General features: G+C 42.1%; 3 protein-coding genes across 4 annotated transcripts; all 3 read right to left on the reverse strand.

Annotated features, from left to right (window-relative positions):
• Positions 1-2856: 2856 nt before the first annotated feature.
• On the reverse strand, positions 2857-55716 carry LOC139164522 (dimethylaniline monooxygenase [N-oxide-forming] 2-like). Its single transcript, XM_070746779.1, is given in 10 exon segments — positions 2857-3072; positions 3075-3417; positions 17079-17151; positions 27634-27977; positions 41680-41879; positions 43278-43420; positions 47886-48048; positions 50467-50655; positions 53431-53594; positions 55459-55716. Coding segments are annotated over 9 exon segments (1617 nt in total). The 5' UTR covers positions 53563-53594; positions 55459-55716; the 3' UTR covers positions 2857-3042.
• Positions 55717-110333: 54617 nt separating this feature from the next.
• Positions 110334-175689, reverse strand: LOC139164524 (dimethylaniline monooxygenase [N-oxide-forming] 2-like). 2 transcript variants are annotated; one of them, XM_070746782.1, is made up of 8 exons: positions 175558-175689; positions 154913-155101; positions 150320-150482; positions 133869-134011; positions 132496-132695; positions 123929-124272; positions 113362-113434; positions 110334-110762 (listed from the first exon to the last, which is right to left on the reverse strand). In XM_070746782.1, exons 1-8 carry the CDS (start codon positions 175687-175689, stop codon positions 110381-110383), a joined length of 1626 nt encoding a protein of 541 aa, XP_070602883.1. In that variant the 3' UTR covers positions 110334-110380. The 2 variants fall into 2 exon arrangements, with proteins under 2 accessions (XP_070602883.1, XP_070602882.1); XM_070746781.1 differs by having other exon boundaries at positions 110334-110765; positions 123929-124275.
• An 18085-nt stretch (positions 175690-193774) lies between these two features.
• Positions 193775-418744, reverse strand: LOC139164523 (dimethylaniline monooxygenase [N-oxide-forming] 4-like). Its single transcript, XM_070746780.1, has 8 exons — positions 418613-418744; positions 378110-378298; positions 377201-377363; positions 370825-370967; positions 369417-369616; positions 365687-366033; positions 215722-215794; positions 193775-194914 (listed from the first exon to the last, which is right to left on the reverse strand). Exons 1-8 carry the CDS (start codon positions 418742-418744, stop codon positions 194527-194529), a joined length of 1635 nt encoding a protein of 544 aa, XP_070602881.1. The 3' UTR covers positions 193775-194526.
• Between the last annotated feature and the right edge of the window lie 22058 nt (positions 418745-440802).

Raw genomic sequence — 440802 nt, forward strand, 5'->3', positions numbered from 1 at the left:
GATTAATCCTGGCCTGACGAGGTCAATTAGTAAAATGGGGATGCCCAGAGTGAGGTCACCAAGCAAGTCTGGCAAGGGGCAGCAGCTCAATGTGTCTGCCCAGCTGATAAGTCAATGTGTACGAATAAGCAGCAAGGAACAAAGACCATCTTAGCATTCTGGGGGGAAGAGCATCCAGTGTTCCATGCTAGTAGCCTTAATAAGGGCTGATGGTCAGTGACCATTGTCTTCCATAAATATACTTGTGGAAAAGGTCTCCCCTACAACCGCAGCAAGGGCCTCTCTGTCAATTTAGCCGTAATTTCTCTCGGCACTTGACAGAGTCCTGGAGAAATAAGCAATGGGGGCTTCATGGCCATTTGGAAGTCTATGGCTCAGGACTGCCCCCACCCCAAAAAGTAATGCATCACACAGGCAAGGTCTAATTGAACTGCATTAAGAAACTGTCTTCAGAGAGGAGGTTTTTTACTGCCTTGAATGCTCTGTTTTGTAAGGGATCCCATGCCCACGCAGCATTTTTAGACAGCAGCTTGTGGAAGGGTTCCGCGATGGTAGCTTTATTTTGCAGGGAAATACTGTAGAAATTTAACAGCTCCAGGAATGCTTGTACCTTGGTCTTGTTGGTATTTATCCTTTTTTCGTCTTTGGTCACCTTAGTGTTCTGAACCAATCAGGATCCAGCAGACTAGGAATGTGATCTCTGGCAATCGTTAATGGTAAACCTGCTTCTTGGTCCTCATATTTGGCGATCACTCTTTTGACACCTACCACCGGAATTCAGTTTCTTTGGCAGTCTGAGATTCTTACAGGCTGAACTGTTAATTGGGCATGGCTCGCTTTGCAGTTTCCTAGAAAACTATCATTATTGAGGACCCCGTGTCTATTTGCATCTCACAGGGGGACCCTTCCACTGAGACAGTGATGGGTAGAGGTGTACTGCTCTGGCCTCTCACCTGGCTCACCCGGAATGAAATCAATTTTGTCCCCCCTACTTTAAAGGTTTAATTGCCCTCTTTTTAAATGGGAATGTGCACATAACTTTGTGATTTGATTCCAGGAAATGTCTTCTATTGAAAGTTCCCTCATTCCATATGACTCTGTTTCATAACTAGGATCACACGGTATATATTTTATAGAGATACGAGGCTGATAACAATACATTTAGTGAATGTAAATGTTTATTTTTGATTAGAATTTGCATGGAGCATTTTAAGCTATACAGTGATCCCTCGATTATCGCGAGGGTTCCGTTCCAAGACCCCTCGCGATAATCGATTTTTCGCGATGTAGGGTTGCGGAAGTAAAAACACCATCTGTGCATGCGTGCCCTTTTTTTCATGGCCGCGCATGCGCAGATGGTGGAGTTTGCGTGGGCGGCGGGGAAGACCCAGGGAAGGTCCCTTCCGCCGCCCAGCAGCTGATCTGCTCGGTAGCGCAGCAGCAGCGAGCAGACGAAGATCGGGGTTTCCCCGCCGCCCACGCAAAGGGGAAACCCCGATTCGGCTCCTCGCTGCTGCTGCGCTACCGAGCAGATCAGCTGCTGGGCGGTCGAAGGAACCTTCCCTGGGTCTTCCTCGCTGATGCCCCCCGCTCGCCCGCCGCCCGCCGTCCGCCAGCAAGAGGGGGAGAGATAGAGAAAGAGAGAGAAGGAAAGAAAGAGATGAGAGAGGGAGGAAGAGAGTGTGAGAGAGGAAGAAGCAAGATAGAGAAAGAGAGAGAGAAAAAAAGATGAGAAAGGAAGGAAGAGAGTGACGTCATCGGGTGGGAAAAATCGCGATATAGCGTTTCTCGAAGAACGAGGTCGCGAAAATCGAGGGATCACTGTATATTTCATTGCATTTTAATTTTTAAAACAATTGATACAGCTTAGAAAGCAATATTGGAAAAAAAACAATCAGTCAATAAGGAAGGATTACAGGGCAGTTGTTTACAGGTTGCCTGAAGTTGAAGAAAATAGGGAAGATCATAGAAAAGTAAAAAGAAGACAAAACTTGCAATTTTGTCAGATTCTGCATATCTGTGAAATAACCAATTCTTTCAAGGGGTGAACATATCAGGTAGTAAGTTTCATTGGACATAAATATTTCTGAGCAAAATTATTGTATATTACAAGAATATTTTTTGAAGTCCAAAATGCATATACAGTGATCCCCCGAGTTTCGCGCTCTCGATCATTGCTAATCGCTATATCGCGATTTTTCCACCCGGAAGTAAAAACACCATCTGCGCATGCGCGCCCCTTTTATCTATGGCCACGCATGCGTAGATGGTGGAGTTTGCGTTCCCCGGGCAGATCAGCTGCTGGGCGGCTTCCCTGGGTCTTCCCCCTCTTGCTGGCGGGAGGGCGAGCGGCGGGCATCAGCGAGGAGCTGGGGTTTCCCCTTTGCGTGGGCGGCCAGTAAGACCCCAGCGCCGCTTCCCAGCTGAGTCCCGAAGCCAAACGTGGAAGTTCGCCTTTGCCGTCTGGCTTCAGGACTCAGCTGCTGCAAGCGAGCAGCCGGGCGGGCGGGCGAATGGGCAAGCGGCAAGCGATCTTGGGGTTTCCCCGTTGCCCAGGCAAAGGGGAACCCCAAGATTGCTTGCCGCTTGCCCGTTCGCCCGCCCGCCCGGCTGCTCGCTTGCAGCGCCGCAGCAGCGAGGAAACGGGGTGGGCGGGCGAACGGGCAAGTGGCAAGCGATCTTGGGGTTTCCCCCGTTGCCTGGGCAACGGGGAAACCCCATCTTCGGCTCCTCGCTGCTGCCGCGCTGCGCAGCAGATCAGCTGTTGGGCGGCCGAAGGGGTCTTCCCCGCCGCCCACACGCAAACTCCACCATCTGCGCATGTGCGGCCATGTAAAACAGGACGCGCATGCGCAGATGGTGTTTTTACTTCCGTGCCGCTACATCGTGAGTTTACGATTATCGCAAGGGGTCTTGGAACGGAACCCTCGCGATAATCGGGGGATCACTGTATATGCATTTTGTATGCTGGTTTGATGCCAGATTAGTTTTTTATTCCTGTTGTAAAATTATGAAATAAAGTTCTAAGATTAGATGTTTTCCTTAGCTGGTATAAAATGAGTACAGAAGTATGTGAACATGAGTATAGTAATTCCAAGGAATGCAGTGAAGTGAAATATTTTTTTCCAAAGGGATGGCTTGATATGTTTTGAAGAAGAATTGTCTATTGTCCGAGTTTTCAAGGGCTTGAGAGCACGGTCCCACTGGGTCAGAATTGCATTTCTAGCTTTCTTCCACTTTCCAGGTCCACAAAGGCGATACTGGTAAGAGGTACAAGGACCAAAGAAGATCTTCAAAGCTAGTTTGGGGTCCTGAAGTAAAAGTAATGGCACATTGGGCTTAACCCCTATGTGAACAGCGATTTCATCACTGTAGGAAAGAAATAGTTCATATTCTCTCTCATTGCTGGAAGTATCCCTGGAGCAGAAGATAAATGGAAATAATAATCAGTATTCTGTAGCTATAGATGCTGAGAAAGACATGGAACTTATGGGGCAATTGCCATGCCATGTGTTGGAGACAGCTTCATCTGTCAACTGGGGAATTAGTCTGGAATCTTCACATGGGTACAAGAAGGCAAAGTGCCACCCCTCTCCCCAATTTCATTGAACATTATCTAGTCTGGCCCAAATGCAAGCAGTTAGTCTGGAAGATTGCTGTGAAACAGGCATGAGCCATGAAGTGGCTAATTGAACTCTTCATGTGTGGATCTGTTGTTCAGATCATTCTCTACTCCTTTGGGTGTAGAATTTTGTGTATGCAATTTAATTTAATTTAATTTAATTTATTCGACTTTTATGCTGCCCAATCCCATAGGACTCAGGCTGGCTTACAGCAATAAAAATACAATAGTACAATAATAAAAAAGAAGTTGAACATCAACAGTAAATAAAACCCCATTATAACTCAAACAAACCCATTATAAAACAGAAAACCCTCAATCTAACAAACATAATTTGGGCATGTCTCATGTTACGAGTTCATGGCCCCCAGGCCTATCGACAAAGCCAAGTCTTAACAGCTTTTTGAAAAGTCAGTAGAGTGGGAGCAGTGCCAACATCGGGGGTGGGGTGGGGACTTGCTTCCATAGAGCCAGGGCGCCAACAGAAAAGGCCCTCCCCCATGGTCCCACCAACCTACATTGTTTAGTCGATGGGATCCAGAGGAAGCCGATTCTGTGTGATCTAATAGGCCTCTGGGAGGTATGTGGCAGGAGATGATCCTGTAAATAGTCAAGCCCTAAGCCATGTAGGGCTTTATAGGTGATAACCAACACCTTGAATTGTGACTGGAAACTAATCGGAAGCCAGTGAAATACACAGAGTGTTGGTATTATATGGGTGTAACGAGGTATACCCATAAAACCTCATGCAGGTGCATTCTGGACTATCTACAGTCTCCGAACACTCTTCAAGGGTAGCCCCATGTAGAGCACCTTGCAATAATCAAGATTGGAGGTAATGAGGGCCTAAGTGACTGTGCGCAAGGCCTTCGGATCTAAGTAGGGCCGTAACAGGTACACCAGGCAAAACTGGGCAAAGGTTCCCCTGGCCACAGCTGAGAGATGGTGTTCAAGGTTCAGCTGTGGATCCAGGAGGACACCCAAGTTATGAACTCTATCTGAGGGTGTCAGAACCTCCCCCCCCAAACAATGGATGGACAGATGGAACAGTTCTTCGGAGGGAATGCCAAGAGCTACTCGGTCATGTCTGGGTTGAGCTTGAGCCTGGTGGCTCCCATCTAGACTCTAACAGCTTCCAGGCACCAGTACATCATGTCAACTGCTTCACTGAATTGGCATGGGGTGGAGATGTATAACGGTTATCGTCAGTGTACTGATGATAGGTCACCCTATGCTGTTGGATAATCTCATCCAGTGGCTTCATGTAAATGTTAAACAGTAGGGAGAAGAGAACTGACCCCTGCAGCATCCCACAAAGTGGGGGCCGAGGGATGGATCTCTGCCCCCCCCACTAACGCTGACTGCGAACCACCAAAGAGGTAGGAGGAGAACCACTGTAAAACAGTGCCTCCCACTCCCAACTCCTCCAGCTGTCGCAGAAGAATACCATGGTCAATGGTATCGAAGGCCAATCAGAGGTCAAGAAGCATCAGGATAGAGTTATAACCCCTATCCCTGGTCTGCCAGAGATCATCCATCAGTGTGACCAAAGCAGTTTCTGTGCTGTGACTGGTCCTGAAACCAGACTGAAAAGAGTCTAGATAATTGGCTTCATCCAAGGACCGCTGGAGTGCCACCACCTTCTCAATAACTTTGCCCAGAAAGGGCAGGTTGGAGACTGTCCTGTAGTTCTTCAATTCAGCTGGATCCAGTGACAGTTTCTTGAGGAGGGGGGTCATGCAACTGCCTCTTTCAGTGGTTGGGGAAAAGACCCCTCACTCAAGGAAGAGTTAATCAACACCTGGATCCAGCTGTAAAGATAGATTTACAATCTAATATCATAACAAATAAAAACCTCTATCCCTGCATTATGCCATGGCATATTGAGTAATAGTTTGAGTTTTCTTTTTTAAATTAAAAAGAAACGTGCAGTACCTGAAACATCTGAACCAATATAAATATTTGAAATACAGAAAGGTTTCTTACTCTCTGAAGTTAAATGTGACCCATTCATTGGTAGATCAGTTGAAGGCATGTCACAGCAAATTATTTTCCACCCAGAGCAGTAAATTGCTCAAGTCTCCTCACATTTTGCCTTGTCCCTGGGATCTGTTTCAGGAGTGGGTTCCAGCTTACCTTGCTGCCAGTTCATTCCCTCCTGTGCTGAGTGGGCGTGCCTTGTGAGCACGCACGTATGCAGTAATGAAAACTCAAAAAAAAAAATATCAAAGCAAAAAAAAAAGGTAACCGTATGTGCAGTGCTGCACATGGTCAGAAGGAAAATTTAAAAATTATAAAAAAAAAAAAGATGGTGCCCACAGATCACCACTGACCAATCCAGTTCGGTGATGTTATTGTGATATCACCAGTGGGTCACTACCAGTCCAGGTGAACCGTTCTAACCACCTCTGGTCTGTTTATCTCTCTTCTCTAGCACAAGAAAAACTCAATAGGATATTATTTGTTTTTCTTAAAGTTGTTTCTGATTTAAAACAATAACAAAAAATAACTCAGATGCTTCTACATCAGATTTGTATTGTGCCTCATCCACAAGGTTGAGCATTATAACATCTTCTTCCTGTATCCTCCTTATCCTACTCAAAACGCAAACGGAAAGAGAGAATATTGCAGTACAAATTATAATGATATTACCGTAATCTATACTGAATCAAGGTGTAGTTGAAGTTATTTTCTATGGCCACATGATGGCACTATACGGATGGTTAACAGCTACAAACTGCATCATATACTGTATATACAGTGTTCCCTCCATTTTCGCGGGGGTTGCGTTCCAAGACCTCCCGTGAAAGTCGAATTTCAGCGAAGTAGCGGTGCGGAAGTAAAAACACCACCTGCACATGCGCACCCTTTTCCAAGGCCGCGCAAGGGCTTGAAGTTGGAGGCGGGGAGCAACGAAAGTGCGAAGGCTGGCAAAGATAGTTTTTAATGTCAGCCACCCACCCAGCGCCTCCGGCCTCCTCGCCGCTACCCCCTGCCCGCCCGATTCGCCCCTCTCACTGGCTTTCTTGGGGCACGAGTCCTCCTGCAGCAGCGCTGGCGGCTACGGCTTCTCGGCCTCCTCATTTGGCCGCTAGCCGCTCTGAGTGCTTTGAGAATGCCCGCCCCACCCCTCTCGTAGTCCCTTGGCTGAGAGCGCTTTCGTCCCAGCTGTCAGCGAGGGGGCTGCAGGAGGCGGGACAGGCGTTCTCACAGAGAGCAACAGGCAGAGCAAGATGGAAAGGAGAGAGGGAGAGAGAGAGGGAGAAAGAGAGAGAGAGAGCAAGAGGGGGGAGAGTGGGAGGTAGAGAGAGAGAGAGAGAGAAATGATAGAAAAAAGGGGAGGAAAAAAGAGAAATGAGAAAATGATTGAAGCAGAGAATGACAGGAAAGAGAGAGAAAGAGAGAGAGAAGTGACTCTTGATTGAAAGCATACAGTATGGTAAAAGCACTTAAATAATGACAGAATAAAAAAACCCAGCCCCCACCTGTGTTTGAAAATGGTTCAAGAGTTCACACACAAATACACACACACACAGGTGGTGGTGGGGAGATTTACATACAGGTACAATATTCATTCATTCACTCATTCATTCATTCATTCTTCTATGTCACTCAGTCCCAACACTTTTAACCTATAATTTACCATTTCCCATCCCCTTAATTACCATTTCCCCTTCCCATTACTGCAGTGTACTGTACTGTACACTGTACCTCTACCTGTACCTGTACTCACCATTAGTCATCCTGATAGTTATAAATTATAATTATTTATTAACAATTTTTTGGGAGGGGGGGTTATTTGCAAAAATTATTAGCATAACTAGGGATCTTCTTCTATCACCATTTCATCGGGCACTTCTACAATGGACACTGAAGGTGATGGTGTGACAGACCTCTTGGTTTTCGTGACAAACATAGTTATGGGCAGTTGTTGGTGCAGTTTCTTTTTCTGGGCTAGCATGGCTCTGTATAGTGCAGTGATGTTGTCAAGAGAGGCCTTAAAGTGTATAGAGCGAGTCATGTTGGGATCCCAAAGTTCCACAATCTGTTGGAGATGTGCAGCAGTTCTGTGCAATTCTGCAAGCCGCTCAAGCGTTAGGCCAACATCTTCTTCTTCCTCAGCTTGTTCAGCTTCCTCTTCTTCCTCTTCTTCACTCGCTGACCTGGTCAGCTCCTCCAGATCTTTGTCTGTCAGTGGTAGGCCATGCTCATCAAGCAACCCATGGACTTCATCTGGTGTCATGTCACTGAAGCCTTCTCCACCCAGTGCCTGTGCCAGCTTCACAGATTTCTGGACTGCAGCATGTTGAATTTCTTCGGGAGCAAATCCCTTGTAATTATGCACCACTTCTGGCCACAATTTCTTCCAGCAGGCATTCATTGTCTGTGACTTCATATCCATTAAGGCATTCTGAATGTTCTTCAGACATGATGCGATCATGTACTGACGCCAGTAGCCCTTCAATGTGAAGTTTTCATCAGCGTCCATTGCTTCCACAAGGCTTCCAAGGGAATTGCACGTGTACAGTGCCTTAAATGCGTGGATAACACCTTGATCCATCGGCTGGATAAGCGATGTGGTGTTTGGTGGCAAGAATTTGACTTGTACCCCATCATGTTCATGTGCCAGGTCATCATGGCCTCCAGCATTGTCCATTAGGAGAAGCACTTTGAAATTGAGTCCTTTGCCAGCCAAATAATCCTTCACCTGTGAGATGAAGCACTGATGAAACCAGTCCCGCGTGAGGGCTTTTGTAATCCATGCTTTAGGATTATGCATCCAGTACACTGGCAATGCATTCTTATTTCTGTTCTTGAGGGCTCTTGGATTTCGGGACTTATAAATTAGCCCTGGCTTCATCATGAAGCCTGCTGCATTTCCACACATGATCAAAGTTACCCGATCTTTCTGGGCCTTAAAACCATGGGCTTTGGCTTCATCTTGCATTAAGAAAATCCGTGAAGGCATCCTCTTCCAGAACAGGCCTGTTTCGTCTATGTTGAACACCTGTTCTGGAAGGTAGGGCCCTTCTTCAATTATGTCTTTAAACATGCCATGGACGTACTGCTCGGCTGCACCTGTATCTGCTGAGGTAGCTTCTCCATGCAATGACACACTCCTCAGGCCATAGCGCCGTTGAAATTTATCAAACCATCCTTTACTTGCTGTGAATGTGGATGGGGCCGGAGAAGCAGTGGATGTTGATGGCTGGGGGTCTTCTGAGTCATCAGCACCTTCATCAACATCTTCTTTTCCCTCATCTGCATCGCCTCCTTCTGTGTTTGCAAGACAGGTGTAGAGTTGCTGTGCCTTTGTCCGTATGGTATTGGTATCCAAAGCAATGCTCTTTTTACGGCAGTCTTGTACCCACACGGACAAAGCAGCTTCCATTTTCATAAGGCATTTGTTTCTAGGCATCACCATCCTTTTTGCTGGCTTGTTGAATGTTATCATAGAAGTTTGCCTTATCTTCTTTTCATCTTTCCGAATGTATCGCACACTCGATTCGTTGATCCCATAATGCCGACCAACATCTGCATAAGAGCGTACCTCTTTTAGCATGTCCAAAAGTTTAATTTTCTCCTTAATTGTTAGCATCTTCCTGCTCTTTTTAGTGTCGCCGCCTCCGCTCCGCGTGCAACGTTTAGGAGCCATCTTCCAACAAGTTTTAATAAGTTGTAAAAGTACCAATGCACGCTGGGATAACACCACTGATTGGCCGAGATTTCTGTCCATCAGCATTGTCGGGCAAACTTTTTGCGATGACAACGCTGATTGGCTGAGATTTCGGTGCATCAGCAATGACGGGTGAAATTTTTGCGATGACAACGCTGATTGGCCGAGATTTCGGCCCATCAGCGTTGTCGGGCAAACTTTTTGCGATGACAAAGCTGATTGGCCGAGATTTCGGCCAATCAGCAATGGCAGACGAAATTTTGGTGATGACGTATGACGTCATCGGGCGGGAAAAACCGTGGTATAGAAAAAAAACCGCAGAGTATTTTTTGAAATACCGTGGTATAGCCGTTTCGCAAAGTTTGAACCCACGAAAATCGAGGGAACATTGTAATATTTTCTTCTTCTATGGTTAAAGCTTCAATAGTTTAAGGATTTTCAAACATGTTCTACAGTATGTTTTCTAATGCCATTAAAGGGAGTGGGGCCAGTATTGCAGGTCACCCATACCTAACCCTTCTGCATCAAGAATCCTAAAAGATACCCTTTCTATTCAGAGGGTACATTGGGTAGCTCTGAAAACATTCAGCACCTATTTAGGTAAAAAAAAACCTTGACAAAGAATATTTAAACAGCCCTGAATAGATACACACACTTTTGTACCTGCTAGGTTTTTTACCTACTGTATATACTTGAAGCAGCAACCCTTAGGCCACAGCTATATACCAGTAATATTCACAAACAATATGCCAAGATAAAATGTTTTGTCCCAATTGTTGATCTTTACATGAAAGTGATACATTCTACCCTTATTGTTTCAATACAGGACAAATTAAAGAAAGTTATTGGTAAATTCTCCCAGCTTCCCTTCTCATTATGTACCCCTATAGGGAGGAAAAAGCAATCTTCTATTGTAGTCACTAATGTAGGAATGGTTCCGGATAGGCAGCTGATTAGAATGCCTGATTTAGCAATTTGTCAAGTTACCTAACATGACACAGAGAGTTATATAAAAGAATAGGGGTGGGAAGGATCTTGGAGGTCTTCTAGCAGCAGAACCTATGGCACACGTGCCAGGGCTGGAACGCACAGCCATCTCTTTCAGATGCGCACTGTCACCAGCTGCTCTTCTGGTTTCCAGAAAACATGTGCCATCTGGTCTTCATGGGCACTAGAAAATGGCCTGGAAAATCGGAGAGTTTCCTTGGAGAGGGGCGGCATATAAATCCACTAACTAACTAACTAACTAACTAACTAACTAACTAACTAACTAACTAACTAACTAACTAAATAAACAAACAAACAAACAAACAAACAAACAAACAAACAAGCCAAAAAACAGGCACGTGCAGGCCGGCAACCTGGACTTTGGGTTTCTGTTGCTCTGGCACATGCATGTGCACACACATGCATGCACGTTCCTGTTTGGGTACTTGGTGCCGAAAAGGTTCACCATCACTGTCCTAGATCATTCTGGATGAATGGCTATCCAGCCTCTTTCAGAAAACTACAGTGAGCACCCACAACTTCCAGAGGCAGCCATTCCATTGATTAATTGGTTTTACTGTAAAAAAATTTCTCCCTAGTTCTAAGTTGAAGGTCTCTTTAATGATCTTCCACCCATTACTTCTTGTCCTGCTCTCAGGTGGACAGTAAATTGATTCCATCTTCTCTGTGACAGCAGTTCAAGTATTGGAAGATGGTTATCCTATCACTCCTAGTCTTCCTTTTTATTAGACAGTGATGGCGAACCTTTTTGGCACTGAATGCCCAAACCAGAATGTACATCAGAGTGCCAGAAACCTGAAGAACACCTGCATGTGCACCAGCCAGCTGGTCTTTGAGTTTCTGGTGTTCCGGCGGGCCTGGAGACCAGCTGGTCAGCGCGCATGTGCACATTGGAAACCAGAAGAGCAGCTGGCGGTGGCACGCATGCCTGTAGAGAAGGCTCTGTGTGCCACCTCTGCCATGTGTGCCATATGTTCATCATCATGGGACTAGACATACCTAGCTTCCTCAATAATTCATCATATGATTTAGCCTCAAGACCCCTTGTCATCTTTGTTGCTCTTCTCTGCACTCTTTCTAGGGTCACAACATCTTTTTTGTATGGTGGTGACCAGAATTGGATGCAATATTCCCATTGTGGTCTCACTAGTGCTGTAGAAATGGGTACTGCGTCTTCATGTGGTTATGAAACTGTTGTGTTGATGCAATCTAGGACTTCATTAGCTTTTTTGGCAGTTGTAGGACATCGCTGGCTGATTCTTCTTGTGATGGTCTACTATAATTGGTTTTACAAACAAGATTTAGTAAGAAATTTGAAAACCACTTATGAGGTATTATATGGTTAGATGCCCAATCTTTCCATAATCCAATGGCATATCCTAATTCTGAGTTTCCACATCATTGATAAAATGAGCTAAATTATATTGCATCATGAGAAAAGAGAAAAATTATTTTAAAACTGGAACAGAAAAAGATTAGTTAAACTGCTTCAGCTAGGGTCTAAAGATGAGGTGAAGGCAATGTCATCAGGACATGCTGGAACATGTTCATCCTGTGGTTAGGGGGATATGAGCTTAAGACCTTAGGCTCAATTTGTCTTTCTAAACCAGTCAATGTCAATAGAGGACCAGTTGCTAAAATGCACATAAACACATCCAAGGAATTACTAGGAATTGAGCTGAGTAGAACTAGATATTATGGTATTTTTTAAAAAAACAGTGTGGATCTTTGTTATGCCCTTTCCAATTTATTTCATTTTTTGTGATATGTTTTGCCTCATCTTATTTTAGGAGTATTATTGTGCTATCTTTAAAGAGTTTCTGTCTATTAATTTCTTCCCAGGAACTTTGCATACCTTTCACTTTTTTGCCAGAATTATACCTTGAATTAATGTTTGTTGAATCTCTGGGTTAATATTTTACCCAATCTACATGAATATCTAATATCTACATGAAACCGTTGGGTGAGATTATCCAAGGGTACGGGATGAGTTACCGTTAGTATGCTGATGATACTCAGCTATACATCTCCATCCTGTGTCCACTCAGTGAAGCAATGGAAGTAATGTGCCAGTGTCTGGAGGCTGTTAAAGTTTAGATGGGTGTTAACAGGCTCAGATTCAACCCTGACAAGACACAGTGGCTGTAGGTTTTGCCTCCCAAGCACAATTCCATCTGACGGTCTATTACTTGGGGGAGGACTTTTGACCCTCTCAGGGAAGATTTGCATGTTGGGCGTCCTCCTTGATCCACAGCTGACCTTAGAACACCATCTTTCAGCTGTGGCAAGGGGGGGGGCATTCGCCTGGTTTGCCTGGTGTATCAGGGAGTCTATACTCATAGTCACTCATGCCCTTATCACCTCGAGGCTTGATTACTGTAATGCTCTGTATGTGGGGCTACCTTTAAAGACCATTTGTAAACTACAGATTGTGCAAAATTCAGCTGCATGAAAGGTCATGGGCCTCCCTAGGTACGCCCATGTTTTTCCAGCACTATGCAGGCTGCATTGGCTGCAGACTGGTTTCCGGACACAATTCAAAGTGTTGGTTATAAAGCCCTATGTCCATGTGCCGCCTCTATGTTGGTTGAGGCAGGCAGGATTCCCTTGAGTACCATTTGTTGGGGGTTAGGGGAAAGGGAGGGTCTTGCCTTTTCTTTCTGCTCAAGATCCCCATGGACAATTGGTGGGCCACTGTGTGACACAGAATGCTGGACTCGATGGGCTCTTCTTATGTTCTTATGTACATGGCATCGGACCAGAACACCGAGGTGCCCAGCATGACAGCGGGTGAGAGCTGCTGCGAGCTGGGCGGTGCCCATCGAGGCTTCTGGGGAGTGCACTGGAGGGGGCTGCTGGTGTCTGTTTAAAACGCCACAGACACCGAAGAATACCGAGACACTCAGAGTAATCAGTGTGCCAGAGCCTTCCTTCCTGTTAGGGCTGCTGGGACTCTTGGGATGTAGAAACCTAATGGTCTTTGGACTTGCCCTTTTAATTCCCATCGCCGTGGTGACTGTGGACAATGGTCAGGGAAGCAACAGCAGGAGACAGCCTTTTTTATTTAGACTGGGCAATATTTTATATTTGGATTATAATTTTGACATGAACTACAGAGAACTCCTGCAGAGGATCAGTATTTCTCTTTTACAATAGTACCCCTATAATAATATCTATTGGGAGGAAAAGGATAACCCAGACCATTTTAAACATCTGGTCATTTGAAGACAGGGAAATAAATACCTATCGCCTTTTACTTACTATGGGTCCCACATGCATGCTTGCATAGGTTCTGGTTAACAATTTTTTTTATATTGGGGTTTACATCATTTTTAATATTGTTTTTAGGTACATTATTGTTATTTTATTGTAGGGGTGGGAGAGGGAGTGGAGTGTGACTGACTATGTGTATGTATTATGACAGTGAGTACGATTGTGATCGGATATTATTTATTGGTTATATAAATCTTGCTTTTAACTATATTAAGGGGATCAATTTTAAGACGAATGTGTGAACATGATTGGATGGAAAGGATGTCTGGGATGTATGAGACGAATGGAAGGGACAGCTAGACTGAGGCTCAGAGGCAAGAGGAGTGGGAGAGCCAATCTCTGGGGTGGCAGAGGGCCAGAATATTCTGGTTCTGTTGGGGAGAGGCAGATATGGCGGGAGACATGGGGTAGGCCATTCCCGGGGAACAAGAGTTTGCTGCTTAAAAGCGATCCCCTGTTCTGGCCTCATGAACTCAGCTCGGGGTGCTGGTCACAAGCGAAATCCGGACCCTGGGCTCTGGCTGATGCTGCTCAATGCCAGGTCTGCTGTAAATAAAGCTCCCCTCATCCAGGACTTACTCCTAGATGAGGAGGCAGACCTGGCATGTGTGACTGAGACCTGGCTGGGCCCAGAGGGAGGAGTTCCTCTCTCAGAAATGTACCCAGCCGGGTTCCAGGTGTGGCACCAATCGTGACTCCAGGGAAGGGGTGGAGGAGTGGGAATTATAGCCAGGAAGACCATCAAGTTGTGTAGGCTTGCTGCTCCTTAGATTGGGGGTTGTGAGTCCCTTCTTATGAGGTTAGACCTAGGGATACAGGTGGACTTGTTGCTCACATACCTGCTTCCTGGCTGCATGGCAACAGCCCTGCCTGTGCTACTCAAGGATTTTAATCTGCCATCGCTTGGTGAATCCTCTGGGTTGGTGTAGGAGTTCATGGCCACCTTGGCAACCAGAAGGATCCAGAAGGTTTTCAAAGGGCGCTTGGGGTTTTGCCAGATTCACTTGTATACAGTTAAGCAGAGTCTCATGCTGTAGCCTGGAATACGGCTCTAGACCGAATTGCGCCTTTGTGACCTCTCTCTGGCAACAGACCCTGGAGATCTCCTTGATTTACCGAAGAGCTCCGGGGAATGAAACGCCAGAAGAGAAGTCTAGAGAAGTGTTGGAGGAAAACTAAATCCGAATCTGACCTAACACTTGTAAAAGCTCATATTAAGATTTACAAAGTGGTGATCAGGTCAACAAGACGTATATACAATGTTGGCCTGATTGTGTCTGCGGAATCCCGCCTGGCCACCCTGTTTAGAGTGGCTCACTCCCTCCTTAATCAAGGGGGAGTTGAGGAACCCTTGCAGGGTAGTGCTGAGGCATTTAACAAGTTTTTCACAGATAAAATTGCTCCGATCCGGACTGGTCTTGACTCCAATTAGAATGCAGAGTCAGTCGAAGTGACAGGGGCCCGTCTTAGTCCACCTGTTTGGAACAAGTTTGACCTGGTGACACCTGATGAAGTGGACAAGGCCATTGGAGCTGTGAGTTCTGCCACCTGCTTGTTGGACCCGTGTCCCTCCTGGCTGGTCTCGGTCACCAGGGAGGTGACACGGAGCTGGGTCCAGGAGATTACCAATGCTTCTCTGAGGGAGGGGTCCTTCCTGGCTCCCTACAAGGAGGCACTTGTGTGCCCCCTCCTCAAGAAGCCTTCCCTGGACCCAGCCATATTTAACAAATATCATCCTGTCTCCAACCTTCCCTTTATGGGGAAGGTTGTTGAGAAGGTGGTGTCGCTCCAGCTCCAGTGGTCCTTGGAAGAAGCTGATTATCTAGACCCTTGGCAGTCAGGACTCAGGCCTGGCTACAGCAGAGAAACTGCTTTGGTCACGCTGATGGATGATCTCTGGTGGGCCCGGCACAGGGGTTTATCCTCTGTCCTGGTGCTTCTTGACTTCTCAGCGGCTTTTGATACCATTGATCATGGTATCCTTTTGCATCAACTGGAGGGGTTGGGAGTGGGGGGCATCATTCTATGGTGGTTCTCCTCCTACCTCTCTGGTCGGTCGCAGTCTGTGGTAGCAGGGAGGCAGAGGTCGACTCCTATGTCCCTCCCTTGTGGGGTTCCTCAGGGGTTCGTCTTCTCCCCACTGTACAATCTACAGCTGACTTTAGAACACCATTTTTTGGCTGTGGCGAGGGGGACGTTTGCCCGGGTTCGCCTGGTGTATCAGCTGTGGCCCTATTTGGACAGGGAGTCTTTGCTCACAGTCACTCATGCCCTTATCACCTTGAGGTTCGACTACTGCAATAGTCTCTACATGTGGCTACCTTTGAAGAGGGTTTGGAAACTTCAAATCGTCCAAAATGCAGCTGCGTGAGTGGTTATGGGCCTTTCAAGGCATGCCCATATTTTGTTAAATATGGCTGGGTCCCTCTGCGGACTGCATTGATGCCAATCGGTTTCCAGACACAATTCAAAGTGTTGGTTATGACCCATAAAGCCCTACATGGCATAGGGCCAGATTATCTCTGAGATCACCTTCTACCGCATGAATCCCAGCATCTGGTGGGATTCCACAGAGTTGTTCTTCTTAGGGTCCTGTTGACCAAACAATGTTGGCTGGCGGGGCCTAGTGGAAGAGCCTTCTCTGGGGGGCTCTGTCCCTCTGAAATCAGCTCCCTCTGGAGATTTGCACTGCCTCCACCCTCCTTGCCTTCCGAAAGAGTTTAAAAACACATTTTTGCTGCCAGGCCTGGGGACACTAGACATTCCCCCTGACCATCGAATGTCATTAGTGTGATTATTGAATGAATGCAAATGAATGTTTTATAATTAGAATTTTTAAGAATATTTTTTAGTATATTAATTGGATAAACTGTATTGTGATGTTTTTGGTATATGCTGTGAGCCGCCCTGAGTCCGCGGAGAGGGGCGGCATACAAGTCCAATTAATAAAATAAAATAATAAATAAATAAATAAATTACTTACGGGACTGTCTTCTGCCATATGAGCCTCAGCGACCGTTCATGTCCCACAGAGTCAGCCTTCTATGGGTCCCATCAAATAGACAATGTCGCTTGGCAGGGCCTAGGGGAAGAGCCTTCCATGTGGGGCCCCGGCCCTCTGGAACCAGTTCCCCCAGAGATTCATACTGCCCCCACGCTCCTAACCTTCCATAAGAACTTGAAGACCCATTTATGCCGACAGGCCTCGGGCCACTAGATATTAGACCCTGGCCAATGAACAGAATGCATACTTGATTGTATGAATGAGAATGACTGATTTTTAATGAATTTGAGTTTTTAGACTAGTTAATTTAAATTAATATTGGATTTAGGATATTGATATGTTTGTTTATATATTGTAAGCTGCACCGAGTCTTGGGAAAGGGGCGGCATATAAATTCAATAAATAAATAAATAAATTTTCTTTTCTAATTCACTGAAGCCGAGAGGCAAAAAGTATTAACTACAGGTTTTAAAATAATATGCAACATTTCATACTTTTTAATGAGCTTTTTCTTCTTCTTGGCAATTTCATTCATCATTCTATTAATTGGAGGCAGCTTATTGGATCCTGGTAAGGAAAAAAGAAACAGTATGAATGAGTTTCGTCCCTGACAACTTTCGCTGTTGCTTTGAGTTTCTTTAAGACAAATAGCCTGTTAGGCTCACATTCTGTGGCTAGTCACAATGTTAACTATAAGATGGTCATCTTATTAATCATGGTACAGATGATTAATCAAAGTGTTCACAGCCTCTGCTGTAGAGAGCAAGTTTCTAAGTAATCTGTCCACTGGCATTCTGTCTGTCTGCCTGTCCCGTCCCTCCATCCCAGCAACCTCTGAAGTTTCACTCATGTGCCACTACATGTGAAATAAAAATTAATAAGTTTACCATTCAAATTGTTTTTGCAACCAAGCACACAAGATATGTATGTGAAAAACAATTCAGTGTGAACGGACGATGTTAACTAAGTACTGTTTTTCTGTTATCTTGCCCCGATTTGTAGATGAAAAAACAGCAATATTAGACAATCACAGACCAAATGGGGTGGATAAAGAGTCTGGGGAGCCTGCAGATTGCTCCTGGGAACTGGGGGAAGGCAAAATGCCTCAATTTTTGTGAAAAAATAATGGGTGAGAACTGGCTCATTTTCACAAAAATTGGGGCATTTTTGCCATCCCGCAGATTTGCTCACCCATTTTTTTGTGAAAAAACAGGTGAAAATTGTGGCATTTTTCACAAAAACGGAGCTGTTTTTGTCTCATAATTGTTCCATCTAGCATGGGTTGAGGAGGAATTCTGGGATATGAAATCCTGTAGACTTAAAGCTGTCAAGTTTACAACCCCTGGGTTAAGGGTTTGGGGTGCAAGACTTGTGGACTTCAACTCCCATTCCTGAGTTAGCATGACTGGAGGAGGAATTCTGAGAGTTGAAGTCCACAAGTCTTAAAGCTGTCAAGTTTGAAGTTTGTAAAAAGTGTACATGCTTGTAAAAAGTATTCTGCTACACTTATATTTTATTAAATAATATATTCCTAGACCATTTGGTTCAGAATACAATTTTCCTTGCTTTCTCTAAAATCTAGGTGTGTCTTATACTCTGGTGCCTCCTGTACTCTGAAAAATATGGTACTTCAATACTGAATATTTGCATTTAACATTAAATACTTAACATTAAAAAGTTGGTTTCCCCTTGAGGTATTCTCAGTGGTGGAATTCAAAATTTTTTACTACTGGTTTTGTGGGCATGGCTTGGTGGCAAGGGTGGGGTCTTATGAGTTTGCTTCCTCCCGCACCGCGTAGCCGTGCCTTGTGTGTACGCGCATGCACAACGCCAAACAATGCCCCTCCCAAAACAGCCAAAAACAAGATGGTGATGTATGCGCAGTGTAGGAAACCCAGTTCTGCGCATGCGCAGAAGAAAAAAGAACCCTGGGAAAAAATCCCCCCCCCCCCCAAAAAATTGCAGCATCCACAGACCAGCACCGACAGAATCGGTTTTGGGCGAATCGGTCCAAAGCAGGAGGAACCCACCTCTGCTTGGTGGGCATGGTGTGGCTTAGGGGCCCTTGCAGAGGAAGGATACTGCAAAATCTCCATTCCTTCCCCACTCCTAGGAGATGGATACTGCAAAATCTCCATTCCCTTTCCACTCCAAGGAGAGGATACTGTAAAATCTTCATTCCCACCTCACTCCAAGGGAAGGTTACTGCAAAATCCCTATTCCCTCCCCAACCTGTTTTCCAGCTTCATTCTCCTGTGGATGGCAACAAAAAAAGATCCACCTGATCAGCTGGGACTCAGGATGCAATGAAAAGGTTGGGGGTGGGGTAGCTATATTTGCCGGTTCTCCGAACTACTCAAAATTTCTACTACCGGTTCCTGAGAACCAGTCAGATGCGCCTGAATACCACCTTTGGTATTCATCTCCTATGTGATTGAGCCATCTTTCAAATTGGAAAGAACTTAATTGTCTGGGGTCACTGGTACGCTGCTGGTGGGAGCGCCCAGCGCCGGAGGGTCTGCCGATTGAAAGGCCAGCGTGGAGAGGCCAGACCGACTGTCGTCGCTGGGAACGAGGTCTGTGCTGGGAACGAGGTCTGTGAGGAGAGAGGAACTGAAAACGAGGTCTGCGAGGGGAGAGGAGCTGAGGAGGATGTCGGGGCGACGCCGAGGCTGTATTGTGAGCGTCTGGAGCTGTATTGCGAGCGTTTGGAGCTGTATTGTGAGCGCTTGGAGCTGTGGAATGAATGTTTGGCGAGAGCCAGGGGTCCTGGTCGGAGTCAAGGAGCCAGATGCAGAGTCGGGCAACGTCAAGAGGAGATGACTTATCCAGGACTGGGACATTCCCCTACACCACCACCCCTCTCTTTTTTGCCTTTTTCGGGGACATAGAACATAATACTAATCCAGAACTTAGAAACTGAGAATCAGATACGACTTTGCTGCTAACCAAATTCCTATATTCCTATATTTTCTATATGTACACTTTTATATATTACTGATTAGATTGGACTCATTTTAATTAACTAAGTTATTACTTCATTATCCATATTTTATATATCTTATATTTCTATCTGTATCTATTACCTTGTTAGTATTTTAAATTTTAGTATTTTAACTATAAATTGAGTTACTTTTAACTAAATTATTGGGGGGTTTAATGATGGACAATTGGGGGGGGTGTAGTATGTATGGAATGAATTATTGGGATGGATGGGATGGATGGGATGGATGGGGTTATAATATGGGTGAAGTGAATGGGAAGGATGTAAGTAACAGAGTTGGCCCACCTGGCGCTGGAAGGGCAGGAGGGGGGGAGGCACCTATCTCTGGGGGGACAGAGGGTCAGAACATCCCGGTGTTGCTGGGGAGAGGCAGATATGGCGGGGGCCACAGAGTTAGCCGTTCCAGGGGAACGAGGGATCGTTGCGTAATAACGATCCCTTGTTCTGGCTCTGTGAGCCCAACCTTGGGTACTGGTGGTGAGTGTAATTCTGGCCCTGGGCTCAGGTTGCTGCTGCTTAATGCCAGGTCGGTGGTAAATAAAGCTCTCCTCATCCGGGACTTAATCCTGGATGAGGAGGCCGACCTCGCATGTATTACTGAAACCTGGCTGGGCCCAGAGGGAGGAGTTCCTCTCTCTGAAATTTGCCCAGCTGGGTTTCAGATATGGCATCAACCTCGACCCCAGGGAAGGGGGGGAGGAGTGGCTATTATAGCCAGGGAGAGCCTTTGCCTACGTGGACTCATTGCTCCAGAGATTGCGGGTTGCGAGTCTCTCTTGATGAAGTTGGACTTAGGGGTTCAGGTGGGCTTGTTTCTCACGTACCTGCCTCCCAGCTGCGTGTCTAAAGCCCTGCCTGTGCTGCTCGAGGAGGTAGCCGGGTTGGCGGTGGAGTTCCCCAGACTTATTGTCTTGGGGGACTTCAACCTGCCATCACTCGGTGAAGCCTCTGGACTGGCACAGGAGTTCATGGCCACCATGACAGCCATGGACCTGACTCAAGTAATACAGGGTCCGACGCACGAGGGAGGGCACGCACCCGACATGGTATTCCTCTCTGAGCAATTGAGCAATGGTCTGAGACTAAGGGGCTTAGAAGTATTGCCTTTGTCATGGTCAGACCATTTCCTACTACGGCTTGACTTCCTGGCTCCAATCCTTCCCCGCAGGGAGGCGGAACCAATTAAAATGTTCCGCCCCAGACGCCTGATGGACCCAGAGGTCTTTCAGACGACGCTTGGGGTTATTCCAGATGCACTCGTCCACAGTTCGGCGGAGTCTCTTGCAGAAGCCTGGAACAAGGCTGCAGCGGAGGCTCTTGATCAGATTGCGCCTTTGCGACCTCTCCGCGGCGCTAGACCCCGTAGAGCTCCATGGTTCAACGAGGAGCTCCGGGAGTTGAAACGCCAGAAGAGACATCTAGAAAAGCGATGGAGGAAGAGTAAGTCTGAATCTGATCGAACACTTGTAAGAGCTTTTATTAAGACTTACAAAGTGGCGCTCAAGGCGGCAAGATGCGCGTATCATGCCGCCTTGATTGCATCAGAGGAATCCCGCCCGGCCGCTCTGTTTAGGGTGACCCGCTCCCTTCTTAATCAGAGGGGAGTTGGGGAGCCCTTACAGAGTAGTGCCGAGGATTTTAACACGTTTTTCACTGATAAAATCGCTGAGATCCGGGCGGACCTCGACTCCAATTGGAAAACAGAGTCGGCTGACAATGAGTCAGTTGAGGTGACTGGGGCCCGTACTTGTCCATCTGTCTGGGAAGAGTTTGATCTGGTGACACCTGATGAAGTGGACAAGGCCATTGGAGCTGTGAGTTCCGCCACCTGTTTACTGGATCCGTGTCCCTCCTGGCTGGTTTCGGCCAGCAGGGAGGTGACACAGAGCTGGGTCCAGGAGATTATCAACGCTTCCTTGGGGAGGGGATCCTTTCCATCATCCTATAAAGAGGCGCTCGTGCGCCCCCTCCTCAAGAAGCCTTCCCTGGACCCAGCCGTACTTAACAACTACCGGCCAGTCTCCAACCTTCCCTTTATGGGGAAGGTTGTCGAGAAAGTGGTGGCACTCCAGCTCCAGCGATCCTTGGAAGAAGCCGATTATCTAGGTCCCCAGCAGTCGGGTTTCAGGCCCAGTTACAGCACAGAAACTGCTTTGGTCGCGTTGATGGATGATCTCTGGCAGGCCCGGGACAGGGGTTTATCCTCTGTCCTGGTGCTTCTTGATCTCTCAGCGGCTTTCGATACCATCGACCATGGTATCCTTCTGCACCGGCTGGAGGGGTTGGGGGTGGGGGCACTGTTCTTCAGTGGTTCTCCTCCTACCTCTCCAGTCGGTCGCAGTCGGTGTTAGTGGGGGGTCAGAGGTCGACTCCGATGTCTCTCCCTTGTAGGGTGCCTCAGGGGTCGGTCCTCTCCCCCCTGCTATTTAATATCTACATGAAACCGCTGGGTGAGATCATCCAAGGGCATGGGGTGAGGTATCATCAGTACGCTGATGATACCCAGCTTTACATCTCCACCCCATGTCCAGTCAATGAAGCAGTGGAAGTGATGTGCCGGTGCCTGGAGGCTGTTGGGGCCTGGATGGGTGTCAACAGATTCAAACTCAACCTGGATAAGACGGAGTGGCTGTGGGTTTTGCCTCCCAAGGACAATTCCATATGTCCTTCCATTACCCTGGGGGGGGGATTATTGACCCCCTCGGAGAGGGTTCGCAACTTGGGCGTCCTCCTCGATCCACAGCTCACATTAGAGAACCATCTTTCAGCTGTGGCAAGGGGGGCGTTTGCCCAGGTTCGCCTGGTGCACCAGTTGCGGCCCTATCTGGATCGGGACTCGCTACTCACAGTCACGCATGCCCTCATCACCTCGAGGTTCGACTACTGTAATGCTCTCTACATGGGGCTACCTTTGAAAAGTGTTCGGAAACTTCAGATCGTGCAGAATGCAGCTGCGAGAGCAGTCATGGGCCTACCTAGGTATGCCCATGTTTTACCAACACTCCGCAGTCTGCATTGGCTGCCGATCAACTTCCGGTCACAATTCAAAGTGTTGGTTGTGACCTTTAAAGCCCTTCATGGCACTGGACCAGAATATCTCCGAGACCGCCTGCTGCCACACGAATCCCAGCGACCAATTAGGTCCCACAGAGTGGGCCTTCTCCGGGTCCCGTCAACTAAACAATGTCAGTTGGCGGGCCCCAGGGGAAGAGCCTTGTCTGTGGCGGCTCCGATCCTCTGGAACCAACTCCCCCCGGAGATTAGAACTGCCCCTACTCTCCTTGCCTTTCGCAAGCTCCTTAAGACCCACCTGTGTCGCCAGGCATGGGGGAACTGAGACATCTCCCCCGGGCATATACAATTTATGAATGGTATGTGTGTATGTATGTGTGTTTAGAAATGGGTTTTTTAAATGTTTTTAGTAGAAATTTAAATTTGTTATAAATTGTCTTTTTGCACTTTGTTGTGAGCCGCCCCGAGTCTGCGGAGAGGGGCGGCGTATAAATCTAAATAAACATAAACATAAACATATTTTATTTTGCAGCAAAGCTAGGAAGTTAGATTATAAAAATTCAACCTTTTCATTTCAACTATTAATTGCCAGAAAGACTGTACTGAGTGATGTGAGAGCCCCATCTTTCTTGCATATTAATGTTACTAGAAAGAGGTGTCCTTTCTAGATGCTACTTGGAAGATAGTCGACAACCCCAGAATTTTCCAAAGTACTATGCCAGAGCAGGATATGGAACTAAGTTATGAGGACCCAGAAGTTTTGGGTAGAAGAGTTTTCGGAGAGGGGCAGCATATAAATGCAATAAAACTTGAACACGAAGCTTGAAGAGATTTGGGATATATAGTCTTCCACCCTGTGAGACTCAACAATCACCATAACACATAATACAATATAATCTAATGGAATATCTAAATATTAACATATTTCTGACCATCTTGAAAATGAGGACTGAACTTGTGAAAGGTATGAGCCCCGAAAATGCATTTGCAAGGTCTCCCTAATGTCAAGGGCCTTGGGCACTGGAAACAACACCCAGGTGTAGAAACGCTGGAGAAAACACCCAGGCGCAGAGATGGTGAGAACAACAGTCCAGCACCAAGTGCAGAAGACAATAGCCAGGCTGAGGATAACGCCCAGACAGGTTGCCTACGGTGGCCAGATGCAGAAGATAATAACAAAAACAATGGCCAAAACACTGGGAACAATGGCCTGGTGGTTTGCCCGTGCAGGTGAGCAAGGTTGCTGGTGTCCAGGACACTCTGGGCCAGCCAAAAGTCTGGCTTCGGTAGGAGCCCCCTGAGTCAGTTTTCTTGGGTGACATGCAGAACTTTGTTGCTGAGGCCTTGCCACCGCTGTTGCCACCACCATTATGCTGGCAAGCCTCTTCTTCGAAACTGGGTCTCAGGTTTATGCTACTGTGGACACCAGTGGGGGAGATGATGGAGAGGGCTTCACTTCCAGAGGCACCCTGAGTTTAACTGGAGGCCTTAACTATGGGAAGCTGAGTCTGATAGCTGTTGCTGCTGCGGTTGCTCCTTTGGTGGGTTTGGCACCGGATTTTCTGCCTTGGAGCATACCATAGGTTCTACCTTAGGAGGGACTAAATTAGAAACCGCCACGAGTACTGCCATGGGATTAACATCAGGCACACCTGTCTTCCCTACTCCTACTATGGGCCTGAGTTGTGGTCTCAGTAAACCCATTGGTTCAGCTGCTCATTGGGCTTCACTAACTATTTCCATTTCTCCTGGGCGTGTATCATCTTCTGCCTGGATTTTTGCTCCAGCAGCAGGCTTTTCTGGCCTCATATTAAACCTAAGAGGCATCACTGTTCCAACCACTATTGTAACTGCAGGACTTTCTCTGGGTGTGGTGGATCTTTCTGGCTTAGGAGGAATACTTTCTCCCAATGCAAACGTATCTACAATAGGGACATTAAGGTGAAAGGACAACTCTGGTGTACTATCGATTTTCCCAACATCAAGGTGAAAGAACAAACTTTGTGTGACCCCGGGGTAGCACAGTGGTTAGAATGCAGTACTGCAGGCTACTTCAGTTGGCTTTTAGCTGTAGTTCAGCAGTTCAGATCTCACCACCAGCTCAAGGTTGACTCAGCCTTCCATCCTTCCGAGGTGGGTAAAATGAGGACCCCGATAGTTGAAGGCAATATACTGATTCAGTAAACCACTTAGAGAGGGCTGTAAAAGCACTATGAAGTGGTATATAAGTCTAAATGCTATTTGGCTCTTCTCAGTGGCTGTTATACAGTGGTACCTCTAATTAAGAACGCCTCTACTTAAGAACTTTTCTAGATAAGAACCGGGTGTTCAAGATATTTTTTGCCCCTTCTTAAGAAGAAAAAGCCACCTTACAGTCAAAGGAGCAGAAGGTTCCCCCCTCTCGCCCGCCTGTGTTTCTTTCTCTGGCGCAGTGTATGGGAGGCAGCCTCATGCCGGATGTATGGGAGGTGCATGCTCCTCCTCGCCACCTCAGAATCCCTCTTTTTTTTTTAAGCCTTAAAGTTTTGGATTTTTTTGATTCTCCTCACCTCACCTTCTTCCTTTGGCAGTGACTGTCCTCCTCCTCTTCCTCCTCCTCCTCCCACCCAAATTCCGAGCTTTTATTTCTTTCCTAATGGGTTTGCACGCATAATTTGCTTTTATATTGATTCCTATGGGAAACATTGCTTCTATTTACAAACATTTCTACTTAAGAACCTGGTCATGGAACAAATTAAGTTCTTAAGTAGAGGTACCACTATATATGTTTTTTATATGCCTTATTTTAATTCACCGCAATTTCTATATCAATGTTTTATCTCAGAGGGAGATTTGGGTATATGTAAGAGGAAGGGAACGATTCTGATGGAATGACTGGATGAAGTAATTGAATTGAATAAATGAGAAAGCTGTGGGCAGGGATTGGAACCCCTCTGCTGAGTGTGCAAACAGAAGCAGATGGGGCCCCAATTACTATCCCTGTCTTGGTACAGATGTGATGTGTGGCTGCCGGGGAGGAGGGGGCGCCTAATGGGGGGATCCTTGGGGTGAGTGGGAGGGCCAGAGTTTCATTGTTAGTTGTTTGTTTGTTTATTTATTTATTTATTTGCCGCTCATTCCAAAATGGACTCAGAGCGGCTAACAATCATAAGTATGACGATAGTAAACGACAACAACAACACAATAATAAAATCAACAGGATAATAAAAATGATAATATCATAAAAAACACCCATACATACATCATAATTGATCTAATTCAAGGCCTGCCAGAAAAGCCAGGTCTTAATGGCTTTCCGGAAGACTGGTAGGGAGGATCTCTCGGTCTTCTCCGGGTCCCATCAACTAAACATTATTGGCTAGCAAGACCGTGGGGAAGGGCCATCTCTTTGGCTCCTCCAGCCCTTTGGAAACAGCTACTTCCTGAGGTCTGGACTGTTCCCACCTACTGGCCTTCCGAAAAGCTGTAAAGAACTAACTTTTCTGGCAGGCCTGGGATATGCATGATTTTTTAAAATTGTTTTAATTGTTGATTGTTAAAATGTTGGTTTTAGATAGTTTTGAACTGTTTTAGGATGTTTTTTGTTATCTTTTATTCATATTCGGCTATGAATGCCAAGAGTCTTTTGGGAGTTGAGTGATATATAAGTCCAAATAATAAATAAATTAATAAATAATTGTATTTTTATGGCTCTCGTAGTAAAGAGGCCAGATGCTTAACTGGCATTCTAGAAACTAACATGCCATTTATTTATTTATTTAATTTATTTATTTGTTCGATTTTTATGCCGCCCTTCTCCTTAGACTCAGGGCAGCTTACAACATGTTAGCAATAGCACTTTTTAACAGAGCCAGCATATTGCCCCCACAATCTGGGTCCTCATTTTACCCACCTCGGAAGGATGGAAGGCTGAGTCAACCTTGAGCCAGTGGTGAGATTTGAACCACTGACCTACAGATCTACAGTCAGCTTCAGTGGCTTGCAGTACAGCATTCTACCTGCTGCGCCACCCCAGCTCTTAATTTAATTGCAATGTAGCTGTCAACTTGCAAAGATTTCAAGTTGCCATGAAACGGAGCTGGGGGGGGAGAGCTAGAGGAGTGGTTTACTGCTCTAACTGAAACTACATTCCACAAATGTTTCTTTTACTGATCGTGTCCTAGGGTTCTGGAGTCAGAAGGAGGGTGTGGTCAGTGATGGGCTGCCAAAATTTTTACTGCCACCATGTGGGTGTGGCTTATTTTATGGGTGTGGCTTCCCAGCCATGTGACCAGGTGGGAGTGGCTTGACAATCATGTGAGTGGGGGGTGGCTTAAAGGTCATGTGACCGTGTGGGAGTGGCTTCCCGCCCAAGATAATTTTTCAAATAGCTGCTTGGACTCTTTTTCAGTTTATTAAGTCACATTATTTGAATAGCCACAAAAAGGACAAATGATAGACAGCACTATTTGTTGGGGAGCACATTCACATTTGAAGGTTTTGTACTGAAACCACAAGATTTAGCATAATAGATTAGGCATGTAGCTCAATTTTCTTTAATTGCTATAAAAGTTCAGTTCTAAGATAATGATTAAAATAACTAAAGTATTCAATAAATAGTGCATAAACTTACTACCCACACTGTGTTTCCCCCTGTGGGAGCAGCAGCCAATTACTGGGTGTGGGGTTTACAACCCGCCAACGTGATTCATTGGAGAATGTGATTTATGACATGTCCAATAAGAAAGGAGAAAATATGGTCATGAGGGCATGCAGCCTGTGTGAATTCACTCCGGCTGCATCAAAATATTGCTGGAATGCCACTTCTAATAAATCTTTCGGATTTTGGCTTATAGCTCCTGAATTAATTAGGGCATCCTTCGGAAACTTCACAGTAGCATTGTGACTAGATTTCTATGATTTTTGGCTTCCTAAAATTTAAAGCTCACATGGGTGCAGACAAACATGAGAATACTTTAGTATTAAATGTAATATCAATATTAAACTGGAAAGCAACTTAAAATTGAAAGATACCGTTTATAGATTAGCCTTACCATTAAACACTCTTGTAACCCAGCGAGCCTGAAGTTCCACTGCTGCTAGAATAGATCCTGTTACTAATATAAAACCTATGAAGGCAAGTGTAGGCTTCTGCAAGTGAGGAGGGAATATATGTTTATAAAAGAACGTATGACATTTACGAACTGATTCTTCTAGGAAGAAAAATGAAGCAGCATAGCCTGTAGCAAAAATGACCACATCTATATTTTCTTCTATAGTTCCATCTTCAAATATGGCAGAAGTCTCAGTAAACCTCTTCACATTTGGCTTCACAACCACTGAACCATAGAGGATGCAGTTGGGCAGTTCGTCATTTACCATGGTGTATTCAAATGCGCTGTTAGAAAGAACAAATGTATAAAGAAGCACTGTTAGTTCAACTATCCCCATTAGCCTAGTCCCATTTGCAGGTACTACCATTGGTGGGTTTCAATTTTTTTTACTACTGGTTCTGTGGGCCTGGCTTGATGGTTGTGGTTATATGAGGGCATGGGTGGGTGGGCATGGCCAACTCAATGTCACTACCCAGGTGTTTTCTGTGGGAAATGGGTCATGTGACTGGGTGGGTGTAGCTAAATTGATTGGTGTTACCATTAGGAAATTTCTCCTTAGTCTAACTCACAATAAAATAGCACAACAAAATAGCACTGTTCCAATATTTACGAGGGTCGCCCAGAAAGTAATGCACCACATTTTTTTCTTCAACAATTATTTACTGAACACAATAAAACACAAGAAAGTATGATGTTTCTTCTACACTCCCTATTTTTCCATGTAATCTCCATCCCATTCTATGGCCTTCCTCCAGCGAGACACAAGGGCGTGTATGCCTTGTTGGTACCACTCCTTGTTCTGGTCATGAAGCCATTTATGCACTGTGCAATGACACTCAGCTGTACATCTCCATCCCTTGCCAATTCAGTGAAGCAGTGGATGTGATGTGCTGGTGCCTGGAGGCTTTGAGGGTCTGGATAGGAGTCAACAGGCTCAATCTCAACCCCAACAAGACTGAGTGGCTGTGGGTGTTGACTCTGAAGGACTGTTCCATCTGTCCATCTTTGGTTTGGGAAGGACATTAACCCCCTCAGAATGGGTCCACGATCTGGGGGTCCTCCTAGATTTGCAGTTGAAATTGGAACATTATCTTTCCGGTGTGGCTAGGGGTAATCTTGTGTACCAGTTGTGGCCCTATTTTGATCAGGAGTCTCTCCTTACAGTCACTCATGCTCGTATGTATGTATGTATGTATGTATGTATGTATGTATGTATGTGTTGTGTTTGGGCCTGGGCCAGCCGTTGCTCCCACAGATGGGAGAGAGCCGCGGCACAAAGTGAATGCGAAAGCCTGGCTGACAGCCAGGAAGATGTGGCAGACAGCCAGGAAGACATGGCAGACAGCCAGGAGGACGAGGCCACTGGGACGCAGGATTCAGCAGACAGCCCAGGGGATTTGGCATGCAGTCCCTCAGACAGTCTTTTGTCCCTGGGTTCTTCTGCAGATCAATATATTGATCTGTGTAGCCGAAGAGCTATGCAAAGAAGGGATTGCTTTAAGGAGTATTACAAGTCATTATAGGAGCACCTGGGCTGGGTGTGGTTCTTATACTGAGGGCTGGGTGTGGTTCCCTTAATGAGGGCTAAAGAGATAAAAGGGAACAAAGGCCAAGGCAAACTGTGGCTGTTTATCTGGGTTATTTTGTGGTTCCTGCTCTGAAGTTTCTGTTCCGTGCTGTTGGAGTTTTCAACCCAGCTTTTTCAGACAAGTGGGAGGTGAAAACTCTGAGACTTACTGTTTGCTCCAAAGATTCAAAAGGACTCCTGAAACGTCTTTGCTCATTCCAGGTTGTCTTTGTTTGTTTTTTCCTGTGTTTTTGTATGCGGCTGAAGTAAGCCTTGCACTATCATTGTTTTTGGACACTAAGAACTGTTTTGAGTAACCCTTTTTTGTTTATTTAATACAAGTTTGCTGATTAGCAGAGCACGTGTGTGTTTGATTTCTTTTCCTTGGACTATTACGCATTGCCTGAGCCAGTCAGGCAGAACAGTATGTATGTATGTATGTATGTATGTATGTATGTATGTATGTATGTATGTATGTATGTATTTAGGTAGGTAGGTGTTCTGCTGGGCTCTCTGATAGGAGCCTCCCGAAAATTCAAGGATACAAATTTCAGACACACACGTTTGAAAATTCAAAACAATGTTCTTTATCACAAAATGCAAAATAAACAAAGCACTCTTTTTGTATGGCAAAGAGCACTCGTCCCAAAACAACCTGGTAGTCTGTACAATTACCCTTAAGCAGTCATTAAGTACTTAGCTAGCAGCTGTGAAGAAACTTCACACCCCTTCTTCTTCCAATGAAGTGAGACACACACACACATGTTACTCTGCTTTGTTTTCCAAGGCGTGAAAAAGCAACAAAGTCCAGAAGACACAGGATTCCTAATGAACTCCGATCAGATATTCTTCCACAATGGCCAAACCCACATGCTGCTATTTATAGCAGCAGCCCTAATTACTGGAGCCCCACCCAAACACAGGTGGCCTCCCTTATTTCCTGTAATATGTTCTTACTTGGTCTCTTCTACACATAATTCTGCGCTTGCGTGGGTCCAAAACATCATTATCTGAATCAATGGAAAATAAGGGAGATTGACTGCCTGAGCTGTGTGCCAAGCCCTCCTCTGCCGAGTCACTCCCACCTTCTTCTTCGTCTGAGGAAACTGAACTCTGAACTGATTCTGTTGGCAATAACATAGGCCTGTGACATGTTGAATTTTCCCCTGCATCCACCTCCCCATTCCCTGGGGCAGGAGCTGGGCCAGAGCCAACCACAACAGTAGGTATGTTTAATTAATTAGTTAATCAATCAATTAATTAATTAATTAATTAGACTTCTATGCTGCCCAATCCTGAAGGTCTCAGGGCGGTTAAAAATAAACACCTCAATAAGCAACTCACGACTCAATTACTGTAACACGCTCTAAATGGGGCTATCCTAGAAAAGCATTCGGAGACTACAATTAATCAAGAATGCAGCCAGGTGAGCTGTTATAAGTATGTCCACATTACACCAACACTTCTCGAGCTGCACTGGCTCCCAATCAGTTTCCAGATGCCATTTAAGTTGTTGGTTATCACCTATAAACCCCTACATGGCTTAGGGCCTGACTACCCAAGGGACTGTCTTCTGCCGCACACCTCCTAGTGGGATCAGGGCCCACAGGGTCGGCCTATTCTAGGACCTGTTGACCAGACAATGTAGATTGTCAGGGCCACATGGTAGGGCCTTCTTTGTGGCAGCTCCGGCTCTATGAAACCAAGTCCCCCAGAGGTCCTCACTGCCCCTACCCTCCTAGTCTTTAGGAAAGCCCTGAAGACCTGGCTTTGCCGCCAGGCCTGGGGCCATTGACCTGTATCGCCTAGCTGTGGCAAAGTAAAATGAATGTTTTTATATTCTGCGGTTTTATTGTCCTGATTGTTTTAAATTGTTGTACGCCGCCCAGAATCTGGAAGGGATTGGACAGCTTAGAAATTTAACTAATAAATAGTAAATAATTTAACTAATAAAAATTTGAGGGGCTCCTACAAAAATGAGGGAATCAATCTATTTTCAAAGCACGAAAAGGCAGAACAAGAAACAATGGATGGAAACTAACCAAAAAGAGAAGCAACCTAGGACTAAGGAGAAATTTTCTAAGGTTGAGACCAATCAACCAATGAAGTAGCTTGCCTTCAGAAGTTGTGGGTGCTCCATCACTAGATTTCAAAAAGATTGAGGGAAGTACACCCCAAAAGCACAGTGCCAGGAACCACTAAAACAATACATTGTCGACTAGACAATGTAGGTTGACGGGGCCATGTGGGAAGCCAACTGCTGGTTGGTTTCTGATTGTTTTAAATTGTTGTACCCCACCCAGCCATTCCCTGTTTTAAAACAGGCATTCCCACTTTTTAAGAAAAAGTGAACCCCAAGGCAAACACAGCAGCTGAGAGGGAACCCAAGAGCAGCTGTTCAGTCAGCTACCCTATTTTGTTTCTGACTTATATTGACTCACACTGCACAGACAAAAAAATGTCAGTATTACCTTTTTACTTCCACCACCTCCCATAACTGCTTGCCTGGATATTAAATACTTCCAAATGTTGGCTAGTTCTTCAATTGTTAGAATTAAATGGCAGAAAAGATAGCAGAATTTTGATCCTAGTCTGGCTTGCCATCAACTGCTACAGAAATTTTTTTTTCCTTTTATTTTTATCTCAGATTTCAGCTTGGCTAGGCATAGATTATCCTCCAAATGAGATATGAATAGTTGAATAGTTGAGTGGCTAGTTAATCAGCAGATGGGCAGTGAAGTTGTTAACAGATCAACCTGAATCAACCTGGGTGATAAATTTGATACAGGGGCCTATAGATACAATCTCTTCTTTGTGAGATCAGTTCTAAAATTTCTACATTCATTTCTTCTAATTATCAATTAAATTTAATTAATTAAAGTATTAATAATTTAATTAATTTAATTAATTAAAGTATTAATAATTTAATTAATTTAATTATTGTTATTAAATTTAACTAAAATAATTAATTTAATTAATTAATAATTAATAACTGTTAATTAATAATTAATAATTGTTAATTAAAATTAAATATTTAACTAAACAACCAACTCAACGACTCAAGATCCATCCCACCCCTTAAAGGACCTAATGGTAAAGACTATAATGATGAAACAGTTAAAGCCAGCCTCTTTAACACTTTCTTCAGCACAGTCTTTGTAAAAAGCAATGGCTCATGCCCAACCCACAATCAACTTCAACGATGTAACACAAATTGATTTTATAGAAGAAAAGAATGTTAGAAAGGCATTATGCAACCTAAAACCATCTCTGTCTATCAGACCTGATGGACTATGTGCATACATCTTAAAAAAGATCTCCACAACCTTTGCTGAATCTCTAATCATAATTTTTAAAAAATTCTTCAGGACTAGCTCCTTACCCAGCCTATGGTCACTAGCCACAGCCATCCCTATCTTCAAAAAAGGGTATCCAAGTAACATTGAAAATTATAGACTAATCTCTTTGGGTTGTGTCACTTGCAAAGTCATGGAATCTATCATAAACCAATCCATTACACTCCACTTAGAAACCAATAATCTACTCCCCAATAAACAATTTGGTTTCAGAAAAAAAATATCCTGTAATCTGCAACTCTTACACTGCAAAAACATGGACAACTCAACTTGATCAGGGTAAAACAATAGCCATAATCTACATAGATGTTTGTAAAGCCTTTGATTCAAAAGTACATGACAAATTACTTCTGAAATTAAAATCCTATGGCATCTCTGGATCACTACATGATTGGATAATAACATTCCTATCTAACATACAACAAGTGGTCAAAATAGGAAGTGCCATATCTAATCCTGCTCCTGTCAACAGTGATGTTCCTCAAGGCAGTGTTTTAGGACCAACTCTCTTCATACTCTACATAAATGATCTTTGTGATCATATTATAAGCAACTGTGTTCTTTTTGCTGATGACGTTAAACTATTTAATACCACTGACAATACAGCTACCCTTCAAAAGGACCTTGATCATGTAGCAGAATGGTCAAACAACTGGCAACTTCAAATCTCAACCAACGAATGCTCTGCCTTACAGATGGGCAAAAAGTATTAGAATACAAAATGCAAACTTGAAGGAAACGAACTTGTAGATAACTCTCACCCTGTCAAAGACCTTGGAATAATCATATCCAGTGACCTAAGTGCTAGAGCACACTGTAACAACATTGCCAAAAAAGCATTCAGAATTGTTAGTATGTAGCTTCTTCTCTGGCAACATTGCACTGCTAACCAGAGAAACATAGAAACATAGAAACATAGAAGTCTGACGGCAGAAAAACACCCCATGGTCCATCTAGTCTGCCCTTATACTATTTTCTGTATTTTATCTTAGGATGGATAGATGTTTATCCCAGGCATGTTTAAATTCAGTTACTGTGGATTTATCTACCACGTCTGCTGGAAGTTTGTTCCAAGGATCTACTACTCTTTCAGTAAAATAATATTTTCTCATGTTGCTTTTGATCTTTCCCCCAACTAACCTCAGATTGTGTCCCCTTGTTCTTGTGTTCACTTTCCTATTAAAAACACTTCCCTCCTGGACCTTATTTAACCCTTTAATATATTTAAATGTTTCGATCATGTCCCCCCTTTTCCTTCTGTCCTCCAGACTATACAGATTGAGTTCATTAAGTCTTTCCTGATACGTTTTATACTTAAGACCTTCCACCATTCTTGTAGCCCGTTTTTGGACCCGTTCAATTTTGTCAATATCTTTTTGTAGGTGAGGTCTCCAGAACTGAACACAGTATTCCAAATGTGGTCTCACCAGCATTCTATATAGCGGGATCATAATCTCCCTCTTCCTGCTTGTTATACCTCTAGCTATGCAGCCAAGCATCCTACTTGCTTTCCCTACTGCCTGACTGCACTGTTCACCCATTTTGAGACTGTCAGAAATCACTACGCCTAAATCCTTTTCTTTTGAAGTATTTGCTAACACAGAACTGCCAATACAATAGTCAGATTGAGGATTCCTTTTCCCCAAGTGCATTATTTTACATTTGGAAACATTAAACTGCAGTTTCCATTGCTTTGACCATTTATCTAGTAAAGCTAAATCATTTACCATATTGCCGACGCCTCCAGTAATATCAACCCTATTGCACACTTTAGAGTCATCGGCAAATAGGCAAACCTTCATTACCAGACCTTCCCCTATGTCACTCACAAACATATTAAAAAGAATAGGACCCAGAACAGACCCTTGTGGCACACCGCTTGTAACCTGACTCTGCTCAGAATACTCGCCATTCACAACAACCCTCTGGTGTCTATGCTTCAGCCAGCTGCAAATCCATTGAACTATCCAGGGATTAAGTCCAATCTTCACTAATTTATCTATCAGCTCTTTATGTGGAACCGTATCAAAGGCTTTGCTGAAGTCCAGGTAGGCAATATCCACGGCACCACCTTCATCCAACACCTTTGTGACATAGTCAAAGAAATCAATGAGATTAGTCTGACACGATTTGCCTTCAGTAAAGCCATGCTGATTTGGGTCCAATAAGTTATTGTTTTTTAGGTGCTGATTTATCCTCTTTTTCAGTAGAGTCTCCATCATTTTAACGACAACTGATGTCAAGCTAACTGGCCTGTAGTTACCAGCTTCTTCTCTACTGCCCTTCTTGTGGATAGGCACAACACTTGCCATTCTCCAATCCTCAGGAACATCTCCTGTTAACAAGGATTGGTTAAACAAATCAGTCAGGGGGGTAGCAATGACAGATCTGAGTTCTTTAAGAACTCTGGGGTGGATGCCATCTGGACCCATTGCCTTATTTATCTTTAATCGTTCAAGTTCTTCTAAGACATCGGCTTCTAAGATCAGCCATACAGAACATTTGTTAGACCAATTCTAGAATACAGCTCACCAGTCTGGAACCGCATTGCATATCAGACATTAATACAATCGAGAGAGTCCAGAAATATTTCACAAGAAGAGTCCTTCACTCCTCCGCTCACAACAGAATACCTTATTCAACTAGACTTAAAATACTGGAACTAGACAATTTACAACTACGTCAGCTCCAAACTGATCTAAAAGTAGTTCATAAAATCATATACCAATATGTCCTTCCTGTTAATGACTACTTCACCTTCAACCGCAGCAATACATGAGCACATAATAGATTCAAACTCTAATAGATTTAAACCACTCTACACCCGACTGCAGAAAATACAACTTCAGCAATAGAGTGACCAATGCCTGGAATGAATTACCTGACTCTGGTTTCTCCCCCAGACCACAAAAACTTTAACGTTGTCTACAGTTGACCTCTCCCCGTTTTTAAGAAGTCTGTAAGAGGCATGCATAAGCACACCATTGTGACTACTGTCCCTGTCCTATTGTCTTCTTTTGCCATTACTTTTTACTTATGTTTATACAACTATTATGATTTATGATTGATTATTTATTGATTATTTATTTATTATTTAGATTTGTATGCCGCCCCTCTCCGCGGACTCGGGGTGGCTCACAACAGTGATAAAAACAGTACATGATGACAAATCCAATAATTAAAATATAAAAATAATGATAATATATTTAAAAGTCTAAAAACAAGGAACCTCAATATATAAAAACATACATACAATTCTATCATACACAAATACTACATAGGCAGGGGGAGATGTCTCAGTTCCCCCACACTTGATGACAGAGGTGGGTTTTGAGGAGTTTACAAAAGGCAGGGAGGGTGGGGGCAGTTCTAATCTCTGGAGGGAGCTGATTCCAGAGGGTTGGAGCCGCCACAGAGAAGGCTCTTTCCCTGGGTCCCGCCAGATGGCATTGTTTAGTTGACAGGACCCAGAGAAGACCAACTCTGTGGGACCTAACCGGTCGCTGGGATTCGTGTGGCAGAAGGCGGTCTCGCAGGTATCCTTGTCCGGTGCCATGAAAGGCTTTATAGGTGATGACCAACACTTTGAATTGTGACCAGAAACTGATCGGCAACCAATGCAGACTGCGGAGTGTTGGAGTAATATGGGCATATTTGGGAAAGCCCATAATTGCTCTTGCAGCTGCATTCTGTACGATCTGAAGTTTCCGAATACTCTTCAAAGGTAGCCCCATGTAGAGAGCATTACAGTAGTCGAACCTCGAGGTGATGAGGGCATGAGTGACTGTGAGCAGTGACTCCCGGTCCATGTAGGGCCGCAACTGGTGCACCAGGTGAACCCCTCGCCACAGCTGAAAGATGTTTCTCTAATGTGAGCTGTGGATCGAGGAGGACGCCCAAGTTGCGGACCCTCTCTGAGTGGTCAATAATTCCCCCCCCCCAGGGTGATGGACGGACAGATGGAATTGTCCTTGGGAGGCAAAGCCTACAGCCACTCCGTCTTATCAGGGTTGAGTTTGAGTCTGTTGACACCCATCCAGGCCCCAACAGCCTCCAGACACCGGCACATCACTTCCACTGCTTCGTTGACTGGACATGGGGTGGAGATGAAAAGCTGGGTATCGTCAGTGCACTGATTATACCTCACCCCATGCCCTTGGATGATCTCACCCAGCGGTTTCATGTAGATATTAAATAGTAGGGGGGAGAGGACCAACCCCTGAGGTACCCCACAAGGGAGAGGCCTCGGGGTCGACCTCTGACCCCCCACTAACACCGACTGCGACCGACCGGAGAGGTAGGAGGAGAACCACTGAAGAACAGTGCCTCCCACTCCCAACCCCTCCAGCCGGTGCAGGATACCATGGTCGATGGTACTGAAAGCCGCTGAGAGGTCAAGGAGCACCACGACAGAGGACAAGCCTCTGTCCCGGGCCTGCCAGAGATCATCCACCAATGCGACCAAAGCAGTTTCCGTGCTGTAACCGGGCCTGAAAACCGACTGTTGAGGACCTAGATAATCTGCTTCTTCCAAGGACCAAGCGCCACCACCTTCTCGACAACCTTCCCCATAAAGGGAATGTTGGAGACTGGACGATAGTTATTAAGTACTGCTGGGTCCAGGGAAAGCTTCTTGAGGAGGGGGTACACAAGTGCCTCCTTGTAGGGGGCCGGAAAGGACCCCCTCCCCAAGGAAGCGTTGACAATCTCCTGGACCCAGCTCCGTGTCACCTCCCTGCTGGCCGAAACCAGCCAGGAGGGACACGGATCCAGTAAACAGGTGGTGGAACTCACAGCTCCAATGGCCTTGTCCACTTCATCAGGTGTCACCAGATCAAACCCTTCCCAGACAGGTGGACAAGTACGGGCCCCAGTCACCTCAACTGACTCATTGTCAGTCGACTCTGCTACCCAATCGGAGTCGAGGTTTGACCTGATCCGAGTGATTTTATCAGCGAAAAATGTGTTAAAATCCTCGGCACTACTCTCCAAGGGCTCCCCAACTCCCCCCTGGTTAAGAAGGGAGCGGGTCACTATTACTATCCCATGCATGTTTGACAAATGAATGAATGAATGAATTAATTAATTAATTAACGATACTCTGCTTTTAATGCCTCTTGTAACTGAGCTAGTGTTCAGTTCTCAGTTTTTCTGAGAAAGCAAAAATAATTGTGTGTATCATAAGCAAGAAGGTGCCCCAGTATGGATTTGAGAATTCTCCAGGAACATAGTTCACAGAACACTTTTGGAAACGGCTATATATTTCCTTTGAAGAAGGAAGTTTGTTAAAAATGCATTGGGGAAAGAAAATTTGACAACAGACCCCTCTCTTGCATATAGCAAATTCACTTTTACTTACTACCTATTTATTCAAGAACTAGTTTTATATTAATTGATTCTATCTATATAATTGTCTCAGATTAATTTTATAACTGACTGGTTAACCTTTTTAATTAATTAACTATTTTTTAATTTTTATACATTTTTTAACTAATTTATTGGGGGGTAATCTTAGTGATGGATATTTGGGATCAGATGGAAGGTATATATGAAATGAATTGAATGAATGGTGGGACTAACTTGCAGGATGGGTGGGGTATGGATGAGGTAAATGGTAATTGCAATTTTTATAATATGAACGGGTGGGGTGAGTGGGACGGTATGTATGGGAACAATAGGGTCAGTATGAATGCAGAATTTAGCCTACCTGGCGGTAGAGAGACAGGAGGGATGGGGGTATCTTCCTCTGGGGTGACAGAGGGCCAGAATATTCCGGTCCTGCTGGGGAGAGGTAGATATGGCGGGAGTCACGGGACTAGCCGTTCTGGAGGAAAAAGAGATCGCTGCTTAATAGCGATCCCTTGTTCCGGTCCCGTGAGCTCAAACCGGAGCCCTGGTGACGAGTGTAATCCGGGCCCTGGGCTCAAGCTGCTGCTACTCAATGCCAGATCGGTCGTGAATAAAGCTCTCCTCATCCGGGATCTGATCCTGGATGAGGAGGCCGATCTGGCATGTATTACTGAAACCTGGCTGGGCCCAGAGGGAGGGGTGCCTCTCTCGGAAATATGTCCAGCCGGGTTTCAGATATGGCACCAGCCTCGACCCCAGGGAAGGGGGGGAGGAGTGGCTATTGTAGCCAGGGAGAGCCTCCATCTGCGTAGACTCGTTGCTCCTGAGATCGCGGGTTGTGAGTCACTCCTTGTGAAGTTGGACTTAGGGGTTCAGGTGGGCTTGTTACTCACGTACCTGCCTCCCAGCTGCGTGTCAACAGCCCTGCCTGTGCTGCTCGAAGAGGTGGCCGGGCTGGCGGTGGAGTTCCCCGGACTCATTGTCCTGGGGGACTTCAATCTGCCGTCGCTCGGCGGTTCCTCAGGATTAGCACAGGAGTTCATGGCCAGCATGACAGCCATGGACCTGACTCAAGTAGTTCAGGGTCCGACTCACGAGGGTGGACACACACCCGATATGGTATTCCTCTCGGAGCAATTGAATAGTGGTCTGAGACTAAGGGGCTTAGAAGCATTGCCTTTGTCATGGTCAGACCATTTTCTACTGTGGCTTAACTTCCTGGCTCCAATCCTCCCCCGCAGGGAGGCGGAACCGATTAGGAGGTTCCGCCCCAGACGCCTGATGGACCCTGAGGGCTTTCAGAAGGCGCTTGGGGTTTTACCAGACTCGCTCGTCCACAGCTCGGCAGAGTCTCTTGCTGAGGCCTGGAACAAGGCTGCAGCGGAGGCTCTTGACTGAATTGCGCCACTGCGACCTCTCTGTGGCACTAGACCCCGTAGAGCTCCATGGTTCAACGAGGAGCTCCGGGAGTTGAAACGCCAGAAGAGACGTCTAGAGAAGCGATGGAGGAAGAGTAAGTCCGAATCCGACCAAACACTTGTAAGAGCTTTTATTAAGACTTACAAAGTGGCGCTCAAGGCGGCAAGATGCGCGTACCATGCCGCCTTGATTGCATCAGCGGAATCCCGCCCGGCTGCCCTGTTTAGGGTGACCCGCTCCCTTCTAAATCAGGGGGGAGTTGGGGAACCCTTGCAGGGCAGTGCTAAGGAATTTAACTCATTTTTCGCTGATAAAGTCGCTCGGATCCGAGCGGAACTCGACTCCAATTGCATAGCAGTATCGGCTGACAATGAGTCAGTTGAGGTGACTGGGGCTAAACGTCTTTGTCCATCTGTCGGGGAGGAGTTTGACTTGGTGACACCTGGTGAAGTGGACAAGGCCATTGGAGCTGTGAGTTCTGCCACCTGCTTACTGGATCCGTGTCCCTCTTGGTTGGTTTCGGCCAGTCGAGAGGTGACACGGAGCTGGGTCCAGGAGATTGTCACCGCCTCCTTGGGGAGGGGGTCCTTCCCGGCTCCTTATAAGGAGGCACTTGTGCGCCCCCTCCTCAAGAAGCCCTCCCTGGACCCAGCCGTGCTTAATAACTACCGTCCAGTCTCCAACCTTCCCTTTATGGGGAAGGTTGTTGAGAAGGTGGTGGCGCTCCAACTCCAGCGGTCCTTGGAAGAAGCCGATTATCTAGGGCCTCAACAGTCGGGTTTCAGGCCCGGTTACAGCACGGAAACTGCTTTGGTCGCGTTGATGGATGATCTCTGGCGGGCCCGGGACAGGGGCTTGTCCTCTGTCCTGGTGCTTCTTGACCTCTCAGCGGCTTTCGATACCATCGACCATGGTATCCTTCTGCGCCGACTGGAGGGGTTGGGGGTGGGAGGCACTGTTCTTCAGTGGTTCTCCTCCTACCTCTCCGGTCGGTCGCAGTCGGTGTTAGTGGGGGGTCAGAGGTCGACTCCGAGGTCTCTCCCTTGTGGGGTGCCTCAGGGGTCGGTCCTCTCCCCCCTGCTATTTAATATCTACATGAAACCGCTGGGTGAGATCATCCAAGGGCATGGGGTGAGGTATCATCAATATGCGGATGATACCCAGTTGTACATCTCCACCCCATGTCCAGTCAGCGAAGCAGTGGAAGTGATGTGCCGGTGCCTGGAGGCTGTTGGGGACTGGATGGGTGTCAACAAACTCAAACTCAATCCAGACAAGACGGAGTGGCTGTGGGTGTTGCCTCCCAAGGACAATTCCATCTGTCCATCCATTACCCTGGGGGGGGAACTACTGACCTCCTCAGAGAGGGTGCGCAACTTGGGCGTCCTCCTCGATCTACAGCTGACATTGGAACATCATCTTTCGGCTGTGGCGAGGAGGGCGTTTGCCCAGGTTCGCCTGGTGCACCAGTTGCGGCCCTATTTGGACAGGGAGTCATTACTCACAGTCACTCATGCCCTTATCACCTCGAGGTTCGATTACTGCAACGCTCTCTACATGGGGCTACCTTTGAAAAGTGTTCGGAAACTTCAGATCGTGCAGAACGCAGCCGCGAGAGCCATCGTGGGGCTTCCCAGATTCGCCCACGTTTCTACAACACTCCGTGGCCTGCATTGGCTGCCGATCAGTTTCCGGTCCCAATTCAAAGTGTTGGTCATGACCTTTAAAGCCCTACATGGCATTGGACCAGAATACCTCCGGAACCGCCTACTACCGCACGAATCCCAGCGGCCAATAAGGTCCCACAGAGTCGGCCTTCTCCGGGTCCCGTCGACTAAACAATGTCGTCTGGCGGGCCCCAGGGGAAGAGCCTTCTCTGTGGCGGCCCCGGCCCTCTGGAATCAACTCCCCCCAGAGATTAGAACTGCTCCCACCCTCCTTGTCTTCTGTAAACTACTTAAGACCCATCTATACCGCCAGGCATGGGGGATTTGAGACACCTTTCCCCCAGGCTTATTATAATTTATGTTTGGTATGTATGTGTTGTTTGGTTTTTTAAATTGATAGGGTTTTTAGTTTTTTCTTAATATTAGATTTGTGCCTGTACAATATTGTTTTATCGCTTGTTGTGAGCCGCCCCGAGTCTTCGGAGAGGGGCGGCATACAAATCTAATAAATTATTATTATTATTATTATTATTATTATTATTATTATTATCATTATTACTAGCAGACTTCATTTTTTCTAACATCAGCATTTTGGCAAATATATTTAATTCATAGTAAAAGAGATTACCTTTTAATAGGGATCAATCCATAATTCTTATGGTTAAACCATTGATTGTATTTCATTGCCAATAACTTGTCCTTAATGCTGACAGGAAGAAGGCTTTCAATGAAGTGTACAAATCGAGTTTGGAAAACCATATCAAGAGGCCAGCCAGCTTGTGACATCCGACTTACTACCCAGGTTCCATTTCTGGTGCTGAGAAAGACCTAAGGGGTGAAAAACTGAAAAGAGCGTTTCTAGGAACCAGGGGTGGGCTACTGCCTGGATGGTGGGTGGTGGTGGTGGGGAAACGCGGTGGGTTAGCCAAAATAGAGCTCCACCCCAGAGCACCCAATTTGCACTGAAAGATGTTGAAAGAAAATGCAGGGCATCCTGCATAAGCCACGCCCACAATGTGGTAGTAAAAGTTTTGGTAGCCGTTCACTGCTAGGAACAATTCAACTACTGATGAGTGGGAAGTGACCTAGTCTAGAAGTAAAAAGCAAAAAAGGAGGTTAAATCCTTTGGTAAGATAGACAGCGTTACTAAAACAAAAACATTAAAACAATATCCAATGGATGCACATAGTATGGAAGAGCAATATTATCTCAGGCTTACAACTAAGGATGTGGGAATAATATGACCTAATAGTGCATAACTTATAAGAGGCTACAGAATATGGCAAGATAAAAACTTTGGGCAATATTTTCAAGAAAGAATTAGAAAGCAGTGCAGGAGGGGCAATAATTCTGAAATAAGGTACAGCTGGTTCTCGACTGTGACCAAATTTCTGTTGTTAAGTGAGACAGCTCTTAAGTGAGTTTTATCCCATTTTACAATCTTATTAAATGAATTGCTGCAGTTGTTAAATTAGTAAAAAGGTAGTTATGTGAATCTGGCTTCTCCATTGATTTTGCTTCTTAAAAGATTGTAAACGTTGGTCACTTGAGCCCAGGACATTGCAACCATCATAAATATATGAACCAGTTGCCAAACATCCAAATTCTGATCACATGATCATGGGGATGCTGCAATGATAATAAGTGTGAAAATTGGTGATGTCACTTTTTTCAATGCCATTGTAACTGAATGGTCACTAAACAAATGATTGTATGTCAAGGAACATTTGATTGCATCATTGTGATGTTTTAAAACAGGAACATTTTGGTGATGTCTATCAACTACCAGGCCTTTTGTTAGGATTTTGCAGCCCAGAAATAGTTTTCTGAACAAAGCCTTTAGACCTATACTTGGAGGAAATAGAAAACAACTAAAGTAACACCATAGAAACAAATAAAACGAAAGCTTTCAGGAGATGCATGTGCTTAGACCAGCTTTGTTGAAATAGCTATGACAGTCATAGTCAGCAACTCAGAAGAAAATACTGTAGTAATAAAAGTTCTACTTAATGTTTACTTGTCATGCACTTAGCATATGACTCCTCATGAAAGGAAGAGTGAAAGAGCACCAAGTAGGCACTAAATATGGCAAAACCATGCTCCACTGCTTCTGACTCTGCTCTTTAAAAATTGATATTGTGTGGTGATGATGGTGACTCCAAGATAAAACCACTCATTTCCTATTAAAGAGTAGGAGCATAGCAGTCATTGATTCAGCAAACATACCTTGGCAGCTGTGCGGCTCACTTCAGCGGCAACATCGCCTCCAGTGTTCCCAGCACCAAGGATCAGAACTTTTTTACCCTCCAACCCTTTGGGATCTCTGTATTCCCAGCTATGCATGTAATGACCTTTAAAGTTTTCAATTCCTGTAAAATGACAGAAAAGACAATGTCACGTTTCACGAGACATTTCTCCCTGACAATAAAAAGTGAGATAAGGTGGTTTTAGATCTTTATCCTTACTGTAATTCCTATTATAATTGCCTCTCTGCTTTCTGAATCTGTTCTTCATGAGAGAAACCATTTTTTAAAAATCATCTTTCTCATTGAAAATAAGCAAGGATATGGAGAATTGCTATCAATTCTCATATTGCAAGAACATGTAATAAAATTACTTTTTGCCCAGACCCCATAACACTCCATCCTTCCCCACTGGCTATTTCTTGTTCAAATTATACATGCCAAGACTAGAAAGGTGATTTTAGTCTGATCCAGGATAGCCCCCCAAAATGAATGCTGACAAATCATTTTCAATGAGTAGTCCTTATTTGTTAGATTATTGGTACTACTGTACATCTATATGTCGGGAATAAGTAGTGGGGTATCAGAAGGTTCGGTATTAAGCTCAGTACTCTTCACTCTCTTCATAAATGAATTAGATGATGGAAAAAGAGGGGAACTCATCAAATTTGCAGATGACACTAAGCTGACAGGAATAGTCAACACCCCAGAAGACAAATTTATGATTCAAAAAGATCTTTACAGACTTGAAGAATGAACCTTATCCAACAACATGAAATTTAAAGAATAGAATAGAATAGAATTTTTATTGGCCAAGTGTGATTGGACACACAAGGAATTTGTCTTGGTGCATATGCTCTCAACGTACATAAAATAAAATATACATTTGTCAAGAATCATGTGGTACAACACTTAATGATTGTCATAGGGGTCAAATAAGCAATGAAGAAGCAATATTAATAAAAATCTTAGGATATACGCAACAAGTTACAGTCATACAGTCAACATGGGAGGAAATGGCTGATAGGAATGATGAGAAAAACTAGTAGAATAGAAGTGCAGATTTAGTAGAAAGTCTGACAGTGTTGAGGGAATTATTTGTTTAGTAGAGTGATGGCGTTCGGGAAAAAACTGTTCTTGTGTCTAGTTGTCTTGGTGTGCAGTGCTCTGTAGCGACATTTTGAGGGTAGGAGTTGAAACAATTTGTGTCCAGGATGTGAAGGGTCAGTAAATATTTTCCCCGCCCTCTTTTTGACTCGTGCAGTATACAGGTCCTCAATGGAAGAATGTGGAGAAAAGCAAAACTTTACACCTAGGCAGGAAAAACCAAAGGACAAGTACATATTAGGTGAAACCTGGCTCAAAAACACTTAATTGTGAGAAGGGCCCTGGAATCCTAGTGGACGATCACTTAATCACTTGATTTCTTTGTAACCGAACCCATAGGAACCAGCGATCACAACACAATAACCTTCAACTTAACCATGGATAGAAAATTGTCAGTGAAAACAAACAGAGATCTTAAACTTTCACAGAGGGAATTTCGCCAAAATGAGGAAAATAGTAAAGAAGAAAACTAAAAGGAACAGTAAAAAAAGTCAAATCCCTCCAAAATGCTTGGAAACTGTTTAAAAATACGTTACAACAGGCTCAACTCAAATGCATTCCTAAAAGAAGAAAGAAGACTGGAAAGTCCAAGAGGATACCAGTATGGCTTACGAATGAGGTAAAGGAGGTTATTGGAAAGAAGAAAAACTCATTTAAGAAATGGAAGGCGATTCTTACCGAGGAGAACAAGAAGGATCACAAACTCTTGCAGACCAAATGCAAGGCGATAGTCAGGAAAGCCAAGAGAGATTTTGATGAGCATATAGCAAAGAATATTAAAAAGAATAACAAAACCTTTTTTAAGTACATCAGAAGCAGGAACCCAACCAGAAAAACAGTTGGGCCACTCAATGACAATGGTCAGAAGGGGATAATTAGAGAAGACAAGGAGATTGCTGAGAGGCTAAATGACTTCTTTGCCTCTGTTTTCACTGAGGAGGATAGAGAGCATTTGCCTGCCTCTGAATTAGTTTTCTCAGGGAGGGAATTAGAAGAATTAAACCAGATAGAGATAAACAAGGAAGATGTTCTTGCATGCCTTTCTAAACTAAATGTCAACAAATCGCCAGGTCCAGATGACATCCACCCTAGAGTTCTCAAGGAACTCAAGTGTGAAATTGCTGAACTTCTAGCTAAAACATATAATCTTTCTCTAAGATCAGGCACTGTACCTGAAGATTGGAGGGAGGCAAATGTAACCCCAATCTTCAAGAAAGGATCCAGGGGTGATCCAGGAAATTATAGACCAGTCAGTTTAACCTCAGTTCCAGGCAAAGTGATAGAAACCACGATTAAAGATAAAATTACTGGGCACATAGAAAAACAGGCATTGCTGAAAGAAAATCAACATGGTTTCTGCAAAGGCAAATCATGTCTTACTAACTTGTTAGAATTATTTGAGGGTGTAAATAAACACATAGATAAAGGGGACCCAGTTGATATTGTATATCTTGACTTTCAAAAGGCTTTTGACAAAGTCCCTCACCAAAGGCTCCTAAAAATGCTCTTCAGTCATGGAATTAGAGGACAGGTCTTGTCCTGGATTGGTAACTGGCTAAATTGTAGGAAGCAAAGGATGGCAATAAATGGACAATTCTCTGGATGGAAAGAAGTGAGAAGTGGTGTACCCCAAGGTTCAGTTTTGGGACCTTTACTTTTTAATTTATTCATTAATGATCTGGATGTAGAAGTAAATAGTGAGTTAGCAAAGTTTGCTGATGACACTAAATTGTTTTGGGTAGTGAAAAGTGAAACTGATTGTTGGGAGCTCCAGAAGGATCTCTTGAAATTGAGTGAGTGGGCAACAAAATGGCAAATGCATTTTAGCCTAAACAAGTGCAAAGTTATGCATATTGGGGTAAAGAACCCCAATTATACCTACCAACTGATGGGGACCAAGCCATCTGAGACAACCCAAGAAAGGGATCTTGGGATTTTGGTGGACACTCAATGAAGAGGTCAACCCAGTGCGCAGCAGCAATAAAAATAGCAAATTTCATGCTTGGCATGATTAGGAAGGGAATCAAAATAAGTCAGTATATGTTGTATTGCCTCTGTACAAATCGATGTTGACAACCACACTTGGAGTACTGTGTACAGTTCTGGTTACCTCACCTCAAGAAGGATATAATGGAACTGGAAAAGGTGCAAAAAAGGGCAACAAGTATGATGAAGGAAATGGAGCACCTTCCTTATGAAACCAGGTTGCAATGCCTTGGTCTCTTCAGCCTTGAAAGACGGCGTTTAAGTGGTGACTTGATCGAAGTGTATAAAATTATGCATGGGATAGAAAAGGTGGATAGAGAAAAATTATTTTCTCTATCACACAGTACTAGGACGAGGGGGCACTCCCTAAAGCTCATAGGTAAGAAAGCGAGGACAAATAAAGGGAAACATTTCTTCACCCAGAGGTTGTTGGTTTATGGAATTCAGTTCCAGAAGAGGGCGTGACAGCTATCAGCCTTGATAGCTTCAAGGCAGGATTAGACAGATTCATAGATGCCAAGTTTATCAGTGTTTATTGAAATGGATGTCCATGTGCTGCCTCTATGTTAGTTGAGGCAGGCAGTATCATTTGTTGGGGGTCAAGGGAAAGGGAAGCTTTTGCTTTTCTTTCTACTCAAGATCCCCATGTACAATTGGTGGGCCACTGTGTGACACAAAATGCTGGACTCGATGGGCTTTGGCCTGATTCAGCATGGCTCTTCTTATGTTCTTATGTTCTTAATCACGAATCAGCAATGTGCAGCAAAAGCCAAAAAAGCTAATACAATCCTTGGTGTTTATAAACAGAGGCAAAGAAACAAAATCATGTGCAGTATTAGTATCATTTTATAAAGTGCAGAGAAGCACAACTAAGATAATAAAGGGACTAGAGACAAAAACGTATGAAGAATGGTTGCAGCCATTCTAGAGAAAAGAAGAACTAGGGGTGATGTGATAGCAGTACAGTATTTTGGTATTTGAGGGGCTACCACAAAGAAGTCAAAGTAAAGACAAGAAACAATGGATGGAAACCAATCAACGAAAGAAACAACCTGGAATTAAGGAGAAACTTTCTAACAGTGAAGACATTTAACTAGTGGAATAGCTTGCCTTCAGATGTTTTGAGTTCTCCATCACTGGAGGTTTTTAAGAAAGACTGGATAGCCACCTGTCTAAAAAGGCATGTACTGTAATTGAGCAATAGTTGTAAAATAAAATATGTTTTACGGACTTTGTGGAAAATATTCCATAGAATTGAAGTGTCAGAAAAGAAGGCTTGACCTCAGTCAATGCCAGATCAATCCCTGTAGGTAAACATCATTATTGCTCTCGGCAACTATGGAAGTTCCTATAGAAAAAAACATTTTATCAACCAACCTGAACCAAAGTTTTGTAGTACTTTCAATCTACATATTTGCATAAGACCATTTAAAAAAAGATAGCTGGATCCATAGTCACATTAGCTTATTTGTATTTAGCAAATTTGATCAAAACTCACCAGGGAAAGAATCTAAGGGTAGATTAGGTTCTGCAAAACGGCCAGTGCAAATCATAACTGCATCAAAGACAGTGGATGCCTTTTTTCCATTAGCCTCTGTGTAGACCACCCATTGTCCAGTAGTTGTGAAATCTGGATGTTTTCTAATGCTGTAAACTGTAGTCTTGTATAACCCGCAAACAAAACAAAATAACTTGGCATCATTATAGAGTGATGACATCCCCTATTTTGCTATTAGTTTGTTTTCTATTGAAATTTGTGAGGATTACTAGATAAGAGGATACTCAATAGGTGTAATAAGGAACATAGAAACATAGAAGTCTGACGGCAGAAAAAGATCTCATGGTCCATCTAGTCTGCCCTTATACTATTTTCTGTATTTTATCTTAGGATGGATATATGTTTATCCCAGGCATGTTTAAATTCAGTTACTGTGGATTTATCTACCATGTCTGCTGGACGTTTGTTCCAAGGATCTACTACTCTTTCAGTAAAATAATATTTTCTCATGTTGCTTTTGATCTTTCCCCCAACTAACTTCAAATTGTGTCCCCTTGTTCTTGTGTTCACTTTCCTATTAAAAACACTTCCCTCCTGGATCTTATTTAACCCTTCAACATATTTAAATATTTCAATCATGTCCCCCCTCTTCCTTCTGTCCTCCAGACTATACAAATTGAGTTCATTAAGTCTTTCCTGATATGTTTTATGCTTAAGACCTTCCACCATTCTTGTAGCCCGTCTTTGGACCCATTCAATTTTGTCAATATCTTTTTGTAGGTGAGGTCTCCAGAACTGAACACAGTATTCCAAATGTGGTCTCACCAGCACTCTATATAGCGGGATCATAATCTCCCTCTTCCTGCTTGTTATACCTCTAGCTATGCAGCCAAGCATCCTACTTGCTTTCCCTACCACCTGACTGCACTGTTCACCCAATTTGAGACTGTCAGAAATCACTACCCCTAAATCCTTTTCTTCTGAAGTTTTTGCTAACACAGAACTGCCAATACAATACTCAGATTGAGGATTCCTTTTCCCCAAGTGCATTATTTTACATTTGGAAACATTAAACTGCAGTTTCCATTGCTTTGACCATTTATCTAGTAAAGCTAAATCATTTACCATATTACAGACGCCTCCAGGAATATCAACCCTATTGCACTCTTTAGAGTCATCAGCAAATAGGCAAACCTTCCCTACCAAACCTTCCCCTATGTCACTCACAAACATATTAAAAAGAATAGGACCCAGAACAGACCCTTGTGGCACACCGCTTGTAACCTGTCTCTGCTCAGAATACTTGCCATTAACAATAACTCTCTGATGTCTATGCTTCAGCCAGCTGCAAATCCATTGAACTTTCTAGGGATTAAGTCCAATCTTCACTAATTTATCTATCAGCTCTTTATGTGGAACCGTATCAAAGGCTTTGCTGAAGTCCAGGTAGGCAATATCCACGGCACCACCTTCATCCAACACCTTTGTGACATAGTCAAAGGAATCAATGAGATTAGTCTGACATGATTTGCCTTCAGTAAAGCCATGCTGCTTTGAGTCCAATAAGTTATTGTTTTTGAGGTGCTGATTTATCCTCTTTTTGAGTAGAGTCTCCATCATTTTAACTACAACTGATGTCAAGCTAACTGGCCTGTAGTTACCAGCTTCTTCTCTACTGCCCTTCTTGTGGATAGGCACAACACTGGCCATTCTCCAATCCCCAGGAACATCTCCTGTTAACAGGGATTGGTTCACCAAATCAGTCAGGGGGGCAGCAATGACAAATCTGAGTTCTTTAAGAACTCTGGGGTGTATGCCATCTGGACCCATTGCCTTATTTATCTTTAATCATTCAAGTTCTTCTTAGACATCGGCTTCTAAGATCACTGGAGCTGAATCCATACAGCTGGAAGCAATGCTATATCCCTCTATAGTATTATTTTGTAAGGTGTCTTTTGAGAAAACTGAACAGAAGTAGCTATTGAAATGGTCAGTGATCTCCTTATTCCCATCAATGCATGTATTATTCCCAGTACTAAGCTTCATGATGCCGCAGTTTTTCTTCTTCCTATCACTAATATATGATAAGAAATGATTATTACTAATAAGAAATTATTACTACTCAATAGGCATAATAAGAGCACTAAGCACTCAGAAGAAATTTTTGGTTCAGTAATAAATCTCTCACTACTATCCATATCTAGCAGAGATTGTGTGTCTCCTTTTCTATGTAATCCAATCTAAAGTGTAAATTCCAGGTTTTTACAGGATGTCATATAACCCACTCAAAGAGTGTTGTATATGTACACTATATTTCTGGGATAACATTGGAATAAAATTCAAATACATAAATAAATACTGTATAGGAGTAGGAGGCAGACTGCAGAGAGCTTCCCAGAGGTAGCTAACTAGATATTAGAGCAGGTCCCTTCCATCCCTATGATTCTAGGGTTCTATGGAATCTCTCTAATATAGTGGAGTTCTAATATTTTTTAACGTATCATAGTGATTGAAATGTCACTTAACATTTACAGCCCTTTTCTATTATGACTATTGCAGGAACATCTATTTCCTCCCTCACCTTAAACTGAATGAAGTCCAGAAGGTGAAAATGTTTAGCATAATCCTTGAGATACTCCAGGAATAAGGAATGATGTGGGTAGTTAGGACAGCTTTCTGGAAATGGGAAGTCACTGAAGCAGCTCATTTCCTTGGACGTGTTGCTCACCACAGATCTGTAAACACTGGTCCTTCCCTTTTCAGGAATGTCCTGTAAAATGGTTGTACTGTATATAATATAGTAAAATGTGTATAAACCTTTAAAAATGATTTTGAAAGTGTTTTGCAATGCAACCTACTATTTATATGTAATATGCTTTAGCCACGGGATAAATCTGGTTTTACTTAATTCTGATGACCAGTAACATGTATAAGCTACCTTTATTTTAATGACCTTAGCAGTCCAGTTTTAAATAACAAAAAGAGTGGCATATAAATGTAAACAATAAATAAATAAATAAATAAAATGACATTGCATTTTCATCATATTCTACAATTACATTTAATTAGATATGTGCTTGTGTGTTCATTTGTTTCATTTTAACATTCCAAAGGACACTTTTTGATACAGTGAGTCTTAAGAACACATAAATAATATCTGTGACACACTGTTGTCTATAGACATGCTTCCTATCTGTAAAACTGTGTTGAGAATGCCTGGTTTCTTTGTCCTTCATCAAACAGGAAAGGGTACAAAGGGGTTTTAATATGTTTAAGCTATGTTAGTAAAATATGATAGTAGGAGATTTTAATACCTCCTACTTATGCACCATCACCTGAGAGTATATATCATACATGTACAGCTTCATATATGTGTGGCACTCAATTTATCAAAAAACAGCTGTGTGGTGAAGTCAATGTGCTTACAACTAGTTAAATGCATATATCCTAAACTTCATTATAGAAACATAGAAAACTGACAGCAGAAAAAGACCTAGTGGTCCATGATGTTTTTGTTTTTTTAATTATGGTAATTACTAGTTATTATTTATATGATAAACTCATGGGGGTTTCTAACTCACCTTGCTGCCAGTTCACTTCCTTGTGCTTATTATTATTATTATTATTATTATTATTATTATTATTATTATTAATAATAATAACAACTTGTGCCAGAACTACCATCTACCAGTGGCAAAGAACTGGTGGGATCATAAGCCCGAAAAAGTGGTCAAAAATGGACAAGCAAAACTACTGTGGGATTTCCGACTTCAGACTGACCAAATTCTGAAGCATAACACACCAGACATCCTGATTGTGGAGAAAAAGAAAGTATGGATCATCGACATCGCAATCCCAGGGGACAGCAGAATTGAGGAGAAGCAGCTAGAGAAATTAGTGAAATACGAAGATCTAAAAATCGAGCTGCAACGACTCTGGCATAAGCCAGTGAAAGTGATCCCAGTGGTACTTGGCAGGCTGGGCGCAGTGCCAAAGGATCTCAGCGGACATTTGAAAACCATCGGAATTGACAAAATCTCCATCTGTCAATTGCAAAAGGCCGCTTTACTGGGATCGGCAAACATAATTCACCGCTACATCACGCAGTCCTAGGTGCTTGGGAAGCGCCTGACTGATGATGAAATATGAAATCCAATACTGTATAGTGATCTCGTTTGCTGTGTTGTATTGACATAATAATAATAATAATAATAATAATAATAATAATAATAATAATAATGTTATTAGACTTATATGCTGCCCTTCTCTGAAAATGCCAAAAACAAGATGGTGACCATGTGCACAGTGTCAGAAACTTGGTTTCTGTGCATGCTCAGAATATTTTAAAAAAAAATTAAAAAAAATCCAAACAGAAAGATGGTGGCGCCCAAAGACCGGCATCAACCAAACCAGTTCCAGAAGCTTTTTGTTGCTCAGAGCAAGATTATCTCTTGCTTTCTTTTTAGTCTATAGAATCTTCCTATTATTTCGTGGGTATTGTTTTAAAAAATACTTTAATCCTTGCAACATGGTTTTTGGAGGGCAAAACAGTTGTAGGTAGTCTTCAACTTACGACCATAATTGACCCCAAAATTTATTTTGTTAAGTGAGACATTTGCCCTATTTTACGACTTTGAGTTGTTAAAGGAATCACTGCAGTTGATAAGTTAATAACCTGGTTGTTAAGTGAATGTGGCTTCCACGTTGATTTTGCTTGTCAGTAAGTTGCAAAAGGTGACTACATGATCCTGGGACACAGCAACCATCACAAATATGAACCAGTTGCCATGCATCTGAATTTTGATGACAAGATCATGCGGATGCTGCAAAGTTTGTAATAATAATAATAATAATAATAATAATAATAATAATAATAATAATAATAATAATTTATTAGATTTGTATGCAGCCCCTCTCCGAAGATTCGGGGTGGCTCACAACAATAATAAAACAGTGTGACAATGTAAAGAAATCTAATATTAAAAAAGCACCTTAAAAACCCATCATTTAAAAACCATGCAACACACACATGCCATACATAAAACTTTAAAAGCCTGGGGGAGATGTCCCAATTCCCCCATGCCTGGCGATATAGGTGGGTGGGGTGGGGGCAGTTCTGATCTCTGGAGGGAGTTGATTCCAGAGGGCTGGGGCCGCCACAGAGAAGGCTCTTCCCCTGGGGGCCCCCAGACGACATTGTTTAGTCAACGGAGAAGGTCAACTCTGTGGGACCTTATCGGCCACTGGGATTCGTCCGGCAGAAGACAGTTCCGGAAGTATACTATGAAAAGAGGTCACAAGTTGCATTTTTCAGTCTGTTGTAATTTTGAATGGTCACCAAAGTCAAGGATGACCTGTATTTTAGTTTAATGGGCCCAAATTTTCTTTGAGCAAGCAAAAGGGGCCCCACAACACAGAAAAAAAATCCCAAACTCCAGAGTCTTTGCATTCATGTGAAGTTCTTCTCTGTTGTTGCTTATAGAATTACTACAGTTTGACAGGTTTTCCCCTCCCAGAATTTTAAATTTCAATTACTGCTACTCACTGTGAATTTCCAAAGTCCTCCAATGACTTCATTTTTTTCAAAGCAGGTAGGTTCCAGTCCTTCCTCTAGGCAGCACTTGATAGAGGCTAGCCCACTCACCCCTGCCCCAATAATGGCCACTTTTCGTCCCATACCTTAATGTCAGGATAGAAGCTTTTCTGAACCTAGAAAGTTGCAGAGTATTAGTTCACCCACTACTATCTATTGGACACAAAATGCAAAGGTTATAATTCTGTAGCAATAGTTCTATTATTTCCTTGTGAAGTTGCATAAGCAGGAAGCTTCTCTCTCCTTTCTTAAGTATATATCTTTGCCAGTAAGTATCTTGTAAATTCAAGCACTGTTTATATTGTATATTGGAACACAAATTACTGTTCTTTTCTCAAGGAGGCCCTCTGGCCTTTTTTAACACTAGAGCAGAGGTCTTCAAATTTGGCAACTTTAAGACTTGTGGACTTCGTTCAAGTATAGGAATACTATTATCATGTCACGGATGCACCTTGTTTTCACTAAACTATACCCAGTTCCTGCAATTATTCTTCATATGTTTTAGGACCCTAATCATTTTTGTTGCTCTTCTCTTAATTCTTTACAAAGTTTCAATATCTTTTTTGTATTGGGGTCACTAAAACTCCATCCAAGAAGGGTTACAAGCCATTTAGCATTAGCAGATAGTTGCTGGTAATATAGACTGAAAGGAAGGCAGAGAGTTAAATGCTGATGGTAGCATAGTTTCTCTGTTATTTGTGTGTGACTTTGCAGCAGACGTACTCCTGGAAGATCTGCATGACTTTTCCTGCACTCTTACCCATTAGTCTTTCTCCAGTGGGCGGAACTATCCTCTAATAGATTGGGTTATGATAGTCTTGTGACGTAATCAGGACTGAATCGATTAGTTTTAAAAGGAGGAGACCCCCCCAAGACCAACCCCTCTTCGATTCAGTCCGTGACTATAGGACATGTGCTTTTTCCTTCACTGGACTACAGGCTTAGGCCTAACTTCGCATTACTTTCTCAATTACGACCTCACCTACAAAAAGATATTGACAAAATTGAACGGGTCCAAAGACGGGCTACAAGAATGGTGGAAGGTCTTAAGTATAAAACGTATCAGGAAAGACTTAATGAACTCAATCTGTATAGTCTGGAAGACAGAAGGAAAAGGGGGGACATGATCGAAACATTTAAATATGTTAAAGGGTTAAATAGGGTTCAGGAGGGAAGTGTTTTTAACAGGAAAGTGAACACAAGAACAAGGGGACACAATCTGAAGTTAGTTGGGGGAAAGATCAAAGGCAACATGAGAAAATATTATTTTACTGAAAGAGTAGTAGATCCTTGGAACAAACTTCCAGCAGACGTGGTTGGTAAATACACAGTAACTGAATTTAAACATGCCTGGGATAAACATATATCCATTGTAAGATAAAATACAGGAAATAGTATAAGGGCAGACTAGATGGACCATGAGGTCTTTTTCTGCCGTCAGTCTTCTATGTTTCTATGTAACATTTCATTTGTACAGCTACAACTCAAGGATATGTTATTTGGATCAGAGGATTCTGGACATCAGGCATAATCAACAGCAGCACCAAGCCGATCGGTCCGGCAGGGCCTTGAGAGTCGGCAGGGTCTCTCCTCCTCTCATGCTACCAACGCGGCATAAGTATAGTAAGCCCACGCTGAGGAGGGGATGGAGGAGCGATAAACCCTGAGGGACGGCACAGCCACATTCCTACGCCTGTCCCTCGTCCACAGGTCTAGCTATGGGAGGGTGCCGAAGTTTGGTGTCCCCCCCCATTCATTTTGCCGGCCACGCTTCTCTTTTGGGCTGAAACCGGGGGGGGGGGGGGTAGAAAAAAGAAACGCTCACTGCCGCTCGCTGTTACGGCCAGGGGGGTTGGGATTGTTCTCCTTTGTTCCCCCACCTTCTTCCTACGCTGCTGCTTTGCTGCCCGTGTTTTCCCCATCCTGGATCATGCCAGGCACACAAACATGGAGCGTTATGCTCCCTTTCGCTTTCCTTACCGGGCTCTAGAAGGCCATTTAAATGCCCGCGGAAGAGTTGCCAGAATCAGCCTTAGCCAGCCTCCCATTGGTTGCATTTCTCAGGATCATCTGGTGGTTTGGCAATCTGCCATTAAAGGGGATACAGCCCCTTCTGGGCATTAGTATGCTGGCACAAAAAATGGGGGGAGTTTATCCCAGAACTAGCCTTAGATCGGCTGCTTCAAGCCCTTCCCCCCCTCCTTCCTACGCTTGGTCTCTTCCTTTAGGAATTCCTTTGTCCTCGACCATGTGGTTGCTGAACCGGATGTGGCTTGGGGAAGAGGAGGAGGCCAGCTCAAGGTGAATGACTGGGTGGATAACCCACCCCTTCCTTCCCCCCTCCTCCCCCATACCCCTCTTTCCTCCCAGTAGGGAGGAAACCGAAAGTTAACTCTTTGTTCTCCATCACTGAGTGGAAAGTTACAACATGTTTAGGGGGATAACAACCCCCCCCCTCCCAGCCTCACCTACAGGAGGCTCACTCTTTCCCTATCAGATTATCACGATTATTATCACTAGCATTAATTCTATTGATATCGTTTTAACTATTAATTGCACTATGATAGTAATTCCATTAATTATTGCCAGCATCAGGGTTATTAAAACTATAGTTGATATCTCCCTTTTCAAAAGAGAAAAGGAAAAATCCCTTCAATTAAAGAATATAGAAGAAGAAGAAGAGAGGAATAAAGTGAGAATGTACTACTTTTGCATGCTGCAGTGGTGTGTGTGTGTGTATCTTCACATCCTTTCCCTAATGCTGCAACCACCCGAGTCTTATACACTTAAAGGCTAACCTTCTATTCCTTGGCAATACGTATTGCATCTACTTGAGCCAACACCTTGCTGGGATAGGACCAATCCCATACCTCTGAACCTGCATACGTGGTACCTCATCATTGGATAACACCGGTAAGGATTCACCATCATCCAGGGTGTTATTGGCATTAAGGGCAGCACACTAAGTGTAACCGTCGCTAAGTGAGGCAGGATCAGAGATGTCACTCATATCTGCCTTCCCTTGCCTCAAATCCTTACTCCTGGAGCATGGACACCCTCTGGTAAGGATCCACCATCGTCAAAGGAATATGGCCATTAAACATAATACTATCACCCAGTAAGTGTCACTAAGTGAGAACCTTTCAGGAGGGGACCCTATGGTCCAGAGGTTAGCGGATGAGAGCAAAATAGTTCTGCCACTCATTTATAAACTTTGACTTCGGTCTCTCTCACTGGTCCACCATCATTAGATGGCCACCATCGCTAAGCGAGACACTTCACCAGGGAAGAGCTGTCACTAGGTAAGCCACTCTTAGGAACTTCAAGCCCTTCTGGCTCCGTTCCTGCCTCATCACCACTGGGTGATCATCGCCACTAAGCGAGAACCTCCACTAAGTGAGTACTGGTCACTACAGAGGACAGTCGCCAAGGCATCAAGCATCCTGACCCCATTTTCTGGTCATTGCGGTTTGGGCATGGCGTCACTAAGTGGAACCTTTCCGGAAGCCAGGTTTCCCCAGCTACAGTTCTAATCCAAACCTTGTCCCTGACCCATAACACCGTCAAGGGATGATTCGCCCTCACCACGGTCACCATCATCACTAGGGGGACCATGGTCACTAGACAAGTTCCTGTCCCTAGATGGGACACTTAAGATCCTCCACCCCGAACTTTGTCAATTTCGGGTAAGGGCTCCCCTTCCGCAAGGGTGCCATGCTGCCATGGGGGGGGGGTCACCGGCACTAAGCAGACCACCGGCACTAAGTGAAGCAGACCTTCGGATATCTTGCCAGATCCCCCCACCCAGAAGTTTGTCACCTTCAAGGATGGTCCTCCTTCATTAAGAGTGCCACGTCACCACGGGGGTCACCGTCACTAAGCAGATCACCGTCACTAAGTGAGACAGATTGTCTGAAAACTTGCTCAGAGCCCCACCCTGACTTCAGACACCTTCAAGGAAGGGCCCTCTCTCATTCAGGAGGTCATGCAATGACAGGGATCACAGTCATTAAGCAGAGCACTGTCACTAAGTGAGATGGGGCTTCTGATTGTCTCAATTCTGAGCTTCCGGGGTACCATGCGATATAGGGATCGCCGCCAATAAACAGAGCTCAGGCACTAGGTGAGACAGGGCCCGGTTTCACCCCAACTCTTGTGATCACAACCCCTTCGCTATTAGCTGAAGGAACCTAACACATACCATATAACCTGATCAGCTTAGCCCTCGGTTGACCTTTGCCTGGGGTGGCCGTGGGAATATGTTCCTATACGGCATTCTAAAATAGAGGTATATAAAATGCCCATTTCTTACATGAGCAAGAGATGGGTCACTCCCCTCTACAATAAGGCTAGGGAACAAGGGGAGTTAAGATTCAGCTGCTGCACACTGTGTCGGGGAGTAAACAGACAGGGAGACCCGCCCAACCTGGCTGTACTTCCAGAAATCTACCCCCTCATACCATGGTGATTCCTCCACCCTCGGTAATCATGCCTCGCGAGTGGGGGGGTATCGATCCATACGAGCCGCCTCAGCGAGGCAAGGCAAGATGATGGGATCTCATGCGAGGCTCTGGCAGGACATGGTTCAAAAGTAATAGACACAGGTGCCAACTGGGTCCGCCCATGAGACTGACAGGCCTAGGGGACCTTATAGGCTCCGCACACCCATCTGAAGGATGGAGAGTTAGTCTAGTAGACTTGGCTGCAGCCAGGAAGAGCTCATTTGCCTTGCTACTCCAAGCCCTATTCTCTCACCTAAGGAAGATGCTTTCTGCGACTCACACTGTTCCCTGGGTGAGTCCCCACTTGGGAATCTCCAATGTTTTTTTCTTCCTTTCCAATGAGCGGGTGCGGAAACACCAATGTTTCACAACGCAATGGCCTGGGATGGTCACAGCGTCCCTGGAGAGCCAGAATGCACAAGCATTCGCGAAGGGACCGACTTCAGAGGACCTCAGGGGAAATGCTCACCACAAACGCAAGTACTCTGGTTGGGGGGAGCCCAACTGGGTAACGAAATGGCCAGGGCTTTCCAAACAGCACGGGCAGCTAGCCGCATACTGGTACTGACACATAATGTACACCCAGGCCCACAGAATCCTGACAGCTGCATTCACAGCTGAGGACGGAGCCATGGCTCTGGGGTTATGGGTGGGTGAATACCTCTAACCCATTAGGGCAGAACATATCTCAGGGGTGGATAACGTCAGAATGGTCTGATTCAGTGGCCACAAAATCAACCAGACAGAATGGCCTGCTACACCCGAGTGTGTTCAGTCTACTAAGGTCTTGGATGGGGCATCCATTGAGATATCCATTTGCTGCCCTAATCTACACCCAGGCACTCCATGACACCAAGGCCACTCAGGCAGGCCTGGGGTCCTTCCTCGCTACAACTCCAGGGCTAGGGCTAGAGCCCATTTCCTTTATATTGTACCTCAGAGGTAGACTAGGTCATGGCAGATTGGCTCTGCCACCATGATCCCAACCAGTCGTATGGGCCTCAGCACCCGAGGATGTTCAGGCAACCGGTCCCAACCAGTCTCTAGTCACCACCCCTTAGCAACGCTCTGTTGCCTTGACCCTGGACTAGGATCCAATTATGGCCACAGTGGTGATGGACCACAGCAAAGCACACATCAAAAGGTGGGGGCACAGTGCTCAGGCAGTTGATGGAGAAAAGCCATGACTCTAGATATGCGAGCAGAGACGTGGCTCCTTTTGGGCACAGCGGTACACATCTCCAGGGTAAACAATGTAACGGCAGATTGGCTCTGACATCACGACATTAACAGGTGAAACATTCTCTGAACCCAGGGGTTCTCAAGCAATCACCTCCTAGTTTGGTCGCCCAGTGATGAACCTCGGTACGCCATCCCTCGGTATGCCGCCCCACCCCTCCCTGTCTTCCCAGGTGGTCAGGAAAATTGTGCAGGACAGGCAGAAGTGATCTTACCAGTACCGCTCCGACCCAGGAGATCCGGGTTGGCAGGCCTAGTGGCTTTTCCCATAGTATTCCCTTGGAGGACCCCAATGACAGAAGGGTTGCTGTCACGGGGCTCCATCCTGCATCCAGATCCCAGGTGGTGGTTACTGACCGCTTGGGGCTGGAGCGGCTCACACTAAAGTTACACAGGGCTCCAGAGGACTTCTCTGACATCAGACTGTCAGCCAGAAGGCCGTCCACTGAGCGCATAGACACCGCGACCTGGAGGAGCCTATGTAAGTGGTTCATGGAGATGGCTCGCTCTCCTCAAAACTTTCCATAATAGTCATTCCTAGATTCCTAAATGGGGTGTAGGCTTAGGCCTGTCCATTAACATGTTCAGGCATCAGTTAGCGGCACTGTCGATAGTCCTGAAGTGCTGCTCGCTGGATTCGCTGGTGGCTCACGATCTCTTTTTAAAGGGATTTCCAAGCTACGCCCCCTCCCATGGTGCAACATCTGGGACTTGGCACTGGGGCTCACGGCCCTCATCAGGGTTCTCTTCGAACCAGCAGAGAGTACACCAATAAAGAATTTACACTCAAGGTGGCCTTTCTTGTGGCAATCTCCATTGCCTGTGGAAGTTCAGAGGGGACCTCTGCACATCCTATTCATAGAATGGATCCTATGCTTGGGCCCCACCTTCACCCTGAAGCCCTCTGTAACCCCCCCCACGAAGCCACGAAGCCAGGCAGTCTGCCATTGGCGACCCCCACCCAACCCCCGCCATTAACTCGTGGCTGAAAGACCAGCCCTGCTCTTCTAATCTTTGTTCTTCATATTCCTAAAATCACTTAGCTTGCAGTGACGCTCAACCCCCCCTAGTGGCTGCAAACCTTTCTCATTCAAAAGCTATAAATCTCTACAGGTCGCTCCAACACCCCTAGTGGCTGCAAAGGAACCTAGCAGTCTCATTCAACCAGCAACTATGCCGTCCAAGAAAAAAATACAAGCAATTCAAGTAAATGAGTCTGTTAACATCTGCTTCATATGTAACAACACTATTAATACACATGAAGGATTTATAAAATGTAACTCCTGCAAAAAATCAGCTCATCATACTTGCCTTAACATAAATAAGCATGTCACCACTTTTCTTCAAGATAATCCTTTCTACTATTGCTGCCCATCCTGTACTCCCAAACCAGACTTCCTTGGCAATCTATCCGATGTAATCCAATCAGCAGTCTCTAAAACCCAACTATCATGCTCAGAAAGCATGGAACTACGGCTTGCCTCCATAGAAAAAAACATCCAAGATCTGATACACGCTAAAACACCAAAACAAGTACCCTACACCCCCCCCCACCACCGTATACTCCACCCAGGCCACCACTACCTCTATCTTCAAACCCTACTACTGACATCTCCACCCTGATGCAAGATGCCATGGAACGTGGACAAAAACGCCACGATGCCGTACTTTTTGGCCTAGAAGAAAACGGGGAAACTGATCTATCAAATATCCGTAGTATCATCCACAACCATCATCCTCAATCAATCGCCCCTGACGATATCTTAGCGGTTTCTAGAAGCGGCCCTGTACTAAAGTACAGTGATGGAACAATGGCTCCCCGGCTGTGCAGAATAGTCTGCAAAAACGAAACTACCAAACAACAGTTCATCAGGACCATGAACTCCATCGCCAGAAATAACGCAAATTACAACAAACTCAAATCCAGACCAGACCTAACACTACTCCAATGCATCCGCTCTCGTGAACTGCGGGCCGAACTCCAGAGATGTTGTGACCAAGGTGAAACTAACCTCTACATTGACTACCGCTCTGATTGCATCAGGACCAAATCTCATAATCCTCCCTTCTTCTCCAAACCCACTGTCCCTCCTCAGCCATCTTCTCCACCCATCATCCCTCATCTTCAAACGGACCCCCCTAGCACTTCAAGCAACAAATGGGATAGTGCGCCTCTTACCACCTCATTCCAATCCAATTTCAACCCAACTCAACCCAATCCCACCCTTGACCATGAACTCAATCTCAAATGTAAACTAATCAATGCAAGAAGCATAATCAACAAATTATCTGAATTCCTCATCCTACTTGACACAAACATATTTGACTTAATATTTGTTTGTGAAACATGGCTGAACTCTTCATATCCTGACTCCATCATCACACAAAGTAACTACCTGGTCTTCTGGTCTGACCCCGACTCCCGCAGAGGGGGTGGTGAAGCCATATTCTACAAAAGCTCACTCAACCTAAAAAACATTCAAGTTACACAAGATCTCATCCTCCCTGAAAGCCTAGTTTGCGACATTTCCCTCAACACTACACTCCATTTCCTTCTGTGCTACAGAGCTCCAAACTACGACATTACCCATGCAACTAAACTAACCTCCCTCCTAACTTGGGCAACCTCCTGCCCCCATCCCATTATCTTCCTTGGTGACCTCAACCTACCACACATCAATTGGTCATATAACAAATGCTCCACTGAACCTATACATACCGCCATCTATAACGCCGTCACCAGCCTAGGACTAGAACAATTAGTATCAAACAACACCAGACTCAACAACTGTCTCGATCTCATATTCTGCAACAGCAAAAGTGCTATCTATGGACTGCACACAAAAGAACCCTTTTCCAACAGCGACCACAGTACGATCAACTTCAACCTCAACCTACATCATCTAAACACTCACCTGAAGTATGCGGCGCCTAAGTACAATTTCAGGAAAGCCAACTATGAACTCATAGACGCCAATCTCTCATTTATTAATTGGCAATCCTTGTTCTCTAACTGCATCACCATTGATGACCTCTACAACATGTTCTTACACCAAATTAATAGACTTATAGATCTGCATGTTCCACTCACCTCTCCTAGAAGAAAACGAAAAAATAACGTACCAGTCTCGATAAAGAAACTACAAACCAAAAAAAGACCCCTCTGGCGTAGAAATAAAAAAGGCCCAGTAACCAACTTTAAAAGCCGCTACAGAAGCATATGCCAACAAATAAAAATAGAATGTCTCAACTATCACAGTGAACAAGAGGAAAACCTCCTACGTACCAAATCTAACCGTGCCTTCTACAACTTCGTCAACAACAAACTTAACGACTCCAGACCTATTCCACCTCTGGTAGGACCCAACAACAAAGAATACCACAATGACCCATCCAAAGCTAACCTCTTCAACTCCTTTTTTGGCTCCGTTTTTGTTAACAGTAATGGCTTATCCCCCCTCTTTGCAAATCACATTCCAAACTCATTAACTTAACCCAAATCATCTTCACTATAGACTACCTTGAAAAAGCAATCCGTGACCTTCCCTATCTGTCGGACCAGACGGTCTTTGTGCATACTTCCTAAGAAAACTTTCTTCTGCCATAGCTGAACCCCTAAGCATTATCTTCCAAAAATCCTTCAGGACCAACACTCTCCCCAAGCTGTGGTCAAAAGCAGTAGTCATCCCCATTTTCAAAAAAGGAGACCCATCACTAGTTGACAACTACAGACCAATATCACTATGCTGCATCCCTTGTAAAATCATGGAATCAATTATAAATCGATCAATCACCCTTTACTTAGAATCTAATAACCTATCAAAAAAACAATTTGGATTCAGAAAGAAACTATCCTGCAACCTACAACTACTTCATTGCAAAAACATCTGGACTACCCACCTTGATCAAGGAAAATCCGTCGATGCAATTTATATCGACTTCTGCAAAGCCTTTGACTCAGTGGTTCATGACAAACTTCTCCTAAAACTCAAATCCTATGGCATCTCAGGACTCCTTCCCAACTGGATTACTGCATTCCTGTCAAACAGGCAACAAGTTGTCAAAATCGGAAGCGCCATTTCCACCCCCGTCCCTGTCAAAAGCGGTGTTCCCCAAGGCAGCGTACTAGGTCCTACTCTTTTCATCGTATACATCAATGACCTCTGTGATAATATCGCAAGCAACTGTGTGCTTTTTGCCGATGATGTGAAACTTTTCAACACCACTGACAACACACTCACTCTCCAAAAAGACCTTGACTTTGTTTCAGATTGGTGTAACATCTGGCAACTTCAAATATCAACCAACAAATGCTCTACCCTCCACATCGGCAAAAAGAATCCAAACCTCACTTATGAATTGAATAAACAAATTCTCACAGCCAACCCACACTCAGTAAAAGACCTTGGAATACTAATATCAAATGACCTAAGTGCTAAAGCCCACTGCAACTATATCGCCAAAAAGGCTTCCAGAGTTGTAAACCTGATCCTACGTAGCTTCTGCTCTGGCAATCTCACACTACTGACTAGAGCCTACAAAACCTATGCCAGACCCATTCTCGAATACAGCTCATCTGTCTGGAACCCATACCACATCTCAGACATCAACACTCTCGAAAACGTCCAAAGATATTTCACCAGAAGAGCCCTTCACTCCTCCACTCGAAACAGAATACCCTATGAAAATAGACTATCTATCCTGGGTCTTGAAAGCTTAGAACTGCGGTGCCTAAAACACGATTTAAGTATTGCCCACAAGATCATATGCTGCAACGTCTTTCCGGTCAACGACTACTTCAGCTTCAACCGCAACAACACAAGAGCATAGAACAGATTCAAACTTAATATTAACCGCTCCAAACTTGACTGTAAAAAATATGACTTTAACAATCGAGTTGTTGAAGCGTGGAACTCATTACCGGACTCAATAGTGTCAACTCCCAACCCCCAACACTTCTCCCTTAGACTCTCCACGATTGACCTCTCCAGGTTCCTAAGAGGCCAGTAAGGGGCGTATATAAGTGCACTGATGTGCCTGTCATCCCCTATCCAATTGTCTTTCCTTAACTCATATATCATATATATTCTCTCCTTATCTCTTATATCATACATATTCTCTCCCTCTCACCTACTCTTCTTTTACTTTCTATCATTATATATACAGTCATACCTCATCTTACGAACCTAATTGGTTCCAGGGGGAGGTTCGTAAGACGAAAGGTTCGTAAGACGAAACATTGTTTCCCATAGGAAACAATGTAAAGTCAATTAATCCGTGCAACCAAAAAAAAACCCCGCAAAAAAACCGCTGCCGCCCGGCTGTCACCTTTTAAAACAGCCTGGGGGCTTTTCAGCAACCTCCCGAACGCCGAACGCCAAACCCAAACTTCCGGGTTTGGCGTTCGGGAGGTCGCCGAGAAGCCCCCAGGCTGTTTTAAAAGGTCACAGCCGGGCTGGGGGGCTTCCCAGCAACCTCCCGAACCCTGAACTTTTGCCAAACTTCCGGGTTCGGGGTTCAGGAGGTTGCTGGGAAGCCCCCCAGCCCGGCTGTCACCTTTTAAAACAGCCGTGCGGCTTCCCAGCAGCCTCCGAACGCCGAACGCAGAAGTTTGGGTTTGGCGTTCGGAGACAGCTGGGAAGCTGGTCAGCTGGTCAGCGATCTCCTTATTCCCATCAATGCATGTATTATTCCTGGTACTAAGCTTCGTGATGCTGCAGTTTTTCTTCTTCCTATCACTGATATATCTGAAGAAGGTTTTATTCCCCTTTTTTTTTACAAATTTGGCAATTTCTTCCTCTTTTGAGGCTTTAGCAGCATATATTATCTGCTTTGCCTCCTTCTGTCTCATTTTATGCACCTCTCTATCAGTCATACCTCCAGACTCTTTATACCTCCTATAGGCAGCCTTTTTTTTCATTGACTATAGCCCTTGCATCATTGCTAAACCATAGCGGTTTCTTCTTCCTTTTACCTTTAGTTATTTGCCTTACATACAGTCTAGTGGCTTTTAAGATGGCCTTTTTTAATACAGTCCACTGGGTGCTCACTCCTGCCATTTTATCCCTCCCCTTTAATTCATTATTTAAATATTCCCCCATTGCATTAAAATTTGTTTTTCTGAAATCCAATACTTTGGTTGCAGTATAGGATTGCTCACAATCAGCTTTTACATCAAACCACAAACATAGATGGTCACTGCAACCTAAATTTTCTCCCACCTTGACCTCCGAAACCCAATTCCCATTCGTAAAAACTAAATCTAGAATATTCTCCCCTCTAGTTGGTGTCTTAACCAGCTGTGCCAGAGGATGCTCCTGTAAAGGCTTCTACTATATTCTTACTTTTGCATGTAAGGGCACTGGGGATATTCCAGTCAACATCAGGCATGTTGAAATCACCCATAACCACAATATTTCCCTTTACTGCCATTTGGATAATTTCACCCACCATCTTGTTGTCATATTCCTCAGATTGCCCTGGAGGCCTATAGATCACCCCAATTCTAATGACAGAACCGTCTTTATTTTGCATGCAAACCCAGAGAGTCTCCAGATCTTTACATGTATTTTGAATTAGTGTTGTTTTTAGACTTTCCTTAACATAAATGGCTACTCCACCTCCCCTTCTCTCTATTCTATCCTTCCTATACAGTGTATATCCTGGTATGGATATTTCCCATTCATTAGAATCCTTAAACCATGTCTCAGTTATGGCAATCAGATCCAAATTATCTCTAGATATTATGGCCATTAACTCACAGAGCTTGTTCTTTGGGTGCACATTACTTGAAGAACATTATTTTCATTATTAGTTTGCCCCTTCTCATCAACAACTACATCTATTTTATTTGCAGCTCCCTTTTCATAAGCTTCCAGAAACTGATTTATCCTCATTGGTCGGGGACAGAAATCATCCACATCAGTTATATCTCTTTCCCCTTTACCTAGTTTAAATGCCTGTCCAAAAAAGTTCTGAACTCCTCACTGAGCACCTGGATACCTCTGTATGATGGATGCAAACCATCCCTCTTAAACAACTCCCTATTAGACCACCTACTGACATCATGACTTACATAGCCAAAACCTTCAGCTTTACACCACTGCCTTAACCACACATTAAACTCTCTGATACAAGTTGTTTTATCCTCCTGGCGACAAACTGGTAACACCTCTGAGAAAGTCACTGAATCAGTTATTTTGCCCAGCTCCATGCTTAGACATTGGAAATCTCTTTTTACTACATTAACATTTCTCTGGGACAAGTCATTTGTGCCAAGATGCACCACCACATCAAGGTCCAAGGGCATGGGGTGAGGTATCATCAGTACGCTGATGATACCCAGCTCTACATCTCCACCTCATGTCCAGTCAACGAAGCAGTGGAAGTGATGTGCCTTTGTCTGGAGGCTGTTGGGGCCTGGATGGGTGTCAACAGACTCAAACTCAACCCGGATAAGACGGAGTGGCTGTGGGTTTTGCCTCCCAAGGACAACTCCATCTGTCCTTCCATTACCCTGGGGGGGAATTATTGACCCCCTCGGAGAGGGTCCGCAACTTGGGCGTCCTCCTCGATCCACAGCTCACATTAGAGAACCATCTTTCAGCTGTGGCGAGGGGGGCGTTTGCCCAGGTTCGCCTGGTGCACCAGTTGCGGCCCTATCTGGACCGTGACTCACTGCTCACAGTCACTCATGCCCTCATCACCTCGTGGTTCAACTACTGTAATGCTCTCTACATGGGGCTACCTTTGAAAAGTGTTCGGAAACTTCAGATCGTGCAAAATGCAGCTGCGAGAGCAGTCATGGGCCTACCTAGGTATGCCCATGTTTCACCAACACTCCGCAGTCTGCATTGGTTGCCAATCAACTTCCGGTCACAATTCAAAGTGTTGGTTATGACCTTTAAAGCCCTTCATGGCACTGGAACAGAATATCTCTGAGACCGCCTGCTGCTGCACGAATCCCAGCGACCAATAAGGTCCCACAGAGTGGGCCTCCTCCGGGTCCCGTCAACTAAGCAATGTTGGTTGGCGGGCCCCAGGGGAAGAGCCTTCTCTGTGGCGGCCCCGACCCTCTGGAACCAACTCCCCCCGGAGATTAGAACTGCCCCTACTCTCCTTGCCTTTCGTAAGTTCCTTAAGACCCACCTGTGTCGTCAGGCATGGGGGAACTGAGACATCTCCCCCGGGCATATACAATTTATGAATGGTATGTGTGTATGTATGTGTGTTTAGAAAATGGGGTTTTTAAAATGTTTTTAGTAGAAATTTAGATTTGTTGTAAACTGTTTTTTTCACTTTGTTGTGAGCCGCCCCGAGTCTGCGGAGAGGGGCGGCATACAAATCTAAATAAACATAAACATAAACATATTACCTTTACTCACAGCCTTGACAATATTTGTAATCCGCCTCCTGTCCCTGCTGGCAGTGGCCCCTGGGAGACACCTCATCAGCTTCACCACATCCTTACTCTGTCCGAAATCAACACCTCTAACAGTTGAGTCACCCACAAGAAAATGTGTCCTCTTTTTATTTCTACTAACTGCACTTGATGGTTTGGTGACATTATGCACCTCATTTACAACAACTTCCCCTTGGAACATCCCCTCATTCTCCGCCTGAGGGTCCTCGCTAATATCTACAACATCCTTACCATTTAAATCCGCAAGACCATTATAGGAATTTGATACAGAGAGACCAAAATTGCTATGTTTTTGCTCCACTGCATGTAAGCTTCCTGAACCGACAGTTATCCACACAGCCCTCCTCCTCGGGGGGCACTGTGGAAGTGGAGGCTGCACATATGGCTGCATTATAGCATGTGGCTGGGACAATCTTTCCACTTCTGACTGCAAGCTGCAAACTAAGGACTGCAATCTAGAGATCTCGCAAAATAAACTAGATGTCCTTATGCAAAGAGGGCAGTACCCCAAGTTCCACAAGGTACTACGGAACACAACAGCCAAACAAGTGTTACACTGCACCAAGCCAGACATCTTAACAATTTATTGAAATACAAGCACTTAGCAAGAAAATCAACAACCCCTATCAATACCAAACTTTGCTGATTTTGGTTTATAGTTACATGATTTCCTTTCTTGCCTTTCTCCTTCTTACCAGCCAGTAATATCTGCTCAAGCTCTTTGAATTCAAAAATAGAAAATGCCGTAAAAATCACTACCTTTCTCTCCTCCTTCTCTGTGATCTGAAAGTGCCTAGAACCTAGAAGGATATTCCTTACATTTCCCCCATAACTTATTTCTGAAGTTGTTTTCTGAGCATCCTTTTAGCAAATATAATCATATTCATTTCATTCTACTTCCTATTTTCTTAACAGTCAGCTCCTTTATTTTGCTTCCTAAAATTTTTTTGCTCACACTGTTCTGTGATCATGAGGATATCTTTAAATGCATCCCGCAGGATACCCTTGTGCAATATTCATGTATGAGGCAGATAGGTAGGTGTGCTGGTTGGACCGGAATGTCTTAGTAACCATTATTATAAGATACTGGCTTATATGTGTGGGGCAAATCTGACTTGTTTATTAATGAACGTTTGCAGAACTTACTTGTGCAACTGTATCTGTCTTGAGGCAAAAATCACAAGCACAGGGCAAACAAAGGAACAAGAGCTAAAATTCTTTTTATTTTTTATTTATTATTTGAGTTTATAGGCTGCCCTTCTCCCAATGGACTTAAAGCGGTGTACAAAGATAAAACAAAAATACAATTTAGACCCCAAATATTAAAAAAAACATTCATCCATCATTCATTCATTTCAATTAACAAGCAGCGTGTTATTGCTCAACAGCTCCAGGCCTGCCAACCAAATTCGTTGTTACAACTGTGATTAAGAAACAAAAATGCTGCAGATTTCTTTCTCTGCAGCAGCATAAATGCAGCATTTCCAGAAGTTTAAGTGTGGACGAGAAGTAGGAAAAGAGAAATCACTTTTATTTATGCTGTCCAAAGAAAAGATCAGAGGCAAGGTGAGAAAATATTATTTTACTGAAAGAGTAGTAGATTCTTGGAACAAACTTCCAGCAGACGTGGTTGGTAAATCCACAGTAACTGAATTTAAACATGCCTGGGATAAACATATATCCATCCTAAGATAAAATACAGGAAATGGTATAAGGGCAGACTAGATGGACCATGAGGTCTTTTTCTGTTGTCAATCTTCTATGTTTCTATTTTGACTCATTTGGCAGGAATGAAGAACAGAAAGAAAGAGAAGAAATGGATTAAAGGTAGAGAAGAGGGTAAAAATGTTCCCATCAGTAGCTGCTTTTACAGAGCTTTTTTAGGGGTGGAAGAGGTAAAGAAAATTGTTGTATCATATTAATATCATGTATATAAATATTATTGTATCTTTGTATACCAGCAATAGGTACTTGACAAAACCAACCAACAAAGCAAACAAAGCAAACAAAGCAAACAAAGCAAACAAACAAACAAACAAACAAACAAACAAACTGTACATACCTTAAATAAGATAGATAACCGAGAGGAATGTTTTCTCCTTTTCACTTCACTGTAAATGGCAGACTCTCTTCACACAGTTTTATAGAAGGCAGCATTGCACAATCTACTACATTATGGCGTAACTTTGTGGAGAGGTTTATTAAACTCTGCAGTGTTTCTATTAATCCAAAACTCTCATTTTAACAGGAAGCACTTTGTATCTGCTTCATGTTTTCCCCTTTCAACTTTACCTTAAAACTAATATTCCAGTAGGGTCTACATAAAGAGATTTACCGGTATATTTACATGCATTGTTTTTACCCTTTAAAAATTTCCAAATCATAACTTGCATCTGACTTGACTAATAGCCCCCAAACAGAGAAATGATTCAGGCTTTTCAATACCCAGAAAAGACTTTTCTCTTGCCAATGTTTATGGCAGGCAGATTATTATTATTATTTATTAGATTTGTATGCCACCCTTCTCCAAAAATTCAGGGCAGCTCACAGAATACAATATAGAAACAAAGAGTGCAAGACAAATCTAATACATTAAAAAAAACTACAGCTAAAATCCCTATGTATTAATCAATCAAACAATCCAATCACACCATGCATCACATTTATTGGTCGGGGGGCAAAATCTAATTGCCGCAGGCTTGGCGACATACTGTAGATGCATCTTAAGACTTTTGTGGAAGGTGAGAAGGGTGGGGGCAGTACAAACTTCTGGGGGGAATTGATTCCAGAGGGTCAGGCCCACCACAGAGAAGGCTCTTGTCCTAGGCCCTGCTAAACAACATTGTCTGGTTGACGAGACCTAGAGAAGACCAACTCTGTGGGACCTAACTGGCCACTGGAATTTATGTGGCAGAAGGCAGTCCCATAAGTAATCTGGTCCAATACTATGTAGGGCTTTGTAGGTCATTACCAACACTTTGAATTGTGTCCAGAAACCAATGGGCAACCAATGCAGTCCACGGAGTGTTGGAGAGACATGGGTGTATCTAGGGAGACCCATGACTGCTCGTGCGGCTGCATTCTGCACAATTTGAAGTTTGAAGTCTTCAAAGGTAGCCCCATGTAGAGAGTGTTGCAGTAGTCGAACCTTGAGGTGATAAGAGCATGAGTGAGTGTGAGCAAGGACTCCCTATCCAGATAGGGCCGCAACTGGTGCACCGGGCAAACCTGGGCAAACGCCCCCCCCCCCCCCCGCCATTCTTTTTCTTGGCCCAAGGTTGTGATATTCATCGGGATATTATCTGGTCACCAATGATACCAATTAACTTCACAATAAATGCTAAATAAAGGTGTTCTAGTTGACTTCTGTGATGCAACACAGTGGAAGACTTTTGATATAACCTCTTTGCTGCTCCCCGAAATCTCTCCTCACGGAAAAAACATTACTATAAAATAGTACTCCCTATTCCTCCTTGGATGAGGAAGTTAGTTTGATAGATGTGATTACCACTATTTTTTCTATGTTGAGGCTATCAAAAGCTACTGAGAAATCCAGTAAGTCCATGAGTTACACTACCCATATTCAAAGGTCATCCCCAGTGAAGGGCTACCAAAATTTTTACTACCACACTGTGAGTGTGGCTTATGCGGGATGCCTTTCAGTGCAAATTGGGTGTTCTGGGGTGGAGCTCCATTTTTGCTACCCTCCGTCCGGGCAGTAACCCACCCCTGGTCATCCCCAAGTATTATTTAAGCCATAAAGTTTTAGATTTTTTTGATTCCCCTCACCTCACCTTCTTCCTTTGGTAGCAACTGTCCTCTTCCTTTTCTTCCTCCTCCTCCTCATCTCATCCAAATTCCGAGCTTTTATTTCTTTCCTAATGGGTTTCCATGCATTATTTGCTTTTACATTGATTCCTATGGGAAAAATTGCTTCTACTTACAAACTTTTCTACTTAAGATCCTGGTTATCGAACGAATTAAATTCTTAAGTAGAGGTACCACTGTATTTCTCTTCACATCCAAGAAGCTTTGAATGGTGGGAATTGGAAGGATTTATATTCATTGTAGTCATCTGATCTTTAGTACTTTGAAGGTCAGCCATTAGTTCTCTGAGAATTTTGGGAGAGAGTTGAGGCCAATACAGGGTTAATCTGTGCCATTAGGTAAGCTGAATTGGAGTGCAAAGGGTTGTGAAATCTTCTTGGAATTGCTGAAAGGATTGCGTTGTAAACAGGAGATATGCGGTATCTTGTCTCTCCCCCTCTGTTGAAAGAGGTCTGTTTACAATAGAATAGAATAGAATTTTATTGGCCAAGTGTGATTGGACACACAAGGAATTTGTCTTGGTGCATATGCTCTCAGCGTACATAAAATAAAATACTGTATATATTTGTCAAGAATAATGTGGTACGACACTTAATGATTGTCATAGGGGTCAAATAAGCAATGAAGAAGCAATGAGGTGAGGTGGAAGGGTGGAAGGGTTTCTCCTAAAGTCTACCACCATTTCTACGGTTTTGAGTGTGTTCAGTTTTAGATTGTTCTGGTCACACCACAAGCAATGTTCCCTCTAATTTTTTTTCAGGGTGGGCGGAAAAGTATAGTGTCTGAACGGCAGTCCCCTTGGGACTGGGCGGCATAGATGTACAAACAAACAGACAAACAAACAAACAAACAAATAAATATAATAAATCCCTTCTTTTTTATTAAAATAAATTAATAATAAAACAAAACCAAACTCTATTACTATTAAAACTAAAACAACCAGCAAATCCAAAAACATAACTATTAATAAAAACAGGTGAGGGCTGGGGTTTTTTTTCTCTGTTATTATTTAAGTGCTTTTACCATATGCTTTAAATCAAGAGTCACTTCTCTCTCTGTTTCTCTCTCTTTCCTGTCATTTTCTGCCTCAATCATTTTCTCATTTCTCTTCCCCCCTTTTTTCTATCATTTCTCTCTCCCTCTCTCTTCCTTCCACTCCTCTCTCTCTCTTGCTTTCTTCCTCTCTCTCACTCTCTCTCACTCTCTTCCTTCCTCTCTCCTCTCTCACTCTTTCTTTCTTGCTCTCTCTCACTCTCTCTTCCTTCCTATCTTCTCTCTCTCTCTCTCTCCCCCTTCCTTCTTGCCTTCTCTCTTCCTTCCACTTTTTTCTCTTTCTCTCTCCTTTCCTTCCTTCCCCTCTTCCCCTCCCTCTCTTTCTTTCTCCCTCTCTCCCTTTATATTTATCTCTTCCTTCCTTCCTTCCTTCCTTCCTTCCTTCCTTCCTTCCTTCCTTCCTTCCTTCCTTCCTCTCTTCCTCCCTCTTGTTCACTTTTCTCTCCCTTCCTTCCCCCCCTCCCTCCTTCTTTCCTCTCCTCTTTCCCTTCTTTCTCTCCATGTCTCCGGCTTTGCTGACCGGCACAAGGCTCAAGCCAGCTGCCCGGGAAAGCCAGGAAGGTCCTCCTGCCCCCCCCCAACCGAAAACACAATGGAGGTCTTCCGCCACCAGCTTGAGCCTCGCGTTGCTCCACCCCGCTTCCCCTGTCATCCTGGACCTCCATTGTGTTTTCGGGGGGGAGCGGCAGGAAAGCCCTGTGCTGGCCAGGAAAGCCGGCTTTGCTTTCCGTGAAAGCAGCATGCCTTTTAAACACACTGCTTTCTTGCAACTCTTTCCTGGGCAGGGCGGGGGGAGGAGGCCACTCCCCCGCCCACAGGAAAGAGGTGCAGGAAAGCAGCGTGTTTAAAAGGCGCGCTGCTTTCAGGGAAAGCAAATCTGGCTTTCCTGGCCAGCACAGGGCTTTTCCGCCGCTCCCCCCTGAAAACACAATGGAGGATGACAGGCAGGGCGAAGCGGGGTGGAGCAGCGTGAGGCTCAAGCAGGCAGTTTCAGCGCTTTTCTTTTGGTGGAAGAGGAGGAGAGGGGGCGGATCGGGTGGACGGGGGGCAGCGCCTTCTACTGCCGGCACCTCCCCGCCCCCCCCCCCCGCGGGCTGGCAGGGGATGGGGACTGCATGCCCGTGGAAAAGGGTGCGTGGGGGAGTATTTTGGGGCGCGCGCGTGCTCACGTGCGCAGCCTACAGGGAACGGTGACCACAAGGATAGTTGTTCAACTTCTGATCTGTATGCAGATTCATCATTGTCTCGAACGAGTCCGATCACTGTTGTATCATCTGCAAACTTCAGTAGTTTAACAGATGGATCGTTTGAGATGCAGTCATTAGTGTATAGAGAGAAGAGAAGTGGGGAGAGTTCACAGCCTTGGGGGGCACCTGTGCTAATTGTACATGTATCTGATGTGATTTTTCCTAGCTTCACCTGCTGCTTCCTGTCTGTTAGGAAGCTTGTGATCCACTTACAAGTGTGTTCAGGTACTGCTAGCTGATTTAGTTTGGTTAAGAGAATGTCTGGAACGATGGTATTGAATGCTGAACTGAAGTGCACAAAGAGGACCCTAGTGTAGGTCATTGGAGATTCAAGATGTTGAAGGATGAAGTGTAGAGCCATATTAACAGCATCATATATTGATCTATTTGCTCGGTATGCAAATTGCAGGAGGTCTAACAGTGGATCTGTGATGGTTTTCAAGTGGAACATCACTAGCCTTTCAAAGGTTTTCATAACTAGAGATGTTAGAGCTACTGGTCTGTAGTCATTCAGTTCCTTTATGGAGGGCTTCTTCGGCACTGGGATGATAGTCGAGCTTTTGAAGCAGGAAGGAACATAGCACAACTCTAGTGATTTATTGAAGATTTGGGTGAAGATGGGGGCCAATTGGTCAGCACAGACTTTTAAGCAAGAAGGAGTTATCTTGTCTGGGCCTGGCTTTTGTCTGAGAAATAGATCTTTCGCTTCCTTTTCTGTGATCACTAGGGGTTGTAAACCCAATGGGATGGGTTCAGTTGTAGAAGATTTAGCTGTTGTTGGGGTGTCTGGGATGGAGGTTGTGCAGATAAGTGGTTGAGGTTTCTTTTCAAACCTGCAGCAGAACACATTCAGGTCATCTGCCAATTGCTGATCTCCTTCAGCTTGGGAAGGTGGTTTGCTGTAACAGGTGATGTTTTTGAGAGTTTTCCACATGTTTGCTGGTTCATTTGTTGAGAATTGATTCTTTAGCTTTTCAGAGTAGTTCCTTTTTGCTGCTCTGATCTCCCTTGTTAATATATTTCTGGCCTGATTTTACAGCATACTATCACCTTTTCTGTAGGCTTCCTCTTTGGAATGACGTAACTGCTTGAGTTTGGCTGTGAACCAAGGTTTATTGTTACTGCATATTTGCAAGTTCCTGGTTGGTACACATAGGTCTTCACAGAAGCTGACATATGATGTTACAGTATCTGTGAGTTCATCTAGGTCATCTAGTTTTAACATAGATGGCCTCTTTTACCCTCTTTCAATCTAATGGTTCTGTCTCTCCAGAATGTGGACTCTGCTGTCTTCAAAAGAGTGGCCTTTTTCTTTCTAATGCAAATGAATTGCTGAATCTTGTCCTGATGGATTTGTTCTCCTGGATTTGTGAAGTGGTTGTTTTGTTTTTCCAATGCACATAATCTGCACATATCTCATTGCATTGTATTACATATACCACATTGCTCACTTTGTGTCTGGGTGTTGTATTGTAGGGGTGGACAAGCTTCTGCCTTAATGTATTCTTAGGTTTAAGAGTGTATATATGTTGTTTTGGTTGAAAATCCTCCTGAGCTTTTCAGATATTCCTGCAACATATGGAATGACAATATTGCTTTGTTTATTGTTCTCTTTTTTGTCTGTTATGGAGCAGCTTCTGCTGGTCATTTTTGGATTTGATGAAGATCCAGTTGATATAGCCACAAGTTCTGAGGGCTTCCTCCATTTGTTTTAGTTCTTCTTTTCCCACTTCGCTGGTAGGCATTCCATATGATATTATTTAAAGCATTTATAAAGCTATTTGCAAAATATAATGTTTTGATAACAAAGGTACCTATTGTCAAGGCCATAGTCTTATCAATTTAATATATCAAAACTAAGTTAACAATTAAAAAGCCTAATAGATCAATACCTTTAAATTGTAACAGTGGAGAAAGTTTTTGAGAATATTGGGCTGGACAGGGAATGAAAACTCGAACACAAGAGCTGGATGAAAATGGGTCACTTTATTGATTACAGTAATAGACCTGCAGAGGGCGCTAAATGGGGTGAAAAATCTGAACAAAACATACCTGGGCAACCAATGGGCTAACTCCTTGCTTGGTAAAGGTGAAGCGAGCCACACCTTCACCCAAACGGAAAGCCACGCCCAGCGTGTGGGAGGGCTCACCTCCATGACCCGGAACCAGACGTGACATAGATGAGCCCCAAGCACTCCTCCTTCCCACCACTCCATCCCTGGAGGAGGTATGAGTTGTGAGATGAAGGAGCCCACCACCTTTTAAAAGATGCCCAAGGGAGAACACACAGTTGCAACTGACACCCTTTCTGCCCCATTTTTGCCACAGCTGGGGGTCAGATCTCTATCTTGGCCCCCAGCTCCCCCCTTAAGCCTGCACCAGCTCCAGCAGGCCCCTCTGTAGGTCTGTCAAGAAGATGTCGTTGCCGACATCTGTCAAGTGTACCCCATCTGGTCTGTAAAGATCGGGAATATGAATGCGAATGTCCAGGTGCCTAATTATAAATCCCCCTTCAGCCAAAATTAATTTTCCAATTTCCTTGTTAACCTGGATCCTTTGTTTGTCAATTGCTCTTGGATGCTGTGAAAACCTCCAAACCTTGCGAGGCAGGATCCAAGACCACACCAGCCACGTGCTGGGCCACCACTTCCTCATGACCTTAAGGTCCTCACCGACTTGGGCCACAAGCACCAAGCCCTTCAGCAGTCCAAGGTCATTGCCACACAAGTGCAACACCAACACACTAGGTCCAGCCCTTCCACGGCTCCAGCTTCTTAGCAGTGGGAGGAGTCCGTCCCAACGCAGCCCTCTGCGTCCCAGCCACTCCACCTTCGCATGGTGACTTAACACCAACTGTGTTCCCCAATGGGATATTGCAACTCTTCTGCCAGCCCAGAAAATCATACTGTGTCCACACAACAGTATTGTGGACAGCCTCACAGGCATTTCCTTCACCCGTCGCACAACACACAGTGGAGCCGGGCCAGAACCTAGAACAATGAGAAACAAAGCAGGTTTAATTACTGGGCAAGGCGGATGTTTCCACTGCTGTCCTTATGTATCCTTTGAAAGCCGAAGATTTCCACCTGCCTATGTCCTGGATCTGGCTTGCCGGGAGCCCCAACCTGGCCGCTGTTGATGCGGCCCCAATCTGGAAGGAGTGTGTCCCAAATAGCCGGGGTTCCAAACCAATACCCGATAGGGCCTTCTTGGTGATGGTCCAGAACGGATATCTCATTAAAGGTGCCATATTCTGGTGACAAAAAAGGTAGCCTTCCTTGTCTCCTCTTGCTTCTAAAAAGCTTATTAAAGTTGAGACAGGACATATTTCCTTAACTCCGGCTGCCGAGAGGTGGACCACCTTGCCTTTACCCAATTGGTCCGTCTTGGAGAATCTCAAATGTAGCGACACCATATTGTTGGAAATAAACAGGTCCTTAGCCTGAAATGCTCTTAAGGATGCATCATTGCGGGAAGAAGCGAGGGCCTCGCTGACTCTAAAAGCCCCGAAAAACAATATGGAAGCTACCGCCCGAAATAGATGTGTTTCGTAACCTGGGGAACATAACAACCCCCACTGTTGAGAGATCCTCATTAACTGGGCAACAGAAAGCGGATTCCTTTGGTCGACCTTTCTTGGCACCTGCTCCCTGGACCATCCCTCCAGCATCTTTCTAACTCTGAACTCCCTGGTTGTATTTAGGAAGCCACAAGCTTTTGCTAGAAATGCCAAACCAGCAAATTTACCACGTATTGTCCTGGGAGAACACCATGCTTGGTGCTTCTCAATGCAGAATTCCAGCAGGTGTTCTACCAGAATGGGCCAGCTCTGCGTGCGTCCTCTGCCATGCCTCACCTGCTTTGAAGTATGCTTGTCTGGTGCCGGGAGCCACTGACATGCTTACCGCTCTGTTGACCTCAATTTCCCAAGCTGCCATAGGTGAGGTGGGACCTTGTGCGAAGACTGCTGCGCATCCAGCGCCATCTCCCGAAACCTGGCCAGCTGTCCCCGTGATAGAGCGTTAGCTAGGCAATTCTCCATGCCTGGGACATGACGGGCCATGAATAAAACATTGATTTTGAGGCACCTACTAACAAAGTGGCGAACTAGATGCATCACGCGTTCGCTCTTGAGTTAATGACGTGCACTACGGCTAGGTTGTCACACCAGAACAAGATTGTTTTATTCCTAAACTCTTCCCCCCAAATCTCCACAGCCACGATAATGGGGGAAAATTCCAGGAATGTCAGATCCCTGCAAATGCCTTTTTCCCGCCATTCCTAAGGCCAGGGGGATTGGCACCATCGGTTTGACAGGACCACCCCGAAACTGACTCTCCCTGCAGCATCCGAATGGACTTGTAGTTCGGCTTCCAACCTGCGTTCCTCCCTCCAAAAAGAAACCCAGTTGTGCTGGTCAAGGAATTTTTCCCACATTCACAGATCTCTCTTGGCCCCCAGGCTGATTCTGGTCCTATGGTGTGGCATCTTAAGCCCCTTGGCTGCTGAAAAAATTCTCCTGGCGAAGGCCCTATCCGGGGCTACCAGCCTACACGTGAAATTCAACAAACCAGAGATTTCCTGTAATTATTTCAACGTCACTTTTCTAGCTGCCAATACTCCAGATATCCTATCCCTGAGCTTAGTCAATTTATCTTGGGGAAGCCTGCAAGTTTGGGCCACTGAGTCTATTTCAATACCAAGGAAGATAATAACAAGAGAGGGCCCTTCCGTCTTTTTGTCCGCAAGGGGTACATCCAGATCAGCGCACAGAGCTTTAAAAGCATCCATTAACCATTTACATTGGGTGCTCTCAGCCGGGCCGGCCATCATAAAATCATCTAGGTAGTGGATGATGGAATCAGAGCCCGTCCACTGCTTGTGTGCCCATTCAAGAAATGAACTAAAACGCTCAAAGAGGGAACATGAGATTGAACAGCCCATGGGGAAGGCCCTATCAATATAGTATCCATCTTCGAAGCGAAACCCCAGAAGATCAAAATCGTCGGGGTGGATGGGTAACAGCCAAAAAGCTGATTTGATGTCACATTTGCCCATCAAAGCACCTATCCCACAATGATAGACCATTCTTATGGCTTCGTCAAATGAGGTATATTGCTTCTGGAATGAAGTCATTTACTGACTCACCCGGGGGGAATGACAGATGATGAATCAGCCTGAACTCACCTTTGGCTTTCTTGGGCACTACCTCTAGTGGGGACACTCTGAGATTCTTCAATGGGGGAGACAGGAATGGGCCAATTACGCGACCCTCTTTTACTTCCTTGCGTATTTTATTGTGGACTACGTGTTCCAAACCCCTAACAGACCTTAAATTATCCACCACAAAAACTTTCCTGGGGCCCTGGTATAGAATCCTGAACCCCTCTTTAAAACAAAAAATTAACTCATTTGCATGATCCGCCAAACTGTACTCAGAGTGCAAGGCGTGACAATTTAATTGGGCTGGGTCCCTTTTCCTTGATTTTGCGGGTTGGCTCGGGGCCCAGCTGACCCGTCCTGATTAAGCTTCCCTGACTTACATCTGGAGCATGCATACGTTGCATGCCATCCCCCGCAGTTGGCGCACATGTGGCGGTATTTGCATTGTTTCCAGCTGCAAACCCCCTTGCCGCTGAATTCATAGCAAAGCAGGGGTGTACGAACCCCCTGCCCCACCCAGTGGCGGGGTGTTGCTGATATGTTATTTTTTGCCAGCATAAGATGCCCGCTCTCTGTACGCTCCCCCTTGCGGGGGGGGGCATGGATGTGTTACATGGGTCCATAAATCATTGACCATCCCATCCCATGATAGCCTTTTGTCTATTGTGGCCTGCATACGAAACATTTCGTCATATTGAAGCCAGGCTGGGCCATCATATTCATAATGAGTTTTCACAATCGTGTCCATGTATTTAAGCATGGCTTTGGCCTGGCTAGTTTCCTTCTCTAATTTAATATAAAAGTAGGTCATGAACCCATATAGCCAGGAGCTAATGCATCTGTCCAACTTTGTCTTTTTTTGCTTCTCTGTGCCCACTTCCTCCTCCTTTTCTTTTTTGGGGACATCCCTGTTCAGTAATGAAAACACATCCACGTATTCTCCCTTCCAAATTCTCTCCTTCACAGTGGGGTGAAGATGAAACCCGAGCATCGTGGGAGAGTAGTTTCAGGACAAGGGTGAAGTTTCTGCCTCCCCCCCTGACTGGGTGTTTGCTTGTGCCCTGCTCTGGGCTGCCGCGATCGGGGTTGGGGCCGGCATACTGATGCCCTGGGTGCCCCCCAAACTTACTTCCCCAGTAGAAATGCCTGCAGGCTGTGACCGTGTGCCTTGGCTACCAGACCAAACCCTATTGCAAAGAGAGTCAGTGTTTGTGTTTGGTGTGGTACTGTTGTACTCACCCACGGGTAGTGCAGCTCCGCCTTGTTCCTCCTGCTGGTTCCCTGGGCGCCTGCCTGATGCCCTAGGAGGCTCAGAAGTCCCACTGGTGCCCGCTGATGTCCCGGCTACATTCTGGGATTCTGGCCCAGCACCTCCTCCTGATGTTTGGTTGCCCCCGGCTCTCATCCAATTTTCCATCACCTCCATGCGGTCTAGTAACTTGGAAAGGAAATTATTAGTGAGACCGTCTCCTTTGTTCCTCCCACTATTATTACCCGGAGCCTTTCTGGCTTCATTGGCTTCCTTAGCTTTTTGCGTCGTTACCGCTCTACGCTTGGGGCGGGATATGGCCTGTGGCTCCACATTCTTTCTCTTATCCTTTCGTGGGGCCATAATTGCCAATACAGTGATCCCTCGATTTTCGGGGGGTTTACGTTCCAAGACATCCCGTGAAAATCGATTTTCCGCGATGTAGCGGCGCGGAAGTAAAACCACCATTTTTGGCTGCCCCCCGCCCGCCCGCCCGCCCGATTTCCCTCTGCCTGGCTGGGGAGGTGTATTCGCCGCCCCCACCAGCCCTATCTCCCTCCGGTGGCTGGGGATGCGGATCCAACGCCCTCACCAGCCTGATCTCCCTCCGCCCGGCTGGGGAGGTGGATTCACCACCCCTGCCAGCCCGATCTCCCTCCGGTGGCTGGGGACGCGGATCCAACACCCTCGCCAGCCCGATCTCCCTCCGCCCGGCTGGGGAGGTGGATTCACCGCCCCTGCCAGCCCGATCTCCCTCCAGTGGCTGGGGATGCAGATCCACTGCCCTCGCAGTCCGATCTCCCTCTGTGGGGGGGGGGAATGAACCGACGATTGGGGGCTGTCCGTCCCTGTTAGGTGGCGCAGGGCAGGCACAGGGAGGGAGGGAGAGAAAGGAAAGAGAGAGAAAGGGAGGGAGAGAAAATTGAATGAAGGAGGGAGATAAAGAAAGAGTAAGAGGTAGAAAGGATAGAGAAAAAGGAAGAGAAAGGGAGGGGGAGCACTTTCGTCCCAGCTATCAGCGAGGGGGCTGCAGGAGAGGTGGGGGCAGGCATTCTCACAGAGAGGGAGAGGGAGAAAGAGAGAGAGAGCAAGAGGGGGGAGAGTGGAAGGTAGAGAGAGAAAAATGATAGAAAAAGGGAGAAAAAAGAGAAATTAGAAAATGATTGAAGCAGAGAATGACAGAAAAGAAAGAGAAAGAGAGAGAGAAGGGATTCTTGGTGATGACGTATGACGTCATCGGGTGGAAAAAACCGTGGTATAGGAAAAAAACCGTGAAGTATTTTTTAATTAATATTTTTTGAAAAACCGTGGTATAGCGTTTCGCGAAGTTTGAAGCCGCGAAAATCGAGGGATCACTGTACTATCAAATGCTTACTTAAATTGAAAATGTATCCTATATAATTCAGTAAAACCGTGACTGTAAAGCCAATGGTTCTCAATAGGTAATAAATCAACTTAGCCTAAGTAACAATGCCTCAATACTAAATTAAAGAAAACCCTTGGCAAATAACCTCTTTTAAAAAAAAATATATAAATATAATTTAACCACCAGGAAATTGCTCTTTACGCACACAAAACGATGAAGTCCAAGATAAATGAGAAATAATGCAAAGCAACACCCAAATGAAAGCAACAAACTGTTGAATTACTGGAAAAATAACAAGGCCGGCAATAAAAGATATGGCTCAGTTAGTAATGTGCCAGTAATCTGGCCTAATTGGCATTGGCTTAAAATTGCTTTACGCTCCGTTAAAATAGCCCCACAGAGGTGACTATTGCCTCCAAATTAAGCAGTCAAAGTAATAATTGTTTATATATACAATATATTTAAAGTTCTATTAGTTTTATAATTCTTAGATTATGCAAATTCCAAAACCAATTTCAGCTTGGTTTCCAAAAACCAGCACTGCAGTCCAAAAACGCTTTCCTCCCTGATTCCAAGAGCGGAGAGACCCAAACAGAGCATTCCTCTCTGACCGTTAAATGTTATGCATGGATGTGACTGAGTAGACTGACTGTTTTTTATATAATGGGATTTTAGTTTACTGTTTTTAACTATTAGATTTGTATACTTGTTTGTATTGAATGTTGTGAGCCGCTCCGGGTCCTCACAGAGGGGCGGCATACAAGTCTAATAAGTTGAATTGAATTGAATTGTGTTTCAGGTGGCAAGCAGTTCTGGCAGCCTCTGCTGCTCAAAGACTCTTTCCTCCTTTATTCCAAAAATGAGGCATGCAACCAGAGCTTCCCGCCACCTGAAATGAGATGCTCTATTTTGGTCTCTGCTTGCTCTGATTTTGGAATCGGGGAGGGGATCGTGGCACTTCCACCTGAAAACAATTCCAAAAACGGAGTGTGTGGAGATCAAAAAAGAGCTTTGCATTTTAGTGGCAGGCAGTGCCAGCTGCACGCCCCATTTTTAGAATCAAGGAGGAAAGTGTTTTTGGGCTACAGTGCTGGTCAGAGTCACCCACGATATACAGTATTATCTGATTATAAAATATCTGATTGTGTGAACATCCAGTACCAATTCATGCTTCAGTAAGTATAGAGAATGCAATTGAAATACATGTTGAAACTGCACCTAGGTTTTACACATATTAGGCAAGTACTGGTTAAATATTTTGGCACACAACTTTTGTTTTTATGATTTCAGTTCTGAGCAGTTAATTTTTATAGACAATTGGCAAATCCAAAGAGAGAGTGGCTTAAAATACGTCATTGTTTTTTCATTTCCTCACTGACATGAAGCTATGGAATTAACCAATTATTCATTTTCCATTAGAATTCTGAAGTAGTGGTATTAAAATAGTTTTGTCATAAATCATTTGAAATTCAACTAAGAGCATATGGACTAGGAACATCTTAGCTTTCAGAGCTCCAACACAGGCATTACTCTTCAAGCTGATTATTTGTCATGATTTATTCATTGTGGGAACCCAGACTATCTAACTCAGGAGAAGGAAAGCAATTGCTGGTATTGGTAAGAATTTCACTGAAGAACTCCAGTGAACAAATTTGAGAAAAAGTGAATTTCTGTCTTTAGAAATTTTATTTCATCAACACTGCATAATTTGACCTGAAAAAATAATAACGAATAATAGCTAGGTGTCTCAGGAGTGGAGCCTTCAGTGAAAAGTTCCTCTTCTGCCCCCATGAAAATCGTTTCCCACCTCACCTACCCCAGTTAAATGCCCAGAATTGTTTGTTTCTTGTTTTGCTCCCCCCAAATTAAGGCGCGCCCTATAGTCCAGTGCATTTAAAAAAATATTTTTTATTGGATATAAATATTAAAAATACATTTAGAACATTGATTAGACTTGTACAGACATAACATAACATAAATACATATATACAGACATACAAACAAAGCAAAAAAAGAAAAAAAGAAAAAAGAAAAAAGAGAAAAAAATTCAAAAAAGAAAAAAAAGAAAAAATTCTCTTCTTTTTACAGTAAACTATACTGTTGTCATATTTCATATGGTTAAACTGTATTTCTTTAACAGTTTTTTACTTTCAATCTATTTCTTTATTAATATCAATATTTCAGTATCTACATAGATAGAGAGGAGTGGAAAAAACTCCAGTACATCTTATACTTTGAAAAATAGGATATATCTTTTAAACATATAACATACCAGCATATTACTCTTTGATTAAAGCACATATTTCTGATGGTCATAGGAACCAAGACAATGGATTGTGTAGAGAAGAATACTAAGAAAATAAAATATTTTCAGGATTTTTTTACAGTATGGTTTTACCTCAATAATTACAGAGAAACTGCAATGTGTTATTTGTTGTGAAGTTCTATCAGTGGAGGCAGAAGAAACTAAAATACCATTTTGATAGCAAGCAACCAAGGCAAGGATACCAATTATTTTAGAAGAAAAGCTGATGTGCTCAAGAAAACCAGACTTGACATTGGTGACAAGTACCACAAACAAAACTTAGCAGCTGTTGAACGTTCAGATTTGGTGGCACTCAAAATCGACAGAGCTATGAAACCTCACACCATTGCTGAGGATTTACTGTTGCCAGCGGCCAAATAAATTGTTTAAATTATGATCGGAGACAAATTTGTTATGAAATTGAGTGAAATTTCCTTATCTAATGATACTGTCCACAGAAAAATGGATGACATGTCTACTGATACTCTTGATCAGGTACCGTATTTTTCGGACTATAAGATGCACCTTATTTCCTCCCTTAAAAAGGCTGATAATTTCGTTGCATCTTATTTATTTATTTATTTATTTATTTATTTATTTATTTATTTATTTATCAGATTTGTATGCCGCCCCTCTTCGCAGACTCGGGGCGGCTCACAGCAATAATAATACAATGTAAACAAATCAAATATTTAAGTTAATTTAAAAAGTGAATTTAAAAACCCCAATTTAGAAACCAATCATACATACTAGCATACCATGCATAAATTTTATAAGTCTAAGGGGAGGGAAAGTGTCATTCCCCCATGCCTGATGACAGAGGTGGGTTTTAAGGAGCTTACGAAAGGCTAGGAGGGTGGGGGCAACTCTGATATCTGGGGGGAGTTGGTTCCAAAGGGTCGGGGCCGCCACAGAGAAGGCTCTTCCCCTGGGTCCCGCCAAACGACATTGTTTAGTTGACGGGACCCGGAGAAGGCCAACTCTGTGGAACCTAACTGGTCGCTGGGATTCGTGCGGCAGAAGGCGGTCCCAGAGATATTCTGGTCCGGTGCCATGAAGGGCTTTATAGGTCATAACCAACACTTTGAATTGTGACCGGAAACTGATCAGCAACCAGTGCAGACTGCAGAGTGTTGGTGTGACATGGGCATATTTAGGAAAGCCCATGATAGCTCTCGCAGCTGCATTCTGCACGATCTGAAGTTTCCGATGTGGATCGAGGAGGATGCCCAAGTTGTGGACCCTCTCTGAGGTGGTTAGTGATCCCCCCCCCAGGGTGATGGACGGACAGATGGAATTGTCCTTGGGCGGCAAAACCCACAGCAACGCCGTCTTCTCCGGGTTGAGTTTGAGTCTGTTGACACCCATCCAGACTCCAACAGCCTCCAGGCACCGGCACATCACTTCCACTGCTTCGCTGACTGGACATGGGGTGGAGATGTAAAGCTGGGTATCATCGGCATATTGATGATACCTCACCCCATTCCCTTGGATGATCTCACCCAGCGGTTTCATGTAGATATTAAATAGTAGGCGGGAGAGGATCCACCCCTGAGGCACTCCACAAGGGAGTAACCTAGAGGTCGACCTCTGATCCCCCACTAACACCGACTGCGACCGATCGAAGAGGTAGAAGGAGAACCACTGAAGAACAGTGCCTCCCACTCCCAACCCCTCCAGCTGGCGCAGAAGGATACCATGGTCAATGGTATCGAAAGCCGCTGAGAGGTCAAGAAGCACCAGGACAGAGGATAAACCCCTGTCCCGGACCTGCCAGAGATCATCCATCAGCGCGACCAAAGCAGTTTCCGTGCTGTAACCGGGCCTGAATCCAGACTGTTGAGGACCTAGATAATCGGCTTCTTCCAAAGACCGTGGAGTGCCACCACCTTCTCAACAACCTTCCCCATAAAGGGAAGGTTGGAGACTGGTCGATAGTTGTTGAGAATGGCTGGGTCCAGGGAAGGCTTCTTGGGGAGGGGGCACACAAGTGCCTCCTTGTAGGGATCCCGGAAGGACCCCCTCCCCAAAGAAGGGTTGACAATCTCCTGGACCCAGGTCCGTGTCACCTCCCTGCTGGCCGAAACCAGCCAGGAGGGACACGGATCCAGTAAACAGGTGGCGGAACTCACAGCTCCAATGGCCTTGTCCACTTTATCAGGTGTCACCAGATCAAACTCTTCCCAGACAGGTGGACAAGTACGTGCCCCAGTCATCTCGACTGACTCATTGTCAGTCGACTCTGTATTCCAATTGGAGTCGAGGTCCACTCGGATCCGAGCGATTTTATCAGCGAAAAACGTGTTAAAATCCTCGGCACTACTCTGCAAGGGCTCGCCAACTCTCCCCTGATTAAGAAGGGAGCGGGTCACCCTAAACAGAATGGCCAGGCTGAATTCCGCTGATGCAATCAAGGCGGCATGATATGCGCATCTTGCCGCCTTGAGCGCCACTTTGTAAGTCTTAACATGAGCTCTTACAAGTGTTTGATCGGATTCGGACTTACTCTTCCTCTATCGCTTCTCTAGACGTCTCTTCTGGCGTTTCAACTCCCGGAGCTCCTCGTTGAACCATGGAGCTCTACGGGTCTAGTGCCGCGGAGAGGTCGCAACGGCGCAATTCGGTCAAGAGCCTCCGCTGCAGCCTTCCAGGCCTCAGGCATAGACTCTGCTGAACTGTGTACGAGTGTATCTGGAATAACCCCAAGCGCTTTCTGAAAGCCCTCTGGATCCATCAGGCGTCTGGTGATGTTATATTCTGAATGTAGCTTTTCCCCCCATCCCCAACTAGCTGCTAACGATCTTCCCAGCTCTTATCTTGCAGGCTCTTTCATTGTTACTCCCTGTGAAGAATGTTTTCCTAACCCTGTCTTTGTAGGATTTTTTTCATTCTTTACTTGATCCAAATGTTTCTTTCTAGCTCTAACCAGGTGTTAACAATGTTCCCAGCTCTTACCAGCTTGCAAACTCTTTCATTGTTACTCTCCGCAAAGAATGTTTTCCAAGCCCTAAGCATAGATCCCTGTAAGCTGAGTTATGTGCCATAGCGCGCTTAGCTGCAGCTTTCAGCGCATGTTTTTTAAACCCTGCCCAGGAGCCAATCACCTACCTTTTGCAAAAGCCTACCTTTGGCGATTGGCTCCTGGGCAGGGTTCAAAAACTGAAAGACGCAGCTAAGTGCGCCATGGCTAAGTACGCGTGGTTGGAGCTTCCCTGGCGGCGGCAGCAGCGGCACCAGGAGTAGCCACCTCACAGCTGACCACCTGCCGCTGCTACCGCTGGCAACCCTCCCTCCCTCCGGGCCCCAAAGCTCACACCCTGCCGCTGCCAGGGAAGCTCCAGCTGGGCGGAACGCACCGTATAAAACATGAAGAAAAGGTCCTGCAGAAAGGCGGGGCGGGGTGGGTGCTGCCTCACAGATGACCTTTTCTTTTAGCCGGTAGCTCGCAGTCACTTCCTACCTGCGAGCTGGTCACTTCAACTGTTCCTGATCGCCAATATAGAGCTGTTAACCGTCCTCAGCCTCCAGCCTCTGATTCAACAGTGGTGACAAGGGGTTCGAGCCTCTGCGTTCCAGAGATGGCTTCAGCAATGCCGCATGCATTGCCCTTCTTCAACCCAGACGAAGATACATGGACGGCTTACATGTCCAAATTCCCCATCTTCCTCTAGGCAAGCAACTTAAATGACATGTCAGACGACAGAAAACGAGCCATATTCCTACATTACTGCGGTCCGGCGATCTACAACTTGGCAACCACACTCGTGGATCAAGAAACGATCGAGAGTGTAGCGTGGTCAACGCTTCAAGCAAAGCTCGAGATCCATTTCAAGCCAACGACTCCTGCCCGTATCAGCCAAAACCAATTCTCTCAAATGAAGCAGGCTGATGGGGAATCTATGAACAACTTCGTGACTCGACTGAGAGCCCTCTTGTCCAAATGTAAGTACAAGGACCCAGAGGAACAGCTAGTCGACCGTTTAATATTCGGCATGAGCAACCTAACCCTGCAAAAGAAGTACATCATCGATGAGGAAGCCACCCTCCAAGACATCATAAAGGCAGCCAAAGCTGCCGAGGTCTCGGAAGCATCTGCCACCGAACTCAAACATTCAAACCAGACCATAAATAAGGTAACCGAAAGCAACCCTGCAACCGAAGAAGGCACCACCGAAACGACACCCAACACAACAGCTGAAGAAGACTACTGCCTCCAAATTCGCCGACAACCACAATTTAACGCCTCACGACGGGCTTTCCCACCGTGTTTCGGCTGCAACGGTTCCCATACACATTCAAGATGCCCTTTCAGAGACTCCCTCTGCCGACGCTGCCATAGGAAAGGCCACATCGCGGACGTCTGCAGAGCATTTCTCCCTGGGGATTTTTCCCAACCCTGGCAACGCCAACCGCAACCATCCGCAAATGCCAACGCACCCTATAACCGTGGAAACTTCAAACAAACAATCGGTTTCCACCCAGGATTCCGCAAAGGTAACTCTCCATTCACTATTAACTATAACTCTTCGCCAGCTCTGGGAAAACTGTTTACCTCAATTTTCATAAATAACCGACCCTGTAAAATGGAGATTCACATGGGATCCAGACATACTATAATGCCATGGCATAAATTTCTTCTGTATATGCCACACGCTTAAAGGGAACATTTGACCCCATGGACTTCCAGGCTGTCGGACTTTCAGGGAAATGCTATTCCTGTGTTGGGTTCTGTAAATGTACCAGTATGTTGTGAGGGGTTTAAGGGTTTGTTACCGCTTGTTGCTGTAGATGGGCCCAAACATACTTTGCTAGGACTAGATTGGTTCCAACCACTAGGCATGGGGGTCACGGGAATCCACTCTATTGCCAGCCAAACCTCATCCCCCATGGAGTTAATAAAAGAATTCCCCGAAGTATTTAAACAAGGATTAGGGAAGTACAAGGGCACTCCAATTTCATTCAACCTTGACCCGGCAGTGGCCCCAATCCGTTTAAAACCCCATAGGGTGCCCCTCCCACTTTTGCCAAAAGTTGACCAACAGTTAGACAAATTAATAGCCCAGGGGATTTTAATACCAACAGACCATGCTAAATGGGAAACCCCAATCGTCCTTCTGTTGAAGCCAGACGGGACAGTTAGAATATGCGCTGATTACAAACCTACAATTAACAGAGCGTTACAACATAATGCCTATCCAATACCAGTAGTGCAACATTTGTTGCACACTTTAGGAAATGGATCCATTTTTGCTAAAATTGATTTGGCCCAGGCATACCAACAGTTAACTGTGTCAGAAGAAACAGCGGAAGCCCAGACAATAGTAATTCACCCTGGGGCATTCAAATGTACCCATTTACAATTTGGGGTCGCAATTGCCCCCGGCATTTTTCAAAGCTTAATGGAGCGTTTGTTAAATAAAATTCCCAGAGTGGTGCCATACTTCAATGATGTGTTTATTTCCGCTCAATCTGCCCCCCAATTATGGGAAAGAAGCCGAGCAGTTTTGAATAAATTTCAGGAAATGGGTCTCCGCATAAAAGTGGAAAAATGCTCGTGGGTAGTTCCCAGCATTGAATTCCTAGGTTTCATTATAGATAAGAACGGCATCCACCCCACAGAAGAGAAGGTTCAGGCCATTAAGAACGCCCCGGGTACCGACAAACAAAACAGAACTTCAGGCATTTCTTGGTTTACTGAATTTTTACTCCATATTTCTCAAACAGAAAGCCACATTAGCAGAACCTCTCCACCAGCTACTTAAGCAAGGCACAGCCTGGACGTGGGGACACATCGAGCACAACGCTTTTCAAAACATTAAAAAATTATTAACTTCTGACAGTGTCCTTGTTCAATATAACATAACCATGCCTGTAACGTTAACCTGTGATGCTTCCCCCTTCGGTATAGGAGCGGTCCTCAGCCACATATTCCCAGACGGTACAGATGCCCCAATTGCGTTTTATTCTAAAACCCTTTCACCTGCGGAAAGGAATTACTCTCAATTAGATAAGGAGGCATTAGCTTTAGTTGCAGGTGTTAAACATTTTCATGGATATTTGTTTGGCCGTTCTTTTACATTGATTACGGACCACAAGCCCTTGTTAAGCATTTTAGCAGGAGATAAACAGACTCCTACATTTCTTTCTCCAAGAATGACCCGTTGGATGATCTTTTTAGCCGCTTATAATTATGTACTTAAGCACAGGGGAAAAAAAAAAGGAAATTGGGCATGCAGATGCGTTAAGTAGGTGCCCTCAGGCAGAACTGGTAAATGACCCAGCCCCAGTGTCCCATGTATTGTTGATAGAAATGCAAGAAAACCCATTAATAACATCAGGGGAAATAGCCAGAGAGACAGAAATAGACCCCGTGTTATCCCGAGTAAAACAATGGGTACTTAAGGGGTGGCCTGGGGTAATTCCAAAAGAAACATGCCAGGTATTTAAGAACAGACAAACTGAATTAAATGTATTAAGAGATTGCATATTGTGGGGTGACAGGGTGGTAATTCCTAAACAGCTACAGAAGAAAGCATTGAAATTGTTACACCAGGGTCACCCAGGCATGGTAAAGATGAAAAGCCTGGCCAGGAGCCACCTTTGGTGGCCAGGTTTAGTATAAATCAAAATAAAGATATACACAATAGAAATTCGGACCAAAATCAATACAACCTCGTCTGAGTTCAATCCACTTGATAATTATTAATAACTTACTAATATCATAACTCACAAATACTTCTCACTAACAAAAATAACAAACATAATCAAACTAAGTCATCACAGTCGGTATTCCTGCTAGTTTGCAGGTACTACCCCCCCTCTCTTTTTCTCTCTTTTCTTTCTTTCTCCTTGTTTCCTTTCCTTCTTCTTTTATTTTCTATCCCACCTCCAACTACCTTTCCTCTCCACGTCACCCTCAGACTACTAAACACTACAGTTATAAGATTACCCAAATAAGAATATTCAATACAAAATAATTACATATAGACAAATATTTGGAATGTATATACAATAATATATATAAACTACTGTATAAAAATATTGTTTACCCCATCCCCCTCCTATTTCTCTTTTTGTATTCCGATCCCCACTTTCCCTTTAAAAAAAAATAACCTAATAAAATACAGTATATTTTAAATTCAGTTACTGTGGATTTATCAACCACGTCTGCTAGACGTTTGTTCCAAGGATCTACTACTCTTTCAGTAAAATAATATTTTCTCATGTTGCTTTTGATCTTTCCCCCAACTAACTTCAGATTGTGTCCCCTTGTTCTTGTGTCCTCCCGGACCTTATTTAACCCTTTAATATATTTAAATGTTTCGATCATGTCCCCCCTTTTCCTTCTGTCCTCCAGACTATACAGGTTGAGTTCATTAAGTCTTTCCTGATATGTTTTATGCTTAAGACCTTCTACCATTCTTGTAGCCCGTCTTTGGACCCGTTCAATTTTGTCAATATCTTTTTGTAGGTGAGGTCTCCAGAACTGAACACAGTATTCCAAATGTGGTCTCAACAGCACTCTATATAGTGGGATCATAATCTCCCTCTTCCTGCTTCTTATACCTCTAGCTATGCAGCCAAACATCCTACTTGCTTTCCCTACTGCCTGACTGCACTGTTCACCCATTTTGAGACTGTCAGAAATCACTACCCCTAAATCCTTTTCTTCTGAAGTTTTTGCTAACACAGAACTGCCAATACGATACTCAGATTGAGGATTCCTTTTCCCCAAGTGCATTATTTTACATTTGGAAACATTAAACTGAAGTTTCCATTGCTTTGACCATTTATCTAGTAAAGCTAAATCATTTACCATATTACAGATGCCTCCAGGAATATCAACCCTATTGCACACTTTAGAGTCATCGGCAAATAGGCAAACCTTCCCTACCAAACCTTCCCCTATGTCACTCACAAGCATATTAAAAAGAATAGGACCCAGAACAGACCCTTGCGGCACACCGCTTGTAACCTGTCTCTGCTCAAAATACTCACCATTAACAATAACTCTCTGATGTCTATGCTTCAGCCAGCTGCAAATCCATTGAACTTTCTAGGGATTAAGTCCAATCTTCACTAATTTATCTATCAGCTCTTTTTTTTTATATATATATTTTTATTGATTTTTCATAAAATAGACAAACAAACATACAAACATTAAACACAAAGTGGGGATACATTTTCCCCGCTTATCTTGAAAGTATAGATTTAAGTACAGAAAAAGAATACATAATTAGATACATATTGAATATTAAAAATTTGCTAAATTTGAGTTAAAGTTTTTCACATTTTTACTGATATATGTATAGAACCAAAATTCTTACTATATTACTTATATATAAACTAATTCTTATATATAAACTAATTCTACCATAGTCATTAAGCAATAAATGTAAACTAATGTTAGTATTGATATTACCCAAGTAAAAACAAAAGCAACAAAGTAACTAAAAATAGATTGTATATCTTATTTTTTCTTATCTATCCATTTATAAACATTGTTCCATGTTTCATAAAACTTAGTATCTTCTTGATCATTTAAACGTCTTGTCATCATATCCATTTCAGCGCAATCTAGTACTTTTGCTATAACTTCTTCTTCTTTGGGGATTTCCTCCCCCTTCCAATTTTGTGCATACGTAATTCTAGCCGCAGTTAATATGTGTATAATTAAATATAAAATTTCTTTCTTATAAGTCTGATTGGTAATTCCTAATAAATAAAATTCCGGGGTACTTTCTACTTCCTGCTTTACCGTATCTTTTATTATTTTCTCTATCATCTTCCAATATATTTTAGCTTTACCACATGTCCACCATTGATGGTAATAGGTTCCTATTTCTTTCTTACATTTCCAACACAATGGAGAGGTTTTAGGGAACATTTTTGCTATTCTATTTGGTGGAAGATGCCATCTATAGAACATTTTAATTTGGTTTTCTTTTAATGATACTGATTTAGTCATTTTCCAATTGTTAACCCAAACTTTCTCCCATGTGTCTATATCTATTTCTTTATCAATGTTTTTGCACCATCTTATCATATTATCTTTTAGGGTCAATTCTATATTTTTGTGTGCAATAAGGAATTTATATATTTTCCCTATTGTTTTTGTTTGATTTAGAGTAATTAAATTGCTTAACAAATTTTTGTTTTTATTGAAAATATAAAGTATTTTGTCTTTCTGGTATCTAGATCGAATCTGGGCATAGTGCCACCAATCTATTGTTATCCCTTCATCTTGTAATGTAATCCTGGATTTTAATTTCATTTGGTCATTCAATAAATCTTTATATCGTATAATTTTTTTATCTTTTATAGATTTTGGGTGTATTATTGCTTCTAGAGGGGCGAGCCATTCTGGAATAGTTAAAAAATGGTTTTTCCTTATATCTTTCCAGACTTCTAGTAGGTATTTCCTTAATGTATGTCTTTTAAAATATGAGTGATTTTTCTCCTTATCATACCATATGAAAGCGTGCCATCCAAGCATAAGATCATACCCTTCTAAATTTAATATTCTTTTATTTTCTAGGGTAATCCAATCTCTAATCCATGTCAAGGCGGCCGCCTGATAATATAATTTCCAATTTGGAAGTCCAAATCCTCCCCTTCCTTTGATATCTTCTAAACAATTTATTTTTATCCTTGCTTTTTTCCCTTGCCATAAAAACTTTTTAACTATGTTTGTTAAATTTTTGAAAAAAGTGCCCCCTGGGTTTATTGGGATTACCCGGAAAAGAAATAAAATTTTAGGTAAGATATTCATCTTAATTGTTACTACTCTTCCTAAAAAAGATATTTTCAAGTTATTCCAGATTTCTAAATCTTTTTTAATTTCTGTCAATAATTTTAAATAGTTATCATTTTTTATAGTTATTGTTTTAGCTGTTAACCAAATTCCTAGATATTTTACTTTTTTAGCAATCTTTATTCCAGAAATATGTTCTAGTTTGGTTTCTTGTATTTTACTCATGTTTTTGGTTAAAAATTGTGTTTTACTTTTATTTATCTTTAAACCTGCTACCTTTCCATAATGTTCTATTGTCTGCATTAATATTGGGACTGTCTTAATCGGTTCTTCAATTATAAAAGTTAAATCATCTGCAAAGGCTTGGACTTTGTACGTCTCGTCACCTATGGTTAGGCCTTTTATTTTAGGGTCTGTTCTTATTTTGATTAATAAAGTCTCCAAAGCCATAATAAATAGCAACGGTGATATAGGACAACCTTGGCGAACTCCCTTGTTTATCTCAAGTGTTGTTAATTGTTCATTATTCAGTATTATGTTCGTTGTTTGTTTTGAGTAAATGGCATCTATGGCATTAATAAATTTTGAACCAAATTTCATGCCCAGTCAACGAAGCGGTGGAAGTGATGTGCCGGTGCCTGGAGGCTGTTGGGGCCTGGATGGGTGTCAACAGACTCAAACTCAACCCGGATAAGACGGAGTGGCTGTGGGTTCTGCCTCCCAAGGACAATCCCATCTGTCCATCCATCATCCTGGGGGGGGGGAATCATTGCCCCCCTCAGAGAGGGTCCGCAACTTGGGCATCCTCCTCGATCCACAGCTCACATTAGAAAACCATCTCTCAGCTGTGGCGAGGGGGGCGTTTGCCCAGGTTCGCCTGGTGCACCAGTTGCGGCCCTATCTGGACCGGGACTCATTGCTCACAGTCACTCATGCCCTCATCACCTCGAGGTTCGACTACTGTAATGCTCTCTACATGGGGCTACCTCTGAAAAGTGTTCAGAAACTTCAGATCGTGCAGAATGCAGCTGCGAGAGCAGTCATGGGCTTACCTAGGTATGCCCATGTTTCACCATCACTCCGCAGTCTGCATTGGCTGCCGATCAATTTCCGGTCACAATTCAAAGTGTTGGTTATGACCTTTAAAGCCCTTCATGGCATCGGACCAGAATACCTCCGAGACCGCCTCCTGCCGCACGAATCCCAGTGACCGATTAGGTCCCACAGAGTGGGCCTTCTCCGGGTCCCGTCAACTAAACAGTGTTGGTTGGCGGGCCCCAGGGGAAGAGCCTTCTCTGTGGCGGCACCGGCTCTCTGGAACCAACTCCCCCGGAGATTAGAACTGCCCCTACTCTACCTGCCTTCCGTAAACTCCTTAAAACCCACCTTTGCCGTCAGGCATGGGGGAACTAAGACATCTCCCCCTGGGCTTGTTTAAATTGTGTATGGTATGCTTGTGAGTGTGTATGTACTATATGGGGTTTTCTTTTAAATCTTAAATGTTTTAAATGTATTCAGATTATTTATGATTTGTTTTTCTCTGCTGTGAGCCGCCCCGAGTCCTCGGAGAGGGGCGGCATACAAATCTAAATAATAAATAAAATAAATAAATAAATTTTGTTTAATTGCATTTTTATAAATATCCAATTGAGATTATCAAAAGCTTTTTGAGCATCTAAGAACATTAAAGATAATGTTTTCCCTGGGTGTTGCTCATAATATTCTAACATATTTATGACAATTCTAAGATTATTTTTAATTTGTCTACCTGGTAAAAAACCATTTTGGTCTTGATGTATTATTCCATTTATAACTCTTTTAAGTCTGTCTGCATACATAGCAGTAAATATCTTATAATCCACATTCAATAATGATATAGGCCTATAATTTTTAATTTTTTCTGGTGCCGTACCCGGCTTATGAATTAAAGTTATTAATGATTCTGACAAGATTTAGGAATTTTGCCCTCAAGTCTACATTCATTAAAAATTTCTAGCATATTATTTCTTATTGTTTCATTTTCTATTTTATACCATTCTGCCGGCATAGCATCTGGGCCAGTTGCTTTGTTATTTTTTTGTTTTCTAATTATTGTTAGGAGTTCTTCCATTGTTATTGGTCCATCCATAGTATTCTGTTGATCTTCCGTTATTTGTGGTAAATTTGAATGTTCTAAGTAATTAAAAACTTCGTCTTCACTGATAATATCTTTTGTATATAGTTCTTTAAAAAAAATTATTCACAATATCTGCTTTTCCTTCTGTGTCATATTTTATTATACCGTCATTGTCCTCTAGTTTTTTAATAAGTTTTGATTGCCTCTGTTTTCTAAGTTTATATGCTAACCATCTGCCTGGTTTGTTCGCATGTTCAAAATAATGTTGTTTAGCTCTTTTTATCTTTTCAGTTATTTGATTTTGTTCTATCAATCTAATTTTATGTTTAATTACACTCATTTCTGTTTTCAAATCTCTATTCTTTATATGTTGTTGTGATAAGGATTCTAATTGTTTTAATTCATTTATTAATTGTTCATATTTTGTTTTATTTTCCTTGTTATATTTTGCTGTGTAAGATATCGTTAATCCTCTAATGTATGCTTTAGCTGTATCCCATAAGATTTGTGGAGTAGTATCTAAGTTTTTATTAATTTCAAAAAATATTTTTTAATTCTTTTTCAATCCAATCCTTATATTTCTTATCTTTCAAAATGTTTCTATTCATCCGCCAATTAATCTGTTTATTTTTAGTTCTCATATGAACTACCACAGGATTGTGATCAGCCCAAATGTTGACATCTATCTCGACCTCTTTTATTTGCTCAGCAATTATTTTTGAAGCCCATACCATGTCTATTCTTGTCCAAATTTTATGGGGGTTAGAGTAAAAAGTGTATTGTCTCTTGTGGGGATGTCTTTCCCTCCAAATGTCATTTAATAATAATTCCACTTTCATTTTCTGGAAAGTACTAGGTAATAAATTCTTACTTCTCTTCTTACTTTTGTTATTTCCCCCCCCCCGAGTGATCCAATTGTCTGTTTGTAATAGCGTTAAAATCACCAATTATTAACATATTTTCAATATTTAACTCTATTATTACTTGATGCAATTTTTTATAGAATGTCATTTGATCTTCATTAGGGGCATAAATCGAAACAATTACCAGAGGTCTAGGTTCAATGTCAACTTGTACAATCAAAATTCTACCTTCGTCATCCTTATATATTTGTTTGGAATTTATAGAATTTTCAACATACATCACTACTCCTCTTTTTTTTTGGTCTGCTAATGCAGCATACATTTTTCCAATTTTGGGATTTAATAATAGTTTCTGATTACTTTTTTTAATATGCACTTCTTGTAGTACAGTGATCCCCTGCGTTTCGCGATCCCGATCATTGCGAAAGGCTATATGGCGATTTTTCAACCCGGAAGTCAAAACACCATCTGCGCATGCGCGCCCTTTTTTCTATGGCCACGCATGCGTAGATGGCGCCGGGCAGATCAGCTGCTGGGCGGCTTCCCTGGGTCTTCCCCCTCTTGCTGGCGGGAGGGCGAGCGGCGGGCATCAGCGAGGAGTTTCCCCACCGCCCACGCAAACTCCTCGCTGCTGCAGCGCCCGCCGCTTGTCTTGTCCGCCTGCCGCTTGTCTGCCGCCTGCCTGCCCACGCGCCCGCCGCTCGCCCGCCCTTCGCCCGCCCACGCCGTTCGCTCGCGCCGCTTCCCGGCTGAGTCCTGAAGCCAGAAGGCAAAGGCGAACTTCCGCGTTTGGCTTCGGGACTCAGCTGGGAAGCGGCGCTGGGGTTTCCCCACCGCCCACGCAAACTCCTCGCTGCCGCTCGCCCGCCCTTCACCCTCCCACGCCGTTCGCTCGCGCCGCTTCCCAGCTGAGTCCTGAAGCGAACTTGGCTTCAGAACCCCAATCTTCGGCTCCTCGATGCTGCGGCGGAAGTAAAAACACCATCTGCGCATGCGCAGATGGTGTTTTTACTTCCGCACCGCTACTTCGCGAAAAACCGATCATTGCGAGGGGTCCTGGAACGGAACCCTCGCGATAATCGGGGGACCACTGTATTACTATTTGAGCATTTTGATTTCTGATTTTGGAGAAAATTTGTTTCCTTTTCCTTGGTTCATTAAGTCCATTCACATTAACAGAAAAGATCTTTAAGTCTTTACTTAATTGATGGTGAAACATGGGCATACCTAGGTAAGCCCATGACTGCTCTCGCAGCTGCATTCTGCACGATCTGAAGTCATCTCTGCACTCTCCCGCACCCACCCTGCAACCTACCACACACATAAAGAACAACACAGAGAGTGAGAGAGAAGATACACCAACCATGCACACAGAAGTCACTCCCCGAACAAGCATAGATGAAGACGGAACTGAATCCATGGTGTGCTGCAGTTTGTGCTCCATGTACTCACTCCTCCCCTCGAACCTCCAAAACTTTACCTGCAACAAGTGCAAACTCATCCAGCTACTTGAGGAAAAAATCAAAAACCTAGAGAAAAACCTAACAACCCTGAAGCATCAACATCACAACGAGAAAATCCATCAGACTCCCAACAAAACCAACACCCCAGAGGAGCTAAGCCGAATCCACGCCCCAGAAGCAGTAAATAGCTGGACACACATCACCCTAAGACGAAAAAACAAGCCTCCACCAACTCCAACCCTCCTCCTCCCAACCCCACTGCCTACAAGCAACAAATATTCAGTACTCTCGGAACAAGAAAACCTGCAAACATCTGACAAAGAACCACCAAGAACCAAGCACAACACAACTCCACCAAAAGCCTCAACAACAGAAGCTAACCTCCCTCACCCCAAGCCAGCCAAAAAGAAAAGGAGAGTACTGGTAATTGGAGACTCAATCCTCAGGGGAACTGAGCCTCCCATCTGCAGACCAGACAACCAATCTAGAGAGGTGTGCTTCCTCCCTGGAGCTAAAATCACTGACATAACTGAAAACCTCACCAAAATACTCAAACCCACAGACTACTACCCACTATTGGTGATTCATGCGGGAATCAACGACACAGGGAAAGACATGAACCAAATTATGAAAGACTATGACCACTTGGGCAACACAATCAGAAAAACAGGTGCTCAGGTTGTTTTTTCCTCCATCCTCCCCACTAGAGGACGACACCCCGCCAGAGAATGCAAAATCCCGCAGATAAATCATTGGCTTAAAGGATGGTGTCGCCATAAGAACTTTGGCTTCCTCGACCATGGCCTGCACTATCTCCAAGAAGGGCTTCTAGCAAGCGACGGGCTACACCTCACTAGAGCGGGGAAGAACCTCCTAGGCAACCGACTAGCCCAACTCATCAGGAGGGCTTTAAACTAGCTCTGAGAGGGGAGGGTGACCAAACTATACGACAAAACACTGAACAAAACAAGGAAGGGGAACGGGACAAGCCTACAAACAAACCTGAGATTAAAAAATTTCTACCTGCAAACAAACACAAACATTTAAAATGCCTGTACACGAACGCACAAAGCTTGGGAAACAAACAGGACGAACTGGAATTATTAATACACGAGGGCCAATATGATCTAATTGGAATCACAGAAACCTGGTGGGACGAAACCACGCCTGGAACACACAGATAATGGGTTACAACCTCTTCAAGAAGAACAGGTCAAACAAGAACGGAGGAGGTGTTGCACTATACATCAAAGACCACTACACTGCCACAGAACTACATCCAACCAAAGATGATAACCCCCTAGAAATCATATGGGTCAACATAAAAGAAAAAAAGAGCAACACCACAATTGGAGTATACTACAGACCACCCAATCAAACAGACACAATGGACGACCTCTTCACATGCCAACTAACAGACATATGCAACGAACACAGCACGACAATAATGGGGGACTTCAACTACCCAGACATCAACTGGAAAACTAACTCAGCACCAAGCGGAAAGTCTGCAAAATTTCTTTCCAGTCTAGCTGACAACTTTCTAACCCAAAAAGTTGAAACAGGAACCAGAGGGAATGCTATATTAGACCTAATACTAACAAACAGGGAAGAAACAATAGAGGGAACAGAAGAAGAAGGGAAACTGGGAGAGAGCGACCACGTCATCCTCAAATTCAACATAGTGCAATCACTAGCTACTATACCCAACACCACTACAGTCCCAGATTCAGAAAAGCGGACTTTAACAAGCTCAGAGTGAACCTTGAACAATGCCCCTGGAACGAACTCTTAGAAGGAAAAACCACTCAGGAAGCCTGGGTGATCCTAAAAAACAGCATCATAGACGCCCAAAACAATGCAATCCCCATGAAAAGGAAAAACAGGAAAACCAAAACTAAACCTGCATGGCTAAACAAAGCCCTCGCAGATGACATAAAAGGAAAAAAAGCTAAGTACAAACAATGGAAAGAAGGACTCATAACCAAAGCGGAATATCAGCAAACAGCCAGTTCCTGCAAACAAAAAATAAAAACAGCAAAGGCACAATATGAACAACACCTTGCAGCGGAAGTCAAAGACAACAAAAAAAGATTCTTCCAACACATCAACAATAAGAAGAAAATCAAAGAAACAATCGTCACACTAAAAAACGAAGAGGGTAGAGAAATCACAGACAGCAATAACCAAGCACAGCTACTCAACGCCTACTTTGCAACAGTCTTCACACAAAAGGGAACCTCCCTCCAACCAATCTGCAATTTAACTGCAACAAACTGCCCCAGAACCGAACTCAACATAGACAAAAGCACAGTGAGGGACTACCTGAGGGAACTCAACGAATACAAATCACCAGGGCCAGACGGACTTCACCCCAAAGTCCTAAAAGAATTGGCAGACACCATAGCGGAACCACTCCTCCTCATCTACCAAATATCCTGGATCACTGGAGACCTACCGAAAGACTGGAAGCGAGCTGACGTAGGCAAAAAAGGCAAAAAGACCGACCCAGGTAACTACAGACCAATCAGTCTGACCTCTATACCTGGAAAAATACTGGAGAAAATAATCAAAAAACAACTTACCCACTTCCTAGAAACAAACAAGATCATATCCAATAGCCAGCACGGATTCATCAGAAACAAATCATGCCAAACCAATCTCATATCATTTTTCAACACCATAACCAAGTCAGTTGACCAACGCAACTCAGTGGACCTCATATACTTGGACTTCAGTAAGGCTTTTGATAAAGTCGACCACAATCTCCTAATCCACAAACTAGAAAAAAATGGAGTAGATTACTACACATGTAGATGGATAAACAGTTGGCTGACCAACCGCATCCAACGAGTTGTCCTCAACGGCACCAAATCCACATGGAAAAAAGTAGACAGTGGAGTACCACAGGGCTCTGTCCTGGGTCCTGTACTCTTTAACATCTTCATCAACGACCTGGACGAGGGAATAAAAGGGGAACTAATAAAATTTGCAGATGACACCAAGCTGGCGGGGGTAGCCAACACCCTTGAGGACAGGCTCAGAGTACAAGAAGACCTAGACAGACTATCACAGTGGGCCCATACCAACAAAATGAGGTTCAACACCGACAAATGCAGAGTCCTCCAACTCGGCAAAAAGAACCCTAGACATACATACAGCCTGGGAGATACCCCACTCAGCAGTAGTGACTGCGAAAGAGATCTTGGAGTCTTGGTGGACAATCAACTAAACATGAGTCAGCAATGTGCAGCAGCAGCCAAAAAAGCCAACTCAATCCTAAGCTGCATCAACAGAGGAATACGCTCCAAGACCAGGGAAGTACTAATACCACTCTACTATGCCCTGGTCAGACCCCACCTGGAGTACTGCATCCAATTCTGGTCACCTCACTACAAAAAAGACATCGAAACTCTGGAGAAGGTGCAAAAAAGAGCAACCAAAATGATTAGGGGACTCGAAACCAAGACTTACGAAGAGAGATTGAGAGAACTGGGCATGGACAGCCTAGAAAAAAGAAGGTCTAGAGGGGACATGATAGCAGTTTACAGATACTTGAGGGGTTGCCACGGTGAGGAGGGGGTCTCTTTATTCCCCAGGGCACCAGAGGGCCGGACGAGGAACAATGGTTGGAAGTTGACCAAGGAGAGATTCAACCTGGAAATAAGGAAGAACTTCCTGACGGTCAGAGCGATCAACCAATGGAACTGCCTGCCAGGGGAGGTGGTGAACTCCCCAACTCTGGACACCTCCAAGAGGAGATTGGACTTCCATTTGGCTGGGGTGCTGTAGGGTTTCCTGCTCAGGCAGAGGGTTGGACTCGATGACCTAACGGTCCCTTTCAACTCTATTAATAAATAAATAAAATAAATAAATAAAATACTTGTTGTCATTTGTTTGGTTTTTTAGTTTCGCGCTGAGGTTGAACTCTTCTAGCGCCTTGGTCCTCCTCTACTATCAGAGCGGTGGCCCCCATGTCTTGCTCTTGCTGGATTACTAATTCTTTCACAGGTTGCTGTTGTACTGGTTGCTGTTGGGCAGTTTGTTGGTTTGCTGATTGATCCAGGTGACTTATGCCACTGTTTTCAAAAAAGTCCGTTGCTTGCTCCAAGTTTTCCAGCTTATATCTTCTGGAACGCCAGGTCATTGCTATCCCTTCTGGAATAAGCCAGCGAAAAGTTATATTTTCTTTAATCAGAATTCTGGTTAGAAAATGATAATCTCTTCTACTTTCTCTGACACCTCTTGGGACTTGTTTTAATATTTTTACTTCAAATCCTTTGTGTTGTAGTTTGGAAGTTCTTGCCCAATGCAGTATGTCATCTTGCAGAGTCTTTCTTGCAAACTTGATATGGATCTCTCTCGGGAGATTGTGGCGACGGATGTAGCTATTTGAAATTCTGAAAACTTCATCGATTTCTTTTAATATTTCTGTAGGATCAACCTGGAGTATTCCTCCAATAGTTTCAGCCATAGTCATCTTTAAATCTTCATCTTTTTCTTCTATTATATTCTGAAATCGTAGCCCATACGAAGCACGTTGCATCTCAAGGTGAGTGATTGATTCATCATATCTTCTGTATCGTGAGTCAGCTCTGCCTTCAAAGTAATCCATTCTCTTTTCAATTTTAACAGTCTTTTCTTCAACTGTTTTGACGCGATCTTCACTTTCCTGTAAAGTTTGTTGCATTTCCTTCATCTGCGCCTTCATCTCTCCCATGTCTGCTTTCAGCTCAGCCATCTCTGTTTTAAATTCCACCAAATCTGATTTTATGGCTTCTCTTTGTTGTGTTGCCTCATCCTTTATAGCCTCTCGTTGTTGGGCTGCATCTTCTTGGGATTTAAACATAAAGTCCTTCATTGCATTTAGGGTTTCTTGTATTGTTATCAGAGTAGGCTGCAGGGATTTGTCTTTGTCCTTCTCCTTGGTAGACATAGTTACAGATAAAACTTGATGCGTCGGGAAAGGATGAGGTGAACCTTGTGGAGAAGAAGTTGCAGCTGCTGCTTGTTTTTTAACTGTTTTAACATAGGTTAAAGTGCTTGACATTTTCAAATTTGAAATTACTATCAATTTATATTTAGTGAAAAGAGGAAAATCACTATAAATCCCAAACTTGTTCAATAAACTTTGTAACCAGTTTCCCTTGATAAATAGCGATATGTTATTACCTAATAAAAACCACAAATATGTTAATCAAATTACTAATAAAATTCACTGTAAATTTCCTTTTAACTTTAAATTTAAAACAGGCAAAAAAGAGGAAAAAGTGTAATACTTTTTAAAGACAGGAAAAAAGAAAAAAGTGGATGAAAACAAAATAAGATATCTAATAATAAATGGAAAAAACAAGGGAGAGTATCTGTTAAAAAATAAAAAAGAAAAGGGGTAAAAATATATCCAAAAAAGATAAGAGAAGGCAAATATAAGAAGGGAGAGAAGAAGGAAAAGGGGAAGAAATAACAAAGAAAGGCTGTCTTGTGGGAGAGAGAAACAACAAGAAAAAAAAGGGGTTTTTAATTTAGTTTAGTTAAAGTAGAGCAGGGAACCAAGGTTTATTAATAATGCATATATTCTAAGTCAATATACTTTTAAAAACAACAATAGAACAGCAATACAGAAAGAGGAGAAAAAGGAATTAATTTGAGGAACAAAATATAGATATTATATACTTATAATCTTCTTATAAATCAAGTGGTCTTTGTTAATGAAGAATGTTGTAGATTCAGTAATGACAGGAAATAAGCCTCTATGCAATTATTTTCTATATAGTTCCAATTTTCCAGTTAAAAGCAAAGTCAGATTTGTGATTTTCTTTTATTTTAAAATGGAGTCAGTTGGTGTTTCACAGTCAAAAAACGAATGCAGGCAAGTTCTCCGTTGTTTAAGGCTTAAAATGGAGTCAGTTTATGCTTCACAGTGCCAGGCAGGTAGAAAGAAAGTCTTCACAAATAATCCACAGGCAATCAGCAAGTAATCCAAAGGTGGTAATCCAAAAACAAGCAGACCAAAGAAAAGGCTAAATATGTTCTTGTAGCTTTAATATGTCAATTAGTTTTATTTTCCATTTATTTTCAAATTGATAGTTTATTTCATTTTGTTATTGTAGGAAAGAACAGAAAAAGGAAAGCAGTGAAAGTGTTCTTTGTCCCTCCGCTGTTAAAGTTAGAGCCCGGGATACGATGTTTGCTGATAGTTTAGAAATCCCAAATTCTATTCATCTTTGGAAATTAAGTCTTTTTAAAAGTCATATCAAATTTGAATTTTTTTATTAATCCTTCAATATTTTTAATAGCTCAAAAATTTAAAGATTCAAAGTTCAAGTTCAAAGTCATAAACGAAAGTGAAAAGAAATTAGATCCGGCTATTACTTGCGGTTGGATACAAGTTCTCAATAACTTTCCCTTTCGCCTTGTTGAAAAAAAACCTTTCACTTGTAACTTTTACAATGATCCAATCTTCCGTTTTTAGACATGAAACAATAGGTTTTTACCTTGGGTTTTCTTGTTTACTGTATTCCCTTTCGGTTCAGGTATACTGCAAATTGTCTTCACTTTCTTTCGTCTTTTCCTTGCTTCCCGCTGGGTTTGGAGAGATCGCACTGGCCGATCCTCTTGGGAGAGGATCGGTTCTCCCTTTTCCGAAGCTGCGGGGCAAACTGCTGTCTCCGGAGCTTCAGCGACAGCTCCTCAGACAGAGGGGAGCCCCCTGTTCTAGGATCGGGCCATCTGGACCCAATCCAATCGCAAACCGCGACCTTCGGAGAGGTTTAAGGAGCCTCGGGGCAGAGCCCTGCCAGGGAGGCTCCGCTGCGGTTCCTATCCAGACCGGAAGTCTAATTTATCTATCAGCTCTTTATGTGGAACCGTATCAAAGGCTTTGCTGAAGTCCAGGTAGGCAATATCCACGGCACCACCTTGATCCAACACCTTTGTGACATAGTCAAAGAAATCAATGAGATTAGTCTGACATGATTTGCCTTCAATAAAGCCATGCTGATTTGGGTCCAATAGCGGTTTCTTCTTCCTTTTACCTTTAGTTATTTGTCTTACATATAGTCCAGTTGCTTTTAAGATGGCCTTTTTTAATACAGTCCACTGGGTGCTCGCTCCTGCCATTTTATCCCTCCCCTTTAATTCATTATATAAATATTCCACCATTGCATTAAAATTTGTTTTTCTGAAATCCAATACTTTGGTTGCAGTATAGGATTGCTCACAATCAGTTTTACATCAAACCACAAACACAGATGGTCACTGCAACCTAAATTTTCTCCCACCTTGACCTCTGAAACCCAATTCCCATTCGTAAAAACTAAATCTAGAATATTTTCCCCTCTAGTTGGTGTCTTAACCAGCTGTGCCAGAGCTGCTCCTGTAAAGGTCTCTACTATATTCTTACTTTTGCATGTAAGGGCACTGGGGATATTCCAGTCAACATCAGGCATGTTGAAATCACCCATAACCACAATATCTCCCTTCACTGCCATTTGGATAATTTTATCCACCATCTTGTTATCATATTCCTCAGATTGCCCTGGAGGCCTATAGATCACCCGAATTCTAATGACAGAACCTTCTTTATTTTGCATGCAAATCCAGAGAGTCTCCAGATCTTTACATGTATTTTGAATTAGTGTTGTTTTTAGACTTTCTTTAACATAAATGGCTACTCCACCTCCCCTTCTCTCTATTCTATCCTTCCTATACAGTGTATATCCTGGTATGGATATTTCCCATTCATTAGAATCCTTAAACCGTGTCTCAGTTATTCAGTTTCTTTCTCTCTCTCTTCTCTCTTTCTCTCTCTCTCTGTCTTTCTCTCTCTCTCTTCTCTCTTTCTTTCTTTCTCTCTCTCCTCTCTCTCTTTCTTTCTCTCTTCTTCTCTCTCCCTCTCTCTCTATCTCTCCCTCTTTCTTTCTCTCTCTCTCCCTTTCTCTCTCTCTCCCTGTCTCTCTCACTCTCTTTCTCTCTTTCTTGCTTTCTTTCTCTCACACTCTCTTTCTCTCCCCTCCTTTCTCTCTCTCTCTCTTTCTCTCTCGTACATCACGCCGGCAACAGAGAGAGAAAGAGAGAGAGTGGAGGGAGGCTTGCCGGTCCACAGCCCCTTGGATGAGTGGCTCCGCATGGCCCCAACACCAGACTCCGCCTCCCCCCATCCGGCTCTCCAGCTAAGAGGCAGCAGCCACGTCCACCCCTTCACCCTCCCCAGCATCCACGGCATCCAGCTCCTGGCCCCACACCACCTCCGCCTCCTCGTAGCACGCCCGACCTCTACCTGCAGAAACGAGTGGTGGGGCGCCTCAAAGGGCTGCGCTTAAAGGCCGCCACAGTGCTGTTGTTGTCGCAGCGCAAAGCCACGCAGTCCTGGATCGCTCGCTTCTCTGGCCAACAAAGCCGGTTGTCCGAGAAAGCAGCGCGCAGCAACGCAGCGCCGAGAAGGACAGGCTGTTGGTCCCTTGAAACCGCTGCCTCCGTTCGGGCAAAGGGATCTCCGCGGTGGGTGGCGGTGGCTTCAAGGGACCAACAGCCGGTCCTTCTCGGTGCTGCATTGCTGCAGCCTCCGAGGCCACCCACCGAGGAGATCCCTTCACCCAAATGGAGGTGGTGGCGGCAGCCATGGAGGCTGCAGCAACGCAGTGCTGAGGACTGGCTGTTGGTCCCTTGAAGCTGCCACCACCACCTCTATTCGGGCAAATTCGAAGGGTTCCTGAATCTCCCGTCCACTCACCATGGAGGAGGCGGTGGAGAGCCAAGAGGCAGGGCGGAAAGCGAGCCTGCAATTGGCCCCTTTCTTTCTTACCTTTAGGGAGAGGAACTGTTGCTGCTCTGCCATAGGGCAGCGTCAGTTTCTCTCTCTAAAGGCAGCAAAGAAAGAGGCCAATTGCAGGCCTGCTTTCCTCCCCACTCCTTGCCTCTCCACCTCCTTCTCGCTCATCAGCAGACCGCAGTGAATGGACAGGAGATTCGAGGGCTTATTATATCTATTGATAAAATCTTGTGCGCTGCCGCAGGCTGGATAAATGGCCCCAGGGGGCCGCATTCGTCCCACGGGCCATAGTTTGGGAACCGCTGCTGTACAGTCAACATAATGAGTAGTATGTCCATTAATCTGTCCCTTTTCAGTCTCGTCATTGCTTTTATCTCTATAGTTTCCTGTATTTTCCTCCATCCATTCATCTTGTTCTGCCTCATCTTCTTCTCCAATTCTTTGTTTAATGTCTTTATTGCAATTGTTACTGAAAGTCTCTTTTGAGTCTAAGACCTCCTGTATTTTTGGTTTAGTTCCAGCTATAAATTCAATAATATCTCTCATTGTATCATTACATTCCTTAAAATTTCTCAGAAGGTCCTTATAAAGGTACATTAACTTCTGGATCTCCATCACCATTTCCATTTCATCCAAATCTTAAGAGGCAACCTTTTTAGAATCAATCCACAGATACAGAAGTCATTTTAATATTTAGTATAACTTTCCCTTCTTTTTTGGAATTCATTTAGAGTTCAAATGTCCAACAGATGTTCCTTCTTTTTTTCCCATACTTCTCAAAAACAAAACACTATTCAGAGTTCTAGAACTACAACATTATAGTCCATATTGCATTTTGTAGAAAGAAAATAATCAACACTCTGCTTATATTATTGCCTCAAGGTCACAGCTGAACAAACCGCCCCGAGCCTGCGGAGAGGGGCGGCATACAAATCAAATAAACAAACAAACAAACAAACAAACAAACACACAAGCACCCATCAGCAGTCCATATACAGTCTCTCACAGGCAAATCTTTGACCATCAGATGATATCCCCAAACACTCCCAGACTTTTAAGTATCTTTTAAGTCCAAAACATTAATCTTTAAGTTTTAAAGTTTCTTTTAAGTCCAAATTTTTAATTTCAAAAAGAATCCAGCAACAAGGGTTTTAGTTATAACTCTCCAAATCCTCCAATAGGTGAAAATAGAACGCATCTGATAACCAGTTAGCTGCTTCCCCAACCTTTCTCTGTATCCCTTTCCCCCCCTTTGTTCTAAAAAGGTAAAAAATTTAAATATTTACTCCAGTACAATACCTCACCATGTCCATAGATCCTTTTTTCTTCACCCTCAAGCACTTTGCTTAAGTTTCTTTTTCATCCCAGATGACTTCCAACTTTCAAGTCCAATCTTTTCATAACACACTTGTCATGGCTAAGACGGCTAAAAAGCCGATTCCACCCTGCTGCTGGTGGAGGATTCAAGCCAGCTCACCAATTCAAAACAAGTTGCCAATTCAAAACAGGTTGCTGGTGGCATCCCCTTCTTCACCTCCCCTCCAGGGAAGATCTGGTCTGATTCTGATCAGTGACGGGCTGCCAAAATTGTTACTGCCACACTGGCTTATTTTATGGGTGGGGCTTGATGATCATGTGACCAGGTAGGAGTGGCTTGCACATCATGTGACCAGGTGGAGGTGGCTTGATAACCATGTGATCGGGGGTGGCTTAAAGGTTATGTGACTGGGTGGGAGTGACTTACTGACCAAGATAAGTTTTCAAATAGATACTTGGACACATTTTCAGTTAAGTCACATTATTTGAATAGCCCCAAAAAGGACAAATGATAGACAGCATTATTTGTTGAGGAGCATAGTAACAGTTTAAGGTTTTGTACTGAACCCCCAAAGTTCAATATGATAAAAGATTAAACAAGTAGCTCAATTTTCTTTAATTGCTATAAAAGTTCAATTCTAGATAGGGGTAAAAACATAGTATTTAATTATTTCCTATTTTAAAAATAATTAAGGATCATACTAAAGTACTAGAGAAGAAAGGAAAATAAAAACTATTAAGTGTTCAATAAATAGTGCATAAACTTAGTAGTCCCAATGCGTCCCCCCCCTTGGGGGCAGTAGCCCATTACTGATTCCAATGGAATCAGAACCCCCGGGTGACAGGGTTTTGGGATTCCATCGCGGACCGTGGGGAATTCCGTGTCGCCGTGGCATATGACCATGCCCCAGATGACTGTTTCATCACTAGAATTACATGCTATATATTTTGTAGAGATAAGAGATACATTTAGTGAATGTAAACATTTATTTTTGATTAGATTTTGCATGGAGCATTTTAAGCTATACTTTATTGCATTTTAGTTTTAAAACAATTGATACAGCTTAGAAAGCAATATTGGAAATATTGGAAAAAACAATAAGTCAATAAGAAAGGATTGTAGGGCAATTGTCTACAGGTTGCCTGAATTTGAAGAAAATGGGGAAGGTCATGGAAAAGAAAAAAGAAATTTTGCAAAAGAAGTCAGGGTGCTATTCTGCATATCTGTGAAATAACCAATTTTTTCATGGGATGAACGTATCAGGTAATAAGTTTCATTGAACATAAATATTTCTGAGCAAAATTACTGTATATTACAAGATTATTTTTCCAAGTCCAAAATGCATACACTGCATATGCATTTTGTATTATTATTATTATTATTATTATTATTATTATTATTATTATTATTATTATTATTATTATTATTATTATGACAATACAACACAGCAAACAAGATCACTATGCTGGATTTCGTATTTCATCACCAGTCGGGCGCTTCCCAAGCACCTAAGACTGAGTGATGTAGCGGTGAATAATGTTTGCCGATCCCAGTAAAGTGGCCTTTTCCAATTAATAGATGGAGATTTTGTCAATTCCGATGGTTTTCAAATGTCCGCTGAGATCCTTTGGCACTGTGCCCAGCGTGCCAAGTACCACTGGGATCACTTTCACTGGCTTATGCCAGAGTCGTTGTAGCTCGATTTTTAGATCTTCGTATTTCACTAATTTCTCTAGCTGCTTCTCCTCAATTCTGCTGTCCCCTGGGATTGCGATGTCGATGATCCATACTTTCTTTTTCTCCACAATCAGGATGTCTGGTGTGTTATGCTTCAGAATTCGGTCAGTCTGAAGTCGGAAGTCAAACAGTAGTTTTGATTGCTCATTTTCAACCACTTTTTCGGGCTTATGATCCCACCAGTTCTTTGGTGGCATTATTATTACTATTATTACTATTATTACTATTGTTACTATTGTTACTATTATTACTATTGTTATTGTTATTATTATTGTTGTTGTTATTATTTATTAGATTTGTATGCCGCCCCTCTCTGTAGACTCGGGGCGGCTCACAGCAATAATAAAAACAATGTACAATAACAAATCTAATATTTAAAAATATCTAAAAATCCCTTATTTAAAAACAAGACATACCCACAAACATACCATATATAAATTATGTGCTGCTTTGATGCCAGATTAGTTTTTTATCCCTGTTGTAAAATTATGAAATAAAGTTCTAAGATTAGATGTTTTCCTTAGCTGGTATAAAATGAATACAGAAATATGTGAACATGAGTATAGTAATTCCAAGGAATGCAGTGAAGTGAAATATTTTTCTGCAAAGGGATGGCTTGATATGTTTTGAAGAATTGTCTATTGTCCGAGTTTTCAAGGGCTTGAGAACACGATCCCACTGGGTCAGAATGGTATTTCTAGCTTTCTTCCACTTTCCAGGTCCACAAAGGCGATACTGGTAAGAGGTACAAGGACCAAAGAAGATCTTCAAAGCTAGTTTGGGGTCCTGAAGTAAAAGTAATGGCACATTGGGCTTGACCCCTATGCAAATAGCAATATCATCCATGTAGGGAATTAATTGTTCATATCCTTTCTCATTGCCGGAAGTACTCCTGGAGCAGAAGATAAATGGAAATAATGATCAGTATTCTGTAGCTATAGATGGTGAGAAAGACAGGAACTTATGGGGCAATTGCCATGCCGTGTGTTGGAGACAGCTTGATCTGTCAAGTGGGGAATTAGTCTGGAATCTTCACATGGGCACAAGAAGGCAAAGTGCCACCCCTTTCCCCAAATGTCATTGGACATTATCTAGTCTGGCCCAAGTGCAAACAGTTAGTATGGAAGATTGCTGTAAAATAGGCATGAGCAATAAATTGGCTAATTGAACTCTTCATGTGTGGATCTGTTGTTCAGATCTGTTGTTCAGGTCATTCTCCATTCCTTTGGGAGTAGAATTTTGTGCATGCAATTTACAGTTTAATATCATAATAAATAAAAAACCTCTACCCCTACATTATGCCATAGCATATTGGGTAATAGTTTGAGTTTTCTGATTGAAACTAAAAAGAAACGTGCAGTACCTGAAACATCTGAACCAATATAAATATTTGAAATAGAGAAAGGTTTCTTATTCTCTGAAGTTAAATGTGACCCATTTATTGGTAGATCAGTTGAATGCATGTCACAGCAAATTATCTTCCATCCAGAGCAGTAAATTGCTCAGGTCTCCTCACATTTTGCCTTGTCCCTGGTGTCTGTTTCAGGGGTGGATTCCAACTTATCTCACTGCCAGTGCTTCATGGCTATGCTGTATGGGCGCACAAGTGCGCAGCAATGAACCCCCCCCCCCAAAACCCCCCTGTATGCACAGTGCTAGAACTCAGCTTCTGCACATGCTCAGAAGGCAAATTAAAACTTTTTTAAAAAAAAAGATGGCCAATCTGGTTCGGTGACATCATTGTGATGTCACCAGTGGGCCGCTACCAGTTCAGGTGAACCGTTCTAACTAGGAGGAACCCACCCCTGGTCTGTTTATCTCTCTTTTCTCTAGCACAAGAAAAACTCAATAGGATATTATTTGCTTTTCTTAATGTTGTTTCTGATTTAAAAAAAACCAACAAAAAATAACTCAGATGCTTCTATGTCAGATTTGTATTGTGCCTCATCCACAAGGGTGAGCATTATAACACCATCTCCCTATATCCTGCTTATCCTTATCCTACTTAAAACCAAAGGGAAGGAGAGAATACTGTGGCTACAAAATATCTTTTTCTTAATGACATTAGCCTGGAATTACTTCATGAGTTAAGGCAGAGGTCCCCAAACCTGGCAACTTTAAGACGTGTGGACTTCAACTCCCAGAATTCTCCAGTCAGCTATGCTGACTGGAGAATTCTGGGAGTTGAAGTCCACACGTCTTAAAGTTGCCAAGTTTGAAGACCTCTGAGTTAAGGTGTAATTGAAGTTACTTTCTATGGCCACATGATGGCATTTTAGGGATGGTTAACAGCTACAAACTGAATCATATATGTAATATTTTCTGCTTCTATGGTTAAAGCTTCAATAGTTTAAGGATTTTCAAACATGTTCTACATTCAGCATCTATTTAGGTAAAAAAAGAATATTTAAACAGACAGGAAGAGTTACACAAACTTCTGTACCTGCTAGCTTTTTTACCTACTGGGGATGCACGCACATTCAGAACATGGACACAAGTTCCTGTTTGGGTACTCGGTGCTCAAAGGTTTCGCCATCGCTGTCCTAGATCATTCTGTAGTTTTGGAAAATTACAGTGATGGGGCACCCACAACTTCCAGAGGGAACCATTCCAATGATTAATTGGTTTTACTGTAAATAAATTTCTCCCTAGTTCTAAGTTGAAGGTCTCTTTAATGATCTTCCATTAATTCTTGTCCTGCTCTGGTGCTTTGTCCTGCTCTCAGGTGGAGAGTAAATTGATTCCCTCTTCTCTGTGACAGCTGTTCAAGCATTGGAAGATAGTTATCCTATCACTCACTTTTATTAGACTAGACAGTAATAGCGAACCTTTTTGGCACCGAGTGCCCAAACTGGAATGCACACCAGAGTGCCGGAAACCTGAAGAACACCTGCATGTGCACCAGCCAGATGTTGCTTTGAGTTTCTGGTGTTCCAGTGGGCCTGGAGACCAGCTGGTCAGTGCGCATGTGCACACTGGAAACCAGAAGAGCAGCTGGTGATGGCACACATGCCCATAGAGAAGGCTCTGTGTGCCACCTCTGCCATGTGTTCCATAGGTTTACCGTCTATAGAGAATAGAACAGGCTGTGCAGCTGGAGCAGAAGCAAAAAACCCCGGCAAGTAAGTTGACAGCTACCGCTCATCCCATCTGCCAGCCCAGTTTGCCACGAGTGGAACAAAGCGGGCAAGCGGACAGGACGAGCGGAGCGGGTGAGTGGGTGGGCCACTCGTGGCAGATCTGCCGTGAGTGGCACAGTGGGGTGAGTGGCAGCTGTCAACTCACTTGCAGATGGGAGCAAAGCGGACAAGCGAGGGGTAGCGAAGGGAATGATGGCCCACCACTGCCTTTCAGGGTATTTGCAAAAAGGATTCCTAGAATTAATGTTTGTTGAATCTCTGAGTTAACATTTTCTTTTCTAATTCACTGAGGTTAAGAGGCAAAAAGTACTAACTACAGCTTTTAAAATAATATATAATATTCCATACTTTTTAAGAAGCCTTTTTTTCTGCTTAGCAATTTCATTCATCATTCTATTCATTTGAGGCAGCTTACTGGATCCTGGTAAGGAAAAAAGAAACAATATGTATGGGTTTTACTGAAAGAGTAGTAGATGCTTGGAACAAACTTCCAGCAGACGTAGTTGGTAAATCCACAATAACTGAATTTAAACATGCCTGGGATGAACATATATCCATCCTAAGATAAAATACAGGAAATAGCATAAGGGCAGACTAGATGGACCATGAGGTCTTTTTCTGCCAACAATCTTCTATGTTTCTATGAGTTTTGACCATGACAATGTCAGCTGATGCTTTGAGTTTCTTTAGGAGAAATGGCCTGTTAGGCTCACATTCTGTTGCTAGTCACAATGTTAACTATAAGATGGTCATCTTATTAATCATGTTACAGATGATTAATCAAAGTGTTCACAGCCTCTGCTGTAGAAAGCAAGTTTCTAAGTAATCTGTCCACTGGCATTCTGTCTGTCTGCCTGTCCTGTCCATCCATCCAAGCCACTTCTGAAGTTTCACTCATGTGCCACTACATGTGAAATAAAAATTAATAAGTTTACCATTCAAATTGTTTTCGAAACCAAGCACACAAGATATGTATGTGAAAAACAATTCAGTGTGAACTGAAGATCTTAACTAAGTACTGTTTTTCTGTTATCTTGCCCTGATTTGTAGATTAAAAAACAGATATACTTATTATTAGACATACACAAACCATTTAATCTTTCGATATGGGTTCAATTTATGTGTACAATATTGGTTAAAACTGATGTTGGATTATACATCAATCATAGCTCTTCTCTTGCTAATAATTAATACCTTTATCTTTGATTTATCTTTTAAAGTCTCTTTGATTTGTAACAATAATTTGAAACTCTTTCTGCTACGAACTAAATGGCTGACTATCAATCTGCATTTTTCTGTGAAATTTTCTTTATCAGCTATTTGGAAGTACCTATATTGCTTAATTGGGGCAGCTCTGCAATTAGCCACCGTATTTTTTGGAGTATAAGACACATGTTTTTCCACCCTAAAAGAGGGTGGAAACGTCGGTGTGTTTTATACACAGAATGCAGCCATTTTTGCCCCACACCCCGACACCCCGACACATTGCAATGCATACACGGTGTAGGAAACTCAGTTTCTGTGCATGCTCAGAAGAAAAAAGAACCCTGGGAAAAAAATCCAAAAAAAGAAGATGGCAGCATCTACAGATTGGCACCGACAGAACCAGTTGTGTGATATCATTGTGACATCACCAGCAGGTTATTACTTGTTTGGGTGAATTAGTCCAAACCAGGAGGAACCCACCTCTGTTTGGTGGGCGTGGTGTGGCTTAGGGGCCCTAGCAGGGGAAGGATACTGCAAAATCCCCATTCACTCCCTACTCCTGGGAGATGGATACTGCAACAAAATCTCCATTCCCATCCCACCCCAGGTATTCATCTCTTGTGAGATTCAGTCATCTTTCATATTGGAAAGAGTTTAATTGTCTGGTAGCTATTTTATTTTGCAGCAAAGCCAGGAAGTTAGAGAAATTCAACCTTTTCATTTTGACAATTAATTGTCAGAAAGACTGTACAGAGTGATGTGAGAGTCCCATCTTTCTTGCATATTAATGTTACTGGAAAGTGGTCTCCGTTCTAGATGCTACTTTGAAGATAGTTGACAACCCCAGAACTTTCCAAGGTGCTATACCAGAGCAGGATATGGAACAAGGTTATGGAGGACCCAGAGGTTTTGGGCAGAAGAGATTTGGGATATGTAGTCTTCCATCCTGTGGAACTCAGCAATCACCATAACATATAATACATCTTGAAAATGAGTGCTGAACCTGTGAAAGGTATGCGCCTCAAAAATGCAATTGCAAGATCTCCCTAACACCTAGGGCCTGGGATGCTGGAAACAACACCCAGACATAGAAATGCTAGAGACAATACCCAGGTGCAGAGATGTTGGGAATGACAGTCAAGCACCAAGTGTGGAGGACAATGGCCAGGCTGAGGATAATGCCAGACAGGTTGCCAATGGTGGCCAGACACAGACAATAACAGCAAGGTCAATGGACAAAACACTGGGAACAACAGCCGTGAGGGTGAGCAGGGTTGCTGGCATCCCGGCCATGCTGGGCCGGCCGAAGGTCTGGCTGTGGGAGGAGCCCTTTGGGCTGGTTTTCTTGGGCAACATTCAGGACCTCGTTGCTGAGGCCTTGCCGCCGCTGTTGCCACCACCATTATGCTGGCGAGCCTCTCCTTTGGAACTGGGTGTCGGGCTCATGCTACTGCAGCGACTGGTGGGAGAGATGATGTGGGGGGGGCTTCTCTTTCAGAGGCACCCCAAGTTTAACTGGGATCCTTAACTGTGGAAATTGGGTCTGAAAGCTATTGCTGCTGTGGTTTCTCTTTTGGTGGGTTTTGGCACCGGATTTTCTGCCTTGGAGCATACCATAGGTTCTACCTTAGGAGGGACTAAATTAGGAACAGTACTGCCACAGGATTAACATCAGGCACATCTGTCTCCCGTACTCCTACTACGGTCCAGAGTTGTGGTCTCAGCAAACCCGTTGGTTCAGTCACTCCTTGGGATTCAATGACTTCTTCCATTTCTCCTGAGTGTGTAGCCTCTTCTGCCTGGATTTTTGCTCCAGCAGCAGGCTGGAGCAAAGGGGTGGCATGAGGGGGGCATGCACCCAACATTATATTTCTCTCGGCACAGCTGAGTGATAGTCTGAATGTAAGGGGCTTAAATGTTCTGCCCTTGTCATGGTCAGACCATTTTCTGCTACGACTTGACTTCAAGGCTCTAATCCTCCCCTGTAGGGAGGAGGAACCGATTAGGTGGTTCCACCCCAGGCACCTGATGGACCTAGAGGGCTTTCAGAGGGCGCTTGGGATTCTAACAAATTCACTCCTACACAGACCGGCAGAGTCCCTCACTGTGGCCTGGAACAAGGCTGCGACGGAGGCTCTTGACCGGATTGTGCCGTTGCGACCTCTCTGTGGCACTGGACCCCGGAATGCTCCTTGGTTCACTGAGGAACTCCAGGTGTTGAAACACCAGAAGAGAGGTCTAGAGAAGTGGTGGAGAAAGAGTAAATCTGAGTCTGATCGAACACTTGCAAGAGCTCATATTAAGACTTACAAAGTGGCACTCAATCCGGCACTCAAGGCAGAAAAATGCATGTATCATGCCACCTTGATTGCATCAGCAGACTCCTGCCCGGCCGCCCTCTTTAGGGTGACCCACTCTCTTCTAAATCAGGGGAGAATTGGGGAGGCCTTGCAGGGCAGTGCCGAGGATTTTAACATGTTTTTCGCTGATAAAATCGCTCAGATTTGGATGGACCTCGGCTTCAATTGGACTGCAGTGTTGGTTTACAATGAGTTAGTCGAGGTGACTGGGGCCCATACTTGTCCATCTGTCTCGGAGGAGTTCGCCCTGGTGACACCGGATGAAGTGGACAAGGCCATTGGAGCTGTGAGTTCCACCACCTGTTTACTGGATCCGTGTCCCTCCTGGCTGGGTCCAGGAGATTGTCAATGCTTCTCTGGGGAGGGGGTCCTTTCCAGCTCCTTATAAGGAGGCACTTGTGCGCCCCCTCCTCAAGAAGCCTTCCCTGGACCCAGCCATTCTTAACAACTACCGTCCAGTCTCCAACCTTCCCTTTATGGGGAAGGTTGTTGAGAAAGTGTTGGCACTCCAACTCCAACGGTCCTTGGAAGAAGCCAATTATCTAGGCCCTCAGCAGTCAGGATTCAGGCCCGGCTACAGCATGGAAACTGCTTTGGTCGCATTGATGGAAGATCTCTGGCGGGCCCAAGACAGGGGTTTATCCTCTGTCCTGGTGCTTCTAGACCTCTCAGCGGCTTTTGATGCCATCGACCATGGTATCCTTCTGCGTCAGCTGGAGGGGTTGGGAGTGGCAGGCACTGTTCTTCAGTGGTTCTCCACCTACCTATCTGGTCGATTGCAGTCGGTGTTAGTGGGGGGTCAGAGGTCGATCTCTAGGTTGCTCCCTTGTGGGGTGCCTTAGGGGTCGGTCCTCTCCCCCCTGCTATTTAATATCTACATGAAACCGCTGGGTAGATCATCCAAGGGCATGGGGTGAGGTATCATCAGTACATTGATAATACCCAGCTTTACATCTCCACCCCATGTCCAGTCAGCGAAGCAGTGGAAGTGATGTGCTGGTGCCTGGAGGCTGTTGGGGTCTGGATGGGTGTCAACAGACTCAAACTCAACCCTGATAAGACGAAGTGACTGTGGGTTTTGCCTCCCAAGGACAATCCCATCAGTCCATCCATCACCCTGGGTCCTCGATCCACAGCTAACATTAGAAAACCATCTTTCAGCTGTGGTGAGAGGGGGGGTTGCCCAGGTTCACCTGGTGCAACAGTTGAGGCTCTATTTCGACTGGGAGTCACTGCTCACAGTCACTCATGCCCTCGAGGTTCGACTACTGTAATGCTCTCTACATGGGGCTACCTTTGAAGAGTGTTCTGAAACTTCAGATCGTGCAAAATGCAGCTGCGAGAGCAATCATGGGCTTCCCTAAGTATGTCCAAGTTACACCAACACTCCACAGTCTGCATTGGCTGAGGATCAGTTTCCGGTCACAATTCAAAGTGTTGGTCATGACCTATAAAGCCCTTCATGGCATCGGGCCAGAATATCTCTGAGACCACCTTCTGCCGCATGAATCCCAGTGACCAGTTAGGTCCCACAGAGTTGGCCTTCTCCGGGTCCCGTCGACTAAACAATGTCATCTGGCGGAACCCAGGGGAAGAGCCTTCTTTGTGGCAGCCCCGACCCTCTGGAACCAGCTCGCCCCAGAGATTAGAACTGCCCCCACCCTCTTTGTCTTTCGTAAACTTCTTAAAACCCACCTCTGCCGCCAGGCATGTGGGAACTGAGATATCTCTCCCGGGCCTATACAGTTTATGCATGGTATGTTTGTGTGTATGTTTCTTTTTAATAAGGTGTTTTTAGTGACTTTTAATTATTAGATTTGTTATATATTGTACTATTACTGTTGGGAGCTGCCCCGAGTCTACGGAGAGGGGCAGCATACAAATCTAAATAATAATAATAATAATAATAATAATAACAACAACAACAACAACAACAACAACAACAGCAGTCTGGTGGTGTTATATATGTTTTTTATATGCCTTGTTTTAATTCACTGCAGTTTTATATTGTTGTTTTATCTCAGAGGGAGTATTTGGGTATATGTAAGAGGAAGGGGATGATTCTGATTGAATAAAATGATGGAGTGATTTAATTGGATGAATGAGAAAGCCAGAGGTAGGGGTTGGAACCCTTCTGCTGTGTGTGCAAACAGAAGCAGGTGGGGGCCCAATTACTGTCCCTGGCTTGGTATGGATGTGATGCGTGGCCTGCTGGGGAGGATGGGGGGCAGTGGGGGAATTCTTGGGGGGCAGGAGGGCCAGAGTATCATGGTTGTCCATGTGCAGCCTCTATGTTGGTTGAGGCATGCAGGAGTCCCTTGGGTCCCATTTGTTGGGGGTCAGGGGAAAGGAAGGGTCTTGCCTTCTCTTTCTGCTCAAGATCCCCAAGGACAATTGGTGGGCCACTGTGTGGCACAGAATTCTGGACTCGATGCGCTTTGGCCTGATTCAGCATGGCTCTTCTTATGTTCTTATGGTTATGATTGGGAGAGGTAGATGTGGCATGAACCAGGGTTAGGCCACTCATGGGGAACTAGGACTCATTTTCTTAGAGCGATTATTTGCTCCAGCCCCACTGATTCTGGTTCATCAGGCTTATCTCATATAGCTTGCGACAGGGGATGTCAAGGCCCTGGCCTCAGGCTGCTGCTGTTTAATGCCAACAAGGCATTGAACAGCAAGATTTACTCTTGGACAAGGAGGCTGTCCTAGCATGGATAATTGAAACCTGACTGGGCCATGAGAGGGATGCTCCCCTCTCTGAGATGTGCCCAGATGGGTTTCAGGGACTGCATCAGCCGCAACTCCAGGGAAGGAGTGGAGGAGTGGCAATTATCATCCAGAAGAGCCTTTGTCCTTGCAGTAGCCTTGCCCCAGAGCTTGTTGGGTGTGAATCTCTCCTCTTGAGGTTGGATTCATGGGTTGAGTTGGGTTTGCTGTTAATGTACCTGCCTCCCAGCTGCATTGCAACAATCCTGGCTATGCTGCTAGAGGTGGCAGCTGGGTTGGCAGTGGAGTTTCCCAGGCTTATGGTGCTAGGGGACTTCAACTTACCATCACTCGGTGGATCCTTGGGCGCAGCTCAGGAGTTCATGGCTTCCATGATAACCATGGACCTGTCCCAAGTGGTTCAGGGTCTGACTTAAGGGGGGGACACACACACTTGACCTAGTGCTCCTCTCAGGACAGTGGAGACATGATCTGTAGCTAAGGGGTATGGACATTTCTCCCTTGTCATGGTCAGATCATTTCCTGCTGAGGTTGGACTTTAGGATGCCACTCCTTCAGCGCAGGGAGGTGGAATCGATTAAGTGGTTCCACCCCAGATGCCTAATGGACCCTGAAGGGTTCCAAAAGGAGTTTGGGGAAATACCGGACTCCCTTGTCCACAATCCGGCAGTGTCAGCCTGGAATAATGCGGAGGGAGCAGAGGAGCAGAGGAGCAGAGGAGCCCTTGCAAGGTAGAATTGAGAATTTGTTCAGTTTCTGGTGGATAAAGTTGATCAGATTCAGATGGACCTGGACTCTGATTGGGAAATTCTGACCGAGATGACAGGGGTAGGTCTTAGTCCTGTTGTGAGGGATGAATTTGATACTGTGACTGTGGACAAGTCTCTGGGAGCAATAAGCTCCTCCACTTGTTTATTGGATCTGTGCCCTCCTGGCTGGTTTTGGGCAGCAGGGAGGTGACATGAGGCTGGCTCCAGGCTTTGGTCAATGCCTCCTTGATGGAGGGGTCCTTCCCATAACCTTTAAAGGAAGCAGTTGTAAGGCCCCTCCTCAAGAAGCCTTCCCTGGATCCAGCTGAATTGAAGAACTTTCGCCCAGTCTCCAATCTACCCTTTGTGGGAAAGGTTGTAGAGAAAGTGGTGGTGCTCCATCTCCTATGGTCATTGGAAGAAATTGATTATCTAGACCCTTTTCAATCTGGCTTCAGGCTTGGCTACAACACAGAAACTGTTTTGGTCACCCTGATGGATGATCTCTGGTAAACCCAAGATAGAAGTCACTCTTCTATCTTGATGCTACTTGACTTTTCAGCTGCTTTCTATACCATTGACCATGGTATCCTTTTGCGACGACTAAGGGAGTTGGGAGTAGGAGGCATCATTATATGGTGGTTCTCCTCCTCTGGCCATTAACAGTCAGTGTTGGTTGGAAGGACAGAGATTGACCCCTAGGCCCCTCCGCTGTTGGGTGCCCCAGGGGTCAGTCCTCTCTCCTGTTTTATTTAACATCTACATGAACACTGGGTGAGATCATCCGATGACATGGGATGAGTTTTCAGCAGTATGTTGCTGATAGTCAGCTGTATATTTCCACCCCATGTCAACTCAGTAAAGTGGTAGATGAGATGTGCCAGTGCCAAGAGGATGTGAGGGTCTGGATGAAAGTAAACAGGCTGAAACTTAATCCAGACAAGACCAAATGGCTGTGAGCATTCCCTCCGAAAGATCACATTGATTGTCCATCTTTGGTTCGGGGGGGGGGGGGGATTACAATCACAATTTGGGCATCCTCCTAGATCCACAGCTAGGATTAGATCAATACTTGACTGCTGTGGCTAGGGGGACCTTTGCACAGGTTTGCCTAGTGCACCAATTGCATCTGGATCAGGAAGCTCTTCTCATGGTCACTCATGCCCTTATCACTTCATGGTTAAATTATTGCAATACATTCTACATGGGCCTACTTCTTATGAATGTTCGGAGACTGCAAGTGGTCTACAATGCAGAAGCTGTTAAGGGTGCATCTAGGCACACCACACCGCACCAATTCTCTGTGGACTGCATTCGCTCCCGATTGGTCTCCAGGTGCAATTCAACATGTCGGTTATTACCTTTAAAGCCCTAAGTGGCTTAGGACCAGACTATCTTCAGGACCATTTCCTACCGCATACCTCCCAGCGACTGATAAAGGCCTACAGTCTTCCCTGGGTCCCATCAGCTAAACAATGTTGGCTGGGGGCCCGTAGAGGAGGGCCTTCTCTGTGGCTGCTCCAGCCCTTTGGAACCAGCTACCTGAGGTGGTCCAGACTGTCCCCGCTCTACTCACTTTCCAAAAAGCTGTAAAAATCTGTAAAAAAATTCTGGCAGGCCTGGGATATGCATGATTTTTCTTAATTGTTTTAATTGTGTGACTGTTGGTTTTAGATAGTTTTGAACTGTTTTAGGAAGTTTTTGGTTATCTTTTATTCATATTTGGCTGTGAGCCACCAAAAATCCTTCAGGAGCTGGATGGTATATAAGTCCAAATAATAAATAAATAAATAAATAAATAAATGAATGAATGGATGGATGGATGGATGGATGGATGGATGGATGGATGGATGGATGGATAGATAGATAGATAGATAGATAAATAGATAGATAAATAGATAGATAGATAAATAAACAAATAAACAAATAAATAGATAAATAAACAAATAAACAAACACAAATAAACAAATAAATAGATAAATAAACAAATAAACAAACACAAATAAACAAACACAAATAAACAAACAAATAAACAAACACAAATAAAGAAAAACAAATAAACAAACAAATATCATCATCATCATCATCATCATCATCATCATCATTATTATTATTATCATTATTATTAATTAGATTTGTATGCCGCCCCTCTCCGTAGACTCGGGGCAGCTCACAACAGTGATAAAAAACAATACATGGTAACAAATCTAATATTTAAAATCTAAAAATAACAATTTTACATTAAAAAGTCTAAACAACCCCAATATATAAAAACATACGGACAATCATATCATACACAAAAACTACATAGGCAAGGGGGAGATGTCTCAATTCCCCTATGCCTAATGGCAGAGGTGGGTTTTAAGGAGTCATAACCAACACTTTGAATTGTGACAAGAAACTGATCGGCAACCAATGTAGACTGTGGAGTGTTGGAGTAACCTGGGCATACTTAGGGAAGCCCATGATTGCTCTCGCAGCTGCATTTTGCACGATCTGAAGTTTCCGAACACTCTTCAAAGGTAGCCCCATGTAGAGAGCATTACAGTAGTTGAACCTCGAGGTGATGAGGGCATGAGTGACTGTGAGCAGTGACTCCCGGTCCAAATAGGGCCGCAACTGGGGCACCAGGCGAACCTGGGCAAACGCCCCTCTCGCCACAGCTGCAAGATGTTTCTCTAATGTGAGCTGTGGATCGAGGAGGATGCCCAAGTTGCAGACCCTCTCTGAGGGGGTCAGTAACTGCCTCCCCCAGGGTGATGGATGGACAGATGGAATTGTCCTTGGGAGGCAAAACCCACAGCCACTCCGTCTTATCAGGGTTGAGTTTGAGTCTGTTGCCACCCATCCAGACCCCAACAGCCTCCAGACACTGGCACATCACTTCCACTGCTTCATTGACTGGACATGGGGTGGAGATGTAAAGCTGGGTATCATCAGCGTACTGATGATACCTGACCCCATGCCCTTGGATGATCTCACCCAGCGGTTTCATGTAGATATTAAATAGCAGGGGGGAGAGGACCGACCCCTGAGGCACCCCACAAGGGAGAGACCTTGAGGTCGACCTCTGACCCCCCACTAACACCGACTGTGACCGACCGGAGAGGTAGGAGGAGAACCACTGAAGAACAGTGCCTCCCACTCCCAACCCCTCCAGCCGGAGCAGAAGGATACCATGGTCGATGGTATTGAAAGCAGATAAACAAACAAACAAACAAACAAACAAGCAAACAAGCAAACAAACAAACAAACAAACACTTGTAATTTTATGGATCTCATAATAAAGAGGCCAGATGCTTAATGGGCATTCTAGAAACTAACATTCTATTTGATTACAATGTAGTTGTTAACTTGCAAAGATTTCGAGTTGCTATGAAACAGAGCTGGGTGGGGGGAGAGCTGGAGGAGTGGCTTACTGCCCTAACTGAGACTACATTCCACAAATGTTTCTATTACTGATCGTGTCCTAGGCTTCTGGAGTCAGAAGGAGGGGTGTGGGGTTCACAACCCGCCAACGTGATTCATTGGCGAATGTGATTTATGACATGTCCAATGAGAATGGGGAAAAATATGGTCATGAGAGCATTCAGCCTGCATGAGTTAAGTTCTGGCTGCATCAAAATATTGCTGGAATGCCACTTCTAATAAATCTTGGACTTTGGCTCATGGCTCCTGAATTAATTAGGGCATCCTTTGAAAACTTCACAGTAGCATTGTGATGAGATTTCTATGATTTTTGGCTTCCTAAAATTTAAAGCTCACATGGGTGCAGACAAACATGAGAATATTTTAGTATTAAATGTAATATCAATATTAAACTGGAAAGCAACTTAAAATTGAAAGATACCGTTTATAGATTAGCCTTACCATTAAACACTCTTGTAACCCAGCGAGCCTGAAGTTCCACTGCTGCTAGATTAGATCCTGTTACTAATATAAAACCTAAGAAGGCAAGTGTAGGCTTCTGCAAGTGAGGAGGAAATATATGTTTATAAAAGAACGTATGACATTTACGAACTGATTCTTCCAGGAAGCGAAATGAAGCAGCATAGCCTGTAGCAAAAATGACCACATCTATATTTTCTTCTATAGTTCCATCTTCAAATATGGCAGAAGTCTCAGTAAACCTCTTCACATTTGGCTTCACAACCACAGAACCACAGAGGATGCAGTTGGGCAGTTCGTCATTCACCATGACGTTTACCAATGAACTGCTGGAAAGAACAAATGTATAAAGAAGCACTGTTAGTTCAACTATCCCCATTAGCCTAGTCCCATTTGTAGGTACTACCTTTGGTGGGTTTCAATTTTTTTACTACTGGTTCTGTGGGCCTGGCTTGATGGTTATGTGAGGGCCATGAGAATGGATGGGCGTGGCCAATTCAATGGAATTCCCACTCAGCCACACCTACTCAGGGAAATGGATCATGTGACTGGGTTGGTGTGGCTAACTTGATTTGTGTCACCATTAGGAAATTTCTCCTTAGTTTAACTCACAATAAAATAGCACTGTTCCAATATTTAGAATAGAATAACAGAGTTGGAAAGGACTTTGGAGGTCTTCTAGTCCAACCCCCTGCTTAGGCAGGAATCCCTATACCACTTCAGACAAATGATTATCCAATCTCTTCTTTAAAACTGCCAGTGTTGGAGTATTTACAAGTTCTGGAGGCATGTTGTTCCACTGATTAATTGTTATGTCAGGAAATTTAGTCCTGAGGAACTTTAATTTACTTTCACTCAGCGAATCCTCTAAGGTGGCACAGGAGTTCATGGCTTCCATGACAACTGTGGACCTGATCCAAGTAATATAGGGTCTGACTCAGTGGGGGAAAACATGCTCAACTTGCTGTTTGTATCAGGACAATGGAGCAAATATCTGATATTAAGGGGTATAGACATCTTTCCCTTATCATGGTCAGATCATTTCAGTTAAAGCTAGACTTTAAGACACCAATCCTCCACTGCAGGGAGACGTAACCGATTAGGTGGTTCTACCGTAGACATTTAATGGACCCTGAAGGATTTCAGAGGCTGCTTGTGGAAATATCTGATTCCTGGCCCACAGTCTGGAAGAGTCCCTGGTGATGGGATGTGTTATGTCCGGGAGTACCAACGACAGGAGATGCCTAGAAAGGCTCCATACAGGAAGTGTTTATTTATTTATTTATTTATTACTTAGATTTGTATGCCGCCCCTCTACGAAGACTCGGGGCGGCTCACAACACGTGGAAACAAATCATAAATAATCTGACAATTTAAAATATTTAAAGATTTAAGAAAGACCCCATATACTAACAGACATACACACAAGCATACCATATATAAATTAAACATGCCCAGGGGGAGATGTTTCAGTTCCCCCATGCCTGACGGCAAAGGTGGGTTTTAAGGAGTTTACGGAAGGCAGGAAGAGTAGGGGCAGTTCTAATCACCGGGGGGAGTTGGTTCCAGAGGGCCGGTGCTGCCACAGAGAAGGCTCTTCCCCTGGGGCCCGCCAACCGACATTGTTTCGTTGACGGGACCCGGAGAAGGCCCACTCTGTGGGACCTAATCGGTCGCTGGGATTCGTGCGGCAGGAGGCGGTCTCGGAGATATTCTGGTCCAATGCCATGAAGGGCTTTAAAGGTCATACCCAACACTTTGAATTGTGACCAGAAACTGATCGGCAGCCAATGCAGACTGCGGAGTGATGGTGAAAACATGGGCATACCTAGGTAAGCCCATGACTGCTCTCGCAGCTGCATTCTGCATGATCTGAAGTTTCCGAACACTTTTCAGAGGTAGCCCCATGTAGAGAGCATTACAGTAGTCGAACCTCGAGGTGATGAGGGCATGAGTGACTGTGAGCAATGAGTCCCGGTCCAGATAGGGCCGCAACTGGTGCACCAGGCGGACCTGGGCAAACGCCCCCCCTCGCCACAGCTGAGAGATGGTTTTCTAATGTGAGCTGTGGATCGAGGAGGATGCCCAAGTTGGGGACCCTCTCTGAGGGGGGCAATGATTCCCCCCCCAGGATGATGGACGGACAGATGGGATTGTCCTTGGGAGGCAGAACCCACAGCCACTCCGTCTTATCCGGGTTGAGTTTGAGTCTGTTGACACCCATCCAGGCCCCAACAGCCTCCAGGCACCGGCACATCACTTCCACCGCTTCGTTGACTGGGCATGGGGTGGAGATGTAAAGCTGGGTATCATCGGCATATTGATGATACCTCACCCCATGTCCTTGGATGATCTCACCCAGCGGTTTCATGTAGATGTTGAATAGCAGGGGGGAGAGGACCAACCCCTGAGGTACCCCACAAGGGAGCGACCTCGGAGCCGACCTCTGACTCCCCACTAACACCGACTGCGACCGGCCAGAGAGGTAGGAGGAGAACCACTGAAGAACAGTGACTCCCACTCCCAACCCCTCCAGCTGGTGCAGAAGGATACCATGGTCGATGGTATCGAAAGCCGCTGAGAGGTCAAGAAGCACCAGGACAGAGGATAAACCCCTGTCCCGGGCCCGCCAGAGATCATCCATCAACGCGACCAAAGTGGTTTCAGTGCTGTAACCGGGCCTGAAGCCTGACTGCTGGGGACCTAGATAATCGGCTTCTTCCAAGGACCGCTGGAGCTGGAGTGCCACCACCTTCTCGACAACCTTCCCCATAAAGGGAAGGTTGGAGACTGGACGATAGTTATTGAGTACGGCTGGGTCCAGGGAGGGCTTCTTGAGGAGGGGGTGTACAAGCGCTTCTTTATAGAGAGATGGAAAGACTCCCCTCCCCAAGGAAGCGTTGGTAATCTCCTGGGCCCAGCTCCGTGTCACCTCCCTGCTGGCCGAAACCAACCAGGAGGGACACGGATCCAGTAAACAGGTGGCGGAACTCACAGCTCCAATGGCCTTGTCCACTTCATGAGAACAGGAAAGGGCACCGGGAGAGAGGCGGTAACCTAGCAACCGGGGAACATAAGGGACAATCATTGGTTCGTTCCTCAGCCAGTTGGTAGTTAAATAGGGAAACCCCGAGGAGGTTTGACAGTTGAATACTGACTGTTGTATTAACGTTATGTTTATGTTGGAATAAAGCAGTTCAAGCAAAGCTGCAATTACGTGTCCGAATCTGTACAAAGCCACTTCATTGGCGACGAGGATTTCCAGCAAGTACACAATCTAAGAAATTAAGTTAAATAAAAGGAATGGTGTCTCCACAACTTAATTTTCCGCCTTTCAACCCTAAGAGTGAAACATGGGATTCATACGTGGCCAGATTTGACTGTTTCCTTATTGCTAATGGGTTCACAGAAATCTCAGATGACAGGAAACGTGCATATTTTCTAGGGTTCTGTGGAGCCGAAATGTTCGAAACAGCAAGAGCCCTATTTGCCCCCACCCCAATACATGACATTCCATGGCAGCAGTTCTTAAATACCCTCCAGGAACATTATGCCCCAGCACCTTCCCGTTGTGCCAGGAGATATAAATTCTACCATCGTAATCAAATAGAAGGAGAATCAATAAATGATTTTGTAGTGGCTCTCTGATGTGCAGCATTATACTGCGAGTTTGACAACCTAGAAGATTATTTACTAGACCGACTTGTTTTTGGTGTAAGAGACGGCCATTTAAAACGCCGTTTATTGTCAATCAGAGACTTAACGTTCAAGACAGCTTTAGCGGAGGCTAGGGCTTTCGAGCTCTCAATGCAGTCATTAGCAATGATGGAAAGCACTGTAAATGCCACCACATTACTTCCTGATGTTAATGCAAAACAAATTCCACAAGACTTTGAAAGATTTTTGGGGTTAGAAGAAGAAGAGGTCTGCAAATTAGCTGTTGCAAGAAACAAAGTCCAGCCAGTTGAGCGAGCTAGACGACCACCATCTCCATGCAGAGGGTGCGGAGGAGATCACTTTAGATCAAATTGCCCCTTTAAAGACTTTATTTGTCGGAGATGCGGAGGACGGGGCCACATAGCCAGAGCCTGTCAATTCCGCCGACAGCAACCTTCAACAGCCTCAAGCCAGAAGCACAATAGCTTTAGCGGAGGACGAGGGAACTACAAGGACTCGAATTACCAACGTCAAGATTGCAACGTAATATACACGCATCCATCGCAGAGGTCTACGGTTGTCAGTGAAACTTGATCATCATCCGAAAAGATTACAGTGGTTGTTCGCCTGGGCCACATGCCGTGCAACATGCAGGTTGACACGGGTTCGGCTTGCTCACTGGTGTCGTGGTCTACAGCTAAGCGGTGTTTTCCGAAATTGTCAAAAAACGGGTTGTTACCATGCCGATTGAATCTGCGAGATTATCAAGGCTATTCCAGTTATAGGAGAAGGACGCTTTGCCGTTCAGTTCAAAAAATTTAAGGGACAATTACCATTAATAGTGGTGGATGGGCCTTTTTCTAATCTATTGGGGTTGGATTGGTTCCAAGCATTGGGCCTAGAAGTAACGGGAATAAATATGGTAAGGGGGGCTTCGTCGTTCATGACCTTGGCCCAAGAATTCCCAGATGTGTTTGATGGGAAACTAGGCTGTTATAACGGTTCACCTATTTCTTTCAGCTTGGATCCGAAAGTGCCTGCACTACGCTTAAAGCCCCGCCGAGTACCTTTGGCACTCAGACCAAAGGTAGATGAGGAATTAGATAAGTTAATAGCCCAGGGAGTTTTAGAGCCAACAGATCAAGCTGCATGGGAAACTCCTGTCGTAACTGTAGTAAAGGCGGACGGAGGAATTCGTATATGTGGGGATTATAAATGCACCATAAACAAGGCATTAGCCCACCATTCTTACCCCTTCCAGTAGTACAGCATCTTCTGCACTCACTGGGGAAGGGTAGTTTGTATGCGAAGTTAGACCTATCGCAGGCCTACCAACAGCTTACAGTGGACCGTGAAACTGCAGAAGCACAAGCTATAGTCACACATAGAAGGGTGTTTCGTTGCCGAAGGTTACAGTTTGGGGTTTAAATAGCCCCGGGAATTTTCCAGGGATTCATGGAGAGGCTTCTTTATGGATTGGAAGGGGTCGTGCCATACTTCAACGATGTCCTAGTATCCACCTGCTCGGAGACGGAATTATTAGCAAGAGTTAAATCGGTCTTAACAAAATTTCAAGAGAAGGGTTTGAAGTTAAAATTGAGTAAATGCGTGTTGGGAGTTAATAAAGTAGAATTCTTAGGGTTTATAGTGGATGGACAAGGTATCCATCCTACCCCTGAGTCCCTGGTGATGGCCTGGAATTAGGCGTTATCAGGGGAACTAGACCGGATTGTGCCTATGCGATCTCTCCGAGGCAGTGGATCCAAGAGAGCTCCTAGGTTTACTGAGGAGCTCCAGGAGATGAAGCATCAGAAGAGACCTCTAGAGCAACGTCTGAGGTTCCAGCAGTATGCTGATGACACTCAGCTTTGCATTTTCACCCCTTGCCAATTTAGTGAAGCAGTGGCTGTGATGTGCCAGTGGCTGGAGGCTGTGAGGGCCTGGATGGGAGTCAACAGGCTCAATCTCAACCCTGACAAGATGGAGTGGCTGTGGGTGTTGCCTCTGAAGGACTGTTCCATCTGTCCATCCTTGGTTCTGGGGGGGACGACATTAACCCCCTCAGAATGGCTCCGCAATCAGGGGTGTCCTCCTAGATCTGCAGCTGAAATTGGAACATCATCTTTTGATTGTGACTAGGAGGACTTTTGCTCTTATCACCTCATGGCTAATTACTATAACACGCTCTACATGGGGCTATCCTTGAGAAGCATTTGGAGACTGCAATTAATCCAGAATGCAGCCATGCGAGCTGTTGAGGGTGTACCTAGACATGCCCAATTACACCAACACTCCTCGAGCCGCACTGGCTTCCAATTGGTATACGGATGCAATTTAAGGTGTTGATTATCATCTATAAAGCACTACATGTCCTAGGGCCTGACTACCTATGGGACCGTCTTCTGTCACATACCTCTCAGTGGCCGGTCAGAGCCCACAGGGTCAGCCTATTCCGGATCTTGTCGACTAAACCAGTGTTTCCCAACCTTGGCATTCGCTGGCTGGGGAATTCTGGGAGTTGAAGTCCAAATATCTTCAAGTTGCCAAGGTTGGGAAACACTGGACTAGACAATGTAGGTTGGCGGAGCCACATGGGAGGGTCTTCTCTGTGTTGGTTCTGGCTCTATTGAACCAGCTGCCTCCAAAGGTCTGTACCACCCCTCCTAGCCTTTAGAACAGCCATGAAGACCTGGCTTTGCTGGCAGGTCTCAGGTCCTTGAGCTGTATAACATAGCTTTGGCCAAGTAAAATGAATGTTTTTATATTCTGGGGTTTTATTGTCCTGATTGTTTTAAATTGTTGTACGCTGCCCAGAATCTGGAAGGAATTGGGCGGCTTAGAAATTTAACTAATAAATAGTAAATAATTTAACCAATAAAAATTTGAGGGGCTCCTACAAAAATGAGAGAATCAATCTATTTTCAAAGCACTAAAAGGCACAACAAGAAACAATGGATGAAAACTAACCAAAGAGAGGAGCAGCCTAGGACTAAGGAGAAATTTTCTAAGGATGAGACCAATTAACCAATGAAATAGCTTGCCTTCAGAAGTTGTGAGTGCTACATCACTAGATTTCAAAAAGAGTGAGGGAAGTACACTCCAAAAGGACAGTGCCAGGAATCACTAAAACAATACAAAAAAATTAAAACAGCCATTCCCCCCTTTTTTAAAAAGTCAAACCCAAAGCAAACACAGCAGCTGAGAAGGAATCCAAGAGCAGCTGCTCAATCAGTTACCCTATTTTGCTTGTGAAAGACTTATATTGATTCACACTGCACAGACAAAGAAAATGCCAGCATTACCCTTTTACTACATTTATTACCTTTTTTTACTACATTTAGGCAAGAAAAACAAAACACACAGGTACAGTATATGTGGTACATTGCTCAACAGTAATAACTGTGAGAGGGATCTTGGAGTCCTAATGGACAACTTAAATATGAACCAGCGGTGTACAGCAGCTGCCAAAAGACCAACACAGTTCTAGGCTGCCTTAACAGAGGGGTAGAATCAAGATCACATGACATATTAATACCACTTTTTAAGGCCTTGGTAAGGCCACACTTGGAATACTGCATTCAGTTTTGGTCACCACGATGCAAAAAGGATATTGAGACTCTAGAAAAAGTGCAGAGAAAAGCGACAAAGATGATTGGGGGATTGGAGGCTAAAACATATAAAGGACGGTTACAGGAACTGGGCATGTCTAGTTTAATGAAAAGAAGGACCAGGGGAGACATGATAGCAGTGTTCCAATATCTCAGGGGTTGCCACAAATAAGAGGGAGTCAACCTATTCACCAAAGCACCTGAGGGTAGAACAAGAAGCAAAGTAATCAAGGAGAGAAACAACTTAGAACTAAGGAGAAATTTCCTGACAGTCAGAACAGTTAATCAGTGGAACAGCTTGCCTCCAGAAGTTGTGAATGCCCCAACACTGGAAGTTTTTAAGCAGATGTTGGATAAACATCTATCTGAAGTTGTGTAGGTTTTCCTGCCTAAGCAGGGGGTTGGACTAGAATAGCTCGAATGTCCCTTCAAACTCTGTTGTTGTTGTTGTTGTTGTTGTTGTTGTTGTTGTTGTTATTATTATTATTATTATTATTATTATTATTATTATTACTTCCACTAACTCCCTTGACTGCTTGCCTGGATATTAAATACTTCCAAATGTTGGCTAGTTCTTCAATTGTTAGAATTAGATGGCAGACAGAAGATAGCAGAATTTCGATCCTAGTCTGGCTTGCCATCAACCGCTACAGACATTTCTTTCTCCTTTTATTTTTATCACAGATTTCAGCATGGCTAGGCATAGATTATCCTCCAAATGAGATATGAGAAATAACCCTAGTTAAGTAATTGAGAGGCTAGTTAATCAGCAGATGGGCAATGAAGTCGTTAACAGATCAGCCTGAATCAGCCTGGCTGATAAATTTGATACAGGGGCCTATAGATACAATCTCTTCTTTGTGAGATCAGTTCTAAAATTTCTACATTCATTTCTTTCAATCAATGTGCAAATGATAATTTGCTTTTAATGGCTCTTGTAACTGAGTTAGCATCCAGTTCTCAGTTTTTCTCAGAAAGCAAAAATAATTGTGTGTATCATAAGCAACAAGATGCCCAATATGGATTTGAGAATTCTCCAGGAACATAGTTCACAGAACACTTTGGGAAAAGGCTCAAGAAACAGCAAATAGTCTAACTACCTATTTTAACAGTATATATTACCCTTGAAGAAGGAAGTTTGTTAAAAATGTACTGGGAAAAGAAAATTTGACAACAAACTTCTGTCTTGCATATAGCAAATTAATTTTTACTTACTAGCAGACTTCATCTTTCTAAGCTCAGCATTTTGGCAAATATAATGTAATTCATAGTAAAAGAGATTACCTGTTAATCGGGATCAATCCATAATTCTTATGGTTAAACCATTGATTGAATTTCTTTGCCGATAACCTGTCTCTAATGCCGATAGGAAGAAGTCTTAGAATGAAGTATAGAAATCGAGTTTGGAAGATCATATCTCCAGGCCAGCCAGCTTGTGACATCCGACTTACCACCCAGGTTCCACTTCTGGTGCTGAGAAAGACCTAAGGGGCGAAAAATTTAAAAGAGCATTCCTAGGACCACTCCAACTACTGATGAGTGGGAAGTGACCTAGTGTAGAAGTAAAAAGCAAAAAGGAGGTTAAATCCTTTGGTAAGGTAGACAGCGTTACTAAAACAAAAACATTAAAACAATATCCAATGGAGGCACATTGTATGGAAGAGCAATATTATGTCAGGCTTACAACTAAGGATGTGAGAATAATAAGACCTAATAATGCATAGAGGCTACAGAATATGGCAAGATAAAAACTTTGGGCAATATTTTCAAGAAAGAATTAGAAAGCAGTGCAGGAGGGGCAATAATTCTGAAATAAGTTACAGCTGGTTCCTGACTTACAACCAAATTGTTAAGTGAGACAGCTCTTAAGTGAGTTTTGTCCCATTTTACAATCTTTCTTGCTATAATTATTAAACGAAACACTGCAGTTGTTAAATTAGTAACAAGGTGGTTAAGTGAATCTGGCTTCTCCATTGATTTTGCTTCTCAAAAGATTCTAAAAGTTGGTCACTTGAGCCCAGGACATTGCAACCATCATAAATATATGAACCAGTTTCCAAATATCCAAATTCTGAACACGTGACCATGGGGATGCTGCAATGATAGTAAGTGTGAAAAATGGTCATACATCACTTATTTCAATGCCATTGTAACTGAATGGTTGCTAAACGAATGGTTGTAAGTCAAGGAACATTTGATTGCATCATTATGATGTTTTAAAACAGGAACATTTTGGTGAAGTTTATTAGCTACCAGGCCTTTTATTAGTATTTTGCAGCCCTTTAGACCTATACTTGGAGGAAATAGAAAACAACTAAAGTAATACCATAAAAACAAATAAAACGAAAGCTTTCAGGAGATGCATGTGCTTAGAAATAGCTATGCCAGTCATTGTCAGCAACTCAGAAGAAAATACTGTAGTAATAAAAGTTCTACTTAATGTTTACTTGCCGTGCACTTAGCATATGACTCCTCATGAAAGGAAGAGTGAAAGAGCACCAAGTAGGCACTAAATATGGCAAAACCATGCTCCACTGCTTCTGACTCTGCTCTTTAAAAATTGATATTATGCGATGATGATGGTGATTCCAAAATAAAACCACTTATTTCCTACTAAAGAGTAAAAGCATTGCAGTCATTGATTGAGCAAACGATACCTTGGCAGCTGTGCGGCTCACTTCCACGGCAACATCGCCTCCAGTGTTCCCAGCACCAAGGATCAGAACTTTTTTACCCTCCAACCCTTTGGGATCTTTGTATTCCCAGCTATGCATGTAATGACCTTTAAAGTTTTCAATTCCTGTAAAATGACAGAGAAGACAATGTCACTTTTCATGAGATATTTCTCCAGTTTTTTTCATTATTACGAGCTGCTCAATACAGTGCCAATGATTCTTTATTAAACTTTACAGTGTTTATTCATATCTGTGTGTCTGTCTGTCCGTCCGTCCGTCCATCCATCCATCCATCCATCCATCCATTCATCCATCCATCCATCCATCCATCTCTAGCAGAGGCTATCTGCGAAGAGAGTTAAAGGAAGTACTGTACCATAGCAAGAGACAGCTACATAGCTCCATTTTTTTGAAAAAAAATATTGATTTTCAAATATATTTTAAACAAATAACAAATAAATAACAACAAAAGACAGATACATTAAACAAAAACAACAACAACAAAATTATAATATCAGCAAACATTCATTATTTCTGCATTGCTACATCAGATATTAAGTCCTATAATAATATACATACCATAGCAAGAGATGGCTACATGGCCCTATTTTTTAATTGTATGCAAAATGGCTGCCCAAAACCTTGGATAAAATCCTCTCAAATGGGCTTCAAAGCACCAGTGAGTGTAAATATAGCACCTCTCTGCAACACCTTAAAATATCCTTTTCTACGTACATTGAGTCCTTGATATTCTGCATGTAATAAGTCTTGAAACTGGCTGGTACAAATTCTGAAGTTTATTGTCTGATAGGAAGGCTTTAACTAAATGGTTTCTAACTATAAAGTCTAGGCGCAAATGTATCTGCAGGGAGACAGCCTCTCTAGGTATTTATACTGTTTGCCCCCAGCAACAAGCAACTTTGACAGTGCTACAATTTTGGTGCCGAATTAACAACCAATCAGAACAGGCTATGCAAAACTATGAACTTTTGAATTCTCCCCGGTAACTCATATTTAGCATACTTAACACTGCATAAGAACTTTTTACAAGCATTTTATTGGGTCTACTGGCAATATTATGCTGGACTAAAAAGACCTAGTCTACTGAAGCCCTGACATTATCAGATTTATTCAACTGTAAATGGGACTGGTTTTCTTCTGTTTTCTTTGCATGTAACAGGGCAACTTGTTTCATTGTCTCTATTACCATTTAATTCTTCTGCTTCGAGTAGTTATTGTAATGACTAGTGTTGGTGGAACCCAACAAGGTTTGGGTTTGGGTTTGGCATCCAATTTTTTTTTAAAAGTTCAGGATCGGCATCCGAACCCGAACTTTGTCTAACTTTTGAGTTCAGCACTCGGAAAAGCGCCGGGAAGCGCCACCGCCCAACTGTCACCTTCTGGAACAGCCGGGGGGCTTCCCGGCGCTCTCCCGAACCCAAACCTTTGCAAAACCTCTGAGTGCAGCATTCAGGAGACTGCCGAGAAGCGCCTCCGTTGTTTCTGAAGGTGACAGCTGAGCGGTGGCACTTCCCAGAACAGCCGGGGAGCTGTCAGCTGGTCAGGAGGTGCAAAAGGAGGTGAGGAATCCCACAAGGCGATTCCAGGGGCAGAGCTTTGACATCACTGAGGCGTCCTTCCTGGAGTCCCCATTTCAGCCAGCCAGGAAGGACGTCTCAGTGATGTCAAAGCTCCGCCCCTGGAATCCCCTTGTGGGATTCCCCATCTCCTTTTTCGCTTCCCGACTGGCCGACAGCTCCCCAGCTGTTTCGGAATGTGACAGCGAGGCAGGGGCGCTTCCCAGCATTCTCCGGAGCCCGAACCTGAACCTGAACTTTTGCCGAACTTCTGAGTTCACTGTTTGGGAGAATGCTGGGAAGTGACGATGCCCAGTTGTCACCTTCAGAAACAGCTGGGACGCTTCGTGGCGGTCTCCCAAACCCCGATCGTGAAAGTTCGGCAAATGTTTCCTCCTCCTCCAGATGCTCAGCTGCAGACCATCTTGGTCCCTCCAGTGCCCCTTTTTTGCTTTTTTTTCCTTCACGGATTTTGCACTGGTGAGGTTTGCGCACATTTGGGCACTTTTGGCATTGGGGTGTGTGTGTGTCTGCTGCGGAGAGGGAGAGAGAGAAAGAGAAAGAGGGAGAGATAGAAAGGGAGTGAGAGAGAGAGAAATAAAGCAAGAAAGAGAGGGAGAGACAGAGTGGGAGAGTGCCGCTTTTTTGTTTCTTCGCTGCCCCACGGGGTGGGCGCTGGCCTCTGCCCTCAGCCTGGAAGCCCTGCAAGAGCGGCTGGAGGTGCTGAAGGTGCTGCAGGGCCAGTACCTCCGGGGCCATAAGCAAACCATCAGGACCCCCCCTCCCCGCACTAACTGGTTGACGGCCATGTCATCCCGGATCGTGGAGAGGGGAGCTCTTCCCCAGCCAGGTGATGGAAAGGTCCTCCCGACCCTCGCCCTCTGCCCAGGCCCCGCGCTTCGAGCCAGGGGCGACGGGCCTAGCCTCGGCTTACTTGGCCCCGGTGTGGCGGAAATGTGGGGCGGAGTAGGCGGTGGCGGATGCTGCTGCTGCTCCAGGCCCGCCCCCGAGCTGAGCTTCCTTCCACTTCCTTGGAGGCAAAACTGCAAAGCTCACCTGCCGCCTCGAAGGAAGCAGAAGGAAGCTCAGCTCACCTCCTCCTCCCTACCTCCTCCTCAGTGGTGAGTGGATGGAAGTTTCAGAAACCCCCCAAATTCGCCCAAATGGAGGCGGTGGCAGAGACTTCAAGGGGCCAACAGCCGGTCCTTCTCAGCGCTGCATTGATCTCCTTGGTGGGCGGCCTTGGAGGTTGCAGCAACACAGCGCCGAGAAGGACTGGCTGTTGGTTTTTGAAGCCTCCACCGCCGCCCACCGCGGAGATCCCTTCGCCGCTGCCTCTGTTCAGGCGAAGGGATCTCCATGGTGGGCAGTGGTGGAGGCTTCAAAAACCAACAGCCACTCCTTCTTGGCGCTGCGTTGCTGCAGCCTCCAAGGCCGCCTCCTCCGTTCGGGTAAAGGGATCTCCGTGGTTTGCAGCAATACAGCACCGAGAAGGACCGGGTGTTGGTCCCTTGAAGTCGCCGCCGCCGCCACCTCCACTCGGGCAAAGGGATCTCCACGGTGGGTGGCGGCGGCTTCAAAGGACCAACAGCTGGTCCTTCTCGGCACTGCGTTGCTGAAGCCTCCGAGGCCACCCACCGCAGAGATCCCTTCGCTTGAATGGAGGCGGCGGCAGAGGCAGGGGACAACAGCTGGTCCTTCTCCGCGCTGTATTGCTGCAGCCTCCGAGCTCTGCTGCTGTCCCCGGGTCATCGTAACGACGAAACATCATAAATCGGGGACCATGTAACCTTGGGACTACCTGTAATTGGAGAGAGAGAGAGAGAAAGTCGTTGCTGGAAAGAGAGAGGGACAGAGAGAAAGAGAGAGAGAGAAAGTGAGAGAGAGAAAGAAAGCAAGAGAGAGAGAGGGACAGAGAAAAAGAAAGAGAGAGAGGAGGAGAGAGAAAGGAAGAGGGAGAGATAGAAAGAGAGAGATAGATAGAAAGAGAGTGAGAGAGAGAAAGAAAGCAAGAGAGAGAAAGAGGGACAGAGAGAGAAAGAGGGAGAGAGAAAGGGAGAGAGAGAAAGAAAGAGGGAGAGAGAGAGATAGAAAGAGAGTGTGTGTGAGAGAGAAAGAAAGCAAGAGAGAGAGAAAGAGAGAGATAGAAAGGGAGAGAAAAGAAGGGGGAGAGATAGAAAGGGAGAGAGAGAAAGAGAGAGAGAGAAAGAAAGAGGGAGAAATAGAGAGAGAGGGAGAGAGAGAAAGAGGAAGAGTGAGAGATACAAAGAGGAAGAGAGAGAAAGTGAGTGAGAGAAAGACAGAGAAAGAGAGGGACAGAGAGAAAGATAGAGAGGGGGGCTGAGGGAGAGATAGAGAGGGAGAGAGAAAGGAAGAGGGAGAGATGGAAAGAGAGAGAGAAAAAAAGGAAGAGAAAAATGAGAAAATGATGGAGGGAAAGAACGAGGGAGAGGAAAATGAAACATAAGAGAGAAGGAAAAAATGGAGAGGGAAGAGAGAAGTGGAGAGGAAGGAGGGAGGAAAGGAAGGAAGGAGAAATGAAGGGAGTTTGTTGATTTAAGTTTAAATGTACTTGTTAATAAAGAAGTATAAATTACTTTATTACTTTATTACTTCTTTATTTAAAATATTGTATTTGTTCCCATTTTGTTTTTTTCTTTAAATAAGGTATGTGCAGTGTGCATAGGGATTTGTTCATAGGTTTTTTTAATAGTCCGGCCCCCCAACAGTCTGAGGGACAGTGAACTGGCCCCCTGTGTAAAAGGTTTGGGGACCCCTGGTCTAAGACAATGGGTGAGATAATGTGGGTTTAGGTCTTTATTCTTACTTTATTCTATTCTTTTATCTTACTATTCCTTTATTCCGATTATAATTGTCCCTCTGCTTTCTGAATCTGTTCTTCATGGGAGAAACCTTTTTTAAAAAATCATTCTTCCCATTGAAAATAAGCAAGGATATGGGGAGGTTAGCAATTCTCATATTGTAAGAACATGTAATAATTTTATTTTGCCCATATCCCATAACACTCCATCCTTCCCCACTGGCTATTTCTTGTTGTAATTATACATGCCGAGACTAGAAAGGTCATTTTAGGCTGATCCAGAGTAGCCCCAAAAATGAATAGTGACAAACAATTTTCAATGAATAGTCCTCATTTGTAAGATTATTGATAGCACATCTATCAGAAGATTCAGTATTAGGCCCAGCAGTGTTCCCTCTAATTTTTTTTCAGTGTGAGCAGAAAAGAATAATGTCTGAGCAGCACATTTCCATGCCTGGGCGTGAATCTGTTAGAAACAAAAGGGGGTCATGTGACCTCAGGACACACAGCAATGGTCATAAAAATGAAATGGCAGCAAAGTTTTGATCCTCCGATCATCGGGCTGCTGCGAAGTTCCTAAGTGTTAAAAAGGGCCATAAGTCACTTTTTTCAGGGCCATTGCGACTTTGAACGGTCAGTAAATGAACCAATGAGGCCAATGTTTCTATCTCCTGAGTAAGACGGTTATTAAGTGAGTTCTGCCTCACTTTACCACCTTTCTTGCCACAGTCGTTAAGTGAATCCCTGCAGCTGCTTGAACATCCCAAAAGATGTTAACATAACCCTAGGACATGGCCACCATCATAACTAACTTGTCAAGTGTCCAAAGTTTGATCCAATAACCCCTTTATTTTTCTAACAAAATCCTTTCTTCCTAGAAGGAAGAATAAAAAGAATAAAATGAAAAAGGGGATTAAAAAAGGATACAAAAAATAAAAAATAAAAGGGTTTGGTTCAAAGTTCTGCTCAGATAGAAGAAATTAGAGTTTGAGAAGGGTTGATTAAGCTTGGAGTATTGTTTTGTTTGCTCTTTTTTAACTTCTATTTTTCTATTTATATATATGAATTTAGGAATTGCTGATCTGTTTTAATAAAGTTAGAAGTATTGATTATAATAAGATATGCAGTAGGTGATACTGATTTGGATTAATGCATAAATGGAATTGAATTTAGCACTTTGGCATACTGGTTAATAAGTTAGAAATATAATTGGTGTTGTACTTTTTCAAGGAACATTAAGGAGGGAATTTAAATGTATGTAACTGGATGACAAAATTAGAAAAAAAACTTTTGCAACTTTTGGGTCTATGGAGTCTATGGAGAGGGGCAGCATACAAATCTAATAAATAATGATAATGATAATAATAATGATAATAATAATGATAATAATAATAATAATAATAATAATAATAATAATAATAATAATAATAATAATATTAGTTACTAAGAAAATACTGCATTTTATTCATGGAAAATTAGATAGTACATTGCATTGTTTGAATGTATGTTGAAAGAAAAAAAATACCCCCCCCAAAAGGTCCTTCCACCCTCTATCCCTCCATTCATTTCATTCTTCCTCCTTCCTTCCTTCCTTCCTTCCTCTCCACCTCTCTTTTCCCTCTCTCTCATTCTCTCCTTCCAGGTCTCTCTCATTCCTGCGTTGGCTCCAAAACGGGGTGGGGGACCCGGTCATGTTGGAGGGAAACGGAGTGGGGAAGAGATGTGATGCCAGGCACTCGACACCAGCCCCTCCTGTCTTTTCATCCTCCCTCTCCGAAGCTTCATCCTCCCTCTCCAACCCCCACCCCTCTCTTCGAAGTTTCACAACTCCTCCCATTATCTCAGCACTCACAATGGACAGCTCGCATCTCTTTTGACTGCCAGATTCTCCATTTCAAAGTGCGTCGGGGGGGGGGGGGGGAGGGAGGGAAAATTTTCCAGGCCCTGCTTTAAAGCCCCTCAGAAGGCTTTTGAGACTCCTTTACAACGATAGGGTGGTGGCCACTGTTCCCCGAAAGCTGCGCCCGCGCGCCCCAAAATACACCCCCGCGCAGCCTTTTTCACGGCCGCGCGCTCCCCATCCCCATGTCAGCCGCGGGGGGGGGGGGGCGGGGAGGCGCCAGCAGCAGAAGGGAAGGGAGCCGCGGCCGCCCCTGCCTCCCCACAGTTCCTCCGGCCCCTCGGCCTTTCGGCGCTGCCCCCCGCCTGCCCCCTCTACTCCTCCGCCGCCTCCTGCCTTTCGGCGTGGCTCCTCCTGCACCCGGAACACACACTTTCGTCCCGGGCTCTCGGCAAGGGGATTGCAGGAGAGGCGGAGCAGGCATTCTCTCAGCAGAGGCCGGCGAAGGTGATATTCAATGTCGGGGGCGCGCGAGCGGTTGCGCGCGCTCCCTATCTCCCTGCTAGCCCGCTCGGAATATTCAAAATAAGAAAAGCCTTCGCCGGCGAAGGCTTTTCTTATTTTGAATGTTCCGGGGGGCTAGCAGGGGGATTTGGAGCGCGCGCAAACGCCCGCGCCCCCCCAACATTGAATATCACCTTTGCCGGCCTTCGCTGAGAAGAACGGAGAGAGAACGAGAGACAGTGAGAGCAACAGACAGCAAGATAGAAAGTGAGAAAGAGAGAGAGAGAAAGGGGGGAGAGAAAGAGTGTGAGAAAGAAAACAAGAGAGAAAGAATGAGTGAGAGAGAAAGAAAACGAGAGGGAAAGTGAGAAAAAGAGAGAGAAAGAGGGGGGGAGAGAGGGAAAGAGAGAGAGAGAAAGCAAGAGAGAGATGAGAGGAAGGAAGAGAGAGAGAGAAGAGTGGAAGGAAGAGATAGAGCGAAATGATAGAAAAAAGGGGAGAAAAGAGAAATGAGAAAATGATTGAGGCAGAGAATGACAGGAAAGAGAGAAAAACAGAGAGAGAAGTGACTCTTGATTTAAAGCATATGGTAAAAGCACTTAAATAATAACAGAAAAAACCCCCAGCCCTCACCTGTTTTTATTAATAGTTATGTTTTTGGTTTTGCTGGTTGATTTAGTTTTAATAGTAATGGATTTTGGTTTTTTTAAATTATTAATTCCTTTTAATAAAAAATAAGGGATTTTTTTCTTATTTATTTATTTATTTATTTATTCTTCTATGCCGCCCAGTCCCAAAGGGACTGTCGCTCAGACACTATACTTTTCCGCTCACACCGAAAAAAAATTAGAGGGTACATTGGTGGTGGCTGTCAGCAGCTTTGCTGGCCATCACAGGTCTTGACGGCAGGTGGCCCCTGCTGCCCTGACCGCCGTGCTCGCCTTGTGCCATGGCGGGGGGCGTGCAAGCCCCTTGCCTCCACTGCCTCCTCTTCCACCACCCTGCTGCCTGAGCCTGTTTACAAGGGGCTGGTGGAAGACCCAATGTCGCTTTTGCTAAAGGTAGGGGAAAAAAGAGTAAAAGCGACATTGGATCTTCCACTAGCCCCTTGTAAATGGGCTCAGGAAGCGGGGCAGTAGAAGAGGAGGCAGTGGAGGCAAGGGGCTTGCACGTGCCCCCCCCCGCCGGAACAGGGGACCGCTGACATCAAGGCCGCCCAGGGAAGCGGCACACAGCGACAGAGCCAGAGAAGCCGGGCGGGGCTTAGAGCCCACAGGGCGCTGGCTCCATCATGCTGGCATGGAAAACTCTGGGCTGAAGTTGATTTTCCCCCGTGCCCCAGCGCACTGCGCACGTTAGAGGGAACCTTGCGGCCCAGTACTCTTTAATATCTTCATAAATGAATTAGATGACAGAAAAAGAGGGGAACTCATTAAATTTGCAGATGACACTAAGCTGACAGGAATGGTCAACATTCCAGAAGACAAGCTCAGGATCCAAAAAGATCTTGACAGACTTGATCAATGGACCATATCCAACAGATTTATTGTGGAGAAAAGCAAAATTTTACATCTAGCCAGGAAAAACCAAAGGTACAAGTACAGATTAGGTGAAACCTGGCTCAGAAACACTAATTGTGAGAAGGACCTTGGAATCGTAGTGGACGATCGTGTAATCATGAATCAGCAGTGTGCAGCAACAGACAAAAAACTAATATAATCCTTGGTGTTTATAAACAGAGGCAAAATCATGTGAAACAAAATCATGTGAAGTATTAGTATAGCTTTATAAATCGTTAATAAAATCACACCTAGAATATTGCATCCAGTTTTGGTCACCACATTACAAAAAGATGTTGAGATTTTGGAAAAAGTGCAGAGAAGCGTAACTAAGATAATTAAGAGCCTGGAGAGAAAAACGTATGAAGAACGGTTGCAGAAATTAGATACAGCCAATAAGTACTAGGGGTGACATGATAGCAGTATTTTGGTATTTGAGGAGCAACAGTGAAGGGCTACCAAACATTTTACTACCACACTGCGGGTGTGGCTTATGCAGGACACCCTGCATTTTCTTTCAACATCTTTCAGTGAAAATTGGGTGCTCTGGGGTGGAACTTAATTTTCGCTATCCCACTGTGTCCCCCCACCCCCGTCTGGGCAGTAGCCCATCCCTGGATGGCAACCAATCAAGGAAAGAAGTAACCTGGAATTAAGGAGAAACTTCCTAACAGTAAAGACATTTAACTAGTAGAATAGCTTGCCTTCAGAAGTTTTGAGTTCTTCATTACTGGAGGTTTTTAAGAAAAGACTGGATAGCGACCTGTCTGAAAAGGTATGTAATTAAGTAACAGTTGTAAACCAAAATATGTTTTAAGGGCTTTGTGGAAGAACATTCCACAGAATTGAAGTGTCAGAAAAGAAGGCTTGACTTGAGTCAATGCTAGATCAACCCCTGTAGGTAAACATTATCACTGCTCTCAGCAACTGTGGAAGTTCCTATAGAAAAATAGCGCCAGTGGACTTACCCTCGGGCGACGTTTGCAGGAGGGTCGGGCAGACACCGGACTCCTGGCGGCCACCATCTTGGGTCTCGGTCGAACTCTCACGAGGCGAGACTTCGGCCGAGAGTCAGGCCAACGTGGCCTGACTGCTGACGTGTCTGGGCGGGGCTTGCCGGCCCTATTTAAGGGCGTGCAGGCCCGGGCTCGGCCTTTTCGCCCGGACCCAGCAGCACAGCAGACACTCGGCTGAGTGCCTGCTTGTGGCAGCCATTTTGGGTGGCCTCGTGTTGCGGCCGCCATTTTGGCTCTGAGGGTCGGCGGAGAGAGCTTTTCAGCGCGGCGGGAGCCGTTTGGTTTGCGGAGCTGGCATCGGCTGGTCTCTGCCTGCGGTTTGCATGCTCCTTTTCCCCCCGGGATCGGGGGTTGTGGGGGGGGCGCCCATTTCGGTGGAGCGTCGTGTGGGCTCACACTGGCAAGGGGTTGTGGCTGGGGATAAAGCCACATTCAGCATATTAATTTTCCCCTCATTTCATTCGCCTCGGGTGGGGCCTTCACTTTGGCCCCGTGGGGTGGACAGGGCGGTGGGGTTTCCCTGCACCGCTTTGGGGGGGTTTTGCCTGCCGTCGGGCCTCCCCTGGTAGGGCCTGTGGGCTCGTTAGTCGGCTTTGTTTTTCCTGGGTAGGGGTTGCACCAAGGTATGGCCCCAAAGAAGAGGCAAGCTCGCCCCCCCCGGCCCAACCAGCAGTGCGGCCTAGGAGGGCTCTGAGGCCTTCTGCCCGGGCTCGGGCTAGCATGGAGGGGACCCCTGGGGTAGTCCCACCAGAGGGGGTGGTGGGGTTTATGCCCCCAGCCCCTCACCCCGATGTTTCTCCCTCTCTTTCTTGGGCCAGGGTCCTGGAGAGGTTGGACGAGTTGGAGCGTTGGCGGTCCAGCTCGGGCCCGAGCGGGCCCCCCCTGCCTGCATCAGCAGCCTGGGGAAGAGATCCAGAGGAGGAGGTAGCCCAGGCCGGGCAGATGGCCCAGGCCGGGCAGATGGCCGAGACCGGGCGGATGGCCCAGTCGGGGCAGATGGCGGCGTTGCAGGGCCCTGCAAGGATGGGCCCTCTGTGGATGTCTTCAACCCCTTACGGGACAGATGAGACTGCACCACACATGTCCTCCACTTCGCTCCTTCCCTTACCCGGTTCAGGGATTAACCCGCCGGGTTTGGGGAGTGGGGCTAGTTTTATGGGGTCCCTGACAGGTACATGCGGCCAGGTTTGGTCCCCGCCGGCTCTGCCGGCGGTGGTGCCGGGGGTAGTTTTTCCACCGGGGCCTGGGGTCGGGGGTTGGACCCCTCCAGCGCCCGCTATTATGCCCCCGCCCCCTTTGGTGTACCCACCGGGGCTAGGGGTGTTGGGAACGGGGGCCTCCACCGTGTGGGACCCGTTTGCCAGCCTCAAGGCAGGGGCCATCCCATGCTGATTACCAGACACTCCCCTGGGGTTCCACCTCCACCCGTCGGTGAAGGAGGCGATTTGGAAGGGGGAGTATGTGGACCTCTTCTCTCTATTGAACAGAGAGGTCCCCAAGCAGGACAAGGATGTAGTGCCCGGGGAGAAACCTAAAAAGACCAAAGTCAGCAAGTGTTTCAGCTCATGGCTGTACGCTTTCCTGACTTATGCCTCAGTTGTGATTCAGAGGCAGCCGGCTAGGGCCGCTGCCATGCTCAAATATATTGACCTAATTGCTAGGGCTCATTTTGAGTATAAGGGTACTATCTGGCGGCATTACAACAGAGGTTTTAGGATGCGGCTGGGTTACGACCCCTCCCTGCCCTGGGATATGGTTGTGCTGGACCTATGGTTCCAGGCCACATATATGTCAGGCAAGGAAGGGTGCGACAGGACCGATAGTGGTCATTTTATGGAGGAGGAGCCCGCGGCTTCCACACCAGCCAAGGCGGCTACGGGGGGAGCGGGGAAGGGAGCCTCCCCTGTGTGTCACGAGTTTGCTGCAAAAGGGGCGTGTTTTTGTCCCTTTTGCAAGTACAAACATGCATGCAGGAATTGTGGGGGTACCCACGCTGCTGCGGTGTGCCCCCGCCCCAAAAAGGGGGCAGATAGGAAGGGAGGGGGTCCAGCAAAGCCGCCCCCGCTTATTGGTGGAAAAGGGGCCCAGCCCAATTGATCTAAAGGCACTTGAGGGTTGGTTGGTAGACTACCACCCTCGCTCGAGAGCGGCTGCTCTCTTGCTGGGTTTCTCAAAGGGATTCAGGATCCCTTACATGGGGGTTAGGAAGGCCTTCATGTCCGACAACCTTAGATCGGTTGTGGGACATGAAGACATCATTAGGGAGAAGATTCGGAAGGAGGTGGCCGAGGGCAGGGTCCTTGGGCCTTTCCCGGAGCTGCCCTTCCCGAATCTTAGGGGATCCCCATTAGGGGTGGTCCCCAAAAAGGCGAGTGGTGAATTTAGGTTGATTCACCATTTGTCTTTTCCCAAAGGGGAGTCAGTGAATGATTTCATTCCTGACGAACTTTGTTCAGTCCGGTACGCATCCTTTGATGCGGCCGTGGCCATGGTTAGGGAGTGTGGGGTTGGAGCCCTTATGGGTAAATGCAACATTAAGTCGGCATTCCGGCTCCTCCCCATACACCCAGACGACTTCGAGCTGTTGGGCTTCCACTTTGAGGGTGGTTTTTATGTGGACAGGGCCTTACCCATGGGTTGCTCTGTCTCATGCTCTCTTTTTGAGAGCTTTAGCACCGTCTTAGAGTGGGCGCTCAGGAGGCGCAGTGGTCTGGGCTCGGTCGTTCACTACCTTGATGATTTCTTGATGGCGGGGCCTGCGCGTTCAGAGCAATGCTTTGCTCTAATGCAGGACTTCGAAGCCCTTTGTGCTCAGTTGGGGGTGCCCTTGGCCTCTGAGAAGACCGAAGGCCCCGCTACCAAGATTACCTTCCTTGGTATTGAATTGGACTCAGAGGAGCAGTCTTCTAGACTGCCCCTGGACAAGTTGAATAAAATCAGGGGTAAGCTTGATCTCATCTTGGGCTGCAGGAAGGTCACCCTTCGGCAGCTCCAGGAATTAGCAGGGATCCTTAATTTTGCCTGCCGGGTCATTGTACCGGGCAGGGCTTTTTCTAGGAGGTTATACACTGCGATGAAGGGGCTCCGTTTGCCCCATCATCGTACCCGCTTATGCGCAGGGGTCAGGGCTGACCTCTGCGTGTGGCGGGAGTTTTTGGAACAATTTAATGGACTGTCTTTTTGGAGGCAAGAGCTTCTTTTGGAAGCTGAGTTGCAGCTCTGTTCAGACGCCGCGGGGACTTGCGGTTTTGGGGTAGTGTTAGGTGACCAGTGGTGCTGGTCGGCTTGGCCTCCAGAATGGAGCGCCTCTACACTGGTTAAGCATTTGACTTTTTTGGAGCTCTTCCCCTTGATAGTGGCCCTAGAGCTTTGGGGGGAGCAGTTTAGGGACTGTGCATTTTTGGTGCGACAACCTAGCGGTTGTCCATGTTGTGAACGCCCTGTCCTCTAAGAGTGACAGGGTCATCCGGCTTGTCCGCCATTTTGTGCACAGGTCCTTGTCCCTAAACGCATTGTTTTTGGCCAGACATGTCCCTGGGTTAGATAACGGGGTGGCTGACGCCCTGTCCCGTGGTCAGTTGTCCAGGTTTCGTACCCTGGCCCCATGGGCCCGAGAGGCACCAGAGGCATTCCTCGGCCACCTTTGGAGCCTGGGCGAGCTCCTGAGCAGTGGAGAGAAGAGGCCTCCAGGGTTATCGCTCTCTCGGTAGCACCAGGCACCCTGAGGGCTTACCAGCATGCAGGTAAGGAGTTTGGGGATTTCCGGCTAGATAGGGGTTACCCCCATAGTTGGCCTGCCCCAGTAGAACACCTGGCGGAATTTTGTGTCCAGCTTAGGCAGCGTGGCCTTTCAGTTAGGACAATTAGGTCCAGGTTAGCCGGCCTCGCCTTTCTGTCCAAGGCGGGGGGGTTTGCAGATTTCTCCGGTGACTTCCGCATTCGGAAGATTCTGGAAGGCTGGGTGAGGGAGTGACAGGGGACCTCTTCTGACACTTGCCAGGCCCTGACAGTTGAGCAGCTGTCGCTTATTAATCAAGCTTTGGACAGTCTGTGTGCCTCTCTGTACGAGGCCCGTCTTTTTAGGGCAGCTACTTGTGTCATGTTTTTTGGGGCCCTTAGGGTCAGCGAGGCCATGGCCTCCTCGCAGGTGGACACGTTGCTCCGTGCCTTCCAGTACACTGATCTAGCCTTTAGGCAGGGGGGTGTCTCCCTTTTAGTGAGGCAGTCCAAGACAGATCAGCTGCACAGAGGGGTTCACATAGAGCTTAGCGCGGCCACAGACCAGTCTGTGTGTCCGGTGGCCGCTTTACAACACTATTGTAGCTTGAGGGGGTCGGGGCATGGGTACCTTTTTAAACATCAGGATGGTACCCCGCTGACCCGTTATCAATTCTGGGTGTTAGTGTCCAGAGCAATGGCTCAGGTAGGCATGGATCCCGCCGGCTATGGAACGCATTCGTTCCGTATCGGCGCCGCCACTAGCGCGGCACTTTCTGGTTTCCCGGCCCAGAGGATTTGGGAGATCGGCCGCTGACGGTCAGCGGCATATTTGGGTTATGTTAGGCCCGCTGAGGATTCAGGGCAGGGCTTAGGCTAGGTAACCTCTCTGTGTCCTCTTTCAGGTCCCCATGCCAATACGAAACCGACGGCGCTGCTGTGCGGCCACAGCATGATATTTTGGGCCAGCCGCTCAGCAGCCAGAAGTGCCATCGGGACCCAGTTGTCATTGGGATGGTGGGTCAAGGTCGTTTGGATGGGCTGAAGAGGTATGCGGTGGGAGGGACTCCTGCCGGCGTTGCTGGGGGGGCAGCATCCCACGGCTGCACCCAGCGGTTCTGGGCGGGCGGCTTCCCACGGCCGCGCCCAGGTTGGACTGGGAGGGCGGCATCCCATTGCTGTGCCCAGATGGCTGGTCTTGCACCTCGGTGGCAATGACCTGTGCCTGCTTGGGGGTCTGCCATTGATCATCCAGGCGAGCGAAGACCTGCGGTGGCTTCGCATGGTGTGGCCCACCACGCAAGTGGTGTGGTCGGAGATCCTCCCGAGGATCATGTGCAGGGACGCCATTTCCCTTAGGGCCATTCACCGGGTCAGGCGTAGAGTAAATAAGGCCCTGGGCAGGATAGTCAGGGAATTAGGTGGGGTTGTAGTGGCCCATCCCCTCATCACTGTAGATCGGCCGTGGCTTTACCGGGCCGACGGCGTTCACCTGTCAGAACAGGGGAACGCCATTTTCTTACAGGGCCTGCAGCGGTCTCTGCGTGAGCTGGCGCAGCTAGAGGGGGGAGTCGGGGGGCCAAGATAGAGATCTGACCCCCGCTCCGTGGAAGGTTAGGGGCAGAAAACTGGGTGGTGGTTTAGCAACTGCGTGGTCTCCGTTGGGCATCTTTGGGGATGATTGACAGGTTCTCTCCAAGCTTGTGGTGGAAGCGACCTGAGCAGTTGGGGGGAACCTGTCTTTGGGTCCCGCACCTTTAAGTCCCCTGTTAGGGGTTAGCTGGCAGGACCCCCCTCATGCAAGTGCATGGCAGGGTCTCAGGTGAGGGAGGGGTCCCTCACCTGGACTAGCATGGAGCTGCCCCCACCCTCCTTGCCTTTCGTAAACAACTTAAAACCCACCTCTGCCACCAGGCATGGGGGAATTGAGATCCTCTTTCCCCCTAGGCCTTTACAATTCTATGCATGGTATGTATGTATGTATGTTTGGTTTTTATATTAATTGATTTTTAATCATCAATACCAAATTACTATTGTACACTGTTTTATTGTCGCTGTTAGCCGCCCCGAGTCTCTGGAGAGGGGCGGCATACAAATCCAATAAATAAATAAATAAATAAATAAGTTGCCCAGGAAGTTTATCTGACATCATTTTCCGCCCCGGAAGCAATTGTTTGACCCTGCAGGTCCATTGTTTGGGTCATAGTTAGGTATGTTAATTTATGCTAATTTAATTGAATAAATTATGCTAATTTATTATTAATAAAAATGACCCAGTTTAAATCCAGCTCTTGCGTCCGTGTCGTTAATCCGTCTCTTCTGCAATAGCGCCAGCGGACTTACCTGCGGGCGACGTTTGCAGGAGGGTCGGGCAGACACCGGACTTCTGGCGGCCACCATCTTGGGTCTCGGTCGAAGTCTCGCGAGGCGAGACTTTGGCCGAGAGTCAGGCCAATGTGGCCTGACTGCTGACGTGTCCGGGTGGGGCTTGCCGGCCCTATTTAAGGGCGCGCAGGCCCGGGCTCGGCCTTTTTGCCCGGACCCAGCAGCAGAGCAGACACCCACCCGCCCTCCCTATTTTGCAGTGTGCTATTGTGGGTCGCCCCAGGGGGGCCGAATGGGAATTTTTTGCGGCTTTGCCTCTTAGCCGGGCCGTTTTTTCGCCCATTCCACACTGGGGAGATGGATGTGCGGTTAGCGGGTGCTTGCACCTTTTAGGCTAATTGGCTTACCTTTGGTCATTTGGGTAGGCAGGTTAGGGGCGGAAAACTGGGTGGTGGTTTAGCAACTGCGTGTTCTCTGTTGGGCGTCTTTGGGGATGATTGACAGGTTCTCTCCAAGCTTGTGGTGGAAGCGACCTGAGCAGTTGGGGGGAACCTGTCTTTGGGTCCCGCACATTTAAGTCCCCTGTTAGGGGTTAGCCGGTGGGACCCCCCTCATGCAAGTGCATGGCAGGGTCTCAGGTGAGGGAGGGGTCCCTCACCTGGACTAGCATGGAGCTACGCCCATAGGTTGCCCAGGAAGTTTATCTGACGTCATTTTCCGCCCCGAAAGCAATTGTTTGACCCTGCAGGTCCATTGTTTGGGTCATAGTTAGGTATGTTAATTTATGCTAATTTAATTATATAAATTATGCTAATTTATTATTAATAAAAATGACCCAGTTTAAATCCAGCTCTTGTGTCCGTGTCGTTACTCCGTCTCTTCTGCAAAACATTTTATCAACCAATTTGAACCAAACTTTTGTAGGAGTTACAAGATGATTTTGCCAGGAAATGAACAAACAGCCAGTGCAATTTGATCAACCATATGATATGGGCTCTTTGCATTTCTTTGCATTATGCTGAAACCATAACCACATTAGCTTATTTATATTTAGTAAATTTGATCAAAACTCACCAGGGAAAGAATCTAAGGGTAGATTAAGTTCTGCAAAATGGCCAGTGCAAATCATAACTGCATCAAAGACAGTGGATGCCTTTTTTCCGTTAGCCTCTGTGTAGACCACCCATTGTCCAGTAGTTGTGAAATCTGGATGTTTTCTGATGCTGTAAACTGTCGTCTTGTATAACCCGCAAACAAAACAAAATAACTTGGCATCATTATAGAGTGATGACATCCCCTTTTTTGCTATTATTTTGTGTTCGATTGAGATTTGTGAGAATTACTAGATAAGAGGGTAGAACTACTCAATAGGCATAATAAGAGCACTAAGCACTCAGGAAAAAATCTTAGTTCAGTAATAAATCTCTCACTACTATCCATATCTAGCAGATATTGTGTATCCCCTTTTCTATCTAATCCAATCTAAAGTGTAAACTCCATGTTTTTACCAGATATGATATAACCCTCTCAAAGAGTGTTGTACATGTGTACACTATATTTCTGGGATAACAATGGAATAAAATTCAAATAAGTAAGTAAGTAAGTAAGTAAGTAAGTAAGAAACTTGCTACCCAGTACTTTTCAAAAAATGAAAGCGGAACTATTATTAAGCGATATTTGGAGGGAAAGACACCCTCTCAAAAGGCAATTTACCTTTTATTCCAATCCTCACAAAATTTGGACGAGAATTGACATGTTATGGGCACCAAAAACGGTGGCAGAACAAATAAGAGAAGTTGAGATAGACGTTAATACATGGGCTGATCACAATCCAATAGTGGTCTATATGACGATGAATAATAAACAGAACAATTGGCGGATGAACAGGCATATATTAAACGACAAGAAATATAAGGATTGGATTGAAAAGGAATTAAAAATATTTTTTGAAATTAATAAAACATCAGACACTACTCCACAGAACTTATGGGATACAGTTAAAGCGTACATAAGAGGTTTAACAATATCTTATACAGCAAAATACAATAAGGAAAAGAAATTAGAGTATTTACAATTAACAAACGAACTAAAACAATTAGAATCCTTATCGCAGCAACATACTAAGAATAGAGATCTAAAGACAGAAATAAACGTAATTAAACATAAAATTAGAGTTATAGAACAAAACCAATTAACTGAAAAGATTAAAAGAGCAAAGCAACAATACTTTGAATATGCAAATAAACCTGGCAGATGGCTAGCGTATAAACTTAGAAAACAAAGTCAATCAAAATTAATCCAAAAATTAGAAGATAAAGATGGTAAAATAAAATACGATACAGAAGGTAAGGCAGACATTGTGTATAATTTCTATAAGGAATTATATGCTAAAGATCATGTCATTGAAGATGAAGTTTTTAACTATTTAGAGGCTTCAAATCTACCACAAATAACAGAAGATCAACAGGCTACTATGGACGGACCAATAACAATGGAGGAACTCCTAATAACAATTAAAAAACAGAAAAGCAACAAGGCCACAGGCCCAGATGCCATACCTGCAGAATGGTATAAGATAGATAATGAAACAATAAGAAACCATATGTTAGAAACTTTTAATTCCTGTAGACTTGACGGAAAAATTCCTAAATCTTGGTCAGAATCACTGACAACTTTAATACATAAACAGGGTACAGAACCAGAAAAAATCAAAAATTATAGGCCTATATCACTATTAAATGTAGACTATAAGATCTTTATTGCCATTTATGCAGAAAGACTTAAAGGAGTTATAAATGGAATAATACACCAAGACCAAAATGGGTTTCTTCCAGGGAGACAAATTAAAAATAATATTAGAACTGTAATAAATATACTAGAGTACTATGAACAACACTCAGATAAGATGGCATCTTTAATGTTTTTGGATGCTCAAAAAGCCTTCGACAACGTTAATTGGATATTTATAAAAATGCAATTAAATAAAATGAGATTTGGCCCAAAATTTGTTAATCTAATAGATACTATATATTCAAAACAAACAACGAATATAATATTGAATAACAGTCAATTACCAATACTTGATATAAATAAGGGAGTTCGCCAAGGATGTCCTATATCACCATTGTTATTTATTATGACCCTTGAAACCTTATTAATTAAAATAAGAGCGGACCCCAGAATAAAAGGTTTAACCGTAGGAGATGAAATCTATAAACTCCAGGCCTTTGCAGATGATCTAATGTTTATAATTGAAGAACCGACCACAACAGTTCCTACTTTATTACAAACCATTGAACAATATGGAAATGTAGCAGGTTTAAAGATAAACAAAAACAAAACACATTACTTGACTAAAAACATGAACAAAACACTAGAAACTAAATTAGAAACTATTTCTGGAATAAAGACTGTAAAAAAGGTAAAATATTTAGGAATAAATTTAACAGCGAAAACAATAACATTAAAAATGATAATTATATGAAATTGTTAGCAGAAATTAAAAAAGACTTAGCAACCTGGAACAATTTGAAAATATCTTTCTTAGGAAGAATTGCAACAATTAAGATGAACATTTTACCCAAGGTCTTATTTCTTTTTCAGACAATACCAATAAACCCAGGGGGTATCTTTTTAAGAACTTTAACAAACTTAGTTAAAAAATTTATATGGCAAGGTAAAAAAGCAAGGATAAAAATGAATTGTTTAGAAGATATCAAAGAAAGAGGAGGATTTGGCCTTCCAAATTGGAAATTATACTATCAGGCCGCTGCACTAACATGGCTTAGAGATTGGATAATTTTAGATAATAAAAGAACACTTGAACTAGAAGGACATGATTTAATGCTTGGATGGCACGCATTTTTATGGTATGATAAGGACAAAAACCATTCATATTTTAAAAGGCATACATTAAGGAAATACTTACTAGAAGTATGGAAAGATATAAAGAAGAATCATTTCTTAAGCATCCCAGATTGGTTAGCTCCCTTAGAAGCAATAACGCATCCAAAGTCTATAAAGGACAAGAAAATGACTCATAGATATAAAGAACTATTAAATGATCAGATGAAGCTTAAATCTAGAATTGAACTACAAGAAGAAGGGATAATAATAGATTGGTGGCACTATGCCCAGATCCGATCTAGATAGCAGAAGGATAAAACTCTTTACATTTTTAATAAAAGTAAGAATTCTTTAACTACCTTAATAACCACTAACCCTACAAAAATGATAGGGAAAATATATAAACTACTTATTGCTCATAAAAATATAGAATTGTCTTTAAAAGATACTATGATAAGATGGTGTAGAAATATTGGCAAGGAAATAGATATAGACACATGGGAGAAAGTGTGGATTAATAATTGGAAAATGACTAAATCAGTTTCTTTAAAAGAAAACCAAATCAAAATGTTCTATAGATGGCATCTCCCACCAAATAGGATAGCAAAAATGTTTCCCAAAACATCCCCAATATGTTGGAAATGTAAGAAGGATATAGGAACTTACTATCATCAATGGTGGACATGCAGCAAAGCAAAAATATATTGGAAGATGATTGAAAAAATATTAAAAGAAATAATAAAACAAGATATAGATAATACCCCGGAATTTTATTTATTAGGTGTCACAACCCAGATTTATAAGAAAGAAATTTTTTATTTAATTATACATATATTAACTGCGGCTAGAATAATATATGCGCAAAACTGGAAAGGGGAGGAAATCCCCAAGGAAGAAGAGGTTATAGCTAAGATATTAGATTGCGCTGAAATGGATATGATGACAAGAAGATTAAACGATCAAGAGGATACTAAATTTTACGAAACATGGAACAACGTTTACAAATGGATAGATAAGAAAAAATAAGATATATTGTTAGTGGTTGTTTTTTCTTTTTCTTTATTTTGTATTAGTTTTTATCTAGATGATAATAATAGTAATATTAGTTTAAAAGGATTTTTTGATGATTATGATATAGCTATGTATGTATAAGTATAAGCAATATATTAAGATTTTTGAAGTATAATAGTTGAATTTAGTCTTACTGTCTAGATTGAAGGTTTAATACTATTTTATTATAGTAATTAGGATTATATTAAAGGTATCTTTCCTTTTTGGTAACTATGTTATACTAACCTTAATACCCACATTAAGATTTGTAAACTTCAATTCAAATTTATTAATTTTTTCTCTTTTTTTTATAATAGTTAATACATATGTATTCTTTTTCTATATTTGAATTTATACTTTCATAAGAAGCGGGGGAAATACACCCCCACTTTATGTTTATTGTTTGTTTGTATCTGTTTGTCTTTTTATGAAAAATAATAAAAAAATTGAAAAAAAAAAAAAGTAAGTAAGTAAGTAAGTAAGTAAGTAAGTAAGTAAGTAAGTAAGTAAGTAAGTAAATAAATAAATAAATAAATAAATAAATAAATGCTGTATAGGAGTAGGAGGCAGACTGCAGAGAGCTTCCCAGAGGCAGCTGCTTAGATGTTAGAGTAGGTCCCTTGCATCCCTATGATTTTAGGGTTCTATGGAATCTCTCTAATATAGTGGAGTTCTAATATTTTTAGCGTATCATAGTGATTGAAATGTCACTTAACATTTACAGTCCTTTTCTACTATGGCTATTGCAGAAATATCTATTTCCTCCCTCACCTTAAGCTGAATGCAGTCCAGAAGGTGAAAACGTTTAGCATAATCCTTGAGATACTCCAGGAATAAGGAATGATGTAGGTAGTTAGGACAGCTTTCTGGAAATGGGAAGTCACTGAAGCAGGTCATTTCCTTGGACGTGTTGGTCACCACAGATCTGAAAACACTGGTCCTCCCCTTTTCAGGAATGTCCTGTAAAATGGTTGTATATATTATAGTACAATGTTTATAAACTTTTAAAAACAATTTTTGAATTGCATTTGCATTTGCAATGCAACCTACTATTTATATGTAATCTGCTTTAGCCATGGGATAAATTTAATTCTGCTGAACACTGATATATAGCTATCTTTATTTTAATTACTTTAGCTGTCCAGCTTTGGACAACAAAATGAATGACATATAAATGTAAATAATAAACAAATAAGCAAACAAATAAATAAAATGATACTGCATTTTTATCTTAGTCTACAATTACATTTTAATTAGATACGTGCTTACATATCTAATGTTGTGGTTAGCTCTGGCCCAGCTCCTACCCCAAGGACTGTGGATGTGGGGGAGACATCCACATGCCGCAGACCTGTTTTGCTCCTGGTGGAATCTGCTGATGAAGGCTCCTCTGACGAAGAAGACATGAGTGACAGGGAGGAGGAGAGTGTGGCAGACAGCTCAGAAGGAGATCAATTATCTAGCTCCTCCTTGGATTCGGAACAAAAGTTAATGATACAGCCACGCATGCAGAGAGCGATGCATAGGCAACAACAACTGAGAGATTATTATCAAAGAAAATGAGGCCACCTGTGGTTGGGTGGGGCTGTGGTAATTAGTGAGGCTGCTATAAATAGCAGCCTGGGGGTTTGGCCATTGTGGAGGATTATCTGATTGTTGTGTTTCGTGCCCGCCTTGCCCGACTTCGACCTTTGTGTGCTGAATTTTCCCCACTTTGAAACTAAACCAAAGCAAAGTGTGTTTCACTTTGTGAAAGAAGAAGGACTGTGAATTGCCTCACAGCTGCAAGCTAAGTATCTCAGAACTGATAAGGGACTTGTACAAATTACCAGTTTGTTTGGAGATGAGTGCTCTTTGCTATACAAAAAGAGTGCTTAGTTTATTTGAATTTTCGGTATAAAGAACATTGTTTTGAATTTTCAAACGTGCGTGTGTCTGAAATTTGTATCTGTGAATTTTCGGGAGGATTCTATCAGAGAGCTCGACAGAACATCTAATAGGTACAGTGAGTCTTAAGAGCATATAAAGAGTATCTGTGACACACTGTTGTCTATAGATATGCTTCCTATCTGTAAAACTGTGTTGAGAATGCCTGGTTTCTTTGTCCTTCATCAAACATGAAAGGGTACAAAAAAGTTTTAATATATCTAAGTTATGTTATTAAAGTATGATAGTAGGAAGTTTTAATACCTCCTTCCGGTTCCACCACCGCGCCGCCAAGAGCAGCTGGTGAGTTGCTCTCCCATGCTGTCTCTTTTTCTTGAAACTTGTGGCTATTTCTGGGCAAGGTCCGCTCGGGGAAGAGGGACCGATAGAGAGAGGAGGTTGTAAGGTATCAGAGGGAGAAAGGCTAGATCATTCTTGGATCAAGTTTAAGAAAGTTGGGTTTCTTTCAAAGGCCGACATTAAGGTGCGATGCTAAACCACTAAACAGGAAGTCAGAGAGGAGGTGGATTCCATATTGAAAATAATACATGAGTCATCCTTTTGTGAAACTTAGAGCAATAACTTTTTAAACACAGCTCGGCAGAGTCTCTGGCTGACGCCTGGAACAAGGCTGCAGCAGAGACTCTGGACCGAATTGCGCCATTGCGACCTCTCTGTGGCGCTAGACCCCGTAGGGCTCCATGGTTCAACGAGGAGCTCCGGGAGTTGAAATGCCAGAAGAGACGTCTAGAGAGGCGATGGAGGAAGAGTAAGTCCGAATCCGATCGAACACTTGTAAGAGCTCACATTAAGACTTACAAAGTGGCGCTCAAGGCGGCAAGATGCGCGTATCATGCCGCCTTGATTGCATGAGCGGAATCCCGCCCGGCCGCTCTGTTTAGGGCCTAGGTCCCCAACCGCCGGTCCGCGGACCGGGACCGGGCCGTTGGGGCTTTTCAGCCGGTCCGCGGCGCAAGGGCCCCCTCGGCCTTTCCGCACCACCAGCAGCGCTCCCCCCGCCAGCCAGCCAAGCCCCGCGCCCGCCGGAACCGGCTCCTCGCTCTCCCCCCGCCGCCCGCCGCGTTTGCAGGAGGTGGGGAGGGTTGGGCGGCCCGCCAAGGCCAGGAGGGACGCCGCTGCCCCCCCCCCTTCCCTCTCTCCGCCCGCCGCTGCGCCTCCTTGACGCCGAGAGGAAATGCCGGCAAAGGCTTTCCTCAGCGGAGGCCGGCGAAGGTGATATTGAATGTCGGGGGAGAACGAGCGGTTGCACGCGCTGCCTATCTCCCTGCTAGCCCACTCGGAATATTCAAAATAAGAAAAGCCTTTGCCGGCGAAGGCTTTTCTTATTTTGAATATTCCGAGTGGGCTAGCAGGGGGATAGGCAGCGCGTGCAACCGCTCGTTCTCCCCCGACATTCAATATCACTTTCGCCGGCCCCGCCTCTCCTGCAAACCCCCTTGCTGAGAGCCCGGGGCGAAAGTGCTCTCGCAAAGGTGAGGCGGGCAGGGCGTGCGCGCGTCATCGCTGAGAAGAACGGAGAACGAGAGTGAGTGATAGCAACAGACAGCAAGATAGAGAGAAAGTGAGAAAGAGAGAGTGAGAAAGGGGGGGAGAGAAAGAGATAGCAAGAGAGAGAACAAGAGAGAGAAAGAGCGTGAGAAAGAAAACAAGAAAGAGTGAGAGAGAGAGAAAGCAAAAGAGACAGAAAGAAAACAAGAGAGAGAAAGTGAGAAGAAGAGAGAGAAAGAGGGGGAGAGAGAAAGAGAGAGGGGGGAGAGAGAGAAAGAGAGGGAGAGGGAGAAAGAGAGAGGGAGAGGGGGGAGAGATAGCAAGAAAGGGAGAGAGGAAAAGGGGGAGAGAGGGGGGAGAGAAAGAGAGAGGGAGAGAGAGAGGAGATAAAGGAAGAGGAGAGAGAGAAAGGAAGAGAAAGAAAGAAAGAGGGATAGAAAGAGAGAGAGAGTGAGAGATGCTCAGTGAGCCTTTCTTTCTTTCTTTCTTTCTTTCTTCTTGAAGTTGCCTTTCTTTCTTTCTCTTTCTTGCTTTGTTTCTTGCTCTTTTTCTTTCTCTCTTTTACCTTCCCTTCCTCTATTTCTTCTTTTCTTTCTCCTTCCTACCTTCTTCCCTTACTCTCCCCTTTCATAAGTTTCCTTGCTTCCTTCCTCTGTTCCTGTCCCTTCCCCCTTTCTTTCTTTCTTTCTTTCTTTCCTTCCTTTCCTCCCTCCATTTCTTGCTTTCCTTTTCCTTCCTCCCTTCTTTCCTCCCTCATTCCCTTCTTTCACTCCTTCCTCTCTTACTCTCCCCTTTCACACCTTTCCTTGCTTCCTTTGCACCCTTCTTTTGTTCCTGTCCCTTCCCTCTTTCCTTCCTTCCTTCCCACCCTCCGTCCATTCATTCACCCATTCCTCTCTTGATCGCCCCTTTTACGGCGCCGCTGACAGCTAGCTCCCCCCCCCCACCGGGCCATGGAAAACTGGTCTAGCTTAAAGCCGGTCCCTGGTGCAAAAAAGGTTGGGGACCTCTGGTTTAGGGTAACTCGCTCCCTTCTTAGCCGGGGTGAGTTGGGGAGCCCTTGCAGTGTAGTGCCGAGGATTTTAACATGTTTTTCGCTGATAAAATCGCTCGGATCCGGGCTGACCTCAACTCCAATTGTAAAACAGAGTTGACTGACAATGAGTCAGTCGAGGTGACTGAGGCACGTACTTGTCCACCTGTCTGGGAAGAGTTTGATCTGGTGACATCTGATGAAGTGGACAAGGCCATTGGAGCTGTGAGTTCCGCCACCTGTTTACTGGATCCGTGTCCCTCCTGGCTGGTTTCGGACAGTAGGGAGGTGACACGGAGCTGGGTCCAGGAGATTGTCAACGCTTCCTTGGGGAGGGCTTTTTTCCCATCACCCTATAAAGAGGCGCTTGTGTGCCCCCTCCTGAAGAAGCCTTCCCTGGACCCAGCTGTGCTTAATAACTACCGTCCAGTCTCCAACCTTCCCTTTATGGGGAAGGTTGTTGAGAAGGTGGTGGCTCTCCAACTCCAGCGGTCCTTGGAAGAAGCCAATTATCTAGGTCCCCAGCAGTCTGGATTCAGGCCTGGCTACAGCATGTAAACTGCTTTGGTCACGTTGATGGATGATCTCTGGCGGGCCCGGGACAGGGGCTTGTCCTCTGTCCTGGTGCTTCTTGACCTCTCAGCGGCTTTTGATACCATCGACCATGGTATCCTTCTGCGCTGACTGGAGGGGTTGTGAGTGGGAGGCACTGTTCTCCAGTGGTTCTCCTCCTACCTCTCTGGTCAGTCGGTCGCAGTCGGTGTTAGTGGGAGGGGAGAGGTCGACCTCGAGGTTACTCCCTTGTAGGGTGCATCAGGGGTTGGTCCTCTCCCCCCTGCTATTTAATATCTACATGAAACCGCTGGGTGAGATCATCCAGGGGCATGGGTTGAGGTATCATCAGTATGCGGATGATACCCAGTTATACAACTCCACCCCATGTCCAGTCAACGAAGCAGTGGAAGTGATGTGCCAGTGCCTGGAGGCTGTTGGATGGGTGTCAACAGACTCAAGCTCAACCCGGATAAGATGGAGTGGCTCTGGGTTCTGCCTCCCAAGAACAATTCCATCTGTCCGTCCATAACCCTGGGGGGGGAATTGCTGACCCCCTAAGAGGGGGTCTGCAACCTGGGCGTCCTCCTCGATCCACAGCTCACATTAGAGAAACATCTTTCAGCTGTGGCGAGGGAGGCGTTTGTCCAGGTTCACCTGGTGCACCAGTTGCGGCCCTATCTAGACCGGGACTCACTGCTCACAGTCACTCATGCCCTCATCACCTTGAGGCTCGACTACTATAATGCTCTCTACATGGGGCTACCTTTGAAAAGTGTTCAGAAACTTCAGATCATGCAGAATGCAGCTGCGAGAGCAATCATGGGCTTCCTAAGGCATGCCCATGTTACACCAACACTCCGCAGCCTGCATTGGTTGCCGATCAGTTTCTGCTCATCATATATCGTCTTACCTTGTCCCACTGTCCCATCAGTTGTTCCAACTCAGTTTCATTATCCGAATTTATCCTTTTATCCATAATTTCAAATTGAATATGGTCCCCCATGTACCTCTACCAATTTTGCATTGTCCATTTTGTCGCATCCTTCCAACCCAAAACTATTACTGCCTGAGCGCTTTCTATTGCTGCTTTTTTTATTTCTCTAAATTCTCCCATCGCATTGCTTTTAACTAGTATTGCCAATTCCTTAGTGATTGTCCATTGTATATTTAGCATTCTATTGATATCCTCTTTCACTTTTTGCCAAAATTCCTGCAGTATCGGGCATTCTGCGGAGTCTGTGGAGAGGGGCGGCCTACAAATTTAATAAATAAATAAATTTAATAAATAAATTCCCAAAATATATGCATAAACACTCCTTTATCTTGACACCCATGCCAACAATTCCCTCTGACATTCTGCTGAAACTGTGCGAGTTGAACGGGAGTAAAATACCACTTATGTAATATTTTCCTTCTCATTTCCCTGATTCTTGTATTTTTAATTTTCCTTATATTTTCTACTATATTTTCCATCTCTTGTACCTCTACTTGTATCTCATTTTGCCACCATTTAGTCAACCCTTCAATTGTGTCTGCACTAGCAATTTATATATATTGGTTGCTTGCGCCTTTGTACCCTCACTTTTTTATCTTATTATTTTCTCTAACCCTGTCTCCTCCCTCAATAGTACTTCTTTATTCTCCCTTTCGTGAAGATATTTACATATTGCATTTATTTGTAGCCACCTTCCCTTACCTAACCACCATTCTATATGGTTTCTACTTGGCCAGCCATCCTTCTCATATAACTGTTCTATCTTAGTTATCCCTCTTCCCTTCAACTCTCCTATAACCCTATTTAAATTCGTTTCATTATCTCTATTTATTACATAAAGCGATGACAGTTTAGATTGATATAATGCTATTTTCCCCTTCCATTTTTTCCAAATTTCCATAGTCCCTTTCATGGGGCCTATTAATTTACCTAAGTCACTCCTTTTCCACTTTGTAAAGATTAATTCTCTATTCTTCATCCCGTTTATCTGTTTTTCCAATTTCACCCATTTGTTTTTACATAATTGCAACTCCATTAACCTTTCCATTTGAAAAGCTCCCCTATACAGCTCCAAACAAGGAACTCCCCATCCCCCCTCTTTTTCGTTTGCAATTAACCACTTTTTCCTTATTCTTGGTCTCTTATCTTCTTCAATCCAATAATTAAGATTTTTGTCCCACTTACATGCCGATAGCCCACCCCCCACAGCACCTGAAATAGGTACATCATTTTGGGAGCTATCATCATTTTTAAATCTCTTATTTTAGAGAGTCTCCTTAGCTTTTTCTGTTTCCAGCTCCTCATCTGTTTCAACATTTTCCTCCATATTAATCTATAATTCATCTCCTCAATTTTCACTGGGCTTTTCAATAACCAAATTCCCAAATATTTTATTTTTTTTAACCGACAGTCCCGATTCCTGTTTAAACTCTTGTAAAATATTTGTTATACTTTTAATCATCTCCATCGGTGTCTGGGTCAATATAATATTGAGAAATCAGAAATATTCTGTTTGAATACAGGTCCCAAAGAGCAAATCGAGATACGAAAAAACTCAGGATTGAAATTAGGATGTAAAAAAATGAAATATTTAGGAATTTGGTTATTTAAAAACCCAAACAGAATTGCTGAGGCAAATTATAATTTAATATGGAAAAAAATGCAAAAGCAAATTAAAAAGTGGAAAGATAAAAGTTTGAGAAAAATGGCCAAAATAAGAGCTCTTAAAATGATGATCATTCCAAAAATGATGTACTTATTCCAAGTTTTACCAGGTACCTTCCCAGAGGTAAAACTAAGGGAATGGGACACTAAAATGAACTATTGGATTGAAGGAAATAAAAAACCTAGAACAAGGAAACGATGGCTGATTGCCAGAGAAAAAGATGGAGGATGGAGGTACCCAAATTTAGAATTATACAGAGATGCATTTCAAATAGAAAGATTAATGGAATTACAATTACTGACAGAAAAGAAGTGGGTGAAACTTGAAAAGGAGATTAACAATGTTAAAAACAAAGAGATTTTATTTTAAAAATGGAGTAAAATAGAAATTAATAGATTAGCCGATCCTTTGAAAGCAGCTGTAGATATTTGGTCAAAATGGCAAGGGAAATTAGCAAATAGGAACTCAAAATTATCAACATTGCATGTTTTGAACATAAATAATGACGTTAATCTAGATAGAGTTATAAAGGAATTAAATGATAAAGGCATAATGAGAATAGAACAATTATATGAAATAGATGGAAGAGTTAACAGAACTCGTCTCGAATGGTGGTTGGGCCAACAAAAATGGTTGCAGATTAATGCAATATGCAAATATTTGATTAAAACTGAGATTAAAGAAGCATTTTTGAGAGAAGAAAACTATCTAGAGAAAATACTGAAAGAAAAGATTAATGATTCAAAAGTACAGGCTAGTAAGATTTATGGTATGTTATTACAAGTGGAAGAGGAAGTGATTAAAGGCCTAACAAGATACTGGCAAAACGAATTACAGATCAATGAAAACGAGATGGAAGAAGTAGTAGAAAATATATATAAGATAAAGAACACAAGAATTAGAGAGATGAGAAGGAAAATTTTACACAAATGGTACTTCACGCCAGTAAAACTAGCACACTTCCAGAGGAAAGGAAAAGGAAACTGTTGGCATGGTTGCCAAATAAAAGGAGTTTTTATGCATATGCTCTGGGAATGTGTTGAAGTTCAAAAATTTTGGAAGGAAGTACAGAATGAAATTAACAATATGCTAAACATTAATTGGATAATCATGAAAGAATTAGCAACACTAGTTAAACATGGGGAATCACGAGAATTTAGAGAAATCAAAACAGCAGCCTTGGAAAGTGCACAAGCAGTAGTGGTATTAGGGTGGAAGGACATCAATAAACGGACAATCCAGAATTGGTACTGGTACATGGTGGACCACATTCACTTCGAAATTACGGAATCAAGATTAATTAACTGTGATGAAAATAAATTGGAGAAGCTGATGGCACGATGGAATAAGGTGAAAGATTATATCTTACGTAGAATATATGACGACAATGTGAAAAATAAACTTCAATCACTCTTTGTAATGTAAAGAAATGTAAACCGGAGCCAAGGAAGAAATTGGAATTTACTGTAAATAACTGAACCCCCTAAATGGTGGAGGGGTTATTGGTGTTGGGCACTTTTTCTTTAAGTTTTTTGTTTGTTTGTTGTGATAAAATTTAATTAAAAAAATTATTAAAATTCCCCCCCCCCCTCCATATTAATCTATAATTCATCTCCTCAATTTTCACTGGGCTTTTCAATAACCAAATTCCCAAATATTTTATTTTTTAAAGTCCTAATTTCAAGCCTGATTCTTTCCTGATTTCTATCTGCTCTCTCGGACCTGTATTTAAACACATAATCTCTGATTTTTCCATATTAACCGACAGTCCCGATTCCTGTTTAAACTCTTGTAAAATATTTGTTATACTTTTAATCATCTCCATTGGTGTCTGGGTCAATATAATTGCATCATCTGCAAATAAATTTATTTTCATTTCTAATTCCCCTATTCTATATCCTGCCCAGGTGTTATCTTGTCTTATCTTATTAGCTAAGATCTATTGCTATTACAAATTGCTATTACAAATTATTTTGGAGATAAAGGACATCCCTGCTCGGTGCTGTTTAATATTTTAATACTCTGCATTCTTTGTCCATTCACTCTTATATACGCTTCATTCCCTTTATAAATCTCTTTTATAATTTCACAAAATTTCCCCCCCATATTTAGTTCATTACATAATTTATATAAATAGCTATGGTTAACTTTATCGAATGCTTTATACACATCTAATTTCAAAATTCCCAATTTCCTTTTAGTAACGGTAGCATGGTGCATCACATTTATTACATTTCTAATTGGTTCGCTTATTTTCCTTCCCTTCATGAATCCATATTGATCCTCTTCAATTATTTTTGGTAAAATATTTTCTAATTTATTTGCCAATATTTTCATAAATATTTTATAATCCTGATTTGCCAAACTGATCGGACGGTAAGACCCAGGCTCTCTTAAATCTCAACCCATCTTCAGAATAGTAACAATTTCTGAAAGCTTCCATGTCTGCGGGATATCACGATTTAACAATATATTATTGAACAGTTTCCCCAAATGTGGCAACAATTCATTCACATAGGTTTTATAAAATCCCCTTGTAAACCCATCCGGGCCCGGTGCTTTGGCTTGTTTTAACCCTTTAATTACTCTAGCAATTTCATCTTGTGTAATTTCTGCATTCAAAATTTGTTTATCTTCTTCACTTACTATTTCCCCAACCTTGAGGACTCCTATCTTCACTTTCTCCTCTTTATAAAAATCTTCATAATATTTCCCCATTATCTTCTCTAACTGCTCATTACCATATCTAACCACTCCACTAGTATCTCTCAATATATCTCGCCATTTGCTGCATTGATCTTGTTCCCCAGCTCTGTATTTTTGTTGCATCATCATTCTCATCTTGTTCCATTTGATCTCATCATACACCATCAACTGTTTCTTTTTCAATTTCAATAAACTATTCCAATCTCTACTTTTAGTTAATCTTAACTGCTCTTGTATCAAATCTATTTCCCTTATCTTCCTTTCCCTCTCTCTACCCAAACTCTTCCTAATATCTGCTTCCATACATATACATTGTCCCCTCATAAAAGCCTTACATGCATCCCACACAATTGATTGTTTAATACCACCCACATCATTAATTCTAAAATATTCAGATAACTCTGTTTGCAATTTCTCTTTATCTTGTTCACTAGCAGTTACAACTGCATTATATCTCCAAATTCTTTGATTGCGTTTTAATATCTACTTTTTTAACTTGTATATTGCCTCCCCCCTATTCATTAATATATAGTCTATGCAGCTAAATGTATGATATCTTGCTGAATAATATGTAGTTTTGTTTGAAATATCTGCATGAAGATCCACCATATTAAGTCTGTTTAAATGTAACATAGATTAGATTAGATTAGATTAATTGGATTTATATGCCGCCCCTCTCCGCAAACTCGGGGCGGCTCACAACAATGGTAAAAACAATACATAATAACAAATCCAACACCCACCAATCCAATTACAATTTTAAGCTAAAAAATTCATAAAAAACAACCCCAGAATATTAAAAAACAAGCACACAATCAATCTAACACCAAAACAACATGGGCAAGGGGGAGATGTTTCAGTTCCCCCATGCCTGACGGCAGAGGTGGGTTTTAAGGAGTTTGCGAAAGGCTAGGAGGGTGGGGGCAATCCTGATCTCAGAGGGGAGCTGGTTCCAGAGGGTCAGAGCCGCCACAGAGAAGGCTCTTCCCCAGGGTCCTGCCAGACAACATTGTTTAGTCGACGGGACCCGGAGAAGGCCAACTCTGTGGGACCGAACTGGTCGCTGGGACTCGTGCGGCAGAAGGCGGTCCCGAAGGTATTCTGGTCCGGTGCCATGAAGGGCTTTATAGGTCATAACCAACACTTTAAATTGTGACCGGAAACTGATCGGCAACCAATGCAGACTGCGGAGTGTTGGAGTAATATGGGCATACTTAGAGAAGCCCATAATTGCTCTCGCAGCTGCATTCTGCACGATCTGAAGTTTCCGAACACTTTTCAAAGGTAGCCCCATGTAGAGAGCATTACAGTAGTCGAGCCTCGAGGTGATGAGGGCATAAGTGACTGTGAGCAATGACTCTCGGTCCAAAGAGGGCCACAACTAGCACACCAGGTGAACCTGCGCGAACGCCCCCCTTGCCACAGCTGAAAGATGTTTCTCTAATGTGAGTTGTGGATCGAGGAGGACACCCAAGTTGCGTACCCAGGGTAATGGATGGACAGATAGAATTGTCCTTGGGAGGCAAGACCCACAGCCACTCCGTCTTGTCTGGATTGAGTTTGAGTTTGTTGACACCCATCCAGGCCCCAACAGCCTCCAGGCACCGGCACATCACTTCCACTGCTTCATTGACTGGACATGGGGTGGAGATGTATAACTGGGTATCATCGCCGTATTGATGATACCTCACCCCATGCCCTTGGATGATCTCGCCAAGCGGTTTCATGTAGATATTAAATAGCAGGGGGGAGAGGACCGAACCCTGAGGCACCCCACAAGGGAGAGACCTAGAGGTCGATCTCTGACCCCCCACTAACACTGACTGCGACCGACCGGAGAGGTAGGAGGAGAACCACTGGAGAACAGTGCCTCCCACTTCCAACCCCTCCAGACGGTGCAGAAGGATACCATGGTCGATGGTATCGAAAGCCGCTGAGAGGTCAAGGAGCACCAGGACAGAGGACAAGCCCCTGTCCCGGGCCCGCCAGAGATCATCCATCAACGCGACCAAAGCAGTTTCCGTGCTGTAGCTGGGCCTGAATCCAGACTGTTGAGGACCTAGATAATCAGCTTCTTCCAAGGACCACTGGAGTTGAAGTGCCACCACCTTCTCAACAACCTTCCCCATAAAGGGAAGGTTGGAGACTGGACGGTAGTTATTAAGCACGGCTGGGTCCAGGGAAGGCTTTTTGAGGAGGGGGTGCACGAGTGCCTCCTTATAAAGGGCTGGAAAGGACCCCCTCCCCAAGGAGGCGTTGACAATCTCCTGGACCCAGCTCCATGTCACCTCTCGACTGGCTGAAACCAGCCGAGAGTGACATGGATCCAGTAAACAGGTGGCGGAACTCACAGCTCCAATGGCCTTGTCCACTTCATCAGGTATCACCAAGTCAAACTCTGCCCAGACAGATGGACAAAGACGTTTAGCCCCAGTCACCTCGACTGACTCGTTGTCAGTCAACTCTGTTTTACAATTGGAGTCGAGGTCCGCCCGGTTCCGAGTGATTTTATCAGCGAAAAACGTGTTAAAATCCTCAGCAGTACTCTGCAAGGGCTCCCCAATTCCCCCCTGATTAAGAAGGGAGCAGGTTACCCTAAACAGAGCGGCCGGGCGGGATTCCGCTGATGCAATCAAAGCGGCATGATATGCGCATCTTGCCGCCTTGAGCGCCACTTTGTAAGTCTTAATATGAGCTCTTACAAGTGTTTGATCGGATTCAGACTTACTCTTCCTCCATCGTTTCTCCAGACGTCTCTTCTGGCGCTTCAACTCCCGGAGCTCCTCGTTGAACCATGGAGCTCTACGGGGTCTAGTGCCGTGGAGAGGTCGCAACGGCGCAATCCGGTCAAGAGCCCCCACTGCAGCCTTGTTCCAGGCCTCAGCAAGAGACTCTGCCGATCTGTGAACGAGTGTATCTGGAATAACCCCAAACGCCCTCTGAAAACCTTCTGGATCCATCAGGCATCTGGGGCAGAACAACTAAATCGGTTCTGCCTCCCTGCGGGGAAGGATTGGAGCCAGGAAGTTAAGCCGCAGTAGGAAATGATCTGACCATGACAAAGGCAACACTTCTAAGCCCCTTAGTCTCAGACCATTACTCAATTGCTCAGAGAGGAATATCTTATCGGGTGCATGCCCACCCTCGTGAGTCGGACCCTGAACTACTTGAGTCAGGTCCATGGCTGTCATGGTGGCCATGAACTCCTGTGCCAGTCCAGAGGAACCACCGAGTGATGGCAGATTGAAGTCCCCCACGACAATAAGTCCAGGGAACTCCACCGCCAACCCAGCCACCTCCTCGAGTAGCACAGGCAGGGCTGTTGACACGCAGCTGGGAGGCAGGTACATGAGTAACAAGCCCACCTGAACCCCTAAGTCCAACTTCACCAGAAGGGACTCACAACCCGCAACCTCTGGAGCAATGAGCCTATGCAGGCAAAGATTTTCCCTGGCTATAATAGCCACTCCTCCTCCCCTTCCCTGGGGTTGAGGTTGGTGCCATACCCGAAACCCAGCTGGACAGATTTCCGAGAGAGGAACTCCTCCCTCCGGGCCCAGCCAGGTTTTGGTCACACAAGCCAGGTTGGCCTCCTCATCCAGGATCAAATCCTGGATGAGGAGAGCTTTATTTACCACCGACCTGGCATTGAACAGCAGGAACTTGAGCCCAGGGCCAGAATTACACTAGTCACCAGCATCTTGGGTTGAGCTCAAGGAGCCGGAAGAAGGGATCGCTATTAAGCAGCGATCCCTCCTTCCCCTGGAATGGTTATCTCCAAGGCTACCACCATATCTGCCTCTCCCCAGCAAGACTGGAATATTTTGACCCTTCTCCACCCCAGAGATAGGTGCCCCCTCTCCTCCTGCCTCTATAGCGTCAGGTGTGCCAAGGGTATCATTTAAATAATAACCATTCAGTTCATACATACTGTAATCCCACCCACCTATCCCATTCCATTCACTATCCCCCTCCCACCCACCCCCATTAATTTCATTCCTATAAAAATCCATTGCTAAAAAACCCTAATAATTAATTTAAAAATAGATTACTTAAAAAAACACTAATACCATCAATAATTTCACCCTTAAAATCAATTAATTAAAAAACAATAAATATAAAAACATATAACACATGGACAGGAATAGTATAGAAGTAATTTGCTAATAGTTCTTAAAAAGGGGAAGTAGCAAAAATAAGGTGCAAAAAGCAGCAGCAAGAGGACGCCAGACTCCAAGTTGATTTGGCTGATTAGTTCTTAAAGTTGTAAAAGTTCTGAAAGCCTCGGATATCAGTGTCTGGGTCTCAGGGTCTAAATACAGTTTGGACTTTCTAGGACTGGTTAAGATCGGTGACCAGTACTGTAAAAAGTCTGTCTCTTTTCCTCGATTGAGAATGTCCCACGTTCTTTCTCTCTGGGGGCTCCAATTTCCATCATGTGCCCTGGACAATCTCCAGTAGTCCTTAGTCCCACTCGATAACATCTCTATCTCCATCGCCCCTTCGTAGCTCCACACAGTCTACACAATTGCAAAACGCTTCTTAATAAATCTTGGTGTAACACGGTCTTGGTGAAAAGCTCTGTTTCCTCTTCTTTGCAATAGCGGAAGATGTCCTTCCGACACCCGGCGCCCCCACCTTTGGTGTCCCAGCATCTTAGGTTCGTTAATCCGCTGATGAAATGAGTAGGATGTCGCTATTTTTTTCTTTCTATAGTTTCTTTATCAATCTGAGTCTCAGTCCTGGGTGAGTGTGAGAGGTGGAAGGCAATCGGCAGCTCAGTTGTTTTTTCCTACAGCCACCATTCCCGACTCCCAGCTGATCAGCCTGTCAGCCCTCGGTGCCCTCAACACCTCTCTCCCCTGTCCTGCGGCACAACTCACACTTCTTCCACAGATGACTCTCATAAAAGATAGCTCTCGTGGCAATTAGGTAGACGGCAGATGGGTCAGGCTGTAATTAAGCAGACGGCTCAGGCTGTAATGGCAGCCATCATTTTACGAGTCCCAGCTGGTCCCGGCTAATCGGCTGACCAGCTTTCAAGAGTCTTCAGCAGAGGCAAACAGACAAACAGACAGATCTTCTGAGGCAGTAACTTTTCCCCTCTCCGATGGTACAGAAAACGGGCTACTGCACGCATAAGCAACTTCTATACAAGATGTTAAAACCCGTAGTCTAGTGGAGCAGCGGCTTCCTCCCTCCTCCCACTGTCCACCGGAACCGGAACATCCTGCTCTTTGCAATCCCATTTGTTAATTGCATATTAAAATCTCCTTCCAAAAAATTTGAGCCCTCCATAAAGTTGTCTAGCTTCCTCTTAGTATTTATTATAAATTGTTTTGTTTTCATATTTGGGGCATAAATTGCTGCTAATGTCAGCTTCTTTTGATTTATTTTCCCTTTAACAAATATCCACCTTCCTTCTCTGTCTTTCTGAATTCCAACCTCTTCAAAATTAACCCTCTGACGAATAAAAATTGGTGTACCTCTACTATTTTGCATTCCTCTAGATTCAAACACCCATTTCCAATTTCTATAATTAATCAATTTATCCCTTCCTCCCGGCCTTTTATGTGTTTCTGTCAAAATCATAATATCCACCTTATATTGCTTAGCCATCCTTAATATCCTAAAACGTTTCAAATCCGATCCCAAACCATTCACATTTAAAACCATTATCTAACACTTCATCATAATATACCAAAATCACCCTTTTCCCCTCTTGTTTTGCCCTTCTTTTTAATTTTTTCCCCTTTCTTTATGTGGAAGCTGGGCTATGCCTTGATATCTGTATTTTCATTTTATATTGCATTTCTTGCCAGAATTATGCTCTTTTGATATATGACCTTTGTCCTACATATATCTGCTATAAACTCGACATTTTTGGAGTTGGGCAAAGTTTTGTCCTCACACTTGTACTTCCTCTATGCTCGGTTGAGGTACAGCTGTAGCGCTAAATGCGTAACCACAAAATGTACTCAGGAAGGGAACATGGCTTTGATAGGGCAGAGATAGATCTGACACCTGCTCTCAAGGCACATAGCTTCATGCAGGAACCCACATACTGACCGCAAGTTCTACATGGTAAAACTCTTTCTTTACTTTCTGTATAAGGAAACGTTGACAACTAGTATCTGATTGGCTGATACTGTGTGTTTTTTGTACTCCTTTGGAAATGTATAAAGAGCCCTGAAAAGCAATCCACGCTGTTCAGACATTGCTTTTATATCTTCTGAACCTGATGCATGCACCAAATAAACCTGGCAATCTCAATCTTCTCGTGGTCTCTGATCCCTTATTGGCAACAAGTCGTTCTTGTTCTGCTACATTTTCTGGCGACCACGAAGGCACCAGATGGGACTTTGGATCCCTCTGGACGCCCACCTCAGTGGCATCTGCCCCAGGTGTGAAAGAGGAACAGTCCAGGCGCCATCGGAAATCTTACTCCGAGGACCTTCCTGTTGACACCGGGGCAGCCACGCAGGCATGCCCTATATGGATTGTATGTGAGGCCCCCCCAGGCAGAAGCAATTTACCCGGACCACCCTCAGACCCCCTGACTGTTCTGAGGTTGGACTACCCCCTTGTTGGCATGATGGTCGCAAATTCTATCAGTGTAAGACCGGGAGTACTATTAGATACCATCTCACTCAATCTCCCTGTAAATTTTACCTTTGATGCCTGCTATTATATTAACCGCAATGCCCGCCCCCAAGGCGGGTGTGGCAGCCTGAATTGGGAACGCTCTTATTCCTTCCAGCATAAATATGTTTGCCATGGTTCCCAATGGGGTGACTGCCGTGTCATTGACCACAACTACTGCCCTTATTGGTCTTGCGTTACGTTTGCTACATGGACCCCTGGCACTACGGGTGGGGTAAAGTTCTCCCTAACTCGTGGGGAGGTTTCCCCGAACTGCAAAAGTGGCCAGTGAAACCCTGTCACTCTCTCTTTCACTCCGGTTGTGGCCCCACAAGCTCCTATACTTTTTGGAATGCAAATAGATGGCCAGGGAAATGACCCCTTTCTGATTCTGTCCTTGGAAATCACAGCCCAAACCCGGACAGTAGGACAGAAAAAGAGCCTCTTTTGGTCCTACTGTCAGGAAATGGATAAACTGAATACATGGGCAGTCCCCTCTGCTGTTCCCAATATTTTTGTACAACTTGCACAAGCTGTTGCGCACACCCTTCAGGTTAAGAACTGTTTTGTCTGTGGGGGAACTAACATGGGTGAGAAATGGCCTTGGGAAGCACTTGAGTTGAATTACACCATTGTCCATGACATGGAGCTGGCCGGTAAATCTGACAGCCACTGCAGGGAAGGAGGGGAACTGGGCTCTGTCTTCTACCTTGGTGGGCAATGTCTGTTATACCCATAACCACACCGCTGGCTGTGCCCACGTTGGAAACCTGTGTTGCCTGTCCACGTGGGACGATGCAGCCTGGTGGTCTGGCAAGGGTCTGCAGCCAACCCCCATGGCCCGGGCGTTACAAAACGTTAGCCTCCTGAAGCCTTATATTTTGGACCCCCAAAACACCACAATGCTTTGGCTTGCTCCAGATGGCATGTAATGGATTTGTGGACAATATGCTTATGCCCAACTCCCTCTCAATTGGTGTGGCTCTTGTGTCCTAGGTGTCATTCGCCCTGGTTTCTTCTTGCTCCCCCTGAAACAAAGGCAGGTTCTTGGGGTGCCTGTTTATGATGAAATTGGGAATGTCCGCTCTAAACGGTCCCTCATTAGCGACCTTAAGATCGGCAACTGGAAGGATGATGAATGGCCCCCCGAGCGTATCATAAAAGTTTATGGCCCGGCCACCTGGGCCGAGGATGGTACCTTTGGTTACCGCACCCCCATTTATATGCTTAACCATCTCATCCACCTCTAGGCAGTGGTGGAAATCATCACCAACGAGACGGTCCGTGGTCTTGCCCACTTGGCCTCGGAGAGTGTCAGGTCACGCACGTATATTATGCAAAACAGGCTAGCTTTGGATTATCTTTTGGCCAAGAAGGGTGTGTGTGTGGAAAGTTTAATTTGTCTAACTGCTGCATCGGGATTGATAATAGTGGGGAGGTCATTAAGGAAATCACCGATCGCATGGTCAAGATTGCACATGTTCCAGTGCAGACTTGGAAAGGTTTGGACCTCTCCCATGCCCTTGCTGGATGGCTTCCTTCTTTTCCCGGTATCAAATATATTGTGGCTTGTGTTGTCTTTCTGGTGGCTGGCTGTGTTATTGTCCCTTGTGTGCTTCCTCTTTTTATGAAACTTTTTCATAGCACTGTTTTGCTGGTGGCGGACAGAAAGTCCTCCGAGATGGTTTTGGCTCTGTGGCACCTGCAACTGCTTAACAGTGGCAGGGGCAGAAATGTGGAAGGGGAACCTGTCACTCAGGACCCCAATAATGAGGAGCCAATATACGAAGTTCTCCTGCCGCTCCAGCCCCAGACCGTCCAACACCTTCAACCCCCTTCCAGTAACATGGTTGAAACCCCATCCGAATAAACTTTATTTCGGTTGGAGTTCCAAGAGGGGGGAAATGTGGAAGCTGGGCTATGCCTTGATATCTGTATTTTCATTTTATATTGCATTTCTTGCCAGAATTATGCTCTTTTGATATATGACCTTTGTCCTACATATATCTGCTATAAACTTGACATTTTCGGAGTTGGGCAAAGTTTTGTCCTCACACTTGTACTTCCTCTATGCTCGGTTGAGGTACAGCTGTAGCGCTAAATGCGTAACCACGAAATGTACTCAGGAAGGGAACATGGCTTTGATAGGGCAGAGATAGATCTGACACCTGCTCTCAAGACACATAGCTTCATGCAGGAACCCACATACTGACCGCAAGTTCTACATGGTAAAACTCTTTCTTTACTTTCTGTATAAGGAAACGTTGACAACTAGTATCTGATTGGCTGATACTGTGTGTTGTTTGTACTCCTTTGGAAATGTATAAAGAGCCCTGAAAAGCAATCCACGTTGTTCAGACATTGCTTTTATATCTTCTGAACCTGATGCATGCACCAAATAAACCTGGCAATCTCAATCTTCTCGTGGTCTCTGCTCCCTTATTGGCAACAAGTCGTTCTTGTTCTGCTACATTTACCCCTATTGCCCCCCCCCAACGTGCCTCCCCCCATGCTCCCCCCATCGAGTGGGGGGAGGATAAGGAAAGCCCTTGTCCATTCATGAGGCACATTCTCTTGATTGCGTTCTCACTCAACTAGCTCCTCTTTCAACCCCTTTTAATTGTAATAAAAGAGAAATCTTTCCCTCCCCCCTCCTTTCTCCTTTAAATAATTCCTTCTTTAACTTTAACTTTCTTAACCCCCTTTTCCCCCCCTTAGATTTCCCCACCGAATAACAAATATACAAGAATCCCAAAGACATCTCAAAAAAAAAAAGTACAAGACAAGGAGACCCAAACAACATCACTTTCTAGCTCTCTTCTCACGCTGAGCTTGTGTTTTTCTCTGCTCTTTTCTAGTGGCCTCTACCTGCCCGGTTAACTCCTTCAGCTGCTCTTCCCTTCCTCTTTCCTCATTGTCTGGGGTACTACGACTGTCAAAAAAATCCTCTTCTTCTTGTGCTTGTGCTCCAGCTTCTTCAAACTTAATCCCCAGTTGATCCAATAAAGCCTTTCCCTCCTCCAATGTACGTGCTCTGTACATTTTATTTTCTTGGAACACCAAAATAGCAGCTGGGAACCCCCAAGTGAACTTCTTGATATAAACAGCTTGAAATTGGTTTTAAAGCAGCTCTCGCTCTCAAAGTTTCCCAAGAGAGATCCCTCAGAACTCTTATCTCATTTCCATCTTGTTTAAGGCAAGTAGAAGTCTTCAAAGATTTGTAAACCATCTCAGCTTTTTTTTTACTGAGGAAAGCCACAACAATGTCTCTCTGCCTCTCCCTATCTCTTCGTGCTACTGCCCAGTGGACTCGCAATAAATCTTCCAAGCTGACTTGTACGCCTGCTTGTTTATTTATCCAAGCAAAAACTGCTTCCATTAAGTTTGAATCAGAGGCAAAGTCCATTCTGAACCCATGGAGACGCAAATTTCTTCTTCTCTGATGGTCCTCCAGATTAGCAATTCTATCATTCATTTGTTTAATTAATTCATCATGATCCTTCACTTGTTTTTCAACTTGCTGTATCTTTCCAGCAGAGGATTCCTCCTCCTTTTTAATTAGCTTAACTTCTGAAGCCAAATCTCCCACTGTTGTTTCTACTTTAATAAATCTCTGCTCAAATCCAGAACAAATGTCCAGCAAGTCATCCAGTTTTTTGTCAATGTTCACTAAGCTGGAAGCTTCTTCTTTTTCTTTCCCCCCCTCCCTCTGCCATTTTAAGATTTATTGTACTCACTTATCACTTCCTTGTTATAGCGAAAGAACTTCCGTCTTTGCTTAAAACCGTAAATCTTTAAATTCTCTTTGATGTCCGTAGATTCCTCTACCTCCTATTTCTTTTTCTAAGCAGGATTTATAATATTTTTCATGGAGAGAAATCCCTTTACATTATATATTAGTTTGGAGCCAGAGGTGAAGCCCCTAGAAATCAAGTCGGCACATGCGCAATCCTGTTAGTAACCTGATTGTTAAGTGAACGTGGCTTCCTTGTTGACTTTGCTTGTCAGAAAGTTGCAAACGGTGACCACATGATCATGGGACACAGCAACCGTCACAAATATGAACCAGTTGCCAAGCACCTGAATTTTGATGACAAGATCATGGGAATGCTGCAAAGGTTATAACTATCAAAAAAGGTCACAAGTCGCATTTTTCAGTGCCGTTGTAATTTTGAATGGTCACCAAAGTCAAGGATGACCTTTATTTTAGTTTAATGGGCCCAAATTTATTTGAACAAGCAGAAAAGGCTCCACAACACACTGAACCCCCCCCCCAAACTCCAGAACCTTTGGATTCATGGGAAGTTCTTCTCTTTGTTACTTGGAGAATTACTAGTTTGACAGGTCCCCAGCCCAAATTTTAAATTTGAATTACTGCTACTCACCGTGAATTGCCAAAGTCCTCCAATGGCATCATTTTTTTCAAAGCAGGTAGGTTCCAGTCCTTCCTCTAGGCAGCACTTGATAGAGGCTATCCCACTCACCCCTGCCCCAATAATGGCCACTTTTCGTCCCATTCCTTGGTGTCAGGATATAGGTTTTTCTGAAGAGGCACCTAGAAAGTTGCAGGAGTATTAATTCACCCACAACTATCTGTTAGACACAAAATGCAAAGGTTATAATTCTGTAGCAATAGTTCTATTATTTCCTTGTGAAGTTGCATTTCCCTCTTTCCTTAACTATATATCTTTGCCAGTAAGTATTTGATTGCCTCTTTTAACACTAGAGCAGAGGTCTTCAAACTTGGCAACTTTAAGACTTGTGGACCCTAATCATTTTTGTTGCTCCTCTCTGAACTCTTTCCAAAGTCTCAATATCTTTTTTTGTATTGGAATGACTAAAACTCCATCCAAGAAGGGTTAACAAATCATTTAGCATTAGCAGATAGTTACTGGTAATATAGACTGAAAGGAAGGCAGAGAATTAAATGCTGATGGTAGCATAGTTCCTCTGTTATTTGTGTGTGACTTTGCAGCAGACCTACTCCTGGAAGATCTGCATGACTTTTCCTGCACTCCTAAGGATTAGTCTTTCTCATTCCTGTGTATTCTCTCCAGGCATCAATTTTCTCTGGGAAGAAATCCAGATAGCACTTAGTAGATTCTAGATTAATTTCCTTGACCTGGAGGAATATTGTATATAGTCCAACCTCACCTTGAATTGGGAACTGTGCCTTCATTATTTCTTCAGTTCAGTAGTTCTGCACTTGAGTATATGTTACAGGAAGGCACAACAGTTCTAGATGAGCCACATCAAATAAATTATATTTCATTTAGAATGATGTATCAACTAACCTGAGAGGTAATTGATATGCTCAAAGACAAAGATTTTGATTCTAATAATTTTGAAAGCAAAGCAAACTCTTAAGGTAACTCTTAAGGTGGGGCCCACAGAGTTATTAGGGTACTCTCAGCATCTCGGCTCTTCTTTTTCCTCTTCAACATATTTGAGGCATGTGATCCCACCTTTTCAAAGGACCTCAGACCATGTGGTCCTATTGTCTACCATTAAACCATCTTTTCAAGCAACCCCCATACTTCCAGTGTTTTCCCCCACTTAGAACTGAACCTAGAAGGATATTCCTTATATTTTCCCCATAAAGGGTGACCAGTTAGGTCCCACAGAGTTGGCCTTCTCTGGGTATTGTTGTAAGCCACCCTGAGTCCTATGGGATTGGGCGGCATAGAATTAAATTAAATTAAATTAAATTAAATTAAATTAAATTAAATTAAATTAAATTAAATTAAATTAAATTAAATTAAATTAAATTAAATTAAATTAAATTAAATTAAATTAAATTAAATTAAATTAAATTAAATTAAATTAAATTAAATTAAATTAAATTAAATTAAATTAAATTAAATTAAATTAAATTAAATTAAATTAAATTAAATTAAATTAAATTAAATTAAATTAAATTAAATTAAATTAAATTAAATTAAATTAAATTAAATTAAATTAAATTAAATTAAATTAAATTAAATTAAATTAAATTAAATTAAATTAAATTAAATTAAATTAAATCTTCTTGTTTTTATAACAGTCAGCTTCTTTATTTTGCTTCCTAAAAAGGTTTTGCCCACACTGTTCTGTGATCATGAGGATATCTTTAAATGCATCCTGCAGGATACCCCTGTGCAATATTCATGTAACTGAGTTGTTGATTAATGAACATTTGCAGAACTTACCTGTGCAACTGTATCTGACTTGAGGCAAAAATCACAAGCACAGGGCAAACAAAGGAATAAGAGTTAAAATTATTTTTATTAATTATTATTCATTTATTATTTGAATTTATAGGCCGCCCTTTTTCCAATGGACTCAGGGCAGCATACAAAGATAAAAGAAAGATACAATTTAAGAGCCCAAATATTAAAAAACCATTCCTCCATCACTCATCCATTTCAACTAACAAGCAGCTCTAGGCCTGCCAACAAAATTTGTTGTTACAACTGAGATTAAGAAACAAAAATGCTTCAGATTTCTTTTTTTGCAGCAGCATAAATGCAGCATTTCCAGAAGTTTAAGTGTGGAGGAAGAGCTAAGTGGGAAAAAGATAAATCACTTGTATTCATGCTGTCCAAAGGATTTTGACTCATTTGGCAGGAATTAAGAACAGAAAGAAAGAAAAGAAATGGGGAGAGGGGAGAGAAGAGGGTAAAAATGTTGCTTCAGTAGTTGATTTCATAGAGATTTTTAGGGGTAGGGGAGGTAAAGAAAATTAGTGTACATACCTTAAATAAGTGAGATAACTGATAGGAATGTTTTCTCCTTATCACTTCACTGTAAACGGCAGACTCCCTTCACACAGCTTTATAGAAGGTAGCATTGCATAATTCACTAGAGTTATGGCGAAACCCTCCAGATATTGTGACACCTGTAAAGAGTTCAGTTGGTTCATTAGAAATAAGTGAAGCCTTTCCAGTGGCTTTGTTCAAGGGCAAGTCCCAGATTATGAACATTTCACACAGAGAAGGGCAATGCCAGGAGAAAAGCACTGGGAATAAAATGGAAGATGGAAAGTTCCTTTGATTGATGAAGCAGAACCACCACCAACCACGTGATTCTGAAAATAAATTTATTAAATATATACAATAAAAACCAGATACAGAAAGACAAAAGAGATATGCATATTGTACATTTTTTACACTCTACTTATGTAGTAATTGGGGGGTGGGAGAAGGGGGTTGTGAAGGGATGGAAGTAGATATAGAAGGAAGGAGGGTAGGGAGAAGAAGGAGGGGGGGTTAGATGGGCGAAAACCAGCGTTAGAGCTGGGTCTTTCATGATTTGCGGCCTGTAGTTTGAGCTCGTAGTTGGTGTGTTTTACCCTAAGGCTTTATTGATATGTTTTGAATGTAGTTTTTAGTGCCAATATATATAATTCATTTAGGGGTTTATTTTCTTTGTAAAGTTGGAGTTTGTGTCGATCGATGTTTACAGTTTGTTGTTTCAGTTTGATGTTATGTTTTGTGATGTAAATTGCTATTTTTTCAAGTTGTTTTTGTTGGATATTTTTCTTGATGGGTAATTTTTAGATAATTCCTTTTTTTTAACCAGAGGTACCATTTATCCCAAGCTTTGTAGAAATCTGTCTCATCCTTGTTTTGCAGTTCCATTGTTAGTTTGGACATTTCTGCGCATTCCATTATTTTAATCAAGAGTGATAGAGTAGTTGGGGTTTTTTCTTGCTTCCAAAATTGTGCATATAAAATCCGTGCGGCTGTAATAATATGGATTATAATATATCTGTTTTCTTTACTAAAATTTTGTCTTGTGATTCCTAGTAGAAATAGTTCGGGTTTCGCATGGATAGTCTGAGAGGTAATTTGTTCTAGTATAGTTTTAATTTTTTCCCAATATTTTTGGGTGGTTTCACATGTCCACCAGATGTGGTAATATGTACCTGGTTTTTCTCTGCATTTCCAACATAATGGTGATAGATTTGGATACATTTTTGCAAGTCTAGCAGGTGGCAAGTGCCATCTGTAGAACATTTTATAAATCTAGCCTGGATGAAATCAGCTCTGAAGACACTCTCGCAGATAAGGAAACTGGACTTAAATTAACAGAAGAATATGGCAGAGACGGCCCAACAACAAGATCTCAAGCGGAGGCGAGAAAGGAGAAAAGAAGAGAGCCAGCAAACTAACTTACATCACAAAAAACCCTTACCGAATAATGAAATAAGACTATTCTCTATCAATATCAACGGCCTCAACTCTCCTAGTAAAAGGAAAAAAACATTCTACAAAATTGAACAACAAAAAGCAGATATAATCTGTCTCCAAGAAACACATGTAAAAAAACAAGACCAATTAATCTTAAACCATCCCAAGCTTGGAGAAATCTTCTCATCCCTTGCTGAAGTCAAGAAAAGAGGAGTAGTACTATACATTAAACCTAAACTTAACCCTAAACTAATTTACACAGATGACAACGGACAGATATTAATAGTACAAATTACATCAGGAACAAAAAAAATACATATAATCGCAATCTATGCTCCCACAATAAATCAATCCACTTTTTATGCAAAGCTACATCAAAAAATCACGGAATTAAACTTAACAAATATAATAATAACAGGCGACTTCAATGCGATAGTAGACAGGAAAAAGGATCATAAAAGCACTAAGCAAATGAAAAAGAGAAAACAACTACCGACAACTTTTGAACAACTTACAACTGAATTAGCACTAAAAGACATATGGCGTCACTTTAATCCAAACAATAGACAATATACTTTTTTCTCTTTTCCTCACAAGTCATGGTCCCGCATAGATATGGCCTGGGCCGATTTAGAATTTATCAATGAAGTAACAGACATACAAATACTTCCAAACTCCTGGGCAGATCATAACCCCATATTGTTGAAATGGAGAGATTCAACTAATAACCATTCAAGACGATGGACTATGAACCAAACAATATTTAAAGAAGAAAACTTTCAAAAAATGTTAAAACAACAATTGGGTGAGTTTCTCCAAATTAACAATGATGGTAACACTTCCACACAAAACCTATGGGACACAATGAAAGCCTATGTGCGAGGAACCTATATTGCATACCAAAATAAAAAGAAAAAACAGAAACAAAACAGCCTATCCACACTAAAAATAAAACTTCAGAACCTTGAAAAAACCCTACAAATGAAACCAGACAACGCCGAAATTTTAGGAGAATTGAATATTACAAAACATTACATAAACCTGCAAACTCAAGAAGAACTCTCACATAAACTAAGGATTGCCAAACAAAAGCACTTTGAATTTGCAAACAAACCTGGGCGATGGTTAGCCGCAAAACTCGCTCACCAAAAAGCAGATAAAATTATAGAGGCATTATATGATCATACAGATGCTTTAAAAACAACACTCAGCGATAAAAAACAAATAATTAAATCTTTCTTTGAGGAATTATATAAAAAAGATGACGTAAATGAACAATTAATAAATAATCTATTCAAGAACTTAGAAAATACAGAAAAAATAAATAAGGAAGATCAGGATATGCTAAATGACAAAATAACATCAATGGAACTAACTAGTGCAATTACAAAACAAAAAAATAATAAAACCCCGGGCACAGACGGTATACCTGCCGAATTCTATAAACAATTTCAAGAAATTCTGGAGCCTATAATGTTACCCCTTGTTAATGAAATACTCGAGGGTTCAAAACTTCCTTCCTCCTGGAACGAGGCCTACATAACTTTAATACCTAAAGATTCACAAAATAGAGCTCACATTCAAAATTATCGTCCAATATCCCTGCTTAACTCAGATTATAAAATCTTTGCATCCATCATAGCCGAAAGATTTAAACGAATATTAACTGTTAGAATACATACAGACCAAAATGGCTTCCTTCCGGCAAGAAACATAGCAACAAACACAAGGATTATTTTGGACTCTTTAGAATACTACGATAAAAACATAGATAAACCAGTAGCATTCCTATTCGTAGATCTACAGAAAGCTTTTGATAGTTTATACTGGCAATTCTTTACAACACAAATAGCGTCAATGCAATTTGGTAATAAATTTACAGAACTCATTAAAACTATATACTCAATACAAACAGCCAAAATACTGATAAACAATGATATGACAGAAACAATAAGTATAAAAAAAGGAGTGAGGCAGGGCTGTCCCTTAGCCCCTCTGATTTTTATCTTTGCACTAGAAGTTCTACTAAATAAAATAAGACACAATAAGGAAATCCAAGGATTAAAAATTAAAAATGAACACTATAAACTTCAAGCTTTTGCTGATGACATGGTGTTCATTGTACAAGACCCCTTAAAATCTGCACCTATCCTAATTAATGAAATAAATAAATTTGGAGAGATTGCTGGATTAAAAATTAATAGAGAAAAAACAAAAATGATAACAAAAAATATGACAAAAAAGCAGATATCAAAATTAGAAGAATCCACTAAAATAAAAACTGCCAAAAAAGTTAAATACTTAGGATTATGGATTACCGCAAATTGCAGCACTATCAAGAAAGACAATTACGATAAACTAATCAATGAAACGGACAAAGATTTTTGCAGATGGTCGAAACTCCCACTCTCTATAATGGGGAAAATTGCTGTAATTAAAAGTAATATACTTCCTAGATTTCTATACCTTTTCCAAACTGCACCCATTAAACTAAATAGGACCTTTTTCAAAAACTTACACACAAAAATTCGCAAATTCATATGGACAAAAAAAAAGGCCAGGATAAAACTTAAGGACCTACAAGACCATAGGTCAAGGGGTGGTTTTGGATTACCAAACATGGAACTATACTACCATGCCTCAATTGTAAACCTACTGAAAGAATGGATAATACTTAAAAATTCTAGAATATTAACACTTGAAGGCTATGACCTTCAATCCGGATGGCACAAGTTTCTGATGACAGACATAGATAAAATACCAACATATTTCAGATCACACTACATCCGAAAAACCTTAATTAACACCTGGCACTTCATTAAAAAAAACCACTACCTCTGCATCCCAAAATGGATTTCACCAACAGAAGCCATTATATACCCGAATGCATTAACCCCTGATAAAATTATAACATACGACCAACTACTAAACGAAAATAATGAGCTAATTCCTAAGCAAAAACTCATGGAAAAAGGTATTAAAGTAGATTGGTTACACTACCTACAAATAAAATCAAAATATAATGAAGATAAGAACAAATCAGACTTCCAAAAAAAATAACCCCCTCGATAAAATAATTTTTGGTCCACAAAAAAAGCAAATATCAAATATATACAATATCCTCCTTCAACACGATACTGTTGAAGAAATAGTTAAAGGATCTATGATAGCGTGGTCACAAAACTTTGGGTACACAATTTATTTAAACGAATGGGAAAAAATTTGGACTGCTAACTATAAACTAACGATGGCAACCTCATATAAGGACAACCACGTGATTCTGGAACAGCTGACAAAATGGAGTTTAGAGTGAGTGGGGTTTATATCTTTTGGATTCCTATAGGGTCATGTTGGGGTCATGGCTGACTCTATAGGCAAAAGGGAAAATGCAAATCCTAGGTAATCTAGGTAATCTGAGCTAATTTTGTCAACCTTTAGGTTGCTTATTTATTTATTTATTTAATTATTTATTTAATTAATTAATTAATTAATTAGCTTTGTATGCCGCCCCTCTCCATAGACTCGGGGCAGCTAACAACAATAAAAAACAATATAAACAAATATAATATTAAAAGTAGTTTAAAAAACCCCAATTTAAGAAACCAATCATACATACAAACATACCATGCATAAATTTTGTAAGCCTAGGGAGAAGGGAATATCTCAATCCCCCATGCCTGATGACAGAGGTGGGTTTGAAGGAGCTTACGAAAGGCAAGGAGGGTGGGGGCAACTCTGATATCTGGGGGGAGTTGGTTCCAGAGGGTCGGGGCCGCCAAAGAGAAGGCTCTTCCCCTGGGTCCCGTCAGACAACACTGTTTAGTCGAAGGGACCCGGAGAAGGCCAACTCTGTGGGACCTAACCGTTCGCTGGAATTTGTGCGGCAGAAGACGGTCCCGGAGATATTCTTGTATTGCTTATCTGAAGTTTCTGCCTAACTCAGTCTTTCTGCATTTCTATAAACCCAGTTTCTGCTTGGGGCTGCTTTATGCCTCCCTTAAGGTTTTTTCCCATTTTTCCTTTAGGGGAAATTTTCTATCCTGTCTTTTTAATATCCCCTAAAATAATTCATTCTTCGGGCAGATGTGTCTGCTTCCCACACTACTTTAAAAAAAAATTCCTTGGAACAGCAAGGTTTCTGTGCCCTCAGAACTAGTGGAATTCTGTAGTTTTGGGATTAAATCTGAGCCTTTCTTCCCAATCTAGAAAGGAACTGCTTCAAGACACCAGAATGACCTATTCAGAATAGGTCATTCTTTTTCTTGGTCCAAGGTTGTGATATTCAACTGGATATTATCTGGTCACCAATGATACCAATTAACTGTCAGGATCAGTGCCATACTTGACATAATATTCTCAATTGCAGAGAGAAGAATTGTTATCAATGTAATGTGATAGGTAAAACTGCTTAGTCATGATGAATCTATGGATTGTAATGTAACCTGATTGGTTGACAAAAGTATATACCATGATGCACCTTTGCATAGGTGCGGGTTATGGTTTAGAGTGGCTAGAAGATATTGTGGTTTAGTGTGGCTCGTGCTGCTGAAGAATATTGTAGCTGAAGACTTGTAGCTGAATATTGTAACTGAGAATAGTAGATAAAGAATTGTGAGTATTTTTTTATAGTAACCTCTAGAGAGAGATAGCTACAGTGTAAATAATTAGTGTAGGTTTGCTACGAAAGAAGTAAATATTTTCCTAAGAAACTCTGCAGTACTTGTCTTCTTCAAGACTACAGTTCCTGATATCCTGGTCTGAGGCAGACTGACTAGCTGCTATAGCTATTTGGGGTGGGCTAGCTTCTGCAATATGCTACTCCAACAGGTTATGGGCCCAGACTAGCCCAGATTAAGCCCAGACTAGTCCAGAGGAACCCATAATTAACCAGTGATAGCCTAGACTGAAGGTCCTGTTTTCGAGTGTTCCATTGTTCCTGAGTTCCAGAGCTGGAGAAGGAGTGAGAAGAAAACCAGGTTGGTGGAAACCAGGATTGGTGGCCAGAACTGGTAGGAGTGAAGACAGAAGACAGAAGTTTTGGCAAGAAGCCCATTGTCTGAAGCAAGTCGGAGCTGGGTGTACTACAGAGATATTTTTTTTTAATAAGTTTTTTTATTAAATTTTTCCACAACAAACAAACAAACAACAACAACAACAACAACAAAAAACTTAAAGAAAAAGTGCCCAACACCAATAACCCCTCCACCAATAAGGGGTTCAGTTATTTACAGTAAATTACAATTTCTTCCTTGGCTCCGGTTTACATTCCTTTGAGGCTCCGGTTTACATTCCTTTGAACTGTTTATTTGTAGGAAGGGGCCTTTGGGACATTATAGTTATGCCACTGGATGATTGAAGTAGACCCAGAGGCAGGGTTTTGAGCAATCGGTACTTTTATTCAGCTCAGAGAACAAGTGACAGCTCAGCAAGGCAAAGTGACAATTCAGCGAGTACCGACTGACTCTGCCTGGAGAAACCGCTCCTTTTATACATTTGCGGTTCCCGCCAAAGCTAGAGCCGGCCGCGTCTGAGCCAATCAGGAGCGACTTCCTGCTTGGGCTCAGACAGCGCTGGAAAGAGGAACAAACTATTTACAGAGTTACAAGGTAGCCATTTCAGGATACAACACCCCTCCCCTCATAGTTGGACACATCCATCAAGAAAGCCATGTGACAAAGTCGTCCAATCGGTGGGGCCTCCGAGGAGCTCGCGCTGACCTGCGCAGTTCAATTTCTCCTTCGCCACTGACTGTGGAGGATGGCTCGCCGCTGTTCTCCCGGCGCGGCGGACTTGGCCTGGCGGGCCCAACGAAGGCTTCGGAGGACGAGGATGGCTCGGCGTCGCTGGATGGTTCCCCCTGGCCCGATAAGTCTCTTTGCGTGTTTCTTAGCTCGGGCAATGTACTAAAGTCTGTTGAAGGGGGAGAGTCCATGTCAGCGGTTTGTGGCAATTGATTTTCTGTTCGCTTCCGAATGTGGTCTATGTGTCGTTTCCACAAACGACCATCCTCTAGTTTTACAATATAAGTTTTAGGTGCATTTTGCTTAACAACAATTCCTTTCATCCAGTTTACATTTCCATCAAAACTTTTTACATATACATTTTGTCCCAAATACATTTCCCTTTCAGGTTTTATACACATTTGGTTATTATTAACACAGAACCTTGGGTTTAACCTGTCTAGTGGTGACCTCAACTTCCTTCCCATCAATAACTCTGCAGGGCTTACATGTGTGTGCGAGTTAGGGGTAATGTGTTGGGTGAGTAGGAATTGGTCCAAGTTTTGTTGCACATCCCCAGGGCCTGACCTGCGCAATGCCTCCTTTGCCACCCGAACGTAGCGTTCTGCCAATCCGTTAGCCCAGGGCGAATAAGGTGAGATGAGGGCATGCCTGACCCCTAGGCCATCTAAGAACAATTCGAATTGCCTGGCTGTTAGCTGTGGCCCATTGTCAGACACTAAGATATCTGGGCAACCATGGGATGCAAAAAGCCTACTCAATACCTTGATGGTGGCACTTGTGGTTATGTTGTTCATTGCTATTATTTCCACCCATTTGGAGAAGGCATCAACCGCTATTAAAAAGTATTGGGACCCCACTGGGCCAGCAAAATCAATGTGGATTCTAGACCAAGGACCAGCAGGCTGTTCCCACTCAGCCGGAGTTGTTTTGGGGGGACTAGGCCGTGACTCTTGGCACGGGTCACACTTTGAAACCCAATTTTCAATATCAGCATCCAGCCCTGGCCACCATAAATGCCCCCTTGCCAAGCTCTTCATCCTGACAATCCCAGGATGACCCACATGTAACATTTTGAGTACCTTTTCCCTTAGGCTTTTGGGGATGATCACTCTATCTCCCCACAACAGACAACCCTTTACATACGATAACTCAAGTCTTTTGTTTTTAAAATCACACAATTCAGGTTTCACAACATCATTTTGCCATCCCTTTAGAACACAGTTCACCACTTGTTTAAGGATTTGATCTTGCTGCGTGTGTGCAGCTACCTCTTTTGCTGTGGTTAGTGGGTTTTCCTCGAGTTCTATCATTAACACATCTGTGGAAGGAACAGGGTCTTCCACTAAGTCTGTTATGGGGCACCTGCTGAGGCCGTCTGCGTGATTGATTTCCTTCCCCCCCTTGTGGGTGAGCTCATACTGATACCCTGAGAGGAAAAGAGCCCATCTGATTAGTCTTGGAGACATAAAAGGTGGAGTGGGCTTGTTGGGGGCTAGCAGACCTAGTAGGGGCTTGTGGTCAGTGACTAGCTCAAAACTTCTTCCAAAAATATAATTGTGAAACTTCTTTACTCCTGCCACTAATGCTAGAGCCTCCTTGTCTAACTGGCTATAATTCCTCTCTGTGCTGGTCATGGTTCTTGAAAAAAATGCTATCGGGGCCTCTGTCTTATTAGGTAGAACGTGAGCTAGGACTCCTCCTATGCCGTACGGCGAAGCGTCGCACGTGAGCCTAATGGGTAGCGAAGCACTATATTGGACTACTACACTTTTAGAAGTTAATAAATTCTTTATTTGAGAAAAAGCTTCACGTTCAGTTTTCCCCCATGTCCAGCGGGCTTCCTTCTGGAGTAAACGATGGAGAGGCTCTGCTACTGTTGCCTTCTGCTTTAAAAAAACGGAATAAAAATTAAGGAGGCCTAAAAATGCCTGCAACTCATTCTTATCTCGTGGCTCTGGGGCTTCTCTAATTGCTCTCAGCTTCTCTGTTGTGGGGTGGATACCTTCCTTATCTATTTTATATCCTAGGAATTCTATACTGTTGGTTCCCCAGACACATTTATCAGGCTTGATTCTTAAACCTTTGTCCTGTAACCTCTTAAGTACTTCCCTTATTCTTTTGTTTACTTGTTCCTGGTTTTCCCCTGCAATTAAGATGTCATCAAAGTATGGAATGGCCCCATTTACCCCTGACAATAGGCGTTCCATAATGCTCTGGAATATTCCTGGGGCTATGCTTACCCCAAACTGTAACCTCGTGCATTTGAAAGCCCCCCTGTGCGTTACAATCGTTTGAGCGTTTGCTGTTTGTTCATCGACCGGAAGTTGCTGGTAAGCTTGCGCCAGGTCGATCTTTGCGAACCTTTTCCCCTCCCCCAGGGAGTGTAGAAGTTGTTGCACAACCGGGATGGGGTAGGGGTGGTGTTGGAGTGCCTTATTCAGGGTCGATTTGTAATCAGCGCAAACTCTTAGAGAACCATCTGGCTTCAGAGGTGTAACTATTGGAGTTTCCCATGGCCCCTGTTCCACAGGGACCAAAATACCTTGGCTAATGAGTTTATCCAGCTGTATGTCTAGTTTGGGGAGAAGCGGAAGGGGGACCCTGCGAGGTTTTAGTCTGATCGGTGGGACCTTGGGGTCAATAGAGAATGATATAGGGGGCCCCTTGTACAATCCCAAGGTGGGGCTGAACACTTCAGGGAATTCTTTAACAAAGTTAGGCATATTATCACAGTTTACATTATACACACCCGAAATCTCGATTCCCAACGGTTCCATCCACGCTAACCCCAGAAGAGAGTGCTTGGCCCCCGTTACAATAAGCATTGGAAGGGTACATTTAACATTCTTGAATGCGATAGGTACATTAGCTGTTCCCAGGACCGAGATTACCCCCCCTTGGAAGTCTCTGATCACCAAAGAGGTTTGATTTAGGTCAGCCTTAGACACATTAGGCATATACAGTTTAAATTTTTCCCAGGGCATGATGGTATATCTAGAGCCCGTATCCAGCTCCATTGAGCAAGGCTGGTTATTTAGTAACAATGAGATAACAATTTTAGCCCCCTTTTTGGTTGCCGTGTTATTCACGGAAAATTGAGAGTTACCTCTATAGTAGTCGCGGTTAGCGGTTGAGTAGTTCCGTTGACCCGAGTTGCGGAACGGTCTCCTTTCTCGCGATTGGGGGGTCTGGTTTTGTGGTCGCTGGTATTGTGGCGTGGCGAAAGTTTCTTCCGGTGTTGTTGCTCTGCAAGCGATGGCGATGTGGCCTCTACGGTTGCAGCGGCGGCATGTAGCGTCTCGGAAAGGGCATCGATGGCGCTGGTGATTTCCCCGGCAGCCCGCGCAGGGGGCTGGGTGAGTAGCTCTAGGGTGTCTTGGCTGGTCTTGCACCAGGAGGCAGTTGTCCCCGCTGTGAGTTGGTTGGTTGAGGTCGTCTGATTCCACGGCGCTGGAAGACGCGGAGTCAATTTTGGCAATGAGTTCTCGCCTTCCGTGCTCTTTCAATTCTCTAGCCGCTGCGTCGGCTGCTTCTGCGGTTTGCGCTAGTTTAATCACGGTTTGTAGAGTCGGCTCTTCTTCGGTGAGGAGTTTATTCCTCACTGTGCTGCTTTTCATGCCGAAAACCAAGGCGTCGGTTAGGCGAGCTTCTGGGTCTTTAAACTTGCATTGGGCAAGTACCGTTCGAAGCCGCGTTGTAAACTGGTTGATCGACTCGGTTTCCTTCTGAGCCATCATGGAAAATTGATGCCGAAAAACCATGGCCGGTTTGGTCGGCTTGAAGTGGCTCGCTAGCTTTTCCTGTAGGACGTCCCACGCTACGGTTCTTGCTTGCTCCGGTTCGGTGAGAGTTTGGGCAAGTCCACGGATTTCTGCGCCGCAGTAATTAAGGAAAATAGCCCGTCTGCGATTGGCTTCGGCGTCCTGTATTCCCGCCGCCTCGAGGAAGATCTCGAAGGTGGTCATGTATTCGTCCCAGGTCGTTTTCTCGGGATTGAAGAGTTCCGGAGCCTGGCCGATCTGGACTTTGTTCATTTTGCACGCGATGTTCTTCCGTCCGTTCGTCGCCAGTGAAGTAGACCCAGAGGCAGGGTTTTGAGCAATCGGTACTTTTATTCAGCTCAGAGAACAAGTGACAGCTCAGCAAGGCAAAGTGACAATTCAGCGAGTACCGACTGACTCTGCCTGGAGAAACCGCTCCTTTTATACATTTGCGGTTCCCGCCAAAGCTAGAGCCGGCCGCGTCTGAGCCAATCAGGAGCGACTTCCTGCTTGGGCTCAGACAGCGCTGGAAAGAGGAACAAACTATTTACAGAGTTACAAGGTAGCCATTTCAGGATACAACAATGATGATGATGATTTAGATCTGCAAAGGCTGTAAAGTAAAGCAAAAGCCACTATAACTTTATGTGTGGAAGCAACCATAAGGTCTGGAGATAATGCAAGTCAGGTTTGGCAAAGATTTAAAGCATTATTCCAAAAGGAGACAGCTGGTGCCAAAATCAGTTTGACCAGACAGTTGTACAATTTAAAGCCCCAACCATCAAAACACTAACAAATGAAACAAGCTGCAGCCTCTGATTTGATGAATTGGATTTCCCCTCCTGCATCTCAACTCTGCAAACAAGAGTGAAGAGATAAAGTAAACAAATAGAAGTTAGAACGGGATTGTATCTCAGTTCATTTAACTATGTAATGGGTGCAACAGTAATGTATGGCAAATCTCATCACTACCTGTTCACATGTGTGCTCATGCGTACATATGACACCTCTGTGCAGAAGTGTCTGGGGCAGCCTCCCACCATTTCTGCTACTGGTTTGTGGATCCGGGCCATATTGGTAGCAATCCACCACTGGGGTGCAATCTTTGGAAAGGAAGTTTTTTCTGGAAATTGAATGGAAATACTATGCAATTAGAATAGCCCCCTTAAATCTTCAAGTACTTCTATTTTAGAAGGCAGAAAAAGGTGAATTCACTTGAGTAAGCAGAGCCAAGCATCACACAAGATAAAAACAAATTTGTATATAATAGATTAATAAAGTAGGATAATTTCAAAAACTAAACAAGGGGAAATCCTCTAAGTAAAAAAATATAAGAAGGTATAGAGCAGTGATGGCGAAACTTTTAGACACCGAGTGCCCAAACTGTGTGTGTTTATGGGCATCCCCAAACTGAAAGGTACGTGCATGTGTGTAAATGCACACATACACCAAAATGCATGCATGCGCAGCAGAGATTCAATGACCATTGGCTGATAGGAGATGGGACATCCCAACACCAGCAATGTGGCAAGATCTTTTTCTTTCTTGAGTTTGTGTTTCATCATTTGCAGAGAAACAGAAGTTCATGAAAGAAACACCACTGGCACACATCCCAAATCAGAGTAACCTATTTAAGTGAACGGTGAGATTACTAAAGAGCCCTTTATCTGTTTCATCTTGTTCCAGCTGAATGGATGAATGTTTTAATTAAGGGTTCTTAGAACTGTTTTATTGTTCTTTATATTGCTGTTAGCCATCCAGAGTCCATAAGCAGTTGAATGACCTACAAATTGCATTAATAATAATAATAATAATAATAATAATAATAATAATAATAATAATAATAATAATAATTAAAGGGTGGAGGGTAACCTATTTAAATAGTAGAGCACCTATTTAAAGGGTGGAGGAATTGTATATTGGAATACAAATTACTGTTCTTTTCTCAGGGAGGCCCTCTTGCCTCTTTTAACACTAGAGCCTACATAAAGGGTGGAGCACCTATTTAAAGGGTGGAGGGATTGTATATTGGAATACAAATTACTGTTCTTTTCTCAGGGAGGCCCTCTTACCTCTTTTAACACTAGAGCCTACATAAAGGGTGGAGCACCTATTTAAAGGGTGGAGGGATTAACTGGCCTCTCATTGGCTATGAGCTCCATGAGCTTGTGTTTCATCATTTGCAGGGAAACAGAAGCTCGTAAAAAGAAATGTCACTGAGATCTGACCTGGGGCTCTGGCATAGATCGTTAGCACCTAGTTAGGGCTGGGGGGAAAAAGCTTGGGGGGGGGGAAGCTAAAGTAAATTAACAGCCAGGCCCTGTTGCCTGGGAGATTAGCCAAAACATCATGGTTTTATGAAAGGCCAATATTTTGATAGATGGATTTCAGTTTGGAGGCTGCCCAATTTAACAACTCTGGGCAGCTTATAATTACAAAAGAGAAATAACATGTACAGAAAAACTGTCATACAGAAATACATGACAGGAAGATTAACTTGGTACCATTTTTTAAAAAAGAAAACCAATTTATGGGGATTCTACAACTGCTGCATTACAATGTTGGAACATAAAAACATAACAAGAGCCATGCTGAATCAGGCGAAAGCCCATCAAGTCCAGCATTCTGTGTCATACAGTGGCCCACCACTAGGGATCTTGAGCAGAAAGAGAAGGCAAAACCCTCCCTTTCCCTTGACCCCCAACAAATGGTACCCAAGGGAAATCTGCCTGCCTCATCCAACATAGAGGTGACACTTGGACATCCGTTTCAATAACCACCAGTAGACTTGGCATCCATGAATCTGTCCAATCCTGCCTTGAAGCTATCCAGGCTGACAGCTGTCATGACCTCTTCTGGAAGTGAATTCCATAAACTAATGACCCTCTGGGTGAAGAAATATTTCCCTTGATTTGTCCTCACTTTCTTACCTATGAGCTTTAGGGAGTGCCCTCTCATCGTAGTATTATGCGATAGAAAAAAGATTTTTTCTCTATCCACCTTTTCTACCCCTTGCATGATTTTATACACTTCGATCAAGTCACCTTTTAAACACTGTCTTTCAAGGCTGAAGAGGCCAAGACGTTGCAACCTGGTTTCATAAGGGAAATGCTCCATTTCCTTGACTCTTTGTGTTACCCATTTTTGCACCTTTTCTGCACCTTTTCCAGTTTCATTATATCCTTTTGAGGTGCGGTGACCAAAACTGTAAACAATACTCCAAATGTGGTCTCACCATCGATTTGTTCATTTATTGGTTGTACTTATATGCCACCCAACTCCTGCAGGACTCTTGGTGGCTTCCAACAAGTAAAAAACAGTTTTTAAAAGCAGCGCTTTCTTTTTTATTCTTCACCATATTACCACCAAGGGGTTATGGTCTGCCCATATATTGTGGGCTATCTCTACTAATTCTATATTCTTACTTAATCGGTTACTTATCCATGCCATATCAATCCTTGAATATGATTGGTGGTGGGGGTAGAATAAAATGTATATTGTTTGTCATTTGGATGTAGTACTCTCCATATGTCTGCTAAGTTTAGTTCCTGTGCCATTTCTTTAAATGTGTTTGTTAGTGTATTTCTTTTAGTTTGTTTCCCTTTTCCATATGTATAATCTTTTTTGGGGTCTACTATCCCATTATAATCCCCTATCATACATACCTTCTTAGAGTAGTTGCTATTACTTTCTCATGTAATTGCTCATAATATTTCCTCTGATTTTTGTTACGAGTATATATGTTCACCAATAGTATTCTCTCTTCTTCTATTTTTATTTAATCACACATCTCCCTTTGGGGTCTACATATATTTCCTTGGTTTCAATTTCTTTCCTTAAGTATGTTGCTACTCCTCTTTTCCTTTTCCCCCAATGATGTGTATAACTTACCCAACTTTTGATATTTCAAATATTTTTGTCTGTTTGTTTAATGTGAACCTCTTGTGGCATATAATATCTGCTTTTAATTTGATTAGCTTAGTGAATACTTTCCTTCTTTTCCCTGGATTGATGTTTAATGATACGAGTCGTTAGCTATTTTTTTTGCCTTTGCTGCTGTTTGTGTCCTTGTCTTGACTTATACCTCTTTTAATTTTTAAAGCTTTCCTCTCTCCTCCTATTCCTCCTCCTGTCTTTCTTCCTGGCTCATTATCTCTAACTTCTCCCCACTCTCTGTTTCTTCTTCTATGATCAAGAGTTGGTCATATATTTCTTGAGCCCTTTCCATATTGTCAACCTTAATCTTCTTCCCCTCCTATGAGATTATCATTTCTCCTGAAATGATCCATATAAACATTATAATTTTTTTGTTTACTGCTGCAGCAAGAAATCTGTAATCCCTTTTTTGTTCCCGTACTCTTCTCATGATCTGCTTTAATATTAATTTCCTTATCCCTGTATGTCAATGCTTCTCTTGTGGCTGCATACATGTTATCTCTTACCTTACTCCTGGTGAACCTGATGTGGACCTCCCTTGGCAGGTAGTGGCAACTTGCATACTTTGTTTGTATTCTATATACTTCATTTATATCATTGATATTTCTATTTTCTTTTTGTAATATTTCTGCAATCAACACATCATTGCTTTTGTATAAAGGACAGGAAATGTAATTCTGTCCATATATTGCAGATTTTAGGTTCTACTGTGTTTCTATTACTCAAAAAGCCCTTTCCCACATTTGCTTAAAAGTTACATTGTCAATTATTCCAAGTTTTACCAGCCACTTGTAAAGTACTCTTGGAGTTATTTTAGTTTAAAAATGACTGCAAAAAATTTCACTCCAAATTTTGGGCATCTTTAATGCCTTGTAGCTCTGTTTTCTTACCTTTAATCATCTTCATTTTTATCTCATTAGAAAGAGCACGTTTTTTCCTATCATATATGTTGTTTTTGTGATGGTATCTTTCCAAATAAGGCTTCAAAAATCAGTCTAAAAGTATGACATTTATTCACACACTATTAATGGAAACTTTGTAAGCCAAATTTCAGTAGTTCTGAAATGCAGTATATTAGTACTAAGAGGGAGAAATTTAGAACAGAACAACTGTTTTGAAACCCCCCTACTTTAAAGGTTATTTGCCCCCTTTAAAAATGGGAATGTGCACATAATTTTGTGATTAGATTCCAGGAGAGGTCTTCTATTGAAAGATTCCTCATTCCATAAAGTGGGATGACTCTGTTCAGGTAGGATCACGTGGTATATTTTTTGTAAAATACAAGATACATTTAGTGAATCTAAACGTTCATTTTTTATTAGAGTTTGCATGGAGCATTTTTAGGCTATAATACTTCATTGCATTTTAATTTTAAAACAATTGATACAGCTTAGAAAGCAATATTGGAAAAAACAATCAGTCAGTAAAGAAGGATTGTAGGACAGTTTGAAGAAAATGGGGAAGATCATGGAAAAGTAAAAAGAAGACAAAATTTGCAGTTTTACATGAAGTCAGGGTGCTATCCTGCATATCTGTAAAATAACCAATTATTTCATGGGGTGAACATATCAGGTAATAAATTTCAGTGGACATAAATATTTCTGTCCAAAATTATTGCATATTACAAGATTATTTTTCCAAGTCCAAAATGCATATATACTGTATGCATTTTGAATGCTGCTTTTGATGCCAGATTAGTTTTTTTAATTCCTGTTGTAAAATTATGAAATAAAGTTCTAAGATTAGATGTTTTCCTTAGTTGGTATAAAATGAGTACAGAAGTATGTGAACATGAGTATAGTAATTCCAAGGAATGCAGTGAAGTGAAATATTTTTTCCCAAAGTGATGGCTTGATATGTTTTGAAGAAGAATTGTCTATTGTCCGAGTTTTCAAGGGCTTCAGAGAACGGTCCCACTGGGTCAGAATTGCATTTCTAGCTTTCTTCCACTTTCCAGGTCCACAAAGGCGATACTGGTAAGAGGTATAAGGACCAAAGAAGATCTTCAAAGCTAGTTTGGGGTCCTGAAGTAAAAGTAATGGCACATTGGTCTTAACCCCTATGCAAAGAGCAATATCATCCATGTAGTAAACAAATAGTTCCTTTTCTTTCTCATTGCTGGAAGTACCCCTAGAGCAGAAAATAAATGGAAATTTTAATCAGCATTCTGTAAGTTATAGATGGTGAGAAAGACATGGAACTTATGGGGCAATTGCCATGCCATGTATTGGGGACAGCTTGATCTGTCAAGTAGGGAATTTGTCTGGAATTTTCACATGGGCACAACAAGGCAAAGTGTTACCATCCCCCTTGAATGCCATTGAACATTATCTAGTCTGGCCCAAGTGCAGTTAGTCTGGAAGATTATTGTGAAACAAGCATGAGTAATAAAGTAGCTAACTGAATTCTACATGTGTGGATCTGTTGTTCATGCTTGACACCAAAATGGTTTTAGCACTGGGGATTGTGATTCAGCAATGCCCAGAGAAACATTTATTGTGAACTTTGATGTGGTAAGTTTCACTGATAGAAATGCATTCTAGATCCAGACATTAGTGAAAGCCAGAAAGTTGTGAAAGTAAAATTTGTTAAAATAAAACAGCAGCGAACGGCAAAATACATAGTAGGATATAGTAGAGAATGAATTAAAGATGCTACGTAGCAAAATTAATTCAGTTTAAATGTACATGAAATTAAATAAAATATCCTTGATCAGAATAATATCCTTTGGGAATATAGTTTATTACAATTACAATTTATCATAATGAATAAAAACCTCTATCCCTGCATTAAGCCATGGCACATTGAGTAATAGTTTGAGTTTTCTTTTTGAAACTAAAAAGAAACTTGCAATATCTGAAACATCTGAACCAATAGAAATGATTGAAATACAGAAAGATTTCTTCCTCTCTGAAATTAAATGTGACCCATTCATTAGTAAATCAGTCACAGGAAATTATCTTCAATTCAATTCAATTAATTAGATTTGTATGCCGCCCTTCTCCGAAAACTCGGGGTGGCCACACAGAGAAGTGAGGTCTCCTTACATTTTGCCTTGTCCCTGGAATCTGTTTCAGGGGTGGGTCCAACTTACCTCGCTGGTGGTTTGTTCCCTCCTGCACTGCATTGGGGGTGCTTTGTGGGCACATGCTTGCACAGTAATAAAAAATTGGGGAAGATTTGTTGGTATTATTAAAAAAATCTATAATAAGCTAACAGCAAAAATAATAATTAATGGAGAAATGACTGAGAAAGTGGACATTAGGAAAGGAAGTAGACAAGGATGCCCATTGTCATCATTGATATTTGCGTTGACTTTAGAAGTTCTAACGAGAAAGATACAGAAGAACCAAGACATCACGGGAATGAAAATTAAAAAGGAGGAATATAAACTGCAAGCATTTGATGATGATTTAGTGTTTATACTTGACGATCCATTAGAGTCAGGAATAAAATTACTACAGCAAATTGGAGGATGTGGAGAGGTGGTTGGATTAAACATCAATAAGAGAAAATAAAAATGATAGTTAAGAATATGACTGAAAAACAAAAGAGGACCTAATTGGAAAATTAGATATACCAATAACAAAAATAATAAGATATTTAGGGGTCCAATTGTCAGTGAGGTGTGTAACACTTAAGGAAGATAACTATTTATTTAAAACTTAAAAAACAAATAAAGAAGTATTTAGAAAAATGGAAAAAATCTTCAGTTATCATTGATGGGCAGGATTGCCTTAATTAAGCTGAACTGTTCCACAGTTACAATACAAATAAAGATAGAGAAGAATTTTCTTAATGAACTGAATAAAATAACATCAAAATTTATCTGGCAAGATAAAAATGTGAGCATAAATATGAAAATGTACAAGATGTGAGAATGAGAGGGAGCTTTGGTTTTCCAAATTGGGAATTGTATTATCGAGCAGCAGCAATGACATGGATGAGATAATGGATTTTGTTGGAAAATAAGAGATTTTTAATAATAGAAGAACATGATTTACAGATAGGATGGTACTCACTTATTTGGTATGGAAAAAATAAATTTCACAGCTACTTCCAGAGATATTAAATAAGAAATTCATTATACCTAGTAGTAGACCCCGCATGGTCGAGGACAAGGAATTCCTGAAGAAAGAAACCAAGCATGGGAAGGAGTGGGGGGAGGACTTGAAGCAGCCGATCTAAGCCTAGTTCTGGGATAAACTCCCCCCATTTTTTGTGCCAGCATACTAACGCCCAGAAGGGGCTGTGGAGCAGCAAAAATTTTTGAGAATGTATCCCCTTTTAAAAATAATCAATTCAGTCCTGATTACATCACAAGACTGTCATAACCCAATCTATTGGAGGATAGCTCCACCCACTGGAGAAAATAAATTTCACAGCTACTTCCTGAGATATTCAATAAGAAATTCATTATACTGTACCTAGTATGGGGAAAAATAAAAGCTAAACATTATTTAAATTAAATATACCATACTGGGTATCAATAATTGAAGCACTAACACACCCAAGTAGAGTGAATTTGGGATAATATACCAAGATGTTTGAGAATGCAGCTACAATCAAGATTTGAGACAGACAGCAAAACAGAAGGCATTAACTTAAAAGCAATCAAGCTAGGTGAAATACAGGAAGGGAAGACAAATTGATAAAGAAATTATATAACTATTTACTTTCCGTACAATTAGAATTTGAACAAGTGAAAGAAACAATGATAAAATGAATGAAACATGTTGGACATACGATTGAATTAGAAAAATGGCAGCAACTTTGGGAAAGAAATTATAATTATGGCAACAGCACATAAGGAGAATATGTAGAAGATGCTTTATAGATGGCATATGCCACCAGAAAGGATAGCAACAATTTTTAAAGATAAATCTATGAAGTGTAAACAGATACCAGGGTCCTTTTACCATATATGGTGGACATGTAGTGAAGCTAAAAAATACTGGATGATGATTAAAGTATGGATAGAGGAGATGGTAAAGCAAAGTGTTGAATTAAAGCCTGAGATATTCTCTTTAAAAATTTTTTTTATTGAATTTTAAAAACAAAAGCAAACACAAAACAACAGCAACAAAATTAAACTTTCCATAAATTTGTATAGATATAATGAAAATAAGCAAAATGAAGAACAAAACAGGGAAAGAAAAAACAAAAATAGAAAAGAAAAAAAAATAGACATAAATAAAACATACATTTGGGATATTTACATCCCCTTCTCATTCAGAATTTTGGTTGGAGATGTATGCATTTTTACCTTATTTTGATTAATGTATTGCTTTGCATATTTACATATTTGCTTACTTTTCTACAAACTTAGATTCTTATCTTTCAACTGTCTTTCTGTATAATTTCTATTCTTTCTTTCTTTCTTTCTTCCAATTATAAAAGTTCTTCCTTCTAGTTTTCTTGACAGCAATCTCTGTACAATCCATCGCCTTTTTAATTACTATCCCTTCTTCCGGTATATTTTCATTTTTCCAATGCTGGGCATATATGATCCTTGCTGCTGTCAGAATATGGATAATCAAATACTGGATTTCTTTTTTATACTTCTTGTTAAAAATACCCAATAAAAATAATTCTGGCTTTTTCTCAACTTCTTCTTTTGTAATTTCTTTTAGCCATCCCCCTACCATGTCCCAATATCTTTTGGTCTCTGGGCAGGTCCACCATTGATGGTAAAATCTCCTGTTTACCTTTTTGTACTTCCAACACTTGGAAGACAGATTTGGGAACATTTTTGATAGTCTTTCTGGTGCTAAATGCCATCTGTAAAATATCTTGCACTAATTCTCCTTGAATGTATTAGATCGAGTAATTTCCCAAATAACAGACCAAAGTTTTTTTCATTTGTCTAGTTCTATTGAGTATCCAAAATCCCCCCCAGCTGATCACATTATCTTTTACTATATCCATCTCTGTTTCAAATCTAATTAAAAATTTATATGTTTTACCAATTAATTTTTCCTCGCTTTCCATGAGTATCTTTTCTAGGCCTCACTTTCCCATTTGAAATCCTTGTCCTTTCTTATCTTTTTGGAAGTAACCATACCAAGTCCAGTTAGTAGAAATAAAGAGAGGACACATGTTCTTGTGGGTGACTCGATTGTCAGAGGTGTTGATTTGGGACAGAGGAAGGATGTAGTGAAGGTGATGAGGTGTCTTCCAGGAGCCACTGCCCACAGGGATAGGAGGCGGATTACAAACATTATCAAGGCTGTGAGTAAAGATAATAACGTTGATGTGGTGGTGCATCTTGGCACAAACGATTTGTCCCAGAGAAATGTTAATGTAGTAAAAAGAGATTTTCAATGTCTAAGTGTGGAGCTGGGTAAAATAACTGATTCAGTGACTTTCTCAGAGGTGTTACCGGTTTGTGGCCAGGAGGGTAAAACAAGTTGTATCAGAGAGTTTAATGTGTGGTTAAGGCAGTGGTGTAAAGCTGAAGGTTTTGGTTATGTAAGTCATGATGTCAATAGGTGGTCTAATAGGGAGTTGTTTAAGAGGGATGGTTTGCATCCATCATACAGAGGTGCCCAGGTGCTCGGTGAGGAATTCAGAACTTTTTTGGACAGGCATTTAAACTAGGTAAAGGGGACAGAGATGTACCAGATGTGGAGGATTTCTGTCCCCGACCAATGAGGATAAATCAGTTTCTGGAAGCTTATGAAAAGGGAGCTGTAAATAAAATAGATGTAGTTGCTGATGATAAGGGGCAAACTAATAATGAAAATAATGTTCTTCGGGTAATGTACGCAAATGCTCGAAGCTTGAGCAACAAGCTCTGTGAGTTAATGGCCATAATATCTAGAGATAATTTGGATCTGGTTGCCATAACTGAGACATGGTTTAGGGATTCTAATGAATGGGAAATATCCATACCAGGATATACACTGTATAGGAAGGATAGAATAGAGAGAAGGGGAGGTGGAGTAGCCATTTATGTTAAAGAAAGTCTAAAAACAATACTAATTCAAAATACATGTAAAGATCTGGAGACCCTCTGGATTTGCATGCAAAATAAAGACGGTTCTGTCATTAGAATTGGGGTGATCTATAGGCCTCCAGGGCAATCTGAGGAACATGACAACAAGATGGTGGATGAGATTACCCTAATGGCAGTAAAGGGAGATATTGTGGTTATGGGTGATTTCAACATGCCTGATGTTGACTGGAATATCCCCAGTGCCCTTACATGCAAAAATAAGAATATAGTAGAGGCCTTTACAGGAGCAGCTATGGCACAGCTAGTTAAGACACCAACTAGAGGGGAGAATATTCTAGATTTAGTTTTTACCAATGGGAATCGGGTTTCAGAGGTCAAGGTGGGAGAAAATTTAGGTTGCAGTGACCATCTATGTTTGTGGTTTGATGTAAAAACTGATGGTGAGCAATCCTATACTGCAACCAAAGTATTGGATTTCAGAAAAACAAATTTTAATGCAATGGGGGAATATTTAAATAATGAATTAAAGGGGAGGGATAAAATGGCAGGAGCAAGCACCCAGTGGACTGTATTAAAAAAGGCCATCTTAAAAGCCACAAGACTTTATGTAAAGCAAGTAACTAAAGGTAAAAGGAAGAAGAAACCGCTATGGTTTAGCAATGATGTAAGGGCTATAGTCAATGAAAAAAAGGCTGCCTATAGGAGGTATAAAGAGTCTGGAAGTATAGCTGATAGAGAGGTGTATAAAATGAGACAGAAGGAGGCAAAACAGATAATATATGCTGCTAAAGCCTCAAAAGAGGAAGAAATAGCAAAATCTGTAAAGAAGGGGGATAAAACCTTCTTCAGATATATTAGTGATAGGAAGAAGAAAAACTGCAGCATCACAAAGCTTAGTACCGGGAATAATACATACATTGATGGGAATAAGGAGATCGCTGACCATTTCAATAGCTACTTCTGTTCAGTTTTCTCAAAAGACACCTTACAAAATAATAATAATACTATAGAGGGATATAGCATTGCTTCCAGCTGTACGGATTCAGCTCCAGTGATCTTAGAAGCCGATGTCTTAGAAGAACTTGAAAGATTAAAGATAAATAAGGCAATGGGTCCAGATGGCATCCACCCCAGAGTTCTTAAAGAACTCAGATCTATCATTGCTACCCCCCTGACTGATTTGTTTAACAAATCCCTGTTAACAGGAGATGTTCCTGAGGATTGGAGAATGGCCAGTGTTGTGCCTATCCACAAGAAGGGCAGTAGAGAAGAAGCTGGTAACTACAGGCCAGTTAGCTTGACATCAGTTGTAGTTAAAATGATGGAGACTCTACTCAAAAAGAGGATAAATCAGCATCTAAAAAACAATAACTTATTGGACCCAAATCAGCATGGCTTTACTGAAGGCAAATTGTGTCAGACTAATCTCATTGAGTTCTTTGACTATGTCACAAAGGTGTTGGATCAAGGTGGTGCCGTGGATATTGCCTATCTGGACTTCAGCAAAGCCTTTGATACGGTTCCACATAAAGAGCTGATAGATAAATTAGTGAAGATTGGACTTAATCCCTGGATAGTTCAGTGGATTTCAAGCTGGCTGAAGCATAGACATCAGAGAGTTATTGTTAATGGCGAGTATTCTGAGCAGAGTCAGGTTACAAGCGGTGTGCCACAAGGGTCTGTTCTGGGTCCTATTCTTTTTAATATGTTTGTGAGTGACATAGGGGAAGGTTTGGTAGGGAAGGTTTGCCTATTTGCCGATGACTCTAAAGTGTGCAATAGGGTTGATATTCCTGGAGGGGTCTGTAATATGGTAAATGATTTAGCGTTACTAGATAAATGGTCAAAGCAATGGAAACTGCAGTTTAATGTTTCCAAATGTAAAATAATGCACTTGGGGAAAAGGAATCCTAAATCTGAGTATTGCATTGGCAGTTCTGTGTTAGCAAAAACTTCAGAAGAGAAGGATTTAGGGGTAGTGATTTCTGACAGTCTCAAAATGGGTGAACAGTGTGGTCGGGCGGTAGGAAAGGCAAGTAGGATGCTTGGCTGCATAGCTAGGGGTATAACAAGCAGGAAGAGGGAGATTGTGATCCCCTTATATAGAGCGCTGGTGAGACCACATTTGGAGTACTGTGTTCAGTTCTGGAGACCTCACCTACAAAAAGATATTGACAAAATTGAACGGGTCCAAAGACGGGCTACAAGAATGGTGGAAGGTCTTAAGTATAAAACGTATCAGGAAAGACTGAATGAACTCAATCTGTATAGTCTGGAAGACAGAAGGAAAAGGGGGGACATGATCGAAACATTTAAATATGTTAAAGGGTTAAATAGGGTTCAGGAGGGAAGTGTTTTTAACAGGAAAGTGAACACAAGAACAAGGGGACACAATCTGAAGTTAGTTGGGGGAAAGATCAAAGGCAACATGAGAAAATATTATTTTACTGAAAGAGTAGTAGATCCTTGGAACAAACTTCCAGCAGACGTGGTTGGGAAATCCACAGTAACTGAATTTAAACATGCCTGGGATAAACATATATCCATCCTAAGATAAAATACAGGAAATAGTAAAAGGGCAGACTAGATGGACCAAGAGGTCTTTTTCTGCCGTCAGTCTTCTATGTTTCTATGTTTCTAAGATATCTTTTATTTGAAGGTCCACCAATCCAATGATTTGCCTTTTTCTTCTGATTCTTCCTTGGACCTCAAATTTAATTGTTCATTCAATAATTCTTTATATCTAATTGTATTTTCTGATCGTATTAAATTTGGATGGTATTTTAGTTCTGTTGGTGAGATCCACTCTGGTATTTTTGGATAGTGTGTTTTTTAATTTCTCGCCAAATTTGCATCAATCAATTTCCTAATATATGTTTTTTTAAATATAAAACCTGAGATATTTTTACTGGGCATTCTACTGGAGAAATTTAACAATTTAACATCCTCTGGAATCAACTCCCCCCAGAGATTCTCATGGCTCCCACTCTCCCAGCCTTTCGGAAGACACTGAAGACACATCTTTGGTGGAAGGCTTGGGGCTGTCGAACATAGATATTCTGTTCCAGCCTACACTATGACTGAGATATGGATGAATGTGATTGAATGGTTTTAAGGCAGTGGTGGGCAATTAATTTTGCCATAGGGCCACATGAGAAACAGTACCCAGTACTGTATATTATTGGGTAGAACTGAGTTAATTATATTAATCCGGCCCTCTAAAACCATCCCTATGGCAAAATTAATTTATAATTATATATTGTATTGTATTGTATTGTATTACATTACATTACATTATATATTATAATTATAAATTAATTGCCCACCCCAATATATAGTATACACATGCTGGTTTTAAATCTTCTTTATTAGATTTTTATGCTAAATGAAAAAAGCTGAAATCATTTGGTCATTATCACTTCCCTATAATTCCAAATTATGAAACATTATTATCCTGCAAAGTTCCTTTATCCAATTTTAAGTTAATAATTCATTCTATCCATATAATTCTACCTGATTATTTCATTTTTTAAAAAAAAAATCCTAAAGTTGTCTAGTTTCTTTCTACTTCTATTTTTATCTATCAAGGAATTTGTTTGCTTTCCATAAAAGGGGAGAGATTCATATTTAATAGTTTTACATTTCCAGAGTAATACCATTTCTCCTTCCTTCCTTCCTTCCTTCCTTCCCTTCCTTCCCTTCCTTCCCTTCCTTCCCTCTTTCCCTTCTTCTTCCTTCCTTCCTTCCTTCCTTCCCTCTTTCCCTTCTTCTTCCTTCCTTCCTTCCTTCCCTCTTTCCCTTCTTCTTCCTTCCTTCCTTCCTTCCTTCCCTCTTTCCCTTCTTCTTCCTTCCTTCCCTCTTTCCCTTCTTCTTCCTTCCTTCCTTCCTTCTTTCCCTCCATTCTCAGTCTTCCAATTCTCTCCCTACTCCCCAACCTGACTTCCCCCCACTCTGTCTGGGAGATGCTCTGCCGCGAATTCCCAAAGAAGGTTGTCAACTTACGGGAAAGGTGGAGAGGGCGAGGCAAGAGCTCCGCTGTAGGTAGAGCTGTCAGCCAAGCAACAGGCATGACAGGACTGCCGCTTTTGTGCTTTTTGCTTCTGTTTGCACGTGGTGAGGCTGTCCGATTCCACCGCGCGGCTTTTGTAAACGCCACACGTTTTTTGTTTTTTGCCTGCACGTGCATGGGCGCACGCACAGGTTGGATTGATCTCTGCGGGCCGATCACAGACAGCCGGCGGGCCGCAACCGGCCCCCGAGCCGCATCTTGCCCAGACATGGATTTTTAGGATTACTTAAATTGGTTTTATTGGTTAAATTGGTTAAATTGGTTTTAGCGTGTTTAGTGGGTTTTAGATTTTGAATTAGTTTAGTTTTAACTTTGATTTCTAATATGCTATGTCTATGTATTTCTTTTTTATGTTATAAGCCTGCCCTGTATCTTTGGAGAAAGGCAGCCTAGAAATTGAAAAAAGGAATGAATGAATGAATTAATGAATGAATTAATTAATTAATATCCAAAGCAGTATGCCAAGATAAAATGTTTTGTCCCAATTTTGATCTTTAGAATGCTGCAGTAGCAAAAAGGCTTCTACCCTTATTGTTTCAATATAGGATAAATTAAAGAAAATTATTGGTAAATTCTCCCAGCTTCCCTTCTCATTATGTACCCCTGCAGGCAGGAGAAAGCAACATTATTGTAGTCACTAATGTAGGAATGGGTCAGGATAGGCAGCTGATTAGAATGCCTGATTAAGGACGACAAATTAAAAAATCAGAGAGAATTAATAAGACATAAACTGAGATTAATAGAACAAGAATTAATTGTAGAAAAGATAAAGAGAGTAAAACAAGATTATTTTGAACATGCGAATAAACCTGGAAGATGGCTGGCATACAAACTAAGAAAAGAGAGAGAAAATAAAATTATAAAAAATCTGACAGATTCAAAAGGTACAATAAAACATAGAATAGAAGATAAAAAGGAAATAGTATCGGAATTCTATAAACAATTATATAAGAAAGAAGAGATAAGTGAGGATTTAATTTTTAAATATCTGGGATAAATAGAACTTCCAGTTTTAACGGAAGCTCAACAGCAAAGATTAAACAGACCTGTTTCAGATATAGAATTAAAACAATCTATAAAGAATCAAAAAAATAATAAAGCGACTGGTCCAGACGCAATACCAGCTGAATTTTATAAACTAGAACTAGAAATATTCTTTTCCAACATGCTTGAGATATATAATCAAATATTGACAACAGGTAAATTACCAAAAACCTGGTCAGAAACTTTAATAACCTTAATACATAAGCCAGATACTAAGAAAGAAAAAATTGAAAATTACAGACCTATATCATTGTTGAACGTTGACTACAAAATCTTTATATCAATATTTGCCAATAGATTTAAAAGTATTATAAATAATATGATACATAGTGATCAAAATGGATTTCTACCAGGAAGACAAATTAAAAATAATTTAAGAATAATAGTTAATACTTTGGAATACTATGAGCAGCACCCTGAAAAGCAAATGGCACTTATATTTCTAGACGCTCAAAAAGCATTTGATAACGTGGATTGGAATTTTATGAAAATACAATTAAATAAGATGGAAGTAGGAACAAAGTTTTTTAATATAATAGATGCTATATATTCTGAACAAACTGCTAAAATTATAATAAATAGTGAACAAACAGAAAAAGTAATTATACAAAGAGGAGTAAGACAAGGTTGTCCAATATCACCATTGTTATTTATTTTAACTTTAGAAGCATTGTTGATAAAAATAAGAGCAGACAAGAAAATAAAAGGATTAAAAATTAGAAAAGAAACCTATAAAACACAAGCATTTGCTGATGACGTAGTGTTTATTTTAGATGACCCAATAGAATCTATTTTAAATTTAATAAATGTGATTGAAGAATATGGGAAAGTTGCAGGATTGAAAATAAATAAGGAAAAGACACAGATATTAACAAAAAACATGACTGAAATACAGAGAAAATACTTAGGAGACCTATCAAACATGAAGATCACGAAAAAAGTGAAATATTTAGGGATATGGATGACTTCCAAAGCCGTATCTTTAAAAGACGACAATTATTTAAAATTATTAAGTCAGATTAAAAAAGACTTAGAAATATGGAGTAATCTACAATTATCACTTGTAGGAAGAATTTCCACAGTTAAAATGAATATCCTTCCAAAAATATTGTTTCTTTTCCAAGTGATTCCAATAAATCCAGGAACGAAATTTTTTGCCGAATTGAATAAGATAATAAGAAAATTTATTTGGCAAGGTAAAAAATCAAGAATAAAACAAAACTCATTAGAAGATCGTAAGGAAAGAGGAGGCCTGGGTCTCCCAAATTGGAAACTATATTATCAAGCCACGGCCCTGACATGGATAAAAGAATGGCTCACACTAGAAAATCAAAGATTGCTTAATCTAGAAGGCCACGACTTGATGGTCGGGTGGCATGCATTTGTATGGTATGATAAGTTAAGAACCCACTCATATTTTAAAAATAATGTTATTAGAAAGGCATTGATAGAAGTGTGGAATGAAATAAAGAAAAATCACTTTTTAGTAATGCCAGAATGGATTTCACCCCTTGAAGCTATAGTACACCCAAATCTTAAAGGAAAAGGTAAGATTTGGAAATATAGTGATTTGTTAGATAATCAATTAAAATTAAGAACAAAACAAGAGTTATATGAGTTAGGTATAGATTTAGATTGGTGGCATTATATGCAGATTAGTTCTAGATATCAAATAGATGTAAAGACTTATATTTTTAAAAAAGAAAATAATGTATTGAGCAAATTATTATTCCAAAATCAAACAAAGACAATTGGAAACGTTTATAAATATTTATTAAATCATAGAACGATAGGTTGGATATTGAAGGATAATATGATCAGTTGGTGCAAAAATTTTGGTAAAGAGATTGATTTAGATACTTGGGAAAAGATATGGATGTATAATTGGAAAATAGCAAAATCAATCTCTTTCAAAGAAAATCAAATTAAGATGTTTTATAGATGGCACCTTCCACCATATAGAATCTCTAAAATGTTTCCTTCGGTATCGCCCATTTGTTGGAAATGTAAAAAAGAAGTTGGCACATATTACCATGCATGGTGGACCTGTCCGGAGACAAAAATATTTTGGAATAAAGTAGAGAATTGGATAAATGAAATAACAAAGGAGAAGATAAAAAAATCTCCTGAATTTTTTCTATTGGGTATTTCAAACATAAAGTATAAAAAAGAAATTTACTATTTAATAATACAGTGATCCCTCGATTAGCACGGTCTCGATTAGCGCGAAACGCTGCAACGCGGTTTTTCAAAAAATATTAATTAAAAAAATAAAATATTAAAATAAAATATTAAAAAATAAAAAATAAGTCCACGCTAGTTCTCTCTCTCTTTCTCTCCCTGTTGCCGGCGTGGTATATGAGAGAGAAAGAGAGAGGCAGAGGTCGGGCGCATTACCGGGAGGTGGAGGCGGCGTGGGGACGCTGGGTGCCGGGGACACCGAGGAGGGGGTGGACGTCAACTGCGGGCGGGAGGAAAGCGAATGCCACGGGGCTGGGCTCGGCTCCCCCCTCGGCTCCCCCCCTTACCAGCCCCGCCGCGGAAGGCTCCATTCTGTTCCCTGAATGGAGACCGCCGGCCGCTCAATCGGGCCGGCAGGGAACAGAATGGAGCCTTCCGCGGCGGGGCTGGTAAGGGGGGGAGCCGAGGGGGGAGCCGAGCCCAGCCCCGTGGCATTCGCTTTCCTCCCGCCCGCAGCCGACTGATCGTGGGCTCCTTCGCAACCTCGGAGAGCTTCCTGGTTTTCGTGAGCTTTCATGCCCTGGAAGCTCTCCGAGGTTGCGAAGGAGCCCACGATCAGTCTCGGCTGCGGGTGGGAGGAAGGCGAATCCCCCGTGGGCTCCGTTACATCTTCCGCTGCCAGCCAGGCCATGCTGGCGGCAGCGGAACAATCGCCTTCCTCCCGCCCACAGCCGACTGACCGTGGGCTCCTTCCCGAGCTCCCTTCCTGAGCCTCCCGTTTTCTCTCCCCCCCCCCTCGCCCCTTCGCCTCCCTGTGTTCCTAGGAGAAGTGCTGGGGATTGAGGCAAGACAGACCTTCTGCTCCTCACCAGCACTTCTCCTAGGAACACAGGGGGGCGAAGGGGCGAGGGGGCGGAGAGAGAACGGGAAGCTCAGCATTCCGTCAGCCGCAGCGCTGGCTGTCAACTTTTCTTTTTAAAACTGGGCAGGAGCTGACTTGCCTCCCCAGTGCTAAAAAGAAAAGTTGACAGCCAGCGCTGCGACTGACGGAATGCTGAGCCTCCCGTTCTCCCCCCCCACCTCGCCCCTTCCGGTTTCGGCGTTCGGCAACGGAGTCCGGCACTGGGGCCATGCGGGGCCGCTCATCCAGGGGGGCATGGACTGGCAAGTCGCCCTCCTTTCTCTTTCTTTCTCTCTCTTATACCACACCGGTAACAGGGAGAGAAAGAGAGAGAGCGGAGGGCACCTTGCCGGTCCACGCCACCCTAGATGAGCGGCTCCGCATGGCCCCAGCGCCGCCCAGGGGTTTCCCCTTTGCCTGGGCGGCGGGAAGACCAAGGGAAGGTTCCTTCAGCCGCCCAACACCTGATCCGCTCCGCAGCATGGCAACGGGGAAACCCCATCTTCGGCTCCTCGCTGCTTCCGCGCTGCGGAGCAGATCAGCTGTTGGGCGGCTGAAGGAACCTTCCCTTGGTCTTCCCCGCCGCCCACACGCAAACTCCACCATCTGCGCATGTGCGGCCATGAAAAAATGGCGCACATGCGCAGATGGTGGTTTTTACTTCCGCATCCAGTATAACGCGGAAATCAGTTAGCGCGGGAGGTCTTGGAACGTAACCCCCGCGCTAATCGAGAGATCACTGTACATATATCGACAGCGGCACGAATAACATTCACGCAGAAATGGAAAGAAAAGACGATACCGAATGACACTGAGGTGTTTAAAAAAATTATAGAGTGTGCAGAACTAGATATGATGACTAAACGTTTGAACAATCAAACCGAAACAGAATTTTATAAAATTTGGGATAAAGTATATGATTGGTGGAATGTTAAAAACAGTATAAAAAATTAAATATATAAGAATAAATGACTATTTTAAAATCATAAGATAGAACTATATAGTTTATATTATAACTAACTTAGAAGTGTTTATATTATCTCCTTCTTGTATTACTAATAATTTGTTTATTGCTTTTTGAGATATATATATATATATATATATATATATATATATATATATATATATATATATATATGTATGTATATTATTTTTCATGATTTTTCTTTAAAAAAACACATAAAGAAACTTAATTAATAATTTTAATTTTAAAAATTTATAACTAAACTTAACGATAATGTAATCTTCAAGTGTGGTTTTCTGCTTAGATCTGATAATAGTTAGAGTTTTTTTATATTTTGTATTAGTTAGACTTCTATGATAAGCGGAGCAATGGTAGCTCCTTAAATGTTCAATGTTGTATGTCTTTGTTTGTTTTCTTTTGAAAACAATAAAAAATATTTAAAAAAAAAAGAATGCCTGATTTAGCAATCTGTCAAGTTACCTAACATGATACAGAAAACTATATAGAAGAATAGGATTGGAAAGGATCTTGGAGATCTTCCAGTGAAACCTCCTGCCTATAGCAGCAGATCCTAGATCTGTGATGGCAAACCTATTGCACACATGCCAGGGGTGGAACCCAGAGCCCTCTCTGTGGATCCGCACACTGTTGCCAGCTGCTCTTCTGGTTTCGGGCGCACATGTGGCCAGCTGGTCTTTGCTGGTGCTGGAGAACCAGAAAATGGCCTGAAAAATGCCCCCCCTAAAAGGCAAGACCACATGCCAACTGGTCTTGGGTTTCCAGTGCTCCAGCATACGTACATGCATGCCTATTCACGCACATGCACACACATTCCTGTTTGGGCACTCGGTGCTGAAAAGGTTCGCCATCACTGTCCTAGATCTTTCTGGGTGGATAGCTATCCAGCCTCTTTTGGAAAACTACAGTGATGGAGCACCCACAACTTCCAGAGGCAACCATTCCAGTGATTAATTGGTCTTACTGTAAATAAATTTCTCCCTAGTTCTAAATTGAAACTCTCTTTAATGATCTTCCACCCATTAATTCTTGTCCTGCTCTCAGTAAGTGAGTCCCTCTTCTCTGTGACAGCTGTTCAAGTATTGGCAGATAATTATCCTATCACTCCTAGTCTTCCTTCTGGTGAATCTTTTTTTCCTTGGATGCCAAAGGACCATGTGGGCATGCAATCCCACATGTGCGAGTGCCCACACCCATAATTCAATGCCTGGGGAGGGCAAAAGCAGCTTCTCCCATCCCTCGGAAGCCCGCTGGAGGCCGGAAATGGCCTGTTTCCCAACTTCTGGTGGGCCCAGTAGGCTCATGTTTTGCACTCACCAGGCTCCAAAGGCTTTCCTGGAGCTGGGGGAGGTCCCTCTTCGGAGAGGGGCAGCATAGAAATCCAATAAATAAATAAAATAAATAAAAATGCCCTCCCCCATCCTCCAAGAGGCTCTCTGGAAGCCAAAAAGGCCTTCCCAGAGCCTTTGTGTGAGCAAAAAACCAGATAGCCGGCACACACATGCACGTTGGAGCTGAGCTACGGCAATGGCTCATGTTCCAGCAGATATGGTTCTGCGTGCCACCTGTGCCACCTGTGCCATTGGTTTGCGATCACTGAGCTAGGGTTTGAGGATGAAATGAAGGCAATGTCATCAGGACATGCTATTTAAAAACTGGAACATGTTCATCCTGTGGTTAGGAGGAATATGAGCTTAAAACCTTAAGCTCATAGTGAAGTGAACCCAGAGGCAGGGTTGGTTTAGAACGGTACTTTTATTCAGCTCAGCATAGGTAAGTGACTTTCAGCGAGTACCGTCTGCTCTGCTTGGGAGAAACTGCTTCTTTTATACATTTGCGGTTCCCGCCAAAGCAAGAGCAGGGCGCGTCTGAGCCAATCAGGAGCGACTTCCTGATTTCCATCTCAGACAGCGCTTTAGCAAGGAACAAACTATTTACAGATACAAGGTAGCCATTACAGGATACAACACCCCTCCCTCCTTAGTTGGATGCATCCATCACGAAAGCCATGTGACGAAGTCGTCCAATCTGTTGGGTCGCCGCGAGGCTCGCTCCGACCTGCGCAGTTCAGTTGCGTCCTCGCTATCGGCGGTGGAGGTTGGCTCGCTGTTGCTCCCCCGGCGCGGCTGGGGCCTGGTTGGGGCTCCGGCCTGTTGATTCGGCCTGGCCGGCACGACGATGACTTCGGAGGAGGACGATGGTTCGGCGTCGCTGGAGGATTCTCCCTGACCCTATAAGTCCATTTGAATGTCTAGTAAATCGGGTTGCGAGTTATAGTCTGTTGGAATGGGAGAGTCTTTGTCAGCGGTTTGCTCCAGGGGGTTTCCCATGCGTTTCCGAATGTGGTCAATGTGCCGTTTCCACATTCGACCATCCTCCAGTTTCACCATATATGTTTTTGGAGCAGTCTGTTTAACAACAATTCCTTTCATCCAGTTTACACCTCCATCAAAATTTTTTACAAATACATTTTGTCCCAAATACATTTGTCTTTCCGGATTTACATATATTGGGTCCTTAGTACAAAACCTTGGGTGTAACCTATACAGTGGGGACCTTAATTTCCTTCCCATTAGTAACTCAGCAGGACTCACGTGCGTGTGAGAGTTTGGGGTAATGTGCTGGGTTAACAAGAACTGGTCCAAATTCTGTTGTACATCTCCTGGGCCTGACCTGCGTAATGCTTCCTTAGCCACGCGAACATAACGTTCCGCCAACCCATTAGCCCAGGGCGAGTAAGGTGAGATGAGTGCATGTCTGACCCCTAGGTTATCTAAAAATAATTCAAACTGCCTGGCCGTTAATTGAGGCCCATTGTCAGACACTAGGATATCGGGGCAACCATGGGTAGCGAACAGTCTGCGCAAAACCTTGATGGTGGCACTTGTAGTTATGTTGTTCATTGCTATGATTTCCACCCATTTGGAAAATGCATCAACCACTATTAGGAAATATTGTGACCCCACTGGCCCTGCAAAATCAATATGGACCCGGGACCAAGGCCCTGCAGGTTGCTCCCACTCTGCTGGAGTTGTTTTGGGGGGGGGGTTAGGCCGTGATTCTTGGCATGGGTCACATTTGGCTACCCAATTTTCAATATCAGCATCTAAACCTGGCCACCATAAATGCCCTCTAGCTAGGCCTTTCATCCTGACAATCCCAGGATGGCCCACATGTAACATTTCAAGTACCTTTTCCCTTAGGCTTTTAGGAACGATCACTCTATCTCCCCACAATAGACAACCTTTTACATATGACAATTCAAGTCTTTTGGTTTTGAAGTCACACAATTCAGGTTTCACAGAGTCATTTTGCCATCCTTTTAGTACACAGTTAACCACCTGTTTTAGGATTGGATCTTGCTGCGTATGTGCAGCCACCTCCCTTGCAGTAGTTAGTGGGTTGTCTTCGAGCTCTATCATTAAGACATCAGCAGAAGGGGCAGGGTCCTCCACTAACTCTGCCATGGGGCACCTACTGAGGCCATCTGCGTGGTTGATGGTTTTCCCCCCTTTATGGATGAGCTCGTACTGGTATCCTGAGAGGAAAAGGGCCCATCTGATTAATCTTGGGGACATAAATGGAGGAGTAGGCTTGTTGGGGGCTAAAAGGCCTAATAAGGGCTTGTGGTCGGTAACCAGTTCGAAACTCCTCCCAAAAAGCTAATTATGAAACTTTTTTACTCCTGCCACTAGAGCTAGAGCCTCCTTATCTAGCTGGCTATAGTTCCTTTCAGTATTGGTCATCGTTCTGGAAAAGAAAGCAATTGGGGCCTCTGTTTTGTTAGGCAAAACGTGAGCCAAGACTCCTCCCACGCCGTACGGGGAGGCGTCGCACGTAAGCCTGATAGGTAGCGAAGTACTATACTGGACTACCACACTTTTAGAAGTCAATAATTGTTTTATTTGTACAAAGGCTTCGTGTTCAGTTCTCCCCCATGTCCAAGGGGTTTCTTTCTGTAGCAAACGGTGTAGAGGCTCTGCTGCTGTTGCCTTCTGTTTTAAAAAAACGGAGTAAAAATTAAGAAGGCCTAAAAAGGCTTGCAATTCAGTCTTATTTTGTGGCTCTGGGGCTTCTCTAATAGCTCTCAGTTTCTCAGTGGTGGGGTGGATACCTTCCTTGTTGATTTTATAACCTAGGAATTCTACACTGTTGGTTCCCCATACGCATTTATCAGGCTTAATTCTCAACCCTTTGTCTTGAAGTCTCTGGAGTACTTCCCTAATCCTTTTGTTGAGCTGTTCTTGGTTTTCCCCTGCAATTAAGATGTCATCAAAATAGGGAATGGCCCCTTTAATCCCTGATAACAATCTTTCCATTATGCTTTGGAATATCCCTGGGGCTATGCTTACTCCAAACTGTAATCTGGTACATTTAAAGGCACCCCTGTGGGTCACAATCGTTTGCGCGTTTGCTGTCGCTTCATCGAACGGCAGTTGCTGATAAGCCTGGGCGAGGTCGATCTTTGCAAACCTTTTCCCTTCCCCCAGGGAGTGCAGGAGTTGTTGTACCACCGGAATGGGGTAAGGGTGGTGTTGGAGGGCCTTATTTAGCATAGATTTATAGTCAGCGCAAACTCTTAAGGAGCCATCCGGTTTTAGAGGGGTGACTATGGGTGTTTCCCATGGTCCCTGCTCCACAGGAACTAAAATGCCTTGGCTTATGAGCTTATCCAGCTGCAGGTCAAGTTTGGGGAGTAGCGGAAGGGGTACCCTGCGAGGTTTGAGCCGGACAGGTGGGACCTTGGGATCGATGGAAAATGAGATAGGGGGCCCTTTATACGACCCCAAGGTGGGGCTAAACACTTCAGGGAACTCTTCTAAAAAGTTAGGCATGCTATCACAGTTAACATTGCAAATACCAGAAATTTCAATTCCTAAAGGTTCCATCCAAGCCAAACCCAGGAGAGAGTGTTTAGCCCCTGTAACAACAATCATGGGTAGGGTACATTTAACATTCTTAAATACGATAGGTACATTCACTTTGCCCAGAACAGAGATTATCCCCCCTTGAAAATCTCTGATTACCAATGAGGTTTGCAATAGCTCAGATTTAGACAGGCTAGGCATGTACAATTTAAGCTTTTCCCACAGCATAATGGTGTATTTAGACCCCGTGTCAAGTTCCATAGAACATGGCTTGTTATTTAAAAGTAAAGAAATAACAATCTTGCCCCCATTTTTTGTTGCCGTGGTATTCACGGAAAATTGAGTGTTACCTCTTGAGTAGTCGCGGTTAGCGGCTGAGTAGTTCTTACGGCTCGAAAAACAGAAAGGTCGGTTTTCTCGCGGTTGAGGTGTTTGATTCTGGGGTCGTTGGTGGCGCGGTGTGGAGAAGGTTTCCTCCGGTGCTGATGCTCTGCAGGCTTCAGCGATGTGGCCGCGTCGGTTGCAGCGGCGGCATATGGCATCCCTGAAGGGGCAACGTTGGCGCTGATGGTTTCCTCGGCAGCCGGCGCAGGGGGTGGCGGGGTGAGGAAGTCTGTGTTGTCTCGGCTGGTCTTGCAGCAGGAAACAGCTGTCCTAGTTGCGAGCTGGTGGGCTGCGGTAATCTGGGTCCTCGGCGCGGGAGAACTTCTTTCTTTTCGTGATCTATCAGCTCTTTAGCAGCGGCGTCGGCGACCTCTGTGGTTTGCGCTAGCTTAATCACTGTTTGTAGGGTCGGTTCGTCTTCGGTGAGGAGTTTGTTCCTGACCGCGGCGTTTCTCATGCCAAAGACTAAGGCATCGGTGAGGCGAGCTTCCGGGTTGTCAAACTTGCATTTCGCAAGCACCGTTCGAAGTCGCGTTGCAAATTGGTTGATTGATTCCGCTTCGCGCTGAGCCATTCTAGAAAACTGGTGCCGGAAAACCATGGCTGGTTTTGTTGGCTTGAAATGGCTCGCGAGCTTGTCTTGTAGGACGTCCCAAGCGACGGATCTTGCCGGCAGCAGGTCAGTGAGAGTCTGGGCGAGGGCGCGGATTTCTGGACCGCAGTAATTTAGGAAGATGGCCCATCTTCGATCGGCGTCGGCGTCCCGTATTCCTGCTGCCTCGAGGAAGATCTCGAAGCTGGCTAGGTAGTCGTCCCAGGAAGTCTTTTCTGGGTCGAAGAACTCAGGAGCCCAGCCGATTTGGAGATTGTTCATGTTGCACGCGTAGTTTCTTTCGTCCGTCGTCGCCAGTGAAGTGAACCCAGAGGCAGGGTTGGTTTAGAACGGTACTTTTATTCAGCTCAGCATAGGTAAGTGACTTTCAGCGAGTACCATCTGCTCTGCTTGGGAGAAACCGCTTCTTTTATACATTTGCGGTTCCCGCCAAAGCAAGAGCAGGGCGCGTCTGAGCCAATCAGGAGCGACTTCCTGATTTCCATCTCAGACAGCGCTTTAGCAAGGAACAAACTATTTACAGATACAAGGTAGCCATTACAGGATACAACACTCATTTTTTCTTTTTAAACCACTCAATGTCAATAGAGGACCAATTGCTGAAATTACCAGGAGTTGAGATACATAGAACTAGATATTATGTTTTTTTTAAAAAAACAGTGTGGATCTTTGTTATGCCCTTTCCAATTTATTTCATTTTTGTGATTTGTTTTGCCTCATCTTATTTTAGGAGCATCATGTCCTCTCTTTATAGAGTTTCTGTCTCTTAACTTCTTCCCAGGAACTTTGCATATATCTTTCAGGGTATTTGCCAGAAGGATACCTTGAATTAATGTTTGTTGAATTTCTGGGTTAACATTCTCCTTTCTAATTCACTAAAGCAGAGAGGCAAAAAGTACCAACTACAGCTTTTAAAATAATATATAACATTTCATACTTTTTAAGGAGCCTTTTCTTCTGCTTAGCAATTTCATTCATCATTCTGTTCATTGGAGGCAGCTTATTAGATCCTGGTAAGGAAAAAAGAAACAGTATGAATGAGTTTTGACCATGACAACTTCAGCGGTTGTTTTGAATTTCTTTAAGAGAAATGTCCTGTTAGGCTCACATTCTGTGGCTAGTCACAATGTTAACTATAAGATAGTCATCTTATTAATCATATTACAGATGTTTAACCAAAGTGTTCACAACCTCTGATGTAGGGAGCAAATTTCTAAGTAATCTGGCCACTAGTATTCTGCCTGTCTGCCTTTTCCGTTCATCCATCCCAGCAACTTTTGAAGTTTCACTCATGTGCCACTACATGTGTAATACAAATAAATCAGTTTCTCATTCAAATTGTTTTCACAACCAAGCACACAAGATATGTATGTGAAAAACAATACTATGTGAACTGAAGATCTTAACTAAGTACTGTTTTTCTGTTATCTTGCACCAATTTATAGATAAAAAAACAACAATATTAAACATCCACAAAACACATAATCTTTCTATATGGGTTCAATTTATGTGTACAATATTGGTTAATACTTATGTTGGATTATACATCAATCATAGCTCTTCTGTGCTACTAATTAATATCTATATCTTTTAAAATCTCTTCGATTTGTAACTATAATCTCTGCTACAAACTAAAGTCCTAATAAACAAATGTATTAGATTTGTATGCCGCCCTGAGTCCCACAGAGTTGGCCTTCTCCGGGTCCCGTCGACAAAACAATGCTATCTGCCGGGACCAGGGCCGCCGATAGACGGGTATTACTGGGAGGGGCGTACCGGGCCCGGGAAAATTGAATAATGTGGGGGGGGGGCGGCGCTTCTCCTGCTGAGCCCAGTCCTCTCCCAGTGGCTTTCGGCTCCTCCCGTCCTCCAGTCCCAGAGTAAAGCGTGCGGCGAAGGTAAGAGCCCCTTCGGGGTGGCGGTTGCAACTTGCGCTTGTGTTAAATTTTGTTTCTTTCCTAAGCAGCCTTCTGTGTAAAAAAATCCATTTGGGAATGACTCGTTCCCAAATGGATTTTTTTACACAGAAGGCTGCTTAGGAAAGAAACAAAATTTAACACAAGCACAAGTTGTAGGCTTCGCACGCGTGTGCCAGCGTCCCTCAAAAGGCCCCCCCGTGCACCCTTTTCCAAGGGCGCGCACGAAGCCGCGGCGGCCCCCCCACGCCTATAACCCCCTCGCGCCGCCATGGCTACTCGCCGCTGCCCTCGCCCGCCCGTGTGCTCTGCCTCTCTTCCCTGCAGCCATTCTTGGATCCCTCCTTCTTCTGCCGTCGCCGCCGCAGCCTTCAGCCCGGCTCTGCTTTCCCGCCCGAGCGCCTCGTGGCTTCGTGGAGGACCTTGCTGGCCCCCACAGTGGTCAGGGTCCCTCAGCGCTGTTGGCGGGTCACTCAGAGTTGACCCACGGCCGGTCTCCTGCCTTTTAAGATCCGCGCTCCGTTTCTTCTCTCAGCAGACTTGCAGTCGGCGGTTTCATGGACACGTCGGATCTTTAATTTTACCTCAGATTGTTTGGTTTTAGCACGTCCCCCGCCCCCCCAAAAAAACCCCACCTGAAGAAGTGGCACCTTAATAAATTATGACAGTCACTTCCCCGGTTTCCCTCTTTATATCTGTACAGTATTTGTATCTGAGTGCCCTCCTGGGGTGAAGCACAGCATCCTACATGAGGAAAATTGCATCCCTTTTTCAGGCCGGGATTGAGCGAAGTTTACACGATGTGAGGGAAGAGAGGGCCGGGAGGACACAGAAGGGAAGGAAGGAAGGAAAAATAGGGAGGGAAGGGAGGGAAAGACGGAGGGGAAGGAAGGGGAAGAGGGAGGAGAAGGAAACAGGAAGAAGAGATAGGTTGGTTGGAATGAAGGAAGAAGGGAAAGAAGGAGAAAGGGGAAGGGAAGGAAGGAAAGGAAAAGAGGAAGGGGGGAAAGGAAGGAAGGAGAGATAGGTTGATTGTAATTGAAAATTACAATTGAAAGTAATTGAAAATTACTTTTGCCAGCCTCCGGAGAACGAGAGAGAGTGAGAGCAATGACAGAACAAGATAGATAGATAGATAGATAGATAGAGAGAGAGAGAGAGAAATAGGGGGAGAAAGAGATAGCAAGAGAAAGAGAACGAGAGAGAGAAAGAGTGTGAGAGAGAAAGCAACAGAGAGAGAGAAAGAAAACAAGAGAGGGAAAGTGAGAAAAAGAGAGAGAGAGAAAGAGGGGGAGAGATAGAGAAAGAGAGAGAAAGAAAAAAGAGAGAGATGAGAGAGGAAGGAAGAGGGAGAGAGAGGGAGAAAGCAAGATAGAGAAAGAGAGAGAGAAAGAAAGTAAGAGATGAGAGAGGAAGGAAGAGAGAGAGAGAGGAAGAAAGCAAGATAGAGAAAGAGAGAGAGAAAGAGAGAGAGAGGAAGAAAGCAAGATAGAGAAAGAGAGAGAGAGAGATGAGAGAGGAAGGAAGAGTCAGAGAGAGGAAGAAAGCAAGATAGAGAAAGAGAGAGAGGGGAAGAAAGAGAGAGAGAGAGAAATGAGAGAGGAAGGAAGAGAGTGAGAGAGAGGAAGAAAGCAAGATAGAGAAAGAAAGAAAGAGATGAGAGAGGAAGGAAGAGAGTGAGAGAAAGAGAAAGAAAGAAAGAGAGAGAAAGAGAAAGAGAAAGAAAGAAAGAGATGAGAGAGGAAGAAAGAGAGAGAGAGAAGAGTGGAAGGAAGAGAGAGAGAAATGATAGAAAAAAGGGGAGAAAAAAAGAGAAATGAGAAAATGATTGAGGCAGAGAATGACAGAAAAGAGAGAGAAACAGAGAGAGAAGTGATTCTTGATTTAAAGCATATGGTAAAAGCACTTAAATAATAACAGAGAAAAAAACCCAGCCCTCACCTGTTTTTATTAATAGCTTTGCTGGTTGTTTTAGTTTTAATAGTAATGGATTTTGTTTTTTTTAAATTATTATTGACAAAATTGAACGGGTCCAAAGACGGGCTACAAGAATGGTGGAAGGTCTTAAGCATAAAACATATCAGGAAAGACTTCATGAACTCAATCTGTATAGTGTGGAGGACAGAAGGAAAAGGGGGGACATGATTGAAACATTTAAATATGTTAAAGGGTTAAATAAGGGCTAGGAGAGAAGTGTTTTTAATAGGAAAGTGAACACAAGGACAAGGGGACACAATCTGAAGTTAGTTGGGGGAAAGATCAAAAGCAACCTGAGAAAACATTATTTCACTGAAAGAGTAGTAGATACTTGGAACAAACTTCCAGCAGGCGTGGTTGGTAAATCCACAGTAACTGAATTTAAACATGCCTGGGATAAACATATATCCATCCTAAGATAAAATACAGGAAATAGTATAAGGGCAGACTAGATGGACCATGAGGTCTTTTTCTGCCATCAATCTTTTATGTTTCTATGTTTCTATTAATTTCTTTTAATAAAAAAGAAGGGATTTATTTATTTATTATTTATTTCTATGCCGCCCAGTCCCAAGTTTTTCCTTATTTCCAGATTGCATTTCTTCTTGGTGAGGTTCCGCCCATTGCTTCTTGTACTACCTTCAGGTGGCATGGAGAATAAATAGATGCCATCTGCTATGTGGCAGCCCTTTAAGGATTGGGAAACTACTATTATATTCCCCCTCAGTTTTCTATCTGTTGAGCTAAACATACTCATTCTCTTAGCCCTTGTTCATAGGATTTAGCCTCTAGGCCAGGGTGTCAAACTCAATTTCATTGAGGGCCACATCAGGGCTGTGTTTGACCTCAGAGGGCCGGGGGAGGGCTTGCCCAGGGTGTGTGGCCATGGTGGGCATGGCACCGGATTTGGGGGACAGTAGTTTTAAAATGGCCGGGGGGGCCCCAGACACTTAGGCTGTATGGGGCCCCAAAATTCCTGATGGCGGCTCTGGCCGGGACCCAGGGGAAGAGCTTTCTCTGTGGTGGCCCCGACCCTCTGGAATCAGCTTCCCCCTGAGATTAGGACTGCCCCTACCCTCCTTGCCTTTTGCAAACTCCTAAAAACCCACCTTTGCTACCAGGCATGGGGAAATTGATTCCCCCTGGCCGTTTTGTTTTATGTTTGGTTTGTTTGGGTTGTATCAGTGTTTTTAAATTAAGAGTTTTAATTGTTCTGCTGTTTTTAATTATTGGATTTGTACTTTGTATGCTTGTTGTGAGCCGCTCCAAGTCTTCAGAGAGGGTCGGCATACAAATCTAAATAAGAATAAGAATAAGAATAAGAATAAGAATAATGGGATGACTATCGTCTTATTTGTCTATATCAGTGATGGTGAACCTTTATTGGTTCATGTGCCAAGAAAAGGGGGGGCATGGAGAAGCACGTACATGCATGCCCACATCCCTAATTCCATGCAGGGACCCCAGATATGTATGCATGACACCACCCTGGCATGCAATGACATGCCCATTTTTTGCTCTCTCCAGCCTTCAGATCCTTTCTAGGTGTCTATGGAGTGCGAAAATGGCCTTTCCACACACCCCGAGGTCCTCCCAAGGCCAAAAATGGCTCATTTGTCAACTTCTTCAAACCGAAAATGGAACTTCCAGTTCAACAGGAACTTGGCAAACAGAACATTTCCAGTTTCTGTAGACTTCCGGGGGGGGGGGGGACATTTTCACCCTCCCCAGGCTCCTCGAAAGGCTCTGGAACTTGGGGAGGGCAAAAAATGAACCTTCCCCATCCCCTCTGGAGGCTGAAAACAGGCTGTTTCCCAACTTCTAGTGACCCCAGAACAGTGTTTCTCAACCTTGGCTGTTGGAAGATGTGTGGACTTCAACTCCCAGAATTCCCCATCCAGCTCTGCTGGCTGGGGAATTCTGGGAGTTGAAGTCCACACATCTTCCAGAAGATCTGAAAATCAACTGCCCGGTGAGTACATGCATTCCAGACCTGAGCTTGCATGCCTAATGATATGCCTCTGTGTACCACTTTGGGCATATGTGCCTTAGGTTCACCATCATGGGTCTATATCCTGCATTTTTCTGTGAAATTTTCTTTTTCACCTATTTTGCAAACACCTATAAATGGATACTGTAAAATCTCCACTCACTCCCTCCCTACTCTAACTGAAACTACATTCCACAATGTTTCTTTTACTGATTGTGTCCTAGGCTGCTATAGTCAGAAGGTGGGGTTTGGGGTTCACAACCACCAATGTGATTAATTGGAGAGTGGGATTTATGACATGTCAAATGAGACTGAAAGTAATGAAACTGCACCCTGCACATCCATACATATCCATACAGCCATATACACATACATACACATATACATATCATATACATATACACATCCATACAATCATATACACATCCATACAATGCTGTTATCAATCTGGGACTCGATTAACTAGTAACGAACGATACAAGACTCAACAGCTGCCTAGACCTCATTTCTGCAACAGCAAAAGTACAATTTATGGACTACAAATAAAAGAACTATTTTCCAACAGAGATCCCAGCATGATTAACTTCAGCCTCAACCTATACCACTCCAATAACCACCTTAATAAAGCCAACTATAAACTCATAGATGCTGATCTCTCAACTATTGACTGGCAAACTCTATTCTCTGTCTGTAACACTGCCAATGACCTCTACAACATATTCTTGCTTGAAGTCAAAAGAATTATCAGACTACATGTACCACTAATAACTACCATAAGCAAGAAAAAAAACCCCTTCCCATCTCAATAAGAAAACTACAATTAAAAAAAAAATCTCTGGAGGAAAAACAAAAAACCCCATGTAGCCAATTTCAAAATCTGCTATGAAAATATATGCCACCAAATAAAGGCAGAATGCTTCAACTACCACAATAAACAAGAGGAAAACCTCCTGTGCACCAAATCCAACCGCACCTTCTACAACTTTGTAAATAACAAACTCAAGAACTCAAGACAAATTCCACCACTAAAAGGACCCAACAATAAATAATGCTATGATGAATCATCAAAGCTAACCTCTTGAACACATTCTTTGACTCAGTCTTTGTAAACAGCAATGGCTCATCCCCAAAATTCCATAATCACATCTCAAATGCTCACAATGACTTAACACAAATAGACTTCACAGAAGACAATGTTGAAAAAGCACTATGCAACCTTAAATCTTCTCTATCAATTTTACATACTTCCTAAAAAAGCTCTCAACAGCCATAGCTGAACCACTAAGCATAATCTTTAAAAAAATCATTTAGGACCGGCATACTTCCAAACTATGGTCATTAGCAAAAAAAAAAAAAAAAAGCAATGGTCATCCCCATCTTCAAAAAAGGAGATCCCAGTCTAGTTGAAAACTACAGACCAATCTCTCTATGCTGCGTCACATGCAAAGTCATGGAATCAATAATAAACCAATCAATTACCATCCACCTAGAAACTAACAGCCTATTCTCTAACAAACAATTGGTTTCAGAAAAAATATCTTGTAACCTGCAACTCCTTCACTGCAAGAACATATGGACTACACATCTCGATCACTTCTGTAAAGCCTTTGACTTAGTGGTTCATGACAAACTACAGTGGTACCTCTACTTATGAACTTAATTTGTTCTGTGACCAGGTTATTAAGTAGAAACGTACTTAAGTAGAAGCAATTTTTCCCATAGGAATCAATGTAAAAGCAAATAATGCATGCAAACCCATTAGGAAAGAAATAAAAGCTTGCAATTTGGCTGGGAGGAGGAGGAAGAAGAAGAGGAGGAGGAGGAGTGTCGCCGCCAAAGGAAGAAGGTGAGGTGAGGTGAATAAAAAAAATCCAAAACTTTAAGGCTTAAGAAAAAAAAAGAGGGACTCTGAGGCGGCGAGAAGGAGCACGCGCCTCCAATATACCTGGCTCGAGGCTGCTGTTACCTGCTGCCTCTTCTTTCCCATGCTGAAGGGATCCCCTCTCCTCTCACTTGCTCGCTTTATAGCCGGTGCCTTTCCTTTGCTGTGGTGACTCCTCAGCTGCCCAGAGTGAAGGGAGCGTTTCTTTTCTCTGGGCGCTGACAGAGGTTTATTTCCTGTCCAAGCGCCCAGAGAAAATAAAATGCTTCATTTGCTCTGGACTGCCAAAGCCTCTTGAAGTGCCACCAAAAGGCTCAGCCCAGATAGCCAGGATTAAAGGGGGAATGACAGGAAACTGGCCGGGCCTGCATGCCGAATCTACATAGATGTTTGTAAAGCTTTTGATTCAATAGTACATGGTACATGACAAATTACTTCTGAAACTAAAATCCTATGGCATCTCAGGATCCCTACATGGCTGGATAATTGCATTCTTTTCAAACAGACAACAAGTTGTCAAAATAGGGAGCGCCATATCTAACCCAGTTCCAGTTAACAGCAGTGTACCCCAAGCTAGTGTACTAGGACCAAGACTTTCCATACTCTATATAAATGACTTTTGTGATCACATTAGAAGCAACAGCATTCTCTTCGCTGATGATATAAAACTTTTCAACACTACTGATAACACAGCTACTCTCCAAAAAGACCTTGACTTTGTGTTTGAATGGTCAAATATCGGGCAACTCCAAATCTCAACCAAAAGTGCTCTGTCCTACACGTTGGCAAAAAGAATCAGAACACAAAATACAAGCTGAATAAACAAGATCTTACAGACAACCCTCACTCCATAAAAGACCTTAGAATACTCATATCAAATAATATCAAAGCCCACTGCAACAACATCGTCAAAAAGTCTTCAAGAGTTGTTAATCTAATCCTACGTAGCTTCTGCTCCAGTAATCTCACACTACTAATCAGAGCATACAAAACTTTTGACAGCTCATCTGTCTGGAAACCACATCGCATTTCAGACATAAACACTTTAGAAAATGTCCAGAGATACTTTACTAGAAGAGCCCTCCACTCCTCCACTTGCAACAGAATAGATTGTAAGCAACTAGACTTAAAATCCTAGGTTAAGAAAGCTTAGAACTATGTCTCCTTAAGCATGACCTAAGCATAGCCCATAAAATCATCTTCTACAATGTCCTTCCTTTCAATGACTACTTCAGCCTCAATCACAACAACACACGAGCACACAACAGATACAAAGTAAACAGTTCCAAACTCGACTGCAGGAAATACGACTTTAGTAACTGAGTAGTTAATGCAGGGAACTCACTACCTGATTCTGTACTATCATCACCTAACCCCAAAAACTTTATCCTTAGACAAGTGATGGTGAACCTTTTTTCCCTCGGGTGCCGAAAGAGCATGTGTATGTGCTATCGCGCATGTGTGAGTGCCCACAGCCATAATTCAATGCCTGGGGAGGGTGAAAATAGCTTCCCTTGCCACCCGGAGGCCCTCTGAAAGCCAGAAATGGCCTCTTTCCCAACTTCTGGTGGGCTCAGTAGGCTCGTTTTTCACCCTTCCCAGGCTCCAAAGGCTTCCCTGGAGCTGAGGAAGGATAAAAATGCCCCCCCATCCCCCCAGAAGCTCCCTGGAAGCAAAAAAAAGCCCTCCCAGAGCCTCTGTATGAGCCAAAAATCAAATGGCTGGCATACACATGCACATTGGAACTGAGCCAGGGCAACAGTTCGCATGCCAGAAAATGTGGCTCTGTGTGCCACCTGTAGCACCCGTGCCATAGGTTCGCCACCACTGCCTTAGACTATCCACTATTGACTTCACCCGATTCCTAAGAGGTTAATAAGGGGTGTGCATAAGTGCACCAGCATGCCTACTGTCCCCTGTCCTAATGTTTCTCTTTTACTAGTATCATGTATATAAACATTGTTATATCTTTGTATACTACCAATACATACTTGACAAAATAAATAAATAAATAAATAAATAAAATAAAATTTGAGAAAGACAGAGCTAATTACATGCCATACATTTGCATACATTAATCTACACATCAAACAGAACTAGGAAAGGAGTCAGCTAAAAAAATACAGAATTCATTTCTCAGCAGAACATTTCCTTTTCCCAAACAACTATAAAAGTTAAAGTTTTTGTATTTAATTTGTAGAGATTAAATGCTGACCATTAAGTAAATTGCAGACTATCACAAATATTCTGTCTTGCACAAAAAGAATTTCATTTTTGTTTCCTTTACAACAAACTACATAAAATTTGATTTTTACTTTTTTGCAACACTAACTTTCATTTTACAAACAAATTTTCCTTTTCTCTGCTGTCAAAACATCCAGAGGTGCAATACGTGGACTTACTTTCAATACCGTAGGAAATTAGCACCTAGCCCCTCCTAGAGGAATAAAATATATTAGGAAGTATTAAAAAGGCAGATTATTATATAGAATATCCCTGGATGAGAACATGGAGAAACATGCTTTAGGTGGGAAACACACTCAATCCTAGGAGCCCCCCCTTATCAATGGGCCATCAAGGAATGAGCCCAGCTCACTCATTTCCCCCCACCTTTGTTAATAGCCTGGGGCAGTCTAGTCTACATAACTAAGGTCTACCCAGTCCAAGCAGACTCATCTAGCAAACAGAAACTTACAGGAAATTTTCTTACTTTAGATTCATGAATGTAAAGGCAAACAGTTTTTTAAAAAATATTGCTCTTTTGTGATGTTTAATGGATGGCAATTCTCTGCCAAGATGCAAATATCTGCCCATCTTTTTCCTGAAGTATGTGAATCCAGTTTTTCTTCCTTTCTGTGATGTCTCCATTTTGATATACGAACTTAATGACCAGGTTCTTAAGTAGAAAAGTTTGTAAGAAGAAGCAATTTTCCCCTTAGGGATTAATGTAAAAGCAAATAATGTGTGCGATTGGGGAAACCACAGGGAGGGTGGAGGCCCTGTTTCCTCCCAGGAGATTTCTAGAGAGGCCCCACGGAGGCTTCTCTCTGCCTTTTCTGGCCCTGTTTCCTCTCAGGAGATTCCTAGAGAGGCCCCATGGAGCTTCTCCCTGCCTTTTCCGGTTACAGTTTTGGAGGCTCGGGTTTGTAAGTGGAAAACGGTTCTTGAGAAGAGGCAAAAAAATCTTGAACATCCAGTTGTTATCTAGAAAAGTTCGTAAGTAGAGACGTTTGTAGGTAGAGGTATCACTGTAATTGCTTTAACTGCAATACTGATGTGTTTTTTCCCCTATCAAACCCTGCCTCTAAGCTGTCTACAACACCACCCTCCAATGTCTAATACTTTTACAGTTCCTTTCCTGGTAGAATAACCAGCAAAAGGGGGAGGGACCTTGTTCTCATACCTTTCAGCCCTGCACACATTAGCAGAGCACATGGATCCAGATGCCTCCAGAGACCTTCCATCCATTTGAATTAGGAATTCGGTTTGGATCCAGTCCTCCACTGAAAGTCATCACAGCAATCAGAGTGGAGCAAACCTTCCCAAGCCTGATTAACCCACAAGCATGCTATCCGGCAGACATGAAAGAAAGGACCCTGAGATGGACAAATAAAGATCAAAAGACTCTTTTCAATCCTCAGGAGACTATGGAAGGAGGATGGAAATTCATTCTAAGATTTCCTTTTTCTCTTTCATTTATATTGTATTCAGTTTAATGTACCTATGTAAGAATTGTATTATGGCGGGGGGGGGGGAGAAATTGTCCAGAATATCTGTATTTCTTGCATTTTAGAAAGTAGCTGCATACACAAGTAGCTATGTGTGTGTGCGCGCACGGGCACACACACACACACACACACACATCCCATTCAGAAGTAGACTGAAGTTATCCCTTTCACCTACCTCCACCCAAAGCTTCTCCTAGCTTACTGGGGGGTTTTTGTTTCTGCTGTGTGGCACTAAAGTCCAAGCAGTCATATCTCCCTGCTAATCCCATGGGAGAGGGGCAAGTCCCCCCAGGCACTATCCCAACTGGAGGAGCTAATAGAAATAATCTCCAAAAACCAAACCCTGACTGTGATTCACAAATGACGCTGCCCAGTTGCCCAGTAAAGCAGAATATGTTGCACTGGAGGTCTCATGAGTAGGAGTCCCATGACTCATTGTGTATATTTGAAAATATTTAAAAGTTTGGACTGCACACTTGATAACCTCAATTTGGACTCACTAGATGCACTAAAATAAGAGTTAGGGTAGGTTCAAGAACCACCCCTTGGAAATCAGCATTTACCTTTGTTATTTAGTTTGGATAGACTGTTATTCTATGCCCTTTATTTAGTCAATTAGATAGTTATGTTACATTGCTTACGCTATGCATTGTTTACCTTAGTAACATAGTTAAGCTGCACTATTTAGCCTATATCTTTGTTTATTTCAATTTATTCGCTAGTTAGTGTGGAATTTTACAAATTCCAGATGGGGAGTGTGCTGTCCCCAGAGACAGAGATAGTTGGACTGTATTTAGGCATGTCTCTTTAAGATATTGCATTAGGGGAAATGTAATGAAATTGCACTCTGAATAATGTAGGTCTACATGTGACCACATTTGTGTATTCCTATTGGCTTTGACTCGGGATGAGGGGTAATTGGAGAGAACATTCCAGAGGGACTTTGTCTTCACTCTTTCACTAAGCCAGCCAGCATGTAGATGCTCCACCTAGAGCCTGGGTCAATTCAACCTCTTTTTACCGGCACAATGGGAAAAATTATACTGAAGAAGAATTGCATCATAACTGTTAGTTATTGTGAGAATTCCTGTAATAAAATGATCTGTGATACCTTATTGTGCTGAGTTATCTGACTGGGAAAAGTTGAGCTTGTACCAGAACAGTCCTGCTGTCTACCAATAAACCATCTTTCCAAGCAATCACCATGCCTCCAGTGTTTTTCCCCACTTGGAACTGAACATAGAAACATAGAAACATAGAAGTCTGACGGCAGAAAAATACCTCATGGTCCATCTAGTCTGCCCTTATACTATTTTTTGTATTTTATCTTAGGATGGATACATGTTTATCCCAGGCATGTTTAAATTCAGTTACTGTGGATTTATCTACCACGTCTGCTGGACGTTTGTTCCAAGGATCTACTACTCTTTCAGTAAAATAATATTTTCTCATGTTGCTTTTGATCTTTCCCCAAACTAACTTCAAATTGTGTCCCCTTGTTCTTGTGTTCACTTTCCTATTAAAAACACTTCCCTCCTGGATCTTATTTAACCCTTTAACATATTTAAATATTTCAATCATGTCCCCCCTTTTCCTTCTGTCCTCCAGACTATACAGATTGAGTTCATTAAGTCTTTCCTGATATGTTTTATGCTTAAGACCTTCTACCATTCTTGTAGCCCGTCTTTGGACCCATTCAATTTTGTCAATATCTTTTTGTAGGTGAGGTCTCCAGAACTGAACACAGTATTCCAAATGTGGTCTCACCAGCACTCTATATAGCGGGATCATAATCTCCCTCTTCCTGCTTGTTATACCTCTAGCTATGCAGCCAAGCATCCTACTTGCTTTCCCTACCACCTGACTGCACTGTTCACCCATTTTGAGACTGTCAGAAATCACTACCCCTAAATCCTTTTCTTCTGAAGTTTTTGCTAACACAGAACTGCCAATACAATACTCAGATTGAGGATTCCTTTTCCCCAAGTGCATTATTTTACATTTGGAAACATTAAACTGCAGTTTCCATTGCTTTGACCATTTATCTAGTAAAGCTAAATCATTTACCATATTACAGATGCCTCCAGGAATATCAACCCTATTGCACACTTTAGAGTCATCGGCAAATAGGCAAACCTTCCCCTATGTCACTCACAAACATATTAAAAAGAATAGGACCCAGAACAAACCCTTGTGGCACACCGCTTGTAACCTGTCTCTGCTCAGAATACTTGCCATTAAAAATAACTCTCTGATGTCTACACTTCAGCCAGCTGCAAATCCACTGAATTATCCAGGGATTAAGTCAAATCTTCACTAATTTATCTATCAGCTCTTTATGTGGAACCGTATCAAAGACTTTGCTGAAGTCCAGATAGGCAATATCCATAGCACCACATTCATCCAACATCTTTGTGACATAGTCAAAGAAATCAATTAGATTAGTCTGACATGATTTGCCTTCAGTAAAGCCATGCTGATTTGGGTCCAATAAATTATTGTTTTTAGGTGCTGATTTATCCTCTTTTTGAGTAGAGTCTTCATCATTTTAACTATAACTGATGTCAAGCTAACTGGCCTGTAGTTACCAGCTTCTTCTCTACTGCCCTTCTTATGGAAAGGCACAACACTGGCCATTCTCCAATCCTCAGGAAGATTTCCGGTTAACAGGGATTGGTTAAAAAAATCAGTCAGGGGGGCAGCAATGACAAATCTGAGTTCTTTAAGAACTCTGGGCTGTATGCCATCTGGACCCATTGCCTTATTTATCTTTAATCGTTCAAGTTCTTCTAAGACATCGGCTTGTAAGATCACTGGAGCTGAATCCATACAGCTGGAAGTAATGCTATATCCATATATAGTATTAGTTTGTAAGGTGTCTTTTGAAAAAACTGAACAGAAGTAGCTATTGAAATGGTCAGCAATCACCTTATTCCCATCAATGCATGTATTATTCCCGATACTAAGCTTCGTGATGCTGCAGTTTTTCTTCTTCCTATCACTAATATATCTGAAGAAGGTTTTATCCCCCTTTTTTTACAAATTTGGCAATTTCTTCCTCTTTTGAGGCTTTAGCACAGGGGTCCCCAAACTTTTTACACAGGGGGCCAGTTCATTGTCCCTCGAACTGTTGTAGGGCCGGACCATTAAAAAAAACTATGAACAAATCCCTATGCACACTGCACATACCTTATTTTAAAGTAAAAAACAAAATGGGAACATACTATTTAGAGGGGGGGGGGGGAAAGAAATCTGAAATTCATATATGTTTATGTTTTGTTTTTAATTTTCTTTTGTTAACATCTGATTGGCTATACAAGGTTTTCTTGGTTTATAGAAAAATGTATAAAGAAAGAAGGAAGCACTTTGGCATAATGATTAATAAGTCCGAAATATAATTGGTGTTGTACTTTTTGAAGGAACATTAAGGAGAGAATTTAATTAAAAGAAAAGTATGTACCTGTGCTCCTGTCACTCACCCGCGGGCCGGATAAATGGCCTCAGCGGGCCGCATACGGCCCACGGGTCGTAGTTTGGGGACAGCTGCTTTAGCAGCATAGATTATCTGTTTCGCCTCCTTCTTCTCATTTTATACACCTCTCTATCAGTCATACTTCCAGACTATTTATACCTCCTATAGGCAGCCTTTTTTTTTCATTGACTATAGCCCTTGCATCATTGCTAAAACATAGCGGTTTCTTCTTCCTTTTACCTTTAGTTATTTGCCTTACATACAGTGGCTTTTAAGATGGCCTTTTTTAATACAGTCCAGTGGGTGCTCACTCCTGCCATTTTATCCCTCCCCTTTAATTCATTATTTAAATATTCCCCCATTGCATTAAAATTTGTTTTTCTGAAATCCAATACTTTGGTTGCAGTATAGGATTGCTTACAATCAGTTTTTACATCAAACCACAAACATAGATGGTCAGTTCCCTTCTTTCTCTATCATTCTGTAAGTCCCCTGAATGAGAAGAGGGCTCAGACTAGATGGGCACTGAGTTCCCTTTCCTCTCTATCATTCTGTAAGTCTCCTGAATGAGAAAGTGGGTCAGACTAGATGGCCAGTGAGGTCCCTTTCCTCTCTATCATTCTGTAAGTCTCCTGAATGAGAAGGGGGTCAGACTAGATGGCGACTGAGGTCCCTTCAATCTCTATCATTCTGTAAGTCTCCTGAATGAGAATGGGGTCAGACTAGATGGCCAGTGAGGTCCCTTCCCTCTCTATCCTTCTGTAAGTCTCCTGAATGAGAAGGGGGTCAGACTAGATGGCCACTGTGGTCCCTTCCCTCTCTATCCTTCTGTAAGTCTCCTGAATGAGAAGGGGATCAGACTAGATGGCCACTGAGTTCCCTTCTTTCTCTATCATTCTGTAAGTCTCCTGAATGAGAAGAGGGCTCAGACTAGATGGCCACTGGGTTCCCTTTCCTCTCTATCATTCTGTAAGTCTCCTGAATGAGAAGGGGGTCAGACTAGATGGCCACTGAGTTCCCTTCTTTCTCTATCATTATGTAAGTCTCCTGAATGAGAAGGGGGTCAGACTAGATGGCCACTGAGGTCCCTTCCCTCTTATCATTCTGTAAGTCTCCTGAATGAGAATGGGGTCAGACTAGATGGTCAGTGAGGTCCCTTCCCTCTCTATCCTTCTGTAAGTCTCCTGAATGAGAAGGGGGTCAGACTAGATGGCCACTGAGGTCCCTTCCCTCTATATCCTTCTGTAAGTCTCCTGAATGAGAAGGGGGCAGACTAGATGGCCACTGAGTTCCCTTCTTTCTCTATCATTCTGTAAGTCTCCTGAATGAGAATGGGGTCAGACTAGATGGCCAGTGAGGTCCCTTCCCTCTCTATTCTTCTGTAAGTCTCCTGAATGAGAAGGGGGTCAGACTAGATGGCCACTGTGGTCCCTTCCCTCTCTATCCTTCTGTAAGTCTCCTGAATGAGAAGGGGGTCAGACTAGATGGCCACTGAGTTCCCTTCTTTCTCTATCATTCTGTAAGTCTCCTGAATGAGAAGAGGGCTCAGACTAGATGGGCACTGAGTTCCCTTTCCTCTCTATCATTCTGTAAGTCTCCTGAATGAGAAAGTGGGTCAGACTAGATGGCTAGTGAGGTCCCTTTCCTCTCTATCATTCTGTAAGTCTCCTGAATGAGTAGAGGGCTCCCACTAGATGGCCACTGAGTTCCCTTTCCTCTCTATCATTCTGTAAGTCTCCTGAATGAGAAGGGGGGTCAAACTAGATGGCCAGTGAGGCCCCTTCCCCCTCTATCGTTCTGTAAGTCTCCTGGGTGAGAAGAGGGCTCAGACTAGATGGCTACTGAGTTCCCTTTCCTCTCTATCATTCTGTAAGTCTCCTGAATGAGAAAGTGGGTCAGACTAGATGGCCACTGAGTTCCCTTTCCTCTATATCATTCTGTAAGTCTCCTGAATGAGAAGGGGGTCAGACTAGGTGGCCAGTGAGGTCCCTTCCCTCTCTATCATTCTGTAAGTCTCCTGAATGAGAAGGGGGGTCAGTCAAGATGGTCACTGAGGTCCCTTCCCTCTCTATCATTCTGTAAGTGTCCTGAATGAGAAGGGGGTTCAAACTAGATGGCCACCGAGGCCCCTTCCATCTCTATCATTCTGTAAGTGTCCTGAATGAAAAGGGGGGGGGGGTCAGTCTAGTTCGCCACTGAGGCTCCTTCCATTTCTACCATTCTGTAAGTCTCCTGAATGAGAAGGGGGGTCAGACTAGATGGCCACTGTGGCCCCTTTCATCTCTAATGTAAGTCTCCTGAATGAGAAGGCGGGTCAGAATAGATGGCGACTGAGGTCCCTTCAATCTCTATCATTCTGTAAGTCTCCTGAATGAGAATGGGGTCAGACTAGATGGCCAGTGAGGTCCCTTCCCTCTCTATCCTTCTGTAAGTCTCCTGAATGAGAAGGAGGTCAGACTAGATGGTCACTGAGGTCCCTTCCCTCTCTATCATTCTGTAAGTCCCCTGAATGAGAAGGGGGGGGGGTCAAACTAGATGGCCAGTGAGGTCCCTTCCCTCTCTATCATTCTGTAAGTCTCCTGAATGAGAAGAGGGCTCAGACTAGATGGCCACTGGGTTCCCTTTCCTCTCTATCATTCTGTAAGTCTCCTGAATGAGAAGGGGGTCAGACTAGATGGCCACTGAGTTCCCTTCTTTCTCTATCATTATGTAAGTCTCCTGAATGAGAAGGGGGTCAGACTAGATGGCCACTGAGGTCCCTTCCCTCTTATCATTCTGTAAGTCTCCTGAATGAGAATGGGGTCAGACTAGATGGTCATTGAGGTCCCTTCCCTCTCTATCCTTCTGTAAGTCTCCTGAATGAGAAGGGGGGTCAGACTAGATGGCCACTGTGGCCCCTTTCATCTCTAATGTAAGTCTCCTGAATGAGAAGGGGGGTCAGAATAGATGGCGACTGAGGTCCCTTCAATCTCTATCATTCTGTAAGTCTCCTGAATGAGAATGGGGTCAGACTAGATGGCCAGTGAGGTCCCTTCCCTCTCTATCCTTCTGTAAGTCTCCTGAATGAGAAGGAGGTCAGACTAGATGGTCACTGAGGTCCCTTCCCTCTCTATCATTCTGTAAGTCTCCTGAATGAGAAGGGGGGGGGGTCAAACTAGATGGCCAGTGAGGTCCCTTCCCTCTCTATCATTCTGTAAGTCTCCTGAATGAGAAGGGGGGTCAGACTAGATGGCCACTGTGGCCCCTTTCATCTCTAATGTAAGTCTCCTGAATGAGAAGGGGGGTCAGAATAGATGGCGACTGAGGTCCCTTCAATCTCTATCATTCTGTAAGTCTCCTGAATGAGAATGGGGTCAGACTAGATGGCCAGTGAGGTCCCTTCCCTCTCTATCCTTCTGTAAGTCTCCTGAATGAGAAGGGGGTCAGACTAGATGGCCACTGTGGTCCCTTCCCTCTCTATCCTTCTGTATGTCTCCTGAATGAGAAGGGGGTCAGACTAGATGGCCACTGAGTTCCCTTCTTTCTCTATCATTCTGTAAGTCTCCTGAATGAGAAGAGGGCTCAGACTAGATGGGCACTGAGTTCCCTTTCCTCTCTATCATTCTGTAAGTCTCCTGAATGAGAAAGTGGGTCAGACTAGATGGCTAGTGAGGTCCCTTTCCTCTCTATCATTCTGTAAGTCTCCTGAATGAGTAGAGGGCTCCCACTAGATGGCCACTGAGTTCCCTTTCCTCTCTATCATTCTGTAAGTCTCCTGAATGATAAGGGGGGTCAAACTAGATGGCCAGTGAGGCCCCTTCCCCCTCTATCGTTCTGTAAGTCTCCTGGGTGAGAAGAGGGCTCAGACTAGATGGCTACTGAGTTCCCTTTCCTCTCTATCATTCTGTAAGTCTCCTGAATGAGAAAGTGGGTCAGACTAGATGGCCACTGAGTTCCCTTTCCTCTATATCATTCTGTAAGTCTCCTGAATGAGAAGGGGGTCAGAATAGGTGGCCAGTGAGGTCCCTTCCCTCTCTATCATTCTGTAAGTCTCCTGAATGAAAAGGGGGGGGTGTCAGTCTAGATCGCCACTGAGGCCCCTTCCATTTCTACCATTCTGTAAGTCTCCTGGGTGAGAAGAGGGCTCAGACTAGATGGCTACTGAGTTCCCTTTCCTCTCTATCATTCTGTAAGTCTCCTGAATGAGAAGGGGGGTCAGACTAGATGGCCACTGTGGCCCCTTTCATCTCTAATGTAAGTCTCCTGAATGAGAAGGGGGGTCAGAATAGATGGCGACTGAGGTCCCTTCAATCTCTATCATTCTGTAAGTCTCCTGAATGAGAATGGGGTCAGACTAGATGGCCAGTGAGGTCCCTTCCCTCTCAATCCTTCTGTAAGTCTCCTGAATGAGAAGGAGGTCAGACTAGATGGTCACTGAGGTCCCTTCCCTCTCTATCATTCTGTAAGTCTCCTGAATGAGAAGGGGGGGTCAAACTAGATGGCCAGTGAGGTCCCTTCCCTCTATATCATTCTGTAAGTCTCCTGAATGAGAAGAGGGCTCAGACTAGATGGCCACTGGGTTCCCTTTCCTCTCTATCATTCTGTAAGTCTCCTGAATGAGAAGGGGGTCAGACTAGATGGCCACTGAGGTCCCTTCCCTCTTATCATTCTGTAAGTCTCCTGAATGAGAATGGGGTCAGACTAGATGGCCATTGAGGTCCCTTCCCTCTCTATCCTTCTGTAAGTCTCCTGAATGAGAAGGGGGTCAGACTAGATGGCCACTGAGGTCCCTTCCCTCTATATCCTTCTGTAAGTCTCCTGAATGAGAAGGGGGCTGAGACTAGATGGCCACTGAGTTCAATTTCCTCTCTATCATTCTGTAAGTCTCCTGAATGAGAAGGGGGTCAGACTAGATGGCCACTGAGTTCCCTTCTTTCTCTATCATTATGTAAGTCTCCTCAATGAGAAAGTGGGTCAGAGTAAATGGCCACTGAGTTCCCTTTCCTCTCTATCATTCTGTAAGTCTCCTGAATGAGAAGGGGGGGTCAGTCTAGATGGTCACTGAGGTCCCTTCCCTCTCTATCATTCTGTAAGTCTCCTCGATGAGAAGAGGGCTCAGACTAGATGGCCACTGAGTTCCCTTTCCTCTCTGTCATTCTGTAAGTCTCCTGAATGAGAAAGTGGGTCAGACTAGATGGCCACTGAGTTCCCTTTCCTCTATATCATTCTGTAAGTGTCCTGAATGAGAAGGGGGTCAGACTAGATGGCCACTGAGGTCCCTTCCCTCTATATCCTTCTGTAAGTCTCCTGAATGAGAAGGGGGTCAGACTAGATGGCCACTGAGTTCCTTTCTTTCTCTATCATTCTGTAAGTCTCCTGAATGAGCAGAGGGCTCAGACTAGATGGCCAGTGAGTTCCCTTTCCTCTCTATCATTCTGTAAGTCTCCTGAATGAGAAGGGGGGTCAAACTAGATGGCCAGTGAGGCCCCTTCCCTCTCTATCGTTCTGTCAGTCTCCTGGATGAGAAGAGGGCTCAGACTAGATGGCAACTGAGTTCCCTTTCCTCTCTATCATTCTGTAAGTCTCCTGAATGAGAAGGGGGGTCAGTCTAGATGGTCACTGAGTTCCCTTTCCTCTCTATCATTCTGTAAGTCTCCTGAATGAGAAATTCGGTCAGACCTAGATGGCCACTGTGTTCCCTTTCCTCTCTATCATTCTGTAAGTCTTCTTAATGAGAAGGGGGGTCAAACTAGATGGTCACTGAGGTCCCTTTCCTCTCTATCATTTTGTAAGTCTCCTGAATGAGAAAGTGGGTCAGACCTAGATGGCCACTGTGTTCCCTTTCCTCTCTATCATTCTGTAAGTCTCCTGAATGAGAAGGGGGGTCAAACTAGATGGTCACTGAGGTCCCTTTCCTCTCTATCATTTTTTAAGTCTCCTGAATGAGAAAGTGGGTCAGACCTAGATGGCCACTGTGTTCCCTTTCCTCTCTATCAATCTGTAAGTCTCCTGAATGAGAAGGGGGGTCAAACTAGATGGTCACTGAGGTCCCTTTCCTCTCTATCATTTTGTAAGTCTCCTGAATGAGAAAGTGGGTCAGACCTAGATGGCCACTGTGTTCCCTTTCCTCTCTATCAATCTGTAAGTCTCCTGAATGAGAAGGGGGGTCAAACTAGATGGTCACTGAGGTCCCTTTCCTCTCTATCATTTTGTAAGTCTCCTGAATGAGAAAGTGGGTCAGACCTAGATGGCCACTGTGTTCCCTTTCCTCTCTATCAATCTGTAAGTCTCCTGAATGAGAAGGGGGGTCAAACTAGATGGTCACTGAAGTCCCTTTCCTCTCTATCATTCTGTAAGTCTCCTGAATGAGAAGGGGGGTCAAACTAGATGGCCACTGAGTTACCTTTCCTCTCTATCATTCTGTAAGTCTCCTGAATGAGAAGGGGGGTCAAACTAGATGGCCAGTGAGGTCCCTTCCCTCTCTATCATTCTGTAAGTCTCCTGAATGAGAAGGGGGTCAGACTAGATGGCCACTGAGGTCCCTTCCCTCTATATCCTTCTGTAAGTCTCCTGAATGAGAAGGGGGTCAGACTAGATGGCCACTGAGTTCCTTTCTTTCTCTATCATTCTGTAAGTCTCCTGAATGAGCAGAGGGCTCAGACTAGATGGCCAGTGAGGTCCCTTCCCTCTATATCATTCTGTAAGTCTCCTGAATGAGAAGAGGGCTCAGACTAGATGGCCACTGGGTTCCCTTTCCTCTCTATCATTCTGTAAGTCTCCTGAATGAGAAGGGGGTCAGACTAGATGGCCACTGAGGTCCCTTCCCTCTTATCATTCTGTAAGTCTCCTGAATGAGAATGGGGTCAGACTAGATGGCCATTGAGGTCCCTTCCCTCTCTATCCTTCTGTAAGTCTCCTGAATGAGAAGGGGGTCAGACTAGATGGCCACTGAGGTCCCTTCCCTCTATATCCTTCTGTAAGTCTCCTGAATGAGAAGGGGGCTGAGACTAGATGGCCACTGAGTTCAATTTCCTCTCTATCATTCTGTAAGTCTCCTGAATGAGAAGGGGGTCAGACTAGATGGCCACTGAGTTCCCTTCTTTCTCTATCATTATGTAAGTCTCCTCAATGAGAAAGTGGGTCAGAGTAAATGGCCACTGAGTTCCCTTTCCTCTCTATCATTCTGTAAGTCTCCTGAATGAGAAGGGGGGGTCAGTCTAGATGGTCACTGAGGTCCCTTCCCTCTCTATCATTCTGTAAGTCTCCTCGATGAGAAGAGGGCTCAGACTAGATGGCCACTGAGTTCCCTTTCCTCTCTGTCATTCTGTAAGTCTCCTGAATGAGAAAGTGGGTCAGACTAGATGGCCACTGAGTTCCCTTTCCTCTATATCATTCTGTAAGTGTCCTGAATGAGAAGGGGGTCAGACTAGATGGCCACTGAGGTCCCTTCCCTCTATATCCTTCTGTAAGTCTCCTGAATGAGAAGGGGGTCAGACTAGATGGCCACTGAGTTCCTTTCTTTCTCTATCATTCTGTAAGTCTCCTGAATGAGCAGAGGGCTCAGACTAGATGGCCAGTGAGTTCCCTTTCCTCTCTATCATTCTGTAAGTCTCCTGAATGAGAAGGGGGGTCAAACTAGATGGCCAGTGAGGCCCCTTCCCTCTCTATCGTTCTGTCAGTCTCCTGGATGAGAAGAGGGCTCAGACTAGATGGCAACTGAGTTCCCTTTCCTCTCTATCATTCTGTAAGTCTCCTGAATGAGAAGGGGGGTCAGTCTAGATGGTCACTGAGTTCCCTTTCCTCTCTATCATTCTGTAAGTCTCCTGAATGAGAAATTCGGTCAGACCTAGATGGCCACTGTGTTCCCTTTCCTCTCTATCATTCTGTAAGTCTTCTTAATGAGAAGGGGGGTCAAACTAGATGGTCACTGAGGTCCCTTTCCTCTCTATCATTTTGTAAGTCTCCTGAATGAGAAAGTGGGTCAGACCTAGATGGCCACTGTGTTCCCTTTCCTCTCTATCATTCTGTAAGTCTCCTGAATGAGAAGGGGGGTCAAACTAGATGGTCACTGAGGTCCCTTTCCTCTCTATCATTTTTTAAGTCTCCTGAATGAGAAAGTGGGTCAGACCTAGATGGCCACTGTGTTCCCTTTCCTCTCTATCAATCTGTAAGTCTCCTGAATGAGAAGGGGGGTCAAACTAGATGGTCACTGAGGTCCCTTTCCTCTCTATCATTTTGTAAGTCTCCTGAATGAGAAAGTGGGTCAGACCTAGATGGCCACTGTGTTCCCTTTCCTCTCTATCAATCTGTAAGTCTCCTGAATGAGAAGGGGGGTCAAACTAGATGGTCACTGAGGTCCCTTTCCTCTCTATCATTTTGTAAGTCTCCTGAATGAGAAAGTGGGTCAGACCTAGATGGCCACTGTGTTCCCTTTCCTCTCTATCAATCTGTAAGTCTCCTGAATGAGAAGGGGGGTCAAACTAGATGGTCACTGAAGTCCCTTTCCTCTCTATCATTCTGTAAGTCTCCTGAATGAGAAGGGGGGTCAAACTAGATGGCCACTGAGTTACCTTTCCTCTCTATCATTCTGTAAGTCTCCTGAATGAGAAGGGGGGTCAAACTAGATGGCCAGTGAGGTCCCTTCCCTCTCTATCATTCTGTAAGTCTCCTGAATGAGAAGGGGGTCAGACTAGATGGCCACTGAGGTCCCTTCCCTCTATATCCTTCTGTAAGTCTCCTGAATGAGAAGGGGGTCAGAGTAGATGGCCACTGAGTTCCTTTCTTTCTCTATCATTCTGTAAGTCTCCTGAATGAGCAGAGGGCTCAGACTAGATGGCCAGTGAGTTCCCTTTCCTCTCTATCATTCTGTAAGTCTCCTGAAAGAGAAGGGGGGTCAAACTAGATGGCCAGTGAGGCCCCGTCCCTCTCTATCGTTCTGTCAGTCTCCTGGATGAGAAGGGGGGGTCAGTCTAGATGGTCACTGAGTTCCCTTTCCTCTCTATCATTCTGTAAGTCTTCTGAATGAGAAGGGGGGGTCAGTCTAGATGGTCACTGAGTTCCCTTTCCTCTCTATCATTCTGTAAGTCTCCTGAATGAGAAGGGGGGTCAAACTAGATGGCCACTGAGGTCCCTTTCCTCTCTATCATTTTGTAAGTCTCCTGAATGAGAAATTGGGTCAGACTAGATGGCCACTGAGGTCCCTTCCCTCTATATCCTTCTGTACGTCTCCTGAATGAGAAGGGGGTCAGACTAGATGGCCACTGAGTTCCTTTCTTTCTCTATCATTCTGTAAGTCTCCTGAAAGAGAAGGGGGGTCAAACTAGATGGCCAGTGAGTTCCCTTTCCTCTCTATCATTCTGTAAGTCTCCTGAATGAGAAGGGGGGTCAAACTAGATGGCCAGTGAGGCCCCTTCCCTCTCTATCGTTCTGTCAGTCTCCTGGATGAGAAGAGGGCTCAGACTAGATGGCAACTGAGTTCCCTTTCCTCTCTATCATTCTGTAAGTCTCCTGAATGAGAAGGGGGGTCAGTCTAGATGGTCACTGAGTTCCCTTTCCTCTCTATCATTCTGTAAGTCTCCTGAATGAGAAATTCGGTCAGACCTAGATGGCCACTGTGTTCCCTTTCCTCTCTATCATTCTGTAAGTCTTCTTAATGAGAAGGGGGGTCAAACTAGATAGTCACTGAGGTCCCTTTCCTCTCTATCATTTTGTAAGTCTCCTGAATGAGAAAGTGGGTCAGACCTAGATGGCCACTGTGTTCCCTTTCCTCTCTATCATTCTGTAAGTCTCCTGAATGAGAAGGGGGGTCAAACTAGATGGTCACTGAGGTCCCTTTCCTCTCTATCATTTTTTAAGTCTCCTGAATGAGAAAGTGGGTCAGACCTAGATGGCCACTGTGTTCCCTTACCTCTCTATCAATCTGTAAGTCTCCTGAATGAGAAGGGGGGTCAAACTAGATGGTCACTGAGGTCCCTTTCCTCTCTATCATTTTGTAAGTCTCCTGAATGAGAAAGTGGGTCAGACCTAGATGGCCACTGTGTTCCCTTTCCTCTCTATCAATCTGTAAGTCTCCTGAATGAGAAGGGGGGTCAAACTAGATGGTCACTGAAGTCCCTTTCCTCTCTATCATTCTGTAAGTCTCCTGAATGAGAAGGGGGGTCAAACTAAATGGCCACTGAGTTACCTTTCCTCTCTATCATTCTGTAAGTCTCCTGAATGAGAAGGGGGGTCAAACTAGATGGCCAGTGAGGTCCCTTCCCTCTCTATCATTCTGTAAGTCTCCTGAATGAGAAGAGGGCTCGGAGTAGATGGCCACTGAGTTCCCTTTCCTCTCTATCATTCTGTAAGTCTCCTGAATGAGAAAGTGGGTCAGACTAGATGGCCACTGAGTTCCCTTTCCTCTCTATCATTCTGAAAGTCTCCCGAATGAGAAGGGGGTCAGACTAGATGGCCACTGAGGTCCCTTCCCTCTTATCATTCTGTAAGTCTCCTTAATGAGAATGGGGTCAGACTAGATGGCCAGTGAGTTCCCTTTCCTCTCTATCCTTCTGTAAGTATCCTGAATGAGAAGGGGGTCAGACTAGATGGCCACTGAGGTCCCTTCCCTCTATATCCTTCTGTAAGTCTCCTGAATGAGAAGGGGGTCAGACTAGATGGCCACTGAGTTCCTTTCTTTCTATATCATTCTGTAAGTCTCCTGAATGAGCAGAGGGCTCAGACTAGATGGCCAGTGAGTTCCCTTTCCTCTCTATCATTCTGTAAGTCTCCTGAAAGAGAAGGGGGGTCAAACTAGATGGCCAGTGAGGCCCCTTCCCTCTCTATCGTTCTGTCAGTCTCCTGGATGAGAAGGGGGGGTCAGTCTAGATGGTCACTGAGTTCCCTTTCCTCTCTATCATTCTGTAAGTCTTCTGAATGAGAAGGGGGGGTCAGTCTAGATGGTCACTGAGTTCCCTTTCCTCTCTATCATTCTGTAAGTCTCCTGAATGAGAAGGGGGGGTCAAACTAGATGGCCACTGAGGTCCCTTTCCTCTCTATCATTTTGTAAGTCTCCTGAATGAGAAAGTGGGTCAGACTTGATGGCCAGTGAGGTCCCTTCCCTCTCTGTCATTCTGTAAGTCTCCTGAATGAGAAGGGGGGTCAAACTAGATGGCCACTGAGGTCCCTTTCCTCTCTATCATTTTGTAAGTCTCCTGAATGAGAAAGTGGGTCAGACTAGATGGCCACTGAGTTCCCTTTCCTCTCTATCATTCTGTAAGTCTCCTGAATGAGAAGGGGGGGTCAGTCTAGATGGTCACTGAGTTCCCTTTCCTCTCTATCATTCTGTAAGTCTCCTAAATGAGAAATTCGGTCAGACCTAGATGGCCACTGTGTTCCCTTTCCTCTCTATCATTCTGTAAGTCTCCTGAATGAGAAGGGGGGTCAAACTAGATGGCCACTGAGGTCCCTTTGCTCTCTATCATTTTGTAAGTCTCCTGAATGAGAAAGTGGGTCAGACTAGATGGCCACTGAGTTCCCTTTCCTCTCTATCATTCTGTAAGTCTCCCGAATGAGAAGAGGGTCAGACTAGATGGCCACTGAGGTCCCTTCCCTCTATATCCTCCTGTAAGTCTCCTGAATGAGAAGGGGGTCAGACTAGACGGCCACTGAGTTCCTTTCTTTCTCTATCATTCTGTAAGTCTCCTGAATGAGCAGAGGGCTCAGACTAGATTGCCAGTGAGTTCCCTTTCCTCTCTATCATTCTGTAAGTCTCGTAAATGAGAAGGGGGGTCAAAGTAGATGGCCAGTGAGGCCCCTTCCCTCTCTATCGTTCTGTAAATCTCCTGGATGAGAAGAGGGCTCAGACTAGATGGCCACTGAGTTCCCTTTCCTCTCTATCATTCTGTAAGTCTCCTGAATGAGAAAGTGGGTCAGACTAGATGGCCACTGAGTTCCCTTTCCTCTCTATCATTCTGTAAGTCTCCTGAATGAGAAGGGGGTCAGACTAGATGGCCAGTGAGGTCCCTTCCCTCTCTATCATTCTGTAAGTCTCCTGAATGAGAAGCGGGTTCAAACTAGATGGCCACCGAGGCCCCTTCCATCTCTATCATTCTGTAAGTGTCCTGAATGAGAAGGGGGGGTCAGTCTAGATGGCCACTAAGGCCCCTTCCATTTCTATCATTCTGTAAGTCTCCTGAATGAGAAAGGGGGTCAGACCTAATGGCCACTCTGGCCCCTTTCATCTCTATCATAATGTAAGTCTCCTGAATGAGAAGGGGGGTCAGAATAGATGGCGACTGAGGTCCCTTCAATCTCTATCATTCTGTAAGTCTCCTGAATGATAATGGGGTCAGACTAGATGGCCAGTGAGGTCCCTTCCCTCTCTATCCTTCTGTAAGTCTCCTGAATGAGAAGGGGGTCAGACTAGATGGCCACTGAGTCCCCTTCTTTCTCTATCCTTCTGTAAGTCTCCTGAATGAGAAGGGGGGGGTCAAACTAGATGGCCAGTGAGGTCCCTTCCCTCTCTATCATTCTGTAAGTCTCCTGAATGAGAAGAGGGCTCAGAAAAGATGGCCACTGAGTTCCCTTTCCTCTCTATCATTCTATAAGTCTCCTGAATGAGAAGGGGGTCAGACTAGATGGCCACTGAGTTCCCTTCTTTCTCTATCATTATGTAAGTCTCCTGAATGAGAAGGGGGTCAGACTAGATGGCCACTGAGGTCCCTTCCCTCTTATCATTCTGTAAGTCTCCTGAATGAGAATGGGGTCAGACTAGATGGCCAGTGAGGTCCCTTCCCTCTCTATCCTTCTTTAAGTCTCCTGAATGAGCAGAGGGCTCAGACCAAATGGCCAGTGAGTTCCCTTTCCTCTCTATCATTCTGTAAGTCTCCTGAATGAGAAAGTGGGTCAGACTAGATGGCCAATGAGGTCCCTTCCCTCTCTAACATTCTGTAAGTCTCCTGAATGAGAAGAGGGCTCAGACTAGATGGCCACTGAGTTCCCTTTCCTCTCTATCATTCTGTAAGTCTCCTGAATGAGAAGGGGGTCAGACTAGATGGCCACTGAGTTCCCTTCTTTCTCTATCATTATGTAAGTCTCCTGAATGAGAAAGTGGGTCAGAGTAAATGGCCACTGAGTTCCCTTTCCTCTCTATCATTCTGTAAGTCTCCTGAATGAGAAGGGGGGTCAGTCTAGATGGTCACTGAGGTCCCTTCCCTCTCTATCAATCTGTAAGTCTCCTCGATGAGAAGAGGGCTCAGACTAGATGGCCACTGAGTTCCCTTTCCTCTCTGTCATTCTGTAAGTCTCCTCATGAGAAAGTGGGTCAGACTAGATCGCCACTGAGTTCCCTTTCCTCTCTATCATTCTGTAAGTCTCCTGAATGAGAAAGTGGGTCAGACCTAGATGGCCACTGCGTTCCCTTTCCTCTCTATCATTCTGTAAGTCTCCTGAATGAGAAGAGGGCTCAGAGTAGATGGCCACTGAGGTCCCTTTCCTCTCTGTCATTTTGTAAGTCTCCTGAATGAGAAAGTGGGTCAGACTAGATGGCCACTGCGTTCCCTTTCCTCTCTATCAATCTGTAAGTCTCCTGAATGAGAAGAGGGCTCAGACTAGATGGCCACTGAGTTCCCTTCTTTCTCTATCATTATGTAAGTCTCCTGAATGAGAAAGTGGGTCAGACCTAGATGGCCACTGCGTTCCCTTTCCTCTCTATCATTCTGTAAGTCTCCTGAATGAGAAGAGGGCTCAGAGTAGATGGCCACTGAGGTCCCTTTCCTCTCTGTCATTTTGTAAGTCTCCTGAATGAGAAAGTGGGTCAGACTAGATGGCCACTGCGTTCCCTTTCCTCTCTATCAATCTGTAAGTCTCCTGAATGAGAAGAGGGCTCAGACTAGATGGCCACTGAGTTCCCTTTCCTCTCTATCATTCTGTAAGTCTCCTGAATGAACAGAGGGCTCAGACTAGATGGCCAGTGAGTTCCCTTTCCTCTCTATCATTCTGTAAGTCTCCTGAAAGAGAAGGGGGGTCAAACTAGATGGCCAGTGAGGCCCCTTCCCTCTCTATCGTTCTGTCAGTCTCCTGGATGAGAAGGGGGGGTCAGTCTAGATGGTCACTGAGTTCCCTTTCCTCTCTATCATTCTGTAAGTCTTCTGAATGAGAAGGGGGGGTCAGTCTAGATGGTCACTGAGTTCCCTTTCCTCTCTATCATTCTGTAAGTCTCCTGAATGAGAAGGGGGGTCAAACTAGATGGCCACTGAGGTCCCTTTCCTCTCTATCATTTTGTAAGTCTCCTGAATGAGAAATTGGGTCAGACTAGATGGCCACTGAGTTCCCTTTCCTCTCTATCATTCTGTAAGTCTCCTGAATGAGAAGGGGGGTCAAACTAGATGGCCAGTGAGGTCCCTTCCCTCTCTATCATTTTGTAAGTCTCCTGAATGAGCAGAGGGCTCAGACTAGATGGCCAGTGAGTTCCCTTTCCTCTCTATCATTCTGTAAGTCTCCTGAAAGAGAAGGGGGTCAGATTAGATGGCCAGTGAGGTCCCTTCCCTCTCTATCATTTTGTAAGTCTCCTGAATGAGCAGAGGGCTCAGACTAGATGGCCAGTGAGTTCCCTTTCCTCTCTATCCTTCTGTAAGTCTCCTGAATGAGAAGGGGGTCAGACTAGATGGCCACTGAGGTCCCTTTCCTCTCTATCATTCTGTAAGTCTCCTGAATGAGAAGGGGGGTCAAACTAGATGGCCAGTGAGGTCCCTTCCCTCTCTATCATTTTGTAAGTCTCCTGAATGAGCAGAGGGCTCAGACTAGATGGCCAGTGAGTTCCCTTTCCTCTCTATCATTCTGTAAGTCTCCTGAATGAGAAGGGGGGTCAAACTAGATGGCCAGTGAGGTCCCTTCCCTCTCTATCATTTTGTAAGTCTCCTGAATGAGCAGAGGGCTCAGACTAGATGGCCAGTGAGTTCCCTTTCCTCTCTATCCTTCTGTAAGTCTCCTGAATGAGAAGGGGGTCAGACTAGATGGCCACTGAGGTCCCTTCCCTCTATATCCTTCTGTAAGTCTCCTGAATGAGAAGGGGGTCAGACTAGATGGCCACTGAGTTCCTTTCTTTCTCTATCATTCTGTAAGTCTCCTGAATGAGCAGAGGGCTCAGACTAGATGGCCAGTGAGTTCCCTTTCCTCTCTATCATTCTGTAAGTCTCCTGAATGAGAAGGGGGGTCAAACTAGATGGCCACTGAGGTCCCTTTCCTCTCTATCATTTTGTAAGTCTCCTGAATGAGAAATTGGGTCAGACTAGATGGCCACTGAGTTCCCTTTCCTCTGTATCATTCTGTAAGTCTCCTGAATGAGAAGGGGGGTCAAACTAGATGGCCAGTGAGGTCCCTTCCCTCTCTATCATTTTGTAAGTCTCCTGAATGAGCAGAGGGCTCAGACTAGATGGCCAGTGAGTTCCCTTTCCTCTCTATCATTCTGTAAGTCTCCTGAATGAGAAGGGGGGTCAAACTAGATGGCCACTGAGGTCCCTTTCCTCTCTATCATTCTGTAAGTCTCCTGAATGAGAAATTGGGTCAGACTAGATGGCCACTGAGTTCCCTTTCCTCTCTATCATTCTGTAAGTCTCCTGAATGAGAAGGGGGGTCAAACTAGATGGCCACTGAGGTCCCTTTCCTCTCTATCATTTTGTAAGTCTCCTGAATGAGAAATTGGGTCAGACTAAATGGCCACTGAGTTCCCTTTCCTCTCTATCATTCTGTAAGTCTCCTGAATGAGAAGGGGGGTCAAACTAGATGGCCAGTGAGGTCCCTTCCCTCTCTATCATTTTGTAAGTCTCCTGAATGAGCAGAGGGCTCAGACTAGATGGCCAGTGAGTTCCCTTTCCTCTCTATCATTCTGTAAGTCTCCTGAAAGAGAAGGGGGTCAGACTAGATGGCCAGTGAGGTCCCTTCCCTCTCTATCATTTTGTAAGTCTCCTGAATGAGCAGAGGGCTCAGACTAGATGGCCAGTGAGTTCCCTTTCCTCTCTATCCTTCTGTAAGTCTCCTGAATGAGAAGGGGGTCAGACTAGATGGCCACTGAGGTCCCTTTCCTCTCTATCATTTTGTAAGTCTCCTGAATGAGAAATTGGGTCAGACTAGATGGCCACTGAGTTCCCTTTCCTCTCTATCATTCTGTAAGTCTCCTGAATGAGAAGGGGGGTCAAACTAGATGGCCACTGAGGTCCCTTTCCTCTCTATCATTTTGTAAGTCTCCTGAATGAGAAATTGGGTCAGACTAGATGGCCAGTGAGTTCCCTTTCCTCTCTATCATTCTGTAAGTCTCCTGAATGAGAAGGGGGGTCAAACTAGATGGCCACTGAGGTCCCTTTCCTCTCTATCATTTTGTAAGTCTCCTGAATGAGCAGAGGGCTCAGACTAGATGGCCAGTGAGTTCCCTTTCCTCTCTATCATTCTGTAAGTCTCCTGAATGAGAAGGGGGGTCAAACTAGATGGCCACTGAGGTCCCTTTCCTCTCTATCATTTTGTAAGTCTCCTGAATGAGAAATTGGGTCAGACTAGATGGCCACTGAGTTCCCTTTCCTCTCTATCATTCTGTAAGTCTCCTGAATGAGAAGGGGGGTCAAACTAGATGGCCAGTGAGGTCCCTTCCCTCTCTATCATTTTGTAAGTCTCCTGAATGAGCAGAGGGCTCAGACTAGATGGCCAGTGAGTTCCCTTTCCTCTCTATCATTCTGTAAGTCTCCTGAATGAGAAGGGGGGTCAAACTAGATGGCCAGTGAGGTCCCTTCCCTCTCTATCATTTTGTAAGTCTCCTGAATGAGCAGAGGGCTCAGACTAGATGGCCAGTGAGTTCCCTTTCCTCTCTATCCTTCTGTAAGTCTCCTGAATGAGAAGGGGGTCAGACTAGATGGCCACTGAGGTCCCTTCCCTCTATATCCTTCTGTAAGTCTCCTGAATGAGAAGGGGGTCAGACTAGATGGCCACTGAGTTCCTTTCTTTCTCTATCATTCTGTAAGTCTCCTGAATGAGCAGAGGGCTCAGACTAGATGGCCAGTGAGTTCCCTTTCCTCTCTATCATTCTGTAAGTCTCCTGAAAGAGAAGGGGGGGTCAAACTAGATGGCCAGTGAGGCCCCTTCCCTCTCTATCGTTCTGTCAGTCTCCTGGATGAGAAGGGGGGGTCAGTCTAGATGGTCACTGAGTTCCCTTTCCTCTCTATCATTCTGTAAGTCTTCTGAATGAGAAGGGGGGGTCAGTCTAGATGGTCACTGAGTTCCCTTTCCTCTCTATCATTCTGTAAGTCTCCTGAATGAGAAGGGGGGTCAAACTAGATGGCCACTGAGGTCCCTTTCCTCTCTATCATTTTGTAAGTCTCCTGAATGAGAAATTGGGTCAGACTAGATGGCCACTGAGGTCCCTTTCCTCTCTATCATTTTGTAAGTCTCCTGAATGAGAAAGTGGGTCAGACTAGATGGCCAGTGAGGTCCCTTCCCTCTCTGTCATTCTGTAAGTCTCCTAAATGAGAAATTCGGTCAGACCTAGATGGCCACTGTGTTCCCTTTCCTCTCTATCATTCTGTAAGTCTCCTGAATGAGAAGGGGGGTCAAACTAGATGGCCACTGAGGTCCCTTTCCTCTCTATCATTTTGTAAGTCTCCTGAATGAGAAAGTGGGTCAGACTAGATGGCCACTGAGTTCCCTTTCCTCTCTATCATTCTGTAAGTCTCCCGAATGAGAAGGGGGTCAGACTAGATGGCCACTGAGGTCCCTTCCCTCTATATCCTTCTGTAAGTCTCCTGAATGAGAAGGGGGTCAGACTAGATGGCCACTGAGTTCCTTTCTTTCTCTATCATTCTGTAAGTCTCCTGAATGAGCAGAGGGCTCAGACTAGATTGCCAGTGAGTTCCCTTTCCTCTCTATCATTCTGTAAGTCTCCTAAATGAGAAGGGGGGTCTAACTAGATGGCCAGTGAGGCCCCTTCCCTCTCTATCGTTCTGTAAGTCTCCTGGATGAGAAGAGGGCTCAGACTAGATGGCCACTGAGTTCCCTTTCCTCTCTATCATTCTGTAAGTCTCCTGAATGAGAAAGTGGGTCAGAGTAGATGGCCACTGAGTTCCCTTTCCTCTCTATCATTCTGTAAGTCTCCTGAATGAGAAGGGGGTCAGACTAGATGGCCAGTGAGGTCCCTTCCCTCTCTATCATTCTGTAAGTCTCCTGAATGAGAAGGGGGTTCAAACTAGATGGCCACCGAGGCCCCTTCCATCTCTATCATTCTGTAAGTGTCCTGAATGAGAAGGGGGGGTCAGTTTAGATGGCCACTAAGGCCCCTTCCATTTCTATCATTCTGTAAGTCTCCTGAATGAGAAAGGGGGTCAGACCTAATGGCCACTCTGGCCCCTTTCATCTCTATCATAATGTAAGTCTCCTGAATGAGAAGGGGGGTCAGAATAGATGGCGACTGAGGTCCCTTCAATCTGTATCATTCTGTAAGTCTCCTGAATGATAATGGGGTCAGACTAGATGGCCACTGAGTTCCCTTTCCTCTCTATCATTCTGTAAGTCTCCTGAATGAGAAGGGGGTCAGACTAGATGGCCAGTGAGGTCCCTTCCCTCTCTATCATTCTGTAAGTCTCCTGAATGAGAAGGGGGTCAGACTAGATGGCCACTGAGTCCCCTTCTTTCTCTATCATTCTGTAAGTCTCCTGAATGAGAAGGGGGGGGGGTCAAACTAGATGGCCAGTGAGGTCCCTTCCCTCTCTATCATTCTGTAAGTCTCCTGAATGAGAAGAGGGCTCAGACTAGATGGCCACTGAGTTCCCTTTCCTCTCTATCATTCTGTAAGTCTCCTGAATGAGAAGGGGGTCAGACTAGATGGCCACTGAGTTCCCTTCTTTCTCTATCATTATGTAAGTCTCCTGAATGAGAAGGGGGTCAGACTAGATGGCCACTGAGGTCCCTTCCCTCTTATCATTCTGTAAGTCTCCTGAATGAGAATGGGGTCAGACTAGATGGCCAGTGAGGTCCCTTCCCTCTCTATCCTTCTTTAAGTCTCCTGAATGAGCAGAGGGCTCAGACCAAATGGCCAGTGAGTTCCCTTTCCTCCCTATCATTTTGTAAGTCTCCTGAATGAGAAAGTGGGTCAGACTAGATGGCCAATGAGGTCCCTTCCCTCTCTAACATTCTGTAAGTCTCCTGAATGAGAAGAGGGCTCAGACTAGATGGCCACTGAGTTCCCTTTCCTCTCTATCATTCTGTAAGTCTCCTGAATGAGAAGGGGGTCAGACTAGATGGCCACTGAGTTCCCTTCTTTCTCTATCATTATGTAAGTCTCCTGAATGAGAAAGTGGGTCAGAGTAAATGGCCACTGAGTTCCCTTTCCTCTCTATCATTCTGTAAGTCTCCTGAATGAGAAGGGGGGTCAGTCTAGATGGTCACTGAGGTCCCTTCCCTCTCTATCATTCTGTAAGTCTCCTCGATGAGAAGAGGGCTCAGACTAGATGGCCACTGAGTTCCCTTTCCTCTCTGTCATTCTGTAAGTCTCCTGAATGAGAAAGTGGGTCAGACTAGATGGCCACTGAGTTCCCTTTCCTCTATATCATTCTGTAAGTGTCCTGAATGAGAAGGGAGTCAGACTAGATGGCCACTGAGGTCCCTTCCCTCTATATCCTTCTGTAAGTCTCCTGAATGAGAAGGGGGTCAGACTAGATGGCCACTGAGTTCCTTTCTTTCTCTATCATTCTGTAAGTCTCCTGAATGAGCAGAGGGCTCAGACTAGATGGCCAGTGAGTTCCCTTTCCTCTCTATCATTCTGTAAGTCTCCTGAATGAGAAGGGGGGTCAAACTAGATGGCCAGTGAGGCCCCTTCCCTCTCTATCGTTCTGTCAGTCTCCTGGATGAGAAGAGGGCTCAGACTAGATGGCAACTGAGTTCCCTTTCCTCTCTATCATTCTGTAAGTCTCCTGAATGAGAAGGGGGGTCAGTCTAGATGGTCACTGAGTTCCCTTTCCTCTCTATCATTCTGTAAGTCTCCTGAATGAGAAATTCGGTCAGACCTAGATGGCCACTGTGTTCCCTTTCCTCTCTATCATTCTGTAAGTCTTCTTAATGAGAAGGGGGGTCAAACTAGATGGCCACTGTGTTCCCTTTCCTCTCTATCATTCTGTAAGTCTCCTGAATGAGAAGGGGGGTCAAACTAGATGGTCACTGAGGTCCCTTTCCTCTCTATCATTTTGTAAGTCTCCTGAATGAGAAAGTGGGTCAGACTAGATGGCCACTGAGTTACCTTTCCTCTCTATCATTCTGTAAGTCTCCTGAATGAGAATGGGAGTCAAACTAGATGGCCAGTGAGGTCCCTTCCCTCTCTGTCATTCTGTAAGTCTCCTGAATGAGAAGAGTGCTCAGACTAGATGGCCACTGAGGTCCCTTTCCTCTCTATCATTCTGTAAGTCTCCTGAATGAGAAGGGGGCTCAGACTAGATGGCCACTGAGGTCCCTTTCTTATCTATCATTCTGTAAGTCTCCTGAATGAGAAGGGGGGTCAAACTAGATGGCCAGTGAGGACCCTTCCCTCTCTATCATTCTGTAAGTCTCCTGAATGAGAAGAGGGCTCGGAGTAGATGGCCACTGAGTTCCCTTTCCTCTCTATCATTCTGTAAGTCTCCTGAATGAGAAAGTGGGTCAGACTAGATGGCCACTGAGGTCCCTTTCCTCTCTATCATTTTGTAAGTCTCCTGAATGAGAAATTGGGTCAGACTAGATGGCCACTGAGTTCCCTTTCCTCTCTATCATTCTGTAAGTCTCCTGAATGAGAAGGGGGGTCAAACTAGATGGCCAGTGAGGTCCCTTCCCTCTCTATCATTTTGTAAGTCTCCTGAATGAGCAGAGGGCTCAGACTAGATGGCCAGTGAGTTCCCTTTCCTCTCTATCATTCTGTAAGTCTCCTGAAAGAGAAGGGGGTCAGATTAGATGGCCAGTGAGGTCCCTTCCCTCTCTATCATTTTGTAAGTCTCCTGAATGAGCAGAGGGCTCAGACTAGATGGCCAGTGAGTTCCCTTTCCTCTCTATCCTTCTGTAAGTCTCCTGAATGAGAAGGGGGTCAGACTAGATGGCCACTGAGGTCCCTTTCCTCTCTATCATTCTGTAAGTCTCCTGAATGAGAAGGGGGGTCAAACTAGATGGCCAGTGAGGTCCCTTCCCTCTCTATCATTTTGTAAGTCTCCTGAATGAGCAGAGGGCTCAGACTAGATGGCCAGTGAGTTCCCTTTCCTCTCTATCATTCTGTAAGTCTCCTGAATGAGAAGGGGGGTCAAACTAGATGGCCAGTGAGGTCCCTTCCCTCTCTATCATTTTGTAAGTCTCCTGAATGAGCAGAGGGCTCAGACTAGATGGCCAGTGAGTTCCCTTTCCTCTCTATCCTTCTGTAAGTCTCCTGAATGAGAAGGGGGTCAGACTAGATGGCCACTGAGGTCCCTTCCCTCTATATCCTTCTGTAAGTCTCCTGAATGAGAAGGGGGTCAGACTAGATGGCCACTGAGTTCCTTTCTTTCTCTATCATTCTGTAAGTCTCCTGAATGAGCAGAGGGCTCAGACTAGATGGCCAGTGAGTTCCCTTTCCTCTCTATCATTCTGTAAGTCTCCTGAATGAGAAGGGGGGTCAAACTAGATGGCCACTGAGGTCCCTTTCCTCTCTATCATTTTGTAAGTCTCCTGAATGAGAAATTGGGTCAGACTAGATGGCCACTGAGTTCCCTTTCCTCTGTATCATTCTGTAAGTCTCCTGAATGAGAAGGGGGGTCAAACTAGATGGCCAGTGAGGTCCCTTCCCTCTCTATCATTTTGTAAGTCTCCTGAATGAGCAGAGGGCTCAGACTAGATGGCCAGTGAGTTCCCTTTCCTCTCTATCATTCTGTAAGTCTCCTGAATGAGAAGGGGGGTCAAACTAGATGGCCACTGAGGTCCCTTTCCTCTCTATCATTCTGTAAGTCTCCTGAATGAGAAATTGGTTCAGACTAGATGGCCACTGAGTTCCCTTTCCTCTCTATCATTCTGTAAGTCTCCTGAATGAGAAGGGGGGTCAAACTAGATGGCCACTGAGGTCCCTTTCCTCTCTATCATTTTGTAAGTCTCCTGAATGAGAAATTGGGTCAGACTAAATGGCCACTGAGTTCCCTTTCCTCTCTATCATTCTGTAAGTCTCCTGAATGAGAAGGGGGGTCAAACTAGATGGCCAGTGAGGTCCCTTCCCTCTCTATCATTTTGTAAGTCTCCTGAATGAGCAGAGGGCTCAGACTAGATGGCCAGTGAGTTCCCTTTCCTCTCTATCATTCTGTAAGTCTCCTGAAAGAGAAGGGGGTCAGACTAGATGGCCAGTGAGGTCCCTTCCCTCTCTATCATTTTGTAAGTCTCCTGAATGAGCAGAGGGCTCAGACTAGATGGCCAGTGAGTTCCCTTTCCTCTCTATCCTTCTGTAAGTCTCCTGAATGAGAAGGGGGTCAGACTAGATGGCCACTGAGGTCCCTTTCCTCTCTATCATTTTGTAAGTCTCCTGAATGAGAAATTGGGTCAGACTAGATGGCCACTGAGTTCCCTTTCCTCTCTATCATTCTGTAAGTCTCCTGAATGAGAAGGGGGGTCAAACTAGATGGCCACTGAGGTCCCTTTCCTCTCTATCATTTTGTAAGTCTCCTGAATGAGAAATTGGGTCAGACTAGATGGCCAGTGAGTTCCCTTTCCTCTCTATCATTCTGTAAGTCTCCTGAATGAGAAGGGGGGTCAAACTAGATGGCCACTGAGGTCCCTTTCCTCTCTATCATTTTGTAAGTCTCCTGAATGAGCAGAGGGCTCAGACTAGATGGCCAGTGAGTTCCCTTTCCTCTCTATCATTCTGTAAGTCTCCTGAATGAGAAGGGGGGTCAAACTAGATGGCCACTGAGGTCCCTTTCCTCTCTATCATTTTGTAAGTCTCCTGAATGAGAAATTGGGTCAGACTAGATGGCCACTGAGTTCCCTTTCCTCTCTATCATTCTGTAAGTCTCCTGAATGAGAAGGGAGGTCAAACTAGATGGCCAGTGAGGTCCCTTCCCTCTCTATCATTTTGTAAGTCTCCTGAATGAGCAGAGGGCTCAGACTAGATGGCCAGTGAGTTCCCTTTCCTCTCTATCATTCTGTAAGTCTCCTGAATGAGAAGGGGGGTCAAACTAGATGGCCAGTGAGGTCCCTTCCCTCTCTATCATTTTGTAAGTCTCCTGAATGAGCAGAGGGCTCAGACTAGATGGCCAGTGAGTTCCCTTTCCTCTCTATCCTTCTGTAAGTCTCCTGAATGAGAAGGGGGTCAGACTAGATGGCCACTGAGGTCCCTTCCCTCTATATCCTTCTGTAAGTCTCCTGAATGAGAAGGGGGTCAGACTAGATGGCCACTGAGTTCCTTTCTTTCTCTATCATTCTGTAAGTCTCCTGAATGAGCAGAGGGCTCAGACTAGATGGCCAGTGAGTTCCCTTTCCTCTCTATCATTCTGTAAGTCTCCTGAAAGAGAAGGGGGGGTCAAACTAGATGGCCAGTGAGGCCCCTTCCCTCTCTATCGTTCTGTCAGTCTCCTGGATGAGAAGGGGGGGTCAGTCTAGATGGTCACTGAGTTCCCTTTCCTCTCTATCATTCTGTAAGTCTTCTGAATGAGAAGGGGGGGTCAGTCTAGATGGTCACTGAGTTCCCTTTCCTCTCTATCATTCTGTAAGTCTCCTGAATGAGAAGGGGGGTCAAACTAGATGGCCACTGAGGTCCCTTTCCTCTCTATCATTTTGTAAGTCTCCTGAATGAGAAATTGGGTCAGACTAGATGGCCACTGAGGTCCCTTTCCTCTCTATCATTTTGTAAGTCTCCTGAATGAGAAAGTGGGTCAGACTAGATGGCCAGTGAGGTCCCTTCCCTCTCTGTCATTCTGTAAGTCTCCTGAATGAGAAGGGAGGTCAAACTAGATGGCCAGTGAGGTCCCTTCCCTCTCTATCATTTTGTAAGTCTCCTGAATGAGCAGAGGGCTCAGACTAGATGGCCAGTGAGTTCCCTTTCCTCTCTATCATTCTGTAAGTCTCCTGAATGAGAAGGGGGGTCAAACTAGATGGCCAGTGAGGTCCCTTCCCTCTCTATCATTTTGTAAGTCTCCTGAATGAGCAGAGGGCTCAGACTAGATGGCCAGTGAGTTCCCTTTCCTCTCTATCCTTCTGTAAGTCTCCTGAATGAGAAGGGGGTCAGACTAGATGGCCACTGAGGTCCCTTCCCTCTATATCCTTCTGTAAGTCTCCTGAATGAGAAGGGGGTCAGACTAGATGGCCACTGAGTTCCTTTCTTTCTCTATCATTCTGTAAGTCTCCTGAATGAGCAGAGGGCTCAGACTAGATGGCCAGTGAGTTCCCTTTCCTCTCTATCATTCTGTAAGTCTCCTGAAAGAGAAGGGGGGGTCAAACTAGATGGCCAGTGAGGCCCCTTCCCTCTCTATCGTTCTGTCAGTCTCCTGGATGAGAAGGGGGGGTCAGTCTAGATGGTCACTGAGTTCCCTTTCCTCTCTATCATTCTGTAAGTCTTCTGAATGAGAAGGGGGGGTCAGTCTAGATGGTCACTGAGTTCCCTTTCCTCTCTATCATTCTGTAAGTCTCCTGAATGAGAAGGGGGGTCAAACTAGATGGCCACTGAGGTCCCTTTCCTCTCTATCATTTTGTAAGTCTCCTGAATGAGAAATTGGGTCAGACTAGATGGCCACTGAGGTCCCTTTCCTCTCTATCATTTTGTAAGTCTCCTGAATGAGAAAGTGGGTCAGACTAGATGGCCAGTGAGGTCCCTTCCCTCTCTGTCATTCTGTAAGTCTCCTAAATGAGAAATTCGGTCAGACCTAGATGGCCACTGTGTTCCCTTTCCTCTCTATCATTCTGTAAGTCTCCTGAATGAGAAGGGGGGTCAAACTAGATGGCCACTGAGGTCCCTTTCCTCTCTATCATTTTGTAAGTCTCCTGAATGAGAAAGTGGGTCAGACTAGATGGCCACTGAGTTCCCTTTCCTCTCTATCATTCTGTAAGTCTCCCGAATGAGAAGGGGGTCAGACTAGATGGCCACTGAGGTCCCTTCCCTCTATATCCTTCTGTAAGTCTCCTGAATGAGAAGGGGGTCAGACTAGATGGCCACTGAGTTCCTTTCTTTCTCTATCATTCTGTAAGTCTCCTGAATGAGCAGAGGGCTCAGACTAGATTGCCAGTGAGTTCCCTTTCCTCTCTATCATTCTGTAAGTCTCCTAAATGAGAAGGGGGGTCTAACTAGATGGCCAGTGAGGCCCCTTCCCTCTCTATCGTTCTGTAAGTCTCCTGGATGAGAAGAGGGCTCAGACTAGATGGCCACTGAGTTCCCTTTCCTCTCTATCATTCTGTAAGTCTCCTGAATGAGAAAGTGGGTCAGAGTAGATGGCCACTGAGTTCCCTTTCCTCTCTATCATTCTGTAAGTCTCCTGAATGAGAAGGGGGTCAGACTAGATGGCCAGTGAGGTCCCTTCCCTCTCTATCATTCTGTAAGTCTCCTGAATGAGAAGGGGGTTCAAACTAGATGGCCACCGAGGCCCCTTCCATCTCTATCATTCTGTAAGTGTCCTGAATGAGAAGGGGGGGGTCAGTTTAGATGGCCACTAAGGCCCCTTCCATTTCTATCATTCTGTAAGTCTCCTGAATGAGAAAGGGGGTCAGACCTAATGGCCACTCTGGCCCCTTTCATCTCTATCATAATGTAAGTCTCCTGAATGAGAAGGGGGGTCAGAATAGATGGCGACTGAGGTCCCTTCAATCTGTATCATTCTGTAAGTCTCCTGAATGATAATGGGGTCAGACTAGATGGCCAGTGAGGTCCCTTCCCTCTCTATCATTCTGTAAGTCTCCTGAATGAGAAGGGGGTCAGACTAGATGGCCACTGAGTCCCCTTCTTTCTCTATCATTCTGTAAGTCTCCTGAATGAGAAGGGGGGGGGGGTCAAACTAGATGGCCAGTGAGGTCCCTTCCCTCTCTATCATTCTGTAAGTCTCCTGAATGAGAAGAGGGCTCAGACTAGATGGCCACTGAGTTCCCTTTCCTCTCTATCATTCTGTAAGTCTCCTGAATGAGAAGGGGGTCAGACTAGATGGCCACTGAGTTCCCTTCTTTCTCTATCATTATGTAAGTCTCCTGAATGAGAAGGGGGTCAGACTAGATGGCCACTGAGGTCCCTTCCCTCTTATCATTCTGTAAGTCTCCTGAATGAGAATGGGGTCAGACTAGATGGCCAGTGAGGTCCCTTCCCTCTCTATCCTTCTTTAAGTCTCCTGAATGAGCAGAGGGCTCAGACCAAATGGCCAGTGAGTTCCCTTTCCTCCCTATCATTTTGTAAGTCTCCTGAATGAGAAAGTGGGTCAGACTAGATGGCCAATGAGGTCCCTTCCCTCTCTAACATTCTGTAAGTCTCCTGAATGAGAAGAGGGCTCAGACTAGATGGCCACTGAGTTCCCTTTCCTCTCTATCATTCTGTAAGTCTCCTGAATGAGAAGGGGGTCAGACTAGATGGCCACTGAGTTCCCTTCTTTCTCTATCATTATGTAAGTCTCCTGAATGAGAAAGTGGGTCAGAGTAAATGGCCACTGAGTTCCCTTTCCTCTCTATCATTCTGTAAGTCTCCTGAATGAGAAGGGGGGTCAGTCTAGATGGTCACTGAGGTCCCTTCCCTCTCTATCATTCTGTAAGTCTCCTCGATGAGAAGAGGGCTCAGACTAGATGGCCACTGAGTTCCCTTTCCTCTCTGTCATTCTGTAAGTCTCCTGAATGAGAAAGTGGGTCAGACTAGATGGCCACTGAGTTCCCTTTCCTCTATATCATTCTGTAAGTGTCCTGAATGAGAAGGGAGTCAGACTAGATGGCCACTGAGGTCCCTTCCCTCTATATCCTTCTGTAAGTCTCCTGAATGAGAAGGGGGTCAGACTAGATGGCCACTGAGTTCCTTTCTTTCTCTATCATTCTGTAAGTCTCCTGAATGAGCAGAGGGCTCAGACTAGATGGCCAGTGAGTTCCCTTTCCTCTCTATCATTCTGTAAGTCTCCTGAATGAGAAGGGGGGTCAAACTAGATGGCCAGTGAGGCCCCTTCCCTCTCTATCGTTCTGTCAGTCTCCTGGATGAGAAGAGGGCTCAGACTAGATGGCAACTGAGTTCCCTTTCCTCTCTATCATTCTGTAAGTCTCCTGAATGAGAAGGGGGGTCAGTCTAGATGGTCACTGAGTTCCCTTTCCTCTCTATCATTCTGTAAGTCTCCTGAATGAGAAATTCGGTCAGACCTAGATGGCCACTGTGTTCCCTTTCCTCTCTATCATTCTGTAAGTCTTCTTAATGAGAAGGGGGGTCAAACTAGATGGCCACTGTGTTCCCTTTCCTCTCTATCATTCTGTAAGTCTCCTGAATGAGAAGGGGGGTCAAACTAGATGGTCACTGAGGTCCCTTTCCTCTCTATCATTTTGTAAGTCTCCTGAATGAGAAAGTGGGTCAGACTAGATGGCCACTGAGTTACCTTTCCTCTCTATCATTCTGTAAGTCTCCTGAATGAGAATGGGAGTCAAACTAGATGGCCAGTGAGGTCCCTTCCCTCTCTGTCATTCTGTAAGTCTCCTGAATGAGAAGAGTGCTCAGACTAGATGGCCACTGAGGTCCCTTTCCTCTCTATCATTCTGTAAGTCTCCTGAATGAGAAGGGGGCTCAGACTAGATGGCCACTGAGGTCCCTTTCTTATCTATCATTCTGTAAGTCTCCTGAATGAGAAGGGGGGTCAAACTAGATGGCCAGTGAGGACCCTTCCCTCTCTATCATTCTGTAAGTCTCCTGAATGAGAAGAGGGCTCGGAGTAGATGGCCACTGAGTTCCCTTTCCTCTCTATCATTCTGTAAGTCTCCTGAATGAGAAAGTGGGTCAGACTAGATGGCCACTGAGTTCCCTTTCCTCTCTATCATTCTGAAAGTCTCCCGAATGAGAAGGGGGTCAGACTAGATGGCCACCGAGGTCCCTTCCCTCTATATCCTTCTGTAAGTCTCCTGAATGAGAAGGGGGTCAGACTAGATGGCCACTGAGTTCCTTTCTTTCTCTATCATTCTGTAAGTCTCCTGAATGAGCAGAGGGCTCAGACTAGATGGCCAGTGAGTTCCCTTTCCTCTCTATCCTTCTGTAAGTCTCCTGAATGAGAAGGGGGTCAGACTAGATGGCCACTGAGGTCCCTTCCCTCTATATCCTTCTGTAAGTCTCCTGAATGAGAAGGGGGTCAGACTAGATGGCCACTGAGTTCCTTTCTTTCTCTATCATTCTGTAAGTCTCCTGAATGAGCAGAGGGCTCAGACTAGATGGCCAGTGAGTTCCCTTTCCTCTCTATCATTCTGTAAGTCTCCTGAAAGAGAAGGGGGGTCAAACTAGATGGCCAGTGAGGCCCCTTCCCTCTCTATCGTTCTGTCAGTCTCCTGGATGAGAAGGGGGGGTCAGTCTAGATGGTCACTGAGTTCCCTTTCCTCTCTATCATTCTGTAAGTCTTCTGAATGAGAAGGGGGGGTCAGTCTAGATGGTCACTGAGTTCCCTTTCCTCTCTATCATTCTGTAAGTCTCCTGAATGAGAAGGGGGGTCAAACTAGATGGCCACTGAGGTCCCTTTCCTCTCTATCATTTTGTAAGTCTCCTGAATGAGAAATTGGGTCAGACTAGATGGCCACTGAGTTCCCTTTCCTCTCTATCATTCTGTAAGTCTCCTGAATGAGAAGGGGGGGTCAAACTAGATGGCCACTGAGGTCCCTTTCCTCTCTATCATTTTGTAAGTCTCCTGAATGAGAAAGTGGGTCAGACTAGATGGCCAGTGAGGTCCCTTCCCTCTCTGTCATTCTGTAAGTCTCCTGAATGAGAAGGGGGGTCAAACTAGATGGCCACTGAGGTCCCTTTCCTCTCTATCATTTTGTAAGTCTCCTGAATGAGAAAGTGGGTCAGACTAGATGGCCACTGAGTTCCCTTTCCTCTCTATCATTCTGTAAGTCTCCTGAATGAGAAGGGGGGGTCAGTCTAGATCGTCACTGAGTTCCCTTTCCTCTCTATCATTCTGTAAGTCTCCTAAATGAGAAATTTGGTCAGACCTAGATGGCCACTGTGTTCCCTTTCCTCTCTATCATTCTGTAAGTCTCCTGAATGAGAAGGGGGGTCAAACTAGATGGCCACTGAGGTCCCTTTCCTCTCTATCATTTTGTAAGTCTCCTGAATGAGAAAGTGGGTCAGACTAGATGGCCACTGAGTTCCCTTTCCTCTCTATCATTCTGTAAGTCTCCCGAATGAGAAGGGGGTCAGACTAGATGGCCACTGAGGTCCCTTCCCTCTATATCCTTCTGTAAGTCTCCTGAATGAGAAGGGGGTCAGACTAGATGGCCACTGAGTTCCTTTCTTTCTCTATCATTCTGTAAGTCTCCTGAATGAGCAGAGGGCTCAGACTAGATTGCCAGTGAGTTCCCTTTCCCCTCTATCATTCTGTAAGTCTCCTAAATGAGAAGGGGGGTCAAACTAGATGGCCAGTGAGGCCCCTTCCCTCTCTATCATTCTGTAAGTCTCCTGGATGAGAAGAGGGCTCAGACTAGATGGCCACTGAGTTCCCTTTCCTCTCTATCATTCTGTAAGTCTCCTGAATGAGAAAGTGGGTCAGACTAGATGGCCACTGAGTTCCCTTTCCTCTCTATCATTCTGTAAGTCTCCTGAATGAGAAGGGGGTCAGACTAGATGGCCAGTGAGGTCCCTTCCCTCTCTATCATTCTGTAAGTCTCCTGAATGAGAAGGGGGTTCAAACTAGATGGCCACCGAGGCCCCTTCCATCTCTATCATTCTGTAAGTGTCCTGAATGAGAAGGGGGGGTCAGTCTAGATGGCCACTAAGGCCCCTTCCATTTCTATCATTCTGTAAGTCTCCTGAATGAGAAAGGGGGTCAGACCTAATGGCCACTCTGGCCCCTTTCATCTCTATCATAATGTAAGTCTCCTGAATGAGAAGGGGGGTCAGAATAGATGGCGACTGAGGTCCCTTCAATCTCTATCATTCTGTAAGTCTCCTGAATGATAATGGGGTCAGACTAGATGGCCAGTGAGGTCCCTTCCCTATCTATCCTTCTGTAAGTCTCCTGAATGAGAAGGGGGTCAGACTAGATGGCCACTGAGTCCCCTTCTTTCTCTATCATTCTGTAAGTCTCCTGAATGAGAAGGGGGGGGGTCAAACTAGATGGCCAGTGAGGTCCCTTTCTCTCTATCATTCTGTAAGTCTCCTGAATGAGAAGAGGGCTCAGACTAGATGGCCACTGAGTTCCCTTTCCTCTCTATCATTCTGTAAGTCTCCTGAATGAGAAGGGGGTCAGACTAGATTGCCACTGAGTTCCCTTCTTTCTCTATCATTATGTAAGTCTCCTGAATGAGAAGGGGGTCAGACTAGATGGCCACTGAGGTCCCTTCCCTCTTATCATTCTGTAAGTCTCCTGAATGAGAATGGGGTCAGACTAGATGGCCAGTGAGGTCCCTTCCCTCTCTATCCTTCTTTAAGTCTCCTGAATGAGCAGAGGGCTCAGACCAAATGGCCAGTGAGTTCCCTTTCCTCTCTATCATTCTGTAAGTCTCCTGAATGAGAAAGTGGGTCAGACTAGATGGCCAATGAGGTCCCTTCCCTCTCTAACATTCTGTAAGTCTCCTGAATGAGAAGAGGGCTCAGACTAGATGGCCACTGAGTTCCCTTCTTTCTCTATCATTATGTAAGTCTCCTGAATGAGAAAGTGGGTCAGAGTAAATGGCCACTGAGTTCCCTTCCCTCTATATCCTTCTGTAAGTCTCCTGAATGAGAAGGGGGTCAGACTAGATGGCCACTGAGTTCCTTTCTTTCTCTATCATTCTGTAAGTCTCCTGAATGAGCAGAGGGCTCAGACTAGATGGCCAGTGAGTTCCCTTTCCTCTCTATCCTTCTGTAAGTCTCCTGAATGAGAAGGGGGTCAGACTAGATGGCCACTGAGGTCCCTTCCCTCTATATCCTTCTGTAAGTCTCCTGAATGAGAAGGGGGTCAGACTAGATGGCCACTGAGTTCCTTTCTTTCTCTTTCATTCTGTAAGTCTCCTGAATGAGCAGAGGGCTCAGACTAGATGGCCAGTGAGTTCCCTTTCCTCTCTATCATTGTGTAAGTCTCCTGAAAGAGAAGGGGGGTCAAACTAGATGGCCAGTGAGGCCCCTTCCCTCTCTATTGTTCTGTCAGTCTCCTGGATGAGAAGGGGGGGGTCAGTCTAGATGGTCACTGAGTTCCCTTTCCTCTCTATCATTCTGTAAGTCTTCTGAATGAGAAGGGGGGGTCAGTCTAGATGGTCACTGAGTTCCCTTTCCTCTCTTTTTTTTTTTTTTGTAAAATAAAGTTTATTGAGTATATATACAAAACTATATACAAAAACAATACAAACAGTATGGACAGGACAGGGTGTTCTTATCATATGTATCTAATTGTTATTCTCATTAAGGTCGAACAAACCATATCTAACACTAACAAACAACAAAAAAAAAACAAAAAAAACCAAACAAACAAACAAAAACAAAAACAAACGTAGGACGCCCCTCCCCCCCCCTCTGCCAACCTGCAGTTATATTTATATTTCATTTTTCCGGTTATATTTTCAGTGGTATCCTGTTTCTTAAAACTTGCTTGATCTATTAGTCTAGTGTTTCCTTTTCTAGGTGTTGGGTTTAAAATTCTGATTGTTATGTTTCTGGTATATTCCTTCGTATTGAATAAATAAATAAAAGAATAGAATATCGGCGAGCAATCAAATAAGTTGTTTTGTCTTGTTCTTCTCCTCCCTTCTTTTCCTTCCTGGTCTCTTTGTAATTTGTTCTAGTTTCTTCTCATTTCTGTCTCTCTCTCCCTCTCCTCAATCCAGTTGTAGAATTTATCCCATGTGGTTATATTTTCTGTTTCTTTATTATCTTTCAATTTTTGTGTTAGGGAATCATATTCGGCGCAGTCAAATATTTTTTTAATTATTTCTCTGTCTGATGGTACCTCCTCCCTTTTCCAGTTTTGAGCTATTGATATTCTGCTTGCTGTTATAATATGTTGAATTATATGATAGTCTGTTTTCCTTATTTTTATGCCTATTATTCCCAATAGGAAGATTTCTGGCTTGAGAGGTAGGTTTGTGCCCGTAATCTCGAATATCCAATGTTTTATTTTAGACCATAATTTTTTTATCTTTGGACAGCTCCACCAAATATGGAAAAAGGTTCCCGACGAATTTGAACACCTCCAGCAATTTGGTCTGGTTTTGGGAAAGATCTGTGCTAGTCTTGATGGCGACATATGCCACCTATAGAACATTTTTATGCTGTTTTCTTTGAATGATACTGACTTCGTAATTTTATAATTTTTATTCCAAATTGTCTCCCATTGATCTATATGGATGTTATAGCCAAAGTTCTTTGCCCAGCTAGTCATTGGGTCTTTAGATATTTCCGTTTCCATTTCATACATTATTAAATAGCTATATATTCTTGTAATAAAATGTTTATCACTTCCTAATATAAGTTTATCCAGGGGAGTGTTGTGTGTTGCTATTCCTTCTTCTTTAGTGTCTTTTTGCCATTTAGAAAATATTAGCCTATATGGCCACCAGTTCAAGATTATGTTCTGCTCTGCTAGCTCTTCTTTCGTTTTTAAATTTCCTTCTGTAGTTAATAAGTGGTTATAAGTTATCATATTTTTTAATTCAATAGTGTTCGGGTGAGTAAGAGCTTCCAGACTGGAATACCATCTAGGTATTTTTGTATAATGGTCCTTTTTTAATTTAAGCCATGTTGTTATTAAAACATCTCTGATCATGTGGTTTTTAAAGTAAGTCGGAATCTTTTGGTGCTGATTCCATAGCATATTGTGCCAACCAGAGAGTAAGTCATGGCCTTCTAGAGCTAATGTTCTCTCTGCTTTAAGATCTATCCAGTCTTTTATCCATAGCAAATTACAAGATAAGTGGTAAATCTTAAAGTCCGGTAATCCTAGACCCCCTTGTTTAGTTCTATCTTGTAGCCATTTTAATCTGATCCTGGGCCTTTTGTTGTTCCATATGAATTTAGAAGTGATTTTGTTCAATCTGTTGAAGAAGTTGTTGTTTAATTTTGTTGGGATTGTTTGAAAGAGGTACAAGAATTTCGGCAGTACTGACATTTTAATTGTCGCTATTCTACCTAGTAATGAAATTTGCAACTTGTCCCAGTCTTTTAATTGTTTCTCAGTTGTCTTTAATAATTTTTCGTAGTTATCTTCTTTAATAGTACTACATTTTTTTGTAAGTAAAATCCCCAAGTATTTAACTGTTTTGACTATTTTAATTTTCAAAATTTCTTCCAAATCATTTTCCTGCTCCTTTGTCATATTTTTGGTTATAATTTTGGTTTTTTGCATATTTATTTTTAAACCTGCTACCTCGCCGAAATCCTCCACCTCTTTCATAGTAAATTTCCCCGATTCCAGTGGGTTTTCTAGTATCAGGGCCAGATCATCCGCGTATGCCTGTAATTTAAACTCTTGTCTTTTAGTTTTTAATCCTCTTATTTTAGAGTTGGCTCTAATTTGTCTTAGCATAGTTTCTGTAGTGAGAATATATAGTAATGGGGAAAGTGGGCAGCCTTGCCGAACTCCTTTTTCAATCTGGATTCTATCGGTTAAATCTCCATTTATTGCTATTCTTGTGTGTTGTTTGTGGTAAATTGTCTCGATCATTCTTATAAATTTGGCACCAAATTTCATATGTTTTATTACTTCTATCATAAATCCCCAATTTAGATTGTCGAAAGCCTTCTGGGCATCTAGGAAAATAAGAGCTAATTGTTTGTCTGAGTGTTTTTCATAAAATTCCAATACGTCTAATATTATCCTCGTGTTATTCCTTATATGCCTGCCGGGTAGAAAGCCGTTTTGGTCAGAATGTATCTTATTATTTAAAACTGTTTTTAGTCTGTTTGCCATTAAACACATAAAAATTTTATAATCCACATTTAGCAGGGAGATAGGTCTATAGTTTTGGATTCTATGTTTCTCCTCTTCATTTTTAGGAATCAGACTTGTAAATGCCTCCATCCATGAGTTGGGCATTAGGCCTTTTTCTAGGACTTCATTATAGAGTGTTAGTAGGAGATCTCCTAACTCAGTGGAGAATTCTTTATAGAATTCAGAAATAATGCCATCTGGGCCTGGGGCTTTATTGTTTTTTAGATTTTTAATTGTTTCCTCCAATTCCGTTATCGTAATTTCTTTGTTTAATCTTTCCCTTTCGTTGTCTGTCAATTCTCCCGGTTCCGATTTTGTTATATACAATTTTTGTTTCTCTGGGGTTTTTATTTCCCTTTTATATAATTCTGTATAATAATCAGTAGCAATTTGTTTTTTCCTTTCTAGAGTGAATTGTCTTTCTCCCCTATTATCTTCTAACGACTGAATATATCGTTCCTTTTCTTCTTTTTTTAGTTTGTGGGCAAGCCATCTGCCCGGCTTGTTTGCATTTTCGAAGTAGTCTAATTTAGCTCTTTTTATTTTCCCTGCTAACTCCTCCTGAGCCATTAGATTGATTTGGTGAGTTAATTTATCCTTTTCCTCTGTGAGTTTCTCATTCGAGAGATCTTGTTGTATTGCCATTTCTAATTGTTTAATTCTAACTAGATAATCTTTAATCTTTTGATTTTTAATTTTCTTTACTCTAGAGGAGTATGATATAGTGATTCCTCTTAGATATGCCTTTAAGGTGTCCCATAGATTTTGTACAGAAGTATCGTCATTCCAGTTATCTTTTAGAAATAGAATTAGTTCTTTTTTAACCTGGTCAGTGTAATTTTTTTCTTTAAGTAATAATTGGTTCAAAGACCACTTTTGAAAGTTTTTCCTTGGTTCTTTTATCATGATTGTGATTGGGTGGTGATCTGCCCAAATATTGGGACCAATCTCCACTTGTTCTGTATATTTATCCATGTTCAGGTCACCCCAGGCCATATCTATTCTTGACCAGGATTGATGTGTGTTAGAAAAAAAGGTGTATTCACTATTCCCCTGGTGTCTTTCTCTCCATAGATCCATAAGATTAAATTCTCTTGTTAGTTCAAAAAATTTGTTAGGTAGGATTTTCCTATCCTGAATTTTTTTTTTTAGATGTTTTGTAGTCTTTTTTTTTATCAGTGATCGCGTTGAAGTCTCCTAATATACACACATTCTTCGCTTCTAATTGTATTAATTGATCTTTTATTTTTTGGTAAAATTCTGATTGGTTTGAGTTTGGGGCATATATCACCATCAAGACTACAAGACTTTGACCAATTTTGATTTTCAAATTGAGTATTCTTCCGTCGGGATCAGCAAAGATTAGCTCTGGTTGTAGCCTCTCTTTTACATACACTGCTATGCCTCTTTTCTTTGTTTCTGCTAGCGCCGTAAACAGTTTCCCTAATTTTTTATTCTTAAGTAGGTTTTGATCTTGCGATCTAATGTGCGTTTCTTGTAAGCAGATTATGTCTGCTTCTTCCTTCTTCAATTTAATCATCGTTTGTTTTCTTTTTATAATTGAGTTTAGTCCGTTTATATTAACTGAGAAAATTTTTAATAATTTCATATTTATTTATAAAGGATACGGGGAGTGAGAGAGAGAGAGAAAAAGAAAGAGGGAGGGAGTAAAAATAATTTGCTTGCTCGCCGATGGACTCCCCTGTTGTGTATTATTTATCTAAATGTATGGTCTATTATGGTTGATATTGTGTATTTTCCTTTCTACTTCCTCTTTGCTGTTGCTCTTGTTGTTACTCTGTTTTCTTCTCTAAAACTAAGATCCTTCTCGCTTTCTGCACTTTGTTGTCCTTGCTCGTTTTCTTCTGGTCTGGTCTGAGGGATTCCTTCAGGGCCAAGTGTGTTTTCTCCTTCTAGATTTTGTATAATAAAGTTGTCTGCTTTTTCGAAAGAATCGATCTTATATTTTCTTCCTTTCCATGTCACCAACAAGCCTTCTGGGATCAGCCATCTATATGAGATTCCCCTTCTCATCAGTTTAGCGGTCAAGAAGTGAAACTCCCTTCGTCCCTCTCTAATTCTCTTGGGTACCTGCTTTAGTATAGTTATTTCTCTGTCGTTAAACAGAATTTGCTCGTGCTCTATTACTTGAGCAGTTGCCCCCAGGTTTTCTTCTTGCTGAGTTGGTGGTTTTTCCCCTGGTTGCTGTTGAACTAGTTGTAGTTGAACCACTTGTTGGTTACTTGCGTAGTCGGAGTGGCCCAAACCACTCTGTTCAAGAAAGTACATGGCTTGATCTACATTTTCCAATTTGTACCTTGTAGAACGCCATGTCAGAGAAAGTCCTTGTGGAATAAGCCAACGGTAGGTAATATTTTCTTTGATCAAAATTTTTGTTAGAAAGTGATAGTCTCTTCTATTTTCTCTGACACTTCTTGGAACTTGCTTTAATATCTTTATTTCTACTCCATGGCGTTGGGGCGGGGAGTTTCTTGAGTAGTGAAGTATCTCATCTCGCAACGCCTTTCTTGTAAATTTAATATGTATCTCTCTTGGAAGATTGTGCCGACGGATATAGCTATTCGAGATTCTGTAAACTTCATCGATTTCTCTCTGTAAAGCTATGGGGTCCTCTTGAAGTATACCTCCAATGATTTCCGCCATAGTCACTTTTAAATCTTCATCTTTTTCCTCTTTTATATTCTGAAATCGAAGTCCGTACGAAGCTCGTTGCATCTCCAGTTGGATAATGGATTCATCGTATCTTTTGTATCTCTCATCAGCTCTCCCTTCAAGATATTCCATTCTTTTCTCATTTTTGTCAGATTGTTCTTCAACTTTTTTAACTCGGTCATCACTTTCTTGAAGTGTTTGTTGAATCTGCTTTATCTGGTCTTTCATCTCACCCATATCAGCTTTCATTTGGGCCATCTCCACTTTAAATTCTGCTAAGTCAGCTTTTATAGCTTCTCTTTGTTGTGTTGCCTCCTCCTTTATGGCTTCTCTTTGTTGTGTTGCCTCCTCCTTTATGGCCTCTCTTTGTTGGGTAGCATCTTCTTGTGATTTGACCATAAAGTCCTTCAGAGTATTCAAAGTTTCATGTATAGTTGCAAGGTTGGACTGCATTGTTTTGTCTTTGTCTTTGTCTTTAGTAGACATGGTTAGCACTTGATGCGAAGGAGAAGAGTGCGGTGAAACTTGTGGAGATAAAGTAGTTGGTGTGGTTTGTTTTTTGGTTGTTTTTACAAGGGTTGAGGTGTGGGACATTATCAAATTAAAATCAACTATTTCAAATTTTAAAGTTAGTTTCAATTTTATATGTAGTGAAAAGGAAAAGAAATTACTATAAATTCCAAATCTATTCAATATATTTTGTTTCCCTTATAATATGACTATGCCAGTTCAATAACAATTCAATTAGTAACGAAGTTCAAAGGAAAAGAAAAAAGAAGGGAAAAGAAGGAAAAAATAAAAATATTATTATTTAGTGCCACAGAGCTAAAAAGAAAGAAAAAAAAAAACAGGTGCCTTTTCAAATACAATGGAGCCAAAGAAAAATAAGAAGAAAAAAAAAAGGAAGGAATGTCAGCTGTGTATAAGGAACAGAAAGAAAGAAATTGGAAAGGAAACTTTTAGGAGGAGAGAAGAAAAAAAGGAAGGGAAAAAAATGAAGTAAAAAGAGTTGTGCAAGAAGAGAAAAGGAAGGGGGATAATATTTAATTCAACTATTAAGAATAGAGCAGGAACCCAAGGTTTTTAACAATGCATATAGTTCAAATCAAGCTTCTTCTAATAATAAAAATATCCAAAAAATAGGGAAGAAAGTCAAAGAGAATTCAGGAAAAAGAAACAGATAGTTATTCAAAGACACAATAACAGTATTATATACTTAAGTTCTTCTTATAGATCCTGTGGTTTGCTAGGAAGTGAAGATGGAAATCCAAATCTCAAAGAATAAAGTTGTATTTAATGTCAGTTCAAAGTTCAAAGAGTAAAACAAATCCAAAGCTTGCTTGCGTTCAAAATGAAGTCAGTTTATTTTCCAAGTTCAAAACAGGAACAAAGAACAAAGAAACAGATCCCAAGATGGAGTCAGGTTAATTTGGTGCAGCAGGCAGATGTTAAACCAAAGAGTTCTCAGCAAATAATCCAAAAGATGTCAGCAAATAATCCAAAAGGTTCAGCAAGTATTCCAAATAGGTTATTCCAACAGTAAGTAATCCAAAAAAGAAGTAATTTCAATCTCCTCTAGATTCCATAATTCATAGTTATTAAATTATTTCATATTGTAAAAAAGAGCAGCAGAAGTAAAAAAAAAGGCAGCAAGGCTGTATTCCTCCGCTTCAAAAAATTAAGTCCAAAACATTATAATTTTAAAAATCTATCAGGAACAGATTCTAATCCTCATTAGAAATTTCCTTTAGCAGTTAGATAGTCATATCAAATTTAAACTATTTTGTTAAATCATAAAGTCAAAAAGTTATTTTATAGGTTCCAAAATTCACGTTAAGATGAAAAAGTAAAAGTGAAAAAAAGAATTAGATCCGGCTGTTATTTGCGGATGGGTTTAAACAAGGAAAAACTTTCACTTTCGCCCTAGGAAAAAAAAAACTTTTACTTGAAACTTTTACGATCTCTGACTTTAAACACGAAACACAAGGAGATTTTTACCTTAGGTCCTTTCTGCTGTATTCTTTTTCGATGTAAATATAGATATTTATACTTTCTCTTCTTTGATTTTGTTCTTCCCACTGAGTGAGGGGAGAAAGCGCTGGCCGGTCCTCCTAGTCGAGGAGGAGCGGTTCTCCCGTCTCCGAAGCTGCGGGACGAACCGCTGCCTCCGGAGTCCTGGCGACGGGTCCTCGGGCAGCGGAGAGCCCCCTGTTCATGGATCGGGCCATCCGGGCCCGATCCGATCGCAAATGCGACCTTCGGAGGGGGTAGAAAAGGATTCGCCTGGCAGAGCCCTGCCAGACACGTCCTGCCGCGATCTCCACCAAACCGGAAGCTCAAGTAATAGAGCAGGACCAAGGTGCGAGAAGAGTTCAACCTCAGCGAGAAACCAAAAAACCCATTAAATGACAATGAATAAAGATTTTAAAATCTTTTCTGTAAATGTTAATGGACTTAATGAACCGAGAAAAAGGAAGCAAATTTTTTCTAAAATTAGAAATCAAAATGTTCAGATTGCAATACTACAAGAAGTGCATATTAAAAAAGATAATCAAAAATTACTGTTGAATCCCAAAATTGGAAAAATGTATGCTGCATTAGCAGACCAAAAAAAAAGAGGTGTAGTGATGTATGTCAAGAATTCTATAAATTCCAAACAAATATATAAGGATAAAGAGGGTAGGATATTGATTGTACAAGTAGATATTGAACCTAGACCTCTAGTGGTTGTTTCTATTTATGCTCCCAATGAAGACCAAATGACATTTTATAAAAATTTACACCAAACAATAATAGATTTAGCTATTGACAATGTATTGATAATAGGTGATTTCAATGCTATCGCGAATAGACAACTAGACCATTCAGGAGGGGGAGGTAATAAAAAAAGGGGAAAAGGTAAAAAAACAAGAAGAAATTTGTTACCTAGTACTTTTCAAAAAATGAAAGCGGAACTACTACTAAGCGACATTTGGAGGGAAAGACACCCTCACAAAAGGCAATTTACCTTTTACTCCAATCCTCACAAAATTTGGACGAGAATTGACATGTTATGGGCACCAAAAACGGTGGCAGAACAAATAAGAGAAGTTGAGATAGACGTTAATACATGGGCTGATCACAACCCAATAGTGGTCTATATGACGATGAACAATAAACAGAACAACTGGCGGATGAATAGATATATATTAAATGATAAGAAATATAAGGATTGGATTGAAAAGGAATTAAAAATATTTTTTGAAATTAATAAAACATCAGACACTACTCCACAGAACTTATGGGATACAGCTAAAGCGTATATAAGGGGTTTAACAATATCTTACACAGCAAAACACAATAAGGAAAAGAAATTAGAGTATTTACAATTAACAAACGAACTAAAACAATTAGAATCCCTATCGCAGCAACATACTAAGAACAGAGATCTAAAGACAGAAATAAACGTAATTAAACATAAAATTAGAGTTACAGAACAAAACCAACTAACTGAAAAGATCAAAAGAGCAAAGCAACATTATTTTGAACATGCAAATAAACCTGGCAGATGGTTAGCGTACAAACTTAGAAAACAGAGTCAATCAAAATTAATCCAAAAATTAGAAGATAAAGATGGTAAAATAAAATATGACACAAAAGGCAAGGCAGACATTGTTTATAATTTTTATAAAGAATTATATGCTAAAGCTCATGTTATCGAAGATGAAGTTTTTAACTATTTAGAGGCTTCAAATCTACCACAAATAACAGAAGATCAACAGGCCACCATGGACGGACCAATAACAATGGAGGAACTTTTAACAACAATTAAAAAACAGAAAAACAACAAGGCTACAGGCCCAGATGCCATACCTGCAGAATGGTACAAGATAGACAACGAAATAATAAGAAACCATATGTTAGAAACTTTTAATTTATGTAGACTGGAGGGGAAAATTCCCAAATCTTGGTCAGAATCACTGACAACCTTAATACATAAACAGGGTACAGAACCAGAAAAGATTAAAAATTATAGGCCTATATCACTATTAAATGTAGATTATAAGATTTTTATCGCCATTTATGCAGAGAGACTTAAAAGAGTTATAAATGGAATAATACACCAAGACCAAAATGGGTTTCTTCCAGGAAGACAAATTAAAAATAATATTAGAACTGTAATAAATATACTAGAGTACTATGAACAACACCCAGACAAGACGGCATCTTTAATGTTTTTGGACGCTCAAAAAGCCTTTGACAACGTTAATTGGATATTTATAAAAATGCAATTAAATAAAATGAGATTTGGCCCAAAATTTGTTAACCTAATAGACACCATATATTCAAAACAAACAACGAATATAATATTGAATAACAGCCAATTACCAATACTTGACATAAATAAGGGAGTTCGCCAAGGATGTCCTATATCACCATTGCTATTTATTATGACCCTTGAAACCTTATTAATTAAAATAAGAGCGGACCCCAAAATAAAAGGTTTAACCGTAGGAGATGAAACCTACAAACTCCAGGCCTTTGCAGACGATCTAATGTTTATAATTGAAGAGCCGATTACAACAGTTCCTACTTTACTACAAACCATTGAACAGTATGGAAATGTAGCAGGTTTAAAGATAAACAAAAGCAAAACACATTACTTGACTAAAAACATGAATAAAATACTAGAAACGAAATTAGAAAGTATTTCTGCAATAAAGATCGTAAAAAAGGTAAAATATTTAGGAATAAATTTAACAGCGAAAACAATAACATTAAAAAATGATAATTATATGAAATTATTAGCAGAAATTAAAAATGACTTAGCAATGTGGAATAATTTGAAAATATCTTTCTTAGGAAGAATTGCAACAATCAAGATGAACATTTTACCCAAGGTCTTATTTCTTTTCCAGACAATACCAATAAACCCAGGGGGTATCTTTTTAAAAACTCTAACAAACTTAGTTAAAAAATTTATATGGCAAGGTAAAAAAGCAAGGATAAAAATGAATTGTTTAGAAGATATTAAAGAAAGAGGCGGATTTGGCCTTCCAAATTGGAAACTATACTATCAGGCCGCTGCATTAACATGGCTTAGAGATTGGATAACTTTAGATAACAAAAGAATACTCGACCTAGAAGGACATGATTTAATGCTTGGATGGCACGCATTTTTATGGTATGACAAGGACAAAAATCATTCATATTTTAAAAGGCACACGTTGAGGAAATACTTATTAGAAGTATGGAAAGACATAAAGAAAAATCATTTTTTAAGTATCCCAGACTGGCTAGCTCCTTTAGAAGCAATAATACATCCAAAGTCTATAAAAGATAGGAAAATAACTTATAGATATAAAGAACTATTAAATGATCAGATGAAGCTTAAATCTAGAATTGAATTACAAGAAGAAGGGACAATAATAGATTGGTGGCACTATGCCCAGATCCGATCCAGATATCAGAAGGACAAAATTCTTTACATTTTTAATAAAAGTAAAAATCCTTTAACTACTTTAATCACCATCAATTCAACAAAAATGATAGGGAAAATATATAAACTACTTATTGCTCATAAAAATATAGAGTTGACTTTAAAAGATACTATGATAAGATGGTGTAGAAATATTGGTAAGGAAATAGATATAGACACATGGGAGAAAGTATGGACTAATAATTGGAAAATGACTAAATCAGTTTCCCTAAAAGAAAATCAAATCAAAATGTTTTATAGATGGCACCTTCCACCAAATAGGATAGCAAAAATGTTTCCTAAAACATCCCCAATATGCTGGAAATGTAAGAAGGATATAGGAACCTACTATCATCAATGGTGGACATGTAGTAAAGCAAAAATATATTGGAAAATGATTGAAAAAATGTTAAAAGAAATAATAAAGCAAGATATAGAAAATACCCCGGAATTCTATTTACTAGGTGTTACAAATCAGACCTATAAGAAAGAAATCTTTTATTTAATTATACATATATTAACTGCGGCTAGAATAATATATGCGCAAAATTGGAAAGGGGAGGAAATCCCCAAGGAAGAAGAGGTTATAGCTAAAATATTAGATTGCGCTGAAATGGATATGATGACAAGAAGATTAAACGATCAAGAGGATACTAAATTTTATGAAACATGGAACAATGTCTATAAATGGATAGATAAGAAAAAATAAGATATATCCTTAGTTGTTTTTTTTTGTATTAGTTTTTACCTAGGTGATAATAATACTAATATTAGTTTAAAAGGACTTTTTGATGATTATGATATAGTAGTGTATGTATGTATAAGTACAAGCAATATACCAAGATGTATAATAGTTGAATTTAGCTCTATTGTTTGAATTGAAGGTTTGACATTATTTTACTAAAGTAACTAAGATTATATTAAAGGTATTTTTTGGTAATTATGTTATACTAACCCTACTTAATACTCATATCAAGATTTGTAAAACTTTAACTCAAATTTATTAACTTTTTTTACTATAATAGTTAACATATATTTAACTATGTATTCTTTTTCTATACTTGAATGTATACTTTCAAAAGAAGCGGGGGAAATATACCCCCACTTTATGTTTATTGTTTGTATGTATTTGTTTGTTTTTATGAAAAAATAATAAAAAAATTAATAAAAAAAAAAAAACAGAATTTGCTCGTTTCTTGTGTTTTTATAGATCGCATCCCTTGCGGTTTTTTTTGTGAAACGGATATGTACCTCTCTTGGGACTTTGTTTTTTTTGGCATAGTTTGTCTGGATCCTGAAGACCTCGTCTATATGATTTTTTACTTCTTCTTCGTCTATCTGCAGATTTTCTGATAAGATTTTTACCATTTTAGAAGTCAGATCTTCGTCCGCTTGCTCGGGGACGTTTTGAAAACGGAGATAATAGGAGGCTTTCTCCATCTCTAGGACCGCCACAGCCCCTTCCAACTCCTTATTTTCCGCCCTTAGTCTTCCCTCAACAAGAACGGTGTTTTTGTCTGCTTTTATTATGTTTTCTTCCATGTTTCTGATTTTCAACTCATGGTTATTGACCGTTTCTTGGATTGATCCCATTTTTGCCTCTAGGCCTTCGATTTTATCAGCCATCTTCTCAAAATTTTTATTGATTTCTTCTTGGTTTTTGGCCATTGTTTCTTGTGTTGCAATAGAGGTCTCTTGGCTTCTAGCCATAAATTCTTGGATCAAATCCAGAGAGGCTTGGATTGACTGTAATGTTGGTAATTGATTTTGTTTTTCTGTCAAGGCCATCTCTGTAGTCTGTTTCAAGTTGAGGGTGTTCGGGCTTCCTGTAATGTTTGTTTTCTTGGCTGTTTTGGTAAAGGTGGTTGACATATTTGGAGGGAAATTACTTATAAAATTAATAGTACAAGGTTTGTTGTTAAATAATGCCGTTTTCTAACAGTGTTTAGTTGATAGTTAGTCTGCTTCTTTTTCTCATAAGCGGGTTTACAAATTTGAGCCACTTCTTCTTTTGCCCTCAGACCATCTGCCTAAGCTTTCTTTTTTTTTTTATTTCATCGTAAATTGTCTAAAATGTTTAAATATCTTACTGCTAAAAAAAAACCTAAATCCGTTTCTTATTGAATTTACTAAATGAATGATTTTATGTGTAGTGTGTCTTAACACTGTTTAAATGTTTTGGTTCAGTCAATAAATAAGTCTTCCTCTGTTTTCCACTAGACCACAATTCCCAGTCACTTCTATCTTTTCAAGTCTTTTCGTTATACAACGTATATTATAAACAGGTTGATTACATAAAAACAATTAATTAGATTTCAGCTGAAGTACCAAATATCATAGATTGTAAAAGACTTGTATATCACTTTGTATGGCCCTTTTTAGCGTTAAAGATAATTTTGTAGAGTTAAAAATTCTCTTAGTGCTAATATATTTAGTGTACTTATGTTAATATATTTAATAAACTTATATAATTGATCTTCAATAAATATTAAATATTAAATATTAAATACTATGTTTTAAATATTAACTCTTAAATATCAACCATTAAATGCTAAACATAAAATTCTACCAAATACCAATACAATTCATTGAGTTTCTCAGGTCTCTTAAGTCTGTTTAGTCTACCGATAAGTAATAATCAATATTAAATAGTTAATAGTAATCACAGTTAAATCACAGTTAATGGTATGGGGGTAGGGTTCAGAAGTTTTATACTATACAATATTTGAAATATATTTAAACTATGAAACAGATGCATACAAATTAGATAGATTATTTAAAATGTACTATGAAATAATTAATTAGGCAAGTTTATTATATGCAGATTTTGATAGTAATTAAGGGATAGGAACAACAAAAGGGAGAAAAAGGATGATAGGAGAGGAGGAAAAGAAAAGTTACTGACTAAAGAAAAAAAAAAACTAGTTTGGAGTAAAGGTTACAAACTAAAAAGCTAGCTTAAAGTAATCTAAGGTAATTTAAAATAGTTTACAAAAGTCCGCTTTCCGGGTTGCGTTAAGGTGTTAGCCTTCCTTTTTCCGTGTCTTCGTCTCACTTTGTTCTTCGGCGTCTGGTGTCGGCTCTCGTTCCCTCTGCGTCACTTCTAACTTCTTTCGCTGCACAACCAGTTTACCACCCCCCGAATGCTCTCCCAACCTCAAACGAGGCAGAATGACAACTCAAGTAAATCGGCAAATCGGCAAACCGGCAGGTCTTCTTCTGCTTTATCCACACCGCTCCTCTCTCCTTTCTCCTTCTGTCTCACGCTGTCTCACGCTGCCGTTCGACCACCTCTCCGCCACTCCGCTGCTCCGCCGCTCCGCCGCAATGACTCTTTCGTTTTTCTCCTTCCACCACGCCTTTCTCCTCTTCTGTGTAGCTTTGTTTCGCCGCTCTTTCTTCCAAGCCTACGTTGCAAACAATACTCCTCCGTTCTGTTCTTCGGCTTGTTGAATCAGTTCTCAGTTCTCAGTTGTCAGCAAAACGCACAGAAGTCAAGTCTGGCCGTATCTTCTCACTCTTCCTCACTTCCTTCACTTCCGTTCCTCCGCCATTCACTTCCTTCCCCACACTCCGACTTACTTTGCTTTCTTAAACTTATGCTCCGCACACAACGATTGCCGCTATATCGCACTCCAGGAGACACACAACTTTTGATGTAAAGGTAAACTCAACACCTGATTAACTATTAGAAATTAACTAAATTCTCACTGAATAAACCGCCTGTAGTTTCGACTCCCTGGTGGTAATCTGCCGCGGGCCCTTCGGCCTTTGGGATGAGGTAAACCACAACTTTTTTTTCCGCCCACTCACGGGGATTTGTCTCTATTTCCAGGGGGTTTTGCGAGACCCCCTTTCTCTAGGACTTCCCCTTTCTTTAGCACCCTCGACCGTGAAAGACTATCTCCGTTATCACGGCTAATGAGCGAAAACTTCGACTACAAACCTGGAGCCCCAAGTTTGCACGTCGCACCGGCCCAGCCCCGCCCCGGAAGTCCCCTTTCCTCTCTATCATTCTGTAAGTCTCCTGAATGAGAAGGGGGGTCAAACTAGATGGCCACTGAGGTCCCTTTCCTCTCTATCATTTTGTAAGTCTCCTGAATGAGAAATTGGGTCAGACTAGATGGCCACTGAGTTCCCTTTCCTCTCTATCATTCTGTAAGTCTCCTGAATGAGAAGGGGGGTCAAACTAGATGGCCACTGAGGTCCCTTTCCTCTCTATCATTTTGTAAGTCTCCTGAATGAGAAAGTGGGTCAGACTAGATGGCCAGTGAGGTCCCTTCCCTCTCTGTCATTCTGTAAGTCTCCTGAATGAGAAGGGGGGTCAAACTAGATGGCCACTGAGGTCCCTTTCCTCTCTATCATTTTGTAAGTCTCCTGAATGAGAAAGTGGGTCAGACTAGATGGCCACTGAGTTCCCTTTCCTCTCTATCATTCTGTAAGTCCCCTGAATGAGAAGGGGGGGTCAGTCTAGATGGTCACTGAATTCCCTTTCCTCTCTATCATTCTGTAAGTCTCCTAAATGAGAAATTTGGTCAGACCTAGATGGCCACTGTGTTCCCTTTCCTCTCTATCATTCTGTAAGTCTCCTGAATGAGAAGGGGGGTCAAACTAGATGGCCACTGAGGTCCCTTTCCTCTCTATCATTTTGTAAGTCTCCTGAATGAGAAAGTGGGTCAGACTAGATGGCCACTGAGTTCCCTTTCCTCTCTATCATTCTGTAAGTCTCCCGAATGAGAAGGGGGTCAGACTAGATGGCCACTGAGGTCCCTTCCCTCTATATCCTTCTGTAAGTCTCCTGAATGAGAAGGGGGTCAGACTAGATGGCCACTGAGTTCCTTTCTTTCTCTATCATTCTGTAAGTCTCCTGAATGAGCAGAGGGCTCAGACTAGATTGCCAGTGAGTTCCCTTTCCTCTCTATCATTCTGTAAGTCTCCTAAATGAGAAGGGGGGTCAAACTAGATGGCCAGTGAGGCCCCTTCCCTCTCTATCATTCTGTAAGTCTCCTGGATGAGAAGAGGGCTCCGACTAGATGGCCACTGAGTTCCCTTTCCTCTCTATCATTCTGTAAGTCTCCTGAATGAGAAAGTGGGTCAGACTAGATGGCCACTGAGTTCCCTTTCCTCTCTATCATTCTGTAAGTCTCCTGAATGAGAAGGGGGTCAGACTAGATGGCCAGTGAGGTCCCTTCCCTCTCTATCATTCTGTAAGTCTCCTGAATGAGAAGGGGGTTCAAACTAGATGGCCACCGAGGCCCCTTCCATCTCTATCATTCTGTAAGTGTCCTGAATGAGAAGGGGGGGTCAGTCTAGATGGCCACTAAGGCCCCTTCCATTTCTATCATTCTGTAAGTCTCCTGAATGAGAAAGGGGGTCAGACCTAATGGCCACTCTGGCCCCTTTCATCTCTATCATAATGTAAGTCTCCTGAATGAGAAGGGGGGTCAGAATAGATGGCGACTGAGGTCCCTTCAATCTCTATCATTCTGTAAGTCTCCTGAATGAGAAAGTGGGTCAGACTAGATGGCCACTGAGTTCCCTTTCCTCTCTATCATTCTGTAAGTCTCCTGAATGAGAAGGGGGTCAGACTAGATGGCCAGTGAGGTCCCTTCCCTCTCTATCATTCTGTAAGTCTCCTGAATGAGAAGGGGGTTCAAACTAGATGGCCACCGAGGCCCCTTCCATCTCTATCATTCTGTAAGTGTCCTGAATGAGAAGGGGGGGTCAGTCTAGATGGCCACTAAGGCCCCTTCCATTTCTATCATTCTGTAAGTCTCCTGAATGAGAAAGGGGGTCAGACCTAATGGCCACTCTGGCCCCTTTCATCTCTATCATAATGTAAGTCTCCTGAATGAGAAGGGGGGTCAGAATAGATGGCGACTGAGGTCCCTTCAATCTCTATCATTCTGTAAGTCTCCTGAATGATAATGGGGTCAGACTAGATGGCCAGTGAGGTCCCTTCCCTCTCTATCCTTCTGTAAGTCTCCTGAATGAGAAGGGGGTCAGACTAGATGGCCACTGAGTCCCCTTCTTTCTCTATCATTCTGTAAGTCTCCTGAATGAGAAGGGGGGGGGGGGGTCAAACTAGATGGCCAGTGAGGTCCCTTCCTTCTCTATCATTCTGTAAGTCTCCTGAATGAGAAGAGGGCTCAGACTAGATGGCCACTGAGTTCCCTTTCCTCTCTATCATTCTGTAAGTCTCCTGAATGAGAAGGGGGTCAGACTAGATTGCCACTGAGTTCCCTTCTTTCTCTATCATTATGTAAGTCTCCTGAATGAGAAGGGGGTCAGACTAGATGGCCACTGAGGTCCCTTCCCTCTTATCATTCTGTAAGTCTCCTGAATGAGAATGGGGTCAGACTAGATGGCCAGTGAGGTCCCTTCCCTCTCTATCCTTCTTTAAGTCTCCTGAATGAGCAGAGGGCTCAGACCAAATGGCCAGTGAGTTCCCTTTCCTCTCTATCATTCTGTAAGTCTCCTGAATGAGAAAGTGGGTCAGACTAGATGGCCAATGAGGTCCCTTCCCTCTCTAACATTCTGTAAGTCTCCTGAATGAGAAGAGGGCTCAGACTAGATGGCCACTGAGTTCCCTTCTTTCTCTATCATTATGTAAGTCTCCTGAATGAGAAAGTGGGTCAGAGTAAATGGCCACTGAGTTCCCTTTCCTCTCTATCATTCTGTAAGTCTCCTGAATGAGAAGGGGGGTCAGTCTAGATGGTCACTGAGGTCCCTTCCCTCTCTATCAATCTGTAAGTCTCCTCGATGAGAAGAGGGCTCAGACTAGATGGCCACTGAGTTCCCTTTCCTCTCTGTCATTCTGTAAGTCTCCTCATGAGAAAGTGGGTCAGACTAGATGGCCACTGAGTTCCCTTTCCTCTCTATCATTCTGTAAGTCTCCTGGATGAGAAAGTGGGTCAGACCTAGATGGCCACTGCGTTCCCTTTCCTCTCTATCATTCTGTAAGTCTCCTGAATGAGAAGAGGGCTCAGAGTAGATGGCCACTGAGTTCCCTTTCCTCTCTATCATTCTGTAAGTCTCCTGAATGAGAAAGTGGGTCAGACCTAGATGGCCACTGCGTTCCCTTTCCTCTATATCATTCTGTAAGTCTCCTGAATGAGAAGAGGGCTCAGAGTAGATGGCCACTGAGTTCCCTTTCCTCTCTATCATTCTGTAAGTCTCCTGAATGATAAGGGGGTCAGACTAGATGGCCACTGAGTTCCCTTCTTTCTCTATCATTCTGTAAGTCTCCTGAATGAGCAGAGGGCTCCGACTAGATGGCCAGTGAGTTCCCTTTCCTCTCTATCCTTCTGTAAGTCTCCTGAATGAGAAAGTGGCTCAGACTAGATGGCCAATGAGCTCACTTCCCTCTCTATCATTCTGTAAGTCTCGTGAATGAGAAGAGGGCTCAGACTAGATGGCCACTGATTTCCCTTCTTTCTTTTTTTTTTTTTTAATCTTGTTTTTTTTTTTTTTGGTTATATAATTTTTTATTACAAATATATACACATTTACATACAATATATGTTTTATATTAATACAAGGCTAAATCAACGCATAACAAATACACGAACAAACAAACATGACAAACAAACAAACAAAAATATTCTTAAAAAAAAGATCTAATTGCTTATTTAAGTACATTAATAACAATAACTATTCACTTAGCATATTTTATAATATTTGTACTTGTATTCCCTTCAGGAGGTAAGTTTTGAATGATTTTTGATTTTAAATTATTTTCTGGTGAAGCATGTTGTGTCCTCAGCGTATACCATTTTCTCTTGTAGGTTGTCACTGTTTTTTAAGTCATTTAATTCTTTCTTATCCGCCTTCTTTTATTCATATTCAATTTCTTTAATGTCATACAGATCTTTTTTTATAAAAAGGTTTTTTGTATATATGTCTTTTGTATTTTTTTTTTCTATGTAATGAAAAGGATATAAAGTATTGTTAATTTGATTTTTTCTTTTGAATTTTATTTCTTTTCTTAAACCAGTTATAAAGATGTATCCAGGTTTTATCGTGTTCGGAATCCTCTTTGTTTTTTAATTTAATTGTTAGTGCGTCAAATTCAGCACAGTCTAATATTTTTTTAATTATCAAATCGTCTTCAGGTGGTTCGGGTTGCTTCCAATTTTGAGCTATCGTTATTCTAATTGCTGTCAATATATGAATTAATAAGTAGTGTTTGTTTTTTTCAATTTTTTGATCTATAATTCCCAGGAGAAAGGCTTCAGGTTTTTTATTTATCTTCATTTGTAAGATCTCTTCTATCCAATTCTGCATTTTGTTCCAGAATTTTTTCATTTTTGGGCAGGTCCACCAGATGTGGTAGTATGTCCCCATTTTTTTGCACCTCCAACATTTTGGGCTTGTTCCTTTATACATTTTGGCTAATGTTGCCGGTGGAAGGTGCCACCTATAATACATTTTGTATATGTTTTCCTTATAAGCTGTAGATTTTGTTAATTTATAGTTCTTGGTCCAAATTGATTCCCACTTATCTAAATTTATGCTATAACCAAAATTTTTGCCCCAACTATGTATACTATTTTTAACGATGTGTTCCTCCATTTTATAGTGTAGCATATATTTATATATTTTGGAAATCATTTTTTTTTCTTGGCCTAAAATTATCTTATCTAATTCTATCTCTTTTATTTGTATTTCCTTCCTTTTCCCTTCTTGATATTTTGATTTGATTACGTTATACGCCCACCAGTCGATTTTGATTCCAATTTCTTCTAATCGTTCCCTAGTTTTTAATTCCCCATTTTTTTCTAATGTTTGATAATAATTTAACATTTTGTTTAGTTCTCTTGAGTTTGGATATACCGTCGCCTCTAAGCTTGAGTACCATTTAGGAGTTTGGTGATAGTACATTTTTTTGATTTTTTTCCAAGTTGTGTATAACGAGTTTCTTATTATATGTTGTTTGAAGTAACTATGTGTTTGTTCTTTATTTTCCCACAGGATAGCATGCCACCCTATTCTCATATCATGTCCTTCCAGTATTAGAAGTCTCTTATTTTCCAATTTAAACCAATCTTTCAACCAATCCATAATTGCTGCAGTATAATATAATTCGAAATCTGGTAGTGCAAATCCTCCTTGTTTGATATTATCTTGTAGATATTGTATTCTAATTCTAGGTTTTTTTCCGGCCCAGACGAATTTTGTAATCATTCTATTTAGTTTTTGAAAAAAGTCTTTTCTTAATATAATTGGAATCGTCCTAAATAGATATAGAATCTTGGGTAAGATAGACATTTTTATTGTTGAGATTCTACCTATGAGCGAAATAGGCAATTTGTTCCATTTTTCTAATTTCTTTTTTATTTCTTTTATTAAAACCGTGTAATTATCTTCCTTTATTGTGATCGCTTTTGCTGTTAATTTTATTCCCAAATACTTAACTGTTTTTACTATTTGTAAGCCTAATCTGTCTTCTAATATTTTCTTCTCTGTATTTGTTAAATTTTTTGTCAGTATTTTGGTTTTTTGTTTATTAATTTTAAGTCCTGCTACTTTTCCGAATTCAGTAATCTCCTTTAATAAAACTTCCCCTGATTCAATTGGATCTTCTATATTGAATACTAGATCATCGGCAAATGCCTGAATTTTGTATTCTTGTCCTTTCAAATTTAATCCTTTAACATTTTTATTTAACCTTATCTGATTTAATAAGGTTTCTATGGCCAAAATAAATATTAATGGGGAAAGGGGGCATCCTTGCCGTACTCCCTTTTCTATTTTTATATTTTGCGTTAATTGGTCGTTTATTATAACTTTTGCCGATTGTGTGGAGTATATCGTCTTGATTGCTTTTATAAATTTTTCTTTAAATTTCATTTTGGTCAGTTGTTTAATGAAGAAGTTCCAATTCAAATTATCGAATGCTTTTTCCGCATCTAAAAATATTAATGCCAAATTCTTTCCTGGGTTTACCTCATAGTATTCTAAAATATTTATAATGTTTCTCAAATTATTTTTTATATTTCTGTTTGGTAAAAAGCCGTTCTGGTCCGGATGTATGATTTCATTAATTATCCCTTTAAACCTTTCTGCTAATATTGTTGTAAAGATTTTGTAATCTGAGTTTAGTAATGCAATTGGTCTGTATTGTTTTATTAAATATCTTTGTTCCAAATCTTTTGGTATTAGTGTTATTAACCCTTCCTTCCAGGATTCAGGCATTGCTCCTTTGTCTAACACCTCGTTCAACATCTGTAGTAATAATTTTTTGACTGGTTCATATATTTCTTTGTAATATTCGGCTGGTATTCCATCTACTCCTGGGGTTTTGTTATTGTTTTGTTTTTTAATTGCTAGCTCTAATTCTGTCATAGTTATGGTTTTATCCATTCTATCAATGTTAGTCTCCGATATTTGGGGTAATTCAATCTCGTTCAAATATTGATCTATTTCTTCCTCTTTTATCTCATCATTCCTATATAGCTGTTCAAAATAGTTTTGTATTATCTTTTTTTTTCTTCTATATCGATTTGTTTTTTTCCCTTTTCATCTTCCAATTGTTGGATATATTTCTTCTCTTTCTGTTTTTTAATTTTATAGGCAAGCCACCTTCCCGGTTTGTTTGCATGTTCGAAGTAATTTTGTTTTACACTTTTGATTTTTTGGGCTATTTCTTCCTGTGCTATCAAGTTTATCTTATGTTTAATTACATCTCTTTTTTCTTTTAGTTCGATTTTTTTTGGATCTTTTATCCATTCGGCTTCTATTTGTTCTAGTTCTTTTTGATTTTCTCTCATCTCCCTATTTTTATCCTTATTTTTTTTACTAGTGTATGCAATGGTTATCCCCCTTATATAGGCTTTGGTTGTGTCCCATATGTTTTGTATGGTTGTGTCTTCATTCCAATTTTTTTCTAGAAAGATATCTAATTCTTTTTTTGAAAATTCTTTGTATTTATTTTCTTGTATAATTTTTGTATTCATTGTCCATCTATTTTTTTTGGTTTGGTTTCCTCTAATTATAATACTTACTGGGTTGTGGTCTGCCCAAAAGTTGGGTTCTATTTCTGCTGATATTATCTCTTGTTGTAATTCTATATTTGTCCATATCATGTCCAATCTGGACCATGAGTCATGTGGGTGTGAATAATAAGTATACTTACATTCATCTCTGTGTCTTTCCCTCCACGTGTCTTTTAGTTTAAATTCCTCTATAATATCTTTGAGTTTTTCTGGTATTGTTTTTTTCTTTTTACTCTTTTCTTTACCTTTATAGTCTTTGTCATAATCTATTATTATATTGAAGTCCCCAATCACACAGATGTTTCCTTTTTCAATTTTTATTATTTTTTGGTACAACGTTTTATAAAAAGATTTTTGGTCTTTGTTGGGAGCATAAATCACAATTAAATTTGTTTTTTTTTATTAATTTCAATTTCTGTTATAAGTATTCTACCCTCTTCATCACTGTCAATTACTTTTGGATTTAACCAGCTTTTAATATATAGTGCAATTCCCCTTTTTTTTCCGTTTGCAAGTGATGTGAATAGTTTCCCTAGTTTCGGGTGTTCCAATACTTTCTTATCCTTTTTCCTTACATGAACTTCCTGAAGGCATATTACGTCTAAATTTTGTTTTATTAATTTTGTAAATGTTTGTCCTCTTTTTTGAGGAGAGTTCATTCCGTTTATATTCACCGAAAATAATTTAATTTCCTTATTCATTCTTCGTCAACTATCTTGCCCTTTTGCTGCTTCTAAGCTCTCTGTAATTTTCTGTTTTCTCCCCTTTCCCCTTGCTTATCTTGTCTGTTCTCTCTTCCTCTATCTCTCCCTCCTCTTGGCTTGTTGTCTCCAGTTCTATGCTGCTTTCCCCTTCTTTTTTCAGGTGTTCTAGAATAAATTTATCTGCTTGTTCTAGTGTTTCTATATTTATTTTCTTCCCCTTCCACGTTACCATCCCCCCCTCTGGCACTAGCCATCTAAATTGTATCTCGTTTTTTATTAATTTGTTTGTAAAGTAGTGGTAATCCCTCCTTCGTTCCCTAATTCTTTTAGGTATTTGTTTTAACACAATTATGTCTTTCCCTTTGTACGTTAAGACCCCTCTGGTGTTCCTGTATATCTCGTCTCTCAGGGGTTTTTTTGTAAATCTAAGGTGGACCTCTCTGGGGAGTTGGTGGCGACGTGCGTAATTCGTTTGCACTCGGTATACCTCGTCTACGTGGTTAATTAGTTCACTATCATTTATTTTTAACTCTTCCGCAAAGAGTTCAACTACAGTCGCAAACAGGTTCTCCCCTTTTTCTTCGGGTATATTTTGTAGCCTGAGATAGAATGAGGCTTTTTCGAATTCTAATTGGGCAATGGCCCCTTCTAAATCTTTATTTACCCTCCTAAGGTCTTCTTCGTTTTTAGTTAATCTCAACTTGTTCGCTTCTGTTGTCTCTTCCACTTGTTGAATTTTAATTTCCTGTCTGTCTACTGCTTCCTTAACATCTTCTATTATACTGTTAAATTTGGCAAAGTTTTCATTTACTTCCTCAAATTTTTTTTGTGTCTCTTGGTGGTTTTTAATTATAGTTTCTTGGGTTTGATTAGCGGATTCCTGTTGTTTTATCATAAATTCTTGAATTTTGTCTAGGGAATTTTGTAAGCTTTGAAGCGAGGGTGCCTGATCCTTAATTTCTCCTGTAACTATATCGGAAGTTGAAGAGGATTTCTGCACAGCTGGTGATAGTAGGGTTAAATTACCCCTTCTCATTGACTTGGTTAATGTCTGTTGAGTTGCCATTTGTAATAAGTTTTAACCTTCTAATAATTAAATCAATATCTAATCAATCTATTCTATATCTAATCAATTAGTCAAATTACTCTTTAACAATTAATTCAGTATATAACCAGTCGAACCAATCAATTTATACAACTTATTTTTCAAAAAAGAGAAAGGGTAGAATTAATGCTTTCAATTATTATCGGTGTTTCAATATTTAAACAGTATTTAATCTAACTTAGCTTATTCTTTTCAGACTTATGCTTGATATTCTAACTTATATCTTAATATTTAATATTTAATCCTTAATATCTAATATCTTAATATCTAATAATATCTAATACTTAATGCTATAGTATTTAATACTTAATACTTAATCAATATTCAATATACAATATATAATACACAGTTAATTAATTAATGGTTAAGAGATCAACAGTTGAGTAGTTAAGTAGTTAAATAATAGTTGAATAAGTCCTTATAAATATTATATATGAACAATTTTTAAGAGTAGAGGTAGAGGTTTAAATAATAATAATATAGTTATAGCTTTGGCAAGTCCTTACATCAATTAATCACTTAATTAATTTGTTAGTTGATTAGTTAATTACATTTATTAGTATTATTAGTTAATAACAGCAATTACTTTGATTTCATCTAGTTAGATTTCATCTAATTGTATTCCTGTCCAGTCTAGTTTCTGTCCCTTATTTTCCTCTAATTTTATATATTGTCCAGTATACGTTTCTTGATCCTAATATTGGCTTTAGTCCAGACTATTGCAAAAGTAAGTGAATTTAGCAGTCCCACATTCAATATTCACAGTTTAGTAGATTGTAGCTTAGTGTCTGGTAGTTTAATTTTGCGTAAGTTCCTAGTTTCCTATGGGAGGATCTGCTGTGATGACGTTGAGGAAAAAAAAAAAAAACCAGCCCAGTCAAGTTGATATCTATTTGAGTCCAATTCCTGTCTCTTTAAGGTTATACCTTCTTGTGTTTTATGGGATTTTAAGTCGTTGTGTAGTCCAAAGGCAAGCGCAAACCAGATAGACCAGATAGACCAAAAGAGCCAGCTAAACAAAACGAAGGGGCTTGGATCTCCACGATGTTATCTTGCTGTTTCTGCTTCCTGCTTTCGTAGCTCTATGTTTCCGGAAGAGGGGGAGGCTTAAACACGTAAATGTAACGTCTCACACCGGGGGAGGTTTTTTTTTTTAAAATCCCCGCTTTCGCTGCTCTTATTCCACCTGGTGTTCCTGGTATTCCAAATGTTCGTGAAATAAAATCATATCATCCCCCGGTTATATCCGTCTTTAGTTCCCGATTTTTAGTTCCTGATTTTTCAATCTGTCTCCGTTCCGTCTCTGCCCCTCGACCCAGCTCTCCTGTCACACACCCGATTCTCCTGTCACCGCACGCTGTCTCTTGCTTCTCCTGTCGCTCAACCTTTTAATCGCCGCTTCTTTCGATTTGAGCTTTTCTATCTTTTATCGTCTTTCCCACAGTTGTTCTGGTACACAAGAAGTTTCCGAATTCAAAATATGTTGTTTTAGGGTACTTGCTGAGGTTCACCGATCTCCTCTCACTTCCTCCTCGATGTTTACGGGGCGGCCATGTCTCAGGGCCAGCAAACGCTGGCTTCTTTTTTGCCCGGTCCTGGCGGTTCAAAAAAGCTTGTGCCGGTGTGAGCTAGCGACTCTCACATCGGGCACAGCATAACCACCTCTTACGACACCCTTCCCTCCAAGTTGGGTGTCTGATCTTATATTTAAAGGCAATAAAAGTCGTGCTGGGAGAGCAGCGGTTCACTCACCAGCTCCGCATCGACCAAGCCCCGCCCCGGAATTCTCCCTTCTTTCTGTATCATTCTGTAAGTCTCCTGAATGAGAAGTGGGTCAGACTAGATGGCCACTGAGTTCCCTTCTTTCTGTATCATTATGTAAGTCTCCTGAATGAGAAGGGGGGTCAGTCTAGATGGTCACTGAGGTCCCTTCCCTCTCTATCATTCTGTAAGTCTCCTCGATGAGAAGAGGGCTCAGACTAGATGGCCACTGAGTTCCCTTTCCTCTCTATCATTCTGTAAGTCTCCTGATTGAGAAAGTGGGTCAAACTAGATGGCCAGTGACTTCCCTTTCCTCTCTATCATTCTGTGAGTCTCCTGAATGAGAAAGTGGGTCAGACTAGATGGCCACTGAGTTCCCTTTCCTCTCTATCATTCTGTAAGTCTCCTGAATGAGAATGGGGGTCAAACTAGATGGCCAGTGAGGTCCCTTCCCTCTCTATCATTCTGTAAGTCTCCTGAATGAGAAGAGGGCTCAGAGTAGATGGCCACTGAGGTCCCTTTCCTCTCTATCATTCTGTAAGTCTCCTGAATGGGAAAGTGGGTCAGACTAGATGGCCACTGAGTTCCCTTTCCTCTCTATCATTCTGTAAGTCTCCTGAATGAGAAAGTGGGTCAGACTAGATGGCCACTGAGTTCCCTTTCCTCTCTATCATTCTGTAAGTCTCCTGAATGAGAATGGGGGTCAAACTAGATGGCCAGTGAGGTCCCTTCCCTCTCTATCATTCTGTAAGTCTCCTGAATGAGAAGAGGGCTCAGAGTAGATGGCCACTGAGGTCCCTTTCCTCTCTATCATTCTGTAAGTCTCCTGAATGGGAAAGTGGGTCAGACTAGATGGCCACTGAGTTCCCTTTCCTTTCTATCATTCTGTAAGTCTCCTGAATGAGAAAGTGGGTCAGACCTAGATGGCCACTGCGTTCCCTTTCCTCTCTATCATTCTGTAAGTCTCCTGAATGAGAAGGGGGCTCAGACTAGATGGCCACTGAGGTCCCTTTCCTCTCTATCATTCTGTAAGTCTCCTGAATGAGAATAGGGCTCAGAGTAGATGGCCACTGAGGTCCCTTTGCTCTCTGTCATTTTGTAAGTCTCCTGAATGAGAAAGTGGGTCAGACTAGATGGCCACTGAGTTCCCTTTCCTCTCTATCCTTCTGTAAGTCTCCTGAATGAGAAGGGGGTCAAACTAGATGGCCACTGAGTTCCCTTCTTTCTCTATCATTCTGTAAGTCTCCTGAATGAGCAGAGGGCTCCGACTAGATGGCCAGTGAGTTCCCTTTCCTCTCTATCATTCTGTAAGTCTCCTGAATGAGAAAGTGGGTCAGACTAGATGGCCAATGAGGTCACTTCCCTCTCTATCATTCTGTAAGTCTCGTGAATGAGAAGAGGGCTCAGACTAGATGGCCACTGATTTCCCTTTCCTCTCTATCATTCTGTAAGTCTCCTGAATGAGAAGTGGGTCAGACTAGATGGCCACTGAGTTCCCTTCTTTCTGTATCATTATGTAAGTCTCCTGAATGAGAAGGGGGGTCAGTCTAGATGGCCACTGAGTTCCCTTTCCTTTCTATCATTCTGTAAGTCTCCTAATGAGAAAGTGGGTCAGACTAGATGGCCACTGAGTTCCCTTTCCTCTCTATCATTCTGTAAGTCTCCTGATTGAGAAAATGGGTCAAACTAGATGGCCAGTGACTTCCCTTTCCTCTCTATCATTCTGTGAGTCTCCTGAATGAGAAAGTGGGTCAGACTAGATGGCCACTGAGCTCCCTTTCCTCTCTATCATTCTGTGAGTCTCCTGAATGGGAAAGTGGGTCAGACTAGATGGCCAGTGAGGTCCCTTTCTTCTCTATCATTCTGTAAGTCTCCTGAATGAGAAAGTGGGTCAGACTAGATGGCCACTGAGTTCCCTTTCCTTTCTATCATTCTGTAAGTCTCCTGAATGAGAAAGTGGGTCAGACCTAGATGGCCACTGCGTTCCCTTTCCTCTCTATCATTCTGTAAGTCTCCTGAATGAGAAGGGGGGTCAAACTAGATGGCCACTGAGTTCCCTTCTTTCTCTATCATTCTGTAAGTCTCCTGAATGAGCAGAGGGCTCAGACTAGATGGCCAGTGAGTTCCCTTTCCTCTCTATTATTCTGTGAGTCTCCTGAATGGGAAAGTGGGTCAGACTAGATGGCCAGTGAGGTCCCTTTCTTCTCTATCATTCTGTAAGTCTCCTGAATGAGAAAGTGGGTCAGACCTAGATGGCCACTGCGTTCCCTTTCCTCTCTATCATTCTGTAAGTCTCCTGAATGAGAAGGGGGGTCAAACTAGATGGCCACTGAGTTCCCTTCTTTCTCTATCATTCTGTAAGTCTCCTGAATGAGCAGAGGGCTCAGACTAGATGGCCAGTGAGGTCCCTTTCTTCTCTATCATTCTGTAAGTCTCCTGAATGAGAAAGTGGGTCAGACTAGATGGCGACTGAGGTCCCTTCAATCTCTATCATTCTGTAAGTCTCCTGAATGATAATGGGGTCAGACTAGATGGCCAGTGAGGTCCCTTCCCTATCTATCCTTCTGTAAGTCTCCTGAATGAGAAGGGGGTCAGACTAGATGGCCACTGAGTCCCCTTCTTTCTCTATCATTCTGTAAGTCTCCTGAATGAGAAGGGGGGGGGGGTCAAACTAGATGGCCAGTGAGGTCCCTTCCCTCTCTATCATTCTGTAAGTCTCCTGAATGGGAAAGTGGGTCAGACTAGATGGCCAGTGAGGTCCCTTTCTTCTCTATCATTCTGTAAGTCTCCTGAAAGAGAAAGTGGGTCAGACTAGATGGCCACTGAGTTCCCTTTCCTTTCTATCATTCTATAAGTCTCCTGAATGAGAAAGTGGGTCAGACCTAGATGGCCACTGCGTTCCCTTTCCTCTCTATCATTCTGTAAGTCTACTGAATGAGAAGGGGGCTCAGACTAGATGGCCACTGAGTTCCCTTCTTTCTCTATCATTCTGTAAGTCTCCTGAACGAGCAGAGGGCTCAGACTAGAGGGCCAGTGAGTTCCCTTTCCTCTCTATCATTCTGTAAGTCTCCTGAATGAGAAAGTGGGTCAGACCTAGATGGCCACTGCGTTCCCTTTCCTCTCTATCATTCTGTAAGTCTCCTGAATGAGAAGGGGGGTCAAACTAGATGGCCACTGAGTTCCCTTCTTTCTCTATCATTCTGTAAGTCTCCTGAATGAGCAGAGGGCTCAGACTAGATGGCCAGTGAGTTCCCTTTCCTCTCTATCATTCTGTAAGTCTCCTGAATGAGAAAGTGGCTCAGACTAGATGGCCAATGAGGTCACTTCCCTCTCTATCATTCTGTAAGTCTCGTGAATGAGAAGAGGGCTCAGACTAGACGGCCACTGATTTCCCTTTCCTCTCTATCATTCTGTAAGTCTCCTGAATGAGAAGGGGGTCAGACTAGATGGCCACTGAGTTCCCTTCTTTCTGTATCATTATGTAAGTCTCCTGAATGAGAAGGGGGGTCAGTCTAGATGGTCACTGAGGTCCCTTCCCTCTCTATCATTCTGTAAGTCTCCTCGATGAGAAGAGGGCTCAGACTAGATGGCCACTGAGTTCCCTTTCCTTTCTATCATTCTGTAAGTCTCCTAATGAGAAAGTGGGTCAGACTAGATGGCCACTGAGTTCCCTTTCCTCTCTATCATTCTGTAAGTCTCCTGATTGAGAAAGTGGGTCAAACTAGATGGCCAGTGAGTTCCCTTTCCTCTCTATCATTCTGTGAGTCTCCTGAATGAGAAAGTGGGTCAGACTAGATGGCCACTGAGTTCCCTTTCCTCTCTATCATTCTGTAAGTCTCCTGAATGAAGAGCGGGGTCAGTCTAGATGGCCACTGAGTTCCTTTTCCTCTATATCATTCTGTAAGTGTCCTGAATGAGAAGGGGGGGGTCAGACTAGATGGCCAGTGAGGTCCCTTCCCTCTCTATCATTCTGTAAGTCTCCTGAATGAGAAGGGGGGTTCAAACTAGATGGCCACCGAGGCCCCTTCCATCTCTATCATTCTGTAAGTGTCCTGAATGAGAAGGGGGGGGTCAGTCTAGATGGCCACTAAGGCCCCTTCCATTTCTATCATTCTGTAAGTCTCCTGAATGAGAAGGGGGGTCAGACTAGATGGCCACTCTGGCCCCTTTCATCTCTATCATAATGTAAGTCTCCTGAATGAGAAGGTGGTCAGAATAGATGGCGACTGAGGTCCCTTCAATCTCTATCATTCTGTAAGTCTCCTGAATGATAATGGGGTCAGACTAGATGGCCAGTGAGGTCCCTTCCCTCTCTATCCTTCTGTAAGTCTCCTGAATGAGAAGGGGGTCAGACTAGATGGCCACTGAGTCCCCTTCTTTCTCTATCATTCTGCAAGTCTCCTGAATGAGAAGGGGGGGGGGTCAAACTAGATGGCCAGTGAGGTCCCTTCCCTCTCTATCATTCTGTAAGTCTCCTGAATGAGAAGAGGGCTCAGACTAGATGGCCACTGAGTTCCCTTTCCTCTCTATCATTCTGTAAGTCTCCTGAATGAGAAGGGGGTCAGACTAGATGGCCACTGAGTTCCCTTCTTTCTCTATCATTATGTAAGTCTCCTGAATGAGAAGGGGGTCAGACTAGATGGCCAGTGAGGTCCCTTTCCTCTTATCATTCTGTAAGTCTCCTGAATGAGAATGGGGTCAGACTAGATGGCCAGTGAGGTCCCTTCCCTCTCTATCCTTCTTTAAGTCTCCTGAATGAGCAGAGGGCTCAGACCAAATGGCCAGTGAGTTCCCTTTCCTCTCTATCATTCTGTAAGTCTCCTGAATGAGAAAGTGGGTCAGACTAGATGGCCAATGAGGTCCCTTCCCTCTCTATCATTCTGTAAGTCTCCTGAATGAGAAGGGGGGTCAGTCTAGATGGTCACTGAGGTCCCTTCCCTCTCTATCAATCTGTAAGTCTCCTCGATGAGAAGAGGGCTCAGACTAGATGGCCACTGAGTTCCCTTTCCTCTCTATCATTCTGTAAGTCTCCTAATGAGAAAGTGGGTCAGACTAGATGGCCACTGAGTTCCCTTTCCTCTCTATCATTCTGTAAGTCTCCTGAATGAGAAAGTGGGTCAGACCTAGATGGCCACTGAGTTCCCTTTCTTCTCTATCATTCTGTAAGTCTCCTGAATGAGAATGGGGGTCAAACTAGATGGCCAGTGAGGTCCCTTCCCTCTCTATCATTCTGTAAGTCTCCTGAATGAGAAGAGGGCTCAGAGTAGATGGCCACTGAGGTCCCTTTCCTCTCTATCATTCTGTAAGTCTCCTGAATGGGAAAGTGGGTCAGACTAGATGGCTAGTGAGGTCCCTTTCTTCTCTATCATTCTGTAAGTCTCCTGAATGAGAAAGTGGGTCAGACTAGATGGCCACTGAGTTCCCTTTCCTTTCGATCATTCTGTAAGTCTCCTGAATGAGAAACTGGGTCAGACCTAGATGGCCACTGCGTTCCCTTTCCTCTCTATCATTCTGTAAGTCTCCTGAATGAGAAGGGGGGTCAAACTAGATGGCCAGTGAGGTCCCTTCCTTCTCTATCATTCTGTAAGTCTCCTGAATGAGAAGAGGGCTTAGAGTAGATGGCCACTGAGGTCCCTTTGCTCTCTATCATTTTGTAAGTCTCCTGAATGAGAAAGTGGGTCAGACTAGATGGCCACTGAGTTCCTTTTCCTCTCTATCATTCTGTAAGTCTCCTGAATGAGAATGGGGGTCAAACTAGATGGCCAGTGAGGTCCCTTCCCTCTCTATCATTCTGTAAGTCTCCTGAATGGGAAAGTGGGTCAGACTAGATGGCCAGTGAGGTCCCTTTCTTCTCTATCATTCTGTAAGTCTCCTGAATGAGAAAGTGGGTCAGACTAGATGGCCACTGAGTTCTCTTTCCTTTCTATCATTCTGTAAGTCTCCTGAATGAGAAAGTGGGTCAGACGTAGATGGCCACTGCGTTCCCTTTCCTCTCTATCATTCTGTAAGTCTACTGAATGAGAAGGGGGCTCAGACTAGATGGCCACTGAGTTCCCTTCTTTCTCTATCATTCTGTAAGTCTCCTGAATGAGCATAGGGCTCAGACTAGATGGCCAGTGAGTTCCCTTTCCTCTCTATCATTCTGTAAGTCTCCTGAATGAGAAAGTGGGTCAGACTAGATGGCCACTGCGTTCCCTTTCCTCTCTATCATTCTGTAAGTCTCCTGAATGAGAAGGGGGGTCAAACTAGATGGCCACTGAGTTCCCTTTCCTCTCTATCATTCTGTAAGTCTCCTGAATGAGAAGGGGGGTCAAACTAGATGGCCACTGAGTTCCCTTCTTTCTCTATCATTCTGTAAGTCTCCTGAATGAGCAGAGGGCTCAGACTAGATGGCCACTGAGGTCCCTTTCTTCTCTATCATTCTGTAAGTCTCCTGAATGAATAGGGGGGTCAAACTAGATGGCCAGTGAGGCCCCTTCCCTCTCTATCGTTCTGTAAGTCTCCTGGATGAGAAGAGGGCTCAGACTAGATGGCCACTGAGTTCCCTTTCCTCTCTATCATTCTGTAAGTCTCCTGAATGAGAAAGTGGGTCAGACTAGATGGCCACTGAAGGTAAGAACAAATCAGACTTCCAAAAAAATAACCCCCTCAATAAAATAATTTTTGGTCCACAAAAAAAGCAAATATCAAATATATACAATATTCTCCTTCAACACGATACTGTTGAAGAAATAGTTAAAGGATCTGTGATAGCGTGGTCACAAAACTTTGGGTACACAATTTATTTAAACGAATGGGAAAAAATTTGGACTGCTAACTATAAACTAACGATGGCAACCTCATATAAGGAAAACCATTATAAAATGTTCTACAGATGGCACTTGCCACCTGCTAGACTTGCAAAAATGTATCCAAATCTATCACCATTATGTTGGAAATGCAGAGAAAAACCAGGTACATATTACCACATCTGGTGGACATGTGAAACAACCCAAAAATATTGGGAAAAAATTAAAACTATACTAGAACAAATTACTTCTCAGACTATCCATGCGAAACCCGAACTATTTCTACTAGGAATCACAAGACAAAATTTTAGTAAAGAAAACAGATATGTTATAATCCATATTATTGGACTTCCGGGGGCGGGGCAGGGCCGGTGCGACGTGCAAACTTGGGGCTCCAGGTTTGTAGTCGAAGTTTTCGTTCATTAGCCGTGATAATGGAGACAGCCTCTCACGGTCGAGGGTGCTAAAGAAAGGGGAAGTCTCAAAGAAGGGGGGTCACGCAAACCCCCCCGGAAAGGGAGGCAAATCCCCGTGAGTGGGCGGAAAAAAAAGTTGTGGTTTACCTCAACCCAAAGGCCGAAAGGCCCGCCACAGCAAACTACCACCAGGGAGTCGAAACTACAGGCGGTGTACTCAGCGAGAATCGGCAGAGCGCAACAGTAATTTTCCACTATTTAAATCAGAAGGTGTTGTGGTTACCTTTGCATTAAGAGTTGTGAGTCTCCTGGAGTGCGGTAAAGCGGCAATCGTTGTGTTCGGAGCGTGAGTTTAAGAAAGTAAAAGTAAGTCGGAGTGTGGGGAAGGAAGTGGATGGTGGATGAGCGAAAGTGAAGGAAGTGAGGAGAGACGGCCAGACTTGACTTCTGTGTGTTTTGCTGGCAACCGATCCAACAAGTGAAAGAACAAGAAGTGGAGGAGTAACGGAGGAGCAGTGTCTGCAACGTAGGTTTGGAAGGAAGAGTGGCGAAACAGACTCACACAGAAGAGGAGAAAGGCGTGGTGGAGAACGGAGAACGAAGGAAGGCGTAGAGGCAGTGCGGCGGAGCAGCGGACGAGCGGTAGCGTGTGACAGAAGGATTAGAAGAAAGGAGCGGTGTGGCGAAACAGAAGAAGAAGATTTGCCGATTTATTTGACGTGTCATTTTGTCATTTTGCCTCGTTTGAGGCTGGGAGAGCAATCGGGGGGTGGTAAATCAGTTGTGCAGCGAAAGACAGCGGAGTGACGCAGAGGGAACGAGAGCCGACACCAGACGCTGAGGAACGAAGTGGGACGACGAAGAACACACGAAAGAAGGAAGACTAGCATCTTAGCGCACCTTAGCGCAGCCTGGAAAGTGGATTTTTATCAATTATTCTAAGCTAGCTCTCTAGTTTGTAACTCTTACTCTAAACTAGCTCTTTAGTTTGTAACTTTTCTTCTTTTCTTCTTCTCCTCTCTCTATTTTTCTCCCTTTTCCTGCTCTTACCCCTTAACTACTATAAAAACCTGCTTACTTATTAATTTGGAGCATTTTAAATAATCTATTTAATCTGTTTATTTCATATTTCAAATATATTTCAAATATTGTAAAGTATAAGTCTTCTGAATCTTAATCCCATATTACTAACGGTTATTTAACTGTGATCATTATTGACTATTAATTATTGGTTATTAATTATTGGTAGACTTAACAGATTGGAGAGACTTAATGAACTGTATTTGTATTTGTTAGCATTTAATATTTAATAGTTAATAGTTAATATTTAATATATAAGGTTTAATATTTAATATTCATTGAAGATTAATTACTCATTAATAGTTAGTATAAGGCATATAAATATAAGCATAAATATATAAGTATAAGTATATAAGTATATTAAATATATTAGCACAAGTATATTAAATATATCAGTACAAGTAAAATTTCTAAGCCTACAAAACTATCTCTAACGTTATAAAGTGACATATAAGTTTTACAATCTACAAAATTTAATATTCTAGTGGAAATTCAATTAACTGTTTTTATGTAATTAACCTGTTTATAATATATGTTGTACATCTAAAAGACTTGAAAAGATAGAAGTGACTGGGAATTGTGGTTTAACTGAGATCAGAGGAGGATTTATTGATTGAACCAAAACATTTAAACAGTGTTAATATAAACTATATACAAAACCATTTACTTAGTAAATTTTATTAGAAATTGGGGATTTAGGTTTAGGTTTCTAGCAGTAAGACATTTAAACATTTTAGACACTTTACGATGAAATAAAAAAGGAAAATTTAGGTATATGGTCTGAGGGCAAAAGGAGAAGTGGCTTAAATTTGTAAATTTGCTTAATAGAAAAGAAGCAACCCAGCCTACAACCAAACACTTTTAGATAACTGCACTATTTAAAAACGAATCTTGTATTATCAATTCTATAAGCAATTCCCTTCCAAACATGTCAACTACCTTTACCAAAACATCCAAGAAAACAAACATTGCAGGAAGTCCGAACACCCCCAACTTGAAACAGACTACAGAGATGGCCTCTATAGAAAAACAAGGTCAATTACCGACTTTACAGTCAATTCAAGCCTCTCTGGACCTGATCCAAGAATTTATGGCTAGAAGCCAAGAAACTTCCATTGCAACACAAGAAACGATGGTTAAAAACCAAGAAGAAACCAACAAAAATTTTGAGAAGATGGCAGACAAAATCGAAGGCCTAGAGGCAAAAATGGGATCAATCCAAGAAACAGTCAATAACCATGAGCTGAAAATTAAAACCATGGAAGCAAACATAACAAAAACAGACAAAAACATCGTTCTTGCCGAGGGAAGACTAAGGGCGGAAAATAAGGAGTTGGAAGGGGCTGTGGCGGTTCTGGAGATGGAGAAAGCCTCCTATTATCTTCGTTTTCAAAATGTCCCTGAACAGGCGGACGAAGATCTGACTTCCAAAATGGTAAAAATTCTATCAGAAAATCTGCAGATAGATGAAGAAGAAGTGAAAAATCATATAGACGAGGTCTTTAGGATCCAAACAAATTATGCTAAAAAAAACAAAGTCCCAAGAGAGGTACATATCCGTTTCACGAAAAAAACTGCAAGAGACGCGATCTATAGAAACACAAGAAACGAGCAAATTCTGTTTAATGACAGAGAAATAACTATACAGAAACAGGCACCCAAGAGAATTAGAGAGGGGCGAAGAGAGTTCCACTTCTTGACCGCCAAACTGATGAGAAGGGGAATCCCATACAGATGGCTGATCCCAGAAGGCCTGTTGGTGACTTGGAAAGGAAGAAAGTACAAGATCGATTCTTTCGAAAAAGCAGATAATTTTATACTACAAAACTTGGAAGGAGAAAACACACTCGGCCCTGAAGGAGTCCCTCAGACCAGACTAGAAGAAAGTGAGCAAGGACAACAAAGTGCAGAAAGTGAGAAAGATCTCAGTTTTAGAGAAGAAAGCAGAGTGACAACAAGAGCAACAGCAAAAAGGAAGTAGAAAGGAAAGTACACAACACCAATTACAATAGAACATACACTTAGATAAATAACAAACAATAAACGTAGAAGGGGAGCTTTGACGAGCAAGCAAATAAAAAGTTAATTAAAAGAGCTTTTCTTTTTTTTTCTCTCTCTCTTTTCCTGTTCCCTCTCTTTTTTCTCTCTCTTTCTCTCTCTCCGTATTCTTTAAAATAAACATGAAATTATTAAAAATTTTCTCAGTTAATATAAATGGACTAAACTCAATTATAAAAAGAAAACAAACGATAATTAAACTGAAGAAGGAAGAAGCAGATATAATCTGCTTACAAGAAACGCACATCAGAACACAAGATCAAAACCTACTTAAGAATAAAAAATTAGGGAAACTGTTCACGGCGCTAGCAGAAACAAAGAAAAGAGGCATAGCAGTGTATGTAAAAGAGAGGTTACAACCAGAACTAATCTATGCTGATCCTGACGGAAGAATACTCAATCTGAAAATCAAAATTGGTCAAAGTCCTGCAGTCTTGATGGTGATATATGCCCCAAATACAAACCAATCAGAATTTTACCAAAAAATAAACGATCAATTAACACAACTAGAAGGGAAAAATATGTGCATATTAGGAGATTTCAATGCGATCACTGATAAAAAAAAGGACTATAAAACAACAACAAAAAAATTCAAGATAGGAAAATTCTACCCAACAAATTTTTTGAATTAACAAGAGAATTTAATCTTTTGGATCTATGGAGAGAAAGACACCAGGGGAATAGTGAATACACTTTTTTTTCAAATCCACACCAATCCTGGTCAAGAATAGATATGGCCTGGGGTGACCTGAACATGGATAAATATATAGAACAGGTTGAGATCGGTCCCAATATTTGGGCAGACCACCACCCAATCATAATCAAGATAAAAGAACCAAAGAAAAACTTTCAAAAATGGTCCTTAAACCAATCATTACTTAAGGAAAAAAACTACACTGACCAGGTTAAAAGAGAACTAATTTTTTTTCTTAAAGATAACTGGAATGAAGACACTTCCGTACAAAATCTATGGGACACCTTAAAGGCATATTTAAGAGGAATCACTATAGCATATTCCTCTAGAGTAAAGAAAATCAAAAACCAAAAGATTAAAGATTATCTAGTTAGAATTAAACAATTAGAAATAGAATTACAACAAGATCTTTCAAATGAGAAACTTATAGAGGAAAAGGATAAATTAACCCACCAAATTAATCTAATGGCTCAGGATGAATTAACAGGGAAACTAAAAAGGGCTAAATTAGACCACTTTGAAAATGCAAATAAGCCGGGTAGATGGCTTGCCCACAAACTTAAAAAAGAAGAAAATGAACGATATATTCATTCGCTAGAAGATAGCAGAGGAGAAAGACAATCCACACTAGAAAGGAAAAAACAAATTGCCACTGACTATTATATAGAATTATATAAAAGGGAAATAAAAACCCCAGAGGAACAGAAGATGTATATAACAAAATCTGAACCGGGAGAATTGACTGACAATGAAAGGGAAAGGTTAAACAAAGAAATTACGATAACTGAACTGGAGGAAACAATTAAAAACCTGAAAAACAATAAAACCCCAGGTCCAGATGGCATCATTTGTGAATTCTATAAAGAATTCTCCACTGATTTAGGAGACCTCCTATTAACACTTTATAATGAAGTCCTAGAAAAAGGCTTAATGCCCAACTCATGGACGGAGGCAATTACGAGTTTGATTCCTAAGAATGAAGAAGAAAAGCATAGAATCCAAAACTATAGACCTATCTCCCTGCTAAATGTGGATTATAAAATTTTCATGAGCTTAATGGCAAACAGACTAAAAACAGTTTTAAACAATAAGATACATTCCGATCAAAATGGCTTTCTACCCGGCAGGCATATAAGAAATAACACGAGGATAATATTAGACGTTTTAGAATTTTATGAAAAACACTCAGACAAACAATTAGCTCTTATCTTCTTAGACGCCCAGAAGGCTTTCGACAATCTAAATTGGGGATTTATGATAGAATTAATAAAACATATGAAATTTGGTGCCAAATTCATCAGAATGATCGAGACAATTTACTATAAACAACACACAAGAATAGCAATAAATGGAGATTTAACCGATAGACTTCAGATTGAAAAAGGGGTTCGGCAAGGCTGCCCACTATCCCCATTATTATATATCCTCACTACAGAAACCATGTTAAGACAGATTAGAGCCAACTCTAAAATAAGAGGATTGAAAACCAAAGGACAAGAGTTTAAATTACAGGCTTACGCTGATGACTTAGTCTTGATACTAGAAAACCCACTGGAATCGGGGAAACTTATTATGAAAGAGGTGGAGGATTTCGGCAAGGTAGCAGGTTTAAAAATAAATATGCAAAAAACCAAAATTATAACCAAAAATATGACAAAAGAGCAAGAAAATGACCTGGAAGAAATTTTGAAAATTAAAATAGTTAAAATAGTCAAATATTTGGGGATCTTATTTACAAAAAAATGTAGTACTATTAAAGAAAATAACTACGAAAGATTATTAAAGACAACTGAGAAACAATTAAAAGACTGGGATAAGCTGCAAATTTCACTACTAGGTAGAATAGCGACAATCAAAATGTCAATACTGCCGAAATTCTTGTACCTCTTCCAAACAATCCCAACAAAATTAAATAACTACTTCTTCAACAGATTGAATAAAATCACTTCCAAATTCATATGGAACAGTAAAAGGCCCAGGATCAGATTAAAATGGCTACAAGATAGAATCAAACAAGGAGGTTTGGGGTTACCGGACTTTAAGATTTATCATTTAGCATGCAATTTGCTATGGATAAAAGATTGGATAGAGCTTAAAGCAGAGAGAACACTAGCTCTAGAAGGCCATGACTTGCTCTCTGGCTGGCACAATATGTTATGGAATCAGCACCAAAAGATTCCGACTTATTTCAAAAATCACATGATCAGAGATGTTTTAATAACAACATGGCTCAAATTAAAAAAAGATCATTATACAAAAATACCTAGATGGTATTCCAGTCTGGAAGCTCTTACCCACCCGAACATTATAGAATTAAAAAACATGATAACTTACAACCACTTACTAAATACAGAAGGAAATATAAAAACGAAGGAAGAGTTAGCAGAACAGAATATAATCTTGGACTGGTGGCCATATAGGCTAATATTTTCAAAATGGCAAAAAGACACTAAAAAAGAAGGAATATCAGCACATAACACACCCCTTGATAAACTAATATTAGGAAGTGAAAAAAATTTTATTACAAGAATATACAGCTACTTAATAAAGTATGAAATGGAAACGGAAATATCTAAAGACCCAATGACCAGCTGGGCAAAGAACTTTGGCTACAACATCCATATAGACCAATGGGAGACAATCTGGAATAAGAATTACAAAATTACGAAGTCAGTACCATTCAAAGAAAACATCATAAAAATGTTCTACAGGTGGCATATGTCGCCATCAAGACTAGCACAGATTTTTCCCAAAACCAGACCAAATTGTTGGAGATGTTCAAATCCGTTGGGAACTTTCTTCCATATTTGGTGGAGCTGTCCAAAGATAAAAAAACTATGGACTAAAATAAAATATTGGATATTCGAAATTACGGGCACCAATCTACCATTTAAACCAGAGATCTTTCTACTGGGAATAGTAGACACAAAAATAAAGAAAACAGATTATCATATAATTCAACACATTATAACAGCAAGCAGAATATCAATAGCTCAAAACTGGAAAAGGGAAGAGGTACCATCAGACAGAGAAATAATTAAAAAAATATTTGACTGCGCCGAATACGACTCCTTAACACAAAAACTGAAAGATAACAAGGAAACAGAAAATATAACCACATGGGATAAGTTCTATAACTGGATCAATGAAAGGGAGAGAGAGACAGAAGCGAAGGGAAACTGAGTAAAAGAAAACAAATTACAAAAAGATCAAGAACGAAGAGAAAGGAGGAGAAGAACAAAACAAAACAACTTATTTGCTTGCTCGCTGATATCCTTTTATTTATTTATTCAATATTATTTTTTATTATTTTTCTTTGCTTTTTTAGGTTAGAAATAAACTAGAAACATAACAATCATAATTCTAAACACATCACTTAGAAAAGGAAGTACTAGACTAATAGATTAAGCAAATTCTAAGAAATAGGATTCCGCTGACAGAACAACCTGAAAAATAAAAAACAAATATAACTGCAGGTTGGCAGAGGGGGGGGGGGAGGGAAAGGGTTGTCTTATGTTCATTGTTAGTGTTGAATGTGGTTTCTTCGACCTTAATGAAAACAACAATTAGACGCATATGATAAGAACACCTTGTCTTGTTCATACTGTTTTGTATCGTTTTTGTGTATATTTTTGTATATAATCAATAAATATTATTTTATATAATCCATATTATTACAGCCGCACGGATTTTATATGCACAATTTTGGAAGCAAGAAAAAAACCTAACTACTCTATCACTCTTGATTAAAATAATGGAATGCGCAGAAATGTCCAAACTAACAATGGAACTGCAAAACAAGGATGAGACAGATTTCTACAAAGCTTGGGATAAATGGTACCTCTGGTTAAAAAAAAGGAATTATCTAAAAATTACTCATCAAGAAAAATATCCAACAAAAACAACTTGAAAAAATAGCAATTTACATCACAAATCATAACATCAAACTGAAACAACAAACTGTAAACATCGATCGACACGAACTCCAAATTTATAAAGAAAATAAACCCCTAAATGAATTATATATATTGGCAATAAAAACTACATTCAAAACATATCGATAAAGCCTTAGGGTAAAACACACCAACTACGAGCTCAAACGACAGGCCGCAAATCATGAAAGACCCAGCTCTAACGCTGGTTTTCGCTTCTCTATCCCCCCTCCTTATTTTCCCTATCCCCCTTCCTTCTATATCTACTTCCCTCCCTTCACAACCCCCTTCTCCCACTCCCCAATTACTACATAAGTAGAGTGTAAAAAATGTACAATATGCATATCTCTTTTGTCTTTCTGTATTTGGTTTTTATTGTATATATTTAATAAATTTATTTTCAAACAAAAAAAGAGAAGGGGGGTCAAACTAGATGGCCAGTGAGGTCCCTTTCCTCTCTATCATTCTGTAAGTCTCCTGAATGAGAAGGGGGTCAGACTAGATGGCCACTGAGTTCCCTTCTTTCTCTATTATTCTGTAAGTCTCCTGAATGAGAAGGGGGCTCAGACTAGATGGCCACTGAGTACCCTTTCCTCTCTATCATTCTGTAAGTCTCCTGAATGAGAAGGTGGGTCAGGTCAGACTAGATGGCCACTGAGTTCCCTTTCTTCTCTATCATTCTGTAAGTCCCCTGACTGAGAAAGTGGGTCAGACTAGATTGCCAGTGAGGTCCCTTTCCTCTCTATCATTCTGTAAGTCTCCTGAATGAGAAGGGGGTCAGACTAGATGGCCACTGAGTTCCCTTTCCTCTCTATCATTCTGTAAGTGTCCTGAATGAGAAGGGGGGTCAGACTAGATGGCCAGTGAGGTCCCTTTCCTCTCTATCATTCTGTAAGTCTCCTGAAAAAGAAGGGGGTCATACTAGATGGCCACTGAGTTCCCTTCTTTCTCTATCATTCTGTAAGTGTCCTGAATGAGAAGAGGGCTCAGACTAGATGGCCACTGAGTTCCCTTTCCTCTCTATCATTCTGTAAGTGTCCTGAATGAGAAAGTGGGTCAGACTATATGGCCAGTGAGGTCCCTTTCCTCTCTATCATTCTGTAAGTCTCCTGAATGAGAAGGGGGTCAGTCTAGATGGTCACTGAGGTCCCTTCCCTCTCTATCATTCTGTAAGTCTCCTGAATGAGAAGGGGGGGGGGTCAAACTAGATGGCCAGTGAGGTCCCTTCCCTCTCTATTTCTGTGAGTCTCCTGAATGAGAAGGGGGTCAGACTAAATGGTCACTGAGTTCCCTTCTTTCTCTATCATTCTGTAAGTCTCCTGAATGAGAAAGTGGGTCAGACTAGATGGCCAGTGAGGTCCCTTTCCTCTCTATCATTCTGTAAGTCTCCTGAATGAGAAGGTGGGTCAGGTCAGACTAGATGGCCACTGAGTTCCCTTTCCTCTCTATCATTCTGTAAGTCTCCTGAATGGGAAAGTGGGTCAGACTAGATGGCCAGTGAGGTCCCTTTCTTCTCTATCATTCAATGTGTGTGTTTGTGTATGAAAGAGCAAACTTTCCCATTCTTTCCTTCCAAAAGTAGCATTTTGTAACAACCGTTCTGATTGGATGGTGGCGAAGTGTCCCATGTGGCGAAAAGGCTGTGGCTGAATTTGGATTTTTGTGACCAAAGGGCTGGGGCCAAGAGCTATAGGCCTTTGGGCGAGGGAGTGAAGGCAGCGGCCGATCAGCTGCTGCGGAGGAAAGAGCTTCATCCAACTGGTGGAGGGAAAAAGTCCCATTCCCCAAGCAGATTTGTATGCCGCCCCTCTCCGAAGACTCGGGGCGGCATACATTGCTGAACAGCTCCAGGCCTGCCAACAAAATTCGTTGTTACAACTGTGATTAATAAACAAAAATGCTGCAGATTTCTTTCTCTGCAGCAGCATAAATGCAGCATTTCCAGAGGTTTAAGTGCGGAAGAGGAGTTAAGTAGGAAAAGAGAAATCACTTTTATTTATGCTGTCCAAAGGAAAGATCAGAGGCAAGGTGAGAAAATATTATTTTACTGAAAGTGTAATAGATTCTTGGAACAAACTTCCAGCAGACATGGTTGGTAAATCCACAGTAACTGAATTTAAACATGCCTGGGATAAACATATATCCATCCTAAGATAAAATACAGGAAATAGTATAAGGACAGACTAGATGGACCATGATGTCTTTTTCTGTTGTCAATCTTCTATGTTTCTATTTTGACTCTTTTGGCAGGAATGAAGAACAGAAAGAAAGAGAAGAAATGGAGAAAAGGTAGAGAAGAGGGTAAAAATGTTCCCGTCAGTAGCTGCTTTTACAGAGCTTTTTTAGGGGTGCGAGAGGTAAAGAAAATTGTTGTATCATACTAGTATCATGTATATAAATATTATTATATTATTAAATATTATTATATCTTTGTATACCACCAATAGGTACTTGACAAAACCAACCAACAAACAAAGCAAACAAACAAACTGTACATACCTTAAATAAGATAGATAACCGAGAGGAATGTTTTCTCCTTTTCATTTCACTGTAAATGGCAGACTCTCTTCACAGAGAGGTTTGTGGAGAGGTTTATTAAACTCTGCAGTGTTTCCATTAATCCAAAACTCTCATTTTAACATTTTAACTTTACCTTAAAACTAATATTCCAGTAGGGTCTACATAAAGAGATTTACCGGTATATTTACATGCATTGTTTTTACCCTTTAAAAGGTCACAAATCTGGACTTCCGGTTTCGTCGAGGACCGCAGCGGAGTCTCTTGGCAGGGCTCTGCCTTGAGACTCCTCTCACCCTCCCAGAGGTCGCTCAAACGCGATCGGATCGAGTCCGGATGGCTCGATCCTAGAACAGGGGATTTCCCTCTGTCCGGGGAGCCATCGCCGAGGCTCCGGGGGCAGGGGGTCTGTCCTGCAGCTCTGGAGCAGGGAGCACCGGTCCTCTCGTAAGAGGACACGGCCATTGCGATCCCACCAAACCAGCGGGAAGCAAGAAACATCTGAAAAGTGAAAGCAGAGATTAAAGCAATCCTCAGTGAAAAGGAATACACTAAAGAAGCTACAATCAAGGTAAAAAGATTTTTTTTCTTCTATGTTTCATGTTAAATAAGAAGATTGAAGTAAAAGAAAGCGGAGAATAAAAAGTTTTAAAAGAAGGCGAAAGAGAAAGTTGTTGAAAAACATTGTATCCAGGCGCAAATCAACAGCCGGAACTTATTTTTACTACTTTCACTTATTCTTTTGAATTTGGACTTGAACTGTTAAACGCTTGAAAACAAGGGGAATTTGAAGGATTTCAAAATGAGACATTAAAAGGTTTAATAGATATAAAATGACACTTTTTGGCTGATTATTTTTTCCCCTCTTGAAGCAATTGGTTACAAAAATATTAGAAAATGAAGTCCGGGCTCGGATTTTTCCAGCGGAAGGATTAAGACTGCTTACTATCTAGTCATAAAACTTGAATAAATATATAAAAAAATATTTTTCTCCTATTTGGGATTTTTTGTATTTGGATTCTCTGATTGACCCTATTTGGATTACCTCGTTGGATTATTTCGTTTGGATTAACGGCGGTTTTGTCGGATACGTAGCGGAGAGGCTCTACAATTTCCCTTAAGCTGCGAGAGACGGATCGACTTCATTTTAACATTGGATAATTAAATTGCAATCGTTTGGAAAACTGAGATTTTATAAATTTTGAGAAGATTAAACTTTACTGTTTCTATTTTTCAAATCAACGGGACCTTCTTTTAACCTACGCCAAAGTGTTTTCTACAACAGATTAGATCTTCAATCAACAAAGTATTCTATTACGACTGGAATATTAATAATTGGTCTTTTGCTTTTTCCTTCTTATACTTTTAAGTTTTGAATTTTAAACCCATATTACATCATAATTATCTTGGTTTTGTATATGCACTGTTAAAAACCCTTGCTATCCTGCTCCTCCTTAATTGAATAATATTCTTTCTTTTCTTTCAGATTGCCCTCTTCTTTTTACTCTCTCTTCCTTTTTTTCCTTTCTTTCTCCTTCTCCTTTGGTTTTCCTTCTATTTTCTTTTCCCCTGCTGTGCCAAACCAATTTCTTTTCTTTTTATATAAACTTTGGACTTAGAGTAATAAGAATTTACGAGTTATATCCTGAACATTGAATTCTAATTGCACTTGTATTTGAACTGTATTCCAAATTTCAGTTTTTATTGTGGTTTGCCTAGGGAAATTAATTGTGTAGGTTTGGAATTTATAGTAATTTTCTACATATTGCTAACATAAAATAATATTAATTTCAAATTTTAAAATGTCAAGTACTTCTACCTACACCAAAACAATTAAGAAGCAGACATCTGTCGCATCGTCTCCCCAAGGCTCGCCTCTTCCATCCCCCGCACAGCCGGTCTTATCAGCAACTATGTTTACCAAGGAGAAGGACAAAGACAAACCACAACAACCTTTGCTGGCCTCAATCCAAGAGACACTAACTGCACTAAATGATTTTATGTTCCAATCTCAATGTGATGCAACTCAACAGAGAGATGAAATAAAAGCAGAGATGGCTGATATGAAAGTAGACACGGGAGAGATGAAAGACCAGATGAAGGAGATCAAACAAGCCTTTTTTTTTAAAGAAAATAAATTTATTAAATATATACAATAAAAACCAAATACAGAAAGACAAAAGAGATATGCATATTGTACATTTTTTACACTCTACTTATGTAGTAATTAGGGAGTGGGAGAAGGGGGTTGTGAAGGGAGGGAAGTAGATATAGAAGGAAGGAGGATAGGGAGAAGAAGGAGGGGGGGATAGAGAAGCGAAAACCAGCGTTAGAGCTGGGTCTTTCATGATTTGCGGCCTGTAGTTTGAGCTCGTAGTTGGTGTGTTTTACCCTAAGGCTTTATCGATATGTTTTGAATGTAGTTTTTAGTGCCAATATATATAATTCATTTAGGGGTTTATTTTCTTTGTAAAGTTGGAATTCGTGTCGATCGATGTTTACAGTTTGTTGTTTCAGTTTGATGTTATGATTTGTGATGTAAATTGCTATTTTTTCAAGTTGTTTTTGTTGGATATTTTTCTTGATGGGTAATTTTTAGATAATTCCTTTTTTTTAACCAGAGGTACCATTTATCCCAAGCTTTGTAGAAATCTGTCTCATCCTTGTTTTGCAGTTCCATTGTTAGTTTGGACATTTCTGCGCATTCCATTATTTTAATCAAGAGTGATAGAGTAGTTGGGTTTTTTTCTTGCTTCCAAAATTGTGCATATAAAATCCGTGCGGCTGTAATAATATGGATTATAATATATCTGTTTTCTTTACTAAAATTTTGTCTTGTGATTCCTAGTAGAAATAGTTCGGGTTTCGCATGGATAGTCTGAGAAGTAATTTGTTCTGTCCCTTGAAGGACAGTGAAGACCGAATGAAAGTAGCTGAAGAAAAGGCGGAGAAAATGGAGAAAAGAATTGATCACCTTGAGGACAGAGCGGATTCACGTTACAGAAGATATGATGAATCAATCACACATCTGGAAATGCAACGTGCGTCATATGGGCTACGATTTCAAAACATAATAGAAGAAAAGGATGAAGATTTAAAGGCCATTATGGCTGACATTATTGGGAAAATCCTCAAGATGGACCCACTTGAAATAATAAAAGAAATCAATGAAGCCTTCAGAACTTCGAACAGCTACATACACCGTTTTAATCTTCCACGAGAGATTCACATTAAATTTGTAAGAAAAACCTTGACAGATGACATATTGCACTGGTCAAGAACTGGTCAATTGCAACACAAAGGCAAAGAAATAAAAATATTAAAACAAATTCCAAGACGTGTTCGAGAGACTAGAAGAGACTACCACTTTTTGACCAAACTCTTGATCAAAGAGAATATAACTTTTCGCTGGCTTATTCCACAAGGACTGTCATTGACATGGAAATCAACAAGATATAAGTTGGAGAATCTGGATCAAGCAAGAGACTTTTATGAAAATAGTGGAATAAGCGAAATGGAACAGTTAACAAGAGAACTGGAAGCAATGCAGGCGGAAGCCATGGGGGCATCTGCACAAGTGGAGGAGCAGGACCACGGGGCCAGAAGAAAGCAACCCCAGCGGGAAACCAAGAAGTACAATAAATGACCACATTGAGAGACTTAAAAATTTTCTCTGTAAATGTCAATGGATTAAATGAACCAAAAAAAAAGAAAACAAATATTTTCTAAAATTAAGAACCAAAAGGCTCAAATTGTTATACTTCAAGAAGTACATATAAAAAAAAGTAATCGAAACTTATTGTTAAATAATAAAATTGGAAATATGTATGCTGCATTAGCAGATCAAAGGAAAAGAGGAGTAGCAATGTATGTTGAGAGCTCTATAAATTCCAAACAATTATTTAGTGACAATGAAGGTAGAATTTTGATTGTCCAGGTTAATATTGAACCTAGACCTCTTGCTATTGTTTCTATATATGCCCCAAATGATGATCAAATTGCATTTTATAAAAAACTACACCAAAAAATTATAGAGTTAAATTTGGAAAATATGTTAATTATTGGAGATTTTAATGCCATAACAAACAGGCAACTAGACCACTCGGGGGAGAAGAAAAATAATAAAAAGAAAAAAAAGAATTTACTACCCTCCACTTTTCAAAAAATGAAAGCAGAACTGTTATTGAATGATATTTGGAGGGACAGACATCCTCAAAGAAGGCAATATACTTTCTACTCAAACCCCCACAAAATTTGGACTAGAATAGATATGGTGTGGGCTCCTAAATCAACAGCAGAGTATATACAAGAGGTGGAAATAGATGTTAATACTTGGGCGGACCATAATCCAGTTATAGTCTACATGAGAAATAGTAAAAAGCATTATAACTGGCAAATGAATAGAAATATTTTGAAAGAGAAAGAATATAAAGAATGGATTGAAAAGGAATTAAAAATATTTTTTGAAATTAATAAAAATACAGATACTACTCCTCAAAATTTATGGGATGCAACTAAAGCATACATAAGAGGATTAACAATATCCTACACAGCGAAATATAATAAAGATAAGAAAAGAAAATATGAACAACTAACGAATGAATTAAAACAATTAGAATTTATATCACAACAAAATATGAAAAATAAGGATTTGGGGAAAAAAATTAATTAAACATAAAATTAGACTGGAAGAACAAAATCAGACACTGGAAAAAATAAAAAGAGCTAAGCAACAATATTTTGAACATGCCAACAAACCAGGTAGATGGTTAAAACGCATATAAACTGAGAAAACAGAGACAATCTAAATTAATTAAATATTTAGAAGACAAAGACGGAACAATAAAATATGACACAGAGGGAAAAGCAAATATAGTACAATTTTTTTTTAAAGAATTGTACAAAGACGATAATATTGAGGAAGATGAAGTATTTAAATACTTAGAAAGTTCAGACTTACCACAATTAACAGAGGAACAACAGGAGAGGATGGAGAGTCCTATAACAATGGAAGAACTCCTTATAACTATTAAGAAACAAAAAAACAACAAAGCCACAGGGCCAGATGCTATTCCAGCAGAGTGGTATAAAATAGAAAATGAAACATTAAGAAATAATATGCTGCAAATCTTTAATGAATGCAGGTTAGATGGTAAAATTCCCAAATCATGGTCTGAATCTTTGATAACTTTAATTCACAAATCAGATACAGCAAAGGAAAAAATTAAAAATAATAGACCAATATCATTATTAAATGTAGATTATAAAATATTTATTGCAATATATGCAGACAGGTTGAAAACAGTAATAAATAGTAAAATCCACTCAGACCAAAATGGTTTCCTGCCAGGCAGACAAATTAAGAATAATCTTAGCACAATTATTAATGTATTAGAATATTATGAGCAACATTCAGATAAAACATTATCATTAATGTTTTTAGATGCTCAAAACGCTTTTGATAACGTCAATTGGACATTTATAAAGATGCAATTAATTAAATGAGATTTGGCCCCAAATTTGTTAATTTAATAGACGCTATTTATTCAGAACAAACAACAAAAATTATATTAAATAACAAGCAATTGGAAGTGTTTAAAATAAATAAAGGAGTTCGGCAGGGATGTCCTATTTCACCCCTCCTGTTCATTATGACTTTAGAAACACTATTAATAAAAATAAGAGCAGACTCTAAGATAAAAGGGTTAACAGTTGGAAAAGAGATATATAAAGTCCAGGCTTTTGCAGATGATCTGACCTTTATAATGGAAGATCCGATAGCCACAGCACCAAGATTAATCCAGACAATAGAACAATATGGTAAGGTAGCATGTTTGAAAATAAATATAAATAAAACAAAATTTATAACCAAAAACATGAATAAATCACAAGAAAGTAATTTAGAATGCATTACTGGAATACAAATAGTTAAAAAAGTAAAGTATCTGGGAATATGGCTAACAGCCAAAACAATAACATTAAAGAATGATAATTATATAAAATTAATTAATGAAATTTAAAAGGATTTAGAAATATGGAATAATTTAAAAATATCCTTTCTGGGAAGAATTGCTACAATTAAGATGAATATCCTACCTAAGGTATTATTTTTATTTCAAGTGATCCCAATAAATCCAGGGGCAAATTTTTTCAAAAATCTAACAAATGTGGTTAGAACATTTTTATGGCAAGGAAAAAAGGCAAGAATTAAGATAAATATGTTAGAAGATATAAAAGAGAGAGGGGGTTTTGCCCTCCCAAATTGGAAATTATATTACCAAGCAGCCGCCTTAACATGGATTAAAAATTGGATAACCCTAGAGGACATGAGAACATTAAAATTAGAAGGACATGATCTTATGCTTGGCTGGCATGCCTTCATTTGGTATGATAAAGACAAAAATCACTCTTATTTTAAAAGACATACATTAAGAAAATACTTATTTGATGTATGGAAAGATATTAAGAAAAACCACTTCTTAACAATTCCGGATTGGGTCGCCCCATTAGACGCAATAATACATCCAAATTCCATCAAGGATACAAGAAAAATAAGATATAAAGACTTGTTAGATGATCAAATGAAACTAAAAACTAGAATTAAATTACAAGACGAAGGGATACAAATCGATTGGTGGCATTATGCACAGATTAGATCTAGATACCAGAAAGACAATATACTTTATATATTCAATAAAAACAAAAATTTGTTAAGTGATTTCATTACTAAAAATCAAAACAGGGTAATTGGGAAAATATATAAATATCTGATTGCTCACAAGAATATTGACTTAACATTAAAATATAGTATGATACTGTGGTGCAGAAATATAGGCAAAGAAATAGATTTAGACACATGGGAGAAAGTTTGGATGTGCAATTGGAAGATGACAAAATCAGTTTCTTTGAAAGAGAATCAAATTAAAATGTTTTATAGATGGCATCTCCCACCAAGCAGAATAGCAAAAATGTTCCCTAAGACATCACCTTTGTGTTGGAAATGTAAGAAAGAAATAGGATCCTACTACCATCAATGGTGGACATGTAACAAAGCTAAAATGTATTGGAAAATGATAGAGAAAATGACAAAAGAGATTACAAAGCAAAAAATAGAAATTACACCGGAGTTCTGTTTACTAGGAATTACTAACCAAAATTACAAAAAAGAAATCTTGTACTTAATTATACATATTATTTACGCGCAAAATTGGAAAGGGGAAAATATCCCCAAAGAAGAGGGAGTTATTACAAAAATATTAGACTGCACGGAGATGGATATGATGACAAGACGCTTGAATGATCAAGAAGAAACGAAATTTTATGAAACATGGAACAATGTTTATGAATGGATAGATAAGAAAAAAAACCTAACAATAGAAGATTAATAATAGGCATAGATACTTTGGTATAAAATTTTCTCTTCTTTTTATTGAGATTAATATTAGATTTAGTTTATATACATAGAATTGACAAGATTGTTTGACTTTATACTAGTTATAACTATTTTTTTTCTACAATATCACCTTTTCCTTATTAGATATTTTTGTATTAGTAGTATTGAATTACGCATTTAATCATGTATTCCTTTTTCTGTATCTGCATTTATACTTTTAAGAAAAGCGGGGATGATACATCCCCACATTTTATGTTAAATGTTTGTAAGTCTGTATGTTATTTTAAGAAAATTAATAAAAATATTGATTAAAAAAATAAAAATTCACAAATCATAACTTGCATCTGACTTGACTAATAGCCCCAAACAGAGAAATGATTCAGGCTTTTCAATACCCAGAAAAGGCTTTTCTCTTGCCAATGTTTATGGCAGGCAGATTATTATTATTATTTATTAGATTTGTATGCCGCCCTTCTCCGAAAACTTGGGGAAGCTCACAGAATACAATATAGAAACAAAGAGTGCAAGACAAATCTAATACATTAAAAAAGAACAGCTAAAATCCCAATGTATTAATCAATCAAACAATCCAATCACACCATGCATCACATTTATTGGTCAGGGGGGCAAAATCTAATTGCCCCAGGCCTGGCAACATACTATAGATGCGTCTTAAGACTCTTGTGGAAGGTGAGAAGGGTGGGGGCAGTACAAATCTCTGAGGGGAACTGATTCCAGAGGGTCAGGCCCACCACAGAAAAGGCTCTTGTCCTAGGCCCTGCCAAACAACATTGTCTGGTTGACGAGACCTGGAGAAGACCAACTCTGTGGGACCTAACTGGCCACTGGAATTTATGTGGCAGAAGGCGGTCCCATAAGTAATCTGGTCCAATACTATGTAGGGCTTTGTAGGTCATTACCAACATTTGAATTGTGTACGGAAACAAATGGGCAACCAGTGCAGTCCGCGGAGTGTTGGAGAGACATGGGTGTATCTAGGGAGACCCATGACTGCTCGTGCGGCTGCATTCTGCACGATTTGAAGTTTGAAGTCTTGAAAGGTAGCCCCATGTAGAGAGTGTTGCAGTAGTCAAACCTTGAGGTGATAAGAGTATGAGTGAGTGTGAGCAAGGACTCCCTATCCAGATAGGGCCGCAACTGGTGCACCGGGCAAACCTGGGCAAACGCCCCCCCCCATTCTTTTTCTTGGCCCAAGGTTGTGATATTCATCTGGATATTTTCTGGTCACCAATGATACCAATTAACTTCACAATAAATGCTAAATAAGGGTGTTCTAGTTGACTTCTGTGATGCAACACAGTGGAAGACTTTTGATATAACCTCTTTTCTGCTCCCCGAAATCTCTCCTCAAGAAAAAAACATTACTATAAAATAGTACTCCCTATTCCTCCTTGGATGAGGAAGTTAGTTTGATAGATGTGATTACCACTATTTTTTCTATGTTGAGGCTATCAAAAGCTACTGAGAAATCCAGTAAGTCCATGAGTTACACTACCCATATTCAAAGGTCATCCCCAGTGAAGGGCTACCAAAATTTTTACTACCACACTGTGGGTGTGGCTTATGCGGGATGCCCTGCATTTTCTTTCAATATCTTTCAGTGCAAATTGGGTGTTCTGGGGTGGAGCTCCATTTTTGCTACCCCACTGGATCCCCCCCGGTCCGGACAGTAACCCACCCCTGGTCATCCCCAAGTATTATTTAAGCCATAAAGTTTCTTTTGATTCCCCTCACCTCACCTTCTTCCTTTGGCAGTGACTGTCCTCCTCCTTTTCTTCCTCCTCCTCCTCATCTCATCCAAATTCCGAGCTTTTATTTCTTTCCTAATGGGTTTGCATGCATTATTTGCTTTTACATTGATTCCTATGGGAAAAATTGCTTCTACTTACAAACTTTTCTACTTAAGATCCTGGTTGTGGAACGAATTAAATTCTTAAGTAGAGGTACCACTGTATTTCGCTTCACATCCAAGAAGCTTTGAATGGTGGGAATTGGAAGGATTTATATTCATTGTAGTCATCTGATCTTTAGTACTTTGAAGCTCAGCCATTAGTTCTCTGAGAATTTTGGGAGAGAGTTGAGGCCAATACGGGGTTATTCTGTGCCATTAGGTAACCTGAATTGGAGTGTAAAGGATTGTGAAATCTTCTTGGAATTGCTGAAAGGATTGCGTTGTAAACAGGAGATATGCGGTATCTTGTCTCTCCCCCTCTGTTGAAAGAGGTCTGTTTAGAATAGAATAGAATAGAATAGAATAGAATAGAACAGAATAGAATAGAATAGAATTTTATTGGCCAAGTGTGATTGAACACACAAGGAATTTGTCTTGGTGCATATGCTCTCAGCGTACATAAAATAAAATATACATTTGTCAAGAATCATGTGGTACGACACTTAATGATTGTCATAGGGGTCAAATAAGCAATGAAGAAGCAATATTAATAAAAATCTTAGGATATAAGCAACAAGTTACAGTCATACAGTCAACATGGGAGGAAATGGGTGATAGGAATGATGAGAAAAACTTGTAGAATAGAAGTGCAGATTTAGTAGAATGTCTGACAGTGTTGAGGGAATTATTTGTTTAGTAGAGTGATGGCGTTCGGAAAAAAACTGTTCTTGTGTCTAGTTGTCTTGGTGTGCAGTGCTCTCTAGTGACGTTTTGAGGGTAGGAGTTGAAACAGTTTGTGTCCAGGGTATGAGGGGTCAGTAAATATTTTCCCCGCCCTCTTTTTGGCTCGTGCTGTATACAGGTCCTCAATGGAAGGCAGGTTGGCAGCAATTGCTTTTTCTGCAGTTCTGATTGTCCTCTGAACTCTGTGTCAGTCCTGTTGGGTTGCAGCACCAAACCAGACAGCTATAGATGTGAAGATGACAGACTCAATGATTCCTCTGTAGAACTGTATCAGCAGCTCCTTGGGCAGTTTGAGCTTCCTGAGCTGGCGCAGAAAGAACATTCTTTGTTGTGCTTTTTTGATGATGTTTTTGATGTTAGGTGACCATTTTAGATCTTGAGATATGATAGAACCTAGAAATTTGAAGGTCTCTACTGTTGATACTGTGTTGTCTAGTATTGTGAGAGGTGGAAGGGTGGAAGGGTTTCTCCTAAAGTCTACCACCATTTCTACGGTTTTGAGTGTGTTCAGTTCTAGATTGTTCTGGTCACACCACAAGGATAGTTGTTCAACTTCTCGTCTGTATGCGGATTCATCATTGTCTCGAATGAGTCCGATCACTGTTGTATCATCTGCAAACTTCAGTAGTTTAACAGATGGATCGTTTGAGATGCAGTCATTAGTGTATAGAGAGAAGTGAAGTGGTGAGAGTACACAGCCTTGGGGGGCACCTGTGCTAATTGTACATGTATCTGATGTGATTTTTCCTAGCTTCACCTGCTGCTTCCTGTCTGTTAGGAAGCTTGTGATCCACTTACAAGTGTGTTCAGGTACTGCTAGCTGATTTAGTTTGGTTAAGAGAATGTCTGGTACGATGGTATTGAATGCTTAACTGAAGTCCACAAATAGGATCCTAGCGTAGGTCATTGAAGATTCAAGATGTTGAAGGATGTAGTGTAGAGCCATATTAACAGCATCATCTGTTGATCTATTTGCTCGGTATGCAAATTGCAGGGGGTCTAACAGTGGATCCGTGATGGTTTTCAAGTGGAACATCACTAGCCTTTCAAAGGTTTTCATAACTACAGATGTTAGAGCAACCGGTCTGTAGTCATTCAGTTCCTTGATGGAGGGCTTCTTCCGCACTGGGATGATAGTCAAGCATTTGAAGCAGGAAGGAACATAGCACAACTCTAGTGATTTGTTGAAGATTTGGGTGAAGATGGGGGCCAATTGGTCAGCACAGACTTTTAAGCAAGAAGGTGTTATCTTGTCTGGGCCTGGTGCTTTTCCAGGCTTCTGTCTGAGAAATAGATCTTTCACTTCCTTTTCTGTGATCACTAGGGGTTGTAAACCCAATGGGATGGGTCCAGTTGTAGAAGATTTAGCTGTTGTTGGTGTGTCTGGGATGGAGGTTGTGCAGATAAGTGGTTGGGGTTTCTTTTCAAACCTGCAGTAGAACACATTCAGGTCATCTGCCAATTGCTGATCTCCTTCAGCTTGGGAAGGTGGTTTGCTGTAACAGGTGATGTTTTTGAGAGTTTTCCACATGTTTGCTGGTTCATTTGTTGAGAATTGATTCTTTAGCTTTTCAGAGTAGTTCCTTTTTGCTGCTCTGATCTCCCTTGTTAATATATTTCTGGCCTGATTGTACAGCATTCTATCACCTTTTCTGTAGGCTTCCTCTTTGGAATGACGTAACTGCTTGAGTTTGGCTGTGAACCAAGGTTTATTGTTACTGTATATTTGCAAGTTCCTGGTTGGTACACATAGGTCTTCACAGAAGCTGACATATGATGTTACAGTATCTGTGAGTTCATCTAGGTCATCTAGTTTTAACATAGATGGCCTCTTTTACCCTCTTTCAAGCTAATGGTTCTGTCTCTCCAGAATATGGACTCTGCTGTCTTCAAAAGAGTGGCCTTTTTCTTTCTAATGCAAATGAACTGCTGAATCTTGTCCTGATGGATTTGTTCTCCTGGATTTGTGAAGTGGTTGTTTTGTTTTTCCAATGCACATAATCTGCACATATCTCATTGCATTGTATTACATATACCACATTGCTCACTTTGTGTCTGGGTGTTGTATTGTAGGGGTGAACAAGCTTCTGCCTTAATGTATTCTTAGGTTTAAGAGTGTATATATGTTGTTTTGGTTGAAAATCCTCCTGAGCTTTTCAGATATTCCTGCAACATATGGAATGACAATATTGCTTTGTTTATTGATCTCTTTTTTGTCTGTTATGGAGGAGCTTCTGCTGGTCATTTTTGGATTTGATGAAGATCCAGTTGATATAGCCACAAGTTCTGAGGGCTTCCTCCATTTGTTTTAGTTCTTCTTTTCCCACTTCGCTGGTAGGCATTTCATATGATATTATTTAAAGCATTTATAATGCTATTTGCAAAATATAATATTTTGATAACAAAGATACCTATTGTCAAGGCCATAGTCTTATCAATTTAATATATCAAAACTAAGTTAACAATTAAAAAGCCTAATAGATCAATACCTTTAAATTGTAACAGTGGAGAAAGTTTTTGAGAATATTGTGCTGGACAGGAAATGAAAACTCGAACACAAGAGCTGGATGAAAATGGGTCACTTTATTGATTACAGTAATAGACCTGCAGAGGGCACTAAATGGGGCAAAAAACCTGAACAAAACATACCTGGGCAACCAATGGGCGAACTCCTTGCTTGGTAAGGGTGAAGCGAGACACGCCTTCACCCAAACGGAAAGCCATGCCCAGCATGTGGGATGGCTCACCTCCATGATCCGGAACCGGAAGTGACATAGATGAGCCCCAAGCACTCCTCCTTCCCACCACTCCATCCGTGGAGGAGGTATGAGTTGTGAGACGAAGGAGCCCATCACCTTTTAAAAGATGCCCAAGGGAGAACACACAGTTGCAACTGACACCCTTTCCGCCCCATTTTTGCCACAGCTGGGGGTCAGATCTCTATCTTGGCCCCCAGCTCCCCCCTTAAGCCTGCACCAGCTCCAGCAGGCCCCTCTGTAGGTCTGTCAAGAAGATGTCGTTGCCGACATCTGTCAAGTGTACCCCATCTGGTCTGTAAAGATCAGGAATATGAATGCGAATGTCCAGGTGCCTAATCCCCCTTCGGCCAAAATTAATTTTCCAATTTCCTTGTTAACCTGGATCCTTTGTTTGTCAATTGCTCTTGGATGCTGTGCAAACCTCCAAACCTTGCGAGGCAGGATCCAAGACCACACCAGCCGTGTGCTGGGCCACCACTTCCTCATGACCTTAAGGCCCTCACCGACTTGGGCCACAAGCGCCAAGCCCTTCAGCAGTCCAAGGTCGTTGCCACCCAAGTGCAACACCAACACACTAGGTCCAGCCCTTCCACGGCTCCAGCTTCTTAGCAGTGGGAGGAATCTGTCCCAACGCAGCCCTCTGCGTCCCAGCCACTCCACCTTCGTGTCCCAGCCACTCCACCTTCGCATGGTGACTTAATACCAACTGTGTTCCCCAATGGAATGTTGCAACTCTTCTGCCAGCCCAGAAAATCGTACTGTGTCCACACAACAGTATTGTGGGCGGCCTCACGGGCATTTCCTTCACCCGTCACACAACACACAGTGGAGCCGGGCCAGAACCTAGAACAATGAGAAACAAAGCAGGTTTAACTACTTGGCAAGGCCGACGTTTCCACTGCTGTCCTTATGTATCCTTTGAAAGCCGAAGATTTCCACCTGCCTATGTCCCGGATCTGGCTCGCTGGGAGCCCCAACCTGGCCACTGTTGATGCGGTCCCAATCTGGAAGGAGTGTGTCCCAAATAGCCGGGGGTCCAAACCAATACCCGATAGGGCCTTCTTGGTGATGGTCCAGAACTGATATCTCGTTAAAGGTGCCATATTCTGGTGACAAAAAAGGTAGCCTTCCTTATCTCCTCTTGTTTCTAAAAAGCTTATTAAAGTTGAGACAGGACATATTTCCTTAACTCCGGCTGCCGAGAGGTGGACCACCTTGCCTTTACCCAATTGGTCCGTCTTGGAGAATCTCAAGTGTAGCGACACCATATTGTTGGAAATAGACAGGTCCTTAGCTTGAAATGCTCTTAAGGATGCATCATTGCGGGAAGAGGCGAGGGCCTCGCTGACTCTAAAAGCCCCGAAAAACAATATGGAAGCTACTGCCCGAAATAGATGTGTTTCGTAACCTGAGGAACATAACAACCCCCACTGTTCAGAGATCCTCATTAACTGGGCAACAGAAAGCGGATTGCTTTGGTCGACCTTTCTTGGCACCTGCTCCCTGGACCATCCCTCCAGCATCTTTCTAACTCTGAACTCCCTGGTTGTATCTAGGAAGCCACTAGCTTTTGCTAGAAACGCCAAACCAACCAATTTACCATATATTGTCCTGGGAGAACCTTTGAAGCGAAACCCCAGAAGATCAAAATCGTCAGGGTGGATGGGTAACATCCGAAAAGCGGATTTGATGTCACATTTGCTCATCAAAGCACCTATCCCACAATGACGGACCATTCTTATGGCTTTGTCAAATGAGGTATATTGTTTCTGGAATGAAGTCATTTACTGACTCACCCGGGGGGAATGACAGATGATGAATCAGCCTGAACTCGCCTTTGGCTTTCTTGGGCACTACCCCTAGTGGGGACACTCTGAGATTCTTCAATGGGGGAGACAGGAATGGGCCAATTACGCGACCCTCTTTTACTTCCTTGCGTATTTTATTGCGGACTAAGTGTTCCAAACCCCTAACAGACCTTAAATTGTCCACCACAAAAACTTTCCTGGGGCCCTGGTATGGAATCCTGAACCCCTCTTTAAAACCCCAAATTAACTCGTTTGTGTGATCCGCCAAACTGTACCCCTGTAGCCAGAGTGTAAGGTGTGACAATTTAATTGGGCTGGGTCCCTTTTCCTTGATTTTGCGGGTTGGCTCTGGGCCCAGCTGACCAGTCCTGATTAAGCTTCCCTGACTTATATCTGGAACATGGATACGTTGCATGCCATCCCCCGCAGTTGGTGTACGCGTGGTGGTATTTGCATTGTTTCCAGCTGCAAACCCCCTTGGCACTGAATTCGTAGCAAAGCAGGGGTGTCCGAACCCCCTGCCCCGCCCAGTGGCGGGATGTTGCCGATATGTTATTTTTTGCCAGCATAAGATGCCCGCTCTCTGTACGCTCCCCCTTGCGGGGGGGGGGCATGGATGTGTTACATGGGTCCATAAATCATTGACCATCCCATCCCATGATAGTCTTTTGTCTACTGTGGCCTGCATATGAAACATTTTGTCATATTGAAGCCAGGCCGGGCCATCATATTCATAATGGTTTTTCACAATTGTGTCCATGTATTTAAGCATGGCTTTGGCCTGGCTAGTTTCCTTCTCTAATTTAATATAAAAGTAGGTCATGAACCCATATAGCCAGGAGCTAATGCATCTGTCCAACTTTGTCTTTTTTTGCTTCTCTGTGCTCCCTTCCTCCTCCTTTTCTTTTTTGAGGACCTCCCTGTTCAGTAATGAAAACACATCCATGTATTCTCCCCTCCAAATTCTCTCCTTCACAGTGGGGTGAAGATGAAACCCGAGCATCGTGGGAGAGTAGTTCCAGGACAAGGGTGAAGTTTCTGCCTCCCCCCCTGACTGGGTGTTTGCTTGTGCCCCGCTCTGGGCTGCCGCGATCGGGGTTGGGGCTGGCATACTGATGCCCTGGGTGCCCCCCAAACTTACTTCCCCAGTAGAAATGCCTGCAGGCTGTGACCCTGTGCCTTGGCTACCAGACCAAACCCTATTGCAAAGAGAGTCAGTGTTTGTGTTTGGTGTGGTACTGTTGTACTCACCCACGGGTAGTGCAGCTCCGCCTTGTTCCTCCTGCTGGTTCCCTGGGTGCCCGCCTGATGCCTTAGGAGGCTCAGAAGGCCTACTGGTGCCCGCTGATGTCCCGGCTACATTCTGGGATGCTGGCCCAGCACCTCCTCCTGATGTTTGGTTGCCCCCGGCTCTCATCCAATTTTCCATCACCTCCATGCGGTCTAGTAACTTGGAAAGTAAATTATTAGTGAGACCGTCTCCTTTGTTCCTCTCACTATTATTACTCGGAGCCTTTCTGGCTTCATTGGCTTCCTTAGCTTTTTGCGTCGGTACCGCTCTACGCTTGGGGCGGGATATGGCCTGTGGCTCCACATTCTTTCTCTTATCCTTTCATGGGGCCATAATTGCCAATACTATCAAACGCTTACTTAAATTGAAAATGTATCCTATATAATTCAGTAAAACTGTGACTGTAAAGCCAATGGCTCTCAATAGGTAATAAATCAACTTAGCCTAAGTAACAATGCCTCAATACTAAATTAAAGAAAACCCTTGGCAAATAACCTCTTTTTTAAAAATATATATAAATATAATTTAACCACCAGGAAATTGCCCTTTACGCACACAAAACGATGAAGTCCAAGATAAATGAGAAATAATGCAAAGCAACACCCAAATGAAAGCAACAAACTGTTGAATTACTGGAAAAATAACAAGGCCGGCAATAAAAGGATATGGCTCAGTTAGTAATGTGCCAGTAATCTGGCCTAATTGGCACTGGCTTAAAATTGCTTTACGCTCGGTTAAAATAGCCCCACAGAGGCGACTATTGCCTCCAAATTAAGCAGTCAAAGTAATAATTGTTTATATATATAATATATTTAAATTTCTATTAATTTTATAATTCTTAGACTATGCAAATTCCAAAAGGCAACTTCAGCTTGGTTTCCAAAAACCAGCACTGCAGTCCAAAAACGCTTTCCTCCCTGATTCCAAGAGCGGAGAGACCAAAACAGAGCATTCCTCTCTGACCGTTAAATGTTATGCATGGATGTGACTGAGTAGACTGACTGTTTTTTATATAATGGGATTTTAGTTTACTGTTTTTAACTATTAGATTTGTATACATATTGTTTGTATTGAATGTTGTGAGCCGCTCCGGGTCCTCAGAGAGGGGCGGCATACAAGTCTAATAAGTTGAATTGAATTGAATTGTGTTTCAGGTGGCAAGCAGTTCTGGCAGCCTCTGCTGCTCAAATACTCTTTCCTCCTTGATTCCAAAAATGAGGCATGCAACCAGAGCTTCCCACCACCTGAAATGAGATGCTCTATTTTGGTCTCTGCTTGCTCTGATTTTGGAATCGGGGAGGGGATCGTGGCACTTCCACCTGAAAACAATTCCAAAAACGGAGTGTGTGGAGATCAAAAAAGAGCTTTGCATTTTAGTGGCAGGCAGTGCCAGCTGCACGTCCCATTTTTAGAATCAAGGAGGAAAGTGTTTTTGGGCTACAATGCTGGTCAGAGTCACCCACGATATATTATCTGATTATAAAATATCTGATTGCGTCAACATCCAGTACCAATTCATGCTTCAGTAAGTATAGAGAATGCAGTTGAAATACATGTTGAAACTGCACCTAGGTTTTACACATATTAGGCAAGTACTGGTTAAATATTTTGGCACACAACTTTTGTTTTTATGATTTCAGTTCTGAGCAGTTAATTTTTATAGACAATTGGCAAATCCAAAGAGAGAGTGGCTTAAAATATGTCATTGTTTTTTCATTTCCTCACTGACATGAAGCTATGGAATTAACCAATTATTCATTTTCCATTAGAATTCTGAAGTAGTGGTATTGAAATAGTTTTGTCATAAATCATTTGAAATTCAACTAAGAGCATATGGACTAGGAACATCTTAGCTTTCAGAGCTCCAAGACAGGCATTACTCTTCAAGCTGATTATTTGTCATGATTTATTCATTGTGGGAACCCAGACTATCTAACTCAGGAGAAGGAAAGCAATTGCTGGTATTGGTAAGAATTTCACTGAAGAACCCCAGTGGACAAATTTGAGAAAAAAGTGAATTTCTGTCTTTAGAAATTTTATTTCATCAACACTGCATAATTTGACCTGAAAAAATAATAACGAATAATAGCTAGGTGTCTCAGGAGTGGAGCCTTCAGTGAAAAGTTCCTCTTCTGCCCCCATGAAAATCATTTCCCACCTCACCTACCCCAGTTAAATGCCCAGAATTGTTTGTTTCTTGTTTTGCTCCCCCCAAATTAAGGCGCGCCCTATACTCCAGTGCATTTTTAAAAAATATTTTTTATTGGATATAAATATTAAAAATACATTTAGAACATTGATTAGACTTGTACAGACATAACATAACATAAATACATATATACAGACATACAAACAAAGCAAAAAAAGAAAAAAAGAATGAGAAAAAAATTCAAAAAAGCAAAAAAAGAAAAAATTCTCTTCTTTTTACAGTAAACTATACTGTTGTCATATTTCATATGGTTAAACTGTATTTCTTTAACAGTTTTTTACTTTCAATCTATTTCTTTATTAATATCAATATTTCAGTATCTACATAGATAGAGAGGAGTGGAAAAAACTCCAGTACATCTTATACTTTGAAAAATAGGATATATCTTTTAAACATATAACATACCAGCATATTACTCTTTGATTAAAGCACATATTTCTGATGGTCATAGGAACCAAGACAATGGATTGTGTAGAGAAGAATACTAAGAAAATAAAATATTTTCAGGATTTTTTTACAGTATGGTTTTACCTCAATAATTACAGAGAAACTGCAATGTGTTATTTGTTGTGAAGTTCTATCAGTGGAGGCAGAAGAAACTAAAATACCATTTTGATAGCAAGCAACCAAGGCAAGGATACCAATTATTTTAGAAGAAAAGCTGATGTGCTCAAGAAAACCAGACTTGACATTGGTGACAAGTACCACAAACAAAACTTAGCTGCTGTTGAACGTTCAGATTTGGTGGCACTCAAAATCGACAAAGCTATGAAACCTCACACCATTGCTGAGGATTTACTGTTGCCAGCGGCCAAATAAATTGTTTAAATTATGATCGGAGACAAATTTGTTACGAAATTGAGTGAAATTTCCTTATCTAATGGTAATGTCCACAGAAAAATGGATGACATGTCTACTGATACTCTTGATCAGGTACCGTATTTTTTGGAGTATAAGATGCACCCTTTTTCCTCCCTTAAAGAGGCTGATAATTTTGTTGCATCTTATATTCTGAATGTAGCTTTTCCCCCCCATCCCCAACTAGCTGCTAACGATCTTCCCAGCTCTTATCTTGCAGGCTCTTTCATTGTTACTCCCTGTGAAGAATGTTTTCCTAATCCTGCCTTTGTAGGATTTTTTTTCATTCTTTACTTGATGCAAATGTTTCTTTCTAGCTCTAACCAGGTGTTAACAATGTTCCCATCTCTTACCAGCTTGCAAACTCTTTCATTGTTACTCTCCGCAAAGAATGTTTTCCAAGCCCTAAGTGATTTCAGGTTTTTTTTCATTGCTCTAACTTGTTCTGAATAAGTTTCTTTCCAACCCTAACCAGGTGTTAACAATGTTCCCAGGTCTTACCGCTTGCAAGTTCTTTCATTGTTGCTCTCTACAAAAAATGTTTTCCAAGCCCTAAGTCATTGCAGGGTTTTTTCAATTGCTCTACTTGCTCTGAAAGTTTCTTTACAGGTGCTAATAATGTTCCCAGCTCTTAATGGCTTGCAAGCACATTCATTGTTACTCTTTTAATTTTTTAATTTTTGAAAATAAATTTATTAAATATATACAATAAAAACCAAATACAGAAAGACAAAAGAGATATGCATATTGTACATTTTTTACACTCTACTTATGTAGTAATTGGGGAGTGGGAGAAGGGGGTTGTGAAGGGAGGGAAGTAGATATAGAAGGAAGGAGGATAGGGAAAAGAAGGGGGGGGGGATAGAGAAGCGAAAACCATTGTTACTCTTTTTATTGTTGCTGTATTTATTTCTACTGTTAGCTGCTCAGAGTCAGTTTTGGAGTGAGTGGTATATAAATACAATAAATAAATAAATAAATAAATAAATAAATAGATAGATAGATAGATAGATAGATAGATAGATAGATAGATAGATAATACATTACAAAAGGCCGAATGCCCACCATCATGGCAAGAAGCACATATCACACTGAGGAAGAAGGAACAGACCCGGATCGGATCCGAAATTATAGGCCAATGTCATTATTAAATTTTGAAAACAAAATATATATGATGATTATAGCGGAAAGGATGAAAAGAATATTAATTAAAATTATGCATCCAAGTCAAAACGGCTTCATCCCCTTTTGACAAATAAGATATAATACTAGAATAACATTGAATATATTAGAATACAATTAAAACAAAAAAAATCACCTCGAGAAGGGCAGCATAGAAATCTAATTAATTAATAAAATAAAGAATTAGCTGTGATATTTCTAGATGCGGACCTTGTAAGTCTTCGAGTCTACCCCTTACTCATGCAGATACTCCATATTATTTCAGACAAACAGTTGCCCAGTTTCTTGTTAAAAATCTCCAATGATAGAGCACCTACAATTTCTGAAGGCAAGCCATTCTACTGATTAATTGCTCTCACTGACCTGTAATTTCTCCTTATTCTAAGTTGGATCTCTCCTTTTTAAAGCTTCCATCCATTACTTCTTTTCCTGCCCTCAGATGCTAGTGAGAATAGGTTGATCCCCTCCTCTTTGTTGATAGCTCCTCAAATATTGGAACACTATGCAGCTTGCACTGACTGCCGATCAGTTTCCGGTCACAATTCAAAGTGTTGGTAATGACCTATAAAGCCCTGCATGGCATTGGACCAGAATACCTATGGGATCGCCTTCTGCCGCACGAGTCCCAGCGGCCGATTAGGTCCCACAGAGTTGGCCTTCTTCGGGTCCTGTCAACTAAACAATGTCGTCTGGCGGGACACAGGGATAGAGCCTTCTCTGTGGCGGCCCCAGCCCTCTGGCATCAGCTCCCCCTGGATATTCGAATTGCCCCCACCCTCCCCAGTGGGTCTTTAACGTAAGACATTAAAGACCCACTTATGTCACCAGGCATGGGGGGATTCATTCCCCCCCCTGCTGACTATAGCACTTGAGAATGATATGATTGCATAGTATTGATTGTTTTTAATATTAAGGGGCTTTAATTCTAGTTTTTATTAATATTAGATTTGTACCACTGTTTATTATATTTTATTATTGTTGTGAACCGCCCTGAATCCTCGGAGAGGGGCAGCATACAAATCTAATAAATTGTTATTGTTATTGTTATTGTTATTGTTATTGTTATTGCTATTGCTATTGCTATTGCTATTGCTATTGCTATTGCTATTGTTATCGTCATCATGTTACCCATAATTCTTCATTAAACTGGACAATCCCAGTTTCTGCAACTGTTCCGACTGCAGTCCCCTAATTATCTTTGTTGCTCTTTCTGTACTCTTTCTAGAGTCTAAAACTCCCACCTCTAGATTAGCCAATCTGCAGCAGCTTTGCAAATGATTTTTACACCCGTCTGTACATAACACCCCTTCCCCCTTAGTTTCTCAAGTGTCCAATCAGGAGTCTACGAAAATTATGTAGTTCTGTAAATATACAGGTCACCTGACAATTTTACTGGGCCTGCATGAGTCAGTTCCTTGGGAGTCTTTGGCTTGAGCGGAGATACTGTTTCTGCTCATGCGTTGTTCCATGGAAAAATCTAGAACCAGCCTTCAGGCCTGGAGGCTGAAGATTTGGCTCTGTTGTTCTCTGTTCCCAGGTGATTTCACTGGATTCCATGGTCTTCCAGTAGGTGCCTGCATTCCCTTTCTGAACATGAGCATAGGATCTCCAGTTGCTTTGTAGTTAGGGCCTGGTTCTCGCTGTGGGTTTCCATGTCATTTGTATTGGATGGGGGATGCTCCCTATACTTCACCTATTAATTGAGGTAATAGGCATATAGGCAGAGCATGTGGTAAAGCAGGAGTGAGTAATCAGTAATGGACAAACTCTTTGAGTTGTGCTTCAAAGAAATGATAGTACTTGCAAAATCACCAGATCAAAACAGACTTCCATAAGAAACCACTTTTGGACAGAAGAAGTGCAAAGTGTATAATATACACATAGGTGACTAAACCACTAAAATAAATCTGGGGAAAGCATTTTCTTTATTTAAACCAACGTCTAAATTTAAATGCAACACAGGACAATTAAAACCCCCCAAATATACTAAGCCTGTGCATATTAAGCATCCATGCAAGCCTTGAAAAGTAACTTGAAAGCCACAGTCAGGCATTGTAGAAGCCAGGTGTCCAGCCAAAATGGTCATAGGAAGTAGGTCCCAACAACTAGAAGGAAAAGCTGCCTGCTCACAGCAGCCTAAGGGGACTATTAGAGTTTGCAAATGCCAGACCCTAGCTGCATTGCTGTCCACTTTATTTAACTTCCTAGACCTAGAGCATGTCAACAGCAAAGACTGTCTAGGGAAAAAGAAAATCAGTACTTTAAAACCAGAACAGGTAAAGATGAGTTCAAGGCTGCCTTAGCTGAGGACTGGAGAGGACATATAACATTGTTCCTGGTATAAATTCCTGATTGGGTTAGGAGCACAGGACGCTATTTATAGACCAGTATTATTTTAGTCAGTCAGCAACAACTCAAGGTCTCAAAAAGCTTTAAAGCAGGAATGTCAAAATCAAGACCCGGGGCCCAGATCCAACCTGCGCAGTGCTTAGATCTGGCCCATGAGGCTGCCCTGGAAACAGCAAAGGGATTGGCTGTGGTGCCTCTGCCAATGAAAATGGAGCTCAGTGGGCCACAGGAGGGTTGCAGGAGGCCGTTACAGTCTGAAATAAAGCTTGTGAGGGCTATGCACAGTTTTCCCAAGCTTTGTTTTTTCTGGCAGAGGGTTGCAGGAGGCTGTTAAAGTCAGAAACAGAGCTTGTGAAGGCTGCACCAGTTCCTCCCGAGCTCAGTTTTTGCTGGCAGAGGGTTGCAGAAGGCCGTCACAGTTCGGGAGCCTGTTTTCATTAGTAGAGTGCTTGGGCCACCACAGGCGCCCCTCAGCAGCGGGTTCCTGTTAAATCCATACCAGTGCACTGCATGTGCATTGTGATAGTCCATGTGTGTGAACACACACTATGCCCATACATGTGCATAGCCCCTCGCATGATTTTGCTTCCGTGCAGCACAGAAGCAAAATTTGCTAAAAATTGCACGTGCACAACCATCCCCTTGTGCAATTTTGCTTCTTCACATGCACAAAAGCAAAAAATCATGCACAGGCGAGTGTCCCCTCACACCATTTTTCTTCCGTGCATTATTATTGCATAATAATCAAGTCCCAATCATCCCTACTGATTATGTAATAATTTCAAAATTTTCAAATTTCAAAATCCTCTGCTTCATGCATCCCTCATGCAGATTGTTGGCCTTCTCCAGTCCCATCAACTGGGCAATGCCATTTGGCGGGGCCTGGGGAAGAGCCTTCTCTGTGGTAGCATTTGGAATCAACTTCCCCTGGAGATTCGTACCGCCCCCACCCTCACAGTCTTTGTAAGACCTTAAAATGCACCTCTGCTGGCAGGCCTGGGGCCAGTGAAATTTTAACATCTACCCTGGCCTATGACTGAATGATAGGATGAACGTGGATTATTGGTTTTTTAAATTATATTGGGGTTTTAGAATTTAAATTATATGTTTTAATATTGAAGTTTTTTTAGAGTATTTTAATATTAAATTTCTTACATGTTTTGTATTTACTTCTTCTGAGCTACCCTGAGTCTCAGGAGAAATGCGGCATAGAAACTAATAAGTCAAAATCAACTTATATCCCATTACTCATATTTCCTCTTTCTATCTCATATTAATAGTAGTCTAAAATTTCCCCCTAAAATCATTTGTATATTTAACAAATTTAATAGCTCATAATACAAAACACTAATAAAGAAGAGAACTTAATACATCTAATAACAATTACTTTAATTATTGTCAATTTCCATAATCAAACTTAATCCATTGTTCAAAATTCAATCCTTTTAATATGTTTCATTCATTTTATGCATAATAATCAAATCCCAATCATCTCTATTAGTTATTTAACAATTTCAAGTTTATCCAATTAATCAAAGTGCACTTATATAACATTTCCTTTAATTATAATTATCAATTATATTATTTTGTATCTTTTAGCAAGTTCCATTCATTATACCTCTAATTTTACTATAAAAAAGAAAATATAAAAAGAAAACAAAAAAAACCATGGTAAGAAATCAAATTTTAATCAGCCATTTTCAAACCAATTTTTTTTGTCTAAGCTCACCAACTTTCTTATCTTTTTGTACCACTTTTTCATCTCCTTTTTCTTCTTTCTCCTTGTCCTCTTTAAATCTCCTCTCTTTTAAATTTTAATTTCTTTTCTAGTCTGCCAAATCCAGTGTCTCTGTCCACCCCTTCTCCATTTCTTATTACTGCTAATCCCAATATAACCATAATATAAAATGTGACCATTAAACCATCCATTAATCAATCCATTTTCTAAATCTTCTCTGTAGATTGTGTCTTCTTCCACATCACTAATTAACTCTGTAACTCTTAACTCTCTTAACTCGGTCCCCAAACCTTTTACACAGAGGGCCAGTTCACTGTCCCTCAGAGTGTTGGAGGGCCGGACTATAAAAAAAACCTATGAACAAATCCCCAAGCACACTGCACATACCTTATTTAAAGTAAAAAACAAAATGGGAACAAATACAATATTTAAAATAAAGAAGAAGTAATTAAATAATTAAGTAATAAAGTAATTTTTATTAACAAGTAAATTTAAACTTAAATCAACAAACTCCCTCCATTTCTCCTTCCTTCCTTCCCTCCCTCCTTCCTCTCCACTTCTCTCTTCCCTTTCCCTTTTTCCTTCTCTCTCCTTTGTTTCATTTTCCTCTCCCTCATTCTTTCTCTCCATCATTTTCTCATTTTCCTCTCTATCTCTCACTCTCTTTCTATCGCTCTCTCTCTTTCACTCTGTACCCCTCTCTCTTTCTTTCTTTCTCTCTTCTCTCTTTCTTTCTCTCTCTCCTCTCTTTCTCTCTCTTTCTCTGTCCCTCTCTCTTTCTTTCTCTCTCTCTCTCTCTTTCTCTTCTCTCTTTCTCTCTCTCTTTCTCTTTCTCTTTCTTTCTCTCTCCCTCTCTCTCTCTATCTCATCCTCTTTCTTTCTCTTTCCCTCTTTCTCCCTTTCTATCTCTCTCCATTTCTCTCTCACTCTCTTTCTCTCTCTTGCTTTCATTCTCTCACACTTTCTTTCTCTCCCCTCCTTTTTCTCTCACTCTCTTTCTCTCTCGTACATCATGCCAGCAACAGAGAGAGAAAGAGAGAGAGAGAGAGAGCGGAGGGTGGCTTGCTGGTCCACTGCCTCCTGGATGAATGGCCCCGCATGACCCCAGCACCAGACTCCGCCATTTCCTCCACCCCATCTGGCTCTCCAGCTAAGAGGCAGCAGCCACGTCCACCCCTTCACCCTTCCCAGCGTCCCCGGTGCCACGCGCTCAGCTCCACGCTGCCTCTGCCTCCCGGTAGCACGCCCGACCTCTACCTGCAGAAATGGGTGGTGGGGCGAGACTTCCGGTCTGGATAGAGACCGCAGCGGAGTCTCCCCGGGCAGGGCTCTGCCCCGAGGCTTCTTCTACCACTCCGAAGGTTGCTGTTTGCGATCAGATCGGGTCCGGATGGCCCGATCCTAGAACAGGGGGCTCCCCTCTGTCCGAGGAGCTATCGCCGAAGCTCCGGAGACAGCGGTTTGCCCCGCAGCTTCGGAGAAGGGAGAACCAATCCTCCTTCCATAGGAGGATACGGCCAGAGCGTTCTCTCCAAACCTAGCGGGAAGCAACAAAAAGTTAAAGAAAGTGGAAACTATTACAGCTTACTTGATTGAAGAAGAATACAACAGACGAGAAAACCCAAGGTAAAATTTTATTGTTTCATGTGAAAAAACAGAAGATTGGATCATAGTAAAAGTTTTAAGTGAAAGTAATTTTTTTTACAAGGCGAAGGTGAAAGTTATTGGACAATTTGTATCCAACCGCAAGTTACAGCCGGATCTAATTTTTTTTCTCTCTCACTTTTGTGTTTCTTTCACTTTGAACCTCAATTTTGGAATTTAAAAAATATTTTTTCCTAGATGGACTAACGAAATAATTTAAATCTGACATGAAAATAGAAAAGATTTGATTTGTCAAAAGTTACTTTGCAATGATGATTGGAATCTGGAAATTTTAAATTGTCAACAAGAACTGTGTTCTGGGCTCTAATTTTTACAGCGGAGGAACACACTTTTGCTGTTTTTTTTTCCTTCTCTGCCGTTTTTTCCACAACAATAAAATGAAATAAATCATTATTTTGAAAACAAATGAGAAATAAATGAACTGAAATACTAAAGTTAAAAGAACTTACTCAGCCTTTTTTGTTGGATTATTTGCCTCTGGATTATCGCATTTGGATTACCTGCTGATCGTTTTTGGATTATTTGCTGAGATCTTCTTTGCATTTGCCTTGGAGTGTGAAGCACAAATTGACTCCATCTTAAGACCTATTTGCTTCCATCTGTCTTGGATTGGGAAATATTAACTAACTCCATTTTAAAATAAAAGAAAACTTTTAATTCGACTTTGCTTCTGAGCTGAAAATTGGAACTAAATAGAAACATACTTCCTGACATTTGGATTTATAACTTTTGACTTTGCTTCTGAGCTGAAAATTGGAATTAAATAGAAACATACTTCCTGACATTTGGATTTATAACTTTCTATCAACAAAGACTACTTGATTCACAAGAAGAATATAAGTATATAATACTGATATTTTGTTTTCCAGATTAATCGTTCACTTTTCCTCCTATTTTCTTTTGTGTGTTCATTGTTGCTTTTGAAAGAAATTTGACTTAAAACACATGCATTGTTAATAAACCTTGGTTTCCTGCTCTTCCTTAGTGGAATTAAAATACCCCCTTCTCTCTTTCCTTCTTAGAACACTCCTTTTTATCCATCTGGCTACTCCTTCCTTTTTTTTCTTTCTTTCTCTTCTTTTCTTTTTATATTCCCCTTCTTTTATTCTTCTTTTTCCTTTAAAATAGTTACTTTTCTATCTTTTTTTCCTATTAGACCCTCTCCCTTTTCCCTCTTCTTTTAAAAGTGTTATACTTGTTTTCTTTGGCTTTGCAAATTTAAATTTTTTTTTAAAAAAATAATACATTGTGAATTCTGCTAGCTACTTGATTGATATAATTGTTGTCCTTATTAAGTAATAATATATTATTATATTTTAAGGGAAATTGGTAATAAGGTCAATTGAATAGGTTTGGAATTTACAGGAATTTTCTTCCTTTTACTACACACAAATTAATAGCAATCCTAAATTTGAAATAGTGAACTTAAATTTGAAAATGTCAAGCACTTCAACTTATGTCAAAACAGTTAAAAAGCAAGCAGCAGCAGCAACTTCTTCTCCACAAGGGTCGCCCCATCCCTCCCCGACGCACCAGGTATTATCTGTAACCATGTCTACCAAGGAGAAAGATAAAGAAAAATCGATGCAGTCCAACTTTACAACAATACAAGAAACTTTAAACACAATGAAGGACTTTATGTTCAAATCTCAAGAAGATGCAACTCAACAATGAGAGGCTATAAAAGAAGATGCAACACAACAAAGAGAAGCCATAAAATCTGAGCTGGCGGAATTTAAAGTAGAGATGGCTGAACTGAAAGTTGATATGGGAGAAATGAAGGCACAGATAAAGGAGATGCAACAACCATTACAAGAAAGTGAAGATCGTGTCAAAAAAGTTGAAGAAAAGTCTGACAAAACTGAAAAAAGAATGGACTACTTTGAAGGCAGAGCTGATGCACGATACAGAAGATATGATGAATCAATCACTCATTTGGAGATGCAACGAGCTTCGTGTGGGCTACGATTTCAGAATATAATAGAAGAAAAAGATGAAGATTTAAAAATGACTATGGCTGAAACTATTGGAGGAATACTCCAAGAGGATCCCACAGAAATATTGAAAGAAATCGATGAAGTTTTCAGAATTTCAAACAGTTACATCCGTCGCCACAATCTTCCAAGAGAGATTCACATAAAGTTTACAAGAAAGACTTTGCGAGATGACATACTGCACTGGGCAAGAAATTCAAAATTGCAACATAAAGGACTTGAAATAAAAATACTAAAACAAGTTCCAAGGAGTGTCAGAGAAAGTAGAAGAGATTACCATTTCCTAACTAGAATTTTGATTAAAGAAAATATAACTTTCCATTGGCTCATTCCACAAGGACTATCACTGACTTGGCGTTCTACAAGATATAAGTTGGAAAATTTGGATCAAGCTATGTATTTTTTTGAAAATAGTGGTATAAGCCAACTGGACCACTCAGCAAAGCAACAAACTGTACAACAACAACCAGTACAACAGGAACCAGTGGAAAAATTAGCAACACAACAGGAGCAAGCAATGGGGGCGACAGCTCAAATAGTTGAGCAGGACCAAGGTGCTAGGAGAGTTCAACCTCAGCGAGAAACCAAAAAACCTACTAAATGACAATAAGTAAAGATTTAAAAATCTTTTCCGTAAATGTTAATGGACTTAATGAACCAAGGAAAAGGAAACAAATTTTTTCTAAAATCAGAAACCAAAACGCTCAAATCGCAATATTACAAGAAGTGCATATAAAAAAAAGCAATCAGAAATTATTACTGAATCCCAAAATTGGAAAAATGTATGCTGCATTAGCAGATCAAAAAAACAGAGGAGTAGTGATGTATGTTGAGAATTCCATAAATTCTAAACAAATATTCAAGGATAATGAGGGCAGAATCTTGATTGTACAAGTTGACATTGAGCCTAGACCTCTAGTTATTGTTTTGATCTACGCCCCTAATGAAGATCAAATGACATTTTATAAAAAATTACATCAAATAATAACAGAATTAGCTATTGAAAATATATTAATAATTGGTGATTTTAATGCTATTGCAAACAGACAATTGGATCATTCGGGGGGGGGGGGAAACAACAAAAGTAAAAAAAGGAGAAAGAATCTATTACCTAGTACCTTTCAAAAAATGAAAGTAGAATTATTATTAAATGATATCTGGAGGGAAAGACATCCTCACAAGAGACAATATACTTTTTACTCTAACCCCCATAAAATTTGGACAAGAATAGATATGATATGGGCTCCAAAAACCATCGCAGAACAAATAAAAGAGGTCGAGATAGATGTCAATACATGGGCCGATCACAATCCCGTAGTAGTTTATATGAGAACTAATAATAAACAGATTAACTGGCAGATGAATAGAAACATTCTAAAAGATAAGAAATATAAAGACTGGATTGAAAAAGAACTAAAAATATTTTTTGAAATTAATAAAAACTCAGACACTACTCCACAAAATTTATGGGATACTGTTAAAGCTTACATAAGAGGATTAACGATATCTTATACAGCTAAATATAATAAGGAAAATAAATTAAAATATGCACAATTAATAAATGAATTAAAACAACTAGAATCTTTATCACAACAGCATATAAGAAATAGAGATTTAAAAACAGAAATAAACGTAGTTAAACATAAAATTAGACTGATAGAACAAAATCAAATAACTGAAAAAATTAAAAGAGCAAAACAACATTACTTTGAGCATGCAAATAAGCCAGGCAGATGGTTAGCATACAAACTTAGAAAACAGAGACAATCAAAATTAATTAAAAAATTAGAAGATAAAGACGGCTCAATAAAATATGACACAGAAGGAAAGGCAGCCATTGTGTATAATTTTTATAAAGATCTATATGCAAAAGATAATATTAACGAGGATGAAGTTTTTAATTACTTAGAACTTTCAAAATTACCACAAATAACAGAAGATCAACAGATTACTATGGATGGACCAATAACAATGGAAGAACTCCTAACAACAATTAAGAAACAGAAAAATAATAAGGCCACAGACCCAGATGCTATACCGGCAGAATGGTATAAAATAGAAAATGAAGTAATAAGAAATAATATGCTAGAAATTTTTAATGAATGCAGACTTGAGGGTAAAATTCCTAAATCCTGGTCAGAATCATTAATAACTTTAATCCATAAGCCGGGTACAGAACCAGAAAAAATTAAAAATTACAGGCCCATATCATTATTAAATGTAGATTATAAGACATTTTCTGCTATATATGCAGATAGACTTAAAAGAGTCATAAATGGGATAATACATCAAGATCAAAATGGCTTTTTACCAGGTAGACAAATTAAAAATAACCTTAGAATAGTTATAAATACGTTAGAATACTATGAACAACATCCAGGTAAGACTTTATCTTTAATGTTCTTAGATGCCCAAAAGGCCTTTGACAACGTCAATTGGTTATTTATAAAAATGCAATTAAATAAAATAAAATTTGGCTCAAAATTTGTCAATTTAATAGATGCTATCTATTCAAAACAAACTACGAAGATAATACTGAATAATAATCAACTACCAATACTTGAGATAAATAAGGGAGTTCGCCAAGGTTGTCCTATATCACCATTGTTATTTATTATGGCTTTGGAGACTTTATTAATCAAGATAAGAACAGATTCCAAAATAAAAGGTCTAACTGTAGGAGATGAAACTTATAAAACCCAAGCCTTTGCAGATGACTTAACGTTTATAATTGAGGAACCGATAACAACTGTCCCAATACTAATGCAGACAATAGAACAATATGGGAAGGTAGCAGGTTTAAAGATAAATAAAAGCAAAACACAATTTTTAACTAAAAACATGAGTAAAATACAAGAAACTAAATTAGAATGTATTTCCGGAATAAAGATTGTTAAAAAAGTAAAATATTTAGGAATATATTTAACAGCTAAAACAATAACTTTAAAAAATGATAACTATATAAAATTACTAACAGAAATTAAAAAAGACTTCGAAATTTGGAATAATTTGAAAATATCCTTTTTGGGAAGAGTGGCAACAATTAAGATGAATATTCTACCTAAAATTTTATTTCTTTTTCAGGTCATCCCAATAAACCCAGGGGGCATTTTTTTCAAAAATTTAACAAATATAGTTAAAAAAAATTTATGGCAAGGGAAAAAAGCAAGGATAAAAATAAATTGTTTAGAAGATATTAAAGAAAGAGGAGGATTTGGCCCTCCAAATTGGAAATTATATTATCAGGTGGCTGCCTTAACATGGATTAAGGATTGGATAACCCTAGAAAACAAAAGAATATTAAATTTAGAAGGGTACGATCTCATGCTTGGATGGCATGCCTTTATATGGTATGACAAGGAGAAAAATCACTCATATTTTAAAAGACATACATTAAGGAAATATTTATTAGAAGTTTGGAAAGATATAAGGAAAAATCACTTTTTAAATATTCCAGAATGGCTTGCCCCCTTAGAAGCAATAATACACCCTAAAAGATTTAAAAAAAATTATAAGATATAAAGATTTATTAAATGACCAAATGAAATTAAAACCTAGGATTAAATTACAAGAGGAAGGGATAATAATAGATTGGTGGCACTATGCTCAGATTCGATCCAGATACCAGAAGGATAAAACACTTTATATTTTTAATAAAAGTAAAAATTTGTTAAGCAATTTAATTACTCTTAACCAAACAAAGACAATAGAGAAAATATATAAATTTCTCATTGCACATAAAAATATAGAACTGACCCTAAAAGATAATATGATAAGATGGTGCAGGAATATTGATAAAGAAATAGATATCGATACATGGGAGAAAGTTTGGATTAATAATTGGAAAATGACCAAATCAGTATCATTAAAAGAAAATCAAATTAAAATGTTCTATAGGTGGCACCTTCCTCCAAATAGGATAGCAAAAATGTTTCCTAAAACCTCTCCATTGTGTTGGAAATGTAAGAAAGAAATAGGAACCTACTACCATCAATGGTGGACTTGTGGTAAAGCTAAAACATACTGGAAGATGATAGAGAAAATAATAAAAGCAATAGTAAAGCAGGACATAGAAAACACCCCAGAATTATATCTATTAGGAATTACCAATCAGGCTTATAAGAAAGAAATTTTATATCTAATTATACACATATTAACTGCGGCTAGAATTATATATGCGCAAAATTGGAAGGGGGAGGGAATCCCCACAGAAGAAGAAGTTATAGTAAAATTATTAGATTGCGCGGAAATGGATATGATGACAAGACGTTTAAATGATCAAGAAGACACTAAGTTTTATGAAGCATGGAACAATGTTTATAAATGGATAGATAAGAAAAAATAAGACATATAATCTATTTTTAGTTAACTTGTTATACTTGTTTTTACCTGGGTAATAATAATACTATACTCTTCACAGAAGAGTCACGACGGCCAGACAATACAACAAGCTTCTTGCTGGCACACACACAACTGTAGATAAGAAAAACCTGCGCCTCCCCCAAGTTTTCAGCCTTCAAGGCCACAAGCCAGAATCACAGACGCCAAGGATCTAAGCCAGGTCACAGGACTCCCAAAAGATAACTCTCCACAAGAGAGTAAGGGCGGGCCTGCCTTTTCAACCTTTCTGGGGAGAACCACACCCAAACCCAGCTGTTGCCTATTAGGGCTGAAAATACCTTGCTAATTGTCCCCTTTGTTTTGCTGCCCTTCTCTGCCTCATATCGATGATGGCTTATGCGTCCTCTGTCGCGCTGGAAATTGCCAGCCTCCAAAGACATTGAGAAACATCCAGTAGTTAGATAGTTAACTCTGTCTAGTAATGTAGCTCCTTCTGTGTGATGTAACCTGTTTGCTCACATCCTCTCTTCTTGATGAAGAAGGCGGTCTCTAAACCTCAGAGATCTCCATTACGGTTCATCTTCTCTAGCTATAAGATGTGCCATCTTGTGTCTCTTTAGACATTTCTTATTTTTATACTTTTCTAATAAAAAGTAATTTGTTCATTCGAACATGCTCTGTCTGTACTTCAATAACCATCACCTCCGGAAGGTCCTGGCTCACTCCTCACGGGCTGAGCGCCTTGAAAAGGTAAAGGTTCTTCTGATCCCGACATGGTAGACAGAGCGACGGTTATTATTGAAGAAACAGACCCCGCTTACACCCCGTAAGCTCACTAGCAATTTCTCCAGATGCCAGCTAAGAAAAAAGCGCAACCCTCTTACGCAATCATACATTGATTCTCTCTCAAGCCAGCAGCTTGCCGAGCTAAAAGAGACTATTCGTGCTACGGATAGTAAAAGGAATCCAATCATGTCTTTGCATTCTGAGAAGGAAGCCCCTACAGCTGATGACATTCACCAAACTGTAAGTCTCTCTTACATGATTGATGATGTTGGGATTCGGGAGGAAGAATGTAAATCTGCCCAAGGGGGCCCCTCCGGCAGCATTTCAATTCACCCTAGTGATGATGAAGAGGTTGAGGACGAAACGTTAACTCTATTCCCATCTCAATCATCTGTTTTGCATGTAAAGGCGTCAGCCAAAACAAAACATCTAGATGATTTGAGCTCTCTCACTTCTGCTAGAATAAAAGGTACATCCCTAAATCTGCAGAAAATTGAGGAACTCATTGAAAAGGATGAGAAAGAAATTCACGCATTAGAATCAGTCTGTCTTCACCTTGATAATTTACCTACTGTGAAAAATAGTGAGCAGCAAGAAATCTATTTCAGTTATCTAAAAAAGGCTGATGATGCCAGGACTGAATTAAGATCTTTGAAGAAACTCCAGCTTAAACTAATCACAGAAAAGATGGAGGCAGTTTCCCTGAGAGATGCCACGTATGCTCATTCTCCAAAGGGAGATAGAGAAGGAATCCATTCCTCCTATCCACCCGAAGATAGGCATGCGCACATTAGCCATTCTCCAGTGGTCACGCATTTCTTCCCCCCTGCTTTATCTAACATAGAGGAAATTCCAAGCGAAGAAGGGGGAGGTAGATTCCCCAGAGTAAAAAAGCCGGAACTTTTGCCTTTTGAAACAAGCCACAGAAGGGGGGCGAATTCCCCCACTGCAGCAAGTTACGCAACAGCGGCCACTAGTGGATGGAATGCCCAAAAGGAAAAGGCATTACCTGAAACTCGACAGGGCTTTTCCCAAGCTGATTTGGCGGCACAAATGCAGAAAGACTCAGTTCAATTTATTTCAGGTACTTCTGTTTCACCGCAGAGACCTCCAGTCCTTATTCCACAGATGCAAGCGCAACTTCCCCGGATGGGACAGCCACAAGGTTTGCCAGGAGGGGTTGGAGCTCAACTCCAGCCGCTCCAAGCAGTTCAGATGACTGCACCAATGAGGCAAACCATCACCTCTTCTGCTCTGAAAGGTGAGTTTGTGCTGTTACCTAATGGACACAATTACAGGAAGTGGCTTCACAGAATAAATTTGCACCTACTGGCTCATGACATAGATGGGATCGCTCATAATCCCCCAGTAAGGCGCTGGACTGCAGAAGAAAGGGAAGCTGACATAAAAGCCAAGCTACTCATTCTTATGAGCATGGACTCACAATTGTCAATAAGATATGACACACGTGACATTACTTCTGCTCAGATATTAGAGTCAATAGACGGCATGTTTAGGCCAGTATCAGATGAAGGCAACTACATACTGATAGCCAAGTTTAATAACACTAAACTTCCAACTGGGGGTGAACTTGCACCACACTTATCTAAACTCTTAACTATGCATAAAGATTTAGAAGAAAGAGGATACCGCTATGATGACAATCAAGTAAATGCGGCTATTATAACTTCCCTTGGTCCTGAATGGAAGGAAGTTATTTACAAGTTCAGTATACTCCCACTGGCCCAGAAGACTACTCAAAGACTCTGTAACATGCTAACTGAAGAAGCAGAGTTGCTGAACACTGGCCTTAGACCTATGTCAGCAGCATTTAAACCTAACTTGGCCAAGGGCGGTCAGCAGAAAACAAGTACTCCAAAGTACTCATGCCAGAAACCTTTTAAGAAGGATGACACTCGCAAGTCTCCTGATGTGCAAAGTGTGAAATCTGGCGAGACTGACCATCCACCTTATCCAACTCAGCCTAAAGGCGCACAGAAGAAAGGATCCAGAGGAAAGAGTTCTGGAGCTGCAAAGTCAACTCCCAAAGACTCAAAAGATGAGAAACCTACTTATGTTGGTACCATCCACCTCAGCATCGTTCCTGAAAAGAGTCCACTCTACGACATTTGTGAGTTATGGACCCTAGACAGCGGAGCAGCGGCACATATCGCGTACCGGAAGGAATCCTTCACTGAGCTACACCAGACAGATGTCAAGGAAGTATTCGGAGTTGGTGATCTACGTTCCAAGGTGGAAGGAAAAGGAAAAGTCTTCGTCAAAGAACTGGACTCCCTTATCTCAAATGTTTTCTACGTTCCAACTGCCAAGAACAACATCCTTAGTGGATATTGCCTGAGAGAAGAATTAAAAGTTGTAATAAACTTTGAACTTACAGATACTAACATTATCAAGGATGGCAAACTTCTTGCTACTGCCATTCCCATCAAAGGTGTTTTTTATTTGCAACCTAAACCTCCGAGCAAAGGTGATGTAAGTATAAGCGTTCCAAAGGGCGTTAGCACAGGTCCAGAGAGAAACCCTGGTGCCACCGCTAGTTCAAAGGCTCCTAAAGCCAATGAAACTCCTGAGGTTCCTAATGCTGTTACAAATGTTAAACATGTATTAACAAACAAATCTTTTCATTCCAGGTGTATTCACAGATGGCATCGTCGCTTGGGGCATGCTTCTTACCCCGTCTTAGCAAAGATGTCTGAATATGTTGATGGTTTCAAAATTGATGGGGCTTGCAAGGTTTACTTAGATTGCAAAATTTGTAACTCAGCCAAGTCCAAGCATTCTCCAGTACCAAAGGTTGCTGTCCGATTGTGTACACGCATTTTTGAATTGGTCCATACCGACGTTGTCGGTCCATTTCGGCCTACTGTTGGTAAACGTAAGTATTTCTTAACTGTAGTTGACAGTTACTCACGATTTGGCTATGTTTTTCTTTTAAAACAAAAATCAGAGGCGTTTGAGGCTTTTAAAGGCTTTGCTGCAGAGATACTCACCCAACACGACGTCTGGATCAAGCGGATTCAAAGTGATCGTGGAGGCGAATTTATGTCACAAGAGTTCCAAGGATGGATGGCCAGAAATGGAATCCGCCAGCAAACCTCATCACCCGGGACTCCGGCTCACAATGGTGTGTGTGAACGCAGGAACGGGATTTTGCAGACGATGTTTCGTTGTCTCATTGAGGATGCAAACGTGGATTTTTCGTACTGGGGCGAAGCACTAAGGTATGCTAATTACATTGTTAACAGAACATGGAGTAGCGTCATACAAGACACTCCTTATTACTTGCTTCATGGCAAGAAGCCTGATATTCAAAATATCTACATTTTTGGTTGTTATGCCACTGTTAACATTCCACTTGAACTGAGAAGAAAAGGAGGTCCTGTGTCAGAAAGAATGAGATTCATCGGCTTTGATGAAGTCTCCAAGTACCACAAATTTGCTGACTCTCATCACAGAGTTTACATTTCTAATTCAGCCAAATTTGAGGAAGACACAAATTGGTCCAGTATACATAGTAATGATACTTCAGTTTATTTTCCTAAGGAAGGTGTGGCGATACCTGATGACCAGGGAGCTGTGCCAGATATTCCTGATGTTCCAGATGATGGACAGACTTTGACAGTCGCAGAGGAAACCTCTGGTGATGAACTTGAAGGCGGAGATGATGATGAAGGATGGACCAGCATTCCAAGACGTTCAAAGAGGACTACTAAAGGAACTCCTCCAAAGAGATTTACACAGCAAGTATCTGAATCTCCTTATCTTTTCATGTGTAACAATCTTACACTTCCACCTGATCATTTTCACCAGATCAAACTTCTGCCTGACTCTGAACAAGAAAAATGGCATGAGGCTATGGAACGCGAACTGGACTGTTTAAAGAAACTCAAAGTGTTCCAAAAGGTGGAGCCTCCTAACAAGAAGAAAGTCATTGGCACACGCTGGGTGTATAAAGTCAAACAAAAACCTAATGAAGAAAAGCTGTACAAAGCTAGACTTGTAGCTCAAGGATTCTCTCAAGTTTATCCAGATGACTACACTGATACATATTCACCCACAGTCAGAAATGAAAGTGTCAAGATTGCCCTAATCACTGCTGTTGCTTTGGACTTAGAGGTTTTTCAGTTCGATGTAGAGACTGCCTATTTGAACGCTGATCTGAATGAAGAGATCTGAGGTCTGGTCTCTGAGCAAGTCTTTATATGGCCTCAAGCAAAGTGCCCTTATGTGGTACAAGTTATTATCCCAAAAGCTAAATTCAATGGGCTTTATTAAGTCCGAATCTGATGAATGCGTGTTCACAAAAGGGCAAGGTAAGACTTATGAAATTGTTCTTGTTTATGTTGATGATATTGTTTATGTGGGTCTAAATGAAAGCACTAGTCAAACTTTTGCTAAGGGCCTTGAAAAACATTTCACCTTAAAAAGCCTAGGGCATATCAATGATTATCTAGGTGTTCAGTTTGAGAAAACTGAGAAAGGGTTCTCTCTTTCACAAGAAAGTAAGGTTGACCAGCTTTTGCAAAATTGTAACATGTCTGATGCGCATACTTGTCGTTCTCCTATGCAAACTGACTTTTACAGGTTAACCCGAGAAGAGTATCCTGATTTTGAGAACAAAACATTGTACCGGTCAGTGATTGGATCGCTATTGTACATCAGCAGTTGGACAAGACCTGACATTTCACTGAGTGTGAATCTACTGTCCAGATACGTTGGCAGAGCAACCACGTTTCACTGGTCTTGCATAAAGAAGCTGCTCAAATACATGAAGTTCACAAAGGGCAAGAAGCTGCACCTCGAGCCGGATCATGTTGAGTACCCTGAAGTGATTTGTTATGCAGATGCTGACTGGGCAAGTGACACAGAAACACGAAAAAGTACTTCTGGTTATATCATGTTTTTAAATGGTTGTCCTTTCTTTTGGAAAGTTAGGCAGCAGAAGTTTATTTCTTGCTCTTCAACTGAATCTGAATATGCATGTGTTTCTGATTGCTGTAATGCATTAATGTCTCTTTTTCCTCTCATTGATAGTATTTGGGAAAGTCCTATGACACCAATTGTTATTATTGGGATAATATTTCAGTTGCATTCATTGGTGAAGCTGAATTTGTTGGAGCTCGCTCACGGCACATTCACATCCGGTATCAAAATACCAGACAGAAGGTGAAAGAAGGATTCGTGAAAATTCAGTATGTATCCACTACTGAGCAGATCGCTGACTTGCTGAATAAGCCATTGCCAGCTGATCAACATGAATACCTCACCAACAAAATGTGCCTCAAGTGAATTGATGTCTTGATGTCCTGATGTCCCTTATGTCTCTGATGACTGACAAAGAAGGGGTGTCGCGCTGGAAATTGCCAGCCTCCAAAGACATTGAGAAACATCCAGTAGTTAGATAGTTAACTCTGTCTAGTAATGTAGCTCCTTCTGTGTGATGTAACCTGTTTGCTCACATCCTCTCTTCTTGATGAAGAAGGCGGTCTCTAAACCTCAGAGATCTCCATTACGGTTCATCTTCTCTAGCTATAAGATGTGCCATCTTGTGTCTCTTTAGACATTTCTTATTTTTATACTTTTCTAATAAAAAGTAATTTGTTCATTCGAACATGCTCTGTCTGTACTTCAATAACCATCACCTCCGGAAGGTCCTGGCTCACTCCTCACGGGCTGAGCGCCTTGAAAAGGTAAAGGTTCTTCTGATCCCGACATCCTCATCTAAGGATTCCAGGCTACTGACAGGGGAGAGCTCCCCCCCGGGGGTCTCAGGCTGTTCTCCCTCCTCCTCGTCTGCCTGGTCCTCCTCCTCCTCCTGATCCTCGTCCTCCCCCTCTGAGCATGGAGCCGGCAGAGTTCCAACCGTTCCCCGAGGAGCCTCAGGCTGAATCACAACAGTAAACAATGTCATCAACAAAAACAAGTATAATTTCATAAACGTTACCTTGCCCTTTTGTAAACACGCATTCATCAGAGTCGGACTTAATAAAGCCCATTGAATTTAGCTTGTCAATGAGATAATGGTGCCACATGAAGACGGACTCTTTCAATCCGTATAGACTCTTTTGCAGGTACCAGACATCACCTTCTTGATCCTGGAACCCGGGTGTGCTTTTCACGTAGATTTCTTCATTTAAATCAGCATTCAGATAAGCAGTTTCAACATCAAATTGGTAAACTTCTAAATTCAAGGCAATAGCTGTGGTTAAGGCAATTTTGACACTTTCATTTTTAACTGTAGGTGAAAATGTATCTGTGTAATCTTCGGGATACACCTGTGAATAGCCTTGTGCTACTAATCTCACTTTGTATATTTTCTCATCATTTGGTTTTTGTTTAATTCTGTAGACCCATCGTGTACCAATAATCTTCTTGTTCGTTGGAGGCTCAACATATTGAAACACTTTAAATTTCTTTAAATTGTCCAGTTCATTTTCCATAGCCTCATACCATTTTTCTTGTTCAGACTCAGGTAAATGTTTTATTTGAGAAAAGTTCTCAGGAGGAAGTGTAACATTGTTACAAAGAAAAAGAAAAGGTTTGTGTAATACTTGGTGTTGGTATCTCTTTGGAGGATACAACCTAAAGAGACATAGTAGAAACAACCACCATATCCCAATAAACCCCTTTTATTTGGAGTAGAGTAAAGTAAAGAGAGCAGAGCAGAGGCAGCTTTTCTTTCTTTTCTTTCTTTCTTTTTAAAAGTAATTTTATTGAATATAAATATTTTAAAAACATTTTCAATCAACATTTCTGGGAGAGCAGAGTAGAACAGAGCAGAGAAGAGAAGAGAAGAGAAAGTTCCACAAGGAAATAGGGCAAGACAAAGACAAGACATCCACGTGGCAACAAGGCAAGACAAACGTAAGACATCAAACCGTAAGTGATTGATCCCTACTGCCCATTGAACACCACAAAGCCTCAATCTGCCCAGCACCCCAGGACCTCCAGCACCCTAGCATCATCAAACATCTTGCCATTGCCCGAACCCCCTGCAGAACCAAGCTTACCCTGCCATCAGCAACCAAGGCTTGGAGCCATCTGATGCTTGTAAGCCAAGTGAATAACCAAGAGAGAAACCCTTAGTTTGAACAAGCGCTAGGAGTCCTATTAACAACAAAAGGACCTGTAAACGCTCCATTCAAAGGGAGACTGAAAAATCTTCTAAATCATCTTATCAAACACCATTTGGGCTAGTAAGGCAAGCTTAAACTACTAGGTGCTGGCTGCAAAGGAAGAGGGAGGCTTACTGGGCATTTGAAAGCCATTGTTCTTGCCTGTTTCATCTAATTGCTTCTCTCTTAAAGTTACAAACTCCTAATTGCCTCTCCCTCAACACGCTATAAAGTCATAAAGAGGCCCCCTGAGCTGGAAGCCAGAAACTCAGGCAGGGCAACCGAAAGACTTTCCTGAAGCACTAACACCCCCCCCCCCACACACACACCCTGGTAGACAGACGCTGGCACAGAACTGCTCAAGTCAAAGCAGAAATGCCAATCAAAAAGAATGTACAACAACAAGACCAAAAAGAACAACAAGCAACAATTGATAATCACAGCCATCAATGCTTTAAATGCAAAGACATTATCAATGATCATGATGGTTTCATAAAATGCGAGACTTGCAATCAGTCTGCTCACAAAAGCTGCTTCAATATTTCTAAACATATTGACACATTCCTAAAAGCAAACTCTTCATTTTTTTATATGTGCACATCCTGCGCCCCCAAGCTAAATACACTTAACAGCTTGTCTGATGAGATTAATACCTTAAAAGAAGCCATCAAAACCCAAAAATTATTAATAGAAAGTATTGAACCAAGACTTCTTAAAACACAAGAATTGAAAGAAAGTATCGAATCAAGACTCTCATCCATGGAGAAAAATATCCAAACACTGAATCCACCCGACAAAATACCACTCACCACTCCATCACCACAACCTCAACCGCAACCACTTCCAATACTCCAAAAACCCACTAATTCTACCAATGATATCTCTACCGTAGTCAAGGATGCCATGGAACGTGAACAAAAACGCCAGAATGCTATCCTCTTTGGTCTTGATGAAAGTCATGAATCAGATATAACAAGAATAAGAAATATCATCCACCAACATCACTCACATGCACAAACATTCGCCCAAGAAGACATTTTGGAAGTTACCAGAATTGGACCTGAGCACAAGTATAACGATGGCTCAATAGCTCCCCGCTTCTGCAAAGTAGTATGCAAAACTGAACAAATAAAACAGCAATTCATCAAGACCATTAACCACATTGCCAGAAATAACAAGTCCTTCAACAAACTCAGATCCAGACCAGATCTTTCTCTCCTCCAACGTATTCGCTCTCGCGAACTACGGGCAGAACTCAGGGGACGCTATGAACTTGGTGAAACAAACCTTTACATAGATTACCGCACAGAAAGCATCAAACCCAAAACCCATAATTCTCCCCACATCTTCCGGTCTAACTTTCAACATACCATCTCACAACATCAAACTGACACCTGCCAGACCACCATCCCACAACAACAAATGGACAACCCTACCAACTCAAACCAAGAATAGGAAAGCGTGCCCCTTACTTCCTCTGACCACCCCAAAACCAATCCCTAACACAAGACCAATCTCAAATGTAAACTATTAAATGCTAGAAGTTTAGTCAACAAGATATCTGAATTCCTTCTTCTACTTGACACCTCCAATTTTGATATAATTTTTATATGCGAAACATGGTTAAATGCTTCCTACCCAGACTCCATTATCACATAAAAAAACTACCATGTTTTCCGCTCAGACCATGAATCCCGCAGAGGAGGCGGAGTAGCTATATTTTATAAAAAATCGCTGAACCTAAAAATCCTCAAAGTTGCACAGGATTTATTGGTACCGGAAACTATTGTGTGTGATTTATCCCTAAATACCACAATTCGCTTCTTACTCTGCTACAGAGCCCCAGACTACGACATCGAACATGCTAACAAATTATCCACATTACTAACGAGGGCAACCAACTGCCCATACCCCATTATCTTCCTCGGAGTCCTCAACCTACCACACATCAACTGGTCCTTAAATGAATGCAGCACGGAAACCATCCATTCTACCGTATATAATACCGTCACCCATCTGGGACTCGACCAACTAATAACTAAAAATACCAGACTTGATAACTGTCTGGATCTCATCTTCTGTAACAGCAAAAGTACAATATATGGCTTACAAATAACAGAACCATTTTCCAACAGCGACCACAGCATGATAAACTTCAGTCTCAACTTAAGCCACACTATGAACCACCAAAATAATACAACACCAAAATTCAATTTCAAAAAAGCGAACTACGAACTCATTGAAGCCCACCTCTCAACATTAAACTGGAAAACTCTATTCTCTGAATGCTACACTACTGATGACCTCTATAACACATTCCTACTCGAAATGAAAATTATTATCAGACTTCATGTACCTCTAACATGTACCATAAACAAAAAAAATAACCTCCCCATCTCAATAAGAAAATTACAAACAAGAAAAAAAATCTCTCTGGAGGAAAAACAAAAAAGGACAAGTTTCCAACTTCAAAAGCCGATATAAAAGCATTTGCAATCAAATAAAAGCAGAATCCCTTAACTACTACAGCAAACAAGAGGAAAACCTCCTACGCACCAAATCTAATAGAGCTTTCTACAACTTTGTCAACAATAAACTCAAAGACTCTAGACCAATCCCACCTCTCAAAGGACCCAACAACAAAGAATACCATGATGATTCATCCAAAGCCAACCTCTTCAACTCTTTCTTTGGCTCTGTCTTTGTTAACAGCAATGGCTCATCCCCCAATTTCATCAATCGCACCTCAAACTCCCTCAACGACTTAACCCAAGTAGACTTCACTAAAGACCAAGTTGAAAAAGCATTACGTGACCTTAAACCTTCTCTATCAGTCGGACCAGATGGTCTATGTGCATACTTCCTAAAAAAGCTCTCCTCTGCCATAGCTGAACCACTAAGCATAATTTTTGAAAAATCCTTCAGAACCAGCACACTTCCTAAGCTATGGTCGAAAGCAATGGTCATCCCCATCTTCAAAAAAGGAGACCCCTCTCTTGTAGATAACTACAGACCAATTTCACTATGCTGCGTCCCATGCAAAGTCATGGAATCAATTATAAACAAATCAATTACTCTCCATTTAGAAACTAATAATTTGCTCTCTAACAAACAATTTGGTTGCGGAAAAAAACTATCCTGCAACCTGCAGCTCCTCCACTGCAAAAATATATGGACAACTCATCTAGATCAAGGGAAATCTACAGATGCAATTTATATTGACTTCTGCAAAGCCTTTGATTCAGTGGTCCACGACAAACTACAGTGATCCCCCGTTTATTGCGTCCCCAACCATTGCGAACAGGGTACTTCGCTATTTTTCAACCCGGAAGTCAAAAATACCATCTACGCATGCGTGCCGGGCACACATGCGTAGATGGCAGCGGCTTCCCTGGGTCTTCCCCCTCTTGCTGGCGTCAGCGAGGAGTTTCCCCACCGCCCACGCAAACTCCTCGCTGCCGCCCGCCCTTCGCCCGCCCACGCCGTTCATTCTCGCCGCTTTTGAGCTAAATCCGGGAGCGAATTCGCTTCCGGACTCAGCTCAAAACCGCCGATAGCAAGCGGCAAGGAACGGCTTGTCTCGGCGCTTTCGAGCTGTCAGCTCGAAAGCGCCGAGACAAGCCGTTCCTTGCCGCTTGCTATCGGCGGTTTTGAGCTAAATCCGGGAGCGAATTCGCTTCCGGACTCAGCTCAAAACCGCCGATAGCAAGCGGCAAGGAACGGCTTGTCTCTGCGCTTTCGAGCTGTCAGCTCGAAAGCGCCGAGACAAGCCGTTCCTTGCCGCTTGCTATCGGCGGTTTTGAGCTAAATCCGGGAGCGAATTCGCTTCCGGACTCAGCTCAAAACCGGCGATACCAAGCGCCCCCCCGACCCCCAACCCGGGTTTGGGGGGCTGCTAGGAAGCCCTCCATGCCGGCGGCAAACAGCCGCCCCGCCCCCAATCTTCGGCTCCTCGCTAGCGCTGTGGGAGTAAAAACACCGTCTGCACATGCGCAGACGGTGTTTTTACTTCCGCATCGCTACTTCGCGAAAACCCGCTCGTTGCGGGGGCTCCTGGAACGGAACCCTCGCAACGAGCGGGGGATCACTGTACTTCTAAAACTCAAATCCTATGGCATCTCAGGATCCGTCCACAGATGGATTACAGCATTCCTGTCAAACAGACAACAAGTGGTCAAAATAGGAAGCACCATATCCACCCCCGTCCCAGTTAAAAGCGGTGTTCCCCAAGGTAGTGTACTGGGACCAACGCTCTTCACTCTCTACATCAATGACCTTTGCGATTACATCACAAGCAACTGTGTCCTCTTCGCCGATGATGTAAAACTCTTCAACACCACCGATAACACAACTACTCTCCAAAAAGACCTTGATGCTGTTTCTGAGTGGTCTAACACATGGCAACTCCAAATCTCAACTAGCAAATGCTCTGTCCTACACATTGGGAAGAAGAATCTGAACACCAAATACGAACTGAATAATCAAATTATCACAGATAATCCCCACTCGGTTAAAGACCTTGGTATACTAATAACAAAAGATTTAAGTGCCAAAGCCCACTGCAACAATATAGCCAAGAAGGCTTCAAGAGTTGTAAACCTAATCCTACGTAGCTTCTGCTCTGGCAATCTCACACGTAAATTTTCACGGGTATATGTATGTAGATTGTTCTGAGTTCGGGTTTTGCCCTGTGTAATATTTTGCATGTCTATGCGACGCTTCGGCGAAATCACATTCACCATCATCAGGCTGAAGTTCCAATCTTTGTAACTTTGGAACTTCAGCCTGATGATGGTGAATGTGATTTCGCCGAAACGTCGCATAGACATGCAAAATATTACACAGGGCAAAACCCGAACTCAGAACAATATATATATATATATATATATATATATATATATATATATATATATATATATGTAGATTGTTCTGAGTTCGGGTTTTGCCCTGTGTAATGTTTTGCATGTCTATGCGACGTTTCGGCGAAATCACATTCACCATCATCAGGCTGAAGTTCCAATCTTTGTGTTGTTGTAAATGGAATGTTAGCAACTGTCATTTCTTCCTAGTATATAGTGTGGGGGTGGAGATTTGTTTTGAATGTAGCAAATAGATTGGGTGATTATGTTTCAGTGATCTGATTGGTTGGTGTAATCATAGTTATTAGAAGGAATGACATGGAGATTTTTATGTTTTGTTTAAGGCTGATTTCCAAATATAAAATTCTAAAATCATAATTATTAGAAGGATTGACATGCTGATTATTATGAAGTGTTTATTTTGTTTAAGGCTGGTTTCCAAATCTCTGGCAGGCGGGAGGTATCATCTCTTTTATTTATACAAAGGGGTCTCCTCTCAATTTCTATAGCTTCTAGAGAAATTCTTCTATATAAATTCTCTGTTTTGTGGAGTAATTTAGTTTTTTCAAAGTCAATTTCGTGCCCTGTTTTTTTAATGTGCTGGACAAGGGAGGAGGTCTTTTCTTGTTTTTTGACTGCATTCACATGTTCTGCTATGCGTTGGCTCACTCTTCGGTTAGTTTGTCCAATGTATGTGGCTGCACATGTTTTGCAAGGGATTTCATAGATTCCTTGGTATTCCAATTGGATTTTATCTTTGGGGCTCCTTAGGATATTAGATATTTTTTGGTTAGTGCAAAATGAAGTTTTGATGTTATGTTTGTGCAGAATTTTACTAATTTTATCCGTGGTGCCTTTGATGTAAGGAAGGATGGTGGTGCCATTGTCCTGTTCTTGATCTTGTTTTTTGGGGGGTGTCTCTTTATTGATTAGGTTTGTTATTGTTTTCTCTTTGAATCCATTAGAAATTAGTACATCTTTGAGTTTGTTCAATTCAGTTTTTAAGTGCTCATGGTCAGCTAAGCGTTTGGTTCTGGTGATGAGAGTTTTGGCCACTGAGGTGATTTGTGCGGGATGGTGGTGGGAGTGTGCATTTAAATAACGGTTGGTGTGGGTTTTCTTTTGGTAGATGGTGGGAAGCGGAGCCGGCAACAGCGTGGGCGGGCGGGCGGCGCGCGTGAGCTTGGGGCAGCCTAGCTCCGCTTCCCAGCTGGGAAGCGGAGCTAGGGTTTCCCCAAGCGCGCGCGCACCCCAGGCGCGAGCAACGGGGTGGGCGGGCGGCGGGCGGGCGGCAGTGGAAGTAAAAACACCATCTGCGCACGCGCAGATGGTGTTTTTACTTCCGCACCGCTACTTCGTGAAAAATCGATCATCGCTTGGGGTCCTGGAACGGAACCCTCACGATGATCGAGGGTTCACTGTATACCGATATTACACAAAACAATACTCATGATCTAAAAACTCAAGAAATTCTAGAGCAGGCCAAGCTACCCAAAGTACCACAAGAAATGGTTGATACAATTAATAAACTGATCGCCGCTACAGAACTAAAAGAAGCAATAAAAAGTCAAAAAAACAATAAAGCCCCGGGTCCGGATGGGCTCCCCATAGAACTCTATAAAGATCTTCCCAAAGAAATGGAAAAGGCCATGTTAGAAACGTTAAATGAGGCTCTAGACAGAGGTAAAATCCCAACTTCATGGACAGAAGCAAATTTAGCGTTAATTCCAAAAAAAGATACAGATCATACAGATATAACTAATTACCGCCCGATTTCTCTCTTAAATGCCGATTATAAAATCTTTACCTCCATCTTAGCAAGTAGAATCAAAGGATTCCTAAATTATTTTATACATTCGGATCAAAATGGCTTTCTTCCCGGGAGACAGCTAAAGAACAATATTAGAATTGTGTTAGACACGCTGGAGTATTATGAAGCCCATAATGAAAAACAAGTGGCGTTAATATTTCTTGATGCCCAGAAGGCTTTCGACAACGTGTCTTGGAAATTTATGATCAAACAGCTCGAGTATATGGAATTTGGCCCCAAATTTATAAATGCAATAAAAGCTATTTACTCTGTCCAATCAGCTTATATTATCCTTAATGGAGATACATCAACAAAAATCTCTCTTTATAAAGGTATAAGACAAGGGTGTCCACTGTCCCCTTTATTGTTTATCTTAACCCTTGAAGTATTAACTAGAATTATTAGAGATAAGGAAGATATAAGAGGATTAAAATGTAAGAAAGAAACCTATAAGCTTCAAGCCTTCGCGGACGACCTGGTATTTATTTTAGAAGACCCTTTAGATTCAGGTCCCAAATTACTAGAAGTTCTGGAAGATTACGGTACAGTGGCAGGCCTCAAAATAAATAAAACTAAAACGCAAATTCTAACCAAAAATATGCGACAATCACAGAAAGATATCTTAACAGCTAAACTGGATATTCAAATAGTTACAAAAATTAAATACCTCGGCATTAATTTGACAAATAGAGTGTCCAGCTTAAAATCAAACAATTATGATATTTTAATAGACAAAATACAAGCTGACTTGTTAAAATGGAGAAATTTACAACTTTCCTTACTTGGGAGGATTGCAGCCATAAAGTTAAATACTCTGCCCAAAATTTTGTTTCTATTTCAAACAATCCCTATACAATTAAAACAGGAATTTTTCAATAATTTGACCAAAATAACTAACAATTTCATCTGGCAAAATAAACGTCCCCGAATTCGATTAAAATATTTACAGGGAAAGAAAGAAGAAGGAGGACTGGCTCTCCCAATTTGGAAGGACTACTATATTGCTGCATCTCTATCATGGACGAGAGACTGGATGAGCCTAACAAATACTAGACTTCTTAACTTAGAAGGCCACGACCTCCACTTAGGGTGGCACTACTATCTCTGGGATGAAAAGCTGACAACCCATAAATACTTCTCCAATCACATGATTAGGAAATCGCTTATTTACACTTGGAAAAAAATTAAACTTAAACTTTATAAAGGAATTCCCATCTGGTACACCCCTTTAGAAGCCTATGTTCATCCTAATTTACACAAAAGAAACAATATAATAAGATATAAAGATATTCTAAATCCAAATGGGGCAATTAGAACAAGGCTAGAACTAGAAAATCTTGGTCAAAAAGTGGAATGGTGGGAATACCTACAGATTCAAACTAAATTTAACAAAGATGAAAATAAAACCGGGATAAGCAAAAATGCCCTGCTAGATAAGCTATGTACAGGCCCCCAAGATCAGCTAATCAAAAAATTTTACTGTTACTTAAACTACAATGAACTGGACAACTTTAGCACAAAAATTAATGTCAAAAAATGGAATTTGGACCTTAAAAATGAGATTAAAGAGGAGGAATGGCAAATACTCTGGAGTAGGAACTATAAATTGACTATTGCCACATCCTATAAAGAAAATCTAGTCAAAATGTTTTACCGATGGCATATTACCCCAAGTAAGCTAACCAAATTAAATAATAAACTCTCACCAAATTGTTGCAAATGTCAACAAGAATTGGGCACCTATTTCCACCTATGGTGGCAATGTACAAAAGCTAAATTATATTGGAACAAAATTGGAATTTGGATTGATGAAATACTAAATCTATCATTAGACAAAACTCCTGAATGTTTTTTATTGGGCATAATCAGACAAAATCTATTGAAACCCCAAGTACACTTAATTATTCACTTAACAACGGCAGCAAGACTAACTTATGCGCAGTGGTGGAAAAATGATGAGCTACCCCCAAATGAAGTAATAATTAAAAAAATAATATACTGCGCAGAAATGTCGAAACTGACTATACTAGTTAGAAACGAATCATTGGCTACGTTTAATAATTGTTGGGACCCTTTTTATAATTGGTTAGGAAGCAAAAGCGAGAACAACAGGCTACAAGATTGAAATGTCAGATATAACCTTGAACTGTTACAAATCTGGTATAAAGCAACTTTTTATCTAATATAATAACATGAGACTTTATATATATTTGGATATGAATTTTATTATTATTTGTTAATTTCTCTGCAATTCGTTTATTTCAATCCTTGTATTTAACATTCTAGATAAACTATTCGAATCATGGTAATGAGCAAATATAACTGGATCTAGTTTTCGTTTTTAATACAACTCCCCTGTATATTCGCCGATACTTTTATCCTTACTACCTGTTTGGATTTTGTTTGTTTGCTTTGTTTTTTCGTATTTTATGTTTTATGTTTTGTATTGTACTATATGTTGTATTAAACGATGTACATGTTTCAATTTTAATAATAAAATTTATTTAAAAAAAATAAAAAAAATACCTCCGTTGTTTTGTTCATGACAGACAAAACGATTGGTCCAAATATCTCTCTGTAGCGGAATCCGCCTTTAATAACTCTGAACATACCTCTACACAGACCACACCATTCTGCGCCACCTACGGGTTCCATCCCTGTTTGTTTCCGTTCACTCCGGCTGATTTGCCGTTTCCATGTGCTGGTGATTTTCTCAATGAGTTACATGCCATTCATCAATTCGTCCAACGTTCCTTAACTCAAGTCAAAGAAGACTACAAACGCTTTGCCGACCATTCCCACATAGACACTCCCCCATTAACTGTTGGTGATCGAGTTTGGCTTTCTACTAAATACCTTTCTTCAGAACCTCACCGCAAGCTGGATCAACATTTTATTGGGCCTTTCCCTGTTGAAAAGGTAATCAATCTTGTCACATACCGTACGACTCTACCTTCTTCCATGTGGGTGCATCCCGTTTTTCATTGCTACCTATTGCTGTCAGTCTTCCCTGACTCTCCACTTCGAGCCCCACTTCCGGTCCCTGCCGGTCCTGCTCCCTCCCAGCCAGATGCTGCCCTTCGCATTCCACTACAACGCTTGGACATTACTAGCATCCGAGACTCTTGTTGGCTTAACGACAGTCTCCAATACCAGGTGGAATGGTCCGGAGGTGGGCCTGACTCCACTGTTTGGATGGATGCTCAGGACATTGATGCTCCTGGTTTGATTGCTAATTTTCATGTTCATTTCCCTGATAAACCTCACCCGGATTTTCCTCAAGGGGAGGTGAGGGACCCTGAGGAGGGGGATGGTGTTGTACATACTCTTGATCAGTTGGAGGATGATGAAGATATTGAGGACTCAGATTCAGATAGTGTTTATGAAGTAGTGGGGTGCCCGAGGTTACAGGTAGTAGAACAGGTGGGAGGCCAGCCACAGGATGGGGCTGTGAGTTCAGGATCTAGTGAGGGAGAATTAGAGGCACACTGGGTTAATCCTAAATTCAGAAGAATTCAGAAACGTAGAGAGCAAAGGTCTGGAAGAAGATATTAAGGAGATGAATGGGTTAAATAATTGAGTGAGGTAATTGGCACGTCATGGGACTAGTAAAGAAGAAGGGCGGAGTTTCAATGTTGCTGAACAAAAGGATGTTGATTTTTTATGCCGCTCTCCAAGTAAGCCAAAAATTCTGTGTGATTAACTGTCTGTCTGCTGTTTTTTAGTGAGCATGCTTTTACAAAATAAATCTTGTCTAGCAGAGCAGGAGAAGGAATGTAAGGAATGCAATTAAGAGAGATTACAGAGCCAGGAGAGATATGCCAGTATGAAATGTGAGTATAACCAGAAGAGAAGAGAATAAAATGGAGTTTCTTTGTTTATGAAATAATTTGTTTGATAAAAGTTATTTGCACTTGCTGAATTTCTACCAGAACAGTTTCCTGTATTTTCCTCCATCTATTCATCTTGTTCTGCCTCATCTCCTTCTCCAATTCTTTGTTTAATGTATTTATTGCAATTGTTACTGAAAGTCTCTTTTGAGTCTAAGACCTCCTGTATTTTTGCTTTAGTTCCAGCTATAAATTCAATAATATATCTCACTGTATCATTACTGTTGTGGTTAGCTCTGGTCCAGCTCCTGCCCCAAGGACTGTGGATGTGGGGGAGACATCCACATGCTGCAGGCCTGTTTTGCCCCCGGTGGAATCTGATGATGAAGGCTCCTCTGACCAAGAAGACATGAGTGACAGGGAGGAGGAGAGTGTGGCAGACAGATCAGAAGGAGATCAATTATCTAGCTCCTCCTTGGATTCAGAACAAGAGTTAATGATACAGCCATGCATGCGAAGAGCGATGCATAGGCAACAACAACTGAGAGATTATTATCAAAGAAAATGAAGCCACCAGTGGTTGGGTGGGGCTGTGGTAATTAGTGAGTTTGGCTATTGTGGAGGATTATCTGATCATTGTGTTTCGTGACTGCTTTACTGACTTTGACTTTTTATGTGCAGATTTTCCCCTGCTTTGAAACTAAACCAGAGCAAAGTGTATTTCACTTTGTGAAAGAAGAAGGACTGTGAATTGCCTCACAGCTGCAAGCTAAGTATCACAGAACTGATAAGGGACTTGTACAAATTACCAGTTTGGTTGGAGATGAGTGCTCTTTGCTATACCAAAAGAGGGCTTGGTTTAAGTGAATTTTCATTATAAAGAACATTGTTTTGAATTTTCAAACGTGTGTGTGTCTGAAATTTGTACCTGTGAATTTTTGGGAGGATTCTACCAGAGAGCCTGACAGAACAATTACATTCCTTAAAATTTCTCGGAAGGTCCTTATAAAGGTACATTAACTTCTGGATCTCCATCACCATCTCCATTTCATCCAAATCTTAAGAGGCAACCTTTTTAGAATCAATCCACAGATACAGAAGTCATTTTAATATTTAGTATAACTTTCCCTTCTTTTTTGGAGTTCATTTAGAATTCAAATGTTCAAGAGATGTTCCTTCTTTTTTCCCATACTTCTCAAAAACAAAACACTATTTGGAGTTCTAGAACCACAACATTATAGTCCATATTGCATTTTGTAGAAAGAAAATAATCAACACTCTGCTTATATTATTGCATTAAGGTCACAGCTGAATAAACAAGCACCCATAAACAGTCCATATACAGTCTCTCAAAGCAAATCTTTGACCAGCAGATGACACCCCCAAACACTCCCAGACTTTTAAGTATCTTTTAAGTCCAAAAAAATTAATCTTTAAGTTTTAAAGTTTCTTTTAAGTCCAAATTTTTAATTTCAAAAAGAATCCAGCAACAAGGGTTTTAGTTATAACTCTCCAAATCCTCCAATAGGTGAAAATAGAATGCATCTGATAACCAGTTAGCTGCTTCCCCAACCTTTCTCTGTATCCCTTTCCCCTCCTTTGTTCTAAAAAGGTAAAATTTTTAAATATTTATTCCGGTACAATACCTCACCAAGTCCATAGATCCTTTTTTCTTTACCCTCAAGCACTTTGCTTAAGTTTCTTTTTCATCCCAGATGACTTCCAACTTTCAAGTCCAATCTTTTCATAACACAGTTGCCATGGCTAAGATGGCAAAAAGCTGATTCCACACTGCTGCTGGTGGAGGATTCAAGCCAGCTTACCAATTCAAAACAGGTTGCCAATTCAAAAGAGGTTGCTGGTGGCAGTCCCCTTCTTCACCTCCCCTCCAGCGAAGATCTGGTCTGATTCTGATCAGTGATGGGCTGCCAAAATTGTTACTGCCACACTGTGGGCATGGCTTATTTTATGGGTGGGGCTTGATGGTCATGTGACCAGGTAGGAGTGGCTTGCACATCATGTGACCAGGTGGAGATGGCTTGGCAACCATGTGATCGGGGGTGGCTTAAAGGTTATGTGACTGGGTGGGAGTGACTTGCCGACCAAGATAAGTTTTCAAATAGGTACTTGGACACATTTTCAGTTGATTAAGTCACATTATTTGAATAGCCACAAAAAGGACAAATGATAGACAGCATTATTTGTTGAGGAGCATAGTAACAGTTTAAGGTTTTGCACTGAACCCCCAAGGTTCAATATGATAAAAGATTAAGCAAGTAGCTCAATTTTCTTTAATTGCTATAAAAGTTCAATTCTAGATATGGGTAAAAACATACTATTATTTCCTATTTTAAAAGTAATTAAGGATCATACTAAAGTACTAGAGAAGAAAGGACAATAAAAACTATTAAGTGTTCAATAAATAGTGCATAAACTTAGTAGTCCCAATGTGTCTCCCCCTTGGGGGCAGTAGCCCATTACTGATTCCAATGGAATCAGAACCTCCGGGCGACAGGGTTTTGGGATTCCATTGCGGACCGTGGAGAATTCCATGTCGCAGTGGCATATGACTATGCCCCAGATGACTGTTTCATCACTAGAATTACATGCTATATATTTTGTAGAGACAAGAGACACATTTAGTGAATGTAAACATTTATTTTTTATTAGATTTTGCATGGAGCATTTTAAGCTATATACTTTATTGCATTTTAGTTTTAAAACAATTGACACAGCTTAAAAAGCAATATTGGAAATATTGGAAAAAACAATCAATCAATAAGAAAGGATTGTAGGGCAATTGTCTACAGGTTGCCTGAATTTGAAGAAAATGGGGAAGGTCATCATGGAAAAGAAAAAAGTTTTGCAAAAGAAGTCAGGGTGCTATTCTGCATATCTGTGAAATAACCAATTCTTTCATGGGATGAACGTATCAGGTAATAAGTTTCATTGGACATAAATATTTCTGAGCAAAATTATTGTATATTACAAGATTATTTTTACAAGTCCAAAATGCATATACAGTGATCCCCCGAGTTTCGCGATCCCGATCATTGCGAATCGCTATATCGCGATTTTTCCACCCGATGACGTCACTCCCTTCCTTTCTCATCTTTCTTTCTCTCTCTATTTCTCTATCTTGCTTCTTCCTCTCTCACACTCTCTTCCTCCCTCTCTCATCTCTTTCTTTCCTTCTCTCTCTTTCTCTATCTCTCCCCCTCTTGCTCTCGAGCGGCGGGCGGCACCCAGGGAAGGTTCCTTCGGCCGCTCACCAGCTGATCTAGGTCCTCACCAGTCAGGATTCAGGCCCAGCTACAGCACGGAAACTGCTTTGGTTGCGCTGATGGATGATCTCTGGCGGGCCCGGGACAGGGGTTTATCCTCTGTCCTGGTGCTTCTTGACCTCTCAGCGGCTTTCGATACCATCGACCATGGTATCCTTCTGCACCGGCTGGAGGGGTTGGGAGTGGGAGGCACTGTCCTTCAGTGGTTCTCTTCCTACCTCTCTGGTCGGTCGCAGTCGGTGTTAGTGGGGGGTCAGAGGTCAACCTCTAGGTTACTCCCTTGTGGGGTGCCTCAGGGGTCGGTCCTCTCCCCCCTACTATTTAATATCTACATGAAACCGCTGGGTGAGATCATCCAAGGGCATGGGGTGAGGTATCATCAGTATGCAGATGATACCCAGCTTTACATCTCCACCCCGTGTCCAGTCGGCGAAGCAGTGGAAGTGATGTGCCGGTGCCTGGAGGCTGTTGGGGTCTGGATGGGTGTCAACAGACTCAAACTCAACCCGGATAAGACGGAGTGGCTGTGGGTTTTGCCTCCCAAGGACAATTCCATCTGTCCGTCCATCACCCTGGGAGGGGAGTCACTAACCCCCTCAGAGAGGGTTCGCAACTTGGGCGTCCTCCTCGATCCACAGCTCACATTAGAGAAACATCTTTCAGCTGTGGCGAGGGGGGCGTTTGCCCAGGTTTGCCTGGTGCACCAGTTGCGGCCATATTTGGACCGGGAGTCACTGCTCACAGTCACTCATGCCCTCATCACCTCGAGGCTCGACTACTGTAATGCTCTCTACATGGGGCTACCTTTGAAAAGTGTTCGGAAACTTCAGATCGTGCAGAATGCAGCTGCGAGAGCTATCATGGGCTTTCCTAAATTTGCCCATGTCACACCAACACTCCGCAGTCTGCATTGGTTGCCGATCAGTTTCCGGTCACAATTCAAAGTGTTGGTTATGACCTATAAAGCCCTTCATGGCACCGGACCAGAATATCTCTGGGACCGCCTTCTGCCGCACGAATCCCAGCGACCAGTTAGGTCCCACAGAGTTGGCCTTCTCCGGGTCCCGTCAACTAAACAATGTCACCCAAGGGAAGAGCCTTCTCTGTGGCGGCCCCGACCCTTTGGAATCAACTCTCCCCAGATATCAGAGTTGCCCCCACCCTCCTAGCCTTTCGTAAGCTCCTTAAAAGCCACCTCTGTCGTCAGGCATGGGGGAATTGACATGTTCCTTCCCCCTAGGCTTATAAAATTTATGTATGGTATGCTAGTGTGTATGATTGGTTTTAACTTGTGGTGTTTTAAAATTAATTTAAATATTGGATTTGTTTACATTGTATGGCGATTGCTGTGAGCCGCCCCGAGTCTGCGGAGAGGGGCGGCATACAAATCTGATTAATAAATAATAAATAATAATAAATAATAATCTGCTCGGCAGCGCGGCAGCAGCGAGGAGCCGAAGATGGGGTTTCCCCGTTGCCTGGGCAACGGGGAAACCCCATCTTCGGCTCCTCGCTGCTGCCGCGCTGCAAGCGAGCAGCCGGGCGGGCGGGCGAACGGGCAAGCGGCAAGCGATCTTGGGGTTTCCCCATTGCCTGGGCAACGGGGAAACCCCATCTTCGGCTCCTCGCTGCTGCCGCGCTGCAAGCGAGCAGCCGGGCGGGTGGGCGAACGGGCAAGCGGCAAGCGATCTTGGGGTTTCCCCATTGCCTGGGCAATGGGGAAATCCCATCTTCGGCTCCTCGCTGCTGCCGCGCTGCAAGCGAGCAGCCGGGCGGGCGGGCGAACGGGCAAGCGGCAAGCGATCTTGGGGTTTCCCCTTTGCCTGGGCAATGGGGAAACCCCATCTTCGGCTCCTCGCTGCTGCCGCGCTGCAAGCGAGCAGCCGGGCGGGCGGGCGAACAGGCAAGCGGCAAGCGATCTTGGGGTTTCCCCTTTGCCTGGGCAACGGGGAAACCCCATCTTCGGCTCCTCGCTGCTGCCGCGCTGCGGAGCAGATCAGCTGTTGGGCGGCCGAAGGGGTCTTCCCCGCCGCCCACACGCAAACTCCACCATCTGCGCATGTGCGGCCATGGAAAAAGGGGCGCGCATGCGCAGATGGTGTTTTTACTTCCATGCCGCTACATCGCGAGAAATCGATTATTGTGAGGGGTCTTGGAACGGAACCCTCGCGATAATCGGGGGATCACTGTACTGCATATGCATTTTGTATTATTATTATTATTATTATTATTATTGCTGTTGTTGTTGTTGTTGTTATTATTATTATTATTATTATTATTATTATTATTATTATTATTATGTCAATACAACACAGCAAACAAAATCACTATGCTGGATTTCGTATTTCATCACCAGTCGGGCGCTTCCCAAGCACCTAAGACTGAGTGATGTAGTGGCGAATTATGTTTGCCGATCCCAGTAAAGTGGCCTTTTGCAATTGACAGATGGAGATTTTGTCAATTCTGATGGTTTTCAAATGTCCGCTGAGATCCTTTGGCACTGCGCTCAGTGTGCCAAGTATCACTGGGATCACTTTCACTGGCTTGTGCCAGAGTCGTTGCAGCTCGATTTTTAGACCTTCGTATTTCACTAATTTCTCTAGCCCATTCTGCTGTCCCCTGGGATTGCGATGTCAATGATTCATACTTCCTTTTTCTCCACAATCAGGATGTCTGGTGTGTTATGCTTCAGAATTCGGTCAGTCTGAAATCGGAAGTCCCACAGTAGTTTTGCTTGCTCATTTTCGACCACTTTTTCGGGCTTATGATCCCACCAGTTTTTTGGTGGAATCATCATCATCATCATCACCATTTATTAGATTTGTATGCCGCCCCTCTCCATAGACTTGGGGCGGCTCACAGCAATAATAAAAACAATGTACAATAAGAAATCTAATATTTAAAAATATCTGAAAGCCCCTTATTTAAAAACAAGACATACACACAAACATACCATATATAAATTATATGCTGCTTTGATGCCAGATTATTTTTTTATCCCTGTTGTAAAATTATGAAATAAAGTTCTAAGATTAGATGTTTTCCTTAGCTGGTATAAAATGAATACAGAAATATGTGAACATGAGTATAGTAATTCCAAGGAATGCAGTGAAGTGAAATATTTTTCTGCAAAGGGATGGCTTGATATGTTTTGAAGAATTGTCTATTGTCCGAGTTTTCAAGGGCTTGAGAACACGATCCCACTGGGTCAGAATGGTATTTCTAGCTTTCTTCCACTTTCCAGGTCCACAAAGGCGATACTGGTAAGAGGTACAAGGACCAAAGAAGATCTTCAAAGCTAGTTTGGGGTCCTGAAGTAAAAGTAATGGCACATTGGGCTTGACCCCTATGCAAATAGCAATATCATCCATGTAGGGAATTAATTGTTCATATCCTTTCTCATTGCCGGAAGTACTCCTGGAGCAGAAGATAAATGGAAATAATGATCAGTATTCTGTAGCTATAGATGGTGAGAAAGACAGGAACTTATGGGGCAATTGCCATGCCGTGTGTTGGAGACAGCTTGATCTGTCAAGTGGGGAATTAGTCTGGAATCTTCACATGGGCACAAGAAGGCAAAGTACCACCCCTTTCCCCAAATGTCATTGGACATTATCTAGTCTGGCCCAAGTGCAAACAGTTAGTATGGAAGATTGCTGTAAAATAGGCATGAGCAATAAATTGGCTAATTGAACTCTTCATGTGTGGATCTGTTGTTCAGATCTGTTGTTCAGGTCATTCTCCATTCCTTTGGGAGTAGAATTTTGTGCATGCAATTTACAGTTTAATATCATAATAAATAAAAAACCTCTACCCCTACATTATGCCATAGCATATTGGGTAATAGTTTGAGTTTTCTGATTGAAACTAAAAAGAAACGTGCAGTACCTGAAACATCTGAACCAATATAAATATTTGAAATAGAGAAAGGTTTCTTATTCTCTGAAGTTAAATGTGACCCATTTATTGGTAGATCAGTTGAATGCATGTCACAGCAAATTATCTTCCATCCAGAGCAGTAAATTGCTCAGGTCTCCTCACATTTTGCCTTGTCCCTGGTGTCTGTTTCAGGGGTGGATTCCAACTTATCTCACTGCCAGTGCTTCATGGCTATGCTGTATGGGCGCACAAGTGCGCAGCAATGAACCCCCCCCCCAAGCCCCCCCTGTATGCACAGTGCTAGAACTCAGCTTCTGCACATGCTCAGAAGGCAAATTAAAACTTTTTTTTAAAAAAAGATGGCCAATCTGGTTCGGTGACATCATTGTGATGTCACCAGTGGGCCGCTACCAGTTCAGGTGAACCGTTCTAACTAGGAGGAACCCACCCCTGGTCTGTTTATCTCTCTTTTCTCTAGCACAAGAAAAACTCAATAGGATATTATTTGCTTTTCTTAATGTTGTTTCTGATTTAAAAAAAACCAACAAAAAATAACTCAGATGCTTCTATGTCAGATTTGTATTGTGCCTCATCCACAAGGGTGAGCATTATAACACCATCTCCCTATATCCTGCTTATCCTTATCCTACTTAAAACCAAAGGGAAGGAGAGAATACTGTGGCTACAAAATATCTTTTTCTTAATGACATTAGCCTGGAATTACTTCATGAGTTAAGGCAGAGGTCCCCAAACCTGGCAACTTTAAGACGTGTGGACTTCAACTCCCAGAATTCTCCAGTCAGCTATGCTGACTGGAGAATTCTGGGAGTTGAAGTCCACACGTCTTAAAGTTGCCAAGTTTGAAGACCTCTGAGTTAAGGTGTAATTGAAGTTACTTTCTATGGCCACATGATGGCATTTTAGGGATGGTTAACAGCTACAAACTGAATCATATATGTAATATTTTCTGCTTCTATGGTTAAAGCTTCAATAGTTTAAGGATTTTCAAACATGTTCTACATTCAGCATCTATTTAGGTAAAAAAAGAATATTTAAACAGACAGGAAGAGTTACACAAACTTCTGTACCTGCTAGCTTTTTTACCTACTGGGGATGCACGCACATTCAGAACATGGACACAAGTTCCTGTTTGGGTACTCGGTGCTCAAAGGTTTCGCCATCGCTGTCCTAGATCATTCTGTAGTTTTGGAAAATTACAGTGATGAGGCATCCACAACTTCCAGAGGCAACCATTCCAATGATTAATTTGTTTTACTGTAAATAAATTTCTCCCTAGTTCTAAGTTGAAGGTCTCTTTAATGATCTTCCATTAATTCTTGTCCTGCTCTGGTGCTTTGTCCTGCTCTCAGGTGGAGAGATTCCCTCTTCTCTGTGACAGCTGTTCAAGTATTGGAAGATAGTTATCCTATCACTCACTTTTATTAGACTAGAAAGTAATAGCGAACCTTTTTGGCACCGAGTGCCCAAACTGGAATGCACACCAGAGTGCCGGAAACCTGAAGAACACCTGCATGTGCACCAGCCAGATGTTGCTTTGAGTTTCTGGTGTTCCAGTGGGCCTGGAGACCAGCTGGTCAGTGCGCATGTGCACACTGGAAACCAGAAGAGCAGCTGGTGATGGCACACATGCCCATAGAGAAGGCTCTGTGTGCCACCTCTGCCATGTGTTCCATAGGTTTACCGTCTATAGAGAATAGAACAGGCTGTGCAGCTGGAGCAGAAGCAAAAAACCCCGGCAAGTAAGTTGACAGCTACCGCTCATCCCATCTGCCAGCCCAGTTTGCCACGAGTGGAACAAAGCGGGCAAGCGGACAGGACGAGCGGAGCGGGTGAGTGGGTGGGCCACTCGTGGCAGATCTGCCGTGAGTGGCACAGTGGGGTGAGTGGCAGCTGTCAACTCACTTGCAGATGGGAGCAAAGCGGACAAGCAAGGGGTAGCGAAGGGAATGATGGCCCACCACTGCCTTTCAGGGTATTTGCAAAAAGGATTCCTAGAATTAATGTTTGTTGAATCTCTGAGTTAACATTTTCTTTTCTAATTCACTGAGGTTAAGAGGCAAAAAGTACTAACTACAGCTTTTAAAATAATATATAATATTCCATACTTTTTAAGAAGCCTTTTCTTCTGCTTAGCAATTTCATTCATCATTCTATTCATTGGAGGCAGCTTACTGGATCCTGGTAAGGAAAAAAGAAACAATATATACGAGTTTTACTGAAAGAGTAGTAGATGCTTGGAACAAACTTCCAGCAGACGTAGTTGGTAAATCCACAATAACTGAATTTAAACATGCCTGGGATGAACATATATCCATCCTAAGATAAAATACAGGAAATAGCATAAGGGCAGACTAGATGGACCATGAGGTCTTTTTCTGCCAACAATCTTCTATGTTTCTATGAGTTTTGACCATGACAATGTCAGCTGATACTTTGAGTTTCTTTAGGAGAAATGGCCTGTTAGGCTCACATTCTGTTGCTAGTCACAATGTTAACTATAAGATGGTCATCTTATTAATCATGTTACAGATGATTAATCAAAGTGTTCACAGCCTCTGCTGTAGAAAGCAAGTTTCTAAGTAATCTGTCCACTGGCATTCTGTCTGCCTGCCTGTTCTGTCCATCCATCCCAGCAACCTCTGAAGTTTCACTCATGTGCCACTACATGTGAAATAAAAATTAATAAGTTTACCATTCAAATTGTTTTCGAAACCAAGCACACAAGATATGTATGTGAAAAACAATTCAGTGTGAACTGAAGATCTTAACTAAGTACTGTTTTTCTGTTATCTTGCCCCGATTTGTAGATTAAAAAACAGACATACTTATTATTAGACATACACAAACCATTTAATCTTTCGATATGGGTTCAATTTATGTGTACAATATTGGTTAATACTGGTGTTGGATTATACATCAATCATAGCTCTTCTGTGCTACTAATCAATACCTTTATCTTTGATTTATCTTTTAAAATCTCTTTGATTTGTAACAATAATTTGAAACTCTTTCTACTACAAACTAAACGGCTGACTATCAATCTGCATTTTTCTGTGAAATTTTCTTTATCAGCTATTTGGAAGTACCTATATTGCTTAATTGGGGCAGCTCTGTAATTAGCCACCGTATTTTTTGGAGTATAAGACACACGTTTTTCCACCCTAAAAGAGGGTGGAAATGTCGGTGTGTTTAATACACAGAATGCAGCCATTTTTGCCCCACACCCCTGCATGCAGAGAACTCTTGGATGCTGGGCAATGGGAAAAATGCCCCTGTTTTTATGAAAAATGAGCCGTTTTTCACCCAGGATTTTTTTTTCCAAAAATGGGATGGGCAAAGGGTCTGGGAAGCCGACAGGAAGCTCCTGGGGACGGAGAAGGCAAAAAGGTCTTAATTTTTGTGAAAAAAAACTGGTGAAAAACAGCCCATTTTTCACAAAAATTGGGGCATTTTTGTCATCCCCCACCACCTAGGAACTCCCTGTAGACTTCCCAGGCCCTTTGCCCACTCAATTTTTGTGGGGGGAAAAACAGGCAAAGAATGGGACATTTTTCACAAAAAGTAAGCTGGTTTTGCCTTATAATTACTCCATCGAGCATGACTGAGTCTTTGGAGAGGGGCGGCATACAAATCTAATAAATTGAATTGAATTGAATTGAATTGCCAGAATGCCACTTCTAATAAATCTTTAGGATTTTGGCTCATGGCTCCTGAATTAATTAGGGCATTCTTTGGAAACTTCACAGTAGCATTGTGATTAGATTTCTATGATTTTTGGCTTCCTAAAATTTAAAGCTCACATGGGTGCAGACAAACATGAGAATATTTTCGTATTAAATGTAATATCAATATTAAACTGGAAAGCAACTTAAAATTGAAAGATACCATTTATAGATTAGCCTTACCATTAAACACTCTTGTAACCCAGCGAGCCTGAAGTTCCACTGCTGCTAGATTAGATCCTGTTACTAATATAAAACCTAAGAAGGCAAGTGTAGGCTTCTGCAAATGAGGAGGGAATATATGTTTATAAAAGAACGTATGACATTTACGAACTGATTCTTCCAGGAAGAGAAATGAAGCAGCATAGCCTGTAGCAAAAATGACTACATCTATATTTTCTTCTATAGTTCCATCTTCAAATATGGCAGAAGTCTCAGTAAACCTCTTCACATTTGGCTTCATAACCACTGAACCACAGAGGATGCAGCTAGGCAGTTCATCATTTATCATGACGTTTACCAATGGACTGCTGGAAAGAACAAAAGTAGAAAGAAGCACTATTAACTCAATTATCCCCATTAGCCTAGTCCCATTTGCAGGTACTACCAGTGGTAGGTAACCGATTAGGTGGTTCTACCGTAGACACTTAATGGACCCTGAAGGATTTCAGAGGGTGCTTGGGGAAATATCTGATTCCTTGCCCACAGTCTGGAAGAGTCCCTGGTGATGGCCTGGAATTAGGCCTTATCAGGGGCACTAGACCGGATTGTGCCTATGCGATCTCTCCGAGGCAGTGGATCCAAGAGAGCTCCTAGGTTTACTAAGGAGCTCCAGGAGATGAAGCATCAGAAGAGATGTCTAGAGCAACATCTGAGGTTCCAGCAGTATGCTGATGACACTCAGCTTTGCATTTTCACCCCTTGCCAATTTAGTGAAGCAGTGGCTGTGATGTGCCAGTGGCTGGAGACTGTGAGGGCCTGGATGGGAGTCAACAGGCTCAATCTCAACCCTGACAAGATGGAGTGGCTGTGGGTGTTGCCTCTGAAGGACTGTTCCATCTGTCCATCTGTCCATCCTTGGTTCTGGGGGTGGGGGACATTAACCCCCTCAGAATGGCTCCGCAATCAGGGTGTCCTCCTAGATCTGCAGCTGAAATTGGAACATCATCTTTTGGTTGTGGTTAGGAGGACTTTTGCTCTTATCACCTCATGGCTCAATTACTATAACACGCTCTACATGGGGCTATCCTTGAGAAGCATTTGGAGACTGCAATTAATCCAGAATGCAGCCATGCGAGCTGTTGAGGGTGTACCTAGGCAGGCCCACATTACACCAACACTCCTCGAGCTGCACTGGCTTCCAATTGGTATACGGATGCAATTTAAGGTGTTGATTATCATCTATAAAGCACTACATGTCCTAGGGCCTGACTACCTATGGGACCATCTTCTGCCACATACCTCTCAGCGGCCGGTCAGAGCCCACAGGGTCAGCCTATTCCGGATCCTGTCGACTAAACCAGTGTTTCCCAACTTTGGCATTCGCTGGCTGGGGAATTCTGGGAGTTGAAGTCCAAATATCTTCAAGTTGCCAAGGTTGGAAAACACTGGACTAGACAATGTAGGTTGGCAGAGCCACATGGGAGGGCCTTCTCTGTGGTGGTTCTGGCTCTATTGAACCAGCTGCCTTCAAAGGTCTGTACTAGCCTTTAGAACAGCCATGAAGACCTGGCTTTGCTGGCAGGTCTCAGGTCCTTGAGCTGTATAACATAGCTTTGGCCAAGTAAAATGAATGTTTTTATATTCTGGGGTTTTATTGTCCTGATTGTTTTAAATTGTTGTACACTGCCCAGAATCTGGAAGGAATTGGGCAGCTTAGAAATTTAACTAATAAATAGTAAATAATTTAACCAATAAAAATTTGAGGGGCTCCTACAAAAATGAGGGAATCAACCTATTTTCAAAGCACTAAAAGGCACAACAAGAAACAATGGATGAAAACTAACCAAAGAGAGAAGCAGCCTAGGACTAAGGAGAAATTTTCTAAGGATGAGACCAATTAACCAATGAAATAGCTTGCCTTCAGAAGTTGTGAGTGCTACATCACTAGATTTCAAAAAGAGTGAGGGAAGTACACTCCAAAAGGACAGTGCCAGGAATCACTAAAACAATACAAAAAAATTAAAACAGCCATTCCCCCCTTTTTTAAAAAGTCAAACCCAAAGCAAACACAGCAGCTGAGAAGGAATCCAAGAGCAGCTGCTCAATCAGTTACCCTATTTTGCTTGTGAAAGACTTATATTGATTCACACTGCACAGACCAAAAAAATGCCAGCATTACCCTTTTACTACATTTATTACCTTTTTTACTACATTTAGGCAGGAAAAACAAAACACACAGGTACAGTATATGTGGTACATTGCTCAACAGTAATAACTGTGAGAGGGATCTTGGAGTCCTAATGGACAAATTAAATATGAACCAGCGGTGTACAGCAGCTGCCAAAAGACCAACACAGTTCTAGGCTGCCTTAACAGAGGGGTAGAATCAAGATCACATGACATATTAATACCCCTTTTTAAGGCCTTGGTAAGGCCACACTTGGAATACTGCATTCAGTTTTGGTCACCACGATGCAAAAAGGATATTGAGACTCTAGAAAAAGTGCAGAGAAAAGCGACAAAGATGATTGGGGGATTGGAGGCTAAAACATATAAAGGACGGTTACAGGAACTAGGCAAGGCTAGTTTAATGAAAAGAAGGACCAGGGGAGACATGATAGCAGTGTTCCAATATCTCAGGGGTTGCCACAAATAAGAGGGAGTCAACCTATTAATCAAAGCACCTGAGGGTAGAACAAGAAGCAAAGTAATCAAGGAGAGAAGCAACTTAGAACTAAGGAGAAATTTCCTGACAGTCAGAACAGTTAATCAGTGGAACAGCTTGCCTCCAGAAGTTGTGAATGCCCCAACACTGGATGTTTTTAAGCAGATGTTGGATAAACATCTATCTGAAGTTGTGTAGGGTTTCCTGCCTAAGCAGGGGGTTGGACTAGAATAGCTCGAAGGTCCCTTCAAACTCTGTTGATGTTGTTGTTGTTGTTGTTATTATTATTATTATTATTATTATTATTATTATTATTATTATTATTATTATTATTATTGCCACTAACTCCCTTGTCTGCTTGCCTGGATATTAAATACTTCAATTGTTAGAATTAGATGGCAGACAGAAGATAGCAGAATTTTGATCCTAGTCTGGCTTGCCATCAACCGCTACAGAAATTTCTTTCTCCTTTTATTTTTATCACAGATTTCAGCATGGCTAGGCATAGATTATCCTCCAAATGAGATATGAGAAATAACCCTAGTTAAGTAATTGAGTGGCTAGTTAATCAGTAGGTGGGCAATGAAGTCGTTAACAGATCAGCCTGAATCAGCCTGGGTGATAAATTTGATACAGGGGCCTATAGATACAATCTCTTCTTTGTGAGATCAGTTCTAAAATTTCTACATTCATTTCTTTTAATCAATGTGCAAATGATAATCTGCTTTTAATGCCTCTTGTAACTGAGCTAGCGTCCAGTTCTCAGTTTTTCTCAGAAAGTAAAAATAATTGTGTGTATCATAAGCAAAAAGATGCCCAATACAGATTTGAGAATTCTCCAGGAACATAGTTCACAGAACACTTTGGGAAAAGGCTCAAGAAACAGCAAATAGTCTAACTACCTATTTTAACAGTATATATTACCCTTGAAGAAGGAAGTTTGTTAAAAATGTACTGGGAAAAGAAAATTTGACATCAAACTTCTGTCTTGCATATAGCAAATTAGTTTTTACTTACTAGCAGACTTCATCTTTCTAAGCTCAGCATTTTGGCAAATATAATGTAATTCATAGTAAAAGAGATTACCTTTTAACTGGGATCAATCCATAATTCTTATGGTTAAACCATTGATTGAATTTCTTTGCCGATAACTTGTCTCTAATGCTGATAGGAAGAAGTCTTAGAATGAAGTATAGAAATCGAGTTTGGAAGATCATATCTCCAGGCCAGCCAGCTTGTGACATCCGACTTACTACCCAGGTTCCATTTCTGGTGCTGAGAAAGACCTAAGGGGCGAAAAACTGAAAAGAGCATTCCTAGGACCACTCCAACTAATGATGAGTGGGAAATGATCTAGTCTAGAAGTAAAAAGCAAAAAGAAGGTTAAATCCTTTGGTAAGGTAGACAGTGTTACTAAAACAAAAACATTAAAACAATATCCAATGGAGGCACATTGTATGGAAGAGCAATATTATGTCAGGCTTACAACTAAGGATGTGAGAATAATAAGACCTAATAATGCATAGAGGCTACAGCATATGGCAAGATAAAAACTTTGGGCAATATTTTCAAGAAAGAATTAGAAAGCAGTGCAGGAGGGGCAATAATTCTGAAATAAGTTACAGCTGGTTCTTGACAACCAAATTTCTGTTGTTAAGTGAGACAGCTCTTAAGTGAGTTTTGTCCCATTTTACAATCTTTCTTGCTATAGTTATTAAACGAAACACTGCAGTTGTTAAATTAGTAACAAGGTGGTGAAGTGAATCTGGCTTCTCCATTGATTTTGTTTCTCAAAAGGTTGTAAAAGTTGATCACTTGAGCCCAGGACATTGCAACCATCATAAATATATGAACCAGTTGCCAAACATCCAAATTCTGAACACGTGACCATGGGGATGCTGCAATGATAATTGTGAAAAATGGTCATACATCACTTATTCCAATGCCATTGTAACTGAATGGTCGCTAAACGAATGGTTGTAAGTCAAGGAACATTTGATTGCATCATTACGATGTTTTAAAACAGGAACATTCTGGTGAAGTTTATTAGCTACCAGGCCTTTTATTAGTATTTTGCAGCCCAGAAATAGTTTTCTGAACAAAGCCTTTAGACCTATACTTGAAGGAAATAGAAAACAACTAAAGTAACACCATAGAAATAAATAAAACGAAAGCTTTCAGGAGATGCATGTGCTTAGACTAACTTTGTTGAAATAGCCATGCCAGTCATTGTCAGTAACTCAGAAGAAATACTGTGGTAATAAAAGTTCTACTTAATGATTACTTGTCATGCACTTAGCACATGACTCCTCTTGAAAGGAAGAGTGAAAGAGCACCAAGTAGGCACTAAATATGGCAAAACCATGCTTCACTACTTCTGACTCTGCTCTTTAAAATTTGATATTATGCGATGATGATGGTGATTCCAAAGTAAAACCACTTATTTCCTACTAAAGAGAAGGAGCATAGCAGTCACTGATTCAGCAAACGATACCTTGGCAGCTGTGCGGCTCACTTCCACGGCAACATCGCCTCCAGTGTTCCCAGAACCAAGTATCAGAACTTTTTTACCCTCCAACCCTTTGGGATCTTTGTATTCCCAGCTATGCATGTAATGACCTTTAAAGTTTTCAATTCCTGTAAAATGACAGTGAAGACAATGTCACTTTTCATGAGACAATAAAACAGTTTCTTTTCATTATTATCAGCTACTCAATACAGTGCCAATGATTCTTTATTAAACTTTTCAGTGTTTATTCATACATATCTGTCTGTCCATCTGTCCATGCATCCATCCATGCATCCATGCATCCATGCATGCATGCATCCATCCATCCATCCATCCAAACATCCATCCATCCATCCATCTATCTCTAGCAGAGGCTATCTGCCAAGAGAGTTAAAGGAAGTACTGTACCAAAGCAAGAGACAGCTACATAGCTCCATTTGTTTTGAAAAAAATTATTGATTTTCAAATATATTTTAAACAAATAACAAATAAATAACAACAAAAGACAGATACATTAAACAACAACAACAACAACAAAATTATAATATCAGCAAACATTCATTATTTCTGCATTGCTACATCAGATATTAAGTCCTATAATAATATACATACCATAGCAAGAGATGGCTACATGACTCCGTTTTTTAATTATATGCAAAATGGCTGCCCAAAACCTTGGATAAAATCCTCTCAAATGGGCTTCAAAGCACCAGTGAGTGTAAATATAGCACCTCTCTGCAACACCTTAAAATATCCTTTTCTATGTACATTGAGTCCTTGATATTCTGCATGTAATAAGTCTTGAAACTGGCTGGTACAAATTCTGATGTTTATTGTCTGATAGGAAGGCTTTAACTAAATGGTTTCTAACTATCAAGTCTAGGCGCAAATGTATCTGCAGGGAGACAGCGTCTTTAGGTATTTATACTATTTGCCCCCAGCAACAAGCAACTTTGACAGTGCTACAATTTTGGTGCCGAATTAACAACCAATCAGAACAGGCTATGCAAAACTATGAACTTCTGAATTCTCCCCAGTAACTCATATTTAGCATACTTAACACTGCATAAGAACTTTTTGCAAGCATTTGATTGGGTCTACTGGCAATATTATGCTGGACTAAAAAGTCCTAGTCTACTGAAGCCCTGACATTATCAGATTTATTCAACTGTAAATGGGACTGGTTTTCTTCTGTTTTCTTTGCATGTAACAGGGCAATTTGTTTCATTGTCTCTATTACCATTTAATTCTTCTGCTTCAAGTAGTTCGCCCGACCAGTGTCGGGCGAACCCAACAAAGTTCGGGTTTGAGTTTGGCACCCAAATTTTTTTTTAAAGTTCGGGTTCGGCATCCGAACCTGAACTTTGCCGAACTTTTGAGTTCAGTACTCAGGAAAGAGCCAGGAAGCGCCACCGCCCAGCTGTCACCTTCCAGAACAGCCGGGGCGTTTCCCGGCGCTCTCCCGAACCCGAACCTTTGCAGAACCTCCGAGTTCAGCATTCAGGAGACTGTCGAGAAGCGCCCAGGCTGTTTCTGAAGGTGACAGCTGGGTGCCGGTGCTTCCCAGAAGAGCGGGTGAGCTCTCGGCTGATCAGGAGGTGCAAAAGGAGGTGGGGAATCCCACAAGGGGATTCCAGGGGCAAAGCTTTGACATCACTGAGGCGTCCTTCCTGGAGTCCCCGTTTCAGCCAGCCTGGAAGGATGTCTCAGTGACATCAAAGCTCCGCCCCTGGAATCCCCTCGTGGGATTCCCCACCTCCTTTTTCACCTCCTGAACGGCCGACAGCTCCCCGGCTGTTTCGGAAGGTGACAGCCAGGTGGGGGCGCTTCCCAGCGTTCTCCGGAGCCTGAACCTGAACCTTTACTGAACTTCTGAGTTCGGCGTTCGGGAGAGCGCTGGGAAGTGCCACCGCCCAGCTGTCACCTTCAGTAACAGCCATGGCGTTTCTCGGCGGTCTCCTGAATGCCAAACTTGGAAGTTCGGCAAAAGTTCAGGTTCGGGTTCTGGCTCCGGAGAATGCCGGGAAGTACCCCAGCTGTTCTGGAAGGTAACAGCTGGGCGGTGGTGCTTCCTGGCACTCTCCTGAACCTGAACCTGAACTTTTGCCGAACTTTTGCAAAAATTTGGGTTCGGTATACCAAATCGTGCAAAGTTCGGTACGAACCTGAACTTTGCAGGTTCGGTTCGCCCAACACTAGTAATGACCCATTTCTCATCTATGAAAAAATTGAAATCCAAGAATATATGATAGGAATTGTGTAATTTTGAGAACATAAATAGCTACTATGGGTGAAAATGGGATAGGCTAAGACAGTGGTCCCCAAACTATGGCCTGTGGGTCGGATGTGGCCGCTGAGGCCATTTATCTGGCTTGCGGCAGCATACGAGATTTTACCAGTCTATATAATAAACTCCTGAATCTCCCGTCCACTCTGCTGCTGAGCATCTGGCGGTGGCTAGGAGGAGGAGGAAAGCCAGGGGGCGGGAAAGAAAGTGGGCCTGCAATTGCCGCCTTTAGGGAGAGAAACTGTTGCTGCTCTGTTGCTGCCCATTTTCCTCCCCGCCCCCTGGCTTTCCTCCTCCTCCAGACGCTCAGCTGCAGACCATCTTGGTCCCTCCAGTGCCACTTTTTTGCTTTTTTTTTTCCTTCAGGGATTTTGCACCGGTGAGGTTTGCACACATTTGGGCACTTTTGGCATTGGGGGGGTCTGCTGCGGAGAGGAAGAGAGAGAGTGAAAGAGGGAGAGATAGAAAGGGAGTGAGTGAGTGAGAGAGAAATAAAGCAAGAAAGAGAGGGAGAGAGAGAGCGGGAGAGTGCCGCTTTTTTGTTTCTTCACCGCCCTGTGGGGCGGGCGCTGGCCTCTGCCCTCAGCCTGGAAGCCCTGCAAGAGCGGCTGGAGGTGCTGAAGGCACTGCAGGGCCAGTACCTCTGGGGCCGTAAACAAGCCATCAAGACCCCCCCCCTCCCCGCACTAACTGGTTGACGGCCACACCATCCCAGATCACGGAGAGGGGAGCTCTTCCCTGGCCAGGTGACAGTGAGGTCCTCCCAACACTCGCCCGCTGCCCAGGCCCCACGCTTGGAGCCAGGGGCGACGGGCCTAGCCTTGGCTTACTTGGCCCCAGTGTGGCAAAAGTGCGGGGGGGAATAGGCGGTGGCAGCGGCTGCTGCTGCTCCAGACCCGCCCCCGAGCTGAGCTTCCTTCCGCTTCCTTGGAGGCAAAGCTGCAAAGCTCACCTTCCACCTCGAAGGAAGCTCAGCTCACCTCCTCCTCCCCACCTCCTCCTCAGCGGTGAGTGGACGGGAGATTCAGGAACCCTCCGAATTTGCCCAAATGGAGATGGCAGCGATGACTTTAAGGGGCCAACAGCCTGTCCTTCTCGGCGCTGTGTTGATCTCCTCGGTGGGCAGCCCCGGAGGCTGTAGCAACGCAGCACTGAGAAGGACCGGCTGTTGGTTTTTGAAGCCTCTGCCGCTGCCCACCGCGGAGATCCCTTCGCCGCTGCCTCTGTTCGGGTGAAGGGATCTACGCAGTGGGCAGCAGCGGAGGTTTCAAAAACCAACAGCTGGTCCTTCTTGGCGCTGCCTTGCTGCAGCCTCCAAGGCCACCGCCACCTCTGTTCGGGCGAAGGGATCTTCGCGGTGGGTGGCGGTGGCTTTAAAGGACCAACAGCTGGTCCTTCTCGGCACTGCATTGCTGCAGCCTCCAAGGCCGCCCACCGTGGAGATCCCTTCGCTTGAATGGAGGTGGCGGCAGTGGCAGGGACCAACAGCCGGTCCTTCTCCATGCTGCATTGCTGCAGCCTCCGAGCTCCGCTGCTGTCCCTGGGTCATCGTAACGATGAAACGTCATAAGTTGGGGACCACGCAACCCGTAACCTGTAATTGGAGAGAGAGAGAGAGAAAGTCGTTGCTGGAGAGAAAGAGATGGACAGAGAGAAAGAGAGAGAGAGAAAGAGAAAGAGAAAGAAAGAGAGAGAGGGGGGACAGAGAGAAAGAAAGAAAGAGAGAGGGAGAGAGAAAGGAAGAAGGAAAGAGAGAAAGAGAGATAGAGATGGAAAGAGAGTGAGAGAGAAAAAGAAAGCAAGAGAGAGAAAGAGGGACAGAGAGTAAGAGAGAGAGAGAAAGGGAGATAGAGAAAGAAAGAGGGAGAGAGAAAGGTAGAGAGAGGAAGGAAGAGGGAGAGAAAGCGAGAGTGAGAGATAGAAAGAGAGAGAGAAAGAGAGAGATAGAAAGGGAGAGAGAAAAGAAGGGGAGAGATAGAAAGGGAGAGGGAGAGAGAGAGAAAGAAAGAAAGAGAAAGAAAGAGGGAGAGAGAGAAAGAGTGAGAGATACAAAGAGTGAGAGATACAAAGAGAATGAGTGAGAGAAAGAGAGAAAGAGAAAGAGAGGGACAGAGAGAAAGAGAGAGGGGGGGGCTGAGGGAGAGATAGAGAGGGAGAGAGAAAGGAAGAGGGACAGATGGAAAGAGAGATAGAGAAAAAAGAGGAAGAGAAAAATGAGAAAATGATGGAGGGAAAGAACAAGGGAGAGGAAAATGAAACATGAGAGAGAAGGAAAAAATGGAGAGGGAAGAGAGAAGTGGAGAGGAAGGAGGAAGAGAAGGAAGGAAGGAGAAATGAAGGGAGTTTGTTGATTTAAGTTTAAATTTACTTGTTAATACAGAAGTACAAATTACTTTATTACTTTATTACTTCTTTATTTTAAATATTGTATTTGTTCCCATTTTGTTTTTTTCTTTAAATAAGGTATGTGCAGTGTGCATAGGGATTTGTTCATAGGTTTTTTTTATAATCCGGCCCCCCAACAGTCTGAGAGAAAGTGAACTGGCCCCCTGTGTAAAAAGTTTGGGGACCCCTGGTCTAAGACAACGGGTGAGATAATGTGGGTTTAGGTCTTTATTCTTACTTCTTTTATCTTACTATTCCTTTATTCCTATTATAATTGTCCCTCTGCTTTCTGAATCTGTTCTTCACGGGAGAACCCTTTTTAAAAAATCATTCTCCCCATTGAAAATAAGCAAGGATATGGGGAGGTTAGCAATTCTCATATTGTAAGAACATGTAATAAAATTATTTTTTGCCCATATCCCATAACACTCCATCCTTCCCCGCTGGCTATTTCTTGTTGTAATTATACATGCTGAGACTAGAAAGGTGATTTTAGGCTGATCCACAGTAGTTCCAAAAATGAATAGTGACAAACAATTTTCAATGAATAGTCCTTATTTGTTAGATTATTGATAGCAAATCTATATGTAGGGAAGTAAGCAATGGGATATCAGAAGCCCAGTACTCTTCAATATCTTCATAAATGAATTAGATGACAGAAAAAGAGGCAAAATCATGTGAAACAAAATCATGTGAAGTATTAGTATAGCTTTATAAATCGTTAATAAAATCACACCTAGAATATTGCATCCAGTTTTGGTCACCACATTACAAAAAGATGTTGAGATTTTGGAAAAAATGCAGAGAAGCATAACTAAGATAATTAAGAGCCTGGAGAGAAAAACTTATGAAGAATGGTTGCAGAAATTAGATACAGCCAGTCTAGAGAAAATAAGTACTAGGGGTGACGTGATAGCAGTATTTTGGTATTTGAGGAGCTACCACAAAAAAGAGGAGGTCAACTTATTTTCCAAAGTACCAGAAGGCAAGACAAGAAACAATGGATAGCAACGGTGAAGGGCTACCAAACCTTTTACTACCACACTGTGGGTGTGGCTTATGCAGGACACCCTACATTTTCTTTCAACATCTTTCAGTGAAAATTGGGTGCTCTGGGGTGGAACTTAATTTTTGCTATCCCACTGTGTCCCCCCACCCCCGTCTGGGCAGTAGCCCATCCCTGGATGGCAACCAATCAAGGAAAGAAGTAACCTGGAATTAAGGAGAAACTTCCTAACAGTGAAGACATTTAACTAGTAGAATAGCTTGCCTTCAGAAGTTTTGAGTTCTTCATTACTGGAGGTTTTTAAGAAAAGACTGGATAGTGACCTGTCTAAAAAGGTATGTAATTAAGCAACAGTTGTAAACCAAAATATGTTTTAAGGGCTTTGTGGAAGAACATTCCACAGAATTGAAGTGTCAGAAAAGAAGGCTTGACTTGAGTCAATGCCAGATCAACATTATCACTGCTCTCGGCAACTGTGGAAGTTCCTATAGAAAGAAACATTCCATCAACCAACCTGAACCAAAATTTTGTAGGAGTTACAAGAAGATTTTGCCAGGAAATGAACAAACAGCCGGTGCAATTTGAGCAACCATATGATATGGGCTCTTTGCATTTCTTTGCATTATGCTGAAACCATAACCATATCAGCTTATTTGTATTTAGCAAATTTGATCAAAACTCACCAGGGAAAGAATCTAAGGGTAGATTAGGTTCTGCAAAATGGCCAGTGCAAATCATAACTGCATCAAAGACAATGGATGCCTTTTTTCCGTTAGCCTCTGTGTAGACCACCCAGTGTCCAGTAGTTGTGAAATCTGGATGTTTTCTGATGCTGTAAACTGTAGTCTTGTATAACCCACAAACAAAACAAAATAACTTGGCATCATTATAGAGTGATGACATCTCCTTTTTTGCTATTATTTTGTGTTCTATTGAGATTTGTGAGAATTACTAGATAAGAGGGTAGAACTACTCAATAGGCATAATAAGAGCACTAAGCACTCAGGAAAAAATCTTGGTTCAGTAATAAATCTCTCACTACTATCCATATCTAGCAGATATTGTGTATCCCCTTTTCTATCTAATCCAATCTAAAGTGTAAACTCCATGTTTTTACCAGATATGATATAACCCTCTCAAAGAGTGTTGTATATGTGTACGCTATATTTCTGGGATAACAATGGAATAAAATTCAAATAAATAAATAAATAAATAAATAAATAAATAAATAAATAAATAAATAAATAAATAAATGAATGAATGAATGAATGAATGAATGAATGAATGAATGAATGAATGAATAAACAAATAAATAAATAAATAAATAAACAAAGAAACAAACAAACAAATAAATAAATAAATAAATAAATAAATAAATAAATGAATGAATGCTGTATAGGAGTAGGAGGCAGACTGCAGAGAGCTTCACAGAGTATGTCCCTTCCATCCCTATGATTTTAGGGTTCTATGGAATCTCTCTAATATAGTGGAGTTCTAATATTTTTAGCGTATCATAGTGATTGAAATGTCACTTAACATTTACAGTCCTTTTCTACTATGGCTATTGCAGAAATATCTATTTCCTCCCTCACCTTAAACAGAATGCAGTCCAGAAGATGAAAATGTTTAGCATAATCCTTGAGATACTCCAGGAATAAGGAATGATGTGGGTAGTTAGGACAGCTTTCTGGAAATGGGAAGTCACTGAAGCAGCTCATTTCCTTGGACGAGTTGCTCACCACAGATCTGAAAACACTGGTCCTCCCCTTTTCAGGAATGTCCTGTAAAATGGTTGCATATATTATAGTAAAATGTTTATAAACCTTTAAAAACAATTTTTGAATTGCATTTGCATTTGCAATGCATTTGCAATGCAACCTACTATTTATATGTAATCTGCTTTAGACATGGGATAAATTTAATTCTGCTGACCACTGATATATAGCTATCTTTATTTTAATTACTTTAGCTGTCCAGCTTTTGACAACAAAATGAATGGCATATAAATGTAAATAATAAACAAATAAACAAACAAATAAATAAAATGATACTGCATTTTTATCTTAGTCTACAATTAAATTTTAATTAGATATGTGCTTACATATCTAATGTTGTGGTTAGCTCTGGCCCAGCTCCTGCCCCAAGGACTGTGGATGTGGGGGAGACATCCACATGCCGCAGGCCTGTTTTGCTCCCAGTGGAATCTGATGATGAAGGCTCCTCTGACCAAGAAGACATGAGTGACAGGGAGGAGGAGAGTGTGGCAGACAGCTCAGAAGGAGATCAATTATCTAGCTCCTCCTTGGATTCGGAACAAAAGTTAATGATACAGCCACGCATGCAGAGAGCGATGCACAGGCAGCAACAACTGAGAGATTATTATCAAAGAAAATGAGGCCACCTGTGGTTGGGTGGGGCTGTGGTAATTAGTGAAGCTGCTATAAATAGCAGCCTGTGGGTTTGGCCATTGTGGAGGATTATCTGATCGTTGTGTTTTGTGCCTGCCTTGCTGACTTCAACCTTTGTGTGCTGATTTTTCCCTGCTTTGAAACTAAACCGGAGCAAAGTGAGTTTCACTTTGTGAAAGAAGAAGGACTGTGAATTACCTCACAGCTGCAAGCTAAGTATCTCAGAACTGATAAGGGACTTGTACAAATTACATGCGTGTGTGAAATTTGTATGTGTGAATTTTCGGGAGGATTCTATCAGAGAGCTCGACAGAACATCTAATAGGTACAGTGAGTCTTAAGAACATATAAAGAGTATCTGTGACACACTGTTGTCTATAGCTATGCTTCCTATCTGTAAAACTGTGTTGAGAATGCCTTTGTCCTTCATCAAACACAAAAGGGTACAAAAAAGTTTTAATATATCTACGTTATGTTATTAAAATATGATAGTAGGAAGCTTTAATACCTCCTTCCGGTTCCGCCGCCGCACCGCCAAGAGCAGCTGGTGAGTTGCTCTCCCATGCTGTCTCTTTTTCTTGAAACTTGTGGCTATTTCTGGGCAAGGTCCGCTCGAGGAAGAGGGACCGATAGAGAGAGGAGGTCGTAAGGTATCAGAGGGAGAAAGGCTAGATCGCTCTTGGATGAAGTATAAGAAAGTTGGGTTCCTTTCAAAGGCTGACATTAAGGTGCGATGCTAAACCACTAAACAGGAAGTCAGAGAGGAGGTGGATTCCATATTGAAAATAATACAGGAGTCATCCTTTTGCGAAACTTAGAGCAATAACTTTTGAAACACAGTCTGACAGCGGCGATTGCTTATAGTTTCAAAAAACGTGATTGTATTTTGGGAGAATGGAGATTGGAGATTGGAGAATCAAGACGTGATTGGAGATTGGAGATGGAGACATGAGTGTCAGAATTTACTAAAAACAGCGGCGTGGTGCATTGTTAAAGACAAGAAATGGCAAAGACTTTTGTGGTGAGCTGGGAGATCCTTGTTTTTCCTTGTGAGAATGGAATGGAATTTAACAGAGGCTGGTTGCTTGCTACCCCCTTCTTTCCTTTCCTGCTTTTCCTATCTTGATTAATTTGGAGATTTTGGAGATACCGTATTTGCAAGGAGTGTTAAGTATAAAGTGTGAGACTACTCAAAGACCTATTTGGGGCAGCACTTGACTTGGATTCAACTGATCTGCTTGATGTCATTAATTTGATTTGCCTGATTTCCTGATTTGTTTGACTTGATTAAATTAAATTGTTTTGGACTGAACCAGATTAATTTTAAATTCTAAGAAAATCTAAGAAAAATAAATCAACTAATTAACTGTGAATTTAAAGAATTTAAGGAACTCTAAACTTTAAACTTCTCAATTTAAAAATCTTCGTTGGATGCTACTGCCCTTTTTTATGTTAACAGAAAGTACACATAAATAAAAATTTTACAGACACATTCCTTTTGACCTATGACCAGTGCCGCCATCAGAAATTTTGGGGCCCCATACAGCCTAAGTGTCTGGGCCCTCCCCCCGCCATTTTAAAACTACTTTATTTTGCAAAATACCAATTATATATTAAATTTACCTTTCACAAAAAAAATTTAAACCCTGCCACTACAACAAGGTACACTTGTTTGACAGATTAATAATATGAGTCATTTTGTTAAATCTTTTAGTCAAGTATGTTTATTACTATAGTGCAAATATGACATCATAAAGGAAAGCACAGTGAACTGTAAACATATACAAATATTTACTAGACAACACAACATATAACAAATATAACATTATAAAGTGCAGGTGTTAGGGCCACCAGTTCTGTCATATTCAGCTTTAGTAAAGCCGCACTGATTCCACATGTCTCTTCGGTGGCCTCTCAGTTTTTGACCAATGTGTTAATAATGCAGAAAATATATTCAAGTCACATCAACATATTACACACATATAAATAAGTAACCAGAACAGTGCAAATACCCCAAATTAACAAAATATTATTAATTTTGCCATCAACAATATTAAAAGCAGCAATAAGATGACACAAAGGATAAAGACAAAATACTCCTGCACCACACTAGAAAAATATTTGTTTTCACAATAATACCAATAAATAACAGGTAACCAGAAGATAAATTATACGCAATAATGTTTAAAACTATACGTAAACTCCAGCATAGGTGTAAAAAAAAGTCAACCAACTCAAATCACGTAGAACCTCTATTGCAACAAATAGCTGGCTCCAAAACAAAGGTGCAGTTCGTGCAACAGAGTCTGTGTGCTGACCGCATCACAAGGACTGCACTTGTGCATGTGAATGGGGCTCCCCACTTCATAACTGCACTGCCACTCCAAGCGCTGAGGAGCTCCACGCTTCATAGCCATGCACATTCACATGCATAAGTGCAGTCCTTGTGATGAGGTGAACACATGGACCGTGTTGCACGAACTGCACTCTGGCTTGAACATCAGCTAGATCAAGGTAACTAGAGTAAACTTGGACCTGTATTTAGCTGTGAAGTCCACAGCTGAATGAAAAACAATGTCCCATATGATAACATTTTCCTACGTGTCTATGTGAGTAAAGTAAAGCTGTCATTTTCTTCAAGTAAATGTTCACAGTATCTGGAAAACCTAGTGGATAGCAAAAATGAACATTCTATCAAATGCACTGTGAGCACTGAATTGTGCCCTTCTTGGCTCATAGTTAAAATAAACAACAAATTCAGGTTTATGGAGCAAGTCTTCTGACTTTCTGATCTGCAAAGTCTTTAATTAAATCTTTGTAATTGAGTTGTCTTGCAAGCTCATGTTCAATGGAAAGTATTGCTAGGCTGTTTAGATGTTGTTCACCCATTGTAGAACGCAGGTAGTTCTTGATTAATGAAAGTTTGCTAAATGCCCTCTCTCCTTCTGCCACTGAAAGTGGGAGTGTGGTAAAAATCCGAAGAGCAATACACATCTCTCCAAATATTCCTTGAAGCTCTAGTTCGTAGATTGCGTTTAGCAAATCTAAGGGACTCAGGTTTTCTGGAAATGTAGCTTTGTACACTTTCCGAAGATGTTGCAGCTCACCGAATAAAGATGATGTGAAATCATCAGGATATGCTGAGATTAATTCTTCAGTCGATGCCACCAGGTCTTCCTCACTTATTTTTGTCACTTTCAAGATTGGAGAAAATAGCTTGCAGACTTCCTCCATAGACTGGAAGCGCTGATGAAGGTCAGAAATGATTGTGTCCATTGCCACAAGGAAGACATTAGCTTTAAAATGCTCTTCAGGATCTATTGCATCATGATGCTTTGACTTCCTTTGCCGCAATTGTTGAGGATTCAGTAGTTCCTTGGGAATCTCCATGCAATCTGCTACTGCTCCAGTTTCAGAAAGTAAAACAGGCCACTTTTCTCGAAGCAGTTGCATTTCTTCAGTGAGAGCTTTAATGTTGGCCACCCCAATTTCCATGGAAATAGATCTTGATTGGAGAATTTTGTTTCCATCCTCAAAGCTGGTAAGCACTTTGAACCAGAATGTGGCTAAAACAACTGCCCGAAAGGATGAGAAGTAGTCATAGAGACCTTGGGTATCTGAGTGTGCATCATTTGTAAATTTTCTGGAAACGAACTTTTTCCAGAGCCTTTAAAATGCTTGGTAGATTCTGTGCAATTGGACGTACAACCTCTATTCTTGAACTCCAACGAGTGTCACTCAAACCATGCAAAGACCTTCCCACTTCTATATCAATTTTCATGTATAGTCAATACCCTTTACAGATAATTAGCGCCTATTAAAAATACCCCTAAAAAAATTGAAAACATCTTGTGGTAGCATAATCAAAGGGGGAAAAAACAAAACAAATAGGATCACCAAATATTGCCCAATTAATCCAATTACAAACCTAATTACTAAATCCTTTATATAAAAAATTAAAAATAAGAAAGTTAAAAAAATAGAGTTAAATCTATAAAAAAATAAGAACACATAGAAGCATAGAAGCATAGAAGCATAGAAACATAGAAGACTGACGGCAGAAAAAGACCTCATGGTCCATCTAGTCTGCCCTTATACTATTTCCTGTATTTTATCTTACAATGGATATATGTTTATCCCAGGCATATTTAAATTCAGTTACTGTGGATTTACCAACCATGTCTGCTGGAAGTTTGTTCCAAGGATCTTCTACTCTTTCAGTAAAATAATATTTTCTCATGTTGCTTTTGATCTTTCCCCCAACTAACTTCAGATTGTGTCCCCTTGTTCTTGTGTTCACTTTCCTATTAAAAACACTTCCCTCTTGAACCTTATTTAACCCTTTAACATATTTAAATGTTTCGATCATGTCCCCCCTTTTCCTTCTGTCCTCCAGACTATACAGATTGAGTTCATTAAGTCTTTCCTGATACGTTTTATGCTTAAGACCTTCCACCATTCTTGTAGCCCGTCTTTGGACCCATTCAATTTTGTCAATATCTTTTTGTAGGTGAAGTCTCCAGAACTGAACACAGTACTCCAAATGTGGTCTCACAATCTCCCTCTTCCTGCTTGTTATACCTCTAGCTATGCAGCCAAGCATCCTACTTGCTTTTCCTACCGCCCGACCACACTGCTCACCCATTTAGAGACTGTCAGAAATCATTACCCCTAAATCCTTCTCTTCTGAAGTTTTTGCTAACACAGAACTGCCAATGCAATACTCAGATTGAGGATTCCTTTTCCCCAAGGTCATTATTTTACATTTGGAAACATTAAACTGCAGTTTCCATTGCTTTGACTATTTATCTAGTAAAGCTAAATCATTTACCATATTACAGACCCCTCCAGGAATATCAACCCTATTGCACACTTTAGAGTCATCGGCAAATAGGCAAACCTTCCCTACCAAACCTTCCCCTATGTCACTCACAAACATATTAAAAAGAATAGGACCCAGAACAGACCCTTGTGGCACACCGCTTGTAACCTGTCTCTGCTCAGAATACTCGCCATTAACAATAACTCTCTGATGTCTACGCTTCAGCCAGATTGAAATCCACTGAACTATCCAGGGATTAAGTCCAATTTTCACTAATTTATCTATCAGCTCTTTATGTGGAACCGTATCAAAGGCTTTGCTGAAGTCCAGATAGGCAATATCCACGGCACCACCTTGATCCAACACCTTTGTGACATAGTCAAAGAAATCAATGAGATTAGTCTGACATGATTTGCCTTCAGTAAAGCCATGCTGATTTGGGTTCAATAAGTGCTGATTTATCCTCTTTTTGAGTAGAGTCTCCATCATTTTAACTATAACTGATGTCAAGCTAACTGGCCTGTAGTTACCAGCTTCTTCTCTACTGCTCTTCTTGTGGATAGGCACAACACTGGCCATTCTCCAATCCTCAGGAACATCTCCTGTTAACAGGGATTGGTTAAACAAATCAGTCAGGGGGGTAGCAATGACAGATATGAGTTCTTTAAGAAGTCTGGGGTGGATGCCATCTGGACCCATTGCCTTATTTATCTTTAATCGTTCAAGTTCTTCTAAGACATCGGCTTCTAAGATCACTGGAGCTGAATCCGTACAGCTGGAAGCAATGCTATATCCCTCTATAGTATTATTTTGTAAGGTATCTTTTGAGAAAATTGAACAGAAGTATCTATTGAAATGGTCAGCGATCTCCTTATTCCCATCAATGCATGCATTATTCCCGGTACTAAGCTTCGTGATGCTGCAGTTTTTCTTCTTCCTATCACTAATATATCTGAAGAAGGTTTTATCCCGCTTTTTTACAAATTTGGCAATTTTTTTATAGATTTTGCAATTTCTTCCTCTTTTGAGACTTTAGCAGCGTATATTATCTGTTTCGCCTCCTTCTGTCTCATTTATACATCTCTCTATCAGCTATACTTCCAGACTCTTTATACCTCCTATAGGCAGCCTTTTTTTCATTGACTATAGCCCTTACATCATTGCTAAACCATAGCGGTTTCGTCTTCCTTTTACCTTTAGTTATTTGCCTTACATACAGTCCTGTGGCTTTTAAGATGGCCTTTTTTAATACAGTCCACTGGGTGCTCACTCCTGCCATTTTATCCCTCCCCTTTAATTCATTATTTAAATATTCCCCCATTGCATTAAAATTTGTTTTTCTGAAATCCAATACTTTGGTTGCAGTATAGGATTGCTCACAATCAGTTTTTACATCAAACCAGAAACATAGATGGTCACTGCAACCTAAATTTTCTCCCACCTTGACCTCTGAAACCCAATTCCCATTCGTAAAAACTAAATCAAGAATATTCTCCCCTCTAGTTGGTGTCTTAACCAGCTGTGCCAGAGCTGCTCCTGTAAAGGCCTCTACTATATTCTTACTTTTGCATGTAAGGGCACTGGGGATATTCCAGTCAACATCAGGCATGTTGAAATCACCCATAACCACAATATCTCCCTTTACTGCCATTTGGGTAATTTCATCCACCATCTTCTTGTCATATTCCTCAGATTGCCCTGGAGGCCTATAGATCACCCCAATTCTAATGACAGAACCTTCTTTATTTTGCATGCAAATCCAGAGAATCTCCAGATCTTTACATGTATTTTGAATTAGTGTTGTTTTTAGACTTTCTTTAACATAAACGGCTACTCCACCTCCCCTTCCCTCTATTCTATCCTTCCTATACAGTGTATATCCTGGTATGGATATTTCCCATTCATTAGAATCCTTAAACCATGTCTCAGTTATGGCAATCAGATTTTGCTCAAGTTTCAAGCATCCGTGCACATTACCTGAAGAACATTATTTTCATTATTAGTTTGCCCCTTATCATCAACAACTACATCTATTTTATTTACAGCTCCCTTTTCATAAGCTTCCAGAAACTGATTTATCCTCATTGATCGGGGACAGAAATCCTCCACATCTGGTACATCTCTGTCCCCTTTACCTAGTTTAAATGCCTGTCCAAAAAAGTTCTGAATTCCTCACCGAGCACCTGGGTACCTCTGTATGATGGATGCAAACCATCTCTCTTAAACAACTCCCTATTAGACCACCTACTGACATGATGACTTACATAGCCAAAACCTTCAGCTTTACACCACTGCCTTAACCACACATTAAACTCTCTGATACAAGTTGTTTTATCCTCCTGGCCAGAAACCGGTAACACCTCTGAGAAAGTCACTGAATCAGTTATTTTACCCAGCTCCACACTTAGACATTGAAAATCTCTTTTTACTACATTAACATTTCTCTGGCACAAATCATTTGAGCCTAGATGCACTACCACATCAACATTATTACCTTTACTCACAGCCTTGACAATATTTGTAATAGGCCTCCTGTCCCTGCTGGCAGTGGCCCCTGGGAGACACCTCATCACCTTCACCACATCCTTACTCTGTCCCAAATCAACACAAAGAGATATAAACAGAAAATAGAAAATTACACTAAGTAGATAAGGTAACTATGAATGTAAAGACACAACAGGATGAAAAGAAAAAACAAGAAAAAGAAAAAGAATAGCACAGTGCAAGAAAAAAGAAGAGAAAGAGGAGGGAAGAGCAAAAAACCCTTCCCTCTTCTTCTCATTAACCACTCCACCTATCTCCTTATAGCATTTTCCAAAGTTTGCAAATTTTTAAAATTGCTTTATAAAAAAGAATATACCCTCATGTATCACCAAATCCATATTATGAAGCAAATGTGCAAGAAATCCAAGATTTTTGGGTCAAGCTGACACCAGGCAGCCTTCCGTTTCTCCGGGGGTTGTCCTGGCCTTTCGTGTGTTTTTTGGTGGCTTAACGGCGATCACTGACCTGGAGAGATGGTGGTTTAATAGAGGAACTCCTTGTGTACCTGAGGGAGGTCGGCAGACCCACCGGGAAGCAGGGAAACCCTTTTTGCCAGCGCACGAAGAACCGATCTGCAGATTGGCCTGAAGCTGTGACGCTCCGACTCCATTAAGGAAGCTGTGAGAAGACGGCGGTGAAAGCTTTTGGAGTGAAATAAGTGAAGAGATTCCATTTGATCGATCGTTGTTTGTGGATAATAGCAGATGAAAGACCCCCTGTTGTGTCCTTTGTATTGTTAAGGAAGAGTGCCAAAACCCTTGAGAAAAGCGGCAACTGTGATCCTGTTTAATTGGCTGATGGCGGCAGAGAACAAACAAGACTAGGCAGATCGAGCAGAGTGAGTGAAAACCATATACCAACTGAACCTTTCTGCTGGATTCTGTTTGTGATTTTGCAATGATAGATTGGAAACAACGTGTGATACACAACAGTTTGGGGAGAGAAAGTTTTTGGATGTTTTGATGGTAAGAGGAAGTTTTGGACAGATTTAGGTGGATTAGAATGAACTGAGTCGGTGACAAGCTACAAAATCGGAGGTTTTTATATACTTAATATTTTTTCCTTTTTTTACCTTCCTTTTCATCTCCTCCCCTTTGTTTAATCCCTTTATTCCACCTCACTTTTGATTGCGTATTGACTTTACATTGATGTTCCAGTTGTTAGAAAACAAACAAAAAACCCCCAACAAACGTTGAGCATTGATTTCCTATTAAACCTACAACGCTGTTCCCTTATTGAGGGAGACTGTCAGAGACTGAACTGTGAACTGTGACTCAGCACTATTGCATAAGCCCAAGGAGAGAGAAAAAGAAAAGGGAAGAACACGTTCCTCAATACTATCTGCTCCTTATTGCTTTCCTTCCCACTCCTGAATATTTCTGCCTCCTGTTGCTCTCTCCTTTCAAATTTCAATTATTTTTCTTTTTTGAATACTTTATATGTGACTTATATGTGATTTGTTGCAATGTTGAGAAGAACCCTTTGATTGATTGATTTTTGATAATATTCTATACTGATATATTGCCATTATTATATATTATCTGATGAAGTGGACAAGGCCATTGGAGCTGTGAGTTCCGCCACCTGTCTACTGGATCCGTGTCCCTCTTGGCTGGTTTCGGCCAGTCAAGGGGTGACACGGAGCTGGGTCCAGGACACTGTCAACGCCTCCTTGGGGAGGGGGTCCTTTCCGCCCCTTTATAAGGAGGCGGTTGTGCGCCCTCTCCTCAAGAAGCCCTCCCTGGACCCAGCCGTGCTTAATAACTACCGTCCAGTCTCCAACCTTCCCTTCATGGGGAAGGTTGTTGAGAAGGTGGTGGCACTTCAACTCCAATGGTCCTTGGAAAAAGCCGATTATCTAGGTCCTCAGCAGTCTGGATTCAGGCCCGGTTACAGCATGGAAACTGCTTTGGTCGCGTTGATGGATTATCTCTGGCGGGCCCGGGACAGGGGCCTGTCCTCTGTCCTGGTGCTCCTTGACCTCTCAGTGGCTTTTGATACCATCGACCATGGTATCCTTCTGTGCCGGCTGGAGGGGTTGGGAGTGGGAGGCACTGTTCTTCAGTGGTTCTCCTCCTACCTCTCCGGTCGGTCACAGTCGGTGTTAGTGGGGGGTCAGAGGTCGACCCCGAGGTTTCTCCCTTGTGGGGTGCCTCAGGGGTCGGTCCTCTCCCCCCTGCTATTTAATATCTACATGAAACCGCTGGCCGAGATCATCCAAGGGCATGGGGTGAGGTATCATCAATATGCCGATGATACCCAGTTGTACATCTCCACCCCATGTCCAGTCAACAAAGCAGTGGAAGTGATGTGCCGGTGCCTGGAGGCTGTTGGGGCCTGGATGGGTGTCAACAAACTCAAACTCAACCCAGACAAGACGGAGTGGCTGTGGGTTTTGCCTCCCAAGGACAATTCTATCTGTCTGTCCATTACCCTAGGGGGGGATTATTTACCCCCTCAGAGAGGGTCCGCAACTTGGGCATCCTCCTCGATCCACAGCTCACATTAGAAAAACAGCTTTCAGCTGTGGCGAGGGGGGCGTTTGCCCAGGTTCGCCTGGTGCGCCAGTTGCGGTCCTATTTCGACTGGGAGTCATTGCTCACAGTCACTCATGCCCTCATCACCTCGAGGCTCGACTACTGTAACGCTCTCTACATGGGGCTACCTTTGAAAAGTGTTCGGAAACTTCAGATCGTGCAGAATGCAGCTGCGAGAGCAATTATGGGCTTCTCCAAGTATGCCCATATCACTCCAACACTCCGCAGTCTGCATTGGTTGCCGATCAGTTTCCGGTCACAATTCAAAGTGTTGGTTATGACCTATAAAGCCCTTCATGGCACTGGACCAGAATATCTTCGGGACCGCCTCCTGCCGCATGAATCCCAGCGACCGGTTAGGTCCCACAGAATTGGCCTTCTCCGGGTCCTGTCGACTAAACAATGTCGTCTGGTGGGACCCAGGGGAAGAGCCTTCTCTGTGGGGGGCCCGACCCTCTGGAACCAGCTCCCCCCTGAGATTAGGATTGCCCCCACCCTCCCTGCCTTTCATAAACTCCTTAAGACCCACCTCTGCCGTCAGGTATGGGGGAACTAAAACACCTCCCTCTTGCCCATGTTGTTTTGTTGATTGATTGACTGTGTGCCTGTTTTTTATATATACTGTTTTTATGAGATTACTAATTTTAAATTGTAATTAGATTGGTGGGCATTGGATTTGGTATTATGTACTGTGCTGTTTTTTATTATTGTTGTGAGCCGCCCCGAGTTTGCGGAGAGGGGCGGCATATAAATCCAATAAATCTAATCTAAATCTAATCATTACATTTCTATACTGCCATTAATAATACTTTACACTGTTATATTATCATCACTATTAGAGATCTATTGAACCTTTAAATTAACTGAATTACTGAGCTAGATTTACTTACTGATTTATATCTAAACTAAAAATTTATTTATTGACCTATATACATATATGCTGATGTGTTAATTTATCTACTTATTATTTACCTATTTACCTACCTATTAATATAAATACTACAATTTGCTAAACAACTGTACTTAACTATAACTATTATAACTATTAATTATTATATATTAATTGAAAGTTACTTTCCATTACTTATTACATACTCAATTATTCTAACTTATTCTAACTTACTTGAATACCCATATCTAGAACATTAATAATACTTATGAGATATTGTTATAGAACTGTATATTGACATTTTTGAGTCTTAATAATTAGATTATAGAGCCCATTATAAGATTATTATGTTATCTTACTACAAGTTTACTATAAGTTATCTTATTAAGATTAATATAAATCAACAATATCGAACATTTTGAGTATAAGCTAAACTAATATCTCTGTATCTTTTACTATACTCTATCTGACTTTCCCATAAAATATTCAAAATGTCATCTACTAATATAAACACAATTACTAAAGCTTGGAAGAAGGCAACACCTCAATCTTCAACCCCGACCATCCAGCGTAACTTAGAAAACTCTTCTACTGACAAAACACCAGCTGTACAACCAGACCAAGCTGCACCCATCACCTTAGCCTCCCTACAAGAGATAATGATTAATATGCAGCAATCAATGGATCAGAATTATGAATTAATAATGGGAAATATGGGTGCAATGAAGGAAGATATCAAAGAAGACATTAAGAAAATTGACGATCATGTTGGACAGCTTGATGAGAAGATAGCGATGATGCATGGAACCCTCACACAGAATGATGAAAAAATTAAAAAAATTGAGGAACTAAATGATAGAATGGAAACCAGATTACAGTATGCAGAAAGTAGAACAGAATATATTAACAAAAATCTGGAAGAGGCCATATAAATCTTGAGCTTGAAAAATCAGCATTCTTCTTGAGGTTTCAGAACATTAGCGAATCAAGTGAAGAAAACCTGCCCCAGATCATGTCAGAAATTCTTGCACCCATCGGAAACAAAACCCCACAGGAAATGTATCAACAAATGGATGAAATTTACAGACTATCGACAAGCTATGCAAAAAGAAATCGCCTACCTAGGGAAGTACATATTAGATTCACAAAACGTACTATAAGAGACGAAATCTACAATATGTCAAAGGAAAATCCTCCATCATATAAGGGAAAAGAGATCATAGTCCTTCGTCAAGTTCCCAGACGAGTGCGTGAAAAGCGGCAACCCTATCAAACACTAGCCAATAAACTTAACAGAAACAAGATACCGTTTAGATGGCTGACACCTGAGGGCATGCTTATCTCCTTAATTGACAAAAAATACAAAATAACCTCGATAGAAGATGCAAGGGACTTTTACGATCAAGTCATCAAAAAGGTAGATGAGGAATGTATTAGGGAACAAGAATCAAAAGATAAACCTAGCCAGGATGAAATTAGCTCTGAAGACATTCTTGCAGATAAGGAAACTGGACTTAAATTAATGGAAGAATATGACAGAGATGGCCCAACAACAAGATCTCAAGCGGAGGCGAGAAAGGAGAAAAGAAGAGAACCAGCAAACTAACCCACATCTCAAAAAACCCTTACCGAACAATGGAATAAGACTATTCTCTATTAATATCAATGGCCTCAACTCTCCTAGTAAAAGGAAAAAAAAATTCCACAAAATTGAACAACAAAAAGCAGATATAATCTGTCTCCAAGAAACGCATGTAAGAAAACAAGACAAACTAATTTTAAACCATCCCAAGCTTGGAGAAATCTTCTCATCCCTTGCCCAAGTCAAGAAAAGAGGAGTAATATTATACATTAAACCTAAACTCAACCCCCAACTAATTTATACAGATGACAACGGACAGATATTAATAGTACAAACTACATCAGGAACAAAAAAAATACATATAATCGCAATCTATGCTCCCACAATAAATCAATCCACTTTTTATGCAAAACTACATAAAAAAATTACGGAATTAAACTTGACAAATATAATAATAGTAGGCAACTTCAATGCAACATTAGATAGGAAAAAAGATCATAAAAGCACTAAACAAATGAAAAAGAGAAAACAACTACCGACAACTTTTGAACAACTTACAACAGAATTAGCTCTAAAAGACATATGGCGTCACTTTAATCCAAACAATAGACAATACACTTTTTTCTCTTTTCCTCACAAGTCATGGTCCCGCATTGATATGGCCTGGGCTGATTAAGAATTTATCAATGAAGTAACAGACATACAAATACTTCCAAACTCCTGGGTAGATCATAACCCCTTATTGTTGAAATGGAGAGATTCAACAAATAACTATTCAAGACGATGGACTATGAACCAAACAATATTTAAAGAAGAAAACTTTCAAAAAATGTTAAAACAAGAATTATGTAAATTTCTCCAAATTAACAATGATGGTAACACTTCCACACAAAACCTATGGGACACAATGAAAGCCTATGTGTGAGGAATCTATATTGCATACCAAAGTAAAAAGAAAAAACAGAAACAAAACAGCCTATCCACACTAAAAATAAAACTTCAGAACCTTGAAAAAACCCTACAAACGAAACCAGACAACACCGAAACTTTAGGAGAACTGAATATTACAAAACACTACATAAACCTACAAACTCAAGAAGAATTCTCACATAAATTAAGGATTGCCAAACAAAAACACTTTGAATTTGCAAACAAACCCGGGCGATGGTTAGCCTCAAAACTCGCTCATCAAAAAGCAGATAAAATTATAGAGGCAATATATGATCATACAGGTGTTTTAAAAACAACACTTAGCGATAAAAAACAAATAATTAAAACCTTCCTTGAGGAATTGTATAAAAAAGATGACATAAATGAACAAGTAGCAGGAGGGAGGGAAGAGACTGCTGCTCTGCTGGACTATGGTATTAAGATCAAATATAGGGAAATTTTTCAGTTAATTTTGAAAAACAACAGATAGTTCAGAAGGATTAGACTCCCCCGTTTCGGAGGATCGTGTTACCTTATGTCTCGGCAGTGCTTTTCTCCTTATTTCCTGCTGTGAGAAAGCTGGGAGCCCCGATCAGCTGGGGCTCGGAAAATGGCGACCGCGACCGAGCTGGCTTGATTCTGCCCTGAATCCGCGCATTCCAAGAGCATTCTGCGGTGGGGTGAGCTGTATTGTTGCAAACACGTTGAGGCTCAACCCAGGGGCTGGCAGAGATTAGAAGAGTGGTGGCTGCCGCCCGGCATTGACCCATACCGATGCGGACAGAGGTGGAAAAGGAGAGGTGGAGAGGGATTGAGAACGAGTGAGCGAGTGTGCGAGTGTGCAGGGCGAGCATGCTGGGCGGACTGTGCACGGGCCGAGGAGGAATATAGATGGAGGAAAACGTCCCCCACAACAACAGGACATTCCCAAAAACAACGGGATCTACCGGATAGATGCTGGACGCCGAGTGGTTACATGGTGGGCACGCTCGACGTCGGAGGGCTTTGTGGTGGACATACTCGGTGCTGGAGTGCCTGGAAGAAGGAGGGCCAGCCATTATAGTGAAAAAGGAGATTGTGAGAAAGAGACTGCCAGATTGAAATTGACAGTATGAAAACCTTGTGGGTGCTGGATGCTATAACCGAAGATCAGGAGATACAGAGATACCCCCCAAATAACAGCAGAGGTACTGGTAGACATTTGGGGTGACCCATGAGAGCCCGGGGGTGCCGTGGAGGTGAGAGAGCTGACAACAACGACAGTGGCAAAGAGAAAGCCTGGGAGGACAGAGGACAGAGTTTATACTCAGGACTGTTTGTCCTACTAATAACATCATACATCCTTTGGACTCACCTTTTTAGACTGGATGATATCTATATGAACTTGGCTTAATTGATTAATTAACTGACCAGCTGAAATATCTTCTACCTATATTTTTATTTTTATTATTTATATTTATCTATATTTTTAATAATTAATATTATTTTAATAATATGAACTGTTAGTTTTATATTAACTCTTTAAATTAAATTATTGTGGGGATTTTTAAGTGGATGGGAGGGTGGTAGTGATGGTATGAGTGAATGGGATTATTTTAGTAATTATTGGAATGAATGGAATACTGTGAATGGAAATGAATGGGAGGGGGTGATAGATGGAATGGAGTGGGGGGGATTATAATATGTATGAAATGAATGAATATGACATGAATGGAATTTTTGGAACACCTGACGCTGGAAGGGCAGGAGGGGGGGACACTTATCTCTGGGGTGGCAGAGGGTCAAAATATTCTGGTCTTGCTGGGGAGAGGCAGGTATGGCGGAAGCCATGGAGCTAGTCGTTCCAGGGGAAGGAGGGATCGCTGCTTAGTAGCGATACCTTCTTCCGGCTCCATGAGCTTAACTCAAGGCACTGGTGATGAGTGTAATTCTGGCCCTGGGTTCAAGCTGTTGCTACTCAATGCCAGGTCGGTGGTAAATAAAGCTCTCCTCATCCGGGATTTGATCCTGGATGAGGAGGCCGACCTGGCTTGTGTGACCAAAACCTGGCTGGGCCCGGAGGGAGGAGTTCCTCTCTCTGAAATTTGCCCAGCTGGGTTTCGGGTATGGCACCAACCTCGACCCCAGGGAAGGGGGGGGGGAGGAGTGGCTATTATAGCCAGGGAGAGTCTTGGCCTGCGTAGGCTCATTGCTCCAGAGGTTGCGGGTTGTGAGTCCCTCCTGGTGAAGTTGGACTTAGGGGTTCAGGTGGGCTTGTTACTCACGTACCTGCCTCCCAGCTGTGTGTCAACAGCCCTGTCTGTGCTGCTCGAGGAGGTGGCCGGGTTGGCGGTGGAGTTCCCCGGACTTATCGTCCTGGGGGACTTCAATCTGCCGTCGCTCGGCAGTTCCTCTGGACTGGCACAGGAGTTCATGGCCACCATGACAGCCATGGACCTGACTCAAGTAGTTCAGGGTCCGACTCACGAGGGTGGACAAGCACCCAATATGATATTCCTCTCGGAGCAATTGAGTAATGATCTGAGATTAAGGGGCTTAGAAGTGTTGCCTTTGTCGTGGTCAGATCATTTCCTACTGCGGCTTAACTTCCTGGCTCCAATCCTTCCCCGCAGGGAGGCGGAACCAATTAGGAGGTTCCGCCCCAGACGCCTGATGGATCCAAAAGGTTTCCAGAAGGCTCTTGGGGTTATTCCAGATACACTCATCCACAGTTCGGCAGAGTCTTGCTGAGGCCTGGAACAAGGCTGCAGTGGAGGCTCTTGACTGGATTGCGCCGTTGCGACCTCTCCGTGGCACTAGACCCTGTAGAGCTCCATGGTTCAACGAGGAGCTCCGGGTGTTGAAGCGCCAGAAGAGACGTCTGGAGAAGCGATGGAGGAAGAGTAAGTCGGAATCCGATCGAACACTTGTAAGAGCTCATATTAAGACTTACAAAGTGGCGCTCAAGGCGGCAAGATGCGCGTATCATGCCGCCTTGATTGCATCAGCGGAATCCCGCCCGGCCGCTCTGTTTAGGGTAACCCGCTCCCTTCTTAATCAGAGGGGAGTTGGGGAGCCCTTGCAGAGTAGTGCCGAGGATTTTAACACGTTTTTCGCTGATAAAATCACTCGGATCCGGGCGGACCTCAACTCCAATTGTAAAACAGAGTTGACTGACAACGAGTCAGTCGAGGTGACTGGGGCTAAACGTCTTTGTCCATCTGTCTGGGAGGAGTTTGACTTGGTGACACCTGATGAAGTGGACAAGGCCATTGGAGCTGTGAGTTCCGCCACCTGTTTACTGGATCCGTGTCCCTCTTGGCTGGTTTCGGCCAGTCGAGGGGTGACACGGAGCTGGGTCCAGGAGATTGTCAATGCCTCCTTGGGGAGGGGGTCCTTTCCGCCTCTTTATAAGGAGGCACTTGTGCGTCCCCTCCTCAAGAAGCCTTCCCTGGACCCAGCCGTGCTTAATAACTACCGTCCAGTCTCCAACCTTCCCTTCATGGGGAAGGTTGTTGAGAAGGTGGTGGCACTTCAACTCCAGCGGTCCTTGGAAGAAGCCGATTATCTAGGTCCTCAACAGTCTGGATTCAGGCCCGGCTACAGCACGGAAACTGCTTTGGTCGCGTTTATGGATGATCTCTGGCGGGCCCGGGACAGGGGCCTGTCCTCTGTCCTGGTGCTCTTTGACCTCTTAGCGGCTTTCGATACCATTGACCATGGTATCCTTCTGCGCCGGCTGGAGAGGTTGGGAGTGGGAGGCACTGTTCTTCAGTGGTTCTCCTACCTCTCCGGTCGGTCGCAGTTGGTGTTAGTGGGGGGTCAGAGGTCGACCCCGAGGTTTCTCCCTTGTGGGGTGCCTCAGGGGTCGGTCCTCTCCCCCCTGCTATTTAATATCTACATGAAACCGCTGGGTGAGATCATCCAAGGGCATGGGGTGAGGTATCATCAATATACCGATGATACCCAGTTGTACATCTCCACCCCATGTCCAGTCAACGAAGCAGTGGAAGTGATGTGCCGGTGCCTGGAGGCTGTTGGGGCCTGGATGGGTGTCAACAAACTCAAACTCAACCCAATAAACCTAAACCTAAACCTATTGGATTTATATGCCGCCCCTCTCCGCAAACTCGGGGCGGCTCACAACAATAATAAAAAACAGTACATAATAAAAAATCCAATGCCCACCAATCTAATTACAATTTAAAATTAGTAATTTCATAAAACAATCCCAATATATATAAAAAACAGGCACACAGTCAATCAATCAACAAAACAACATGGGCAAGGGGGAGGTGTTTTAGTTCCCCCATGCCTGACGGCAGAGGTGGGTCTTAAGGAGTTTACGAAAGGCAGGGAGGGTGGGGGCAATCCTAGTCTCAGGGGGGAGCTGGTTCCAGAGGGTCGGGCCCCCCACAGAGAAGGCTCTTCCCCTGGGTACCGCCAGACGACATTGTTTAGTCAACGGGACCCGAAGAAGGCCGACTCTTCCGGTTTGGAGGAGATCGCGGCGGGACGTTTCTGGCAGGGCTCTGCCAAGCGATCCCTTCTACCCCCTCCGAAGGTCGCATTTGCGATCGGATCGGGCTCGGATGGCCCGATCCAAGAACAGGGGGCTCTCCTCTGCCCGAGGACCCATCGCCAGGACTCCGGAGGCAGCGGTTCGCCCCGCAGCTTCGGAGACGGGAGAACCGCTCCTCTTTGCTTAAGAGGACCGGCCAGCGCTTTCTCCCCTCACCCAGAGGGAAGAAGAAAAAAATCTAAGAAGTGAAAGTATTAACTATTTTGACTGAAAAAGAATACAGTAGAGAAAGGACCTAAGGTAAAAAAAAATTTCATTGTGTTTCTTGTTTAAAAGCAGAAGATCGTGAAAGCTTTAAGTAAAAGTTTTTTTTCTTCAGGGCGAAAGTGAAAGTTTTTCCCTGTTTGAACTCATCCGCAAACAATAGCCGGATCTAATTTTTTTTACTTTTACTTTCCCATTTTGAACTTGAACTTTGGAACCTACAAAATAATTTCTTGACTTTATGGTTTAATAAAATAATTTAAATTTGATATGACTATTTAGAAAATCCTAACTGCTAAAGGAAATTACTTGTGATGATTAGAATTTGTTTTTGATAGACTGTTAAAATCATAATGTTCTGGGCTTAAATCTTGAAAGCGGAGGAACACAGTCTTGCTGCCTTTTTTCCTTTCTTGTTGCTCTTTTTCACAACATGAAATAATTCAATAACTATGAAATAAGTGGAATTTAGAAGAGATTGAAATCATTTCCTTTTTGGATTACCTACTATTGGATTAACCTATTTGGATTACTTGCTGAACCTTTTTGGATTATCTGCTGACTCCTTTTGGATTATTTGTTGAGAATTTTTTTTAACATCTGCCCTGCTGCACGGAACTTAACTTGACTCCATCTTGGGATTTGTTTCTTTGTTCCTGCCTTGAGCTTGGAAAATAAACTGACTTCATTTTGAATACAAAAAAGTTTTTGATTTGTCTTTCCCTTTGAACTTGGAATTGAAACTAAATACAACTTCATCCTCTGAGACTTGGATTTTCATCCTTACTCCCTAGCAAAATTACAGGATCTATAAGAAGAATATAAGTATATAATATTGTTATTGTGTCTTTTGAATAATTATTTTTCTTTTCCTGACTTTCCTTTGACTTTCTTTTTTTCTCTATTCCTTGTGTATTGTTATTATTAAAAGAAGTTTAGCTTGCACCATATGCATTGTTAACAAGCCTTGGGTTCCTGCTCTATTCTAATTAGTTGAATCAAAACATTACCTCCTCTTTTTTTTCTTTCCCCTTTGAACAATTCCTTTTACTTTTCTTTAATAACTTTTACTTTTTTCCTCTCTCCCCTTCCTTCCCTCCTCTCAAAGTTTTTCCCTCCTATGCTTTTCTTTCTGTTTTCTATATACAGTTGATATTTTTTTCCTTTCTTTATTTCTTGCCTTTTCATCACACTACCTATTTTTAACTTTTACTTCGCAAAAGTTAATACTTGTTTTCTCTTTCTGTGGCATTGAATATTTTAATTTTTTTAAAATAATAATAATACTTTTTGAATTCTGTTATTAATTGAATTGGTACTGAATTGGTATAGTTATATTATAAGGGAATTCTTTTCTTAACAAAATACATTGAACAGATTTGGAATTTATAGCAATTCTTCTCTTTTTTACTACATATAAATTGAAACTAATCTAAATTTGAAATAGTGGATTCTAATTCGACAATGTCCAGTACCTCAACCCTTGTTAAAACAGCAAAAAAACAAACTACACCAACTACTCTCTCTCCACAAGTGTCACCGCATTCTTCCCCCTCGCACCAGGTGTTAACCATGTCCACCAAAGATAAAGACAAAGACAAAATAATGCAGTCTAATTTTGCAACTTTACATGAGACTTTAAATACTTTGAAGGACTTTATGTTCAAATCACAAGAAGACGCCACTCAACAAAGAGAGGCCATAAAAGAGGACGCAACACAACAAAGAGAAGCCATAAAAGCCGACTTGGCAGAATTCAAAGTGGAGATGGCCCAATTGAAAGCTGACATGGGTGAGATGAAAGACCAGATAAAGCAGATTCAACAAACACTCCAAGAAAGTGATGAACGAGTCAAAAAAGTTGAAGAGCAATCTGATAAAAATGAGAAAAGAATGGACTACCTTGAAGGGAGAGCTGATGAAAGATACAGAAGATATGATGAATCCATTATTCAGCTGGAGATGCAACGAGCTTTGTACGGACTTCGATTTCAGAATATAAAAGAGGAAAAAGATGAAGATTTAAAAATGACTATGGCGGAAACTATTGGAGGTATACTCCAAGAGGATCCTACAGCTTTACTGAAAGAAATCGATGAAGTATACAGAATCTCGAATAGCTATATCCGTCGACACAACCTCCCAAGAGAGATACATATTAAGTTTACAAGAAAAGCGTTGCGAGATGAGATACTCCATTATTCAAGAAATTCCCAGCCTCAACATCATGGAGTAGACATAAAGATACTAAAACAAGTTCCAAGAAGCGTCAGAGAAAACAGAAGAGACTATCACTTTTTAACTAAAATTTTGATCAAAGAAAATATCACTTACCATTGGCTTATTCCACAAGGACTTTCTCTGACATGGCGTTCTACAAGGTACAAACTGGAAAACGTAGAACAAGCTATGTACTTTCTTGAAAAGAGTGGCATCAGCCACTTTGATCACACAAGTAAGCAACAAGTGGTCCAACTACAACCAGCTCAACAGCAACCAGGGGAAAAATTACCAACTCAGCAAGAAGAAGATCTGGGGGCTACTGCTCAAGTAATAGAGCAGGACCAAGGTGCTAGAAGAGTTCAACCTCAGCGAGAAACCAAAAAACCCACTAAATGACAACAAATAAAGACTTAAAAATCTTTTCCGTAAATGTTAATGGACTTAATGAACCAAGAAAAAGGAAACAAATCTTTTCTAAAATTAGAAATCAAAATGTTCAGATTGCAATATTACAAGAAGTTCATATTAAAAAAAATAACCAAAAATTACTGTTGAATCCCAAAATTGGAAAAATGTACGCTGCATTAGCAGACCAAAAAAAAAGAGGTGTAGTGATGTATGTTAAGAATTCTATAAATTCCAAACAAATATATAAGGATAAAGAGGGTAGGATATTGATTGTACAAGTTGATATTGAACCTAGACCTCTAGTGGTTGTTTCTATTTATGCCCCCAATGAAGACCAAACGACATTTTATAAAAATTTACATCAAATAATAATAGATTTAGCTATTGATAATGTATTGATAATAGGTGACTTCAATGCTATTGCGAATAGACAATTAGACCATTCAGGAGGGGGAGGTAAAAAAAAAAGGGAAAAAGGTAAAAAAACAAGAAGGAATTTGCTACCTAGTACTTTCCAAAAAATGAAAGCGGAATTATTACTAAGTGACATTTGGAGGGAAAGACACCCTCACAAAAGACAATATACCTTCTACTCCAACCCTCATAAAATTTGGACGAGAATTGACATGTTATGGGCACCAAAAACGGTTGCAGAACAAATAAGAGAGGTCGAGATAGATGTTAATACATGGGCTGATCACAACCCAATAGTGGTTTCTATGACGATGAATAATAAACAGAACAACTGGCGGATGAATAGATATATATTAAATGATAAGAAATACAAGGATTGGATTGAAAAGGAACTAAAAATATTTTTTGAAATTAATAAAACCTCAGACACTACTCCACAGAATCTATGGGACACAGTTAAAGCGTATATAAGAGGCTTAACAATATCTTATACAGCAAAACATAACAAGGAAAAGAAATTAGAGTACTTACAATTAATAAATGAATTAAAACAATTAGAAGCCTTATCGCAGCAACACATTAAGAACAGAGATTTAAAGACAGAAACAAATGTAATTAAACATAAAATTAGAGTCATAGAACAAAACCAATTAACTGAAAAGATCAAAAGAGCAAAGCAACAATATTTTGAATACGCAAATAAACCCGGCAGATGGCTAGCATATAAACTTAGAAAACAGAGCCAATCAAAATTAATCCAAAAACTAGAAGACAAAGACGGTATAATAAAATATGATACAGAAGGTAAGGCAGACATTGTGTATAATTTTTATAAAGAGCTATATGCTAAAGATCATGTTACCGAAGATGAAGTTTTTAACTATTTAAAAGCTTCAAAATTACCACAAATAACAGAAGACCAACAGGCCACCATGGATGGACCAATAACAATGGAAGAACTCCTAACAACAATTAAAAAACAGAAAAGCAACAAGGCCACAGGCCCAGATGCCATACCTGCAGAATGGTACAAGATAGAGAATGAAACAATAAGAAACCACATGTTAGAAACCTTTAATTTATGCAGACTTGAGGGTAAAATCCCCAAATCTTGGTCAGAATCACTGACAACTTTAATACACAAACAGGGCACAGATCCAGAAAAAATTAAAAACTATAGGCCTATATCATTATTAAATGTAGACTATAAGATATTTATTGCCATTTATGCAGAGAGACTCAAAAGAGTTATAAATGGAATAATACACCAAGATCAAAATTGGTTTCTACCAGGGAGACAAATTAAAAATAATCTTAGAACTGTAATAAATACACTAGAGTACTATGAACAATACTCAGACAAGATGGCATCTTTAATGTTTCTAGATGCTCAAAAGGCCTTCGATAATGTTAATTGGATATTTATAAAAATGCAATTAAATAAAATGAGATTTGGCCCAAAATTTGTTAACCTAATAGATACTATATACTCAAAACAAACAACGAACATAATATTGAATAACAATCAATTACCAACACTGGATATAAATAAGGGAGTTCGTCAAGGTTGCCCTATATCACCATTGTTATTTATCATGACTCTTGAAACCTTATTAATTAAAATAAGAGCGGACCCTAAAATAAAAGGTTTAACTGTAGGAGACGAAACCTATAAAGTTCAGGCCTTTGCAGATGATCTAATGTTCATAATTGAAGAACCGACAACAACAGTTCCTACTTTACTGCAAGCTATTGAACAATATGGAAAGGTAGCAGGTTTAAAGATAAATAAAAGCAAAACACATTTTTTGACCAAAAATATGAATAAAATACAAGAAACTAAATTAGAAAGTATCTCTGGAATAAAGACTGTAAAAAAAGTAAAATACTTAGGAATAAACTTAACAGCGAAAACAATAACATTAAAAATGATAACTATATAAAATTATTAGCAGAAATTAAAAAAGATTTAGCAATGTGGAATAATCTGAAAATATCTTTTTTAGGAAGAATTGCAACAATTAAGATGAATATTTTACCCAAGGTTTTATTTCTTTTCCAGGTAATACCAATAAACCCAGGGGGAATCTTTTTAAAAACTTTAACAAACCTAGTTAAAAAATTCATATGGCAAGGGAAAAAAGCAAGGATAAAAATGAACTGCTTAGAAGATATTAAAGAAAGAGGAGGATTTGGCCTTCCAAATTGGAAACTATACTATCAGGCTGCTGCACTAACATGGCTTAGAGAGTGGATAATCCTAGATAACAAAAGAATACTTAACTTAGAAGGACACGATTTAATGCTTGGATGGCACGCATTTTTATGGTATGATAAGGACAAAAACCATTCATATTTTAAAAGGCACACATTAAGGAAATATTTACTAGAAGTCTGGAAAGACATAAAGAAAAATCACTTTTTAAATATCCCAGAATGGCTAGCTCCTTTAGAAGCAATAACGCATCCAAAGTCTATAAAGGACAAGAAAATAACTCATAGATATAAAGAATTACTAAATGACCAGATGAAGCTTAAATCTAGATTTGAACTACAAGAAGAAGGGATAATAATAGACTGGTGGCACTACGCCCAGATCCGATCTAGATACCAGAAGGATAAAACTCTTTACATTTTTAATAAAAGTAAGAATCCTTTAACTACTTTAATTACCACCAATTCAATAAAAATGATAGGGAAAATATATAAACTACTCATCGCTCATAAAAATATAGAGTTGACTTTAAAAGATACCATGATAAGATGGTGTAGAAATATTGGCAAGGAAATAGACATAGATACATGGGAGAAAGTGTGGATTAATAACTGGAAAATGACTAAATCAGTTTCATTAAAAGAAAACCAAATTAAAATGTTCTATAGATGGCACCTCCCACCAAATAGGATAGCAAAAATGTTTCCCAAAACATCTCCACTATGCTGGAAATGTAAGAAGGATATAGGAACCTATTACCATCAATGGTGGACATGTGGTAAAGCTAAAATATATTGGAAGATGATTGAGAAAATATTAAAAGAAATAATAAAGCAAGATATAGATAATACCCCGGAATTTTACTTACTAGGTGTTACAAATCAGACCTACAAGAAAGAAATTCTTTATTTAATTATACACATATTAACCGCGGCTAGAATAATATATGCGCAAAATTGGAAAGGGGAGGAAATCCCCAAGGAAGAAGAGGTTATAGCCAAAATATTAGATTGCGCTGAAATGGACATGATGACAAGAAGATTAAACGATCAAGAAGATACTAAATTTTATGAAACATGGAACAATGTTTATAAATGGATAGATAAGAAAAAATAAGACATACATATTTATCTCTAGTTAATTTTCTGTATTTGTTTTTACCTAGGTGATAACAACATTAATATTAGTTCAAAAGTATTTTTTGACGATTATGATATAGTAGTATATGCATAAGTATAAGTAACATATTAAGATTTTTGATGTATAATAGTTGAAATTAGCTTAAATGTTTGGTTCGATGGTTTGATATTATTTTATCATAGTAATTAGGATTATATTAAAGGTATTTTTTGACGATTATGTTATACTAATCCTATCTAACATTTACATCGTATTCAAGATTTGTAAAACTTTAACTCAAAGTTACTAATTACTTTTTTTTTATAATAGTTAACATATATTTAATTATGTATTCTTTTTCTATATTTGAATGTATACTTTCAAAAGAAGCGGGGGAAATACACCCCCACTTTATGTTTATTGTTTGTATGTACTTGTTTGTTTTATGAAAATTAATAAAAAATTGAAAAAAAATTTAAAAAAAAAAAAGAAGGCCGACTCTGTGGGACCTAACCGGTCGCTATTCGAGACTTTAGAAAACACAGAAAAAATAAAAAAGAAAGATCAGGATATGCTAAATGACAATATAACATCAATAGAACTAATCAATGCAATTATGAAACAAAAAAATAATAAAACCCCGGGTACAGACGGTATACCTGCCGAATTCTACAAACAATTTCAAGAAACCCTGGAGCCTATAATGTTACCTCTTTTTAATGAAATCTTCGAAGGTTCAAAACTCCCTTTCTCTTGGAATGAGGCGTATATAACTTTAATACCTAAAGATACACAAAATAGAGCTTACATTCAAAACTATCACCCAATATCCCTGCTTAATTCAGACTATAAAATCTTTGCATCCATCATAGCTGAAAGATTTAAACGAATACTAACTGTTAGAATAGGAATGCTACTGGTTTTTCTATGTTTTTATCATAATATTCTAAAGAGTCCAAAATAATGTATATACAAACCAAAATGGCTTCCTTCCAGCAAGAAACATAGAAACAAACACAAGGATTATTTTGGAGTCTTTAGAATATTACGAGAAAAACATAGATAAACCAATAGCATTCCTATTCGTAGATTTACATAAAGCCTTTGATAGTTTATACTGGCAATTTTTCACAACACAAATTACATCAATGCAACTTGGTAATAAATTTACAGAACTCATTAAAACTATATACTCAATACAAACAGCTAAAATACTGATAAACAATAAACATAAAAAAAAGGAGTGAAGCAGGGTTGTCTCTTAGCCCCCCTGATTTTCATCTTCGCACTAGAAGTTCTACTAAAAAAAAAATAAAACACAACAAGGAAATCCAAGGACTAAAAATTAAAAGTGAACACTATAAACTTCAAGCATTTGCTGATGACATGGTGTTCATTGTACAAGACCCCTTAAAATCTGCACCTATTCTAATTAATGAAATAAATAAATTTGGAGAGATTGCCAGACTAAAAATTAACATGGAAAAAACAAAAATGATAACAAAAAATATGACAAAACAGCAGATATTGAAACTAGAGGAATTTACTAAAATCAAAACCGCCAAAAAAGTTAAATACCTAGGACTATGGATTACCGCTAATTGTAGCACTATCAAGAAAGACAATTACGATAAACTAATCAATGAAATGGACAAAGATTTTTGCAGATGGTCGAAGCTCCCACTTTCTATAATGGGGAAAATTGCTGTAATTAAAAGCAATATACTCCCTAGATTTTTATACCTTTTTCAAACTGCACCCATTAAATTAAACAGGACTTTTTTCAAAAACCTACACAAAAAAATTCAAACTTAGATATTATTTGTATGCAGGAAACACATATAAAAGAAAAATATAATGAATTGTTGGAATGTTCAAAACTAGGGAGAATGTTTTGTGCTTCTGCACAAGTAAGGAAAAGAGGTATACTCATATATATCAAAGAACATTTAAATCCAAATTTAATTTATAAAGATACCGAAGGAAGAATATTAATAGTGGAATTTTTTACAGATAAAGACAAAATATTATTAGTAGGAATTTATGCTCTGAATCAAAAACAAGATTTTTTTATTCCAAACTACATAAAAAATTAAATGAGTTTAATTGGCAAAATATTTGCATATTAGGTGACTGTAATGCAATTATGGATTTTAGTCTGGACTATAGAGGGAAAAGCAAAAACCATATTAAAAGGAGGCTCAACCTGCTAAACTTAGTTAAATATTGTTTAAACATCTTAGAATTTTGGATTTATTGTGATATATCAAAATAACGCGGGACTGAGAAAAGCTTTGGTAAATAGGAATCAAGGATATTATGGTAACTAATTGAATATAAAGAAGAAGAAGTGAATGAGTTGTAAAGACTTGGACTTGAATATTATTTGAATATTACTATCGATGAACTGAAACCTAAACAGATTATTTTGCTCTTTTCATCTCTTCATATTTACTCTCTCCTTTACTGAAGATTTGGACTGAAATGTTGAATATTCAATGAATTAAAAATCAAAATACTCTATGTCTAAATAATATTATTGTCTAGCTTTTTCATGAAATATTAATGTTGAGTACCTATATGTTAAGATAGGAAATTAATGAATTGAAAGTTATTAGGTTATTAAGAAATGTTATTATTCATTAATTATTCACTTTAAAAATTATATAATAAGTATATATTATTGATATTGATATGTTAAAATAACAAGGCAATAAGTGCATATATAAAATATTACATAGATATCAAGTATAAGTTTAACTTAAGTTCAATATTAGCATAAGCTCCTATATTGGAGCGAATCTCTCTGCTTTTTCCCTTTCTTGCTCTGTTTTCTTGTTTTCCTTTTGCTTCCCCCCTTGCTGTAAGGCAAATAGTCATATTAATTAGTAGGTGCATGGAGAAAACTATATTAATTAAGTGTTTAAGATCTATGTGCTTCTCTTTACAATTATATAAATTGATATTAGAATAATAGATAGAAAATATTACTTACCTCTTAGAATATTGTGATATTCATATATTGAGTTAGACTAGACATATAGTATATAGGGGGTGTTATTGGCTGTAGATTAAAAGTTCCAATGGCAACTCAACAAACTATAACGAAATCAATGAGAAGGGGTAATTTAACAATTGCATCCCCAGCTGTACAAAAATCTTCCTCAGCCTCTGATATTAACATCCGAGAGGGTAAAGAACAGACTCCTCCCTTACAAATGCTATAGAACTCTCTGAATAAAATACAGGAGTTTATGATTAAACAACAGGAAGCTACAAATAAAACTCAAGAAACAATATTACAAAACCATTTAGAAACAGAAAAGTAAATTGATGAAGTATGCGAGAACTTTGTCAAAATTATTACTATAATAGAAGGAGTCCAAAAGACAGTGGAAAATCATGAGACTAAGATTAAAAAGGTAGAAGAGACAGTGAAAGATAATAAATTGAGATTAAATGAAAATGAGGAGGAGCTTAAAAGAGTAAACAAGGATTTGGAAACGGCAGTGGCTCAGCTCGAATTTGAAAAAGCTTCCTTTATTTAAGGTTACAAAAGATCCCAGAAGAAAGGGGGGGCGGGGGGGATCTATTTGAGACAGTGGTTGAACTATTTACAGAGGAGTTGAAAATAGATGAAGAAGAACTAGGCAGACACATAGACGAGATTTATCGGGTGCAAACCAACTATGCCCAGAGGCATCAACTCCCCAGGGAGATTCATGTTAGATTCACGAAGAAAACACTAAGGGACAAAATTTATAAGAATACCAGAGGCATAGTAGCGTATAAAGGGAAAGATATTAAAGTATTAAAGCAGATCCCGAGAAGAATTAGAGAGAAAAGAAGGGATTTTCATTATTTCACCACAAAGTTAATAAGAGAAGAAATACAGTTCAGGTGGCTGATACCCGGAGGGGTGATGGTCACCTGGAAGGGAAAAAAAATCTCTATAGAAACAGTAGATCAGGCGGATCCATTTATAGCAGAGCATCTAAAAATAGAAAGGGAAGGAAATATTGAACTAGAAAGAGCAAGTAGGGAGGAGGGAGAGATCGAAGAAGAAAGAATAACTAATTCTAAAAAAGGAGGAGAGGGGAAAATTGAAACCTACCGAGAATTAAGAAGCAGTAAAAGAACAAAATAGATAAGAACAGGATGGATAAGCAGATCAAATTATTCTCTGTGAATATTAATGGATTAAACTCATCAAAAAAAGAGGACAAGTATTTAGTAAATTAAAAAAGCAAAATGTGGATATCATATGTCTTCAAGAAGTACATATATATAAAAAAGATAAAACAATACTGAAAAAGCCTAAATTGGGGAAATTATTTACATCTTTAGCAGAGGAGAGGAAAAGCGGGATCACAGTCTATATCAAAAATTGGTTAAATCCCAAAATAATAGAAAGAGACAAAGAAGGGAGGATACTTATTATAGAAATTGAAATTAAAAGGAAAAAATAACATTAATTGTGATATATGCACCTAATAATGACCAAAAAGCCTTTTATAAAAAACTATGTCAAAAAATAATAAAACTTGAGAAAGAAAACATTTGTGTGGTTGGAGACTTTAATGCAATAGCAAATTTTGAGAAAGATTATAAGGGAATGGAAAGAAATAAAAAGAAAAAAGAATTGCCAGATGAATTTAAAGATATAATAGAGGAATTTAAACTGAAAGATATATGGAGGGAACTCCACAAAGATGAATATAAATATACTTACTACTCGAACCCACATACGTCATTGTCCAGAATAGATATGGTATGGACAGATATAGAACTCCAAAAAGAGATAATAGTGGCTGAAATTGAACCCAATCTTTGGGCGGATCATAATCCGATAAGTATTACAATTAAAGGAGATTGTAGTAGGAGGTATAGATGGACAATGGACACTAAAATAATAGAAGACAATCAATATAAACAATACATAGATAAAGAACTAAATTTCTTTCTAGAAAAAAATTGGAATAATGATACATCAATCCAAAACATTTGGGACACGACAAAGATGTTTATAAGAGGTCTAACAATAGCATACATAAGTAAAAGAAATAAAAATAAGAATAACCAAATGAAAGAAAATCAAAAGGAATTAGAAAAATTGAAAACTAAATTGATAAAAGATCCAGAAAATGTGGAAATAAAGGAAGAAAGGGAATTAATTAAACATAAAATTAATCTTTCAGTACAGGAGGAGATAGCTCAAAAGATAAAATCAGCAAGACAAAATCAATTTGAACATGCAAATAAGCCAGGAAGATGGTTGTCATATATATTAAAAAAGGAAAAAGAAAAGAAATATATCCAGCAATTAGAGGATGAAATGGGAGAGAAACAAGTTGAAATAGAGGGGGGGGGGGAAAGATAATTAAAATTATTTTCAAGGTCTATCTATACAAAAAAGACGAGATAGGAGAAGAAGATATAGAACTATATTTAAACGAGTCTAAACTACCACAGATGTCTGAAATTAATATAGACAGAATGGAAAAAGATATTTCAATGATAGAGCTTGAGAGAGCAATTAAAAAACAAAATACTGTAGTAATAAAACACCTGGAACAGATGGGATCCCAGTGGAACTATACAAACAAATGCAAGAACCCACAAAAAAACTGATGTTAGTAATGTTAAATGAGGTGTTAAATAAAGGGAAAATCCCTAAATCATGGAAGGACAGCTTAATTACTCTAATACCTAAAGACATAAATCAAAGACATTTGATAAAACAATACAGACCAATAGCACTATTGAATTCAAATTATAAAATTTTCGCAATGATTTTAGCAGAAAGATTCAAAATAATTATAAATGAAATAATACACCCAGACCAAAACGGCTTCCTACCAAATAGAAATATTACAGATAATCTAAGAAATATAATAAATATATTAGAATACTATGAGACAAACCCTGGGAAAACCATGGCTTTGATATTTTTGGATGCAGAAAAAGCATTCGATAATTTAAATTGGAATTTTTTAATAAATCAATTAGTAAAGATGAAATTTAAAGAAAAAATTATTAGGGTTATCCAAGCAATATACACCCAACAAACAGCCAAAGTGATTATTAACGGCGAATTAACAGACAATATAAATATAGAAAAAGGTGTACGACAAGGATGTCCTCTCTCTGCATTGATATTTATACTGGCTATAGAGATTTTACTAATACAGATTCAAACTAATAAGGATATTAAAGGACTGAAAATAAAAGATCAAGAGTATAAGATTCAGGCATTCGCCAATGACCTAGTTTTTAACATAGAAGATTCCATTGAATGCGGCAGGAAATTATTAGATGAAATTATTAAATTTGGGAAAGTAGCGGGATTAAAAATTAATAAACAAAAGACTAAAATAATAACAAAAAAATTAATAAACAAAGAAAAGAAAATATAAGAAAACAAATTAGAACTACAAATTGTAAAAAAAAGTTAAATACTTGGGTATAAATCTGTCCTCAAAGGCAATTACAATCAAGGAAGATAACTATACAGTACTGATCAAAGAGATTAGTAAAAAATTAGAAAAATGGAACAAACTACAGATCTCTCGTATGGGAAGAATCTCTGTAATCAAAATGACTATTCTCCCTAAAATACTATATTTATTTAGAACAATCCCAGTTACCTTAAAAAAACCCTTCTTTCAAAAGCTTAACAAAATTATAACAAAATTTATTTAGGCAGGAAAAAAAATCAAGGATCAAAATACAGTATCTACAGGATAATAAAAAGCAGGGAGGTTTCGGGTTACTGGACTTTGAGCTATATTATACAGCATCAATTATGGATTGGCTAAAAGACTGGATCAAATTAGAGAATAAACTATTACTATTTCTAGAAGGCCATGACCTGATGGTAGGGTGGCACGCCTTTCTATGGGACAGGAAAGATAGAACCCCATAAATACTTTAGACAACACATTATTAGAAATTTGATCCTCGAAGTATGGACCAAGATTAAAAGATCACACTATTCACAAACCCCACAATGGTTCTCCAGTATGGAGGCCATAATGCATCCCAATACAAAATATTTAAATAACATGGTTAATTATTATAAATTACTAGATGGAAGAGGTGAACTGAAAACAAGGGAGCAAGTAGAAAAAAATGGAATAAGAATAGACTGGTGGCCATACAATATAATAAAATCAAGATATCAAGAGGATAAAAAAACAAATGGGATACAAAAAGGAGAAATAGAACTTGACAAAATAATATTAGGTCCAGACCAGAAAATGATTTAGAAATTCTATAAGTACCTATTAAACTATAAAATGGAAGATTATATAGTCAAAAACAATATTCATAGTTGGGGTAGGAATTTTGGATATAGTGTAAGCCTAGACAAATGGGATACAATATGGTCCAGAAACTACAAATTAACGAAATCAACAGCACATAGGGAAAAATTGGACAAAATGTATTACAGATGGCACCTCCCTCCAGCAAGACTTACACAAATGTACAAAGGGATAAATCCACAATGTTGGAGGTGCAAAGAAAATATGGGGACCTATTACCATATCTGGTGGACCTGCCCAAAAATAAAGAAACTTTGGATTAAAATGCAAGATTGGCTAACAGATATACAGTGATCCCCTGATTATCGCGAGGGTTCCGTTCCAAGACTCCTCGCGATAATCGATTTCTCGCGATGTAGCAGTGCGGAAGTAAAAACACCATCTGCGCATGCGCGCCCCTTTTCCCATGGCCGCGCATGTGCAGATGGTGTTTTTACTTCCGCACCTGGGAAGACCCAGCAGCTGAGGAGCCACCTGCCTGCCTGCTTGTCCGCCGCTTTTCCACTTGTCCGCCGCTCTGGGAGTTGAAGACCCAGGGAAGGTTCCTTTGGCCGCCCACCAGCTGATCTGCTCGGCAGCGCAGTAGCAGCGAGGAGCCGAAGATGGGGTTTCCCCGTTGCCCACGCAAAGGGGAAACCCCATCTTTGGCTCCTCGCTGCTACTGCGCTGCCGAACAGATCAGCTGGTGGGCGGCCGAAGGAACCTTCCCTGGGTGCCACCCGCCGCTCGAGAGCAAGAGGGGGAGAGATAGAGAAAGAGAGAGAAGGAAAGAAAGAGATGAGAGAGGGAGGAAGAGAGTGTGAGAGAGGAAGAAGCAAGAGAGAGAAAGAGAGAGAGAAAGAAAGATGAGAAAGGAAGGGAGTGACGTCATCGGGTGGAAAAATCGCGATATAGCGTTTCGCAAAGATCGAGATCGCGAAACTCGGGGGATCACTGTACTCCAAATCAAAATAAACAGAAGACTGGAAGCATTCCTGCTAGGAATAATAAATCAATTTTTTTTAAAAAAATAAATATTATCTGCTGATACACATACTGACTGCAACTAGAATGGCAATAGCCAATGCTGGAAAAAACCTAACCCTCCGGAAGACTCATTAATACTAAAGAAAATTCTTGACTGTGCAGAACTAGATGCTTTAACATTAAAATTAAAAAACAAAGAAGACTCCGATTATTATAAAACATGGAACATATTTTATGATTGGTTTAAGAGGAGAAATAGAAGTTCAAATTGAATTACGATAATAACGATGCTTTAAGATATGTATTTATTGACAGAAAGATGAAATATGATGCAATTACAATGATTTTTTGTGAAAACAAATCTTTATGTAACTAAATTAATTAATAAAAAAGGGTACGGAAGGCGGTTTAAAAATAATAATAATAATAATAATAATAATAATAATAATAATAATAATAATAATAGAGAAGACATTGATAACCAAAAAGAACAACAGTGAATGCTGATGACTTCTATTCACCAGAAAATAATTTGATATGCAACAAGACTGTAACTCTCCTTCTCTCAAGAGGAAATTGGTGATATTTTTATGTTATTTGTAATTTTGTAATTGTCCAGGTGTTTTTTGTTTGTTAAGAAGTGTATGTATGTTTTTCTATTTTCTTTTTTGTGTATTGCAAATATTGCAAATATGTCAATGTATATATTTTCTTGATTATGCTTTTTAAAACAAATTAATAAAAATTACTTAAAATAAAATAAAATAAAAGGAGGCTTCCAATTTCGGGTATGGCCATGATTAAAGAACTGGATTTGTATGATCTTTGGAGAAAATTGAATCCTAAAAGTTGGCAATATACATTTTTTTCCACACCCACATGAATCGTGGTCAAGCATAGATATGGCGTGGACCAATTTAACCTTGTTTTCACAGATTATGAATATGGAGATACAGAACAAGAAATGGTCAGACCATTCTTCGATTTTATTAAAGCTCAGAAATCCTGTGCGAGGTAAGAATAGGTGGACTTTAAATTCAAATATATTACAGGAAAAAGAATTCTTGGTTAAAATGGAAAAATAATTAATTTTTTTCTTTAAAGAAAACCTAAATGAAGACACATCTGTTTATAATGTATGGAATACGATGAAAGCGTATTTTAGAGGCACCGCCATTACTTATCAAATACGAAAAAATAAAAAATGTAAAGAGAAAATGATTAAACTGCAAAGAGAATTGCAAGATATAAAAAACCAACACAGGGGAAACCCTGCAAATGAAAAGTTGCAAATAGAAAGAGATTTAATAACCCATAAAATAAATTTAATTAATCAAAAAGAATTAGCTTTAAATATAAAAACAATGAAGCAAAACCACTTTGAATATGCTAATAAAGCTGGGAGCTTATAGACTAAGGAAAAAGAAAGCCAATAGAGTAATTCAACAACTGGCAGATGATCAGGGACAACGACATCAGGATTTGGACAAGAAAAAACAATAATCCTATTTTTCCCAAAACTTATATAAAAAAGAGGAAATTAGTGGGGTAGAGACTAGAAATTACTAGTCAGCACTTACATATCCTGACTGAATATATGAGAATCAACGTAAACAGAGATATCACACAAGAAGAACTACAGAAAGCACTGCAAAAACAAAAAAACAAGACCCCAGGGCCAGACGGCCTTCCGGTTGAAATTTATAAAACTTTTATTAATATATATGAAAAAGAATTGTTGGAACTGTTTAATAGAATTTTAAAAGAAGGCAAATTTCCAAATTCCTGGGGAGGGAGGATTAGAGGAGTGCCAAATTCAAAATTATAGATCTATTTCGCTACTCAATGTGGATTATAAACTATTTGTTTCAATAATTGCAGAAAGATTAAAAACAGTATTAAATGAGCTGATACATCCTGATCAGAATGATTTTCTCCCTAATTGTTATATTAGAAACAACATCAGAATAGTAATGAATGCATTAGGAGGAACCTGCCCCTGGATGGAAGGCTGAGTCAATCTTGAACTGGTGAGTTTTGAACTGCTGAATTGCAATTAGTAGTGAGCTGAAATATCCTGCAGTTTTGCAATGCAACCACTGCACCACCTCGACTCTTTCCTCCATAAATGATGGATGATCTCTGGCGGGCTCAGGCAGGGCCACCATCAGGAATTTTGGGGCCCCATACAGCCTAAGTGTCTGGCCCCCCCCGCCATTTTAAAACTATTTTAAGTCGCTGAGCCACTCCATCCCCTGGGGATCATTTCCTGCTTCACGCCAAGCAAGGCGGTCCCATAGGCCAGTGTTTCCCAACCTTGGCAACTTGAAGATATCTGGACTTCAACTCCCAGAATTCCCCAGCCAGAGAATGCTGGCTGGGGAATTCTGGGAGTTGAAGTCCAGATATCTTCAAGTTGTCAAGGTTGGGAAACACTGCCATAGGCTATTTCAGGAACTGGGTTAAGCCGATTGTGTGGACTCATCCAGGAGAAAGAAAGAAGCGGGAGCGGCGAGGGAAAGAAAGCCTCCTGGCATTGGTCAGGTGGAGCATGGCTTATTTACGGCTCCTTGGCACTTTTCCCTTCTTGGAAGAGGCCTTATTGACAAAACCATGTGCTTTCTAGCGAGGGGAGATGGGAGGGGGATCCCACACCTGGCAGCCACTGGCGAGGAGCTGAAAAGGATGAGGGGAGAGAAAAAGCAGGGTACCAGCAGTCGGGCAGGTGTCTTGAGGGGGGACTCCCATCTGGAAGGAAGGGAAGAAAGGCGGGGGCGAGCTATGAAGGAAGGAAGGAAGGAGGAATGAAGGAAGGAAGGAAGGAAGGAATGGTAAAAGGGGCGATCAAGAGAGGAATGGGTGAATGAATGGACGGAGGGTGGGAAGGAAGGAAGGAAAGAGGAAAGGGACAGGAACAGAGGAAGGGTGCAAAGGAAGCAAGGAAAGGTGTGAAAGGGGAGAGTAAGAGAGGAAGGAGTGAAAGAAGGGAGTGAGGGAGGAAAGAAGGGAGGAAGGAGAAGGAAAGCAAGAAATGTAGGGAGGGAAGGAAGGAAGGAAAGAAAGAAGGAAGGAAAGAAAGAAAGAAAGAAAGAAAGGGGGAAGGGACAGGAACAGAGAAAGGAAGCAAGGAAACTTATGAAAGGGGAGAGTAAGAGAGGAAGGACTGAAGGGAGGGAGGGAAGAAGGTAGGAAGGAGAAAGAAAAGAAGAAATAGAGGAAGGGAAGGTAAAAGAAAGAAAGAAAAAGAGCAGGAAAGAAAGCAAGAAAGAGAAAGAAAGAAAGAGAATGAAAGAGAAATAAAAAGAGAGAGGGGGAATGAAAGAAATGGAAGGAGGGAAAGAAGGAGAGAAAGAAAGAAAGAAAAAGAAAAAAGAATGAAAGAGCAAGAGAGAAAGAGAGAAAGAAAGAAAAAGAAAGAAAAGAAAGAAAGAAGGAAAGTAAGAAAGAAGGAAAGAAAGAAAGAAAGAAAGAGAAAAGAAAGAAAGAGAATGAAAGAGAAATAAAAATAGAGAGGGGGAATGAAAGAAATGGAAGGAGAGAAGGAAGGGGAGAAAGCAAGAGACAGAAAGAAAGCAAGAGAAAGAAAAAAGAATGAAAGAGCAAGAGAGAAAGAACGAACGAACGAACGAAAGAAAGAAAGAAAGAAAGAAAGAAAGAAAAAGGCAACTCCAAAGAAAGGCTCACTGAGCGGATGCATGAAAAGAGGGACCTGGATCTCCACTTGCCTCCCCCTCACGCTTACCTGCTCCCAGCGCCAGCAGCAGGAATGCAAGCGAAAAGAAGCTATTGGCTCCAGGCGGCGGGCGGTGTTCACACACCCCCCCCGAACCCACGGCCCAGCACCTCCGGAGGCTGAAAGGCTCTCTTGCCCTCGCAATCCTCGGGGGGGACACAAGACCGGCAGAGAAGCCGGCCGGGCTCAGCCCTCTCCCGGCTTCCTCAATTCCGCTTCCCCAGCAGCGCGGCTTGGCTTCCGGACCCCTGCGGTGACTCCTCCTTCCGCGGCTGCCATTGGGGCTCCCTGCCTGTCTGCCGGCCTCCCTGCCTTCTTTCCTCGCGGGGGTGGGAAGAAGGTGCGGGGCTGTCGGAGAAGCTCCGCAGAGGCAGAGTTCGTCGCAATTGGGGTTGGGGAGTTTTTGGCGGGCGCCGTCCCCCCCCCATTTTTCAATTTCGCCGGGCCCGTTACACCACTCCCAGTAATACCAGTCTATCGGCGGCCCTGGGCTCAGGACAGGCGTTTATCCTCTGTCCTGGTGCTTCTTGACCTCTTATGGTCTCGACCATGGTATCCTTTTATTTATTTTATTATTTATTTTATTATTTAGATTTGTATGCTGCCCCTCTCCGCAGATTCGGGGCGGCTCACAGCAAAATACAACAAATCATGACAAATACAAATAAATTTAAAATATTTAAAAAGATTTTAAAAAGAACCCCATTTACTACCATACACACATACAAACATACCATGCATAAATTAGACATGCCCGGGGGAGGTGTTTCAGTTCCCCCATGCCTGACAACAAAGGTGGGTTTTAAGGAGTTTACGGAAGGTGGGGAGAGTAGGGGCAGTTCTAATCTCGGGGGGGGAGTTGGTTCCAGAGAGTCGGGGCCGCCACAGAGAAGGCTCTTCCCCTGGGGCCCGCCAACCGACATTGTTTAGTTGACGGGACCCAGAGAAGGCCCACTCTGTGGGACCTAATCAGTCGCTGGGATTCGTGCGGCAGAAGGCGGTCTCGGAGATATTCTGGTCCATTGCCATGAAGGGCTTTAAAGGTCATAACCAACACTTTGAATTGTGACCGGAAATTGATCGGCAGCCAATGCAGACTGCGGAGTGATGGTGAAACATGGGCATACCTAGGTAAGCCCGTGACTGCTCTCGCAGCTGCATTCTGCACGATCTGAAGTTTCCGAACACTTTTCAAAGGTAGCCCCATGTAGAGAGCATTACAGTAGTCGAACCTCGAGGTGATGAGGGCATGAGTGACTGTGAGCAATGAATCCGGGTCCAGATAGGGCCGCAACTGGTGCACCAGGCGAACCTGGGCAAACGCCCCCCTCGCCACAGCTGAAAGATGGTTCTCTAATGTGAGCTGTGGATCGAGGAGGACGCCCAAGTTGCGAACCCTCTCTGAGGGGGGTCAATAATTCCCCCCCCCCCCAGGGTGATGGACGGACAGATGGAATTGTCCTTGGGAGGCAAAACCCACAGCCACTCCGTCTTATCCGGGTTGAGTTTGAGTCTGTTGACATCCTTCTGTGCTGGCTGGAGGGGTTGGGAGTGGGGGGCACTGTCCTTCAGTGGTTCTCCTCCTACCTCTCCGGTCGGTCACAGTCGTTGTTATTGGGGGGGGCAGAGGTCGACTTCTAGGTCTCTCCCTTGTGGGGTGCCTCAGGGATAGGTCCTCTCCCCCCTGCTATTTAATATCTACATGAAACCGCTGGGCAAGATCATCCATGGGCATGGGGTGAGGTATCATCAGTACGCTGATGATACCCAGCTGTACATCTCCACCTCATGTCCAGTCAACAAAGCAGTGGAAGTGATGTGCTGGTGCCTGGAGGCTGTTGGGGCCTAGATGGGTGTCAACAGGCTCAAACTCCACCCTGACAAGACAGAGTCACTGTGGGTTTTGCCTCCCAAGGACAGTTCCATCTGTCTGTCCATTACCCTGGGGGGGAAATCATTGACCCCCTTGGAGAGGGTCTGCAACTTGGGTGTCCTCCTTGATCCACAGCTAATATTAGAGAACCATCTTTCGGCTGTGGCGAGGGGGGCGTTTGCCCAGGTTCACCTGGTGCACCAGCTGTGGCCCTACCTGGACCGGGAGTCACTGCTCACAGTTACTCATGCCCTCATCACCTCGAGGTTCGACTACTGTAACGCTCTCTAAATGAGGCTACCTTTGAAGTGTGTTTGGAAACTCCAGATCGTGCATTGGTTGCCGATCAGTTTCCAGTCACAATTCAAAGTGTTGGTTATGCCCTTCATGGCATCAGACCAGAAAACCTCCGAGACTGATTAGGTCCCACAGAGTTGACCTTCTCCGGGTCCTGTTGACAAAACAATGCAGTCTGGCAGGACCCAGGGGAAGAGCCTTCACTGTGGCAGCCCCGACCCTCTGGAATCAGCTCTCCCTGGAGATTAGGATTGCCCCCACCCTCCTTGCCTTTCACAAACTCTTAAAAACCCACCTTTGCCGCCAGGCATGGGGAAATTGATTCCCCCTAGCCATTTTGTTTTATGTTTGGTTTGTTTGGGTTGTATGAGTGTTTTTAAATTAAGGGTTTTAATTGTTCTGCTGTTTTTAATTATTGGATTTGTACTTTGTATTCTTGTTGTGAGCCGCTCCGAGTCTTCGGAGAGGGGCGGCATACAAATCTAATTAATAATAATAATAATGCAGAAGATAGTCTTCAATTTATGACCATAATTAACCCCAAAATGTATGTTTTTAAGTGAGACATTTACCCCATTTTACGATTTTGAGTTGTTAAGGGAATCGCTGCAGTTGATAAGTTAGTAACCTGATTGTTAAGTGAACGTGGCTTCCCTGTTGACTTTGCTTGTCAGAAAGTTGCAAACGGTGACCACATGATCCTGGGACACAGCAACCGTCACAAATATGAACCAGTTGCCAAGCACCTGAATTTTGATGACAACATCATGGGAATGCTGCAAAGGTTATAACTATCAAAAAAGATCACAAGTCACATTTTTCAGTGCCGTTGTAATTTTGAATGAAAGTCAAGGATGACCTGTATTTTAGTTTAATGGGCCCAAATTTATTTGAACAAGCAAAAGAGGCTCCACAACACACTGAATCCCCCCCCCAAACTCCAGAACCTTTGGATTCATGTGAAGTTCTTCTCTTTGTTACTTGGAGAATTACTAGTTTGACAGGTCCCCACCCCAAATTTTAAATTTGAATTATTGCTACTCACCGTGGATTGCCAAAGTCCTCCAATGGCATCATTTTTTTCAAAGCAGGTAGGTTCCAGTCCTTCCTCTAGGCAGCACTTGATAGAGGCTAGCCCACTCACTCCTGCCCCAATAATGGCCACTTTTCGTCCCATACCTTAATGTCAGGATAGAAGCTTTTCTGAATCTAGAAAGTTGCAGAGTATTAGTTCACCCACTACTATCTATTGGACACAAAATGCAAAGGTTATAATTCTGTAGCAATAGTTCTATTATTTCCTTGTGAAGTTGCATTTCCCTCTTTCCTTAAGTATATATATTTTCCAGTAAGTTTTTGATTGCCTCTTTTAACACTAGAGCAGAGGTCTTCAAACTTGGCAACTTTAAGACTTGTGGACCCTAATCATTTTTGTTGCTCTTCTCTAAACTCTTTTCAAAGTCTCAATATCTTTTTTTGTATTGGAGTGACATCCAAGAAGGGTTAACAAATAATTTAGCATTAGCAGATAGTTACTGGTAATATAGGCTGAAAGGAAGGCAGAGAGTTAAATGCTGATGGTTCCTCTGTTATTTGTGTGTGACTTTGCCGCAGACCTACTCCTGGAAGCTCTGCATGACTTTTCCTGCACTCCTACCCATTAGTCTTTTTCATTCCTGTGTATTCTCTCCAGGCATCAATTTTCTCTAGGAAGAAATCCAGATAGCACTTACTAGATTCTAGATTAATTTCCTTGATCTGGAGGAATATTGTATATAGTCCAACCTCACCTTGAATTGGGAACTATGCCTTCATTATTTCTTCAGTTCAGTAGTTCTGCACTTGAGTATATGTTACAGGAAGGCACAACAGTTCTAGATGAGCCACATCAAATAAATTATATTTCATTTAGAATGATGTATCAACTAACCTGAGAGGTAATTGATATGCTCAAAGACAAAGATTTTGATTCTAGTAATTCTGAAAGCAAAGCAAACTCTTAAGGTAACTCTTAAGGTGGGGCCCAACAGAGTGTAATAAACTAGGGCACTCTCAGCATCTCGGCTCTTCTTTTTCCTCTTCAACATCTTTGAGGCATGTGATCCCACCTTTCCCCAGGACCTCAGACCATGTGGTCCTATTGTCTACCATTAAACCATCTTTTCAAGCAATCCCCATACTTCCAGTGTTTTCCCCCACTTAGAACTGAACCTAGAAGGATATTCCTTACATTTTCCCCATAAAGGGCGTGCATAAGTGTACCAACGTGCCTCTCATTCCCTTTCCTATGTTTGTCCTGTGTGTATGTTTGTTAGATTGATTTGGGGGGGGGGGTTATAATGGGTTCATTAGGGATTTTAATTTACTGTTGATGTTCGATTTCTTTTTATTATTGCACTGTTGTATTATTTTTTTTATTGTTGGAAGCCACCCTGAGTCCTATGGGATTGGGCGGCATAGAAGTCAATTAAATAAATTAAATTAAATTAAATTAAATTAAATTAAATTAAATTAAGTTAAGTTAAGTTAAGTTAAGTTAAGTTAAACTAAACTAAACTAAACTAAATTAAATTCATACTACTTCTTGTTTTCATAACTGTCAGCTTTTTTATTTTTGCTTCCTAAAAAGGTTTTGCCCACACTGTTCTGTGATCATGAGGATATCTTTAAATGCATCCTGCAGTATACCCCTGTGCAATATTCATGTAACTGAGTTGTTGATTAATGAACATTTGCAGACCTTACCTGTGCAACTGTATCTGACTTGAGGCAAAAATCACAAGCACAGGGCAAACAAAGGAATAAGAGTTAAAATTATTTTTATTAATTATTATTCATTTATTATTTGAATTTATAGGCTGCCCTTTTTCCAATGGACTCAGGGCAGCATACAAAGATAAAACAAAGATACAATTTAAGAGCCCAAATATTAAAAAACCATTCCTCCATCACTCATCCATTTCAACTAACAAGCAGCTCCAGGCCTGCCAACAAAATTTGTTGTTACAACTGAGATTAAGAAACAAAAATGCTTCAGATTTCTTTCTTTGCAGCAGCATAAATGCAGCATTTCCAGAAGTTTAAGTGTGGAGGAAGAGCTAAGTGGGAAAAAGATAAATCACTTGTATTCATGCTGTCCAAAGGATTTTGACTCATTTGGCAGGAATTAAGAACAGAAAGAAAGAAAAGAAATGGGGAGAGGGGAGAGAAGAGAGAAGAGGGTAAAAATGTTGCTTCAGTAGCTGATTTCATAGAGATTTTTAGGGGTAGGGGAAATAAAGGAAATTATTGTACATACCTTAAATAAGTGAGATAACTGAGAGGAATGTTTTCTCCTTATCACTTCACTGTAAACGGCAGACTCCCTTCACACAGCTTTATAGAAGGTAGCATTGCATAATTCACTACAGTTATAGTGAAACCCTCCCGATATTGTGACACCTGTAAAGAGTTCAGTTGGTTCATTAGAAATAAGTGAAGCCTTTCCAGTGGCTTTGTTCCAGGGCAAGTCCCAGATTATGAACATTTCACACAAAGAAGGGCAATGCTACTGTTAGAAGAAAAATCCCAGGTCCAGTTTCATGCCAGGAGAAAAGCACTGGAAATAAAATGGAAGATGGAAAGTTCCTTTGATTGATGAAGCAGAACCACCACCAACCACGTGATTCTGGAACAGCTGACAAAATGGAGTTTAGAGTGAGTGGGGTTTATATCTTTTGGATTCCTATAGGGTCATGTTGGGGTCATGGCTGGCTCTATAGGCAAAAGGGAAAATGCAAATCCTAGGTAATCTAGGTAATCTGAGCTAATTTTGTCAACCTTTAGGTTGCTTGTATTGCTTATTTATTTATTTATTTATTTTATTCATTTGTCCAATACATAAATACATAGGAAGAAAAATAGACATGTGATAATATAAAAGAGGCTGAAAGTGAACTTAGAGGAGAGGATATATGAAAGGAAGAGAATATATAAGATAGGTGAAAGAAAGGAAAGACAATTGGACAGGAGACGAAAGGCACACCAGTGCACTTATGTACGCCCCTTACTGGCCTCTTAGGAACCTGGAGAGGTCAATCATGGAGAGTCTAAGGGAGAAGTGTTGGGGGTTAGGGGTTGACACAATTGAGTCCGGTAATGAGTTCCACGCTTCGATAACTCGATTGTTGAAATCATATTTTTTACAGTCAAGTTTGGTGTGGTTTGTATTAAGTTTGAATCTGTTGCGTGCTCTTGTGTTATTGCGGTTGAAGCTGAAGTAGTCATTGACTGGTAAGACATTGCAGCATATGATCTTGTAGGCAATACTCAGATCGTGTTTTAGGCACCGTAGTTCTAGGCTTTCTAGGCCCAGGATTGCTAGTCTATTTTTGTAGGATATTCTGTTTCGAGTGGAGGAGTGAAGGGCTCTTCTGGTGAAATATCTTTGGACATTTTCAAGGGTGTTGATGTCTGAGATATGGTATGGGTTCCAGACAGATGAGCAGTGGTCTAGGATGGGTCTGGCAAAAGTTTTGTAGGCTCTTGTGAGTAGAGTGAGGTTGCCTGAGCAGAAGCTGCATAGGATCAGGTTAACAACTCTAGAAGCTTTTTTGGCGATATTGTTGCAGTGGGCTTTAGCCCTTAGGTCATTCGATATTAGTATTCCAAGGTCCTTTACAGAATGTGGGTTGGCAGTGAGAGATTGTTTATTCAGTTCGTATGTGCGGTTAGGATTCTTTTTGCCAATGTGGAGGGTAGAACATTTGTTGGTTGATATTTGAAGTTGCCAGGTGTTAAACCAGTCTGAGACAAAGTCCAGGTCTTTTTGGAGAGTGAGTTTGTTATCAGTGGTGTTGAAAAGTTTCACATCATCGGCAAAAAGAACACAGTTGTTTTGGATGTGGTCACAGAGATCATTGAGATAGAGAATGAAGAGAGTAGGACCTAGTACGCTTCCCTTCAGAACGCCGCTTATGACAGGGGCTGGGGTGGAGATGGCGCTACCAATTTTGACAATTTGTTGCCTGTTTGACAGGAATGCAGTGATCCAGTTGTGGAGGAGTCCTGAGATGCCATAGGATTTGAGTTTTAGGAGTAGTTTGTCGTGGACCACTGAGTCGAAGGCTTTGCAAAAGTCTATATAAATTGCATCAATGGGTAGAGCATTTGTTTCCTTGGTCGAGGAGGGTAGTCCAAATGTTTTTGCAGTGAAGTATTTGCAGGTTGCAGGATAGTTACTTTCTGAATCCAAATTGTTTGTTTGAGAGTAGGTTATTAGATTCTAAATAGAGGGTGATTGATTGATTTATAATTGATTCCATGATTTTACAAGGGACGCAACAGAGAGATATTGGTCTGTAGTTGTCTACTAGTGAAGGGTCTCCTTTTTTGAAAATGGGGATGACTATTGCTTTTGACCACAGCTTGGGGAGTGTGCTGGTCCTGAAGGATTTTTGGAAGATAATGCTTAGGGGTTCAGCGAGAGCAGAAGAAAGTTTCCTTAGGAAGTATGCACAGAGGCCGTCTGGTCTGGCAGATAGGGAGGGTTTGAGGTCACGGATTGCTTTTTCTACATTGTCTACAGTGAAGACAATTTGGGTTAGGTTTTTTAGTGGGTGAGAGGTGCGATTTGCAAAGATGGGGGAAGAACCATTGCTGTTAACAAAAACAGAGCTGAAAAAAGAGTTGAAGAGGTTGGCCTTGGATGAGTTATCATGGTATTCTTTGTTATTGGGTCCTACGAGTGGTGGAATAGGTCTGGAGTTATTGAGTTTGTTGTTGACGAAGTTATAGAAAGCATGGTTAGACTTGGTGCGAAGGAGGCTTTCCTCTTGTTTGCTGTGATAGTTGAGGCATTCTGCTCTTATTCTTTGGCATATGCTTTTGTAGTGGACTTTAAAGTTGGTTACTGGCCTTTTTTTGTTTCTACGCCAGAGGGATTTTTTTTTGGTTTGTAGTTTCTTTATTGAGACAGGTATATCTGATATATATATATAGCTTATCTGAAGTTTCTGCCTAACTCAGTCTTTCTGCATTTCTATAAACCCAGTTTCTGCTTGGGGCTGCTTTCTGCCTCCCTTAAGGTTTTTTCCAATTTTTCCTTTAGGGGAAATATTCTATCGTGCCCTTTTAATATCCCCTAAAATAATTCATTCTTCGGGCAGATGTGTCTGCTTCCCACACTACTTTAAAAGAAAATTTAAAGAAGGAAGAAGCTGAGGACGGTGCTTCGGAGCCCCTGGGATCGATAACGATCGCCAAGGGCAGCTCAGGTTTACGGGTGGGCGGGGGCAACAGCATCCAGTGCCCAGGAACATACTGTTCACCAGGCACCCAGCATGTTTAAAACTGCCTACCAGCTGGCGGTGATGGAGCCTCTGCTTTCCGGGGGCTGCTGGAGTGGCTGGGCTTTCGTCTCTGCCTTCCAGACAGAAACAAATGGCAAAGTAGAGGAAGAGGCCGTCGCCCTGCAGATGGCCCTTCCCTTCTTCAAACTGTTTCTAGCAAGTGCAGTCTTCAGGAGCATCGATCCGAGGCAGCCCCCCCCAACCCCCCCCCCAAAACCTGCTGCTGCTGCTGAGTGGACAGGACCGAGGTTCAGGGAGCCACCCTCCTTTCCCTTTGGGATGGTGCCAAAGTAGCACCATTTCGGAGCCCCCATGAGCGATGTAAGCACTAGGGGCAACACAGTTTGGGCTGGTTGAAAAGAAGGGGGGGGGCTGGACAGGAAGGCAACAAGGCCATTTCCCTGATAATGGGGCCTCCGAGGAGCCAGGAAGACAGGCAGCTTCCCCCCCATGGCGATGGAGTCAGGAAAAGGCCCCTTGGGATCATAGTGATCGCCAGGGGCAATTCTGGGCCATGAGGACAAAGCGGCTGGGATGGCTAACTCTGTAGGCAAGGCAGGGGGAGGGGGAAGAATCTATCGTTGTTTTAAAGCTGCAATCATGAGAGTATTTGGAACTCCTCAGGCACTTGGCGTGGTGAGATTTAGTGCATCCATGCTGCCAGATAATACATTGTGCCAAAATATCTGAACTTCATGATTTTAAAGTTGAATAATATATTACAAATATGGTTGGGGTTAATATTAGGCAAAAGGTTTATCATACAACACAGTAAATTTATCAGAATTTACAATAGCAAACTATTCCCAATCTGATGGAAGCATAGAGATATAGAAGAAGAACGTGGTCCATCTGGTATGCCCTGCGCTATTTCCTGTATTTTATCTTGGGAGGGATATACGTTTATCCCAGGCATGTTTCAGGTCAGTTGCTGTGGATTTGCCAACCACATCTGCTGGAGGTTGGTTCCAAGCGTCACTGTACTTTCAGTGAAGTTAAGTGTTCCCACATTGCTTCTGGTTTTTGTTTTGTTTTGTTTTGTTTCCCCCCCCCCCAGCTAACCTCAGATTGGGCTCCCCTCATTCTTATGTTCACGTTCACTTCACTGTGTATCATTAAATGTTGGCATCTTGGAGTATTGCTTCATGTTAAGCAGGAGATAAGGAGTTCTGCTCTTATTTCGTGTTGATAGAGGATTTTTTATAAAGGGCTGGAATCATAGCTCCTAATATACTATGCTCCCATGCTGTACCTTCCCTACAGGGACGTGACACAAATTCCAAGCTGTGGGTGCTAAATCGATGGATGCTTTCAAAAGAGATTGGATATCTATTTATCTGAAAGGCCATGGAGTCTCCTGCTTGAGCAAGGACTGGGTCAGATTACCTTTGAAGTTCCTTCCAATTGTTATTCTATGTTCCAAATACTTTCAATGGCAAGCCAATGCTTTGCGCCATTTCTGTGAAGATAATTTTGCTCTACCCCCCCCCTCTTTTTGATTTAGTCTGGCACCTGGCAACAACACCAAACCATTTTTAAGTACAAATAAAACTTGCAGAACTTTAGAAATTATTGAACAAAGCTAAGCACTAGGATTTTCGGAGCTCAAAAGTAATGTTCAGATAAGGAGATATTATAGTGCACCTGAAACTTATTTCAGAGTAAGTCATAATGTTAATTTAACCCATGTGCTAACATTAATGAAAGCATTTGCATTTGATGACTGGTATGGCACTTAACTTACCTTCAAAACAAACAAACAGAAGTAATCATTCACTTATAGATGCTACTTGAATGCATTATTGGAATTGTTCAGCTGATTGTCCAGTAGCTTGGGGTTCCTCCTTTATTCTTTAACCTTTAACCATACTTATGGTTTTGGCCTCCCAGGAATAATCAAGGCCATCTTTTAACCTTCTAGAGCTTACTGGGCATCCATTTGCCGTGGGGCTATATTCAGCTCCACAAGATGGTCTAATTACTTGGCGTACCTGTATAATTCTGTTTAAGGGTCATACAGGATAATCGTGGTTTTCTCCTTATCCAGTTTGATTTTGGGCAGGAGAATGGCTCATGATCTTGGTTTCTAAAGAGAGGTATTATTATTATTTATTAGATTTGTATGCAGCCCCTCTCCGTAGACTCGGGGAGTTATGATACAATAGAAACAATAGCTGTTATTGTGTGAAAGGGGCCAAATTGCCCTCGTGCTTTAATAAGGAATAGACAGTGTTAATAATAATAATAATAATAATAATAATTTATTAGATTTGTATGCCGCCCCTCTCCGAAGACTCAGGGCGGCTCACAACAAGCGATAAAACAATATTGTACAGGCACAAATCTAATATTAAGAAAAAACTAAAAACCCTATCAATTTTAAAAAACCAAACAGCACATACATACAAAACATAAATTATAATAAGCCTGGGGGAAAGGTGTCTCAAATCCCCCATGCCTGGCGGTATAGATGGGTCTTAAGTAGTTTACGGAAGACAAGGAGGGTGGGAGCAGTTCTAATCTCCGCGGGGAGTTGATTCCAGAGGTCCGGGGCCGCCACAGAGAAGGCTCTTCCCCTGGGGCCCGCCAGATGACATTGTTTAGTCGATGGGACCTGGAGAAGGCCAACTCTGTGGGACCTTATCGGCCGCTGGGATTCGTGCGGTAGTAGGCGGTTCCGGAGGTATTCTGGTCCAATGCCATGTAGGGCTTTAAAGGTCATGACCAACACTTTGAATTGGGACCGGAAACTGATCGGCAGCCAATGCAGGCCACGGAGTGTTGTAGAAACGTGGGCGAATCTGGGAAGCCCCACGATGGCTCTCGCGGCTGCGTTCTGCACAATCTGAAGTTTCCGAACACTTTTCAGAGGTAGCCCCATGTAGAGAGCATTGCAGTAATCGAACCTCGAGGTGATAAGGGCATGAGTGACTGTGAGCAATGACTCCCTGTCCAAATAGGGCCGCAACTGGTGCACCAGGCGAACCTGGGCAAACACCCTCCTCGCCACAGCCGAAAGATGATGTTCCAATGTCAGCTGTAGATCGAGGAGGAAGCCCAAGTTGCGCACCCTCTCTGAGGGGGTCAGTAGTTCCCCCCCCCCAGGGTAATGGACGGACAGATGGAATTGTCCTTGGGAGGCAACACCCACAGCCACTCCGTCTTGTCTGGATTGAGTTTGAGTTTGTTGACACTCATCCAGTCCCCAACAGCTTCCAGGCACCGGCACATCACTTCCACTGCTTCGCTGACTGGACATGGGGTGGAGATGTACAACTGGGTATCATCCGCATATTGATGATACCTCACCCCATGCCCTTGGATGATCTCACCCAGCGGTTTCATGTAGATATTAAATAGCAGGGGGGAGAGGACCGACCTCTGAGGTACCACACAAGAGAGAAACCTAGAGGTCGACCTCTGACCCCCCACTAACACCGACTGCGACCGACCGGAGAGGTAGGAGGAGAACCACTGGAGAACAGTGCTTCCCACTCCCAACCCCTCCAGTCGGCGCAGAAGGATACCATGGTCGATGGTATCGAAAGCCGCTGAGAGGTCAAGAAGCACCAGGACAGAGGACAAGCCCCTGTCCCGGGCCCGCCAGAGATCATCCATCAACACGACCAAAGCAGTTTCCATGCTGTAACCGGGCCTGAAACCCGACTGTTGAGGCCCTAGATAATCGGCTTCTTCCAAGGACCGCTGGAGTTGGAGCGCCACCACCTTCTCAACAACCTTCCCCATAAAGGGAAGGTTGGAGACTGGACGGTAGTTATTAAGCACGGCTGGGTCCAGGGAAGGCTTCTTGAGGAGGGGGCGCACAAGTGCCTCCTTATAAGGAGCCGGGAAGGACCCCCTCCCCAAGGAGGCGGTGACAATCTCCTGGACCCAGCTCTGTGTCACCTCTCGACTGGCCGAAACCAACCAAGAGGGACACGGATCCAGTAAGCAGGTGGCAGAACTCACAGCTCCAATGGCCTTGTCCACGTCATCAGGTGTCACCAAGTCAAACTCCTCCCAGACAGATGGACAAAGACGTTTAGCCCCAGTCACCTCGACTGACTCATTGTCAGCCAATACTGCTATGCAATTGGAGTCGAGTTCCGCTTGGATCCGAGCGACTTTATCAGCGAAAAAACGAGTTAAATTCCTCAGCACTGCCCTGCAAGGGTTCCCCAACTCCCCCCTGATTTAGAAGGGAGCGGGTCACCCTAAACAGGGCAGCCGGGCGGGATTCCGCCGATGCAATCAAGGCGGCATGGTACGCGCATCTTGCCACCTTGAGCGCCACTTTGTAAGTCTTAATAAAAGCTCTTACAAGTGTTCGATCAGATTCGGACTTACTCTTCCTCCATCGCTTCTTTAGACGTCTCTTCTGGCGTTTCAACTCCCGGAGCTCCTCGTTGAACCATGGAGCTCTACGGGGTCTACAGAGAGGTCGCAGTGGCGCAATTCGGTCAAGAGCCTCCACTGCAGCCTTGTTCCAGGGTTCAGAAAAGAGACTCTGCCGAGCTGTGGACGAGCGAATCTGGTAAAACCCCAAGCGCCTTCTGAAAGCCCTCTGGGTCCATCAGGCGTCTGGGGCGGAACTTCCTAATCGGTTCTGCCTCCCTGTGGGGGAGGATTGGAGCCAGGAAGTTGAGCTGCAGTAGAAAATGGTCCGACCATGACAAAGGCAATGCTTCTAAGCCCCTTAGTCTCAGACCACTATTCAATTGCTCCGAGAGGAATACCATGTCGGGTGTGTGTCCACCCTCGTGAGTCGGACCCTGAACTACTTGAGTCAGGTCCATGGCTGTCATGGTGGCCATGAACTCCTGTGCTAATCCTGAGGAACCGCCAAGCGATGGCAGGTTGAAGTCCCCCAGGACAATGAGTCCGGGGAACTCCACCGCCAGCCCGGCCACCTCTTCGAGCAGCACAGGCAGGGCTGTTGACACACAGCTGGGAGGCAGGTACATGAGTAACAAGCCCACCTGAACCCCTAAGTCCAACTTCACAAGGAGTGACTCACAACCCGCGATCTCAGGAGCAACGAGTCTACGCAGATGGAGGCTCTCCCTGGCTACAATAGCCACTCCTTCCCCCCTTCCCTGGGGTCGAGGCTGGTGCCATATCTGAAACCCGGCTGGACATATTTCCGAGAGAGGCACCCCTCCCTCTGGGCCCAGCCAGGTTTCAGTAACACATGCCAGATCGGCCTCCTCATCCAGGATCAGATTCCGGATGAGGAGAGCTTTATTCACAACCGATCTGGCATTGAGTAGCAGCAGCTTGAGCCCAGGGCCCGGATTACACTCGTCACCAGGGCTCCGGTTTGAGCTCACGGGACCGGAACAAGGGATCGCTATTAAGCAGCGATCTCTTTTTCCTCCAGAACGGCTAGCCCTGTGGCTCCCACCATATCTACCTCTCCCCAGCAGGACCGGGATATTCTGGCCCTCTGTCACCCCAGAGAAAGATACCCCCATCCCTCCTGTCTCTCTACCGCCAGGTAGGCTAAATTCTGCATTCATACTGACCCTATTGTTCCCATACATACCGTCCCACTCACCCCACCCGTTCATATTATAAAAATTGCAATTACCATTTACCTCATCCATACCCCACCCATCCTGCAAGTTAGTCCCACCATTCATTCGATTCATTTCATATATACCTTCCATCTGATCCCAAATATCCATCACTAAAATTACCCCCCAATAAATTAGTTTAAAAATGTATAAAAATTAAAAATAGTTAATTAATTAAAAAGGTTAACCAGTCAGTTATAAAATTAATCTGAGACAATTATATAAATAGAATCAATTAATATAAAACCAGTTCTTGAATAAATAGGTAAATTAAAATTCATCAGTCAATCAGCCAATCCAGAACAGGATGATAATAATGTCTTTAGTAAAATCCTTCATTAAGTCTGTTGTAGTTATAGAGCCATCCACCAGGGGCGCAGTTCTTCAATGTAATGCAATAGGGAATACAGGAAATGAGAATGAGAAATGGGAGCAGGGGGAGGAAGAGGGGGAGGAGTATAGGGTATTTATTTCATATTGAATATAGAGAGCTTTGTTCTACATCCTACAATGAAAAAATTACTTATTAAAGCTCTGGTGGAAAATATGTACAAGGTAATCATGCTGGATATTTACTTTTCATGTTTTCCTTTTCACTTCTAAATTGGACCTTAATAGCAACCTTCCTGGTTAAGCAGGTGTGCCTTTTATTCATATGAATTACCTTTGTTATTCCTACGATCATACTCAATTGGTTATATACTGCGCTAGAGGATAACTTGTCCAATATTATTTCTCTGTGTAGCTCCCATGTGTCTTCATTGTTTATCAGATCATGAATCAATGGTGCACAGCGATCATTAATTTACAGGAATCATGTTACCGTATTCTGTATGTTTTCACATTTCCTAAAATGTGAAGTTATTGTACTGATGGCTATAATAGCATTAGTACAGTCAGAATCAGGCTTTTTCCGTATACGAGAAATTGAATGATAATATTAATAATATAATTATGGCCTACAGATCTATATGCCATGACTTCTCTGATGGTGGAAGATTTCCTCCCAATCTCTGGCTAATCCTCTCATGGGTAAAAGCCAATTAGCCAGTTTATCTCAGCTCCCTTAGATTGTTCCTGTAAGGCCCACCTCATAGTTATTTTAGGGGGCCTTACAGTTAGTTGAGGTGGGATAAATACATTTAAAACAAGGACCACAGTATCCAAAAGATTGTGATTAATTTATGAATCTCACTTTAAATAAAACTATTTGTGAGAAATTAAATAAAAAATCAAGCAGCAATGGCAAATTCACAGTAAAGGTAGTTTGCTATGGCGTAGTTTGGAGAATCCCTAAGAGAAGCATTGATACGTGCAGCTTGTTCACCGGTACGGGCGGCTGGCAAGGATGCTAACACATTGATGTCACCCGAATCAAACACCGACAGGAATACAGGAGCACGGAACAGCGCCAACGTGGTATAGCTTGCCCATTGACTGGGGGGAAGTGAGAAAGCAACGGGATGTCCAACCCGTTTAACAGGGAGTATGTGTATGCAGGCTGGTGGTAGGCAGCCATATGGCATGGGCTGGGGGCGCGGGGTACCCAGAATTGGTGGGATTTCCCACGGCTCAGGCTGAGGAGAGCCAGTAGGACCACACAGTTTCGTGCCAACATTTAAGGGCAGTAAGCAGGCCCAGGCATACTGGTATGTGATAGGTGGGCAGGTTACCAGCACCCATGAAACTTTGCAGGCCACCAGTGGTACAGAGTATAACCTAATTGTGCCTTTGAGGTATTAGTAACTCAAAACCACTGGAAGCAATTTTATTTTTAAAATAACCTACAACAGTTGGTAAGGGCCTATAAAGCAGTTACTAAGTAAGTTTATGGGCCCTGAAAGCATTAGCAGGAAGCGTAGCCAAGCACCACAACAGGGATGGGCGTCTGGCACAACAGTGCTGGCATTATCTCACAATAATGGGCCACTCAAGGTTCCCTGGGCCAGCAATCCAACAAATAAAGAGTGTTGGGCCAGCCACGTTGGTTGGGCACTGTGGCGGATCAGTAGCCTCAGAGGGTAGATTGATCACCTTTCGAATAGATCAAATAAGGAGATATGCCTGGGGCAGTTTGGATGAATGTCAAGGAAAGCAAGAGAGCCAGTAAATGGTACCGGCTACACCGTAAGATGGGCCTCCACTGAATAAATAACAGTTCTGGCCCATTACAAAAGGACCTGCGGTATATTGGGGGATCCCTTCGGCAATCCGGGAGGCAGGCTTCTCAGCAAAGCAATATAAATCCAGTGGCAGAAGGAAATCATCTGGCTTGAAGGTGAGCACTCCTGAGGAGAGGCTGTTTTTTGTCACATGAGGCTAACACTCTTTTGTTCTTACCATTTCTCCAGGTCCTGGTCCTGCTCCACATTGTGATGTACGAAGCATGAAGGTGCTGCCCTTCTGTTTGCCCACAGTATTGTTCTGCGACCACAGTGTGGCATGTTGCTGGAAGATGGAATGCAGCATTATCTAGAGGACAAGGACGTGGTTGTGTTGCTGGGCCTGTGGAAGGGATCATGCAAGGAGGTCTCCGTTTGAGACTGACCTCTACCATCGTGGAAAGTTGGGAGCCGTGATGGGCTGGACCCTGATGGTTGGTGTTGCACATTGGTGGCAATGACCTTGTTGGTTGTGAAGGACTTGGCATGGAGATGTCAAGTCAGGGCAAACCCTCGGGGCTTGCAGAGCATATGGCTCGACATACAATTGGTTGGGAAGGACTTGGCACAGGGATGTCATGTCATGGTAAACCCACGGGTCGTACGGGGCCTACGGCCATTGTGAGGTTTTGGATGCCCTCCCAGTGAGGGGGTGAATAGACACCGTCACTCCAATGGTGGTGGATGGGACAAGAATACAAGTTAACATGGCAGTGGGTGGCACAGTGATGAGACACCTGGGAATGTGTTTAAACTTCCCTAGCCTTCATTGGGTCAATGTAGTGCAGATGTAGAGACTGGCAATTATACACAGACCTGCAGTGGTGCCTGCATGAACTGGGGCAGGCTTAGGTGGGGTGCCGGGGGCCAAGATAGAGATCTGACCCCATGCTGTGGCAGAAACAGGGCGGAAAGGGTATCAGTAGCAACTGTGTGTTCTCCTTTGGGCATCTCTTGTAAGGTGATTGGCACCCCCATTGCACAACTCATGCTTCCTCTACGGACGGAGAGGTGTAAAGGCGGTGCCTTTGGGGCTCACCTATGTCATTTCCAGTTCCGGTCATGCAGGGTGAGCCCTCCCACACGCTGGGTGTGGCTTTATGGGCTGGGTGTAGGCGGGGCATGCCTAACCCTGACCAGGCATGGAGTTACGCCCATTTGGTTGCAGGTCTTCCATTAATATTTAATAAAGTGACCCATTTTCCCAGCTTGGTGTCCGAGTGTTCATTTCCCATCCAAAGGCAAATGAGAGGCTGGGCGAATTAACGCCCGGCCGAATGTTGCTGATGGGGGGGGGAAGCAACTCGGCTCCACCCATCAGCAAGGGCGATCCCCGCAGTAGCGGGGAACGCCCCAGAGCTACCAGTGGCCGCTCGGGCATTTTGGGAGAGCTGGGGGATGGGGCGTGCACCCTTTATTAGGGCTTGCTCGCCCCCCCGGCTTCTCTTGCTCCCGAGATCGCCACAAAACAGACACCCATCCTCCGCTCAGTTCAGGATGTTTTTATGGGTCGCATTGTTGGGGCTGAGTAGGAATTTTTGCAGTCTTTTGGCATTTGCTACGGATTGTTTTTCGCTTACTCCATCCTGGATGAGGGAAAGGATTTGTGGTTAGAGGGTGCATCTGTATGTAAATAGGTGTTGAGTCAACAATTGGATGTTTTTATTCTTGGTCACTATATGGCAGAAACAGGGCGGAAAGGGTATCAGTAGCAACTGTGTGTTCTCCTTTGGGCATATCTTGTAAGTTGATTGGCACCCCCGTTGCACAACTCATGCTTCCTCTACGGACAGAGAGGTGTGAAGGTGGTGCCCTTGGGGCTCACCTACGTCATTTCCGGTTCCGGGTCATGCAGGGTGAGCCCTCCCACATGCTGGGCGTGGCTTTATGGGTTGGGTGTAGGCGGGGCATGCCTAACCCTGACCAGGCATGGAGTTATGCCCATTTGGTTGCCCAGGCATGTTTGTGTTCAGGAAACTCCGCCCCATTTAGCGACCCCTGCAGGTCTTCCATTAATATTTAATAAAGTGACCCATTTTCCCAGCTTGTTGTCCGAGTGTTCATTTCCCATCCAAAGGCAACTGTCAGGATCAGCCCCATACTTAACATATTCCCAATTGCAGAGAGAAGAATTGTTATCAATGTGAGTGACATAGGGGAAGGTCTGGTAGGGAAGGTTTGCCTATTTGCCGATGACTCTAAAGTGTGCAATAGGGTTGATATTCCTGGAGGGGTCTGTAATATGGTAAATGATTTAGCTTTACTAGATAAATGGTCAAAGCAATGGAAAGTGCAGTTTAATGTTTCCAAATGTAAAATAATGCACTTGGGGAAAAGGAATCCTCAATCTGAGTATTGCATTGGCAGTTCTGTGTTAGCAAAAACTTCAGAAGAGAAGGATTTAGGGGTAGTGATTTCTGACAGTCTCAAAATGGGTGAGCAGTGTGGTCAGGCGGTAGGAAAGGCAAGTAGGATGCTTGGCTGCATAGCTAGAGGTATAACAAGCAGGAAGAGGGAGATTGTGATCCCCTTATATAGAGCGCTGGTGAGACCACATTTGGAGTACTGTGTTCAGTTCTGGAGACCTCACCTACAAAAAGATATTGACAAAATTGAACGGGTCCAAAGACGGGCTACAAGAATGGTGGAAGGTCTTAAGTATAAAACGTATCAGGAAAGACTTAATGAACTCAATCTGTATAGTCTGGAAGACAGAAGGAAAAGGGGGGACATGATCGAAACATTTAAATATGTTAAAGGGTTAAATAGGGTTCAGGAGGGAAGTGTTTTTAATAGGAAAGTGAACACAAAAACAAGGGGACACAATCTGAAGTTAGTTGGGGGAAAGATCAAAGGCAACATGAGAAAATATAATTTTACTGAAAGAGTAGTAGATCCTTGGAACAAACTTCCAGCAGACGTGGTTGGTAAATCCACAGTAACCGAATTTAAACATGCCTGGGATAAACATATATCGATTGTAAGATAAAATACAGGAAATAGTATAAGGGCAGACTAGATGGACCATGAGGTCTTTTTCTGCCGTCAGTCTTCTATGTTTCTATGTAATGTAATGACTTTAACAAGGTTAAACTGCTTAGTCATGATGAATCTATGGATTGTAATGTAACCTGATTGGTTGACAAAAGTATATACCATAATGCGCCTTTGCATAGGTGCAGCTTATGGTTTAGAGTGGCTAGAAGATATTCTGGTTTAGTGTGGCTTGTGCTGCTGAAGAATATCGTAGCTGAAGACTTGTAGCTGAATATTGTAACTGAGAATAGTAGATAAAGAATTGTGAGTATTTTTTATAGTAACCTCTAGAGAGAGATAGCTACAGTGTAAATAATTAGTGTAGGTTTGCTACGAAAGAAGTAAATATTTTCCTAAGAAACTCTGCACTACTTGTCTTCTTCAAGACTACAGTTCCTGATATCCTGGTCTGAGGCAGACTGACTAGCTGCTATAGCTATTTGGGGTGGGCTAGCTTCTGCAATATGCTACTCCAACAGGTTATGGGCCCAGACTAGCCCAGATTAAGCCCAGACTAGTCCAGAGGAACCCATAATTAACCAGTGATAGCCCAGACTGAAGGTCCTGTTTTCGAGTGTTCCTGAGTTCCAGAGCTGGAGAAGGAGTGAGAAGAAAACCAGGTTTGGTGGCCAGAACTGGTAGGAGTGAAGACAGAAGGCAGATGTTTTGACAAGAAGCCCAGTGTCTGAAGCAAGTCGGAGCTGGGTGTACTACAGAGATGTTCTTTGAAGAGAACTGTTTATTTGTAGGAAGGGGCCTTTGAGACATTATAGTTATGCCACTGGATGATGATGATGATGATGATTTAGATCTGCAAAGGCTGGACAGTAAGGCAAAAGCCACTATAACTTTATGTGTGGAAGCAACCATAAGGTCTGGAGATAATGCAAGTCAGGTTTGGCAAAGATTTAAAGCATTATTCCAAAAGGAGACAGCTGGTGCCAAAATCAGTTTGACCAGACAGTTGTACAATTTAAAGCCCCAACCATCAAAACACTAACAAATGAAACAAGCTGCAGCCTCTGATTTGGTGAATTGGATTTCCCCTCCTGCATCTCAACTCTGCAAACAAGAGTGAAGAGATAAAGTAAACAAATAGAAGTTAGAACGGGATTGCATCTCAGTTCATCTAACTATGTAATGGGTGCAACAGTAATGTATGGCAAATCTCATCACTACCTGTTCACATGTGTGCTCATGCGTACACATGACACCTCTGTGCAGAAGTGTCTGGGGCAGATTGGTGGAGCCTCCCACCATTTCTGCTACTGGTTTGTGGATCCGGGCCATATTGGTAGCACTGGGGTGCAATCTTTGGAAAGGAAGTTTTTCTGGAAATTGAATGGAAATACTATGAAATTAGAATAGCCCCCTTAAAATTTCAAGTACTTCTATTTTAGAAGGCAGAAAAAGGTGAACTCACTTGAGTAAGCAGAGCCAAGCATCACACAAGATAAAAACAAATTTGTATATAATAGATTAATAAAGTAGGATAATTTCAAAAACTAAACAACAAGGGGAAATCCTCTAAGTAAAAAAATATAAGAAGGTATAGAGCAGTGATGGCGAAACTTTTAGACACCGAGTGCCCAAACTGTGTGTGTTTATGGGCATCCCCAAACTGAAAGGTACGTGCATGTGTGTGAATGCACACATACACCAAAATGCAAGCATGCGCAGCAGAGATTCAATGACCAGTGGCTGGTAGGAGATGGGACATCCCAACACCAGCAATGTGGCAAGATCTTTTTCTTTCTTGAGTTTGTGTTTCATCATTTGCAGAGAAACAGAAGTTCATGAAAGAAACACCAGTGGCACACGTCCCAAGTCAGAGTAACCTATTTAAGTGAGCGGTGAGATTACTAAAGTGCCCTTTATCTGTTTCATCTTGTTCCAGCTGAATGGATGAATGTTTTAATTAAGGGTTCTTAGAACTTTTTTATTGTTCTTTATACTGCTGTTCTTTTCTCAGGGAGGCCCTCTTGCCTCTTTTAACACTAGAGCCTACATAAAGGGTGGAGCACCTATTTAAAGGGTGGAGGGATTGTATATTGGAATACAAATTACTGTTCTTTTCTCAGGGAGGCCCTCTTACCTCTTTTAACATTAGAGCCTACATAAAGGGTGGAGCACCTATTTAAAGGGTGGAGGGATTAACTGGCCTCTCATTGGCTATGAGCTCCATGAGCTTGTGTTTCATCATTTGCAGGGAAACAGAAGCTCGTAAAAAGAAATGTCACTGAGATCTGACCTGGGGCTCTGGCATAGATCGTTAGCACCTAGTTAGGGCTGGGGGAAAAAAGCTTGGGGGGGGGGGGGAAGCTAAAGTAAATTAACACCCAGGCCCTGTTGCCTGGGAGATTAGCCAAAACATCATGGTTTTATGAAAGGCCAATATTTTGATAGATGGATTTCAGTTTGGAGGCTGCCCAATTTAACAATTCTGGGCAGCTTATAATTACAAAAGAGAAATAACATGTACAGAAAAACTGTCATACAGAAATACATGGTACCATTTGTTTAAAAAGAAAACCAATTTATGGGGATTCTACAACTGCTGCATTACAATGTTGGAAGATAAAAACATAAAAAGAGCCATGCTAAATCAGCCCAAAGCCCATCAAGCAGTGTTCCCTCTATTTCTTTGGGGGGGGGGCAGAAAAGTATAGTGTCTGAGCGGCAGTCCCTCTGGGACTGGGCGGCACAGAAATAATTAATTAATTAAGTAATTAATTATTAACGAACAAACGAACGGGCGAGTGAACGAGCGAACAAATAAATAAATAAACAAACAAACAAATAAAAAACCCACCCTGTTTTGCCTCAGAGAATATCAAAATAAAATACTGTACCGTGTGTCTATAACAGTGAGCTCATAATAGGGCAACTCTATCAATATCAAAATGCCACTTAAATAGTTGAGCTAGTTTCAAACTAGATTTTGATTTTCTTTCTCTTTTCCTTACTCCCATTCTTTTTCTTTCTCTTTTCTTTCCTCTATTTTTTCTATCTGTTTCTTTCTCTTCCTCTCTTCCTCTCTCTCTCCTTCCCTCTCACTCTTTCCCTCTCAGCTTCTGGGCAGGTTTGGAAAACTCTGAGTTGATGATAATTTTTAAGTGAGCGATTGCTCACTGCTCAGCTTAGAGGGAACTATGCCATCAAGGCCAGCATTCTGTGTCATACAGTGTCCCACCACTGGGGATCTTGAGCAGAAAGAGAAGGCAAAACCCTCCCTTTCCCTTGACCCCCAACAAATGGTACCCAAGGGAAATCTGCCTGGCTCATCCAACATAGAGGTGACACTTGGACATCCGTTTCAATAACCACCAGTATACTTGGCATCCATGAATCTGTCCAATCCTGCCTTGAAGCTATCCATGACAGCTGTCATGACCCCTTCTGGAAGTGAATTCCATAAACTAATGACCCTCTGGGTGAAGAAATATTTCCCTTTATTTGTCCTCACTTTCTTACCTATGAGCTTTAGGGCGTGCCCTCTCGTCGTAGTATTATGTGTTAGAAAAAAGATTTTTTCTCTATCCACCTTTTCTATCCCTTGCATGATTTTATACACTTCGATCAAGTCACCTTTTAAATGCTGTCTTTCAAGGCTGAAGAGGCCAAGACATTGCAACCTGGTTTCATAAGGGAGATGCTCCATTTCCTTGACTCTTCGTATTACCCATTTTTGCACCTTTTCTGCACCTTTTCCAGTTTCATTATATCCTGACCAAAACTGTAAACAATACTCCAAACGTGGTCTCACCATCAATTTGTTCATTTATTGGTCGTACCTATATTCCACCCAACTCCCGCACAACTCTGGGTGGCTTGCAACAAGTAAAAAACAGTTTTTAAAAGCAGCACTTTCTTTTTTATTCTTCACCATATTACCACCAAGGGGTTATGGTCTGCCCATATATTGCGGGCTATCTCTACTGATTCTATATTCTTACTTAATTGGTTACTTATCCATGCCATATCAATCCTTGAATATGATTGGGGTAGAATAAAATGCATATTGTTTGTCATTTGGGTGTAGTACTCTCCATATGTCTGCTAGGTTTAGTTCCTCTGCCATTTCTTTAAATGTGTTTGTTAGTGTATTTCTTTTAGTTTGTTTCCCTTTTCATATGTACAGTGATCCCTCTATTATCGCGAGGGTTCCATTCCAAGACCCCTCGCGATAATCGATTTTTCGCGATGTAGGGTTGCGGAAGTAAAAACACCATCTGCGCATGCGCACCCTTTTTTCTATGGCCGCGCATGCGTAGATGGAGGAGTTTGCGTTCCCCGCCACCCACGCAAAGGGGAAACCCCGATTCGGCTCCTCGCTGCTGCTGCGCTACGGAGCAGATCAGCTGCTGGGCGGCCGAAGGAACCTTCCCTGGGTCTTCCCCTTCTTGCTGGCGGGCGGGCGAGCGGCGGGCATCAGCGAGGAGCCAGGGTTTCCCCTTTGCATGGGCGGCCGGGAAGACCCAGGTTGGGGGTTCGGGGGGGTGCTGGGAAGCCCCCCAGGCCAGCTGCGACCTTTTAAAACAGCCGCGCCGCTTCCCAGCTGAGTCCTGAAGCCAAACGCGGAAGTTCGCCTTTGGCGTTTGGCTTCAGGACTCAGCTGGGAAGCGGCGCAGCTGTTTTAAAAGGTCGCAGCCGGCCTGGGGGGCTTCCCAGCACCCCCCCGAACCCAAGTTGGGGGTTTGGGGGGGGTGCTGGGAAGCCCCCCAGGCCGGCTGCGACCTTTTAAAACAGCCGCGCCGCTTCCCAGCTGACTCCCGAAGCCAAACCCGGAAGTGGTTTTTTTTTTTAATTAATATTTTTTTTAAAATCGCGATATAGCGTTTCGCGAAGATCGAGATCGCGAAACTTGAGGGATCACTGTATAGTCTTTTCTGGGGTCTACTATCCCATTATAATCCCCTATCATACATACTTTCTTAGAGTAGTTGCTATTACTTTCTCATGTAATTGCTCATAATATTTCCTCTGATTTTTGTTAGGAGTATATATGTTCACCAATAGTATTCTATCTTCTTCTATTTTTATTTAATAACACATCTCACTTTGGGGTCTACATATATTTCCTTGGTTTCAATTTCTTTCCTTAAGTATGTTGCTACTCCTCTTTTCCTTTTTCCCCAACTTACCCAACTTTTCATATTTCAAATATTTTTGTCTGTTTGTTTTGTCTTGTGGCATATAATATCTGCTTTTAATTTGATTAGCTTAGTGAATACTTTCCTTCTTTTCCCTGGATTGTTTAATACTTTGATGTTTAATGATACGAGTCGTTAGCTATTTTTTTGCCTTTGCTGCTGTTTGTGTCCTTGTCTTGACTTCTCCCTCTTTTAATTTTTAAAGCTTTCCTCTCTCCTCCTATTCCTCCTCCTCCTGTCTTTCTTCCTGGTTCATCATCTCTAACTTCTCCCCACTGTCTGTTTCTTCTTCTATGATCAAGAGTTGGTCATATATTTCTTGAGCCCTTTCCATATTGTCAACCTTAATCTTCTTTCCCTCCCATGAGATTATCATTTCTCCTGAAATGATCCATATAAACATTATAATTTTTTTGTTTACTGCTGCAGCAAGAAATCTGCAATCCCTTTTTTGTTCCTGTACTCTTCTCAGGATCTGTTTTAATATGTTAATTTCCTTATCCCTGTATGTCAATGCTTCTCTTGTGGCTGCATACATGTTGTCTCTTACCTTCCTCCTGGTGAACCTGATGTGGACCTCCCTTGGCAGGTAGTGGCAACTTGCATACTTTGTTTGTATTCTATATACTTCATCTATATCATTGATATTTCTATTTTCTTTTTGTAATATTTCTGCAATCAACACGTCATTGATTTTGTATAAAGGACAGGAAATGTAATTATGTCCATATATTGCAGATTTTAGGTTCTACTGTGTTTCTATTACTCAAAAAGCCCTTTTGCACATTTGCTTAAAAGTTACATTGTCAATTATTCCAAGTTTTAGCAGCCACTTGTAAAGTACTCTTGGAGTTATTTTAGTTTAAAAATGACTGCAAAAAAATTCACTCCAAAGTTTGGGCATCTTTAATGCCCTGTAGCTCTGTTTTCTTATCTTTGATCATATTCATTTTTATCTCATTAGAAAGAGCAAATTTTT

Source organism: Erythrolamprus reginae, chromosome 3, assembly GCF_031021105.1.
Source record: "Erythrolamprus reginae isolate rEryReg1 chromosome 3, rEryReg1.hap1, whole genome shotgun sequence".
NCBI classification, from domain to species: domain Eukaryota; kingdom Metazoa; phylum Chordata; class Lepidosauria; order Squamata; family Dipsadidae; genus Erythrolamprus; species Erythrolamprus reginae.

Coding starts and splice junctions, on each gene's coding strand:
- LOC139164523 (XM_070746780.1), bottom strand. CDS start 418,744: ATGGGACGAAAAGTGGCCATTATTGGGGCAGGAGTGAGTGGGCTAGCC. Junction 366,034..369,416: donor GGATTGATCCCAGTTAAAAG/GTAATCTCTTTT, acceptor TGTTCTTTCCAG/CAGTCCATTGGTAAACGTCA. Junction 194,915..215,721: donor AAGAAAAGGCTCCTTAAAAA/GTATGAAATGTT, acceptor TTTCTGCTCTAG/GGGTACTTCCAGCAATGAGA.
- LOC139164524 (XM_070746781.1), bottom strand. CDS start 175,689: ATGGGACGAAAAGTGGCCATTATTGGGGCAGGGGTGAGTGGGATAGCC. Junction 155,102..175,557: donor GAGGACTTTGGCAATTCACG/GTGAGTAGCAGT, acceptor ACCATTTTACAG/GACATTCCTGAAAAGGGGAG. Junction 113,435..123,928: donor GGTTACAAGAGTGTTTAATG/GTAAGGCTAATC, acceptor TTTCCTTACCAG/GATCCAGTAAGCTGCCTCAA.